At 42.2% G+C, this 576716-nt stretch overlaps 3 protein-coding genes across 15 annotated transcripts; 2 read left to right on the forward strand and 1 right to left on the reverse strand.

Annotated features, from left to right (window-relative positions):
- Positions 1–1455: 1455 nt before the first annotated feature.
- EFCAB11 (EF-hand calcium binding domain 11) lies at positions 1456–186106 on the reverse strand. 8 transcript variants are annotated; one of them, XR_006282426.1, is made up of 8 exons: positions 185723–185865; positions 180724–180819; positions 176607–176652; positions 173205–173306; positions 170607–170697; positions 165009–165096; positions 152355–152383; positions 148003–151974 (listed from the first exon to the last, which is right to left on the reverse strand). XR_006282426.1 is itself a non-coding variant. In XM_038407090.2 (7 exons), exons 1-6 carry the CDS (start codon positions 185780–185782, stop codon positions 44642–44644), a joined length of 495 nt encoding a protein of 164 aa, XP_038263018.1. In that variant the 5' UTR covers positions 185783–185865; the 3' UTR covers positions 1456–2802; positions 44629–44641. The 8 variants fall into 8 exon arrangements, 7 of the variants coding, with proteins under 7 accessions (XP_038263018.1, XP_038263017.1, XP_043373750.1 ...); XM_038407090.2 differs by lacking the exons at positions 148003–151974; positions 152355–152383; positions 165009–165096 and adding exons at positions 1456–2802; positions 44629–44741; XM_038407089.2 differs by lacking the exons at positions 148003–151974; positions 152355–152383; positions 165009–165096 and adding exons at positions 7297–10409; positions 44629–44741.
- TDP1 (tyrosyl-DNA phosphodiesterase 1) lies at positions 185918–317060 on the forward strand. Of its 6 annotated transcripts, none has more exons than XR_005293668.2 (17): positions 185922–186073; positions 188723–189279; positions 191050–191093; positions 191962–192017; positions 195696–195792; positions 196719–196753; positions 201334–201426; positions 212823–212993; positions 213950–214028; positions 216156–216341; positions 218435–218483; positions 223970–224036; positions 235253–235360; positions 285127–285229; positions 295993–296107; positions 307591–307713; positions 313648–314194. XR_005293668.2 is itself a non-coding variant. In XM_038406931.2 (16 exons), exons 2-16 carry the CDS (start codon positions 188727–188729, stop codon positions 313719–313721), a joined length of 1830 nt encoding a protein of 609 aa, XP_038262859.1. In that variant the 5' UTR covers positions 185918–186073; positions 188723–188726; the 3' UTR covers positions 313722–317060. The 6 variants fall into 6 exon arrangements, 4 of the variants coding, with proteins under 4 accessions (XP_038262859.1, XP_043373746.1, XP_043373745.1 ...); XR_005293667.2 differs by having other exon boundaries at positions 307591–307708; XM_038406931.2 differs by lacking the exon at positions 307591–307713 and having other exon boundaries at positions 185918–186073; positions 313648–317060.
- Positions 317061–460304: 143244 nt separating this feature from the next.
- On the forward strand, positions 460305–463365 carry KCNK13 (potassium two pore domain channel subfamily K member 13). The gene is made up of 2 exons (XM_038407013.2): positions 460305–461254; positions 461464–463365. Exon 1 carries the CDS (start codon positions 460309–460311, stop codon positions 461191–461193), a length of 885 nt encoding a protein of 294 aa, XP_038262941.2. The 5' UTR covers positions 460305–460308; the 3' UTR covers positions 461194–461254; positions 461464–463365.
- The last annotated feature ends 113351 nt before the right edge of the window (positions 463366–576716 follow it).

Consider the following 576716-nt stretch of genomic DNA (forward strand, 5'->3'; position numbering starts at 1 on the left):
TAAGAGGCTAACTTATTTTTGAAAATGGGACTTGGGCACCTAAGTGACTGAAGTACTTTTGAAAGTTTTGCCTAATTTTCCTTAGTCTAATAAAATTCCTTGTTCAGTGTTAAAAGAAAGCAACTGTTTGCATGAGCCCTTACTAGTGTCACATTAAAAAGACCCTGTCAGTTCAAATTTGCCCCAAAATTAAGGTTTTGTAAAAACACACATTTATGCAGTTTATGTTAGGGGACTTATTCCTTCACCCACTTACTTCCCTGGTTCTTCTTGCATGAACAGAGAGCAACAATACCCGAAGTCCAAAGGTGCAAACAATTCGATGTTTATTGGTGTGAATTTCCAGCAAGCACGATTCCAGTTTCCTTCCTTAGTGTCCTTCTTCCCAGCTCTAACACCACAGAGCCTTACCTGTGGCCCTGTTCCCATTCCTGCCCTCAGCTAAACATGATTCCAATTTCCCCACCCCCATTCCCTGTTCCCATTCCCCCCCACACTTCCTGATTGACTGCAGACTATATAGTAAAACTTGAGTTCTGCTTAGCTATACCTTAACCAATCATTTTACTGAAATTTAACTAACCAATCCTAACATATTGTAACATGATTATGTAACCAATTATATCCCACCATCTTAATTAGTTTACACCCAGCAAAATTAATTATACAGCAGACAGGAACAATCACAGAACCAGACAGGTTTCAGAGTAGCAGCCGTGTTAGTCTGTATTCGCAAAAAGAAAAGGAGTACTTGTGGTACCTTAGAGACTAACAAATTTATTTGAGCATAAGCTTTCGTGAGCTGCAGCTCACTTCAACCAGACAGAGATTATACAGACAAACAATAGCAAAGTGGGAACTATAATGACAAAACAATAGAGAAGTGAGGCTTTCACATCCCAGCTATTGATAAGTGAGTTCTTGCCAGACAGGATGCTATCAAACTAAGGTTTCAGAGTAGCAGCCGTGTTAGTCTGTATTCGCAAAAAGAAAAGGAGTACTTGTGGCACCTTAGAGACTAACAAATTTATTAGAGCATAAGCTTTCGTGAGCTACAGCTCACTTCATCAGATGCATTTGGTGGAAAAACACCAAACATTTTTCACCAAATGCATCCGATAAAGTGAGCTGTAGCTCACGAAAGCTTATGCTCTAATAAATTTGTTAGTCTCTAAGGTGCCACAAGTACTCCTTTTCTATCAAACTAAGTTTCCTTTTACATCTTCTAGGCACTTCCCTTTGTCTGGAGGCGATAGGCATTATCAGGACAGGATTGTATTCCTAACAGCCCAATAGCACCTTATTTCAATGTGACTAGTTTGGAATGTGAGGATGTGACCTGTCGCTTCCCAGCTTATGGCTGCCTCTTTGCTTAGCCAAAGCCCTTAGCCTAAGAACAGGTCCTCAGACTGTCACAGTAAGAGAAGGACCTTACACTGGCAGACAGTGATTTTGATTCTTTCTTTTATACCTCTAACTAGCCAAGTGATAAGAATACACCTAAATTCTTAGCGTATAGGTCTTTACAGACAGGCCTGAATATCTATATCTTAATAGTTTAAATCAATGAAAATTGATTCTAACAAATGCCAATTGAAACAATTTTAAAACAAAACAACCCGTTCCCGCTCACCCCCACCCACCACACACAGAGCCAAATAAACATTCCCCTGCAATACATGCAACCTTAACATTGCAGACTGGGTTAGTTCATGAGACTCCAAAAGTGAAATTGAGTGGACGCTATCAATACACTGAAATTAACTAGTGTGTTTTTATTGTCCAAAGAATATGCAAAAATCAAATAAAGTTCAAAGTGATGGATCACAGGAATGAGAAAGATGACTGTTACTATGACATATCACACTTAGTTTATAAAGAGGCCAAAATGAGCACCTGTTAGCCAAAGCAATCCCACTGAGTAAAATTTAGATTTCATAATCTTGACCGAATAGTGGTATAACACCAGAAATATTAGCAGAACTGTTAAAATGATGCAGCTTTGTTTTTTTTCCTCAGCCTTCTCCATGCCCCACACATCCCTTTTTCAGCTCCAAATGGCTCACTATTTTTAGAACATAGGTTTGTATTAAAAATTAAACAAAATGGGAGTTAGTAGACTGGCAACCATTGTCCCATAGAACTGCAGGTTAATTGTCTGCATGTTACATATCTGGGCTCTTTGAGTGGCTGATCCTATTACCACTGAATCTGATTGGAGTTTAATAGATCTTCAGAATTTTCTCTTCTTTATCCATGTGTCTGCTTTAGCGGCTGGCTGAATTCATGTTCTCCCTCTTTGTTTTGCTCTAATAAATTATCAGCTCCTTTTTCCCTCCATCTTCTCATTGATGCACTTTACCTTCTCTTGGCTTCCCATGATCTCCATCCTTCCTAGATTATTGTTCTTGGGCCAAACCCTGAAATCCTTACTTAGGTAAAAACTCCCATTGACTAAACTAGTTACAGACATTTGTCCTCTTTCTGCTGTTTGCTATTGTTTATATAGAATAAAAGCTGTACCTGGTCATTTACAGGCGAAGAGAAGGACAAGGGGTCAAATTCTGCTTTTGGTTAAAATGATGTAAATCTAGAGTAAATCCTTTGGTGTAAACAGTTATTTCAGATTTACAATAAATCAATGTAACTGAAGTCGGAGTTTGGCCCAAGGTCCCCATTCCAAGAGCTTTACAGCATTAGGGTCTATCCAAAACTTACCAAAATCAATAGGGTTCTTTCAATAATCTGTTTTTTGATTAGCCCCTACATTTGGATGGAAAATATGATGATGGCACAATAGATCTGTGGAGCAATGAGTGGGGAAGTAGAGATTTGTTAGAAAATATAAATATGTATATAAATTACACATAAAAACTACATTTAAAGACCATTTTTCAGGTGGCAAAGGCAAGCAATCAAAAGTTAAAAAATATCAGAAGTAAGGCTCCCTTTGTAACCTTAATTCAGCCCTTTTATATGTATGCATTATGCTACGGAGTTTGATTACACAATCACATACTATTTTAATGCAATTTTTGTGTGTGCACTATATAAATTTTACAAATATGTCAAGTAACCTACCTTTCAAAGGAGAATTATTACAGATATATTTTGCAGAATTAAGTTTATAGTTAAATTCAAGTTGGTGTGTTTCCGGGGGGTCTTGCAGGAATTGGTTCTTGGCATTACAATATTTAACATTTTTATCAATGATGTGGAAGTAAACATAAAATAATCTCTGATACAGTTTGCAGATGATACAAAAATTGGGGAAGTGGTAAATAATGAAGATGACAGGTCACTGATTCAGAGCAATCAGGATCACTTGGTAAACTGGGTGCAAGCAACCTGTGTTTCAATAAGGCTAAATGTAAAGGTATACATGTAGAAACAAAGAATGAAGGCCATACTGACAGAATGGGGGATTCTATTCTGGGAAGCAATGACTCTGAAAAAGATTTGGGGGTCACAGCGAATAATCAGCTGAACTTGAGCTCCCAAAGTGACTCTGTGGCCAAAAGAGCTAATATGATCCTTGGATGCAACAGCGAATCTCAGTTGGAGTAGAGAGGTTATTTTACTTCTGGATTTGGCACTGGTGTGACTGCTGCTGGAGTACTGTGTCCAGCTGTGGTGTCAACAATTCAAGGAAGATGTTGATAAATTAGAGAAGATTCAGAGAAGAGCCAAGAGAAGGATTAGAAAACATATCTTATGGTGATAGATTCAAAAAGTGCTCAATCTATTTAGTTTAACAAAGAGAAGGTTAAGTGGTGACTTGATTACAATCTATAAGTATCTACAGGGGGAACAAATATTTAATAATAAGGTCTTCAATCTAGCAGAGGAAGGTATAACATGATCCAATGGCTGGAAGCTGAAGCTAGACAAATTCAGACTGGAAATAAGGTATACATTTTTGACAGTGAGGATAATTAACTATTGGAACAATTTACCGAGAGTCAGAGTGGATTCTCCATCACTAACAATTTTAAAATCAAGACTGGATTTTTTTTTCTAAATGATATGCTCTAGGAATTATTTTGAGAAAGTTCTGTGGCCTGTGTTAGAGAGATCAGACAAAGGTCCTTTCTGGCCTTGGAACCTGGGAATCTATGAAGTTGCATTATTAGGATCCAAGCCTGCAAATACTTACCCTTATGAGTAGTTTTACCCATTATTGCCAATGAAACTACTCACATGAGTACAGCTACTCACATACTTAAGTGCTTTCAAGTTCAGGCACTTGGTCCTGTTGAATTCAGTGGGAGTGTGAGGACTTATTTTTTTTTTTAAATGCAGTCAGCACAATACAGAACATCACTGCTAACAAAATTTGTATGAGATGACCTACTTTGCATGCTCAGTAGTTATTTTCCAAACATGAATATCTTGGCCATTTGAGAAATCCAAGTTAAAAAAAAATCTCAGAAAAGGTGTTTAAATCAGAAAGGGTGGAAGATGCTTAAGTACAGCTATGCTACCAGGCATTGGTCTAATAGCTCTGGCCCCAATCTTGCATTCCTTACAAACGCACAATTCCCAGTGTAGTCAGTTTTCAGAGTAGCAGCCGTGTTAGTCTGTATTCGCAAAAAGAAAAGGAGTACTTGTGGCACCTTAGAGACTAACAAATTTATTTGAGCATAAGCTTTCGTGAGCTACAGCTCACTTCATTGGATGCATTCAGTGGAAAATACAGTGGGGAGATTTATGTACACACACAGAGAACATGAAACAATAGGTTTTATCATACACACTGTAAGGAGAGTGATCACTTAAGATGAGCTATTACCAGTAAAGTGAGCTGTAGCTCATGAAAGCTTATGCTCAAATAAATTTGTTAGTCTCTAAGGTGCCACAAGTACTCCTTTTCTTTTAGTGTAGTCAGTGGGAGTTTTGGGAGCATAATGCAAGATCTGGTCCTTTATTTGTAGAAATAGCAACAACAACAACAACAAAAAAAAGATTTTTATGTATCTCATTTTTCTACTTTTGACAAATAAATTAAAATTGGGATGGATGGGGTCAAGGAAACAGAGTTTTAGCTAAGGACATGTCTCTGCCTGCTTCCCTTTAAGTGTCCACAATGTGCTCGTACTGCACAGGACACAAATAACAGCCTGAAGAGCTCACAATCTTTACTGAAACTAAAGCAAAATATTTTCATTTATAAACTCTGATACCAGCTGGCACTGCCACACAGCACATTGAATTGTTTGGACTGCTAACTTGGCAGACTAGCTTCAAGAGCACCGATTATACGTTTAGGGAGTCTGAAAATGGTAGAATTTGGACTCAGATTATTTCTGAGCCTTAAATACAGTAACAATTCATGATAACATGGGAGTATAAATTTTATTCATCTTTGCAGAGCCATCCCTTGGGTAGGGCAAATTGGGGGAACTGCTCTGGGCCCCGCGGGCCGGTGCGATTGGCTGGCACAGTCCATCCCAGGACAGACTTATCAGTCACTTGAGCCCTGGGTCCCCCTGCTCCGGGTCCCATGCTTTTGAGGGAGGGGGCCCATGGGCCAGTGCAATTGGCTGACGCTTTTGGTCCCAGAAGAGACAAATCCATCACTTCCACCCCAGGCCCCGCACCCTCCTAGGGACAGCCCTGCATCTTTGATATCTAAAGTGTATTCTTTCTATATATTCCTTAATGGATGTGTTCTGTCATATGTTTTAACAACAATATTTCTTAACACACCATATCTTGAGTTCAAACCACTTTACAAATACTATGAGATAGGCAGTTAAATGTTACTCTTCCCATTTTACAGATGGGTACACTGAGGCAGGGAGAGTAAGTGACCTGCCAAACCAGAAGTCAGTATCAAAGCTGGGACCACCAGAACATGGGAATTACTGACTCATTACTCATACCTCTTAGAAGGTTTGGAAGTTTCTCACTATACTGAAACAAGCACAACCAGCTGGGTGCAGGAGACTAAACAGGTGTAATGCTGCCAAACGCAGGGAGAAGGAAGTTACTTTATTCATGCTTAATGTTGATGCAAAGAACTGTTTGCTTTGGCATAATCATCCACACCACTCTTGGCTTGTGGACACAATGGGGCACAGACAGACTGATTCATTCAGGATTAAAAATACATTTTATATGACTGCAGAAATGGTTTACTGAGGTTAAACATCCATGCTCTCAGAACTGTTCCCTTCACTGGAGTCAAATAACACAGGAATGATATTGTGAGTGTTTTTTTCTTTATTGTGCACATTTACAGAGCAAACTTAGAACCCTACAGTTTATCCAGAGTGATGCTGCTGGCAGAAGGGAATGTCCCTGACCTTGTACATGTGATGTGGGTAGGACTTGTGGGAAGAGTTCAGTCACTTGGGGGAGCTCATGGATTGCCCTAGGGTTACAAATTGTCTCAAAGGGTAGGGAAGAGCGAGTGAGAGACCTGACACCTTCCTCATTGGCCTGCAGGATCTGAAAGAACGGTGCAGCCTGCAAACTTCCCCTGCACACCAGAGAGCTGGGGAAACAATCCCCACCTGGAGCTCCCCCTGGGGCACGGTAGCTCTGTATCACCTCCAGTGTGAGCCAGATTATAATTAACACTACCTGACTTTTAAAAGAGATGCAACAAAAAAGACCTGCTGCCTGGGTACAATCTCTACAATGCAACCTGGGAAATTTCTAGTTAAGGAACATAGAAGAGATTTGCCCAAGAGGCCAAAAGTCTCAGCTTTGCCACCAAAGATATGTTAATTTGGGCAAGGGGAAAGAAGCGGTCCAGCATGAGCAAGCTTCCTTCATCACTGCTCCACTATTGTTTCCTGTAGTGACCACCTGTACAGATGAGTTTTAAGACACGTGCCTACAATTTATGCACCAACTAGGCCTTTCATTAAAGTGGTTTGATTTTCAAAGGTGCAGAGCAACTACAATTCCCCTGGAGATCAGCAGAGGGGACCATTTTATGTTTGGAAAAAAGTGTCTATGTAAATTGTATTTAAAAGAAATAAATATTTCCCCTGCACAAAATCAGCATAAATTTCCTCTGCCAAAGAGAGATTTTCTATTTCTGTGCTTTGTAAAATTCACTAGCTCTTCATTCTTGCCTATTGGTTCATGCTTGAGACATAGAGTATTCTCTGTCTGCAGCATTGTGGTAGATTGAAAGCTTGTCTGTCACAAACAGAAGTTGGTCCAATAAAAGATATTGCCTCACTCACTTTGTCTTTCTAATAGTATATAAGATAATAAATCAGCTTCTTCCCAATTTTTAACATGTTTTGATCCATTTTTTTAGCAATGTTGGTAACATTGCTAAAGAGGCAAATTTGGCTCAAAATTTAGGTAAAAAGGAGTTGTGTAATTGAAGATTAATAGCAATGCTTCCAAGACATTTTTTTTTAATTCCAGCGGAAGAAGTTTTATTTATACACAAATGAACAGTCCCTTATAGTATTTGCAAACTAAACATTGACATATTGTGCTGAGCATTAAAACCTGAAAGTGACAGCAAACTGACTATAAAAAGAAGTGCAAGTGATTTGTCTATTTTCATTGCCAAAGTTAACTGAAATGTACAAAGTAAACCAAGTGAAAAAGCAATAAAAATCAATGAGAATTAAAACATGCTTTCAATTTTAAAAAACCAATATGTTCCTAGAAACCTAGGAAAGTAGATTTTATTAGATATGTATTAACATGGCAATGTCCCTTCACATTGAAATACATGTAAAAGAGGGAATAATTCTCAGTTTATCTTCAGAATTATTGTATACGGTGTGTTTTAGCTGAGAAACTTAAATACTGTTCTGTCACATTCAGTACAGCAAAACATATGGTAATATACTGTATACATGTTTGCATTCAAATATTGTTAGAAATAAAAGAGAAGCAACCCTGTAAATGTATATTGACAAAACATGGCCTATGGATCAAGTAGATATTAATCTTCATGTTGGTAAATGGGATTGTCTATACATGGTTTAAGGAGGATGGCCCAATCACATGGACACTTGTCCAGCTTAAAGTTATCTCAAAAGCAATGTATGTTTCTGCTAGGCCTGTCTCCCAAAATATCTTAAACAGAGTGACTTAGGAGCATGAGTTCAAGTGACTATTAGTGGCACTTTTGAAAATCCCACCCCATATGATTTTAGCTTAAGACAGGCTTATAATTTCCTGCTGGAAATAAATCATGCCGCCAACAGAGACAGATTCTGGCAGATCATGGTAATGGACAAATAGACAAATACTCTGACTATACAGCAACTTGGCATCTGTTTCACAATTGCTGTGAGAAGCCTCAAGTACAGATTGGTAAACCATAGAGCTTGGCAAACTTTGAAGAGACTTGAGAATTAGATTGATGGAGAATCATAGACAAGCTCATTATTGTTACAAAACTCACTGTTCCCAACAAAAAGGTTGTTGTAAGCACAGAAATGTAGAAGTGCTTTGACAGAAAAAAGCAACAGCAAGTAGTTGACATTGGCTGACTTCTCTAAGGCTGAAAAGAATGAATATCCTGAGAAAAGGGGTCAGATTCAGCTGTGGTATAAAAAAGTTCAGTTCCACTGACTTCAATAGAATACTTGTTTGTGCCAGCTAACCCTTATGATGTATTCACAAGCTTTTCCTTCTGTGTTATTGTCATGAGTACCCCCCACCCCCTTTTCTTTTTCTTGTATGGAGGGAGAAGGTTGCAGGGCTGGGAAGTTAAGTGCAGAACAGAAAAATAGCTATAGAGAAATGTGGAAATGTAATCAGATATGAATTAGTCTGAACAAGGGCAGCTTTAGGCCAGGTCTGGATAGGTGGCTGCATCAGGCACCACATTCCAGGTTGTGTTATCAATTTGGAAGGAGCTATACAGCATGGAGATCCTGTGCAGCTGGAAGAGGCCAACATTCAAGCAGGGCCAGCTCTAGGTTTTTTTGCCACCCCAAGCAAAAAATTTGCTGCTCCAAGAGCGCAACTGCCCAAGCAAAAAAAAAAAAAAAAAAGTCGCCCCTGGAATTGTTCCACCCCAAGCAAGTGCTAGCTTTGCTGGTGCCTAGAGCCAGTCCTGTGTTCAAGATTTCTGCCCAGAGTATGGAAATAGGACGCCAGTCAGTCAGGAGACAGTGCTCTAAGATTCCATTTTGGAGTGTGTGGAGAGAAGCCAGCAAACTGGAAGGTGAGGTCCACACTCTAGCAGGGAGTCTTGGGAGAGAGAGATGGACACAGCGTTGCTCATTTGGCGGGAAAGGAATGGCGAGCAAAATTTTGTGACTTTTTAGGAAGGTGGTGGCTTGGCACAATGGGATTGGGAGGTCGTCTGTAGAAGCAGCCAAAGCAGAAACTGCTGTATTAGAAGGAGGGAATAAAATGGGGCCACCCCTCCTCCAGGATCCTGAACTGTGCCAGGGAGATCCACCCCCCACTCTGGGGACTCTGGTGGTGCATCCCTCCACCCAATCATGTGCCCTTGGTGGAAAAAAACTGCAGAGAGGAAGTAGCACGAGACTCCAACTGGTAGAAGAAGCTATAGAAGCAGCCAAAGCAGGGATCGCTAGACATTTTGATGGACTTTTTCTGCCCTGTACTGTTTGGCTGTGTGCGCCAAGTCTCTCCCTCCCTCAATTAAATAGATTTGGACAGACTGGAGGGAAGCGGTGTCACAGCCAGTGAGGGTAGAGCAGAAGTGAGTACATTAGTCAAGGTGGGAATAATCTGAGCACAGGCAACTGTTTTAGCCATCCAGACATACAGAAAGGGTTGATGTAAAAGAGTAATGGTATTTCTGCAGAGCTGTAGCTACCCCGCTGTAGTGCTGTGTGTAGATGCCTCCTATATCAATGGAAGAGGTTTTTCCCTCAGTGTAGTTAATCCACCCTTCTGAGAGGTGGTAGTTAGTTTGACAGAAGAATTCTTACATTGATCTAGCTGTGTCTACAGTAAGGGTCAAGTTGACCTAACTACATCGTTCAAGGCATGACATTTTTCACAGCCCAGAGTGATATAACTAGGGTCGATCTAATTTTTAACTATAGACCAGGCCCAAGAATTGGCAAGACGTTGTAATTGCCAGGATATGTAGGAGAAGGAGGAAACAAAGATGACCCCAAGGTTGTTAGCCTGAAATTGGCAGCTGAGTATTTTTTAGAAGCAGGCTGAAATATGCCAGTTGTTGCTAGTCTAAGAAAACCAGTGGAGAGATAGTTTGGAACAAATCAATGATCTCACGTTCTCTACTCAGCAAACTGTGAGAAGGCCCTGAGCTGTTGTTCAGCCAAAGAGAACTGGGGAACTTACAGCTTGTGATACCATCTGTGCCTGTCAAATTCCAGCCAAAACAATCTCTTCAACAGAATCCAGCAGTGACACACTCATATTTTGGCAGTCTGTGTGCGGAGGGTGAAGAAGCTCTATCTTAAGCCGAGAATCTGCTGTAAAGGAGGATTATTAGTGCCAATTAATTTCTCTTTTTATACAAGAACTATTGCTGATTGCTACCCTCACTCCAAAATCTGATGAACTATGCAGTACAATGTCAAAAATGTATGAGCAGTGCAGATCTGTAGAAGGGCTCCTGCAGACCCACCTGCAGCACACACTGCATGCCACTTGCTTCATTTAGGTGCTGTTAGGAGGGGAGCTATTTTAAAGGAATCCCCTGCTGCACAGTTGAGAAACACGAAATCATACACACACACAACACTGAATCCTGAGGCCCTTGATCATTGAATTCAATGGGATGCTACCTGAGCAAGGAATGCATATATATGGAATAAGAACTCCAGAATTTGGAAGTAGCAACCCCTGCATACCTTATCTGAGTATAAGAATTCTGCATGAAATATCCATGTGTTCAATCCATCTAACAACCTACCCCCACAGCAAAACTTTACACCACCTTTTCCACTGTGCAATTGGACTTAACAGTGTATGATTAATGTTACCAAAGCCGTAGCTTGAGACTGATTGTTTTTATATGACAAAACCCATTAATTTTTCATGAGTCTTTGTACTTCTTTCATATGGACATAGAACATTTACAGGTTAATAAAAAGGTTTGAAATCCATTCGAGGGCTTCAGGAGCTGCAGAAAGCACCTTTGCTATACCTCCTGGAAATGAAAAGATGAGGCATTTGGTCAAAATGTGTTTGATGGTCTGGAAGTCTTTGCATTTGCACTGTGGTGAATCCTTGATGCTCCATTTGTGCATCAGGTGCTTGCAACTTCCATGTAACATCCTAACATGGTTGATGGTCATCTGCTGTCTTCAGTGGAGCAAGGAACCAGGCGGTTTAACAGTGTGATCATCTATGACAGGAGTGGGCAAACTACAGCCCATGGGCCAAGTCCGGCCCGTCAGAGCTTTTAATCTGGCCCTCGAGCTCCATTGTCCCACTCTGACCAGAGTGGGGGATCGGGGGCTTACCCCGCTTCACCTCCCAGCGCTCCGCCTGGGGAGAGGTCAGCTGCTTCTCTCACTTTAAGATAGAGAAGACACTGGAGCTGGTGTTATGCCCACTGTCATTTGACTATGAGAAAGCCCCGCAGGAATTACAACTGGAGCTCATCGATCTCCACTGCGATTCCACCTTGAAGGAAAAGTCCATTTTTCCCTTCAGCCCCCACCCCTGCTCCAACCCCACCCCGCCTCTTCCCAGCCTTGCTCCACCTCAGCCCACTCCGCTATGCCAGCTCCCAGCTGTGCCGGCGGTGAGTGCTGGGGAGCAGTTCCCCCCCAAGCCTGAGAGTCGGGGGAGCAGAGCAGAGCAGGCTGGGGCCAGGTCGCTCCACTTCCTGTTGCCCCATGAGTGCGGGAGCGGGCCCAACTCCTGCTGCCTTCATGCACTGGCTGCTCCTGCCTCCCAAAGCCCTTGGGCACAGCACCCCCCCCCCCATAGAGGCCTGGGATGCCCCCCATTCCCTACAGAGGCCTGGGATGGCCCCCCCTTGGAGGCCCGTGGCCACCTGCCCTGTAGGGGGGCTGCATAGGGCATCACAATCTCTAGGGACAGCCCTGGATGAGGTTCCTATGTGAACATCTTCCCAAAATAGGTGCATGGTACTTGGCCATGGAATAAACTAAAGCCAGCTTTGCCATTCACAGCATTTGAGCATCACAACCCCGGCTAGAACCTGCTAGCTTTTGGGTGACATTGATGCAAAACTTTGTTTTATGGCACACCTGCTTTAGATGTTGTTGATAGGTTAGGCTGCAATCAAGGATGACTCCTAGGTCATGGGGGTTAGGATCGTGGGTGATTGCCTTGCCATAGAAGTTTGCATTCGACATACTCCAATGGTAAACTTGTACCTACCTATATATTATATCACACCTAAAATCTGCATACCTACCTATTTATGTATCATATGGAGCTATTACATATATCCTTCCTGTATCTAGTCTTTCAAGCCTAGAAAACTGGGAGGGAAAAGAAGAAAGGGGAGGTAGTGAAGAATAATCAGTGTCCCTATCCATCGCCTTTGGGGCACTGTGTATCCTTTGGCTGTATTCATGACAGGTTTTCAGGTGAGGGTCAGGTTTCCTTACATGCTCCTCCCCATTATGCCCATCACAGTTTGGCTCTGAGTGTTTTCACAGTCCTCATTCAGGCAAATTTCCTCTTGACTTCAGTGCGAGTTTGGCTAAGGTGCTCAGGATTTTGCCCTCTAAGGACTAGGATGATGTAGAAGCGTTTGGTTGCTGATAACCATATTTACCACTCCTGGTTAAGCACAGCCTAGTGGAGCTTTCAAATAGTTTTGAATGTAGGTTTTGTGGGGTTTTTAATGAAAATGTGCAGAAAGAAGCACCATCTCCAACAGAAATCTGAGTCTCAATCCTTCCCGCATTGTCAAGCGTTGCATAGGGCACGAACAGCGCTCTGCCATCTCGCTCTATCCTGGGATGCTCTTTGCATGTCCTGTCATTCACTAGAAGATTTTGCATTACTTTCAGCAACTTTAATGTGAGCCTGCTCCACGACTGTGTTCATGGAGCGTTTATTGGCATATGTTGAAAACAGTCATTAACACACATTGAATAGTATCTGATAGGATGCATGGAGCTATCATTTAGCTGGCTTGTCTTTTATTACTTCACTCCCTTTTTGCGTTTATTATTGCTGTTGCTGTTGGGCAGCTGGAGGAACACACAAAAGGGGCCGATTGAAAGAATCCCTCCATCAAACAGTACTGCATGAACAGTTGTGGAGCAGGCTCACATTAAAGTTGCTGAAAGTAATGCAAAATCTTCTAGTGAATGATAAATGGTCAAGGATTCATTACAGATAATTTGTCGCTGAAATTTATAACAAGACAGATCTTGGCCCATTTGTGCCCTCAATTATATCATGCAGCGCCCATGCATTTTACTGTGTACTTATGTTAGTGAGAGCAGCTTGGACCCTTTATGTAAAATTATAAGAACCAGCTAAAGTTTTAAAACATGCACATGAGTTGCTTTCTCCTACTTCTGTACAACGAGCATATTAAACACATTCAGTTTTCTTCATAATACTAACTTCTCTTATTTTCAGTCCAATAATTCTGCTTACCAATCAGATACATATATGGTACTTTCTAGAATTAGTTCAAAAGGGCATTCTGCTTTTTGCATTCTGTAGTTCTGCTTTCAGATTCTCTGTAGCCATTTACACTGTAATCCATCCAATCACGTGTTTTGTCCCTTCAACATGTCACAAATTACATCTTTTTTTACTCAGATTCAGCGTTAGAAGGAATTGGGTCAAAATTAACCATAGAGCAAATACACTGAATGTAGTGGTATTATTCCAGAGATTAATCTAGCCAGCTTTTTATTGTACTGACCTAAAAAGGTGTAGCATACCTTGCTTCCTGAACTAAATAAGCCGCTGCATCTTTGGATCAACTGGATTTTTTTAAATATACATTTTAAAAAATTGTTTATGTCAATATTTTATTAAGTTACTGTCAAGTGGGAAATATCAGTTATTTTAAAATCAGTTGATTTTTCCACTTGGAAGTGTTATATATTTAAATTTAAAAGACAACACAAATATTCATGGGTCAGAGTTAAGGGTGTATTGTGATAAAACATGTTTTGTTTATAAGATAATGTGTTTATTTTTATTATTCAGGCATTGTAAGATTTGAGGTGCTTAACTATTAACTTCCTTGCTTTTAATTTCTTGTTTTTTGTAAAATGTTTTGACAGGTAATCATTTTGTTGCCACTTATCAATTGTAACTGGTTTGGCAATGAAGTTTTTTGTTTTTGAAATTTCCCAGTTTTCAATAATATCTTGAATTGTTTTTTGTATAGGTAAACAAAGAAACAGGTCAAATAATTAAATGTGGATCTAATTTACCTAGATTTCAGTAAGGCATTTGATACCGTGCCACATGGGGAATTATTAGTTAAATTGGAGAAGATGGGGATCAATATGAACATCAAAAGGTGGATAAGGAATTGGTTAAAGGGGAGACTGCAATGGGTCCTACTGAAAGGCGAACTGTCAGGTTGGAGGGAGGTTACCAGTGGAGTTCCTCAGGGATCGGTTTTGGGACCAATCTTATTTAATCTTTTTATTACTGACCTTGGCACAAAAAGTGGGAGTGTGCTAATAAAGTTTGCAGATGATACAAAGCTGGGAGGTATTGCCAATTCGGAGAAGGATCGGGATATTATACAGGAGGATCTGGATTACCTTGTAAACTGGAGTAATAGTAATAGGATGAAATTTAATAGTGAGAAGTGTAAGGTTATGCATTTAGGGATTAATAACAAGAATTTTAGCTATAAGTTGGGGACGCATCAATTAGAAGTAACGAAAGAGGAGAAGGACCTTGGAGTATTGGTTGATCATAGGATGACTATGAGCTGCCAATGTGATATGGCTGTGAAAAAAGCTAATGCGGTTTTGGGATGCATCAGGAGAGGCATTTCCAGTAGGGATAAGGAGGTTTTAGTACCGTTATACAAGGCACTGGTGAGACCTCATCTAGAATACTGTGTGCAGTTCTGGTCTCCCATGTTTAAAAAGGATGAATTCAAACTGGAGCCGGTACAGAGAAGGGCTACTAGGATGATCCGAGGAATGGAAAACTTGTCTTATGAAAGGAGACTTAAGGAGCTTGGCTTGTTTAGCCTAACTAAAAGAAGGTTGAGGGGAGATATGATTGCTCTCTATAAATATATCAGAGGGATAAATACAGGAGAGGGAGAGGAATTATTTAACCTCAGCACCGATGTGGACACAAGAACAAATGGGTATAAACTGGCCACCAGGAAGTTTAGACTTGAAATCAGACGAAGGTTTTTAACAATCAGAGGAGTGAAGTTTTGGAATAGCCTTCCAAGGGAAGCAGTGGGGGCAAAAGATCTATCTGGCTTTAAGATTCTACTCGATAAGTTTATGGAGGAGATGGTATGATGGGATAATGGGATTTTGGTAAATAATTGATCTTTAAATATTCAGGGTAAATAGGCCAAATCCCCTGAGATGGGATATTAGATGGATGGGATCTGAGTTACTATAGAAAATTCTTTCCTGGGTATCTGGCTGGTGAATCTTGCCCATATGCTCAGGGTTTAGCTGATTGCCATATTTGGGGTCGGGAAGGAATTTTCCTCCAGGGCAGATTGGAGAGGCCCTGGAGGTTTTTCGCCTTCCTTTGTAGCATGGGGCATGGTTGACTTGAGGGAGGCTTCTCTGCTCCTTGAAGTCTTTGAACCATGATTTAAGGACTTCAATAGCTCAGACATGGGTGAGGTTTTTCGTAGGAGTGGGTGGGTGAGATTCTGTGGCCTGCGCTGTGCAGGAGGTCGGACTAGATGATCAGAATGGTCCCTTCTGACCTTAGTATCTATGAATCTATAAATGGAATCTGTGGGTCACCAGATTAAATTAAAGGAGTGAGTGAAACTGGCCAAGTTAGTAATGGCTGGAACCCAACATCCATATCCCCAAGTAACTTCCAAATTGCTCTGGAAAGAATCTGGCAGCCAAAGTGCACTGTCTGCATGGAATACATCAACAAGTGTCTTTGTAAGGGTATAAGAAAACACTGTTCAATGATAGAGCACTGTACACAAGCAATACAGCACCCTAGTTATCTCTGCTTTGAATTCAATGACTTATTGTAGTGAAATACATTCTCTATAAGGTTTTTCTTTTCTCTGTCAGTTTCCATGACTGAGAAGCATGTTGAGTTTTCAAAGACAGGCAATTTCTTAGCCAATTTACTATTTCTGTCCTTGAAAACCACCCTTGTAATGTCAAAATCTATCCAGCTGATCTATCTATTGGTGCTTATAAAGCATTTCTCTCCAAGGTACAATACCTTAGCACTGTACATAAATTAAAATAACAGCTGTGAATTTGCCTATGGGCAAGTAGTAAAAAAATTGTAAATATTTGTTGAAAGTTTTGAAAAATGCTCTGATTTCTAAACTTTGTGAAAATTTTCTGGGATTTAAGTTTTTTTTCTTCAGTTTCCAGATTCCCCCCCCCTGCAATCCTCTTATTCCCATATTTTCCATTTTGTTAGAAAAGGGGGAACAAACTGAAAAAAAATCAGAAATTTTCTGGAAAGGAAATTAATAAAAAATTCATTGAAAGCTTCTCTAATGCAAATTTTCATCTAGCTCTAATAGCCAGTAAAATCTATTTTTCACATTCTGCGCAGAATATGATTTCATTGAGCAGACAGAAGGATCAAAGGAAATTATAGATGTGATAAATGTGGGGGATCTGTGTGGCGCATGTTGATTTGTACCCCACAACGTATGGTTTATGTATTGGATATCTGATATGGGGTATCAGAGAGCAGCAGACAGTTTCAGCACCATTCTCCACAGTCATAAAACAGGTTTCAGAGTAGCAGCCGTGTTAGTCTGTATTCGCAAAAAGAAAAGGAGTACCGGTGGCACCTTAGAGACTAACAAATTTATTAGAGCATAAGCTTTCGTGAGCTACAGCTCACTTCATCGGATGCATTTGGTGGAAAAAACAGAGGAGAGATTTATATACACACACACACAGAGAACATGAAACAATGGGTTTATCATACACACTGTAAGGAGAGTGATCACTTAAGATAAGCTATCACCAGCAGCAGGGGGTGGAAAGGAGGAAAACCTTCCATGGTGACAAGCAAGGTAGGCTAATTCCAGCAGTTAACAAGAATATCAGAGGAACAGTGGGGGGTGGGGTGGGAGGGAGAAATACCATGGGGAAATAGTTTTACTTTGTGTAATGACTCATCCATTCCCAGTCTCTATTCAAGCCTAAGTTAATTGTATCCAGTTTGCAAATTAATTCCAATTCAGCAGTCTCTCGTTGGAGTCTGTTTTTGAAGCTTTTTTGTTGAAGTATAGCCACTCTAAGATCTGTGATCGAGTGACCAGAGAGATTGAAGTGTTCTCCAACTGGTTTTTGAATGTTATAATTCTTTACGTCTGATTTATGTCCATTCATTCTTTTACGTAGTGACTGCAAGTCTTTTAAAACCAAATGGATCTAACTGCCAGACAATGGATCAATCATCACATAGGCATTCTCTTAGGTGGCCTGCCCTGGGCAACTGGGACAAAACAGTCTGAGGCAAAAGGAAGACTTCACACCTAGGTCTTGTTACAAAGCAATAGAGTAATTTGGCTCAGGCACACACAGGGAAGCTGGGGCTTTGAGAAAAGGCTGCTCCTCTGAAAGAGGGAGGAAACTGACTGAAACTCACTTACTGCAAGACAAACTGGGAGCAGGCTGGGTCCCAAGAGCTCCTTGTCTTCCTAAAATGAAGAAAGCAGAGTTTGTTCTTTTCCTGTACTCAAAAGGGAAGGCCAACTAACTTAGTTTGTTGTGACTTGTAAGAGAAGATGAGACTAAATATACATGAAGGCCATTTGTTGTTTTGAACTCATTTTCTCTAGTGCTGTCTTCCATGGGATAATAAACATACTTGTTTTGAGAAAGCTGAAGGCCACTATATCACCAGTCTCAAGTTACTGAAGAGAGGATCAAGCAGGTGTCAAAATTCTGTTGGCATAAGGAACCAGGGCCTAGAACCCAGGTCTGCAGATAGTGGATATTCCCACAATGACTGTAGGATGCCATGTAGAGAGACAGCCAGGGAACATGAGAGTTGGTGCCACAGGAAATACCATCCAAGAGACCCAGAGTGACACTATCCTGAGGCCGTCTGATTGGTCAGGTGCTTCTATTTAACCCCAGGAAGTTGTCTGATCAGCTACACAGACTTTACCGTGTCTCCTGATTGTCTCCAGCTTGATTTTGATGCTGATTCCCGCCTCTCAATACTAACCTGTTACCTCTGATTTCCAGTCTCTGATGCAAGCCTGACTGACTTTTGTTTATGGCCTTCAACTCTGGCCTGGTGACTCCTGTGTCTGGTGGGCAGACCTCAGCCAAACTGCAACCACTAGGCCAGGCCACCTATGCCTTGAGCCCTTACAGTTGGCTTGCTCAGTAATAAGCAGTTGACATAGGATCTGGCTACAACATCCTAACATCTGATTGGGTATATAGAGAGAGACAAAAGGAAGAGGGGCAGCTAGCACCATAACCATGACACTAGGCATTTCACAAAGATTACAAAGAGAAGCCATTTTAAAGCCCTTAAATCTCAGGACAACTTAATTTAAAAGTTTTGCAATGCATTTAAACAGCTAATGAGGCTTAGCTCTAAAAATGCTCATGAATTTTTTTTTTCATCTTGCAGTTATATGGGAGATCAAAACCAGGCTCCACTTCTCCATAACAAACTAGTCCCCTCAGAAGCAGGAGCACCTGCCCCTATACCTTCAGCAGAAATAGAATTTGACTACCTGAGCTAATGTGGATGAATGCTACTAACTGTTGGGATTCTTACAGACTTTCTCTAAGCTGCAACCAGCCAATATAGTAGAACATGTTCACACACACACATCCAGCAATTTATCCTGCTCCCCCTGAAACAGATAGTAAAAAACTAACTAATCAAAAACATCCACTAACATCAATGGGAGAAGAATTGGACCCATAACTCCCATTAAAATCAACAGGAGCAGGAACTATTCATAACAAAAATCATTAATAACTTTGTTTATTTGTTAAGAACATAAGAATGGCCATACTGGGTCAAACCAAAGGTCCATCCAGTCCAGTATCCTGTATACCGACAGTGGCCAATTCCAGGTGCCCCAGAGGGAGTGAACCTAGCAGGTAATGATCTAGTGATCTCTCTCCTGCCATCCATCTCCATCCTCTGACAAACAGAGGATAGGGACACCATTCCTTACCCATCCTGGCTAATAGCCATTAATGGACTTAAATTCATGGAGGTTATCAAGTTCTCTTTTAAACCCTGTTATAGTCCTAGCCTTCACAACCTCCTCAGGCAAGGAGTTCCACAGGTTGACTGCGCGCTGAGTGAAGAACAACTTCCTTTTATTTGTTTTAAAGCTGCTGCCCATTAATTTAATTTGGTGGCCCCTAGTTCTTATATTATGGGAACACATAAATAACTTTTCCTTATTCACTTTCTTCATACCATTCATGATTTTATATACCTCTATCATATCCCCCCTTAGTTTCCTCTTTTCCAAGCTGAAAAGTCCTAGCCTCTTTAATCTATCCTCATATGGGACCCACTCCAAACCCCTAATCATTTTAGTTGCCCTTTTCTGAACCTTTTCTAATGCCAGTATATCTTTGAAATGAGGGGACTACATCTGTATGCAGTATTCAAGATGTGGGTGTACCATGGATTTAAATAAGGGCAATAAGATATTCTCCGTCTTATTCTCTATCCCATTTTTAATGATTCCGAACATCCCGTTTGCTTTTTTGACTGCTGCTGCACACTGCATGGACGTCTTCAGAGAACTATCCGCAAAGACTCCAAGATCTTTCTCCTAATTAGTTGTAGCTAAATTAGCCCCCCATCATAATGTATGTATAATTGGGGTTGTTTTTTCCAATGTGCATTATTTTACATTTATGCACATGAAATTTCATTTGCCATTTTGTTGTGCATTCACTTAGTTTTGTGAGATCTTTTTGAAGTTCTTCATAGTCTGCTTTGGTCTTAACTATCTTGAGCAGTTTAGTATCATCTGCAAACTTTGCCACCTCACTGTTTACCCCTTTCTCCAGATCATTTATGAATAAGTTGAACAGGATTGGTCCTAGGACTGACCCTTGGGGGACACCACTAGTTACCCCTCTCCATTATGAAAATTTACCATTTATTCCTACCCTTTGTTCCCTGTCTTAACCAGTTCTCAATCCATGAAAGGATCTTCCTGATTATCCCATGACAACTTAATTTACGTAAGAGCCTTTGGTGAGGGACCTTGTCAAAGGTTTTCTGGAAATCTAAGTACACTATGTCCACTGGATCCCCCTTGTCCACATGTTTGTTGACCCCCTCAAAAAACTAATAGATTAGTAAGACATGATCTCCCTTTACAGAAACCATGTTGACTTTTGCGCAACAATTTACATTTTATGTGTCTGACAGTTTTATTCTTTACTATTGTTCCAACTAATTTGCCTGGTACTGACGTTAGACTTACCGGTCTGTAATTGCCAGGATCACCTCTAGAGCCCTTCTTAAATATTGGCGTTACATTAGCTATCTTCCAGTCATTGGGTATAGAAGCTGATTTAAAAAGACAGGTTACAAACCATAGTTAATAGTTACGCAATTTCACATTTGAGTTCTTTCAGAATGCTATCTGGTCCCGGTGACTTGTTACTGTTAAGTTTCTCAATTAATTCCAAAACTTCCTCTAGTTACACTTCAATCTGAGACAATTCCTGAGATTTGTTACGTACAAAGGATGGTTCAGGTTTGGGAATTTCCCCAACATCCTCAGCCATGAAGACTGAAGCAAATAATTCATTTCTCCGCGATGACTTTATCATCTTTAAGTGCTCCTTTTGTATCTTGATCATCCACGGGCCCCACTGGTTGTTTAGCAGGCTTCTTGCTTCTGATGTACTTAAAACACATTTTGTTACCTTCTGAGTTTTTGGCTAGCTGTTCTTCAAACTCCTTTTTGGCTTTTTTTATTACATTTAATTTGGCAGTGTTTATGCTCCTTTCTATTTACCTCATTAGGATTTGACTTCCATTTTTTAAAAGATGCCTTTTTATCTCACTGCTTCTTTTATATGGTTGTTAAGCCATGGTGGCTCTTTTTTAGTTCTTTCACTGTGTTTTTTAATTTGGGTTATACATTTAAGTTGAGCCTCTATTATGGTGTCTTTGAAACATGTCCATGCAGCTTGCAAGGATTTCATTCTAGTCACTAAAAAGAAAAGGAGTACTTGTGGCACCTTAGAGACTAACACATTTATTAGAGCATAAGCTTTGAAGTGAGCTGTAGCTCACGAAAGCTTATGCTCTAATAAATTTGTTAGTCTCTAAGGTGCCACAAGTACTCCTTTTCTTTTTGCGAATACAGACTAACACGGCTGCTACTCTGAAACCTGATTCTAGTCACTGTACCTTTTAATTTCTGTTTAATTAACAGTCTCATTTTTGCATAGTTCCCCTTTCTGAAATTAAATGACACAGTGTTGGGCTGTTGAAGTGTTCTTCCAATGACAAGAATGTTAAAATATAATGGTCACTATTTCCAAGCTGTCCTGCTAGTTACCTCTTGGACCAGATCCTGTGCTCCACTCAGGACTAGATTGAGAGTTGCCTCTACCCCTTGTGGGTTCCTGTACTGGCTGTTCTAAGAAGCGGTCATTTAAAGTATTAAGAAATTTTGTCTCTGCACTTCCTCCTGAGGTGATGTACTGGGTCAATATGGAGATAATTGAAATCCCCCACTATTATTGAGTTTTTTTAATTTTGATAGCCTCTCTAATCTCCCTTATCATTTCATTGTCACTATCACTGTCCTGGTCAGGTGGTTGATAACAGATCCCTACTGTTATATTCTTATTAGAGCATGGAATTACTATCCATAGAGATTCTATGGAATATGTGGATTCATTTAAGATTTTTAAATCATTTGCTTCTACATTTTTATCTCACATAGTGCCACTCCCGCCTCCGCACAACCTGTTGTGTCCTTCAGATATATTTTGTAGCCCGGAATGATTGTGTTCCATTGATTGTCCTCACTCCACCAGGTTTCTGTGATGCCTAGTATATCAATATCTTCCTTTAACACGAGGCACTCTAGTTCACCCATCTTATTATTTAGACTTCTAGCATTTGTGTACAAGCACTTTAAAAAACTTGTCACTGTTTATTTGTCTGCCCTCTGATGTGTCAGATTCTTTATTACCTGTTTTCTTCAGACGTAGGCAGTACCTACATTCTCAAGGAGATTTACCTTTTTAAGGGCAGTTTGAAAGGATGGTAACAATCTGTTATTGAGCTAAAAGGAGACAAAAACAATCAATAGCTAAAATTGTAGGTCACGGTAATTTTTTGTAATTACCTGAAATTTGCAGAAACTCTCTCATTTACTTTGAGTTAACAAGGCTGCTTCAGGCTAACCAAATTTCCCAGCCAAGGTTGTAAAAGGGTTAAAATGTTTCAGGACTTTGTAGTGAAAGCTGATTGTAATGTTTACTATGGGAAGTTACCATCTTGCCATAATCCATTCTTAGATGGCATACATTATAGTATGTGAATTGGATGAACTCTACCTCTTTATTACTGGTCTGTATGGTAGAGGAGAGAAGATGTGCTGCATGGTGAAGAGGGGAGAACCAGCTGGACACGCAAATCCACAGGTCTTTCCTTTCAAATGGGATTTTCTGTAACTTTCTACTCGGTCCTTTACATTTTCTCTATTTATTTACTTATTCACGTGAAATCCTTCCATTTTTAATACAGAGTAATTACAAGTACTCAGCTTTTGATGTAAAAACATAGCATAGGGCTGCTTCCGTCATCTTCCGATTGCACTGAGCATTGTCTTTTGTGTAATCATGATATATGGTAAATGATTTCTAGTGAGTCAGAGTTTACACCAGCTAGCTATATTCTATCTCATAGAATCAAATAATTAGCATTTAAATAGCACTTTCCATGTTCCAAGAGCTTTACAACAGGTAACTTTCCAGTATGTACTGGAAATGACTAAAGACCTCCTGTCAAATTTTGCTCTCAGGTATACTGGAGAAGCTTCATTGAAGTCAGTTACTCTGGATTTACACCAAGGTAAACAATAGCACTATTTAGTCTCAGCCTGTTTTGTCTAGCTCACATGTTAAGTGTAATATTATTAAATGTATGGTGCCTAAAGATAGGCTCCTAAATTGATATTTGGGCACCTAAATAAAGTGAAGTGATAGTCAGAAAAGGTGGGCAGCCATAACTTCCAATAAGGCTAAGGGGAGCTGTGCATTCTTAGCACCAGTGAAAAACTGAGGTATTTATGTTTCTTGCTTATGTTTCTAACTTCATGCACCCAAGTTTTACAATAGTCTAATAAAATAAGAGTGTCTGTCCCTGTTTAATATTTACTGGAAAGCTGATCATGTCACAAAATAATTCTGTGACTCAAGCATGTGTTTAAAATATATAAAAGAAAACTAGAATAAATCAAAGCATCTTTCTTTCTTTCTTTATGGACACATATTTACTTGTCAAAAGTAGCAATATTTTCTAATATATGACCAAATGTAAATCTAAAAGAAATGATGGAGTTCAATGGAGTGTTCCATTATACCTTCCTTTATATATTAACTTCTGTTTCTGATTAGGTTTGAGGCACGCTGCATTGATGGAATAATGAACATCTTTCCAGTAATTTATGTGACAGGAAATTGAACCATCAGGCTCCCCTGCCATTATTTCTGTGAATTTCCCAAGCCGTAAATGCATCAAATATTAAAAGAAAGAACATAAATTCTGTAAAGCAATAGGTCTCATTTTACTGAGTATACCCACAAACTTTATACAAAGATTTTAGAATTAACAAGGGCACAGGAAAATAAAGTTTTGACCTGTGACATGAATTTCCAAATACACTATGACCAAGATTTTCAGAAACTAGTGATTTTAGACCCCTCATGTTTTGGGTGTCCATCTTGAAACACCTTATAGGGAGCTTGATTTCAGAAAGTGCTGAGCATTTGCCCTCTGAAAATCAAACCTCTTTAAGGTGTCTCCTATTGGGGTCCCAAATATGGAGACATCCAAAATGGCTAGTTACTTTTGCAAAAATTTTGGTACATGAGTTGGAAATGAAATTAGCTGTAGGTACAGCGAAAGCTATGATTCTGCACTCATTACTCAGGCAAAACTACTAGCATCAAATGCCAAATCACCACTTTATTGATATTACAAATATAGGACTTGAATTTTTTTTTGGTCAGGACTCAGGAGTAAGACCACTGAAGTCCGCAGTTACATTGCTGAAAAACTGGTGTGAGAGGACTATTAGTCCCTTAATGATCATTTCAGTCATAACTTTGCATTCCGAGTAATTTTTTTCAAAGGAAAAACTCTGTAAGTTCCTTAATAACCAAAACTTCAGTGGAGCTTAATTCTTAGGAGTGTTTAAACTGTCTGAAATACAGAATATCAAAACCCTTAGCAGTAGGAAAAAGCAAGATGTCTATGTCCATCGAGTAATACAAGTATAAAATTCAATTCTATTTTTTCCCCGCTTTGTCTGCCAATTTTATGGCACTTCATTTAAGCCTGAATCTCCAAAGAATCAATTCAAATTAGCTTTATGATTTTCCCCAAAGAATCTACTTTAAAATAAATTGAATTGGAACATGCGACTTAGTAAATGAGCATAAAATTCAAGTTAACTGATCTGAAATAAAACCTCTTTTAATCAGAAGACAAAAAGCTCAGGTGCAAGTACATATGAAAGCTCTAAAAATAGTTTGTCCTTGCTGGTAGTGTAATTATTGGACTAACTACTCTGTGTAGTTATAATAATATCTATGGGCTTTCTGACCTGTTCAAAAGTATGAATTGGTTTTATGAGGCAAAGATCTAAGTCCTACTTTATTAAAGGATTGTCATTTTCAAAGAGTTTTACTGTGTTGCTATTTTAGGAATAATACTTTCCGACTTGCTTTATATGCTGTTGCAAATGTGATTTATGACAGCTTTGTATAGAATATTTGTAACAACTTTGGGTCTTTATCTTTGGCAATAGTGTTAAAGTAAACAAGTTTTTGTTGCCCTAGTGGTATGGTAAAGGAGTGGGAGAAAACCCAACCTTGGGAGACTGATGCTATCAGATACTGTAAGGATGAACAATTAATGATCTCATGTTTTGACTGCACATATCTCCTTGTTAGATACTAACACACTGACATGTCAATAAGTGACTGAAGGAGCATTTTATAGTGGACTGAGCATGGGGCTGAGTCAGAGCTGCTTGTTTCTACTCCCAGCCTTGACACGGATTCGTTGTGTGACCTTGGCAAGTAATTTAACTTCCCTTCCAATCCTTAGATAAAAATACTATTTAGAGTTCAAAATATATATAGTTGTTGTATTAAATATACATATGAATCACATTGCTCCCCAGTGAAATACAGATGCCTCTAACATGGAAAGTTGAAATAGATGATTGGAATTATCTTTATTCCATCATGGCTTGAACTCCCCTATTTTTTGGATGCCCCTAGAAAGGGGGACTCTTAGGAAAAGGTTGTACTTTTCAGTGGATTGCTATGGAATTGAAGTAATATGCATAGCAAGCACATTCCATTCATCTCCTCATGAAGCCCACTAGATGTCCAGGGAGGTGACTGTTGTAATAATTGGATCTATAAAATTACCCTAAATGTGAGCTCAGTTGTAAAAAGTATGTGAAGGTTTGTAAGATGTCACAATTACCTATAATAACAAATGCTGATGAGAAAAGGTATGAAAGGGAGACAGAAAAATCTAAATTAGTCAAAACAAAAAGCCTACTGATATATCTCAAAGACTATGTTAAGATCATGCTTGGTAAACAAGAAATGTGTGGAACCAGAAATCAGCAAACCAGAACTGGTGTATTGAAAAGTAGGCCTAATTGGTGGACAAAATGAAAGGATTGGGTATTACACCCATAATCCCCTTTATGGGTTCTTAAAGACTGAAAGACTGTGGGGAGAAAAACTGGCTACTGCAGAGAGCTTCACCATTATGGCTGCCATCCCCACAGTCTCCTGGGATTGTGGGCCTTCATCATCCTGATGCTGAGGGATGTCCTGATCTGACTAGGTCAGAGAGAGGGACTCAGATGACATCACCTCTACTGGCTTCAGATGAGGCCCAAACATCGCCTGGGATGAAATCTGATCAGATTTTAACAGCAGCGCCATCCCATCTCCGATGACTTCTTCTCTTTTCCCCAAATGGACAGTTATTACTATCCTTGATACCATCTAAGAGCCTATCCTTCTAAAAACTTTTCCCAGTGAAAGGGAACAAGGCACGTTGTTAAAACAAAACCCTTACTTAATACTTTACATTTCAAATCTGCTCTAACTGCTTTTCTTTCTTTCTTTTTTTTTAAATCTTTAATAAAAGTTTGAGAAGTTTAATGGTGTGTTTGCCATAGGACTAAGGAGGCTGAGGTCTCCGTATCTCAAACCCTGAACCTTATTTAACATTTGACAGTGGCTTGGTAATGGTAACATTTTTGGGACCCAATATTCTACCTAAATTAATACAACATGACTGACTCCGTTTTTTCATGGAAAGAGGGAGATCTAGCCTTGGGAGAGAGGTTTCACTAAGCACAGTTCTAATAAACATTTTATTTAATTGTACAACTAGAACGACATTTAAGGTTATGGCTCGTTCTCTGTTCTAATCTATTATTTTTAGGCATTTGTCCTAATTTGCATTTTCATAGTTCTTTTCATCTAAGGGTGAATAGAACAGGTCAATCTTTTATCCTCAATGTGCACACGAAGAAACTGAGACATGGAGTGAGTAACTGATTTTCCTAAAGAGAAATTGGAAGTCAGTGAAGGAGCTGGGCACAGAACCTAGATTTTCTGGATTCCTTGTGCTCTGCCTTACCAAAAGAACAACCTTCCTCTCTTGTAAGATCTTTGAGTACTCTGTGTACTATACAATGTGATGGGATGTTTACCCCACATTTGCCCAGAAAGAGTTAATGCCTAGTGACTAGGGGGCTAATTGACCCAATGGGCCACAGCTGAGGAGAATCAGGTGGCCAAGTAATCTTCAACAGGGAGGGGGAAGGAACTGGGCTGGATTTATAAAGACAGGAAATTGGAAGCAGAGGGGGCTGCTGGCAAAGTCTCTGCAGTCACTCCCTGGCTGAAGAGAGGTGTGTTTGGGCTAGCAAATCTAGAGAGTGGGGAAGCTAGGAAAAAAAGGGCAGGGCTCAGGAAAAGACAGTAAGGTCTAGAAGGGAACAGGTCTTGACTGCTGGTTAGAGGGTCCCTGAGCCAGAACCCAGAGTAAAGGGTAGACTGTGGTTTCCCTGCCAGCCACTGAGGGAGTGAATGGGAAGACCGCCTAGAGGACTGCTGAAGGAAGACTTTGGTATCTCAGAAGGGGGAAAACATGTAGAATGACCTGGCCAGAGGGCTGAATCATGAAGAGGCTGCAGCAGCTCCTGGAGTGAGAATCTCTGGGTCTGCAGCCCCTGAGAGGCAGAGACAGCATGCAACTGAAGGAGAAGGGAAGCTATTCCCCCAGAACAGCTAAGAGGAGGCACCATACCAAGCAGTGAGTGCACCACCAATAATATGCCAGTGATTTGCATAACTTCATCATTAATTGGAATTCCTTGCAAAACCCTAGACTTAACCATAATTGCCTGTATTTATTCTTTGCTATTTATGGTAGAACATGCTTCTAGATGTTCCACTCAGTCTACATATTCTGGGAATGGTTGGTGAGAGTGGAAGCTTTACCCCTGGAGCTCAGAAAACTGCTTTGGTTCTACTTTGAGTAGGGGGTTGGACTAGAGGACCTCCTGAGGTCTCTTCCAACCCTAATCTATGATAAGTTGGTATTTTTCTTTTCAGAAAGATTGTAGGTAACATGGAAGCACTGGGCACCAGCAAACACCCATCTCATGCCATCATATAATATATAAACCACTCTCTGGTTTGTAGGGCAAACTAACTCTTTGGATTGTCTTTATTACAAGAAAACTGAAAGATTACAGGAATCTATACATGGTTTCCTGTGTGGTATTTTAGCACATTCTATCTCATATTAGGACAGAATGTATCACACTTTCAATGTAACTTACTTTGAAACCTGCTTTAAAATACAAAATATCATGGTTCACAAATGAACTCTGATATTTTACACTTTTTACTGTGAGCAGATACTGTACTATGGCATGGAAGGTTCCTCATTTATATTTGATGACCTTTATTCATGGTCTTTCCAGCTTCTGCTTGGAAAACTTCCTTACTAATTTCCATGCGAGCAATGACGCACTCAAGATGCCCAACAGAGAACACACTGCAGGAGTGCAAAACATGCCTTAGATTTTCTATAGATATGGTCAGAAAAGGCTTCATTCAGGACACCTAATTATTCACTTAATTATTCATTTTGTTTATTTACAGTAGAAATTTTACACGTACTATGGTGTAAATCACTACCATCCTCAAACACCAGATGCTGGCTTCTATTTGCAGTTCCAAAAGTCGAAAACAAGGCCTTATCATGAGAATTTAAAAAAAAAAAAAGCCCAATTAAACTGGAGCCAGCATGTTAATAATGAGCTTCTAGTCACCTCCCTTATCTCTCTTGCACACATTTGAAATGACAATCGCTGTTTAAAAGGGACGCTGTCAGGTAGATAAATTTAAAAAAAGATTTTAAAAATCCAAATATTTATATACTAGAGGATTTTAATAAAATGTCAGTTTTCTCAACTAAAATACAGGTCAGAGATCAACTTGGCCATCTCCTATACCTAGGATTTTAGTATAATCATAAGGCTATTAGGGATGAGAATTTTTTAGTTAAAGTATGTCTTGGCAAAAGTTATAGCTATATACTGCATATGCCCCAATTCAGATCTTTGTGTAAAAATCATACAAAAAGACCTTCTTTGGTCTCGGACAGAAAAGTCTCCCTCCATTGCAGCTTGCATAGTTCAATTGCAACTTGCTAACCTTCCCAGTTTAACTACATTACAAAGACCCAGGGTCTCTTGGGACTCCTATCGCTTCTGTTGCACCATACCCCTATATCCATGAAAAGGAGAGAGATCCTACACATCAATGAGAGTTCTCCCATTTACTTGTGCAGAAGTTGGATTGGGTCCAATGTTTTTCCCATTTGCTTTTGAATCACAACCTTTCCTGACATTACCTGTCTGTCCATATTGTGACAAGATGGAAGATGTTTGTATGGTGTGTCCTGTGCTTTTCTTGGGGGGATGGGGGAGAAAAGAGGAGCTAAGACACCACCCTTTGCCCTGACTCTTGGGTGCCAAAGGTCCCGTTAGTGGCCCGGGAAGGTGGTAGAGGAGGGAAGCAGGGGAGGGGTCTGGGTTTGGTCCTCACTCTGAGTCCCAGCCCCTCTCAATCCCTGTGGGATTTTTATCCTCTTCCCCCTTGGGTCGGGTACCTTCGGTCCTTAGATGCTGGGGAAGGGAGTCTCCCTGGCCGGGCAGGGTCTCCCTTACTTCAGTTTTCTGGTCTTTCAGCTCTCACAACACACCTCCAAACTCTGGTCCTCTCTCCTTCCTTCTCTTTTCTCTGACTGCCTGAAGCAGGGGGTTTTATTAGGTTCCTATAGGTGCTCCAATTAACCTGTAGCAACCCTTCCTAGTCTACAGGGAACCACACCTTAATTAGCCTGGTGTTTATATATTTCTCCTCTACGATTGCTCCCTGACCCTCCTGTATCAGAATGTGCAGAATTGCCAGTGAACACTTAGTTGTGTATGTTCTGCATTTTGCTACAGCTGGTTGAGGTGTCACTTTTGCAATTACAGTTCATAGAAAAGTTTAAGTTTAAAGTTACGGGAGAGCTTCCTGGAAACTCAGTCAGTGTTTCCATTCAGTTTGGTATGGAGAATGAATTTATTATTAAACACACATTTCTTACAAAGGTTTTGACAAGACATTGTTGTTTTTATATCAGGTCCCTGCAAAAATGAAATGTGGATCATATTAAATGTGATTCTGTTTGTATAAGGCTAAATAGTATCTTTAATTATTAAGAAGCAAAACAGCTCATACTGAATCTAGACTACAGTTGAGCAATTATGTGCATATTTTACATGGCCCAGGGGTTTAGAGAATCCAAAAGTGGATCAACAATATAGATGCAACATAATATGTGCCCATGTCTGAAACCCAGATTTAGGATAAACCTCAGAGATACTAGATGTATCATCATCATCATGATGTTCCTATTACACCTGTGGCGTTTAGGGGCAGTGACAAAACTCCTCCTCTCCTGTCTGTTTCTGGCAAGTCTTTCAATGGATCCCCAGCTGTACCCCACTTTTTTCAGCTTGGCTTCCACAGCTCTTCACCATGTTTTCAGGCAACCTCATTTTCGCTTGTCTTCAGGTGTCCATCTTATTGCCACTCTGGTGATGGAATCAGTTTCCATCCAAAGCACATGACCGATCCATCTCCAATGCCTCCTGGCAATGATGGTGCTCAGATCTCTTGGCTGCACTGTCTCAACGGATCTTGGTTTGAGATCGTTCTGGGCCAGAAGATACGGAGGATTTTTATGAGGCAGGTTGTATGGAATGAAGACAGTTTGGACAAGTCATACTTTCTCATTCCCAGCATTCTACACTATAAAGTAGTGTTGAAAGTATGCAGCTCTGATAAATCTTGAGTTTGGTTTTGGTGTTGTACTTTAATTATTTCCAGACTGTATTTAAGCTCCTGAAGGTGTTCCTGGCTTTATTGATTTGTTCTGGATATCCTGGCTTGTTCCACCGTCCTGGCTGATAGTGCTGCCCAAGTATGTGAATGTTTCTACATTGCTGAGAACATAATCCTTTACCTGTACTGGTGATGGTAAGCTATATTAAAGGTCATGATATCTGTCTTATTGCAGTTGATTTTCAGTCCAATTTTCTGGATGAATGCATTGAGTCGAGGAGTTTCTTCTTGTATATGGTGTTGTGATGGGAGAGCGACATCATCTGCGAAGTCCAGGTCTTCAAGGGATGAGAAGTGTCAATTTAATGCCTCTTGGCATGTCTTCTGTTGTACGCTGCATTACCCAGTCGATGGTAATGTTGAAAAGGATTGCAGACATGACAGACCCTTCAAGTACTCCTATTTTGACTTCAAAACTGAGCTCACTGTGATCAACACTGTAAAGTTGGAATAGAAGCTTTTGATTATGTTGATTATACGAAAATGAATTCCATATGCCCGCAGAATGTGCCATAGGCTGGTCCTGTGAATGCTATCAAAAGCCTTCTCAAAGTCTATGAAATTTATGAAGAGTTGTGTCATAAATATAAAGGGAAGGGTAAACACCTTTAAAATCCCTCCTGGTCAGAGGAAAAACCCTTTCACTTGTAAAGGGTTAAGAAGCTAGGATAACCTCGTTGGCAACTGACCAAAATGACCAATGAGGAGACAAGATACTTTCAAACCTGGGGGGGGGGGAGGGAGAGAGAAACAAAGATTCTCTCTGTCTGTGTGTTGTTTTTGCTGGGACCAGAGCAGGAATGCAGGTCAGAACTCCTGTAAAGGGCTAATAAGCAATCTAGTTAGATATGTGTTAGATTCTGTTTTGTTTAAATGGCTTAAATTGGTTTAAATAGTAAGTAATAGCAAGGAAATGCGTTATATTATCTTTTGATTTAGCTTGTGAATTTTCCCTATGCTTAGAGGGAGGTTTATCCCTGTTTTTTGGTAACTTTATAAAGTTTTGCCTAGAGGGGAATCCTCTGTTTTGAATCTGATTACCCTGTAAAATTACCTTCCATCCTGATTTTACAGAGGTGCTTCTTTTACTTTTTGTTTCTTTATAATAAAATTCTGGGTGTTTTTTAAAAAAAGAAAGGGAGTACTTGTGGCACCTTAGAGATTAACAAATGTGTTAGTCTCTAAGGTGCCACAAGTACTCCTTTTCTTTTTGCGAATACAGACTAACACGGCTGCTACTTTGAAACCTGGATTTTTTTTAAAGAATCTGATTGGTTTTTAGTGTCCTAAAAACCCAGGGATTTGGTCTGTGCTCATCTGTACCAATTGGTGAGGATATTATTCTCAAGCCTCCCCAGGAAAGGGGGTGAAGGGGTTTGGGGGGAATATTTTGGGGAACAGGATCTCCAAGTGGTTCTTTTCCTTGAATCTTTGTCTAACTCAGTTGGTGGTGGCAGTGAATACTGTCCAAGGACAAGAAGGGATTTGTGCCTTGGGGAAGTTTTAACCTATGGTAGAAATAAGCTTAGGGGGTCTTTCATGTGGGTCCCTACATCTGTACCTCAGAGTGGGGAGGTAACCCTGACAGCTCGTCTGGTTTCTATAGCATTACATGTGCTTGGTGTAATGGACTGCTTCCTTCTCTTCTGCCTGTAGCCTAGACAGGCTTCACTGTCTGTTTATAAATTGCTGTTACTTTGTCCCACTTCTTGTTGATCTCCTTGTGACAGGTTCAGTCACAGCGATCCCCTTGGGACTGTCACCTGATGTGCTGAAATTACCTCTGAGCCAGGTTTTCCCTGACAGCTCGGAACTCCAGAACCCTGCCTTGTTGAGCCAGACACTCTAGCCTGCTGCAACATAGACTCAGGGTCTGGGCCAGGCCCCCAAAGCTGCAGACTTTAACTAAAACAGCTCAACAGGTACTTGTCTCCAGCACCCAGACACTCAGCTCTCAGTGGGATCCAAACCCCAAATAAATCCATTTTACTCTGTATAAAGCTTACACATGTTAAATTCATAAATTGTCCTCCCTCTATAACACTGATAGAGAGATATGCCCAGCTGTTTGCTTCCCCAGATATTAATCACTTACTCTGGGTTCATTAATAAACAAGTGATTTTATTAAGTATACAAAATAGGATTTAAGTGGTTTCAAGTAATAACAGACAGAACAAAGTGAGTCACCAAGCAAAATAAAGCAAAAACACGCAAGTCTAATCCTAATACATAAATAAACTTATTACAGGTACTATCTCACCCTCAGATATTCTAATGAGCTTGTTTCACAGATTAGACTCCTTCCCAGTCTGGGCCCAATCCTTTCCCCTGGTACAGTCCTTGTTAGTTCCAGCAGCCATCTCAGGTGGTAAGCAGGAGTTTTCTCATGACTGGACATACTTTTTGACATGCTCCACCCCTTTTTTTATAGCTTTGGCACATGGCAGGAATCTTTTCTCTCTGGGTCCCCACCATTCCTTCTGAATAGAAAACTACAAGATTTAAGACGGATTTCATTATCAGGTGACATGGTCACATGTCACTGTAAGACTCCTCGTCTCCATTCCCCATGGGCTGGCCTACATGTACACAGGAAAACTTTCAAATAACTAAAACCATTTATAACTGATTGTTTATGGAGCACCCTTAATGGCCTCCACTTAATATGCTGACATCAGTGATACAAGTTTATATCTTATTCTCCTAACTCCAGATATAGAAATAATACATGCAAACAAATAGGATGAACACACTTAGTAGATTACAAGCTTTCTAATGACACAGTACAAGAGGTATTTAGTGTAAAGCATATTCCAGTTATGTCATATTCATAAGCATATTTCCATAAAGCATATGGAGTGTAACATCACACTCTTCATCTGCATTCCCCTCCTCTTCATCAATGTCTGCAAGTGCTTGAAACCTGTTCTTTAACAGCAGAACGAAGGCTTTCTGTATTTCAAGGGACTTTAGCTTGTCAATATCATAACATCTATGTCCATTGTTTGGTGGACCCACACTTCTCAGTTTTAGCTTGATGGACAAGGTGGTGGTTGCCGCCAACATCTGCACCCCTTCTCACTTTCACATCTGTCAGTGAGTGTCGCCATTTGCCATTGATCATGATATGGTTAATCTGGTTCTTATCTCTGCCATTGGAGAACACCATGTCAGCTTGTGAATTTCACAATGTTCAAATAGGGTTCTGCCGATGACTAGGTCATTCATATTACAGAAATGAACAAGCCTTTCTCAGTTTTCATTCATAGTGCCACACCCATGTCTTCCCATTGCTCTGTCATTGTTTGTGTTGTCCTTACCAACCTTGGCATTCAGGTCTCCTATGATGATAGTTAGGTCATGGTGTGGTACTCTCTCTAACTTCGCCTATAGAGTAAGGTAGAATTTGTCCTTTACTTCTCCATCACTGTCATTTGTCGCAGCATAGCACTGAATCAGGGTGATATTATGATGTTTCCCTTTCAGTCTGGCTCTCAAGTCTGCTGCTGCTGGATTTCCATTCAAGCAGGGAATGCTCCACTCCCTTCTTCAAAAGGATGGCAACACCCTCATGGTGCTGTCCATCATCCCATTCAGAAAACAGAAAAGTTTTTCCTGGCTGTTAATCTTCCTGATCCTGTCCATCTGATCTCACCGACACCTAGGATGTGTAAGCTGTAGTGCCTCATCTCTGCTGTGACCTGAGCTAGCTTCCCTGCTTCGTACATTGTCCATACGTTCCAAAAACCAAGTTTGGTTTTTGTCTTGGTATTGAGCACTTCAGTCTTCATATCAGTGGATGAATATTTAGTCTTTCTGCTGATTGATCCTGAAATGGGTATTGATGGGTTCTGTAAAAAGTGCAAAAATGCAACATGCCTGGAGGTAAGATGGCAACTACAAATAGCATCAGATGGGTAGTAGTGGAGTGGGAAAGAAAAAGAGTTGGAGGGAAAACAATGGTACAGATATGTGAATTGACTTGTCCACCATCCTACAGCAAATAAATGGCAAAGCCAAGATCAGAACTGAAATACTGACTGACAGTCCAGTCCCCTATCTGCTACATCATGCTGCCTCTCGATGAAAAAGGAATAGAATCTTCTCACTCTCTCATAACTGTGTTGACTCTGCAGTGCTTTCAGAAGAGCAAAAACCCATTGTCACTGAAGTCGAATATGTACAGGAAGAAAATCTGTTTAACAGGAGGGTTCTATTTTAACATAACAATGTTTGGATGCTTATCTGATTAAAGCACGGTTATGTATTTTACCTAGTTCTTCTAGCATATTCCTAAAGTTACTTTCCAAGATTTCCCCAATTCAAATTCAATTCACTGCTCTATAGTTCCCTAGTTTCTCTTGACTAGGGCTGTCAAGCTATTAAAAAAATTAATCACGATTAATCTCGCTGTTAATAAGAAAGTGCCATTTATTTAAATATTTGTGGATGTTTTCTACATTTTAAAATATATTGATTTCAATTACAACACAACACAAAGTGTACAGTGCTCACTTTATATTTATTTTTATTATAAATATTTGTGCTGTAAAAAGCAAAAGAAATTGTATTTTTCAATTCACCTCATACAAGTACTATAGTGCAATCTCTTTATCATGAAAGTTTAACTTAGAAATGTAGAATTATGTATAAAATAATAACTGCATTCAAAAATAAAACAATGTAAAACTTTAGAGCCTACAAGTCCAGTCAGTCCTACTTGTCGTTCAGCCAGTCACTCAGGATATGTCTACACTACGAAATTAGGTCTATTTTATAGAAATAAATTTTTAGAATTCGATTTTATACAGTCGGTTGCGTATGTCCACACTAAGCGCATCAAGTCGGTGGAGTGCACCCTCACAACCGTGGCTAGCATTGATTTACGGAGTGGTGCACTATAGGTAGCTATCCCACAGTTCCCGCAGTCTCCGTCGCCCATTGGAATTCTGGGTTAAGCTCCCAATGCTTGATGGGGCAAAAACATTGTTGCGGGTGGATTTGGGTACATATCATCAGTCACCCCTCCCTCCGTGAAAGCAACGGCAGACAATTGTTTCGCGTCTTTTTTCCTGGGTTACCCGTGCAGATGCCATACCACAGCAAGCATGAAACCCGCTCAGCTCACCATCACCGCTGCTGTTGTGGGCAAGTCTACTGTGGGGGTTGCTGTGATCCAAGTAGTCAATGCAATCATTGACATTCTGTTATCAAGGGTAGGGACTCTGGGAAATGTGCAGGCCTTTTTAGATTTTAGGTGTATCATATTCCTGTCCTTTGTCACTGGTGAAGAAGTCTTGCAGCCATACAGTCCAGTCCAGTCGGCGCTCATAACACCCCATAGCACTTCTGGGGTTGACACATGTAACAGCTCCAGGGCTCTTGCTCTTTTGCCTTGGCCGAGGTACCTTGCCCTACCAGGACCTCCAAGCATTTGACACAGAAGCACCTGCAGCAGCTGGCATTGCTACACAGCAGCAGCTCCTGGGTGCCTTGGCAGCAGACAGTGCACTAGGACTGCTAACCATCCTCGTTCATGGTGTACAGCTCCACCGCTTCTGCTGCAATTCTGCTCTCCTGCTAGCTGGAGGCTTCTTCCTCATGCTGCTCTCCCAGCTGGCAGCACCGCGTGGTCTCGCCTACCTCAGCCTACCCCTTGTTCCCATGGCTCATGAAGCCTGGATAGTAGTAAGGAGCAATTCAACTATAGGCTGAGCAAGTGCAGAATGGTGGTAGAATGTGCCTTTGGATGTTTAAAAGCTCGCTGGTGCTGTTGGTGAGACCTCAGCATCGCGTCCTGCCTCCGCTCTTTGCGCTCACTTAATTCTTTCCTGGCCTCTGCCACTGAATGCCTCCATGCATTAAGCTGTGCCCTATCAATGCAGGAGGACTGCATGAGCTTGGAAAACATCATCGCGAGTGCGTTATTTTGTCTTCTCATCTGCGATAACCTCAGGGACGGAGATGATAGGGGGAGCGTAGAAACATTCTGGGGGGACTGCATGGTCACCTGTGCTGCTGAGTTCGCCATGCTGACCAAATAGGAAATGAAATTCAAAAGTTCCTGGGGCTTTTCCTGTGTACCTGGCTAGTGCATCGGAATTCAAAGTGCTGTCTAGAGTGATCACAATGGAGCACCCTGGGATAGCTCCTGAAGGCCAAAACCGTCGATTTGCATCTGCACTACCCCAAATTCAACCCAGCAAGGTCGATTTTAGCGCTACTCCCCTCATCGGGGAGGAGTACAGAAGTCGATTTTAAGAGCCCTTTAGGTTGACGGAAGGGGGTTGGTTGTGTGGACGCAATCATTTTTAAATCTACCTAACACGGCTAAATTCGACCTAACCCCGTCATGTAGACCAGGCCTCAGACAAACAAATTTGTTTACATTTATGGGAGATAATGCTGCCCATGTCTTGCTTACAATGTCACCTGAAAGTGAGAACAGGCATTCGCATGGCACTATTGTAGCCAGCATAGCAAGATATTTACATGTCAGATTCGGTAAAGATTCATATGTTCCTTCATCTTCAGTCACCATTCCAAAGGACATGCGTACATGCTGATGACAGGTTCTGCTCAATCTGGCACGTAAATACCTTGCCATGCCGGCTACAGAAGTGCCATGTGAACGCTTCTTCTCACTTTCTGGTGACATAAATAAGAAGCGGGTAGCATTATCTCCCGTAAATGTAAACAAACTTGTTTGTCTTAGCAATTGGTTGAATAAGAAGTAGGACTGAGTGGAGTTGTAGGCTCTAAAGATTTACATTGTTTTAAAGTGCAGTTATGTAAGAAAAAAATCTACATTTGGAAGTTGCATTTTCACGATAGAGAGTGCACTACAGTACTTGGTTGAGGTGAATTGAAAAATACGATTTTTTTTGTTTATCATTTTTATAGTGCAAATATTTGTAATAAAATAAAATCTGTGTTGTAATTGAAATCAATATATTTGAAAATATAGGAAAACATCCAAAAATATTTAATACATTTCAATTGGTATTCTATTGTTTAACAGTGTGATTAAAACTGTGGTTAATCACGATTAATTTTAATCATTATTTTTTTTTTGAGTTAAACAGGTGAATTAACTGCGATTAATTGACAGCCCTATTCTTGACCCTTTTCAGCCCTGTTGTACAGAGCAGAGACTTTGTTAAAATCTTGTCAGAACCTTTGTTATGCTCTCAAACAGTTCATCTGTAAATAATCCTGCTAAGAGCTTCTTTCTAGGGTGTAACACTACTATCAACAGAAGTCTTCATTTTCATAGAATCTTAGAATATCAGGGTTGGAAGGGACCTCAGGAGGTCATCTAGTACAACCCCCTGCTCAAAGTAGGACCAATCCCCAACTAAATCATCCCAGCCAGGGCTTTGTCAAGCCTGACCTTAAAAACTTCTAAATTTTGATTTAGTCTATAGTTAAACTATTTCCATACAAAGTCAAGCCCTAATCCAAAGCCATATAATGACTTCTCTAATAAAAAAATAAAGTTATAGAAAAGTAAATGGACAGCACTCTGAAGACATTAATCTAAATCTATTAAGATTTAGTCTTAATTGAACTAGTAGCTCTGTAGACAATTACTCTGTTTCATACTCCTCTATGGAAGAGTTTAAGTGGCCATTACAGGATATATGCTGAAAGGGACCTTTACATTAACCTTGAAAATATCTTCAGGAAGTCCCATTATTTTGATGTAATAACAGGATGTCAAATGCAAAACCACTGTGTAACAGAAACAGTTTAAGAAAACCACTTGAGTCAGAGATGGCAGATTGCCATTTCAAGGAGAACTTTTGTCATTCTCACTGGAAGATAAGTATTTTCAAGAATCCAAGATATTTTGAAGTACAAGAGCAAAATGTTAGAGCAATCCCTATTTAACTGTAGAAGTTCTCTGAGAAGCTCTGAATCTTTAAACTTGGCTGTTTTTCCTCTAGATACCTTCATTTGATATCAAACTTAAAAACAGACAAAAAGAAAATAAACAAAAAGACCTTCTTTGAACATCCCATTTTAAAAATGAAGAATTGCAAAGTTTCATTTTAATAGTTTGACAGCCCTTGAGAAAGATGTCCTAATTATCCTCAGAACAGGTGGACAAAGGCATTTTCCTGCCAATATGACTCAGCCTAGAGCTGGAGAACTCAATTCTCAGGTTAGACGGTAGTTCAGTATAAAACTTGCTCAAACTGCACTTGTTCTACTGAGGCAGCCACCAAGGAGTTAATGATGCCAATAGTGATTATGGGTTTTTAAAAAAAGAAATTTTTGATTTGGCTTTTAATTGATGCCTGAAATACTTTAGCAAGTCATTTTAACACAACAAATTTTTAAATGTGTTCTTTGGGGTTTTGTGTTCTTGTTATCTATTTGTACATGGAATGCCCAGTGGCTGAAGTGGGGTTGTGGCAGTCCAGAGCTGTGGTAAAGTGATGCGTGGGTGGCCTAGTCACCAGGAGGTCAATTGATATTAAAAGCAGTCTGGGGGCAATGGTTGGAGTTCTCACAGGGGCTGGTAGCTGGGAGATCCAATCCAAGGGGGCCAGGTTCATGGGATAGGGAAGCGAGGTTGGGTGGGGTGGCAAAGCAGGGTTGGGCGAGACTGCAATCAGCTGGCAATGGCCTGTTGTTCAGACAGCTTCTTCCTGTTGGGGTCTTTATATAGTCCTCATATCCAGTGGGAATGCTGTCTCTCCAGCCAATCAAGAGTCTGGGGTATGACTGTGTGGAGTTGTAGTATTTAAAAGTTATCATATAAAATCAACATAGCACATGTTAAAAGTATTAAACTGTCTCACTGATAGATCTCAATATGTAATTGTTAATGGAGAATCTTCATTGAATGTATATGTTTGTAATAGATTCCTGCAGGGGTTGGTTCTCTGCCTTACACTATCTTAAAAAATTGATCATCTATCTGCAGGAAAAGAATCAATTATTTAAATTTGCAAATGAGACAATTATTTAAATTTGCAAATAACTGATGGAGAGTTGTCTTTGAGGTCAAAAAGGCTGTGGCACAAAGGAATCATTGTGGGGCAGATTGAGGATTTCATACCTACAAGCCAATCATCCTGCATTTTTCTACAATTATAGCTTACTGTTCACCAGATTCATAATCTTTACAGACACTAAAAGCTAGAAAATCTGCATGATAACTTGGAAAAATAAGACATTCAACAAGTTCAAATGCATATGCACCTTTGAATTTGTTTTGTTTTAATCTTTTCTGCTGAACATTAATGAACATCTGTAACCTACAACATGAGCAAACCTTCTTCATGTGACTGGCATTTTTAGATAAGCACTTGGATTGATAGAAAATAAGTATAGACACTCTCTACATCTATTACTTGTTAGTTAAAATCTCAGTATTTGGGCCTTGTGAAATACAGAGTATACTATTCAAAACAGAAGATTATTTCATATATGTGTGTGTGTATATATATATATCATATAGCAAAGCTCAAATGTATAATGATGCCATAACATTGACTGTACCAGCTTTCTCATGATACAGTCTGTTTTGTTTTTCTAAAATTCATTGGAGAAACCCATGTCATTCCAAGTTTAGCAACAATAATTGTGCTATAATAAAAAATTCCCACAATCTATTTTTTTTACAGATATTTGACAGTTTTGAAGACTATCAGCGTATTTTTCCACTCCTCTCAGATGTCTTAAGACACTAAGTAATATGCTGATTAGTTGTTTCAGTCATTTAATACACTGTTGCACATTTTTAGCATCTTAAGGCTGGTCTAAACTATGGCGGGAACAAAGCCAGTACAGAACTGGCTCAGAATCAGGGAGCCACAAACACCTGCTGCGTGCTCCCCCTCCTCAGCTGTGACAGGAGATCATGGTATAGAGTTGAGTAGATACTGGTCCTGGAATTCTGGACCTCAGCTAAACACATCTGAACTAAAAATTCTCTCTTCCTGATTTAAGCTTAGATCTACTGCACCAGCTGTAGCTTATGCTGTTTTCACTTTCATTGCAAATGTAATATAATCAAGGCATTGATTTAACTAGTATGTGAGACTGGTTTGTGTCATTGGTGCCTAATAAGTTTTGGTATTAAATCACTTTTTTTTTTTTAACCAAGATGACTCGTTTCTCTTAAGCTCAGTTTGACTCCAATACATTTAGGTGATTTGCTAAGTTTACAAACCATACACTGCTGGGAACAAAGAAAATGTCTCTGACATTGTTTGCTCAAACTCTGATCATAATGCATCCATATTATAGCACTGCATGAAGATTCAAACAGCAGTTGCCTAACCAGGTACACTAGATATTTGGACATCTCAGAGTCTCATGGAAGTGGGGCCCTTCTATTTAGGGTGTTTCTTGGATTCTTAGAATTCTTCCTGTGGTAGTACTTGACACTTAGGGCTAGATCTTTAAAGACACTTAAGCACTGAAAGACGAAGATAGGTATCAAATCCCACCAGGAACCTATCTATTTAAGGCCCCTACATACTTTTTAAAATCTGGCTCTTAATCATTCATTAATTGTGATTTTTTTCTCTCCTTTTCATGTTAGTAAAGTCACATTTTTATGTAATGTATGAATCAAGATTCTATCACTTTTAAGAATCATAGGGTTAGAATAATAGAATCTTAGGGTTAGAAGGGAGTGCCAGGGTCATCTAGTCTAACCCCTTGCCAAGATGCAAGATTGTCTGTGTCTAAACCAGGGGTTCTCAAACTGGGGGTTGTGACCCCTCAAGGGGTTGCAAGGTTATTACATGAGGGGTTGCGAGCTGTTGGCCTCCATCCCCAAACCCTGCTTCGCCTTGAGCATTTATAATAGTGTTAAATATTTTTAAAAGTGTTTTGAATATATAAGGGGGGCCCTACTCATAGGCTTGCTGTGTGAAAAGGGTCACCAATCCAAAAGTTTGAGAACCACTGGTCTAAACCATCCAAGACAGATGGCTGTCTATACTCCTTTTGAAAACTGCCAGTGAAGAAGCTTCCACAATCTCCCGAGGTAGCTTGTTCCATTGTCCTACTGTTCTTACAGTTAGGAAGTTTTTTCCTGAGATTTAATCTAATTGTGTTGTGCTGAAATTTGAACCCATTGCCTCTTGTCCTACCCTCTGGGACAAAAGAGAAAAACTTTTCTCCATCTTTATGGCAGCCTTTCAAGTACCTGAAGACTGCAGTCATCTCCTTCCTTAATCTCCTCTTTTCCAAACTAAATGTACCCAGTTCCTTCAGCCTTTGTTCATATGTCTTGCATTCCATCCCATTGATTCTTTGTCACTCACCTCTGGATCCTTTCCGGTTTCTCTACATCCTTTTTGTACATTGGTGACCAAAACTGGACACTGTCCTCCAGCTAATGCCTAATCAGCATTTAGGAAAGCGGTACTATCTCCTCCTGTGACTTGCATGCTATGCCTCTGTTAATGCAACCTAAAATTGCATTTGCTTTTTTTTCCCTACAACATTGCATTGCTAACTCATGTTGAGGCTGTGATCTACCACAACTTCCAGAACTTTCTCAGCAATGCTGCTGCCAAGCCAGTTGCCCACCATTCTGTGTTTGTGGATTTGGTTTTTCTTCCCCAAGTGTAGCTCCTTCCATTTGTTTTTGTTGAATTTCATTTTGTTGTCTGTAGCCCAATTCTCCAATTTATCAAGATCCCTCTGAATTTTATCTCTATTCTCCAAAGTATTGGCAAACTCCCCCCGCCCCCTGCTTTGAGTCATCTGCAAACTTGACCAGGATGCTCTCTATTCCTAGATCAAGGTCATTAATAAAGATATTAAACATCACCAGAGCCAGAACAAACCCCTGTGGAACCCCACTTGAGACTCCCTCCAATACAACATCATTCCACTAATAGTTATTCTTTGTTTGCGGTTGATTAACCACTTACGTATCCACTTAATGGTGGTTCTGTTGAGCCTACATTTCTCCAGTTTACTTATCAGAATGTTAAAAGCCTGGCTGAAGTCCAGGTATAATATGTCCACTGCATTCCCCCTATCCACCAAACCAGTTATCTTGTAGAAGGAAGCTGGTTTGGCATGATTTGTTCTTGGTAAAGCCATTTGTTCACTAGCTGCTAGTGATTACCCCTTCATCCCCCAGGTATTCACAAATTGAATGTTTTATACATTGCTATACTGGCTTTCCAGCTATCGAAGTCAGGCTGACTGGTCTATGGCTTCCTGGCTCCTCCTTTTCCCCCTTTTAAAGTTGGGCACTACATTAGCCCTTCTCCAGTCTTCCAGTACCTCTCCTGTCATCCATTAGTTTGTAACTATTATTGCCAGTGGGTCCAAGATTTCTACAGCTAATTCTCTCAGCACCCTCAGGTGAATAGCATCCGACCTCACTGATTTGAATTCATTCAAATTGGTCAGCAGATCTGATGTGTTCTTTACTTATCCTGATCTGCATCCCTTCCCCTTTACTGTCTCTGGCAACTTTGCTAGTCGTCTGGTCACTGAACCCCTCCTTTATGGTGTTGTAGCTATGCCACTGTAGCATAGACACTGTCTACAGTGATGGAAGGGGTTTTTCTGTTGCCGTAAGAACTTCACCTCCCTGAGCGGTGGTAGCTAGGTCAACAGACACATTCTGCCATTGATCAAACTGCATCTACACCTGGGTAAAATTGGCATAGCTATGGCACTCAATTTTTCGCACCACTGAGTGCCATAGTTATGTCAACTTAACTTTTAAGTGTAGACCAGGCCATATATCAGTGGTTTTCAACCTGTGGTCCATAGATCTTTGGGAATCTGCAGACTGGCCAAGATTTCCAAAGGGGTCTGCACCTCCATTTGAAATATTTTAGGGGTCCTCAAATGAAAAAAGGTTGAAAACCACTGCCATAGATAAACCAGCTATTTAAAAGTTGCCTTGAAATTTTGGAATAATTTTTGCATTTGCATAATTTTTGTGAGATTTATATACACACACACAGAGAACATGAAACAATGGGTTTTATCATACACACTGTAAGGAGAGTGATCACTTAAGATGAGCCATCACCAGCAGGAGGTGGGGGAGGAGGAAAACATTTCATGGTGACAATTAAAGTGGGCCATTTCCAGCAGTTAACAAGAATGTCTGAGGAACAGTGGGGGGTGAGGTGGAGGGGAGAAATAACATGGGGAAATAGTTTAACTTTGTGTAATGACCCATCCACTCCCAGTCTCTATTCAAGCCTAAGTTAATTGTATCCAGTTTGCAAATTAATTCCAATTCAGCAGTCTCTTGTTGGAGTCTGTTTTTGAAGTTTTTTTTGTTGAAGGATAGCCACTCTCAGGTCTGTAATCGAGTGACCGGAGAGACTGAAGTGTTCTCCGACTGGTTTTTGAATGTTATAATTCTTGACGTCTGATTTTGTGTCCATTTATTCTTTTACGTAGAGATTGTCCAGTTTGACCAATGTACATGGCAGAGGGGCATTTGTTTCATGTTCTCTGTGTGTGTATATAAATCTCCCCACTGTATTTTTTCCACTGAATGCATCCGATGAAGTGAGCTGTAGCTCACGAAAGCTTATGCTCAAATAAATTTGTTAGTCTCTAAGGTGCCACAAGTCCTCCCTTTCTTTTTGCGAATACAGACTAACACGGCTGCTACTCTGAAAGGATAAATTGTGGATTGAAATTTAGATTTCAAATATTTTCAGTATTACACACACACAAATGAATACACCCTAACTGTGACAACTGTAGAGCTTCAAAGGCAGTTCTTCAGGGCCGCATTTATAGTAAGAGTGCTAGCTGAAAAAACTGAAGTTTCATTGATTTTTAAATATCTTATCTTTTTACCAGAGAATACACTTTAGGCAAAGTGCAGTTGTGATACTTCATTTTGTCCATAATTCATTGCAGATTCAAACTCTTTGAAGCTGACATGACCATCAGAATCCTGATCGACTTCCCTATAAAAGAAAAGATATTATAGGTATCATAGTTTGTATTATAATTCACCAATATCCTTCTGGAGTATTCCTACTGTGGTGTCACTAGAACTGCATAAAATCAAACCAAAACAAAAAACCTTACCTTTCTCAAAGTTCTTTTAAGAAAAGAGAGGAAGGCAGGTCTACACTAGAAATTTACATTGGCGCAGCTGACCAACGCAGCTGGGCCGCTATAGCACATTTGGTGAAGACTCTTAAGCTGATAGGAGAGAGGTCTCCTGTTGGCTTAATAGCTCCATGTCCGTAAGAGGTGGTAGCTATATCAGCGGGAGAAGCTCTCTCGCCAACATAGATCTGTATACACTGGCACTTAGACTGGTATAACTATATTGCTCACGGTTGTGGATTATTCAAACCCCTAAGGGACGCAGATACTCCAAAGTAATTTTGTAGTGTAGACCAGAGCTTAGTACCATTATCCACATCAACTGAAGGGAAAATGAGCAAATTACTCTCTTTATGACTCTAAAGTTAGTGAAAGATCTGGAATTAGAACCCAAGCCTCTCACTTCCAGTCCAATGTTCAATCCACTGGATCACAGTGCTTCAGAGGAGCTATTACCTCAAAGCTCTGTGACAGGACATGCTGGCCAAACCCACATACCCTTTACTGCACTGCAAATTCATATGCAATTTACCTTTTGTAATGATCACTGTGACATCTTTAGCCTGATACCTAGCTCTTTACTGGACAAAGATAAAGCTAACAAAAGGCCCACACTTGATCCTGTGAAATACCCCAATGCAGGACTAATGTGAGACCAAAGAAAAGTTTTCAACAAAAGGTCTTTTTTGCCACTCTCTCAGCTAATATTAAGCTATGCTGAACTGGTACGTATGGATAAACTCTAATGGTTTTTATATTGTGGCCCCGGCAGTTTTGCATTATTTAATCTTCAATTTGAAAAATGTACATTTAAAAGTTTCTAGTCTTTATAGTTACAAGGAAAACCCTCTAGATATAAATTTAGACAACTGTGTTTTCATTTGTGCTTGAAGCAACGGCTCTGAAGGGTACAAACTGCTCTTATTTATCTCAAAGGTGTTAACAGGTAAAGTATTAAAGGGTGGTAGCATAATTAATGTCGAACAGCATAGCTTTAAGGAAAATAGGTCTTGTCAAACAAACTTTATATATTTTGATGCAATTGTAAGTTTAATTGATAAGTTACTGTGTTGATGTAATATACCAAGACATCTGTAAGTCATTTGACATAGTTATGCATGACACTGATTAAAAAAATTAGCACCATACAAAGTCAATATAGTCCATATTAAATGGATTAATTGCTATTCAATTTCTTTATCAAAGGTCTGAAAGTAAATATAAAATCATTGCTTGTAAAACTTGAAGATGACACAAAAATTGGTAGAGTGATAAACAATGATGCAGACGATTAATTATACACACTAATCTGGATCACTTGGTAAACTGAGCCCATTCAAACAAAATGCCTCTTAATACACCTAAATGCAAAGTTAACCACTAGGAACAACGAATGTATGTCACATTTATAAAATAGGGGACTGTATCCTGGGAAGCAGTGATGTGGAAAAGGACTTAAAGATCATGGTAGATAATCAAATGACTTGGATTAGTCTACACTGCCCTGCAGTTCAGACTAAGGAGGTCTGAATAGAAGTGCTCACCAAAGTTCTGCACTATAACTCCCTTGTGTGGATGCCGCAGGCACGAACTTAAAGGTCCCAAGATTGGACTACTATAGTCTTTTAGCGTAAACCTTTAAGATCATCCCCACAGCATCCACACAGGACAGTTACAGTGCTTGACTTTGGTCTGCACTGCTATTCACACCTCCTTAATCTGAACTGTTCAGCAGTCTAGTAATTCCCATGAGTTCCCAGTGCAATGCTGTACCTAAGAGGGTGAATGTGATCCTTGGGGTATGTAAGAAGGGGAATATTAAGGAGAATTAGGGCGGTAGTATTATCTCTATCATTAATGAGATCATCACCAGAACACCATGTCCAATTCTGGTGTACATACTTCAAAAAAGATGCTGAAAAATTGGAAAGCATTCAGAAAAAGGCTACAAGAATGACAAGATCTGGAAAACGTGCCTTATAGCAAGAGACTTAAAAAACTCAGTTCATAAGAAGGTGAAAAGCTGACTTGATCATGGTCTACAAGTACCTACATGGGGAAGAGATTTAGCAATAAGTCTAGACTAGCAATAAGTCATAATTTGTTACCAATAAGAATAATTAACTATTGGAATAATCTACCTATGGACATGGTGGATTCTACATCACTTGAAGTCTTGAAATCAAAACTGGATCCCTTGCTATAATATATGCTGTAGTTCACACAGAAGTGATGGGGCTGATGCACTGTTAATGATTTCACTTCTGAACAACACTGAGGGTAGGCAGGGTTTGGAATGTAAGGAGAGCTGGACTGCCAAGTACCACCAGTTCTTCCCATCAGTCTGACCGTTGTAAACAAGATACAGAAGACTATACTTGCTGATCAGTGCTTGCCTTTTATTATTATTATTTACACTTCAGCATAGATATGCCTGATGCTGTTCAGACAAATAAGAGTGACTGGTATTTTACCCGAATGATCTTCCAGTCTAAATGCTCCTCTCACTTCTCTAGTGTGCAAGAGGAGAATGTCTAATGCTACATCCTCTCAGGGGGTGTAGCTTATTTTAAAAAGATCATCTACTGAAGAATTTTTTAAAAATCTGCTTTGGTGATCATATTTGCTAGTTTGAATTCCAGTCATAATTAGCAAAAAGAAAAGGAGTACTTGTGGCACCTTAGAGACTAACAAATTTATTTGAGCATAAGCTTCCGTGAGCTACAGCTCACTTCATTGGATGCATTCATAATTAGCTAAGATATCCAGACAAACAATACATCCAGACTGATATTTGTGAGCTGATGTCTAACAAATGAACTGTCTCTGATATTATTATGAGACATGAACCATCTAGTTCAATCAAGCCTCTAAATTTTCTGCCAGAATCAATGACAGGTAAACATTTTAGAATTTAGGGTCGAAATCCTTCACTGAAATCAATGGGAGTTTGCCATTGATTTCAATGGGGCCAGGATTTCATCTCAAATGTCTGACTATCTAAGTAGAGGGTGCAATTAGATGTTTACCCTCTATCATTTGTGCCCGATTGGAAGCAGTTTTTGAAAATTTGGTCCTAAAACTCTATGTGACTCATGCTCAATATCTCAAAAGCCACTAAAAGGCTCCTTTAAATCCAAGTTCATTATATGAACAATCTTTTAGCAGAGATTAGCAGCACATGTTGACTGATGAATGGTAAATGAGCTATGGGCTGGTTAAAAGTAGTAAATTTAAGAAATGCTATACTTAATTTAAAATGTGGATTTATGAAAGCTCTGCCAAAGTAATGTGAAAACCAAAATGGTCTCAGAGAGTTAAATCTTCATCTTCATCCATTGGAGACAGATGAAATACTCACCTTTGTGATTAAGAAAATAATGTGTTATAGTATATTGATCTAAAATAACTGCAGATCTCAGAGGTCACTATTCATTAAACTTTATTTAATAAAATATATGTAGATATTTCATGGTATGCAGTAGATAAGGCAGACTGTGTGATCTTTTACTTGAATTTTAGTAATAACAGTATCACAAGTTACTGACTGTGGAATATAAATTACCCTCTTATTAAATTAGCTAGATGAAGACTCCTGAAACCACCTAAGTATTTTTTCTTGAGGAACTGGATTAGATAAATGGTACTTTTCTCTCAACAGGAATATTTTAACTGTAAATCTTAATAAGAAGTGTAAGTGAATAATCAACAAGAGTAATGTTTAATATATGTTGCCTCTTAAAATTTCCTATTTATTAATCACTGAAATAGGGTATTAACTTAAAAAAAGTTATCCACACACTGAAAATATATTTTCACTCTTTCATTTTATAAATAACAATATTATGTATTGATCAGCCACTATATTTTCCTTTCATTTGTCACCTTTAAAATACAATTTATATAAGACTAAATCTGGCACTTCTTACCCCAGGCATAACACCCATTGAAATTAGTGAGTGCAGAATTTGGCCCACAGCATTACAATATTTCTTCTTTTTATACTACAAATAAGCTTCATGTAACCATTACCTAGAAAATGGACACTAAATCTGAGAATACAGTGATCCTGATTTATAGATCAACCATGTTTATTCACCATGTATATCTAAAAAGTGCAAAGGAATAGGTCATCATTTTTATATGCTCCCTAACTCATGTTTCCCCCCACGAGTGGATTCAATGGCTGAGTTACATGGTGAGTTGGAAAGCTGAGTGATCATTCAGATCTATAATATTAAAAACAAAGATTAGTTAATTGTACCATTGAAGGCATATGCTGTATTAATTTGAAGGATGAAGTTTTAATTGCAGAGAAAGAACACTCATGAGAAAAATGCAAATGTATCACATAAATAAAATTTAGAAAGCAAATAAAACATTAGGGAGGCAGCCAGTGTAAATTTGTAGCCCAAAGGGCTAGCTTGATTCTTAAATAATCAATATAATTAATACATAATCTATATATCAGGCTACAAATTAAAACTTCAAAGTTATTTCTTGTTGAATTCCCCAGTGATGGTAATTTACTGTGGTTATTGCTGCATTAGAAAATTGAGTATTTCCCTAAAAGTGACAAAAATGTTCACTGAGACAAGGTGGGTGAGTTAACATCTTTTATTGCAAAAAGAAAAGGAGTACTTGTGGCACCTTAGAGACTAACTGTAGCTCACGAAAGCTTATGCTCTAATAAATTTGTTACAAGTACTCCTTTTCTTTTTGCGAATACAGACTAACACGACTGCTACTCTGAAACCTGTCATCTTTTATTGGTCCATCTTCTGTTGGTCAAAGAAACAAGTTTCGAGCTGCACAGAGCTGACCTGGAGAAGAGCTTTGTGTACCTCGAAGCGTGTCTCTCTCACCAACAAAAGTGGGTCCATTAAAAGATATTACCTCACCCACCTGGTCTCTTTAATATCCTGGGAACAACACTACTACAACACTACAAACAAAAATGTTTTCTTGGATTTCAAAATTTTCATTGTACTAAGATGACTTGTTTTTAAATCTTGAGATATACCATTCTCAAATATAGTACCTAGAGAATTCAACACTACGTACAGTACTTAATGAGCTTAAAACAATGAAAGTTTGATTTACTACTTTGGTGAGAAAAATGTTTTCCAAGCAGATACATATAAGCTATGATCAAATACAAGATATTACACACAAATACAGTAATCACTCATGTCTGTTGGGAGGAGTTTTCCAAGCCCTTTTTGAGATCTGAGGATCATACTTTCAAAGGCCCTGCAACATGCCAACTATACTTCCAGAATTAGCTGGAGGGGATGGTGAGAGCCATATGAGGGGCTCCTGTCATAGTTCAGAACAACTGCACTTCTACTCCCCATCTATGGTCCAGCAAAGGCACCCACTCAGACTTCTGACTCCCCAGATGCCACCTTTCTTGGGCAAAGACATGTATCTCTCTCCCTCTTGACAGCAGTATTTCAAGGCTGCACTGATCCCTGCCTACCCTGTGAACTCCCAGCAAAGTCTGACTAACTAAGCTGGCCTGCTTTACTTTTCTCCTCAGAGACAATGTACACTGTAACTGACATAGGCTTGGTCTACACTACGGGGTTAGGTTGAATTTAGCCGCATTAGGTAGATTTAAAAATGACTGCGTCCACACAACCAACCCCCTTCCGTCGACCTAAAGAGCTCTTAAAATCGACTTCTGTACTCCTCCCCGATGAGGAGAGTAGCGCTAAAATTGACCTTGCTGGGTCAAATTTGGGGTAGTGCGGACACAAATCAACGGTTAGGGCACAGCTTAATGCATGGAGGCATTCAGTGGCAGAGGCCAGGAAAGAATTAAGTGAGCGCGAAGAGCGGAGGCAGGACATGATGCTGAGGCTAATGGGGGAGCAAATGGACATGATAAAGCGTCTGTTGGAGCTGCAGGAAAGTCAACAAGAGCACAGACCCCTGCTTCATCCACCGTACAACCACCTACCCTCCTCCCCATGTTCCATACTCTCCTCACCCAGACACCCAAGAACGTGGCGGGGGGGGAAGGTTTCGGACACCAGCAACCTCACTCTAGAGGAGGTCCAAGCAACAGAAGGCTGTCATTTAAACAGTTTGATTTTTAGTGTGGCTACAATAAGCAATGTGGCCTTGTGCTTCCCTCCTCCTCCACCCCACCCGGGCTACCTTGTCTGTTATCTCATTTTTTTTAATTAATAAAGAAAGAATGCATGGTTTCAAAACAATAATTACTTTATTTCAAAGGGGGGAGGGTGGTTGGCTTACAGGGAATTAAAATCAACAAAGGGGGCGGACATGCATCAAGGAGAAAAACACACAACTGTAAAGCTGTAGCCTGGCCAGTCATGAAACTGGTTTTCAAAGCCTCTATGATGCACAGTGTGCCTACCTATGCTCTTCTAATAACTCTGGTGTCCGGCTGCTCAAAATTGGATGCCAGGCGATTAGCCTCAACCTGCCATCCTGCCATAAATGTCTCCCCCTTACTCTCACAGATATTATGGAGCACACAGCAAGCAGCAATAACAATGGGAATGTTGGTTGTGCTGAGGTCTGACCAACAGCACCACTGAGCTTTTAAACGTCCAAAGGCACATTCTACCACCATTCTGCACTTGCTCAGCCTATAGTTGAACTGCTCCTTACTACTGTCCAGGCTTCATGAACCATGGGAAAAAGGGGTAGGCTGGGGTAGGCAAGACCACGCAGCACTGCCAGCTGGGAGAGCAGCGTGAGGCAGAAGCCTCCAGCTCGCAGGAGAGCAGAGTTGCAGCGGAAGCGGTGGAGCCATACATGGACGAGGATGGCTAGCAGTCCTAGTGCACTGTCTGCTGCGAAGGCACGCAGGAGCTGCTGCTGTATAGCAATGCCAGCTGCTGCAGGTGCTTCTGTGTTGAATGCTTGGAGGTCCTGGTAGGGCAAGGTACCTCAGCCAAGGCAAAAGAGCAAGACCTCTGGTGCTGTTACATGTGTCAACCACAGAAGTGCTATGGGGTGTTAGAGCGCGGACAGGACTGGTATGTATGGCTGCAAGACTTCTTCACCGGTGACAAAGGACAGGAATATGATGCACCTAAAATCTAAAAAGGCCTGCACATTACCAAGAGTCACTACCCTTGATAACAGAATGTCAATGATTGCATTGGCTACTTGGACCACAGCAGCCCCAACAGTAGACTTGCCCACAACAGCAGCGGTGATGGTGAGCTGAGCGGGCTTCATGCGTGCTGTTGTATGGCATCTGCACGGGTAACCCAGGAAAAAAGGCACAAAACTATTGTCTGCCGTTGCTTTCACGGAGGGAGGGGCGACTGATGACATGTACCCAAAACCACCCGCGACAATGTTTTTGCCCCATCAAGCATTGGGAGCTTAATCCAGAATTCCAATGGGTGGCAGAGATTGCAGGAACTGTGGGATAGCTACCCACAGTGCACCACTCCGTAAATCGATGCTAGCCACGGTTGTGAGGACGCACTCCGCCAACTTAATGCGCTTAGTGTGGACATACGCAATGGACTGTATACAATCGAATTCTAAAAATCGATTTCTACAAAATCGAACTAATTTCGTGGTGTAGACATACCAATAGGCAATTTACCGAATAGCTCTTTCTAAGCAAGCACATTTATTCTTAAATTGATAGCATTACAGAGGAAACATTAAAAACAATAAAACAAACAATAAAAGAACCTGCACTCATGCTAATAAATTTACTGGCGATCACCCCCTGACTCCAAAAAGGGCTCTGGCTGGTAAGCAGTCCTTCAAACCTAGAAATTTTTTTCTGTGGTCACAAATTCATAACAACTGTTAACTAAAAATAATCATCCTCATGCATTTGAGTGTCACTCATTTATCCAGTCTGGGTCTTTGAAGAGACTGTGAATTGGTAATCAGCTAGACAACTGATTTTTCTTCAAGGTGCAGCTTCAAAAGGATGGATCTGTAGGTGGGTAATTTGCATTCCCTTCTTCCCAAGGATTTCCTAGGAAACCTACTCAACAGTTCATTCTTCTCTTAGGCCATTGTCTAAAAGAGTCCTTTGAAGCTCATAACGTTTCCCAAGGTTGACATTAGTCATGTCTTCTAGACAAGTTACATACAATCCCACAATAAGAAACAAGCATTTGAATTTTTAACACAACGAGCTCCTTAAATTTAAGGTTTAACTTAATTCAATAAGGATTGTCCAGGATATTGCAGGAAATTGCCATATAACAGTTCCTACAAGACATCTGTGGGCTGATTTAGCTCACATTTCCATACCTAGGTTTCTCCACCACTTACATACAACTGGTTTAAGACATGCTAAGAGTACTAGTGGCTTTTCCTTGTCTGCGTTCCTTCATGAATCTTCAAACCTTGGGTTATTCCACATTTCCTGCTCTCTCCTCATCTACATGTGAGTTGTACTTAAAGACAGGCTGAGTGTTCTCTTTAAATAACTTTGGAACACTGTTGCCCTGCAGATCAAGAGTTCTGTGGTTTCCTGAATTACCATGGTGGCACCTTAATTGTAATGAGACACAGCAAGCCACTCAGCAGCACTGTCTGTATGTATGAAATGTGACTTGCATTGTTGTCCACAGTCTTCTCCCAAAAAGCTGCTCTGCTCTGAACATCTCTGGCACTTGCCTTTCCTTGCATCAACCACAAATATCCAAGGGAGTTATATTCCCATTAATATTTAGCTCTCTATCACATATATTCTATTAATTATTAATTATTATTATTATTATTTATTTTTGTAATTGTAATGCCTAAGAGCTCTAGTTGACATTTTCCAAACCACACTTACCTAGTATGCGTAAATTACCCTTAGCAAATATATTATGGTCACCTTTGTCTTTCCCTTTCATTTTTCTACATCGACCTGTCACATTTGTCTCTATTTAAATTGTAAGTACTTTGGACTAGGGATTATTTTTTATTCTGTATATGTTCAATAACCATTACAACGAGGACCCCAATCCTGAATTCTCTCTCCAGGAATTACGGTAGTACAAATAAAAAGTACTAAACATAATACAAGACAGTGTATCCCTAGCCTCTGTTTGCCAAAAGCTTGGAATGGGTGACAGGGATGGATCACTTGATGATTACCTGTTCTGTTCATTCCCTCTGGGGAACTTGGCATTGGCCATTGTCAGAAGATAGACCTTTGGTCTGACCCACTATGGCCATTCTTATGTTCATTCATGGCTGCTAAATGTTCATGACTACTACTATTTCCTGATATGTCTGCTCCAATGGGAATTTCTTATGTGCTAGAAAAAAACCACAGGAATTTCAACTGGAAAAAAATTGCCAAAGTGACATTTTCACATGGAAAAGTGTTTATGGAAACAATGAAAAGACAGAACATTTTCTTGAAATTGTACAAAATGCCTCTTTGTCGAACACAAAATTTGTAAATTATTTCTTTTAATTAGACCAGATAATTACAGAATGTAACTATAATTTATCATTTGAGCATACAGTAAATTATAGTGAGGGTATGTAGACTTGAGAATTTACAGTTCAAGTTGATAGTAGATACTTTGTACTATAACAGTCTGGATAGCTTTGAATAACAAACTCACTAATTGACACTTATTATTCAGAAATATTATAGCAACTAGAAGGAATTGTGGAATTTGACCATTATGTATATAACTTCACTGGGTACATTAACAGTAAAATGCTAACAGCCAGGCAGAGTTTTCAATTAAAAAGAATGTTTTAATTTTGTTTTATTGTTGATTGTTTGGTTCTGAATTTTTTTTTATGAACTGTCAGAGGAATAATTCAAACTAGAGTCAAAACTTCCATCACATTAGAGCCAAAGCTGTCATACTAATTGAACAGTGAGAGTAAAAATTACACTTCATGCAAGGAGCCCCTGCTGAGCATGAAATGACCCATCAATTGAAGATTCAAGGATGACAGCTTCTCCAACAAGCTGACTTCTCTTCTGATTAACCAGCAAGCTCTTTCTACTTCTAAGTGCTTGCTTCTTTGTTGATGGGATTCCTGCAGGGCTCCCACAGCAGGTTAGTTAGTAATGCGGATTTTCATTTAATTTCTTTAGAGACATAAGTGTTAGAAAAAGCCACTCTGATACTTAGTAAACACAGAAGAAAAAGATTATTGTAGTTTTGTTGGCTAAAACAGGATGTATATTCTTGGATTACTAACAGTTAAAAGTTCTATTTTGAGAGAGGGAGGTCTCAAGGAGGTATTTAAATTGTCATATCATCACCTTATCATCAAGGTATAAAGGTACTTATCCTTGAAATAGCCTGGAGTGCTCTCCAGTTTGTTAAATGATATTTTTAAAGTAAGGATCAAATTATATACTATCTTAAAAGACGATCACACATGTGATTTATATTATGCTTAATAAAATAAGAATTTTAAACTTAATCTGGAACGTTCCTCTTTTATCACATTTAATTCATCCTGCCAATGTAACATTTTACAATGAACTTATTTTTCTTAGTTTTCTTTCAAACATTAAAATGTGAAAATATTTTATTTGAAGTCAGCAGCATATTTATTGCTACTATTAATGAATGTGTAAAGATTACATTAGCTGACAGAGTGAACAAGAACTGAATGGCATGGTACCTGTAGCCCAACAGACTGGCAGTCACCTCTGAGCAAGGGGACAAAGAAAGACAGAAAAAAAGTCCTGTCCTCTTCCCATTGAATAATAGCAAAATTCTCCAGGACTTCAGTGGGAGAAGGAGCAGGAACAAACCTTTTGTTTACGGTTAATTGTAGGAAGGTTCTTAAGTTTGTACAAACTGATCCTGAATCTTAAACTGTTTGAATTCGGTTTGGAGAGAGGAGTCTGTAGTTCATGATGATGCTTATTTAATAAGAACTGTTCTGCTCATTTTCAATATCACAGACTGTAATAAGATGGACAATAAGGATATTTTCATTTATTCTGTTTTGTTTTTAAGAAGAAGAAAATAATTCAAAGATATCTTAAAACTGACAGACTCTTTATTTCCTCCTACTGTAGGCACAGGGATTCCATAACTATAGTTTATTAGAGCATAAGCTTTCGTGAGCTACAGCTCACTTCATCGAATGCATCTGATGAAGTGAGCTGTAGCTCACGAAAGCTTATGCTCTAATAAATTTGTTAGTCTCTAAGGTGCCACAAGTACTCCTTTTCTTTTTGCGAATACAGACTAACACGGCTGCTACTCTGATAACTATAGTTCTCTTCCTTCCTCCAAAGTTGGTCAGAACTGGCTAACTGGAAGATTTCAGATTTCATCATCGTCAAATGAGGGTCTTTCTAGCAGGGAAGGATTTCCTAGGAAACCTACTCAACTAACAGTTCATTCTTCTCTTAGGGCATTGTCTAAAAGAGTCCTTTGAAACTCGTAAGGCTTCCCAAGGTTGATATTAGTCATGTCTTCTAGACCAGTTACATACAATCCTGTATGCAATTCTGCATCAGTAGCACCAATTCACATACTTGCTGGGCAGGGGAGGGGGAAAATTCCAGTCCCTGCTCGTCCCCCACCCCCTACAGGGATCCCAGGTCTCCCTTGGGCAGGGAGTCTCTCCTCTCTCTTATCCAACCAGTGCATGAACTTGTCCCTCCAGAAGCTGAGTCCTTAGCATGCTCCCCTGTGCTCTGCTGTACAAGAACAGATTCCCTGTGTGTCAGGCCTCAAGACCATTTGGCCTGGCTGCCCCTCTGTCTGGACGAAGAGGCAGTCAGGCCAAATTTGAGTTGCACTGCAATGCTGTGCACCAGGTTGGAACACCACTCACTGAAAGTTGGCCCGGCCATCGCTCCATCTGTCTGAAGGGGCAGCTGGGTCAAATTTCAGTGGTGTTGTGAAAACACAGTCAGAGTAACATTCCAGATTGCTCCAGCAACAGCCAGACTGATTTAGTACAGGACCACTGCTTAGAATTGGTTGAGCGATCATATACATAGCCCTCTATTCGTCACATTGCTCTGACTGGCACCACTGTTCCGCAGGGATCAGTTGAGGCCTAAAAGCATTCAATACTTTTATCAGTGATACTGAAGTAAATGTAAAAATTGTTGCTGATAAAATTTGTTGATGACACAAAGATTAGTAGATTGGTAAATGATGAGGATTGAGCAGTCAAACAGAACAAATAAGTGTGTTTGGTAAGCAGGCTCTATTCAAACAAAATACATTTTACTATAGCCACATTCAAAGTTATAAATATAGGATCAAGGAATGCAGGCCATACCTCCAGAATGGGGAATATGATCTCTCTACTTCTGACATCTATCCAGAAGCCAAGCCATAAGATGTAGGGAGGATGGGTTGAAAGACAAATTATCCTATTATTTTGGGATAGCAAGACTGAAATTATAGGTAATGTTCTTACAGGACATATTTGAAATAGCATCAGTTCCAGATATCAAAACTGCCTTGGCCAGGCACGAGCTATCGGGATGATTTTGGAAGCATCTTGTCTGATCTTCCTGAGTATCTTGGGAAACAATGGAATTAAGGGATGGGATACATCAATGCAGGAGACCATCAAATGAGAAATATGGCTGAAAGGAACTCTGGACTCTGACCTATAACAAAAAGTCTGACACTTCTTGTTCCCATCTGTCACAAACAGATCAATTGACAAATGACCCCAATCTTGAAGAGTGTCCAAATTACCGAGTTCTTGATTGTCCACTCATGATCTGTTGCCAAGTGTCTGCTTAAATTGTCTTCTAAAATGTTCTGCAGAATTGTGGAGACAACTGATGCTGAATGCACCAGTTCTATAACCAAACTCTCTCGACACAGCAGGGATGATTGTGCCCTTGACTGCCTATTTATACAGAATGTGGCAATTGTGTTGTCCATCAAGAACTGACAGCTAGTCCCTGAAGCAGAAGTAAGAATTCGACACAAGCCTTGTCGATGACTCTGAGCTCCAACACATTTATATGTAAGTGAATCTCCTCTCCCATCCATTTGCCCTGTGCTTGATGGTGGTCTACATGTGTTCCTCAAGCCAGTTGTGATGGAATGGCTAATAAAGTTCTGATTGGGAGGGATGATGAAAAAGGTACACCATTGCACACCTTGTTGAGGTCTTTCCACCAGTCCAATGAGGAGAGAATAGTTTATGGAATCTGCAGAGGCATATCTAAATTGGGTCTGCATGGTGCATACAGTGATTTTTAGTCAACCCCACATTTAGTGTAGGTGTAGTCTACAATGCTACGTGACAAAACTGCAGGAGGCCATGTGTCCAAGTAGATGTAAGCAAGTTTATACCATATCTGGATTTAAATGAAGCTGCATGACAAGCATGGACATGGTTTCGTATCTGTCCCAGGTCAGATATACTTTGGCTGTCTTGGAGCATACTACCACTACTAATTCTAATTGATGAGTTAGAGTTAAAATAACTTTTCTTTGTGATTTTAGGCTGAGGTATATGAAAAGATGAAGGATTTGATGGAGCTTCATGCATGGTGCTGAGAACTTTCCTCTGACCAGCCAGTCATCCAGGTATAGATAACTTGCTATACCTTGTCTTCCTGGATATACAGCTAATACTGCTAAGACCTTGGTGTTCACCCTCAGTACAGTAGAGAGACTGCAGAGCAGAACTTTGTACTGATAATGGTATTGTTCCACTAGAATCCGTAAATATTTATTTTTTGTCAGGTGTATGGCAATAAACAGGTAGAGAGCTGCAAACCCGTATTCTGGATCTAGATATGGCATTATGTAGGCAAATGTGAACATTCTTAATTTGACTTGGTCAATAAAGGTATTAAGTACTCTTAGGTACTGAGTACTCTAAATCCAGAACTAGCCACCATTCTCCCTTCTTTCTGGATATGAAGAAATAATGTGAATAGAAAACTTTCCTTCTGTGTTACAGTGGAACCTCTTCTATGGCTTTAAAAGAGGAAAGTGATTCCAATTTCTGCTGTAGCAGTCTCTTGAGAAAGGGGTCCCTGAAGAGGGACAAGTTGTGGGGTGTATGTGTCAGGGATCGGGCAGCATGGATCTGTATGAAATAACCTGCTAAAATTACATTCCTGATCTACCGGTTCATTGCTATGGAGTTCCATGAAGTAGTAGAGGCTTTTCCAAAGGGAGGGGAAGAAAGGACTAGTTCTGTCATTGTAGTTAAATTGTGACTCTCATCCAACCCATCAAAATGATTGTTTGATTGTGTCTGTGAGGTAGGATATAGCTATAATTGTCGCACCATGTCTCTTCTTGCGGTAGCACTTTTTTTCTTTTTCTAGATCACTGATAAAATGCATGGCGCAGTCTTCTGTCTACCGTATGTGTGTGGTCTCCTGTTTTCTTTTTGTGTACAGGTGTATACATCCGTGGAAGTGAAGTGTGGCACAAGAATCATTCCAAGTGTGAAAGGCATCATCAGTTTTTGTACTGAATAGCTTTGAGCCCTTGAACAGAAGATTCTCTACTGTTCATTGAACTTTCCTGGGAATTCGTGAACTATGGAGACAAGATGTGTGCTTCATGATACAGAAGTAGCCACAAATTGTGAGGCAGTATCAACAGCATCTAGAGCTGCTTACAAAGATGTTCATTATATCACTAACTGTCCCAGTGAAATCAGGCATTTAAATTCCTCCCTATGTTCTTGCGGCAATTTATCAAAGAAATCCATAAATATATTATACTTTAGAAAACCATAACATGAAAGCAAAAGTCTGATCATTTAACATTCTAAATATAAGCTTACAGAGGAATAACATTTATGACTAAACAGATCATCATTTTGGCTACTTTTGGGCTAGAGTCATTTTTGGCTGGCATTGTGTATTCTTTTTGTTAGCTACCACAATTACCAAAAAGCCGGATACTGGCTGTGAATAAAAGGTATTCTTCTACCACATAGTATCATTTGTCTGATTTCTCTGAAGTTGTTTTACTATTGCCAGTGTCCATCCAACATTCTTGGCAAGGTCCATCAATAGGAAGAGCCACACTTCCTGGCACAGTAGTGTAGAGAATGTCCAACAATTTATGTCAGGTATCATGCACCTCCTCTATTGGGATCTTGACATTTTTGGCTACTCTTTTCAATAAATCCTAGAAGTTCTTCTAGTCATCTGGATAAGATGGTATGGAAGAAATTATCACCTCATCTAAACACAAGGATGAGATGGCCAATGTGTGCATGTAGATCCTCACTGGGGAGATACTCCTCCTCAGAAATTTCCTCTGCTGGTTGAGAATCATGAGGGGACATCTGTGGCTGCACAGGTTTTTGCCTCTGAACAGACAGGAATGATCTCTTTCTAGGGGGTGGTGCATGGGAACAATGCCTACAATCAGGACCCCAATATGGCCATGTTGGTACATTACAGTAGTAGGAACCCAAATGGAAAGATACCACTTTCATAAACTCTGTGAAATCTAGGCTTGTCTGAGATCCCAGATTACTTTTCTGACCATAAAATGGAGAAAAAGGGGCCATAAAGGAATAAGTAGGGGACCCCTCCCCACTGTGTTCTGAGTCCAATGATGTATATGAACATTCTAACTTTAAAGGGGGGGATCTTGAGACAGAAGTGCCAGGATGTAATATAGGTCTAGGTGGCAACGTCAGACAGGAGGTCTGTACTGTTGAAACAGTGAGTGTGAATACCAGAAGAATGTTTAGCCCAACTGAAAGTTAAGGGAGACTCCAGCTCCTCCAAAACCTGGCAGTCGTTTGATGCTGTATACTTCCCCGGTACCAAGATAGATGGTACCACAATCTTCTACACTGGAGAGTAGCTCATCAGCTTACTTAGATGCCAACTTACTTAGAATCACAGGGTTAGAAGGGACTGCAAGAGTCATCGAGTCTAACCCCCTGCCAAGACGCAGGATTTGATGTGTCTAAAACTGTTGAAGCTATCGGTACCCAGAAGGGTGCTACAACCAGTACTGAAGAACTCAGTGCCATGCTATCTCCTAAGGACATTGCCTTAGTACCAGAGGTAGACAGTTTTTTACCTCAATACAGTACTGAAAAGTCAGTACTGTGCTTCTTTCAAGCTCCCACAGTTCTTGATTCAGGCTGTGGAATCTCATTGGAATGGGAGTGAAGAGGCAATTTAGACCTCTTTATAGCAGAAATTCTCTGAGGAGATCAGTTTCTGGACTTAGAAGATGCTCCTTTTCTTCTACAAGTTTAACAGAAAAAGACCTACCAAAGTGTTTTGATTCTGGAGATTTGGAAGATGGAGCCCAAGAGCTGACAGATCTGGAACTGATGGGGCACTTTTTGACAAAACTGGTCGTTGTCCAGGGAGGTCAACTATACTCATAAGAAATGGGCCCCCCCAAGTGGTCTAGAAAAAACATTTTAATTCATGCCTCTGGCTATTTAGAAAATGACTTGCATACTGAACATGTACAGAGATATGGGATTCCCCCAATCAAAAAAAGGCACCTACTATGCCCATTGTCAATAAGGACTGCCATCTTGCAAGTCATCTAGCTCCCACATTTCATGCCTGTTTAACCACAGATACACTGTCAGTGAAATGAAATTGTTCTAAATGATACTATTAGTATCAATGTAAATAAAGGAACCTAAAATCTCACCTATGTGATAGATTTGTGCTTAAAGTATAGTTCAAGTCCTTAAGTAAAGGGACAGTTGTAAAGACTCATAAGTATATTAACATTAATGGAAAAAAATGAGTCTGTCTTAAACATTATGGTACCTAAATGGAGATCAAGTAATTTCTATTTCAAATATATAATCACTTCAGCAGAAATATCTAGTACCATCTTGAACTTGATTATGAGATAAAAGAAATGGGACAGTGATAGTAATCATTTAATCCCCTAAGAACGGCTATTCTGAAGAGCTTTTTACTCTGTGCTCAAATGTCTTGTAGTATGTTATGATCCAGCAAGAAAGGAAGCATAATGATGAGGAAAATTATGTTTCCAATAACACAGGCTTTTCATAGTAGCACGGCCTTCCACAAGAGGCAATAAAGTGAATCCTGACCACTTTAACAGATGGTGTTGTGGCTGAGTGCACAGATGCAGACTATTTGAAGGTAATAAGTTCACATCCCTTGACTGAAGGTTTAGTAAGGATTTGAACTCTCAGGAGTAAAGTAGCAAAGATTATACAGATTCCTAGATACATGGGCTCTGTGCATTGGTTTACAAAGGGTTGGGGGAGACGGACCATAAGTATGGGGGTTAATAAGTTATTTGTTAATGCAACAAATATTTCAGGAAATCTGATGCCATTTAGTAGAATAAACAGGGAGATCTTTCACAATTCAGAACAGAAAGGATAGCTGCAAAGACTAGAGTGACCTGACCTTTTTTCATAGGTAGAGAGGCAGAAAGAACTGAAACACTATCTTGGCAGATACTTTGATGAGAAGCCAGCAGTCACCTTGGACTCCTAAAGTGCCACTTACGGGGGTTTAGAAGGTTTGTATAGCAGCCATCTTCCCTTGCTGTGCAACTTGTATGCCAAATAATTAAGATTAAACGTGACATAAAGGGCTTTACTGCCAAGTGGCACATAAGGTATGGACAAGATTTCGAATGGACTGAATAGAGTACAGTGCTATCTTTCATCCCATTTTCTCCTCTTTATTTCTAACTCCCCCTGTCTTCTAACTCACAAAGGTAACAAATACTTCCTTATCAAACCTAAGAATCTCTTCACCATACTCATTCTCCTTTGAATTTTTTTCTGCTTTTTCAATCTCTCATCTGATTGTGCTCAGATTTTTGGTTCAAAATACACTGTGACATTAGGAGAGTTCCAGTTACAAATACTCTCTAAATTACCAAATTTCCAGTACACAGCAATCCAAACATGCAGTGCAAGCCAGAAAACTATCCAATCATTTGAATGTATAATTATTGAAATATTTATGTTTTGGAGCATAATGCTTTCCAGGCTGCATCAGAATTTGAAGAAGTCTATTCTCTTTTTCCAGTTTATTATAGTCATATTATGAACCATTCCTGTGGGTGAGGAGGGGAGGAATGTGTTATGTATAGAAATTCTATCAGAGTTTCTGTAGACTGCATAGCCCACATTAACAGTATATTTAATAGAGTTGTAATTTTTAAGATCAGAGGGGTCTTAGTCCAATAAGATGGTTGAATCCTATCTTTTAGAAAGATATCCAATCTTGATTTGAAGACTGAGTGATGGAGAATTTACCACACTCCTGGGTAATCTGTTCCAATGCTAACTACCCTCAATGTTAAAAAGTTGTTTCTTGTTTTGCTGATTTCAGCTTCCAGTCTTGGATCCTGTTATGACTGTCTGCTAGATTAGCTCTTTAGCTTCAGCTATCATATCATGTATAGATAATTACAGATGATGATCAAGTTGCCCTTTAACCTCTTTTATAAGCTAAACATGTTGCATTCCCCTAGTCTCTTATTGTAAAAGTATTCTGGTGAGTCTGAATCCTTTAAATTTTTTCAACATCATTTTTATGGTGTGGATAGCAGAAATGGACACAATATTTTAGCAGTGGATTTAGCAACACCTTATACAGATGTATACCTGAAAAATTATGGAATATCAAAAATTAATAAAGAAGAGTTTAATACTGGTCTGCAGCTGGAATATTCTTTCATTAAAGAGTCTAATTTCCAAATTTAACAAAACAGTGCTGTTAGTCTCCTTGTTTTAACAAGCAATAATTCACTCATACAAAATTAGGAAATAATAAATAAAACCAGAATAGAAATGTTAAATATATTCTATTTTATTTTTTTTTAAAATGAACAATATTGGCATAATAAATACTCATTGGGGAGGAAAAGTGCATTTTTTATAAAAAGATAAAAACTCCAAAATGAACATAAGGTACAGTTGCAGGCAACTGAAAAGCTGTGGCATTTCGCCTGTGCAGATGGAAGCTGAACAGGAGGGATCCCAGTAAGTTAAAATATCTTTTCTTATTTGCCAGCATCAATACTTTCCATTGTGTTTATAAAACAAAGAATTCCAAAAGGAAATGACACAAAAGCCCCATCACTTAAATTGTGAGACCTAATGTAGTAAAATATATAGCAATGTTTAATATTAACCATTAACTATGTGAAGTCTGATCAAGTCTCAATAAAACAAAACCCAAATGAGAACTGAAACAAATCGCATGTTGGGCTGGTGCCATTTTAAGAAGGTTTACTAGAAATGCATTAGGTAACACTGTGTAGAATAACTAAAGGTTTGTGTGTGAAATCTAAATTCTCAAATCTCTTTATTAATAGTAAAAAGAGAAACAGATGAGGTAAATACTCCATGGTTGGAAAAGGACCTTATGCATGTAAAAGAAATTTTATCCTGGAAAATGTATTTTAATGGTCATGGAACCATGAGACAGCACTAACTAGAATCAGGCATTGGGCCATATGTTTCCATTCTCTCATGCAATGTGGAGAGAAGCAGTAGGGAACTAATGCTGCAGAGAAGAGTTGGAGGAGGGACAATGAGAAGATGAAAGCTAGTGAAGTGGTAGAATGTTCTCCACCATACAGCTGCCTTTAGCTTTTCTGAGGTCAACACCACAAAGCAGATAGCTGCCAAAAAATTGGGTAGGATGTCCCATGTTTTGCAAATATGTTTGGGTAATATCAGTCCTGGCTAAATTTCTGGTTCACAACACAACATAACCTCTCCCGGTAGCTCTAGGGGCTGTGATTTCCCCTCCCTCATCTTCTGATGGTCCTGTTTATTGCATCCCTGAGCTGCAGTTACAGCCCCACCCCACAGCTTTGCTGTCTTACACTTATGCTCAGTAAGAGTTTAAGGGTGCTATCAGGACAATGCAACTTATAATGCAGTGTAAGTTCTTGTTGCCATGAGCAGCAGTAATTCTCCCTTTGGAACTTTATTGTACCACAGAGGAAGTATGAGTGCATGTCTAGTGGGGAGCCAGCCAATCGGAGAAAACCAGAATACTATGCTTCTGGTGCACGCTGAGCAAAGTGGAGCCTAGTTGTCCTAAGGTCTGCAGAAACTGGTCTTGTTGTTCCCTTGGATTACTAGCCTCTGTATGGTCTGGTGGCAGTGTATCTATTCTCCTCAGGGGGTGCCAAAATGCCACCTCAAATGCAACTCAGTTGTTGGCCAGTGCTCCCTTTCCATGGGGTGTTATAGAAGAAAGAGAGAATATGACCAATTGTACAAGTTTTCCCCCACAGTTCACTTTTACTGAAATTGCTTGTACTATCCCATCTATTTCAATACTTGAAATATGCTTGAGAGACTGTAAATTTCTGTTAAATGCACTGGAAAATGAGACAACATTCTGGGGTAACCAGATGGCCATTGGTGACTGGGTAGAGACAAAACTAATTGTATGTGTGACCCAAATCAAATTTGAATCCAGATCTCAGAAATGAAGTGTATTAAAATACTGTACTATCTACTGTACTATCATCCATATACAATATTAAAAATGTTTTATTAATTAGATATTGGTTAGATATAGGTGCCCCTTTTCGACCTGAGCAGCTAGTCAAAGCCCGGGGCCCTCGAGGTGTTCCAGTTGGGAGTAGCAATGGATGATAGTCAGGCATCCTTTCATGCACTTTTATTTACAAAGAACGTACAAAGTCCTGTGTCTTTGAATTCAGAAGGAATCAAATGGCAGAAAACAGCTTTTTTTGATCATAAGACGAAGAACACTCTTTTCAGCCTGCACCCCGATCCAAAAACCTCTCTTTGTGTTTCTTCCAGGGTCAGACACTGTGCTGTTATCTGCTCCTCCTATCTGTCTGTTTCTCACTCTCTCCCGTTTTTTGTCTTTTCTGCCTTCTCCCACATACACACCACCCACTACCTAAAACAATACTCAGCAAAAGCTCCTGAAAGGGTTCACATACTATTTTTGTCTTAGGTGGGGGCTTATCCTTACAGTTATGTTAATTGAAGGGTGCATTCACACTTATTAATCTCAATGAGATTTTAAACTCAATCCATGCCAAATTTTCACCCACCTCCTAATATGTATTAATTCAAGCAGTTCATTTTTGAAGAAAACTTGTAGATAATGCCCTTTTCCATACCTTCTTAGCAAAAAATGCCAGCAGCTTTCCATGTTTTATAAAACAGACATTCATAACAGATTCTGTCCTTTGATTTCAGGGTGGATTGATTTAAATCACAAATGGAAAGCCTCGATTTAAATAATTGATTTTAATCAACTTTTCCATTTGTACTTCAGTTATTTCTATTTGTACTTCAGTGATCTCCTGAAATTGTTTCTTTCAGACAGACAATCTGTTGTCACACAAGCACATATTAGTGGATCATTGTGTACATTGCTCCGCCCATCAAGACTCAGATTAACGAATTTCCCATCAATTTTATTGCATATCTGCTCTACCAGGGTGTGTGTGGCCTGACTGTAAGGATTGAACCAGGTCAATGAAATGTTTTGTTCTGAACAAGATGAAGGGAAAATATGTTGCATAAATTAATTGAGCAATCTTTTCATTTATGGAGTCCTGGTGGAATTTGCTGGTCCTGATTACGAACTCATCCTTGATTTTATTGGATAATGAAAAAAGATTTTTTTTAAGTAAGTAATTTACTGTCTGACATATGTTTAGTGGCAGCACTGCTGGTGGTACCAGCAGATGACTCTGAAGTTCTAGACATTGCAGAGGATGGATATTCATACCCTGTCACAGGGCATGACTCCTCTCCTGCCTTCTCCCCATATAAACAGCATGGACTCCAGTGATTGTGCCTTCACCATATCCTTTTATTTTAAGTTCCCTCCATGATTTCCAAATCAATCCCTGTGCAACAGTCTATTTACAGCCCCAACAGCTCTTTTTGGCCTCTCCCCGGGATCTGAGGGGAACAGACGTCTCTCTCTCTCTCTCCCTTCAGGATTCTGAGTAACTGGGCTCAACTAGCCTTAATCCTCTCTGTCTCTCCCCTCCCTTGGCACTTCCTTCCTGCCTCTTTATAAGTCCCGGGTTGATTGGCTAATTGGCTCCTTGTCCCATCCCACGGGCAAGCCTGATTCTCTGTCAGCTTTCTCAAGGCTCACCTGTTCTCTCCCTGCACTCTGATCACTCAAATGTATGCATTCTGTCATACACCCTATGTCTAAGCTGGACCTTGAAACAAAACGGTAAAAGTCAATCACTAACTATTACTCAGTGCACTGCTTTAAAAAAATGAGATTGTAAACGAAAGATTCCTATTACTGCAGTTATCTGTACCATGACATAATTTGATATAAATGATATAATTTATTCTAAACCCAGTTTTATAGGGAAAATAATTAATAAATCAAAAGCATTATCTAAATCTATTTAAACCTTTATCTCTAGCAACATACCAAACAGCTTGCAAAACAAAGTGTTAGTGTTCAAATTCGTAAATACCTAATAAAACTTTACTTTTAAACAGGAAATCTTTACCTAGGATGTTTGATTATACTGAGCAATAAAAAATAATTTCAGAAGTCCAGGAGTATCAGTAACAATGTAACTTATAAATATTCCCACAATAAACTAAAATATAAATTATATTTTGAACACAAACATTTTGAAATTCATAAGTAATCCACCCAAATTTATGACAATAATATAAATGATCATTTACTACCATAGTAAGGCATGGTAGTCAGTTGATAAGAATGGTGCAATAATAAGTTTACTAGCCAGCTGATCTAGAGCCTTCTAACATTCCACATCATCTTCAATGTCACTGCCTTCTGAGGAGCACTTTTCATAACATTGTTTCATTTTGACAGCCAAGCCTACTACCTCTTTTTTGCACTGTTTACATCTGGCATGTGTTCCTTTTTTACCCAGAGGAATTGGAATTTCTTGAAAATATTCTCAAATATGGTCTTTTTTATGACCTGCAGCCACGGCAGTTTTTCTCCAGTTCCTAAGTGTTGAAATCACCATTAGACATTGAACTCTGAAGAATGCTGTACCTTCTTCTCACAGTGTACTGCTTTGACACCAGTGTTGTACCTTTCTGGTTCCACACATTGCTCTTTTTCCCTTGTTATATAACTCCTCTGCCCCACACCTCCTAGCCACCAGAAAACAAAGAACTAACACGAATCCAAGACTTTTGCTCAAGTAACCCACTTGCCTTTTGCACTACAGTATTTTATTTGTTTAGAGACAGAGAGGGAGACAGTTGTGAAATCAATGGATTTCTGTTTGTATCTCTGTGTAGACATGCAAGGAGACACAGCGAGGCCATTTATTTTATTGGGCAGAACAGTGAGCTGGAAGGTACATTTCCATGGTGGGTGGATTCATAAACAGTCATGTTTTGAGAAGTGAGCCAATCAGAACTCTGATAGGGAGAAGCTATAAAATAGGAGTATGGACCCAGGTGGGCTCAGGATGATCCTGAGGAGATCACATCATGGTGTCTCCTGAAGTCAGAGGCCGGGTCCCAATGCCTATGACGACTTTGCCAGTGTCTTGCACCCAAAAGCACAACCTCTATATCCCCCACAGGATGAAGCCCTTCAGACACTGCATGACCTTTTGTGCCATATTTATAAAGCTTGATCTCAAAAGTTAGCTGTTTTTCCTCTGATTGTTTCTTTACATAGAAAAGCCTTTAATTCAAAGATTTTAACAGAGGCTTATGCATGCAGCATATTTTTGTTTTTTAAAAAATCAGATTTTTATCCACCGTTTGATTTCCAGAAATCCACTTGTATGTATTTGACTGTTCATAAGATTTCCCAAAATGCACTTCTGCCAAAAATGGTCAGTGTTTAACCCAGCAGTTCCCAAACTATGGGTTGTGCCCCCAAGTGGGGTTGCTCCATCAGCAGATGGGGTTGCAAGCCCATGTGTGAAGGATAACATTTTTCTCTACAAAATGGTATCCTCCATGCTGTCTGGGGCGTGGGAAGAAGTAAGTCTGAAAATGGGGTTATGCAGGCAAAAAAATTGGGAACTGCTGGTTTAACACAATATATTTCATTGGCTCTGCTGATTCCCACTACTGAAATATTACTGTAACAAGTAATAACAACCATAGGAAATGGTGAGGAGAAATCTTAAAGGCTGTAAAACTACTAGTGGGGAAGGATTGTCCAATGGTTAAAGCACTGGCTTAGGATTTGGGAGACCAAGATTAAATTCCCTCTCTGCCATAGACTTCCTGTGTGACCCTAGGCAAGTCGCATAGTCTCCCTTTGTAAGGATCTGTTGCCACCATTTATTAATTCAGAACAGAGTTCTTAACCCTTTATGTACTGAAAACTACATAAACCAATACAATATCTGTGATTAGCATTATATGAAAAATAATTCCTCAGCTAAAACAGCAGTGCTGAGAGTATACAGCCAAAATCCAGTTCAGACCATTACATTCTGCTGAACACTGCCCTCTTCCCACTGATACTGCTGCAAATATGAGAAGTATAGTAAAAAGGTTTTTCCTGCACACTCTCCAGCATTTTAGATGTCTGCAAGGGAAATCTAGAATTTAGCAAGTAAATAAAGGAAGTGATTTTAAAATATTTTAATTTTTTTTATCCTACACACATATTTTGTTCCTAATTTGGGATCATATCATATTTATGTTTCCAAATAGCAGTGGACAAGAGGACACTTAAAGTACTCTTTTAGGAAATTGCCTTTTTTTTTAAAAAAAAAAAAAAGAAAAAGGCACTATTTACAGTTACGCTGTTTCTATTTACTATGGATTAATGATAATACTTCTATATATGAGAGGTAGAAGAGTGCTAAACCTTTACACAATTGATTTTCATTAGAGGTTTTTAGAAATATATGGCTTCCAATTGATTCTTGTAATTTTTCCCTCTTTGGCAACTGGATTTACCATCTGTTTAAGTATAAAACAACACATAAGGGTAGCATAGAGCTGAACAACACAGACTACACCAAAGCCGCCTTCGTAACAACAGATGGAATCATATAAACATTATCTTTAACATATGCAATTGCTCAAGATATGCTTTTTAAGAAAGTAACAGGAGCCTTTAATATTTATTAAAATAAAATTGTGCCAGTTAGCTAGACTATAAAATTGATAAAATAATGGAACATTAATACACTCTTTAGACATACTGTATGCCTAAACTACCATTAAACCTGTATAGGTCATTAGCTATGTTCCTTCTTGGCAGTACGCTATTCATTAATAGAGATATTCATCAAAACTTAAAAATAGACACGTTATAGGCAGCAAGGGAAAAAAATCAATATAGGTGGTCAAATACTTCTTTATGTTTTGATTTACAAAAAACCCCCACTGGATTTAATGGAAATTCTGATTGTCTATTAAACACTATAAATAAAAACAGTGTATTTTATGCAATGCATTATTCTAAATTGGCCAATTCCTGTTTTCAGATAACTATTTTTACTCACTATAAAAATCTTTGCGTGAAAGCACTGAAAGTGGATAATTTTCTTTTACCAATATAAAGTGACAACTCTTCTAAGATGCACAATACAGGTATGGGCTGTGCCTCATACAAGAGAAACAAAAGCATTTATATTAAATGTTATTATAGGAAAAGAAGAATAGTTACCATTATCTGGAGCTTGAGTGTGTTGCCTTTGCAGATCCACACCATTGAGAAGAGCGTGCTCTCAGTGGTGAAAGCAGTGGTCATTAAGCCTTGTGCATCCTACCTCATAAATACTGAACTACTTATGAAGGTGCACAAAAAGCTGTGGCCCTAACTCTCCCAGGTCACTTTAACTGCTAAATTCATAAAAAGAAAATCTGAAGAAGAGGGGGATGGAGGATAGAAGATTGTATATCTATAAAGGCAACACATTTGAACAACTCAAATCATTGGTAAGTAACCTTCCTTTCTCCTTTAAGAAATGGCTCTGCAGAGTCCCACTACTGAGACATTACAGTAACAAGTAATAACAACCATAGGGAATAGTGAGGAGAAATCTTAAAGACTGTAAAACTACTAGTGGAGAAGGATTGTCCAGTGGTTAGAGCACTAGCTTAGGATATGGGAGACCAAGGTTAAATTCCCTGCTCTGCTATGGACAATGGCAGATTAGCCACTGGGCCAAAGGGCCTGTGCCCAAAGGCCCTGGCCAACTGGGGGCCCTTAGAAAAATGGACACACATGTGCCCCGACCCTGCTCCCGGCAGGAGTGCAGGAAGGGGGAGCAGGGGGGACTGCAGACACAAGAGGTGAGGAGGGGCCCCCACTTGCTCTGGCTCAGGGCCCCACACACCATAATCCACCTCTGGCCATGGACTTTCTGTGTGACCCTGGGCAAGTTACATAGTCTCTCTGTGCTTCAGTTCACCATCTCTAAAACAAAGATGATAATGCTTCCCTACCTCACAGGGATGTTATGAGGATAAATATATTAAAGATTGTGAAGAACTTTGAGATCTACTGATGAAAAGCGCTATATAAAAATAGGCATTACTATTTACTCTCCCTAAACAAGCATCTGACTTGACACATAGACAGTATGTCAACACAGCAATTAAACGCCTGTGGCTGGCCTGTGTCAGCTGATTTGGTCTTGCGGAGATTTGGGCTGCAGGACTGTAAAATTGCAGCGCAGACATTAAGGCTTGGGCTGGAGCCTGGGCTCTGGGACCCTGTCCCCTCAAGGGGTCCCAGAACTCAGGCTCCAGCCCAACCCCGAATCTCTACACAGCAATTTAACATCCCTGCAGCCCAAGTCAGCAGACATGGTCCAGCTTTGGGTGTTTAGCTGGAGCGCAGACATACCCAGAGAGAGCATAGCTTCTTATAGCCACTTTACAAATTTCCAAAATCGACATGTTCCTTCAGCAAGCCATGGAAGCTGCTTTAAATGGTGCAGCTAGATGCTGTGGTACAACTATACCCTACAGAATCATAAGAGGATTGGATGCAGAGCCTAATCCTTTTCGATAGCCTCTGAGCTGGAACAGCTTTCCCTTTAACTTTATCCTTATAAACTACAAAAAAATCACAGGAACACAGGAATTGCCATACCAGATAAAACAAGTGGTCTATCACCTTTAGTATCATGTCTCTGACAGTGGCCAATAGCAGATGCTTCAGAGAAAGGATAGGAAACACCAGAGTGGACAGTAATGGAATAATCTACCTATTATTATATGGGGGAAGCTTTGTCCCATTGGTTAGTGGTTGCCTTATACCCTGAAGTGTGAGAATTTATATTTCCTTATTTTTAAAAATTCTATTTAATGTAAATTTGAGTATTGTTATCCATATAGATGACTAATCCCTTGTTGAATCCTACTAAACTTTCTGGTTTACTGACAGATCTTGTGAGTTTCACAAATTATGTTTTGTGTAAAACAATCCTAGTGCTGCTTTTTAATTACATTCAATGTCCTCTTTGTTAGTGTATTGTGAAAAAGAGGTAAATAGTAGCATTTAATTTATTCTCTGTACTATTCCTTATTTTGTTTACCTCTATCATGTCCCTTTTTCATCTCCCCTCCAAATTAAATGGTCCCAATCTTTGCCATTTCCCCTCACATGGAAGTTTGCCTTTGTCTAATCATTTTTGTTGCTCATCTCTGGAATTCTTCCATTTCTCTTCTAGCTTTTTTTTGAGAAAGAGTGACTATACAGTATTTAAGGGGAGGTCGTATCAGTTTATATAAGGGCATTATAAATATTTCGGAATTGTTCACATTCCCCTTTTTACTTCCTAACATTCTGTCCTCACACATACTTTTTTGACCACTGCTGAATACTGAGCAGAGTGTTTCATTGATATGCCCATAATGGCATCCAGGTCATTTCCCTATTGGTTTGCTAATTTAGAACCTAGAAATGTAAGTAGTTCAAATTAGTCTTTCAAATGTTCATGACCTTGTACTTGTAGATAATGGATTTCATCTGCTATTGTGCTGCTCATTCACCCAGCTTTGTTAGGCTTCTTTGGAATACCTCACAGCCTTGTCTAGTCTTGACCAATCTATATAATTTTGTCACTTGTAGTTTTTGCTAATTTACTATTCACTCTCCTTTCCAGATAATACATGTATTGAAGATATTTATCCTAGTACAGAACCTGTTAACTTTTTCTTATGTTTGATGTTCACCCTTTATTTGTACTTTTTCTTTTCTGTCTTTTAGAAACTTCCTATAATCCTGAAGAACAATATCCCAGAGAAATAGTGGATGCCCAGAGAATCATAGACTGGAAGGGACCTTGAGAGGTCATCTAGTCCAGTCCCCTGCACTCAAGGTAGGACTAAGTATTATCTAGACCATCCCTGACAGGTGTTTGTCCAACCTGCTCTTAAAAATCCCCAGTGATGGAGATTCCACAACCTCCCTAGGCAATTTATTCCAGTGCTTAACCACTCTGACAGTTAGGAAGTTTTTCCTAATATCCAACCGAAACTGCCCTTGCTGCAATTTAAGCCCATTGCTTCTTGTTCTATCCTCAGAGGTTAAGAAGAACAATTTTTCTCCCTCCTCCTTGTAACAACCTTTTAAGTACTTGAAAACATGTCCCCTCTCAGTCTTCTCTTCTCCAGACTAAACAAACCCAATTTTTTCAATCTTCCCTCTTAGGTCATGTTTTTGAGACCTTTAATCATTTTTGTTGCTCTTCTCTGGACTTTCTCCAATTTGTCCACATTTCTCCTCAAATGTGGTGCCCAGAACTGAACACAATATTCCAGTTGAGGCCTAATCAGCACAAGTAGAGTGGAAGAATTACTTCTCATGTCTTGCTTACAATACTCCTGCTAATACATCCCAGAATCATAGACTATCAGGTTTGCAAGGTGATCATCAGGTCCAACCCCCTGTTCAAAGCAGGACCAATCCTCAACTAAATCATCCCAGCTAGGGCTTTGTCAAGCCTGACCTTAAAAACCTCTAAGGAAGGAGATTCCACCACCTCCGTAGGTAACGTATTCCAGTGTTTCACCACCCTCCAAGTGAAAAAGTTTTTCCTAATATCCAACCTAAACCTCCCCCACTGCAACTTGAGACCATTACTCTTTGTTCTGTCAGGAGTGATGTTTGCTTTTTTTGCAACAGTGTTACACTGTTGACTCATATTTAGCTTGTGATCCACTATGACCCCCAGATCCCTTTCCACAGTATGACACCATGATTTAGCAGATATCCATGTAATCTAGGCAAGTCACTTAATCTAACTTGTATTTCAATTCCTCTGTAAAATGCAAATAGTACCTCAAAAAGGTGTTGTGAGGATAAACTCCATTAATGATTGGGAGGCACTCAGACACTTATGGGATGAGGGTCATAAAAAGAAAAGGAGTACTTGTGGCACCTTAGCGACTAACAAATTTATTTGAGCATAAGCTTTTGTGAGCTACAGCTCACTTCATCCGATGAAGTGAGCTGTAGCTCACGAAAGCTTATGCTCAAATAAATTTGTTAGTCTCTAAGGTGCCACAAGTACTCCTTTTCTTTTTGCGAATACAGACTAACACGGCTGCTACTCTGAGGGTCATAAAGTTACCTATATAGACATTTATATCACATTCATCACCATGGTGACCTGCCTATGCTCTTATAATGGCACCCCTCTTCTGTTTTTAGCTTCAGCTGTGGAAAAGTTAAGCTGAAGATGGGAATTTCACTTTGTTCTGAAGACATCAAGATTAAGGTCATTCTTATTTCCTCTGGTAATGAGTTCCAAAGCCTTTCCCCATTGATGAGGAAGCCCTTCCTCTTGCAGTTTCATAGTTCTTGAGGGATGTAGCTGTTTAAGGTCATCAGAGCAATGAGAGTACTGTTCTCTTCAATTCCTTAAGCCCATTCCATAGAAGGACATTAAGATTAACACTGATACAGTGATCTTGACCTGATGTATCTCAGGAGGGGAGCAGTTGGGGCAAAAGTCATATCTGGCTTCAAGACTAAGTTTGATAAGTTTATGGAGGAGATGGTATAATGGGATAGCCTAATTTTGGCAATTAATGGATCTTTGACTGTTAGCGGTAAATATGCCCAATGGCCTGTGATAGGATGTTAGATAGGGTGGGATCTGAGTTACTATAGAGAATTCTTTCCTGGGTGTCTTGCTGGTGAATCTTGCCCACATGCTCAGGGTTTAGCTGATTTGGGGTCGGGAAAGAATTTTCCTCCAGGGCAGATTGGCAGAGGCCCTGGGGGTTTTTCACCTTCCTCTGCAGTGTTGGGCACAGGTCACTTGCTGGAAGATTCTCTGCATCTTGAAGTCTTTAAGCCATGATTTGAGGACTTCAATAGCTCAGACATAGGTTAGGGGTTTGTTACAGGAGTGGGTGGGTGAGATTCTGTGGCCTGCGTTGTGCAGGAGGTCAGACTAGATGATCATAATGGTCCCTTCTGACCTTAAAGTCTATGATTCTAAGTCTGTGCTGGGAGTGGAGCATCACAGTGATGAGCTTTTACTAGCCAGTGTTGCCGAGGAGATAGGCTACTACATCATGGACTAAGAAGCTTTTTAAAAATGTTGGAAAGCTCTATCTACATATAGTAAGTTAACATTCTTTCTGTTGGATCCCAAAGGCAGGCTTTACTGTGGCATGCTCCATGTGTAATAAGATATTATATGTCTATTGGTATATGTACAAAAAAAGTTTGTTCTTGTTTTCACACCTGTTGCTGTGTGTCTGTATCACCCGGCAGCAGTGGGGAGTACAGGAGCAGCCCTATGCTGCAAATTGAATTGATGAGGTGAAGGCAGACCATTTAGAATGGACAACAAAGCGATAATATTTGCTAGGTCTCAAAGTATTTCTCTCTTTTCACCATCTTGCCTGGGGTCAGTTTCTGACAGCCACCATTCATCCAGGTTCTTATCTCAACCAGGCAGAGGAAGAGTTGGCAGATGGTACTATTTTTGTCAGAGGTGAAGGACAGAGGTATGTGAAATCTGCATGTATCTGGTATTTTAAACATGGTGTCTCCATTTTTCACAAAGCCTTCATGTAGATAAAAGGATGGGGGAGAAAACTCAGCCTTCTGGAACTCCTGAGATCAGCCCTCTGGAGGCAGACGAGCAGTTGCCCATCGCTAATCTCTGTGAGCACCCTGGAAGGACAATCGCCATTTTATAGAAAGAATCAACACTACTTCTATCGGTATTATGTTCCATTTGTTCTAGGTGCCAAAAGGGGAGACAATGATACAAGTCCTCCCAGACCCTAGCCTGCCCAAGAATCCCCAGATCTGCAGATAATCTTCTGTGGGGGTTTGGGAAAAGAAAAATGATACTATGGCATTGTCTATATTCCCTTTCACATGTGAAGAGGGGGAGATTCACATGCAAATCCAAAGGATACAATTAGGTCTTCCATAGCACTTCAATCCTCACCTAAAACATCCAGCTTGTCTAGGCCTGCCATTCCTTGGGCTGAGACTGCTGACTGAGTTAAAATAAGTGGTAGTTTTGTGATGGAAACCAACTTTATACATATTTTAGGTTATTGCAATTTAGATTGAAAGTAAGAGAAAGCTAATTTTAATAAAAACAAAGTTTTTTAAAATATCACATTCTAGGTGCTAACTCCTTTATGTCTTGTTATAAAGTTCCTCTGTACATAATATGAATGTAGTTAAAACATAAAAAGTTCTTGGCTATGATGAAAAGCAAAGAGAAGGAATGCTCTAAATATTAAAAGTGCAAGAGCATTTGATTTATTCACCTTTTACTAAAACCACTGAAGAGACTAATTCATAATTTCAATGAAGAAATTACATTTTAATTCTTGTCTTGCGGACATTTGACCCTAGTCATAGGAATTTGGGAATGAATTTTCTTCATTGCTTCTGACTAACCATGTCCATTGATGCAGAACACAGTACATTAAGTATTTTAGAAATTACACTTTCAATCATCACCGGTCCCACAAAACAAAATAACAAAGTAAGTGATGAAAAGTGTAAAACAGTCTATGAATCCTAATTGGTAATTATGCAAGACAAACATCATGCATTTCTAGTAAATGGTATTTACCTTCTATCCATCCATTTTTCTTTCATACTGGAAACCAAAAATTTTCATTTGTAGTTCTTCACCTTTAAAAGTGCAACCCAATCAAGCAATAAATTTGTTCATAATGAATAAATTTTTCCTACCTAGTGAAATTTTAATGATAGTTACATCAAAGTGCATTTTTAACCTGATTAATATGAATGTGAACAATAAAACCAATTCAAACACATTTTAATGTCTTCAAAGAAAATAATGTTTTGATGGACACAAAATACTACTAATCTTGTGTATGATCTTCCTTCTGCTCAGTCAGTCCGTTAGTAATAGTGTTCACGGGTGTCTGTAAGGTCAGCAGATCAGCAATCAAATTATTTGCACACTAAACCTAAACTCCTCTTTTCTGCAATGTAGATCAAATTCTATTTTGGGAAAATACTTTCAGGATTTTTTTTTAAGTGTGTTTAAAAGTGTCCTAAGGGAAAGTATTCTCTCTGGTGGAGGAATGGGAAGTAAACTAATTAGCAAAGTGATGGGAATCCAGAAATCAATTTAATGTTCCAACATACTCTGAACTGTTTACTTCGTTTCTCTTCCATGAACACTGTTCATAGTTGCGTCTGTTGCATTTTTAGCAAGGTCCCCCAATATTACTCCCAATTTCCCTTGAAAGGTATATGATTGTTCTGTTCCCTTTCAAGCAGAAACACTGAATGAACTACTGATATTACACCTTTATTTAGATTACCATAATTCTCTTCCTATTACTATGATCTTCAATACTACTGAAGAAATTAACTGTGTGTTTCTATGACCCACCCCCTCTTTTATTCTCTTTCTGACACATTATCTTCTTTCTAAATTCCTGACAATACACATGAGCTTTACTGTTTTATATGTAGCCAATAGTGCAAGGGTATGCATCTACGTGATTGATGCAATTATCTTCATTACTCCAATTGAAATACCTATTGGCAAAGCACTGATGTCATTGAAGTTAATGACCTACTGTTTAAAAATCACAATTGCAGCCAAATGGTCTAGTATTATTATACAACTGAGGCAAGAGAAGAATATTTTGAACATGGGTCTACAATTTCCTTGCACTGTGACTTCAACACAAGTGAAAAACTGCCAAAGCAGTTCACTTAGGGGTGAGCTGAAATTCTGTTCCAGGTGTACTATCATAGAAGCAAAGGAGAAGGGACATTTCAGGGTTAGAACATATTGGTGGGAGGATATTTTGGTCTAAGGTTTTAATCTGGAATAAAACTAGCATTTACTAATAAAATTCATAATTATAATTCTCATTAATACAGAACACTACTTAGTATTATAGATCATGCCCTGTGAGCACTGAAGTTCTGTATTATCTCAGCACGGGGCGCATGCTCTGCAGTCTTTGTACCTGCTCTTACTAGTTAGAGAGGTAAAATCTAGTGCAAAAAGATACAATCTAGTGGTCTGAGTTTTAACTTTGCTTTGACATTGAACCCTTTTGTGGCTTTGGGCAAGTCACTTATCCTCTCTGACTCAGTTTCTTCATCCATTAAATGTTGCCCTACCTACCTATTAAGTTACCTTTGAAATGCTGATCAGACAATAGAAGGTCTACACTAAAAAGATAATCTTTTCTCTTTGGTGTAACACACAAACTGTCCCCATTCAAACCCAAATTAATGGTGTTAAATTTGCAAATGAATTTTAGTTCTGCAGTTTCTCTTTGAAGTCTGTTTCTGAAGATTTTTTGTTCAAGTATGGCTACTTTTAAATCTGTTAGAGAATGTCCAAGAAGATTGAAGTGTTCTCCTACTGGCTTTTGTATGTTACCATTCCTGATGTCCGATTTGTGTCCATTTATTCTTTTACATAGAGACTGTCCGGTTTGGCCAATGTACATGGCAGATGGGCACTGCTGGCACATGATGGCATATATAACATTAGTAGATGTGCAGGTGAATGAGCCTCTGATGGTGTGGCTGATGTGGTTAAGTCCTCTGATGGTGTTGCTAGAGTAGATATGGGGATAGAGTAAGCAACAAGGTTTGTAACAGGGATTGGTTCCTGGATTAGTGTTTCTGTGGTGTGGTGTGTAGTTGCTGGTGAGTATTTGCTTCAGGTTGTGGGGCTGTTGGTAAAAGAGGACTGGCCTGCCTCCCAAGGTCTGTGAGAGTGTGGGATCGTGTTCCAGGATAGGTTGTAGATCGTTGATGATCAGGACCGGCTCTAGGCACCAGCAAAGCAAGCATGTGCTGGGGCAGCACAATTCCAGGGGCGGCATTCCAGCCATCCTTTTTTTTTTTTGCTTGGGTGGCAAAAAACCTAGAGCCGGCCCTGTTGATGATGTGGTGGAGAGGTTTTAGCTAGGGAGTTTATGTGATGGCCAGTGGTGTTCTGTTATTTTCCTTGTTGCGCTTGTCCTGTAGTAGGTGACATCTGGGTACCCATCTTGCTCTGTCAATCTGTTTCCTAACTTCCCCTCTCTTGGACCTGTCTTGTAGTAGGTAACTTCTGGGTACACTTCTGGCTCTGTCCATCTGTTTCTTCACTTCCCCAAGTGGGTATTGTAGTTTTAAGAATGCTTGATAAAGATCTTGTAGGTGTTTGTCTCTGTCTGAGGAGTTGGAGCAAATTCGGTTGTATCTTAGGGCTTGGCTATAGACAATGGATTGTGTGGTGTGTCCTGGATGGAAGCTGGAGGCATGTAGGTAAGTATAGCAGTCAGTAGGTTTCCGGTATATGATGGTGTTTATGTGACCAAAACTTATTTGCACTGTAGTGTCCAGGAAGTGGATCTCTTGTTTGGACTGGTCCACGCTGAGGTTGATAGTGGAATGGAAATTGTTGAAATCATGAAATTCCTCAAGGGCTTCTATTCCATGGATCCAAGAGCTGAGGAAGCATTGTTCTAAGTCAGCCATAAAAATGTTGGCATACTGTGGGGCCATGCGGGTACCCATAGCAGTGCCAATGACTTGAAGGTATAAGTTGTCCCCAAATTTTACTTTGTGTAATGACCCATCCACTTCCAGTCTTTATTCAAGCTGAGCAAACAGGGAAAGATTAAGACTGAGCTCTTGAAACTTGATACTCTCATAAAAAAACAACCTTCCACACAAATTTCCTAGTGGCTGGACTTTACAAAACTAGAAAAGCCATTTACAACACACACTTTGCTTCTCTACAAAAGAAAAAGGACACTAAACTATCTAAACTACTACATGCCACAAGGGGCCATAACAGTGGTTCCCTTAACCCACCCAGCAATATCGATAATCTATCCAACTATACTCTTAGCCCAGCAGAAGAATCTGTCCTATCTCGGGGCCTCTCCTTCTGCCCTTCTACCCCCATGAACATGATACAGTTCTGTGATGACCTAGAATCCTATTTTCGACATCTCCGACTCAAGGAATATTTCCAACACACCTCTGAACAACATACTAACCCACAGAGACCTTCCTACCAAGACTACAAAAAGAAGGATTCTGGGTGGACTCCTCCTGAAGGTTGACACAACAGTCTGAACTTCTACATAGAGTGCTTCCACCAACGTGCCTGGGCTGAAATTGTGGAAAAGCAGCATCACTTATCCCATAACCTCAGCCGTGCAGAACACAATGCCACCCACAGCCTCAGAAACAACTCTGACATCATAATCAAAAAGGCTGACAAAGGAGGTGCTGTCGTCATCATGAATAAGTCGGAATATGAACAAGAGGCTGCTCGGCAGCACTCAAACACCACTTTCTACCAGCCATTACCCTCTGATCCCACTGAGGGATACCAAAAGAAACTACAGCATTTGCTCAAGAAACTCCCTGAAAAAGCACAAGAACAAATCCGCACAGACACACCCCTAGAACCCCGACCAGGGATATTCTATCTGCTACCCAAGATCCATAAACCTGGAAATCCTGGACGCCCCATCATCTCAGGCATTGGCATCCTGACAGCAGGATTGTCTGGCTATTTAGACTCCCTCCTCAGGCCCTACGCTACCAGCACTCCCAGCTATCTTCGAGACACCAGTGACTTCCTGAAGAAACTACAATCCATCGGTGATCTTCCTGAAAATACCATCCTGGCCACTATGGATGTAGAAGCCCTCTACACCAACATTCCACACAAAGATGGACTACAAGCTGTCAGGAACAGTATCCCCGATAATGTCACGGCAAACCTGGTAGCTAAACTTTGTGACTTTGTCCTCACCCATAACTATTTCACGTTTGGGGACAATGTATACCATCAAATCAGCGGCACTGCTTTGGGTTCCCGCATGGCCCCACATTATGTCAACATTTTTATGGCTGACTTAGAACCACGCTTTCTCAGCTCTCGTTCCCTAACACTTCTACTCTACTTGCGTTACATTGATGATATCTTCATCATCTGGACCCATGGAAAAGAAGCCCTTGAGGAATTTCACCATGATTTCAATAATTTCCATCCCACTATCAACCTCAGCCTAGACCAATCCACACAAGCAGTCCATTTCCTGGACTCTACTCTGCTAATAAGTGATGGTCACAGAAACACCACCCTATACCGGAAACTTACTGATCGCTATGCCTACCTACATGCCTCCAGCTTTCATGCACACCACACCACACAATCCATTGTCTACAGTCAAGCTCTACGGTACAACTCCATTTGCTCCAACCTTTCAGACAGAGACAAACACCTACAAAATTTTTATCATGCGTTCTTACAACTACAATACCCACCTGCTGAAGTGAAGAAACAGATGGACAGAACCAGAAGAGTACCCAGAAGTTACCTACTACAGGATACGTCCAACAAAGAAAATAACAGAACGCCACTAGCCATCACCTTCAGCCCCCAACTGAAACCTCTCCAATGCATCATCAAGGATCTACAGCCTATCCTGAAGGATGACCCATCACTCTCACAGATCTTGGGAGACAGGCCAGTCCTTGCTTACAGACAGCCCCCCAACCTGAAGCAAATACTAACCAGCAACCACATACCACACAACAGAACCACTACCCCAGGAACCTATCCTTGCAACAAAACCCGTTGCCAACTGTGTCCACATATCTATTCAGAGGACACCATCATAGGGCCTAATCACATTAGCCACACTATCAGAGGCTTATTCACCTGCACATCTACCAATGTGATATATGTCATCATGTGCCAGCAATGCCCCTCTGCCATGTACATTGGCCAACCTGGACAGTCTCTACGTAAAAGAATAAATGGACACAAATCAGATGTCAAAAATTATAACATTCAAAAACCAGTCATAGAACACTTCAATCTCTTTGGTCACTCGATTACAGACCTAAAAGTGGCAATTCTTCAACAAAAAAAACTTCAAAAAGAGACTCCAATGAGAGACTGCTGAATTGGAATTAATTTGTAAACTGGATACAATTAACTTAGGCTTGAATAAAGACTGGGAGTGGATGGTCATTACGCAAAGAAAAACTATTCTCCCTCCCCCACGCTGTTCCTCAGACATTCTTGTCAACAGCTGGAAATGGACCACCTTGATTATTAAAAGGTTTTTCTCCCCTGCTCTGCTGCTGGTAATAGCTCACCTTACCTGATCACTTTTATTACAGTGTGTATAGTAACACCCATTGTTTCATGTTCTCTATGTATATAAACCTCCCCACTGTATTTTCCACTGAATGCATCCGATGAAGTGAGCTGTAGTTCACAAAAGCTTATGCTCAAATAAATTTGATAGTCTCTAAGGTGTCACAAGTCCTCCCTTTCTTTTTGCGGATACAGACTAACATGGCTGCTACTCTGAAACCTGTCACTAATTAGCTAGGTCTCAGAGTAGCAGCCGTGTTAGTCTGTATTTGCAAAAAGAAAAGGAATACTAATTAGCTAGTTATTAGGTGAAACTGCCTTGTTTCAGCAATCGTCAAAAAAGGTAAGAATTGGACTTTGTAGGAAAGATAGTTATATTTATTTTCTCTCTCTCTTTCTCTCTCTCACACACACCACACAAACACACACACAGACACACACACACACATTTGTTCTAATCAATTAGATTAAATGAAAGGCAACAGTTTTGACCATAAAATACTGGTTCTTGGAGACTGTCTCTGTCCTTATATGCTTGAATTCAATACAGTCAAAGAAAATTATATCAGTTAACATTATTTACAATGCCAAAATATCAGCACAGCATAAAATCATAACATAAAAATACAGTCTTAAAAACCCAAATTCTTAAAGCACTATCTACTAGCTTTTACCATATCATTGAAAAGCTTTGTGGCAAAGATAAAAGATAAGATAAACCTACAGACACACATTCTTAGAATACTTAGACTGATAGTCAACCTCAAACAATTCTGTTCAGCCATCCTGACTAGATCATTTAAACATATGTCAACTTTTATGCCTATCAGGCCTGATCTAATTTCTGCTAAGATAATTGAAATGCCCCTTTGATTTCAATGTGAGCTGCCTCGGACCATATTATATAACTGATTTCAACATGTGCTTAAGGCTTTCCACCACTCACACATCTTGGCCTCCTGTATTCTGGGAGTCTACAACTCATAGATGGATCCATTCATAAAAGGAATATGCAGTCTTCACGTTCTATGCTGACAATACAATTCTGCTTTCAATAATTCACAAAATTATTGCACTTGAATGCAGTCCACATGAATCATGCCAGAAATCCTTTCCTCCCCTTCACATGCAGCTAAACCCTTTCAGTCTCATACACATATGAACTCTTATATGCTCATAAATGAAATTTTACGGAAAATTCATATCAGATCTTATTTGATCTCATTGAAGTCAATGAGAGTTTTGCCATTGATTTCATTGGGTAGAGGGTGGAGTCTATCAAGTTATGTTTGTCATATGACAGACTGAAATGGAAATTTGTATTACTTTGACCGATTAGCAAAGAAAACTGACTAATATATACATACAATACAGGAAATTGAAAAGTCTGAAATGTATTTATTCCAAAAGCTAAGAAAGATCAAGATTACCTAAGAAAGAAATTAGAAGCCTACAGGGCCAACACATATAAAGAAAAGACTTCTGGAATCAGATAGTGGAAAGCTACTAATCAAGAGATTCATATAAAAATCAGCCATCTGTGTCTAAAACCATATAGCAAACCAAATTGTAGTTTCACTAAACCTGCTTTCCAACTGAAACACTAGTTGGCTGTATAGTCAGCTAACTAAAAAGAAGAAATGACTGGGATAATCAAGTGATAAGTAATTTATGATGTAAGAGACAGTAAGGCAATAAACAAGCATGCTTCAGCAATACACAACAGAAAAATATCCATTATTTACAGTAAAACATAGAAGATCAAGACCCAGCCTAGAGAACAAGAGGAGGCAGTTGGTATTAAAAATTAAAACAATACCAGCAACAAAGTTCTAATATTTAAAACATTTATACAATATTAATCTACAGAAGTACTTTCAAGTGTCTGCATCAATCATCTCAAAATGGTGGATCTCACAATGATTCTCAAACAATTAAAAGTATAAAAATGAATATATTTAAAATCTATTTCTCTTACATACAACCTGAGATAATGGGAAAGTTCCATAAAAACTAAAAATGTGTTTAAATTCAGCTATTTGCTCTAGATAAGGGCAACACAACCTTTATACCACACAACAGAACCACTAACCCAGGAACTTATCCTTGCAACAAAGCCCGTTGCCAACTGTGTCCACATATCTATTCAGGGGACACCATCATAGGGCCTAATCACATCAGCCACACTATCGGAGGCTCGTTCACCTGCGCATCTACCAATGTGATATACGCCATCGTGTGCCAGCAATGCCCCTCTGCCATGTACATTGGTCAAACTGGACAGTCTCTACGTAAAAGAATAAATGGACACAAATCAGACGTCAAGAATTATAACATTCAAAAACCAGTCGGCGAACACTTCCATCTCTCCGGTCACACGATTACAAACCTGAGAGTGGCTATCCTTCAACAAAAAAACTTCAAAAACAGACTCCAGCGAGAGACTGCTGAATTGGAATTAATTTGTAAACTGGATACAATTAATTTAGGCTTGAATAGAGACTGGGAGTGGATGAGTCATTACATAAAGTAAAACTATTTCCCCATGTTATTTCTTCCCCCACCCCACCCCCCACTGTTCCTCAGACGTTCTTGTTAACTGCTGGAAATGGCCCACCTTGATTATCACCACAAAAGGTTTTCCTCCTTCGCCCCCTACTTCCTGCTGGTAATAGCTCATCTTAAGTGATCACTCTCCTTACAGTGTGTATGATAAAACCCATTGTTTCATGTTCTCTGTGTGTGTATATAAATCTCCCCGCTGTATTTTCCACCAAATGCATCCGATGAAGTGAGCTGTAACTCATGAAAGCTTATGCTCAAATAAATGTGTTAGTCTCTAAGGTGCCACAAGTACTCCTTTTCTTTTTTGCGAATACAGACTAACACGGCTGCTACTCTGACAACTTTTATACAATTTGTAATTAGAAAGAAAAATATTGCCTAAACAGATGATGGACAAACTGGAACATCAATTTCACAAGGAAGTGCTCATTCCTGCACTCAGCATAACTTATACTGATTTCATTGGAAACAGAATCAGATCACAGTATGGGTGTATAAACTACATACTAGTTCATCTTTATAAAATTTAGAGAACTATGTTCCACCAAAAATGAAAGTACAGAACAACTTTATTTGACAAGGATGTCAGAAATGTTGTAAAGTTATATGTGTGTTCTGAGAGCTTTCAATGACTAAATTCGGTCCTGGTTTCAGCCATCACATAGCTTAAAAGGTTTTTAAATAGATCATCCTTACTATTAAAATGATTGAAGGATGTACAGACATTACTTGGCTTCTTACAAATTCACTGAAAAAAGCAATGGCACGCAAAGGATGAAATAGATGAACTTGCATAATCACAGGTTTCAGAGTAGCAGCCGTGTTAGTCTGTATTCGCAAAAAGAAAAGGAGTACTTGTGGCACCTTAGAGACTAACAAATTTATTAGAGCATAAGCTTTCGTGAGCTACAGCTCACTTCATCGGATGCATTTGGTGGAAAAAACAGAGGAGAGATTTATATACACACACACAGAGAACATGAAACAATGGGTTTATCATACACACTGTAAGGAGAGTGATCACTTAAGATAAGCCATCACCAACAGCAGGGGGGGGGAAGGAGGAAAACCTTTCATGGTGACAAGCAGGTAGGCTAATTCCAGCAGTTAACAAGAATATCAGAGGAACAGTGGGGGGTGGGGTGGGAGGGAGAAATACCATGGGGAAATAGTTTTACTTTGTGTAATGACTCATCCATTCCCAGTCTCTATTCAAGCCTAAGTTAATTGTATCCAGTTTGCAAATTAATTCCAATTCAGCAGTCTCTCGTTGGAGTCTGTTTTTGAAGCTTTTTTGTTGAAGTATAGCCACTCTTAGGTCTGTGATAGAGTGACCAGAGAGATTGAAGTGTTCTCCAACTGGTTTTTGAATGTTATAATTCTTGACGTCTGATTTGTGTCCATTCATTCTTTTACGTAGAGACTGTCCAGTTTGGCCAATGTACATGGCAGAGGGGCATTGCTGGCACATGATGGCATATATCACATTGGTAGATGCGCAGGTGAACGAGCCTCTGATAGTGTGGCTGATGTGATTAGGCCCTATGATGGTATCCCCTGAATAGATATGTGGACAGAGTTGGCAACGGGCTTTGTTGCAAGGATAGGTTCCTGGGTTAGTGGTTCTGTTGTGTGGTGTGTGGTTGCTGGTGAGTATTTGCTTCAGATTGGGGGGCTGTCTGTAAGCAAGGACTGGTCTGTCTCCCAAGATCTGAGAGAGCGATGGCTCGTCCTTCAGGATAGGTTGTAGATCCTTGATGATGCGTTGGAGAGGTTTTAGTTGGGGGCTGAAGGTGATGGCTAGTGGCGTTCTGTTGTTTTCTTTGTTGGGCCTGTCCTGTAGTAGGTGACTTCTGGGTACTCTTCTGGCTCTGTCAATCTGTTTCTTCACTTCAGCAGGTGGGTACTGTAGTTGTAGGAATGCATGATAGAGATCTTGTAGGTGTTTGTCTCTGTCTGAGGGGTTGGAGCAAATGCGGTTATATCGTAGCGCTTGGCTGTAGACAATGGATCGAGTGGTATGATCTGGATGAAAGCTAGAGGCATGTAGGTAGGAATAGCGGTCAGTAGGTTTCCGATATAGGGTGGTGTTTATGTGACCATCGCTTATTAGCACCGTAGTGTCCGGGAAGTGGATCTCTTGTGTGGACTGGTCCAGGCTGAGGTTGATGGTGGGATGGAAATTGTTGAAATCATGGTGGAATTCCTCAAGAGCTTCTTTTCCATGGGTCCAGATGATGAAGATGTCATCAATGTAGCGCAAGTAGAGTAGGGGCATTAAGGAACGAGAGCTGAGGAAGCGTTGTTCTAAGTCAGCCATAAAAATGTTGGCATACTGTGGGGCCATGCGGGTACCCATCGCAGTGCCGCTGATTTGAAGGTATACATTGTCACCAAATGTGAAATAGTTATGGGTCAGGACAAAGTCACAAAGTTCTGCCACCAGGTTAGCCGTGACAGTATCGGGGATACTGTTCCTGACGGCTTGTAGTCCATCTTTGTGTGGAATGTTGGTGTAGAGGGCTTCTACATCCATAGTGGCTAGGATGGTGTTTTTAGGAAGATCACCAATGGACTGTAGTTTCCTCAGGAAATCGGTGGTGTCTCGAAGATAGCTGGGAGTGCTGGTAACGAAGAGCCTGAGGAGGGAGTCTACATAGCCAGACAATCCTGCTGTCAGGGTGCCAATGCCTGAGATGATGGGGCGTCCAGGATTTCCAGGTTTATGGATCTTGGGTAGCAGATAGAATACCCCAGGTCCTGGCTCCAGGGGTGTGTCTGTGCGGATTTGTTCTTGTGCTTTTTCAGGGAGTTTCTTGAGCAAATGCTGTAGTTTCTTTTGGTAACTCTCAGTGGGATCAGAGGGTAATGGCTTGTAGAAAGTGGTGTTGGAGAGCTGCCTAGTAGCCTCTTGTTCATACTCTGACCTATTCATGATGACGACAGCACCTCCTTTGTCAGCCTTTTTGATTATGATGTCAGAGTTGTTTCTGAGGCTGTGGATGGCACTGTGTTCTGCATGGCTGAGGTTATGGGGTAAGCGATGCTGCTTTTCCACAATTTCAGCTCGTGCACGTCAGCGGAAGCAGTCTATGTAGAAATCCAGGCTGCTGTTTCGACCTTCAGGAGGAGTCCACCTAGAATCCTTCTTTTTGTAGTGTTGGCAGGAAGGTCTCTGTGGGTTAATATGTTGGTCAGAGGTGTGTTGGAAATATTCCTTGAGTCTGAGACGTCGAAAATAGGATTCTAGGTCACCACAGAACTGTATCATGTTCGTGGGGGTGGAGGGGCAAAAGGAGAGGCCCCGAGATAGGACAGATTCTTCCGCTGGGCTAAGAGTATAGTTGGATAGATTAACAATATTGCTGGGTGGGTTACGGGAACCATTGTTGTGGCCCCTTGTGGCATATAGTAGTTTAGATAGCTTAGTGTCCTTTTTCTTTTGTAGAGAATCAAAGTGTGTTTTGTAAATGGCTTGTCTAGTTTTTGTAAAGTCCAGCCACGAGGAAGGCACAGACACACCCCTGGAGCCAGGACCTGGGGTATTCTATCTGCTACCCAAGATCCATAAACCTGGAAATCCTGGACGCCCCATCATCTCAGGCATTGGCACCCTGACAGCAGGATTGTCTGGCTATGTAGACTCCCTCCTCAGGCTCTTCGTTACCAGCACTCCCAGCTATCTTCGAGACACCACCGATTTCCTGAGGAAACTACAGTCCATTGGTGATCTTCCTAAAAACACCATCCTAGCCACTATGGATGTAGAAGCCCTCTACACCAACATTCCACACAAAGATGGACTACAAGCCGTCAGGAACAGTATCCCCGATACTGTCACGGCTAACCTGGTGGCAGAACTTTGTGACTTTGTCCTGACCCATAACTATTTCACATTTGGGGACAATGTATACCTTCAAATCAGCGGCACTGCGATGGGTGCCCGCATGGCCCCACAGTATGCCAACATTTTTATGGCTGACTTAGAACAACGCTTCCTCAGCTCTCGTTCCCTAATGCCCCTACTCTACTTGCGCTACATTGATGACATCTTCATCATCTGGACCCATGGAAAAGAAGCTCTTGAGGAATTCCACCATGATTTCAACAATTTCCATCCCACCATCAACCTCAGCCTGGACCAGTCCACACAAGAGATCCACTTCCTGGACACTACGGTGCTAATAAGCGATGGTCACATAAACACCACCCTATATCGGAAACCTACTGACCGCTATTCCTACCTACATGCCTCTAGCTTTCATCCAGATCATACCACTCGATCCATTGTCTACAGCCAAGCGCTACGATATAACCGCATTTGCTCCAACCCCTCAGACAGAGACAAACACCTACAAGATCTCTATCATGCATTCCTACAACTACAGTACCCACCTGCTGAAGTGAAGAAACAGATTGACAGAGCCAGAAGAGTACCCAGAAGTCACCTACTACAGGACAGGCCCAACAAAGAAAACAACAGAACGCCACTAGCCATCACCTTCAGCCCCCAACTAAAACCTCTCCAACGCATCATCAAGGATCTACAACCTATCCTGAAGGACGAGCCATCGCTCTCTCAGATCTTGGGAGACAGACCAGTCCTTGCTTACAGACAGCCCCCCAATCTGAAGCAAATACTCACCAGCAACCACACACCACACAACAGAACCACTAACCCAGGAACCTATCCTTGCAACAAAGCCCGTTGCCAACTCTGTCCACATATCTATTCAGGGGATACCATCATAGGGCCTAATCACATCAGCCACACTATCAGAGGCTCGTTCACCTGCGCATCTACCAATGTGATATATGCCATCATGTGCCAGCAATGCCCCTCTGCCATGTACATTGGCCAAACTGGACAGTCTCTACGTAAAAGAATGAATGGACACAAATCAGACGTCAAGAATTATAACATTCAAAAACCAGTTGGAGAACACTTCAATCTCTCTGGTCACTCGATCACAGACCTAAGAGTGGCTATACTTCAACAAAAAAGCTTCAAAAACAGACTCCAACGAGAGACTGCTGAATTGGAATTAATTTGCAAACTGGATACAATTAACTTAGGCTTGAATAGAGACTGGGAATGGATGAGTCATTACACAAAGTAAAACTATTTCCCCATGGTATTTCTCCCTCCCACCCCACCCCCCACTGTTCCTCTGATATTCTTGTTAACTGCTGGAATTAGCCTACCTGCTTGTCACCATGAAAGGTTTTCCTCCTTCCCCCCCCTGCTGTTGGTGATGGCTTATCTTAAGTGATCACTCTCCTTACAGTGTGTATGATAAACCCATTGTTTCATGTTCTCTGTGTGTGTGTATATAAATCTCTCCTCTGTTTTTTCCACCAAATGCATCCGATGAAGTGAGCTGTAGCTCACGAAAGCTTATGCTCTAATAAATTTGTTAGTCTCTAAGGTGCCACAAGTACTCCTTTTCTTTTTGCGAATAGATGAACTGTGTCTTATTTCTGAATGGCTCCTCTAATGGACTATTTCTCTGCCAATATGAAGAGACTGCTGGTAGCTCTGCCCATTTGCCTCTGCAAGAGAGAATATGTACATCTCTCTCTTTGAGCACCAGCCTCTCATAGGCCTTAAAAGACAGTTCAACATTCAAGATCCCAGAAAATGCTTCCAAAGCTGGAAAATCTTGGAAAGGCAACAGGGTATGGATGGAGGACAAACTGAAAGAAGAATGTTCTGGACTGGCAGTGGGCCACTCCATGAGAAGACCCATTAACAAAGACAAAATTGTTTTATTCTCAAGGAATGGTCCTCTATAAATCGGGAGAGAGCAGTGGGAAAGTAGCAAGCAGTAGAATAATTGATAGGGAGGAAAGAAAACAAGAAATTAGGCCAAATGACTGGGAACTACATAATGAAAAACATATTGAATTCTTTTTATTCATACAGGTTGTACATAGAAAGGATGGCCATCAGGATCCTGTATCAGAAGGAAGCATCTATGGATGCCAAAACATCTTTTAATGCCTGGTAAATGAAAAACCCAGATAGAAGTTTTACAGCTGGTAGGAGGAGAAGCAGTCAAAGCAGGGGTCTTTCGACATTTTAGAGAACTTTCTACAGTTTTCACTGGACTTTCTCTTCCATATGCTGATTGGCTGTTTGCTACACCTTCTTCCTCCCCCAGCCCTCACAGTCCCTTCACCTCAGATTCACTACACACCTACCCCTAACCCTCCTCTCCCATGCACGGTCCCCTTCATCTCCCTTACCTTCATTTTTCTTTCCATTTAGCTTATCTCCTCCTAACTAAACCCACCAAAAAAAAAAGTTGTGACACTCACATGCCATTTGCTGCCAACACATTTTTCTTTGTTTGTGTGTTACATCTCTTACCTCACACTGTGTCTGCCTTGTCTATTTAGATTGTAAGCTCTTCGGGCCAGGGACTGCCTACTACTCCGCGTTTGTACAGTGCCTAGCACAATGCAGACCCATTCTTTGTTGGCCCTTATGTAGTACCATAATAAATATGAATGATAATTAATCACAGATTGCTTCATAGGATACTCTCTTCTTCTCACAAAGTCAGAGTTTAAGGCAAAAAGGGATCACCAAATGATATAGCCTAACCTCCTGCACATATCCCAGGCCTATAAACCCCACCCAATTACCCTTGCATTGAGCCCAATAATCTGGATTATAACCAAACATTACAGCCCTCTGGAGGCTAAACTATTGAGTGCCACAGGCAGAGAATAGAAGGGACCGAGGTGCACCAATGTCCTCAACTCTGGTAAGGACCTAGAGAATGACTCCAGATTCCAGAAGGAGGGTTTTTTTGTTGTTTTTGTTTTTAACTTGATTCTGGGGATTGTATCTTTAGACATTGTTTTGATTGTGCTTTTGCAGTCACCACAGGACACAAGCAAGACATCCATTGGAATACATAGTCATGATTAATTATTGCGTATGAGAAAGCGTAGCTGAAGTTGACGTATCTTAGATCAACTTAGAATCACTTATTTCGCGTCCTCGCAGTGCGGGATTAAGGGCCACCACTCCCCCATTGACTCCGCTTCCGACTCTCACCATGGTGGAGTTCCGGAGTCAACGGCAGAGTGATTGGAGATCGATTTATCGTCTACAGTAGACGTGATAAATTGATCCCCGATAGATCGATCACTACCTGCCGATCTGGCGGGTAGTGTAGATGTGGCCTAAGGGGAAAAATAGTTCAAGAGAGTTGAAAGTTTCTGAAAGACTGATTACTAAGGGCACAAGAGCAAACTATCCCACTATATAGGAAGTATGGTAAGAGACCATCCTGGCTTACCCAAGAGATCTTCAGTGATCTGCAACTCAAAAAAGAATCCTACAAAAAGTGTAGGTCAATTTACAAAGGATGAATATAAATAAATAACACAAGTATGTAGGGACAAAATTAGAAAGGCCAAGGCACAAAATGAGATTAAACTAGCTAGAGACATAAAAGGTAAGAAGAAAACATTCTACAAATACATTAGAAGCAAGAGGAAGATCAAGGACAGGGTAGGCCAGAATGACAGAAGTGCTAATTGACTTTTTCGTTTCAGTTTTCACCAAAAAGGTTAGTAGCAATTGGATGTCTAACGCAGTAAATGCCAGTGAAAATGAGATAGGTTCAGAGGCTTAAATAGGGAAAGAACAAGTTAAAAAGTACTTAGACAAGTTAGATGTCTTCAAGTCACCAGGTCCTGATGAAATACATCCTAGAATACTCAAGGAGCAGACTGAGGAGTTATCTGAGCCATAAGCGATTATCTTCAAAAAGTCATGGAAGATGGAAGAGATTCCAGAGAACTGGAAAAGGTAAAATCTATAAAGAGGGAAATAAGGACAACCTGGGGAATTATAAACCAGCCATCTTAACTTCAGCACCCAGAAAGATAATGGAACAAATATTTAAGCAATCAATTTGCAAACAACTAGAAGATAATAAGGTGATAAGTAACAGCATGGATTTGTCAAGAATAGCTTTCTTTGACAGGGTAACATGCCTTGTGGATGGGGGAAAGTGGTAGATGTATTATATCTTGACTTTAGTAAAGCTTTTGATACTGTCTTGCATGATCTTTTCATAAACAAACTAGGGAAATACAACCTAAATGGAGCTGGGTGGGTGCATAAGGTGGGTGCATAACTGGTTGGAAAAATGTTCCCAGAGAGTAATTTATCAGTGGTTCACAGTCTAGCTGGAAGGACATATCAAGAGGTATCCTGCAGGGATCAGTTCTAGGGCCGGTTTTGTTCAATATATTCATCAGTGATTTAGATAATGGCATAGAGAGTTTGTGGAGAATACCAAACTAGGAGGGGTTGCAAGTGCTTTGGAGGATAGGATTAAAATTCAAAATGATCTGGACAAACTGGAGAAATGGTCTGAAGTAAACAGGATGAAATTCAGTAAGGACAAATGCAAAGTACTCCACTTAGGAAGGAACTATCAGTTGCACACATTCAAAATGGGAAATGATTGCCTAGGAAGGAGTACTGCAGAAAGAGATCTGGGGGTCAGAGTAGATCACAAGCTAAATATGAGCCAACAGTGTAACTCTGTAGCAAAAAAAAGCAAACATCATTCTGGGATGTATTAGCAGGAGCATTGTAAGCAAGACACAAGAAGTAATTCTTCCCCTCTACTCTACGCTGAGTAGGCCTCAGCTGGAGTTTTGTGTCCAGTTCTGGGTGCCACATTTCAGGAAAGATCTGGACAAATTGGAGAAAGTCCAGAAAAGAGCACCAAAAATTATTAAAGGTCTAGAAAACATGACCTATGAGGGAAGATTGAAAACATTTGGTTTCTTTAGTCTGGAGAAGAGAAGACTGAGAGGGGACATAATAACAGTTTTCAAGTACATAAAAGGTTGCTACAAGGAGAAGGGAGAAAAATTGTTCTCCTTAACTTCTGAGGATAGGATAAGAAGAAGTGGGCTTAAATTGCAGCAAGGGCAGTTTAGGTTGGACATTAGGAAAAACTTCCTGTCAGAGTAGTTAAGCACTGGAGTATATTGCCTAAGGGAGGTTGTGGAATCTCCATCATTGGAGATTTTTAAGAGCAGGTAGGACAAACGCCTGTCAGGGGTATTCTAGCTAATCCTTAATCCTACCATGAGTGTAACGGACTGGATTAGATGAGCTCTCAAGGTCCCTTCCAGTCCTATGATTCTATGATTCCATATTCCAAAACTGGAGAAAGATTATAAAATCATCACTGGATCCCGTTTTAAAGTTATTTGTAGCTCTCCTATAATAAAAATATCCTACATATTTCTAACCCAAACAATGTTGTCTGAAAATCTTTGCTTTTCCAATAGTTGCTTTATTTATTGGAGGACCTAACACTACCACACAACATGATAACGGGGTAATCTAGTACCAAAAATGTCATATATTCAGTTTAAGAATCAGTTTATCCTCACCCAGGATAGTTCTATCAAATGTAAAAGAAACTGCCTCTTGTCTCCCTTACTAGCAAGTGTTAGAACTATTTATATACATTTTTGTAAAGACAAGAGTGGAGTAAGAAACTATCTAAACCAGTGGTTCTCAACCTGTGGCCTGTGGGCCACTTGAGGACCAATCAGCACACAGCTGCAGCCCACGTGACATCCTCAGGGCCATAGAGGTAGTATTGGATGAGGCCCACATAACACATTATGGGCCACATATACAGCCCACAATCGTAAATAGGTTGAAAACCACTGATCTCAACAGGTTTCAGAGTAGCAGCCATGTTAGTCTGTATCCGCAAAAAGAAAAAGGACTTGTGGCACCTTAGAGACTAACAAGTTTATTTGAGCATAATCTTTCATGAGCTACAGCTCACTTCATTGAATGCAGTGAGCTGATGAAGTGAGCTGATCTCAACAGTATTTCATAATGATTATTTTTCATAGTTACATATATGGAGGAGGTAGCAAGATAAGACCTGTGGTTCAAAGAAAGACTCCTAGCCCAGGGACTCTCCCCACCTTCTCATATAGTTGCATTTATCTACCATGTCCATTTTAATGAGCTCTATGTAGAGGTTATAGCTCAGACCTCTGGAACTCAAAGATCAAATTACTGCAGTTTCATTTTATGTGAGAAATCTTTGGAATTTATTCACATCGTGGACATTAAGCGTGCAATTGTTTCAGTCAAAACTGTGCAAATATTGGAATATGAATTAATCTAATGTATTGCCTAAAGCCTCAGTGTCCATAATTGATTGATCTTGAAATAATTATTTTATCACCTTTAACACAGTCCTATCCCACAATTTCAAGTCTCACAATTCCCTGGAGGAAAGTTTGATTTATTTCTAACTCATGTTGGGTAGAGAAGAGATGAGGAGAAAGGGCTACCTCTCATTCTTATTCTGTCCCAGTGTTAACATAATGATTGTCTTCTTGCGGTGGCCTCTTGTGTTTTGATGTTCATTCAGTGTTAACCTATATGTAATAAGGTGGCAGGGTTTTTTGCTTTCACATCATACTATCAGGTATTGGACCCCAAATGGAAATACTGACTGATTCCTGTGCCCTCACTGTGGCAGATGTGGTGCTTTAACTCCACTTTAGATATTAAAATGGCTTTCTGGATGGAGGCTATTCAGGGCTGGTATACAGAGGTCCTGGAGGGAACCCCAGAAAATGGCATAACTCACAAAAGCTTATGCTCAAATAAATTTGTTAGTCTCTAAGGTGCCACAAGTACTCCTTTTATTTTTGCGGATACAGACTAACATGGCTGCTACTCTGAAACCTTAGGTATGTTGCATTACTATTGTTTCAACTGTCTGTATAAGAACCACTTCAGAAAGAAGGGAGAAGTTGTGCACTAGTGCAGGGTTTCTCAAACTTCATTGCACTGCAATCCCCATCTGACAACAAAAATTTCGATAAGAACCCAGAAAGAGGGACCGAAGCCTGAGCTCCCCACCCTAAGGTGTGCCAAAGCTTGAGTGATTCAGCCCTGGACGGTGGGCTTGGACTTTGGCTTCAGCCCCAGGCACCAGTAAGTTTAACAACAACCCTAGTGACCCCATCAAAACATGGTCATGACCCACTTTAGGGTCCCAACCCACAGTTTGAGAACTGCTGCACTAGACTATAATGTGTTTTCCTGTGTTAGAAAAGGTAAGGAATGTACCTGTTCATATTTATAGCAGAAGCAGAATTTCTGGAAACCCTCTCCATAAAGGATGGGAAAATGGAAGGAATATTGAAATGGTTGATAGAACAGTTGGTATTGCAGAAGCAGCAAGTGGGCGAAAGAATGGACTAATGGAGGAAAAATGACTTTGAGATTAATGCACTTGATTGGATTCAGGACATCTGGGTTCAATTGCTGTCTCCCTCACAGATTCCATGGCAAAATAATTGAATCCCTGTGCTTTATTTTTCCATCTGTAAAATAGGGATACTAATAATTATTCATCTAATTATTTACTTCTTGAGTCTCCGTTCAATGCGTTTTGAGCAAATATCTATTAATATTTGAGAATAGACTAGACCCTATTGGGACTAGACAAATTGGAGAGAGTCCAGTGGAGGGCAATGAAAATGATTAGGCAGCTGGGGCACATGCCTTATGAGGAGAGGCTGAGGGAACTGGGCTTATTTAGTCTGCAGAAGAGAAGAGTGAAGGGGGATTTGATAGCAGCCTTCAACTACCTGAATGGGGGTTCCAAAGAGGATGGAGCTAGGCTGTTCTCAGTGGTGGTAGATGACAGAACAAGGAGCAATAGTATCAAGTTGCAGTGGGGGAGGTCTAGGTTGGATATTAGGAAACACTATTTCACTAGGAGAGTGGTGAAGCACTGGAATGGGTTACCTAGGGAGGTGGTGGAATCTCCATCCTTGGAGGTTTTTAAGGCCCAGCTTCACAAAGCCCTGGCTGGGATGATTTAGTTGGGCTTGGTCCTGCTTTGAGCAGAGGGTTGGACTAGATGACCTCCTGAGGTCTCTTCCAACCCTACTCTTCTATGATTCTATCTGAATGATAGTTCAGCCTATATGTTAATAGCAGTAGCAAGAAATGTAGGCTGAAACCCAACATACTTTGCTTTAATGTATGAAGGAACACAAAGTCCTGGTTGAACGACACCAAGAAGTCAGGTTTCTAGGCCTACAACAACAGTTGCAGGTACATAGTAGGCTGGTGATGGGACACTATATGGGAAGGGCTCTGAGTTACTACAGAAAATTCTTTCCCAGATATCTGGCTGGTGGATCGTGCTCACATGCACAGTGTCTAACTGATTGCCATATTTGGGGTCAGGAAGGAATTTTCTCCTGGGTCAGATTGGCAGAGACCCTGGGGTTTTTGGCCTTCCTCTGCAGTATCGAGCATGGGTCACTTACAGCTTTAAACTAGTGTAAATGGTGGATTCTCTAGAACTTGAAATCATTAAATCAAGATTTGAGGACTTCAATAACTGAGCCAGAGGTTATGGGTCTATTACAGGAGTGGGTGGGTGAGGTTCTGTGGTCTGCAATGTGTAGGAGGTCAGATTAGATGATCATGATGGTCACTTCTAGCCTTAAAGTCCATGAGTCTAGTTCAGAGCTTAATTAATCCATTGCATTATCCAGGTTGCCAGTAAATCCCAGCCCTTCCTTGTCCAAACTAAGATTAGAAGATGCTCCGAAAACTCACCTGTTCAATTCTGAGCAGATATTTTATGCAAATCAAACCCTCTTTACAGTTCTTTGTTTCTTTTTTGAATAATTGATGACACGGACACTAAAAGCAAGATAGGAAGCTGCTTTCCCTTTTCCCCCTCTTTAGAGGTTTAGTGACGTTAGCAAGTATAGCAAAGGAAAACATATGTTAGAATAAAAGATTGGTTGGTAGAAAACATGCACAGAGATTTGGGTCAAACGAGAGTATGAATTTCAGCATAATAATACCTTTGCTTAAAAAACCTGTATCCTGGATCTGGGACTCCTGTAGAATTTCAAATCATATTCAATACACGTGGGCTATCATTAAGAAACAAAGCATTATCCCACAGAGGGCAAGAGTCAATAACTGGTGGAGGAAAGGATTAAAGATTTTCGATTTTTAGGTAAGCTATCTTTTATTCGATGGCAACTGACTGATGTTTCTATTAAATTTATAATAAAGTTTCCTGGAATGCTGGGAGTGCTCAAAAATATGAGAATACACATCCTTTGTCAGCACATTTCAGCCTGATTCTCTGTGGTCTGTGCACCACCAATAGTCCGTGAGCTCCGTTCAGGTGGTCCGCGGATAGTTTCCTCTAAGGTGCATTTCTGGTCTGCTGCACATGAGAGAATGAAGGGCCACCCACCTAATTAGTGGAGCTGTGCAGGCACTGCTCCACTAATTAGGTGCCTGGACCCTGGAGAAGACACACATGTAAGTTGAGGTGCTGGCCTTGGGGAAAATGGGGCAGTGGGGTGAGAAGTGGGGTGGGGGGAATTTGGGACGTGCAAGGCTGTGGCAGCCAGAGAAAGAGGCGACTTTCCCCAGCTCCAAGGCTGTGGCTGCCAGGGAGGCACGGCCCTCCATCACAGCCCCAGCTTGGGGTCTGCCGCAGCGGGGGAGGGAGGGCACATCCATTGCATTAGAAAGGTAAGACTACTGATATTAAAATATGAGTTGTGCACTTTTATTTGTAGAATAAAAAAAACATTTATTTTAAAGTTTTTGTTTTTTATATAGTGCTTTTATATGAAGTGCTTTACAATAGTTAGCTAACGGTACAACCAACATTTGGAAAGATCATTAAGTGGTCCGCTGAGACCCTCAGCAATTTTCAAGTGGTCCACAAAATTTTTTTTTTTTTTTTTTTGAGAACCACTGGTGTAGACACAATGGAATTTTACCAATTGGAAGGAAAGGTGACTACTATGTTGAGGATGCAGAAAAATGCAACTTCCTTTCTTGGATTCCTGACTAGAATTCATTTTATATCTAGTGGAACCAGGAGAATAGGTACTAGATATAGACCATTTCAATGCTAAGGAGAAATTCATTATTGAATGCAAGACAGATACTAGGACCAAGCAAAAGAATGATACAAAGGATATTGTGAGTACCAACAAAATAATCATGCAGTGTTGCTCTGATTTTGAGAAAACAAATGGTATCTGATAGTACAGCAAGGAAGGATGTCTGCTAGAAGACGTGAGTCTGAGGCATCCAACCCCTTTGGGGATAGTAAAGGAGCACTGTTAAGTTTGCAAAACCTTTCTAGTAGTATCTGTCACGTGTGTTTGTACAGTGCATAATACAATAAGGTACTACTTGGCTGAGACCTTTAAGCACAGTATGAATGTTTAACAGTAATAATAAATAATAATAATAATAATTAATAATCAGTACTGAGGATTTTACAATAAGGAACCTAGTGGTAAATCTTGTATGGGAAAGAAGAATTACCAATGACATCTAAAAGGATGTAACAAGTGAATATACATAAAGGTCTGAGGATCTGGACAGTACGTGAGTCTACATGCTTTTTATGTACAGTAGAACCCCAATTTTACTAATTAGGGATTGAGGGGTTCATTAAATTGAAAAGTTCACAAAATGGAACATCGTAAAATTACAGTAAGTGTGGTCATAAGTTAGTTTATTAATAGTTCAGTGATAGCAGAAATAATGAATGGTAACAACATATATAGTGTACCTCATTTTAATTTGTTTGAGAGAACTGCATCTCCTCTTCGCTGACAAATTTCTCAGTCTTTTCAAACCCATACAGTCACTTGCATGATGGCTGAAGGACTGAAATCACATTCGGTGGCAGAACGATGATTTTGGAGATAGACAAATGGTTCATAAAACCAGTTGTTCATGATACAGTTCTGTGGTGACCTAGAATCCTATTTTCGACGTCTCCGACTCAAGGAATATTTCCAACACACCTCTGAACAACATACTAACCCACAGAGACGTTCCTACCAAGACTACAAAAAGAAGGATTCTGGGTGGACTCCTCCTGAAGGTCGAAACAACAGACTGGACTTCTACATAGAGTGCTTCCGCCGACGTGCCTGGGCTGAAATTGTGGAAAAGCAGCATCACTTGCCCCATAACCCCAGCCGTGCAGAACACAATGCCATCCACAGCCTCAGAAACAACTCTGACATCATAATCAAAAAGGCTGACAAAGGAGGTGCTGTTGTCATTATGAATAGGTCAGAGTATGAACAAGAGGCTACTAGGCAGCTCTCCAACACCACTTTCTACAAGACATTACCCTCTGATTCCACCGAGGGTAACCAAAAGAAACTACAAGAAACTCCCTGAAAAAGCACAAGAACAAATCCGCACAGACACACCCCTGGAACCCCGACCTTGGGTATTCTATCTACTACCCAAGATCCATAAACCTGGAAATCCTGGATGCCCCATCATCTCAGGCATTGGCACCCTGACTGCAGGATTGTTTGGCTATGTAGACTCCCTCCTCAGACCCTACACTACCAGCACTCCCAGCTATCTTCGAAACACCACTGACTTCCTGAGGAAACTACAATCCATCGATTATCTTCCTAAAAACACCCTCCTGGCCACTATGGATGTAGAAGCCCTATACACCAACATTCCACACAAAGATGGACTACAAGCTGTCAGGAACAGTATCCCCGATAATGTCACGGCAAACCTGGTGGCTGAACTTTGTGACTTTGTCCTCACACATAACTATTTCACGTTTGGGGACAATGTATACCTTCAAATCAGCGGCATTGCGATGGGTACCCACATGGCCCCACAGTATGCCAACATTTTTATGGCTGACTTAGAACAATGCTTCCTCAGTTCTCGTCCCCTAATGCCCCTACTCTACTTGCGCTACATTGATGACATCTTCATCATCTGGACCCAGGGAAAAGAAGCTCTTGAGGAATTCCACCATGATTTCAACAATTTCCATCCCACCATCAACCTCAGCCTGGACCAGTCCATACAAGAGATCCACATCCTGGACATAGATTCATAGATACTAAGGTCAGAAGGGACCATTCTGATCATCTAGTCTGAGCTCCTGCACAGCGCAGGCCACAGAATCTCACCCACCCACTCCTATGAAAAACCTCACCCACGTCTGAGCTATTGAAGTCCTTAAATCATGGTTTAAAGACTTCAAGGAGCAGAGAAGCCTCCCTCAAGTCAACCATGCCCCATGCTACAGAGGAAGGCGAAAAACCTCCAGGGCCTCTCCAATCTGCCCTGGAGGAAAATTCCTTCCCGACCCCAAATATGGCAATCAGCTAAACCCTGAGCATATGGGCAAGATTCACCAGCCAGATACTACAGAAAATTCTTTCCTGGGTAACTCAGATCCCATCCATCTAATATCCTATCTCAGGGGATTTGGCCTATTTACCCTGAATATTTAAAGATCAATTACTTACCAAAATCCCATTATCCCATCATACCATCTCCTCCATAAACTTATCAAGTAGAATCTTAAAACCAGATAGATCTTTTGCCCCCACTGCTTCCCTTGGAAGGCTATTCCAAAACTTCACTCCTCTGATGGTTAAAAACCTTCATCTGATTTCAAGTCTAAACTTCCTGGTGGCCAGTTTATACCCATTTGTTCTTGTGTCCACATTGGTGCTGAGCTGAAATAATTCCGCTCCCTCTCCTGTATTTATCCCTCTGATATATTTATAGAGAGCAATCATATCTCCCCATAACCTTCTTTTAGTTAGGCTAAACAAGCCAAGCTCCTTAAGTCTCCTTTCATAAGACAAGTTTTCCATTCCTCGGATCATCCTAGTAGCCCTTCTCTGTACCTGCTCCAGCTTGAATTCATCCTTTTTAAACATGGGAGACCAGAACTGCACACAGTATTCTAGGTGAGGTCTCACCTGTGCCTTGTATAACGGTACTAAAACCTCATCCCTACTGGAAATGCCTCTCCTGATGCATCCCAAAACCGCATTAGCTTTTTTCACAGCCATATCACATTGGCAGCTCATAGTCATCCTATGATCAACCAATACTCCAAGGTCCTTCTCCTCTTCCGTTACTTCTAATTGATGCGTCCCCAATTTATAACTAAAATTCTTGTTATTAATCCCTAAATGCATAACCTTACACGTCTCACTATTAAATTTCATCCTATTACTATTACTCCAGTTTACAAGGTCATCCAGAACCTCCTGTATAATATCCCGATCCTTCTCCGAATTGGCAATACCTCCCAGCTTTGTATCATCTGCAAACTTTATTAGCACACTCCCACTTTTTGTGCCAAGGTCAGTAATAAAAAGATTAAATAAGATTGGTCCCAAAACCGATCCCTGAGGAACTCCACTGGTAACCTCCCTCCAACCTGACAGTTCACCTTCAGACATTACGGTGCTAATAAGCTACGGTCACATAAACACCACCCCATACCGGAAACCTACTGACCGCTATTCCTACCTATATGCCTCCAGCTTTCACCCAGATCACACCACATGATCCATTATCTACAGCCAAGCTCTACGATGCAACCGCATTTGCTCCAACCACTCAGACAGAGACAAACACCTACAAGATCTCTATCAAGCATTCTTACAACTACAATACCCACCTGCTGAAGTGAAGAAACAGATTGACAGAGTCAGAAGAGTACCCAGAAGTTACCTACTACAGGACAGGCCCAACAAAGAAAATAACAGAATGCCACCAGCCATCACCTTCAGCTCCTAACTAAAACCTCTCCAACGCATCATCAAGGATCTATAGCCTATCCTGAAGGATGACCCATCACTCTCACAGATCTTGGGAGACAGGCCAGTCATTGCTTACAGACAGCCCCCCAACCTGAAGCAAATACTCACCAGCAACCACATACCACACAACAGAACCACTCACCCAAGAACCTATCCTTGCAACAAAGCCTGTTGCCAACTGTGTCCACATATCTATTCAGGGGACACCATCATAAGACCTAATCACATCAGCCACACTATCAGAGGCTCCTTCACCTGCGTATCTACCAATGCGATATATGCCATCAGGTGCCAGCAATGCAATCTGGACAGTCTCTATGTAAAATAATAAATGGACACATATCAGACGTCAAGAATTATAACATTCAAAAACCAGTCGGAGAACACTTCAATCTCTCTGGTCACTCAATTACAGACCTAAGACAGTATTCTTCAACCAAAAAAAACTTCAAAAAGAGACTCCAACAAGAGACTGCTGAATTAGAATTAATTTGCCAACTGGATACAATTAACTTAGGCTTGAATAGAGACTGGGAGTGGATGGGTCATTACACAAAGTAAAACTATTTCCCCATGTTATTTCCCCCCACCCGCATTCCTCAGATGTTCTTGTCAACTGCTGGAAATGGCCCACCTTGATTATCACCACTAAAGTTTTTCTTCCTCCCTTCCTCCCCTTCCCCCGCCGGTAATAGCTCATCTTAAGTGATGACTCTCCTTACAGTTTTATAGTAACACCCATTGTTTCATGTTCTCTGTGTATATAAATTTCCCCACTGTATTTTTCACTGAATGCATCCGATGAAGTGAACTGTAGCTCACGAAAGCTTATGCTCAAATAAATCTGCTAGTCTCTAAGGTGCCACAAGTACTCCTTTTCTTTTTGCGAATACAGACTAACATGGCTGCTACTCTAAAACCATTTGTAAAAATAGGGCTTCTACTGTACTTTTATATAACAACATTAAGATTTCACAGGAGTTGTATGTTAAGTCTAAATCAAAGTTTCAGTTATTTTCTTATTGTGTATCTGTAAATGGGGAGTCCCATATACTTCCTTTAGATGTTGATTCAGTTCAGCTCTTATTAAGCCAGTGGTTAACTTTGTGCATGTTCTTAAGTCCCATTAATGCCAATGGAATACATTCATGGAAGACTTAGAGATGGAGGACATAATATAGACAGGAGCAGGAAAGATGGAATGCTAGCTCCTAATTCAAAACCCCTTAGTGATAATGAAATAACAAAACATTCCTTAGTGTAGACTTATAATAATATATAAAATTATCTTGCAAACTGAGGATATATTAATTTTCTTACATTCTCTCTCTTATGAATCTAACAGACAAACAACCTTAACATCCAGAAGACAGATGTAATAGTTCTAAACATTTCAGGCATTACAAGTGTCCATCCTAGAGAAGGGGATATTTCTTCAGTGAGAGGGAACAATAAAGAATGGTAAAAAACCTTATCATGAACTTCTGAAAGAGAAAATAGTGCTAATGAACATATCAGGAATCTAAGTCTGACATTTATCTTTTAAACCTGACCATACTTAGCTTATGTGACTGGTGTTTCCATTACTCTCACTCTCCAGAAGAACTACATATAATTTTACTTACTTTATAAATATACCGACCAAATAAGAGTTTTCTGGTCTTCAACTGATGTTGAAGAAAGGTCTTCTAGGCAGACCCAAGTGCAACTATGCCAAACTCAATCATCCCTTCTGCTCCTGACATTCTTTGTGCACACGCCCCTTTGTACTGCCTCTTAAGTTTCAATTTAGCTACTAATTTTATTGGTAAACACCCTCTTGCAAAGTCTGGGGAAGAGAATGCACATCACTTCATAGTCATGAGACTGGAAGTGCAACTGACCATCAACAAAACAATTGTCTATAAACAAAGTGTTATGAATTGTGCAAAAGTAAACTGAAAAAAAATCTAATCTTTTAATAACAGTAATTTTAGGGGTCACTTATAGCAAGAGAAGTCACAATGTTTTCAGAACAAAACATGATTTTTAAATTGATGGTATATATTGAAAGTATATATATAACGGAATGCAACATATATGATTAGATGCTTTGTGGGCAGGTGGGCATATGGGTACATTCGGTGCAAGGAGTTCATGGTCTTCAGAGATCAAGTACAGGCTCTTGACACCAGAGTGGCTGAACTGGGGGAGCTCAGGGAGACAGAGAGGTACATAGATGAGACTTGCTGGGACATGGTAGAGTGGTTCCATCCCCATTCTGACAGACTCTATGCTGTTGAGAGGTATGCAAGTCTCAGAGAAGAACAACATGAAACTGAAGTGGAGGGAAACGATCCCAGAATGGGGACTCTCCTTCCAGACAATGTCCTGATATCCTGTCGCACTGAGGATACCTCTCTGCGGAAGGGAATCCCAATTATTAGGATGAGACAGGTAATAGTAATGGGGGATTTAATCATTAGAAAAATAAATAGCTGGGTTTGTGATGACCAGGAGAACTGCATAGGGAACCCTCTGCTGGATGCACACAGTTCAGACAGAGACATCATTGAGGGGAGGCTCTATTAATTAGGATTCTCTATCCTAGTAAAGAGCAGAGGATAGAAGTTGATAAAGTACATGTGGGAACTGAAGTGAAACAGTCAAATGTAAAAGAGTCCTATTCAGTTACATCACATGAAGGCAGGGTTCGGGGCTTCGGCCAGGGGTCCTCTGCTCAGGGCTTTGGCCAGCCCTCTGGGCATGGGGCTGGGGTGTGCTCTGGGCTGTGACTGGCTCAGAGCTCCTCCGGGCAGGTGGAAGGGGGGGTGGGGTTCAGGGCTTCGGCCAGCCTGGGGCTCCTCTGGGTGGGGAGGGCTCTCTGGGCTGAGAGGAGGGGCTTATGGCTCTGGCAGCGGGTGGGGAGGGGAGCACAGGGGGTGTCATGGCTCTGGCCGTAGGGAGGGCATGGGCAGAAGGGGTGGAGTTGGGGGCTAGCCTCCCCAGAGTGGGGCTCCACCTGCTGCGCCCATAGATATAATAGTCATCACAGAAACGTGGAATGATGATAATCAATGGGACACAGTAATAGGGTACAAAATATATAGGAATGACAGAATAAGTCATACTGGTGGGGGAGTGGTACTATATGTGAAAGAAAGCATAAAATCAAATATAGTAAAAATCTTAAATTAATCAAACTGTACCACAGAATCTCTATGGATAGAAATTCCATGCTTGCATAATAAGATTATAGCAGTAAGAATATATTACCAACCACCTGAACAGGATGTTGATGGTCACTGTGAAATGCTCAGGGAGATTAGAGAGGCGAAAAATATTTCTATTCAAAAATAGAAAACTCAATAATAATGGGAGATTTCAACTATCCCCATATTGACTGGGTACATGTCACCTGAGAGCAGGATGCAGAAATAAAGTTTCTAGACAGCATTAGTGACTGCTTCTTGGAGCACCTACTCCTGGAATCCACAAGGGAGAGGCAATTCTTGATTCCGTACTAAGTGGAGCACAGGAGCTGGTCTCAGAGGTGAATATAGCTGAACCACTCGATAATAGCTAGCATAATATAATTAAATTTCACATCCTTGTGGGGCTGGGAGCGATACCAAAGAAGCCCACCATCGTAGCATTTAACTTCAGAAAGAGGAACTACAAAAAATGAGGAAGCTATTTAAATGGAAATGAAAAGGAACTGTGAGAAGATGATCCATCCCATCATCTAGTCCCAGCTTCTGGCAATCACAATTGCATCCCTGATCATCTTGCCTAAAATCCACTGATAGACCTATCCTCCAGGAACTTATCTAATTCTTTTTTTAATTGAGTTATAGTTTTGGCCTTCACAACATCCGTTGGCAAAAAGTTCCATAGGTTAACTATGTTGTATAAAGAAGTACTTTCTTTTGTTTGTTTTAAACCTGCTGCCTATTAATTTCATTGCATGACCCCTGGTTCTTGTGTTATGTGAAGAGATAAATAACATTTCCTTATTCACTTTCTCCACACTATTCATAATTTTATAGACCCCTATCATATCCCTGCCTTGGTCATTTTTTGTCCAAACTGAATAATCCTGGTTTTTAAAATTTCTCTTCGTATGGAAGCTGCTCCATATCCCTAACCATTTTTTTGTCCTTCTCTAATATATCTTTTTTGAGATGGGGCGACCAAAACTGCATGCACTATTCAAGATATGGGCATACCATGGGTTTATATAGTGGCATTACATTTTCTGCTTTATTATCTCTCCTTTTCCTAATGGTTCCTAACATTGTTAGCTTTTCTGACTGCGGCTGCACATTGAGCAGCTATTTTCAGATAACTAGCCACGATGATGCCGAAGATTTCTCTTTGGTGGTAACAGCTAATTTGGACCCCACTATTTTGTATGTATAGTAGGGAGTATGTTTTCCAGTGTGCATTACTTTGCATTTATCTACCATTATGTTGGCCAGTCACCCAGTTTGTGAGATCCCTTTTTAATTCTTCTTAACTGTATTGAGTAATTTTATATCATCTGCAAATTTTGCCACCTCACTGTTTAGCCCTTTTTCCAGATGATTTATGAATATGTTGAACAGTGCTAGTTCCAGTACAGATCTCTGGGAGACATCACCATTTACCTCTCTCCAATGTGAAAACTGACCATTTATTCCTACCCTTTCTCTCCTGTCTTTTAACCAGTTACTGATCCATCAGAGGACCTTCCCTTCTATCTTTCTTAGTTTGCTTAAGAGCCTTTGGTGTGGGATCTTGTCAAAGACTTTCTTAAAGTTCAAATATATTATATTCCAAGGACCACCCTGGTCCACATGCTTGTTGACCCCCTCAAAGAATTCTAAGAAATTGGTGAGGCACAATTTCCCTTTACAAAAGCTGTCTTGACTCCTTCCGAATCTATTGTGTTTATCTATTTGTCTGATAAGTTTTTTTGACTATACTGTCAACTAATTTGCCTGGTACTGAAGTAAGGCTTACTGGCCTGTAATTGCCAGGATCACCTCTGGAGCCTTTTTAAAAAATAGGCAATAAATTAGCTACCCTCTAGTCATCTGGTACTGATGCTTACCAGAGGCTGATTTAAGTGACAGTTACCTTTGATTATATATTGTGGAATGAGTGTCACAGGTTAATAATGCAAAAAAAAACCCCAACAAAAATATTTCCTTTTATCATTTTAAAATTTCTTGTCGTTCAATTTTGCTAAGTGTCCCTTTGTTCTTCTGTAATGAGAAAGGGTAAACAGAAGTGCCCAATTTACCTTCTCTATAACAATCAGTATTTTGTATGTCTCGTTTATGTTCCCATTCAATCATCTGCTTCCTAAACTAAAAAGTCTCAAACTCCACAATATCTTCTCATATGGAATTCCAATTACTTGTGTTCCCTTTTCTGAACCCCTTTATTTATTTATATGAGAGAGAGAGAGAGAGAAAGAGAGAGTAAACTGAGCATTCCAGGTGAGGAAATACCATTGATTTATACAATGCCATTACATTATTTTTAGTATTATTCTCTATTCCACTCTTTGTACATCTTTTAATATTTTGTTCACTTTCTCGACATTGAGCAGAGGTTTTCATTAAGCTGCTCACAATCATGCCCGGGGTCGTTTTCTTGAGATGATACAATAAATTTGGAACCCCGCAATAATTCACTCCAATCTGTTATCTTGCACTATCAACACTTCTTTTCATCTACTATTATGCTGTCTAGTCACCTAGCTTTATTAGGTTCTTCTGAAGTTCCTCAGTGTCGTCTCTACTCTTGACTATCCAAAATAATGTTATCATTGGTAAGTACTGCCACCTTCTAGTCCAGATCAATAGTACATATATATTAAACAACTCTGGCCCTAGCATGAATCCTTGGACTATACCAATCAATCTTTTGCCATGATAAAAACAGACTTGACTGGTTACTAGAGCAAAGAGGTGGGTGAGGTAATATCTTATATTGGCCCAATATTTTGGCCCAGATATTACCTCTCCCACCTTGTCTCTCTAATATCCTGGGACCACATGGCTACAACAAAATTACATACTGACTGCTTACTGTCTCTTAGCCATTCTCTAATCCATAACAGAATTCCCTTTCACCTCATGGCAACTTAATTTTAAAATTTTTCACAAGAACTTATTGTTAATGTCTTTTTGAAAGCTTATGTAGTTGATGTGTACAGAATGTTTTGAAGATGTAATCTTTTCTCAGTAAAAGGACTTGGCAAGCGTATATTTTTAATTTCACTAGCATCACCAACACATTTAGAACAGTAACTCACTAAAGGATAATTTTTGTATTAAAAATAGATTCCTAATATAAAAATAGCAAACACAAAAAATTAAAATAGAAAAGCACTCTCAAAAAACTCAAATTAGTCTAAACATTCTCTCTGTGAAAGATTCAACAATTTTCTCACAAAATGTTTCACTGCATATGAAACAGGAATTTTTCAGATCTCTACAGCCCTAAGACTTCTAATTCAGTGACTCAGCGAGCCTGAGGTTTCTCCTGTGGGAGGTTTATTGTTGCTATCTTCATAAACCCAGATCATTGTTTCAAGTGCTCTGCAAGTCAGATTAATTAAAGTATTCATTTTGTTTATTTCGCTGCTGCTGAATAAAGGCAAATCTACATCTCATAAGAATAAAAATACATTACATATCTGCCTTTTCAAGCCTATTCCACATGAAGTAATTGACTTTCCTCATAGGGACCAATTATAAATCATAAGAGAAAATGACACTCATTCACAGATACTATGCTCCTTGAAAACAGAGCAGCAGAGACAGTAACACTACAAAACAATTCATTACTTATTTTTGTCTCCTTGCAGAATATGATATACATATTCATGTTCCTGTTTTGTCATATTATAGTATTAAAGTGCATTTAGAACTTCAGTACATTTAAAATTCTATTTTTGGTGGCAAGTCTTCATTCTCAGTTTCCTTTCCCTCTATACAACTAGATATGAACTGAGACTAGATAGGGCTTGGATCTTCCATAATTTGGCTCTCTCCATTCTTTCCTCCCTTTCTCTCCACCCCCACAAAACCAAAACGTATCAGTCCCCTGTGCATTGCACTCTTCTGCCTAGCTACTGTCAACTCTAATTCCTTGATTTTTGTCCCCAGGCTGCTAGAGAGATGCTTGGTTTTTCACTGCTACCTCAGGCACCCTCTGACTATTAGACTTGGCTCCCCAGAATGCTCTCTTAATATATGTGAAGATTCCTGCAGTCTTTGTTATTATTTACTGTATTATTTCTATTGAAGTAGCATTCAGAGATTCCAGTTGGTGTGTCATTGTACTAGGAACTGTACAAACACATAGGAAGACGTGATCCCAGACTTTGGAGAGTTTTCAGTGTACTTTACGACAAATAAGTGAAATTAACAAACAATAAGATAGAAGAGGAAGAACGGTAATAAAAACCCTGTACAGAACCTCATATGAAAGCACCCTCAGGGAAGAGGAGCAATCACCCAGCACCAGCTTTTAAGTATGCCTAGCAAGAGCTATCCAACTGGGGCCTTCAGGGGAGTAACCATCACCTTCATGATCATTTCTACTGGAGGCAGACCTAATACCATCAACATGGACACATTTCTATGACTAAATGAATGTTTTATTTTGTTAATTATAAGTAAGATACAATGGCAGAAGAGGGTGTTAATGAATGACTTGAATGACAAAAAAGAACGGACCATGCAGACCAGGTCAGAGAGGGTGCTAAAGGTGTAGGGCATAGCACAGAACAAAGCAGAGATGTTTGTGGAGAAGTGAATGAATAGGGAATAGAAGAGGGCCTCAACCATTGGAACAGTGCAGACTATGGACTATGCAAAAGGAGACAAGACTGGAGATGCAGAGGAAAGAAAGCATTATTAGCATTAATAATAAGAGATTTTTTTCAGTTTTAAATAATTATTAGTAATATAGGGAAATTATTTTTAACAAGGATGTCCCTTTCAACATTCAGCACGTAAGGAGTAGAACTCTGCTCAGTCTTACATAATGTTTCATACTTAGTATGTATTTTTAAAAGAGTATCCAAGGAAAAATTCAACTGTGGTCCAAATACTTTCTTCTGTCTACAGTGTTCTTAAAGAATAGCTTTAGCAAAAGCAGATTTTTGCTTCAGCCTTAATGTAACATACTGGAGGAAGTTCCAAAACCAAGAAAATGGGGAAAAAGTAAAATAAAACACTTTGCATTTAAATAAATAGCATTCTCACACTTCAAGCTATGCTGAATGAAAAACTTTCATCCTACAAGTCTGACCAGTCAAAATTAGATTACCTTCTGATGTACATAATTCCTGGAAAATAGTGCATGCTGGGTATACAACATGACTTACCTAAGGGAAAAGCCAGCCAGCCATGCAAGAACAAACATGGGGGGAAAAGAAACCAGTGGAACAGCAGCAAGAGTTGCTGAACTGCACAGGGAGTGTTAAGTAAATGATATTCTTGTGCGCCACAAATTGCTACCCCATGCTAACAAAGTTAGCTTCAATGTATAACTTTACTAGGGTATGTCTACACTACGAAATTAGGTCGAATTTATAGAAGTCGGTTTTATAGAAAGCGTTTTTATACAGTCGAGTGTGTGTGTCCTCACACAAATGCTCTAAGTGCATGTAGTCGGTGGACTGTGTCCACAGTACCGAGGCAACAGTGGACTTCCGGAGCTTTGCACTGTGGGTAGCTATCCCACAGTTCCCGCAGTCTCCACTGCCCATTTGAATTCTGGGTAGAAATCCCAGTGCCTGATGGGGCTAAAACACTGTCACGGGTGGTTCTGGGTACATACTGTCAGGCCCCCGTTTCCTCCCTCCCTCCGTAAAAGCAAGGGCAGACAATCGTTTTGCACCTTTATTCTTGAGTTACCTGTGCAGACGCCATACCACGGCAAGCATGGAGCCCGCTCAGCTAACCGTCACTGTATGTCTCCTGGGTGCTGACGGATATGGTACTGCATTGCTACACAGCAGCAGTTTATTGCCTTTTGGCAGCAGACAGTGCAGTATGACTGGTAGCCATCGTGGACGTAGTCCTGGGTGCTCTTTTAACCGGGCGCCTGGGCAAACATGGGAGTGACTCAGCCAGGTCATTTCCCTTGTTTCGTCTCATGGCGATTGAGTCCTACTGGCAGTGCACTGTCTTTTAATCTGCAGCTAGCAGAAGACGATGGCCAGTAGTTATACTGCACCATCTTCTGCTGAGCACCCAGGAGGTGACGATGGCTAGCGGTCGTACTGCACAGTCTGCTGCCAGCATGATGTATAAAGATAGATGAAGTGGCTCAAAACAAGAAATAGACCAGATTTGTTTTGTATTCATTTTCTCCTCCCTCCCTCCCTCTGTGAAATCAACGGCCTGCTAACCCCAGTTTTGAGTTCTATCCTTGAGGTTTTGAGTTCTATCCTTGAGACGGCCATTCAGTTTCTTGCAAAGCCACCCCCTTTGTTGATTTTAATTCCCTGTAAGCCAACCCTGTAAGCCATGTCGTCAGTCGCCCCTCCCTCTGTCAGGGCAACAGCAGACAATCGTTCCGCGCCTTTCTTCTGTGCAGACGCCATACCACGGCAAGCATGGAGCCTGCTCAGATCACTCTGGCAATTAGGAGCACATTAAACACCACACGCATTATCCAGCGGTATATGCAGCACCACAACCTGGCAAAGCGAAACCGGGCAAGTAGGCAACATCAGCGCGGTGACGAGAGTGATGAGGACCTGGACACAGACTTCTCTCAAAGCACGGGCCCTGCCAATGTGGGCATCATGGTGCTAATGGAACACCGATTCTGGGCCCGGGAAACAAGCACAGACTGGCGGGATCCCATAGTGTTGCAGGTCTGGGACGATTCCCAGTGGCTGCGAAACTTTCGCATGCGTAAGGGCACTTTCATGGAACTTTGTGACTTGCTTTCCTCTGCCCTGAGGCGCAAGAATACCAAGATGAGAGCAGCCCTCACAGTTGAGAAGCGAGTGACAATAGCCCTGTGGAAGCTTGCAATGCCAGACAGCTACCGGTCAGTCGGGAATCAATTTGGAGTGGGCAAATCTACTGTGGGGGCTGCTGTGATGCAAGTAGCCAACGCAATCAAAGATCTGCTGATATCAAGGGTAGTGACCCTGGGAAATGTGCAGGTCATAGTGGATGGCTTTGCTTCAATGGGATTCCCTAACTGTGGTGGGGCCACAGATGGAACCATATCCCTATCTTGGCACCGGAGCACCAAGCCAGCGAGTACATAAACCGCAAGGGGTACTTTTCAATAGTGCTGCAAGCACTGGTGGATCACAAGGGATGTTTTACCAACATCAATGTGGGATGGCCGGGAAAGATATGACGCTCGCATATTCAGGAACTCTGGGCTGTTTCAAAAGCTGCAGGAAGGGACTTTCTTCCCAGATCAGAAAATAACTGTTGGGGATGTTGAAATGCCTATAGTTATCCTTGGGGACCCAGCCTACCCCTTATGCCATGGCTCATGAAGCCATACATAAGCAGCCTGGAGAGTAGTTAGGAGCTGTTCAACTACAGGCTGAGCAAGTGCAGAATGGTGGTAGAATGTGCATTTGGACATTTAAAAGCGCGCTGGTGCAGTTTACTGACTTGGTTAGACCTCAGCGAAACCAATATTCCCACTGTTATTACTGCTTGCTGTGTGCTCCACAATATCTGGGAGAGTAAGGGGGAGACATTTATGGCGGGGTGGGAAGTTGAGGCAAATTGCCTGGCTGCTGGTTGCACACAGCCAGACAGCAGGGCGGTTAGAAGAGCACAGGAGGGTGCAGTGCGCATCAGAGAAGCTTTGAAAACCAGTTTCATGACTGGCAAGGCTATGGTGTGAAAGTTCTGTTTGTTTCTCCTTGATGAAACCTGCCACCCCTTGGTTCACTCTACTTCCCTGTAAGCTAACCACCCTCCCCACCTCCCTTCGATCACCGCTTGCAGAGGCAATAAAGTCATTGTTGCTTCACATTCATGCATTCTTTATTAATTCATCACACAAATAGGGGGATAATTATCAAGGTAACCCAGGAGGGGTGGTGGAGGAGCGAAGGACAAGGCCACACAGCACGTTAAAAGTTTAAAACTTATTGAATGCCAGCCTTCTGTTACTTGGGCAATCCTCTGGGATGGAGTGGCTGGGTGGCCGGAGGCCCCCCGCACCGTGTTCTTGGCCGTCTGGGTGAGGAGGCTATGGAACTTGGGGAGGAGGGCAGTTGGTTACACAGGAGTTGTAGTGGCGGTCTGTGCTCCTGCTGCCTTTCCTGCAGCTCAACCATACACTGGAGCATATTAGTTTGATCCTCCAGCAGCCTCAGCATTGCATCCTGCCTCCTCTCATCACACTGTCACCACCTTTCAGCTTCAGCCCTCTCTTCAGCCTGCCACCTCTCCTCCCGCTCATTTTGTGCTTTCCTGCACTCCGACATTGTCTGCCTCCATGCATTCGTCTGTGCTCTGTCAGTGTGGGAGGACAGCATGAGCTCAGAGAACATTTCATCGCAAGTGCGTTTTTTTCGCCTTCTAACCTTCGCTAGCCTCTGGGAAGGAGAAGATCCTGTGATCCTTGAAACACATGCAGCTGGTGGAGAAAAAAAAGGGACAGCGGTATTTGAAAAGACACATTTTATAGAACAATGGGTACACTCTTTCACGGTAAACCTTGCTGTTAACATTACATACGTAGCACACGTGCTTTCGTTACAAGGTCGCATTTTGCCTCCCCTCACCGCATGGCTAGCAGCGGGGAACATTTCTGTTCAGCCATAGGCAAACAGCCCAGCAGGAACGGGCACCTCTGAATGTCCCCTTAAGAAAAGCACCCTATTTCAACCAGGTGACCATGAATGATATCACTCTCCTGAGGATAATACAGAGAAATAAAGAACGGATATTGTTTGAACGCCAGCCAATATACACTGCAATGCTTTGTTCTACAATGATTCCCGAGTATGTGCTACTGGCCTGGAGTGGTAAAGTGTCCTACCATGGTGGATGGAATAAGGCTGCCCTCCCCAGAAACCTTTTGCAAAGGCTTTGGGGGTATATCCAGGAGAGCCACGAATACCAGGGCAAATTAATCATTAAACATGCTAGCTTTTAAACCTTGTATAGTATTTTAAAAGGTACACTCACCAGAAGTCCCTTCTCTGCTTGGTGGGTCCGGGAGGCAGCCTTGGGTGGGTTTGGGGGGTACTGGCTCCAGGTCTAGGGTGAGAAACAGTTCCTGGCTGTCGGGAAAACCGGTTTCTCCGCTTGTTTGCTGTGAGCTATCTACAGCCTCCTCCTCATCGTCTTCCTCGTCCCCAAAACCTGCTTCCGTGTTGCCTCCATCTCCATTGAAGAAGTCAAACAACACGGCTGGGGTAGTGGTGGCTGAACCCCCTAAAATGGCATGCAGCTCATCATAGAAGCGGCATATTTGGGGCTCTGACCTGGAGCGGCCGTTGGCCTCTCTTGTTTTCTGGTAGGCTTGTCTCAGCTCCTTAAGTTTCATGTGGCACTGCTTTGGGTCCCTGTTATGGCTTCTGTCCTTCATGCCCTGGGAGATTTTCACAAATGTTTTGGCATTTCGAAAACTGTAATGTAGTTCTGATAGCACGGATTCCTCTCCCCATACAGCGATCAGATCCCGTACCTCCTGTTCGGTCCATGCTGGAGCTCTTTTGCGATTCTGGGACTCCATCATGGTCACCTCTGCTGATGAGCTCTGCATGGTCACCTGCAGCTTGCCACACTGGCCAAACAGGAAATTGAAATTCAAAAGTTCGCAGGCCTTTTCCTGTCTACCTGGTCAGAGCATCTGAGTTGAAAGTGCTGTCCAGAGCGGTCACAATGGAGCACTCTGGGATAGCTCCCGGAGGCCAATACCATCTAATTGCGTCCACAGTACTCCAAATTCGACCCAGCAAAACCGATTTCAGCGCTAATCCCCTTGTTGGGGGTGGAGTAAGGAAATCGATTTTAAGAGCCCTTTAAGTCGAAAAAAAGGGCTTTGTTATGTGGACGGGTGCAGGGTTACATCGATTTAACACTGCTAAATTCGACCTCAATACCTAGTGTAGACTAGGGCCTAGACACGTAGGGCACATCTACCTTTAAAATGCTGCAACAGTGGTGCAGCTATGCCACTGTTGCATTTTAATCAAGATACTCTAAGCTGACAGGAGAGACTCTCCCATCAGCATAGTTAATTCAGCTCCCTGAGAGGTGATAGCTATGTCAGTGACATAGCTCCCACTGACAAAGCGCTGTCTATGGGGGGTTAGGTTGGTATAACTACGTTGCTCAGGGGTGTATTTTTCACACCCCTTCGTTATGTAGTTATACCAATATAGGTCTGTAATGTAGATCAGACCTAAAAATCATGGACTGAACAAAGACACTGGATTTATTGCTTATCACAACAATCTGTAACCCACGGACCCCTTGCTTGTTGTCCTGTGACTGCAGAAGAGTTAATAGGCCACTCTACTTTGAATGGTCCCTTAGAATATATGCTAACTACTTATGCTAAATGATCTGTTCCACCTTGTATTCAGCTTCTAAGACCACCTTTCCCAGACCTGAAGAATAGCTCTGTGTGGCTCGAAAGCTTGTCTCTTCACCAACAGAAGTTGGTCCAATAAAAGATATTACCTCTTACATCATGAGGGTGCCAGGGTGGGAGTCAGGCTGAGTGCGGCTGAGGGGACGTGCCTGGGGAAGGCACTGGCACCTAGCTCTCCCACTGAGCCCCCGTAGGAGGCTCCCAGAGCAAGGAAGAGACCCTAGGCTGGCAGCACAGCTCCACCAGCTGGGATGCAGGGAAGCCCGCTGAGTCCCGTCCCTTCCTCGCCCACAGCAGCAGTTATCAATGCTTAGCAGTAGGTGTCTGGAGGCTGCTGTGGCCTGTGTCATACCTGCAGCTGGAAAGCAATGGGAGAAGTGGGGAAGGAGCTGTGAGGTGAATGTAAGGTGGTGCCAGCTTGGAGCAGGTGTGGGGAGAGTGGGAAAGGGCCCAGAGGCAATGCCTGGGGCAGTCACAAGCTCCCCAAACCTTTAAATTGTGCCCTCCCGCTATCAAGAGTCATATATCGCCTCTGGATATTTGTACCTGGTGGTGTGGGCTCTGCCCAAAGAGTCCTAGATACCATTTGACTCTCCACTGTGTAAAGACACAGCTGATTAGACTTAATTAAGAGTCTAAGCTTGGGACCTTACTAAGCCTGGGATCTGCAGGGCACAGTGTTTTCAGTGAAAGAGACTGCTCAGCCTGCACTAGCAGGAAGGTTCCCTGCCCCCAATAACTGCTGAAATCACTGAGAGCTGTGTTAAGTGATGGGACCTCAAGATATTGCAGGAGAGAGAAAGGTGGCAGGAGAGAAAGCGACGGCACAGCAGTGGAGTAAACAAGATGCAGCAACAGAGTGAATGATGGCACAGTGGGCAGTCACGCAGCGTGAACGATGTAGCAGCAGCAGCTGAGGCATTGCTCTATGCCTTCCCATCTGCCTGTGGAGGGGAACTCACGTGAACGCATCTCTGAACTCTGGGTCTTCGCTGACCAAGGACAGCAACTGTGAGTGGGGTGCAGTGGAGGGAGAGGGGAGTGGTGCATTAAAGGAACATCTGTTTGTCAGATTTTCACACCACAATGTAAGAAACAGAGGCAAAGGACACTACCCAACCTACTGTGAGGTGGATGTTTTTCTCATGGTTATATACTTTCAAATCATGGCTATGTTACTTTCCCAAATTAATGTTGGGTTCCTTTCCCATTTTTTCCATTAAAAGTTTTTTTTGTTATACACTGACTCAGTGCTCGTGAGGGGAAGTACTGCCTCTTAGAGGCAGCCAGGGGTGGTGTTTAATTTTCCCAGATTACCCAGATTACTGGGTGGGGGCTCGAGCGGGTTCTGTGTTGTATTAAGAAGAACCCCTATATATTGAACCCAGCCATTGTTACTGCCAACTCCACCTGGCAGAAGAGTTGCACACAAGACCCACATCCTGGTGTGCCTACTCATTGTCTCTTCCTTTAGTGTCTACTTTTAGCATTTTACTTGATACCTCACTGCTAGTCACTCTCCTCCCAACTTATTAGTCTTTCTACTTTCTACTTATTAGTTTTTCCTCTAGGTATTTAGTAGCGGCACCTTCCAAACTTGCTTCTACTATAGTTCTACATACAACGTCCACCCAGACACTCATTTACAGTCTCACATACCCAATAACTTCTATTCACGTAATATATCTATCATAAGATGACCTTGTATCTTTTATTTAATACATTTTACTGATCACCGTACCTTTATACGGAGAAAAGTTTAAAGATGAAAGGGATATGGAGGATGGTTTTGTTCGCTGGAAAAGGAATGGATTGTTCAACCGTGAATACATACTGAAAATTGCAAGAGATATACAAGTATGTCATGTCACACACACTCACTTGCTATCTCAGATAAAATATTCCTTAACATAAAACAAACACACAATAAAAGATTTATCTATTTTCATAGCCACAACCTGTAGAGAGCCAACAGCAAACATGAAGTAGGAAAGGGAAGGAAAGGACACTTGCGCTTTTAACATAAATAACATTTACAATACATATAAGATAAGCTTTGATTCTGTTTTGCAACGATGTCTGAACAGCAGTGTTTGGAATTCCTTATAGTAGCCCTACAAATCTTGTGGTGTCTTCATTGCAGAGTTAACTTGGGCTCTTACTCTGATGTTGTGTTGTCCTAGTCCTCCTTGCATCCACACACAGAACCCTTTCACTCAGCTTTAGTGGTGCTTTCAACTGGGGCTAGCTGTCTTCCCTGAAACTGTAGTTTAAAGCCCAAGTGAATTTTTACTTGACTGGTAACCCGCCCCTGTGGTAGTGAGGACGCAGCCTAAATCACTCAAGTGCTACTAGTCCTTCAGTACCTTCCCACAATTCCCCCCAGGTGCCCAGACAAGTTTTTCCATAATTCACTGGGAAAGAATTATGGAGTGGCTCAGCTAACTGCAGCAAAAAGAACCATGAAATATGACCCCAGAAGTCCCAGTGACACACACAGGTGAGTGCTGCACCAGTTTGGACTCAGTAACTCAAACATGTCTTTGCAGTTTGACTGCTCACTCTCGAGTGCCAATGACCTGAATCAATTCTGCAGTGAAGATACAACCTTACATAGTGGGAGTAAGGGTATGTCTACACTGGGGCTGGAGATGAAATTTCCAGCTCAGGCGATCAAGGACACTAAAAATACAGCTGTGCAAGTGGCAGGGTGAACCAACTGCCCCAAATACATACCTAGGGTCTCAGAGGGGATTGTACTGGGGGCAGCTAACTTGCCCCACTGCATGTGCAGCTGCAACATTAATATTATTATTTTAACATAGTTTTTATGTGCAATTTCCTAGTTTAAAAAAAAACAGACTAAAAACCAAATTCCATGATGTGGCATCATATTTAACTTGCATGGGGCATCACCAGGGTTGGAACCTTTGTATTTGGCACACAAGACTCTTCCATGTAAGCCAAGAGAGTAACTGATAGCAGTAGCAGGTTGTCGTATTTTATGTGGAGCAGCACTAGAGGGGTATGGTACAGTCTGCCACTGTTTTCACAGATGTTTGCTGACAGCAGAGAATGGTGAGACTCAGGAATTTTGGGTTCCACTCGAGACTCTGGTGGGGAACATTATTTAAAGGGCACAGACCTTTCTACCCATTCCCCTCCAAACTTGTCTCAGTTTTCTCTTCCTTACCCCTGGCTCCTTTTCCCAGTCCCATTCTCCTCACCTAGCAAGTCTTAGTCTTCTTTCCCAGACTTCTGATCCTAATCCCCATATCTTTGTTCAGCAAGTCCTTGATTTACCCTCTGGACTCACTGCCCCCATCTTTCCCCACATTCCCAGTACCCTTGCCCAGCCACAGTTCAGTTCCTGCCGCCCTCCTGGATCCTCATACAATCTGTCTCTCCTCACGATAGCCTCCAGTTGTCTCCCACACTCATGTTCCTGATCCCGAGTGGCTCCCATTCTCAATCTCCCTCTCCAGGCTCCTTGTTCAGTCTCACTGCTTCCTCTGACTCCGTGTCCCAGTCCCAGTTCTCCCTCTGCACCACAGCTCCTCATCAGATCCATCTCCTTCTACCCTCATCTCCTTCCCTGTGTTTCTCAGTCACAGAAACGTTTTCAGCCAATCCCAGTCTGCCCACCCTTCCACAGCTCTCCAACAAATCTCCCCTCCTTATTCCCTCCCCGATCCCAGTCTCTACCCAGCTACCCCAGCCCCAATTTACTCTCCCAGTTTCCCATTCCAACCTGTCAGCCTCCAGTCCCAACCTCTCTCGCAGACTCCTTGTCCCAATGTCCTCCCCCTGGCTCCCTGCAGGTCTGTCTTGTATCCCTGCTGTATTTGAAGCAAACAGCTTCCTCCTACAACCTGCCTGGACCCAGCAGAGGGGTTATTCACAGCACAGAAGAGATAGGATCCCTGCTCTAAATTCAGGTGCCCAGACCTGGACCCAGCACAGTTTGCAGAGGCCCAGAGCTGCAACTTTAGGGAAAGTCCTGTTCAGCTCCAGGCTGCAGTATGCCCAGCGTAGATGGAATCGTTTAGAATTTAGCTGCTAAAAATCTAAGAAGTTTCTATTGAGTTTGTGCAATCTGCAATTTTTCATGGGAATGGTAAAAGTTACATCCCTGACACAAGGCCACCTGTCTGCCAAATTTCAAAGTATAGGGCCACTAAAGGTTTTCAAAGAAAAAGTTGCCAGAATTTTTTAATATGGGCAAAAAAATTTATTTTTCTCCAGCTTCACTCTAGAAAACAGCTGAACTGCTTTGACTGAAATTAAAAAAAATAAAAAATTAAAATTTTCAGCCAGAGGCAGATACCCAGCAGAGAACATTTCAGCCCAAAGGACCAAAGCTTGGCAAAGTTACAATCAACTGAAAACTGTCTTGTAATGGGAAGTGCCAGGCAAACTTTATAATAGGTGTTGCTACCAGCCCCATCTATAATATCTGTTTGTCTATCTAAAGCAGAGTGGAATCTAAAATATTATTACACTGGTAAGCAGATTAACTATATAGGTTCACTTCATTAATAAATGATTTAAAAACATTACATAAAGCAGATCATCCATGGTGGTCTCTGGCTGGCAGAGCAGCCCTTTGGGACCTGGGCAACAAGGCCCAATTTAGAGTAACCCTGAGGCTGCTTTAAGTTCTGATGGGGAGCTGAGCAGCCCAACATGAGAAATATCATTTAGCAAACCATGCTGACAAATGTATAAAATAGGGCATTGGTATAAGTAGGAATGAACTTGTTAGAGAGCTTATTCCTTCACTCTCCCACTTCCCTGGTCCTTCTCACATGAACAGAGAGCAACAATACCCGAAGTTCAAAGGTGCAAACAATTCAATGTTTATTGGGGTGAACTTCCAGCAAGCTTAAATCCAAGTTCCTTTTTCCTTATTTTCGAATCCCAACTTACTTCCTGTTTGCCCCTAATTTATATAGTAATATTCTTAGCTATACCTTAACCAATCATTCTACTGAAATTTAACTAACCAATCCTAACATATTGTAACATGATTAGCTAACCAATTATATCCCACCACCTTAATTAGTTTACACCCAGCAAAATTAATTATAGAGCAGACAGAAACAATCACAGAACCAGACAGAGACCATGCTAATAAACAATAGCAAAGTGGGAACTATAATGACAAAACAATACAGAAGTGAGGATTTCACAACTACATCTATAAAGACATAATGGCTACATTTATAAAGACATAAGGGTTTCCCAGCTGTGTCTATTGATAAGTGAGTTCTTACCAGACTGAAAACTATCAACCTAAATTTCCTTTTACATCACCTTTTAGGCTCTTCCCTTTCTCTGGAGGTGATAGATCGGATCACCTTGCGAAAAGCTCCATATTGACTAGTTTGGAATGTGAGGATGTGACTGGTCGCTTCCCAGCTTATGGCTGCCTCTGCTGCTTAGCCAAAGGCATTGGCCTAAGAACAGGGCCTCAGACTGTGACAGTGAGAGAAGGCCCTTACACAGATTCTTTCTTGTATACCTCTATTACTAGCTAAATGATAAACATATACCTACATTCTTAGAGTATAGACCTTTACAGACCGGCCTGAATATCTATATCTTAAACAGAACTCACACTATTAACTCAAAAAAATTAATTGCTATTTATTGCAGTTTTAATTGCACTGTTAAACAATAGAATACCAATTGAAATTTATTAAATATTTTTGGATTTTTTCTACATTTTCAAATATATTGATTTTATTTACAACACAGAATACAAAGTGTACAATGCTCACTTTATATTATTTGTATTACAAATATTTGCACTGTAAAAATGATAAAAGAAATTGAAAAACAGTATTCAACTCATACAATACAGTAATGCTCTCTTTATTGTGAAAGTGCAACTTACAAACGTAGATTTTTTTTGTTACGTACCTGCATTCAAAAATAAAACAATGTAAAACTTTAGAGCCTACAAGTCCTACTTTTTGTTCAGTCAGTCACTCAGACAAACAAGTTTGTTTACATTTATGGGAGATAACGCTGCCAGCTTCTTATTTACAATGTCACCTGTAAGTGAGAATAGGTGTTCGCAAGGCACTTTTGTAGCTGGCATTGCAAGATATTTACGTGCCAGATATGCTAAACATTTGTATGCCCCTTCATGCTTTGGCTACCATTCCAGAGGACGTTTCCATGTTGATGATGCTTGTTAAAAAAATAATGTGTTAATTAAATTCATGACTGAACTCCTTGGGGCAGAATAGTACGTCTCCTGCTCTGTTTTACCCACATTCTGCTATATATTTCATGTTATTCGGAAGATGACCCAGCACATGTTATTCGTTTTAAGAACACTTTCACTGCAGATTTAACAAAACACAAAGAAGTTACCAGTGTGAGATTTCTAGAGATAGCTACAGCACTCAACCCAAGGATTAAGAATCTGACGTGCCTTCCAAAATCTGAGAAGGATGAGGTGTGGAGCATGGTGGAAACTACTGATGTGGAAACTGCTGTGGAAACTACAGAAGCCGAACACCTGATGTGGAAACTACAGAAGCCGAACCACCAAAAAAGAAAATCAACCTTCTGCTGGTAGCATCTGACTTAGATGATGAAAGTGAACACGCATCGGTCTGTACTCCTTTGGATCGTTATCGAGCAGAATCCCTCATTAGCATGGATGCATGTCCTTTAGAATGGTGTTTAAAGCATGAAGGGACACGTGAATCTTTAATGAATCTGGCACATAAATATCTTGCAATATCTACAACAGTGACATGCGAATGCCTGTTCTCACTTTCAGGTGACTTTGTAAACAAGAAGTGGGCAGCATTATCTCCTGTAAATGTAAACAAACTTGTTTGTCTGAGTGACTGGCTGAACAAGAAGTAGGACTGAACGAATTTGTGGGCTCTAAAGTTTTACATTGATTTATTTTTGAATGCAGTTTTTTTTTACATAATTCTACATTTGTAAATTCAACTTTCATGATAAAGAGACTGTATTATAGTACTTGTATGAGGTGAATTGAAAAATACAATTTTGTTTTGTTTTTTTACAGCACAAATATTTGTAATAAAAATAAATATAAAGGGAGTACTATACACATTGTGTTCTGTGTTGTAACTGAAATCAATATATTTGAAAACATCCAAAAACATTTTAAAACATGGTATTTATTATTGTTTAACAGTTCGATTAATCATGCAATTAATCATGATTAATTTTTTTAATCGCACTATTAATTGCAATTAATTTTTTAATCACTTGACAGCCCTACTTCTGTTTGTATATTTTTTTATCATACTTACAGATTATGAACATTGTAAAAAAAAAAAAGACTCATGTAATAGCTGGCATAAAAATACTTCTCCAGCATGTTCCAACAGAGAATCTCAGTGTACAAGCATTAATAATTATGACATAACAGCACCCTTATGAGTTGGTAAAAATTATCTCCATTTCAGCAGTGAGGAAACTGAGGCACCTAGACGTTAAGTGACTTGCTAAAGAACACACAAGAGACCTGTGGCAGTGCCAGGAATAGAAATCGTGTCTCCTGATTCCCACTTCTGTGACGAGATAATTCTTCTTTTTAAGGAATTTATCACGCATGCCAGATTTAGCAAATATCAGTACTATACTGTATTTTTCCCCAAGAAGGCTGTGAGATGAAAAAGAATCAAGAAGAATTCATTTTAATACATTTTGACCACAAATCTCTCAATAAATTCATAATCATATTTGAATACAGTCTAGTGCAGCTCCATACTCTAGGGAATTGTGCCTATGTGAAAAACTGAAAACGAAGCTTTAAAAGCAGCCACAAGAACATGCTCTCCGCAGAAGTAATTCACAGAGAGAGGCTATAGGCAAGTTGGATTTCTGCCTAAAGATAGTGGTATTATTTCAACTGCTCATTTTCCATGTGACTGGGATTTTTTAAAAGCTGTGTTAATTCATTGTTGCAGAATAAACTCTTGTGATGGTATTTCTCTGAAAATTGCTTTTTTTCTTCTATATATTTTTCTTTTATTTTCAATGCATGTTTAGGTATTATATGTTACTGCAAATTGATACTGGTTTGTCCTAATATTATGCAAAAATTGAATCAGACTACACAGATTAAAAATGGTCTCATGTTTATCTTAACATTCTTTGAAATCTATTTTTCATTCTCCTTCTTTGCTTTTCTCTAATTTTTTCCTCTACCTGATTATTATACTGTACCATGCATATGCCTTTCTTTCCTTTAATTACTTTTTGTTCTTACTTGTTCATCCACATTTTTACTGCTTGTTGCTAAGCAACATGCATAAGATTAGAACATACATTCATTTATCTTTGAACACTTGCTATTTCCCACTAGTACCATTCCCCTCCACTACTTTATCCTATTTGATTTCACCCATGATTTCTACATTATTTCAAACCTTTCTTTGCCTAAAGAAACTATCCTCCTGCCCATTTGTTTTCTTGGATAATTTCTAAATAGTCTTTAATATTTGTCTCTGACACTTAATTTTATTATTTAATGCAGTTTGCTTGATGTAGAAAAATAGAGAAAGAGAATCCATGCCCTGAAAAAAAACACTCTCTAGTGGACAGAGATTTCAGGATGCACTTACAAAACTTGGAGAGCAGGAACATTAAAAAAACAACAACACTAATTTCTTGTGGGAAAAGTACAAGTAGGGAAACTTTAGGAGGCATTTGAATAAGAATAGGTAGCAAAAGGCTATTTCATGCATAGGTTGGGATGGAGTCAAGAGCAGAAGAAGAGAAGGGGACTATTAAGGCTAGCACTCCTGGTGCAAAGGATGACATGAGATGGTATCTGAGGCCATGTCTACACTGGCAATTGAAAGAACGGTTAGTCACCTTCTCGTAACTGTTGCTCTTTGAGATGTGTTGCTCAAGTCCATTCCAATTAGGTGTGCATGCACCGTCATCAGAAAGTTTTTCCACAGCAGCACCCGTTGGGTCAGCTGTGGAGCTCCCTGGAGTGGCGTCTCCATGGTGCTCTATATATGACCCTGCCGACTCGGCGCCTCCTCAGTTCCTTCTTGCCAGCTTCTCTGACAGAGGGGAAGGTGGGTGGGTTTGGAATGGATACAAGCAACACATCTCGAAGAACAACAGTTACAAGAAGGTGAGTAACCGTTCTTTCTTCGAGTGATTGCTCATATCCATTCCAATTAGATGATACCCAAGCCTTACCTAGATGGTGGAACTGCTGACTGGAGCACTGCTCTGCTGAAAGCAGCATCATCTCTAGCATGCTGGACGACAGTGTAATGAGAGGTGAACGTATGCACCGAGAACCCAGTTGCTGCTCTGCAGATTTCTTGGATCAGGATTTGGGTCAGGAATGCCATTGATGAGGCTTGTGCCCTTCTGGAGTGTGCTGTAAGTGTTGGAGCTGGGATTTTGGCTAACTTGTAGCACACGCAGATGCAGGACGTGATTCAGGAACATATTCTTTGCAATGATACCAGGAATCTTCTAATCCAGTCAGCCACTGCTACAAATAGCTGGTTCTTTTTTCTGAACGGCTTAGTGCATTCAATGTAGAAGGCCAGAGCCTGCCGAACATCCAGAGAGTGCAGCCTCTGCTTGCCATTACTGGCATGAGGCTTAGGAAAGAAAACGGGCACGTATACGTCTTGACTTGTGTGAAAATGTGAGACAACCTTAGGAAGAAAGGTTGGGCGAGGTCTAAGTTGCACTTTATCCTTGTGGAAGAGTATGTAAGATGGCTCAGAGGTGAGGGCCTTTAACTCGGACACCCTTCTTGCTGAGGTAATGGTGACCAGAAAAGCTACCTTGTACGATAGAGGAGGAAGCAAGTCGCTAGTGGTTCAAACGGGGGCCCTGTTAGTTTGGTGAGGACAAAGTTAAGGTCCCACGCAAGAACTGGCTGCCTAATATGGGGATGGAGGTGGTCCAGACCCTTGAGAAAATGTCCTACCATGGGGTTGGCAAATACGGAGTGTCCAGAAACTCCTGGGTTGCAGGCCAAGATAGCAGCGAAGTGTACCTTGATGGATGCTGCTGCTAGGCCCTGTTGCTTTAGGTGAAGGAGGTACTCTAGGATGAGTGGTATAGGCACCTGGACTGGAGGTGTGTGATGCTGGGCACACCAGTAAGTGAACCTTTTCCACTTAGCTGGATAAGTGGCCCTGGTGGATCCTGCTGCAAAATAGGACCTCCCTTACAGGTTCCGAGCACAGAAGTTCCATGGGGTTTAATCAGGAAGCTTCCACGATGTGAAATGGAGAGACTTGTGGTCTGGGTGGACCAGGCAACCATGGACCTGAGTGATCAGGTCGGGGTGGAGTGGCAATGCAATCGGGGTGTCCACTGACAGTTCCAAGAGCATGGTGTACCAGTGTTGTCAAGGCCACACTGGGGCCACCAGGATTACCTCTGTTCTGTCCCTGTGAACCTAAAGAAAAACCTTGTGCACCAGAGGGTACGGGGGAAAAGCGTACAACAGGTGGCCTCCCCAGGGTAGCAGAAACGCATCCATGACCAAGCCCAAACTGTGATTCTGGAAGGAGCAAAACATTGGGTACTTCCTGTTGTGTGGGTGGCAAAACAGATCAGTCTAGGGAAACCCTCATCTTTGGAAGATGGAGTGTATGATGTCTGGATGCACGGACCACTCATGATTGCAGAAGATCTGCTGCGGTGGTCTGCCAAGTCGTTCTGAGCCCCTGGGAGATAGGTCACTTCCAGGGGAATGGAGTGGGCTATACAAAATACAGGAGGGAGGAATGGGCTCCAGCCTGGTTGTTGATGTAAAACATGGCAGTGGTGTTGTCCGTCCTCACTGCCATGCACTGGCCTTGCAGCCGGGCCTGAAAAGTTTGGCATGCTAGGCATACCATGCTGAGCTCCTTGATGTTGATATGAAAGGAGAGCTTGTCCCGAGACAATAGGCCCTGCGTCTGTAGATCTCCCAAATGCACACCCCAACCCAGAGCTGACACATCCTTTACCAGGGACAAGGAGGGCTGGGGGCTGTTGAAGAAGACTGCTTCGCACACCATCCGAGGGTCAAGCCATCATTGGAGGGACTCGAGTATGTGCTCTGGTACTGTCACTACTAAGTCCTCGTTGTCATGACCTTGGCAATAGGCGGATGCAAACCAGGTTTGTAGGTTCTGAGCCTCAGCCTGACATGCCAGACCACATAAGTGCAGGCTGCCATCTGGCCGAGGATATGTAAGCAATCCCTTGCAGTAGTGATTGGGAATCGCCTGAGGCCTTGATTGATGTTTGACATGGCTTGGAATCGTGTCTCTGACAGAAATGCTCTTGCCTGCACCAAGTCCAACACTGCTCCGATGAACTCTGTTCTCTGCGTCGGAGATAAGGTTGAATTGTTCACGTTGAGGAGGAGGCCCAGTCTCTCAAAAGTGGATCTGACAAACCAGACCTGAGATTCCACCTGCTCCCTAATACGGTCCCTGAGCAGCCAGTTGTCGAGGTAGAGCTATAACTGCACCCATCTCTTGCGAAGGAAGGCTGCTAAGACTGACATGAACTTGGTGAAAACTCGGGGGGCTGTGGACAGACCAAATGGGAGGACCGTGAACTGATAGCATTTGTGGTCGACCACAAACCTTAGAAATTGCCTGTGCGCAGGCCAAATGGCTATGTGAAAGTAGGCATCTTTCATGTCGAGGGCGGTATACCAGTCTCCCGGATCCAGAGAAGGGATAATTGTGCTCAGGGAGACCATAGGGAACTTCAACTTCACCATGAATTCGTTGAGTCCTTGCAGGTCTAGAATGGGTCGGAGACCCTCCTTTGCCTTGGGGATTAGGAAACAGTGGGAGTAGAATCCCTTTCCCCTTAGCTCCTGAGGAAAAAACAGAGGCTGCATTGTCCAGAAGAAAGAGCAAGGAACTGGAAGATAGGGACTTGGATTCTGTTCCTAATTTGCTGTGCGACTTGGGCAAGTTACTTCTAATTTTTATTTTTATAATTATAAATATATTATGGTAGCATAATCAAGATTAGGGCTTTGCTGTGCTAGGCACTGTACAAACATATAATAGACAGTCCCTATCCCTAACAGCTTACACTGTTTTTGTCTATGAAATGGGAATTAATACTTATCTACCTTTGAAAAGTGCTTTGATATCTCTAAATCACGAATGCCATATGAGCGCAAAGTAGTTATAAAAATATTCATCTTTCTGTCTCCTCCTACAATCATTTCAAGTAGCTTTAATGATCTTCTTTCCACATTATATCCTCTTTTTGGTTATCTATATTAGGACTGGATTCAGTCCAGTTCCTCTGCTGTAAAGCTTTGACGGAGGACAGTTATGGTGACAGAAAGGTGTGGAGGGTGCTAACCTGGAAGACTTTATGACTAAGGTCACTGAGGAATGTGCTGATTCAAAGCATGGTCACAGCAGCCTCTGTTGACAAGACTTCAAAGGATCCCCCACAATGAAAATTGAAGCTGCTCCCTCGGCCCAATGGAAACCACAAGAAGAGTAGGCAGTGATATCCCCAACTGTTCTTTCCCAGGTGCATCCACACGACAGTGTAAGGGGCCATACTCAAGTCTGTTTCAGTGAACCTTGTCCCTAATATGTTTCAGCAGATTAGCACACAGATGATCTCTTCCAAAACATTTTGAGTTACCTTGTAGTGAAATACACAGTATTGATATTTTGAACCAACAATATATATTCTGGAAAATGAGGAAATTGGTCTGTATCCTATGGTATGGATATGTTGCAGGGACTGTTTGACTGTGTGTTTGTTTGAAACATGTGACTGTTTGACTGTGTGGCTGTTTGTTCCAGGTGAGCTTTAAGTGGTTGACTGGAGGGAAGGCTTTGAGCTGGGGCAACTGCTTCGAGCCAGCAGCCTTATAAAAAAGCAGCCAGCTGTGAACCGAGGAGAAATAAACTGAGGGAGTTTGCCTTCTCACCTTCCCACAGAGTTTTTGCCTTTCAGGCTTCTGTGAGTAATAAATACAACATCTGAAGAGGCTCTTAGAAGGAAGACAATATGGATAGTGAGTGATCAGCTGTTGTGACCTGCACAGGATGTGCCATGTTTGTCTTTCTCCCACACGATAGAAGCGACTTCATCTGTATGAAGTGCAAGCTGGTCTCCACATTGAAAGAGAAGTTTAAAAGGACTAGAGACCCATATCAACCCTGCATTGCATCAGAGAAAATGAAGACTTTCTGGATAGAAGTCAACGTTTGGTCCTGCAGGCACAGCTTGCTGAAGAATCAGAGAGGGCAGTGCAGAACGGGGAAAAAAACTGGCAGCATGTGACCTCTAGAAGAAGAAAGAGGAGAACCCATGTACCCCCAATGCAGATATAGGTAAGAAACCATTTTCAGGCTTTCTACACAGGTACTACAGTGGAGAATGGTTTGGAAGAGTCATCTGAGGGAAGGGATCAAAAGGAGACTGCATCGACTGGAAAGCATGGGATGCATTATCCTAGGGATGAGGGTTCCATGACCATCATTCCCAAGAGGAGGAAATGGGTCGTGGTGGTTGGGGACTCCCTCCTAAGGGGAACAGAGTCATCCATCTGCTGTCCAGACTGGGAAACTCGAGATGTATGCTGCTTGCCTGGAGCTGGAATTGAGGATGTGACGGAGTGTCTGCCGAGACTGATTAAGCCCTTGGACTGCTACCCCTTCCTACTTCTTCACGTGGGCACAAATGATACTGCCAAGAATGACCCTGAGTGGGTCACTGAAGACTATGGGGCTTTGGGAAGAAGAATAAAGCATTTTGAGGTGCAAGTCATGTTCTCATCCATCCTCCCTGTTGAAGGAAAAGGCCCAGGTAGGGACCATCAAATTGTGGAGGTAAATGCATAGTTATGCATGTGGTGTCAGAGAGAGGGCTTTGGATTCTTTGACCATTGTTCCAGGAAGAAGGATTGCTGGGAAGAGATGGGATTCACCTAATGAAGAGAGGGAAGAGCATCTTCGTAGGCAGGCTTGCTAACCTAGTGAGGAAGGCTTTAAACTAGGTTCGCCAGGAGATGGTGACCTAGGTAAGTGGAGAAGTGGGATATTGGGAGGAAACACAAGGAGGAGGGTGCAACAGGGGAGGCCTCCTGATTCATAATGAGAAAGTAGAGCAATCAGCTAGTTATCATAGGTGCCTGTACTCAAACGCAAGGAGCCTGGGAAACAAGCAGGAAGAATTGGAAGGCCTGGCACAGTCAAGGAACTATGATGTGATTGGAATAACAGAGACTTGGGGGCATGGGGGGTAAATCACATAACTGGAGCACTGTCATGGATGGGTATAAAACTGTTCAGGAAGGACAGGCGGGAGAGAAAAGCTGAAGGTGTTGCACTGTATGTAAGAGAGTAGCATGATTGCTCAAAGCTCCAGTATGAAACTGGAGAAAAGCCTGTTGAGAGTCTTTGGGATAAGTTTAGAGGCTAGAACAACAACACTGATGTCATGGTGGGCTGCTGCTACAGACCACCAGACCAGGAGGATGAGATAGATGAGGCTTTCTTCGGACAACTAACAGAATTTTCCAGATCACAGGCCCTGGTTCTCATGGGGGACTTCAACCACCCTGACATCTGCTGGGAGAGCAATACAGCAGTGCACAGACAATTCGGGACATTTTTGGAGAGTGTTGGGGACAACTTCCTGGTGCAAGTGTGGAGGAACCAACTAGGCACCGTGCTCCTCTTGACCTGCTCTCACAAAGAGGGAAAAATTGGTAGGGGAAGTAGAAGTGGGTGGCAACCTGGGCAGCAGCGACCATGAGATGGTCGAGTTCAGAATCCTGACAAAAGGAAGAAAGGAGAGCAGCAGAATACAGACCCTGGACTTCAGAAAAGCAGACTTTGACTCCCTCAGGGAACTGATGAGCAGGATCCCCTGGGAGAATAACATCAGGGGGAAAGGAGTCCAGGAGAGCTGGCTGTATTTTCAAGAATCCTTATTGAGGTTCCAGGGACAATCCATCCCGATGTGTAGAAAGACTAGTAAATATGGCAGGCGACCAGCTTGGCTTAACAGTGAAATCCTTGCTGATCTTAAACACAAAAAAGAAGCTTACAAGAAATGGAAAATTGGACAAATGACCAGGGAGGAGTATAAAAATATTGCTCAGGCATGCAGGAGTGAAATCAGGAAGGCCAAATCACACTTGGAGTCGCAGCTAGCAAGAGATATTAAGAGTAACAAGAAGGGTTTTTTTAGGTATGTTAGCAACAAGGTGGTCAGGGAAAGTGTGGGATCCTTACTGAATGGGGGAGGCAACCTAGCGACAGATGATATGCAAAAAGCTGAAGTACTCAATGCATTTTTTGCCTCAGTTTTCACAAACAAGGTCAGCTCCCAGACTGCTGCATGGGGCAGCACAGTATAGGGAGGAGGTGAGAAGCCTCACTGGTGAAAGAATGGGATAAGGACTATTTAGAAAAGCTGGACATGCACAAGTCCATGGGACCAGAGCTAATGCATCTGAGGGAGTTGGCTGATATGATTGCAGAGCTCATGAAAACTCATGCCAATCAGGGGACATCACGGATGATTGGAAAAGGTAAAGATAGTGCCATTCTTTAAAAAATAGAAGAAGGAGAATCCAGGGAACTACAGACTGGTCAGCTTCACCTCACTCCCTGGAAAAATCATGGAGCAGGTCCTCAAGGAATCCATTCTGAAGCACTTGGAGGAGAGGAAGGAGATCAGAGACAGTCAACGTGGATTCACCAAGGACAAGTCATGCCTGACCAACCTGATTGCCTTCTATGATGAGATAACTGGCTCTGTGGATACGGGGAAAGTGGTGGACATGATATACCTTGAATTTAGCAAAGCCTTTGATATGGCCTCCCACAGTATTCTTGCCAGTAAGTTAAAGACGTATGGATTGGATGAATGGACTATAAGGTGGATAGAAAGCTGGCTAGGTCATCGGGCTCAACAGGTAGTGATCAATGGCTCAATGTCTAGTTGGCAGCCAGTATCAAGCGGAGTGCCCCAGGGGTCGATCTTGGGGCCAGTTTTGTTCAACATCTTCATTGATGATCTGGATGCTGGGATGGATGCACCCTCAGCAAGTTCACAGATGACACTAAACAGGGGGAAGAGGTAGATACCCTCGTGGGTAGGGATAGGGTACAGAGTGACAAAATGGATGATTGGGCCAAAAGAAATCTGATGAGGTTCAACAAGGACAAGTACAGAGTCCTGGAAGGATGAATGCCAGGCACCACTACAGGCAGGGGACTGACTGACTAAGTGGCAGTTCTGCAGAAAAGAACCTGGGGATTAGAATGGATGAGAAACTGGATATGAGTCAACAGTGTGCCCTTGTTTCCAAAGCTAGTGGCATGTTGGGCTGTATTAGTAGGACTATTGCCAGATTGAGAGAAGTGATTATTCCCCTCTACTTGGCATTGGTGAGGCCACATGTGGAGTATTGTGTCCAGTTTTGGGCCCCCCTCTACAGAAAGGAGGTGGACAAATTGGACAGTCTAGCGGAGGGCAACAAAAATCATTAGGGAGCTGGGGCACATGACTTATGAGGAGAGGCTGAGTGAATTGGGGTTATTTAGCCTGCAGAAGAATGAGGGGGGATTTGATAGCAGCCTTCAACTACATGAAGGAAGGTTCCAAAGAGGATGGAGCTAAGCTGTTCTCAATGGTGGTAGATGACAGAAGAAGCAGCAATGGTCTCAAGTTGCAGTGTGGAGGTCTAGATTGGATACTAGGAAAAACTATTTTACTAGGAGGGTGGTGAAGCACTGGAATGGGTTACCTAGAGAGGTAGTGGAATCTCCATCCTTAGAGGTTTTTAAGGCTCAGCTTGACAAACACTAGCTGGGATGATTAAGTTGGGGTTGTTCCTGCTTTGAGCAGGGGGCTGGACTAGATGACTTCCTGAAGTCTCTTCCAACCCTAATCTTCTATGATTCTATGAGTATGTTCAATGGCCCACACAACAAGTGATGCATACGGAGTATGATTCTGGACATCAAAAATGGCAGGTATCCAATCAAATGGAATACCCACAGTCACTCTTTCAGCAAGTGGACATCTTAACATCATCTATTATATCCCTGTAGTTCTACACAGATCTTTTCTGACATGTCTTTTTCTTAACGGATTTTTTCTCTCTTCTAACATCTCTTCATAGTAGCAATTTAAAAAAAAAAAGTAATAGACTGATCAAGCAGATGCACCAACAAAGTAAGAATTTCTATTGACATTTGGTACTTATGTCCTTGACAGAATATCCTGTGCATTTGTCAGTAAAAATAACACAACAAATAAAACTAGTTGCAATTGTTGCAATCCTTAATGCAGAACAGAAAAGCTGATTTAACTATACCTGTGAAGAAGGTAAAGGACATATATGAGATGCATCCCCACCTTGGGAGGAACACAGTAGATATTTAAAAGAGCAATGAAATAGTACACAACAGTTCAGGTCAAGAAGTGAAGATGTAAATGGTATAGAATTAAATTGCAGGGCTAGGCATATTCTAAAATAATCAAAGGAAATCATGTAGGTACTAAATAAGAAGTATGTGCATAATGTATAACCAAAGGCATGACTATGCTACAAATTAATCTAAATCAGAAGACCTGGTTATTACATGGTTTCAATCTATATTGTTGAAAGGACCTTAGACACCTTCCACACCCACAGTACTGACTGAAACTGTGCAGTCATCAGGTTCGCAATATTGTTTTTGGATCGTGGACAGATCCCTGTGTGTTGTCAGGAATATCATAGCTGAGGGACAGAGCTAAACTTTTCTCAAAGCTTTGTGAAACTACATGCACGGGCTGAAATTGTGGAAAAGCAGCATCACTTGCCCCATAACCTGAGCCGTGCTGAACACAACAGCCTCAGGAACAACTCTGACATCATAATCAAAAAAGGCTGACAAAGGAGGTGCTGTCATCATCATGAATAAGTTGGAATATGAACAAGAGGCTGCTAGGCAGCTCTCTAACTCCACATTCTACAGGCCATTATCCTCTGATCCCACTGAGGATTACCAAAAGAAACTACAGCATCTGCTCAAGAAACTCCCTGAAAAAGCACAAGAACAGATCTGTGCAGACACATGCCTAGAACCCCAACCAGGGGTATTCTATTTGCTACCCATGATCCATAAACCTGGGAATCCTGGACGCCCCATCATGTCAGGCATTGGCACCCTGACAGCAGGATTGTCTGGCTATGTCTCTCCTCAGGCCCTACCAGCACTCCCAGCTATCTTTGAGACACCACTGACTTCCTGAGGAAACTACAATCCATTGGTGATCTTCCAGAAAACACACTCCTTGCCACTATGGATATAGAAGCCCTCTACACCAACATTCCACAGAAAGATAGACTACAAGCCATCAGGAACAGTATCCCCGATAATGTCACGGCAAACCTGGTGGCTGAACTTTGTGACTTTGTCCTCACCCATAACTATTTCACATTTGGGGACAATATATACCTTCAAGTCAGCGTCACTGCTATGGGTACCCGCATGCCCCACAGCATGCTAACATTTTTATGGCTGACTTAGAACAACACTTTCTTAGCTCTCATCCCCTCACACGCCTACTCTACTTGCGCTACCTTGATGATATCTTCATCATCTGGACCCATGGAAAAGAAGCCCTTGAGGAATTCCACCATGATTTCAACAATTTCCATCCCACCATCAACCTCAGCCTAGACCAAGCCATACAAGCGGGTCCATTTCCTAGACACTACTCTGCTAGTAAGCGATGGTCACATAAACACCACCCTATACCGGAAACCTACTGACCGCTATACTTATCTACATGCCTCCAGCTTCCATCCAGGACACACCACACGATCCATTGTCTACAGTCAAGCTCTACGATACAACCACATTTGCTCCAACCCCTCAGACAGAGAAACACCTACAAGATCTCTATCAAGCATTCTTAAAACTACAATACCCACCTGCTGAAGTGAAAAAACAAATTGACAGAGTCAGAAGAGTATCCAGAAGTTACCTACTACCGGACAAGCCCAACAAAGAAAATAACAGAATGCCACTAGCTGTCACCTTTTGCCCCCAACCAAACCTCTCCAGCGCATCATCAAAGATTTACAACCTATCCTGAACATGATCCCTCACTCTCACAGATCTTGGGAGACAAACCAGTCCTCACTTACAGACAGCCCGCCAACCTGAAGCAAATACTCACCAGCAACCACACACCATACAACAAAAACACTAACCCAGGAACCTAACTTTGCAACAAAGCCCGATGCCAACTCTGTCCACATATTTATTCAAGTGACACCATCATAGGACCTAATTACATTAGCTACGCCATCAGGGGCTCGTTCACCTGCACATCTACCAATGAGATAGATGCCATCATGTGCCAGCAATGCCCCTCTGCCACGTACATTGGTCAAACCGAACAGTCTCTATGCAAAAGAATAAATGGACACAAATCTGACATCAGGAGTCATAACAGTCAAAAACCGGTAGGAGAACACTTCAACCTCTCTGGCCACTCAGGAAAAGATTTAAGGATGACAATTTTGCAATAGAAAAGCTTCAAAAAGAGACTCCAAGGAGATATTGCTGAGCTTGAATTAATATGCAAACTAGATACCATTAACTTGGGTTTGAATAGAGACAGAGTGGCTGGGTCATTACACGTATTGAATCTATTTCCTTAAGGTAAGTATCCTCACACCTTCTTGTCAACTGTCTAAATGGGCCATCTTAATTATCACTACAAAAGTTTTTTTTCTCCTGCTGATAATAGCTCATCTTAACTAATTAACCTCTCACAGTTTGTATGGTGACTTATCTGTATATATATATATATATATATATATATATATATATATATATATATATATATATATATATATACACACACACACACACATCTTACTATATGTTCCATTCTAAGTGGGCTGTAGCCCACGAAAGCTTATGCTCTAATAAACTTGTTAGTCTCTAAGATGCCACAAGTACTCCTGTTCTTTCTGTGGATACAGACTAACACGGCTGCTACTCTGAAACCTATTCAGGATTTAGACTACTAGTATTAAAAAAAAATGGAAGAGAGAAACTAGATTACACCCAACCTTAAAAACTCCAAACTTACATAACTTCTCAGTACAGAGACTCATTTGATAGACTAGTACAATTTTTTTCATGACAAGTAAACTTTTCTAAGTCTGGTGCTGAATCAATGATCAGAAAGACTAATTTCTGATCTTTGAGTCTCAGAAGCACTACCTACCTGCACTTAAGAGTTACAATCCCTAGCACGCCGTAGCAGGTCTTAAAATGGTTTTTAGGTTTGCACATAAGGTAAGATGGTTGTTGTCTTCCTGCACTACAGAAGGATGTGTGTCTGTCAGCACATGCACAAGAAAATTCACCACAAGAAGAGAAAACTGGAAAATTTTCAGCCACTCAGGCCAATGTTTTAGAAAGTTATGAGAGTATGAAATGAAGGGAACAGGCTGCAAAACAGAATTGTTGTGCTATACACTCACATACAAGCAATAAATCTAATGCACATTCACTGAAATCAACTTGGAAACAACAACAGAAAATAGGTGAGAGCTGGAGAACAAATTAGCTAATTTATATGCTTGTTAATTAAATGCATCAGTGATCCTTCATTGACCGTCTTCACTAGACTGACTTCAGATAGAGTCCATTTTAAGCGTTTATTATGAGGTTCAGTTTGTCAGTATTAAAAAGGTAGTTTGAAGGATTTATTAACCTTCCAACATTTAAAAGCTAGCAATAAAAAGTGTAGACAGCTGATATTCTTTAACACATGACATCAAAACCAATTTAGATTACATTTAAATTGTTAAAAATTACAAAAAGTTATGACTTTTCAGCATGCATTCGTTAACTGCTTTTATTAAATAACATTCATGGTGAAAAATGCCAGTCACAGCCTAATAAGTATTTACATATAAGCATAATGAATGCTGCATATATATTTGTATTTGCTAATTTATGTAGAGAAATAACATTGCAGTTTGGTATAACATACAGTATATTCACCATATTTATACTACTCGTAAGAATAGCTGGCATGTAAACACCATTACAAGGAAGGAAAGAATTCGCTGCGAGTTTGCAATTTAAAAGTGTAAAAAAAACAGCTCAATATTTATTAGCTGAATCAACAGATAATGTTGATTACAAAAAGCAGGAGGAACCAAAAGCCATCAGTCATGACAACAAGAGTTGTTGAGTCATATTCCATTTTCTAGAGAAAGTGAGTCTGAAATTCCATGATTCCAAAAATTGGTTACAAATACCAGAAGTTCATAATGAAGGAACAAACACAAAATGGGAGACACTAGTATGACAGGAGGTTTACTGCATACGTACTAGGAATACACCACATTAAAAATGGAAAATGAGTCTATAATACAAGACTTTAATAAAGGAATTAATATATTTGCCTTTGTAAACAGTAAATTTAGGAGAGTTAGTTATTTCCCACAATTTAGCATTGGTGAGACTGCAACCGGAGTATGGCATTCAGTTTGGTCACACATCTATAGCAATGTGGATAAAGCTTATGCTCAAATAAATTTGTTAGTCTCTAAGGTGCCACAACTACTCCTTTTCTTTTTTATCTACAGCAAAGTGACTGAAAGGAGATTGTACATCTTGGAAAATAAGACTTCAAAGGAAGCCAAGAAAGGACTTGACAGATTTTTCCCTACCTGTAAATAAAGTTCCTACAAGTTATCTATTCAACAATGTGGACCAATGAAATTCTCTGAAGGAGCTGGTGCCCTCAAGAGTCGGCTTTGCCTATTCCGATTTAGGTGAGATGAAATGCAATCTTTATCTGCATCTGTATGGACCCCAAATATGCACCTTCACCTTTTAGTTGGGCCAATGCACTTTGAGATGCCACCCATCTCCAGAGTCCTGACAACATCCTTTCAACAGGCAGATACATAAGACACTGATTTTGACATCTGCCAACCCATCAGGGCTCCCCGTTTTGTTGGTTTAGGAAGCCAATCTTGGTTTCCTAGCTCTTAAAAGACTCAAAATAGCTTAACTAAAATTTGTGGACATTTGACTTTGATAACACAGACATCTTTTTTGGGGGGGGGGGGCGGAGGGAACCTTACACAATACTACATTGCTAACAGGTCTTTGTGGATTCCAGAATGTTTGTTCACAGAAATGTACAGATAGGTAAAATCTCCCTTTCTGCTTCTGAGCCATTCAGCAACTTGGACATCTGGAGAAATGTGCTCTAAGCACCAGTGCCCACTGGCCCTTAATATTAACAGACAAGCAAAAAATTCCACAGTGAAACAACAGCCATCACCCCTTTGTCAAAGGAAGCATATGTTGACAGTGACATCATCTCTATAGAACCTTGCAAATGCACATAAAGAACAAAGGGAGAAGGCTTACATAATTTCAAGCAGAAGCTCCACCCCTCCTAATTCTACCTAATAAGAGAGAGAGCTGGCAGAATGGACTTTCAAAGTAAAACAAGCTGGATGTCCATCTGCCTAAGTCAGTTTGATACATGAAGTGTCAGGCAATGACAAACCTATACATCTACATCTTTTGGGGATCCTGTCAGACTGATAAAAAAAGAAAAGGAAAAAAACTGAATGTATCTAAAAGAGTCTGTGTTTGATGCACAGAGAAGGTAAAGATTGGACTGAAGCAAGATTGTACAATTCTTAGGTTTAGAACAGAAACTGGACAGGGACATTTCCTATTTAAGAAGGAATGATAAACCTCATTTGAGAATAAATCCAGGAACTGTAATAAGGAATTTTTCACAAATATACAGCCCTAACAGAGAACTGAGTAAACTAGACAGGCTGTTACTGTTGAGGAATATGGGCTGCGCCACATCAGATCACACCAATAATCCATGTTGTCTGGTACCTTGTCTCTCACAGTGCCCTCTATCAGCAGGGTTGCCAGGCATCCGGTTTTCAACCAGAACACCCAACTGAAAAGGGACCTTGGCAGCTCCAGTTGGCACTGCTGAACGGGCCGTTAAAAGTCTGGTCAGCGGTGCAGCGGGGGTCAGGGACTAAGGCAGGCTCCCTACCTACCCTGGCTCCACGTGGCTTCCGGAAGCGGCCGCCAGGTCTCTGCAGCTCCTAGATGATGGGCAACCACCAGGGAGGCTCCGCGCACTGCCCCTGCCCTGAGGGCTGGCTCCGCAGCTTCCAATGGCCGGGAACCGCGACCAATGGGAGCTGCGGGGGCGGTGCCTGTAGGTGCGAGGGCAGCGCACGGAGAATCCCTGGCTACCCATTTGTTTAGGGGCTGCAAGGACCTGGCGGCCACTTTTTGGGAGCCATGGTAAGTGCCGCCAGCACCCTGTACTCTGAACCCCCTCCCACACCCCAACCCCCTGCCCCAGCTCGGAGTCCCCTCCCTCACCCAAACTCCCTCCTGTAGCTCATAACCCCCCAACACTCCAAACCCCTGTCTCAGCCCCCTCCTGCAGCCCAAACCCCTCATTCCCGCTCCACCCCAGAGTCCACACCCCCAGCCAGAGTCTGCATCCTCTCCTGCATTCTGAATCCCTCAGTCCCTGCCCAGAGCCCCCTTGTGCACCCTAAACCTCTCATCCCGGCCCCACCCCAGAGCCTGCACCTCCAGCCAAAGTCTTCTCCCCCATCCTGCACTCCAAACCCTTCCCTCAGCCTGGTGAAAGTGAGTGAAGGTTGGAGAGAGCGAGTGATGCAGGGAAGAGGAATGGAGCAAATGCGGGTGCGACCTCAGAGAGGGGGTGTGGCAGAAGTGTGGCCTCGGAGAAGGGGCGGGGCAGGGTGTTCGGTTTTGTATGATTAGAAAGTTGGCAACCCTAAGTATCGGATGCTTCAAAGAAAGGAGCAAGAAACCACATAAGGGACAAGTTACAGAACAATTTATCCATTCAAGGAAGTTTCTTCCTTATCACAGACTGAGGAAGATAGAGGAGGAAGGAAAACAATGACAGTCATAAATTCAAAGGGATGGGATGAAGGAGGGTAAAACAGAAAATTTCAAGATTCCAAAAAGGAATCACTGGCTGGGTGATAGATTGCCTTGACAAATTTTTTTTACAATGTAAATAAGAACCCACTATGAATCAATTCACCTTCCACCTTACTGCCACTAGTACACAGATCTGGACTTGAAAGATAGGAGATGATAGATCCCAATGTAGGCCTGATGGAAAGAAATCTAGAATGGAGACAATCAAGGCCTTCTTTGGAGAGCTAGTTTTTGTAAGACACAAACACAAAAAGGGAGCCCTGTCCAAAAATATGCTTTGGGAGGGGACTGTGTCCGCTCTCAAGGAGGGTGCTAATGAAAGACCCATGTCTCACACGGAGTGCCTGTAAATTGCCAGAAAAAAAGGTTTTCTAAATGACTGCACTTTGCTGGGCCTTCGATCGAGAGAAAGTGGAATCCTCAGCTATAGGGATAGCAGAAGGTCTTTGTAGCAAGTCCATTGAAGCTATACATAGAACCATACATCTCCCACATTTTTAAATGCAGTGGGTTCAGAAAAAAATCTATATCAAGAGACAGTTACCAGAAACCTGTGGACTTTTTAGTTGGCTCAAATAAAAAATTCAAGGTTTACAGGTCTTCACTTGCAGCACATTAACTCATAGTTCTCACTCACTTGAGTGAATCCTGCTATATCCTTGTCAGCTAATCAACTTGATTTCTAAGGACCAACACCAAAAAAACTACTTATATGGGAGAGAAATATCTTAGACTGTAAATCTCCAATGGGCAGAGACAACAGTAATTAAATTCTGGTCAATACACAAGAATCTTTGCTTTGGCACAAAGACTTCTGCTCTTCCAGTTTGAGTATCCAAAGACCTGGGCATTGTCTAAATGAATCATGACTGAGAGTCCTGGTACCAGTTGCTAAAGAAATATAGATACAGAGCTCACATCGGATCTTTCCCCTCTAGTTGAAGGATGTGCCACATTCTCTCTTTCAACTAAGACTCTTTAACTGGTCAGCTCCCCAAGTGCTTCTACCATCCAAGCAAGTCTGCTAGCCCCTCTTCTTTGTCAGAAGGAAGAGAGATTTTAGAATCTATCATATGCTTTATTATTTGGTCAAGTTTTTGATTTTAAACTTTTGGGATTAATAGAAAGAATTTAGGGTTGTACTGAAACCTCCCTAAGTCATCTCATGCTATTACTTCTGAATGGAATCCAGTTTTCTGTCTCCCAGATATGAAAAAAAATGTAAGGGTCTGAAGGTTTTTTGTTTATTTTAAATCAATCTGGTCATCTCAGGGCTGAATCAAGGGCAAAATCCTCCATTTGTCAAACCTTTTGAAGGCAGTCAGTACAACCTATCAAAAGGCTCTAGGAAGAACATTTTAATTGGGTTCCTCTTACGGCTTCAAAAGCCACATTTTCTAGACTCTGGGGCTGAGAGGTGGGTGGCGTTGCCTTTTTCTGTCTCTTGAGGAAAATATTCTGATTAAAACTCTGAAAAATGTAATAAAAACAAATCACAAAAATACCAGTAAGACAGCAACATGCATACTTTTAAAAATCTTGACAATTTTCTGAATATAAAGATTATTAGAACACATGTACAGTTTGTGTACTTTTACCAATATTTTACTCTTAATTAAAATAAAATACCTAGGACCAAATGAAGGCAGGATTGTGTGAACTGTAATGATCTAGTATGTACTGTATTGTGCTAGTACATACTGACAATTAGTTTAAGCATGTTTATTAAACCATGTAATGACTTAATATGTCATGTCAAAAATAAAGTACAAGCCCTTTCACCAATTTTTTTTAACTAGGCATTAATTCAATTAAGTTTTGTTAGCATGAAGTATTATGGTAATGTCTTACCAATCATATTGTACTCTCTAAGACAGATATTAGCTTTCTCAATATGCAACAGAGATTCACTTATAAGAGACAGCAAGTGTCAGAACACAATGTAAACACATTAGAAAATAATACACTTGTAGAAAGTTGATTTCTAATTCCAAACAGAACAAGAAAGGTTGTTGTTTTGGTTAAAGCAAGAAAGGTTGTTTTTCTGGGATTCAGGAGAGGTGGTTCAATTCTGGACTCTGCCACAGATTTCTTTTGTGACAATCGGCAAGTAATTTAATTTCTCTGTGCCTCTGTCCCCCACCTTTAAAAGTGAGATTATAATATTGTCTCTCTACCATTTGCCTGTCTTGCCTGCTTAGATCATAAACTCTCCAAGGCAAGGACTGTCTGTTAGTACACCATCTAGCACAATGGGGGCCTGGATCTTGATTCAGGCTTCTAGGTGCTACTATAATACAAATAAACAGCAACTCTTCAGATTAATCATTAGGAATAAGTGAAAAATTCCCTCCATATTTGCCTCTCTTAAGTCTATACTAGACTCTCCTGGGCTAGCAAAATATCTAGGACAGACTACACTTTCAATAAAAGGTACATTTTAGAGGATACCTGTGATCTTTTACCTTAAAACTGGAACTAACTCTAATTTAAATAAAAAGGGGAATATTCTGAGGGAGCTAATGGGGTATTTGAAGCTTTCCCCTCCAGGTCAGTGGTTCAACCTAGTTCTGAATGATCATGACCAACAGTTGTTGCTGTCCAATAACTGTTTAGTGGTCTACGTAAGATGAGTTTGGTGGTCCGGAGTCTAATTCCCAGCAGACAGAAGCTGTATCACACCAACAGCTAATGCAACAGAATGAACATTCTCGTTGGTAGTCCCAGTAAAAGAGACCATGGACTGAATTGTCAAAAGTCTCAAACAACCCATTCACTCTTAGAGATGATCCCTTTCAGAACTGAGACACTGTCAGGGGAAAGAGAAGAAACCCACACTAGCTGTTTATAAATAATAATTCAATCTCCAAAGCTGTCAATCTGGCATATTTTATTAATGCTATATTTATACATTGTATAGGCTATTCTATAGGCTTACTCTATGTCAAGTAAACTGTCTTTAAAATAAGAGAAGGACACAGAAGTAGAAAATATCTAAGCATTTCATTTAAGTAATGTTTTTAGTCCAGGTGTGTAGTTTTCAAAAGTTTAAGATCTATTTTTTGTAATGGCCTATTCCTATATAGGAAGAAATATACCTAATTATTCAGATGCAGTTGATGCATATATGCAAGACCATATACATACATTTACACAAGAATTGCATTGCTGGATCCCAATCCTGCATACACTTAATTTTAAGCATGCAAGTACCCCTTCTTACTTCAATGGATCTAACCCACACGCTTTAACTTAAGACTGCGAGCGAGTGTTTGCAGGACTGGAACACAGAAAGGGAAAAGATTTAGGTACTAGACAGTATCTGTTTCAAACCTATATTTTCAAGACTGCATCTTAAATTGGAGTAGGTTTAATTATTTACTTATGACAGTTTTTCTGTACACTGAAGTGCATTTTTAATTTTTCCAAAGAAATAATTGAGGAAAGTAGTTTCACTTGACTATCTATGTCCTTCATCAAATGAAGCATCATCCTTCTCCTGCAAAGGCATTTCAAAGCTTTGATTTGCTTTTCAACACCAATTGCTACTCTGATGTTATCCATTCAAGCTCATGGCCCTGACCATAAAAAAAATAACAAATACAGACCAAACAATAAAACCCAAGAAAAATTCTTAATGAAAATCCATTAAGGGATCTATTCCCTATGAAATAACTCTCCCAAAAAAGAGCATTCCCCTACCCTTTATTATTAATTATTTATGAACGGGCCTAGTTATGCATAACCATATGCCACTGTTATTATTAAAATTAACGATCCTTAGTTTGTATTCCTTACTCCTGTAAAGACTGCAGGATCAGGCCCACTGATTAATTGCAAGGGAATATATCAGGAGCCGCCTTTGGTTCCTAAACAAATATCATAATCTCTAGAGCACTTTTACCTCAGGGCAATATTTTTGTTAATTTATCACCCTTGCACGTAGTTGGTATTTTTTGTATTAATGATGGGTTTTTTTCAATTTCCCTTACTTCTCACCAGATAAGGGCGGGGACAGACTGGGTGTTCTGACCTCATCTAGCAAAAGCAGTCTGGGGGAAGGCAGGAGGAGCTATTGGGCTGTATTTAATTTCTGCCCTCCCAGAGCAGAAAATTTGTCTATGGAGAAGTAGTAGAGATGTGACTCCAGTCCCTGATAGGAAACTTCAAAGGAAGCTTGAGGGCCAGAGCAAGAAAATATTTTCTTGGATGAAAGTAGCTTTCTCTGGATCTCTGTATGTGAGCCAATGATATCCAACATGGTATATCGTACAGATGTATCAGCTCATGAGTAATATGTTATTTTTGAGCATGTGACAGCTTTTAACCAATGAACTGAACAAAAATATACATTCACAATGAATATATTCACATGTACACATAAAAATGTATTTTATATATTAGAGATCATTTTGAAGAGATAACAATACAAACTTGTGTATGTGATTAATTGTGATAATATGAAAGCCTGCAAGACAGTTGCTTAAGAAATGAGAACAACAAAGGAATAAACTACTGCAGGCATCACCAGAGCTGGAATGATATAGTACTGTGTACTACATTTCCATGGCAACTAGCCATAGGAAGATGAATGTTTCATATTCACACTGCTCTGCAGTACATGTCTATAAATCAAACTTGCATAAAGAGCGTAAGATTTCTGCTGTGGGGTGGTTCTAAAAACTGGGTTATTTTCTTGTTACTGGATAATTATAAGAAAAATATGAAACAATTAGGTCATTTTTAGCACGGAAAGAACTAACACACAAAAATATTAATATACCTCTGGCATGTGACCCTATTAATTTAAGTGCAAAGCAGCATAAAATTCAGATCATGAATGGGATACAGTGCTTCTGATCTATGAGCTCTGATGTGTGCTTGCTAGCTTCAGAAACTGTATGTCCATTATTCTTTCTTTCTTTTTTTAACAGACATATGTCATTTATTGGCTCTTTCACATTTTCATCTTCATAAGAATTATCATTTTTCTGCTTTGTTCTGCTATTTCACCTTCATTATTACAGTTTGAGGATTCAACAATGAAATATCTTCCTCTTATACACAAATGGTACAGCTAAGACAGATATTTCCTTGACAGCAATAATTAATAATGCTGTATATTTCTAACTAGGTTAACCAAACATAAATCAAAGTTTCACAACAGAAAATGCGAACATTTCTTGCAGTGTTTTCCGGCAACAACTGATATGCCACCATACAATGAGGAAACCATGTTCACTTTTCATTATAAGGTGTTCAGCTTAATAATTTCACATCATCCTATTTAAACTTTTCTGACAATTCATACATATACTCTCAAAGACAGAATGAATAACATCATTATGAAAAAAGTTTTAATTCATAAATCAACCGACTATCAAAATAAATAAGTTTCCTACCATTAAACCACTCACCACTAGGCATCACTACAACACTGACATTTCAAATCAGATGTACCACGATTAAGCACCCAATGTGCATTTTATCTAATATACCTGGTAAGCTCACAGAAACAGCTGAACTCTACAATTCATTTTTACCACAATTATTGTGTATGTACTATGGTCAATAAATGTGATCAAATAGAAATTGAAGATTCACCTGAAGCTTCCATGAACCTTAGCTGCAAATTACACAGAATATTAACATTTTTGGGAAAAACCCACAATATATTTAGCAGACAATTTCTAAATGAAATTTTACATTAATCTGTATGACATGCAAATATTCTCGTATTGGTCTTATTTCCTTGAAATAAAATAAAAAAACTGCACACTTATTATACCCAGGAACACTTTTGAATCAACTGTATCTATTCTCAGTTCTTACCTTAAACAGAGCATTTAGCACCACCAAATGGTTGAGAAGATCTATTGCCAGTTTAAATTCATTCAGTATATCTTATGTTTATTTTATGTTTATAAATACACTTCATATCCAATATCAAAGTGAAGCACGGGTATTAACTGTTCATTTTTGGTGAGTTAGAGAAGTACACTATGCATTGTAATCCATCTTATCTTGCTATATCATACTAAAAATGTAAATTGTATTTTAATAGTAATAAAAATGCATAAATGGAAAATATAGGCAACTCATTTTAAAGCTCATTTTGCCGGGAGAGAGCAAAACAAAATGTATGTTCATCTTTATACTAGCATTTTTGCACACACAGAGTCAGGCAAAATTGCATGTGTAAAACCTGTACCTCTCTGATCTCAGCATGCAAATGTTGAGTTTTACTTATATGTGTATTTGCACGTTTTGAGTAGCTCGTATGTTGCACAAGGATTTGTACATTTGGCTCTGAATATTGAAATTATGGTAGTTTGTTTTAATGTAAATTACAATACAGTAATGACAGACAAATAATGCATGCGATCAGAGAGAAAAAGAACGTTTTGAAATGTGATTCATTCAAAAACATTTTTGAGTTTAGCATGTAATTCACTATTTTAGGATCTCAAGTCACAAATGTGTGTGTGTGTGCATGAATGCATGTATACATTAAAAAGAAAAGGAGTACTTATGGCACTTTAGAGACTAACAAATTTATTAGAGCATAAACTTTCGTGAGCTACAGCTCACTTCATCGGAGTATCTAGATGATATCCTACATCTATTGACGACAATGACAAAACTACCATGTATTTCAGTGGGGTCAGGATTTCTCCCCTGTTGTGTAACAACTATCTTTGTACTTCTCTCCTTAAGCTTTGCCTGGCCTTGGCTTCAGTGATTGATATGTTTCTTTTAAATTGTACTAAAAATAATACATTGGAAGATTTGACCTTTGGCAACAAAAGTATGCCCTATACTGCAGCAACAGAAGCTAAATAGGCATTAAGAGCTATGACCTTGAATTTTCTTTCTTTAAAAAAATTATTTTCTTTTTTCTAGTCTCTTCTGGCACTCAGCTGCTTTTACATTTTTTTTACTTCATTTTTATAAGAAAAATCTCAAACTTTCAATGCTTAGCTTCTTAAAATTAAAGTGATGTAGCAGTACATGAAATGCTATAGAGACAGAATCTTTACCAACCTGCTGGGCTTACAATATCAAGAAAGAAAGTTAATTTAAAATTAAAGTCATTTAGATGACAACTTCATAGTTCCAAAATATACTCATTAAGCTCTTTTCTTTCTAGTCTCAACAAGCCTATCTTCGAGTTTGCTCCTGCTTGTGGTCATCAAAGCATGCATTGTCCTAAGTGATCACTATAATGTGAGAAATAATCTTTGAAACTGCAGTCCAAGTAGCATAGTCTGTATTATATTCCTCTCCAGCTCTCATACCACATTCGTAAATATGGAATCACAAGGCACACAACTTGGCAATACTGCATTATGGTATCTACTGATCAATATGTTTTGCATGTATGACAGGTATGACATATTTTTTGTGATGTGAAAGACATATTACAAGCTGTTTTTTCAGCTGTTACCTGTTAAAACCAAGATGCTAGACCACAGTGGAAACACCAGTGCAGCATACCTTTTGCTTCACTAGAGAAATGTTACATCATAAAATTGTATTGTCCCCTTTTCCATTCTGTTATGTTCTGTCATACAAGATCAAATCCTGATTCCCAATAAATCAATGGCAAAATTGGGAGCAGGATTGGGCCCAACATTTTTAGAAATGATTTTACAAAACAAAGCCATGTTTAAATATATTTCTAGTCGTAGAGAGTAAAACAATATGAATACCAATTATATGAATAAGTGTACTTTATTTAATCATGATTAATGTTACTTTGCTTTGGTCAGCAGACCAGTACGGACCTTACCGTAAGTCAATATATTTGTTATATGACAAGAGAAGGATTTTAAACAATTACAGCACAGACAAATCAAACATTAGCTGCTTCTCATACAACAAAAGAATCCTTAAATGACACATCCACGAGGGTCACTTTGTTCCCAAAGTGACAGCAATGGAGAATATAAAGTAACAGCAAAATATTTTTCAAACCTTTACTACATGGTTTCTCAATCTTTTTCTTTCTGAGGCCCCCCTCAACATGCTATAAAAACTCCAGGGCCCAGTGGGGGAGGGGGCTCGGGCATAGGTGTAGTTTGACTTCTATTTTGGGTGGTCAGTCTAGTGGGGCTCAAGCCAGCTCCACACGGCGAGGTCCAGGGAGGGAGTGCCAATTCATTTCCACCCCCCGCCTCACCTCAGCAGGCCACACGCCTATCTGGGTTGTATGTGTGTATGTGGGGGGCAAAACCAAAAATTATAACTCAAAGGTGGGGGGCTCAGCTCAAAAAGTTTGAAAACAGTTCAGGGTGCAGGGAGAGGGGTAGCTAAGGGTGGTGTGCGGGCAGGGGCTTAGCTCAGGGTGCAGGCCAAAGTGTAGCTAGGGGCTGTGTGCAGACAGAGGGGTTGCTCAGGGTGCATGGAGAGGAGTAGCTCGGCGCTGTGTACAGGCAGGGGTAGCTCAGGCTGCAGGGAGGGAGTTGGATGGGGCTGTGTGTCGGGAGGGCTCCCCTGGGGTCCTGTACCCCAAGGGCTCTGTCAGCCTTGGACCAGGTCCCCCACCCAGGCGGTGCTTACTAGCTGCATGAGCAAAGGGGGCTGGGAGCTGAGGAACAGATTCAACCCTCTGCATCAGTAGCAGCAGGAGACGAGGGAATGCTGTGGCTGCCTGCTCCATTGTACCAGCCAGAGAGCAGCAGCTGTCCCTCACTACCTGGGTCTGGCTTCCTGCCTCCAACCTGGCCAATCGACAGGGAGAGAAGGAGGTGGAGGGTGTGTGTGTGAAGCTGCCCTGGGACTGCCCTGTTCTTGCACTGTAGCTTGTGGAGGGGGCAATACCCCTGTGCCCCCTCAACTCTGCCCATGTGCTAAGGGCTTCTGCCCCGTGGGGGGTGCTGGGAATTGGGGCTTCAACCCTGCGGCTCCTGGCTTCAGCCCCGTGGGAGATGCTGGGACTCGGGCTCTGGGTTTTAGAACCATAGAATATTAGGGTTGGAAGAGACCTCAGGAGGTCATCTAGTCCAATCCCCTGCTCAAAGCAGGACCAACACCAACTAAATCATCCCACCCAAGGCTTTGTCAAGCCTTAAAAACCTCTAAGGATGGAGATTCCGCCATGTCCCTAGGTAACCCATTCCAGTGCTTCACCACCCTCCTAGTGAAATAGTTTTTCCTAATATCCAACCTAGACCTCCCTCACTGCAACTTGAGACCATTGCTTCTTGTTCTGTCATCTACCACTATTGAGAACAGCCTAGCTCCATCCTCTTTGGAACCCCCCTTCAGGATGCTGAAGGCTGCTATCAAATCCCCCCTCACTTTTGGCTTCTGCAGACTAAATAACCCTAGTTCCCTCAGCCTCTCCTCGTAAGTCATGTGCTCCAGCCCCCTAATTGCTGCCCTCAGCTGGACTCTCCAATTTGTCCACATCCCTTCTGTAGTGCGGGGACCAAAACTGGGTGCAATACTCCAGCTGTCGCCTCACCAGTGCCGAATAGAGGGGAATAATCACTTCACTCAACCTGCTGGCAATGCTCCTACTAATACAGCCTAATATGCTGTTGGCCTTCTTGGCAACGAAGGCACACTGCTGATTCATATCAAGCTTCTCGTCCACTGTATTCCCCAGGTCCTTTTCTGAAGAACTGCTGCTTAGCCACTCTGTCTCCAGCCTGTAGCAGTGCATGGAATTCTTCCTTCATAAGTGCAGGACTCTGCACTTGTCCTTGTTGAACCTCATCAGATTTCTTTTGGCCCAATCCTCCAATTTGTCTAGGTCACTCTGGACTCTATCCCTACCCTCCAGCATATCTACCTCTCCCCCCAGCTTAGTGTCCATCTGCGAACTTGCTCAGGGTGTAATTAAGCCCATCATCCAGATCATTGATAGAGATGTTGAACAAAACCGGCCCCAAGATCGACCCCTGGGGCACTCCACTTGATACCGGTTGCCAACTAGACATCGAGCCATTGATCACTATCCGTTGAACCAGACAATCTAGCCAGCTTTCTATCCATCTTATAGTCCATTCATCCAATCCATACATTAATGTACTGGCAAGAATACTGTGGGAGACTGTATCAAAAGCTTTGCTAAAGTCAAGATATATCTATATCAAGTTTTAGCCATGGGGCCCTGCAGGCCCTCTGAAAGGGTTCGCGGACCCCCTGTTGATAACCGCTGTTTTAGTAGGCATGAAAAGCAATATTTTTATGTCCTCCTTTTATTAATGTGGGTTGTTGCATTTTCTTCTTCTTGTATAATACAAGACTTACTATAAATGGATGTTTCTTGGCCTACCTTCAATCTGATCAGCCACAAATATTATACACTCCCCAGCAATGCGCCATATCCTTAAAAATGCCCTGAAAAGAGCTTTTTAAAATGATTAGCCCTACAGAGATGTGTTAAATCTTTAATGTACAAAGATAAGAAGGTCACTCAACATACAAGTTATTCCATACTTAATGTCGTTTCTCCCCCTTTTTAGTGATCGTGAAGATGCTTTGACTGCTGCTCTGCTGGGTGGCTCACTATGCACCATACTGGGGGGGGGGGAAGCAAAAACTAATCTCACAACCATTACAAGATCACCTTTAAAATAACTTTAAAACCAAAACAGTTAATTTGGACCAAATATCCACATGGAGGCTTTGGAACAAATACAGTACAATTTCATTTTAAGACTTAATACAATGAATATTGTGAGTATTATAAGAACCTATTACAATTTTTATAGGAAGAAAACATATATATGATGTCACATTAGTTCAGACAAAACTCGTACTTCCTGCATACTGGAATGCAGCTTTGGGACTCCAACTATGCAACTGATAGCCAAAAAAAAAAAAACACCCGAACATTTTTATAAATCACTCAAACTTCATCTATCTGAAATGGATAGAGGGAGAAACATTCCTGTAATATAAGAATTCCCACAAAACTTTTGAACTGTGGATCAAATAACTTTCTCTTTGTGAGTGCTGTTGTGATAATAGAGCCTTCAAATCTACTCTAATTGTAAATTTAACTGTAAAAAGTGAGTGGGAGATCATAAAATGTCACAATAACCTATAACAACAAGTGTTGATGGGAATAGGTGCCAGAAAACCAGACCAAGAAACTGGATTAGCCTAAACTAAAAAGACCACATCGATATAATCAAAGGACTGTTGAAATTATGCTTGTTAAAAACAGATGATGGCCAGAAGTCCATGAACCAAAATTGGTGTGTTGAGTATTAGGCCTTATTAGTGCACAAAATAAATAAGGGGATGGGCTATTCCACACACGATTTCCTTTGGAGGTCTTTAAAGAAAGAGACTTTGGGAGGAAAAGACTGAACGAACAGATGGAGCCGAAAAACAGCCAGAGACTACTGAAGCAAGCTTCATCACCATGGATCCCACCTGTCCTCCTCCCATCTCCTGGGACTCCAGGCCTTCATCATCCTAATCCCGAGATATGTCTTTACCAGACCAGGCCAGAGAAAGGTACCCAGATGACATCAACACATCTATCAGCTCCAGCCGAATCCCAAACACCACTTGGGATAAAACGGTATCAGACAGCAGCAGCTCCGATCCATTTCTACTAACTTCTCTTCTGCCCCAAAGGACAGTTATTACCATCTTTGACACCATCCAAAAGACTATCAAACAAGGGGAGGAGGAGAGGGGGTTCCTTCTAAGTCTCTTTACAGCTAAAGGGAAAGGAGAAAAAAAGTTAAAATAGAAGCCTTACTTAATAATTTATATTTCAAATGCTTTAACTGTTTTTCCTTCTTTTGTGTATCTTTAATAAAAGGTTAAAAGAATTTTAAAATGGTGTGTTTGCCATGGTACTAAACAGGCTGAGGTCTCTGTATGCCAAACCCCAGAAACCCTCGTTTTAACACTTTTTAATGTCGGACAGTGACTGGGTTATGTTAACACCTTTGGCTCATATAGTCCATCTAAATAAATACAACAATACAGGTTAGGGGTTAAGTTTCCAAAGTGAATTAGAAACAGTCTTTTAATTGCCTTTTGAACATTTTACCCACAGGCTACTAAGTTATTATAGCACTTCAGGACATTTTACCTGTAATCTCTTGTAGAGTGTACTAGCATGTTGATAGAATCATTGAATATCAGGGTTGGAAGGGACCTCAGGAGGTCATCTAGTCCAACCCCCTGCTCAAAGCAGGACCAATCCCCAACTAAATCATCCCAGCCAGGGCTTTGTCAAGCCTGACCTTAAAAACTTCTAAGGAAGGTGTCATAAATATAAAGGGAGGGTAAACACCTTTAAAATCCCTCCTGGCCAGAGAAAAAATCCTTTCATCTGTAAAGGGTTAAGAAGCTAGGATAACCTCGCTGGCACCTGACCACAATGACCAATGAGAAGACAAAAAGAAAAGGAGTACTTGTGGCACCTCAGAGACTAACAAATTTATTTGAGCATAAGCTTTCGTGAGCTACAGCTCACTTTATCGGATGCAAGATACTTTCAAAGCTGGAGGGAAGGAAAAACAAAGGGTCTGTCTGTGTGATGCTTTTGCCGGGGACAGAACAGGAATTTAGTCTTAGAATTTAGTAAGTAATCTAGCTAGATATGCGTTAGATTATGATTTCTTTAAATGGCTGAGAAATTAGACTGTGCTGAACAGAATGAATATTCTTGTCTTTCTGTCTTCCTTGTAACTTAAGGTTTTGCCTAGAGGGATTCTCTATGTTTTGAATCTAATTACCCTGTAAGGTAGTTACCATCCTGATTTTACAGAGGGGATTCTTTTTTACCTTTTCCTATATTAAAGTTCTTCTTGTAAGAAATTGAATGTTTTTTTCATTGTTCTTAAGATCCAAGGGTTTTGGTCTGTGGTCACCTATGCAAATTGGTGAGGATTTTTATCAAGCCTTTCCCAGGCAGGGGGGTGCAAGGTTTTGGTGAAGATTTTGGGGGGAAAGACGTTTCCAAACAATGCTTTCTCAAAAATAAACCCAGATGTTTGGTGGTGGCACTGAAAGTCCAAGGGCAAAAAGTAAAATAGTTTGTACCTTGGGGAAGTTTTAACCTAAGCTGCTAAAAGTAAGCTTAGGAGGTTTTCATGCAGGTCCCCACATCTGTAACCTAGAGTTCAGAGTGGGGAAGGAACCCTGACATGGTGGCAGAGTGGTGGGATCAACTTGAAATCATTTTGAGATTTTTTTGAACCAGAAGCACAGATTTGAAAAGGAATTTTTTTTTCCCTTTGGGCTGCTGAAAAGCAGGTTAAACTGAAAACAGAGGTTTTTTTTTTTCCTCTGCTTTGGGGCCAGAGCAGAGACAAAAGGGAATTGCCTTTTGTGAGCTGGAGTTTTCTCTACCTAAAGGCAGGATAGTTAACCTCCTGCAGAGAAATTCACAAGTCTTCACAGACCTGAAGTTTTTTTTTTTTTTTTACCTTGGAGCAACTAGAGGGGTTTTCTGCCTATTTGCCTGGAGCCAAAGGTGTTAGGGGTTTTTTTTTTTTGGATTTCTCTGTAGGTTGACAATCACTTTCAGAGAATATAGGCATCATATTCAGCACAGCAAAATTTTACAAGCCAAGTTTTTTTTTCTGTTTTGGTTTTCTGTCTAACTCTCGGGTGTAAAGTTAGTTAAAAACAGAGAGGTTAGGATGACAGACTCCACGGTTCAACAAAAGCTGGAATTAGCCAGATGTGAGGCTGAGGAAAAACAAAAGGAACATGAAAGACAGACAGAACTCTTGAGGAGAGAAATGGAGGCAAAGAACAAAGATGGGGGGCAGCGAAAGAGGCAGAACACCACCAAGCGGCTGCCAACAGGAGAGCAATGGAGGCCAAGGACAAAGAACTGGTGGCAAGGGCCAAAGAACTGGAGGAGAAGGAAAAAGAGAGGAAGCATGTGGAGGAGGAGAAGGAAAGCGAGAGGAAGCATGCACTGGAGATGGAGAAGGCAAAGGCTCAGCAGAATATACCAACAAACCCTAGCAATCCTTCTCCAGGTACCACTTCCCATCCCAGAAAGTTCCCCACCTACAAGGTACCGAGGCCTTCTTAGAAAACTTTGAAAGGGCCTGCCTTGGGTACAGCATCTCTACAGACCAATACATGGTAGAGCTGAGGCCACAGCTCAGCGGACCCTTAGCTGAGGTGGCGGCTGAAATGCCGGAACAAATGAACCAGTTTGAACTGTATAAAACCAAGGCGAGAGTCAGAATGGGGCTAACCCCCGAGCATTCCTGACGGCAGTTCAGAGCCCTAAGGTGGAAGCCAGATGTGTCATTTACTCGACATGCCTACCACATTGTGAAACATTGGGATGCCTGGATATCAGGAGCAAATGTTAAATCTCCAGAAGATTTGCACTTCCTAATGCAAATGGAGCAATTCTTAGAGGGTGTTCCTGAGAAAATAGAAAGATACATCCTAGATGGGAAGCCCAAAACTGTAATCGAGGTGGGGGAGATTGGAGCCAAATGGGTGGAGGTGGCAGAGAGGAAAAAAACTGGTCGCAGTTGGAGCAGATACCAGAACAGACAACCTCAGACCACACCCTACTACCGGGGGCCGCCCAAGACCCCATCTACCCCCCAAAGAACCCTTCAGCCACCTTATCGTCCCGCCACACCATTCTCCAGCAACCCACCTCGCCCCAGTGACCCGTCAGCTGGACGATGTTTTAAATGTAACGAGCCGGGACATGTGAAGGCAAACTGCCCCAAGAACCCCAACAGATTACAGTTCATTGCACCGGAATCACCCCAGGCCCAGATACCTCCCAGATACCCTTGGAGTGGAGGGAAACTGTGAGTGTGGGCGGGAAGAAGGTCACCGAGTGGAGGGACACCAGAGCACAGGTGTCGGCTATCCATGCTTCCTTAGTGGACCCCAATTTAATCAACCCAGAGATCCAAGTGACGATTCAACCTTTCCAGTCCAACTCTTTCCATTTGCCTAAAGCCAAGTTGCCTGTCCAGTACAAGGGCTGGTAAGGAACATGGACTTTTGCAGTTTATGATGATTATCCTATCCCCATGCTGTTGGGGGAAGACTTGGCCAATCATGTGATGTGAGCCAACAAGGTGGGAATGGTCACCCGCAGCCAGACTAAACCTGCCGTCACGCCTAGCGCTGTTCTGGAAACTTCTACCAGGACCCAGTCAGAGGTGATGGACCCGGACCCCAAGCCAATGTCTGCAACAGCAGTAGTAGATACAGTCCCAGAGACCCAGACAGAACCAGTCACAGAACTGGAACCGGTGGAACAATCAGCACCAGATCCATTGCCAGCACTGAATCCAGTACTTGCAACCCCAACCCCAGAAGGCCCCACCGAACCTGAACTGGCAGCGGCCGATAACCCTACACAGGAGGCTCAGCCGGAGCCTGAACCCCAACATAGTGCACCAGCGGAGAGCGGTTCACAGTCAACGGAAACAGCCCCATCCCCTACATCGCTTCCAGAGGGATCAAGCATAGGTCCACAATCAAATGAGGAACTGATGTCTCCAGCATCAAGGGAACAGTTCCAGGCTGAACAGGAAGTAGATGAAAGTCTCCAGAGAGCTTGGACAGCGGCACAGAGTAACCCACCACCTCTCAGCTTTTCTAATCGATCCAGCTTTGTTGTAGAAAGAGGACTCTTATAGAAGGAAACATTTTCTGGTGGACACCAGGAAGACTGGCAACCTCAGAGACAGTTGGTAGTTCCAACTAAGTACCGGGTCAAGCTCTTGAGCTTAGCCCATGATCATCCTAGTGGTCATGCTGGGGTGAACAGGACCAAAGGCCAGTTGGGAAGGTCATTCCTCTGGGAAGGAATGGGCAAGGATGTTTCTACCTATGTCCGGTCTTGTGAGGTACGCCAAAAAGTGGGAAAGGCCCAAGACCAGGTCAAAGCCCCTCTCCAGCCACTACCCCTTATTGAAGTTCCATTTCAGCGAGTAGTTGTGGATATTCTGGGTCCTTTTCCGAAAAAGACACCCAGAGGAAAGCAGTACATACTGACTTTCATGGATTTTGCCACCCGATGGCTGGAAGCAGTAGCTCTAAGAAACACCAGGGCTAAAAGTATGTGCCAGGCACTAGCAGACATTTTTGCCAGGGTAGGTTGGCCCTCCGACATCCTCACAGATGCAGGAACTAATTTCCTGGCAGAAACTATGGAAAGCCTTTGGGAAGCTCATGAGGTAAATCACTTGGTTGCCACTCCTTACCACCATCAAACAAATGGCATGGTGGAGAAATTTAATGGTACTTTGGGGACCATGATATGTAAATTCATAAATGAGCACTCCAATGATTGGGACCTAGTGTTGCAGCAGTTGCACTATGCCTACAGAGCTGTACCACATCCCAGTTTAGGGTTTTCACCATTTGAACTTGTATATGGCCGCGAGGTTAAGGGGCCATTACAGTTGGTGAAGCAGCAATGGGAGGGGTTTACACCTTCTCCAGGAACTAACATTCTGGACTTTGTAACCAACCTACAAAACACCCTCCGAACCTCTCTAGCCCTTGCTAAAGAAAACCTACAGGATGCTCAAAAAGAGCATAAAGCCTGGTATGATAAACATGCCAGAGAGCATTCCTACAAAGTAGGAGACCAGGTCATGGTCTTAAAGGTTCTCCAGGCCCATAAAATGGAAGCGTCGTGGGAAGGACCATTCACGGTCCAGGAGCGCCTGGGAGCTGTTAATTACCTCATAGCATTCCCCACCTCCAACCGAAAGCCTAAGGTAAACCATATTAATTCTTTAAAGCCCTTTTATTCCAGAGAATTAAAAGTTTGTCAGTTTACAGCCCAGGGAGGAGATGACGCTGAGTGGCCTGTAGGTGTCTACTATGAAGGGAAAAGTGCTGGTGGAGTGGAAGAGGTGAACCTCTCCATGACCCTCGGGCGTATGCAGTGACAGCAGATCCAGGAGCTGTGCACTAGCTATGCACCGATGTTCTCAGCCACCCCAGGGCTGACTGAACGGGCATACCACTCCATTCACACAGGTAATGCTCACCCAATTAAAGTCCAACCTTACTGGGTGTCTCCTCAAGCTAAAACTGCTGTAGAATGCGAGATCCAGAATATGTTACAGATGGGTGTAATCCGCCCCTCCCACAGTGCATGGGCATCTGCAGTGGTTCTAGTTCCCAAACCAGATGTGGAGATACGTTTTTGCGTGGATTACCATAAGCTAAATGCTGTAACTCACCCAGACAACTATCCAATGCCACGCACAGATGAACTATTAGAGAAACTGGGACGGGCCAGTTCATCTCTATCTTGGACTTAACCAAGGGGTACGGGCAGGTACTGCTAGATGCATCTGCCAAGGAAAGGTCAGCCTTCAAAACACATGTTGGGCTGTATGAATTTAATGTACTCCCTTTCGGGCTGCGGAATGCACCCGCCACCTTCCAAAGTCTTATAGATGGTCTCATAGCAGGATTAGGAGAATATGCAGTCGCCTACCTTGACGATGTGGCCATATTTTCGGATTCCTGGGCAGGACACCTGGAATATCTACAAAAAGTCTTTGAGCGCATAAAGGAAGCAGGACTAACTGTTAAGGCTAAGAAGTGTCAAATAGGCCTAAACAGAGTGACTTACCTTGGACACCAGGTGGGTCAAGGAACTATCAACCCCCTACAGGCCAAAGTGGATGCTATCCAAAAGTGGCCTGTCCCAAAGTCAAACAAACAGGTTCAATCCTTCTTAGGCTGATTATTACAGACAATTTGTACCGCAATACAGCGAAATTGCTGCCCCACTGACAGACCTAACCAAAAAGAAACAGCCAAATGCCGTTCAGTGAACCGAAGAGCGTCAGAAGGCCTTTAACCAACTTCAAGCAACACTCATGTCTGACCTTGTACTAAGGGTCCCAGACTTTGACAAACCATTCCTAGTAACCACAGATGCATCCGAGCGTGGTGTGGGAGCAATTTTAATGCAGGAAGGACTGGATCAAGAATTCCACCCTGTAGTGTTTCTCAGCAAAAAACTGTGAGAGGGAAAGCAACTGGTCAGTCAGTGAAAAAGAATGTTACGCCATTGTCTACGCTCTGGAAGAGCTACGCCCATATGTTTGAGGACGGCGTTTCCACCTGCAAACCGACCGTGCTGCGCTACAGTGGCTTCATTCCGCCACGGGAAAAAACAAAAAACTTATTCGGTGGAGTTTAGCTCTCCAAGATTTTGATTTCGACATCCAACACATCTCAGCAGCTTCTAACAAAGTGGCTGATGCACTCTCCCGTGAAAGTTTCCCAGAATCAACTGGTTAAAATAGACCTTGAGATGTGGAAAATATTGTCAGTCTTTATATACTTGGTAGTATATTTAGAGGTGCATGTGTCTTATTAACTCTGTTTTTTTCCTAGAGCTCCAGGAAGAAATCCCAGCCAGTGTTTCACCCTAGCTGTGATTTGGGGGGCATGTCATAAATATAAAGGGAAGGGTAAACACCTTTAAAATCCCTCCTGGCCAGAGGAAAAATCCTCTCACCTGTAAAGGGTTAAGAAGCTAGGATAACCTCACTGGCACCTGACCACAATGACCAATGAGGAGACAAGATACTTTCAAAGCTGGAGGGAGGGAAAAACAAAGGGTCTGTCTGTGTGATACTTTTGCCAGGGACAGAACAGGAATGGAGTCTTAGAACTTAGTAAGTAATCTAGCTAGATATGCATTAGATTATGATTTCTTTAAATGGCTGAGAAATTAGACTGTGCTGTATAGAATGAATATTCTTGTCTTTGTGTCTTTCTTGTAACTTAAGGTTTTGCCTAGAGGTATGTTTTGAATCTAATTACCCTGTAAGGTATTTACCACCATCCTGATTTTACAGAGGTGATTCTTTTTACCTTTTCTTATATTAAAATTCTTCTTGTAAGAAATTGAATGCTTTTTTCATTGTTCTTAAGATCCAAGGGTTTGGGTCTGTGGTCACCTATGCAAATTGACGAGGATTTTTATCAAGCCTTCCCCAGGCAGAGGGTGCAAGGTTTTGGTGAGGATTTTTGGGGGAAAAGACGTTTCCAAACAGTGCTTTCTCAAAAATAAACCCAGATGTTTGGTGGTGGCAGTGAAAGTCCAAGGGCAAAAGGTAAAATAGTTTATACTTTGGGGAAGTTTTAACCTAAGCTGGTAAAAATAAGCTTAGGAGGTTTTCATGCAGGTCCCCACATCTATACTCTAGACTTCAGAGTGGGGAAGGAACCTTGACAGAAGGAGATTCCACCACCTCCCTAAGTAACGCATTCCAGTGTTTCACCACTCTCCTAATGAAAAGTTTTTCCTAATATCCAACCTAAACATCCCCCACTGTAACTTTAGACCATTACTCCTTGTTCTATGACAGGTTTCAAAGTAGCAACCGTGTTAGTCTGTATTCGCAAAAAGAAAAGGAATACTTTTGCACCTTAGAGACTAACAAATTTATTTGAGCATAAGCTTTTGTGAGCTACGGCATCCAATGAAGTGAGCTGTAGCTCACGAAAGCTTATGCTCAAATAAATTTGTTAGTCTCTAAGCTGCCACAAGTACTCCTTTTCTTTTTACTCCTTGTTCTGTCATCTGCTACCACTGAGAACAGTCTAGATCCATCCTTTTTGGAACCCCCTTTCAGGTAGTTGAAAGCAGCTATCAAATCCCACCTCATTCTTTTTCACAGACTAAACAATCCCAGTTCCCTCAGGCTCTCCTCATAAGTCATGTGTTCCAGTCCCCTAATCATTTTTGTTGCCCTCCGCTGGACTCTTTCCAATTTTTCCATATCCTTCTTGTAGTGTGGGGCCCAAAACTGGACACTGTACTCCAGATGATGCCTCACCAATGTCAAAGAGAGGGGAACAATCACGTCCCTCGATCTGCTGACAATGCCCGTACTTATACAGCCCAAAATGCCATTGGCCTTCTTGGCAACAAGGGCACACTGTTGACTCATATCCAGCTTCTCGTCCACTGTAACCCCTAGGTCATTTTCTGCAGAACTGCTGCTGAGCCATTCGGTCCCTAGTCTGTAGCAGTACATGGGATTCTTCAGTCCTAAATGCAGTACTCTGCACTTGTCCTTGTTGAACCTCATCAGATTTCTTTTGGCCCAATCCTCTAATTTGTCTAGGTCCCTCTGTATCCTATCCTTACCCTCCAGCGTATCGACCTCTCCTCCCAGTTTAGTGTCATCTGCAAACTTGCTGAGGGTGCAATCCACACCATCCTCCAGATCATTTATGAAGATATTGAACAAAACCGGCCCGAGGACCGATCCTTGGGGCACTCCACTTGATACCGGCTGCCAACTAGACATGGAGCCATTGATCACTACCCACTGAGCCCAACAATCTAGCCAACTTTCTATCCACCTTATAGTCCATTCATCGAGCCCATGCTTCTTTAACTTGCTGGTAAGAATACTGTGGGACATCGTGTCAAAAGCTTTGCTAAAGTCAAGGAACACCAGGAGTTTTCAAAGATAATGGCCAATGGCTCTGCAATCACATCCGCCAACTCCTTTAGCACTCTAGGATGCAGCGCATCCAGCCCCATGGACTTGTGCTCGTCCAGCTTTTCTAAATAGTCCCGAACCACTTCTTTCTCCACAGAGGGCTGGTCACCTCCTCTCCATGCTGTGCAGCCCAGTGCAGCAGTCTGGGAGCTGACCTTGTTCGTGAAGACAGAGGCAAAAAAAGTATTGAGTACATTAGCTTTTTCCACATTCTCTGTCACTAGGTTGCCTCCCTCATTCAGTAAGGGGCCCACACTTTCCTTGACTTTCTTCTTGTTGCTAACATACCTGAAGAAACCCTTCTTGTTACTCTTAACATTTCTTGCTAGCTGCAACTCCAGATGTGATTTGGCCTTCCTGATTTCACTCCTGCATGCCTGAGCAATATTTTTATACTCTTCCCTGGTCATTTGTCCAATTTTCCACTTCTTGTAATCTTCTTTTTTGTGTTTAAGATCAGCAAGGATTTCACTGTTAAGCCAAGCTGGTCGCCTGCCATATTTGCTGTTCTTTCTACACATCGGGACGGTTTGTCCCTGTAACCTCAATAAGGATTCTTTAAAACACAGCTAACTCTCCTGGACTCCTTTCTCCCTCATCTTATTCTCCCAGGGGATCCTGCCTATCAGTTCCCTGAGGGAGACAAAGTCTGCTTTTCTGAAATCCAGGGTCCATATTCTGCCTGTTAGGATATAGATATTCAGGCCTGTCTATAAAGGCCTATACTCTAAGAATTTTAGGTGTATTCCTATCACTTGGCTAGTTATAGAGGTATAAAAGAATCAAAATCACTGTCTGCCAGCGTAAGGTCCTTCTCTTACTGTGACAGTCTGAGGACCTGTTCTTAGGCTAAGGCCTTTGGCTAAGCAGCAGAGGCAGCCATAAGCTGGGAAGCGACCGGTCACATCCTCACATTCCAAACTAGTCACATTGAAATAAGGTGCTATTCCTATTGTTAGGAATACAATCCTGTCCTGATAATGCCTATCGCCTCCAGAGAAAGAGAAGTGCCTAGAAGATGTAAAAGGAAACTTAGTTTGATAGCATCCTGTCTGGCAAGAACTCACTTATCAATAGCTGGGATGTGAAATCCTCACTTCTCTATTGTTTTGTCATTATAGTTCCCACTTTGCCATTGTTTGTCTGTATAATCTCTGTCTGGTTCTGTGATTGTTTCTGTCTGCTGTATAATTAATTTTGCTGGGTGTAAACTAATTGAGATGGTGAGATATAATTAGTTACATAATCATGTTAAAATATGTTAGTATTGGTTAGTTAAATTTCAGGAAAATGATTGGTTAAGGTATAGCTAAACAGAGTTCAAGTTTTACTGTATAGTCTACAGGCAATCAGGAAGTGTGTGGGTGTGTATGGGGGGAAACCAGAACAGGGAATGGGGGTGGGGAAATTGGAATCATGTTTTGCTAAAGAAGGTTGAGGGGAGATATGATTGCTCTCTCTAAATATATCAGAGGGATAAATACAGGAGAGGGAGAGGAATTATTTAAGCTCAGCACCAATGTGGACACAAGAACAAATGGGTATAAACTGGCCACCAGGAAGTTTAGACTTGAAATCGGACGAAGGTTTTTAACCATCAGAGGAGTGAAGTTTTGGAATAGCCTTCCAAGGGAAGCAGTGGGGGCAAAAGATCTATCTGGTTTTAAGATTCTACTCGATAAGTTTATGGAGGAGATGGTATGATGGGATAATGGGATTTTGGTAAGTAATTGATCTTTAAATATTCAGGGTAAATAGGTCAAATCCCCTGAGATGGGACATTAGATGGATGGGATCTGAGTTACCCAGGAAAGAATTTTCTGTAGTATCTGGCTGGTGAATCTTGCCCATATGCTCAGGGTTTAGCTGATTGCCATATTTGGGGTCGGGAAGGAATTTTCCTCCAGGGCAGATTGGAGAGGCCCTGGAGGTTTTTCGCCTTCCTCTGTAGCATGGGGCACGGGTCACTTGATGTAGGATTCTCTGCTCCTTGAAGTCTTTAAACCATGCTTTGAGGACTTCAATAGCTCAGACATGGGTGAGGTTTTTCATAGGAGTGGGTGGGTGAGATTCTGTGGCCTGCGCTGTGCAGGAGGTCGGACTAGATGATCAGAATGGTCCCTTCTGACCTTAGTATCTATGAATCTATGAATCTAAAGGGGGAAATGGGAACAGGGAATGGGGGTGGGGAAATTGGAATCATGTTTGGCTAAGGACAGGAATGGGAACAGGGACACAGGTGTAAGGCTCTGTGGTGTCATAGCTGGGAAGGGGTACGCTAAGGAAGGAAACTGGAATCATGCTTGCTGGAAGTTCACCCCAATAAACATCGAATTGTTTGCACCTTTGGACTTCGGGTATTGCTCTCTCTTCATGCGAGAAGGACAAGGGAAGTAAGTGGGTGAAGGAATAAGCCTCCTAACACTGCTGCTCTCCTTTCTTCCCCGTGTCAGGATCCTGAACTCGACTATCTCATGGTCACTGCCTCCCAGGTTCCCATCCGTTTTTGCTTTCCCTACTAATTCTTCCCGGTTTGTGAGCAGCAGGTCAAGAAGAGCTCTGCCCCTAGTTGCTTTCTCCAGCACTTGCACCAGGAAATTGTCCCCTACACTTTCCAAAAACTTCCTGGATTGTCTGTGCACCACTGTATTGCTCACCCAGCAGATATCAGGGTGATTGAAGTCTCTCATGAGAACCAGGGCCTGCGATCTATTAACTTCCATAAGTAGCCTGAAGAAAGCCTCATCCACCTCATCCCCCTGGTCCGGTGGTCTATAGCAGACTCCCACCACGACATCACCCTTGTTGCTCACACTTCTAAACTTAATCCAGAGTCTCTCAGGTTTTCCTGCAGTTTCATACTGAAGCTCTGAGCAGTCATACTGCTCTCTTACATAGAATGCAACTACCCCACCTTTTCTGCCCTGCCTGTCTTAGATTCATAGATACTAAGGTCAGAAGGGACCATCCTGAACAGTTTATATCCATCCATGACAGTACTCCAGTCATGTGAGTTATCTCACCAAGTCTCTGTTATTCCAATCACATCATAAATTCCTTGACTGTGCCAGGACTTCCAGGTCTCCCTGCTTGTTTCCCAGGCTCCTTGCATTTGTGTATAGGCACTTGAGATAACTCGCTGATCATCCCTCTTTCTCAGTATGAGGCAGGAGCCCGTCCTCTCACGTGCTCCTGCTCGTGCTTCCTCCCGGTATCCCACTTCCCCACTTACCTCAGGGCTTTGGTCTCCTTCCCCCGGTGAACCTAGTTTAAAGCCCTCCTCACTAGGTTAGCCAGCCTGCTTGCGAACATGCTCTTCCCTCTCTTCGTTAGGTGGAGCCCGTCTCTGCCTAGCACTCCTCCTTCTTGAAACACCATCCCATGGTCAAAGAATCCAAAGCCTTCTCTCCGACACCACCTGCATAACCATTCGTTGACTTCCATGATTCGACGGTCTCTACCCAGGCCTTTTCTTTCCATAGGGAGGATGGATGAGAAGACCATTTGCACCTCAAACTCCTTTATCCTTCTTCCCAGAGGCACGTAGTCTGCAGTGATCCGCTCAAGGTCATTCTTGGCAGAATCATTGGTGCCCATGTGGAGAAGCAGGAAGGGGTAGCGATCCGAAGGCTTGATGAGTCTCAGCAGTCTCTCCGTCACATCGTGAATCCTAGCTCCTGGCAAGCAGCAGACTTCTCGGTTTTCCCAGTCAGGGTGGCAGATAGAGGACTCAGTCCCCCTGAGGAGAGAATCACCGATCACCACAACCCGCCTCCTTCTCTTGGGAGCAGTGGTTGTGGAACCCCCAACCCTAGGACAGTGCATCTCATGCCTTCCAATCAGCGGAGTCTCCTTCTGTTCCCTTCCCTCAGATGTGTCATCCCTTCCCATGGATGTGTTATGTTTGTCTTTCTTCCACAGGACAGAAGCAACTTTGTCTGTACAAAGTGCAAGCTGGTCTCCATATTGGAAGAGAAGGTTCAAGGTCTAGAGCAACAGGTATCGACCCTGTGTTGCATAAGAAACTGAAGATTTCCTGGACAGACGTCAGGATATGCTTCTACAGATACAACATTCTGAAGATTCAGAGCAGGCTGCACTGCGGGGACAGGAGGACGGTGAAGAAATTTGGCAGCATGTGACTTCCAGAAAGGGGAAGCGTGCATGTACCAGCAACGCAGATACAGGTAAGTAACCGTTTTAATATTTTTTCCACACGTACTAATGCGGAGAGTGGACTAGATGTTAGTTCCACGGTCTTCAAGAGACAGCTCTCAAGTTCCAGTTTCTCAAACAAGTCATGAAATTGTGAAAATGAGTATTTTTAGATTTCTGAAGAGATATTGTAGGATGCAATGTATTAGTTTTTCATATGTGTGGTAATATTTAATCAGTGCCTATAGTGTCTATTTAAAATACCAGACAAATCCCTTTTTCTTGAATGGTATGTTAAATATATACACGACTCCTGGGGAATTCTGCATCAAAAATTTCAAAATTCTGTGCCAAAAATTTCAACATTCTGCATATTTTGTCAAAATAATGCAATATAATCACACCAATGTCAATTGTTTTGGTAATTTATTTAAACTACAATACAGAAAAAAGTCACAATAACTATTCAGCATTTCCTAAACACATGAAAGTTAAGTTACAAACACTTGGTAACTAATAGCCTGCATTTCAGTTATAATTCTGGATTTTCCTTTAAATTATATTACAGAACACCAAGCAGCAGCAGCAGCAACAACAAAAAGCAGAATGTCATTTTAAATTGCTCAGATTTTCACAGATGAAAGTCATACAGTTTTGCTAATCATTGTCCTGCATTTCAATGCAATCCAGTATTTTCATTTAAATTATAGTACAAAGAGCCTTCAAGCTTTTCTCACTTAGTGATTTCCTTCTGCTAGAAAAGATAAAATTCTACAGTGAAAAACTTCTCTCTGCATCTGTCAAGGTTCCTTCCCCACTCTGAACTCTAGGGTACAGATGTGGGGACTTGCATGAAAACCCCCTAAGCTTATTTTTACCAGCTTAGGATAAAACTTCGCCAAGGTACCAACTATTTTACCTTTTGCCCTTGGACTTTATTGCTGCAACCACCAAGCGTCTAACAAATATATAACAGGAAAAGAGCCTGCTTGGAAACGTCTTTCCCCCCAAAATCCTCTCCAAATCCTACACCCCCTTTCCTGGGGAAGGCTTGATAAAAATCCTCACCAATTTGCATAGGTGAACACAGACCCAAACCCTTGGATCTTAAGAACAATGAAAAAAACATTCAATTTCTTACAAGAAGAATTTTAATTGAAGAAAAAGTAAAAGAATCCCCTCTGTAAAATCAGGATGGTAAATACCTTACAGGGTAATCAGATTCAAAACATAGAGAATCCCTCTAGGCAAAACCTTAAGTTACAAAAAGACACAAAAACAGGAATATCCATTCTATTCAGCACAGCTTATTTTATCAGCCATTTAAACAAAACAGAATCTAATGCATTTCTAGTTAGATTACTTACTAAGTTCTAAGACTCCATTCCTTTTCTGTTCCTGGCAAAAGCCTCACACAGATAGAGAGAACCTTTGTTTCTCTCCCACTCCAGCTTTGAAAGTATCTTGCTCCTCATTGGTCATTGTGGTCAGGTGCCAGCGAGGTTATCCTAGCTTCTTCACCCTTTACAGGTGAAAGGGTTTTTCCTCTGGCCAGGAGGGATTTTACTCTTCCCTTTATATTTATGACAGCATCTGCAGAATTTGAAACAGTATTTATGCAATTCAAGGCCAGCTTGGTGATATTTGGAATTCTCTCTGTCATTGAAAGCCAAAACACTTAGAGGTCTACAAAAATAGGTTGACTTTGAATAGCTTCAGGCACAATCTTTTCCCTGTACAATTATAGCTCCTGTTCAGGTACCTCAAAAAAACTAGGTATTGCTTGAAAGTATTCACAGTGTTCTGACATGATATAAACATGATGAGGATCGAATAACCTGCAAGCTTTGAGAAAATTTAGACCTGGTTGTCCAAATGACAAATATTTGTTAAGCTTTTCAGATACTTCATGGAATGCCTCTTTAAAGAGATCTAGACAGGCAAATCTTAACAAGAGATAAGTTTTCTGCCTCCCTAAATTTGAAGGTGTTTTCTGCCTCCCTAAATTTGAAGAAGGTGTTTTCTGAAGGGAGCTCTAGATGTGAACTGAAATATATCTGCAGTTCTTCCAGAAGGTCAAATGCTTTAATTGTGCAAAGCTTCCTGCTCTCAAATGCCAGATTTAAGCTGAAAATTTGTTCATATTTCTGTGCTAGAAAAATGATCTGTACGCTCAACAATGCATAATTAGTTGGGTCATTCTTTATTTTCTGAATAGTTTGCACAGAAACTGGGGAGCTGCTGTTGCACTCTTCATTAAAGAATTCTTTGTAGAACTGAAAGTTCTTAGAGTGATATTGGACAGCATGGAACCAGCTGTTACAGTGTATTCCACCTGGGCTAGGAGGCAGGGCTGTCCTTAGGATTTATGGGGTCCTATGCAATATTATTAAACTATGCTCCACAGAAGGCGGTCCCCAGCCAGCACCGTTGACCCCAGTGTGTCACGGTGGCACAGCCACCACCCCCGCATGTGGACCCCTGGAATCCCCCCCCCATAGCTGACACACACCGTGCTTCGTATGCAGCAGATGCTGCAGCAGTGGCTCAAGGCAGGCTTCGCGCTGTCGCATGGGGGCTGCATCTTGCCAGAGCCCATGGCCTTCCTGCAGCCCCTCACCATGAGCATTTTGACAGAAGTACCAAGCAGTAACAATAACAATAATAATACGTGTGTGTGTGTGTGTATGTGTGCGTGACAGAGTGTGTGTGTCTGTGTGTGTGAGAGAGCTAGTGCGTGCGAGAGAGACAGAAAGACAATGTGTGTATGTGTGAGACTGTGCGCTGGGGGACTGTATGACAGTGTGTGTTGCGGAGTGTGAGACTGTGTGGTGTGTGTGTGACACAATCAGTATTGGGGGACTGACTCATGAGAGGGAGAGTGTATGTGGGTGTGAGAGCTAGTCTGTGTGCGAGAGAGACTGTGTGTGTGTGTGTGTGTGTGTGTGTGTGTGAGTGTGAGTGAGAGAGAGTTACGGAAGTATGAGAGAAAGTGATCGTACTGTCACTTTAAGTCCCACCCTTCACTCCTCCTCTCCCCCACACCCAAACCTGATGTGGAAGTTTCGCTCCTCCTGTCCTGGCCCAGGCCTGGACCCTGCTGGAAACTGAGCAGTGCAGGCAAACAGGGTCTAGGGAGGGACTCTGCTCTGAGCTCCCCGGGACTGGAGTGGCAGAGCCAGAGGCTGGAGCTCTTAGCTGGCCTGCTGAGAAGAGAGGGAGGGAGGGGGCAGGGTTGGGGAGAAGCCTGCCGGCCCAGCACCAGGGAGGGGCCAGAGAAGAGGATTCCAGCCATGACCAGTGAAGGGAATGATGCCCCACATTTTCTGGTGCCCTACGCAACTGCGTATGCTGCGTATGCCTGGGGACGGCCCTGCTGGGAGGCATGGATGCTTTGACATCTGGAGACTTTCTGGTTCATGAAATTGAGGTACCTCGCTTTCCTACTACCAGAGTTATAGAACATGTTTTTGAAGCCCCTTACAAATGTATCAACCATCTGAAAAGGCTTTCTAAACGATTCATCAATTAAATTAACAATATGTGCCAAATAGGTTATATGCACAGAATTTGGAAACTGTGTAAAACACAGAATCAAATGCCTTTTTCATGTAACTAGCCTTGTCAGTATCAATTACTATAACATTTTCATAATCAATCTGGTACTTATTTACTGCTTTGACTACAGCCTGTGAAACAGTTGAGTGATTAACAGCATCTAAAAACACTGAATCCACCAAAAGAGAGTTAACATGCCTACTGAAATCAGGTTGTAATGGTGCAAACAGTACATTCAGAACTGATCTTGCCTCATCACAACATTCAACAAAGATAACAGCAATTTTCTTGTCTTTATGCTTCAGTTTTAAGTTTTCCTTTTCTTTGAGGTACACTTCAGGTAAGTATGTGTCAGTCAGTTGTGTCCGAGCAGAAATCACACCACCATTCCGGACCCTCCTGTCAAGAAATTCCCTCACAAGTGGGTGGTCAGTCTTTGACAAGGGGATGTTGGCACCTGCTAGTGTCTTCACCCATGCTGTACAAATCTGAAAGTAGAAGTAATATAAATCTTCAGTGAACACAAATATTTACCATCCATGTAACATCTTAGATTAATACATTTATTCATATATTACTGAATTTCTAGACTTCAGTTTAGATATATATTTAGTAAATAATCATGTAGTCACCACTTACAAAAAAAAATAGTTTAAATACAGAACTGTCTATTCAAGATCTCAGAGCAAGTGAAGAGACCTCATCGCTATGACTGTTCTATGTTACTTATCTTATTTTTCTGTATTATAACATTTTCTTATATTTCCACTCACCTCCACATATTCTTTTTCTGCTGGTGTTTTGTATTTCAGTGAACCTGTAATCGTCTTCTGACGTTTATTTTCTGCCTTCCTCTTGAGCCGCATCTTCCTTCAGTTTGTGTTTTTTTGATGCAAAATGACCCACAACTAGAGATCGTCAGTCATGATTGAGAACAACATTGCACAATGTGCAAAATGATTTGTCCCCATCCGCATGCAGTTTTGTAGGGAATTCTCGAGCATGAGAAGCTGGTGTAGCTGTTTTTGATGCGTGATGTGACGGCCATTCACGTCATGCAAATGAACGAATATCCCTTTGCCCTTTGGTAACTTCATCTGGACCTGGCTGGGTACTTTGGGAAGTGCTTGGTTCTGATTGTCCTGACATTTTATTGACTGCTTGGTAAATGTTTTATTTTGCCCTCAAAGTCGTCGTCGTCTTTTTTTTTTTTAAATGAGTAAGTAAAATAAGTCCTTACCTGTAATCTAACCATATTGTGACACTTTTGCACAGGAAAAAAGTGAGAAAGCACATAGATTTTCCTACCTGAGGATTCCCTTACTGTCATTTATAATAAGTCTCCTTTACATCACTCTGGCAATGTACGGGGCTTAAAGCTTTCACAGGTTTTATGCTCCTAGGGGAATTGACTGAGCAGTTGACTAATAATAGAAACGTTAACATTAAAAGTCAGGCGCTATATTTCTGCCTCAGAGAATGAGATCAATTAATCATCAACAGCAAGTTTAACAATGTTACTAACTATACAGTCAGGCTGCTAGTACCTCAGAGAATGAATCAATTAACTCAGGCAGGGCTGCTACATTTGTACCTCTAACCTGCCTCATGCATAAGAAGCCCTACCCTTATACACCAGTGAGCTGCAGTAGCCAGGGGGAGGGAGACTCTCTCTCTCTCTCTCTCTCTCTCTCTCACACGCACACACACAGTTGTTGGCATGCACATACGCTCAGCTCCGCCCGCCCCTGACGGCGATCATGCAGGCACACATGCACATCCAGCCCCCCTTCCCCGTCTCTGAGGCTGCTCCATGCACTCTGGAAAAGATGTGCTACCTGGGCTGCTGGGCAAGAGACGCATGTTTCCCGGCAGATTTTTTTTTGTATTTTTCTATGCGGGGGACACAGAAAAATGCGGGTTATATGAATTCGGAGCCCCCGCATGGGTGCAGAATCCCCACAGGAGAAATATACACGGATGTTGAAATAATAATGTGCTGAAGCTTGTATCTTTTGCTCTGGAACATAACCTACGGTTTCCAAATGTTTTATATATTTGAATTAAAAGAAAATTAAAGACTGCTATCTAAGAACAAGAATCAAACAAGACTTTTATGTTTGTCTTACCTGAAAGCTTCAACTATGATCCTTTCAGGTAACTTTGGAGCAACGGAATTGAAGGCTCTTTTGAAATCTTCCAAAGTCAAAAATCCTTTATCTTGTTTAAAGAAGTGGGAAAATAAGATAAAAAAAAAAAACTATGAAGAGTTATGCTTGTTCAAGAACCAACATCAAATTTTTAATACATTAATATTCATAAGCCTGTCCTGTAGATTTTCAGAAACTAAGTACATACTTTGAAGTTATTATAATTTTAACCGAAGTATTTTAGGAAATAGCTAGGATCCACACAGGATAGGGTAGTGGGGGTGTCAAAAGATGAGTGATTCAAGAGTGATTTTGTACTGTCATTTTGGTGTATGCTACCAAAAACTCCATTCAAAGAAAATACCCCTGCAGCATCTGTACTGTACTGTTTCATATTTAAGAATTCATTTTAAAAACTGTCATTTTGGAAATAAACTTTTATACTGGGAAAACTTTCAAATGCACACTTTAAAATATACTAAATTACTTTTTACATGTGTTTCACAATTTTTCTTCCCATATTTGCTAATTATCAAAATTCCACACGTGGAGTTGTATTTAAATAAGGTTTCCCTCACAGGACATTTTCTCTTCTAGATTAATTCTGCAATGAAGTCATGATACTGAATATATAACATCAAAACAAAATCCACGAAAGAGACCAATCACCTACGATTATGGGAAGGTCTATACTACCGAGCTAGGTTGCTGTAGCTATGCCGGCATAACCCTTTAGCGAAAACACAGTCTATACCGCCAGAAGACACAGGAACACCACTTCTCTGAATGACAGTGCCTAAGATGGCACAAGCATTCTTCTGTAAACATACTTGCATCTACACTGGGGACTAGGTCACCATAGTTATGGTGCTCAAAGGTGTGTTTTTTCACACTCCTTACTTCCATAGCTATGTCAACCTAACTTTTAGGTACAGACCATGCTTATGATTTCATTGCAGTATCCAACTGAAAGAGAAAGCAATAATTCAAACAGGGTTGTCGCTGGGTACCTATGGGGCGGGGGGAGAGAGAGAGAGAGAGAGAGAGAGAGAGAGAGAATAATGGACAAAACAAAGGAGCATGGGGTAGCTGCTGAGGTGTGTAAGCCTCTTTGAAAAGCTTTTTGAAGCAGCATTCTTGTCCTGAATCGCTAGTAGCCACCCATCAATTTAACAGATGGGAAACTGGATTGGATACACAAGATGCCTGACAGCTTTGGATAAAAGGGAGAGAATATACAGGGGTAGGCCCCTCTTTCCACTGCTCATTGGCTAGCTAGAGAGATGTGAACTAATTGGTCCTTGGTTCCCAACATCCTTTATTTAAATCCTGGTCCAAGGTTTATCACGCCTCTTAACCCATGTTTAGATGAACCCACGCTCCCTCCTTGTAGTTCTTTAGTATAGGAATTGTATTTTTATGTTGCTTTATGTTAATTTGGTGCAACTTGCAGCCAGTATCCAGGATTGATAAACGACCAAAGGGCTAGTGATCAGAAAATAAGAAACATGGGATTTTGCTAGTGGACCCCAGGTCTATGGAAAAGGGGTTACCTGAAGTTCTTGCAACCTGCTGTCCTCTGTCTGTCCCTTCTGTCCCCTTTGCTGGTGGAAAGGTAAGAAGACTCAGCAGAGCAAGCTGAATCCTTTGGGGTAGGCACTGGAGAGTCTATCCTGAGTTACAAGCCATATGATAGATGTTCTGTAAACCCTACACTGGACCTACCTAAAATACCTGGTATGGGAAGATGGGACAGATAGTGCGCCTATCCAATGTTAAATTTTAAAAAAGTTGCAGCCTGCCATTTCAAATCGATCTCTGTGTCTGTTCTCATTTTCTTGTGACATGCCAGGCCAGGGAGAGAGAGAAAAAAAAACAAAAACAACAAAAAACCAAAAAACATGTGGAAAGGATAGTATAAATGCTACATGTCTTTGGTTCAAAGGCCTATTCTCAAGTTTCTCTCCTCTTTGGTTGGGGAGGGGGGAGAAGAAGAGAAGAATCACATTCCATCCCCACAGCCTACCAGAAAAGGAAAAAAAAACACCAAACCTGGGTCCCAAAATAAGCCACAGAAGAAGATCCTTGCTGCTTTTTTTCTTCCCCTTCATCTGTAAAGCAGGGAAGGGAAGATTCCTTCACATCTCCTGGGAGAGGAATCTGCAGTGTAAGTGGTGTGCATGAGTGAGCAGGGAAATATTAGAAGGGGGTCCTGAGGGAGTTCCAATAATCAGGATGGAGATACGATAGTGATAACAGCAAGATGGGTCAGGGTAAGTGAATAGCTAGAGACGGTTTTCTTCAAAAACTGGAGAAACATGCGGTGGAAGAGACAACCTGGGACCCTATTGCTGGCCTCAACTGCCTGCTGTCCCTGCTTCTGTTAATCATCTACCTGCAATGCCATTACATTAGTTACTTTACTTGGAAACACAGAATCACAGAAAGATAGGGCTGGGAAGTTCCCATCTAGGATACTGCCCAAATACATTTTGCTTTGTATTAATGCTCTATTTTGCATATTTGCTTCAGTATGGAAGTCTCTCTTTAAAAACTCTGCAGGGAAGAAAGACTTACATTGCATGTCAAAAGCTGTGAATATCTGCCTTATTTCACTATGGTGTAGTTGTGCAGCCTTCTTTGTACTCATAAGTTTTAAAAATTCTTCAAGTAATACACCTAGAAAAATGGAAAATGTGAATATACCTCCTCAAAAAAAACCACTGCTGTATTTGCCCACTGCAACTATGAATGACTCAGGCAATATAATTATAACTCCTTTATTATTAATTATAAGAACAAGAATTGAAACAATTATCTTTTATATTGTTAGGTTATGTGAAAGTATTCTACTAGAGATCTGCAAAATTCAACTTCTTCTCAAATTAAATTTCCATTTACCAGGCTTTTCTTTCTCTATTCCTTAATATATTTCTTCCCTTTCTTGCTTGCTGGCTACAGTGACATCTTTCCTTAGACTGGGAGAACAGGACAAAGAAGTGGTCTCTCCAAAGCCAATAGCACTTGCATTCCACAAATAAAGGCATAGATGTATTGCACAAACAATATAGCTGGCACCATTCCCAGCACTATCTATGCCCTATGAAATGCTCTGTAGCCTCAGGTTTGATTTCCTCGGAGTCTCCTAATAAAACTGCATAACAACACTGGATTGGTTATTACACTTGCAGATTGTGTAAATTTGTTTCTAAGTACATTTATCTGATTTTTACTGAGAGTTAAATAAAAGAGGTTGGAATGCAAATATAGTTTGTTAAATCCAACCCTAATTAACTGTCTGGTATCTCTGAAAGCAAAGTACTTGTACAAAAAAGGAAATATTAGGAAAAAATGTATGCCCTAGTTTTTAAAAATAGAACAAGTCAAGACATAAATAAATGTAATTCAACTCAAAATTCTCATGTAGTCTAATCTTTTGCCTTATACCTGTGAAATATACTGATCTAGACCTATTTTATACAATTGTAATGCTTTATAAAGGACAATCATAGAATATCAGGGTTGGAAGGGACCTCAGGAGGTCATCTAGTCCAACCCCCTGCTCAAAGTAGGACCAATCCCCAACTAAACCATCCCAGCTAGGGCTTTGTCAAGCCTGACCTTAAAAACTTCTAAGGAAGGAGATTCCACCACCTCCCTAGGTAACCCATTCCAGTGTTTCACCACCCTCCTAGTGAAAAAGTTTTTCCTAATATCCAACCTAAACCTCCCCCACTGCAACTTGAGACCATGACTCCTTGTTTTGTCATCTGCTACCACTGAGAACAGTCTAGATCCAGCTTCTTTGGAACCCCCTTTCAGGTAGTTGAAAGCAGCTATCAAATCCCTCCTCATTCTTCTCTTCTGCAGACTAAACAATCCCAGTTCCCTCAGCTTCTTCTCATAAATCATGTGTTCCAGTCCTCTAATCATTTTTGTTGCCATCCGCTGGATGTTTTCCAATTTTTCCACATCCTTCTTGTAGTGTGGGGCCCACTGCAGATGAGGCCTCACCAATGTTGAATAGAGAGGAACGATCATGTCCCTTGATCTGCTGGCAATGCCCCTACTTATACATCCCAAAATGCCATTGGCCTTCTTTGCAACAACGGCACACTGTTGACTCATATCCAGTTTCTTGTCCACTGTAACCCCTAGATCCTTTTCTGCAGAACTGCTACCTAGTCATTCGGTCCCTAGTCTGTAGCGGTGCATGGGATTCTTCCGTCACTGTATTAGCTAGCTTTTTTTAAACAAATATAACAAGACCTCTGTGGTTTATTTTTCTTACAGTTTTTCCATATCCATTTATTTCTAATATGGTTCAGAAGAATAGCTCCTTCAGCTCTACCTACTGTCTCAATTCAAACCTTAAACTACAAGCTCTCAGGTTCCCAAAGTTTTTTTCATTGCTGCTTCTTGAAAACATCACATTAAAAATGATTACATTTTCAGTTTCTAGAATTATAGACACATCCTGGTTTCAACTACTAGGTTCTGTATATACACAATTTCTTTAATAACAACAAGGGATGCCTAAACACACTGAACTTGCCTGCCTAAGCAACATCCCTTTCAATTGGATAACTATGGAAGTAAAACCTTAGAAAAGCAACATAGGCTGAAATCCATTTATTTATTTATTTTCTCTTTAAAAGAGAAGACGGGAAAATTATAGTATACAATTTTCCTTTTAAAAAATGACCTCTACAGTACTGTGCTGCCCATTCATTGATCTCTTAGCACTGGCTTTTTATCTAATATAACTACAGAGCACAAAGCTACCTCAATACATAAAAAGCCATATTTCTAGGTAAAAGTAAAGTATCGTCTCATCTGTCAACTAGACACTTAAAAATCCATAATCTAAAAATCCAAGTAAACAGTTAACTTTGTATTTGTGTCTGGACTTAGTTTTGCAGATAAGACTCATTGTTCTTTATCAATCCAACAAACAAATAATGAAATGGTAATAGAGGGACATTGTCAGACAATTTGCATCACTTACCAATACATGCTTTGCTTACTTCCTGCGTTTCTCTCACTTTAGATTATGAAAACAGATTAGCCAGATTTACTTTTCTTTATAGTCAGCTTCTGTCAATTTCATTTTCAGATTCTCACACTCTAGCACAATGCTGCTGAATCTGGGATGCATGTACTGCAGGAGCACATTTATTTGTTAAAAACCACCTCTTTCCACTTACAATTTAAGAGACCATTTCAATTAGCCTGTAAAGCCTAGCTATTAAAAAAATCAGTTTTGAGGGAATACATCTGCATCAAAGCAGGGATGGTATGGTATTTACCTAAGGTGGTTTTTACCCAGGTAAAATAATGGGTTTTTACCATTATTAGTAGTTAGTCCCAGTTGTAGGCATTTTCTATTTTAAAAACTGTTTAATTAATGCACATGTATTACACTTAGCTTTAGTTACATATTCGAATTGTGGTTACACAAGGCAGTAGATTCAGAAATTAATTTAGGGTTGTACAAATAAAAACTACAACTGTAGTAAGGATAATACTAATATATGTAACATAATACTGAACATTGGAATGTCTCTATACATTTTGGTTTGGTATTTTCTCAAGGAATGTATATACCATGACTCATATTTCGGTTTTCAATATTATGTAAGCCAAAAATTATCAAACTGTTAAACATTTTTTCAGTAATTTTCATTAGTATATTCTAATAATTATTTTCTTTTCCCCAGTTTAAATTGGTATTTACCAGTGCCTGTCCTAAATTAGATTTTCCTGGAAAACTGCCAACCTTGCACCAAAGACAAGCCCAAAAGCTAATTTTCAGCATATGAGAATTTAGTAATTAAATAATTCTGACTCATCAGCAGCCTCTGTAAATCTCTTTGTAATTAATCTGTAGCAAGTTCTTTTAAAAAAGTCTTTAAGATTACAGAATTCATGAATGAAAAGAGACTAGAGAGAAAGGAAAGCCTGTTGTTTGCATATTACCTGAATTTTTTTGTTGTACTGAGGCCATTACTGAATCCACCTCCACCTGGAAAACAGAAAATATACCAGGCAATATTGTTGAGCCTGCTTTCACCATGTGGTGAATTTGATCCATTATAGTTATTTCAATTTGTATCAACTGTAATTAACAGAATTCAATTGTGATCACATAACTATTTAACAGCATACCTTGTAAAATAATCTGCAGCATTAGTTCATTACTATAGCTTAAATATAAATACTTCCCCCCCATTAAACACTTGTGTGTCTATGGCCAGAAAAGAAGCCAAAGGCTATGTGTACATTACAGAGTTAAGTCGACACAAGTTACTCCGACAATCATAAACCACTATTATTACATCGATTGTGCATGTTCACACAACGCTCCTTGTGTCGGCAGAGCGCATCCACAGCTGGTGCTCTAGCATCGAAAGAGCAGTGCACTGTGGGTAGCTATTCCACTGTACAACTTGTCACATTCTGCAACTAGGAGTTGTGGGAATGGATTGCAGTGCATATGGATGTGGGCTCACTATCCCATGATGCAGTTTTTTCTGTCCCATCATTCTATGGGCTTCTGACTACCCTTTGCCCTGTTTTTCAACAGCCCCTATAAACTGCATGCCCACCATCTCTCCCTAAAAACATGGATCCTGCACTGCTCACTAGTCTTGTGATAACAGTTATGAACACAATGCGACTGATCATACAGTACTTTCTGAGCTGTGAATCCAAACAGGAATCTGAGATGCCTGCCCTGCTGGGTGCCCCAGAAAGAAACAATTCCAGATCACTTTTGGCATTCATGGAGTAGCTGCACACAGTGGACTGTCCCATTTGTGGCCCTCTCCAACATGCCACAAGAAATCTTCCTGTAGGTATCGAAGTTCTATGGGTGGAGTGGAGCCGGGACTGTACAGCCTCTTCTACCCACAGATGCAGCAGATCCAACAACTCCATTGTACTCCAAGAAGGATAGCGTTTGCTGTATGGAGCTGTCATGGTCAGCTGGAAAGATGCAATGTGAGGTCTGCACACCGAGCATACAGGAAGTGGAATTTCAAAAATTCCAATCCTTTAAAGGGGAAGGGTAGATGCCTGTATACCGGGCTGCAGAGTTCGAACGGCTGACCAGAGGGGTCAGGATGGGCATTGTCGGACACTCGTAGAGGCCATTTATGGTGACATAAGCAAGCACAGCGTCTACACTGATGCTGCGTCGATCTGACTTTGCTGCAAAAAGCTCTACACCTCTCGTTGAGGTGGTTTTATTTTGTCAGCGTAGCAGGAGAGTTAAATCGGCAGGAGGAGCATTGTTGCGTGTAAACCTCCACTATTTTGTCAGCGAAAGCTGACTTTTATCGACAAAACTGTGTAGTGTAGACAAGGTCAAAGAGTACACCAATTCTAACTAAGTCCCCAATCTTTCAAAAATAAATATATGCTTAACTGAACTCAAAAGGACTTATTTATTAAAATTAAGCAGTCATATGTTTTTGGGATGGGGCCTATTTAAAATTAAGCAGCCACGTTTTTGGGATGGGGCCTATTTCCCTTTTTAAAAAAAAAAAAAAAAAAAAAGGAAGTTCCTGTTTCAACAACAGTTTATCCTACAGAATATTTCAAAGACATTTTCTCAAAATAAAAGTGTTGAAACTGCAGAATGAATGATTTAAATAAAAAATGTAGAGTGAATGGTATACAAAGTAGGGGGAGATAACTTACTGGGATACCCCAGTTTCTCCCACCTCCATCCTCAAAAAACCTGTATTGCAGCATCCCTCCTACCAACAAATGTGTTGGATGAGGCTCCCTACGAGACCCATTTACGATGCTATTTGCAGCAGCCAGGAGAATTTAGTCCAGAACTATCTGAGATGTTCTCTTTCCCTTATGGATTGATCCTTGTGCTTTTGCAGTGACCTCACTGCTCTGAAGAGCATTAGGCCCAAATGTGCATTTTAACACACCGAGCTGCCACCAAAATGACAATTTAGCTGCAGCAGCATGATTATAAAAAAAACCAAAAACCATACTCATCCTTCCAGAGCATTTTATATCAGCTCAAATGGTTGGAGGGTAACAATTAATTAGATTTCCAGAAAGAAAGTTCTTTTCTCCCCAGTAACAAATAACTTCCTTCAGAAATTTGAATGAGCACATTCCTGATACTTTAGTATTCATTACACAATATAACCAATTGCTGAAATTGGTAAAACATATGGGAAAATGTTTTGCATTCAAAAACATTTTTAATTGCGAGTTATTCTACCTAGATAGTAAATCAAAGGCACTTATTGTGTCGGTATACAAGCATTGACAAAATACAGGTAGCAGAAATATCAGTACAAAAAATGATGTTACTTCTCTCCATTTTAATCCATCGCTAGACACTTATCTCAGGTGGGTCATCTTGCTAGAAATGTCATTTTAATAGTAGAGAGACAAGGTGGGTAAGGTAATATCTGTTATTGGACCAACTCGGTTGCTCAAAGAAAGAAGTTTTCTGGCCACACAGAGCTAAGTGTCTAAGCTAAGGCTCAAAAGCTAGTGTCTCTCACCAACAAAAATTGGCCCAATAAAAGGTATTACCTCACACACCTTACCTCTCTAATATCCTGGGATCAATATGACTACAACTACACTGCATATATTAATAGCAGTAAGTTTAGAATCTTTAAAAATTATTTTATAAAAATATATAATATCAAATGTCCACTGATAAACTATAAATTGTCAGACTAGATAAAATCATTTTGAAGGAAAGCAAGGAGTTGTGAAGAATGATCTCCTGGCAGGAAAATGCAACAATACTATATAATTCAATCCTTACTTTGTACATCATCCACTAAAGAGTTTACTGGTGACTTCTTGTGGTTTAAAAATGGATATTATTAATATTTAAAAACTGTAACTAGAGATATTATCAGAAGTTAAAAAACTGAGATTGTTAGTTAAAACTGTATTTTGAGTACATCTCTGGAAAAGGTTTGGTCTTCAATTGTGTGCAAAAATAAAGCAGTTCTCAGCAAAGCCCCAGCTAGAAGCAAAAGCCTGTACATATTTTAAACCAGAGTAATTGGATCATAAGGGGGAAAAAAACCACTAAATTTTTTAGGATTTTTTTTTTTAGCACTTAAATGAATGACAAGTGGTTTGAAGTCACCTTGCAGCATATGCAGGCCTCCATGAAGAGTGATTGCTTTGATAAACTGTGAGAAGGGGAGGGGAGAAGCTGGTTGAGAAATTAACATAATAAGGAAATAATGTACTGTGCACTAAGTGGACACTACATAAGATTAACCAGCTACATATGTAAACATGAGTCTGGATAATAACATGGTGACGGACACAGATACATTTATTTCAGTGATTACATACAAGATCATGATTGTATAATCTTTTATACATGCTCTATCTATTCTGTTCAGGTTCTACTCCCATCCCCAAAGTATATGACCGCATTCCAATACTGTAAGAAGTGACAAGACTAACATTTTGCACATGTATTTTATTCTCTCTCTCTCTCTCTCTCATCCTCTTCTGAGGTAAAAAATTATATGTTGTGTAGTGTTTTGGTAGGCTTAAAAAAAACAAAAACCCCTGCCTGCTGCTGTCTTTATAGGTCAGAAAAGAAAAGGCTAAAGAAGTACATTTTTCACTTCTTGGAGCCATAAGTGACTCAGTTTGTGAGAGCATGTGTTTACTTATTGCAACATACAGTAATTTCTTCTCAAAGAATCTCATAAGCAAATAGACTGTATGTATATTAATGCACAATCATTTGGATATCATATCACACTTTAAACTAAGCAAGGCTCACTACACCCTCTTTTCCCACCCACCTTGTACACCTGTGCATCCTCAGAGTAGGATTTTGCAAAATTAATGTGGATAGTGATAATGTTCCCAACATGAAAATTAATAGCTTTGTCCTTTTGTTTTTAAATACACACATACAGCGGACACCTGACTTCTAAGTATCAGACAATACTTCTGTTAATTTCATGAACTGGATCTATTAGACTAGACTACTTTGCATACGGTGTTCTCAGTAGTGAGATATCCTTATAAATTTAGTCTTTAAGACATGATGGAGAAAAAAAATAAGCTATACCTTTGATGGTTTGTAACCAAATAGCATCACCACAGCGACCTTAAAGTCCTCTCTGCTTAAATATCCTTTCTTATCTTCATCACATGCTTTAAAAACCTAAAGAAAGTAAATAGATTTCCATTAAGAAACAACAGTACACCTGACCTGAAGTTACTGTTATTACTTATTAAAACTGTGTGAGAGAAATAAAACAAATACTTATTTGGAAAAAGATACTGTATTTAAAACTTGCAGCTTAAAAATCATATTGCTGTCTGAAAATGTTTTGCATGCATTATCTCACATGACTCACGGCCAGAGGAGTCCTACTGCTTTTAGCTCATTTAAAAAAAACAAAACAAAACCACACACCACCCACAACCCTAAATTTCAGCCTGATGTCTTTAAATATAGAAACTTTTTTTTTCCAGTTATTGTTATTAATTCACAACATCAAAAATGTTTTCTTATTAGCAGGGCTTTGGAGCAGAGCCCGAAGCTGGAGTGCAGAGCAGCTCCGGAGCAGTGGAACTGCAGGTTTTTGCCTGGAGCTGGAGCACAGCTCCAAAGCCCTGCTTATTAATGTGGTTTATATTCTTTTCATTTTAACTGTGCATAAATATCTGGCAAAATTTAGGGCCTTGTGGGAGTCTAAGGCCATGTCTACACTACAAAGTTGTGTCGACCTAATTTATATCACTACACAGCCACAACAATTATTAAAAAGAAAAGGAGTACCCGTGACACCTTAGAGACTAACAAATTTATTAGAGCATAAGCTTTCGTGAGCTACAGCTCACTTCATCGGATGCATTTGGTGGAAAAAGCAGAGGGGAGATTGATATACACACACAGAGAACATGAAACAATGGGTTTATCATACACACTGTAAGGAGAGTGATCACTTAAGATAAACCATCACCAGCAGCAGGGGGGGAAAGGAGGAAAACCTTTCATGGTGACAAGCAAGGTAGGCTAATTCCAGCAGTTAACAAGAATATCAGAGGAACAGTGGGGGGTGGGGTGCGAGGGAGAAATACCATGGGGAAATAGTTTTACTTTGTGTAATGACTCATCCATTCCCAGTCTCTATTCAAGCCTAAGTTAATTGTATCCAGTTTGCAAATTAATTCCAATTCAGCAGTCTCTCCTTGGAGTCTGTTTTTGAAGCTTTTTTGTTGAAGTATAGCCACTCTTAGGTCTGTGATCTAGTGACCAGAGAGATTGAAGTGTTCTCCAACTGGTTTTTGAATGTTATAATTCTTGACGTCTGATTTGTGTCCATTCATTCTTTTACGTAGAGACTGTCCAGTTTGGCGAATGTACATGGCAGAGGGGCATTGCTGGCACATGATGGCATATATCACATTGGTAGATGCGCAGGTGAACGAGCCTCTGATAGTGTGGCTGATGTGATTAGGCCCTATGATGGTATCCCCTGAATAGATATGTGGACAGAGTTGGCAACGGGCTTTGTTGCAAGGATAGGTTCCTGGGTTAGCGGTTCTGTTGTGTGGTGTGTGGTTGCTGGTGAGTATTTGCTTCAGATTGGGGGGCTGTCTGTAAGCAAGGACTGGTCTGTCTCCCAAGTTCTGTGAGAGTGATGGGTCGTCCTTCAGGATAGGTTGTAGCTCCTTGATGATGCATTGGAGAGGTTTTAGTTGGGGGCTGAAGGTGATGGCTAGTGGCGTTCTGTTGTTTTCTTTGTTGGGCCTGTCCTGTAGTAGGTGACTTCTGGGTACTCTTCTGGCTCTGTCAATCTGTTTCTTCACTTCAGCATGTGGGTATTGTAGTTGTAGGAATGCATGATAGAGATCTTGTAGGTGTTTGTCTCTGTCTGAGGGGTTGGAGCAAATGCGGTTATATCGTAGCGCTTGGCTGTAGACAATGGATCGAGTGGTATGATCTGGATGAAAGCTAGAGGCATGTAGGTAGGAATAGCGGTCAGTAGGTTTCCAATATAGGGTGGTGTTTATGTGACCATCGCTTATTAGCACCGTAGTGTCCAGGAAGTGGATCTCTTGTGTGGACTGGTCCAGGCTGAGGTTGATGGTGGGATGGAAATTGTTGAAATCATGGTGGAATTCCTCAAGAGCTTCTTTTCCATGGGTCCAGATGATGAAGATGTCATCAATGTAGCGCAAATAGAGTAGGGGCATTAGGGGACGAGAGCTGAGGAAGCGTTGTTCTAAGTCAGCCATAAAAATGTTGGCATACTGTGGGGCCATGCGGGTACCCATCACAGTGCCGCTGATTTGAAGGTATACATTGTCCCCAAATGTGAAATAGTTATGGGTGAGGACAAAGTCACGAAGTTCAGCCACCAGGTTAGCCGTGACATTATCGGGGATACTGTTCCTGACGGCTTGTAGTCCATCTTTGTGTGGAATGTTGGTGTAGAGGGCTTCTACATCCATAGTGGCTAGGATGGTGTTTTTAGGAAGATCACCAATGGACTGTAGTTTCCTCAGGAAGTCAGTGGTGTCTCGATACTGTCACGGCTAACCTGGTGGCTGAACTTTGTGACTTTGTCCTGACCCATAACTATTTCACATTTGGTGACAATGTATACCTTCAAATCAGCGGCACTGCGATGGGTACCCGCATGGCCCCATAGACCTAAGAGTGGCTATACTTCAACAAAAAAGCTTCAAAAACAGACTCCAACGAGAGACTGCTGAATTGGAATTAATTTGCAAACTGGATACAATTAACTTAGGCTTGAATGGAGACTGGGAATGGATGAGTCATTACACAAAGTAAAACTATTTCCCCATGGTATTTCTCCCTCCCACCCCACCCCCCACTGTTCCTCTGATATTCTTGTTAACTGCTGGAATTAGCCTACCTTGCTTGTCACCATGAAAGGTTTTCCTCCTTTCCCCCCCCTGCTGCTGGTGATCGTTTATCTTAAGTGATCACTCTCCTTACAGTGTGTATGATAAACCCATTATTTCATGTTCTCTCGTGTGTGTGTGTGTGTGTATAAATCTCTCCTCTGCTTTTTCCACCAAATGCATCCGATGAAGTGAGCTGTAGCTCACGAAAGCTTATGCTCTAATAAATTTGTTAGTCTCTAAGGTGCCACGGGTACTCCTTTTCTTTTTGCGAATACAGACTAACACGGCCGCTACTCTGAAACAATTATTAAATTGCTTGAGTGTGCACATACTTGGCTAGTTGTGCACAACCTCACCAGCCAGGAGTACTTGTACCTATTGTATTGTCAATGTTGGGCATTGTGGGATGGCTCCTGAAGGCCACTAACAGTCAACATAGGCAACACAGTGTCTGCACTGACACTACACCAACCTAATTACATCAAGTGTGATTCTATGCCACTAGGGAGGTGGTGTTACTAAACCAGCATAGAGAGGCACTTACATTGTCAGGAGCCAAATTTAAGTGAAGACACTGCCACACCTAGGTTGATAGAAGACAGCTTACGTCAACCTAACTGTAATGTAGACCAGGCTTAACATTTTGAACAGATTCCTGGAAATCAACCTACACAAAAGTCCTGCTCCTACGAAACCTTCATCTATGCATCCGATGAAGTGAGCTGTAGCTCAAGAAAGCTTATGCTCTAATAAATTTGTTAGTCTCTAAGGTGCCACAAGTACTCCTTTTCTTTTTGAGAAAAAACCCTGTGCATTTTCCACACATGTCATATTAAGAGGAAGGTTAACATAAACAACAAATTTTGAATCATAACAATTCTAATGAGGGATTTTCTCCCATAAGTGCCGATAACAAACCACAACATGGTCTTCACTTTTATTTTGGTAATATGGGGGGGGGGTATATTTATGAGCAATTCCAGGTGGGAATGTGAAAAGACAAAGAAAAAAAAAAGACACAGGGCTCCTATCTGTTACTCTAACAGCTTTAAGAAAAAAAAGTGCTAATGAAATTTCTATTTGTTCATGCCTTTCATTATCAGGTTACTTGGTGTAACTTACTTATTTCATCAGCATTCTGATATCAGGGGCTTGCAATTACATTCTTTGTTAGCCGTAGTCATGGGTTTGCAATAAAGTAGAATACAGAAGGAACAAAAACTTATGACCTATGTAATTAGGTTTCAGAGTAGCAGCCGTGTTAGTCTGTATTCGCAAAAAGAAAAGGAGTACTTGTGGCACCTTAGAGACTAACAAATTTATTAGAGCATAAGCTTTCGTGAGCTACAGCTCACTTCATCACTGCATCAGAAGTAATGCATCCGATGAAGTGAGCTGTAGCTCACGAAAGCTTATGCTCTAATAAATTTGTTAGTCTCTAAGGTGCCACAAGTACTCCTTTTCTTTTTGTAATTAGGTTGTTAGGCTGAGTCAGTTTTGATGTAGGCTGTGCTCTTAATTTGATTTTACACCCCTTTTTCTCCCACTCTGTCCAACCATCATGCAGCTATCCTCATTAGCAGAGCACTTCAAGTAGTAATTAATAATGCACTGAAGGAATGATTATGCAAATACTACTCCTGCCCTGAACCAGCATCAAGACCAAATGAAGAGTTACTAGATTTATTCAGTACTTGTGGCACCTTAGAGACTAACAAATTTATTAGAGCATAAGCTTTCGTGAGCTACAGCTCACTTCATCAGAAGTAATGCATCCGATGAAGTGAGCTGTAGCTCACGAAAGCTTATGCTCTAATAAATTTGTTAGTCTCTAAGGTGCCACAAGTCCTCCTTTTCTTTTTGCGGATACAGACTAACACGGCTGCTACTCTGAAACCTAGATTTATTCAGGACACTGTGGTGTGTGTATTGCGCGGCTTCAGCTCCCTGGGAGACACAGGACGGATCGTCAAAGCCTTAGACACGTCGGAAATCTGCGGCTGCCTGGCCGCTGAACTGGGGAGGGTGCCCCGGCCAGCGGTTGGGTGCGAAACAGAATTTTCTCCCCTCCCCCCCAGCTATGGCCCCAGCCCTCTGCCGCCTTCCAGCACGTCTAGGTCGGAGGGGTTTCAGTATGGGGGATCCCGCACCCTCGCAGGCCGCGCCGGAGCGTTACCTACCCGCACGTAGCGCTCCCCGCCCGACCCGCCGCTCCGCGCTCGACTGGGCGCTGCGCACATGACACCGCTGCCCTCCCGCGCCTTCTCCGTTCTCGCAACCCGCCCGCCTCGCTTGACTTCCGCGGGGCAACCACAACACCGCCTGCTATTGGTGCGGAGCGCGGGGAAGCCACCATTGGCTGAGGCGGTCGGGAGGGTCCCGCCCGGCTTTCCCAGGCCCCGCCCCCTCCCCTGCGTAAGGGAGCCGCGCGTACCAGAGGGCTGATTGGAGCTGGCGGGAGCCCGCTCCGGAACGGGAAGCGACCTGGCTCTGCGCGGGACGATTCAGGCGCCGGCAGCGCGGGAGCTCAGGTGAGCAGCGTCCCTGAGCCCGGGCGGCGCAGGTGTTCGAGGACCCTGGGCAGGGTTGGGGATGCGGCTGCGTGCGCCTCTTGCTGCAGGGGCAGGCCCGGCCTGCGGAGCCAGGGGAGGGGGCAGGAGCTCGGGACCACCCGATGCAGCGGCCCTGGAGCACCCACTGCCCCGGCGGGTGGCGGGAGCCCTGGGCGGTACCGGCCGTCTGGATCAGCGCTCCGGCGTGCGAAGGCGTGTGGAGGGCACGGGACTGTGCCGCTCTGTGGCGGATGGTCCTGCGGGCTCCCTGCGTCGGGCTGGGAGTGGGGTGGTCTGGTCCCGAGTGGGTTGGCGTCGGGCTGGGAGTGGGGTGGTCTGGTCCCGCGTGGGTTGGCTGTATCTTCCCCCCGGGCCCGGGGCCATGTTGAGCTGGGTGCTGGACAAAGGCAGGGCTCTCCTTTTCAATCTAGGGGTTTGTTTGTCTGCACGTGGTCTTTGAGCTAATTGAGTTAAAGTACGATTTGACTTTAGAGCATAAAAGGTGTTACGTGGAGCTGGTCTGGAAAGACACCATCTATATATACATGAGATTTTTTTTCAAAGTGGATTACACTAAACAGGATCAAGGCATTGTTATTTCAGAATAAATGTGTCCACACAGGATGTTTGGTCTGGAATAACTCTGTGTAGACAAACCCTAAGACCCTAACCCATATATGTGCTTAACTTTACATACTAATAGTTCCACTGAGTTAAATATGTGTACAAGTCTTTGCAAAATGAGAGCCAATTCAGAAAGTGACATATAAGAGGGATACAGTCTAATACAGGCGTATTGGAGCATAAGCTGTCATTGGTGAATACCCACTTCATTGGATACATGCATCCGATAAAGTAGGTATTCACCCACGAAAGCTTATACTCCAATACATCTGTTAGGTGCCACAGGACTCTTTGCTGCTTTTACAGATCCCAACTGACACTGCTACCCCTCTGATAGTAGTCTAATACAAGTTTCAGAATAGCAGCCATGTTAGTCTGAATCCGCAAAAAGAAAAGGAGTACTTGTGGCTCCTTAGGGACTAACAAATTTATTTGAGTGTAAACTTTCGTGAGCTACAGCTCACTTCATCGCTCACAAAAGCTTATGCTCAAATAAATTTGTTAGTCTCTAAGGTGCCACAAGTACTCCTTTTCTTTTAGTCTAATACAGTGGTTCTTAACCTTTACTGCAGCCTGTATCCCTTTGGTTCTCAACATATGTTTTTGCACCCCTTAGCAAAAATCATTGAAGTAGCTCAGTTCTTTAAACCTAGATATATTTTTTGGTTTGTATATTACAGTAATTGTTAAAAATACGTAGGTTTGATGAAACAAAGTAGTTGTACGTGCCTATGCTTAATTTGTGTTTTTGATGATTTACCTTCTTAAAAAAATCTGGCATGTCTCACACCCCTAGAAAGGGCATCTCACTTCCCCAGGGGGTGTGTGCACCCCAGGTTAAGAACCACTGGCTAATAGCTATGTACTGTACCTTTTTCTCTCTCTTTACAAATAAGTGCCAGCTATCTCAATCCAGCCATTAGTTTATGGCTGATTTCCTATAGGCATCATGGCTCTAGATTAGAGGCTATTGGCCTTACAGTTTTTCTTTTGATAAAGGTCTTTCATTTGTCTATTTGACCCCTGGATTAATAAACTAGTTGCCTTTCACTTCCTGCTGGTGGCTGTTACATGTGCAATATGCTAAGGATAGTTGCTGAACTGGTTATGAAAGTAATTAACCTGAACGTCAATCCTTTTTCCTACTTCAGCCTTTTTAATAAGGTTTTCTTTTCCCCAGCTTGTTTTTTTAATAGTGGTTTCCCCATTGGTTAGTAGCCTATCATTTTGTGCCCTCCCATTGCAAAAGTCAGTAGGTCAGTAGTTCTCAAACTTTTGTACTGGTGACTCCTTTCACATAGCAAGCCTCTGAATGCAATCCCTCCCTTATATATTTCAAACACTTTTTAATATATTTAACACCATTATAAATGCTGGATGCAAAGTGGGAGGCTGACAGCTTGTGACCCCCCACCCATGTAATAACCTCATGATCTCCTGGGGGGTCCCAACCCCCATTTTGAGACCCCCTGCAGTACGTGTTGCAGTCTGTCTCCCGGGCTTAAAATAAATTCTTGATTTAAGGCCAGAGCTATCCTAAAAAGTTAGGTCAAACCATCTACATTGTTCAGGAGTGTGAAAAATCAACACCCCTGAGCTATGTAGTTAAACCAATCTAATCCCCAGTGCAGACAGCACTAGGTCAACTGAAGAATTCTATATATTCTGTCTTCTGTAGACCTAGCTATTGCCTCTTGGGGGGGAGGATTAACTACAGTGATTGGAGAACCCCTCCTGTCGTTGTAGTGAGTGACTCCACTGTAACAGTTTACATGTAGACGGAACCTAAGTCTTGAATATTTGGAGGGTTTCTAAGTGAGAAGCTTTCTGGATGACCCCTTAAATAAGAAAATCTCAAAGGCAGGGTGAAAGTTCAGGATGGTTAATGAGTAAATAAGCTCTGGCAAGGAAAATGCCCTTGTGAGAAGTACAGTAGGCATAAAGCACAGCTTTTGTGGGTGTTTTTTGTTGTTGTTTTTGTTTTGTTTTTTTTTTTTCTTTCAGAAACATGTCTCAAGAAAGTGAGCATGGGAAATGGACGGTATCCAGCAGTGATGAAAGTACAGAAGAAAATGATGATGCTGAGAAGCCATCTACATCATCTTTGTCTCTCAGTGGACATGGCAAAACTAGTGGATCACAGTACCCATGTTCAGAGGGCAGAAAAGTTGGTCAAAAGAGAAAAGCCTCCCCTGTGAAATTTAGTGATAAAATTTTTTCTACAGAGATTTCACCAGCAAAAATCCAGAGAACTTCCCAAGAAGGATTAGGCTGGTGCCTTTCAAGTAGTGATGAGGAACCTGTATCTGAAGGTCAGCCAAAGCATGCACAAAAGGAAGCAGTCAAAGAGGAGAAATTCAGTGCACCTAAAAAGCAGCCTTCACATAGATGTGAAGATAATGAGCTCCCAGTGAGCCAAAAGCCAGAAAAACATTATAAGGTAGCAAGTGAAGGCCAGGACACTTGGGATTTGTTGAATGGAGGGAACCCTTTCAGATTCTTTGTCACTAAAGTCAAAGGTATTAAGTCTAAGTACAACTCTGGAGCCCTTCACATAAAAGGTGAGTGTTTAATTCCTACAGAAACAGTGTTTAAAGAAAGCGTTCTTGTATATGTGTGTTGTAAGCATTACTGTAATGTGGCTTGACTTTCTTAACACACAAGTCATGAAATTCAGTTATAGTCTCTCTTTTGGAAATATATAATATATGGATGGTATAAGCTGTGTTTTATGGCCATAACCCTTTGGGTACCAATACAGCCTCTGGGTTAGAGTGCACCCTTGTGTGTCACTGGAGTGCATCTACCTGAGAGAGGTTGCATGGTGCTTGCATTGCTGCCTTCTGGGGTTCTGCTGAGGGAGAAGGATTTTAATTCATTATTAGGATCCTCTAGGAGCTCCCACCATTGGAGGCTCCCTGGAATAAAGCGCATTTCCTAGGTGCTGAATTACACACTCCTCAAAATTTGCTATTGCCTTCTACCACTGTGAATGCTCTTATTGCTGAACTTTTAAAGCTCTTGGATCTGCAGTCCTAGAAATGACTGGAAATCTGGGTGTAACCCAAAGTTGAATAAGTCCTTCTGTGTGGAGTATTGACACTTCAAAGATGCCATACCAGATAAATAGGCCAGTTACAGCTGATGTGCAAAAAATAACTTCATATTTCTTAATACATATGTAGTACATCTTGAACTTCAGCAGCAATGTTACACTAACAATCTGTGTACATTTTAGTTATAGTCATGCAGTGTGCATTTATTTCAGTACGAGAGTTGTGGGCTGACCTTTAGCAAAATGGAAGTGCGTGTACAATGAAATTAAGTGGTGAGAGTCATGCCTCAGGGTGTGGTTGATTCTTTAGCCAATATTCTCACCAGAGTTGTATGCCCAAAGTGCTGATATGTTGTCTGACGGATCCATACCACAAGATTTTAAAGGAGTAAGTCAAGATGCTGAGGATTCTCACATCTCTTTGACTTCAGTGGGACTCGAGGGCTTTCATCTTTTCTCAGAAGTGCTTTGCATCTTGCTTGATAGTTTTTGTGCATTTAATATGCAAAACCAGGTTTTGTGGGAAGAGTCTTAAAATATTTCGTCTGATAATATTTTGGGAAAGCATGCATGTGATTATATTTTGAAGTAAATCTTTTAGTGCTTCAAACATTGCATTATCGGTGAGCAATCTATTATAAATTCTAGTACACAAAGAATATGAAGCTTCTGTCTTGGGCCTGCAATAAGACTCTTGTGTGGTCTCATTGACTTCAGTAGGAGTTGACCTCTGTGAATCCAGTTGCAGGATCAGAAGCTGTCTCTGTGCTCTAGCTGCTTTTGCTTCTCCTCCTTCCTTCATTTTGAAGGAGGGTGGGGGGAGGGGAGGAAGTGGGGAAAATGCTGAATTGTTGTCAGGAGACTCAAGTCCTTCATGTTTAGTACAAGCATATTATGGACAGTATCAGTACAAATATCTTCACGTTACTTTGCCGATGTTCTCCAAACCTGTTTTGGAGGGCTCACCTTCAGAGGTGACAGGGTAGCTCATTCTCCATTGCTCATTATATTCTTCAATTCTCTGCCAAAAAGTTGTCTATTTTTTGGTAGACAGACAATCAATGAGAACTGGACTGTCACCCCAGATTATTTCACAAACAGCTGCTGATGCTGCTTGTCTGGACTGCATTTAAGCCAGCAATCTAGATGAGGAAGTCTCCCTATCATTTTACCAGGACTATGTGCAATATTAATTAACAAATTGTTACAAGATCTAAAGTGTATATGAGTATTTTACTAATAAAGATGTGGTTAATAGTGTTTTGTTTTTTAACAGATATTTTGTCTCCTCTCTTTGGGACTCTTGTATCTTCTGCTCAGGTGAGTGTTATGTCTTTCTGTTTTGTTTTTGTTTTTCCCTTCCAAATTTTGAACTCACTTTCAATGATTTATGCTGATATAATTCCATTGACCTCAAAGCTGCTGCTCTAGACTCATCCAGTGTAACTAATATCAGAATCTGGCCCTTCCCATTTAAATATAACTGGAACAGTGGGAAAATACTTAAAAAGGCACACGCTTTCTGAAGGAGACATTTATGTTTGAGTGAAATATTTTCTCTCTCCTGTTCAAAATTCAGGCTAATCCTAAAAAACTTCCTCTTAGGCTATGTTTTCACTTTCAGTGGCGTTTAGAGTACAGACACTGCATGCCCAGCTAACATGGATATCAATAGCAGTGTAGATTGGGGAAGTACTGCCTTGATGAGTAGAGTACAGACGCACCAGATCTTTTGTGTATGTACCCTACACTGCTCTCTATGCTCCCAAGCAGTGACTCCTATGAGCCTGTTTTAGCAGTGTAGTATCCAGCTGCCTCCCTGTTGCTGGAATCTTTCCCCACTGCAGTGTAATGAAAAATAATATAAAGTGAGCACTGTATGCTTTGTATTCTGTGTTGTAACTGAAATCAATATATTTTGAAAATGTAGAAAAACATCCAAAATATTTATAATAAATGTAAATTGGTATTCTGTTAAGTGTGATCATTTTTTAATCTCATGATTAGTTGCTGTTTTTAATAGTTTGCCAGCCCTACTTGAAATGTCCTCTAAAATGTAGTAAGTACTGCTGTACACATCAGTAATTTTCAGTGCAAAGTATTTCTCCCTGTAATTGCTGCTTTGGTAAAGTCTCTTTTTTTCTTTGCCCTTTTTTAACTGGCCTTTCTTTTTCTCTTCTATTGTAAGTTTAACTATTGTATAGATGTGGAATGGCTCATAAGACAGTATCCACAGGAATTCAGGTATGACTTTTTCAGGATATTTTATAATTCTATGTTAAAATTATAATGATTTTTTGTGTGTGCATGAAAATTACTTCGGTGGCTAGGTCCCTGTTTTAGGTGCTTAAGTCCCAGTTTCAGCTTCACTGCAGTGCACAAAACTCCTGCTGAACTCATGTGGCACCTAAGTTTTTGCTGTAAAAGTTTTCTAAGTGCCTATGTTTCTGCCTCTGAGCATGCACATTGCTGCCTCACTCTAGGTGTCTGGGAGCCTATCTTCTGTGCAAGTCCGCTAACCGCTGGTGCCTAGGTTAGCCAACACTAAAAATGCCAAGGTCAGGGCAGGCTACAAAAAAGAGAGCAGATAGCCTCCAGTTTTGGGAGAAACACTGAACTTGGACTCGCCAACCAGTCACGAACTGTGCTCCTGATCGCCTACACAGGTTATCAAGAATCTGAAAAAAAGAAATCATGCAGCTCCCTTTATTCTAGTTCTCTAGCTCCCAATCAGCACATAGGTCCAGTAAAGTGAAGCGTTATTTAAAAACTCTGCTCACTGTATAAAATGTTCTTCTGATCCCCAAAGGGCTAGCCACATTACCGGATCAATATTAGTTTGGATCTTATCCAAAATACCACATTACCAGCCAATCCTTTAGTATCTAAAATGAAAGGTTCTTTATAAAATAAAAGGAGAGTTGTTAAATCGTCAAAGTGGTCAGATATATACATAAGACTTCAGAGTCCTTATATCAGGCTCTTAGCCGCATCTTTGAGTTTGCTGGCTTGTAGAATGCATGCAAAGCTTGGATGGGTCTGTCAGTCCTTTCCTTTGTTCAATGCTTTAGTTTGTAGAGAAATTACCAAGGTAAGAAGCAGGGTTGAAGAGGAAATGGAGAAGATGCACCTTCCTTTTCATATCCTTTGTCATGTCGCTTGTACTTCCTTTGTCCCAAACACAAATTTACAGCACGTGGGAGTTTCCTGATCACCAGCATGTCTCTACATGTCCTCCTGACTCATAAGTGAAACCCCAGGCTTCTCTTAATGGGTTCATTGTATAGCTGATTGCTCTTCATGGCCCATCCCAACTGGCTAGATGGTGCTGATGTCAATCTGTCTGGGGATGTCACCCAGAAAAATGGCACAGGTTTGAGATACAGATGAATTGAACATTTATAGCACACAATAGAAAGATGATACAAAAGTATAAATAAGATTATTACACTTGGCAAATCCTAACTTTTCTACTGATACCTTACATGGCATATCTTGTATAAGATTCATGGCAATTTTATAATATTGGTATTAGTAATATTATAAATGGTCACACATTCCATACAGTGTCACAAGCCCTACAACAATTCACAAACCAGGGTAAGATAGGCATTCGAATGACAGTCACATGCAGGGCCTGATCTGGTAGGAGGACTCTGGTCACACTTACAGCACACACATTTGTGGATGGAGTGGAATGGCGTGGAAGGGAGATAGGAACAATATTTGGGATTGTGATAGTACCCAGGGGTCAGAATCCAATCATTTGCAGGTGTTGTGCAAACATAGTTGTTGCCCCAAATGATGAGCAGTCTGAAAAGACCAGAAACAAAGGAAGGGGAAATGGAAAAACAAGATGCAAGCAAAATAGTCTGTGTGGCAATAGGCACATATTTTAATGCCTCCCTTTAACTAACACACACACACAAAGGGTCTAAGTAGAAAGAAAACAACAAGGTACTTCTGTGTCTGGTAAAAAGATGAAAAATACAAACTAACAGGGAGAAGCGTACTAACAGGCAGGCTCAAATAAATGAATAGCTTTCAGCCCTAAAACTGTATGGCCTGGATGTACAAAAGGAGTTAAGTGTTTGGGTGCTGAGTGTCTTGGCACCTATAAAATCACTGATTCACAAACCCTGAGTTTTGCATCTGGGCTCTCTATAGAATAAATGGAGAGAGAGGCACCTTAGACTGCAATTGACAAAACCCAGCATATGCTAGGCAAGGAGCTGCTAAACTAGCCAATGGGAGATTCCAACAAGAGGGTGTGTGCTAAGCCCCACCTATCTCATGGAGATATAGGCACCTAAATCCAGGCTGTAGGGAGGCATGTATCTCTGCCATTCTCAACAGACTCTTTCCTGGAGTTAGGCTCCTGTGCTGTTTGTGGAAGAAGTCGGGAGGGGGAGAAACTCCTTCCTTCCCTTGTAACATTTAGACCAGTGGTGAGGGTACTCACCTGGGCTGTGGGAGACCCAGAGTTCAAGTTTTCCCTTGGCCTGAAGGGGAGAAGGGATTTGAACAGGAATTTGCCACCTCTTGGGAGAGTGCCTTAACTACGGGATTATTCTGATGTGGGGCTCCCTCGTTCTCTCCTGTTTGAAGCTGTTCCACTTTGGATGAACAATTAGTCATTTGGGCGAGAGAGAGAGAGCAAGCAGGAGTGATTCTGTAGCCTGGTGGTTAGAGTACTCATTCAGGATGTGGGAGACCCAGGAGCTAGTCCCCCTGTTCCAATGACTCTTTTAACAATGAAGCTTCAACAGGACGGATTGAGGGAGCCCAGTGTCAGAATATATCATAGTTCAATGGTTAGAACACTCACCTGAGAAGTAGCTGATCCTCAGGCAGAGGGGGGACTTGAACCAGGCTTGTTGTTTTCTTCCTTCTTAGACCCTGTGTGTGTGTTAAAGGGAGGAATTAACAAAAAAAATATACCTGTTGCTCTATAGACTATTTTGTTGATATATTTTGTTTTTTCACTCCCCCTTCCTTCGTTTCTTGTCTTTTCAGACTGGTCGTCATTTAGGGGCATGTTTGCATAGCACCTTGAATGATAGCACCCAGAGGTTTATCACAATACCAATTATTGTTAATATCTCCCTGTCATTCCACTCCATCCTTATCTTTGTGTGCTGTAGGCTTCTAAACAAAAAGTATACATCATTCTCCTAAATGTTTGCTGTTTCCGTCACATTAGAAATGCAATGGAATGGAGAATCAGGGAGTGAATATGACTGACTGTCAAAATGCTGTGGTGAACTTTGAGCAGGAGTGCTAGGCAAATCACTGCTTGAGGGAGCCTTTCTCAATGCTTTTGAATCTAAGATCTTCCAAGGGGATTTTGTCTTCTGCTTTCTTCTTAGAGACAAAAGTGGACAATATATTTTATTGGACCATGTTCTGTTAGTGAAAGAGACAAGCTTTTGAGATGGAGAGAATTTTGGGTGACCTGAAGAAGAGGTCGATGTAGTTTGTCTCTTTCATCGAGTGCTTCTTCAGGTCACCCAGAGCTCTGTGTAGTTCAAAAGCTTGTTACTTTCACCAACAGTTGTTGGTCCAGTAGAAGATATTACTTCACCCACCTTGTCTCTCTCATATCCTGGGACCAGCACAGCTACAACAATGCTGGAAGCCTTCCTTCTGAGACAGTTTCCCTTATGGTCTCTAAATTGCTCCCGCTTCTCTTCCAACTGAGTTTGTAGCACCTCTTTCTCAGAAGCTTATATCCTAATCACTTCTTTAATTCCTTGGTGTTATTGATTGGCAGTGCAAATTATATCTCCCTTTCTTTGCTAGAGTGTGGGAGATTGTAGCTACATGAAAGAGCAGCTAAGGTAGATTGCTGCCTCTGGGTAACCTGCTAAGCCACCTGATAACGTTTTTATTAAAATCATAACTTTTTAATTTTGTTTTAAGGAAAAAACCATTATTAATAGTACATGGTGAAAAGCGAGAATCCAAGGCTGAACTGCATGCACAGGCGCACCCATATGAAAATGTTCGCCTTTGCCAGGTAATTCACTCTTAACTCCGCCTTCTTCTGACAAGACAATATTGTAACCTCTGCTGGAATACCATAGTACAAAGGACCATGCTAGCATAGATCATAATGTTGTAGGGCAAATGGTGTTTATGAGAATTCCATTTGTCTTCACATTGACAATGTTTTCATAATAGTGTTATTATGTATGGTAGAGGATTTGTATGTCTATAATGTCATTCAGTACCTGAACATAAATCCTACAAGTTCTGTGGGCTCCACAATAAGCATGCATTATATTCAACCTATTACTGAAATAAGAGAGCCATTTCTTAAAAAACAGAAACAAACAAACAAAAAAAACCTCTTCCTAAAGATATGGTTATATATTTGAATATGTAAATTAGGTGTGACTTTTGGTGTTGCAACTACTAGATGCTGGTGGTTAACAAATTAAAATATTGTACTCCCAAAATAGCCATCTGGAGTGGTCTGAGGGGTTGCTTCTCCTCTCCCTGGGCAGTGTAAATAAACCATGTAGAAATATAGAATTGCCTTTCATCTGTAGTTTCCTGTATGTCTTGCTCCTCTCTCCGACATCAAATAAACCTTATTTTTAACTGCCTGCAACAGAGCCGTTACACCCCAGAAGGCTTTGAGTGTCTTTGGAAACACTGTTCTTACGATACCAAAAGAACTTGGGCCTAATGTCTCTCAGTCACAATAATGGTGAATGGTAATGATGAATATGTAAAGATTATTCACTTTTAGCAATTAAAGATTGCATCTACAGGTGCTTGGGGTAAAAGTGGCTGTCTTGTAATTTAGTGATTTCTCCACTAGAGAGCAGTAAACTGAAGCAAAATGCTAGCTGCAACCTTCTCTCTTTTTGACTGTAGCAGGACGTTGGGTTTTTTTTTTTTAATGAAATAATTACCTAAATTTCAATGTTGTTCTAGGCTAAGCTGGATATTGCCTTTGGAACCCACCACACGTAAGTAATTGCTGTGAAGCAGGAAAGTCCAGTTTTAAAGATAATTTTGAGGCTGGTGTATAAAATGTATGCATTATCTCTAGTGCTTTAAAGAACAATTCATAGGGTGGGAAAGCTGGGTTATAAAGATATGCTTTTGAATTTAAAGGCTAGTCTGTAAATTGGTAGAGACTGAGGTTTCAAAGAACTACATAGCGTTCCCCATGGTATTTACAAATGTTTATAAGTGGGGCCCTACTTATTCACAGTCCATTTTGGTCAATTTTATGGTCATAGGATTTTAAAAATAGTTAACTTCACAGTTTCAGATGTTTACAGCTGAAATTTTACATAGTTGTGGTGTTGTGACCATGGAGGTCCTGACCCAAAAGGAGGTTGTGGGGGGGGGGGGGCGGGATTGCCACTGTTCTTCTGCTCTGCTGCTGGCGGCAGCACTGCGTTCTGGCTGGGCGGCACCCAGCTCTAAAGCCAACGTTGCTGCCAGCAGCAGCCAGAAGTGAGGGTCACAGGATATGTGGGGGTGGTCCCCTGAAGCCTGGCACGTGGTAGGAGCTCCCAGCTGGGGTGCCCCCAGCCCTGCCCCTACGATAGCCATATAGCGTGGGGGAGATCAGATTTCATGGTCCATAATGTGTTTTTCACAGCCATGAATTTGGTAGGGCCCTATTTATAAGGGTCACAGTGCTTTGTTTCATTTCTCAGCCATAACTAACTCTCTGAAGGAGACTTAATGTTTTTAGCCTGATACTCTTTTTCTCACTTAATAAGTCATGGATTTCTAGTCTTTGATTTTAAAAAAAATTATTCTAGGAGATTAAAACACGCTGGCTGTTTTAAAAAAACAAAAGTGGAAAGGGGGGGAGAGCTTGCAAATTACAAGGATAATTGCTTAGCCAGCAAACTGAAGGTAGCAGTAAATAATCAAATTTGCACATAGTCCAGGAATGAAGGCTTCTGTTCTGTAATCAATCTTGGACAGATTTCAGTAGACCAGGCCACTCAAATACGCTGCACTCACTTTTGCAGTTACAGTTCTTGCTTATGGTGCAATACAAACATGTATCTTTACAAATCTGGACTAATGGCCATTCACTACAAAAGCAAGTTTAAAAGGAAGCTGATGTCTCTTTGGAAAGTTTTAAATGATGTGTATGTGTGTGTTAAGATGAAACTTGCATTTTATAGTATGCCTGTGGTTGACAGGCTGTATTGCTGAAAAATGACACTTGTGACACTGTCAAGATTGGAACCTGAACATTGGATAATAAACCACAAGTGTCCTTTCTGCATTGTTACTGATAAACAAGCTAAGAACTTTTGTCTTAGTGAAACAAAACAGTTATGGTGCAATTCATCTGAATGCAGATGGTACCCATAAGACTAAGCACTACTTAAGCAATAATAATTTGGTGTTTAATGTTGCCTATGCTGGTTTACAGGTTATCTGAACTGGGATTAATTAAATCCTTGATGCTATGTCAGTATACATCATCCCATGATCACATATAGTTTAACAGAGGAGAGAGGCCACTGCTATATGGTTTGGGACCCCTTCTTTCTTCCCATATTGATATCATTGCTGTTTTCCAGTGGTACGTTTTATTCCTGTACAAATTTTAGACATGTCCGAAAAGACTGTTGCAGAATGAAATTTCAGGACATCTGACGTCTTTTTTTTTCCTATCTATTCTTTGGTTTAGAAAAAAGCTCTAGGAGAATAAAACAGGTTTGCTTTAGAAAAAGAAAACAAAACTGGGAGCAAAAGGGTTGGATTTTTAAGTAACTGCTCCAGATAGGAGTTTTGGAAAATGAGAGAACTGTCACAAATGGACTTTTTACAACTCGGTGTAGCAGAGTATTGAGTTTGCAACCTGCAAGCCAAAGGTAGAAAACTTCCTTAGTCACTGGACACTTTCTGGGTTTGAGATAGAAAAAAGGTACTTCTTGGATTTCAGACATTACAACACCTAGCTCTGTTGAAATTGGTTACTGACTTTTATGGAAACTTATAAAAAGGTGAAATGAAGCTAAAAAGTGGGTTTGAAAGGATGAGCATCTTAAATGAACTTTCTCATGAATATGCCTGCAGCTGACCTTCATCTTGTTTATCCAGGGACCGGAACGCAAGAGAGGGGGAAAAAGAAATCAGTACTTGTAACAAACAGTCATACTGTTCCAGTCAGTTTCTCTCTCTGGATGAGACAGGTTGTTGTCTGTTCCTGAGTCAAAGAAGTTAGGCTGCAGGAATGAGGGGTTATTCTTAAAATTATGTTAATTGTTTGTTTAAACGGAAAGCAGTTCTTAACCTTAACAGCACAGCTGGCACTCTACTATCATCCTTTAAAAAAAGCCTTCAAATGTTTGTCTGTAATTAAATGGATAACGTATAGCATAATATTAACATCCCAGCTTCATTAAAGTATTCTCTGTATGCTGCATTTTATTTTGTTCCCCACAATGTATTTTGAGTTGTTTTAAATGATCATATTAAACGTTATAGTTCTATTCGACCCTAATGTTTTTAAAAGGTGCATCCTCCGACTGCCTTTCAGAAGTGTATTACCCAAAAGACCCAGGCCATTGCAGATGAAGCTTTGTGGTCTCCTGTGGGCCCAGCAACTGGAAATATTTTAATCACAGACCTTGGAACATCATAAAACCCTTCTCATTCCAAGACGCACAGAGAAGACTGTAACACGGGGGTGTACCTTTCCTTTGTATGTTTCTGTTGGTTTGCTTTTGTGGCTTCAGGCTGCACAGAGTCGACCGCTGTGTTTTAGAGGCTGCTGGAAGAGTTTTTTTGACAGCCTCTGTTAACTTTAACTTGATCATTCTTCTTATAAAGATTATCCTTTCATAGAATTGTAGGACTGGAAGGGACCTTGAGAGGTCATCTAGTCCATCCAACTGCACTCATGGCATGATTATTATCTAGACCATCCCTGACAGGTGTTTGTCTAACCTGCTCTTAAATGATGGAGATTCCACAACCTCCCTGGGTAATTTATTTCTGAGCTTAACCACCCTGACAGGAAGTTTTTCCTAATGTCAAACCTAAGCTACCCTTGCTGCAATTTAAGCACATTGCTTTTTGTTCTATCCTCAGAGATTAAGGAGAAGAATTTTTTTCTCCTCTTTGTAATAACCTTTTATGTACTTGAAAACTGTTATCATGTCCCCTCTCAGTCTTCTCCTCTCCAGACTAAACAAACTCAGGTTTTTTTTTTTTCAATCTTCCCTCATAGGTCATGTTTTCTAGATCTGTAATCATTTTTGTTGCTCTTCTCTGGACTTTCTCCAATTTGTCCACTTCTTGCCTGAAATGTGGTGTCCAGAACTGGACACACAAATTCAGTTGAGGACTAATCAGCGCAGAGTAGAGTAGAAGAATTACTTCTCCTGTCTTGCTTAAAAAACTCCTGCTAATATATCCCAGAATGTTTGCTTTTTTTGCAACAGTGTTATGCTGTGGACTCATATTTTGCTTGTGATCCACTGTGACCCCAAATCCCTTTCTGCAGTGCTTCTTCCTAGGCAGTCATTTCCCATTTTGTATGTGTGCAACTGATTGTTCCTTCCTAAGTGGAGTACTTTGCATTTGTCCTTCAGACCATTTCTCCAGTTTGTCCAGATCATTTTGAATTTTAATCCTGTTCTCCATAGCACTTGCCACCCTCCCAGCTTGGTATCATCTGCAAACATTGTAAGTGTAGCTCTATCTAGGTTGTATTTCCTTAGTTTGTTTATGGGAAGGTCATGCAAGATAATAGCACAAGCTATACTAAAGTCAAGATATACCACATCTACCACTTCCCCCCCATCCACAAGGCTCGTTACTTTGTCAAAGAAAACTATTAGGTTGGTTTGACACAATTTGTTCTTGACAAATCCATGCTGACTGTTATCACCTTATTCTCTTCTAGGTGTTTGCAAATTGAATGCTTAATTATTTGCTCCATTATCTTTTCAAGTACTGAAGTTAGGCTGACTTTGACACAAACTGTAATGTAAAAATACTTATTTTATAGTCTAGCCACACTGGGTAAAAAATTTGATGTATGAGTTTCCCGAAACTACATTATGTTGAGATGCCTAACAACTTTGCCTTAACTATGTCATGAGCTCAAGTGAAACTACAATATCTGTTTTCAATACTGGGTATTTCAATCCCAGTTTGCTGAACACTAATGTTTAAAGATTAAAGCAAAATTTCTGAAGATAGTATCAGCCACATGAGTTTCAAGTTATATTCTGTAGTGATTAAGAGACTGCATGGTAGAATGCTAAGGAAGAGATGGAAGTCCATTGTAAATTCCTTTTCACTGTGGGGGGGGGGGGTGTGCGTGCGTGCACACACTTTGCAAGATCCAGGTCTTTATATATATTGGTTCCAGGTCATTATATGACCAGAGCTCCGCACAGGCTCATGAATCAGGCTGCCTAGACCTTACAAAGGCTCCAGTCCTTCATAGTGCAGTTAATTATTCAAATGATGTGGGAGGAATGGGATTTAATAGAGCAATCTTTTGAATTTTTATTGTGCTCTATATTTTCATGAATTTTGTGCATTTATTTCTAAGGAAAATGATGTTGTTGTTATATGAAGAAGGTCTTCGAGTTGTGATACACACATCCAATCTTATTGATGCTGATTGGGACCAGAAAACTCAGGGGTAAGCAACCGTTTGTTTGTTTGTTTTTTGTTATAGTAGAGGCTTTTCTACCTGTCTCATGCTGTATTGTGAGTTCAAGATGACCTGAAAAATGAAGATGAGGAATGGACTTTTTTTCCCCTCTCCATGTTTAATAAATAAGGCCTGATAGGTGTTCATGTGTAGTTTGGTGGTGATGGGGTGTTGTCTTTCTTTTACTAACTACTGTGGCTTTGCAATGCCGTGTCAGGAGAAACTGGATTTACCTGTGCAATCACAATAGACATATAACTGGGGATAAGATTTGGACTCTCGCTTGCTTTTATTGATGTTAATTCATGAGAATAGAAAAACACAGGCTGACTTTCAGATATGGAGGGATTTGAAAAACTGTGATTAAAATTTGGATATGTAAAGTTAGTAACCTAAAGCTTCATTTAGGCATCTAACAAGCGAAGTGACTATCACATGCACTAAACTTGTGCATCCCTATTGACTTCCATGAAAGATGCAGTTGTTCTGTTCATTCTGAAAATAAGGAAGTGTATTTAGATGTCTAGATATAGATTGAGGCGTCTAAATGTAGGCAGCCAAGTTTAAAAAAAGAAAAAAAATTCTTGGAATACTGTACGTTCTTTCTTGGAAACTGACCAAATTAGATCTTGAAATAACTGAGATACCGTTTTTAGAGCATCTTTTTTCAGAATAAAACTGTACTTTATTGTGGTTGCTTCCAGATGACTGATTAATAATAGTTGTATTTCCTTAGGACTTGACTCTTTGAATACTATAGGTGTTTAACTGATTTTCAAAGGTATTTAGGTGCCTAAAGATGTAGTTAGGTGCCTGTGTTTTGAAAAATCACCTAATCGGGTGAGGCAACTACTTCCCTAAATGTCTTCACTAAAATTTCATCATCAAGAACATATTAAAGATGGCTGGCCTTATAGAATGAATAGTATGGGAGGGAATTCTCAACAATAAGAGTAAAGCTCATCTGTGTGGGGAAACAAAAACTTCTCTGAGGGTGATCCAATGCAATGAACTCTGCCAGGAACTAAGAATCATCACAAACTCGCCACTTCTTGCTCCAAATGCAAGGCACATTTCTTTGACTTTGCATTCCCTAATATAAACACACAGCAATAGATGTATTTATTTAACAAACTAAAAAAACCCAAAACAAACAGACAAAAAACCTTAACCAAAACAAGACACTTCACTATGCATATTTCTCCCTTTGGGAAGAGGTTGAGAGAACAAACGTGGCATGCTTAAAGTCAGTATGCTTAATGCACTGTTGGACAGTGCTCAGATATTGCCCTCATCACCATATTATAAAAAAGTATATAGACTAGAATAGACCTCCCCTTTTGCTTGCTTGCTTGCTTGCTCGCTCTGTGTAAAGGTGTGTCACAGTCACTACATGCAGGGGACCCTAAGGACTGTTCTCCAGGCGCCTATGGCGGTGCACAGACAGATAGGGAGAAGGAAGGCCCATGACATCACTTACTGTGCAACAGCCAGTGGAGTGGGCCTAACATACGAGAGGGAGTGTACCTCAACTCCTGAAGCAGGGTAGCAGTGAGTTGTATTCCAGGGAGCTCTGAGGCAAATTCTGGCACTCACACCTGAGGTAGGCTGTGCTTTTATGGCATGACAGACTCCTACATTATTAGAAGTGTGACATTTAAGAAAATAGGCTGCCTAAAATATTTAATATTGTAAGGTCAGTTATTTTTGTTGAGCCTTAAATTTCTTTGTACTATAGCAGAAGCAGAGGACATTTTAGCAAAAATGGGCTTAATTAGTTGTTTGGTTTTAGAACTTAAGGGCCACAATCATGAGTGGGATTCCATTGTGTTAAGTGCTGTACAAACGCAGAGTAAAAAGATGGTTCCTATTCCGAAGAACTCGGTTAAAATTATTGTAATGCTGAGATCCGAGCTGTGTGTAAGACTATGAAAACCACAGGTTGGGGTTTTGTTGTGGAAACCACAACTTTCAATGTACACTGCAACTTTTTATAATTGCTGCAGATTTGAGTGTTGGTGTGATGCTGTGCACCAGGTTGCAAAGCCACTCACTTAAATTTGGCCTTGGTGCCCAAAATTTCAGTAAGTGGCTTTGTAACTGGAGGACTCAAATTTAACCCCACACCAAAACCACAACTCTTACAAACTATGGTAGCAACTTCTGAACCAAAAAATCCCGACTTTCTTAGCTGTAGCTACGTGTAAGAAATGCTACCCTTACCCTATATAAGAAACCTAAGCAGGCCATTATATATTTTTTTCATTTCTGACCACTTCAAGTTTTTGGGCCAATTTCAACCCTTTCATTATGAGAAGCTGTGTTCGTTAATTATGCAAAGATTGACCCATTTAGATAGAAAGTTCTAACTATTATGAAGAAACCACCTACTTAAAAGTCCACAGATTTAAATATTTTTTTATAGTCTCTCTACTTACCAGATATATTCCCAGTTCTGTTGATTAAAACAGATACTGTATGGGAGAAAACGTAACATGACAGTTTCTTGAGGAATATTGGCTCATAAGCATTCTGTCAAGACGGTTATAAGGCTGAAATAATGGTTAGGGCCTTCTTAAATCACTCTTTTGTGGTCACTCTCACCCTCACTGAAGCAAAAGCCTATTGGAGGTTGAGAAGCAGCAGAAAACATAAAAGCATTTCTGGTTTTAAAGTTCTTTTTTCAGAGATGCTTGTGACTTCAGTGCTTTACTACTCTCCGGTCTTCTTTCTGCCATCTGGATTTTACAGAGAACTATGCAGGCATGAAACCAGGCCTTTCTGAGTTCCTGGCAAGTTTCTCTACTTCTCAGTCATTTAAAAAAGAATAATTTCTTATTTATCAGAACTTCATCCATCTCAATTTGTGTGTGTAGTAACTCTGGTATCTAATTGTTGCAACAGGCAGGATTCCCAGTATGATGGGTCCCATTGGAATTGTAGATGTTTCAGTTATGGAAGATAGTACATATCCTTTGAGAATTTAACAAAGGCTTTGGTTATTATAGCTACAGTGATGTGAAATAGGAAAGGATATCTCTATGGTGGGCTTACAGTCTGCCCAGAATGCAGATTAACTCATAAGGGTGCTTTTCCATTTGCCATAGGGAAGAAAATAAGACACAAATTTTTGTTCTTACAAAAATTTGTGCTTAATTCTGGTTTGTGTAGTGGTGGTAGAAATTGGATATAAATAATCCTCCCTAATCTCTTTCTCTAAAGGAAAATTACATTTTGGATGACAGTCTGCTGAGGGACGAGATGTCGTCTTAAAAAAAGAGAAAATGTGTTTAAAAAAGCAACTAGCAGATTGTTAAACGTGATAAAACCACTGTTCACACAAATGCAGATCTATGCTACATCTACATCACTAATGGCAAAAGTGCTGTCCTTTCAGTCAAGATATGGTAGTACTATTTTATTGTTCCTGAATTTGAAAGTAGTATTGCTCACTGTTTTGAAGCATCAACATAATGTTATATTTTCAGCACAGACTTTGACTCCCTCAGGGAACTGATGGGCAGGATCCCCTGGGAGAATAACATCATGGGGAAAGGAGTCCAGGAGAGCTGGCTGTATTTTAAAGAATCCTTATTGAGGTTACAGGGACAAACCATCCTGATGTGTAGAAAGAATAGTAAATATGGCAGGCGACCAGCTTGGCTTCACAGTGAAACCTTGCTGATCTTAAACACAAAAAAGAAGCTTACAAGAAGTGGAAAATTGGACAAATGACCAGGGAAGAGTATAAAAATATTGCTCGGGCATGCAGGAGCGAAATCAGGAAGGCCAAATCACACTTGGAGTTGCAGCTAGCAAGAGATGTTAAGAGTAACAAGAAGGGTTTCTTCAGGTATGTTAGCAACAAGAAGAAAGTCAAGGAAAGTGTGGGCCCCTTACTGAATGAGGGAGGCAACCTAGTGACAGAGAATGTGGAAAAAGCTTATGTACTCAATGCTTTTTTTGCCTCTGTCTTCACGAACAAGGTCAGCTCCCAAACTGCTGCACTGGGCAACACAGCATGGGGAGGAGGTGACCAGCCCTCTGTGGAGAAAGAAGTGGTTCAGGACTATTTAGAAAAGCTGGATGAGCACAAGTCCATGGGGCCGGATACGCTGCATCCGAGAGTGCTAAAGGAGTTGGCGGATGTGATTGCAGAGCCATTGGCCATTATCTTTGAAAACTCATGACGATCCGGGGAAGTCCCAGATGACTGGAAAAAGGCGAATGTAGTGCCCATCTTTTAAAAAAAGGAAGGAGGATCCTGGGAACTACAGGCCAGTCACCCAGCCTCACGTCAGTCCCTGGAAAAATCATGGAGCAGGTCCTCAAGGAATCAATTCTGAAGCACTTAGAGGAGAGGAAAGTGATCGGGAACATTCAGCATGGATTCACCAAGGGCAAGTCATGCCTGACTAATCTAAATGCCTTCTGTGATGAGATAACTGGCCCTGTGGATGAGGGGAAAGCAGTGGACGTGGTGTTCCTTGACTTTAGCAAAGCTTTTGACACAGTGTCCCACAGTATTCTTGCCAGCAAGTTAAAGTAGTATGGGCTGGATGAATGGACTATAAGGTGGATAGAAAGCTGGCTAGATTGTTGGGCTCAATGGGTAGTGATCAATGGCTCCATGTCTAGTTGGCAGCCGGTATCAAGTGGAGTGCCCCAAGGATCGGTCCTCGGGCCGGTTTTGTTCAATATCTTCATAAATGATCTGGAGGATGGTGTGGATTGCACCCTCAGCAAGTTTGCAGATGACACTAAACTGGGAGGAGAGGTCGATACGCTGGAGGGTAAGGATAGGATACGGAGGGCCCTACACAAATTAGAGGATTGGGCCAAAAGAAATCTGATGAGGTTCAACAAGGACAAGTGCAGAGTCCTGCACTTAGGACGGAAGAAACACATGCACCGCTACAGACTAGGGACCGAATAGCTCAGCAGCAGTTCTGCAGAAAAGGACCTAGGGGTTACAGTGGACAAGAAGCTGGATATGAGTCAACAGTGTGCCCTTGTTGCCAAGAAGGCCAATGGCATTTTGGGCTGTATAAGTAGGGGCATTGCCAGCAGATAGAGGGACATGATCGTTCCCCTCTATTCGACATTGGTGAGGTCTCATCTGGAGTACTATGTCCAGTTTTGGGCCCCACGCTACAAGAAGGATGTGGAAAAATTGGAAAGAGTCCAGCGGAGGGCAACAAAAATGATTAGGGGACTGGAACACATGACTTATGAGGAGAGGCTGAGGGAACTGGGATTGTCTGCGAAAGAGAAGAATGAGGTGGGATTTGATAGCTGCTTTCCTGCTTTGAGCAGGGGGTTGGACTGGATGGCCTCCTGAGGTCCCTTCCAACCCTGATATTCTATGATCTGTATCTTTATGAATGCCACTTATTATTTATATAGCAGTAGTGCCCAAAGGCCCCAAATCAGGATGGTGGGCCTATTGTATTAGGTGAACACCTGGAAAGACTGTCCCTGCCCCCACAGTTTTATAATTTTAAAAAGGTAACCTCTGTCCCCCTACTCCCTGCCTCCTCTCTCTCCTTCCCCCACAAATAGTGTGTGGGGAGGGTTGGGGGGGCGGGGAGATGTATAACCTACAAGCAAAATGATTAGGTGATGGGAGGCAATAAAATGTTGGTTCCATGTCTTTTGTTTTAATGTTTGTCTTTATTTTCTTTACAAAAACTTAATCTTCATCTTTTTCTGGTGAGGGAGCATTCAGGGTTGAAGTTGAGCATTCAGGGTTGAAGGGAGAGGGAGGGATCCTTGGGGCATGAGAGGGGAGGTGGTAAAGCAAGAGGTGGAAAATAAAGGAACATGAAGTAGAAAGTAGATGGGGTGGGGATAGAGGAGGGGAAGGGTAGGAAGCACACTGGGAAAACGGCAGAATGAGGCTACAAAGCTAGAGGGTTGCGATGCGGGGAGTGCAGAGCAGAACTGAAGGAGTACCAACAACCAATGGCAATACAGTCAATGAAGGCAAAAATCCAGAGTTCAAGTTTCAGAGGTTAGTGATGTCACAGCTATGAAGGAAGGGGAGGCTTCTGTGGTGGGACCTTGCTGATTCAGAGGGCAGACAAAGAACTAGCAGGACTGGCTAACTGCGACTTACCCCTCGTTCTCTGCTGTAGCTGGTCCTGGCTGCTTTGGAGAAGGAGCCTAGGTCCACTATTTAATGTACATCTTTTTATTCCAGTATAAGGTGTTAGTTGTGTAAACCATGGCAGCATGGCAAACTTGTAGTTTAGAAGCAAACCTGCTTAAGTCTGGTTAGTGAGGAATTACTGAGATGCAGTGGGTTATTATTGAAGCAGTTTTTAGTAGTTAGCCTCTGATTTCACTTTTTTGTTTTAAATAGAAATGGCTCTGCTATTTTGTTTCCGTCCTTCCAAAGTATCCGTCTGGGCAGACCCTGGCAACCATGCAGAGTCCCAAGTCATGACACTCAGTACAGGAATATGGCTCCATCCCTGAGGGTCCTTTGCAAGATTAGGGCCAGCTGTGGCCTTTCTTCCTTCTGTGCAATTAATGCAAATACTGTTTAGACTTGCATAATCTAATTCAAGGATTGGTCTGTAATTTCGCAGTAATAAAATGAGACGAGGTTGTATATATTTTTAATTGGATCAATTTTTGGTGGTGAAAAATACAAGCTTTTGAGCTCTTCCTCAGGTCTGGGAAATGTACTCAGGCCTGGGTTACGCTGGGGGGAGGGAGGGATAGGGTTCAAACTAAGATTTGAAACTAAGAGGTGGTCTTTGGGGCAGGACTGTTTCTTCCTGCATTGCATGTATGTACTGCTCCTAGCACAGCAAAGCCCTGATCTTAATAAATGCTGCTGTAATAATATTCAAATAATATCCCCCGGGGGTCTGCAGACTGTCTAAGATATCCAGGGGGTTCCGCGCCTCCATTTGAAATTGTTTAGGGTCGACAAATGCAAAATGGTTGGAAACCACTATAATTCGCAATGCGTTCTTTGCTTTTAGGTGTGTATTGTGCAAAAGGAGTAACTTTTAGGTGCTTTCTTAGACTCTTTAGCTTTCTTACACTGTCTGAGTGTAAAAAAGGTAGATTTCGCATCGAACCATCCATGAATTTCGAAACATCGACCCAGCTGTTTTTAATCTTTGATCATATTTTGTCTCTGGGAGCTAAGAATCAATTGTTTTGGGGTTTTTTTTCAGATCAGACTTGCCTGTTTTATCTCCTTCTAGTACTTCCTCATCAGCCATGAGTTGCTACAAGAATCTGCACCTGCTCTTGATTTTTTATTAACTAAGGTGCTTTTAAGGGGCAAAGTTGCCTCTCTGAAACTGGGATGTTAAGCACCACCATGTGTTCTCCATGATCTCAGTAAGGAAGTAACTTTTTCTTAGTGACATCTGGCAACACTTTGAGCGGGTCCCTGGTTGTAGGAATTTGAGGGTCAGTGCCGTCCTTATGAAACAGCAAAGCAAAGACAAGAATTGGATATCTGTAAATAGTACCACACGTTGGGGGAAAAAGCGAGAGCTATGGGATGTTGCAGGACTGTAGTAACCTGATCTGGGCCAAAGAGGTGTGTGGTATTGTCTCCGCTTTGCCACAGGGCTAATTTTAGACCTGTCTTGCCCCACGGGAAAACAGTCAAACACGAACCGGTGTCTGGCATCAGCGGGTCTGCAGATCAAAGGTGTAAAAAATTCTTCATGGGCTAATTCTCTGCTTAGAAAGGGGGAAGGAAGGCTTTTTTCAGCTGACTTGCCAGCTTTTGTTAGCCTTGCTGCTTCTGCCTTCCTTCTGCCTTTCACGAGTAGAGGGTCTCTGATTCCCGTCCGACTTCCGTTCGTGTTTAAGGTGAAGGTTCTCTGGAGTTTTGTGAGTAAGAGTTGAGAAGATTTCAGAGGTTATTTCCCCCTCCTATACTTCACTGCCCAAGTCCCCTTTTGGTTTAAGTAATAGCAACCTGTCAGCACTCGCTTATTCCACCAAAATCCGGCCCCCTCAGGGAAGCTTGGTGGCCTTTTAGATAAAGCCTCGGACTAGGCCTTGAGAGATCCGAATCCTATTCCTGGCTTGGCCACGGGCCTGCTGGGTGACCTTGGTTAAGTCATTTCAGTGCTCCATGCCTCGGTTTCCTCATCTGTAGATTGGGGGCAATGATTCGGATGCCTCCTCTGTAAAGCCCTTTGACATCTAGTGATGAAAAGAGCTAGATGGTCTTGTTTGATTAGCCTCATTTGACGTTTAACTGCTCTTAGAGTTAGGTTTCCGTGTATCTAACCTAAACCTCCCTTGCTGCAGATTAAGCCCATTGCTTTTTGTCCTACCTTCAGTGGACATGGAAAAACGATTGGTCCCCATCCTTTGTAGAACATATTTGAAGACTTTTATCAGGTATTCACACCCCCCACCCTTCCCAGTCATCTTTTCTCAAGACTTAAACATGACCAGTTTTTTTTAACCTGAGCATAGGTCAAATTTTCTAAATCCTTGATCATTTTGGGTGCTCTCCTCTGGACTCTCTCCGGTTTATCCACATGTTTCTTAAAGTGAGGGCACACACAATTGGACACAGCACTGCTGCTGCGGCATCCCCCCCCAGTGTCGAGTAGAGTGGAATAGCTACCTCCCATGTCTTACGAGCAACACTCCCATTAAGACCCCCCCCAGAACGATGATAACCTTTTCTTTCAGCCGCGTCACGCTGTTGACTCATATTCCATTTGTGATCTCTCGGTGGACTTCCCCCTGCTCCACTGCACCAAATACAAACTGGATCACTTTTAGGGCCTCTTGCTATTTAGATACGCAAAGCTACCACCTTGTTGTCGTCCCTGCTAGGTACAGGTTTGCCCGCGTTGCTTCGGCATGCTCATAACGCTTGCAGGTCTGCAGTAAGAATGCTGTAATCAAGTGTCATGCTTCAGGTTTTCAGCATGTTGCCTCCGGGGTCAGGAAGGAATTGTTTTCCCCGAAGCACAGTTGGCTAGACATATTCACGATGGTTTGGGTTTTTTTTGTCTTCCTCTGAAGCATCAGAGATTGGCCACAACTGGAGACAGGACACTGGATAGGGAGCACCAGTGCTCAGAGGTGGTACAGAAAGTTCTTTCTAGTGGCTTGGCTGGTGTGTTTTGCTCCTTTCCTCAGGGTCACACTGATTTCCACATTTAGGGTCTGATTAGATTGGCAGGGACTTTTTTTGGGTGGGGGGGTTCACCTTCTGTGGTCAACTGGTTATATACATCACCCAATCATTTTCCTGCCACAGCAGGGGCCATAGGCACCGGTGGCACTTTGGCCTCTCCTGTTCTCTCTCTGTGGCGAGCAGTTTAGTCTCCCGAGGACTGAAATGCTTTGGTTAAGCAAAACTGGGCTCAAGATAGGGGCGTGCGAGTGGGTTTCCGTGGCCTGTGTTAGATCATACAGCCTAAGCTTGGGTTTAACGCCCCTGCCTGGCCTTTAACTCTGTTACCTATGAAAATCCCTCCTTCTGTATGGTGCCTGAGATGACTGGAAGATCTCTGAGTGCAGAAGGCTCTTCAATCCAACAGACTAAAGTGGAACAAGATCTGATGACTGGAAGCTGAAGCTAGACAAATCCCAACTGGGAACAGGGAGCAGGTTTTTAGCCCATCAGGGTCATTGATCTTTAATTATTCAGGGTAAATAGGACTAATCCCCTGAGATGGGATATTAGATGGATGGGATCTGAGTTACCCAGGAAAGAATTTTCTGTAGTATCTGGCTGGTGAATCTTGCCCCTATGCTCAGGGTTTAGCTGATTGCCATATTTGGGGTCGGGAAGGAATTTTCCTCCAGGGCAGATTGGAGAGGCCCTGGAGGTTTTTCGCCTTCCTCTGTAGCATGGGGCATGGTTGACTTGAGGGAGGCTTCTCTGCTCCTTGAAGTCTTTAAACCATGATTTAAGGACTTCAATAGCTCAGACATGGGTGAGGTTTTTCATAGGAGTGGGTGGGTGAGATTCTGTGGCCTGCACTATGCAGGAGGTTGGACTAGATGATCAGAATGGTCCCTTCTGACCTTAGTATCTATGAATCTAAGATACGCAACTTCCACTAAGCCATTCGCGTAGCTGAAGTCGAAGTATCGTAGTTCGAGTTGCGTAGCCATCCTCACGGTGGCGAGTTGACCACAGCAGCTCCCCCATCCACTCCGCTTACTCCTCCTGCTCAGGTGGAGTACAGATTTCAATTTCGGATCAATTTATCGCGTCTAGATGAGACATGATAAATCGATCCCCGATAGATCGATCACTACCCCCCGAGCCGACTGGTAGTGAAGACGAACCCTTAGTATCACACAAACAGAAGTTGGTCCAGTAAAAAATATTACCTCACCCACCTTGTCTCTCTCATGTCTTGGGACCAACATGGCTACCACACTGCATTTGGCAATAAAATGTTAGTTTTGGGAAATTTACTAAATGGCATACCCTAGAAATCATCTCTGTATAGCTTCTTTCTGCATAGTTAGTTTCAAAAAGTTGCTTGATCTTCTAGTACTCTCAGGGAAAAACTCTCCCATCCTCTTAATAAGGCTTTGGCGAACCTTGAACAGGAGATCTAGGGTTGTGAGGAGGCTCATGGCAGAAACAATGGTCTCCTATCTAGAACCATAATCTTCTGAAGAGGACACCACTGACTTCCTTTGATGGAGGATGGTGGCAGATCCACACCCTTCTCCAAGTAGAAAGAATTTGGGGAGGTGACTGACTTGTTCCTTTTTCTTGTGTCCCCACTTCTGTGCTGAAAGAAGTTTTGGAATGACAAATGATTGTCCCCTTTCCTTCTTCAAAGCATAAAGACCTTTCAGGCCCTCTAGCTTTGGTTCATTTAACTGTTTGTCATTTCATGAATTAGTGGATAAATCTATTTTGCAGCAGTGTAATTTTCAATTTATAGTGACCTCTCTGGATACAAGTATTACTAGTCAGTCCAAACACTGAGATTCAGACTATTATTTTATTTAACATTTGTATATAGCACTAGATTTACGGGATGGGGATAAATAGTCAGTGGTGCACAGTCTGTGACCCAGTGAGCGTAATTGCAGTCTAGTGTTCCAAGAAATTTGTAATGGATAATACGTTTGCCATTCTGTTTTGACAGAATAATAAATTGTGTTCTTAATTAACCTTCTATTTATATCTGAAGAGTGAGCTGAGATTACTGTGCATGCTTGACAAATTGATTAAGCCAGTCATTTTATTAGTCATTAATAAAGTGACTAGAATCATCACCTAATTAAACTATTCCTATCTGGCATTCTGACTGGGCTGCTGGATCTACTTTTCTTATCATATATTGCATTATGTATATATTCTAAGTGAATAAATATAGTGCCTTAGTGTTTCTTTCCTACTTTTTTAGAATATGGTTAAGCCCCCTATATCCACGGCTACCGCATGGAACCACTGGTTCTGCTGGTGAATCTGTAACCAATTTTAAGTCTGACCTAATGCTCTATCTGATGACTTATAATTCCCCTACTCTCAAGGAATGGGCTGACATCATCCAAGAGCATGATCTTTCAGAGACAAGGTATGTATCATCTCAGGCTACCTTTTAATGTGGATACCTTTGAATGCCTAGTCTCTTAAAAGAGCACAATGTAGGTTATACAGAGTTGGGAGTGTTTTTATTTAAGAGATTTCTGATATATTGATTTTAAGACTTGTAATCAGAAAAACTAATCTAGAAATGCCATTTAATATGGTCAGTTAATGTACGTTAAGGGGTACAAAGTTCCTTGGCTTTTTATAGTAAATTTAGGATAAGTCACTGGACTCCAGAACTAAATAAAAAATAGCTTATTTAAATGTAGAATTTGTAACCACCAACTGGGGTGGGGGCAGGGAAAAGGAAGCTGGAAGATCCTCTGTAAACTATGCTGGAAATGCTGAGAACCCAATTTTAGTGGAGAGAGACCTTTCCTGTACAAAAAAATTTTAGAAAAGGATTTTCTATTAGCAATAGTAAAAAACGCTCTGCTAAAAAGCAAAGAATAAATCTATGTATAACTTTGGGAGAAAGGAAAGACGATATGGAGAGGCTGGCATTTGTTATCAGGCTAGCAATCGGAAAGGGACAATAGTAACAAAATACACTGAATACAATCCAGCTACTCTGTTTGTATTATTAGTCCTGTTGTATTTATGTATACTGTATTTTGACAGTGCTTATATATCAGGCCATGCTGATAAAGTTACTTAAATTGAAATCAGTGTTGAATCTTGTAAATGGAAATTGTCTGTGTAAATTTCTCTCTAATGTGCAGTTTTTTAGATTCAGATTGTGATTTACATGCTAAATGGAAGATGATGGCTTTGTCTATAAAATAAAGTACTCTGTCTTCCACTTTCTGTTCCTCACCTGGCAATTCTGGATGCTAGTTTGCTTGAAATGGCTTATGTCCCCTGACTCATTTTTATCTTTTATTTTTTGGTTCATAATACTCCAAATCCTAAATGAACTAACATATATTTAATTTTTTTAAGAGTATATCTGCTTGGATCAACCCCAGGACGATACCAAGGCAACCAAAAAGAAAAATGGGGTCACCTTAGACTTAGGAAGGTATTGGAATTGTTGTTCACTTTTTTTCTCCTATATTTTCCTTCTCTGTTTTCATAAATAACTTTTTTGTGCTGACTTCTTTTGGTTATTTTTAATCTTTCCATCTCCATTACAGTTTTCTAATGTTAACTGTAAGCTACTTAACTCCTTTCTTCCAACATGTATATGGCTGTCAGAATGACATTTTCTAAAGGCAGTGGCAAAACCAAAGATTATGGACTCCATATATCATGATGCCAAATTTGTTACATATGACAGTAAATAGTAGATCAGAAGCCATTTTAGTGGAAGAGGAATACTTACCTGAGTAGGCGCATAGCAGAACTTGTCAATAGGCATGACAGAAGGAAAAGTCAAATTCAGTACAAACTGACCTACGGATGGGATCATTCAATGTTAATATTTAAATTGCTGCCATAGTCACTATTAGATTGGCTTTTGTTTACCTCGGCTCTAAATGACTTGGGGGAAAAAAAGTACTGTATATTTTCAAGTGTGACTGTATTGATAAGAAATTGAAATTGGACAGCAAATATGATGGAACAAAATAAGCATATTCAAGTTAAGCATATTCAAGTTATCTTCAATTTTTGGCTTGCTATAATTGGTTAAGGTTAGAGAATAACTGAATTTTCTACATCACTTAGTAAATAATCAGTTAAGCCACATTCAGAACGTTTCATACAATATTACATATTTTACTATAGAATATCTTTCCACTAGGGATTACTGTAAAAATACTGTATTTTTTATGGTTTTGTAGAGATTTATTCAGAATTGTAAGAAGATACCTCATGTTGTTGGTTATATGCATATTTCCAAAGCTGAGAAGGCACACTATATCTAACACAGGGATCGGCAACCTTTAGCACACGGCCCGTCAGGGAAATCTGCTGACGGGATGGTTTGTTTGTCTGCAGGTTTGGCCGATGGCAGCTCCTACTGGTCGTGGTTCAGCGTTCCAGGCCGATGAGGGCTGCAGGAAGTGGCGGCCAGCACATCCCTTGGCCCACGCTGCTTCCCGCAGCCCCCATTGGCCTGGAACGGCGAACCGCGGCTAGTGGGGCCTGAGATCAGCCGAACCTGTGGACGCTGCAGGTAAACAAATAGTCCCATCCCACCCACAGATTTCCCTGGTGGGCCACATGCCAAAGGTTGCTGATCCCTGACCTAACATCTCTTTGGCATGTAGTAATTTCACGCTCTGCCAAACTTTTTACTTGTCATGGTCAAGAAATTCTGAAGCCATCTTTCACAAATGTCAGTGACCTGCTAAATGTGTCATTTTGTCTCATTCATTTTCCACTCAAAGAAGTATCCGCTCTTTGACCTCCCGTTGAAATCTGAGCTACATGCTCCCTCATTATGATATAATGGAAAGTCATTGACTGCAGATAGCTTTCAACCTTTCACGGGACAAGGAAATTATAAAGGTTAGATCCCCCTTGTAAAGTAAATGTTGGAATATGTATATTTATTTTATGGTTGGGATGGAAAAACTCACCTTTTTAGAGTGTGAATGCAGCTCTCCTCATGAAGGTGGTGTCTATCCTTTTCTCAGATAATTTAATTGGCATTTACTTGTCAACTTTGGTTTTGTGTATTTTCCTAATTATCCTTTCAGTAAGAATATCTTTGAATTTTGAAGAGGAAATTCCCCCCCCCCCCAACCCCCATCCCCCAATACACTTTCTCTCGGTATCTCTTTCACTCTCTCCTGGGCATCTGAGGCTGGGAATTTTCAAAGGAGGCTAAGGGAGTTACGTGCCCAATATCCATCACATTTCAAAAGACTTATGTGACTAACTTCCTGAAACATGGAGGCTGGGATTATCAGAAGAATCTAAGGATTCTGGTAGTTTCAGTTCATTTGAACAAAACTATTTTGTGATCTCTTTTCCCCATGGAAAAGAGCATCATGGTTTTGAATTTTATTTTTTTTTAAGTTGAGTAATATTTTATATTGGACTCTTGAATAGATAATCCAACTTTTTTATTAGTGGCAAATGAAGTGCTTAATTATAGAGAGAATCAAACAAGCTTAAATACTGAAACCTGGCGATAAATTTTTTGTTACGTAGTTTGACGCATTGAAGCCTAACAAAACGTTTTTATTTTCCTGAATAGCTTTTGAAAGAGTATACATCACCAATACCAGCACAAGAATCTTGGCCGGTGATAGGACAGTTTTCAAGTATTGGATCAATGGGAGCAGACCAGTCCAAATGGTTGTGTTCAGAATTTCAAGAGAGCCTGGTTACGCTAGGCAGTAGTGTGAAGACTCTAGCAAAACCTGACATTCCTATTCATTTGGTACGTTTTCTAGGTGGTGGTGGTTGGTATTTTTTTATTTAATGTTTACCAACTTATTTTTTTTCGGTGTTCAGAGTAGGATAACAGACAAGTCTCGTCTCAATATCTCACGTCTCAGTATCAGTTTTCTATGACTTCTGAAAAAAATTATCCAGGATTTTCCACTTAAAATTGCCAAAGTGGAAGAATTTTTTTCTAGTTATTTAATGATAAAAGAATAAAATAGTTACTGTACCCATGTGATATACAAAATCCTAGAGCTATACTTAAAGTATAATAAGCCTTAGAATCAGTTTGTTTTCGGCTTTCAACTTACAGGACAATTCTCCAGTGTTTCTTAAATCAGGCATGAGACATTGGTGGAATATCGGCAGATGAGAATTAAGATTATTCTCTCTGATTTCACTCAATAGTAAAGGGGATGAATTGGCAGAAAATATGCAGTTATTTTCTGTCTGCAACCGGTAGAGATGATAACTTTCGGTAGAACTAGATTTTTGGTTTAGCTTTTTGTATTTTTCTCCCTTTCATAATTATTGCACAATTCTATCCTTTTTGGCAAGGTAACTTGAGCAAAACTAGCCCCCTGGAGTTACCTCTTGAGTAGTATATAACCACATCTGTATACAGTGCCACGTTTTCTCTATCCCAGTGGAAAAACTAATTTTAACATTTTTAAGAAAAGGATTTAATGTAGCTATTTTAGCTCTACTGTAGGATTTTGTCAACAGCACTGTGACCATCTGGATTTTCACAGTCAAAGGGAGGGGAGAAATTGAGTTATGGAATTGTAGAAAGATCATTTTGCAAAGTGCTATATATGAGAGTTGTCCATCACTAAAATGTATCTTCCACTGGAGTAGGATGTAGCAGTCATTCTCAAACAGCAACATCATAGGTTTTGGGAAGAAAAGGGGAAGAATAATTTTCTTTTGAAATTGCAAGGAAAATATAGGGTTGGTTTACACTGAAAACTTACATTGGCATCACTACATCTCTTAGGGGTGTGAAAAAGCCACACTACTGATGGACATAGCAGTGCTGACCTAACCCCCTGGTGTAGACAGTGCTAGGTTAACCGATGAATTCTTTGGTTGACCTAGTTACCATCTCCCAGGGAGGTGGATTATCTACAGCGACAGGAGAACCCCTCCTGTCGTTGAGGTGAGCGTATACACTGAAGCACTGTAGCTGTACTACTGTAGCATTTTAAGTCTAGATATACCTTAACTAGGGAAAATGTACGTGGCCTGGAATCACCGAGGTAACATATTTAGTCCCTCAAAGTGCTCTGAAATCTTTGACCACAAGTGGAGAGGTTTTTTTACATTTAATCTAGAAGATAGTATTTTCTTCCCACAGCTGCATTATGTTTTCTATTTTGGAAACTGATGAGATCCCAGAAACATCAATTTTGTTTGAAGTTCACATCACCAAAGTTTTCTAAAATGTAGTTCCCAAAATGTGAGGTGTTCCGTTTTTCATTCCACATCCTATAATCCCCTCTTTGTGTATCTCCTCAAGTGGCAGTATCCATGTCACTTGCACTCCTCTATCTTAGGAACAAGAGAGGAAAAGAAGAAAAAAAAAAAAGCAAGGACAGAGTCTTCTAAACTAGAAGTTAGAAATAGACTTATCAGTCAGGGAAGAGCCCACTATGACCTCAGGGACATAACTTGGAATATGTTTGTTGGAGTCTCTGCTCCTTTATGACCCTGAATGTCATGGATATTCACCCAGCAGCAGTATAAGATAACTGATAGCGTAAGAGTTGAATGTTTGTTACTGGTTCATGACTAATTTTCCACTTTGGTTAGTTTAGTTCCAATGAAATTTAGTTTGTAGCTTTTTTTTTTTTTTTTTTTTAAATTCTAAGACTCCTGTATTGTTACATATTCAGTCTTTTCTTGCTTTCCTGGAGCAGTGTGTCCTTTTATTCCACATTATTTGCTAGGAATGTGACTTGTCAGAATATTCAATGTTTACAAAAATAGGATCCTAATATCTTTATTTCAAAGTTAGTAATATTTTAGTAGAACTGCATTATTTCAATTAGCTTGGTTTGATTATTACTTTTTTTATTTATTTTAAAGATTTACCCTACTGTGGACAATGTGAGGCAAAGTTTGGAAGGCTATCCTGGTAAATAAATGAATAGAAAAATTATTTCTAAAGTTTTTGTGATAATGCATTGTAAGATAATGTGTAAATGTTTCATTGATCAGTGTGTCTTCTGAATGAGCCTCAAGCTGCTGGCTGTGTTGGGAAGACTGTTGGGTTATTGGCCAGCCAGCCAGTCTTCTGATTTGCTTTTGGAGCTCAGACACCAGCACTGCAAAGCTTTCTATGTATTGGCATGTAAATTACAAATCTATTAGTCCAGTTTGCACGTTAGACACAGAATACTATTCCAGATCACAACTCTGACTTAGGGTTATGTGGGATCTGGCAACAAACTAAATGATTTGGATGTACTTGGGTTTATACAAAAGTCTTCTTTACATTGGGATTTGCAAGCAAGAATAGTAGAAGGCTTGATTGATGTTCAGCTACGGCTTATCCATGGAACGTAATGGAATACTTATCCAAGGAATGGTAATAGATTCATAGATACTAAGGTCAGAAGGGACTATTCTGATCATCTAGTCCAACCTCCTGCACAACGCAGGCCACAGAATCTCACCCACCCACTCCTACGAAAAACCTCACCCATGTCTGAGCTATTGAAGTCCTCAAAGCATGGTTTAAAGACTTCAAGGAGCAGAGAATCCTACATCAAGTGACCCGTGCCCCATGCTACAGAGGAAGGCGAAAAACCTCCAGGGCCTCTCCAATCTGCCCTGGAGGAAAATTCCTTCCCGACCCCAAATATGGCAATCAGCTAAACCCTGAGCATATGGGCAAGATTCACCAGCCAGATTTTACAGAAAAATTCTTTGCTGGGTAACTCAGATCCCATCCATCTAATATCCCATCTCAGGGGATTAGGCCTGTTTACCCTGAATATTTAAAGATCAATTAATTACCAAAATCACATTATCCCATCATACCATCTCCTCCATAAACTTATCAAGTAGAATCTTAAAGCAGATAGATCTTTTGCCCTCACTGCTTCCCTTGGAAGGCTATTCCAAAACTTCACTCCTCTGACTGTTAGAAACCTTCGTCTAATTTCAAGTCTAAACTTCCTGGTGGCCAGTTTATACCCATTTGTTCTTGTGTCCACATTGGTGCTGAGCTTAAATAATTCCTCTCCCTCTCCTGTATTTATTCCTCTGATATATTTATAGAGAGCAATCGTATCTCCTCTCAACCTTCTTTTAGTTAAGCTAAACAAGCCAAGCTCCTTAAGTCTCCTTTCATAAGACAAGTTTTCCATTCCTGGGATCATCCTAGTAGCCCTTCTCTGTACCTGCTTCAGTATGAATTCATCCTTTTTAAACATGGGAGACCAGAACTGCACACAGTATTCCAGGTGAGGTCTCACCAGTTCCTTGTATAATGGTACAAAAACCTCCTTATCCCTACTGGAAATACCTCTCCTGATACGTCCCAAAACCGCATTAGCTTTTTTCACAGCCATATCACATTGGCAGCTCATAGCCATCCTATGATGAACCAATAATCCAAGGTCCTTCTCCTCTTCCGTTACTTCTAATGGATGCGTCCCCAGCTTATAACTAAAATTCTTATTAATCCCTAAATGCATAACCTTACACTTCTCACTATTAAATTTCATCCTATTACTATTACTCCAGTTTACAAGGTCATCCAGATCCTCCTGTATAATAATAGCCCGATCCTTCTCCGAATTGGCAATACCTCCCAGCTTTGTATCATCTGCAAACTTTATTAGCACACTCCCACTTTTCGTGCCAAGGTCAGTAATAAAAAGATTAAATAAGATTGGTCCCAAAACCGATCCCTGAGGAACTCCACTGGTAACCTCCCTCCAACCTGACAGTTCGCCTTTCAGTAGGACCCGTTGCAGTCTCCCCTTTAACCAATTCCTTATCCACCTTTTGATGTTCATATTGATCCCCATCTTTTCCAATTTAACTAATAATTCCCCCATGTGGCACGGTATCAAATGGCTTTCTGAAATTAGGTAAATTAGATCCACTGCGTTTTTTCTTTATCTAAAAAATCTGTTACTTTCTCAAAGAAGGAGATCAGGTTGGTTTGGCACAATTTACCTTTTGTAAAATCATTTACCATTGACTTCAATGTCCTTAACTAATTTCTCCTTCAAAATTTTTTCCAGGACCTTGCATACTACAGATGTCAAACTAACTGGCCTGTAGTTACCCAGATCACTTTTTTTTCCTTTCTTAAAAATAGGAACTATATTAGCAATTCTCCAATCATTCGGTACAACTCCTGAGTTTAGATTGATTAAAAATTCTTGCTAATGGGCTTGCAATTTCAGGTGCCAATTCCTTTAATATTCTTGGATGAAGATTATCTGGGCCCCCCAAATTAGTCCCATTAAACTGTTTGAGTTTCGCTTCTACCTGGTAATATCTATCTCCATATCCTCATTCCCATTTGTCATGCTACCATTATCCCTAAGATCCTCTTTAGCCTTATTAAAGACTGAGGCAAAGTATTTGTTTGGATATTGGTCCATGCCTAGATTATCTTTAACCTCCACTCCATCCTCAGTGTTAAGCAGCCCCACTTCTTTCTTCCTTAGTTTTCTTCTTATTTATATGGCTATAGAACCTTTTACTATTGGTTTTAATTCCCTTTGCAAGGTCCAACTCTACTCGACTTTTAGCCTGTCTTACTTTATCCCTACATGTTCTGACTTCAATAAGGTAGCTTTCCTTGCTGATCCCTCCCATCTTCCACTCCCTGTATGCTTTCTGCTTCTTCTTAATCACCTCTCTAAGATGCTTGCTCCTCCAGCTTGGTCTACAACTCCTTCCTATGAATTTTTTCCCCTTTCTTGGGATACAGGCTTCCGATAGCTTCTGCAGCTTTGATTTAAAGTAATCCCCAGGCCTCCTCTACCTTTAGATCCATAAATTCTTCAGTCCAATCCACTTCCCTAACTAATTTCCTTAATTTTTGAAAGTCAGCCCTTTTGAAATCAAAAACCCTAGTTGCAGATTTATTTTTGTTAATCCTTCCATTTAGTTTGAACTGAATTAGCTCATGATCACTTGAGCCAAGATTGTCCCCAACAACCATTTCTTCTATGAGGTCCTCACTACTCACCAAAACTAAATCTAAAATGGCATCCCCTCTAATCGGTTCAGCAACTACTTGATGAAGGAATCCATCAGCTATCGCATCTAGGAAAATCTGAGCCCTATTATTATTACTAGCACTGGTCCTCCAGTCTATATCTGGGAAGTTAGTCTCCCATGATCATGCAGTTTCCATTAGTATTTACTTTATTAAAGACATTAAAAAGGGCTCTATCCATATCCAAATTAGATCCCGGAGGTCTATAGCATACTCAAAGAACTATCGTAGGAGAGGCTCTACTAGTTACCTTCCGCAATGTAATTTTTGCCCAGATGGACTCTGTCTTATCCATTGCATCGCTTCTTATTTCTTTACATTGTACCTCATCATTGATATACAATGCTACTCCACCACCTTTACCTTTATTTAATTTTTTTATTTAACTCTCAATGCTAAAATCTGGCATGGAGATTACGTGGACATCTCCCCCAAATTCCTAGTTTAAAGCTCTCGTCAGTTGTGCCAGCTTCCATCCTAGAAGTCTATTTCATTCCCTACTCAGATGAAGTCCATCCCGAGAGAACTGACCTCTGTCCGTGAATGCCTCCCAGTGGCCATACATCCCAAATCCCTCCTTATAGCACCACTGTCTAAGCCTTCTGTTGATGGTCATAATCTTGTCACACCTTTGTTGCCCTTCTCTAGGAACAGGCAGGATCCCACTAAAGATCACCTGAGCCTCGATTTCCTTAAGCGTCTTCCCCAGTCTAGCATAGTCTCCCTTAATACTTTCCAGCGAGAATCTAGCCGTATCATTTGTTCCCACATGAAGGATAATTAGGGGATTCTTTCCCGCTCCCTTTAGGATCCTCTCAGGTCTACATCCCGTATCTTAGCACCCGGAAGACAGCATACCCTTCTATTCTCAGGATCAGCTCTAGTTACAGGCCTGTCTATTCTTCTCAATAAAGAGTCCCTGATCACACAGACCTGCCTTTTCCTGGTGACAGTGCTATTCTCCAGTCTTTTCCCTATTCCCTGTGGCTGCAAGTTCTTTCCATTCCTATCTTCCCTTCAACCCATCCTGTATCCTCCTGGGGTTCATATTTGGTGTAGTCTCCCTTGACTCTCCCCCTTTTCCTATAGGACTAGCCTCTCTTCTCTTCTTCCTTGCCCTTCCACCTTCAATGACTACCTGCTGAGCCCCTTCTTCATTTTCCAACTCTGCAAACCTGTTCCTAAGCTCTATTTCTCCTTCACTAGCCCGTCTTTTCCTCTGCCTGGTTCTTTTAGTCACATGCTTCCACTGACCACTTTCCTCACCCACTCGCCCCTTAAAATTCCCCAGCCCTGCTTCCATCTGTGAGTCTGAGCTTTTTCCTTCAGATACCTCATATCTTTGCTCCATCTGCTCAAACCCCTTCCTAAACTCAACCAGACTTTCCACCTGCATCTCCAGACCTCTGATCTTTTCCTCCATGAGCTCTATCAGAAAAAATTCTGAAAATTCATGCAGAAAAAACTCTTTACCAGGTTCCCCCCTCCAGGATCATGTACATACCACAGCTTCCAGATCCAGTCATCCTTATTGTCTTCCACTACACGAGTCACTCCCACAGCTGCCTCTGTATCTGTCATCGCCTTCCCACCTAAGTCCTGTTAATCTGGGAAACACAAACTACACCAAAAGACCACCCCCCACAGCAAAAACAAACCCCAAACAAGCACCACAATACGAACTCCCCTTACAAACTCCCCTGTTTACAGCTCTGTTTGCTAGCTCCTGTGCCACTGCCTGACTGGCTGGCTACCTTTAATGGTTGCTCAGGTGATATTTTAACATTCCAAGCTCTACATTTGTTAAGTTCATTCTTCCCAGGTCCATATTCCCGAAGTCAATGTGCATGTTTCAAAGTTGGGTACAGACCACATTTTCAGAAATGTCATGTCTCAATGTCTATCATGTGATACCCATGTTCTAAAGTGCTGCCTCATAAAATGGTCACTGATCTGTCTGAAGCTTTCTTGTTTACTTTGTTTTGTGTAAGTGAATAATGCTCATCTATCTATAGACTTGATTATGGGCTACACATTCCATTGAGCATAATAAGGAAAAATATCCCCAGAGGTATCTTAAAAAGGGACTGAACTGTGAATCATTAATCTGATATTTTTGAATTCATTTTCTGGTGTAAATCAGTTACTTAATGTTTGGGGATTTGTGTTTAAATTTTTTCTTTCTGACAAGACAAACCATTTAGTATCGCAGGAGCCTTCTGATTTTGTTTTTCAAAGGAACATTTTGAGATGAAAATGGAGCTAATGTTTTCCTCTATGTCCTCATTATTTACTGATGTATTTTTGTACTGTTTTCAAAATGTCTTTCAAAAATCAAATACCAGTGTTGATAACATTCTTTCTTTTCTTTTGAGCTGGTGGCTCTCTTCCATACAGTATACAAACTGCACAGAAACAACTTTGGCTGCACTCTTATTTCCAGTAAGTGAAACTGTCTCTTGATCCTTTACAGCATTGATTTCCAGACATTATGGTTAAACTTGCATTGTTATAATACGTTGTGGTGTGGAATGCGAATTTAGGCAAACTAGTCAGATGCCTGGTGGGATTTTAGACTCATTAAACAATTTCTTTGCTTCCATATCTAGCTGTGTTTTGCTTATCTCACAGATTCAGAATATTTTCGGTCCCAAGAACTCGCAGATACTATGGAATCCCAGACATTTCATAACGGATCAGCTAATTACCAGAAATTTTTACTTTTAAAACTGAAATTTAAGACTTCTAAATCTTCCTTCTCCAACCTGGAGCGATGATATGATTGTACTGCAATTTTGCCCTGAGCCCCATATCCTAGGGATCTGGGCTGGAGTTTTCTGCTATTGGCCCCAACTGAAGCTGGTTCAAACAGGGTTAGGAAGTTGTTACTGCAGTGCAGCAGCTATGATGCAAGCCAGACCCTTATTTATTTATTTATAGAATGTTTATGAACTCACTTGTTCTAAAATATTAAGGGTGAAATTCTGGTCCTGTTGCAGTCAGTGTGAGTTTTACCATTGATCTCACTGCGGCCAGGACTTCAGGTGAAGTCTTTTAGGAAAGATTTATTGTCAGTACAAATACTCCATTTAAAAGTAAAAAGGGAAAAGGAATGGGGCCTAGAGTCTTTATGCAGCCCAATGGAACTTGGTTTTCTACCTGGTAACTTGTCTAATTTCTTTTCTACATTCCATGTGCAGTGTAAGAGACTATGATATAACATTCTTTATCTTTTTAAATGGGGAAAAATGCATTAATGCAACTTTCAGGGCTGATTAAATTTCTTAAAATGTTTGTCTGAAAATGGCATTGTGATATTCCATGTTATCAGTTACAAATTTGTTAACTTACAAATGAAAATAATTGATGTTTGGCAAACTGGGTTTTGAAGTTCAGCTGGAACTTTTTGGCTCCTCGGCAGTATTTTAATTCTGAAATTGGAATAGCAGAATCTAGCTGATGCTCCCATATCACTGCACAGCAAATATAGTTAGTAGTGGAGTGAGTAAGGAGGAGGTAGTGATCACTTTTGCCAGTATATAGTAGGCAGATGTTACTCAGACTACACACAAGGCATAAATCTATGGAGTAAGAAAACTACCATTTTTGCATAGCACCTCTCTTAGTGATTTAACTATGCGATTCCTTTGATTGCAAAATTGTTTCAGATTGGATTCATTATTGATTTAACTCTTACACTAGGTTTGCAGTTTGTTGCAATGTGTTGTGACTGAAAGCAGGAGGCTTTTAAATGACTTCTTCATTTGTCCAATTTTTTTAATGTGAGTGCTATGCTATCCAAGAATTTAAAGGGACACCAATTTAAAAATCAAGCCTTATCAGCACTAGGGAAATTTTGTAACATTTCTCAGGCTTGTTAACACTAGAAGGAGCACCCTAGAGTGCCTTAGTGTAGATAAGCTACCAGCATTTTAAGTACTGTGTCAGTTGACCCTTCCTTTGCAAATTGTAGAGCATATCATCTGCAATGTACTTGCTTCTTTGTACATGGCGACACAGATGTCGTTCACTTTCCCAGATGCTTATGTACTTCGTTCTATCTACAGCCAGAAGCACTTAACTTGTTTTCTTTAGAATTCTGAAACAAAAATGAAAAAGTACTCTCAGCTGACTGAGACCAAAATATGCATAAGTAGGTCTAGATCAGACAGATTGTATTAGCTATTATTTATACATCAGAAAATGTTTCAGTGCAGCTCCATTTTAAGACTTTCTATTAGAATTTTGATAAGAGAACTGCAAATAAAAGCTCATTTCGAAATTACTTTAAATGAGTTAACATTTTTTTAAAAGTAATATCTAGTGTAGGAATTTAAATACTCAAAACTGGGAAATTTGAAGTTAAGATTAAATGCATACTATTAACTCCTTGTTTGCACATACTCATTAAAAATACCTATGATCTTATGTATTAGTGATTATGCCTTTACCATATACAAAGCTACTTGTGACCACTAAAGAATATTCCTTTTTCATTAATCAGAATGTCTTTAGAACAATGACATTCACACTCTCCCCGGCCCCCAGGACTCCTTCCCAGGTTTTGCACTGAAATCTGTCCATGCTGCGACTCCTGTTGAGAATTGGAGGAGTGTTGTATGGCAACTTATGCAGAGCAGAAGCAATCAGTTTTTTGTTTAGCCTTGGTCTCAGAGTGTCTAGTAGTCCTCTAACATGTAACCTTTGTCCCTTTATTCTGAAAAACAATACTGATGAGTTATGGAGGAATCTGCTGCTGGAGGGTTGCTGTGATGTAGGGCTTTGGGGTGGGAGAGACTGTAAGAGATGAAATTAGTATATTGGAAGGGTCTCCCCTACTGACTATAATAAATGGGACTAAGACTTGGAGACACAGTACTGAGGAATTGGCAGAAATAAATGGATGCTATTCTAAAGGAAGGGAAAAGGAACAGAGAGAAGGAAGCACTCTGAGATACTTTACCGGTGTAATGGTTATTTGTACTCCCACAAAAAGAGAGCTAGAAATAACTCCCAATATTTTGAAAGCGTGTGGCAGATTGTGGTAGATACCTCCAAACTTCTGACAGCCAAAAATGAATCCAAAGCTCTGTAATGTAGTTCTAAATTTAAATAGATGAGCTTTGAAGTACATGCTTATAAGAAGAATGAGATGTACAGAACTTATCATAGCTGCACTTTTCTGACCATGACAAATCATGTGTCAGGCACTTCAGTGCTATTGTAAAAGTAGTACAGTTTGTTTCAAGGCTGGTAGTCTTTTTGATGCAGAATGCGTTGTTTTTTTTCTTTTTTCTTCTTGCTATGTTCTCTCATCACGGCTATATTTTTTTCCAGATTGATAGACCTTTAAGGTCTTCACTACAGTACCCTTCATGCCATTGTCTGTCCTTATGATAACACAAGATGTTCTGTTACATCCAATACTTGAAGTTCAAATCCTGGAATTCTGTGCTTTATACTTGATACATTCATAGAGTTTAAGGTCAGAAGGAACTATTAGATCATTCTAGTCTGACCTCCTGTACATCACAGGCCATTAAATTTCACCCAGTTACTTCTGTATAGAGCCCAATAACTTGGGTTTGGCTAAAGCAAATTTTACAGAAAGGCATCCAGGTTTGATTTGAAGAGATCAAGAAATGGAGAATCCACCATTTCCTGTGGTAGTTTGTTCCAGTGGTTAATCATCTTCACTATTAAAAAGGTATGACTTATTTCTAAATGGAATTTGTCATGGTTCAGCATCCAGTCACTGGTTCTTGTTATGCTTTTCTCTGCTAGATTAAAGAGCCCTTTAATACATGGCATTTTCTCCCCATAAAGTTACTTATGGTTTATAATCACTCTCAATCTTCTTTTTGATGAACTAAACATATCAGGCTTTTAAAATCTCTCCCTGTAAGACATTTTCTCAGCCCTCAAATCATTTTTTTGCCTCTGTTCTGCATCCTCTCCAATTTTTAACATCCTTTTAAAATATGAATACCAGAACTATATTGCAGTAAGATGACCACCTTGTTCCTATTGACTACTTCCCTGTTTATATTTCCAAGGATTGCATTAGCCCTCTTTGCCACAACATTGAACTGGGAGCTCCTGTTGAGTTGCTTGTCCACTATTACCCCTAAATCTTTCTCAGTCGTTGTCCAGGATACAGCCCTCTATGATGTAGGTATGGCTTGCATTCCTTGTTCCTAGAGATATAAAACTTTGCATTTGGCAGTACTAAAACTGGCTCATTCAAACAAAATTAATCTTACCAAATCATTGAGATCACTTCCTTATTTATTGCTCTGCCAATTTTTGCTATCTGCAAATTATAACAGCATTAATTTTATATTTTACTTCTAGAACAGGGATTGGCAACGTTTAGCACACGGCCCACCGGGGTAAGCCCCTTGGCGGGCTGGGCCAGTTAGTTTACCTGCCATGTCCACAGGTGGCTCCCAGTGGCTGTGGTTCGCCACCGCTGGCCAATGGTAGCTGCGGGGAGCCGCAGCCAGCACATCCCTCGGCCCGTGCCACTTTCTGCAGCCTCCATTGGCCTGGAGCGCCGAACTGCGGCCAGTGGGAGCCGCGATCGGCCGAACCTGCGGATGTGGCAGGTAAACAAACCGGCCCAGCCTGCCAGGGAGCTTACCCTGGTGGGCCGTGTGCCAAACATTGCCGATCCCTGTTCTAGATCATTGATGAAAATGTTGAATTAGTGTCAGGCCTACTACCAGTCCCTACGAATCCCAGTGAACATCTCCATTTGATGATGATTCCCCATTAGCTATTTTCTGTCAGCTTAATGTGTGCACTATTGATACTGTATAGTGCTAGTGCTTTAATCAGAATATCATGCAGTACTCAGTCAAATGCATTACAAAAGTCTAAGTATACTATATCAGCAGTTACCTTCATAGGCCAATGTTGTATGATCATCAGAGAATTAAATCATATTTGTTCGACAAGATCTGGTTTCCATAAACCCATGTGGACTGGTATTTAATCATATATTTCTTGGTATTTAGTGTTGGACTAGGTCATTCCCTCCCACATTAAAAAGTGAAGGGGATGAAATTGGGTAGAAGACTGGCTTGAGGCCTGTTGAATTGAGGAAAGTATAGGGTTGCCTCCCTGTATAGTAAACTGCGGTATGATCTTTTAACCCTACAATAACCAAAGTCTCATGTACCTTGAGGCATCCTCAGAGGAGCAGTATGTCTCAGCTATTTCCCAGGCACTACTTGTTCTCACATCAGTGTTGCTGTCAGGCTTCTCTGGTCATGCTTGGGCATGATTACCAACCCATGTATGGCTGGTTAATCACCTTGAAGCAGAAATGTGTGTAACTAATCATTCTTAATTTCTGTGGATTTGCAGGGGCCTGATATTAAAGAAAATGCATCTCTAATCGTATGCCTGGGAGGGCAGAATTTGCATGGAGGAGCTTCCATGGTATTATGCTAGCCGAACTTTCCCTCTTCCTGAATAGGTTTCAGAGTAGCAGCCGTGTTAGTCTGTATTCGCAAAAAGAAAAGGAGTACTTGTGGCACCTTAGAGACTAACAAATTTATTTGAGCATAAGCTTTCGTGAGCTACAGCTCACTTCATCAGATGCATTTGGTGGAAAATACAGTGGGGAGATTTATATACACACACACACACACACACACACACACACACACACACACACACACACACAGAACATGAAACAATGGGTTTTATCATACACACTGTAAGAGTGATCACTTAAGATGAGCCATCACCAGCAGCGGGGGGGGAAAGGAGGAAAACCTTTCATAGTGACAAGCAAGGTAGGCTATTTCCAGCAGTTAACAAGAACATCTGAGGAACAGTGGGGGGTGGGGAGGGGGTAGAAATAACATGGGGAAATAGTTTTATTTTATGTAATGACTCATCCATTCCCAGTCTCTATTCAAGCCTAAGTTAATTGTATCCAGTTTGCAAATTAATTCCAATTCAGCAGTCTCTCGTTTCTATATGATCTCTATCATGCATTCTTACAACTACAATACCCACCTGCTGAAGTGAAGAAACAGATTGAGAGAGCCAGAAGAGTACCCAGAAGTCACCTACTACAGGACAGGCCCAACAAAGAAAATAACAGAACGCCACTAGCCATCACCTTCAGCCCCCAACTAAAACCTCTCCAACGCATCATCAAGGATCTACAACCTATCCTGAAGGACGACCCATCACTCTCACAGATCTTGGGAGACAGGCCAGTCCTTGCTTACAGACAGCCCCCCAAACTGAAGCAAATACTCACCGGCAACCACACACCACACAACAGAACCACCAACCCAGGAACCTATCCTTGCAACAAAGCCCATTGCCAACTCTGTCCACATATCTATTCAGGGGACACCATCATAGGGCCTAATCAGATCAGCCACACTATCAGAGGCTCGTTCACCTGCGCATCTACCAATGTGATATATGCCATCATGTGCCAGCAATGCCCCTCTGCCATGTACATTGGTCAAACTGGACAGTCTCTGCGTAAAAGAATAAATGGACACAAATCAGACGTCAAGAATTATAACATTCAAAAACCAGTCGGAGAACACGTCAATCTCTCCGGTCACTCGATTACAGACCTGAGGGTGGCTATCCTTCAACAAAAAACCTTCAAAAGCAGACTCCAACGAGAGAGAAATCTCCCCATTGTATTTTCCACCAAATGCATCCGATGAATTGAGCTGTAGCTCATGAAAGCTTATGCTCAAATAAATTTGTTAATCTCTAAGGTGCCACAAGTACTCCTTTTCTTTTTTCTTCCTGAATAGAATCACATACAAAGAAGCAGGCTCCTGTTTCTTTCATCCCATTGGTACCAAACACCAGAGAGGCTGGAGTGGCTATTTAACTTGCAGAGATGAAATATACTGTGCGTACATACTGTCCTTTGAATTCCCCGTTTGGATGGTTGCCCTTTCTTCTCATTTTGTTTTCAAAATCATGAATTCTCAATGGAACAAAGTTTTATCCAACAAATATGTAAAAGAGCATCAAATGTTTGAAACCCTGCAGGTGGTTATAAAAATTGCAAATGAGTTATGTAATTCAAAAGGAGTACATAAGTGTTTTCTTTTTTTTGTAGCAAAGATGTGCATTTTGAAATAATGCTACCTATTATAATCTTGCCTGATTGGCACATCATAAAGGCTTTGTTCTTTTCCTTGTGTGTAGCTGATGGAGGAATTATCTCATTGGTCTTTGTTTGGTACACGTAGAAGAGCACAAACTTGTATCAGTCTGTTGTTCAGATTTCATTTTAGGCTATGCATTAGTCAGGTAGTTAGTAGTTGTACGTAGTAGTAGTAGTAACAAGCTGTAGTTATACATTTCCACTATAACACATAAGACGTGTGGCAAACTCAGTTACTTTTTCTGAATGAGGTAGAATTAAAATTGCCTTCTTAAGAGTAACTTTTCAAAAATTAAGTGGTAGCTAGGAGATGACTTATTGCATTAGACCATAACAGAAAGATTGTCTTGTACTCCAAAATGCATGACACTATAAAGATTTCTGTGAAGTATTAGAAGTATATTGTAGCACATAACAATGTTAATTCTTGGCAAAGTATGTGTTGTTCAAAGAGCTCATGATGCTTTGGTATGTGGGCTATTTAGTCTTCATCTTTAATTTCTTCAATTTGGGTAGGAAAGTGAGCTAGCATTTATTTCTAACACACAAATCAAGACTGAAGATGGAATTCTGAAATAAAAGCTGACAAATAAGACATGCTGATGTACTACAAAATCTGTATGTAATGGAATTAGCATGAAAAATAAGAAACATCTACTAGAATCTAGAAACTATGAAGATTAGAATCTAGTGGGCAAAACAGTAAAATGATGGGATGATACTCATACAGTACATAGAATGTCAGTAGAGATGGGAGGAAAAGGTGAAAGGGTGATGCTGTCATCCTTCGTATCGCAAGGATTTATAGCACCTATACAGCAGTGGAGGTGGTGGAGAAATACTTTATGGAAGGGTACAAGGAATGAAAAACAAAGGTGGACTGTGGCACCTTGTAGTCCACCAGGATAGGAAAAAAGCCCAAATAAAAAAAAAAAGCCTACTCTTTTTTGTCACCCTGTATTGCAGTATGCAGTACTCGTGGAGGATAGCTTGGTGGGTGGGGAAATAACCACAGACGCATCATCAGATTGGTTCCTAAGTTTTGTGTAGAAGGCAGCTTCATAAATCAGAAAATAGTGACTCCAACTGGAGAAAAAGAACCATTATCTGCTTACTGGGAATCTGGATAAATATGGAATCTGGAAACCAGGAGCTACTTGACTGTAGAATAATAGAGAATGAGATCACGAAATGCACACAATGAGGATATAGATTTCAGGTAAGCAATTTTGGGGAAGTGAAAAAATAAAGGATGCAATTCTTCAAAAGTGCCTAAGTGAATTAGGAGCACAAGTTCAGTTGACTTTCATCTTGTACTCCTTAGTCATTTAAAATCTCACCCCTAGTGAGTATGGAGCAAATGGAGATGCTATTAAAATCTCCTGACATGGAAAAAAACAGGTGAATCTCAAAAGACACTAACAGTCTACAATTCTTCTGAAAAGAGATCGTAAGCATTAAGTAGGAGGAAAAATTATTTAGAACAGTGCAGGAATGTGTCTAAAAGTAGTGAAATGAAACTGAGCAAAGGGGGGGGAGGCTAAAGTCTATTTGAAAGTAATAGTCTCCCAAGAGATGTGGTGGAAGCCCCAATTCTCCAGTCATGTAAGACTGGACTGGACACTCCAGAATATATTGTAAGAAATAATTCTTGAATGGTACTAAGATGGAATAGCTGGTTAGTGTAGGAAGTAAGTATGTCTTCTGTTCTAGGGTTGTTTTGAAGGAGCTCTGGATTGATTGATTGAAATATTAAAGAACGCCTGGGGTTGTGGTGGTGAGGAAGTCTACCCCATTTTAATGCAGCAGTGATAATTTAGGCAGTCTGCTAAAATAGCTGTTTTATTTATACTTTGTTGATGCTGCATATAATTGAGACACTTGTCCTTTAAAGACCATGTGAATAGCAGACTGCCAAATGAAACAAGTGTTCCCCTACAGAGGTGGGGTCGTAATATAATAAATGATCAATGGGCTGTTAAATGTTGTAAAATCAAGATAAAAGGAAACTGCAATAAAGTATTGGCAAAAGTGACAGGAGGAATGGGTTTCCAGTTTGAAATTAAACTGCTACTCACTTAAATTACCAGTTCACACAAAGTTCCTTCCTCCCCATGCAATGCATGCCTCAGCCTTCAGTTCACACCTTAACAAAAAATTTTTTTAACTTTCAACAAAATAATTACTTCAAGCTGTGGTTTTATATTATAATCTCTCTCAAAGTTAGTCCCTTTCAACTTTCCTTATTTAACCCTTAGCACATTGAACAGGTCTGAGGTTGTTACGGTGGCACAAGATCAGCCTTTAACCATATTCAGGGCTAACTAAATTCTGATGCAGATGTGTTTACATCACCTAAGATATTTAAAAAAGTAACTCTCAAGTTATTATAATGTTGAAATGTGCTCTCTGTCCTTTCTTCCTTTTCAAGCTTGCTGCCAAAGAATGATTTCCCCCCCCCCATCATCTGTAGTCAGGTTTAGAATTAAACCAACACTGGGGCTTAAATTTAAAAATATGCCAAAAGAACCACACTGTCAACTTGAAATCTAGTCCGTTTCAAACATGAGTTACACAGATACTGCATCTGCCCAGAGTCTCTTGCCAATTTCTTTGGTTTTACAGTTCTGTTAGCCAATTTTTTAAAATGTATTTTCTCCCTTGTGTGACAAAGTTCTTCCTCTATCTTGGTGGGTCTTGTGCTTATTGGTGGATTTGCTTGCCTTGGAGCTTCATGGCAGCCCTTAGTTTGGCCGTTTTCGTGAACCCATAGTCCAGGTCAACTCCTCCTGTGTCTGACCTGGAGTTGGGAGGTTTGGGGGGAAACCTGGGCTCACCCTCTACTCTGGGTTCCAGGCCAGAGCCCTGTGGAATACAGCTGTCTAGCGTGCCTCCTCGAACAGCTGTGTGACTGGGCTACTTCCCTACGGCCTCTTCCCAACACCATCTTTATCCTCACCATAGGACCTTCCTCCTGGTGTCTGATAATGCTTGTACTCCTTAGTCCTCCAACAGTATGCGTTCTCACTCTCAGCTCCTCACACATGCACACCACAAACTGAAGTGAGCTCCTTTTTAAACCCAGGTGCCCTGATTAGCCTGCCTTAATTGATTCTAGCAGCTTCTTGATTGGCTGCAGGTGTTCTAATCAGTCTGTCTTAATTGTCTCCAGAAAGTTCCTGATTGTTCTGGAACCTTCCCTGTTACCTTACCCAGGGAAAAGAGACCTACTTAACCTGGGGCTGATATATCTGCCTTCTATTACTCTCCTGTAGCCATCCGGCCCGACCCCCTCACATATGTTATGCAATATATTTAGGTTGACAGCATCCTTTTTAAAAACTCCTATTTCCAATCTCCTTTTCCATGTTACTATACTCTCCAGTGACATTTTTTTAAATGTGACTTGAAAAATAAGTATTAAAAAAAAAAAACTGAGTGGGGAATTTGACTTTTCTCCTTCCTCTTCCTTCCTATGTACCCCCTTTCCCCACCCCCAAAAAAAATCTGTGTGGCCCTATCAAAGGAGATTCTTAGTCATAACAATACATTTCCAATTCTGATAGCTCTATTTAATTATGTTTGGAGAAACACACCACTATGTATCTAGGTCTCTTAGACTGTTAAATATATTTACTGTAGTTAGATGATCCTGGTGCTTAAATGTAAGATAATTGATGTTCCTCTTGTTAAAATACAGTAATTATGTGTATGTTGAGAGGCAAAAGGAAAATGGACATAGGTGATCACTCAAAAGGTTAAATATTAGCTCAGTGGACAACAGGAAGGATGGTCTTTTAGATTATGGCAGAGGAACAGAAGTCAGGAGATCTGGTTTCATTCCTGACTCTGCCATAAACATCTTGGGAGAATTACTTAATCTCATTCTGCCTTCATTTCACCACTGATTAAAATGGAGATAGTGCTTGCCCCACTTAACAGGATTGTGGAGACATCATTCACTAATGTTTTGTAATGTGCTTTGTGATAATCTTGGAACATATCAAAGAAATGAAAAGTACTGTTAATGAACTCCTGATTGAATAAGTCATTTACTAGTTCTAAAAGCACACTATCCTCTTCTACTTGGCTAGAAGTTTGGAATCTGTTCTTAAAGTGTTTGGTGGTGGATAGCTAGGATGGAAGAATGGAATGTTTCCTCAAGGCATCCTGGGGCGCACAAGAAATTTTTTTATGTAAATATATATCCTTTGTAATATGTAAATATGGCCTGACTTCTAACTGTGTTGTAGGATGGGCTTTAAGCAGTATCTAAATGCGTAATTGAAAGAGATTTCAAATTATTTGTTTTCAGTAACATGAATTTTAAGTATAGCAAGGTAAGTAAGGAAAATATATCAAACTTGGACTGCTGCAGCTATGTGCCCAAAGTACGTACGGAATTGCTTGTTATATGGTGCAGTGACTTTGGGAGCTACAAAACTAAAGCTGCTTATTTGAAGTAAGTTCCTTTTTTTTTGTTTTTGTTTTGCAGTAAATGGTCAGCAGAAACTTCAGGCCGCAGTCATGCTATGCCTCACATTAAGACTTACATGAGGCCATCTCCTGACTTCCAGAAGATTGCATGGTTTTTAGTTACAAGGTAAATGAACTATAGATTCCTAATTCCTGTGAACAAAGACTGCAGACCATATTTACGTGATGGAGGACTCTGTCTTGGGAAGCAATAACTCTGGAAAAAGATTTGGGGGTTGTGGTAGATAATCAGTTGAATGTGAGCTCCCAGTGTGACCCTGTGGCCAAAAGGGCTAATGCAGTCCTTGGGTTCATATACAGGGGAATCTCCAGTAGGAGTAGGGAAGTTATTTTACCTCTGTATTTGGTAGGCTTCAGGAATACTGTCCCATTCTGGTGTCCATAGTTCAAGAAGGATGTTGATAAATTGGAGAGGGTTCAGAGAAAACCATGAAGAATGATTAAAGGATCTTAGAAAACATGCCTCACAGTGATGGACTCAAAGAACTCAATCTATTTAGCTTAACAAAGAGAAGATTAAGGGGTGACTTGATTACTATAAGTGCTATAAATGGAGAACAAATATTTAATAATGGGCTTTTCCACCTAGCAGAGAAAAGTATAACATGATCCAGTGATTGGAAGTCAAAGCTAGACAAATTCAGACTAGAAATAAGATGTACATTTTAAACAGCAAAAGTAATTAACCATTGGACCAATTTACCAAGAGTCATAGCAGGTTCTCCAGCACTGGCAATTTTTAAATGAAGATTGGATGTTTTTTCTACAAGATAGGCTCTAGGCATTTGATGTGGGAAGTTCTATGGCCTGTATTACACAGGTGTCATACTAGATGATTATAATTGTCCCTTCTGGCCTTGGAATCCATATATCTATAATTAAAGCTAATCTTTAATGTATGGAGATTTCATTTTTCTTAGGGCCAGGTCAACTATCTTTATAATCTTTTTGGTATTTAGAAAAGCAATAATATGAAAAGTTGTATGTAGATGTCTTGATCCATTTAAGGTTTCTTGATCTTGATCTTGTAACCTTGTCTTGATCCATTTAAGGTTTCTTCTGTGCATTTATGGAAGACTTTTTGTAATCTCTCATAAATCTGCTCTCACTGAGTTCCAGTAAGAGTTTTGCTGCTGCTATTGGGTGGAAACAGGATCAGGCCCAAAGAGCAGAAATGAATGAATGTATCACCACTCACTTAAAAAAAAGTACTTTGTGAGAAATTAAGTGTTTAAGTACTAAAAATCAGTAAATTGTACCTTGTGACAACTTAAGTGCATAAGAGATGCTTTGATTTAATACATTTTTTGTGACAAAATGTGTTTGCATAGTAAGTCTTAGATATTTCAAAGTACCATGTAAAAAAAGATGTCTAGAAAGGATGCTAGAAATGTTGGAAACAATCCCTTGAACAATTTGTAGGCCTATATACAAGTTAATAGAATAAATTCATTGCTATGGTGTACATCCATGATACTTTCATATAAACATATTTATTATTATTTATGCTTATTATAATAGTGCCAAAGGGCCAAACAAGAGTGAGACTCCATTGTGGTAGGCATCATACAAACACTCATTTTTGGAAATTTAAATGTCAACAACTCATTTTTGTTGTGTTACCATTTAATTAAATGAAAAATCACTTGTCTTAAAGAGCCACTGATGCCTCTTATAGGTACATTTTAATTTGTATAGAAACAATTCTGCTGCAGCTGTATTTTTCTGCCTCTATCCAGACTGGTAAAAATGACTAGGTGACTAGGATTCACAGAGGAGCTAGTGTCTCTTTTCACCCTCTTCTGTAAAAGCCCAGCCTCCCCTCTCCATGAGACGTGTCCTGGTTTATGACAGACTCTAACATTCTAAATGATGCAGGGCTCCTCTGATGTTAAATATCATTTTTATTGTGGTAGCATATAGAGGTCCCAATCCAGGTTGGAGACCCATTGTGCTAGGCACTGTATAAACATATAACAAAAAGATTATTCCTGCCCTAAAGAACTTGGAATCTAAGATGAGAAAACGGGTGGAGGCAATAAACAGATGAGGGAGGGGTGAAGTGAACAATGTAATAAGACTATTAAGAGCTATGCATTATTATTTTAATGATCAGAATGAGAAGCAGCTGTGAGTTATCTTGATATCTGGGGTATGAACCATGCATGTTATGGGTCTTCGTTTCACCAAGGCTTTGATCCATAGAATGACCAATATCCGAAGTATTGTCAGTGGAAAATGTGAAAAGAAATACAGTAACTTATTTAACTCAGTGGGAAGAGAGGCAGAACTTTGTGCTGAATTTCTTGCCTGAACAGAAGCATCCTGTTGTAATGTTTGTACAAGGTTTTGCAAATGTTAAGTGCAACAGTCTATGCACTAGGTATCATCATCCAGGAACATTCTGAATTCAGCACTTGCTTTTTTTTTTTTTTTTGTGGTGGCTAGAGCTGAGATCTATTTTTTCCCTTGTGTATGTAGTTCACCTGATGAATTGCATGGAAGTCTCCCACCTAAGCTTTTATCTTTCCAGTTTGTTTCAATTACTTTTATCTTCTTGAACAGATGACCCTTATCACAAGTAAATAATTTCTGTTAGCATAAAAATAGGCTGCCCTGCTGCTCAGAACAAATTTTTGACTTATCTAGGAAAGCAACTGGTGGAATATGAGCATATGATGAAGTTGTCAAAAATCCCAGACTTAATAATAATACTTTGTTCTTCTATAGCATCTCCTAGCTGCATATATTGAGACAATTTACAAACATTAAACTTCACAACACCCCTGAGTACTATCTCTCCAGTTTACAGATGGGAAAACAGATGCTAAATGACTTGTCCAAAGTCACATGAATTAGTAGCAGAGCTTAAATTTTCTAGTTCATTGTATTTAATTCTTTCATGATCTGTATTCAGAGTTGCTAGAAACCCTTCTTAATGTTGATCCAGTGTGGGTTTTGGGGGGTTATTTTTCTTTTTTTCTTCCTTGAATGGTGAGATGTCTGTTAAGCTCTCCCAATGGAAGTGATGAAAGCTGCAACATTTTGGACTTCAAAAGCAAACTGGCCAAAGAACTACAAAATGCACTGTTGGGAACAACCTTGCATTAGCAAAGAGATGGACTAGATAGCCCTAACTGGTTTCTTCTAATTTCTGCACCAACAGCTTGCATCTGATTTATGCAAGAACACTAGCTGAAGAACTCTTAATCTTAAAATGACAAATGGCTGTTAAACCATGAGCTCATGTAACTTCTACTCTGAGAGTTTATTATTTTCTGCCTGATGACCATGCAAAGTCAGCCATCTCATTCACAGATAAAGGGAGGCTATTAAACTCTTGGAGTCTCTAACTGCCTTTTTAAAAAATTTCAGTGATTGTGTTGAGAAGTAATGGTAGTTCAGGTCTATGACAAGAAAATATTCTGAGTTCTTATTTATTTATTCATCTTTCATTAAAGGAATTGTATGAACTCACCACTCCATATGCAATAGTTTATGCAAAAAACTTATTATGTAGGCTCTGACTCGCACTGCAGTATGTTTTCGGAGACTTTGTGTTGCATAGTTGCCATAGCTACTGCATCACTGGGCAGTGAAAAATTCCATAGAGAAACCCTGCCCTTTGAATGAATCTCATTTTAATTGAGTACTTTAATTGTATTGGTTTTTTTGTTTCTCTCCAGCTGAAAATGGAATGTTACATATTGTACAGCAATATAGAAAGGCCCTTAGTTTTATGAATCTCAAGTGAATTATTGCTGTGTAAATACTTACTAATGTGGTATAGAACCTAGGAGTGACTTTGCATTCTTTCAGTCCTGTCAAATCTCTAGCTAGATCTAGACTTTGGTTTGCCTGTTGATTGCTCTATTTTTTCTAAATTTGTGGGTACTTCTGAATAATGGCATTAGTTTAAATCTCTCATAGTGCAATCCATGGCTGTATAAATTTTCCACGCAGCTCTGCCATGGCAATTCAGTCCTGACATATACCCCACCTCCTGTTCTAATCCTGGACATCTCTGGAGGCAGCTAATCTTGTTCAGTTGTTTATCTTTGAGATGTGTACAACTAGAATGAGGATTTATTTCAATGTTTTAGATTAACAATTTAGCTCAATGTCTAAGAGTAGGTCTATACTACCCGCTGGATAGATGGGTAGCGATCGATATATTGGGGGTCAATTTATTGCATCTCATCTAGAAGCAATAAATCGATCCCCAAACACTCTCCCACCGACTCTGGAACTCTAGAACCGTGAGAGGCGCAATCGGAGTCGACGGGGGAGCGGCAGCAGTTGACTCACCGCCATGAAGATGCCGCGGTAAGTCGATCTGGGTACATCGACACATGCTATGCTATTCTCGTAGCTGAAGTTGCGTACCTTACATCGATGACACCACCCCCACCCCACCCTGGTATAGACCAGGGCTAATTCCCAGCCATGCCCCAGAACTGCAGTTGGTTTCTGGAGAGATTGTCTCTTCAGCTTCACTTCCTCTTTGGAGGCATTTCCTCCCCACCAAATGTTTTATTGGGGAGCTTGGTTGGCACTGTGGGCAGAACAGAGTTTTCCTTGCAGTCCAGTCAGGGCAAGCTCGCCTTGAGGGCAGGAAGGAAGCAGATAGGATTGGAAAAGAACTAGCTCCAGGGAAGACAGCTCACTTTCACTCTATACCATGAGGGGAGTGATGCCAGAAGGGCAGTGTGCCAAATGAGCAAACAGAGCTGTAAACAGGGGAGTTGGAGTGGGAGTTCTCTTGGAGGAGAAGGTAGTTGTACTTGGTTTTGTATTTTTAGTATTTGTGTGTGTGTGTGTGTGTGTGTGTAGGGGTTTTGTGCTGGGAGAGCAGCTGAGCCTGATTAGGGGGTGGGGCTTTGTGCTGGGAGAGCAGCTGAGCCCTGCTTAGGGGGTGGGGCTAATGACTAGGGGCCCTATAAAGGTAGCCAGCCAGCCAGTCAGGCAGCGGCACAGACAGCTGCAGTGGCACAGGAGCTAGCAAACAGAGCTCTAAACAGGGGAGTTTGAGTGGGAGTTTGCAAGGGGAGTTTGGATTGTGGTGCTTGTTTGGGGTTTGCTTTTGCTGGGTAGGTGTAGTCTTTTTGGTGTGGCTTGTGTTTCCCAGATTAACAGGATTTAGGTGGGAAGGAGATGACAGATACAGAGGCAGCTGTGGGAGTGACTCCTGTAGTGAAAGACACATTGAGGATGACTGGATGTGGAAGCTGTGGTATGTACATGATCCTGGAGGGGGGAACCGGTAAGAGTTTTTTCTGCATGAAATGTCGTCTGATAGAGCTGATGGAGGAAAAGATCCGAGGTTTGGAGATGCAGGTAGAAAGTCTGGTTGAGTTTAGGAAGGGGTTTGAGCAGATGATGGAGCAAAGATATGAGGTATCTGAAGGGAAAAGCTCAGACTCAGAGATGGAAGCAGGGCTGGGGAATTTTGAGGAGAGACTGGATGAGGAAAGTGGTCAGTGGAAACATGCGACTCAAAGAACCAGGCAGAGAAAAAGACGGGCTAGTGAAGGAGAAATAGAGCTTAGGAACAGGTTTGCAGAGTTGGAAAATGAAGCAGGGGCTCAGCAGGTACTTGTTGAAGGTGGAAGGGTAAGGAAGAAAAGAGAGGCTAGTCCTATAGAGGAAAGGGGGAGAGTCAAGGGAGACTACACCAAATATGAGCCCCAGGAGGATACAGGATGGGTTGAAGAAGATTGTAAGGGAAAATAGGAATGGAAAGAACTTGCAGCCAGAGGGAACAGGGGAGAGACTGGAGAATAGCACTGTCACCAGGAAAAGGCAGGTCTATGTGATCGGGGACTCTTTATTGAGAAGAATAGACAGGCCTGTAACTAGAGCTGATCCTGAGAATAGAAGGGTGTGCTGTCTTCCAGGTGCTAGGATACAGGATGTAGACCTGAGGTTGAAAAGGATCCTAAAGGGAGCGGGAAAGAATCCCCTAATTATCCTTCATGTGGGAACAAATGATACGGCTAGATTCTCGCTGGAAAGTATTAAGGGAGACTATGCTAGGCTGGGGAAGACGCTTAAGGAAATTGAGGCTCAGGTGATCTTTAGCGGGATCCTTCCTGTTCCTAGAGAAGGGCAACAAAGGTCTGACAAGATTATGACTGTCAACAGATGGCTTAGGCAGTGGTGCTATAAGGAGGGCTTTGGGATGTATGGCCACTGGGAGGCATTCACGGACAGAGGTCAGTTCTCTCAGGATGGACTTCATCTGAGTAGGGAAGGAAATAGACTTCTAGGATCGAGGCTGGCACAACTGATAAAAAGAGCTTTAAACTAGGAATTGGGGGGAGATGGATGGGAGATGTCCAGAAAATCTCCACGCCAGATTTTAGCATTGAGAGGGAAGAAGATGAAGTAAGAAAGGATACAGCCGTGGGTAGGAGAATGTATATAAGGAGCGAGGGCGGTGTGGATACTAGTCTAATAGGTTATACTGGCTGTAGAATGACTGTGCCTAATAGGGCACAAAATGTGAGCGAGTCCAAACAGCAAAAATTAAGATGTTTGTACACCAATGCGAGGAGTCTAGGTAACAAAATGGAGGAACTAGAGCTACTGGTGCAGGAAGTGAAACCAGATATTATAGGGATAACAGAAACATGGTGGAATAGTAGTCATGACTGGACTACAGGTATTGAAGGGTATGTGCTGTTTAGGAAAGACAGAAACAAAGGTAAAGGGGGTGGAGTAGAATTGTATATCAATGATGAGGTAGAATGTAAAGAAATAAGAAGCGATGCAATGGATAAGACAGAGTCCGTCTGGGTAAAAATTACATTGGGGAAGAAAACTAGTAAAGCCTCTCCTACGATAGTGCTTGGGGTGTGCTATAGACCTCCGGGATCTAATTTGGATATGGATAGAGCCCTTTTTTAATGTCTTTAATAAAGTAAATACTAATGGAAACTGCGTGATCATGGGAGACTTTAACTTCCCAGATATAGACTGGAGGACCAGTGCTAGTAATAATAATAGGGCTCAGATTTTCCTAGATGCGATAGCTGATGGATTCCTTCATCAAGTAGTTGCTGAACCGACTAGAGGGGATGCCATTTTAGATTTAATTTTGGTGAGTAGCGAGGACCTCATAGAAGAAATGGTTGTAGGGGACAATCTTGGCTCAAGTGATCATGAGCTAATTCAGTTCAAACTAAATGGAAGGATTAACAAAAATAAATCTGCAACTAGGGATTTTGATTTCAAAAGGGCTGACTTTCAAAAATTAAGGAAATTAGTTAGGGAAGTGGATTGGACTGAAGAACTTATGGATCTAAAGGTAGAGGAGGCCTGGGATTACTTTAAATCAAAACTGCAGAAGCTATTGGAAGCCTGTATCCCAAGAAAAGGGAAAAAATTCATAGGAAGGAGTTGTAGACCAAGCTGGAGGAGCAAGCATCTTAGAGAGGTGATTAAGAAGAAGCAGAAAGCATACAGGGAGTGGAAGATGGGAGGGATCAGCAAGGAAAGCTACCTAATTGAGGTCAGAAGATGTAGGGATAAAGTGAGAGAGGCTAAAAGTCGAGTAGAGTTGGACCTTGCAAAGGGAATTAAAACCAATAGTAAAAGGTTCTATAGCCATATAAATAAGAAGAAAACTGAGAAGGAAGAAGTGGGGCCGCTTAACACTGGGAATGGAGTGGAGGTTAAAGATAATCTAGGCATGGCCCAATATCTAAACAAATACTTTGCCTCAGTCTTTAATAAGGCTAAAGAGGATCTTGGGGATAATGGTAGCATGACAAATGGGAAGGAGGATATAGAGGTAGATATTGCCATATCTGAGGTAGAAGCAAAACTGAAACAGCTTAATGGGACTAAATCGGGGGGCCCAGATAATCTTCATCCAAGAATATTAAAGGAATTGGCACCTGAAATTGCAAGCCCGTTAGCAAGAATTTTTAATGAATCTGTAAACTCAGGAATAGTACCGAATGATTGGAGAATTGCTAATATAGTTCCTATTTTTAAGAAAGGGAAAAAAAGTGATCCGGGTAACTACAGGCCAGTTAGTTTGACATCTGTAGTATGCAAGGTCCTGGAAAAAATTTTGAAGGAGAAATTAGTTAAGGACATTGAAGTCAATGGTAAATGGGACAAATACAACATGGTTTTACAAAAGGTAGATCGTGCCAAACCAACCTAATCTCCTTTTTTGAAAAAGTAACAGATCTTTTAGATAAAGGAAATGCAGTGGATCTAATTTACCTAGATTTCAGTAAGGCATTTGATACCGTGCCACATGGGGAATTATTAGATAAATTGGAGAAGATGGGGATCAATATGAACATCAAAAGGTGGATAAGGAATTGGTTAAAGGGGAGACTGCAACGGGTCCTACTGAAAGGCGAACTGTCAGGTTGGAGGGAGGTTACCAGTGGAGTTCCTTAGGGATCGGTTTTGGGACCAATCTTATTTAATCTCTTTATTACTGACCTTGGCACAAAAAGTGGGAGTGTGCTAATAGTTTGCAGATGATACAAAGCTGGGAGGTATTGCCAATTCGGAGAAGGATCGGGCTATTATTATACAGGAGGATCTGGATGACCTTGTAAACTGGAGTAATAGTAATAGGATGAAATTTAATAGTGAGAAGTGTAAGGTTATGCATTTAGGGATTAATAACAAGAATTTTAGTTATAAATTGGGGACGCATCAATTAGAAGTAACAGAAGAGGAGAAGGACCTTGGAGTATTGATTGATCATAGGATGACTATGAGCTGCCAATGTGATATGGCTGTGAAAAAAGCTAATGCGGTTTTGGGATGCATCAGGAGAGGCATTTCCAGTAGGGATAAGGAGGTTTTAGTACCGTTATACAAGGCACTGGTGAGTTCTCACCTAGAATACTGTGTGCAGTTCTGGTCTCCCATGTTTAAAAAGGATGAATTCAAACTGGAGCAGGTACAGAGAAGGGCTACTAGGATGATCCGAGGAATGGAAAACTTGTCTTATGAAAGGAGACTTAAGGAGCTTGGCTTGTTTAGCCTAATTAAAAGAAGGTTGAGGGGAGATATGATTGCTCTCTATAAATATATCAGAGGGATAAATATAGGAGAGGGAGAGGAATTATTTAAGCTCAGCACCAATGTGGACACAAGAACAAATGGGTATAAACTGGCCACCAGGAAGTTTAGACTTGAAATCAGACAAAGGTTTTTAACCATCAGAGGAGTGAAGTTTTGGAATAGCCTTCCAAGGGAAGCAGTGGGGGCAAAAGATCTATCTGGTTTTAAGATTCTACTCGATAAGTTTATGGAGGAGATGGTATGATGGGATAATGGGATTTTGGTAAGTAATTGATCTTTAAATATTCAGGGTAAATAGGCCAAATCCCCTGAGATGGGATATTAGATGGATGGGATCTGAGTTACTATAGAAAATTCTTTCCTGGGTATCTGGCTGGTGAATCTTGCCCATATGCTCAGGGTTTAGCTGATTGCCATATTTGGGGTCGGGAAGGAATTTTCCTCCAGGGCAGACTGGAGAGGCCGTGGAGGTTTTTCGCCTTCCTTTGTAGCATGGGACATGGCTGACTTGAGGGAGGCTTCTCTGCTCCTTGAAGTCTTTGAACCATGATTTAAGGACTTCAATAGCTCAGACCTGGGTGAGGTTTTTCATAGGAGTGGGTGGGTGAGATTCTGTGGCCTGCGCTGTGCAGGAGGTCGGACTAGATGATCAGAATGGTCCCTTCTGACCTTAGTATCTATGAATCTATAAATGGAAGATCATGCCCGAGTCCCTATAGCCTGCACCAGCAGCCACATCTCTGATCACAGAACTTAGCTGTATCCTCCCCTTCCCTGTGGGTTGTGGATGGAAGGCACTGGACACAGCATGAACATTGCCAGGGCTAGACTGAGGCCTATGGTCCATTTCACAGCAGCCTCCCTCTTCCTCATCCTCATCCCTACTGGGGTCCCTATGGTGGCACACACAGATCTTATGCAATAAAAAGGGATAGAGCTCATCCTGGAGATCCAAAAGGGGCCCACCTGGGGAAGAGAAGACAAATAAGCCCAGGCACTTTGAAGATTGCCAGTTGAAGTATATTTGCAGCAGTCTGAGTCCAATTTTACTCCTCCCTCTGAAGGGGGGTTGTGGGGACAAACTCCAAAAGGGGAAATAAATGAATAAGAAAACTAGTACCTGGTTCCCTTGCTCACCTTCACAGAGTGCAGCATGGGAGAGGAATGCAGAAAAGACCCTGGCCTCTGTTTTATAAGGCTAGATGGTTCCTCAGTGTGCACCAGTCAGATTAAAGATAGATGTGGCTATTTTCCCTTGTGGTCAGGGAATCTGCATTTCTAACCAGGGGCAACTTTTTATCTGAAAGAGTGGCCTCCTCACAGGCATCCAAGTCCCAGCAGGCATCTCAGCCTCCTCCTTTGGACATAATAACTCAGGAGGTATCAGGGTATCAGAAAAATAATTTATGAACTGTCATCTGACGTTCTACGTGCCTGCACATGATTTCACAAGCATTGCTAACATGAGTGACCTGTACTACATGTGTGGTTCCTCACAACCTAAAAATCACAAGGCCTGAAGTCTTGTGCCTGGAAAGGAAGGGGTTAAGGGGAATGGGATTCAGATAGGTTTCATGCAAGTATATGGGGTTTTGGTCTCTGAGATCAGATGCTCATACAAATCAATTCCCAGCTATTTTAGTGATAGTGGAAAGCTGAGACTGTTCAGTCATCAAAAAAGTTGTCTTGCATCCTGACTGCTGTCAGACGCTATAGAAAGGAATAGAGGTCATATGGAAAGTTGAATCAGTCTGTGAAATACAACAGAAGAAAACACCTGGTTGCAAGTGGTAACTAGAACACTTGCGGGGCCAGTATCAGGCCTCTGCTGCTTCAGAGCTATCTGCAGGTCTCCCAACCAGCCCTATGTGCAGTTAGACTCTCTCTCCCCGACACCCGCACCCCTTACCTCCCAGAGGCCAGGGAGAAACAGCCCAGTGCTGAGTCCCGGGCTTGCATGGAGTTTTCTGCTCACTACCACCTCTTTGCTTTAGGGACTGCTGGGAACTGCAGCTGCTGGGAACCTTCTAGTTTCCTCCTCCCCCTCCCCCACAGCCTTGTCTTCTATTTGCGAGCTGGCCTCTGCCAGGTTCAGCAGCCCCTAATGGTGGCCAACATCTCTGGAGCCCATTTCTGTGGGGGGAGGGGGGTGGGGAATTCTGCACACACATTAATTTCTGTATGGCACAGAATTCCCTTGAGTATAAAGTGCCCTGTGGCTCATGTGGCAGGACCTCACATGTAAAATAGTGAATGGCGTCTTGCAAAAATAGGCAAGGTACCTGCTATATGTCCTCCCACCATTTCTATTGCTCCTCAGGCTATCTCAAAAGATAACCAAGTGTGGCAGTTGTCAGGTGTCGCCTGTGTATGCTGCTCTGCTCTATCCAGTGTTGTTAACAGTCGGCTCCATGCGTGTGTTCTCCCTGTGTGCTGTCCCAGTTCTGCACAGATAGCTGGCACAACAGATCTTGAGCAAACCGCTCAATGACTACAGACTCCAATAACATATGAAGGCACCCAGCCAGATTTATTGCCAAATGAAACACAGTCTCTAACTTCCTGGATTAGATGTCTACAGTTCTGCTAGTACATATATGCTCCCTATCAATGGACCGACTCAGTCAGTGGCAGGATTTACCACTGCCCCCTAGGCCAGACAAAGCCAATTCCTCAGGGGTGCATTCTTATACACAGGTACAAACAAGTTACACATCACTATTGAGGTATGACCCCTCTACGTGTTAGGGTGCCGCCTCTCAGCTGGTACATATTGGTTTGAACAAAACAACTCTATCCAACATATCCTTTTGACCCTGTCTTTAGGATAGGTCAGCATGTTCTTTGTTATCTGTGTGGAATGCACTCGTATCAGAGTCGTCTTGGTACCATCCTGGCACATGTTTATATCTTTAGTGTCCAGTACCTTTTAGGTATGTGTGTGTTTGCAACATCAGCCCTTTCCTTGCCAGACTCTGGACAGGGCCTGTCTCTTGCTCACAGCTTAACTTTGCTTTGTTAACAAAGCCTTGACCATTACTTTGGTTCAGGCCTTAGTACCGGGCCTCTGATACAAGGATTTATGTTTCAGGGCCTCATCTTGCTACAGCAGTGACACTATTTATCCCTTTCTGACTCAAGGCTATGGCTATCAACCTAGCATTATAGTGTTGCAAGACCTCATCATCGCCTTTTTGGTGGATCAGCACAAAGAGGTCAAGACCCAGGAGCTTAGTAAACAGAACATGTATTTATTACTGGAAGAGGGTACAGAGGCAATTCTCCTCATGCTGCTAACTCCAAAACACTTTCTTCCCCCAGGCAGGAAGCCACATCCTCTAGGGGCTGTCTGTTGATGTGCCCCAAACACAGACCCATCCAGCACAGTAACTCAATTACTGTATCTTTGGATGTTTTTATCTGACAGATTTGGTCTGCTATTGCATGACCAGTCCTCCATCCAGGACCAGACCTATTTAAAAATGAATATTTGGATGAAGTGATTCTTGGGGTCCAGGAGAGCAATAGGAGAAATCAATAAATAGAACTTACTCTGCTGGCTGTCCGATCCATAATTTAGTTACCGTTTAAAACCAATTAAACATAGCTTTGAATGATTGTAGCCCTAGGAGGGCTTTATCGTGGATTTGAGTGTCTAAGCAAAAAAGTAGTCTTATCTCTCTGTGCCTCAGGTTCTCCATCTGTAAAATGGAGAGAATGATACAGTACTGACCTCTTCTGTAAAGCAGTTTGAGTTCTACAGATGAAAAGCATTGTATAAGAGCTAATGATGATGCTGTTGTTCAATAAGGGCTTCTTTCTATTTGAGTTTTTGCTTCAGTAATGGATCTATAACCCACACTATCATGTAGCAAATGAAATAGAGTTTGTCGCCTATAAGGACACCTGAGATGTAATCCTGGCTCTTTCACTGACTTGCTCTGTGACTTCGGGCAGATCATTTAACTTCTGTACACTTAACATCTGTGCAGTTTCTCCATTTGAATACTGGGTATACTTCCTCAGAATTGTATTGTGAGGCTTAATACATAAAGTGCTTTGAGATCCTCAGATAGCAAACACAACATTAGTGCAAAATATTTTTTTAAAAAGTACAGTGCTAAGATTTCATTTCAGGATCAAGTAGGAATAGAAGCTGGGATGTAGGAGTGTTTGTCTGAACATTGCTAACTCTGGTAATTGGTAAACAAGGCAAGTTATGAGAAATCTGTCTGTGTGTGTTGTAACTAAGAAAACACTATCATTTACAACTGACTGCATGCATGTGGTAGAACTGTTATGGTTGCCTAGCAATCAGCAGGATTTATATTGTGGAACTAAAGAAATGTGACTGAGCAAAACATTAGTATAGTTTTCAGATCGGTGAGAAAGATGCATTATCTATCGGTGTTCAGACTCCTGTTGAAGTGCCTTTGTAAAGGGTGGAAGGAATTGAGTTATGGCAGCACTGTAGTGTTATCTAATTTTAATTAAGCAGTTATGGACAAATTCAGCAAGCTGTGTGTGGGCATTAGCTGTGCCCCTGGGTACTATATAGACTGTAGAACAATATCTGAACATTATTAAATACTGTAATGGAGTACAATAGTGCTACTTAAATTAGCCAGATCTGAGGGTTTTACAAGTCTAAATCTATATATCTATATTTTTTCTAAATCAAAATTGGTGGATACAATTTAGTTTTCACTGTTCAGTATGTGTTTCTCGGTCTTGAGATGTGCCCTTTAGGTAATAAGATCCCCTGTTGAAATACTATTTTATCCTTTCTTAAAGCAGCACTTGGCAAATAAAGAGAGGAATTTAAATCTCTTAGCAAAACAGGAAAAATGCAATGTTGAGTACTAAACTAGAACAGTCTAGTGTATCATTGTTGGGAAGCTTTTCCTGATATTTAGCCTAAAATGTCCTATTTGCAATTTCTTCCAAAGATTTCTAGTAATACACCTGTGTACAATGCTAAATAATTTGTCTCCCTCTTGAGAGTATTATCCCTTCAAATAGTTGTAGAATTCATCATAGTTAGTCTTTGCAGACCCCAAATCAGGACCTTGTGCTTTCTGTGATTCCGTGCTGCAGTGTGCGCTACGGAATTCACCCCATACCAGAGTATGTGCTTGAGAATTTAAAATAAATGTTGTGAACTATTATGGATGTAAAGAAAATCTTGAGAATGTGAGTCAAGCATAAATCATTACAGTGATGTCACTCTGGTCCATGATTAGGACTCCTAGGCACTACTACAATACAAATAATAAATTTATAATGTTGCCCCATGGCCCAAGCAGTTAGCCAGTATTTGGTGTCTTGACAGGTTGCTTGGGTTAGGAGGAAAAATTGATAAGACTCGGGTACATTCTTTGGTGCAATCCTGTTTTGTTTAAAAAGAAAGTACACACAGACAATCCTGTTTCTCTGAACACAGTAGAAACAAACAGGAAAAAGTCAGAAATCCAAGTCTGCTGTTTCAATGAGAACTTTATCTAAAAGATGATCTATCTGTCTCTTGGCTTCCTCATAGGACCACAAACCACTGCCTCTCCTGTTGTTGTTTGCTTACTTTTTACTTGGTTCTCTAGTTTCTTTTCCATACTGTAATGAGGCAAGACTCACCAGTACGGTACCTCCTGCTGGGAATTAGCTCAATTTCAGCCCAGAGCGCCCTCTGCAGTCTGGTGGCTCACCGGCCTCAGGCCCAGTGTCCTGCCTGGACCCCAGTGCCCTTTACCTCGGGGTTCTGCCTCTGCAGTACCTCCTGCTCTGGGTCTCCCCTCCCAGGGGAACCCCCACCCTCTAAACCCACCTTGCCTCAGTGGCTACTGCCAGTCATCATCCAGCCCCTGCTCACTGGGGCAGACTGCAGTCTGTAAACCACTCATCATTGACAAAGGTGGGGGTTGGGCCTGTTGCCTCTGCCGAATCCAGGCTGCACCTTTGCAACCCCAGTACCCTTTTTGGCCTTCGACAAGGCCCGCAGCCTGGGGATTTGCCAGGCTGGAGCTCCCCAGCACTGCTCTGTTCCAAGTACCCTTTTTTCTCAAGAGCTAGAGAGAGACTGACTCAGCTGATGGTTTACAGCCCTTTTATAGGGCCAGCTGTCTCCTAATTGGGCGTGGCCCCAATGGTGGCTGCCTTCCCAATCAATCTATTTTTCTTGATCCTCAGCCCTCTTCAAGGGCTGGCTTTTAACCCTTTCAGGGCCGGAGTGGGGTGACTACCCTACTACATATACACAAGTCTACAGCAGCAGCTAGTCAGTGCCTCAGCCCATGCATTTGGACTCAGTCTCCAGGGAAACCCCTTTGGTTACATGGCTTAGCTTCTGCTCAGGTACTTCCATTAAAACCTTCCAGCATAACAATAAATATTTGTTCAATGAGAAAAGAGCTTTCCAGTGCTGTCAGTGAGGTTTTCCTGAGCACTAAATTTGCTTAATCTCCTTTTTAAAAAGAAATAGGTGGAAATTGGTACAAACTTTTACATTAGAAACTTGCTGATATTGGACCAAATCCTCAGCTAATGCGTTGTATTCTGATTTCCCTGTAAAATTAGCCTAAAATGAGCTGCTGGAAGCATGTCCAAGCATTCAGCAGAAATCCTCAACAATGGAATAATGAATCTTAATTAGTAACTTGTTCCTATGTTAATGTCTATGGAAAATTAGACTGTAAGGGAGTCTGCAACAACTCTTAAGAGCTTGATTGATGTATTGGGTTGGAGAAGTACCAGTACAGCCTTTACCATACCAAGAAAAGCCTTTTTCTCATTGACTCATATGCCTAGTCTACACTACAGAGTCAGGTCAACATAAGACAGCTTAGGTCAATCTAATTCTGTAAGCATCTATACTAAAATATCATTTCTGCGGATGTAACTCAACTCCACCTCTCTGAGAGGCATAGCATTTAGGTCAACGTACTTAGGTCAATGCAGTGTCAGACACTGCGTTACTTATGTCAATTTTAGTGGCCTCCAGGAGGTATCTCACAATGCCTCACTGTGACCGCTCTGGTCACCATTTTGAACTCCAGTGCCTGGCGGCCAGGTACAGACCTCTTCCCTTTGTAAAGCCCTAGTGAAATTCCATTTCCTGTTTTCCCCCTCACTCTGCAGCCCATAGAGAACTGCATTCCATGGCCTCCCTATTTTCCTGCCTCAATTCCATGTGGCGTCCGGGGCCACTGCACTTCCCCTACCACTCCACCATAGGGGACAGTACAGACCATCACAGTTGTGCAACACCAACCGTGTCTCTCACAGGCCTGTGTATTTGTGAAATGAAAATGACTGTTCTTTCCCCTTTGTCAGTTCTTTTCCCTGTATCTATAAACTTTCTTTCAGTTATAAATGTCTTCATTTTTATTCACACAACATATGCTGGCTGTCGCTGACATCGTTCTTGGATAATAGCAATAGGTGCATTGGCAATGTTATAGTACTACACACAGCAAGCATTACAAGGTTCATACTGGAGTGCAAAAAACCAAAGCCAGCATTACTGTGGCTCGCTATTCAAATGGTCTTTCAAAGCCTCCCAAAGCCGCATGGCTCCCTGTTGAGCTCTTCTTATAGTTCTGCTATCTGGCTGCTCAAAAACAGCAGACAGCCTTTCCACCTCCACCGCAGCAGAAACTTTTCCCCCTTTATTTCACAGATATTATGAAGCGCACAGCAGGCAGCTATAATTGGGATTTTTTTTCACTGAGGTCTAATCTTGAGTAGATAGTGCCAGCGGCCTTTCAAATGGCCAAAGGCATATTTGACTGTCATTCTGCACCAGCTGGGCCTGTAGTTGAAGCACTCCTTGCTCCTGTTGAGGTGGCCTGTATACAACTTCATGAGCCATGGGAGTAAGAGAGAGGCTGGGTCTCCCAGGATCACTATTGGCATTTCAACATCCCCAGTGGTAAACCTCTGGTCTGTAAAGAAAGTCGCTGCTTGCAGATTTCTGAACAGGCCTGTGTTCTTAAAGTTGCATGCATCATGCACCTTCCCTGACCACCCCATGTTTGGACTATTAAACATCACAAGTGATCCACCAGCACTTGCAATACCATAGAAAAGTAGCCCTTTCTGTTGATCTATTCTATGGCAAGGTGGTCTGATACTAAAATAGGGCTATGTGTGGCATCTATACCCCCACTGCATTTCGGGAACCCCATTGCTGCAAAACCATCCACTATGTCCTGCACGTTGCCCAGAGTCCCAGTTCTTTGAAGCAGGATGCAATTAATGGCTCTGCACACTTGTATCACAATGGATTTCCCAGCTCCAAATTGATTCCTGACTGATCAGTAGCAGTCTGGTGTTGCAAGCTTCCACACAGCAATCATCACTCACTCCTCCGCAGCCTTGAATTGTTTCTATGTCTCACAGCAAGCTAGCCTCCAAGGAATCCTCATCTTCCCTGCAGCTCCCCGATGGCTCTGCAAATACTGCAGGATCAGTGTGCTATGCTCACAACGCTCATCACAATAATGCAGAGTTGTGCAGGATTCATGCTTCTCAGACAGATGGTGGACACACGGTTTTGTGGGGCTTTTGAAAAGAGGTGAAAAACATTATTGAATGCAGTTTTCTTCATCCTATATTTTTTTTCTGCATCATGTGACATTGAAACCATGTTCCCAGTCCTATCTGCTTTACTTATTTGCCCCTGTAAGGCATTGCAAATGCTTCCCAAAACAGATTATTTTGTTGTAAATGATTGTGTTTAAAATAACACTTTATGCTTTGTGTAAAACCGGAACTTTCCTCTTTTTGAAATTGTATTCTTTTCATTGACTGTACTCTTCAGGAAAAGAAATGGCAGAGCAGAAAGCAAAAATCTCTGATCCCTAATGGCTGTAATCCAGCTTGTTTTCCTTAGTCTCCTGCAAATAAGTAGGGCAGTGCTGCTACAGTCTATTTCTGATGCATCTTGTTTGAAGATAAATGAATCACTGGAAAATTTGCACTGGGGTTTGACATAGTGAATCAAAAGGATTTAATTCAATTCCTAAAAACCTGTTTTTAAAAAAAAAAAGTATAAACACAAACCCTCTGCCTTTGGGGCATATCACAACCTAACTGTCTTGGATTAGGAAGAAATTTATTTAAGGACATTGAGGATTGGCATGGGAAAGACTGCATTTAGTCGAGGCCCATTGTGTTGAGTGCAGTACAAATGCATGAGAACGTAAATCTAGATTGATAAAAGATGCATCAAGTGCATATGACAAACATTAGGGAAGAGTCGCAGGGCAAATGAGAGTAACAAAATTTGATAGATTAAGGATAAATAAATATAAGTAGTGTTCCCCCATCAGCCATGCTGCCTAGCCATCTTTGATAGGCTGATTTCTTGTATGTGTCACAGCAGAAATAGGTGTTGAATGCTATAGAATTAAGTGAAACAATAAAGTCTTTCAGTACAGCTGCTTGCAAATATTTTTACCAAGATAAAACATGGTGTTTTTATGGGAATGTAGGAGTGAGAGAAAGGAGTTGGACCCATTGCAAATGCATAATTAAATATTCATGAGAGACAGTACTAGCAAGTTTATTTAAATCTAACTGGCAACTACAGTACCTGACAATTATTTAAAAGATTATGGTTATGGTATAATCTGCAGAAATGCCAAGTTACCTCATTATACATTACAAACAACTGTGCATTAGACCTGTGAACTAATGTGAAAATATGGATTAAAAGTTCTATATAATTGCTGGTACTGAGTGCCAGAACTGGTTTGGTGTTTTGTTTTTTTTTTTTTGTTTTGTTTTTCTGCCTTTCCCATTCCTGGTTGGCATATTAACCTCAGAGGATGAAATTGCAGGCCATTCAGAAAAGTTAGTGACGGTACTGCTAGCCAGTTAAATCAGTCCTGCCACCTGAAATTTACAAGATTGCCATGTAGAGTTTATTGTGAAGTTTAAAGTGACAATGTCAACTTGGGGCTTTTTTTGTTTTTAATTTTCACAAGTCCCATTTTATGGTCTCCTTCTTAAATAGTATGTTTGGACTGTTTTGTTATTTATAAGTGCTTTTCTGCTCTCTCGCTGATACTTAAAGGATTTTTTCAACAAAATAGAAATTTACAACTTGGGAAGACAATGAATCTGACTATATACAGAGAGCTGTGAAGTGCACATAAACTGAAAAAAGAGATGATTTGTTGCTAACTTTAAGTTCCAATAAATGTGTGTGCTACTTCTGTTATAGGGAAGGCTGGTCATGACCCCTATATTTATAAATGCTTCCTCATGCTTTCCATTATAAAAGATTCTTGCAGTTTCTTTTTTGAAAGAAGCTCTAACAGTTCCATTGTTTTTCAGCAGACCTTTGATATTCAGCAGGAAAAAAGTCCTTGGGTGAGAGATGCGCCTTTGGCTTGTCCCATAAGATTCCATTCAGCTTTTGCTGAATTGTAAACAGGTTAAAATGGCGGTTTCTGTTTTTTCACATGCGAACTTCAGGGAAGTGTTGGCAACATGCCAAAATAACACTAACATTCCAAAGATCTGGGCATCTCTCTCCCAAACCATTTCCCTCTCCCCCCATTCCAAAATCCAGCTCATGACCCCAGGATACCACCATCCCCATCTTTGGGAAGACGACACATTTGCTCTAATTTTGACCTCATTGTAGTGGGGGGGGGGGGGGGGGGAAGAATTGATCACTGAATGGGAAGTTGGTGTTTACCTAGGCACCAGTTGTTATGACCTGACTTACATTCAGTATAGGTGAACAGAGGCAGTACTAACCAGATATAGATATGTTGTGTTTCAAAAGGGCTAATTTTCCAAAACTGAGGAAAACAGAGTGAAATTGATTTAGAAGGAAAAATAATTAAACAGAAAAAAAAATGTAAATTGCGTGTTCTTTAAGAACTCCTCAGATGGTCAAAAAGCCCCGCTTCCACATTCAACAAAGAGAAATGCTTTTGGTAAAAGCCTATCCTGGTTATGAGAGTCAAAAGTTAGGAAATGCCAGATTTATAGTTGCTCATGCAACTTTAATTTTGCCCCCTTGTTTTTATATATTATGATAAATTAATTACATAGTAATTTTTTTCCTCATTCCACCAGGAGACAGTTAGTCATTTTCTAAGTTTTACTTCTTGCTTTTAACAATTTAACAGTGTTTTAGCAGTTTCTATTTGAATACACTCTGTAGTAATAAACTTTCAGACAAAGGCGCTACAGTAATAGTAAATGTGATTTTTTTTTTATGTTTGTGTTCATTCAAATGTTAGATTATTCTTTTGACATTATATTGTGAATAGAACAATAATGTCCTGGCTCTGTCATCCACTCAAATGTATCTGTTTCATTGCTCTAGATTTTTGTCCATTTGCCTCTGTCTGTTTTTTAAAACATTTGACATAATCCTTTCCTTACGGTCTCTTTGTGAGTGCATTGATCCTGAAAAATGGCTTGCTCAGTGCTAGCGTTTAATAGCCTATAAAGATGAATGGAGGATGTTCCTATCTGTAATTGCTGTTGTCTGAGTTAATATAGCTGTAGATTTGAACTGTCTACACCAGGGGTTGGCAGCCTTTTAGAAGTGGTTTGCAGAGTCTTCATTTATTTACTTTACTTTAAGGTTTTGCATGCCAGTAATACATTTTAACGTTTTTTAGACAGTCTCTATAAGTCTATATATTATATAACTAAACTATTGTCGTATGTAAACACTGTTTTCAAAATGTTTAAGAAGCTTCATTTAAAATTAAATTAAAATGCTGATCTTGCACCGCTGGCCCGCTCAGCCCACTGCCAGCCTGGGGTTCCGTTCACCTAGGCCGGCAGTGGGCTCAGCAGAGCCGGCAGCCAGGACCCCACACCAGCAGTGGGCTGAGCAGCTCAGCCTGCTGTCGGTCTGGGGTTCTGTCCACCGGCTCCTGCCAGCTAGGGTCCCGGCTGCTGGCCCCGTTCAGCCTGCTGCCGGTCTGCGGTCCCCGCCCTGTCCACATAGAGTAGGTACCTACCTTCTCCCTGGTTCTAGCCATTCTCTTCCCCTCTCTCTCTCTCTCTCTCTCTCTCTCTCTGCACTGAGCTGAGTACTCTTGAGTACCCTGAGCACAGGGCTGGGGGTGAAGGAGCAGGCTAGGGGTTGGGGTGCAAGGTCTGGCCAGGAGCTAGAATGAGGGAGGGGGCTCAGGGTTGGGGCAGGAGGTTTGGGAGTGGAGCGCTTACCTGGGCAGCTCCCATTTGGTGGAAGGGGTGCAGGTGTGTGTGCGTGCGTGCGCGCGCACGCGCGCAGGAGCTCCTGTTTGGTGCTCAGGGTGGGGGTGGGGATGTGGGGGGGTGCAAGAGTCAGGGCATGAGGTGTGGGGGTGTGTGAGGAGGGTGCAGGAGTCCGGGCAGGGGGCTGGGTAAGTGTGGGGGGTGCCGGAGTTGGGGGGGTGCAGGGGTCAGGGCACAGGGCTGGAGTGTGTGGGGGGTGCAGGGGTCAGGGCAGAGGGCTGGATGTGTGAGAGGAGGGTGCAGGGCTCAGGGCAGAGGGCTGGGTGTGTGAGCTGGGTTGTTCCAGCCCCCTGCCCTGAGCGGTTCACGGCAGGGGGCTGGAGGGGATACGCTAATTCCACCCTCTTCCCCAAGGTTCCCAGAGCAGAAAGCGTGCTGCGGCTTCGCTTTTCCTCCTCCTCCTCCTCAGCAAGGGCCATCAGCTGATCGGCAGCACGGAGGGAGAGGAGGAGGGACAGGAACCAAGCAGGCTGGGGAAAGAGGTGGGGAGAGGGGGAAGCTTGCCTGCCCTGCAAGGAGAGAGCAGGCGGCAGAGAAGAGCGGGCCAGGCCAGGCAGGATTTTTAATGACGCACTGCTATAGACAGCAGCCTGACGTTAAAAATTGGCTCGTGTGCCATCTTTGGCACATGTGCCATAGGTTGCCAACCCCTGGTCTACACTAAATAAAAGCACCACTGCGGGGGAAGGCTGTGAAAATGAAATCTTAAATTCTGCAAAAATTTAATTAGACATAGGAGCTGGAATAATTTTATGCCACTCGGGGATTTAAGACACATGCAACTGGTTGTAGCTCCAGTAGATACAGGAGCAGTAACTTGCATTAGTAATACTTGCAAAAAGAAAAGGAGTACTTGTGGCACCTTAGAGACTAACACATTTATTTGAGCATAAGCTTTCGTGAGCTATAGCTCACTTCATTGGATGCATTTTTTTTCCACTCAATGCATCCGATGAAGTGAGCTGTAGCCCACGAAAGCTTATGCTCTAATAAATTTGTTAGTCTCTAAGGTGCCACAAGTACTCCTTTTCTTTTTGCGAATACAGACTAACACAGCTGCTACTCTGAAACTAGTAATACTTGGTGATTTATAAAGATCCTTATAACATTCCTGTAGTGGTATTCTCATTTCACCAATGGGTAAATTAAGCAGAGTGAGATTTACCTGAGGTCATGCCATACCGATGGCAGATCTAATATCCTGACACCATGTCCCATACTCTAAATGCTAATGCTCAACACGGCTTTAAAATTAAATTAAAGATTTAGTCACACAAGCACATAAAAGTGCAAATGTCCAATTCTTGCTTTGCCTCTTAGACATTTCGGTTGAGTTGTTTCCATGGTTGCAATTTTCCTTTTTTTTTTTTTTTTTTTTAAATTGTGATATGTCCCCTACCCCCTAGAATTTCTTCCCTGCTGCTGTGTGTTTTATTCCAGATCTTCACCTGCTGTTCCGAAACTGTCAGCAAGCTACTGTTTTATAGGATCACTTGCTTTCAGCTGAAGCACTAAAGCAGCAGCTGATTGGTAACTGTCTTATTTAAAAAAAAAAAATCTTTACTGGAGTGGCATCAAAGTGATTTCTACTTTTACTATATGTACCCAAAGTCTTGTAGCTTTTAACTTCTCATTTTTATTAAAAACAAACAAAAACTATTGATTGGTATAAATTTGTAATGAGGAAAAAGACTTTTTGAGCTATAAATTAGCCTGTACTACAAGGTGCTCTTTTTTTGAGGTCTGTCAAATACAGAAGGTAGGGACTAGAAGGTATAGAAACAATCTCAAATACCAACTCACGGATGGGAGTTTCTTCCTCTTTAATGCCTCTTTCAGATTTCCAGTCATGATGCCCCTTTTATTTTTTCTGTGACTATTGTTAAATTTGGAAAGCAAAATAATAGATCATTAGTGTCTTTTGCCCTTGCAGAGCAATAGATAGCAAAGCTTCTACTCCAGCCAACGTCCAGAGAGAATGTATCCAATTAAAGAAACTGATTCTAAAACTAGAGAAATTCATTTGTATATATAAGAGAATAGCTTTTCTGGTCATCATCAAAGGAGGCAAAGGATTTTCCGGTCCTAGCATAGGATACAATTGTATGTATGCTTCCCCGATGTCATCAGTGTTTCCAAATCTGTGTTTGTGTATGTCAGTTCAATCTTTTGGACAGTTGCTAATCAGTAGTGTCAAAATTCCGTCCCGGTTTGAGTGCATGTTCTTTGGAAATGGGGGATAGGATTTTTCAGAAGCACTTGGCATTGCCCTAATTCTGTTCCCATTGATTTCAGAGATAAATCTCATTGACATTGATGAGAACAGATTCTAAGCAAATCTAAACCAGTTTGGTTTATTTGTTTATACTAATAAATCTCTGGCTGAGCAGCTTAGGATAATTTTGAGAACAGGTTTAATGGGATGCTGTCTATGAATTTTCTTAAATTGGCTAATTTCAAGAGAGTCAACTTTCCAATATGTCTGATTAAAAATATAATCTTAGTAGGAAAAAAATTTCAGTGCTGCTAACTCTTGAGATTTTATTGAGTCTCAAGTTATTTTCCTTCTCACCTTAGAAGCTGGAGTAGAGGGATTTGATAGTGTTTGCTTTGGGTGTGGTTGTGTGTGTGTCAGGAGAGGTAGGACGATTTTTTAAAAAGTTTCTATCCCTTATGGTTATGGAGAAACACTAAGATGGTGATTTCAAGTTATTCTGAAGACTCGGGAAAACAAAAACAACCTAAAAATCTATTTAAAAAAAAATCTCATGATTGGCTAAAAAAACTAATGATTTTTTTTGAGCCATGACTTATTTTTGGCTGGCTAGCTTTGGCAATGCTGCATAGTGTAAGAATTTTTCTGCAAACAGTAAAATGGATCACTTAACCTCTTAACCATTGCTTTTATTATTTATTATTATTATTATTATTATTATTATTTTTTAAAAAAGTCCATGGAAGCAAACTTGCAACCTCAAATGCTGTGTGAGCTTTGACCATTCTCTTATGCAACAGACCCCTGGAAAAAGTAGAAAAAATAGACTAATTTTGGAAATATCTTATTTAATTGTAGCTTTCATTTAACTTTTGCCTCCTTTGGAGGAGAAACAATAGGCAGGCTTGGAATAATTAGATTTTATTGGTAAATATCAATTTCAGTGTGCATGCACAAATCCACAAAAGTCCATTGATATTCAAAATTTACAAAAACATGTTAAGTAAGAGAAATACTGCTTGAACTTACTAGAGTTTGCTTTATTGATTTGCTTTGTATATTTTTGTAGGGCTGTCAATCAGTTAACTCATGTGAATTAATTCAAAAAAAATAACCATGATTAAAAATTAATCACGATTAATCGGAGTTTTAATTGCACTGTTCAACAATAGAATACCAATTGAAATCTCTTAAATATCTTTGGGTGTTTGTCTACATTTTCAAATATATTGATTTCAATTACAACACAGAATACCAAGTGTACAGTGCTCACTTTATATTACTGTTTGTATTACAAATATTTGCACTGTAAAAATGATTAAAAAATAGTATTTTTCAGTTCACCTCATAAAAGTACTGTAGTGCAATCTCTTTATCGTGAAAGTGCAACTTACAAATGTCGGGTTTTTTTGGTTACAAGACTGCAGTCAAAAACAAAACAATCTAAAACTTTAGAGCTGACAAGTCCACTCAGTCCTCCTTCTTCTTCAGCCAATTGTAAGACCAACAAGTTTCTTTACATTTGCAGGAGATAATGCTGCCCGCTTCTTGTTTACAATGTCACCTGAAAGTGAGAACGGGTGTTCACATGGCATTTTTGTAGCCAGCATTGCAAGGTATTTACATGCCAGGTATGATAAACATTCGTATGCCCCTTTGTGCTTCGGCCACCATTACAGAAGACGTGTTTCCATGCTGATGACGCTCGGTTGTTTTTTTTTTAATGCATTAATTAATTAAATTTGTGACAGAGCTCCTTGTGGGAGAATTGTATGTCTCCTTCATTGTTTTACCTGAATTCTGCCACATATTTCATATTATACCAGACTCTGATGATGACCCAGTACACGTAGTTCATTTTAAGAACACTTTCATGGCAGACTTGACAAAACGCAAAGAAGGTACCAATGTGAGATTTCTAAGGATAGCTACAGTACTCGACCCAAGGTTTAAGAATCTGAAGCGTCTTCCAAAATCTGAGAGGGATGAAGTGCGGAGCATGCTTTCAGAACTCTTAAAAGAGCAATACTTTGATGAGGAAACCACAGAACGTGTACTACCAAAAAAGAAAATCAATCTCTGCTGGTGGCATCTGACTCACATGATGCAAATGAACATGCATCTGGCCGCACTCCTTTGGATCATGATCGAACAGAGCTCGTCATCAGCATGGACGCATGTCCTCTGGAATGGTGGTGGACACGTCCTCTGGAATGGCGGTTGACGCATGAAGGGACATATTAATCTTTACTGCATCTGGCACGTAAATATCTTGTGATGCCAGCTACAACAGCGCCATGCGAATGCCTGTTCTCGCTTTCAGGTGACGTTGTAAACGAGAAGTGGGCAGCATTATCTCCTGCAAATTTAAACACAGTTATTGGTCTTACAATTGGCTGAAGAAGGAGGAGGACTGAGTGGACTTGTCAGCTCTAAAGTTTTAGATTGTTTTGTTTTTGACTGCAGTTATTTTTTTGTAGATAATTCTACATTTGTAAGTTCAAATTTCATGATAGAGATTGCATTACTGTACTTGTATTAGGTGAATTGAAAAAATACTTTCTTTTTTACAGTGTAAATATTTGTAATCAAAAATAGTGAGCACTGTACACTTTGTTTCTGTGTTGTAATTGAAATCATAATCCTATAATTTGAAATATATTTGAAAATGTAGAAAACATCCAAAAATATTTAAATAAAATGTATTCTATTTAACAACAAGATTAATTGCGATTAATTTTTTTAATCACTTGACAGCCCCAATATTTTGATGTTGACGATTTTTGTCTTAATGGTGATAAAGCTTTAACTTTTTGAATCTCAGCATCCACTGTCATGGAAAAAGTTGTCAGGCCTCTCACCATAATTTCCTGCAACAGTGAAAATTAAGATAAAAATTGAAAAAATGCACAATTATGGGATTTAAGCAACTGTGAATATTTAAATCTTTAATATAAATATTACTATTATCCATTGAAATTATAGCCTCTTTTTAAATCTTCTTGTAGAAAATTTCTTGTTTTGCTACACAGAGGGTAGTCATCCCAGGGACTGGATCAATTAAGATAAGGTAGAAAGTAGTTTTATGAATAAAAGTAAGTTGAAAGGAGCACATTAGGGTAACAAATAAGAAATCATGATGTGTTATTCAGTACCATGATCAAAGTCTTTGGGAATATTAATATGTCAAGTAGATGAAATCTGTATTTGTTTCGTTTGAAGAGTATATCTCTTCAGCGCATTGGGCTGTGTACATGCTGAGTTGCTAATAGCTAGTCATGTCCAAATATTGTCATTTGTGATTTCATTGCTCGGAGTTTAATATTCCAGGCCCCAAGTCTCCACACAAATGTATTTTTGATGTTTTTTTGGTGGCGGGTGTTGTATTTGGGGAGGAGGGTATTAATATTTGTTCAGCTTGGCCTGATTTAAATAGTATGCTCAAAGGGCAATTTTAAAAAAGTTTACGTAAAGAATATGGTGGTCAGTAAAACTGAGAAATGTTAGCCAGTATGTAGGTCTCCACTGAAGATCCAATATTTTAGTGAAAACTTGGTGTATTTCAAAGAATGCTGCTGAAAGTCACAGCTGCAGAGAGACAGTGATTTAGTTCTGGTCTGAAATTCAAAATAGTATACTCTTTTTAACTAGAACAGAATTTATATGTGAAATATTGAGGACGTGTGTGTGTCAGCAATGATACAAGCTAATATTAGCTAACGCTATGGAGTTGCTTGATACTATTGTATGTTGTGCTTTCTCCTGATGAGATCCTCTCCTTAGCAAGAGATCCCTATGGAAAATCAGCATATTCAACTCTATTCACTCTCGATAGTATAAACTAATAGTCAAACTGAGTGTCGATTATAAACTCAAACCGGTAGTTCAAAAGATTTACTAGAGACGCATTCTCATTTTTTCCCTACTGTAGTTTAAACTGGGCATCATTCTATGATTTTCCTCTCTGTTAACAGAAGTAACTTTCAAACTTGGGTCAAAATTGGGGGTGGGGGGGAGAAGTCTTGGCAGAGATCACTTACGAAATTTGTCGGCTGTCATTGTCTAACAGGGAAGCTGAGGTGTAAGGCTTGCTGTTTAGAGAAAAAGAAAATATTGAACATAGAATCATAGAATATCAGGGTTGGAAGGGACCTCAGAAGGTCATCTAGTCCAACCCCCTGCTCAAAGCAGGACCAATCCCCAACTAAATCATCTCAGCTAGGGCTTTGTCAAGCCTGACCTTGAAAACCTCTAAGGAAGGAGATTCCACCACCTCCCTAGATAACACAATCCAGTGCTTCACCACCCTCCTAGTGAAAAAGTTTTTCATAATATCCAACCTAAACCTCCCCCACTGCAACTTGAGACCATGACTCCTTGTTTTGTCATCTGCTACCACTGAGAACAGTCTAGATCCATCCTCTTTGAAACCTCCTTTCAAGTAGTTGAAAGCAGCTATCAAATCCCCCCTCATTCTTCTCTTCTGCAGACTAAATAATCCCAGTTCCCTCAGCCTTTCCCCATAAGGGCTCCAGCCCCCTAATCATTTTTGTTGCCCTCTGCTGGACTCTTTCCAATTTTTCCACATCCTTCTTGCAGTGTGGGGCCCAAAACTGGACACAGTACTCCAGATGAGGCCTCACCAGTGTTGAATAGAGGGGAACGATCATGTCCCTCCACCTTCTGGCAATGCTCCTACTGAGACAGCCCAAAATGCCCTTAGCCTTTTTGGCAACAAGGGTACGCTGTTGACTCATATCCAGCTTCTCATCCCCTGCAACACCTAGGTTCTTTTTTTGCAGAACTGCTGCCTAGCTGCTCGGTCCCTAGTCTGTAGCAGTGCATAGGATTCTTCCGTCCTATGTGCAGGACTCTGCACGTGTCCTTGTTGAACCTCATCAGATTTCTTTTGGCCCAATCCTCTAGTTTGTAGAGGTTCCTTTGTATCCTATCCCTACCCTCCAGCGTATCTACCACTCCTCCCAGTTTAGTGTCATCTGCAAACTTGCAATCCATGCCATCCTCCAGATCATTAAAGATATTGAACAAAAACGGCCCCAGGACCGACCCTTGGGCCACTCCGCTTGATACCAGCTCCTAGCTAGACATGGAGCCATTGATCACTACCTGTTGAGCCCGACAATCTAGCCAGCTTTCTAGCCACCTTATATCCATTCATCCAGCCCATACTTCTTTAACTTGCTGGCAAGAATACTGTGGGAGATCGTATCAAATGCTTTGCTAAAGTCAAGGAATAACACATCCACTGCTTTCCCCTCATCCACAGCGCCAGTTATCTGGTCATAGAAGGCAATTAGGTTAGTCAGGCATGACTTACCTTTGGTGAATCCATGCTGACTGTTCCCGATCACTTTCCTCTCCTCTAAGTGCTTCAAAATTGATTCCTTGAGGACCTGCTCCATGATTTTTCCAGGGACTGAGGTGAGGCTGACTGGCCTGTCATTCCCCAGATCCTCCTCCTTCCCTTTTTTTAAAGATGAGCACTACATTAGCCTTTTTCCAGTCATCTGGGACCTCCCCAGATCACCATGCATTTTTAAAGATAATGGCCAATGGCTCTGCAATCACATCCGCCAACTCCTTTAGCACCTTCGGATGCAGTGCATCCGGCCTCATGGACTTGTGGTCGTCCAGCTTTTCTAAATAGTCCTGAACCACTTCTTTCTCCACAGAGGGCTGGTCACCTTCTCCCCATACTGTGCTGCCCAGTGGAGTAGTCTGGGAACAAGGTCAAACTATTAAGCTTTGAACACTGATGCTACTGGAAGGGTTGGCCGGATGTACCTGCTGAATAGTCAGATGCAGCCTCTTCATCATGAGGAATGGACTACGTGAACAACAGCTGCTCTTTCATCCCAAATTCCATGTATCTTTGTCTACTTCTTGACAATTATAGTAAAAACTGATAGCTGAACTTGGGAATTTGGGATTCCTTGGTCATGAATCAGTTTTCGCTTGTCTGTTCCCTAGGTTGATGGACAGTAGGGCTGACATGGAGCTGATGAAATAGATCTCGGGTCTGTCGGCCTTACTTTTAGCCCACCCCTGCCATTCATGTCATTGCAAAGTGTTGATTTCTGCCTGTGCTGATATCCAACCTTAAGTGGATGTAAGGTTTGGAAGGGGATGCTGGATGAGTGGTGTCTGTAGAGGGGAAAATAGTCAATAGCATAAGCTTAGGAATTTTGTCAAAAATATTAATCTTAGTTTGTTTTTTTAACTGTTCTTTTCTTCCAGATGCCTCCATTTATTTTGTTTTTTCTTCTCCTTCCCATATCAATCCTCTTTAGACCTTAACTTCACTCTCAATTGACTCTTTCCTCCTCTTGGTTTCAAAATCTTGGGATAGTTTCAGGCTGAAAATATTAGCCAACCAGACTATTTGGATATTTTTGTTGCAGTAGTTAAGTTACAAATCCGTTTCCATTCTGAAAAAAAGGGTTTAGCTTTTTCAAACATTTACCTTTGGGCTCATTTTCTATGCATTATCTTAACACAATAGTGAATAGTGCTTTTTACCTATCGTATTTAGCTTTTATGTGTGTCATTTCATCTGTAGATCTCAAAGCACTTTACAAAGCGTGTAAATATGATTTTATAGATAGCATTCCCTCATGTAGACCCCTCGCACGTGTGTAACTTGACTATGAGAAAAACCATTAGAATCAGTGGGGTTACACATGAGTAAAGTTATACACATGCTAAAGTGCCTTCAGGATAGGGAACATGGTATGTATGACACAAAAGCACTGTATACATGTTAACTTAATTAGACACCCTAGACTAAATACTGTGGTTTTTTTCTTATACCTTGTACAATCCCACCGATACAAGTGCAAGGGAATAGGATGAGAGAATTTGACCAGTGTCTTTTTTTGGTTTAACATAATGTAACTGTGTTCATTGTCTTTTTCTTGAGAGAAATTAAGTTGCATCCCAGCTAGCGTGTGTCTTAAGGTTACATAATTCCTTCAAAGGTAGGGTGATGCTGTGAGAGTTTACCCAGAACAATAAGGGGTTGTCCGTGTCTTTTCAGTAAACCTGGGTGCTTCTGTGCTTTTGCAGCTTTGGCTCAACACCCTGATATCAGCATTCTACTTTTACAGCACAATGGCCTCACCCTGGCTTCCACCAGCATAAGTTAATCATCCATTTAAGAAGTAATTTAGGAATGTAACTGAATATTTAAGAAAAATAAAGCATGATGACAATAACCAAAACATTTTTGCAAGTGGAAATAACCACTTGCAATCAATTAAATGAGGCTTCCCACTATTCAATGCAGAAATCAGTGAAGGGGAATAACTGCTATTTAAAATCATTCATTAATTTTCCCTTATATAGTACTGTTTTGTACAAAATGCATGTCATATTTGGCAAAAAAGATCAGGAGAAAAAATTTGGATAGAACAAATGAATTCTATTGTACCACTATTTTCTTACTCTCTATCATTTACCTTTGAATCACAAGGGGAAATCAGTAATTTACCTTGTTAGCTTATTTGTTCTTTTAAGAAACAATTTCTTTCTATTTGATGTAGACAGTCATTCGCAGTCCAACCGGTAAAGTAAATGTACAAAATAAAAGTGTAAGGAGTATTTTCAAGTATCCATACTGTAGTAAGAAAAGTTAAGAAATGGAAAGAATGTTCAGTTCTTGCTACTGAATGTCTTTTAGACATTTTAGGAGACTTACCACTGAATATAAGGGACTAATTCTTGCTGGTTTGGTGATTTTTTTTTTCCAGCTGTTTCTCTGTGATTTTGGAGATGATGTAAGGATTGTCCACAGAAGTTGATCAGTATTAATTCATTTCTACCATGCAGGACATTTTGTGTTTTTCTATAGATCTTGCCGCTGTAAAAGGGAAATCTTTCATTAGGAATCTTGATGAAGTTGGCTATTTCATGATGCATGATAGAGATCTTGTAGGCGTTTGTCTTTGTCTGAAGGGTTGGAGCAAATGCGGTTGTATCGTAGAGCTTGGCTGTAGACAATGGATCGAGTGGTATGATCTGGATGAAAGCTAGAGGCATGTAGGTAGGAATAGCGGTCAGTAGGCTTCCGATATAGGGTGGTGGTGATGTGACCATCGCTTATTAGCACCGTATTGTCCAGGAAGTGGATTTCTTGTGTGGACTGGTCCAGGCTGAGGTTGATGGTGGGATGGAAATTGTTGAAATCATGGTGGAATTCCTCAAGGGCTTCTTTTCCATGGGTCTAGATGATGATGATGTCATCAATATAGCGCAAGTAGAGTAGGGGCATTAGGGGACGAGAGCTGAGGAAGCGTTAAGGTATGTAACCATTCTTTCCTCTGAGTGATTGTCCACGTGTATCCCACTCTTGGTGACGAGCAAGCAGTTACCTGTTTCCTTGGAAACAGGTAGTCCTGCTTTAAACAAGGATTATAGGACAGCTCTATCAAAATGGGCATCTGATCTGGAAGTCTCTACCAAAGAATAGTGTCTTGTAAAAGCGTGGACTGAGCTCCACATAGCTGCCCTCCAGCCTCTGGAAACAGGGACAGTCATCAAACAGGCAGCTGAGGCTGCCTGAGTCTTAGTGAAATGAGCTATTATGTTGCTAGATGGGTCTAACCTGGCTGGCTCAAAACATGTTCTTATACATTTTTATAAGATGTATAAATGAGATGGTTGAGTTCAGGATCCTGACAAAAGAAAGAAAGGAGAGCAGCAGAATACGGACTCTGGACTTCAGAAAAGCAGACTTTGACTCCCTCAGGGAACTGATGGGCAGGATCACCTGGGAGAATAACATGAGGGGGAAAGGAGTCCAGGAAATCTGGCTGTATTTTAAAGAATCCTTATTGAGGTTACAGGAACAAACCATCCCGAAGAGTAGAAAGACTAGTAAATATGGCAGGCGACCAGCGTGGCTTAACCGTGAAATCCTTGCTGATCTTAAACACAAAAAAGAAGCTTACAAGAAGTGGAAAATTGGACAAATGAGCAGGGAGCAGTATAAAAATATTAGGCATGCAGGAGTAAAATCAGGAAGGCCAAATCACACTTGGAGTTGCAGCTAGCAAGAGATATTAAGAGTAACAAGAAGGGTTTTTTCAGGTAGGTTAGCAACAAGGTGGTCAGGGAAAGTGTGGGATCCTTACTGAATGGGGGAGGCAACCTAGTGACAGAGGATGTGGAAAAAGCTAATATACTCAATGCTTTTTTTGCCTCTGTCTTCACAAACAAGGTCAGCTCCCAGACTTCTGCACTGGGCAGCACAGCATGGGGAGGAGGTGACCAGCCCGCTGTGGAGAAAAGTTGTTTGGGACTATTTAGAAAAGCTGGAAGAGCACAAGTCCATGGGGCCGGATGCGCTGCATCCGAGAGTGCTAAAGGAGTTGGCGGGTGTGATTGCAGAGCCATTGGCCATTATCTTTGAAAACGCATGGCAATCGGGTGGGTCCTGTATGACTGGAAAAAGGCTAATGTAGTGCCAATCTTTAAAAAAGGGAAGGAGGAGGATCCAGGGAACTATAGGCCAGTCAGCCTCACCTCAGTCCCTGGAAAAATCATGGAGCAGGTCCTCAAGGAATCAATTTTGAAGCACTTAGAGGAAAGAAAAGTGATCAGGAACAGTCAGCATGGATTTACCAAGAGCAAGTCTTGCTTGACTAATCTAATTGCCTTCCATGACCAGATAACTGGTTCTGTGAACGAGGGGAAAGCAGTAGACATGTTATTCTTTGACTTCAGCAAAGCTTTTGATACGGTCTCCCACAGTATTCTTGCCAGCAAGTTAAAGAAGTATGGGCTGGATGAATGAACTATAAGGTGGATAGAAAGTTGGCTAGATCGTCGGGCTCAACAGATAGTGATTAATGGCTCCATGTCTAGTTGGCAGCTGGTATCAAGTGGAGTGCCCCAAGGGTCTGTCCTCATGCCAGTTTCATGATTTGAAGGTCCGTATTGTTAATCTTTGTGAGGATATTGCCTGACCCTTAACTATCTCTGCAAAGCCCACGAGCAGCCTAGGTGTGTTCCTGAGTAATTTCGTTCTGTTAAGATAATATGGTAATGCCCTTATCACATCAGGAGTATGGAGTAGCTTTCCCCAAGGTTGAGTGAGTGTGAGAGAAGACAACTGAGATATTAATTAATATGTTCATATAGGATTCTGAAACAATTTGGGGCAAAAACTTGATGAGGCCTGAAAACACTGTCTTTATGAAACATATATAAGGGGGACTTGCCATGATGGCTTGAATCTCTCCCCAGCAGTCAAGCTGATGTAATGGCTACTAAAAAGTCAGTCTTGATTGGTTGATGGTATTGGAAGGTTGCTAAAGTCCCAAAGGTGGTGTTGGGGGTGGGTGTACTGGAAAACAGATCTTGTCAAACTAACTTGGATACATCAAAAAAAATATCAAATTTGATAAAGATAATGTTGATGTAATATCCATAAGCTTCTATAAGGCATTTGACTTGGTACTGCATGACATTTTGATTTAAATAAATAAATAAATGAAATACAAAATTAACATGGCACGCTTAAATGAATTAAAAAGTGGCTGACATGTTTCAAAATGTAGCTGTAAATAGGGAAACATTGAGTGGTGGTGTTGCTTGTAGAATCCCACATTGATTGGTTCTTGGCCCTACACTATTCAACATTTTTTACCAGTGACTTGGAAGAGAACATAGATCGTCAGTGATAGTTTGCACATGACACAAAGATTGGAGAAGTGATAAATAATGAAGACCACCAGTTAGTGATACGGAGCGATCTGCATCGCTTGGTAAACTAGACTCAAGGAAACGATATGAATTTTAACATGGCTAAATTTATACACCTAGGAATAAAGAATGTAGGCCATACATACAAGATGGGAGACTATCCTAGGAAGCAGTGACTCTTGCCAAAAGATTTGTGGCGGGGCAAAGGGTGAGGTACGTGTGACAGATTTCTGTTACCATTCTGCCTGAGGCTTCAGGTGATCAGGCTGAGACCGCAGGATCATTTGTGGGAGGAGATGATGGAACACACCAAATGTCTAAATTTTAAAGCTTTATTAATAAGTAATAAAATAACAGCAGAGTGCAGGGGGGGTTCCCCACATCACTTAGAGGAAGGAAGGAAGGAAGTGTTAGGGCTTGGGGCACAAACCCACTTTCATACTCACACCCGCACTACCCGAGGCTGGCCAGGCCTGGGTGTAATGTAAGAAGAAGAGGGGGAGAAGCGGATGGAGTTCTGTCCTGTGTGCACAGGTCGTCCAGGGTCCACTGCCAAACTCAGAATTGTTTCAGCTCTCAGGAAGGTCTTAAGTGCTGGGCTCCTTTGGGGTGTTCTATTTTGCAACCTCTGTTCCTGGTGCTCTTTGTGCCAATCCAAACCAGCTTTCTGTGGTGGTCTCTGCTTTCCCAAAACACAACGGCTCCAGGGACGCAAAGCTCTGCTCCCCCTCCCATCTCTGGACGAATAAAAGGGAATCTCAAGAAAAGAGTAGACAAGTTATTTTACTTCTGTATTTGGTATTGGTGCAACCCTTGCTGGAGTACTCTGTCCAGTTCTGGTGTCCACAATTTAAGATGGATATTGAAAAATTGGAGGGCTCAGAGATGAGCCACAGGAATGATTAAAGGATGAGAAAACATGTATTATAGTTACAGACTCTAAGGAGCTCAATCTATTTACTTTAACAAAGGGAATGTTATGGGGTGACTTGAACATAGTCTGTAAGTGTCTACATGGGGAACCCAAATTAATTATGGGCTCTTCAGTCAAGCAGAGGAAGGTATAACGTGCTTCAACTTCCAGCCATTGGATCTAGATAAATTCAGTCTGGATATATGGGGTTTTTATTTAGTTAGTTATTTAACAGTGAGGATTAATTAACCATTGGGACAATTTACTGAGATTCATGGTATTTGTAAATCAAGACTTGATTATTTTAAAAGGTATTCTCTTGTTCAAAGGAATTATTTTGGAGAAATTGTATTGCCTGTTATATAGGAGGTCAGACTTGGATGATCAGAGAGTTGTCTGGTCTGGGAATCTGAGAACCCTGTTAACGCTATATTGAGGTACCAAGAGGGAAGGGCTCCCATTCTGTGAGAAAAATATAAGAAATCTTGCCACTGTCAGATGGGAAGAAATGGTGGTGTGCAGATATTGCTGATAAATTGACCTTGAGACATTCACGAGATCTAAATACCATAACTACCTGGCACATGCTGGGACTATCATGATCATGAACCTGCATTTTATTTTAGCTTCTTCAGACTTCTCAGTATAATGGGGATTGGAAGAATGACGTACATTAGTCCTGGTGTCCAGGCAGATGGCCAAGACATTTGACAGGAAGCCAGACTGGTGTCTCCCCTGGAGCTTGACACTTGCTCTCATCTGTGTCAAATAGGTCTAGGGATGTGTATCCCCCACTTGTGAAAGATGTTCTGCATCAGTGAGTTCTTAATTCATTATTTGCACATCTGAGGTGTCTTTGAACCTGTTTAAAGAGGAGAAGACTTCTTGTGGGACCATGACCAGCATGTGCGTGTGGTATTTGTTAGGTAGATGTGTTGATTTCAGCCACCTTTTTTATGGCACATAAGCAAAGTCTGGTAAACAGTGTCACGTAGCTGCATGAGGCTGTGTCCCTGAAGTCAGAGGCATGCTCTTATTGAGGTCTGAGTGAGTTTGAAGGTGGTTGGTTGAGGTTTGCTATAGCTTGGAATCTTTTTTGTAGAACTTAAGCTCTCACTGACCTGAAAATCTAACATGTATCCTATTAATTCATATCTGTTGATTTGGAGTAAGTGTGTTGACTTTGCTACAATGGGTCTCAGTTTTAAGGTTACTCAAATCAGGTCATCTGGTAAGGTGAACTCCTCCTGGATCAGCCAGTCAGCAAGATACTGGCAAACCTGGATCCCTTGTCTGCTTAGATGAACTGCCATGACTGCCTAGCACAGGGATCAGCAACCTTTAGCCCACAGCCCGCCAGGGTAAGCCCCCTGGTGAGCCGGGCTGGTTTGTTTACCTGCTGTGTCTGCAGGTTCGGCCAATCGCAGCTCCCACTGGCCGCGGTTCGCCACTCTAAGCCAATGGGGGCTGCAGGAAGCCGTGGCCAGCACATCTCTCGGCCCACACTGCTTCCTGCAGCCCCTGTTGGCCTGGAGCGGTGAGCCACGGCCAGAGGGAGCTGCGATTAGCCTAACCTGCAGATGTGGCAGGTAAACAAACCAGCCCAGCCCGCCAGGGAGCTTACTCTGGCAGGCTGTGTGCCAAAGGCTGCCAATCCCTGGCCTAGTACTTGGTAAACACTCTCAATGCTGTGGAAAGACCATAGGGCAGGACCCTGTACTCAGAGAGATGTTCCTACTAGGAATCTGAGGCATTGCCTATGGCCTGGTTTTATATATAGATGGAAATAGTCATCTTGAAGTGGAGAGCCACAAGCTAGTCTTGAATCTAATGAAGAGATTACGAAGACCAGAATCATCCTGAACTTGAAACGACATATAAAGTTGTTGAGACAAAGGGAGAAAATGCAATGCCAACCCTGGCTCTTCGGAATGAGAAAATAGTAGGAATAAAAACTCCTGCCCCTGAATTCTAAGAGCACCTCCTCTACTTTTGAGTTATTGAAACAAGAGGCTCACTCCCTTCTAGAGTATCTCTTGAGAGATCCCTGATGAAAAGCGAGGAGGAAGGAGGGTGAGAAGCAGGAAGGGACTGGAATTGAATTCAGTACCCACTGCTGATCAACAGTAGGACCCACTGGTCCAAGGTGATTCCATTTCAGAATTCCCAAAAAAGAGATGGTTACTGAAGGGGGGGAAATTAAAATAAAGATCCCCAGGATGTTCTGTCAAGGCGTTAGTTTTACTGCCAGGAGAAAGATACTGATGGTGCTACAATTTAGAGAGGCACAGGGTCATCTGCCCAGAAATCCTTGCTTCCTCCTTGGTGGTTCCAAAGTCCTCTGAGGATTGTAGTAGTATTGAGCAGAGTGATGCCATCTGAAGGAGCTCTTGGGTCCGTCTTGCTTCTTTCTTAGGGCTGGGATGTACAGGCTCAGGGAACGCAGTATATCCATGGAGTTCTTCAATGAGTGGATTGCCTTATTTATCTTTAAAAAGTCATTGCCCGCCAAAAGAAAGTCCTCAATTATGACTTGGAACTCCTTCCATATTCCTGATGCTTGGAGACAGGACAACCTCCTCATCACTACAGATGTGGCAATGATCCATGCTGCTGTACATAATGGATCTAGTGCTGCTTGTAGGGAAGTATAGGTTATCAGCTGTGAGAGGAATAGTGTGAGTGAGAATACAGACCTTGCATAAACGTTACTTTTATTTTGCATGGCTTTTATCTTAAGTTTTAAAAGTAAAATTTACCCCACAAGATGGAAATTTCCAAAGATATAAGCTGCATATCTTATGAACTGTTCTTAGAACTTTTGCCAAATTGTCTTGTTTGCAAGAAAAGTCAAACCTCTGTCATAAGATGTCCTCATTTATTTTTAACATTACTGATGGATGCATGTTGAGTTGCTGCTGTTTTTGCCACCTGTTATTTCCGTAGAATTTTGATGGCCTGTTTTCCATTAATATTGCCAGATGTCAGTGCAAGATCTTCTCATCCCAAGTGGGGGCCTTGTGAACTTCCTCAAGTGGTTTTGTGCCTCTTTCATTTTGATTTTTTTTGTTGAGAGGATCGCGTGTGTGTGTATATATGTGTGTGTGTGTGTGTATATATATATAAAAAATTGTTGGCTTAAGCGTGACTTTTCTAATCTGACACTAATCTAAATATTATCCGTCTCTAACCTAACTGGGCCAGGCTGTCTCAGTCCAAGTCATACTTCTGACCAGATTGGCCTGAAGAGTTTTGAAGATGGTGCTACAAAGGGGAGCAGTTGAGCCATTTGAGGGAGGACTGATGTGCCTGTTACCCAAGGTTTGCCACTGTAGGGGAAACAAAGTGAAGACAGCAACAAACAGACTAAGCCAGTCTATGACTAGTCTGCCAGCACCTGAAGAGCCTGTTAGCATGAAAGTGCTGTGCCCAGCTATATCTCCTGTTCCACATGAGTCCAAAGACGAGAAGAACTGAAGAGTTCCAACACCTGTTGGGTTTTTTCTTTTGTTTTTATTAACTAGGAGATATCTCAGCCTTTTGATTTTTTTTTTTGAAGGTTTGAAAGCATGGCTGTATGCATGCATGCATGTATGAGCATCTGTAAAGTCCACATGGGAAAGCACCAGAAAAAGAGTTTGCCGAGTTTAAGCAACCCCTAAACATAGTCCTTTAAAAGATACGCATTGGATGTGTGTTTCTTAATTTGTGTAGAATCATAAAACTGTCAGCTGTGAATTGTTAAGTGAGAATTTCCAAACTTCTGCTTATCAGTGTACTACTCAGATTTGTATTATCTGTGATGGGGGCGGCAGCTGTGGCACCAGAACAGACACTCATGCTGGCTGTTCTAGCACCACAGCAGCCTCTGGTGGGCAAGAGGCGGAACTGCAGCACTACTTAGGCAAAATGTATTTTAGGTGGAAAAATAAAAAATTCTAAGCTCAGTGTTGAAAAATTCCCCCAGAAGTAGAGTTCATCACAGCATCCTTCTAGCGGAGCCAGGTTAGGACAGAGTGGGCCACACAGTGCTGCTGGGGGGGGGGGGGGGTCACAGACAGGGATTCAGAATGGCAAGTGGGGGGACAGACTGGAGCATGGGCTCAGGAGCTAGTGGGGTGACTCTGTGAGCCTGGGGATGGGGAAGGTGGGGCTCCAGAGACCCAGGGGGAGGAGCGGCGCAGGGACAGGGGCAGATATGCCTGACTGAACGGGAGAGGCTTGGAGTCAGCTAGGATCTGCCTGGGGGAGACTTTCCAACACCCTAACAATTTTCCTCCCCTCCCCCAAAGAAAAACGTCCCAACAACCTCCAGGTTCACTCCTAGGCTCCTTCCCTCTCCCTCAGCTCTTCTGTTACCCCTGATTCCCCAAAGCCTTTGCACTGCTTCTGACAGGTACAGGAAATACTGTTCTGTGTTATAATTTAAGTGAATTACAGAGTTCTGTATTAATATGCCTAGTAAGGAATCTGTTTAAAAAAAAAAATCTTTTTTGGCGGGGGGGGGGGAGGTCTGTATTGTTAGACATACTTGCTGACAAATATTTTGAAGTGAATTACCAAAATAATAACTGGTATGATTATATAGTGTTGTTTTTGACAAATACAATATACAGAATTTTTAATTTTTTGGCGCAGAATCCCCCAATAGTAGTGTTTATAATCAAGTAGACAGAAACTGGTTGGTTTTGTTTTTTTTTTTTTAAGGATTTATAAGGATTGCTTATCTGTAAACTATAAAAAGGAGTCAGAGTATCAGCTGTGTTAGTCTGTATCTGCAAAAAGAAAAGGAGGACTTCATAGATTCATAGATACTAAGGTCAGAAGGGACCATTCTGATCATCTAGTCCGACCTCCTGCACAGCGCAGGCCACAGAATCTCACCCACCCACTCGTATGAAAAACCTCACCCATGTCTGAGCTATTGAAGTCCTTAAATCATGGTTCAAAGACTTCAAGGAGCAGAGAAGCCTCCCTCAAGTCAACCATGCCCCATGCTACAGAGGAAGGCGAAAAACCTCCAGGGCCTCTCCAATCTGCCCTGGAGGAAAATTCCTTCCTGACCCCAAATATGGCGATCAGCTAAACCCTGAGCATATGGGCAAGATTCACCAGCCAGATACCCAGGAAAGAATTTTCTATAACTCAGATCCCATCCATCTAATATCCCATCTCAGGGGATTTGGCCTATTTACCCTGAATATTTAAAGATCAATTACTTACCAAAATCCCATTATCCCATCATACCATCTCCTCCATAAACTTATCGAGTAGAATCTTAAAACCAGATAGATCTTTTGCCCCCACTGCTTCCCTTGGAAGGCTATTCCAAAACTTCACTCCTCTGATGGTTAAAAACCTTCGTCTAATTTCAAGTCTAAACTTCCTGGTGGCCAGTTTATACCCATTTGTTCTTGTGTCCACATTGGTGCTGAGCTGAAATAATTCCTCTCCCTCTCCTGTATTTATCCCTCTGATATATTTATAGAGAGCAATCATATCTCCCCTCAACCTTTTTTTAATTACGCTAAACAAGCCAAGCTCCTTAAGTCTCCTTTCATAAGACAAGTTTTCCATTCCTCGGATCATCCTAGTAGCCCTTCTCTGTACCTGCTCCAGTTTGAATTCATCCTTTTTAAACGTGGGAGACCAGAACTGCACACAGTATTCTAGGTGAGGTCTCACCAGTGCCTTGTATAATGGTACTAAAACCTCCTTATCCCTACTGGAAATGCCTCTCCTGATGCATCCCAAAACCGCATTAGCTTTTTTCACAGCCATATCACATTGGCAGCTCATAGTCATCCTTTGATCAACCAATACTCCAAGGTCCTTCTCCTCTTCCGTTACTTCTAATTGATGTGTCCCCAACTTGTAACTAAAATTCTTGTTGTTAATCCCTAAATGCATAACCTTACACTTCTCACTATTAAATTTCATCCTATTACTATTACTCCAGTTTACAAGGTCATCCAGATCCTCCTGTATAATAGCCCGATCCTTCTCCGAATTGGCAATACCTCCCAGGTTTGTATCATCTGCAAACTTTATTAGCACACTCCCACTTTTCGTGCCAAGGTCAGTAATAAAAAGATTGGTCCCAAAACCGATCCCTGAGGAACTCCACTGGTAACCTCCCTCCAACCTGACAGTTCGCCTTTCAGTAGGACCCGTTGCAGTCTCCCCTTTAACCAATTCCTTATCCACCTTTTGATGTTCATATTGATCCCCATCTTCTCCAATTTAACTAATAATTCCCCATGTGGCACGGTATCAAATGCCTTACTGAAATCTAGGTAAATTAGATGCACTGCATTTCCTTTATCTAAAAAATCTGTTTTTCAAAAAAGGAGATTAGGTTGGTTTGGCACTATCTACCTTTTGTAAAACCATGTTGTATTTTGTCCCATTTACCATTGACTTCAATGTCCTTAACTAATTTCTCCTTCAAAATTTTTTCCAGGACCTTGCATACTACAGATGTCAAACTAACTGGCCTGTAGTTACCCAGATCACTTTTTTTTCCTTTCTTAAAAATAGGAACTATATTAGCAATTCTCCAATCATTCGGTACTATTCCTGAGTTTACAGATTCATTAAAAATTCTTGCTAATGGGCTTGCAATTTCAGGTGCCAATTCCTTTAATATTCTTGGATGAAGATTATCTGGGCCCCCCAATTTAGTCCCATTAAGCTGTTTCAGTTTTGCTTCTACCTCCGATATGGCAATATCTACCTCTATATCCTCCTTCCCATTTGTCATGCTACCATTATCCCCAAGATCCTCTTTAGCCTTATTAAAGACTGAGGCAAAGTATTTGTTTAGATATTGGGCCATGCCTAGATTATCTTTAACCTCCACTCCATCCTCAGTGTCAAGCGGCCCCACTTCTTCCTTCTTAGTTTTCTTCTTATTTATATGGCTATAGAACCTTTTACTATTGGTTTTAATTCCCTTTGCAAGGTCCAACTCGACTTTTAGCCTGTCTCACTTGATCCCTACATGTTCTGACCTCAATTAGGTAGCTTTCCTTGCTGATCCCTCCCATCTTCCACTCCCTGTATGCTTTCTGCTTCTTCTTAATCACCTCTCTAAGATGCTTGCTCATCCAGCTTGGTCTACAACTCCTTCCTATGAATTTTTTCCCTTTTCTTGGGATACAGGCTTCCGATAGCTTCTGCAGTTTTGATTTAAAGTAATCCCAGGCCTCCTCTACCTTTAGATCCATAAGTTCTTCAGTCCAATCCACTTCCCTAACTAATTTCCTTAATTTTTGAAAGTCAGCCCTTTTGAAATCAAAAACCCTAGTTGCAGATTTATTTTTGTTAATCCTTCCATTTAGTTTGAACTGAATTAGCTCATGATCACTTGAGCCAAGATTGTCCCCTACAACCATTTCTTCTATGAGGTCCTCGCTACTCACCAAAATTAAATCTAAAATGGCATCCCCTCTAGTCGGTTCAGCAACTCCTTGATGAAGGAATCCATCAGCTATCGCATCTAGGAAAATCTGAGCCCTATTATTATTACTAGCACTGGTCCTCCAGTCTATATCTGGGAAGTTAAAGTCTCCCATGATCACGCAGTTTCCATTAGTATTTACTTTATTAAAGACATTAAAAAGGGCTCTATCCATATCCAAATTAGATCCTGGAGGTCTATAGCACACCCCAAGCACTATCGTAGGAGAGGCTTTACTAGTTTTCTTCCCCAATGTAATTTTTGCCCAGACGGACTCTGTCTTATCCATTGCATCGCTTCTTATTTCTTTACATTCTACCTCATCATTGATATACAATGCTACTCCACCCCCTTTACCTTTTTCTGTCTTTCCTAAACAGCACATACCCTTCAATACCTGTAGTCCAGTCATGACTACTATTCCACCATGTTTCTGTTATCCCTATAATATCTGGTTTCACTTCCTGCACCAGTAGCTCTAGTTCCTCCATTTTGTTACCTAGACTCCTCGCATTGGTGTACAAACATCTTAATTTTTGCTGTTTGGACTCGCTCACATTTTGTACCCTATTAGGCACAGTCATTCTACATCCAGTATAACCTATTAGACTAGTATCCACACCGCCCTCGCTCCTTATATACCTTCTCCTACCCACGGCTGTATCCTTTCTTACTTTGTCTTCTTCCCTCTCAATGCTAAAATCTGGCGTGGAGATTTTCTGGACATCTCCCATCCATCTCCCCCCAATTCCTAGTTTTAAAGCTCTTTTTATCAGTTGTGCCAGCCTCGATCCTAGAAGTCTATTTCCTTCCCTACTCAGATGAAGTCCATCCCGAGAGAACTGACCTCTGTCCGTGAATGCCTCCCAGTGGCCATACATCCCAAAGCCCTCCTTATAGCACCACTGCCTAAGCCATCTGTTGACAGTCATAATCTTGTCAGACCTTTGTTGCCCTTCTCTAGGAACAGGAAGGATCCCGCTAAAGATCACCTGAGCCTCAATTTCCTTAAGCGTCTTCCCCAGCCTAGCATAGTCTCCCTTAATACTTTCCAGCGAGAATCTAGCCGTATCATTTGTTCCCACATGAAGGATAATTAGGGGATTCTTTCCCGCTCCCTTTAGGATCCTTTTCAACCTCAGGTCTACATCCTGTATCCTAGCACCTGGAAGACAGCACACCCTTCTATTCTCAGGATCAGCTCTAGTTACAGGCCTGTCTATTCTTCTCAATAAAGAGTCCCTGATCACATAGGCCTGCCTTTTCCTGGTGACAGTGCTATTCTCCAGTCTCTCCCCTGTTCCCTCTGGCTGCAAGTTCTTTCCATTCCTATTTTCCCTTACAATCTTCTTCAACCCATCCTGTATCCTCCTGGGGCTCATATTTGGTGTAGTCTCCCTTGACTCTCCCCCTTTTTCTATAGGACTAGCCTCTCTTTTCTTCCTTACCCTTCCACCTTCAACAAGTACCTGCTGAGCCCCTTCTTCATTTTCCAACTCTGCAAACCTGTTCCTAAGCTCTATTTCTCCTTCACTAGCCCGTCTTTTTCTCTGCCTGGTTCTTTGAGTCGCATGTTTCCACTGACCACTTTCCTCATCCAGTCTCTCCTCAAAATTCCCCAGCCCTGCTTCCATCTGTGAGTCTGAGCTTTTCCCTTCAGATACCTCATATCTTTGTTCCATTATCTGCTCAAACCCCTTCCTAAACTCAACCAGACTTTCTACCTGCATCTCCAAACCTCGGATCTTTTCCTCCATCAGCTCTATCAGACGACATTTCATGCAGAAAAAACTCTTACCGGTTCCCCCCTCCAGGATCATGTACATACCACAGCTTCCACATCCAGTCATCCTCAGTGTCTTTTACTGCAGGAGTCACTCCCACAGCTGCCTCTGTATCTGTCATCTCCTTCCCACCTAAATCCTGTTAATCTGGGAAACACAAGCCACACCAAAAAGACCACCCCCCAGCAAAAGCAAACCCCAAACAAGCACCACAATCCAAACTCCCCTTGCAAACTCCCACTCAAACTCCCCTGTTTAGAGCTCTGTTTGTTAGCTCCTGTTCCGCTGCAGCTGTCTGTGCCGCTGGCTGGCTACCTTTATAGGGCCCCTAGTCAGAAGCCCCACCCCCTAAGCAGGGCTCAGCTGCTCTCTCAGCACAAAGCCCCACCCTCTAATCAGGCTCAGCTGCGCTCCCAGCACACAACCCCTACACACACACACAAATACTAAAAATACAAAACCAAGTACAACTATCTTCTCCTCCAACAGAACTCCCACTCAAACTCCCCTGTTTAGAGCTCTGTTTGCTAGCTCCTGTGCCGCTGCAGCTGTCTGACTTGTGGTACCTTAGAGACTAACTAACAAATTTATTTAAGCATAAGCTTTCATGAGCTACAGCTCACTTCGTCGGATGCATGCAGTGGAAAATACAGTGGGGAGATTTTATTTACACAGAGAACATGAAATAATGGGTGTTACCATACACACTGTAACAAGAGTGATCAGGTAAGGTGAGCTATTACCAGCAGGAGGGCAGGGGGGTGGGGGAACTTTTGTAGTGATAATTAAGGTGGGTCATTTCCAGCAGTTGACAAGAACATGTGAGGAACAGTTTGGGGCGGGGGGGGATAAACATGGGGAAATAGTTTTACTTTGTGTAATGACACATCCACTCCCAGTCTTTATTCAAACCTAAATTAATGGGGTCCAGTTTGCAAATTAATTCCAATTCAGCAGTCTCTCGTTGGAGTTTGTTTTTGAAGTTTTTTTTGTTGAAGAATTGTGACTTTTAGGTCTGTAATCAAGTGACCAGAGAGACTGAAGTGTTCTCCGACTGATTTTTGAATGTTGTAATTTTTAACATCTGCTTTGTGTCCATTTATTTTTACGTTAGAGACTGTCCGGTTTGGCCAATGTACATGGCAGAGGGGCATTGCTGGCACATGATGGCATATATCCCTTGGTAGATGTGCAGGTGAACGAGTCTCTGATAGTGTGGCTGATGTGGTTAGGCCTTATGATGGTGTCCTCTGAATAGATATATGGACGCAGTTGGCAACGGGCTTTGTTGCAAGGATAGGTTCCTGGGTTAGTATTTTTGATGTGTGGTGTGTCTTATTTGTTTCAATAATTTGTTTCATTGTCAGAATCTGTGTGGATGTGAACCAGTTCACCTAGGAGCCTAATCAGCTTTCTTTAAATTAACTTTTCATTTTCACACAGCTGCCCTTCATTCATTATAGATTTTAGTTTTTCCCTGTGTTCCAAAATAAACCTGTTCATAAACTGACACTAGTGTAAATAATTATATTTTCTAAAGCGATTGGTAATTAGCTATGCATCTGGAGGCTGGCTGAAAAACAGCCTTCATCCAAATAGGTCCAGCTTTAAGGTCTTTCTCCCTAAATGTTGATTTGAGAAGCCCTTGTTTTAGCATTGGATCTCTGCAGAGTAGCTACAACAAGAGATCCTTGTTACAGGGGGAGAATAAAAGTACTCAGATCCTTTGGAAGGGGCTTGATAACTTTTTGTCAGAACATTTGGGTATGGCTTGAATTGATGCAGAAGGTCTTTTGGAAGCTCCAGTAATCCCCTTATTTATCAGTATGGCCAACCTACCAAGCAAGGAAGGGAGAATGCAGAATGTCTAGCAGTTTGTGTGGTTTCTCTTGCACCTCCTCCACTGTTATGTCAAGAGCCTCTGCCATGTGTTTAATATGTAGGAATGCCTTAAAATCATCAAGTGTAGAAGACCTTGAATGACCTGCCTCATTAGGGAAGGATAAGGGAATTATGGCTGGGATTAATTGTTCTCCCTCATCTGCCTGGTGTACGTATCTCTCTTCCTCCCGTCTCTTTAGTATCTGGTGCTGTATTAATTTGACCGGGCTGGAAAGATCTATGTTGCCTCTTGGGAGAAGAGGATCTAGCCCTGGGAGAGGGGGCAGTAGCTACTGACATGCAAGTATGGAGGTTGCATACCCCCAGGTGCCTAGTAGGGCCAAGGTTGATAGGCACATGAATCTTGGACTGGTAGAGGCAGAGAAGGATACTGGGGGGCTGGTCTCTGAGGTCCATGCCTTTTCCTGTTGAGAGCAGTCCGTAGAGTCCCTCCTGGATTCCCATTGTGATTCCCTTGAAGGGATAGGAGGGTGAGTGGGAAAGGAACCCTCCTGTACACCGATGGGGAGGATGAGAAGGAACACACCATCTCCACAGGTGAGGCTACCCTTTCAGGCATATTAAGGCACTCTGATGTCACTTATACTCAAGTAGGCGATAGAGTTGGTATTACCTATTTTGTTTGTGTTACTGAGGTCTCAGTGACGAGTAGTCTGACCAGCACCTTTCAGCCTATCCAGCAAAGTGACTCCTGTATTGGGGCCCACAGCTAAATCACCCAGAACACACATGTGCCCTAGGTGCGCATGAGGAGGTAACTACCAGAAGAAGGATGTTGCAGAGGTGCAGTGGAGGTACTATAGGCACCTGTTTAGTAGTTGGTACCAAGGCACCAGAGGGTTCTTTCTCAGGATGTTGGCTGCCCTTTGAGTTTGAGAAGAGTGAGACCTATGCTGATTTTTGTATCTATTTTTCATAGGGACTGCGGGAGGGTGACTGTGTCTCAACTCAACTCGGGAGTGATGATCCCTCCTGCACCTTTCTGAAGCTATTGCGACAGAGATTGAATCCCATGACTGGGGTCCAGTGTTTCCTTGGAGCTTGGGGTAGAATCATGGCTCTTCAGGGTGCTTATTAAGAGGGACTGGGCAGGGGACTGTGCCTTTGTTACGTCCTTCCCTTCCCTTTACGTCCAAAGAGGCCTCCCTGGAGCACTCAAGAAGGAATAATCTCAGTTGGGCTTCATGGGCCTTTGGAAAATGAGTGGCAGATGGAGCAACATTCTGGAATATGCCCCTTCCCTAAACAAAAAACACCTAGAATGCCCATCACTTAGTAGTATAGAAAGTCATATGAGGGGCAAGATTTAATCTCTGGATTTTTAGCACAGTGGTTTAGTTTTTCTTTATTGGTTTCTAGGAAAGCAGGCGGACAGTGCAGCGGTTCAGTCTTGCTGCTATGGGTGGTAAGAAAGAACTGAGGGACAGTAGGGACTGCATCTGCCCTTTTATACCCTTGGGTGGTGGGAGGACCTGTAGGGGTGTGGCCCCAATGGACTCTGCTGGCCAAAAGAATCCAGTCTCTCGTGCGTGAGCACCAAAGGGCAAACCAAAGAGGGATCCATGTGGACAAATACTCAAAGATGAAATATGACTTACTCATTTCCCAAGCTATAAAATTTCTTCTCAAGCCTATCTTCAAGAAAACAGTCTTTATTTGCCCAAAGACAAAAGATTAATAGAAGAAAATAATTGTTTGTCAGCATATCTTCTACATAATATTTATGTCCATATTCTTAGAGGTCAAAATATTAGAGAAGCACTTGTTTTCAGTTTTTGTATAATGGCTTTTTAAATTCCTTCCTTGTTTGGTGAGGATTCTTCGGTGTCCTTTTCTGTACATTCCTCGTGAAGCTCTGGGACTGCCACTGTCAGACAGAGGTTACTGGGCAAGATGTACCATTGGTTTGACCCAATATGTCAGCTCTTATGTTCCAAACTAGGTACTGATCCAGCCAACTCAGATCACTAATGCAAAATCTATCTCCCGCCTCTCCTCCCTCCCCCCCCCCCCCCCGCTAGAAGTCATCTACTATGTGTTTATCAGTTCAAATTTAATGTGAAGCCTTGTATTTCTTTATTGGAACAGATTTTGATAATGGAACCTGTCATAAATATAAAGGGAAGGGTAAACACCTTTAAATCCCTCCCGGCCAGAGGAAAAACCCTTTCACCTGTAAAGGGTTAAGAAGCTAAGACAACCTTGCTGGCACCTGACCAAAATGACCAATGAGGAGACAAGATACTTTTAAAGCTGGAGGGGGGGAAAACAAAGGGTTCTCTCTGTCTGTGTTGCTTTTGCCGGGACTAGAGCAGGAGTGCAGGTCAGAACTCCTGTAAAGAGTTAATAAGCAATCTAGTTAGATATGTGTTAGATTCTGTTTTGTTTAAATGGCTGATAAAATAAGTTGTGCTGAATGGAATGTATATTCCTGTTTTTGTGTCTTTTTATAACTTAAGGTTTTGCCTAGAGGGATTCTCTATGTTTTGAATCTGATTACCCTGTAAGGTATTTACCATCCTGATTTTACAGAGGGGATTCTTTTACTTTTTCTTCAATTAAAATTCTTCTTGTAAGAAATTGAATGTTTTTTTCATTGTTCTTAAGATCCAAGGGTTTGGGTCTGTGTTCACCTATGCAAATTGGTGAGGATTTTTATCAAGCCTTCCCCAGGAAAGGGGGTGTAGGGCTTTGGGAGATTTTGGGGGGAAAGATGTTTCCAAGTGGGTTCTTTCCCTGTTATATTTGTTAGACGCTTGGTGGTGGCAGCAAATAAGGTCAAGGGAAAAAAGATAAAATAGTTTGTGCCTTGGGGAAGTTTTAATCTAAGCTGGTAAAAATAAGCTTAGGGGGTTTTTCATGCAGGTCCCCACATCTGTACCCTATAGTTCAGAGTGAGGAAGGAACCTTGACAGAACCGCATATATTTTCTTAATTCAGATTCAATTTGAGAGCTATTCCCTGGCTGATAAGGGAGCAGGGACACTATGGGCTGAAAGTATAATGTAACATTTGCTTTAAAATTATTTGTTTATAAAGTAATAAATCTTCATGGAGTTTATCAAAGGAGAAAATGTCAATGAGGAAAAATGCCTTATGGTTTATTAATTTTCTATACATATTTGATAATAAATGTCTCAAGAAATGTAAAATAGTCCCAATTAGGGAATGATCCTTTCATCTCCAAGGACGATAGATAAGGGAAAAGGCCAAATTTGGTTGGTTGTTCACGATTTCTTATTCAGGTTCCCAGGTAATAATGCAAAGGCTGAAGTTGGTTATTTGCACATTGTGAATCTGGGAGCAACAACTATACTAAATTCATATTGAATTTCATAATACATAGTACTTATCCATATATGAACTGCACAACTGCCCTGTTATATTGCACTTGCACAGTTCCCCACTGTACTGAGGGAATAGCAATGAGGAACAAGGCTCTTTCTGGCTGGGGAAAGGTTTTACTTCTAATTCAAGTACATTGTTGTTGCAGCTGTAGTATTTGAGTGTTTTGTTGCTTTGAAGATTGTGCCACATTGAACTGCTGTCTGTCTCTTTGCAGTGCCAATCTTTCCAAAGCCGCTTGGGGAGCTCTGGAGAAAAACGGCACCCAACTGATGATTCGTTCCTATGAACTTGGAGTCCTTTTCCTGCCTTCAGCATTTGTAAGTTCATAATTCAGCAACAAAAGCCAAGATACTGTGACAGTTTGCAAATGCTGATATCTTCCAAAAAGAGGCTGTAACCACATTATTCTATCTCATTATATACTTATTTATTTTATTAATTTTGGGAAGGCGGGGGGAGTTTTAGTAGTTTTTTAGAGTTATAGAACTTAATGCTTTAAAGAAAACCCCCATGTTTACCCATACATCAGGCAGGAATTTGGGTTTTCATAGTTTTTCAAAAAATTTCAAAAAAAATTCAGAATCTTTTGCTAACTCCTCTTTGAGATTACTAGACACAACGAATCTTGCATTGTGGCAGGGGGTTAGACTAGATTAACATTGAGGTCTCATCTAACCCTATGGTTCTGTGATTCTTATGGACAGACTCTGTGGTAACTCAGCAGAAATGTGTGTCATGCTTTCAAAGCTAATTAATCTCTATTTTTAAGATCTTTTGCTGCACCCATTTTTTTGAGTACAATGTCCTCAGAAAGAGAGAAGCATATTTTGCCACACATAAATTGTCATTTGGAACTGAAAATAAAATTTCTAATCCCCTCTGATCGCTCACTTTCCTGAAATCCACTGATGATGGCCATTGATGGCAATTCCACCTTGCTCTTTCCCAGACTCACTGCTTTGTAAGGGCAGATTTTCAAATTTCTTTATTACTGAGGTATCGGTAGTTTCCAATCTAGTTATCAAAGGCAAAATTGGAAAGTTTGAAGCATTGCTACTGGATATACTCAGTAGATATTATCTCTCAGAACAGAGATTTTATGAGGGGAAGCAGTAGAACAGAGTACTGAGAGTGAGGAGGCCTGGGTTCCTTTCTTATTTTGCTACTTGGCTCGTAGGACAAATAAGCAAAAATGTTCAAGTACATCCACTAAATTTGCGTAGCTCAGTTTTTAGTTACCTTAACACTTTTATGGTCTGATTTTTTCAGAGATATTAAGCATGCACAACTCCAGTTGAAGTCGGTAGAAGTTGCATGTACTTATCACCTCTGTCAATCAAGACTTAGCTATGTCTGGTTGGGTACCCAAATTTAGAGAAAACGTGTTTGAAAATTTTGGCTTTAACGTGTGTGAGCCTCGCTTTCCTCATGCAAAACCGAGATAGATTTGTAAAGCTGTGTGACATCTTCAGATGAAAAATGCCATATAATTGCGAAGTATTAGTATGTTGTTGCTGCTTTGTGTTCTACTTTTTGTAGATGAGCATACTAAAAATAATTCCTAGGTAGAAAACAAAACAAATCCTCAAAGACTGGATAGTGCTACATGAATCTATTGCTATCAATATGAGAACAGCATCAACAGTTGGTCTTTCAGAAAGTGTTCAAATTCTCTCCTGCCTAAAAGCCTACAAAATTCATCCCTATTCAGGGAGATGTTTCTCTGGCAGCCAGAGAAACCAATCTATAGGATAAAAATTCTTCGGTGTATCTTCCATGGGAACAAAATTTCTCTTCATCCCTCCAAGATTATGTTCACCAAGCACATAATTTCATCATTTAATTTGACAGTATATAACTAACCAACAGAGCACTTTTAAAGAATGAGATTTTATGAAAATATTTATGCATAATAATTTGTAATTACAGTCTCTAATTGCTACGATAGAATTGATAGTTTCCTGCTTTGGCTTTTTATCATGGGAAAAGTGCCACATCACACTCTTGACACTTACTAAGCAATTGAAAGCAAGTACTGGGTGACTTCCAATGGTGGTGGCATTTCCCTGATTTTTTTTAATCACTAAAATCATTAGGAAGCAAAACATGTTGCTCTCAGAAGTCCTTATGAATTACCTAAGACTCGTAATAACACCCTCAAATGCCGTTGTTCTGATGTACAACAGACCATTTTAGTGACAATGCTGGGTTGTGAAATAAGAAAACCTCATAATTCACTAGAAGGGGTGATCATTTTGGTTTCAATAAACTCTACAAGAAATAGGAAAAAGAAGCTCATTTTAATAACTGCTGATGATAGTTTCTGCCTGAGTCATTTCATGTCTATCGCTTGGCTGGGCCAAGATTTATTTGATGACTTTGTCAGCAGCTGACCTCAAGGGAGTGAACAATGTTCTGGCTAACTGGCTTTTGCTGTCTACAGCTGCTCCCAAGCAAAGTGAGCTTACTTAAGACAGTGGTGAGGCATTTAAAGGACAGATCTCTTTGTATTATTAACTCAGATCTACTCAGCTATTACAAATGGAACAAAGTCCAGTATGTGTAGGCAGTGGATTCCTGCTCTGTTTTCTTGCTTTCCCACATATATGCATTTACCAATCTTAAAAAAAATAATTCAAAAAACACAGGTGGGGACTAGCAGAGGCAAGTCCCCTCAGTCAAAACGGACTATGCTTATTTGAGAATCTGATGACTTGAGTAACAAGTAGAAATAAACTTGTTTCCCCAGGGCCACTCAATAATAATAACGAGCTGACAACCCTGGCGGTTGCACATGTGTGATTCAGAAAGTCATGTGCCTCCATACGTCCCAAACATATTGACGTAACCAGAGCTGGTTGGTGTGGGATGGAGCTGGAGCTGGAGCCTAAGACCAGGAGGAACCTGGTGCATGGGCTCCCTATGAGATGAAGCCCGTGTCTCTGGGGAGGGGCAAAATGGAAGCAGAGGCAGGGAATAGCGGAACCCCATGTGCCAGGTTGCAGCGCCACTCAAATTTGGCCTGGCCTGGCCTGGCCTGGCCCATCGTCCCTCCATCATGCCAGCAGGGAGGGGGCTCTGCCATTACATCACCCAGTTATGCTAGTTACTGCCTCCCCTATTGCAGAGGGGTGTCCTGACCTGCTCGCAACCAGAAAGCGGCCACAGTCAGTCTGATTGTGGGAACTGGGAACCAGTGGGATGGCAGGAACCAGAGCTGGCTGGTGTGGGGCAAACCCCCTCCTTCATGAGTGATGGAAAGTATAATGAAAGTGGTATTTAGCAGTGACCACACAACTTTTCCAAGCCCATACATTTAATCATAGAGTAAAAAATATTACAGAGGAATCCTATTCAAACAAACCAGATTTAAACCCACACTAAACCAACCAGAAATCACCCATTTTCCACAGAAGAGTCTGATAGGCCAACATCCCTTCCAACCCTTCAGCAAAAGTTAGGGCCACCTCCTGTTGCTTGAGAAGAGGCAGCCCCGTCAGTTATATCAGAATCTGCAAAATCCAAGTGATATCTTGTTTTGAAAAGGCTGTAGCCCGTAGGTTGCAAAGAAATGTAATATAATGTGAATTATGCAAATACGCATATAGTACAAACTAGTATTGGGTGTTATCTGCTGCAGACACAGGACTTGAAATAGTAGCTGTAAAATAAGTGTGTTCTCCTTCTACCAGCTGCTTTAATTTATTGTATGAGGTTGAGGATATGAGTCTGTTTCTTCAAATCCCAAGATAAATGAGAATAGGAACCGTAAGGAATTTGCAGAAATTGGGGACTTTCCCTGCTCCGTTTACATTCAGGACCTAAGCAGATCATATTCCTTTCCCTGGGACAAACATGCTTACCAACCTTCCCTGGTTACATGGTGTGGGCGTATTCCTAGTATGTACCTACAAGTTTTTAATTGTTACCCTTACATATATCACACAGGTTTCAGAGTAGCAGCCGTGTTAGTCTGTATTCACAAAAAGAAAAGGAGTACTTGGGGCACCTTAGAGACTAACAAATTTATTAGAGCATAAGCTTTTGTGAGCTACAGCTCACTTCATCGGATGCATTTGGGGGTCCCCTCTGTTTTTTCCACCAAATGCATCCAATGAAGTGAGCTGTAGCTCACGAAAGCTTATGCTCTAATAAATTTATATATCACACAGTAACTCCGATGACCAACTTATGATACAAGTTTTCATGTGATGCCTTGCATGGCATTCTTTATACATAAATACCATGACAGCAATGTGTTAGGTCTAGTGAATTTATCGGGCTTGATAGTTACTGTTACATGATGGTGAACGCTTTGCCAGTAGGTTTGAGGGCTCTTCGGGTCACAAACATCCTGGGAATTTAACTCAGTTTTTTTTATAGACTCACTGTTAGAGCGTGAAGTGCTATTTCTGCATTGCTTGTTTTGCTTTCTTTTCATTTCGATAACTCCAAGGTCTTTCAGGCATGTAATGAGAGATTCCTATAATCTTGGTTCCAGAAACACTCCATCCTATTACATTTTGAGGGAGAACATTGTGCCTTTCTATCCACAAAGGCCTACTAGAGCTCGCCAAAGATAAATGGGCTTGCCCCTCCATGTTTCAGCCTTTGGAAAGTGGTGCCCAGCAACAGAGAAGGCAAGCTGCCTTAGAGTAAGAAAATAGGCAGTATGTGTGAGGATGATGGAAAAGAAACATCATGATGTGAACTTCCAGAAAAGGGATGTAAGCATTTACAAAAAGTTAATTTTTAATCAAGAGACGCCTGTGATCTACTGTCGGCACCAGCTGACTTTTCTCCAAGCACTAAACTTTGTAAATGATGACAGCTGCCCTCTGTTGCATAGAACAATCATTCGGCATATTTTTGTTCGTCTGCAATAGTGCACTGGGCCAGGCCCAACGCTGTAAGTGGAATGACTGCATACATTCTGGAAAACAGTTTAAATCGGAAAAGATTTGGCAGTCAAAGGACTTCAAGCAAAGAGAACCGATGTACTTTCAAATTTGTATCTAACATGGAAGAGGAGAAGGAAGTGAGAGGATCCTGACCAGCAGAATTCTCAGATCAAGAGGGATGAAATGTCATGTAAATGCCTTATCTTCAGCTAATATCAATAATACTGTTACCATGTTGCATGAAGCAGGGAAAGAAAAGTTAGAGAATAGAATTGGTGGGAATGGGCAGAGCTAGGTTGGCATACCAAGAGCTGAAGTGCAGTGAGCCTCTCTTAACATGTAGGAATTGGAGAATGCACTGGGTATGTTTCAGACCACTTCATCCTTTTTGTACTCCATAATTCTCTAATAGAAATGAGGCTTTTGAAAATATTGTTTCTTGTGAAACTGGTTACCCTTCCATTCCCCCTTTCTGCTGGTGTTCCTGTTCTACAATAATAGGATGTTAAAACCATGCCAGTGCTACCAAAAATCATTATAGCATATTAAGCTCTACAGGAAGTACCTCTTTGGGGTGGAGAGCACCCATGTGAGACTATTATATGGGCAGATTGCAAATTTTGAGACGTACTGTGAACAGCAGTGTCAGGAAATTGCCTAGCAAGATCAGGATTGGTAGGGGTTGACTGGGGAAGGAATAAGAGAAAAGACTTAGAAGTAGGGAAGAAGGACTTTTCCACTCCAGGTTTTTCCATTCTGTCTTGGAAGCAGCACTTGGTCCTATAAGCACCCAAGATTATTTAAAGCTGACCTAGTATATGTCTATACAGCAACTAGACACCCACGACTGGCCTGTACCAGCTGGCTCAGGCTGTAGAGCTGTTTCATTGCTGCGTTAGACTTCCATGCTCAGGCTGGAGTCTGGGTTTTAGGACCCTGCGAGGTGAACGGGTCCCAAAGCTCAGGCTCCAGCCTGAGCCCAGAAGTCTACACAGCAATGAAACAGCCCCATGAGCCTGAGTTGGCTGGAACAGGCCAACTGCAGGTTTTTCTTTGCTGTGTAAACATATCCCTAGTTACATGCTGCTAGTTAAACTTGTCTGCTATGTGTTTTGTGTGAAGTTAGAGAACGTTACTTCTCGGAGCAGGAGAATGAGATCTGGATGTCTGTTAGTCAAGGTTACAACATGTAACCTCTGTATCTTATTCCAACATGCTTTGTGAAAAAAAGTTTAAAATGTCTGTCGTTAGAGACTGCCAGTTAATATTGTCAAGGCTTAAAATGCCTATTGGTTGAGTGCTCTTTGAGCAAAGTAATTCTGAAATCATGTAATTGAGCCATACTGACAGGAAAGGGGCGCGGGGGGGGGGGGGGAGAAAAGGAGAGATTATAAAAGGAAAGGAAAAATCCAGGAATGTGACTTCTCTTCCTTTCCTAGGGAAAATCAAGGAGAAAATGATCTGAGCTAGCCATGAGGGTAAGGTAAAAGAGAAGGAGCAGGGAAAGACAACATAGACAAAATGAAAGAAGAAGAGAGCATAAAATCAAAGGGAAATGCTTCTCTATCTTATCTTTAAAAGGAAGTTAATTTATTAAATAGAAAAGGAGAGAGACAGGGAGACAACAGAAAAGGTGGGGGAAAAAGTTGGAAATAAAAGGATGAAATATGGACGACAAGAGTGTCAATAAATGCTGTATTTCTACAATACACATTCTTGTGTTCTCTGCTTTCTCTGGAAAGCATCCCATTGCTCTGGGCTCTGGGATTGAAGAGAGGTGATGTCAAGAAAAGCGATCAGCCAAGACTTGCATCAAATTTTTATTCAGATTGCTGGGCATATAACTAGGTTACTGGGCTAGCTATTTTTAAAAATTAAGACACCACAATGACAATTACTTTTCCAAATTTTAAACCATGTAGTTGTCATTATATTCAGAGATTGCATACATGAGGATATAAGAACACAATATTTGCTATACCTGGTCAGATTACTGGTCTGCTGAGTTCACTATCACGATGCTGGAAGAGGAAGCTAAAAAACTCAGCTCCAGAATTGACAGCAGGACTAAGAGCGAGATCTATTTGGGGGGGACCCATCAGTAGATCAAGTCAGATTTGTATGCTTTCCAATTTTTATGAGCTAGAACATCCTAAGGAAGTTGCATGAGTTACCTTTCCAATCCAGACCGAATATGAATCTTAGTTAGTTGTGTTTTATAAATTTTTTCTTAAACCCTAGTAGCTATAAGATCCCTGGAGGTGAAAACTTTCAAGACCTATTGTCATGATGCCTAATTAATGCAATAGGTAGTTGACTTTTTTTACTCAGTAATCCAACTTCACATCCTCACATATACCCCAGTTTTCCTATAATCTTATGTGTCCATAAATTGTTCTGTTCTAAATTTGAAGTTTATTTCATGCTGTGCATTTAGGTTAATATAAACTTGGGACCACAGCTTTGATCTCACTGAATTTATTGGTAAAACTCCCAGTGAATTTACAGATACCTGCAGTTGGCCCTTAAAATGTATTTTAATATCCATTATCCTGCAGCATGGCCCCTGTTCTTTTCTCCTCCTCTTTCTTGCCACTATCCTATTCAGGGTCATTGACTTTTTTATAGCCTTTTTCCAAAACTCATGATCATACACCAGGCTGTCATGCAGACTGATCTCTGAGGAATGCTGATATTTAGTCAATGTACTGAGGCTAGTCTCCCCATTGAGTGCTCCCCTTGAGTCTCCCCCTTAGGGCTAGTCTCCCCCTTAGTCATCTTCCATCCACAATCATTGCAAGAATCATCCTGAATATGCCCATACCAATGTAGCCCAGCCTCCCTCAACTTGTCTTCAGTTGGAGCAATCCATACTAGTCCTCTTCCAATCTGATTTCATTTCCTATCATGAAATGTGCAATGATTTGTCCATCTCAATATCTTCATTTCCCTCCCAATTACATTGATTTCCTTTCTTGTGGCTGGCAAAGTCTCTGTTCCATATGTTAGGTAGGATCAAATTTATAGTTTTATGCACTCTACTTTTTAATTTTATTGGCATTTTTTGTCACTGAGAACTGGGGTCCCACCATTTGCACCAAACAGCTTTAGTATGATGCTGGGCATCACTCAGGATGGTGCCATTGTCAGCAACCATTGAACGTAGGTATTTTAATTCACTCTTCTAAGCTCTCTGCCTGTGATAGCCTTTATGGTGAAACCCCCTCCCTCACTAATCATGGCCTCTGTCTTACCAACATTCACTCTTAATGCATCTCACTCAAAACCAGGTTGCCACTGCTCATAGTTGGCTTAGTTCATAGGGTGTCTGTCTTCCACACATCACTAAGTCATCAGCAAACAGCATGTTTCAAAGCAGCTCTCATTCTGTACTCACTTATATCCTTAATAGCAAACAAAAAGGGGCTCAATGTTGATTTCTGATGCAGGCCAATGTTCACTGGACATTTTGGCACACTTTTCTCTGTCTAAAGCTCCACCAAGCTAGTTCTCATGGTACACTATTGTAAACCTTCAGGTCCACAAAGACCATACTCAGTTGCTGTCCATGTTCTCTGAACTTCTCCATGAGAATTTGAAGAGTAAATATGACATCAATTATGCTCCTTCCTGGCATGAAGCTGTACTAACCCTTTCAAGTTTCAACCATGCTATGCAGACACTTTTCAGTAATCTTCTTCTGTACTTTCATAGCATGTGATGTCTGATTAATTGGACAATAATTAGCACACAGTGTAGTATCTCCTTTGTGTTTAAAAATAGGCTCCACAAGACTAACAGCATTCTTCTGGCATTTTTCCTTTCTTGAGAATACCATTGTACAGACTTGTAAGATACTTGATGCCTTTCCTTCCCAGTTACTTCACCATAACCACTGGTACTTCATCTGGCCCAGGTACTTTCTCCGTTTTCATTTTTCCTAAGTGCCTTCTTCCTGTATGCAATATATCATGCCCTGGTTCAGCTTACGTTTTTAATTCCTCCCTTGGATTCTCCTCATTCATCGCTCTTCTAAATAGTCACTCCAAACTTTGTTGATTGACGCACCATATTCATTTCTAATGTTAGCAAATTCATTCACATCCCTCATCATTTTCTCTCTTACCTTGATGAGTCTATAGATGGTCTTCTCTCCCTTATGTTCTCCTAGTCATTTATATAACTTGGTCACTGAAACTTCTTCCAGTCAGCATTCCTACATTCCAACTTGCACATCTCAGCTTACTCACTCACTTCCTTAACTTTAGTGGCCCTTGCCTGGTTACAACTATATACGTTGCTTGCGGGAAATGCCCTAGCCCTCTGGGGTACGTTTGACATGGACATTGGTTCATGTAAGCATATCTATTGGACAAACTTTCCAAGTTGGCTTACCAAGACTGACACCTTTGGTTTGAAATCAAAGTTTTCCTTTTAAATCAAAGCTACCCATCTGCCCCAAGGGCCTTGTTCTGTCCTCCTTTATTAGATAAGAGTCCATTATCACTTAGGCACCATCTCCTAGCTTCTTGCCTTCCATCTCCATAGCTCATGGATGCTCATTATTTCCAGTCATGGGACAAAATGGATATCTTCCTCCAAATTAAGTTCTACATTATTTCATGGGCTGGCCAGCAGGAGCCACCCTAGTGTAATTTTCTTTCCTTTCCTCTACTACTAACTGAAATGAAGCGTCATGATACTTTGAGTTTCCAGAACATCAAGAAAAAACATCAAAGACCACTTTTCTACATCGGTCTTCCTTGTTGCAATACAATGCATGAGTTTCACCTCACTAGCTATTCAACATACCATTCACTTTTCAAAACAGCAACATTTTGATCAAGTAAAAATTTAGTAGAGAACAACATGAAGTAGTTGAGGATTACTGTACATAAATGCTACTGTCATTTCAACCAACATTTTCAGTTAATTATGCCATAAACAAAGGAGTATCTGAAGGGCTATTTGACACTGTGCTTGTATTGTTACAGAAACAATAATCCAGGAGTCTAGCAAAACTCTGATAATGCCAGATGTCAAAGACTAACGAATAGCACAGCTAAGATAGTGTTTGTAGAGGACTGTGTGTATTAAAAGGATGGAAGTTTATTCCTAGTCTTAAGAATACTTTTGGAAGAGAATATTCTGTATTTTTCAAAATTTTTTTTTTTTAGATTTGTGTCATTTAAAAAAAAAATAGACTATTTTCACACGCAACCCAAAAGAGTCTCAATTTCTAAAAGGGTTGGTTTTGAGTAATTTGTTACAAAAGTCTGATGATGGAATAACCTAATAGCATCTGCCAAATCTGTCTGAAACACTTCAAGGCCACCTTGTCTTCCTTGTACTGCATACCTGGATGTTGCGGGGGGCGGGGTTTTCAAATTGCTAACCTCTAAGGTTCCATTTTGTATAGTGATGCCTGTTGCCAAACTTTGTAATACACTTCAGAGGTTTCTTTTTTTCATACCAGAGTTTTCAAAGCTTCAGTGAACTTCACAGCGTAACAGTGCTATGTTATCCAAAAGTCCCTGGGAGATTTGTCTTTTGAAGAGATGTTTGTGTCCTCATTACAAATTTAGTGTTTTTATTTGGATTTTAACTGCATACTGAATAACACACACTTCTGTCATCTAGATAATAAGTTTGTGATAAAATTAAGCAGAGGAAAGAAAAATATTTTCTCCACATTAAAGTTTCAATCCTAAAACTTCCATGTCATGTGACCATGACTTGGTTTACATGCAAAACCATCTCTTCAGGCTGTGACTGGATACACTGCCCATTTGGGTCCTACAAGATTCTCAGGAAGTTTGTATGGGGTTTCCCGGGTAAAGACAACTCCCAAAGCCTTGTTTTCCCTGTTTGAGTATAGAATTAGATTAGTAAAAGTTTACGTGACAAGGAGGGTGGGTGCAGATAGGACTTAACCGCCATCTTGGCCCTACATGTGGAATATCAAGAGGAAAAAAGGACTGGAGCAGGGAAGGGAGACTGCTCCTATCGTGAGAGCCCAGGCTTTGGTACGCTGTTTATACCTCAGAAAGAGAAGGAAAGCTTTTTGTATTTCAGCTACTCTCTTTGATGGTGAGGAAAATCCACGCTAGGATAAGGTGAACGTTTTACTTTCATAAAACTAACAAGTCGGTCATTTCCTTCTGTGTGATTTTTCACAGGGATTGGATACAGGTTACTTCCATGTGAAGAAGAAAATGTTTTCAGGAAGTAATGAGCCAGTGACCTCTTTTCCTGTGCCTTATGATCTACCCCCAGAGCAGTATGGAAGCAAAGGTAAGACGTACCTCTTGAAAGAAAAAAAAAAAAAAAAAAAAAAAGTGAATGCTACACTGAGGCCAAATTGTTTTGTCCAATTTCAAATCTGCTCATGTGCTCTGCATTCCAAAGCTTGACTCTGACATTACTATGTTGGCATTTCACTTAGGACAGCCCTCCAACAGGTTGCTTTGTGGTTTGAAAGCAAGGGATTAGGAATTTTTTGTGGTGTTACTTGTGAGAAGTGAAAGCATGAGGGGGAATACAGCAGGGAGGTACAAGCCTGTAGGAGCAGGAAATAGTCAGTCTTGTATTCACTTCTAGCATGGTGTTCAGGGTCTCTATAAACTTCATAGGGGTTTCTGTTTTGTCTTGGCAGATTTGATGGGTTTTTTTGTTTGGACAGGTGAGTTAAATAGTCTTGTGATTCCCCTTCCCATAGTAAGGATTGGGCAAGTAGACTTTGTTCCCAGGCAGATACTCTGTTATGATGACTTCCCAAAGCTGCCTTAAGAGAGTTTAGGGGTTATGGGAAATCAAAAACTTTGGGAGAAGGAAAGCAGAGATATGGAGGAGAGGAACAATTACATGGTGACTGTGGAAAAATGACGCACAAAAAAAGTTCAGAGAATGTGAAATAAGGAAAAAAGGGTGAGAACTAAAATTCAAAAGAAAAAATAAATCCCATAAGTAGAGCTACGTGTCTGTCATGCAGGTCACGAAGTCACAGATTCTGTGACTTTCCATAACCTCTGTGACTTCTGCAGCAGCCAGTGTGTCTGAACCCACGGCCACCCAAGCAGCTGGCCTCAGGGACAGCTATTCAGGCAGCCCCAGGGACAGCCACTTTGGCTGCTGCTGGAGAAGCTTTGAAGCCAGCTGCTCAGGCAGCCCCGGGGTCAGCCGCACTGGCCACTGTTCGGGCGGCCCTGAGCAGCTGGCTCCGGGGACCGCCTGAGCAGCAGCCCTCAAGGCGGCCGGAGCAGCCGCAGCTCAGCGGCAATGGGCCCAGGGGCAACCGGAGCAGCGGCAGGGGGATGGCCCCGGGGATAGCCAGAGTAGCCATTGGTCAGCAGCCCCTGGAAGCTGTTGCTTCTGGCCGTGGGCCCACTGGACCCCCCTGAGCAGTGCCTCCCCCACAGAGTAGCAGCCCCCCAGGTAAGTTTTATTCAAGGGTATTTATAGTACAAGTCATAGACAGGTCAGGGGTTGTGAATTTTTTTTTTTTTTGTTGCCCCTGACCTGTCCATGACTTCTTTTTACTAAAATACTCATGACTAAATCATAGCCTTATCCATAAGATATATGCTTGTATCAGCCTCTTTTCAATGTTTTCTTCGGTCTTTCATGTATAGCCCGGATTTAATTTGGTCAGGAGTAAATTTTTAAAAAATTGAATCTCACTTTGAAAAAAGGGATATAAATTGCAGGGGAGAAAGGGTTATGAACCCCATAATGCTATGAGACGCTTTCAAAATCTCAAACTCCACCAGGCTGTGACCCTACCCATGGAATAGATAAAGCAGTAAACAGAGATGCATGATGCTGCAGGGCAGGGATAGTTTGAAAGCTTAGAATACACTGAAAATTATGACAGGTTTCAGAGTAGCAGCCATGTTAGTCTGTGTCCGCAAAAAGAAAAGGAGGACTTGTGGAACCTTAGAGACTAACAAATTTATTTGAGCATAAGCTTTCATGAGCTACAGCTCACTTCATCAGATGCATGCAGTGGAAAATACAGTGGGGAGATTTTATATATACAGAGAACATGAAACAATGGGTGATACCATACACACTGTAACGAGAGTGATCAGGTAAGGTGAGCTATTACCAGCAGGAGAGAGGGGAAAAAAACAACCTTTTTGTAGTGATAATCAAGGTGGGCCATTTCCAGCAGTTGACAAGAACGTGTGAGGATTAGTGGGGGGGGGGATAAACATGGGGAAATAGTTTTACTTTGTGTAATGACACATCCACTCACAATCTTTATTCAAGCCTAAATTAAGGGTGTCCAGTTTGCAAATTAATTCCAATTCAGCAGTCTCTCCCTGGAGTCTGTTTTTTGAAGGTTTTTTTTGTTGAAGAATTGCGACTTTTAGGTCTGTAATCGAGTGACCAGAGAGACTGAAGTGTTCTCAGACTGGTTTTTGAATGTTATAATTCTTGATGTCTGATTTGTGTCCATGTATTCTTTTACGTAGAGACTGTCCAGTTTGACCAATGTACATGGCAGAGGGGCATTGCTGGCACATGAAGGAAGATGTACATTATCCCCAAATGTGAAATAGTTATGGGTGAGGACAAAGTCACAATTTCACATTTGGGGACAATGTATACCTTCAAATCAGCGGCACTGCTATGGGTACCTGCATGGTCCCACAGATTCTAATCTCTGAAAGGCACCTCACTGCCTGAACATTGCTTCAAGTGGCCATTGATGCTGCTGACGCTGCCTCATGCTCCCTGGCTACAGCCATCTCGATGAGAGACTCCTCTTGGCTGCAGGCCTCTGGTATCCTAAGAGAGGTGTATTTTTACAAAGGAAGATTTATCCTTAAATGGGTTCAAACTATTTCCCCAGAAAATGGATGATGCCATTCGCACTCTAAAAGACTCCTGTGTGACTCTTCATTCGCTGGAGGTTCTCCATCCCAGTACCAAAGAGGAAACAGTTTAAATCTGTCGTACTACAGAACTTCTTATTAGCAGTGCTTCCAGGACACCTTCAGTAGAAGGTCTGGACCTCCTAGATGTCACCAGACAGTATCATCCATAGCAATCTGTTCTTGTCAGACTTCTTCAACTTCCAAGCAGTTATTCTGACTCTTTGATCAAGGACAGCATGCCAACCATATCTCATCTCCCTCCTTTTGGAAAGCACTATCTTTCTTTTGCAATGGTTGGAAAGAGATTACATTGAACAAATGGGTGCTCAGCACAGTAAAGGAGGGATATGTCATCCAATTTGCCTCCTTCCTCTGCCAACCCACCTTCCCTGTCCCTTTTCAGGGACCCATCTCATATTGCTTCGGAAGCGTGATCTCTTTTGGATTTGGGAGTGATAAAGGAAGATTTCCTTACCAACACAGAGGGAAAGGTTTTTGTTCCCAGTTTTTCCTGATTCCCAAAAAGACAGATCACCTGTATCCCATTCGAGATCTAAGAAAGCTGAACCAATTCACAAGAAAATCAAGCTCAAAATGATCACCCCTGCTTCCATTATCCCTTTCCTGGAAATTAGTATGCTGTTGTTGCCTTGCAGGACATGTACTTTCATGTGGGAATACCTCAGTTCATAGCAGGCAACAACCAGTACCAGTCTGTGGTGCTTCCCTTCAGGTTATTGTCAGCCCCAAGAGTGTTCACCAAGTGCATGACAGTGGTAGCAGCCCATTTTCACCTCCTGTTTCCTTACCTGGTGTGACAGGGTCAGGCTAGATGGCTATAGGCGAGTAATAGAAGGCAGATATATCAGCCTCAGGTTAAGTAGGTCCCTCTTCCCTGGGTAAGGTAACATGAAGGTTCCTGATTGTTCAGGAACCTTCTGGAGACAGTTAAGACAGGCTGATTAGAACACCTGCAGCCAATCAAGAAGCTGCTAGACTCAATTAAGGCAGGCTAATCAGGGCACCTGGGTTTAAAAAGGAGCTCACTTCAGTTTGTGGTGTGCATGTGTGAGGAGTTGGGAGCAAGAGGCAGTAGGAGCTGAGAGTGAGAACGCAGACTGTTGGAGGACTGAGGAGTACAAGCATTATCAGACACCAGGAGGAAGGCTCTATGATGAGGATAAAGAAGGTGTTGGGAGGAGGCCAAGGGGAAGTAGCCCAGGGAGTTGTAGCTGTCGTACAGCTGTTCCAGGAGGCACTCTAGACAGCTGCATTCCACAGGGCCCTGGGCTGGAACCCAGAGTAGAGGGCGGGCCAGGTTCCCCCCAAACCTCCCAACTCCTGGTCGGACACAGGAGGAGTCGACCTACACTGTGAATTCAGAAAAACTGCCAAGCTGAGGGCTGCCGTGAATCTCCAAGATGAGCAAATCCGCCAATAAGCGCAAGACCCACCAAGGTAGAGCAGGAATTTTGTCACACTGGACAATTGGCTAGTTCACAGAAGATCAAGGACCCACATCAAAAACAGCACCCTCGTTATCAGACATCTGTTGTCGAGACCTGAAACGAAATATGGACAAACTGGCATTACAACCAACACAACAAATAACCTTCATAGGAGTGGACCTAGACACAACTGCCATGGCTTACCTCCCTATGGACAATTTCAGTCCATACTGTCTCTGCCTGCCCTTCTCTCTCTCTCTCTCTCTCTCTCTCTCTCTCTCTCTCTCTCAGTCCAGTCTACAGAGAACAGTTCACTTCTACCTACAAGTGCTGCACTGTGTGACCTCGTACACGAACATGACTCGTCATGCTAGAATTCACTTCAGATGTCTGCAGGCCATGTTATATTGACTGAGCAGACATCCACTGGACATGCTGATTAGCATACCTGCAAGAGTGCTTCATTCCCTCAACTGGTGGTTAGACCCTCTCTCTAAATGTATGCAGAGGGGTTCCCTTTCCATCACCAGAACTGGCTGTGACTCTCATAACAGACACATCCACCAAAGGTAGGGGGCCATCTTGATCATTTCAGGCATATCAGGCTTTTTGGTCATCTCGGGAGGTTTCACTCCATATAAATGTGCTGAGTCCATTGAGCTCTTCATCAGGCCTGCAAGATGCTTATGTCCACCATCAGGAATCAGGTGATTCAAGTCCTCACAGACAACACTACTGTTATGTTTTACCTGAAGAGGCAGGCAGGTACAAGATTGCCTCCACAGTGGCAAGAAGTGAGCCACCTCTGGAATCTCTGTTTAAGGAACAATATCTTATTAAAAGCTTTTCACCTTCCAGGGTTGAAGAACGCTATCACAAATTCCCATTGTAATCCTGGCAGACAAGGTACCAGCTTATGCCAAGGCTCTTAGACCTCAACTGAACACTGACAATACATAACCGGAAACCAGTCTGGCTCACCTGTGTGTTTAGCATTTATTAAAATAGATCTTAAGTTTATAAGAATGTGTTTAGAATTTATGAAATGCTTATCGAATGCTGCATGTAGTAATCTCACTTAAAACATCTGTACCCTATGTTATAAGGATATAGTGAGTGTTTGATTACTTACACAATTACAGAAGTTTATGATGCAAACAGGTCAGCAGTTGTAAAATGCTGGCTTCCTACAGAAGGTATTGGGTCCTGCTCACCAAGAAGGACCATTGTAACCAAATGAGCCATTGTGAAACATCAAAGAACAAAGACTTTAATTACTCACCCCAACACCCATGAAGATGTCATGCATGTGGAATTGTCCCATCAGCTTGAATTCTGAGGGAAGGGAATAAAAATCCCTGACCAGAAGAAACTGGAACTCTATGCTTGGACTTCGGGAAGGCAAGATTTCTAAGCATAAGCAAAGGATCCCCAGCTGCTTGGCCTGCAGGACTTTTAGAGCTTCCTTATTATAGAAACCTCTACCACCCTTGGAACCTAAGATTGTAACTAGTTTGTGTGTACGTTTACCTGCTTTAACCTTGTAAATAACTATCTCATTTCTTTTTCTTAAATTAACTAAAGATGTATTGACTATTATAGGATTGGCTACAAGGTAGTTTTTGGTATAGGATCTACAGTGCAATTGACTGGGGGTAAATTACTGGCCCTTTGGGACTGGGAATAACCTGAATATAGTGATTTTTCAGTGTAAGGAACCATCTATCACAAAGGCAAGCTTGCCTGGGTGGCAAGATAGACTGGAGTACCTGATAGGACTGCCTGTGACTCCATGTTAAGGCTGTTATAGTGCTTGAGAAGTTCACACTTGTTACTTGGTTGGTGAAATCTTAATATAGAATTCACAACCTGTTTGGGGTTTGTGCCCTGATTTTAACAGTCTGCCCTGAGATTGGTACCCATGCTTCTGAGCCACTCCAGACAGTTTGACACTCTCGGTAGGGACTTTATCAACCACCACGAGTGGACAATTAGGAAAGACATTCTCCTCCAGATCATTCACTCCAGTGGAGGTACCTGGTAATATATTTATTTGCAACCAGGCTCAATAACAAATGCAGGAGGTTTTGCTCCAGTGCAGGCCACTGCCTGGTCTCCATTACAAATGCCTTTCTCTTTCCCTGGTTGCATCATCTGTTGTGTATGTTCCCTCCTGTTCCTCTCATTCAGACTGTGCTCAGGAAACTGAAGAGGGACAAGGCAACCTTAATTCTCATGGCACTAGCTTGGGAAGATAGTATTGTTTCACAGACCTACATCAGCTCTCCATAACTTTATCCCTAGTTTACCTCCTGTCTCAAAACCAGGACAGGTATCTGCATCCCAGTCTCTAATCACTCCACCTCATGGCATGGATGATTTCTGGTTGAATTCCCACAACACATTTACACTCCCAAGTTCTCAAAGCCATCTTGGTTAGCATTGGGAAGGATTCTATCATAATCACCTATGCAGCAAAATGAAAAGGTTTTTAATTTGGCCGGAATCCTACAAGTTATAACCAAATCATGCTGAGGTTAGACACATACTGGACTACCTACTGCATTTGAAATCCTGTGACCTGTCTGTCAGTTCAGTGAGATTCCACCTGGCTTCCATCTCAGCAATACACCCTCCAATGGATGGGGTTTCTGTCTTTTTCTCATCCCTTGGTCTCTAAAAGGTCTTGGTATTATCCGACCTGGTATCTTCATGGATCTAAATCTGGTGCTGTCCCATTTAATAGGTTGCCCCTTGAAACCACTATTTCAGTTCATTTCATGTTTAATTTTCTGACTCCAATAAGCCTTGCTATAATCTCACTAAAGTTTCTCTTCCACCAAGGTTATCAACTCAGTCCACCAGGCCTCAGTCCACTTCATCAGCTTTCCTGAGCAACATTTCTATAGCCTATATCTGCAAAGCAGCAATGTGGTCGTCTGTACAAAGCATCTCCAGACACTACGTCATTACTCATGCTTCCTGAGATGACACCAACTTTGGTAAATCAGTGCTGCAGTCTCTATTTTAAAAAAAAGGAGGACTTGTGGCACCTTAGAGACTAACAAATTTATTTGAGCATAAGCTTTCATGAGCTGCAGCTCACAAAAGCTTATGCTCAAATTTGTTAGTCCCTAAGGTGCCACAAGTACTCCTTTTTCTTTTTGCGGATACAGACTGACATAGCTACTGCTCTGAAACCAGTCTCTATTTAAGTAACCCGAAAGTCCTGCCATTTGTAAGGGAACTAGCTAGTGAGTCACCTACAGTGGGACAATATGGCACACTATTACTCAAAGGAGAAAAATCCTTCCACCTTTCCCACTACTTTGAGCATTGTATAGACAGTGATGCAAAGGAATGAAGATGAAGGCAGTGACCATGCCCCTTGTATTCCCTCAGCTTAGTACATGAGGAGACCAGGCGTGCATGAGCTGCTTAGTGGTACTGTTGGCAAAAGTCTTGGCATCAAGTGCATTGGGCGCACATACACCTACAGTAGAATGTGTACGTGCACAACACTTGATGAAGAACAAAAATTACTATAAAGTTAAGTAGCCATTTTATTTGAAATTTGGAAGTTTTTTTTACTATTGCCTTTATTTACTCCAATAATGTTGTTCTTGCTGTATGAAGTGGCTGTCATTAGTTCTTAGCACCTAATTTACAGATGTGTATGTGACCAAAGCTTATTTGCCAACTCTTTGGAGATAAGTAGCTATTTTTAACAATACCGAAGTCCTTTTGTGGGCAACAGATGATGTTGACAAGTTTATCGCTATTTTCCATACACTTGTGCCAAACACATTTATTACGGCGTTTACAAAAGGAATTCATATTGTAGACATTGCTACTCCTTTAATAACATGAACAGTTCACCTGTCATCTTTCCAGTATTGGTCTCACATAACTACATGTGTTGTTTTTTAAACCAATAGGCCATTTAAACAACAAAAGGACATATTACAGTATATGCTTATGAAGTTCTACATGATGGTACCACTTTTCAAGTCAGCTACTCAAAACTCAGATAATTAATGTAGGCAAAGCTCTCCCTGATTTAGGCTATATCATTTTTATTTTATGTTCAATGTGGGAGATGTACACACAAACAATAGGCTGTGGGGGGGGGGGGTTTTCATCCATTCTCCTAGTGACATTATTGATGCTTGATTCTCTTAGGATACTTTCAGGTGGATGCCAGATGTTTTATTTTTAAAATGTAACTTTAATTGCAAACTCTTTGTCACATCTCGCCTTCACCCTCTCATAATTCTGTAGGCAAAGTGCAGTATCGTTGAATACAAGCATTATGAAATCAGCTCTGAACACACGTTTTTCCCCAATTTGTTTAAACCTAAGTCTTGCTTCTGCAAAAAAATTTAAAAAAAAATTTTGTTCTTCATATAACAAGATTTCTGTTTCTCCCCAAAGAAAAAAGATGCTCTTTCACCAGTACTAGTTAGCCTCACTTACGGAGAAAGAATTATCTTGTAGTTAAGGTATAGGGCTGGATTCAGGAGACCTAGGCCCTGATTCCCCTATCACACATATTTTAACCCAGTGTAATGGCTGTCATTCCAGTGGACTTATTCCTAATTTACACTAATACAAATGAGAAGAGAATCAGGTGCCTGGGTGGAATTCTTGGCTCTGCCACAAGATGCTTCTTTTATCATGGGCTGGTCACTTGATTTCTCTGTGACTCATCATAAAATGTGTGATAATTCTCACTTACAATATCTCAGAAGGGCTGTGTGTACTATAATACATGTTTGTAAATGTCTTTGAGCTACTTGGGTGGAAGGCTTGGTGCAAGTGCAAAGAACTATTTTATTATAAAATTTCTGAATCTAGCCAGATTTTACTGCTGCATATTAGCACAACTTGTGGAGAAATAGTTGCATGACAAGTCTTTAAAGGCAAGCTAAGAAAGTTCACACAGATGTTTAAACATAGTTTTATATTTTACTATTTTACCAATATAAAATTAGGTTATACATTGCCACAGGTCTGTTAAAGATACTTCTTGTTAATGAGTCATGACTGATATCTTCATTCAAACTCTTAACGTGAACCAGGTTATGAGAAGAAACCGTATTGCAGTGTCTGACTACACTTCGGATCCTCTGGCGACTAAGCTGCATAACACACTATTCTAACTGAGATCATCGTGACAGAAGCCTCTGTCTTTCAGAATACAGGGAAACCTGTCACAAGCAACACCCTACCGGGGTCTAGTTTATATAAAACTATTTATACACAAAACTAGACCCTCAAGTAGTATGCGTGTGTATAGATATATAGAGGGATATATGAGAATCAATTGCTTGAGGGGGTAGCCATTTTATACCTTCTTCCTTTTTTTCTCCTCTTCTCCCCCCCCATCCATTTTTCTCCTCCATTTTTCATTTTCTCTTTCCTCCTTCCATATGCCTTGCATTTTTTAATGTCCCCGCTTTCTTCCTTCCTGTAATTGTATCTGTGCTAGTGCAGATAGCATTCCCCCAGTAGCACCCACAGAAGCAGTGTGAAATACATGGTCCTGGTCAGTTTTGTCCTTTGCTAGTGCTGAGCCATTGGGGAAGGCTGGTGTAGGAGCAGAAAAGGTGTTACTTTTCATTGTTTGTGGGAGGGCTCTCCTGAAATGGAAAGGAAACAGTGTCTCCTTCTCCCAACATCTGTGCTACTCCTGGACATGTGCATCTCCCAAGACCCCGCAATAGGAGAGGGTGAAATTGACTGGGAAAGCATTTTGTATAAGAACAGCTCTACAAGTGCAAGTATCTACAAGTATTTACCAACAGCAGAATTTTGTACCATATTAATTTGCCTACCTAGCTAGAAAGGGATGAACATTTACTCCAGGTAAAAACAAAGAAACAAAATACAGTGATAATTTAAAACAGTTTAAGATTGGAGTATTTCCTGTCACACTCACCAAACAGAAAACTTTAAAAACAAAAAATCCCACCACAACCACACTGAATACTATTTTATAGAATTTCTATTATAAGTAACAACCTCGATGCTGAACGCTTAATTGGGGTTAATGACCAGCTGGGTGATAATGGCCAGTGACTCTGCTGACTGTGTTATTTATGCTTCAGTATAAGATAAATGAACCTTGTAAAGTACATTGGACAATCCAGTTGACTAATGCGGTATGTATTAATGATACATTTTTGATTAACAGCTTGAGTAGTTGCTCGTATAATGAGAATGAGCAAGTCTGATGCTTTGGAGAAAAGAGGGGGTTTTTTTTGTTTATGCTTCCAATAATTAGAGTAACTTTCAGAATAAATGAAAAAATATTAGATTCATGGCACAGTCACAGAGGCTGATATGCTTAATTCCTTTGAATTAACAAATTCTTTAGGGAAAACATTTTAAGATAATTATTTAATCAACAGGGAAAAGAGAGCCTCTCATAACTTATCTATTTCTACTGTCAATTATATGATTATTTAAACAGTATTTTAAATTAATACAGCACTATTCTTCCAGAAGGATCACAAAATGCTTTATGACTATACATACAGCTCCACTGAAATACAGCTATCTCTGAGTGGAGGATAACAGCCAGGTAGCCAGCACTCCACACAATAATAGGCTGAGGGTAAACTTTGGCCAAGGATTTTGGGTCAAATCTGAAAAGCACCACAGCATCTTTATTATCCTAAAGAATGGGAAGAATCTTGGTTTTTAAGGTCTTCCCTTCTTCTCCCCCCAACCCCCAGGAAATAAATAAATAAAACCCCAAACACCTGCAAATTGCTTAAAATTAATTATACTAAGCATGGCAGGATGACAACTCAATAGAACCAGTAGGCACTGGAACCTTTGGATTCAGTGACGCTGGGTGTTCCAAACCTGATGCTTAGATGATTAAGCCCATCCCCTTCACCTTTTCTTTTTCACAAAGACACTCAATGCGTGAGAGTTAGAGTATGCATTTGAGTTTGAGAGAAGTTGAATTGAATTAATTAACAAAGCAGATAGAGAACTATTTTAACATTCTATGGAATAAGAATTTGGATGTTCACTCTGATAACTTGCTTGTTTATAAATCAGTAGGAAATAAGACCAACTATTATTCAATTGTGCTTCCTTTTTAATCAGTTATAGTTTTACAAGGGTGCAATGGAAAGAGGACCACAGAGATACAGTAATTTATATTTTGTACTTCATACTTTCTGAAGCAAGCTCCATTGTTTTGTGTCTCTTCTCTTCTTGTCTGTACATTCTGTATCACCATCTGTCGTGCTTCATGATAACATGAGGTTTCCAAAAGGTTTCTGCAGGTTTGACACATAATACAATGTATCATGTTAGTAAAATAATAAGTAGCAATTTACAGGAAGCTTAGCGCACATTATTATTGTCAGTTCATGTTATCACTTTTTATAATACAGCATTTCCCAAAGACGTGTCCTTTTTTCTCCAGAGTCTCAGCTTTCAGGGATAGCCTGTTACAGTTGTGGAAGAAACCTTCCAAACATGACCCAGCTGTAACTGATGCAGTATCATCTGTCTGAAATTGCAGAGAGCCTTGAACGATAAAGGTGAGGTGAGCACAGTCCCTTTCATGTTTATGGCTGCTAACTTAGCTGCCAATGATATTTTCAGTGTCAGTGTTGCTCACTGATTCATTTCTAATCAAAGCATGAAAGAAAGGAAAGGAAGCATCAAGAATATGAAGAGCTATACCAGTAATTCTCAAAGTACAGGGGACACCTTCCAACAAAATATTTGCAGGGAGCTTGGTTCAGGCCTAGGTCTACTCTGCTCTTGTGATGACTGTGAAGGTACCTGTGTTTCACCACAATCTGCCTCAATGTTTCTATTGCATAGTAAGGCTGCTGGGAGGCAACATACGGAAGGCAACGAGGTGGTGTGGAACAGCTATTTTATTCTTAACACTGAAGTTGTGCTGGGTCAGAGTTGTAACTAGGCATTTTAGCACCCTGGGCAAGAAGCATATTTGCTCCCCTCACTGTTTTTTTTTTTTTTTAAGATGATATGAGTTAGGATATTATAGAGTAATAATAATGCATTTATTTTTGCATACATTACATAGACAAAAGCTATTGTATGATTCTTTTATGTGCCACATTAATTTTCAAACAATCCTTTAACATCCCTATAGTAATCCTCCTATATATCCTTTAAGTAAACTCATTGATAGGTACTAAAAAAAATAGACTGAAAATAATGGTAACATAAATATGGATACTGCAATGATTTAATGGCATGAAACACATTCAGAAAGACGGACATAAAATTGCATTTGTTTATTTAAAAAAAAAAAGTGATACAGCCACCTCTCTTAATGACTCAGCGGAGAATAAATAGGACTCAAGAGTAAGCAAAGAATTACCAACATAGCATCTGACTCTGTATAAGCAGAAGCCACTCTTTCTCTCGCTTTTATATGAGGGAAACAGCCATACTGGGAGGGAAGGGGGGGGTGCGGGAAGAAAGGTGGTAAGATTTCTGGTTTTTACCTTTTTGCATTGTGATTTTATTTTTCTAAGAAGAGTATTGATTATTGTTTGCGTCCTGCTACAATATTATGGTTGGCTTATACCTGATCATTTCCCCTGCTGAATCCTGCCAAGCAAATTTTGGTTATGCCCCTTTTAATTATAGCAGCATGACTTATTTGTATATGGCCAGTGTGGGAAGTCTCATTCAGTTGGGAAAGTTATGTTGTGACAGCTGATAAGAGGCAGGACGCATCTTGGCAGGAAGTTAGACTAAATGACCCTTGCAGTCTCTTCTGACCCTATGGTTCTATGTTTGACTTCTGGCCGGAGAAGGCCCCTGACACCTATGTGGAGACAGAAGAAAGTATATGGCTGTGGTGATTGTGAAATTAAGGGTATGCTATGCTATAGTGCCCATACCATGGTTATAATGGCTAGATGGATATATTGAGGTAATTGCCCCGGTCTCATTGAGAATGGTATTAGGAACAGACCTGCTGGGTCACAGCCCAGAATGCTACAAGCACAGGTCACATGGACATGTTTCTTCGCCAGTGCATATCTCACCAGCAGCCCCAATCCAGATCTGCACCCAGTGTAGATTTCCCTGTCTGTCTCTTCACCAGTACTGTGAATGGCCTGTATTTTACCTGTCTGGGCACAACTGAAAATTGTCCTTAACTCAGAATTAGAGGCCTTTCAAAAGAAAAGCCAAAGTGTGGTCAGCATTCTGGGCCAGTCTGCGCTGAAGGTGTCAATTCCCTGATGTGTGAGTGAACCTTGCTGGCCAGTTAATGGAGCATTGTAACAATGGGTCAAAGGGAGACTCCTTATTTTGTTCTGTGTAATAACGATTGAATAAGGCTGGGGCAGCAACAGGTAAGTGTAGGTCCCAGTAACAGGAAAACACAGCTAAAGGAAGGAACAGGGTGTGTTTTACCCCTTAGTGAGTGTTGACTGAAAAAGCATGTTTTACTTGTGCAGTGTTTACTTTCTTTGTTTCTACTGTTGTTTCTTTTGACTGTAAATCATAAGCAGCCCAGGATATCTCCATTTTTCTTGACTGAACACTTCCTCCTAAGCATGGAAGCCTGTTCCCTCCCCCCCCCCGGCTGCAGATTTTAGCAAACAGGGCAGATGGCTCATGCCAACGGGGTAACTGTTACCCCCTTTACCCCTCCCTGGGCTGGGGCTTTGCTGTCTGCCTTCACCTGGCAGCGCCTCACCCAGCTCTTATCCCCACCCCCCAGTTTTGCTTCTTGACCCTTCCCCTGCCCCTGCCTCCAGCTGTTTGAAACTATCCAACACTCAGTCAGTTTTTGCCCCCTGCTCAGACTCTGCTCATCCTTTCCCAATTTGCCCCCTTTAACTTTTTTAATCCCCGGCAAGGGCAGCAACTTCAGCAGATGTACTGAGTAATGAGCATGCTCATAGGAGCCAATTAGCACTCAATGCCCTGTTGGAGTCCTAGTGCCATAGAGCCTGTTCCTGGGGGGTCACTAGGCCCGCAATCCTGCTGGGAGTGAGGGGGTCTAAGCACCCTGGGCTCCCCTTGCGCCTGATCCTGCAGTGTGGGGGATGACTGTGCTGGGCCCGATCCTGCATGCCACCTCTTTTTTTGCACTCCTGGCAGTTCTGCATCCTGGGCATCTGCCCTGCTCACTCCACACTCCTTATGGCCCTGTGTAGGGTTTTCAGGCATAGACTTGATATAGCAGATAAATGTGTCTAAAAATGGTTGGAGGGGTTACTTGACATATATATATATATATTTTTTTTTTTTTGACTGAGCTCTTGTAAAATCTCTGGATTATCCTTCAACTAGCCAATGAGTTCTTGGGGAAGATTTTCAGAGGTGCACTGGAAGTTAGGTGCACAACTCCCATTGACTTTCAGTAGGAGTTGAGTACCTTACTGCTATTTGTGCTTTTGAGAATCACCCTTGCTGCCACCACCACCAGTGCTGCATTGTCTTGCGACAGATATAACTCTCCTCAACAGGTCTTCCTAAATTTAAAATGTATAGAAACTTCCTAGTTCAAGAACAGATTGATTTACATATGGCCTGATCCAGTGCCCCTTTGTCAATAGAAAGAGTCCTATTGACTTCAGTGGGCATTGGATCTGGCCCATGTTGAAAAAAGATAAGTTTGAGCCACGAAGTTTGGATCCAAATGCAAACTTCTACAAAGTTTTGGGGTACTCAGATCCAAGGAGTCATTCCTGCTACCAATATTGACATGTAACCCTCTGAAGTGAAAGTAAGGCAAACCAGATTGTATTGATATTATTAGACATACATATGAACTTTGCTACATTTTATATTTCTGATTTTTTTTAAATCAAATCCCAATTCCCTTCCATTTTCCAGTATGATCAGACTTACTTTTCTGCCTTTTACAGACCTCAAAATAAATATAGAACTACAATCCTCCTCTAACGATTAACTTTTATTGTAGAAGTTTGGGGTTACAATAGTACTTCATCCAGCTATTTTCTTGCTTTTTAAAATTGGCTTGGCATGTGGTATTCTGGGGTTTTCTGAACCCAAAACTTTTGATAACTTTTACTCTTTGCAAAGCGCTGGCAGGAAATAAATCAGTGAGGACAAGACCATCTGCTGGATAGATGGTTGATACAAGCAGGATAACACAAGTGTTCTTATTAAATGTATGCTTTTTTTTAGTCTCAAGCACCTACACATGTCCACAACAGGTTAGTAAAACACTCCAACCCCCCACATTTACCAAGGTCTGGAGTGGTTTTTGAGTGGTACAGCGGCAGCCTTCCAATGACCAATCTTGTGTCTTCCCAAGGGGACCCTCAGATGCATCCAGGGGGAGAATGCTGAAGAGTCCAACTGCCACAAACTTTCTTCCCTTATTTATTCGTTAGTATTACAATGACATGTCAAAGAAAACTTGTTAAGCAACCAATTTCAAAGGTTAAGCAAGAGGTTTAATTTTGATTATCAATTAGCCAGATGTGTTTTTGCAATCTGCAAACCTTGAGGCCCTGACAAACACAGCCTGGAGGGCAAACATAGACAAGCTTCCTTTCCCTCCCTCCCCACCAAAAAACCCCCATACCTCAGCAATTTCAACAGAGATCTTATCAAGAGGGGTGGGGTCAGACTGCCCTCTCTTGTGGTCGCCCAAACCCTCTCCTCTCCTGACTTTTCTTCATGCTAAGACTGCTGCTCAGGCCCACTAAAGACTTCCTAGTTTGATTGCTTTTTGCAATAAACAGTAGTGATCCAGGCACTTTACTGGTCCTCTAAGATCTTCCTGTACAGTGTCTCAGTTGTGAAATACACAAATAACTACCTCCTCTGCTATTGTCCTACTCATATTTCTTGCTGTCCAACATTGTTTTTTAAGCGAATCATAGCCGAATCCCACAAAATTAAACATTACATAGTAATTACTAGAAAATCTACTGATACAATAATGTTATTAAAGTCCTCTTACTTGATTGTCTATTTAAATCTTTCAAACATTACTTTAGATACGCAGTTGCACAGAAAAGCCTGTCCTTGTTATTTTGATAACTGAATAATGATACCTCTTTTCTACAGTAGTTTTCATCAGCAGATCTCAAAGTGCTTTACAAAGGAGGGCAACGTTATTGGCTTCATTTTTACAGATGGGGAAATTGAGGCACAGGGTGGTGAGGTGACTTGTCCAACTGTTTTATGCCAATTTTGTGACTAGTTCATAATACATAATACGAATATTTACTGCTTTTCCTCTCTGATACACATAGTATTTATACGCGGATACAATTATCACTTTCTACATTCGGTGTGCCTTAGAAACATTAAATAACTAATCCTTTCAATGCCCCTGCGTCATAGGTAAGAATTACGAGTCCTGTTTTACAGATGGGGAAACTGAGGCAGGATGTTTTATATAATAGTTTCCCATTTGCAAGGCACATAACTCGGAGAACTCACCCTCAAGGAGTTTTGTCATAATCATTCCATTAGAAAGGGGCTGGGAGGAATAGACTCAGTAAGCTTGGCTTCTTAAACCAGCGGTTATCCTGAGACACATATGGCTCTTTAAATTCCCACAGAAGTCCATTGCCTCTGTACGGTTGTTCTGTTGGACCTTCTTCCCCCACCTTTTGTGGTACACTTGCCAATGGTAGCATAGCTGATTCTAGTACCTCTCCGGTTGCATAGTAGTAACTGTCGAAGAATTCAGTGCTGCTTGAAGCAGCATTGACTCTCAATCACAGTTCTGATAGAAAATCTGTGGGGAGTGTGCCATGGATTGTGCCCAGTCCTTTTCAGAGTCTATTGAGGAATTTTGGAGAATTGGAGAGAAAGAGAGGAGCATGTTGAAGAGCCATCACTCCCACTTCTCTTCTTTCTATCACTTCACTTTCCTCCTCCTGCAAGGGTGCTTTCTGATAAGTTTGACTCCTTTATTTCTGGAAGCAAAGGGAGGGATCGTAAGACTCTCTGTGACTGGCTGATGGACATATAAAGTTTTAATGTTAGCAGAGGTGAGACAGGAACTCAGGCATTCGTGTCATGCAGGGCCACTCTCGGATCTCTTGACAACATCTTCTCTTCCCAATATAATCATGGCTGCCCAGTGAAAAATATTGATATCTCTGTAATCTTCCTTTTATGCTGCTGTAGGATCAAAATATCTGTGCAATACCTGATTTTCACTGGATGGACCAAAGCAAACTTTGCTATATCAAAACGATTGTAAGATCTGTTTTAAATGTACTCTCCATCATAGTTAATGGACGATTGTCAGGTTGCAATATCCACATTTAAAAGAACAACCCTTGGGGGAAAAACAACGGCCTTTTAAAATGTATCTTTGTATCTCTCCACAAGCAATAGCTCAGTAAATTTTATCAGTAAGTTGAACTTCCAGTTGGGATGAACCACAATAAATGGTGGTTTGCCATTGATTTCACTGGGGCCAGGTATATGTCTGTCATACGCATATTTTAATTTTTTACTTATGTATTTATTTTTGCTTGTTTTGCAGATCGCCCATGGATCTGGAATATTCCTTATACCAAAGCACCCGATACACATGGAAACATGTGGGTTCCATCATAAAAGCTTCAAACCTACTGTGAGATTTCGGCATCTGACACAGCCTCCTACCATAGCTGTGAGACTAACTATTTCTGATTTTCAGATGTGGAGTTGTGCACTGGATAACTAGCTTCTTATTATGTCACATGTCAATAATATTGAGACATTGTTTGGGGGAGGAGAGGAAGGGAGAATCCTTGGAGAATATATAGCCATACTGATCTTTATGGACTTCCTAAAAATATAACACTGTAATTTTAAAATACTGTTTTATATACTCTTCTTATTGTAGTGGTCATTGCATTTTGGAAGGTGTTAAAATGACAATGTAAGCTATGTTCAGAGGTTCCCACTGTTTTTAGCCAGAATATATTCACATCTGTTAGTATTCTTTTGGATTGTTTTGGGGCCCCTCTTGATCACAGGAAGAGATTTGTAGTTACATTTTGAAGTTATAAGTGAATAAAAGGCAATTTTGTTACATTTTTCATCAACATGAAACCAACCCTTTGCTTTCACCTCTTTGGTAATTACTATCCTCTCCTTTGAGAGCTTAACAGAGTTCAATTCATTTCATCCCCATTTCTTCTCCAAAGCCCAAATCCTGTCCAAAAAACTCATTGTAAGTAGCTGGACTTGAGTGCCAGGGAGCTACATGAGGCTATGAGGTCACATGCATCAGAGCTGCTCTGCAATTGCTACTTCAGTCTAAAAGCCCAACAGTACAGTTTTCAGAGTAGCAGCCGTGTTGGTCTGTATCTGCAAAAAGAACAGGAGTCCTTGTAGCACCTTAGAGGCTAACAAATTTATTTGACCATAAGCTTTCGTGGGCTACGGCCCACTTCATCAGATGCATAGAATGGAATATACGGTAAGAAGATATATATACGTACAGAGAACATGAAAAGGTGGAAGTAGCCATACCAACTGTAAGAGGCTAATTAATTAAGATGAGCTATTATCAGCAGGAGAAAAAAACTTTTTTGTAGTGATAATCAAGATGGCCCATTTAGACAGTTGACAAGAAGGTGTGAGGATACTTAACATGGGGAAATAGATTCAATATGTGTAATGACCCATCCACTCCCAGTCTCTATTGAAACCAGGTTAATGGTATCTAGTTTGCATATTAATTCAAGCTCAGTAGTTTCTCATTGGAGTCTGTTTGTTTTTGAAGCTTTTCTGTTGCAAAATTGCCATCTTTAAGTCTGTTACTGAGTGACCAGAGAGGTTGTACTGTTCTCCTACCGGTTTTTGAATGTTATGATGCCTGATGTAAGATTTGTGTCCATTTATTCTTTTGTGTAGAGACTGTCCGGTTTGGCCAGTGTACATGGCAGAGGGGCATCTATCACATTGGTAGATGTGCAGGTGAACGAGCCCTGATGGCATCCTGTCCTCCTTGCCCTTTCTATTGTCTTGCTTCTCCTTCATTATTCTCAACGTCATTCTGTGATGTATTAGCAGTAGTATTGTAAGCAAGACACAAGAAGTAATTCTTCCTCTCTATTCCACATTGATTAGGCCTCAACTGGAGTATTTCTGGATGCCAAATTTCAGGAAAGATGTGGACAAATTGGAGAAAGTCCAGAGAAGAGCAACAAAAATGATGAAAGGTCTAGAAAACATGACCTATGAGGGAAGATTGAAAAAAATTGGGTTTATTTAGTCTGGAAAAGAGAAGAATGAGAGGGGACATAAGTTTTCAAGTACATAAGATTGTTACGAGGAGGGAAAAAAATTGTTCTCCTTAACCTCTGAGGTTAGGACACAAAGCAAATGGGTTTACATTGTAGCAATGGTGGTTTAGGTTGGACATTAAGAAAAACTTCCTCACTATCAGGGTGATTAATCACTGAAATTGCCCAGGGATGTTGTGGAATCTCCATCATTGGAGATTTTTAAAAGCAGATTAGACAAATACCATCAGAGATGGTCTAGATAATATTTATCCTGCCATGAGTGCAGAGGATTGGACTAGATGACCTCTCGAGATCTCTTCCAGTCCTATGATTCTATGTCCTGTCCTGTGGACTCTGTAAGCTCCTTGGAGCCATTATGGCACCCTCTCTGTGCTGTTTTGGATGCCAATGAAAATAATGTCATTTAGGTGCAGGGGGAAGAACTGCACTGGCCAGACCCTTTGAGAGGTGGCTACACAGTGGTGGGAATATCTGCTATAAGCTATGTCTATACCACAAAAATTGCCTGTTGCTGCTGATTGCTGCTAGCAATGGATGCACTTGAACTGGTTCAGATGCAGGCATAGCCTGGGAGAAAGCATGGTTAACACGTACTCAGAGCTGTTAGGAATAAAATATGCTCAACTCCTGATAGCTTTGAAGCACATTCTCTGAAACTGCTCTGAGCACAGTTTGTCCTGGATCTGCACTTGAGGTTGGGTACAGTTGTGCCCGCTGCTGATAACCTGTTGTCAGCAATGCATAATTCCTGCAGTGCGATCATAGCTTTCACTGCCACTCCCTTCTGCAGAGTCTTTCACAGTTTTTTGTTCTCCACTGTGCACAATGGAGAGAGGGATGTAGGTGTTAAGATCAAGGATCTTGTCCCACAGATCTATTCTCCAGGGCCAAATTGAAGTCAGAGGGATGCCCCATTGTGCATACAAGATTTTGACCCTTTTTGAACTAGAATTTGACCACTTAAAACTCATTTAATGTCCCTAATAAATATTTTCTATGTATCCTATTCTGAGAGTTCTGCAACTAAATTACCCCCGAGCAAGGAGCAATACATTTGTTGTGCTGCCCCTGGAGAAAGCTAAAAGACAGATCATGATTCAGAGAGTCACAACCTGCCTTCCAGATACCCCCTTGCTCTGAGGGGAAAGTACCTTGCGTCAAGTCCATAAATGGTAGAGGGTAATTCTCCCCTGCCCTGGTACACAGGCATAGCTAAAACAGACAAAAATATAGCATTTGAAGTTGAAACATTCCTATCCAATTTGTAATTTCTTATTTCTACTTGCAGTCAATTGAGAAAGAATTAAAAAATGGCACAATCTGTCTCTAAGCTAATTTTATCTGTATGCGGTGACTTGACACTTCCACTATTGGGCCTTTGGAACTACAGATATGACTTCAGAGGGGTCATTATGTACTAATGGCTTATGACATCCAAAAAGGAAATGCAAAGTGACAGATGGTGTATATTGCTGTAATAACTCTGCCGTATGATTGTTTCCCTCGTCTGTTCTTAACTAAATACTGTCACTGAGTCAATTACATTCACTATATACCAAAAGTTAGGACTGGTTAACATGGAAACAAACTAATTTATATAAGTAATTGAACTACGGATTTACAGATAAAGAAGTTATTAAAATGGACTTTGATCAGTGTCTGGCTTCAATTTTAATTCTGAAAAGTTAATAACGGAACAGCAGGGTCTTTCCATAGTAAGTCTCTGGTTTTAAAGATGACCTTGAATGTGTAGTTATAGCCAGTAAACCAGTATATTTTTTTTTTTAAAAGCCACTTGTATATTCTAAGTCCTATCTGCTTACTTTGCTGACTAGATTGTTCTAATTTAACTTAAACTACTGTTTTACTTGAGTTAGCCCTGCAGAGCCAACACAACTTGCAGCGAGTGAATTAGATTCTAGTCTGATTCATACATCAACAGAATTGTTGTCTAAGTTCCATATGTTTAATCTTTACTTCTTACAAAATCCGTGCTAGAAAGAATCCAGTTTCACTCTCATATTTCATGTTGAGTTTGCAGAGATGGAGGTCAGGAAAAAGTCTTGTAAATAGAGCAGATTTGCTCTGAAAATCATTGAGACATAATAAACAAGAAATCTTACACAAAAAAACCATCACACCCAAAACAAAACCCCAGAATGATTACTTACCTGTTCTGTAGCTGCTGTTCTTTGAGATGTGTGTGCAGATATGTATTACACTTAGGTGTGCTCCAGGGGTGAAAGTAAGTCGAGTGACTTACCGGTTCTCTGGGACCAGCTCTGGCCCGCAGAAGGGGCAGGGCCTAGGGCAGAAGGGGCGGGGTGGAGGGGATCAGAGCCAGCCCCAGCCCACCCTGTAAGGTAAGTGCCCCCCCTCCCCACCAGGGTAGCAGTAGCAGCCTGGGGCTCTGGGGGCTATTTAAAGGGCCCGGGACTCCCCTCTTCTACCGCCCTGGCCCTTTAAATATCCCCTGGAGCCCCCGCTCCACAGGGCTCCGGGGGCTATTTAAAGGGCCCGCAGCTCCCCTGCTTCTACCGCCCCAGTCCTTTAAATAGCCGCCGGAGCCCTGGAGTAGTGGCATGGGGCTCCAGCAGCTATTTAAAGGGCCTGGGCGGTAAAAGCAGGGGAGCCCCAGGCCCTTTAAATAGCTTCTGGATTCCTGCAGCTGATACCCCATGGCTCCAGCAGCAGGGCTCTGGAGGCAATTTAAAGGGCCTGGGTCTCCAGCCACTGCTGCGAGCCCCAGGCCCTTTAAATTGCCCCCTGGGGAAGCTGGGCTGCCCCAGTACAGTGCACCGGCTCTTACCGGTACGCCGTATCAGGGCATACCGGCTTACTTTCACCTCTGGTGTGTTCATGCCAAGTGTACCAGAGTCGGACTTTTTTCCCACAGCAGTATCTGTTGGGATAGCGCACACCCTACACATCCTCCTGGCCCCTCCAGAGGCAATATAAGGGTTGCCGCTGCCCCAACCCCCCTCAGTTCCTTCACAGCAGAGCAGATGGTTTAAGACTCCAATAGAGAGGGGACGGAGGATAGGTCATGGAATACATATCTGCACCCACAAGTAGAAGAAAAACAGTTACAGAACAGGTAAGTAAGTGTTTTTCTTGTTCGCATTGTTGCAGGCATGTATTCCACTCAAATGACTCCCAAGCAGTACTGTGGGTTTAGAGCCTACTTGAATAATGATTGAAATATGTCTTTGCCAAAGTTCACATGCGATCTAGAGGTTATGACACAATGAAAAGTAAATTTATTTACTGAGGATTCTACAGATGTCCAGAATGGGAACATTCCCAAAGAAAGTAATTGATGCAGCCTGATCCCTTGCAGAATGGGCCAAGAGTCTTTGCAGAGGTGGAATATTGACTGCCCTGTATGCTGTTGTAATGCAAGAGGTTAACCAATGAGACATCATTTGTGCTGACACTGCCTTGGCTCTTCATGTGATCTGCATAAGACACAAAATGACAAGAATACTGTCTGAAGGACTTGGTCCTATCCAAGTTAAAAGCCAGTGCTCTCCTGACATCTAACTTACATGGACGTTCCTCATCTCTGCTAATTTGCAGTTTGGGGAAGAAGACCAGAGAAGTATTGTCTGGTTTAAGTGAAAAGCTGACACAACTGTAGATAAAAACTTCAGGTGTGGTCATAAGGCTACTTTGTCTTTTGAAGAGCACTGTAAGGAGGACCTGCCTGTAATGCTCGCAGATCAGGTGCCAGCTTATGCCAAGGTCCCCATGCCTAACTTGAATACTGACAGACAAATAGCTGGAATCAGTCTTTTTCACCTGGGTGTTAGTATTGTTTAAAATAGGTATTAGAGTTATAAACATGTTTAGTGTTTAGACTTTATTGAATGCTTGTAAATTGCTGCATGCATTAATCCCACTTATAACTTATAATTTGTGTGCCATATTGTAAAGTAATATTTGAGCATTTGCATTGGAAGCCTCTGTAACTATATAAATAACCAGACAGGAGAGAGACATTAAGTGTGAAATGCTCTCCTCCAACAGAAGATGTTATGCCTTCCCCAAAAGGAAGGCCCATCGACTAGACAAGCTGTTGGGAAACATCAAAAAGGACAAAAGACGTTGTTGTTTGCTCCCCTCCCCCCGCAATGAAGAGCAGATGTGCAAGAGAATTGTTCCCATCAGCTGAGTTGGCAGTTTGAAGCAGAATGGGGAAAGGGAGAAAACCCCCTAACAAGGAGGAACTGTAACTCTGTGCTGCTTGGACTCTTGAGGGCAAGGTTTTCTGGGCATAAGCAAGAGATCCCTGGTGTTTAGCCTGAGTTAGCACTAAAGGACATACAAGACTAAAGGCTTGCTTATTATAGAAGTTGCTATTACCTTTTGAAATATTCAATTCGGAAATATTCAACAAATGTGTTTTTCTGTGATAAAATGCTGATTCATCAGAATCAAAACATTCCATAGGAATGCGTCTGTTTTGATTAAATTTCAGCAGGATCCTGCCTGGTTTCTTGTCAATTCAGCAGCCCAACTCCTCAGTAATCAAGGCTGCAGCCTTGACTCTCAGGCCTTCCAAGGTTCCTGGTTCTTTTACAGCCCAGAAGTCCAGGGAGCCCCAGCTCCGAGGCTACCTGAGCTGGCCTGTACCCTGCCTGGTAGGCTGACAGGGCCCTGGGCAACTTGGAAATGTTTTGGAAATGTCATTTCAACGTTTTCTAAATGAAATTTTGGAATTCCTATTCCATGGGAAATTTTGGAATTCCATTTTTTGTTCCATTTTGGATTTTATTTCATAATTTCCCACAGAATGGGAATTCCAGTTTCCAGACAGTCCTAAATATGGTTGGTAGAAAGGAGGTGCTCTAGCCTGGTTAGTCCAGTCTAAAAGTAGGGTGAGGTGCAGTGCAGGTTTCCACTCAGAGAGGCACCAGTTTAGACCTGTCATTTGGAAGGGGTATGCACAGAGACATTGAGAGAGGGCAAAGGTACATCTAAGCCTTGCAACAGAAGCTCTCTCCAGGTCAGGTTTAAGACACGTTGCTGGGTTTATATGGGAAACTCAGACTGCGCTTTCCCATACTGGTATGTGCTCTGGGGATAATCTGTCTACTGCTGTCAACCCAACATCTTTCCCCTAACTCTTTTAAAAATCACTTTAAAAAAAAAAAAGGAAATAAAGCTGTTTCTTTGACCAGTTGTGGAGAAATTATTACTCAGCATTTCATCTTTTTTTACTTGATAAACTGCAGTTGTTTCACCCTTCTTCCCACTTACAATGAACTAGTTCTTACGCTTGTTCAAAATAAAAAATGATTTCTGATAACCATGGCCACAAAAGGATTCTTTGCTCTTTATAATCACTTTGTGCCACATGGTGGACTGGATCCTTTAAAAGGGCATTTGTCCAGCCTACCTGTCTCTCATTAACAGCCTTGCAATGGGGTCTGATAGAGGGCAGCTGATCCCTATAAAGAGCAGCAGGAAGCTGTGAAGAACAAGGGGATTCTCAAGACACCAGGGTGGCATGGAACTGTTAAAGAAACCTGGAAGCTGTGGAGAGTAAGGTTCCTGTGGGCTGCAGAGACAAGAGGGCTTCAGGACAGATTTGAGATACCAGGAGAACAAGACTCCAGCCAGCTCTTGCTGATAGTGGCCTGGTAAAAGCAGCGAATTAAGTTGGACTTTGTGGACTTAATTCTTGGGACTTTGAATTTTGTTCTGAACTTACTTTTATGTTAAGAAACCCAACCCTAAGGCAAGGGGTCTTTGCACAGAAAGAAACCTCTGTGGAGTTATTGGGAGTTTCCCCTTCAAACTGAGGCAGGGTGCCTGTAGAGTGATCTCAGGCCAGGAAGTGGTGCTTGTATAGATCCAATACATTTTACTTTCTCCCCAGCGCAGGGGTGAAATTGAGAGAGACACTGATTCTCCGGACTCTGTTTTCTTCCTGGGTGGCTCCTGGTGCAGCACAACTATGCATTGTTCCTTAGTTCAGGACATATCAAGCCCCATTGAAGGCCCTGATCCAGCGCCCCATGAAGTTGATTGGAGTCTTTCCTTTGCACTTTGAATGGAAGCCAGCAGCACAAAAGAAAAAAAAAAAAAAGCAAGACCCTAAAGAGATAACAAATGTTTCATCCTACATATAAAAATGCCACATATTACAGTAACTTCATTGTTTGTTGGTGTTGCTAAATGGCCACTATGCTTTCTGAGCCAGTGCTTCCAGTCCCACAATACAGTACATTAATTCATTGTATTTTGTGGTGTTGGAACTTTCACGCTATGAAATTTCTACATCTTGATGCCTCTGCAGATAAACACAGTAAATATGAACAAAACAACTAGAAGAAATTACTGTTTATGGAATAAGTCCAAATAAAACCAGTAGAAAAAATGCAGGTGATCTCAGTTTAGATGTCAAGAGCCTAATTCCAAAGTGAATAAATTAGTGTAATTTAAATCTTACTCCTTTTTCCAGCTGTCCATGTCATACAAATTTTGGACCAGATTCTGATTCCCTGGGTCAGGGAATAGCACTTTACTCAATGAATAGTCCCATTGATTTCAGAACTATGTGTGGAGTGGGATACTACCGTAAGTAAGGGTATCAGAATCTGGCCTTGAGACTCGCACCCACCATCTTCATGCCCTCTATGTTTGGCCCACTTAAACTGCTGTAACTCTCATCCTGAGTGGCTAAAGACAGGAATGTACCAAGAAAAGCATTAATGAGGTTTCAGAGTAGCAGCCGTGTTAGTCTGTATTCGCAAAAAGAAAAGGAGTACTTGTGGCACCTTAGAGACTAACAAATTTATTAGAGCATAAGCTTTCGTGAGCTACAGCTCACTTCATCGGATGCATCCGATGAAGTGAGCTGTAGCTCACGAAAGCTTATGCTCTAATAAATTTGTTAGTCTCTAAGGTGCCACAAGTACTCCTTTTCTTTTTACTAATGAGGTTGTAAAGATCTGTGACTTCAAATAAACTGCCTTCACACTTCAATTTACACCTTCTGCCAGCTCTTTGTGTTTTCCCTTTTAGTATGCTACAATTTTCCCACTTCAAATGTTTCACAATTACTGTCTCTCTTCTTTCTCTGTAAATTAATTCCCCAATTACTGCTTTCCATGTGAATTTGTGCAGCTTTCCACAGTGTTATGTTCCCTGCATCAGTGAAAAGTAAAAAATTAATCTCTTCAGTTGAAATAAAATATTCTCTGGTGCTTAGAACATAGGAATGAGAGCTAGAGCTTCTGGGGTTTATTTTTGACTCTGCCGCAGACTTACTGTGTGACTTTAGACAAGTTAACTTTTCTGTGCCTTAGTTTCTCCTTCTAAAATGCATGTCTATACGGACCCCACTCTGTAGAGGCAGAGTTGTGAACTTAATGAATGTTTGTAAGCCACCTGGAGAGCCTATTTTATTAGGTGCTATATGGACATTATCACTTAATTTAAGTGTTTCCTTCAAATACCAATCATAGGAACTAGCCCAAGTTGCTAGCATATGATGAAGTGAGCTGTAGCTCACTAAAGCTTATGCTCAAATATATTTGTTAGTCTCTAAGATGCCACAAGTACTCCTTTTCTTTTTAGGGACCAGACTGTTTCAAGAGAACCAAAATGATGCCATGTGAAGTGCAATCAAATGAATCTCTCTTAAAATAGTCCTTTTGCTGTATGCAAGCAACCTGGACTTTGTTCCTGTGATTGTCAGTAGAAACCTTACGACTTTTCACTATTTTATGCATACTTATTTGTTCTGGAATGCTCATTTATTAATTCTGCTTTCCTTCCTATTGAATTATTTATTCTTAAGAAATGAGTAAGCAGTGTTACACTGTTGGTTGGTTCTGCTACACAGCTTAATTGATCTACTTGCTACTTTTAATAGTGTATTACTTTCCCATTTAAACACCACTTAAAAATTAAATGCCTTGCATAATGACAGGTTTCAGAGTAGCAGCCGTGTTAGTCTGTATCCACAAAAAGAAAAGGAGGACTTGTGGCACCTTAGAGACTAACAAATTTATTTGAGCATAAGCTTTCATGAGCTACAGCTCACTTCATCATATGCTTATGCTCAGATAGATTTTTTTAGTCTCTAAGGTGCCACAAGTACTTCTTTTCTTTTTAAAAATTAAAGTTTATTTCTCTAGTGTGATAACTCTAGGGAGAAGGAGTCCAGTTGTCCAAGCAAGCTTGGGTACAATTTATTCCCCAAACTATACTCATGCCTTTTGTTCATGATCTGTTGATGGGTGGTTTTTCTCCTCTGTTTCATAGGTCTCTTGTCTTGGTCTGCCCTCATGGGCTCTGCTGTATAACAACTGTTCCTATTACAACACTCTCAGCTACAGTTGTTTGTACACTGAGATATTCAGCATCTTTTTCTGTCCTGTGTTACATCTTTTCAAGGAAAGCAGTCCATCTTTCAATAAAATGAATGAAAAGTGTTTTTTTTCTTATTTGTATTCTAAAAGCATGAAAAACTTGACTTTATTCTCACCAAATGCATTATTTTTCTTAAGCTTTTTTCCATGTGCACTTCATATGGATGATACTCATGTTCATGATCCATATTTGCAAACCATTCAGTTCCACAGGGGTGGGTAAAGCCTGCTTCAACCTAGTGTGAATAGAAGATGTGGGTTACTCCTTAAGAAGCAAAAGGATATGTAGAAGAAGGAACTTGAAGGATGGCTGTGAACACAGCAGAGAAATCAGCAAAATAAGATGGATACTGTAAAGGCCCTGGAGGAAGGAGGCACATTCAGGATGTCTATTTGGAGCCACTTGGCTATTGGAAATTAAAACAAAAGCATTATACATTGTGTGGTCTTGCTATCTTGAAATGAGAACAAAAATAACTAAACACCCACTAGATAACACCACACATTTATTGCAGTAATGTAACTGCACTATGTCTGTCAGTTTCTATGATGTATATAATTACATGGACACATAGCAAAAAAACCTGCTCTGAATACTTATCAGAAATAGATTGATGATTTGCCTTCCAGCAGTGGAGGAACTCTTTTTGATTGTGTTGGAGTCAAAGTCAGAGGGGGTTTTGGTCAAGTAACTTCAGCTCTCTGTATTTGGCCTCAATTTCCCCAACTGTAAAACTTCATTTGTAAAGGATTTTGAGATCCATCAATGAAAATGTGTGTATACTATATGTTCTAATTATTAAGTAAATATTTGTCCTGATAGACAACTTTCCATGACTACAAGTACTTTATTGAAGAGATAAATACCACTGGCACTGTTTTTATTAAATGACAAGGAAACATGCAGATCAATAGAGTCACCATTTGCTTAACATTGGAAATGGAAGACATAGAAAATGTTTACATTTCTCATTTCTGAATCATGCCTATTTTAATTATAAAACAAACAGATCCAAGCTGTACAACTTCCATGTTCACCTGGCTTTTACTGACTTACAGATGTGTCCACTAGCTATGGGCCAGATGCTGCATCCCTTACTCATGCTAAGTAGTATGTACCCACATGCATAGTCCCTTTGAAGTCAATGGAACTGCACAAATGAGTACTCATCATAAGGGTTGCAGAATCTAGCCGTAAATTATTCTGGATATCCAAAATGTCAGATATTTCAGATAAAATTCATTTTTCAAATTAGTTTGCCAAGAATCAGGATTATTTGTAAGGTTCAACAGAAGTCTGTCTTAATGTGACGGTGCCCCCCATAAGGCTTTATGGAGATATGCTTATGAATGTATATATGAAATAACTAGAATATGTTTTATACTACATATGCCATGTAACATATCTCTGTAAAGATTATGATCTACTGAATCTATTAATCCTATTTTCATAGATACTAAGGTCAGAAGGGACCATTCTGATCATCTAGTCCGACCTCCTGCACAGCACAGGCCACAGAATCTCACTCACCCACTCCTATGAAAAACCTCACCTATGTCTGAGCTATTGAAGTCCTTAAATCATGGTTTAAAGACTTCAAGGAGCAGAGAAGCCTCCCTCAAGTCAACCATGCCCCATGCTACAGAGGAAGGCGAAAAACCTCCAGGGCCTCTCCAATCTGCCCTGGAGGAAAATTCCTTCCTGACCCCAAATATGGCAATCAGCTAAACCCTGAGCATAGGGGCAAGATTCACCAGCCAGATACTACAGAAAATTCTTTCCTGGGTAACTCAGATCCCATCCATCTAATATCCCATCTCAGGGGATTAGTCCTATTTACCCTGAATATTTAAAGATCAATTACTTGCCAAAATGCCATTATCCCATCATACCATCTCCTCCATAAACTTATCGAGTAGAATCTTAAAGCCAGATAGATCTTTTGCCCCCACTGCTTCCCTTGGAAGGCTATTCCAAAACTTCACTCCTCTGATGGTTAAAAACCTTCGTCTGATTTCAAGTCTAAACTTCCTGGTGGCCAGTTTATACCCATTTGTTCTTGTGTCCACATTGGTGCTGAGCTGAAATAATTCCTCTCCCTCTCCTGTATTTATCCCTCTGATATATTTATAGAGAGCAATCATATCTCCCCTCAACCTTCTTTTAGTTAGGCTAAACAAGCCAAGCTCCTTAAGTCTCCTTTCATAAGACAAGTTTTCCATTCCTCGGATCATCCTAGTAGCCCTTCTCTCTACCTGCTCCAGTTTGCTCCATAGTTGTATGCATGTGTCATTTTTTATTCAAAGTTATGAATATTGGCTGTATACTGGTTTGATTTTTAAGTAATCTTTGTAAAGCAATTTGGTCAGCTTCTTGAGAAAGGAATGTTCAAATCAAGAAGCACTTAAAGTACAATGGCTCTTGGAATGCTCCAATCCATGTAAGAAGTTTTCCTGGAGACATTCAAGATACCATGTGGGCAATGGCTTCTGCCTGTAAAAACTGAGAGTCATGCATGGACATGTGACTTGCCCAGGTGACTCCAGAACTCCATCTTGGAGCTGGAGTTTGCATAGGAGAGAGGAGAGCATCTCCACCCACAAGAGAGTGTCTATTTAAGCCCATGGGAGACCCCTCCATTTTGTCTTCAGCTGGCTAAGGAGATAGCCATAGTGTGATTCACAAACCAGGAAAGACAGGCATTCAGCTCCCTAAGTCACATGCAGGGACCAATCCAGAAGGTGTGCTCAAACAGGATCGCTGGAAGCTCCCGGGGGGGGGGGGGGGGCGACAACGGTGCCCAAACCAGGGCCCCATCCCTGCTCTGCCTTTTCCCCCTCTCCACCTCCTCCCCCCATCACTTGCCCTTAAGGTAGGTAAAAAGTGGGAAAGCATAGCCCTTCTACTTTTAAAAGTGATGGGGCCATGGTCCCCTAATCCCCCCTGTTCCAGCATCCCTGCTCAGAGGCCATCTACTGGATCAGGCACCATTGAAACATCTGACTGGAGGAGGTGGTGCTACCACCTACATTATAACCTTTTGTCCACAGGTTAGAGCACTCATCTGGGATATGGCAGAAGTGACTGAGGGGGAGAAAGGATTTGAACAGAGGTTTTCTACCTCCCAGGAGAGTGTGCTAGCCACTGGGCTATGGGATATTCTGAAGTGGGGATCCCAAAGTCTCTCCTGTTGAACCTGTTCAATTGTGGATATATAATTAAAAAGTGGTTGGAACAGGGGCACTGGATCTGGGGTCTCTCAGGTGGGTGCTCCAACCACTGGATGGCAGAGTCATTCCCATTCTCTTTCGCTGGCTCTCTGACTGCTTAAGTATTTATCCAAGGCAGAAGAGCCATCAGCATGCACTCCTGTAGTTAGCAACTCCCACTGGCTAATTTAGACATTTCCCCACCTAATGTGCTGCCTTTTGTGGACTGCATTTTTAGCTGCTTTTCTCTCCCCATTTTTTGTACAGGGAGCCTAGGATCACAGTCTTGTTCTTGTGATTTTTCTAGGTGCCTAAAAGTTAGTCTCTGAGATGCTCAGTGTTGCAATGCTTAATTCCCTTCATGGAACCCACCCAAACTTCCCATTTTGGTTAAAAGTGCATTAGCTTAACTGCCAAATGTGACGCTTAATTAAAAAGCATCAATGATACTATCAATGAGACACACTGACTAAATATCCTCATTGAGATTGCTCCATGTTATCTACTGTGCCCAAATGATGGCATTATTCTGACAGGACTTTTTTTGTTGGAAAAATAATTGTTAATATATAAAGGATATTGAATTACTGCATCTCTCCCTAATTAAAGGGCTTGCCCCTTGACAGTACAAACAAAAATCTCTCTTAAATCAAACAACACACAGCCACTAATGTGGTGATTTAACTATTTATAGTTCTACTAAAAAGCCCCTTCAATCTTCGTTTCTAAGATCAGTGCTAAATATCCAAATGCAAAAACACAGTGATGCTTAACTGTTTCATTGTCCTAAGCTCAGTTAATTTGCATCTGTGTGATACCATGAATGAGCTTTTTGAGAAGGTTAATGACATTGCATCATATTGCCTGACCCACAAGATGTTTACACAGCCTTTCAATTAATTTACTTGCCAGGAAGAATTTTAAACATATTGTTTACTTGAACCAAATTTAAATTTAGATTTTTGTTCTCTGGTTATCTACATTAACATCATTTTGGGCTCTTTCAAACAATCATATCAAATCTATGCCATGTGAAAGAGTAAGAGACTGGAATGCTGTGTCATGTAGTAATTTAGGATCATACTAGACTCTGAGAAGAAAGTTATTTTCTCTACAAGAAACACTTACATACCCTATATAATGACAGGTTTCAGAGTAGCAGCCGTGTTAGTATGTATTCGCAAAAAGAAAAGGAGTACTTGTGGCACTATAGAGACTAACAAATTTATGAGAGCATAAGCTTTCGTGAGCTACAGCTCACTTCATCGGATGCATTTGGTGGAAAAAACTTTTTTTTTTCCCACCAAATGCATCCGATGAAGTGAGCTGTAGCTCATGAAAGCTTATGCTCTAATAAATTTGTTAGTCTCTAAGGTGCCACAAGTACTCCTTTTCTTTTTACATACCCTATGTATCACACGAATATACCTTTGGGAAGTAATGTTCTATCGTGGAGAGTGGACGAGACGCAGCTTGGTCACAAATAGAACATTGTGCTATATATACTGACATTGGATACTCATAGATTTGAAACACCGACTCTTTGGGCCTTTTTGGTGAAATCACATGTTTAAATGTTCCATGTCACCGTTATCAAGCTAACTGCCTCTCTGATCCTTCCTGGCCTCCTCAAGTGCACTCCCCTCTTGGGTCTTGGGCCATCACCTCTCTCAGGGTGCAATCATGTGATTCTCTCTCTCTCTCAGACCAGGTCCTGGGTCACAGTCCCCTGTGTGTACCAACTGTGATTACCTCAGCAGGTCTAACCTAGGGTCAGTACATGCAGTTCTGTTCCCTCTGTGAGCTGTGACAGTGGTACCCTGTCACTAGACAGCCTTCTTAAAGCATTATTATTATTATTTTTATTATTAAATAAGTATTATTTAAAACAAAAGCACATCAGAGAAAAGGAGATCTTAAAACTTTCCTTCCCTGACAGAGAATTTACCTCCCTCCCCATATTATATATCAGTATTAGATTATCTGTGTGGTGGACATCGAGCAGCTATGTAATAATCTCATTTTATATTTTGATAGCAAACAGTTTGAGGATCTTGTGTTAAATGAGTGAGATGGTAGCAAGCAAGAGCAGGATCTTGAGGGGATGGAGGTTTGAGTGAAGGCTGGAGTTTCTCACTGAGGTTCAGACATTGTTCCACAGTCTGTGCTTTGGACTCACATCTGTAGTGAAGGCTAGTGGGGAAGTATGGTCCTTTCTTATTGGAAATTGTCCATATTTCCAGTAAAGGTGCGCTGAGTCTGGGACTGACTTACTCAAGTAATCACTTGGCACTGTCTGTCTCAACTAGCATCTAATTTTCCATTTTTTGCTTGATTAACACTACTGATAATTTTACTTGCCATGCAGCAGGGTCTTTGGCTAATAATAAGGATAACAAAGAGGAAGTAACACTCTGCAGCACAATTTAACGTACTTTTAAAGGAGCTCATGCCATATAGAGATGGTATGAAGTAAAACAACAACAAAACTGGAATACAGGAGATCTGGGTTCTGTGTCAGATTCTGCCACTGACTTGCTGTGTGACCTTGGGCAAGTCACTTACCTTTCTGTTCCTCAGGTTCCCCATGTGTAAGATATGGAACATAAAACTAATTCCCTGCAAAACACTTTATAGTACCTTTCACTAAAGGAGCTCATAAGTGCAAAAAACTACATTTCAGGGACTCAGCCCAACACTCCAGAGCCCAATAGCCACCAAGCTTTGATGCAAGATAAGAATTTTGTAATTTGAACCCATTTGTAATATTTTTAAAAGACCATCTACAGTACTAGGTATTAAATTTAGTGGATGATGGGAAAAGTATGAGAACAATTATTTTTAAACTTTGGTGGGAAAAATAGTAGAAAATTGAAAATATTGCTAAAATATGTTAATAAACCTGGTGTCTGATTATATATTTTTGATTAAACAAAGATTTATCAAGTTCTATAATATTAAGTTCCTCACTATCTGCTACTAGGCAAAAATATCTGACATTTACATCATATTACGATTTGGGACCTTATCTTTTTAATAAGTCCCTTAAACTTCTTTAAACTTAAGCCAAAACACACACCCAATAAAAACAAAACAACAACAAAGGAACGAGCTGCAGGAGTAAAAAGAGAATGCAGGCAGAAGTCCAGCAACAGAGTGGGGGCTACCCAGTTTATTGCACCCAATGCAGCATGTATGATTACCTGCCCTATGGGCAGATGGCATATGTGTGCATTCAATGCAAGGAGCTGCTGGCCCTCAGAGACCGTGTACGGGCTTTGAAGACCAGGGTGGCTGAGCTGGAGGAGCTAAGGAAGACAGAGAAGTACATAGATGAGACTTTTCAGGACACAGTAGAATGGTCCCACCCCTGATCTGACAGCCTCTGTGCTGTTGAGAAGGATGAAAGTCTCAAGAAAGGAGAACATCCAACTGGAGCAGAGGGAAACGATCCCATAGTTAAAAGAAAAGGAGTACTTGTGGCACCTTAGAGACTAACAAATTTATTAGAGCATAAGCTTTCGTGAGCTACAGCTCACTTCATCGGATGCAGTTGGTGGAAAAAACAGAGGGGAGATTTATATACACACACAGAGAACATGAAACAATGGGTTTATCATACACACTGTAAGGAGAGTGATCACTTAAGATAAGCCATCACCAGCAGCAGAGGGGGGGAAGGAGGAAAACCTTTCATGGTGACAAGCAAGGTAGGCTAATTCCAGCAGTTAACAAGAATATCTGAGGAACAGTGGGGGTTGGGGTGGGGTGGGGGGGAGAAATAACATGGGGAAATAGTTTTACTTTGTGTAATGACTCATCCATTCCCAGTCTCTATTCAAGCCTAAATTAATTGTATCCAGTTTGCAAATTAATTCCAATTCAGCAGTCTCTCGGAGTCTGTTTTTGAAGTTTTTTTGTTGAAGAATAGCCACCCTCAGGTCTGTAATCGAGTGACCAGAGAGATTGAAGTGTTCTCCAACTGGTTTTTGAATGTTATAATTCTTGACGTCTGATTTGTGTCCATTCATTCTTTTACGTAGAGACTGTCCAGTTTGGCCAATGTGCATGGCAGAGGGGCATTGCTGGCACATGATGGCATATATCACATTGGTAGATGCGCAGGTGAACGAGCCTCTGATAGTGTGGCTGATGCGATTAGGCCCTATGATGGTGTCCCCTGAATAGATATGTGGACAGAGTTGGCAACGGGCTTTGTTGCAAGGATAGGTTCCTGGGTTAGTGGTTCTGTTGTGTGGGGTGTGGTTGCTGGTGAGTATTTGCTTCAGATTGGGGGGCTGTCTGTAAGCAAGGACTGGCCTGTCTCCCAAGATCTGTGAGAGTGATGGGTCGTCCTTCAGGATAGGTTGTAGATCCTTGATGATGCATTGGAGAGGTTTTAGTTGGGGGCTGAAGGTGATGGCTAGTGGCATTCTGTTATTTTCTTTGTTGGGCCTGTCCTGTAGTAGGTGACTTCTGGGTACTCTTCTGGCTCTGTCAATCTGTTTCTTCACTTCAGCAGGTGGGTATTGTAGTTGTAGGAATGCATGATCGAGATCTTGTAGGTGTTTGTCTCTGTCTGAGGGGTTGGAGCAAATGCAGTTATATCGTAGAGCTTGGCTGTAGACAATGGATCGAGTGGTATGATCTGGATGAAAGCTAGAGGCATGTAGATAGGAATAGCGGTCAGTAGGTTTCTGATATAGGGTGGTGTTTATGTGACCATCGCTTATTAGCACCGTAGTGTCCAGGAAGTGGATCTCTTGTGTGGACTGGTCCAGGCTGAGGTTGATGGTGGGATGGAAATTGTTGAAATCCTGGTGGAATTCCTCAAGGGCTTCTTTTCCCTGGGTCCAGATGATGAAGATGTCATCAATGTAGCGCAAGTAGAGTAGGGGCATTAGGGGACGAGAACTGAGGAAGCGTTGTTCTAAGTCAGCCATAAAAATGTTGGCATACTGTGGGGCCATGCGGGTACCCATCGCAGTGCCGCTGATTTGAAGGTATACATTGTCCCCAAATGTGAAATAGTTATGGGTGAGGATAAAGTCACAAAGTTCAGCCACCAGGTTAGCCGTGACATTATCGGGGATACTGTTCCTGACGGCTTGTAGTCCATCTTTGTGTGGAATGTTGGTGTAGAGGGCTTCTACATCCATAGTGGCTAGGATGGTGTTTTTAGGAAGATCACCAATGGACTGTAGTTTCCTCAGGAAGTCAGTGGTGTCTCGAAGATAGCTGGGAGTGCTGGTAACGTAGGGCCTGAGGAGGGAGTCTACATAGCCAGACAATCCTGCTGTCAGGGTGCCAATGCCTGAGATGATGGGGTGTCCAGGATTTCCAGGTTTATGGATCTTGGGTAGCAGATAGAATACCCCAGGTCGGGGTTCTAGGGGTGTGTCTGTGCAGATTTGTTCTTGTGCTTTTTCAGGGAGTTTCTTGAGCAAATGCTGTAGTTTCTTTTGGTAACTCTCAGTGGGATCAGAGGGTAATGGCTTGTAGAAAGTGGTGTTGGAGAGCTGCCTAGTAGCCTCTTGTTCATACTCCGACCTATTCATGATGACGACAGCACCTCCTTTGTCAGCCTTTTTGATTACGATGTCAGAGTTGTTTCTGAGGCTGTGGATGGCACTGTGTTCTGCATGGCTGAGGTTATGGGGTAAGCGATGCTGCTTTTCCACAATTTCAGCTCGTGCACGTCGGCGGAAGCACTCTATGTAGAAGTCCAGGCTGCTGTTTCGACCTTCAGGAGGAGTCCACCCAGAATCCTTCTTTTTGTAGTGTTGGTAGGAAGGTCTCTGTGGGTTAATATGTTGGTCAGAGGTGTGTTGGAAATATTCCTTGAGTCGGAGACGTCGAAAATAGGATTCTAGGTCACCACAGAACTGTATCATGTTCGTGTAACTGCTGGAATTAGCCTACCTTGCTTGTCACCATGAAAGGTTTTCCTCCTCCCCCCCCCCCGCTGCTGGTGATGGCTTATCTTAAGTGATCACTCTCCTGGTGCCACAAGTACTCCTTTTCTTTTTGCGAATACAGACTAACACGGCTGCTACTCTGAAACCTCTCCTTACAGTGTGTATGATAAACCCATTGTTTCATGTTCTCTGTGTGTGTATATAAATCTCCCCTCTGTTTTTTCCACCAAATGCATCCGATGAAGTGAGCTGTAGCTCATGAAAGCTTATGCTCTAATAAATTTGTTAGTCTCTAAGGTGCCACAAGTACTCCTTTTCTTTTTGCGAATACAGACCAACACGGCTGCTACTATGATCCCATAGTTGAGACCCTCATTTCAGATGATGATGTGGTATCCTCTCGCACTGAGGATACCTCTTTGGGGGAGGGAACTCCAGTTATTAGGAAGAGACAAGTATTAGGTGATTCGATCATTAGAAACATTGATAGCTGGGTTTGTGATGACCGGGAGAACTGCATAGTGACTTGCCTGCCTGGTGCAAAGGTCGCAGATCTCTCAAAACCTGACACCCCACAGGAGCAGAAAAGCCCAGGCAGATCTTTGGTCTGACCCAATATGGCCGTTCTTATGTTCTTAGAACACTTTAGAACAATATGAATAATACATAATAAAATACAGTATGTAAGCATTGTAGTAATACATCACTGAGCTGCTATTTTAATACCTGTTATTTCTCCTTCACTGAAAAGGAAAGGCCATCTCTCTTTCTCCTAGTTAATAATGTCTATTATGTCTCTGAATTCTAATGCTTTCACCATTTTAAATTATTATTCCTCACTATAATAATTGCTGGATATTGCTTGGTTTAGCTCTTTGTTTTCATCTTTTCCTTCACAATTATCTTTCCAAAAGTTATTCTGATAGAGAGCTTTTCAACATGTTACATCTTTAAACCATGTTGCCATTGCAGAACTGCATTTCACACAGAGACCCTCAATTTTTCATTGCTGGATACTGGAGGATTTAATAACTTGTTGAGAAAAGAGCAACAAATTGTACAGTAGAACCTCAGAGTTACGAATACCTATGAACTGACCAGTCCACACACCTCATTTGGAACCCAAAGTACACAATTTGGGAACAGCAGAGACCAAAAAAAGAAGCAAGTACAGTACAGTACTATGTTAAATGTAAACCACTAAAAAAGGGGAAGCAGCATTTTTTTCTGTAAAGTTTCAAAGCTGTATTAAGTCAATGTCAGTTGCAAACTTTTGAAAGAACAGCCATAACGTTTTGTTCAGAGCTAAGAACATTTCAGAGTTACACAACAATCTCCATTTGAGAGGTGTTCCTAACTCTGAGGTTCTACTGTAGTTAGACCTGAAAGAGGTGCCCTTTTCTGCCACAATGGAGTAAAGTCACTGTTAGTTGTATATCTGTATTATATTGTGAGTCCAGACAGGCTCAGGCCCCCTTGGGCTAGGTGCTCTACGAACACATAAGATGCCCTGAAAGAATGACGATCAAAGAGATTTATACTGAAAACACTTAAGCATAACTTTACACTTTGAGATCTACTGATGAACAACTTTAAGAACTAGGTATTATTACTCATGTGAGCAGTCAATGGATTTTAGCGGTACTACTGGTGCAACTAAACGTAGGCACCTGTGGTTAAGTGTTTCCAGGATCAGGGCCGTAATTTAAGACAAGATGAAACAGATGAGGATGACAAACAATAGGAGGGAAGAGGAGACCCATAGATCAAATTGTAACACTGGCCAGATATGTGAGTGCACAGGCTGATGGTCCCGAATCATTACAAGTTGTTGCATGCACAGTCTGAGCCGACCCCTCTACCGAGCCATTATCAGCTGGCCATTCCCCCGGGCACTCCAGGAGAAGTCAGGAACACCTAACCTACGAGCCTATTCGCAGCCACACGCTTCTTCTGCCTGCCACTTCTGGACGTCAGGTGTAACAAGGCCTGTCATTAGGGAAGCCCCCTGCCCCCGCGGCTGTCCCGCTCCCCAAGCCAAGGCCGGACGCGCCGCCGGGCAGAGCGCGCTCGAAGTACGGAGGTTTTCACGCCTCCCTTCCCCCTGCGCATCCGGCACCCCGCAGACCGCCCACTGAGCCGCGCAAACCCGGCCGGAGCGACGGCGCCGGCCAAACGCCGCGCTCAGCGCCGGGCGCTGGGGAAAGCGCGCGCCGCCTCCCTTACGGGAGCGGAGCGGCTGCGCGCGGGCGCTCGCAAGTGGCGCCCAGACACGGTGGAGACAGGCGCGCTGGCAGTGCCAGGCTCTGCTCCTCCATCCCCCGTCTTCAGCCTCCGGGGGCGGGAGGCGGTTCCTGACCCTGCCTCCTTCCCAGGGCGGCTTCCCGCTCCAGCCCCGGGCGCTGCGCCCCCGGAGGCGGCGGAGCGCGGGATGTGCAGTTGCCGCGCTCCGCCTGTTGCAGCGCTGTGTGTCGCCGGGCGCGCGGCGGAGGAAGGCGGCGGCTGGTGGAGGCGTCGCCGCACCCGGCGAAGAGCGGCAGGGCACCAAGGCGGAGACGGAGCGGAGCAGCGCGCGGCCAGGCTCCCCCAGACGCTGACCCGGCTGGTGCCCGGGCGGGCGCCGCGCGCAAAGGGGCGCGGGCAGGGAGAAGGGGCTGTGACTCTCGGAGGAGAAAAGAGCGGCCGCCAGCCGGCAGGGGAGACCGAGGGACCGTCTGAGCCTCGTCCTCTGCCTTCTGCGGCGGACACAGGAGCGGGCTGGTCCCGGTGTGCCCTCCGGAGGATTGTCAGCACAGCCCCGCTCTGGCCCCCCCCCGCTGCAGGGCTGACCCCCAACACGCGGGAAGGACTAGCATCCCCCCAGCAGATGGGGAACATGGGGTGCCCGAAGGGCACGGCCCAAGGATCAGCTCTGCCCCGGGATGTTAACCCCTCGGGCTGGTGAGCTCTACCTTGACGTCGCTCCGCGTTAGCGCATCGGTTACTAGCGAGCGTGTTAGCCAGCAGGTGCCAGGCTCTGTCTGGACTTTACCGCCCCCGTGTAGCGTCGGGTTTGATTTGCCCTGACCAAGTTTACAAACCCCATGTTGAAAGCCGAGGGGGACTTTGGGCAGGGAGATGCCCCAGATCTCCAACTTCAGGATTCGATCTGAACCGAATTGACCATTCGAGGTTCCACTCCACTTTCTGCTGCACAAGTGCCGTCCTGAGGGCCACAGGCTCTGCTGGGCTCTTTCCCCACTGTTGACACTGTGATCTGCCCTGTGCAAGGACTGAGGCTCTGTGGACGGTTTGGCGACCATGGAGGGGGCTGCTGTGATCTCTCCACCGCCTTTTCCCGTCGCGGGGGGACTCCTGCGTGGCTGCATGCTCGGGAAGTTCCCGCGGCCGCTCTGAGGGCGCAGACATGCCGGGAAAGGTCAGGGACCGTAGGGCTCTGACTTGTGTGAAGGAAAGGAAGAAGGTCTCGCTTCGGGGGCATGGAGAGATGAGTTCGCCCGTTTGCACCTGAGCGCTCCAGAGTCAGCCGCTTCGCACGGAGTTGGGTCCCTCTCGGCCCTCGTGGCCAGCTGGAGCCGCGTAGTTGGTCTCCCTTCGCTAAGTGGAGACGTGTGGGGCGGAGGAAGGAAAGGATCCGAAGCGCGACGAGACGAGGCGCCCCCGAGAACAGGCTGTTTGCCCGAGGACGGAAAGTCGCTTTCTGAGCCAGCAGGCCCACGTGGGCGTCTTGAGAAATGGCCCGGAGCGCCCGAGGATGAGCCCCAGCTCCGAGAGCCGCTGGAAGGGCGGGAAAGTGGCGACAAGGACTCACGAAGCGCTGCACGCCTCTGCCATCCACGTGCCCTGGAGAGGCCGGCCGGATCCGCCGGCAGAGATGCGGGGTGGCCATGGGTCGCGCTGCTCAGGGCCCCTGGCCCGGGGAGTATAACCCAGGGCGCCGCTACGCTCGGCCGAGTTTGGGGGAGCTGCGGTCGGTGCAAACTTAGTGCCGGGCTCCAGCAGCCCCCTCGGCCTGGTCCCCCGGGGCGGAGAATGGCGTGGCGCGGCTGCTGCTGCTCCAGCCTGGGTCACCTGAATGAGGATAACGCCCGCTTCCTGCTGCTGGCCGCGCTCATCATCCTGTACATGCTGTGCGGGGCCGCCGTGTTCTCCGCCATCGAGCTGCCCACCGAGAGCGAAGCCAAGGAGAAGTGGGAGGAGAGGTTCGTGAACTTCAGCCAGAGGCACAACCTGAGCCGGGCAGAGCTGCAAGACTTCCTCCGGGAGTACCAAGAGGCCAGTGTGGCCGGGATCCGGGTCGATGACATCAGACCCCGATGGGATTTTACCGGGGCCTTTTATTTTGTGGGGACTGTGGTTTCAACAATAGGTAAGTCTAAGTGGCAAGAATGTCCCTGGTGATCCCAATGAATCCCTACTAGTGTGACCCATGACAATGGGGGGGGGGGGAGGGGGGATAACTAATGTAGGCATCGGGGGTGATTCAGTCCCCAGGAGCAGCAAAAACGATGCTATCATCTACCCCTGAAAAGTCTGCTTTATCCCAATCCCACAAGATTATTCAACAAACCGGAGGAAAGGGGGACCCAGTCATACACAATGAAACCCCAATTATGCAATTTCGTTGTTGAGACATGGGAAAATGTCCCCAAACATGTTGAGTACAAGTCCCCTCCTTTCTAAAATCCCCTTAAGCACCCCAATTGCCTGGGGGGGGGGGGTGGCTTAAAACACATTTCACTGTAGTACAGAACAAATGATCACACTTTTCTCATTCGTTCTCTTTTTCTGTTAGAGGGACACTGTCAAGTGAAAAATCACATTTGTAAAACAAAAAGCAAATGTCCCTATGTGTATTGACCTTAGGCACCTCACATCTTTGAATGGGAAGCAGGAATGGGAATTACAATCTTATTGATTTTTCATCATTCATGCTGACTTCTTGTTTTTTTGGCATTTTACTCATTTGGGGCAGTGAAAGTAGTCAACTTCACTTTTCCCTTCTCAGTTTCATTTGAGGTCACCCAATTCTGTAGTGACAAACCCTGTAGAGGAACATTTACATCTAAACCAAAAGCTTTGTCTTCACTGATGTTTCTTGATTTTTAGGTCTTGTAAATCTTGTTATAACAAAACCTAAATTGAGGTTTTGTTTGATTTTTAAGGCCAGGAGGGACCATTGTGATCATCTAGTCTTACCTATTGTATAACATATCTAATATAACACACTTTACAGTATCACATTAACTGTAGAATATAGTATATGCAATTGGCTTTACAAATGTTGACTCTTAAATCATGCAAATCCTTTGCTTTCTGTAGGACGATCAACAAGTCAGTGTGTTCTGTATATCTTGTTTTGTCCCTAGATTTTTCAGGGTTGGAGAAGCAGAAGAAAAGCCTATAGGGGGATATGGCTACTGAACAAAAATCACAGGGGGGCGGATGGTGTTGGACTTAGAGGGACAGCAAGTTTACATATAACTCATGAAGGCAAACAACTGAATATTGACAAAATGTACAAGTGCTTATAAACAAATGCTAGAAGTTTAAATACTAACATGGGTGAACTAGAGTGTCTGGCATTAAATGAGGATATTTATATAACAGGCATTGCAGAAACTTGGTAGAATAACGATAATCAATGTGACATGGTAACACCAGGTAGGGTGACCAGATGTCCCGATTTTATAGAGACAATCCCAATATTTGGGGTTTTTTCTTATATTGACACCTATTACCCCACCGCCCCTCTGTCCTGATTTTTCACACTTGCTATCTGGTCACTTTAGCACCAGGATACAATATATATAGGAATGACAGAGTAGGTTGTACTGTGTACAGGAAAACAGCCCTAAGAAAATGTGGATTTATTTCTCGTGTGAACTTACAATTTGATATATTGTTCTTACTCTTTTTCTGTGCTGGTCCTACCAAACTTCCTTTACTATAGTACTAGGGCAACATCAAGTAAATTAATTTTGCCCCCCTAAATGAAGCAAACCCAAGTACTTCACTATATGACTTATGCATTGCTGAAACAATGCTACCCATGGAGTCAGCTGCTTCAAGGGACCATGTCTGAAAAGATACACTGCCAGATACTTTTGGTTTTGAGAGATAGGAGGAAACGTCTTACAATACTTTCTTGGGGTTTCTTGGAGAATGAGTTAGGTGCTGCCTTGCTTCACACAAAACAGCCAGAGGAGGTGGAGGTGGTAGTGATAGTGCCCACCTTATAACTGTTAGCCCAATGGTTAAAGGGCTCGCCTGAGAGGTGGGAGACTCAGGTTCAAATTCTTTCTCCCTCTCTGGCAAAAAGGGGATAACTGAACATGGATCTCCCACATCCCAAGTGAGTGCTCTACCCACTGGGCTAAAAAGGTATAAAATGGATAGCACCCATCTCCTACTGTAGTTTTTCAGTCTGGTATGTGGCCTCTGAGCATGTCTACCGGATCAGGCCCCACCGTGAGATAGGGGCTTCATCGGAAGATAGGTGTCTAGATGCCCAGAGGGAAGCAGCAGTGTGCTTGCTCAAAGGAAGAAGTTATAGACATTTAGGGAATTTTTACCCTGAAAATTTAGGCTCTGTGGGAGTTTAGGTTGACTGCAGGATTGGGTGGGAATTTTGTGGATCACAGTGAAGCCTAAAACTGGGCCTTAGGCACCTAAACCCAAAACATAGGCACTGAAGTCTGAGATTTAGGTGCCTAAGTACCTTTGTGGACCCCACCTGATGTTCCTTTCATGGACAAAGGAAAGGGAAAATTGAGGCAAGTACACTTATTGTACCATGGCCTGCTGCAGGAGAGCGCTCCAAGGAGGGGCTGCCTTATGACAATCACCAGCTGGACTCCAATTTACCATGAAGGCAAAGAACTCAACAGGACTATGGATTTACCTCACTGGAGCTGTTGGTTTCTCGTTCATTGCTTTGTTCAGTTACCAGATTTCTTCTAATGTTAGGTCCTCTGTGTTCTTTCTCAGCCATTCCTTCAAGAAAGATGAACCTCCACAGAGCAGAGCAGGATACTGGTTAGAGCAGTACACTGGTAGTCTGATTCCTGGCATCTGTTCCCAATACTGCCACTGACTCTAAGTTTAGCCAAGTCACTTCATCTATCTCAGTCTCAGTTCATCCATCTCTGTAGTATTTTCCTGTCCCATGGGATAATAAGATCATTTAATGAGTGTAATGTACTTTGAGGTCCTCATCCCCTATAAAAGTGCTTATTATTCTCATAGTGTAATCCCAGCTCCTTTGTGCAGCCCACAGTGAGAAAGTGCCTTTTGTTGACATCCCATACTAGAGAATAGAGGCCCAAAAGAACACATCAAGGCTACCACCTTTGGCTTATAATGGAGATTTTTCTTTAGCTTAAGTGTCAGAGGTATAGCTTGTAGCTTCAAGGAGTTCTAGTGGAGGTGGATTCCTCACAGTTTCTATGATGTCTCCTAATTTAGAGAAGTGCTGAGGTTGTTCCCTGCCCAAAGATCCCCCATGTGTCATCATGTGCCATTACCTGAGAATCAGAGAAATGTAGGGCTGGAAGAGACCTTAAGAAGTCATCAAGTCCAGCCCCCTAATCTGACCATCCTTGGCAGCTGTTTGTCCAGACTGTTCTTAATAACCTCCAATGATGTGGATTCCATAATCTCAACTGGATGCCTATTCCAGAGCTTAACTACCCTTATAGTTAGAAAGTTTTTCCTAATATCTAACCTAAATTTCCTTTACTGCAGATTAAGCCCATTATTTTTTGTCCTGCCTTCAGTGGACACAGAGAACAATTGGCCGCCATCCTCTTTATAAGAGCCCTTAACATATTTGAAAACTGTTATCAAGCCTCCCCTCAGACTTCTTTTCTCAAGATTAAACACACCCAGTTTTTTTAACTTTCTCGTAAATTAGGTTTTCTAAACCTTTTATCATTTTTGTTGCTCTCCTCTGGATTCTCTCCAATTTATCCACAGCTTTGCTAAAGTGTGGCATCCAGAATTGGACACAGTACCCCAGCTGAGGCAGTACCACGTAGAGTAGAACAGTTACCTCACGTGTCTTACATACAACACTCCTGTTAAAACATCCCAGAATGATATTAGCCTTTTTTTGCATCTGCATTGCACTGTTGACTCATATTCAATTTGTGATTCACTATGACCCCTGATCTTTTTCAGCAGTACTACCACTAGCCAGTTATTGCCCATTTTATAGTTATTCATTTGATTTTTCCTTCCTGGGTATATACTTTGCACTTTTCTATATTGAATTTCACCTTATTTCAGACCAATTCTCCAATTTGTCAAGATTATTTTGAATTCTAATCCTGTCCTCCAAAGTACTAGCAACCCCTCCAAGTTTGCTATCATCTGCAAATTTTATAAGCATATTGTCCACTGCATTATTCAAATCATTCATGAATATATTGAATAGTACTGGACCCAGGACTGACCCCTGTGGTACCCTACTAGATATATCCTCCCAGTTTAACAGTGAACATTGAAAACTATTCCTTGAGTATGGTCTTTCAACCAGTTGTGCACCCACCTTATAGTAATTTCATCTAGACAACATTTCTCTCATTTGATGATGTCATATATCAAAAGTCTTACTAAAATTGAGATACATCACACCTACTGCTTCCCACCTGTCCACTAAGCTAGTAACCCTGCTGAAGAAGGAAATTCAGTTGATTTGGCATGATTTGCTCTTGACTAATTCCTTATAATCCTGGTATCCTCTGGGTGCTTACAAATTGATTGCTTAATAGTTAGTTCTAGTATCTTTCCAGGTTTCAAAGTTAGGCTGATTTGTCTATAATTCCCCAGGCAGCCATTCCTTTTATTTGTTTTGAATCTCCCATATAATGCACTCTGTGATTTGTCTGACCTTCCACTTGTTCAGGATACTGAATGTACTGTGCATAGTACCTGTCCCTTGGGACACTTTTCAAATGATTAATTTTTGCCAAGGTTGCAAATTATTGGAGGTGTTCAGAGATCTCACTTTTTCTGCAGAAAATAGAAGAATCCTGACAAATAGAAACAGCAGAGAAGAGACATCAGAAACATCATAGGAGTAATTAACATTGCATGTATCAGGCACTATAGTCAGTTGAGAAACAATGGGTATGTATATGTGAAAAGAGTGAAGTCTAAGAAATGTCTTTGGGTAAGTGAACAATATTGATTAAGGAGCTGAAATTTACAATGAAACATTCTGCTGGGAGAACCTTTCACGGACGTAAGAACCAAGAAAGCCCAAAACTATTACACTGATAATTTCAGATACTGGTTCTGTAGAAGCCTATTTACTGATAGACATGAACATGATGGCCTTTAATGTAGTAAATAGAACAGTACAACTTGTTCAAGAAATGCAGCAATTATGTTTATAGAACCACAAAGGGGATGTTAAGAAAACACCTTCTTCAGTAGTTGTCTTAAAGAACCCCCCCAAAATAAGAGAGAGTAATGGCAAGGCCTGCACAGCGCCAATACGAGAAAGTAGATGTTAAACAAAGAGGCTGGAATTAGAGGTAGGGAAAGTCAAGGAGGGTGGCATGATGTGCAAACAATTGGCAGAGTGAAAAAGTGCTCTCTTTCAAACACGGTTAAAATTAAAATCACAAAGTACTTGCTGGTTTGTCCGTAAAGCACAGTGTCCTGCCCAGATCTTTTATTAATTATATTTTTAAAAAGTGATTTTAATGGTGCTGAACTAACAGCCCTGGAGACTTAAATTCTGTATTTGCAGAGCACAGACAGTGGAATGGTTCCCTACCAGTATGCCTTAGCCCTATTTGGTAGGGACCACTTCTAGGGCTGAAGGTAATTCACTTTCCACAGCCATACTTGGCCTCTCTGCTGAGACTGCCAACAAATGTACCAATTGGGATGTGGACATTTGTCTAGCAACTGGACTGACATCACCAGGTTATTTCTCAGAGGCCACCAAATAGCCATCAACATGATTACCTCTCAACCACTACCAGCCTGGACCAGAGAAGGTGGTCTGTAACCCAATATCAATCCCCTGAGCAACCCTCCACCCCCTTCTCTCTCTTAGGTGATGTCTACACTTACTGGTAGATCGGCACGGCTGCGATCAATGCAGTGGTGTTGATTTAGTGGGTCTGGTAAGGACCTACTAAATCGATTGCAGAGCACTCTCTGGTTTACTCCAGTACTCCACCTCCCCAAGAAGAGTAAGGGAAGTTGGTGGGAGAGGATCTCCCATTGACCCAACACAGTGTAGACATCATGGTAAGTCGACCTAAGCTACGTTGACTTCAGTTACGTTATTCACATAACTGAAGTAGTGTAACTTGGGTCGACTTGCCCCAGTAGTGTAGACTGTCACTTTTACGAAGGGGTCAAAATCCACCTTAAAGTGCCATTTTCTGCATTGTTCCATGTATGACCTCCTCTTTTGTCATCACTGCTGGTACTGCCGTGGCCTCGGCTTGACTTTGTCCTTCCTGTGCTTCATCCTCCTACCTGCTTGTGTCTACAGCAAAAGCAAGGTATATGCTGGCTGCATCCTCACTGTGACATTTTGTTTCTGACAGCCCCAGGGCTATCATGTGCCTCCTAGCGTGGTGGCACCAATTTCATCATGCCCCAAGGCAATAAGGATTACGTCTGTGAGGCAAACGGCAGACAGCTCTCAAGCTTTGAGCTGCCTGTCAGAGAGTTCACTGCATTCTCTTGCTGAAATGCTTATGTCACAGGGCAGATGTACATAAATGAAAGTTGCAGTGTGACAAACGAAGAGAGGAACAAATGATCTGTCATAAAACTGCAGTGGCAACAGGGCTGTGTTAGAAACAGAACAAGGCAAGAATGTTCAAGCGAAGCCACACACATAATGCAAGTACGAAATGAGTTCATGCAAGAGGGCCTTTCCAGTTTCATCTATGATAAAGATCCCAAGCAGCATGGGAATGGAGGGCATAGGCAGAGGAAGGGGCCAAGGGACTTTTACCCTGATGGGATAAGCCACCTGCCCTGTTTGCAAAAATAGGGTCGGGGGACACAAGTGCTTCCATGCTTAGGAGGAAGTGTTCAGACAAGAAAAATGAAGAAGTCCTGAGCTGGTTGTGATTTACAGCTAAGAGAAACAACAGGTTCACTCACACATCAGGAAACTGATACGTTCAGGACAGACATGATACTGAACACACCTTGACTTTTCTTTTAAATGGCCTCTAATTTTGGGCTAGGGACAATTTTTAGTTGTGCCCAGCCAGGTAAAAATAAAGGTCATTTACTGAACAGGTGAAGAGACCATTAGGTTAATCTGCAGATCTGGATTGGGGTTGTTGATGAGATATGCACCGACAAAGAAGCATGTCCACCGTGACCTGTGCTTGTGACCCAGCCAGTCTGTTCCTGACACCCTTCTCCACGAGACCGGGACCATCACCTTTGTGATATGTCCATCTAGCCACTATAACCATGGTATTGGCATTGTCTCACAGTGAAGCACAGCATAATATGGTTTCACAGTCACCACAGCCATATACTTTCTTCTGTCTCCACACACAGGTGTGAGGGGCCTCACCTGGCCAGAAATCAAATGTCATAGAACCATAGGGTTAGAAGGGACTGCAAGGGTCATCTAGTCGAACCCCCTGCCAGGATGCAGGATGCGTCATGCCTCATATCAGCTGTTACAACATAGGTTCCCCAATTGAATGATACTTCCCACACTGGCCATATACAAACAAACTATGCTGCTATAATTAAAAGGGGCATAATCACAATTTGCTTGGCAGCATTCAGCAGGAGAAATGATTAAGTATAAGCCAACCATAATATTGTACTAGGTAGGGTGACCAGATGTCCCGTTTTTATACGGACAGTCCCGTTTTTTGGGACTTTCTTATATAGGCGCCTATTACCCCTCACTCCCATCCCTTTTTTTCCACAGTTGCTATCTGGTCACCCTAGTACTAGGAAACAAACAATGATCAATACTTTTCTTAGAAAAATAAAAATCACAATGCAAAAGGTAAAAAACCAGATATCTTACAACCTTTTCCTCCCCGCCCCCCCATATACAAGCGAGAGAAAGAGTGGCTTCTGCTTATACAGAGTCAGATGCTATATTGGTAATTCAATTTCTAGATAATCCACCTCCACGGTAAATTCATTCTTTTTTTTTTTTTTTTTTTTTTTACTCTTGAGTCTTTTATTCTCCAATGTGTCACTGAGAGAGGTGGCTGTTTATTCTAGCCAGAGTCTCACTTTTTTAATAAGCAGAAATGCAATTTTGTGTCTTTCTGAATATGTTTCATGCCATTAAGTCATTGCAGTATCCATATTGATGTTATGATTATTTTCAGTCCATGTTTTTTTTCAGACCTATCAATGAGTTTACTTAAAGTTTATATAGGAAGATACTACAGGCATGTTAAAGGATTGTGTGAAAATTAATGTGGCACCTAATAGAATCATACAGTATCTTTTATTGTCTACATAGTGTACACAAAAATAAATGCATTATCATTACTCTGTAATATGCTAACTCATAATCTTAAAAAAAAAAAAAAAAAAAAAAAAAAAAAAGCTAGAGGGCACAAATATACTTGCTTGCCCAGGGTACTAAAATGCCTAGTCACAGCTCTGCTAAATGAGATAAGCTACAGGCAATGGAATCCTAGCCAACGGTTCTATCTGTGAAAGCCCAGATCTTCAAAGATATTTAAACTCCAAACTTCCAGTGAAATCAATGCCAAAGTATCTTTGAGGAGTTGGGCCCTATTGCCTAACAGCTAAGGAAAACAATCGTATCTCTCTCTTCCTCCTATTGACTGCTCTCATGAATAGGTATGTGATCAGGTGAAGATCCTGCATATATGTATAGTACAATCTTACCCACTTCCTAGGGTTTGGTTTTATTGATAATTCAAAAAAAAAAAAAAAAAAAAAGTAACCTCAGTCTTAGTTTTCTGCCCAAGCTTGGCTATTTCTAGGACTTCCCTGCAGGACTTCTGCTGTCCAGCCTCTGATTCCCCACATCCCAAAGAGATGCTCCAAACCCTCTTACATCCTAACTGAAGTTAATGAGATCTACCTGTCAGCAGTCTACATCCATACTGGGGTTCTAGCACTTGAGGTAAGAGTGGCTCCATACCGGAAGTTGGCATTCCTATGCAAGGTCTCAGAAACTGCCATCCTGTTACTTTTCAGCACAATTACAGGAGGCCAAATGGGGCCCTCATGTAGGAGTTTAGATACCAGGTGAGAGATGCCTACATTGGATAGATAAATAAATTACTTATATGATTCTGTTGGAGGAGAAGATTAACAGGATTTAGGTGGGAAGGAGATGACAGATACAGAGGCAGCTGTGGGAGTGACTCCTGCAGTGAAAGACACATTGAGGATGACTGGATGTGGAAGCTGTGGTATGTACATGATCCTGGAGGGGGGAACCGGTAAGAGTTTTTTCTGCATGAAATGCCGTCTGATAGAGCTGATGGAGGAAAAGATCCGAGGTTTGGAAATGCAGGTGGAAAGTCTGGTTGAGTTTAGGAAGGGGTTTGAGCAGATGATGGAGCAAAGATATGAGGTATCTGAAGGGAAAAACTCAGACTCACAGATGGAACCAGGGCTGGGGAATTTTGAGGAGAGACTGGATGAGGCAAGTGGTCAGTGGAAACATGTGACTCAAAGAACCAGGCAGAGAAAAAGACGGGCTAGTGAAGGAGAAATAGAGCTTAGGAACAGGTTTGCAGAGTTGGAAAATGAAGAAGGGGCTCAGCAGGTACTTGTTGAAGGTGGAAGGGTAAGGAAGAAGAGGAGAGAGGCTAGTCCTATAGGAAAAGCAGAAGAGTCAAGGGAGACTACACCAAATATGAGCCCCAGGAGGATACAGGATGGGTTGAAGAAGATTGTAAGGGAAAATAGGAATGGAAAGAACTTGCAGCCAGAGAGAACAGGGGAGACACTGGAGAATAGCACTGTCACCAGGAAAAGGCAGGTCTATGTAATCGGGGACTCTTTATTGAGAAGAATAGACAGGCCTGTAACTAGAGCTGATCCTGAGAATAGAAGGGTGTGCTGTCTTCCGGGTGCTAAGATACGGGATGTAGACCTGAGGTTGAAAAGGATCCTAAAGGGAGCAGGAAAGAATCCCCTAATTATCCTTCATGTGGGAACAAATGATACGGCTAGATTCTCGCTGGAAAGTATTAAGGGAGACTATGCTAGGCTGGGGAAGACGCTTAAGGAAATTGAGGCTCAGGTGATCTTTAGCGGGATCCTTCCTGTTCCTAGAGAAGGGCAACAAAAGTCTGACAAGATTATGACTGTCAACAGATGGCTTAGGCAGTGGTGCTATAAGGAGGGCTTTGGGATGTATGACCACTGGGAGGCATTCACGGACAGAGGTCAGTTCTCTCGGGATGGACTTCATCTCAGTAGGGAAGGAAATAGACTTCTAGGATCGAGGCTGGCACAACTAATGAAGAGAGCTTTAAACTCTCTAAATTAGGAATTGGGGGGAGATGGATGGGAGATGTCCAGAAAATCTCCACGCCAGATTTTAGCATTGAGAGGGAAGAAGATGAAGTAAGAATGGATACAGCCATGGGTAGGAGAATGTATATAAGGAGTGAGGGCGGTGTGGATACTAGTCTAATAGGTTATACTGGATGTAGAATGACTGTGCCTAATAGGGTACAAAATGTGAGCGAGGCCAAACAGCAAAAATTAAGATGTTTGTACACCAATGCGAGGAGTCTAGGTAACAAAATGGAGGAACTAGAGCTACTGGTGCAGGAAGTGAAACCAGATATCATAGGGATAACAGAAACATGGTGGAATAGTAGTCATGACTGGACTACAGGTATTGAAGGGTATGTGCTCTTTAGGAAAGACAGAAACAAAGGTAAAGGGGGTGGAGTAGCATTGTATATCAATGATGAGGTAGAATGTAAAGAAATAAGAAGCGATGCAATGGATAAGACAGAGTCCGTCTGGGCAAAAATTACATTGGGGAAGAAAACTAGTAAAGCCTCTCCTACGATAGTGCTTGGGGTGTGCTATAGACCTCCAGGATCTAATTTGGATATGGATAGAGCCCTTTTTAATGTCTTTAATAAAGTAAATACTAATGGAAACTGCGTGATCATGGGAGACTTTAACTTCCCAGATATAGACTGGAGGACCAGTGCTAGTAATAATAATAGGGATCAGATTTTCCTAGATGCGATAGCTGATGGATTCCTTCATCAAGTAGTTGCTGAACCGACTAGAGGGGATGCCATTTTAGATTTAATTTTGGTGAGTAGCGAGGACCTCATAGAAGAAATGGTTGTAGGGGACAATCTTGGCTCAAGTGATCATGAGCTAATTCAGTTCAAACTAAATGGAAGGATTAACAAAAATAAATCTGCAACTAGGGTTTTGATTTCAAAAGGGCTGACTTTCAAAAATTAAGGAAATTAGTTAGGGAAGTGGATTGGACTGAAGAACTTATGGATCTAAAGGTAGAGGAGGCCTGGGATTACTTTAAATCAAAACTGCAGAAGCTATTGGAAGCCTGTATCCCAAGAAAGGGGAAAAAATTCATAGGAAGGAGTTGTAGACCAAGCTGGATGAGCAAGCATCTTAGAGAGGTGATTAAGAAGAAGCAGAAAGCATACAGGGAGTGAAAGATGGGAGGGATCAGCAAGGAAAGCTACCTAATTGAGGTCAGAACATGTAGGGATAAAGTGAGAGAGGCTAAAAGTCGAGTAGAGTTGGACCTTGCAAAGGGAATTAAAACCAATAGTAAAAGGTTCTATAGCCATATAAATAAGAAGAAAACTAAGAAGGAAGAAGTGGGGCCGCTTAACACTGAGGATGGAGTGGAGGTTAAAGATAATCTAGGCATGGCCCAATATCTAAACAAATACTTTGCCTCAGTCTTTAATAAGGCTAAAGAGGATCTTGGGGATAATGGTAGCATGACAAATGGGAAGGAGGATATAGAGGTAGATATTACCATATCAGAGGTAGAAGCGAAACTGAAACAGCTTAATGGGACTAAATCGGGGGGCCCAGATAATCTTCATCCAAGAATATTAAAGGAATTGGCACCTGAAATTGCAAGCCCGTTAGCAAGAATTTTTAATGAATCTGTAAACTCAGGAATAGTACCGAATGATTGGAGAATTGCTAATATAGTTCCTATTTTTAAGAAAGGAAAAAAAAGTGATCCGGGTAACTACAGGCCAGTTAGTTTGACATCTGTAGTATGCAAGGTCCTGGAAAAAATTTTGAAGGAGAAATTAGTTAAGAACATTGAAGTCAATGGTAAATGGGACAAATACAACATGGTTTTATAAAAGGTAGATCGTGCCAAACCAACCTAATCTCCTTTTTTGAAAAAGTAACAGATTTTTTAGATAAAGGAAATGCAGTGGATCTAATTTACCTAGATTTCAGTAAGGCATTTGATACCGTGCCACATGGGGAATTATTAGTTAAATTGGAGAAGATGGGGATCAATATGAACATCAAAAGGTGGATAAGGAATTGGTTAAAGGGGAGACTGCAATGGGTCCTACTGAAAGGCGAACTGTCAGGTTGGAGGGAGGTTACCAGTGGAGTTCCTCAGGGATCGGTTTTGGGACCAATCTTATTTAATCTTTTTATTACTGACCTTGGCACAAAAAGTGGGAGTGTGCTAATAAAGTTTGCAGATGATACAAAGCTGGGAGGTATTGCCAATTCGGAGAAGGATCGGGATATTATACAGGAGGATCTGGATTACCTTGTAAACTGGAGTAATAGTAATAGGATGAAATTTAATAGTGAGAAGTGTAAGGTTATGCATTTAGGGATTAATAACAAGAATTTTAGCTATAAGTTGGGGACGCATCAATTAGAAGTAACAGAAGAGGAGAAGGACCTTGGAGTATTGGTTGATCATAGGATGACTATGAGCTGCCAATGTGATATGGCTGTGAAAAAAGCTAATGCGGTTTTGGGATGCATCAGGAGAGGCATTTCCAGTAGGGATAAGGAGGTTTTAGTACCGTTATACAAGGCACTGGTGAGACCTCACCTTGAATACTGTGTGCAGTTCTGGTCTCCCATGTTTAAAAAGGATGAATTCAAACTGGAGCAGGTACAGAGAAGGGCTACTAGGATGATCCGAGGAATGGAAAACTTGTCTTATGAAAGGAGACTTAAGGAGCTTGGCTTGTTTAGCCTAACTAAAAGAAGGTTGAGGGGAGATATGATTGCTCTCTATAAATATCTCAGAGGAATAAATACAGGAGAGGGAGAGGAATTATTTCAGCTCAGCACCAATGTGGACACAAGAACAAATGGGTATAAACTGGCCACCAGGAAGTTTAGACTTGAAATCAGACGAAGGTTTTTAACCATCAGAGGAGTGAAGTTTTGGAATAGCCTTCCAAGGGAAGCAGTGGGGGCAAAAGATCTATCTGGCTTTAAGATTCTACTCGATAAGTTTATGGAGGAGATGGTATGATGGGATAATGGGATTTTGGTAAGTAATTGATCTTTAAATATTCAGGGTAAATAGGCCAAATCCCCTGAGATGGGATATTAGATGGATGGGATCTGAGTTACTATAGAAAATTCTTTCCTGGGTATCTGGCTGGTGAATCTTGCCCATATGCTCAGGGTTTAGCTGATTGCCATATTTGGGGTCGGGAAGGAATTTTCCTCCAGGGCAGATTGGAGAGGCCCTGGAGGTTTTTCGCCTTCCTCTGTAGCATGGGGCATGGTTGACTTGAGGGAGGCTTCTCTGCTCCTTGAAGTCTTTGAACCATGATTTAAGGACTTCAATAGCTCAGACATGGGTGAGGTTTTTCATAGGAGTGGGTGGGTGAGATTCTGTGGCCTGCGCTGTGCAGGAGGTCGGACTAGATGATCAGAATGGTCCCTTCTGACCTTAGTATCTATGAATCTATGAATCTACTTATGCAATTTCAATTAGATACTATGTTCTTATTCATGTTCTGACCTAAACTGTTGTGGACTGTAACTGTGCACTGTTATACACCTGCCAGGTTCTACCCTTGAGGTGACTGAATTTCATTGGTTGGTGAAGTGATATCTATTTATGCCTGATAGGGGCATGTCAAGGTTCTTTCCCCACTCTGAACTCTAGGGTACAGATGAGGGGACCTGCGTGAAAGCCCCCCAAGCTTATTTTTACCAGCTTAGGTGAAAACTTCCCCAAGGTACAAACTATTTTACCTTTTGTCCCTGGACTTTATTGCTGACACCACCAAGCATCTAACAAAAATAACAGGGAAAGAACCCACTTGGAAACGTCTTTCCCCCCAAAATCCCCCTAAGCCCTATACCTCCTTTCCTGGGGAAGGCTTGATAAAAATCCTCACCAATTTGCATAGGTGAACACAGACCCAAACCCTTGGATCTTAAGAACAATGCAAGAGGAATCAGGTTCTTAAAATAAGAATTTTAATTGAAGAAAAAGTAAAAGAATCCCCTCTGTAAAATCAGGATGGTAAATACCTTACAGGGTAATCAGATTCAAAACATAGAGAATCCCTATAGGCAAAACTTTAAGTTACAAAAATACACAAAAACACGAATATACATTCCATTCAGCACAGCTGATTTTATCAGCCATTTAAACAAGACAGAATCTAACACATTTAACTAGATTGTTTATTAACCCTTTACAGGAGTTCTGACCTGCATTCCTGCTCTGGTCCCAGCAAAAGCAACCACAGACAGAGAGAACCCTTTGTTTCCCCCCGTCCAGCTTTGAAAGTATCTTGTCTCCTCATTGGTCATTTTGGTCAGGTGCCAGCGAGGTTATCTTTAGCTTCTTAACCCTTTACAGGTGAAAGGGTTTTTCCTCTGGCCAGGAGGGATTTAAAGGTGGTTAGCCTTCCCTTTGTATTTATGACAGGGCATAATAAGCCTTAATATTTATCTTCTACTTTGAGATCCTTGAATAGAAGGCATTCTAGAAAAGCTAAAATATATGACAGAACATCCATGACTATCTGAATTTGAATGATCAGAAACTTCCTGTTCATTATGATGAAATTCCCTTGGTTATCCATTATTAACACTTATTTGATGTGGCCCATGATGCCATAGATAGCAGAATCAGGCTTTTGGGAAAGCAGAATGAAATGGAATTTGGTAAGGACACTGGGGTTAAACCCCACATATTAAGAAAAGCCATAAAGGGATCTGTAATGACCACTCTCAGTTTTATATTTTGTTTGAATCCAGAAAACAATTATGAAGCAGGGTTTATGGAGTGAGTGAAGGGGCACCTCTGAACAGCCTGTCCTAGCAAAAATCTCCAAGTCTTCAGAGCTCCTGAGAAGAAGCATTTCTCATGTCACTTACAGAAAACAAAATTCTTGCCCAGCTGAGTTTGGGTACAGTGGAATACCCTGTGTGTATTAGCCAGTGCTATCCACTGAAGGCCGTAATCAGTGAACCTGTAATTTTCACAAATGCTCCTGACAGAGAGACAATTCTGGCTGCAGCACTTGAAATGGAGAGAACTAAGAGAGATAGATATGAATTACTCACTTCCTCAGACTTATGCCCTGCAATACAACAAAGGAGACAGATACTTAACAGCATTTTAAACAGGTTTTATTGCTGAAGGCATTTCTGACTCCCTCCCGTATATGGCAAGTTTCTGGGTCATTCACACCAGCAAAATCTTGTTTGAGGATGTGGCCTTTGCATCAAAACTCCCAGCAAAGATTGAGGAGCGTAGTCGGCCTATCCTCAGCCTGAATTCGCCCGTAGTCTCATTGAGTTTTTTGTCCCTGGGTCTCCTACAGGAACCCCACTTCTGGGCAAGCTCACTGTTCCCAGTTCAACTCACTCCCAGAGTCTTTTCAGAGTCAATTTACAATTCACTTGCCTATAGTCCCTTGGAGGCGCTCCCTAGGCCCCACCACAGGTCACTAGCAGGAAGCAGCCCTCCTGGACATTTGCCAGTATCAAGCTTGTAGTGTCAACCTGCCCCAATGAAAGCGAGGGTAGGGAGAGGGAGGGAAGGCTAGCCACTGACTCAGGCTGGGTTCCCCCTGCCACTGGAGTCCACTAGCAGCCTCTTTGCTCTTGGGCAGACTTCCCCTCTTTTCTGTGACCAGATTCACCTTTTTAAGTTCCTCTTCTCCAGGTGGCACATATTCTGCAGGTGCACCTAATTAGCACTGCCTAAGTGCAGGTATGCTCATTAACCTTTCTACCAGTGGGATGGGGACATGTCCCATCACATACATTTACATATACATCCCATTTACATATACATCCCAGAGACCAGAAGAGTTTCTCCTTCAGCATCTCCCCAGTCACAATCTCCCTGTTAAAAAAAAAAAAATCTGCATTTGTATGCTCTTTCTCTGCTCAGAGCTGCACCCAGAAGCTTTAGGCCTGAAGCACTATATACCAGTGCATAATCCAGAAGTTTGAGTCCTTCATTGACTATAGCCACTGCAAGGGAGCATGGTCTGTGACTAGGGAAAAGGGAATACCTGAGGGAGTCCACAGCCCACTTGATAGCCACAGATTCCTTCTCAACAATACATCCTCTCACTTGGGAACAACTGTCTTCTTAAATGTAGGATTGGGTTCTCTTCTCCCTCAAAGTTCTGGAAGAATACTACTCCCTTGCTGATGTCGGACATGTTCATATAGAGAATGAAGTCCGGATTGGCAAGGACAGGCACCTGACCCAACTGCACCTTCAGGGCATTAAAAGCTTCATCACAATGGTTGTCCCATTGGATCTTTTAAAGGGTCAGTCAGGGGAGTTGTGATCAGTATGAAGCTGGGGATGAACCAGCGATAAAATTCTGCTAGCTAGGACCAGGAAGAAGCATATATATTTTTTGGACCAAGGTGTGGGGCATGAGTTAAATGCACAGTTTGTATCCACCACAGAGCTCATGAGGCCTCCTGCTACTTGATACCCTAAATCAGTGGTTCTCAATCTTTCCAGACTACTGTTCCCCTTTCAGGAGTCTGATTTGTCTTGCATACTCAAGTTTCACCTTACTTAAAACTACTTACTTACAAAATCAGACATAAAAACACAAAAATCTCACTGTTACACTACTACTGAAAAATTGCTTACTTTCTCATTTTTACCATATAATTATAAAATAAATCTACTGGTATATAAATAATGTACTTACATTTCATTATATAGAGCAGTAGAAAAAAGTCATTGTATGAAATTTTAGTTTGTACTGATTTTGCTAGTGCTTTTTATGCAGCCTATTGTAAAACTAGGCAAATATCTAAAAAAGTTGATGTACCCCCTGGAAGACCTATGTACCCCTAGTTGGGAACTACTGCCCGAAATAAGTTGATTCTGTCACGGCCAACTTACTCTTGGCAGGGTTAGCTGGGATGTCAGCCTCCTGTAGTGAAGTCAGTGCTGCTCCTAGTTGACATAGGTGGTCTTCCCATGTATGGCTGTAGACTACAAAATTAACCAGGTAAGCCACAGCATATTGCTGGTGGCATCCGAGGGTTTGATTCATAAGGCAACTGAAAGTTGCTGTTGCCTTTGTGGCTGAAAGGCATGGTTTAAAATGATCAAAATTTGAGGCTGAGAATGTGGTCTTGTCCTGGGAATATGGAGACGGGGGATCTGCCAATAGCCATTTGTAAGGTCAAATGTGCTGAGGTATCACACTGGGCCCAACCACTTAAACAGCTCAGCCACCACTGGCATTGGGTAAGCAGCAAATTTTGCAATGGAATTGACCTTACAAAAGTTGACACAAAGTTGTGTTGTCTGTGTTGGAAGAATCAAGAAAATAGACCTCCTCCAGTCACTTTTGGACTTCAGTGATCCCCATTCTCAGCATCGCCTGCACCTCTACTGGTTATGTGTCCAACATTCTCTTTGGTAAGGGCTGGGGATTCTCTCTAACAAATTGCCCTCGTAATGTCTGCAAATGATGTTGTTTCATGTGTGCTTTTCCCAGATCTGGGGAGAAGACCATAGCGAAGTCTTGCAACATTTGCATGAATAGGAACTTCTCATCTGGTGAAAGGCCTCACTGCCCAGAACCTGGCCCTGTACCATTCAAACAGCTGTCTCAGGGCCTGGCTGATGGCTCACAAGCTAGGGATTTATCAGGATCCTCCCAGTTCTTTCCTGGTTTGAGAAAATTTACACGCTTGGTCTCTTAATTTACCGTGATTGTTTGTCTAAGCACCTCAAATGAGTCCTCCGAGCAGGGCATCAATTATGACTCAGAAGATGGTAAAAGTAACATAATTGTGTCTTGTCAGCATGCCCCTTGATTATACACCTGTTATTGCCTCTGTTGAACTCAGATGACGTTCTCTTTTGTAAAACTGCTCAGCTTCTTAAGACTCTCCGGTAGGCGGATGTATTAGATGATACCAAGCATGTTTGTATGTGGCTCCTCCCAGGCTTCTCACAACACAGCCAAGATTCTTGGGGCTAGCCTCCATAGAGCAGTTTGAAAGACGAGAACCCTGGGGAGGCTTGGGATACTTTGTACATGGCAAATAGAAATGACAGGAGGAGTTGGTCCCAGTGCCTTGGCTCAGTCCTGACAAATTGCTTCAACATCTCCTTCGACATCTTGTTAAATCTTTCCATGAGGCCATCCATTTGCAAGTGGTACATTGATGTTCTCAGGACTTTAATTGTAAGGAGGCAACATAGCTCATGCATCACCGAGGTGAAGTTGGATCCCTGGTCATTCAATATTTCCTGCGGGAAACCTACCCGGACAAAGAGTCTCATAAGCTTGGGCATGATCACTCTTGTCTTAGCCGAAAGCAAGGGGGTGGCTTTGGTTTAGCGAGTAGCATAGTCCACTACTACAAGTATATATTGGTTTCTCAAGGAGCTCTTCTCTAAAGGCCCAATGATGTCCACCCCGATCTCTCAAATGGACTTTCCACTAAGAACATTGGGTCCAAGGGAGCCTTTACAACGTTTTAGCTGCTGAATATTGACACTCAGGACAGGAAGAGCAATATTCCATAACCTCATGATGCACCCCCAGCCAGAAAAAGTGGGCCAGTAATTGCTTCATGGTCTTCTTCCACCCTATATGTCCTCCACAGGGAATATCCTAAGCTAGCTGCATTTCAGCTTGGTGGTACTTATGGGGTACCAGTAGCTGAGTTCTTATTACTCCGAACTGTAGGTTCTGCTCCATGTGATACAGCCTCTTTTTCTCTAGCACAAGTGGGGTAGTGATCCAGGCACTGGCACCGCTGCCTCCCTGTCCATAGACACCACCTCTTCATAGGCAGGGCTAAGCATCACGTTGTCATGCTGCTCTTGGACAAAGTTTCCCCCCCCTGCATAGGGTGTCAAGGTCCACAGCAGGTGTTGGCTGTTCATGCGTCTCTGTGGCCAGTGCTGGTCCCTGAGATGTCCTCTCCCGAGATGTCCAGATCCAGGATGTTCTGTACCTGCTCTGGCAGCATATTTTCTTTGGTTGCTGGCCTCAGCACCAGGGTCACATCGTGTACTTCTTCTGGTGGCTGGCTGCCCTCCGCTGGTGCCGGTGATTGTGGGGTTATAAGGATGCCATACCTGCTCAGCAGATTGTCATGCACCACTGTGGGCTCAGTGCTCACTATAGATTTCAGCACCTAGTCAAATTCCTTATAAAAGAGGAAGGAAGATGGGGAGTTTTCAGAGGTGCCGTTAGCATCCTATACTTCGCGGTAATCTGTCTTTAGCCAGCATTGTTCTACTGTTTGGTTGATCCCCAACACCAGCAGCCTCTTGGATATAGCTTTGTAGATGCAATAATTCTTGTGCTCTTGCTTAAGTCAAATGTCTTTCGCGATTCTCACCAGAGATTAATCAGAATCTGTCTCTGTTCCTCTGGCCGGCTAGTAGTGCGTTTGATACAGGACTTCTTCTTAGTGCTGTCTATAGTAATAAACACCTGGATTAACTGTGTTTCTAGTTGAGCAGTGCTTGTGGAAATGAAGGGTTAAAAGATGACCAACTGCATTTGAACCAGGAGGCTACTTCTGGTTCCTAGGAAACAAGTGGGAAGTTTTGGAGTGAAAGTCCCTAAGGTTTGTGGGATTGTGGGACAGAGTTGGAAGACTCTCCAGACCTGAGTCTGGTGATCTGGACTTGAGTTGTATCCATACTACAAAATACTTGGGTTCTGACCTGTGTTACAGTGAGACTAGAGCTCTGACCCATCACCCTAGCAAGGTCTGTGGGCCTGAGGCCAGAGGGATTCCTGGCCTGAGACAGACTGATTTCTGTGTGGATGGAAGGCACACCGGGTTTACACCTGAGTCAGAGCTTGGGCTTCGTGTGCTGTGTAGGCATAGCCATCTACAGGTAAGTCCCATTTTCAAAAGTGATTTGGGCAGTTATAATGGGATTTTCAAAAGCACCTAACTCCTAACCTTAGGGACTTTTGAAAATCCCACTATAAATACTTATCAGTTTTGAAAATGGGACTTAATTGTCTGTCAGAGACCCAGATTTTTAAAGGTATGTAGGTGCCCAAGTGACTTGCCCAAAGTCACAGAGGCATAGTTTGTGGCAGAGACTTTGGATTCCTGACTCTTGAGTCCCAGCCCAGTGCCTTAACCACAAAACCATCCTTCCTGTCTTCACAATACTGGGTACAGTATAAGAACTTAAACAGAATGGAAAATGACAGCAAGAAGTTTGTGAAACTTATCAGGTATGCAGATTAGCAAGAATCTGCTGTATTCTGTTTAGGTTCTACTGGCTTTAGCCTCACTTAGGTATTATGAGGACATATATAACATTTCAATAAACATATATTACTGTGAAAAGAAAAGGAGCGCTGTAGCTCACGAAAGCTTATGCTCAAATAAATTTGTTAGTCTCTAAGGTGCCACAAGTACTCCTTTTCTTTTTGCGGATACAGACTAACATGGCTGCTACTCTGAAACCATATATTACTGTGGTAATTGTAGGAACATTATGTTAGATTAGTAAAGAGCTGTGCTGAAATCTTAGATTAATTGTTTAAATTGATGGCATTCAACATACAGTGTATGCAAAAATGAAACCTGAGAGCATACGCAATTTACTAATGACTGAGTCACATTGCAATGGATTTGCCCACAGCATCAACACAATGCATTATAAACAATGTTTAGAGGAAGGGACACTGTCAAGGTTCCTAATAATTCCTGTTTTGAGAATGGATGAGAAAAATGTTTTAAAAATCTACTACTCCATCAATGAGGAACTGAAATCCCTACACAATTTCCATTCATTTTGTAGAACCAACCAAAACACCATGTTGTGTACTCACCCTTTTGGCTAAAGAAAAAATAGTTACCTAACAAGCAATGTACCTACATCAATAAATAATGCAATAAAAAGGTCTTTGGGCAAGACAAGGGCACTCAGATACTGTGGTGATGAGGCTATGCAAGTAGTTAAACAGATGTTCTCCCATTTATAAGTGTCTGTGAGGTTCAGAAGCAAATTAAAGAGTTATTATTTTACTGAGGGTGGTCAGTTTGTGGAATGGGCTTCCAGATCAGTTGGTGAAGCCAGAATTATTGTATTTAAGTAAAACTTGGATGACTACATGGAATTTAATAAGTTATAGGGGAATTAGTCAGTGTTATGGCTGAATGTAGCTGACCACCCTTCCTAGGGGGTCTAGAAAGAGTTTTTCCTCTGATCATTCTTCTACAGCCTGGTGGTTGGTTTGTGGGGGAGAAAAGAGTGTTTTATAGAAGTTTTAAAGGTTAAAGAAAAATGTTTTAGAACATTTTGAAAAAAGTTAAAAAAATATCCTTTTTAAATGGCGTTGGAGAGAGGTGGCAGAGTTGTCACACACCACCCCAGACAAGGCCTGCTCCTGGTTCTACATGAATCTATAGCTATGGATTAGATCCCATGGGTTTTAAACATTTACAACTTGTTTCTGAACATGTTCAGAGGTTTTGTTGGCAATGATCTCCTTGAAAAGGGGCTACTGGCGTCTACCGAAAGCTACTTCTCCAAAGAGTGGCTGCAGAATTATGCTGTGAAGTTAGCGCTCCAGAAGGTTAAAGCAAAGTGCTCGAGTCTGTAAACAGAGTATCCAAAACTCTAAACTCTACCACTCAGAGAGGAGGAAGCTTAGTAGAGGAAGGAACTTATTTTAGATGCCTATAGTGAAGCTTGTTGAATCCACTGACTGCTGTGGAATAGGAGGCACTGTCAGTTCAAGGATGTTTCTGGTACAGATTGGTTTACTCAAAATCCACCCTAACCACTCTGCTCAAAGCTGTCCTTCCCTGTCATAATTATACCTGTCTACCCCTGTGATGAATCCGCCTCCCATCCCTGGCACAAAGAGATGTGCTGGTTCTCCAATACCACTGTGACAGGCTTGTTAAAAACATCAAGAGAAAGAGATGCAATTTGTCAAGCAGGAGTGAATCTGGTCCATTGACTAAAGAGGGAGAGTGGATGCTTCTTCAGAGATGTGATGCCCTGGGATCGAGCAATACACTTCACAGGCTAATCGTGACTCATCTCTGAATCTTTGCTTAGTGCATTGTGATCTGAAAACTTGATACCAGGACTGTCATTGTATTGTCTAATTCTAAGGCATCCATCAGTTGCCAAGCCCCAGGCATGCTGAGTAGCACGCTGCCGTCTGAGCTGGAGGTAAATGCCACATAATGGAATATACAGTAATAAGGCTGTTTTCTGGCTGGAGTTGGTAACATATATGGTACCAAGCTTCCCTATTTCCTGGAGGGAAAATTACTTCTCTAATTGAAAGCAAAAGCCTAATCAGTGCTGAGAACATTAAATGTGCCAGGAAGTGCGAAGAATTGGACAGAGAAAAGAAAAGCAGTAATTTAATGAAATTACTTTCTGGTTATAGGAGTAATTGTAATTTGTCTAGTGGATCAGTGTTATTGGTTTAGAGGGTCTTGGTACATGAAATAATAGGACTGTTCTGGAAAAAAGTACTATATAAGAGAGGCAATTCTGGCAAATTGCAAAATTATAATCAATTGTTATTTTGATGGGTTTTATACCTGCGTCTCCCTTATGTTTAAATTGGCAAAGACAAGATATTTGGCAATTATCCCAAATATCCTTAACATAAAATCAAAGATCTGTGGGCGTAGGAGTTTCCGAGTATAGTGCGTTTTCTATTACATAGGAGAAATGTGTTAGGATTGCAGTGTAGCACTGATAGCCATCTGAGATTTCACTGTTGTCTGTTGAAAATTTGAGCAATTGCAACTATATCATAAATTTAATTAACTACATTATAAATGTTGTTTTTGTTCAATGCCACTATTTATAGGGTATCTTAATTGAATTTTACAAAACTGATATAGGCAAGTGTCATAAATATAAAGGGAAGGATAAACACCTTTAAAATCCCTCCTGGTCAGAGGAAAACCCCCTTTCACCTGTAAAGGGTTAAGAAGCTAGGAAAACCTCACTGGCACCTGACCACAATGACCAATGAGGAGACAAGATACTTTCAAAGCTGGAGGGGTGGGGGGAGAAACAAAGGGTCTGTGTCTGTCTGGGTGATGCTTTTGCTGGGGACAGAACAGGAATGGAGTCTTAGAATTTAGTAAGTAATCTAGCTAGATATGCGTTGGATTATGATTTCTTTAAATGGCTGAGAAAATAAGCTGTGCTGAATAGAATGGATATTCCTGTTTTTGTGTCTTTTTGTAACTTAAGGTTTTACCTAGAGGGATTCTCTATGTTTTGAATCTGATTACCCTGTAAGGTATTTACCATCCTGATTTTACAGAGGTGATTCTTTTTACCTTTTCTTCTATTAAAATTCTTCTTGTAAGAAACTGAATGTTTTTTCATTGTTCTTAAGATCCAAGGCTTTGGGTCTGTGTTCACCTATGCAAATTGGTGAGGTTTTTGACCAAACCTTCCCCAGGAAGGGGGGTGCAAAGTTTTGGTGAGGATTTTGGGGGGAAAGAAGTTTCCAAACGGCTCTTTCCTAATAAAAACACCCGGTTAGACATTTGGTGGTGGCAGCGAAAGTCCAAGGGCAAAAGGTAAAATAGTTTGTACCTTGGGGAAGTTTTAACCTAAGCTGGTAAAAGTAAGCTTAGGAGGTTTTCATGCAGGTCCCCACATCTGTACCCTAGAGTTCAGAGTGGGGAAGGAACCTTGATATGGTGGCAGAGCGGTGGGATTAACTTAAAATCATTCTGAGATCAATTTGAGATTTTTTGAACCAGAAGCACATTTGAAAAGGAAAATTTTTTTTTCCTTGGGGCTGCTGGAAATCAGGTTAAACTGAGAGCAGTTAGGATTTTTTTTCTCTGCTTTGGGACCAGAGCAGAGACAAAAGGGAATTGTCTTTTGTGAGCTGGAGTTTTCTCTACCTAAAGATAGGGTAGTTATCCTCCTGCAGGAAAATTCACAAGTCTTCACAGACCTGAAGTTTTTTTTTTTTTTTTTTTTTTTACCTAAGAGCAACTAGAGGGGTTTTCTGCCTATTTGCCTGGAGACAAAGGTGTTAGGGTTGTTGGGTTTTTTAAAATTTTTTTGTTGTTTTTGGTTTTTTGTTTGGTTGTTTTTTTTGGATTTTTCTGTAGGCTGACAATCACTATCAGAGAATAGGTATCATATTACAGCACTGCAAAATTTTACAAGTCAAGTTTTTTGTTTGTTTGTTTTATTTCTAACTCTCGGGTGTAAAGTTAGGTAAAAACAGAGAGGTAAAGATGACAGAAACCAGGACACAACACAAATTGGAGTAAGTCAGACTGGAGGCCGCGAAAGAGGCAGAAAAATCCATAGAAGCTGCCCACAGGAGAGAAATGGAGGCAAAGGACAAAAAAATGGAGGCAGCGAAAGAGGCAGAACAACACCGAGAGGCTGCTCACAGGAGAGCTATGGAGGCAAAGGAAAAAGAATTGGAGGCAAGGGACAAATAACTGGAAAAGAAGGAAAAAGAGAGGAAGCATGTGGAGGAGGAGAAGGAAAAAGAGAGGAAGCATGCACTGGAGATGGAGAAGGCAAAGGCTCAGCAAAATATACTAACAAACCCTAGCAATCCTTCTCCAGGTACCACTTCCCATCCCAGAAAGTTCCCCACCTACAAGGTAGGTGATGATACCGAGGCCTTCTTAGAAAACTTCGAAAGGGCCTGCCTTGGGTACAGCATCTCTACAGACCAATACACGGTAGAGCTGAGGCCGCAGCTCAGTGAACTCTTAGCTGAGGTGACAGCTGAAATGCCTAAGGAACAAATGAACCAGTATGAACTGTTTAAAACCAAGGCGCAAGTCAGAATGGGGCTAACCCCCGAGCATTCCCGTCAGCGGTTCAGAGCCCTAAGGTGGAAACCAGACATGTCATTTATCCAACATGCCTACCACATTGTGAAACATTGGGATGTCTGGATATCAGGAGCAAGTGTTAAGTCTCCAGCAGATTTGCCCTTCCTAATGCAAATGGAACAGTTCTTAGAGGGTGTTCCTGAGGAAATGGAAAGATACACCCTAGATGGGAAGCCCAAAACTGTAATTGAGGCGGGGGAGATTGGAGCCGAATGGGTGGAGGTGGCAGAAAAGAAAAAAACTGGTTGCAGTTGGAGCGGATACCCGAAGGGACTACCTCAGACCACCCCCTACTACCGGGGGCTGCCCAAGGCCCCAACTACCACCCAAGGAACCCTTCAGACACCTTATCGTCCCGCCACACTGTTCTCCAGCAACCCACCTCACCCCAGTGACCCGTCAGCTGGACGATGTTTTAAATGCAACGAGATGGGGCATGTAAAGGCCAACTGCCCCAAGAACCCCAACAGATTACAGCTCATCACACCGGAATCACACCTGAGGTCCTTAGGCCCAGATATCTCCCAGATACCCTTGCAGCAGAGGGAAACTGTGAGTGTGGACGGGAAGAAGGTCACCCCGTGGAGGGACACTGGAGCACAAATGTCAGCTATCCATGCTTCCTTAGTGGACCCCAATTTAATCAACCCAGAGATCCAAGTGAAGATTCAACCCTTCAAGTCCAGCTCTTTCAATTTGCCTACAGCCCAGTTGCCTGTCCAGTACAAGGGCTGGTCAGGAACGTGGACTTTTGCAGTTTATGATGATGATCCCATCCCCATGCTGTTGGGGGAAGACTTCGCCAATTGTGTGAAGTCAGCCAAGAGGGTGGGAATGGTCACCCGCAGCCAGGCTAAACAAGCCATCACGCCCAGCTCTGTTCCGGAAACTTCTACCAGGACCTGGTCAGAGGTAGTGGACCCAGACACCAGGCCAAAGTCTGCAACAGCAGGAGCGGATCCAGTCCCAGAGACTCAGACAGAGCCAGTCCCAGAACCGGAACCGGCGGAACAACCAGCACCAGACCCATTGCCAGCATTGAATCCAGTACTTGCAACCCCAACCCCAGAGGGCCCCACCGAACCTGAACTGGCAGCAGCCGATAACCCTACACAAGAGGCTCAGCTGGAGCCTGAACCCCAACATAGTGCACCAGCGGAGAGCGGTTCACAGTCAACAGAAACAGCCCCATCCCCTACATCACTTCCAGAGGGACCAAGCATAGGTCCACAATCCAGTGAGGAACTGATGTCTCCAGCATCAAGGGAACAGTTGCAAACCAAACAGAAAGCAGAAGAAAGCCTCCAGAGAGCTTGGACAGCGGCACGGAGCAACCCACCACCTCTCAGCTCTTCTAATCGATCCAGGTTAGTTGTAGAAAGAGGACTTTTATACAAGGAAACTCTTTCTGGTGGACACCAGGAAGACTGGCATCCTCAGAGACAGTTGGTAGTTCCAACTAAGTACCAGGTCAAGCTCTTGAGCTTAGCCCACGATCATCCTAGTGGCCATGCTGGGGTGAACAGGACCAAAGACAGGTTGGGGAGGTCATTCCACTGGGAGGGAATGGGCAAGGATGTTTCTAGCTATGTCCGGTCTTGTGAAGTATGCCAAAAAGTGGGAAAACCCCAAGACCAGGTCAAAGCCCCTCTCCAGCCACTCCCCATCATTGAAGTTCCATTTCAGCAAGTAGCTGTGGATATTCTGGGTTCTTTTCCGAAAAAGACACCCAGAGGAAAGCAGTACATACTGACTTTCATGGATTTTGCCACCCAATGGCCAGAAGCAGTAGCTCTAAGCAACACCAGGGCTAAAAGTGTGTGCCAGGCACTAGCAGACATTTTTGCCAGGGTAGGTTGGCCCTCCGACATCCTCACAGATGCAGGAACTAATTTCCTGGCAGGAACTATGGAAAGCCTTTGGGAAGTTCATGGGGTAAATCACTTGGTTGCCACTCCTTACACCACCATCAAACAAATGGCATGGTGGAGAAGTTTAATGGAACTTTGGGGACCATGATACGTAAATTCGTAAATGAGCACTCCAATGATTGGGACCTAGTGTTGCAGCGGTTGCTCTTTGCCTACAGAGCTGTACCACATCCTAGTTTAGGGTTTTCATCATTTGAACCTGTATATGGCCGCGAGGTTAAGGGGCCGTTACAGTTGGTGAAGCAGCAATGGGAGGGATTTACACCTTCTCCAGGAACTAACATTCTGGACTTTGTAACCAACCTACAAAACATCCTCCGAACCTCTCTAGCCCTTGCTAAAGAAAACCTACAGGATGCTCAAAAAAGAGCAAAAAGCCTGGTATGATAAACATGCCAGAGAGCGTTCCTTCAAAGTAGGAGACCAGGTCATGGTCTTAAAGGCGCTCCAGGCCCATAAAATGGAAGCGTCGTGGGAAGGGCCATTCACGGTCCAGGAGCGCCTGGGAGCTGTTAATTATCTCATAGCATTCCCCACCTCCAACCGAAAGCCTAAGGTATACCATATTAAATTCTCTAAAGCCCTTTTATTCCAGAGAATTAAAGGTTTGTCAGTTTACAGCCCAGGGAGGAGATGACGCTGAGTGGCCTGAAGGTGTCTACTACAAAGGGAAAAGTGCTGGTGGCATGGAAGAGGTGAATCTCTCCATGACCCTCAGATGTATGCAGCGATGGCAGATCCAGGAGTTGTGCACTAGCTATGCGCAGACGTTCTCAGCCACCTCAGGACTGACTGAACGGGCATACCACTCCATTGACACAGGTAATGCTCACCCAATTAAAGTCCAACCTTACCGGGTGTCTCCTCAAGCTAAAACTGCTATAGAACGGGAGATCCAGGATATATTACAGATGGGTGTAATCCGCCCCTCTGGCAGTGCATGGGCATCTCCAGTGGTTCAAACCAGATGGGAAGATACGTTTTTGCGTGGACTACCGTAAGCTAAATGCTGTAACTCGCCCAGACAACTATCCAATGCCACACACAGATGAACTATTAGAGAAACTGGGACGGGCCAGTTCATCTCTACCTTGGACTTAACCAAGGGGTACTGGCAGGTACCGCTAGATGAATCCACCAAGGAAAGGTCAGCCTTCACCACACGTTGGGCTGTATGAATTTAATGTACTCCCTTTCGGGCTGTGGAATGCACCCGCAACCTTCCAAAGGCTTGTAGACGGTCTATTAGCGGGATTAGGAGAATATGCAGTCACCTAACTTGACGATGTGGCCATATTTTCGGATTCCTGGGCAGAACACTTGGAACATCTACAAAAAGTCTTCGAGCGCATAAGGGAGGCAAGACTAACTGTTAAGGCTAAGAAGTGTCAAATAGGCCTAAACAGAGTGACTTACCTTGGACACCAGGTGGGTCAAGGAACTATCAATCCCCTACAGGCCAAAGTGGATGCTATCCAAAAGTGGCCTGTCCCAAAGTCAAAGAAACAGGTTCAATCCTTCTTAGGCTTGGCCAGTTATTACAGACTATTTGTACTGCAATACAGCCAAATCGCCACCCCACTGACAGACCTAACCAAAAAGAAACAGCCAAATGCCGTTCAGTGGACCAAAGAGTGTCAGAAGCCCTTTAACCAGCTTAAAGAGACACTCATGCCTGACCCTGTACTAAGGGCCCTAGACTTTGACAAACCGTTCCTAGTAACCACAGATGCGTCCGAGTGTGGTGTGGGAGCAGTTTTAATGCAGTAAAGACTGGATCAATAATATAATCATAATAATAAGCAGATATGTAATTTTATACTCATGAATAATCCCATTGACTTCAATGGGACTAATGACATGCTTAACGCTAACCATGTGTTTAAGTGATTGCAGCATCAAGGGCTAATATTGTATTTTTATTTTAAAAAAATCTTTTCTCCGTGACATACAATTTTTTCCTTCCAAACAAAATTCCTTGAGTGTTGACTGTAAAAAATTATCTAGACTTTCAATACATTAAGAAAGTTGGTTTCAACGGTTATATCTACACAGGACAACATTTCCAAAAAGGTTAAAGTTAGGCTCCTAAACCATATTTAGGCAAGTAAGTCTGGGATTTTCAATAGTACCTAAGTGACTTAGGAGTCTATGATATGGTGCTCGAAGACTGGGTGACCTAGCAGTTGGTGCACCTGACCTCCAGCTCCTGGTCTCTTGTTAGGGGGTGGTACAGATACCTGGTTCCTGACTCCAGGCCAGGAGTGTTTAGGCCTCCAACTGCATTTGGGGTTTTGCCCTTACGGGCAGCATGGTAGGGGGACACAGTCCCTCCCTCTTCACCGGGTCCCTGCCCAGAGCCCTGGGGGAAGTAACATCTGCAGGGTCCTCCCTGCAGAGAGTCTAAGTCAGCCACACTGGGCTAGTTCCTACCTATGTATTCCTTCCATGTGGGACATGCCCCTTATAGTCCAAACAATCAATAGCTTAATAGGAAATGATAGCGCTGCACATCATCCTGAAAAGCAGCTCACCACAGCCAACCCCATTGGAGAGCACATCATTTAAACCAGTGGATAAACTGGCAGACTTGGGAGCATGACTGCAGATGATGCAGAAGTCTTAGTACCAAGGTGGAAGAGATGGAGGATGAGAAGGAGGACTGAAAGGAGCCAAGCTAAACCAAAAGCTTGAGAAAGAGGTCTCTTAACTTCAAAGGCATGCAGGCTCCCCCCTCCCTCTCCTGCCCACAGCAATCAGCAGATTTACAGTGTTCAGGAGGCAGGGGAGGGAGGGGAAGCCTGTGTGCCACGTCCTTGCTCCTCTGCAAACCAGCTGATTGCCGCGGGCAGAAGGCATGGGGAGCAGGGGGAAGGCATTGATCCATAGGGTCCACCAGCAGGTGGGAGGCGCTGGGGTAGTGGGTATAGGGGAGCTGATAAGAGGGCTGCCAACCGTGGACAAAGCAGGCGGCCAAATGACGTTATAGCGGAGCATTGCACAACTTTAAACAAGCATGTTCTGTAATGGAGCAGGGACGTAAGATCGAAACAATGTTAAGCAAGAGGACGTTAAGTGTGGAATTACTGTATTTACAGAGAAAGAAACTCTCCTAAGGGACAGGTTTCAGAGTAGCAGCCGTGTTAGTCTGTATTCGCAAAAAGAAAAGGAGTACTTGTGGCACCTTAGAGACTAACAAATTTATTAGAGCATAAGCTTTCGTGAGCTACAGCTCACTTCATCATCCGATGAAGTGAGCTGTAGCTCACGAAAGCTTATGCTCTAATAAATTTGTTAGTCTCTAAGGTGCCACAAGTACTCCTTTTCTTTCTCCTAAGGGAGAGGCACTCCCAGAGACAACATGCTCCAAGAAGGACTGTACAGCTCCTGAGCCTAAGGGAGAGACTACAGGCCAGAGAGGCCAGGACTGAGACCCACAGGCCCTACTGTATTTTCCACTGCATGCATCCGATGAAGTGGGCTGTAGCCCACAAAAGCTTATGCTCAAATAAATTTGTTAATCTCTAAGGTGCCACAAGTACTGTTCTTTTTGCGGATACAGACTAACACGGCTGCTACTCTGAAACCTTTAAGGCTTCTATTTTTCTGCAAGACTCTGTTCATTTTGTTGTCCCATCCTGCCATGCTCCTCCACCTATTTGTCTGTTTTGTTGCCCTGTCTGTGGAAGGGCTCTCTTTATTTATCTGCACAGTAATTAAGGGGGCCCTGATCTTTGATTGCAGTTTCTACCCACTATCATAATAAGGGTACATAATAGTGATAACGCATAAGCCAGTTATACAGTTGTGGCTATTGAGAGGGGAAAGCTCATCCTGACCCTGGTAGAAGATTACTTTTCTGACTAGAAAAATTAGGTTTGATCATCAGTATCTCAGCTTCCATAATTTACAAGGTGTCATTGGTTGTAAAATCATCCATCTCTTAGGGGTGGGCTTATGTCTGTGGGATATATGTGACTGCCCCAGGCCTTGCTCTGAGTTCTGCAGGATAATTGTTCATAATAGAAACAATTACACAATGAGGATGCTTTACCTAACAGAATTGTTTATAAAACAAATACTCTGTTCTACTCTAGCAATAGCAGAAATAGAAGCTAGAGATAGGCCCAAACCAAATCCCCTGATCTGAACAATCATGAACTTTGGAAATATTCCAGATCAGAGCTTTGCAGCTCAGTCACATTTCTGAAAGAAAATATTCCAAGCACTAAAACAGAGAATCAGTAAACTATTTAAAGATCTTGTAATGAGGTGGCTTGCCCTTGGGCTGAAGAGCCTGGGGCTAAAAGCCAGCCCTGATGACGAGATAAGCCTTGCCTGAGAGGAATCAGGTAATTCAAATATAAAAGGCTGGGGGCCTGCCAGGAGCAGGAGGCCTGGTAGTAAGCTAGGAAAGCCCAGTAAATAGGTGGATACTGAGTGGAGCTGGAATTGACTAAATAGTTTGTGTTTAGTTTGGGACCTTTCAGTTCTGTTTTGTGACAATGTACTCCATTACCAGTCTGCTGAAGAGTGAATTAAAGAACTTGGGGCTGAGAAGGCAACTGAGTGAGTTCTGGTAGGGCCCCTGCTGAAGGGGGAATAAGAGTGGATCATGGCCACAGTACTACAGACCTGCTGAGGTCTTGGGGGAGCCCTGCTACTTAGAGACAACTTATATGTAAGATATTTTCTCTATTTCTGTTTCCTTGTTGTTTGTGGTTTTGGTTTTTGCTATAGATTTTCTGATTTTTAAGTAATCATCAAATCCAATATATCACAATAAAGAATACATCAGAGAGAAAAAAATCAAGGCTTTTCTCTTGTCAAGCAACAATTATGGTATTTGAGACTCAGTTTATTCTATCCAGTGACATTAAGCTAGGGTAGCCAGGCAATATTTCACTAGAATCCAGACACAACAAATGTCTTATTCAACAGAGGTTTCAGAAGACTGTCATTACCACATAGCCAAATTCAGGCTTGACATTAGTGGCTATCATGCCAAGGAGTATGACCTCGAGGCAAAGAGCTGAATTTGGTCCTCATAGCCTATTCTTGAGGACTGAGGCCAGGTCTACACTACAGACTTATATCGGTATAACTACATCACTCAGGGCTGTGAAAAATCCACACCCCAAAGCAACATAGTTATACCAACTTAATCCTTCTGTAGACAGCATTATGTTGATGGAAGAGCTTCTCCTGTTGACATAGCTGTAAAGATATGCTTGTAGAAGATTATTTAGAGACACTCCCTCATGAGGAACAGTATTTTGAACATAGGAATTTGGAGATGTGCCCTGAAGGCGTGGTTGGGAACACCACATGGCTATGTGCAGCAGTTCACCAGAGATGGTCTCCAGTTTGTTTTATTAAAGTTTTATTCCTTTCTCATTCACTGGTTTGTTATTTTATGAACCCCAAGATCGTTACATGGTTTCAGAAGTGCTGCATGAGAAGGAAACTTCAGTCATTTTGAAGTTAACTCCTGTGTGTGCAACTGAAAGCTGAGATAAAGGGAGGCACCAGAGAAGCACGTGGAGCACCATGAGGCTTTTGCATGTATTTGGTGACCACAATAGTAGCTTGACTAGTTTAAGAAGGGGAAAAAAGCCAAAAATTGATGTGTCGCGACTTCCAGCCAGTCTTCCATTTTCAGGCAGAGAATTGGAAATATTCAGACAGCTATTTGAATTAAAATTAGCAGCTATAGGGGCAGAGGAGAAAAATGATAAAGTGAAATCAGCAATCTCTTTGAATGTTGTTGGGGAGGAAGTATTGGATATTTATAACAACTTAAGTTTCAGGAAGTTGAAAGCATGAAGTCAAGTAAAATACTGACTCAATTTGAGGTACGCTGCATGCCAAAAAGGAATGAGACCTTTGAGACACAAATTTTTTACATGCATGCAAAAAAACTGATGACACCATGTCAAGGTTCCTTCCCCACTCTGAACTCTAGGATACAGATGTGGGGACCTGCATGAAAACCCCCCAAGCTTATTTTTACCAGCTTAGGTTAAAACTTCCCCAAGGTACAAACTATTTTATCTTTTGTCCCTGGACCTTATTTGCTGCCACCACCAAGCCTCTAACAAAAATAAACAGGGAAAGAGCCCACTTGGAAACGTCTTTCCCCCCAAAATCTCCCCAAGCCCTACACCCCCTTTCCTGGGGAAGGCTTGATAAAAATCCTCACCAATTTGCATAGGTGAATGCAGACCCAAACCCTTGGATCTTAAGAACAATGCAAGAGCAATCAGGTTCTTAAAATAAGAATTTTAGTTGAAGAAAAAGTAAAAGAATCCCCTCTGTAAAATCAGGATGGTAAATACCTTACAGGGTAATCAGATTCAAAACATAGAGAATCCCTCTAGGCAAAACCTTAAGTTACAAAAAGACACAAAAACACGAATATACATTCCATTCAGCACAACTTATTTTATCAGCCATTTAAACAAAACAGATCTAACGCATATCTAACTAGATTGCTTATTAACTCTTTACAGGAGTTCTGACCTGCATTCCTGCTCTGGTCCCGGCAAAAGCAACACAGACAGAGAGAACCCTTTGTCTCTCCCCGGTCCAGCTTTGAAAGTATCTTGTCTCCTCATTGGTCATTTTGGTCAGGTGCCAGCGAGGTTGTCTTAGCTTCTTAACCCTTTACAGGTGAAAGGGTTTTTCCTCTGGCCAGGAGGGATTTAAAGGTGTTTACCCTCCCTTTATATTTATGACACACCATAAAGCAATATGTCACAGAATTAAGGAAACTCAGTAAAACCTGTGACATTGGTCAGCTGACAGAGTCGTTGGTCAGAGATATAATCATTTGGGGCATTAAAGACAATGTGTTGAGAGAGACTGCTCCATGAAGGAGACTTAATTTTAGAAAAAGCTCTCCAAATATGCCGGGCAGCAGAAACTGTGAAAGCACAAGCCAAAAAACTGAATCTATCAGAAGGGGTTATCTATGTACTAAATACAAAAGAATATAGCCAGAATAGATCAAATCAAAGAGTGGAATCACTCGCTATAAAAACCACTACTATGGGGAAGACTGGGTACAGGTGGTCATGTGGAAGGTGTAGATCACAGCATGGCCCCAAACAGTGTGTTGCCTTTGGGAAACCCCATCATAAATGTGGGGAAAATAATTATTTTGCAAATCAAATGCTGCAGATACCAAATGCAGAAAAGTCAAGTATTTTCAGTTAAAGATAATGTGGTTGAGGAGTTTTTCATAGACTTAGTGGGATCTAGCATGACTGATGAGAAGGACTGGATACTGCCAATGACTGTGAATGGAAAAATGATTCCACTGAAACTGGACACAGAAGCTGAGGTTAATATACTGAACAAAATTATGAGAGACTGAAAATAAGACCAAAACTGGGACCAACAAAAATAAATGTAAATGCTTATTCTGGAACAAATACACCAGTGAAGGAGAGGTACTTTGCTAGCATCAACCATCAAAACATCATGTACAGGCTCCCTTTAACTGTAGTTCCAAAGGAGGTGACACCAATTTTAGGCCTGGCTGCATGCCAGAAACTCAATCTTATAAAATGGGTGCTCTCACTACAAGATCATATTGAACTTGGCTATAAGGTACTCCTTCAGGAATATGTTTCAACCTGTTTCAAGGGTTGGGTTGCTTGCAGGGTGAACATACAATCTGGATAAACAAGCAAGTCCCTCCAGTTATCCATCCATGTAGAAAGGTGCCATTTTCACTCTGTGATAAACTCAAGGCTGAGCTTGCTAGAATGGAAGCAATGCAAGTAAAACAAAAAATTGAGGAGCCAACAGAATGGGTGAGCTTCCTTGTCATTGTGGAGAAAAGTAACAGCCAGCTATGCGAATGCTTAGATCCCAGAGACCTCAAAAATGCTATAAAAAAGATAGGACATTTCAAACTACCAACCAGAGAAGAGATTATGGCTCAATTTGCAAATGCTCAATATTTCAGTAAATTGGAGGCATCCTCAGGTTTTTGGCAACTAAAATTAACTGAAGAAAGCTCAATGCTATGCACATTTAATACCCCATTTGGAAGATACAGATTCTTAAACTTACTCTTCAGCACCAGAAGTGTATCACAAAACCAGACGTATTATCTATGAACATATTAATGTGCTGGCACCTCAATGCATGATATCATCATCTGGGATATCATCAACAAAAGAGGAGCATGCCCATAGACTTTGGGAAGTCCTGGATACAACTAGAGCTGCAAACCTCAAACTAAATAGGGAGGAATATGTTCTAGGGGTTATAGAACTGACTTTTGTTGGGGATATTATTTCCAGTGAAGGTGTAAAACCCGATAAGAAACAGATTTCAGCCATTGAAATGCAGTCAAGAAAGATGTCCAGTGGTTCTTGGGAATGGTTAATTATCTTAGAAAATTCCTTCCTTCCTCTATCTAACAAAGCAGTGGCATGGAGAACAGGAGGAATCATGGGAAGGTTTAAAACAACAACTGATACAAGAACCAGTATTGAAGTTCTATGCACCAGGAAGGCCTATTAAAATTTCAGCAGATGCTTCATAGTCTGGGTTAGGTGCAGCGATTTTACAGAAGGATGAAGATTGTTGGCAGCCAGTGGCATATGCATCCAAATCACTGACTGAGGCAAAAACCAGGTATGCACAGATCGAAAAGGAGCTTTTAGGAATATTGTTTGCCTGTGAGAGACTCAATCAGTATATTTATGGACAGACGGTGGAAGTTGAAATGGACCACAAGCCCATGATAGCATTATTTAGCAAACATCCGATGAAGTGAGCTGTAGCTCACGAAAGCTTATGCTCTAATAAATTTGTTTGTCTCTAAGGTGCCACAAGTACTCCTTTTCTTTTTGCTAAATGACTGTACCTTTAAGGATTCAAAGAATGATAAAGCTGTACAAGTATGTTATGGCTGTGATCTATATGCCCAGAAAATTCATGTTTACTACAGATGCACTTTCCAGAGCAGTGGCTCCCATAAAACCAGAGACGACTTTAGAGACAGATGCAAGCCTATGTTGATCTGATTGTAAAGTCAATTTCCATAGTTAACAGAAAACTGCAACAAGAGAGGAAATGGAGAAAGATGAATCACTGGGAATCCTTAATAAGTGATAATTAAAGGGTGGCCTGAAGAAATAAGTAGTTGCTGTCCAAGTATAAAAGATTATTGGAACGGCAGACATGAACTTACTGTGATAGATGGGGTGATTTTCATGGGCAGTAAAGTGGTAATTCCAGTGAATCACTAAAAAGAAATGTTACAGAAGATTCATGAGGGTCATTTAGGAATTGAGAAGTACAAACAACGAACATGAGAGGTGCTGTATTGGCTGCAGATCAATAAAGACATTGCTAGTGTGGTAGGAAACTGCTTTTCATGCTTGAAGTACACGTCATGCCACTGAGCCAATGCAATACAGAGCCACTGAGACCTCATTCAATTCCATAAAGGCCTTATGAGAAGGTAGGCACTGATTTATTTACCTGGCAATCAAAGGATTATTTAACAGTCACAGATTATTATTCTCTGTATCTATAAGTGTGCATGCTGCACAGTACTAATAATATGTCAGTGATAGCTGGCATGAAAGGAATCTTCTCCAGAAATGGAATTCCAAATGAAGTCTTTAGGATCGCAATTTTCCAGTGCAGATTTTAGGCAATTTGCCACAGATTGGGATTTTCATCACAATACATCAAGTCCAAATTACCCCAAATCAAATGTACTTGTGAAAAGGTTTTTACAGACAGTAAAGAACCTTTATGAAAAAGATTTTTGATGGGGGGGGAGGAGTGGATTTTTGTATAAAGCATTACTGGTTTACCAAGTAACATTCCTGAAGAATGGCTTTTCTCCAGCTCAGCTATTAATGGGAAGAAAGATCTGATCTAATTTACCAATTACTGATTACTTGCCGAAATCTCATAGCGGTGAAACCATTCGGAAGATGAAATAAAATCATAAGTGGAAGCAGAAATATTACTTTGACAAAAAGGCCTGTGATCTCCCTTCTCTTAACCCAGGTGATAGAGTGTGCCTGAGGAATCACACCTCTAATATTGGGGCCAAAGGAGTACTATTAAAGAACAGCTGCACCCAAGGTTTTATGTAGTCCAGACAGACCGGGGGACACATTTTCATGTGATCAAAGGGATTTATGAATAATCCCAGAAAGTTCCAACAAATTGACATCTGAAGTGAACTCTGGCATTTCCCATCTGATTGATCCTTTATCATCAACACACAACAGAGAAACTGTCAAAGAACAAGAGAACAACTCGGATTCTAATGAAAGGCTGATACTGAGAAGATCAGAGCAGGAAATTCAATGTCCTGAAAAACTCATAAAGACTTGCTAACCTGCCCCGAGATGGGGTATTTGAGGAAAGTAAGTGGTAAAGACTCACTCAGCAGTGATGTGCTGGTACTTCTTCTAGGTAGTTGACACATTGGGTTTATGGAAATGTACTACATGGGTTGAGAATTTAATACATAGAGAGAGAGGCCAGGGTTGGCTGGGAACACCGTATGGCTCTGTGCAGCAGTTAAGGAGCGCTGCTCTTCAGTTTGTTTTATTAAAATTTCTCATTCACTGGTTTGTTATTTAATTAGCCCCCAAATCGTTACAATAGCTACCACCTCTCAGGAAAGTGGATTAACTACGCTGGGAGAAGCTCTCCCATCAGCATAGGAGCATCTTCAGTTAAGTGCTACAGAGAGTAGCTGTACTGATGCAGCATTTTAAGTGCAGACCTGCTCTTAAACATTTTGGCCTAAGTGATTTGCCCATGGCAGAGCTGGAAGTCTCCCTTTTTCAGTCCTGTGCTCAGCAGCAAAATTCTGAAGTTACAATTTTTTTTCTTTACTTATCTGAAGCTGGTGAAATCCATATGCAGTGAGTGTTTGTATCCATAGGGGATCATTTTACAGGCTGCTTCAATGCTGTATCGCCAAATTAATCTCATCTGATTTCTCTGACTCTTTTTGTTGTTAACGGTACTTCTGTTCTATAAAGGTTCTTATACCATGCTCATCACCATAGTATTTGAGTGCCTTGCAGTAGTGCATTAAGCAACATGACGTGTGAAGTTTTGTTGTGTGAAGTTTCTCTCACCTTCTTCCCATGGTGTGTGCAGTGGAGTGTTTTGTTTGGATTACATATAATCCTACCAAAACATTCCAGTGCACATACTTCTCCCACTGGGAAAGTATATATATAATATGTGGCCCTGAAAATTCTTACGTTTTGGTTGAGGGTGCTCTGGAGTGCACCACAGCTAGGATAATTTCTCCTTGAGCCATTAATAACAGTAAATGTTCCAGCAAGTCATATTCATTAGCAACCCTCACTTTGTTAAAAAGGAATAACCATCCTGATTAATGCACCAAGTAGAGGTAAGGGAAGGTATAAAATAGTCTAGATGACAACATTGTGATAATATTTGAGAGGAAAGATAAGTGAATATGACAGATAACAATATGCCTTGTTATATGTAAATGTAATTGGTTGTCATCAGTTCACTAATTAAGAGGTAATCAAAGAGCCTATAGATATAGAGAAGCAAAAACCCCAGTCATATCAAATGTAGCTTTTAAATACTAAGAATAGCAGCTGTTCCAAAGGACTGGAGACTTCTGAACAGTATTTTATTCAAAAGGAGCCATTGATTCTTCACTGGCAATTTGATCATTAGCACTTTCCCTTTCAGAGTAGAGCCATTTGGTAGTATCAAGGACAAAGAAAGTGACTCTGCAGGATCTCACAAAACCGGGTAGGGTAAAAGAGCTGGACCTATTGGAGCAGATGTGGATATAAACATTGCAAAGTTAACTATAAGGTTGGTTGTATTTGGAGACACATGTATTGGCTTGCCTTTGTTTCATTTGATCATGTACTCCATTTTGGCCAAATATGGAGATAATAGAAGTAATAAAATGGGATTGTTAATCAGAGATGTTTCTTCTTAAAAAAGGAGAAATGGGTTGCACAGAAATGATCAATCCAGAGACTCTAAAACCTTTACAGAATCTTAATGGTGTATCACATTTTGTTTCAAAGCTTAGTAAAACATGTCACTTTTAATGGCAAGATGATAGTCAATGGCTGTTGCTAAACACACAATTCATATATTTTTTTTTTTACTTTTTATAAAACTTCATTGAATGGATTCCAACTTTCCATGAGGATATAATTTTGTTTCTGCCAATTCACATGTGTTTTGTGACCCCCTAAGTGGGACTGAGGCTCTTTTGCTGCCAGTAGGCGATGAATTGTCCTAACTGAAAAGTGCTGCTCTACAGCAGGATTAAATCATAACTAGTTATCTCAAAGATCCAGCTTCTCCAGAGTCCAGAGAGGCCTGTGCCACAATTAGCCTCTTCTAATGAGTCCTGCCTCTGCAAAGCTAAGGGACTGATAGGATGGGGCTGGTGCCATTACCAGCTTTCTTAGAAGATTCTTATTTTTTCTTAGGACAAGAGGGAAAGTTGGACCATCCATGGTCTCCATAAACCTGAACCTGTGGAGGACTTCAAATATAATACTCCTCCCTGTTGGTGTAAATTTGAAATAACCTTGCTTAGGTTACTGAAGTTACGTTAGTGTAAAAACAGTGCAAGTCAGAAGAGAACTGGGAAAAAAAATTTTCATTGTTGACCTTACAAATACCCTTTCCATATGCAATGGGATGAGTGAACTGTATCTGGCAATTGTGGGGTCAAAAACCTATCCTAGACCATATCTGGACTTATAATGGAAACAACCACCTGGAGTTTTGACTGCCTTCAGGCCAGCAGCCAACCTCATTGGCAGCAAGAATTCTGCCAGAAAGAGGCTAATGGCCTGAATTGGCAGCATAATATCTGATTTCCCCCCAGTTGGTAGGGAGATACAAACCAGCCACAGGGAATGAGCAAAGGTGAGTCAGGTGAATGGGAGGTAGCTTGACTTTTTCCCTCATGGACTCTGGCTGGAGGGAGACTTGACTTTCTCTTCGGGCTAATCTTTGTAGCATAAGTGCCACTGTCCTAGTTGCATTACTTGGCTACTATGACAGGCCTGTCACAGCTTTGGCTGTGTTGTCATCCAGTAACCAGAATCACAAACTGTTCTAATAAATTCAATCACCGCTCTACAGCACTGTCTTGCCAATGCCTTAGCCAACATTCCTGTTCAGTTTAGGGCTTTAATCCATTTAAAGTCAATGTAGGTCTTGACCCTCCAAAGACTTATGCATATACTTAACTGTATGTGCTCTAAGTAGTCTCTTTGGCCCAGATCCTGGAAGCTAGGAGCCTAAATACATTTGAGGATCTGGACCATTGAAGTCAATAGAATTACTTAGTGTGTATCAAATTAAGTACAAGTATCAAATTGAGGATCAGGGACTTAAATTGTACTTCTGTCTGCAAATGTTTTACCATTACAAATGACACCTAAAATTACTGTAGTTGAAAGATTAGAAGAAAAAATACATTTATCTGTTCCGTCAGCTTCTATCCTGTATGCATTTGATAGGACTCTGTTTAGCCAGTTTCTTCTGCCTATGTGAGCCTGTCAGACAGCAAAAGAAGGCAAACATTTTTTTAAAAAAAGGGAGGGAAGAAAATGTGCTTGTAAGAAAGTACAAAAATCATCAGGTGGAACTAGGAGGAGACTGTTTTTTTGTTCTTGCTTGTCATAAATATAAAGGGAAGGGTAAACACCTTTAAATCCCTCATGGCCAGAGGAAAAACCTTTTCACTTGTAAAGGGTTAAGAAGCTAAGACAACCTCACTGGCACCTGACCAAAATGACCAATGAGGAGACAAGATACTTTCAAAGCTGGGGGGTGGGAACAAAGGGTTTTCTCTGTCTGTGGTTGCTTTTGCTGGGACCAGAGCAGGAATGCAGGTCAGAACTCCTGTAAAGAGTTAATAAGCAATTCAGTTAGATATGCATTAGATTCTGTTTTGTTTAAATGGCTGATAAAATAAGTTGTGCTGAATGGAATGTATATTCGTGTTTTTGTGTCTTTTTGTAACTTAAGGTTTTGCCTAGAGGGATTCTCTATGTTTTGAATCTGATTACCCTGTAAGGTATTTACCAGCCTGATTTTACAGAGGTGATTAGTTTACTTTTTCTTTAATTAAAATTCTTCTTTTAAGAACCTGATTGCTTTTTCATTGTTCTTAAGATCCAAGGGTTTGGGTCTGTGTTCACCTATGCAAATTGGTGAGGATTTTTATCAAGCCTTCCCCAGGAAAGAGGGTGTAGGATTTTGGGGGGCAGACGTTTCCAAGTGGGCTCTTTCCTTGTTATTTTTGTTAGACGCTTGGTGGTGGCAGCAAATAAGGTCCAGGGACAAAAGGTAAAATAGTTTGTACTTGGGGAAGTTTTAACCTAAGCTGGTAAAAATAAGCTTAGGGGGGGTTTTCATGCAGGTCCCCACATCTGTACCCTAGAGTTCAGAGTGGGGAAGGAACCTTGACATTGCTGTTTTTAAAAAGATTAACTAGACTCCAGGCATCCCTTTACCTTTTGATAATGTGGGGAAGTGGTTCAGTACGGACTCTAAAGGAAGACTGTTGAATCATTTACCTTCACCTTCTGCAGTACCCTAGGTTTTCACCTTGTGAGAAAATTATCACAGCCTGAGCTGGTATTGCTGGAGCTGGAAAAGGCTACACAGGAAAATAAATTATGGCAAGGGGAATTTTGGTCAATATGCCAGAGCCGTGGCCTATGTTTTTTTTGAAAATCTTTACCTTCTTGCTTCATAGCATCCATATATGGGTAGAAGGGACCTTGGTTTCATGTCTCATTCTGAGGCCAGCTGGCAATGACTGCTTATTCTATCCTTCTTTACAAATGAAAGTAGTGTTCATCTTTCTCTGTGGGACTAATTCAAAATGAAAACAGAGATAAGAGCAGATTGCCTTCAATGAAAGAACAAGATTTGTTTGCTAAATGATTTCTTTGCAAAGAGCAGAGGGGCCAATCTGTCTCATTGTCCTGTGTTATGTACGAAAGCACTGGTGCCACTCTATTTCAGCAGCAAGGCTTTATCAACATTTATTTCTGCAGTAGGTCAGACAAAGCAAAGAATAAAGCCTAGCACCCAAACTATTGCACAACATGGATAAATCCCACAGAGGAATGGATTCTCAGTGCTACACATATCGTACAGTTCTCTGTCTTGTATAGAGCAGGCCAAATGCTTTCACTGACACTGGTGTAAATTTGGAGTCGCTATTGACTTCAGAGGGTGATCGATGATTGTATCGCATAAAGGGAAGGATCATCATGTGGTTACATCTCGGGACTAGGAGTCAGGAGATCTGTTTGCCAATATGTAAAAGCATATGGATATTTTCATTAGTAATGAAGGATTTAGTCAGATACTGCTTCGTGTGCTCTGATGTATCAGAAGGTAAAGGAGAATGGTCCAAAAGGAGGAAAATCAAACATACTACAACCAAATACTACAAAATTCCTACAAAGGTGGATTAAAGTGGATTGCACGTTAGAGATAAGCTACAGTTGAACAGACAAGAGACATGAGTATATCAGGAAAATTACTCTGAAGTTATAAAATAGGGCCAAATTGTGCAATGATTACACTCCAATAGCCTCACTGATACAAAATTTCAATTCTAAATTGGCTAACAGATTTTACCAAAGGGTTAGATAAACTAAGACAGAAGAGTGCAAAAGGCTACTGTTGGGGGGAGATGATACTGAGTTTATAGAGGAAGATGCTATAAAGGTACAACAAAGAACATTTTGTTAAAAGTCAAGCAGAAGAAACATTCTCAGAGACTTGTGAGGTTTGCTCCAGACTTCTGGGAAAATTGAATAAAATAGACCTCTCTGGTATTTATGTGGCTCGCCTAGTAGGTCAGGACCTAATAATTGTTAAATGTATTTGTCCTCTCAACACTCCTGTGAGGTAGGAAGGTGCTATTTATTCTCCTGAGGTAGGGAGATTAAGCAACTTCCCCAAGGTTACAAAGGAAATCTGATAGAATAAGGAATCAAACCCATGTTTCCTGAACCTTAAATTAGCACCCTAATCATTGGACCATCTTTCTTTTTGTGAACTTTTAGAGATAAGTTATGACTGTAGATTAATTTTGAACATGGTGATTATGAATCATAATAATAAACATGTTCAAAGAAGGATAATCTGTTTAGAAGAGTTGTACTGTCTTGCTCCAGTACACATTCCTGATCAGAGATGATCTGTGGTTACAGAATAGCTTCACATTGTCAGTGTGTGTGTGCGTGCACATGTGTGCGTGCACATGTGCCTCAGCCTAGTGAAGGAGACAATACAAATACAAAAGACTGAATTTTACCAGCTTGTAAGATCACTTTGAGAATGTAATTGAAAGTGAATGGTCCATGAGGCCACATACAGCGGTGGCATACACTAGGTCATAATGATGCATTCTTTTTTAGAATGTAGGCCAGAAGTCATGTTCAAAAATTGTGCATGCATACGTTTCACATTTGTGCATCTGGTACCTCACTTGCATATGTGATGGTGCTTCGGACTTCTAGACACAATTGAAATACAAATAAATAATAATAATAATATAATATAATGTTTCTGTCCTTCCCAGTCCTGTGAAGAGTTGTCCTGCAAAAAGAGGGAAATCAAAGCCTGCTACTTTTCATATAAAAAGCCAGCAGGAGAAAAACTCTTAAATTTATGAGGCTGTGTTCATGCAGCACAAAGGAATAATACACAGGGAACAAACATTTTACTTTGCAATTCACCTCTAAGTGACAGTTGGAAGATTTGTACAGAACACAAGGCAATTAGTAAGGAAAAGGACTGGAAATTGCCATTTAGAATAGGAATATGTGGCTTTCTGCTTCATGAAATCATTTGTTATCTTAAAACATACTGACAGTAGGCAGGTAATAAGAGTGAGATTATTTACTAAAAATGATCATGTAGAACTGGACAGGGGAATAAGGAAACTGCAGGAAAATTATTTTGATTCTGCTTTCCCAGAAGAGGATGGAGATTTGCCAACAAACTGATTATATTTCCTGGAGCGAAAAGGTGGGTGAGGTAATATCTCTTATTGCATCAACTTCACCCACCTTGTGTCTCTAATATCCTCAGATCAAATTGGCTACAACACCACTGCATAAAATAACGGTATATTTCTGAATATCTGGCTAGGAACAGTGCAGAGAGATAGACCAACTAGGTCCAGTTCATATACACATAGGAGATGTAAAGAAAATGGAAATAGAAATGACTAAAAATTAGTGACATCTTCACGGGCAGTTTTAAGAAGTTGACTAATGACGTGCTTGGTGGCAGACTTTATACCATTATTCATATGTGCCACAAACTAGGAGGCCTGTAACCACTTGCAGTATTAACTTCACTTAAGGACAAAATATTAAATGATAATTCAATACTCATGAAAGGAAAACTGTGTGACAAGCATAATTGAACTTGAGGTGACCAATTGGTACTTGGGAGAGGGAGATCATGTTTAAATCAGTTGTAATGATTCTTTAGAATCAATCATTATTCCCATGATAGGTACGGGAAATGCAGGAAATACTATACCAAGATTTCTGAAAGCCATTTGGTAGAGTGGCATTTAGGGCTATGTGAAAATAGCAGATATTGATAGTTTCATTCTCAGCCATTTCTCAGAATTTGTGTGAAATGTTCATGAAATGGTGTTGGCATCAAAATATGCATTTTGAGATGTCACATTTTGAAAAGAAGCTAACCTGCATTGGAATGAAATTTTTGAATTTTGAAATGAAGCTAAAGCCTCAATATTTTCTTAAAATCAGACCTTTAAGAGAAAATTGAGCTAAGGGAAAGAGTAAAATTTCACTCCTCTCCTCCAACCACCATACAACAGACTAATTTGATTGGGCCATTTTGTTTTGATTCAATCTTAAATTTCAAGGCTTTCATATTTTCGTACTAATAGTTTGCATAGCCATAATTGCCTCATTGAAGACTGAAAAAGGTAAGTAGCCTTGAAATGAGGACTAGAACAGCTGATTTTGAACAGATGTCAAGTGATAACGAGTGTTGTTGTTTTTTTAAAGTAAGCAAAGCTCATGAAGAAACAAATATTTTTTTATCTAGTTTTGAAATGTTACATGACTTTTTTTTTTTAAATGGAAAATGTTTTGCTTTGGTGGAGTGAAAAAATCACTCCTCTGTTCCATTAGAAGAAAAAGTGGAAAGGGATTTTAAAACTGAGCAGAAGTGTTCTGTTTTTTTCCCACATGGCAATAAAAATAAGCTATCAAAAAAAAATTTGAATCAAAATGAAAATTTTCCTGAACATTTTTGTTTTGGTTGAAAAGGCATTCAAAGACAATGAAGATATTTCCTCTGATTTCAATCAGTTTGGATTGAACTCTGCTGAATAAAGAACACAGCACGAAGTTCAGGTTGGAGTTGAGATAGTATCTTTTCTCTACAATAAAGAACAACCATTTTATATTAATAATGGAGCACAGAACCTCATTGCAAATCCAGGCACATATACTCATGAATACGGACATGCACCAGCCACCTTCTTTCTTGTAGGCTGGAAAAAAGTTTACTTGGAAATAACAGATAGACAAAAATTGGAAGTCCCGAGGTGCCATTTTTACACAGTCACTTCTCAGAGCAGAACCATAGTTTAAAGATGACAGATTTCTGGGACTAAGGTCTCAGCCTGTCCAGCAACTTTTAGTTAGTCAGTTGATTGGTTAAAAAGAGGAGAATCTGCAAATATCCAATCACTATTTATTTAGAAGCCAGACAATGACAGTTTCAGAATTACAAACCTGAGCATTGTCCTTTGCATAGCACCAGCCGTACAAAAGAAGGATCTGAATACCTCACTTGCTTCCTTGGCCATTTTCTGTTTTGCAAACTGCAGGTTTTCTCCCGTCTGCACAAGGAGGAAAGTTTTAGCTTTTGGAAAACCTGTTCATTATACTGCACTAAGTATTTGTATGGACCTATTAACACTACCAATGAGAGCTACGGAATACTACTACCCCTGTTTTATTCCCAGAGTGCAGTGTGGCACAGAGACTAAGGTTATGTCTTCACTGCCAAAGAAGGTATGTGTTTACAGGGAGATAATTAGCATTAGTTATTTTACTCTAATATCCTAGTAGAGATAAGGCTCTGTAGATTTTACCATGATGGAGCTAAGTGAGGTCAAATCTGGATGGGAGGCATGGGAGGGGTTAATGTAGACCTCACCTAGATCCACCATGGTAAAAGCTACAGAGCCAGGATTTTACAGTGAGAACTAATGCACAGTAGTTACCCTTCTTTGCTGCAAAGACATAGCCTAAGTGGGTATATCTACACTGCATTGTAACTCTGGGTTTACGGTTGCTGGACCCAATTTTCACAACAGTGCTCACACATTCATTCTGCACAACTCAGAATTTCTGACTCGGCTCTGTCCCTGCTGCAACGTGACAGGGCTTGTACCCAAATTTCAGCAGGACTCAGGCTCAGACCCATTCTCCTGGGTGGGTTCTAGGACACCTAGATCTGGAGTGCTTGCTAATCCAAGTCAGAAAGGTGTGTGAAGAGTAGGAAGGCTTGAGCTCAAGCCTACCTTTGAGCTTGGGTTTACAGAGCAGTGTAGACATACCCAATGACTTGCCCAAAGTTACACAGGAAAGTTGTGGTAGAGTAGGGAATTGAACCTGAGTCACCTGAGACTTGGGCATGCATCCTAACCACTTGACCTACCTTCCTCTCTACATGCCTTTTATCCCACTTAGGAACATAAGAATGCCATACCAGATCACACCAGCGGTAGCTTTAGTCCTCTCTGACAGCAGCCCCAACAGATGCTTCAGAGGAAGAAGCAAGAAATGTTTTACTGAATAATCTATCCATAAGGGAAGTATCTTCCTAACACACACCATTTGGCTTTTGCCCTGAAGCATAGCAGTTTATATCCCTTATACATGTTTATTCTGTCTAATGTAAGTGCAGATGTTCTTTATGTTTAAATATAGATATTAAATGGCAAAGACTTCGGTACTGCAGAGTTAAGGTTACCTGGCAATAGCTCATGCCTTTCCAGGATATCGTGTTCAGCAAAAGTCAAATTTATGAAAACCAGGAAATAGGGGTTAAAGGTAAGTGCCCACACAACCTTAACTCTGCCCCCAGCCCTGGCAATGGATCCTGAGAATTATCTGCATGCATTAATAAATTGGAGCAGCTTGGAAGAGTTGTGATATGAGGAGGTCTGAGTTCCCAAAGGTGTGTTAACCAAAGAAAGAGGTGCATGTGTACCTTGAGGCTCCAGTCTGCATCATTTCAATATAGAGGTGTGTAGGTTGTGTCAGTAGCAGGGCACTGGGGTCTTTTTGCCAGGGTCATTGTCAACAGTGAGGTGAGATATGAGAGCAGTCTGGATTTAATGATGGGTGGGGGAAGTCTAGGTCTGGGTGGTATCCTGTTTGAAGGGGTTGTAAAAGGGTATGAAGTGGTTATTGAAGTTAAAAAATGCGGTATTTCGTCAGGGAGCAGGTTCGGTGTCTGAGCATAGAGCAAGTGCAGTAGTAAGGCCTGTCCATTACAATTAAAAGGCAGAGTGCACATTGTTGTGTTATGGGGCTATTGGGGCAGCTCTCAACAGGGCACAGTTAAGGTTGTATGGATGTTTACCTAATTCAGTATTTCCTGATTTTAGATGTTTTGAATTTTGCTGAACTTGATGTTCTGAAAGGGCATGAGCTATCACCAGGCAACTTTAACTCTGTTAACAAAGGAGGATTTTTTTGGTCAATAAATTTCCTACTTTTTTTTTTAGCAGAAAGAAATATTTGTTGGGATGGGTTAGTGGTTATTTGGACAATTGTAGTTCTCACTTAGGTTTGCAGTTTATATTCTACTGTGGCTAGTTAACAATCAGAAAGCCTACCTTTACATAGTAGAACTCAAAGAACTTTACATCATTATTCCCATTTTACAGATAGGAAACTGAAACACAGAAGTGACATGACTTGCCCAAGGTCACCAGCGGGCCAGTGGCAGAACTAGGAATTGTCCTTGTCTAGTGGTCTTTCCATTAGGCCACATGGTTGCTATGTGACTCCTCAGTGCTCCTCTTCCTTTCTATGCATTTTGTTGTAAGAGTATGAGAATAATGGTTGTGATTTGAAATTCTGGCAATGCACTATTTCTAATAGGACGGGTCAGAGAAATCTAATTCATAGTCTATGACCCAAAACTTTGAGAGTTTCATTACTTAGTTATTATAGCAACTTGAAGTGTGTGTGAGAGAAGACTGGTGTCTATCTCCTTCTCCACACCCTGCCTCACCATTACCCATACCATGTAGCACCCCACCCCAAACACTTCCAGCTTTTCCTCCTCTTCCCATCCCACTAAGCCATTAGCTGCACTCTGAGAACATTCCTAACATGTAAGAAGTTGCTCCTTCCAGTAAGCTTCTACCATGGTTATATGGCCTGACCTGCACATTGAACTGGCCTCCTCACTCCCATTACCCATCTCCAGCTAGGACTCCTGCCCCTGCTTCAGCCGCGTGTCCCCAGCCAGGCTCATCCATTCTGCCCCTCCCCCATACACAGGCCAGCCCCCTACACCTTACACAGTTGTGAGGTGGATTTCAAATGTTTATACTATATTACCTTCACTTCCCCTATCCTAGATTCCAGGTCATGTGGAGGGCCAGGGAGAGGACTTCAGATACCCTAGGGGAGCAGGGACCCCCAGATCCCAGTGGGCAGGGAGAGGGGCTCAAAATACCAGCAGAGGGTATGGCTCCCCCAGATCCTGGCACCAACACAGAAGGACAGAATTCATGGCTGACAGACCTCCTCCATCCCTAACCCCCCAATTTCCTCTGCAGCTCCTCCCACTTATTTCCAAGTATCCCTTTCCCTTATTACCCCCTACACTTGCACCCCTAATTTCCTATCCCCTCCTATTGAGCATTCCTTAGTGAGTAATATGTTTTCTTTTCAAAAATAGCTTCAGCACATTCTGAATATTCTGTTGCATTCAGATTGTTACCCCAAAATAAAGCTTCCCCTTTGATAGAGGCAGACTGGAGCAATATGCCTCCTCTTTTTTTACTTCTGATTTCTTCCCTCATTTGGGGATTTGAACTCATGGTGCATGGGATGCTGCTCTGATACGACTAGCATGTAGTCTCAAACCCATCCTGTGAGGTAGAGTTTTTTAGATAGTTGACCTTTCTGCACTTGCAAACTATAATCCATTAATCCCCGGAAGTGTGCTACCTGTCTGGAACCCACATCTGAGACATTACAGAAAAGTTTCTGTGGCTCATGTGTCCCTCAGACCACTACTCTGTGGCTCATTCATGTGAGCACTTATAGTGCCAGGTATGACCCTGAACAGATTAGAAAAGTCTATGACCGGGAGCAGATTAGCAGCACAAGGGTGAAGGAGTTGGGGGGTGCAGGTTGTGCTCTTATCCATTCTTCTAGTTGACAATAAAGGCCCAAGCAGACATATGCATATCCTGGAGATCAATGCATGGCTGCACAGATGGTGTCTGTTTTGGGCTGCTTTGACCATTGGATCATGCTGTTCTGGGAAGGAGATCTGCAGGGATCCACTTGACCAAGAAGGGGAAAAGCATCTTTGGACACCTACTCACAAATCTAGTGAGGAGGGCTTTCAGCTAGATTCAAAGAGCCTAGGTGACAAAACCCAAAAGTTAAACATAAAAAAAAGGTAATCTTAAGAGAAGACTAGATGTTGGTAGGAAAGACATGGAAAATTACATTAGAGTCATAGCAGCAACAAGAGGGAAATCAGTGGAGAAATGTGCTCAACATCTTAGAAGTCTATACACAAATGCAAAGAACATGGGGAATAAAGAGGAAGACCTGAAAGTATTAGTCCATAAGATAAATTATGACTTAATTAGCATCACAAAGAGTTGGCTGAATAAATCTCATGACTGGAACACTGGTCTAGAGGTGTACAGCTTATTTAGGAAGGAGAGGCAGGGGAAAAAGGAGAGGAGGTATTGCATTATACATCAAGAATATAGACACTTGTTCTGAGGTCCAGAAGAAGGTGAGAGGCAGACCAGTTGAAAGTCTCTGGGAAAAGATGAAAGGGAGACAAACAGGGATGACATACATTATGGTAGGGATCTAGTATTAGGGTAACCAGATGTCCTGATTTTATAGGGACAGTTGTGATATTTGGGGCTTTTTCTTATATCGGCACCTATTTCCCCCCCACCCCGTCCCAATTTTTCACACAGGCTATCTGTCACCTTCTCTAGTAGAGATCTCTAAATCAGGAAGAGGAGGTGGCTGAGGCATTTCTGGAATGAGTAACAGAAATATCCAAAACCCAAGACCTGCTAGTAATGGGAGACTTTAACTACTCAGACATCTGTTGGAAAAGCAATATAAAATGTGCCATAGTATACTTAAGGAACTAACTGAAGCAATCTCAGAACCATTAGTACCTAGGTTTAGAAAGGAGAACAAAGAGGTCCTGGAAAATTATAGACTAGTCAGCCTAACTTTGATACCTGGAAATCTACTGGAACAAATTATTAAACAATCCATTTTGTAAGCATCTAGAGGATAATAGTGTTAAAGAAATACCCAACATGGACTTGTCAAGAACAAATCATGTCATACCAACTTAATTGCCTTCTTTGACAAGGTTATGGGCCTAGTAGAAAGCGGGAAGAGGTAGACCTGATATCTTGATTTTAATAAAGCTGTTGACATAGTCCCCTATGACATTCTCATAAGCAAACTAGGGAAATGTGGTCTAGATGAAATTACTATAAAGTGGTTGCACAATTTAAATGAATGAAACTATCATTGAATCTCTATCAATAGAAATTCCATGACTGAATAATGAGTATATCAGTATAAATACACTACTGACCACCTGACCAGGGTGGTAACAATGATTGTTAAATGCCTAGGGAGACGAGAGGCTACAAAAGCACAAAACACGATAATAATGGGAGATTTCAGCTGTCTCCATATTGACTGTGTATATGTCATCTCAGGACAGAATGCAGAAAGAAAATTTCCAGACACCATAAATGACTGCTTCTTATAGATTCATAGATACTAAGGTCAGAAGGGACCATTCTGATCATCTAGTCCGACCTCCTGCACAGCGCAGGCCACAGAATCTCACCCACCCACTCCTATGAAAAACCTCACCCATGTCTGAGCTATTGAAGTCCTTAAATCATGGTTCAAAGACTTCAAGGAGCAGAGAAGCCTCCCTCAAGTCAACCATGCCCCATGCTACAGAGGAAGGCGAAAAACCTCCAGGGCCTCTCCAATCTGCTCTGGAGGAAAATTCCTTCCCGACCCCAAATATGGCAATCAGCTAAACCCTGAGCATATGGGCAAGATTCACCAGCCAGATACCCAGGAAAGAATTTTCTATAGTAACTCAGATCCCATCCATCTAATATCCCTCTCAGGGGATTTGGCCTATTTACCCTGAATATTTAAAGATCAATTACTTACCAAAATCCCATTATCCCATCATACCATCTCCTCCATAAACTTATCGAGTAGAATCTTAAAACCAGATAGATCTTTTTCCCCCACTGCTTCCCTTGGAAGGCTATTCCAAAACTTCACTCCTCCGATGGTTAAAAACCTTCATCTGATTTCAAGTCTAAACTTCCTGGTGGCCAGTTTATACCCATTTGTTCTTGTGTCCACATTGGTGCTGAGCTTAAATAATTCCTCTCCCTCTCTGGTATTTATCCCTCTGATATATTTATAGAGAGCAATCATATCTCCCCTCAACCTTCTTTTAGTTAGGCTAAACAAGCCAAGCTCCTTAAGTCTCCTTTCATAAGACAAGTTTTCCATTCCTCGGATCATCCTAGTAGCCCTTCTCTGTACCTGCTCCAGTTTGAATTCATCCTTTTTAAACATGGGAGACCAGAACTGCACACAGTATTCTAGGTGAGGTCTCACCAGTGCCTTGTATAACAGTACTAAAGCCTCCTTATCCCTACTGGAAATGCCTCTCCTGATGCATCCCAAAACCGCATTAGCTTTTTTCACAGCCATATCACATTGGCAGCTCATAGTCATCCTATGATCAACCAATACTCCAAGGTCCTTCTCCTCTTCCGTTACTTCTAATTGATGCGTCCCCAACTTATAACTAAAATTCTTGTTATTAATCCCTAAATGCATAACCTTACACTTCTCACTATTAAATTTCATCCTATTACTATTACTCCAGTTTACAAGGTCATCCAGATCCTCCTGTATAATATCCTGATCCTTCTCCGAATTGGCAATACCTCCCAGCTTTGTATCATCTGCAAACTTTATTAGCACACTCCCACTTTTTGTGCCAAGGTCAGTAATAAAAAGATTAAATAAGATTGGTCCCAAAACCGATCCCTGAGGAACTCCACTGGTAACCTCCCTCCAACGTGACAGTTCGCCTTTCAGTAGGACCCGTTGCAGTCTCCCCTTTAACCAATTCCTTATCCACCTTTTGATGTTCATATTGATCCCCATCTTCTCCAATTTAACTAATAATTCTCCATGTGGCACGGTATCAAATGTCTTACTGAAATCTAGGTAAATTAGATCCACTGCATTTCCTTTATCTAAAAAGTCTGTTACTTTTTCAAAAAAGGAGATTAGGTTGGTTTGGCACGATCTACCTTTTATAAAACCATGTTGTATTTGTCCCATTTACCATTGACTTCAATGTCCTTAACTAATTTCTCCTTCAAAATTTTTTCCAGGACCTTGCATACTACAGATGTCAAACTAACTGGCCTGTAGTTACCCGGATCACTTTTTTTTTCCTTTCTTAAAAATAGGAACTATATTAGCAATTCTCCAATCATTCGGTACTATTCCTGAGTTTTCAGATTCATTAAAAATTCTTGCTAATGGGCTTGCAATTTCAGGTGCCAATTCCTTTAATATTCTTGGATGAAGATTATCTGGGCCCCCCGATTTAGTCCCATTAAGCTGTTTCAGTTTCGCTTCTACCTCTGATATGGTAATATCTACCTCTATATCCTCCTTCCCATTTGTCATGCTACCATTATCCCCAAGATCCTCTTTAGCCTTATTAAAGACTGAGGCAAAGTATTTGTTTAGATATTGGGCCATGCCTAGATTATCTTTAACCTCCACTCCATCCTCAGTGTTAAGCAGCCCCACTTCTTCCTTCTTAGTTTTCTTCTTATTTATATGGCTATAGAACTTTTTACTATTGGTTTTAATTCCCTTTGCAAGGTCCAACTCTACTCGACTTTTAGCCTGTCTCACTTGATCCCTACATGTTCTGACCTCAATTAGGTAGCTTTCCTTGCTGATCCCTCCCATCTTTCACTCCCTGTATGCTTTCTGCTTCTTCTTAATCACCTCTCTAAGATGCTTGCTCATCCAGCTTGGTCTACAACTCCTTCCTATGAATTTTTTCCCCTTTCTTGGGATACAGGCTTCCAATAGCTTCTGCAGTTTTGATTTAAAGTAATCCCAGGCCTCCTACCTTTAGATCCATAAGTTCTTCAGTCCAATCCACTTCCCTAACTAATTTCCTTAATTTTTGAAAGTCAGCCCTTTTGAAATCAAAAACCCTAGTTGCAGATTTATTTTTGTTAATCCTTCCATTTAGTTTGAACTGAATTAGCTCATGATCACTTGAGCCAAGATTGTCCCCTACAACCATTTCTTCTATGAGGTCCTCGCTACTCACCAAAATTAAATCTAAAATGGCATCCCCTCCAGTCGGTTCAGCAACTACTTGATGAAGGAATCCATCAGCTATCGCATCTAGGAAAATCTGATCCCTATTATTATTACTATCACTGGTCCTCCAGTCTATATCTGGGAAGTTAAAGTCTCCCATGATCACGCAGTTTCCATTAGTATTTACTTTATTAAAGACATTAAAAAGGGCTCTATCCATATCCAAATTAGATCCCGGAGGTCTATAGCACACCCCAAGCACTATCGTAGGAGAGGCTTTACTAGTTTTCTTCCCCAATGTAATTTTTGCCCAGACGGACTCTGTCTTATCCATTGCATTGCTTCTTATTTCTTTACATTCTACCTCATCATTGATATACAATGCTACTCCACCCCCTTTACCTTTGTTTCTGTCTTTCCTAAAGAGCACATACCCTTCAATACCTGTAGTCCAGTCATGACTACTATTCCACCATGTTTCTGTTATCCCTATAATATCTGATTTCACTTCCTGCACCAGTAGCTCTAGTTCCTCCATTTTGTTACCTAGACTCCTCGCATTGGTGTACAAACATCTTAATTTTTGCTGTTTGGACTCACTCACATTTTGTGCCCTATTAGGCACAGTCATTCTACAGCCAGTATAACCTATTAGACTAGTATCCACACCGCCCTCGCTCCTTATATACATTCTCCTATCCACGGCTGTATCCTTTCTTACTTCATCTTCTTCCCTCTCAATGCTAAAATCTGGCATGGAGATTTTTCTGGACATCTCCCATCCATCTCCCCCCAATTCCTAGTTTAAAGCTCTCTTTATCAGTTGTGCCAGTCTCGATCCTAGAAGTCTATTTCCTTCCCTACTCAGATGAAGTCCATCCCGAGAGAACTGACCTCTGTCCGTGAATGCCTCCCAGTGGCCATACATCCCAAAGCCCTCCTTATAGCACCACTGCCTAAGCCATCTGTTGACAGTCATAATCTTGTCAGACCTTTGTTGCCCTTCTCTAGGAACAGGAAGGATCCCGCTAAAGATCACCTGAGCCTCAATTTCCTTAAGCGTCTTCCCCAGCCTAGCATAGTCTCCCTTAATACTTTCCAGCGAGAATCTAGCCGTATCATTTGTTCCCACATGAAGGATAATTAGGGGATTCTTTCCCGCTCCCTTTAGGATCCTTTTCAACCTCAGGTCTACATCCCGTATCTTAGCACCCGGAAGACAGCACACCCTTCTATTCTCAGGATCAGCTCTAGTTACTGGCCTGTCTATTCTTCTCAATAAAGAGTCCCCGATCACATAGACCTGCCTTTTCTTGGAGCAACTAGTCATGGAACCTACAAGGGGAGAGTTAAATTCTTGGTGTAGGCCTAATTGGAGCACAGGATCTAGTCTAGGAGATTAGTATAGCTGAACCACTTGGTAATAGCAACCATAATGTAATTAAATTTAACATCCTTGTAGGAAGAAAAGTGCCAAAGAAATCCATCAAAGTTGCATTTTACTTCAAAAAGGGGAACAGAAAAAATGAGGAAACTAGTTAAACAGAAGTTTAAAAGGACAGTCACAAGGATTAAATGCCTGCAAACTGCATTGAGACTATTTAAAAATAAGAGGCTCAAACTCTTTATACTCCAAATAAAAAAAATAAGAGGACCAAAAAAATGCCACCAAGGCTAAAGAGCGGAGTAAAAAAGGCAGTTAGAGGCAAAAAGGTAAACTTTAAAAATTGGAAGTCCAATTCTGGTGCAGAAAATAGAAAGGAGCATAAACTCTGACAAGTCAAGTATGAAAGTATAATAGGACAGGCCAAGGAAGTTTGTGTCCTTAACTAGTTGTTCTTCAAATTCTAACAGTAATTTTTTTAAACTATATCAGAAGCAGGAAGCCTGCCAAACAGCCAGTGGGGTTACTGGACAATCAATGTGCTAAAGGAGCACTTGAAGACACAGACATTGCTGAATTCTTCTCATGGGTCCTCACTGTAGAGGATATGGGGGAAATCTCCACACCTGAGCCATTCTTTTTAGGTGATAAATCTGAGGAACTGATCCAGATTGAAGTGTAAATAGAGAAGGTTTTGGAACACATTTATAAATTAAACAGTAGTAAGTCACCAGGACCAGATGGCATTCACCCAAACGTTCCAAAGGAACTCAAATATGAAATTGAAGAATACTAACTCTAGTATATAATCTATCGCTTAAATCAGCCTCTGTACCAGATGAGTGAAGGGGAGCTAGTATACTTTTAAAACAGGCTCCAGAGGTGATTCTGGTGATCCAGTGAGCCTCACTTCAGTACCAGACAAATTGGTTGAAATTATAGTAAAGAAATTTATCTATGAGTCTCATAATCATAATCAGGGTTCAGAGTAGCAGCCATGTTAGTTTGTATCCGCAAAAAGAACAGGAGTACTTGTGGCAATTTAGAGACTAACAAATTTATTTGAGCATAAGCTTTCGTGGGCTACAGCCCACTTCATCGGATGCATAGAATGGAACATATGGTAAGAATGAATTATATATATCACACACACACACAGAACGTGAAAAGGTGGAAGTAGCTATACCAACTGTAAGAGGCTAATTAATTAAGATGAGCAATTATCAGCAGGAGAAAAAAACTTTTGTAGTGATAATCAAGATGGCCAATTTAGACAGTTGACAAGAAGATGTGAGGATACTTAACATGGGGAAATAGATTCAATGTGTAATGACCCAGCCTCTTCCAGTCTCTATTCAAACCCAAGTTAATGGTATCTAGTTTGCATATTAATTCAAGCTCAGCACTTTCTCATTGGAGTCTGTTTTTGAAGCTTTTGTGTTGCAAAATTGCCACCCTTAAGTCTGTTACTGAGTGGCCACAGAGGTTGAAGTGTTCTCCTACCAGTTTTTGAATGTTATGATTCCTGATGTCAGATTTGTGTCCATTTATTCTTTTGCATAGAGACTGCGGTTTGGTCAATGTACATGGCAGAGGGGCATTGCTGGCACATGATGGCATCCATCACATTGGTAGATGTGCAGGTGAACGAGCCCCTGATGGTGTGGCTAATGTGATTAGGTCCTATGATGGTATCACTTGAATAAATATGTGGACAGAGTTGGCATCGGGCTTTGCTGCAAGGATAGGTTCCTGGGTTAGTGTTTTTGTTGTGTGACATGTGGTTGCCGGTGAGTATTTGCCTCAGGTTGGAGGGCTATCTGTAAGCGAGGACTGGTCTGTCTCCCAAGATCTGTGAGAGTGAAGGATCATTTTTTAGGATAGGTTGTAGATCTTTGATGATGTGCTGGAGAGATTTTAGTTGGGGGCTGAAGGTGACAGCTAGTGGCATTCTGTTATTTTCTTTGTTGGGCCTGTCCTGAAGTAGGTGACTTCTGGGTTCTCTTCTGGCTCTGTCAATCTGTTTTTTCACTTCAGCCGATGGGTATTGTAGTTTTAAGAATGCTTGATAGAGATCTTGTCAATGTTTGTCTCTGTCTGAGGGATTGGAGCAAATGCAGTTATATCTTAGAGCTTGGCTGTAGACAATGGATTGTGTGGTGTGTCCTGATGGAAGCTGGAGGCATGCAGGTAAGTATGGCGGTCAGTAGGTTTCCAGAATAGGGTGGTGTTTATGTGACCATCGCCTATTAACACAGTAGTGTCCAGGAAATGGACTGCTTGTGTGGATTGGTCTAGGCTGAGGTTGATGGTGGGATGGAAATTGTTGAAATCATGGTGGAATTCCTCAAGGGCTTCTTTTCCCTGGGTCCAGATGATGAAGATGTCATCAATGTAGCGCAAGTAGAGTAGGAGTGTTAGGGGACGAGAGCTAAGGAAACGTTGTTCTACGTCAGCCGTAAAAATGTTGGCATACTGTGGGTAGCCATGTGGGTAGCTGTAACCCACAAAAGCTTATGCTCAAATAAATTTGTTAGTTTTTAAGGTGCCACAAGTACTCCTGTTCTTTTTATAGATAAATATGATAGGTTGGGAAAGAGTCAACACTGCTTTTGTAAAGGGAAATCGTGCCTCACCAGTCTATTAGAATACTTTGAGGGTGTCAACAAGCATGTGGACAAGGATGATACAGTGTATTCGGATTTTCAGAAAGCCTTTGACAAGGTCCCTAACCAAAGGCTCTTAAGCAAAGTAGGCAGTCATGGGATAAGAAGGAAGGTCCTCTCATGTATCAGAAACTGGTTAAAAGATAGGAAACAAAGAGCAGGAATAAATGGTCAGTTTTCACAGTGGAGACAGGTAAATAGTACAGTCCTCCCAAGGATCTGTACTGGGACCTGTGCTGTTCAATATATTCAGAAATAATCTGGAAAAGTAAGTGAACAATAAGGTGGCAAAATTTGCAGACAATACAAATTACTCAAGATAGTTAAATCCAAAGCTGACTGTGAAGAGTTACAAAGGGATCACACAAAACTGGGAGAGCAGCTGACAAAATGCCAGATGAAAGTCAATGTTAAGTGCAAAGTAATGCACATTGGAAAACATAATCCCTATAGATACAAATTGATGGGATCTAAATTAGCTATTACTACTTGTAGTGGATTGGTGGTCATCCCTCCCGCTCCGGCTCAGAGGGAAGTCACGCTGCCTCACTGGGTCACTGTGGGGTCAACTCGGTCACAGGGAGGAGTTAGCAAATCGAGGGCTGCAGCCTAGGAGGCCCTGGCCCTCAAGCAGGGCAGAGCAGCAAACAGTCTAGGGAGCCCAGGTCCTCAGGCAGGGCAGAGCAACAGACCACCTTTCTCCTGGCTCAGGCAGATGGCAGACAAACACTGGCCTTTTGGCGTAAGGTGGTTAGGCAGTAGGGGGACCTGGATCCACTCCACTCTACTCCACTGGGTCCCAACGCAGGGCTCTGACAGTGATAGAGAGCTCCACCACTGCGTCAGCAGGGATCCCCACCAAAACACACCGACCCAAACACCGACAGGAAAACCGGACAAAAGTCTGGTTTCCCCAGGGCTACTTCCTACCACAATCCAGGGATGTGCTCCAGCGTCCTGGGGTCCTGTCTCCTCAGGGTATTCAGCCACTGCTAAGCTCAGCAGTTCCTCTCCAGACTCAGTCTCCTCGGGAGCTGGGTGTTACCCTGTTAGGTTGGAGGGCTGCAGAAGGCAAGAGGCATCTGTCTCCTTCCCTGGCTTCCCCCCAACTGAGCTGGAGGCCCTGCCTCTTACACTTCCTCTCCCACCTCTCAACTTCTGGTGTGAGGCCCGGGCCTGGCCTGGCTCCACCCACCCAGGTACAGAGAGTGGTCCCTCTCTCTCCAGCTCAGAGGGAGGCCACTCTGCCTCACTACACCACTTAAGAAAGAGATCTTAGAGTCATCTTGGATAGTTATATGAGAACATCTGCTCAATGTGCAGAGACAGTCAAAAAAGCGAACAGAATGTTAGGAACCATTAGGAAAGAGATAGATAATAAAACAGAAGATATCATAGTGCTGCTATATAAATTCATGGTACTGCCACACCTTGGCTACTGCTAGCAGTTCTGGTCACCCCATCTCAAAAAAGATATATTAGAATTGGAAAAGGTGCAGAGAAGGGCAATGAAAATGATTAGGGGTATGGAACACCTTCTATATGAGGAGAGATTAAAAAGACTTGAACTGTTCAGTTTAGAAGAGAGATGACCAAGGGAGGATATGATAGAGGTAGTGTGCCAGGCATTGAACTCACTATGTCACATGAGGGCATGCTATCGATTTAGCAGCCTATCCTGGAAGATGCCGATTACTCTGACTCCAAATCTGGCAAAGCATTACGCACATGTTTAACTGTAAGCATGTGTGTAATCCCAGTAGCACTGTAATATTTCCAGGATTATTTTCTATCCCATTCTTTACACATCTTAACATTTTGTTGGTTCAGCACTGAGCAGAGATGTTCATTGAGCTCTCCACGGTGACACTGAGTCTTTTAACACGTTATTATTTTTTACTCTTCTTTTTTATTGGCAATAAAATGCTTTTTTATGGGTCAGTGAGCCAATCTCCCTGTTTATTATGGTTGTCTGTGTGTGGCTATAGAGTGCTGTGACCCTCTTGACATTCTCTCCAAAGGATGGTATCAGGATATCCCTGTTCATTAAAAACTTGCAATCCTATTAGTTTGCTTTGTGTCTTCTATTTGGTGTATTTTCTTTATATCTTTCCACAGCCTGCTGACATTTTTTGTTTCTTCTGGGGATTCTCTTTTGAACACATCACTACTTTCTAGGTAGAAAATCAGAAGTCTTGATTGTGATCTCACTTACTGCGGTGTAAATTCAGAGGAGGGCCAATGTATAGTGGAGTTGCATCAATGTAAAATCAATGTGAGAGGAGAATCATACCCAGATTCAGTATAGGAGCTGTCATGAAATCCTCAAATTGCAGCTGGCCTGCAAGAACATAGGCTTATCAGCATTTCTTCTACAAGAGAAAGCTGGAAGTGAGTGTGGAAGTGATCTGTATATTTAAAAGGGGGCTTTCTCCAAAATGGCTTATTTACACTGTAACTATGCGAATAGCAATGTATGTACTTACAGTACGACATAATTGAGCTTTAAATGAAGCGAATGCTCTTCACACCTGCTATAATAACTGTTAATTGAAAGTAGTAAAATTGCCACAATGTCCATATGCTTTTGGCTATTTTATTCTTAGCATTAACTATGGTTCTTTCCTGGTTCAGAACAGGAAACCACAGAATCATAGCAATGTACAACTGGAAGTAACCTTGAGAGGTCATCTAGTCCAACCCACCGCAGAGGCAGGATCAAAGAGACCTAGACCCTCCCAAACAGCTTTTGTCTAATCAGTTCTTAAAGACCTCCATTAACAGGGATTCCTCAGCCTCCCTTGGAAGCCTACTCCATTGCTTAACTATCCTTACATTTAGAAATGTTTCCTAATATCTAACAAATCTCCCTGGCTGCAGATTGAACCCATTACTTCTTGTCCTTCTTTCAGTGGACATGGAGAAGAATTTATCACTGTCCTCTTTATAACAGTCCTTAACATATTTGAAGATTATTATCAGGTCGTCCTGCCGTTTTCTTTTCTCAAGACTAAACCTGTCCAGTTTTTTTAACCTTTCCTCATAGCTCAGGTTTTCTAAACCTTTTATCATTTTTGTTGCTCTCTTCTGGATTATCCCCAATTTGTCCACATCTTCCCTGAAGTGTGGTACCCAACACTGGACAGTATTCCAGCTGAGGCCTCACAAGTGCCAAGTAGAATGGGACAATTACTTCCCATGTCTTATATATAACACTCCATTTAATACACCCCAGAATATTAGCCTTTTTCACAACTGCATTACATTGTTGATTCCTATTCAATTTTTGATCCATTATAAACCCGCCCCCCACACACACACGCACATTCTTTTTCAGCAGTACTGCCGATTGGCCAGTTATTCCCCTATTTTTGTAGTTAAGCGTTTGATTTTTTCCTTCCTACATATAGGTTTTGCCCTTGTCTTTATTGAATTTCATCTTGTTTATTTTAGACCAGTTTGTAGACTGTTTTGAATTCTGATTCTGTCCTCCAAAGCGCTAGCAACCCTTCCCAGTTTGGTGTCATCCACAAATATTATAAGCATACTCTCCACTCCATTACCAAAGTCATAACTGAAAATGTTAAATAGTACCAGATCCAGGATTGACCCCCACAGCACCTCCACTAGTTACTATCACAGTTTCCAGGCAAATGCTCCTGTATTCCCCATCCATGGTCCACCAAGGGCACCAACTACAAGGTTTTCAGCTCCCACATGGCACCTCTCCTGCGTGGAGACCTGCATTTCACTTCCTTCTGACCAGGCATTTTAAGGGTGCACAGCTCTCTGATTTACACTGTGATATCCCCAGCAAGCCAGACTGCCTAAAAAGGCCAGTGCCTACCCTTTGCTTTCTCTCCGAGGCCAATTATAAGTTACTACACGGTTCCTTCTAAGCAAGCACTAGGGCTTAGCAATACTGGGGCTCTTATAAAAGCAATATTGAGAAAACATAAAAAACAATGAGAGGTCCTACATGCATGCTAAAAGTTTACCAGAGGCCATTCCCAACTGCATCCTGGGGCTCTGGTAGGTTTTAGTCCTTCAATCAATAGGATCAATTTGAACATCAAAAGGTGGATAAGGAATTGGTTAAAGGGGAGACTGCAACGGGTCCTACTGAAAGGCGAACTGTCAGGCTGGAGGGAGGTTACCATTGGAGTTCTTCAGGGATCAGTTTTGGGACCAATCTTATTTAATCTTTTTATTACTGACCTTGGCACAAAAAGTGGGAGTGTGCTCATAAAGTTTGCAGATGATACAAAGCTGGGAGGTATTGCCAATTCAGAGAAGGATCGGGATATTATACAGGAGGATCTGGATTACCTTGTAAACTGGAGTAATAGTAATAGGATGAAATTTAATAGTGAGAAGTGTAAGGTTATGCATTTAGGGATTAATAACAAGAATTTTATTTATAAGCTGGGGACGCATCAATTAGAAGTAACGGAGAAGGAGAAGGACCTTGGAGTATTGGTTGATCATAGGATGACTATGAGCTGCCAATGTGATATGGCTGTGAAAAAAGCTAATGCGGTTTTGGGATGCATCAGGGGAGGCATTTCCAGTAGGGATAAGGAGGTTTTAGTACCATTATACAAGGCACTGGTGAGACCTCACCTAGAATACTGTGTGCAGTTCTGGTCTCCCATGTTTAAAAAGGATGAATTCAAACTGGAGCAGGTACAGAGAAGGGCTACTAGGATGATCCGAGGAATGGAAAACTTGTCTTATGAAAAGAGACTTAAGGAGCTTGGGCTTGTTTAGCCTAACTAAAAGAAGGTTGAGGGGAGATATGATTGCTCTCTGTAAATATATCAGAGGGATAAATACCGGAGAGGGAGAGGAATTATTTAAGCTCAGCACCAATGTGGACACAAGAACAAATGGGTATAAACTGGCCACCAGGAAGTTTAGACTTGAAATTAGACGAAGGTTTCTAACCATCAGAGGAGTGAAGTTTTGGAATAGCCTTCCAAGGGAAGCAGTGGGGGCAAAAGATTTATCTGGCTTTAAGATTCTACTCGATAAGTTTATGGAGGAGATGGTATGATGGGATAATGTGATTTTGGTAATTAATTGATCTTTAAATATTCAGGGTAAATAGGCCTAATCCCCTGAGATGGGATATTAGATGGATGGGATCTGAGTTACCCAGGAAAGAATTTTCTGTAGTATCTGGCTGGTAAATCTTGCCCATATGCTCACGGTTTAGCTTATTGCCATATTTGGGGTCGGGAAGGAATTTTCCTCCAGGGCAGATTGGAGAGGCCCTGGAGGTTTTTCGCCTTCCTCTGTAGCATGGGGCACGGGTCACTTGAGGGAGGATTCTCTGCTCCTTGAAGTCTTTAAACCACGATTTGAGGACTTCAATAGGTCAGACATAAGTGAGGATTTTCATAGGAGTGGGTGGGTGAGATTCTGTGGCCTGCATTGTGCAGGAGGTCAGACTAGATGATCAGAATGGTCCCTTCTGACCTTAGTATCTATGAATCTATGAAAACCCACAAGTGGGATTTTCCTGTGGTTACGACTTCATATCCATCTTAGGCAAGGCTGGGCAGATCAACTGTTTCTTTATATAGTTCCGGCTGATAATCTTGGCCTTCTGCAACAGGTAGTCAGCAGATAAAGCCCCACTTCAGGGCTTAATGTCAAAAGGCTGGGTTTATCCATAATGATAGTTGGCTAATTTCCATTCATCTCTTCCTAGGGATTCTCCAGGAAATCTACTTATTGTCCCCAAAAATCTTCTGAGTATTGTGCCTATCTAGTACATTTGCAGTATAGTCTTTTGAACTCCCAGGTCTCACATCTGTCATATCCCTCTGTAACAACACGGCCTTTGGCGGGACACTACTGAAAGTATCAATTCAGGACAAATTGCTTAGAGCACGGCAGTCATAGCCCAAGGCTGAGGTTCCTCCACTGTTAAGTCACATGGGCAAGTCAGATGTCCATGCATGACTCAGTTCTTTACAGGTACAGCAGCCATTGCTCACATGCTACCTTGAACGTTTCCAGGAAGGCTCCTCATATGTGGATTGGAGTCTCCCAAGATCCACTCTCAGTTAAGTATTTCTTGATTGGGCACTTAATCTGAAGAATTCTTTCTCAAGAAGCTGACCAAATGCTTCACTAATGCTACTTAGAATCAAACATATTGAGATACAAGTACATAGCCAATATTCATAACTTCAAATACAAAAATGATACACACAGCATAATCATAACCAGCAAATTACAACCTTTTCATAGACACCTTACTTGACGTCCTTTGTACAAGATTTGGTGCAACTATAGGAGCTTGGTTGCAACAATGATCGATACGGTCACAGTTTATGTCAATAACGTCACACCCTCCCATAGAGATGTTCAGTACACTACCCGCCCACAATAATACATGACCTTAATTCAATCAGGTCTTCCAAGGACATTGCCGGAAATTACCGTATCTCTCACAGATGCACCCTCCCAGTTTGACAGCGAACCATTGATAATTACTCTTTGTGTATAGTCTTCAACCAGTTGTGCATCCACCTTATAGTAATTTTAACTAGACCACATTTCCCTAGTTTGCTTATGAAAATGTCATGTGGGACTGTGACAAAAGCCCTATTAAAATCAAGGTATATCATATCTACTGCTTCCCTCCCCTGTCCCCTTATGCACTAGTCCAGTAACCTTGTCAAAGAAGGAAATTAGGTTGGTTTGGCATGATTTGTTCTTGACAACTCCATGCTGGCTGTTACTTATTACTCTATTATCCTCTATGATCGGTGCTTAAAAATTGATTGTTTAACAATTTGTCCCAGTATATTCCCAGGTATCAAATTTAAGCTGACTTGTCTATAATTCTCCAGGTCCTTTTTGTTCTCCTTTTTAAAGATAGGTACTATGTCTGCCCTTTACCAGCCCTCTGGGACCTCACACATCCTCCATAATTACTAATGGTTCCAAGATTGCTTCATGTTAGTTCCTTAAGTATCCAAGGGTGAATTTCATCATGTCCTGCTTGAATATATCTAACTTATCTAAAATGTTCTTTAAGCAGTTCTTTCCCTCTTCTGGCTTGTGTTCCTTCCTCCTTTTTGTTAATATTAATTGTGTTAATCATCTGCTCACAGTTACCTTTATAGTGCAGACTGAAACAAATACTTTGTGCATGACCAGGGTATACAATAAAGTGTGGTAGACTAGCCTTGAACAATAGTTGCATTGCATGCACATAAGTTGGTATCATCAAAACTCTTATTCAAGGCAATAAGTTTCTGAACCTCCTTCCTCTGAAGACAATGGCAGAGCCCTTATTGATATCAGTGACCACAGGTTAGCTCCGTTAATTTGTAATGGAAACCTAATGGGGGTACCTGATGATGCAGTTTCAAATTATAAGTGGGGAAGTGTACGTGAGTTCATGGATGATACTGCTCATATTTCATCTGGTTTAGTATATGGGGCCAGATGCTGATTCTATTTCCAATAGTTACCTTCTGTCACTCATGTCTAACCAGATATTTATTGATTTCAGTCAAGTTACTCTGACTTTACACTGACATGACAAAGTAGCATTGAGCCAACGGCCTTCATGATACTATTTGAAAGTAAACATAACCTATATTTGCTCAATGGATCTTTTATCAGTTGCTTCCCATCTGCATAAATGGTTATTATATATTTTACTTCTGTAAAACCATTTTTGTGCAGTCCCCCTTGGAAATCAAGCAGAAAAGAAGCATTAATCTAAAATGCATGAAACAAGTGTTTTTTGTTTTGTTTTTTTAAAAAAGGATTCTAGATAAATGGCAAAACAAACCCAATGGGTCAGGAAAGCTAAAATAGTTAGGGCAATTGTGAACTAAAAAAAATGCATTTCAGACTTCCTCCATGTCATTTTTTTTAGCCATTCTGCTACATTTAGCCATGTATCCGTAGCCACTGTGAGGCATGTTTTTAATTGTTAAAGAGGCACTCATGCTCAGAAAGTGTTGCCCAATGCCATATTTACATTTGCATGGGCTATTATGCCCAGCTACACATGAAGCAGTGTATTTTAAAAGGTAACAAGAGATGGGGCCAAACCTAAATCCCAGAAACAAACCCTCCTAGACTTTGGCAAAATTCATTTCCATGTGAGAATTTGGCAGCCCAGGGTCATCTCTAGAGGTTGCTGATAGTGGTGTAACCATCTGCCAGAGGCTTAGCAGAAAACTGCCTTTAGATTTTCTCATGAGTGCTATTCAAAGTTACGTTAAGAGTTTGCTAAGATTGGACTGTTCAGAACATGATTTCATAGAATCATAAGACTGGAAGGGACATCGAGAGGTCATCTAGTTCAGTCCCCTGCACTCAAGACAGGACTAAGTATAATCTAGACCATCCCTTATAGGTGTTTGTTTAACTTGTTCTTAAAAATCTCCAACGATGAAGATTCCACAACCTCCCTATGCAATTTATTCCAATGCTTAACCACCCTTTAGGAAGGTTTTCCTAATGTCCTTTCCCCCCCCTGCTGCTGGTGATGGCTTATCTTAAGTGATCACTCTCCTTACAGTGTGTATGATAAACCCATTGTTTCATGTTCTCTGTGTGTGTATATAAATCTCTCCTCTGTTTTTTCCACCAAATGCATCCGATGAAGTGAGCTGTAGCTCACGAAAGCTTATGCTCTAATAAATTTGTTAGTCTCTAAGGTGCCGCAAGTACTCCTTTTCTAATGTCCTAAATCGCCCTTGCTGCAATGTAAGCCCATTGCTTCTTGTCCTAACAGCAGAGGCTAAGGAGAACAATTTTTCTCCCTCCTCCTTGTAACAATCTTTCATGTACTTGAAAACTGTTATGTTCCCTCCCAGTCTTCTCCTCTCCAGACTAAGCAAACCCAATTTTTTCCATCTTCCCTCATAGATCATATTTTCTAGACCTTTAATCATTTTTGTTGCTGTTCTCTGGACTTCCTTCAGTTTATCGTACATCTTTCCTGAAATGTGGCCCCCAGAACTGGACACAATACTCCAGTGAGGCCTAATCAGTGCAGAGCAGAGCAGACTAATTACTTTTCATGTCTTGCTTACAACACTACTGCTAATACATCACAGAATGATGTTTGTTTTTTTTTTTTGTTTTTTTTTTGCAACAGTGTTACACTGTTCACTCATATTTAGCTTGTGATCCACTATAATCCCCAGAACCCTTTCTGCAGTACTCCTTCCTAGGCAGTTATTTCCCATTTCTTTTGTTAGCCTGAAATTCTGTTGAATTTCCAAACTCTTTCCCTATTTAACTTTCAGAATCCCAAAGCAGTTTGCAGACAGTGTTAGCGTGAAAGCCAACATTAGTATACAGACAGTAAGAGTCTGCCTATAAATATATATATGTAATTGTTTTGAAGCCTTTGTGAGGAACACAGATGAACTTCACATGAATCATGTTTTAAAAAACCAACAGTCCTCACTTCTGAGAAACTTCTCCCTCCTGCATGCATTTTCTTTATGAAAAAAATTACCTTCCCCTGCCCCAGCCACCTACAATACAAACAGCCAATATTGTATCTTTAGAGCAAATTCTTCGGAGAGAGATGTTAAGGAAAATGTGCTGTTCGCTGCAAGGCAGGATGGGTACTTGTGTTGTACTACTTGTTGCCTGCTCAGTCAGCTATCCTATAACCAACCCTTGAGTCAAAGGGCTATACAGTTCCCTGGGGATGAGTCCTTAGGAACCAGAGGAACCACAGAGAAGAAACCTCTCCTCCCTCCATTTGGCTTTGCTGACCCCTCTCTACCTTAGCAGCCTTGCTACAATTAGCCTAGTTTCCCTCAAGCAGAATCCACTGAGGGAAACCTATGAATTGATGCTGCTGGAAGTAGCATTAGCCATCACAACAAAATCCTTTGTGGTATCTTTGGGAGATGGTAATGGAGCACAGCCAGTCCCTTGTGGTAACCCTTCCTGCCTCATAAGCCCGACATTGAACCCCAGAAGAGGGTGATGGTGTCACGGGGGGGGGGGGTGGCATTTGCTTCTCCTTAAAGTAGAGCTGTTCATGTGAAAGGTCCATTCTGCTGACAGAAGGAAAGGAGACAATCTGGGCCTAAGTGTTCAAGTGTGAACCTCAGCTGATATAAGTTGTCCAGTTTTGGGCCTTTTGTTGGCAAACTGAAGGGAGTTCAGAGGAGAGCAACAAAAATTATCAAGGGTCTGGAAGGATTGACTGATGAAGAAAGTTGGAGAGAAATATTAGTTTGGTATGAGACAGCTAATAAACAGACTGCAAATATTTGGTAATGCAGGATAAACCTGGTAACAATCGATAAATATTTGAAGGATGTAAACACCCAGAAAGAAGAGAAATTTATAATAATAAATAGGTCTAGGTCTAAAAGATTGAAATTAAGGAAGGAAAAAATTAGGATGAGTTTCAGGAAAAGCTTCCTGAAACTGAGATCTATTAGGTCACTGGCTGTCAAACTGTGGTTTGTGGCTTACTGGTGGTCCACTTAGCACTTGCTGGTGTGTCCATTTTCCTTTTTTCAAGCTGCTAATCATTTTAAAGGCAGCTAAAAATATACCCAGTAATTTCTTATTATTTTCCAAGTTAACAACTACTGCAGTTGCCACAGGGATAGAATCATAGGGTCAGGAGGGACATCAAGGATGTATTGTGCTTGTGAATGGCAAGTGAACTGGTCTGCACAATCATGAATGGGAGGAGAGGTGTCCATGAGTTGTGGTCTACATTATGAAAAAAATGAGCACCTCTAATTAGCCCCTGAGGAGCTCTTCATGAGAAGAGGTGTGAGTCCCGTTACTTGGTATATGTCAATGTCCTACAATTCCAGGGGAATAGACTTGGAAATAAGTGCTCTGAATAATAGGTCCTTTGAATCTAGATTCTGTGATAATGATGAATCTTTGATTTGAATGCAAATGTGATACTCAACATTTAGTTTTCAGAAGGCAGAAACTTTTCAGTGGTTCTATGTAAAATCAGAATACACATAGTTGAGGTATTGTGCAATATAACTAATTACTCCTCAAACAGGCAATTAAAAAAACGACTTCAGTTTTTTCCTCAATGTTAGTCATCACTATCAGATAATATTTATTTTGTTATGTTCTGAGTCACTTGTGCAAAGTTTTACATCTGTTGTTTACAGCACATTTGTGTATCACTGAATTTGCTTTCCTTGGGCCTGTCTCACCACTGCATTACTCTGATTTTATGACTATGTCAATATGGTTATTGCAGTGGAGTTACACAGGCAAAAAAATGGAGTAACATGCGGTAAACCAGGCCCTGCTAGGGGAGTAGGTCAGAGCCCAAGTTGCGCTATGATTCAAGTACAAACCCTGTGTCATTTTGCAGTGTGGACATTGGTCAAGTTGCAGACACAAGTCAGAAGATGTCTATATTGCATTGTGCAGACAATAGCTCACCTGAGAGACCCGGGTCCAGCAATTGTAAGCCCAGGCTTACAATCCAATGTGGATGCTCAAATGTTGGTTTGGAAACACCAAATCCACAAACCCTGGGGCCCACCGACCTGGGTTTACAATACAATGTAGACAAACCCTAAGTTCTCTGTGCCTCAGTTTAACCATCTGCAAGAACTCTTGACTACCTCATATGAGTACCGTGAGGGTTAAGTTATGCCTGTAAGGTAATGTAATATTTAAGATCTTGGATGATGAAATGTAGAAATAAATACCAGTATTAAAGGTTTGTTGATCAGCCTTTGTTTTACACCCAGAGCAGGGTCAGTTTTAAAATTAGAGTTTTATTAAACATAGTATCTAAAACAACACACACAGCCTGCACACTCTTGAATGCTGACAGGTCCTTTCAGAATTGGAGTACATTGCACTAAACTCTCCTGTGGCAACCACATCCTGCTCCTCAAAGGTGTGCCCTTTGACCTCTTCAGCAGAGCTCCCATGCTTAAAGGAACAGAGTGCAAGTAAATATAACCCTAGTATTCCCATATAAGTGCTACATTAGCAACCTTAGTTTTAAAGGGCTTCCAACTTGGTAAATATCACATCACTAGGTGAGAGTTGGTATGTAATGTTCCAGCATGGAAGAATTTTTTTTAAATGAAATTAGATAGAGATTATATTTTTCCACTATGGAAATAAAATTAAACTTCTCATGCTACTGATAATGGTTTATACTTCTTGGGCAGATGAAGACCAACTCTGCTTTCTTCCTAAATTATCATCTATTATTTCTATTGCTGTAGCACTCGGGTGCTGCATGAACCGAACAAAAAGATGGTCCGTGCCCCTTTATCTTATAATTTAAATATATTCTAAGGTGCTCCTTGGCCGTTAATCCAGACTGTCAGATATAACTGAAGCTTTTTCTTGTCAAAGACAGCTCTTACATGAAAAGAGATGCCGAATGCTTTAGTTTGATAGCTGGGCTTTTACATTCTTCCTTGGTTTAGTTTTTTCATGATATTTTCCTTCCTTTTTAAAGAGACTTATCTCTAGTAAACTCACTGACTAGGATAAACCATAATATATACATTGAGAGAGGGATGTACAATGTCATGGAGTATATTTTCAGTTGTCAAATAACAATCAGTGCCTATATGTGTGAAATTCTGTCTACTGATCTAATTGATTGGTTGTCAATGTAAGATAATTTGACCCCAGCCAAGCAGCCGCCTACTATCTGAAAATTCTTGCCAAAAGCTATGTCTAAGAGCCCCTGTCATCCATCCAGCTTCAGAAACTGCAACTCAAAAATATACCACACTATCAGTAGGGCCCTACCAGATTCAAGGTCCATTTTGGTAAATTTCATCATCATAGGATTTTTAAAATTGTAAATTTCATGATTTCAGCTATTTAAATCTGAAATTTCAAGGTGTTGTAATTGCAGGGGTCCTGACCCAACAAGGAGTTGTGGGGAGGACAGCAAAGGTATTGTAGGGGAGGTTGTGATACTGATACCCTTACTTCTGTGCTGCTGGTGGCGGCCGCACTGCATTCAGAGCTGAGCAGCTGGAGAGCGGTGGCTGCTGCCTGCAGAGCTGGGCTCTGAGTCACCAGCCACCACTCTCTAGCCGCCCAGCTCTGAAGGCAGCAGCGCAGAAGTAAGGGTGGCATGGTATGGTATTGCCACGCTTACTTGTGTCCTGCAGCTGGTGAGGCGCTGCCTTCAGAGTTGGGCGCTCGGCCAACAGCTACTGTTCTCCGGCCATCCAGCTTTGAAGGCAGTGCAGAAGTAAAGATGGCAATACCGCCACCCACCTAAATTAACCTTGCAATGCCCCACAACCCCTGCAACTCCCTTTTGGGTCAGGACCCCCAATTTGGGAAACACTGGTCTTCCCCATTAAATCTGTATAGTAGAGAGTAAAAGCACACAAAGACCAGATTTCACGGGGACTGGGGGCAGATTTCACGGTCCCTGACATGTTTTTCATGGATATGAATTCGGTAGGGTCCTAACTATCAGCCATCAATACTATATTTCTTCCATTAAAAGCGCATCTTATATGTACAACTCACTAGCTGCAGATTTACAGCTCTGTCTATATATATTCCCCCTGTAGTAACTTTCAAATGTTGCATGCAATTTAACTGCCAAATCCCCATTATGGACAATGTTCTGGCTTTTGTGTATTGTATGGTTTTACTGTGTGGAAGGATTACAAGATCAAGGACCTGATTTTCCTCTCATTTATACCAGGGTAAGGGCCTGATTCAGGAAAGCATGTGCTTAAGTCTCATTGACTTTAATGGGACTCAAGCATATACTTAAAGTTAAACTAGTGTTTAAGCATCTTTTCTGAATCAAGGCCTAAATAAGGACTGACTCAACTGAAGTAAATGGGACTGGTATAAAATTGGTGTAACTGAAAGGAAAATAAGATCCCAATAGTAAAGCTCCCATTGACTTCACTGGGGTCAGGATTTTACCCCACATTTAGCATCTTCTTGTGCAGGTTGTGTTAGTGTAATACCAACAGACCCCAGTTGTCAGCAGACGGGCTCAAACTTGGGACCTTGGTGCATGAGCCTCTAGTACATGAGTTAAAAGCCACATGGCCACTAGCTCAGGCAGTAGCAAACTCATTAATCTAAGGTTTCAGAGTAGCAGCCGTGTTAGTCTGTATTCGCAAAAAGAAAAGGAGTACTTGTGGCACCTTAGAGACTAACAAATTTATTAGAGCATAAGCTTTCGTGAGCTACTGAAGTGAGCTGTAGCTCACGAAAGCTTATGCTCTAATAAATTTGTTAGTCTCTAAGGTGCCACAAGTACTCCTTTTCTTTTTTCATTAATCTAAGTGTTCTCAGTGCCACTACATGGAACAGATCACCACACCCATGAGGTGTGGGGGTTACCCTAAGACAGCTCTTTCCTTAGCTCATCACTTGAAGGTTTATGTTTATTGAGCTATTCCTGGTGACTCCTGTTGGTAGACAGCAAGCAATAATAGGATCTATATATATTCTTGCCAGCAAATTATAGTAGTATGGGCTGGATCAATGGACTATAAGGTAGATAGAAAGTTGGCTAGATCGTCGGGTTCAACGGGTAGTGATCAATGTCTCCATGTCGAGTTGGCAGCAGGTATCAAGTGGAGTGCCCCAAGGGTCAGTCCTGGGGCCGGTTTTGTTCAATATCTTCATTAATGATCTGGAGGATGGTGTGGATTGCACCCTCAGGAAGTTTGCAGATGAAACTGAGAGGAGTGGTAGATACGCTGGAGGGACCTAGATACAGAGGGACCTAGACAAATTAGAGGATTGGGCCAAAAGAAATCTGATGAGGTTCAACAAGGACAAGTGCAGAGTCCTGCACTTAGGACAGAAGAATCCCATGCACTGCTACAGACTAGGGACCGAGTGGCTAGGAAGCAGTTCTGCAGAAAAGGACCTAGGGTTACAGTGGACGAGAAGCTGGATATGAGTCAACAGTGTGCCCTTGTTGCCAAGAAGGCTAATGGCATTTTGGGGTGTATAAGTAAAAGCATTGTCAGCAGATCAAGGGACTTGATTGTTCCCCTCTATGGGGCACTGGTGAGGCCTCATCTGGAGTACTGTGTCCAGTTTTGGCCCCACACTACAAGAAGGATGTGGAAAAATTGGAAAGAGTCCATCAGAGGACAATAAAAATGATCAGGGGGCTGGAGCACATGACTTATGAGAAGAAGCTGAGGGGACTGGGATTATTTAGTCTGCAGAAGAGAAGAATGAGGGGGGATTTAATAGCTGCTTTCAACTACCTGAAAGGGGGTTCCAAATAGGATGGATCTAGACTGTTCTCAGTGGTAGCAGATGACAGAACAAGGAATAATTGTCTCAAGGTGCAGTGGGGGGAGGTTTAGGTTGGATATTAGGAAAAACTTTTTTGCTAGGAGGGTGGTAAAGCACTGGAATGGGTTACCTAGGGAGGTGGTGGAATCTCCTTCCTTAGAGGTTTTAAGATCAGTCTTGGCAAAGCCCTGGCTGGGATGATTTAGCTGGGGATTGGTCCTGCTTTGAGCAGGGGGTTGAACTAGATGACCTCCTGAGGTCCCTTCCAACCCTGATATTCTATGATCATCGCTACTAAGTTTGTAGCCACCAATTGTTGCAACAACTTGACTCCAAACTTTCTCAATTTTTAAAAAATGGGCCTTCTGAGATTTATTAGTAAAACCTCCTCAGGGTTTCTGTCTCTTGGCAAGCCAGTGATGTGTTTCTTGTTTTTTAAATATATATATATATATATATATATATATATATATATATACACACATTGACAACAGGGGAAAAACTGATTGGGAAAGGAAAACAAGTTATCCCCACAGCAGAGGAAATACAAGAGATTCTAAAATTAGGTGAAAAAAAACTGTACAGTCTGAGTGGCTTCCTGCTGTGTGGGGTGCTCTCATTAAAAGCACACATTACCATTCACTTTCTGATCATGGGCTCAGTACCATATGTGACAAAGCTCTGTCCTTGTCTCCATGGGTCCACATTTCCTGACAGATTTCACTAGCTTCAGAGGCTCACTGTGACCCTCCACATAAACCTTCTCTCTCTAGGGACAAGGATCACAGTCTACTGAGCCTGCAAGGGAGGTGAGGAGAAGCTATCCTCCCTTGCACAGTCTCTGTTGTCTCCCAGTTTCAGTGATTAATCAGGAGGGACAAACAGGGGAGCCCAGGCCCACCCTCTACTCCAGGCTCCAGCCCAGGGACTCTAATAGTATCAGCTATAATAGCTGACCTTCTAGAAACATGACACATACAATTCCCTGGGCTACTTCCCCACAGCAGCCCCCACTTCCTCAAGCTCCACTTCACCCTTACCTCAGGGCCTCCTTCCCTGTACCTGATATGGTGTGTACTACTCAGCCACTCCAACAGCACAACTTCCTCCCACAGCTCCTGATCTTCACACCAACCTGACTAACAGGGAGGCTTTTAACTAGTTTCAGCCAGCCCCTGATTGGCTTCAGGTGACCCAATCAACCCAGCCTTCTCCCTGCCTTCTGGAAAGTTCTTAATTGGCCCCAGGTGTCTTAATTGACCTGGAGCAGCTGCCATTTCACTTATCGTGGTACCAGGGATTTGTTTAGCCTGGAGCTAATCTATCTATCTCTCCCACTGCTCTCCCATAGCCTTCTAGCTTGGAGGGAGGTGGGAAACTGCTACTCCTGCTGTTAGGCTCTAAGCTCTCCCTGCTGCTCCAGCCGCTCCCCTGGCTTAGCCGGACACCCCCTTCCCCGTTCTTTGCTACCTGGTTGCTGGACCCCCCCCACTCTCGGGTGCTGCTATTGCTCCAACTGCAGCCCCGGGGGGGGGGGCTGCTAGCCCACTCCCCAGAGAGGAGGAGTGAGGGACCCCAGCTACTGCTGTTGTGGACACCAGCACCACCTGAGAGGGGTCCTTTCTGCCTGCCTGGATCACCACCTGGAGTTCCTGGAGCTGCTGCTACTGCTGCGGAGTCTGCTGCCTGGAGCTGCTGAAGCCCGAGGAGGAGAAGAAGAGGACCATCTACCAGTGCGGGAGCACCTAGAGACTTTGCCGACCACTGTGGGAGGAGCCTAAGACTGAGTAATTTTCAAACTGTGCTCTTGTGATGGAGGTCTTGACTGTATTTCCAGGGACACAGGGGGTGTGGCGTGGAGTTGCCCCCCAATCCATCTGTGCGTCCCCGCAACCCCCACCACCACTACTACCACCACCACTGCCCCCTCCACCACCCCCACTGGCTGTATACCATCTGCCTCAGCTCCTGCCCCTGGACTCAGCTGCTTGCTTGGCTTGCCACGCCCTATTTCCACCCTTTGGGCCAGAAGCAGCTGCCAGCTTAAAAAGACTTGTGCAAGCGCACGTGCCCCCTCCCGGACTGTCTATCCCCCAGCTTGCCCTTTACTACCTGCCCCATTTGCCACTTGTAGTCTTGCCCCCCCTTTTGTCCCAGCCCCCCCGTACTAGCTTCAGTTTGTTTGCCTGCCCCACCCATTTCCTTCTGCAGCCTTTGTTTGTTTGCCCCGCCCCAGCCTCTGAAGCTAGCCCCTTGGTTTCCCTGTTCTACCTCCAGACCGCTTAGCCCCTCGCTCCGTGTGCCCATGCCCCCTCCCATGCGCTTGTGCAATTCCCCATTTTAGTTGCAACCCTCTTCACTGCACCCCCAATGTTGTTGTATCCCCCCTCCCCTAGTGCACCAAGAGGAGCCGGAATTCCACCTTGTGTCGGTGACTGACCCCTAACCCCTGATTGCCCCTCGTCCAGCCCACCCCTTTTGGCGCCCTCCTCCCCGCCTGCAGCCTAGCGGGGAGGAGTGGTTGACCTGCTTCCCCTCTCCCCTCCTCCTTCTGGTGTCCCCCCTTCCCTCCTTGCTCACGATGGCGGGGGATGAGACGGGTGGGACCCCTCCAGCAGCCCGAGCTCCCCCTCCCCCGCCTACCCCTCCATCACCCCCCCAAGCTTCTACCTCCGCTGCTGAACCAGCTGCCACCGCCCCCCCTGGCTCCCGCAACAAAGTACAGCTTGCCCTCCAGCGATGGGGGGACTTTAAACAAATCCTCTGGGCCGCAACGGCCCTCATGGGGGAGGGTAAAAGGACCGGGAGGCAGGGCGCCGCGGCCTACCAGCGGGTCTGCCTCTTCCATAACTCCTTACTCACCTACGGGGTGGGTCACGGACTGCTGCGCGGCCCGCCGGGAGCCGCGAGCATCCCTGCCGGCGAGGATCCCCCCCAGCCCTCCTCATGGCACCCTTTACCATCACAACATTGAACACCCGCGGCTATAGGATGGGTCTCCGCAGGTCCCAGGTGCTCTCCTTTCTTCGGGAGGGGAGGTACTCTGTGGTTTTCCTGCAGGAGACCCATACGGATCCGACTGCCAAAGACAGCTGGCGGCTGGATTCGGGGGACAGGGTCTACTTTAGCCACCTAACAGTTCGTACGGCTGGAGTGGTGACCCTGTTCTCCCCTGACCTACGGCCCGAGGTGCTGGAGGTCGCCGAGGCTGTGCCGGGCCTCCTGCTGCACCTCTGGGTCCGCATGGAGGGGCTCGTAGTCAACCTCGTCAACATCTATGCCCCAGCAGCGAGCCTGGAGCGGCTGCAATTCTATCAGCAGGCGTCTGCCTTCCTCGGCACCTTGGATCCTCAGGAGTGCCTGGTCCTGGGAGGGGACTTTAACATCACCCTTGAGGAGCGGGACCGCTCGGGGACCGAGTGGAGCCCGCCTGCCGTCGCCGTCCTCCAGGAGATAGTCGAACACCACTCCCTGGTGGACGTCTGGCGCAACCACCGCCTGGATGACACTTCCACGTTCACCTTTGTCCGGGTGGAGGCCCATCGGTCGCGCCACTCCCGGTTGGACCGCATTTATTTATCACGCTTTCATCTTTCACGAGCCCACTCCTCCAGCATCCGGCCGGCCCTATTTTCTGACCATCATATAGCCACCGTGACAGCCTCCCTCTGCGCGGAGAGGCCGGGGCTGGCCTATTGGCATTTTAACAACAGCTTGCTGGAGGATGCGGGCTTCATGGCGTCGTTCCGGGAGTTCTGGCTGGCCTGGCTAGGGCAGCGGCGTGCCTTTCCCTTGGCGCGACGGTGGTGGGACCTAGGGAAGGTGCGCGCCCGGCTCTTCTGCCGTGACTACACATGTGGTGCTAGCCGACGGAGGGATGCGGCGATAGAGCAGTTGGAACGGGAGGTCTTAGAGCTGGAGAGGCATCTGGCCGCCAGCCCCGAGGATCCACCCCTCTGCGGAGCGTGCCGGGAGAAGTGGGAGGAGCTCCGGACCCTCGAGGACCATCGGGCCCGGGGTGCCTTTGTTCGATCCCGCATCCGTCTCCTTTGGGAGATGGATCGCGGCTCCTGCTTTTTCTATGCCCTGGAGAAAAAGAGGGGGGCTAAAAAACATGTCATCTGCCTACTGGCAGAAGATGGCACCCCCCTCACGGATCCGGTGGAGATGTGCGGGAGGGCGAGAGCCTTCTATGCAAGCCTTTTCTCCCCGGATCCGACTGATCCTAACACTTGTAGAGTGCTCTAGGAGGAGCTCCCAACGGTCAGCATGGGCGACCGAGACTGGCTAGAGCTGCCTCTCACTCTGGCCGAGTTCTCGGAAGCCCTCCGTCGCATGCCCACCAATAAATCCCCGGGCATAGACGGGCTGACCGTGGAGTTCTACCGCGTGTTCTGGGACGTCCTCAGCCCAGACCTAGTTACCGTCTGGGCCGAGTCTTTGCAGAGCGGGTCTTTCGTGCAGGCGAGCCGTGCTCGCCTTATTGCCGAAGAAGGGGGATCTCCGCGATTTACGAAATTGGCGTCCCGTCTCGCTCCTCAGCACGGACTACAAAGTCATGGCAAAAGCCATCTCGCTGTGGCTAGGGTCCGTGCTGGCGGACGTGGTCCACCCAGACCAGACCTACGCCGTCCCAGGCCGCAGCATCTTCGACAACCTATATTTGGTCCGGGACCTATTGGAACTTGGGAGTAGGGATGGTCTGTCGTTCGCCCTTCAGTCCTTAGATCAGGAGAAGGCGTTCGACAAGGTGGATCATGGGTATCTCCTGAGCACTCTGCAAGCGTTTGGCTTCGAACCCAGGTTTGTGAGTTTTCTCCGGGTGCTGTACGCCTCCGCAGAGTGTTTGGTCAGGCTCAACTGGACCATGACCGAACCGGTCAGCTTCGGGCGAGGAGTACGGCAGGGGTGCCCCCTCTCGGGCCAGCTGTATGCTCTGGCGATCGAGCCCTTCCTCTGTCTCCTCTGAAGGAGGTTGACAGGGTTGGTGCTGCGGGAGCCGGAGCTGCGGCTGGTCCTGTCGGCGTACGCTGATGACGTGCTCCTCATGGTCCAGGACCCGGGTGACTTGGCGCGGGTGGAGGCTTGCCAGGCCATCTACTCGGCAGCCTCCTCCGCGTGGGTCAACTGGGTCAAGAGCTCTGGCTTGGTGGTAGGGGACTGGCAGCAGGCAAGCTCCCTCCTACCTGCGCTTCAGGCCATCCGGTGGAGCACAGGTCCGCTGCTTTATCTGGGCGTTTACCTTTCTGCCACGCATCCCTCTCCGCCGGAGAACTGGCAGAATTTAGAGGGCGGGGTGATAGAGCGGCTCCGGAAATGGACAGGACTACTCCGGTGCCTCTCCCTTCGAGGGAGAGCGCTGGTGCCTAATCAACTAGTCCTGTCCATGCTCTGGTACCAGCTCAACACCCTGGTCCCGGCCCCGGGTTTCCTGGCCAACCTCCGGACATCGATTCTGGAGTTCTTTTGGTCAGGACGGCACTGGGTCCCTGCAGGGGTTCTCCATCTACCTCTGGAGGAGGGAGGGCAGGGCCTAAAATGTCTGCTTACTCAGGTCCATGTCTTCCGCCTCCAGACCCTGCAGAGGCTCCTTTACGGTGCAGGTAGTCCGGCGTGGAGCATACTGGCGCACACCTTCCTGCGCCGCTTCCGAGGGCTCCGATACGACCGGCAGCTCCTTTATCTCCACCCAAGAGGTCTTCCGCGAGACCTCTCCAGGCTGCCGGTCTTCTACCAGGACCTCCTCCGGACCTGGAAACTTTTCAACGACCAGGTCCGTGGCGGCCACCCAGGGAGCAAATCTCCTTGCGGAACCCCTGCTACACAACCCCCAGCTCCGTGTGCGGGTGGCGGAGTCCCGCTCGGTGTGCCAGAGGTTGGTCCTGGCAGAGGTCACAAGAGTCGGAGACCTCCTGGACTATGACTGGGGAGACTGGCTGGATCCCCTGACCTTCGCTCAGCGCATGGGGCTTTCCAGACCTTGTACTCCCCGGCGCATAGGTCAGGAGGTGAAGGCCGCCGTGCCGCCCGCTGCTCAGGTTTATCTCGACCGGGTCCTGCACGAGGGCACGCCCCGCCCACCCACTACCCCAGGCCCGCCGGACCTTTTAATTGGACCCCTGCCCCGTGGACCCAACTGACCCCTTCACCCCTTCACCGGAAGCCGGCTGCATGAGATGCAGCCAGTCTGCTTTCAAACCGCGCCAAGAAAATGTCATCTCTACACGCTCGTGCTCCACACCCTTCACGCCCGCACCCTCGTGCCCCACCCCGATACAAAATGGCGGGACCTCCTGCCACCTTTGGAGGGTGAGGAGCCCCGGTGGGCCAGCCTATATTCCACCTTAGTCCCAAGGCCCGCCGGAGATGTCAGTTGGCGGCTCCTTCACGGAGCCGTGAGCACAGGCATGTACTTGGCGCGGTTCACTTCAATCCCAGACACCTGCCCCTTTTGCGGCGTGAGGGATACCCTGGCACATGTATACCTGGAGTGTGCCAGGCTGCAGCTCCTATTCCGGCTCCTCACCAATATTTTATTACATTTTTGGTTGCACTTCTCCCCTCACCTTCTCATTTATGCACTCCCTATCCGTGGCCCCACAAAGTCACGGGATCTCCTGGTCAACCTCCTCCTGGCCCTATCTAAAATGGCCATCTACGAAACCAGAGTGAGGAGGTTGGCCGATGGAGTCTCCTGTGACTGTGGGGCCTATTTCCGATCCTCGGTCCGTTCACGTATCCGGGCAGAGTTCCTCTGGGCGGCGTCCTCTGACTCCCTTGACGCCTTTCAGGAGCAGTGGGCGCTGTCCGGGGTTCTCTGCTCGGTGTCCCCATCCGGTTCCCTTCGTTTGACCCTTTGACCGCACTCCTGTCCCTGTTATTTTATTAGTTGTCCCCCGGAATTTTTTGGGTATCTAGGTCCTGTGGATCCCCCTTTTAGGCTGGGGGGGATCCTTTAGCGGTGGACGGGCTTCGCCCGCCCACTTCCCGGATCCCAATAAGACTATCACTACTTTTCTATAGCCATCTGGCCTTGCCCCGTCACACATATTAATCTGCTTCAATTTCTGAATAGTTGTACCAGAGATTGCAGAATCCCAAAAGTCTGGTACAGAGCAAAAGTCATAGCTGTTCCCAAGCCAGGCAAACCACTGATTGACCCAAAGAGTTACTGGTCACTTTCTAGTTGGTTACCCATAAATTGATCGAGAAACTAATCCTGATGCAGAATAATGGGGTAGTCAATCCTCAGATGCCTTGCATTCAGGCTGGATCCAGGAGAAGATACATCCAAGTTCAGGTACTTTGTCTGATTCAACACACAGAAAATGCATTTGAGTCAGGGGAGAAAGTTGCTGCAGTCCTTATTGACCTGACAGCAGCCTACAGCAGTGGGGCACATCAGACTGACTGTCAAGCTACCACACATTATTCCTTGTAGGCCGATAGTGTAGGTCATCTGAGAAATTATTAGTAACTGAAATTTTATTCTGCGAGTTGGGGAGAAAAATCAGTCTCTTTGAATGTCTCTGCAACAGCCAACCATACATTTTTGGCATTTGTTCAATATATACACATATGACCTCCTGAAATGCAGGCAGAAAAGAATGTGTAAATTGATGATATCTGAATTGGCGACACTGGAAATTGATTTCCATAGAATTGAAGGGAATTACAGCCAAGACCTTAATGCTTTGACCACTTATTTCTCACAATGGAGACTAATTCTTAGTGAAACCAAGACAGTAGCAACTACTGTCCATCTAAACAATTGTCTTGTCAATCAACCCATATTGTTGCATGTACAAAGATGATTACTACCATTGCAGCTAGTTGTCACTGTCATAAATATAAAGGGAAGGGTAAACACCTTTAAAATCCCTCCTGGCCAGAGGAAAAACCTTTTCACCTGTAAAGGGTTAAGAAGCTAGGATAACCTTGCTGGCACCTGACCAAAATGACCAATGAGGAGACAAGATACTTTCAAAAGCTGGGAGGAGGGAGAAACAAAGCCTCTCTCTCTGTCTGTGTGATGCTTTTGCTGGGGACAGAACAGGAACAGAGTCTTAGAATTTAGTAAGTAATCTAGCTAGATATGCATTAGATTCTGATTCCTTTATATGCCTGAGAAAATAAGCTGTGCTGAATGGAATGTAGATTCCTGTTTTTGTGTCTTTTTGTAACTTACGGTTTTGCCTAGTGGGATTCTCTATGTTTTGAATCTAATTACCCTGTAAGGTATTTACCATCCTGATTTTACAGAGGTGATTCTTTTTACTTCTATTAAAATTCTTCTTTTAAGAATCTGAATGCTTTTTCATTGTTCTTAAGATCCAAGGGTTTGGGTCTGTGTTCACGTATGCAAATTGGTGAGGATTTTTATCAAACCTTCCCCAGGAAAGGGGGTTTGGGAGGAAAGACGTTTCCAAACAGGCTCTTTCCCAGTTATATACCTGTTAGATGTTTGGTGGTGGCAGTGAAAAAGTCCAAGGGCAAAAGGGAAAATAGTTTGTACTTTGTGGAAGTTTTAACCTAAGCTGGTAAAAGTAAGCTTAGGTGGTTTTCATGTAGGTCCCTACATCTGTACCCTACAGTTCAGAGTGGGTAAGGAACCTTGACAGTCACATACTTGAGAGTAAAACTTTACAATAGCCAGACATACCAGCCTCATCTGGAACACCTGAAAATGAAAATCTCTTCCCATACCACCTTGATGTAAAAACTATCCTGCGAGCAGGCCCTTCAGTCTTTGGTACATCTGTATCAGCCCCGGTGTTTGCAGCAGCTGAATACTACTCTACGGTCTCAGGGGCGCAGTTGCCACACCCAGCATGTTGACATGGACATGAAGTTGGCTAGTCATTCACTTATTATTAGTAGCTGCTTGAATTATACACAAACCTCCAATTTGTATAGCTCCACCCGGCCTTTGGCAAAATGCAATTACTGTTAAGTCTGCCTGAAGAGGTGAGACAGATGAAACCAACTTATTACATCTCCAGTCGACTAATGCCACATTTTCAGACAGGAAACAACATACAGCACCAACTTGAAGGTCTGCTCCTGTGGATCCCACTCATATTGATCCAGATGCGACACCATGGCTGATCTGTCAAGACTGCTTTGCCATGGCAGCTCACAAACTCCTGGACAAGAGGGTTACTGGCCCTTTGCTATGCGTGGATGATCAGCAACACCAGGGAGCTGCAAATTATGTTCTTGGAGTGGAAATAGTCTAACACACTAAGTAAATTCAAGAGTCCATTACTTACCTCCTTATCCACTTGATCGTAGATCCTGGACCATGCTCAATGGATCCTTGCTCATCCACATATGCTATAACTGTGCACTGGACTGTCCTGGTTTCCTCTCCAGGCTGTGACTATGGGACAGCGTTGCAGACAATAACTCATCAGGAGGGTGATTTACAATGGCTTGCCTCCCTTGATACAGAGGCTATCCTCTGGTTACAGGACTGGAAATTGAACTCTGATGTCCTCATATGAGAAAGAAAAGTATATTACCATATCTACTGAATATACTGCTGGAACTTAACTTTAAAACGTTGATGTAAATGTACTGCTTGTGAAGAGTACTGGCTTGACAGTCCTGGAAACTGATGTCCTCCGTTCATTCATAAATCAGTTATGCTCCGTCAGTAGCAGTGCATGGTCCCCCAACATTGCCCATCTATTGTGCCTCAAAACTGAGACATAGAGACACCATCTCCAGAGATGCAGTTAGTTCAGTTTCCATTTTCTATTCACTCCTGGGCCTCTCCACTGAAACTGCCATCAGGATGCTAGTTAGTGCTCATTGTGGGCATGGCTTTTTTGGTTAACATGGCCACCCATCCAATGAGATTTGTTGTCTTGGATGATTTTTAATTGCAGGATTGCATGTGTTACCAAATAGCTATCATATTGCAGCAGGCTTCACCCTGCGGCCAGCATGCCTAGTATCTCCCAGTCTTGGGATGGCACTTCTGGGCAGTCCCAGGGGGCTCAGCAACCAAGGCACAGTTCATTGTGCTCTCCCACTCCGCCCTGCAAAGTCCTCTGAGATCTCTCAGGCAGCCATGGGAGGAGGGAAAGGTAGAGGGACCTGGGTCCTCCCTCTCCATAGCTCAATGGGAGAGAGGCAGAGAGTGTATTAGTCCCTACTGGCAGCTGCTCCAGATCAGCCATTTCCTACCTTCCCTGTTTTCCTTTCAGTTTGGTATATGGCCCCAGCCTTGCTCCTTACACAGCTGGGGAGAAGGGAAGTTTCCCAGCTCAGTCCAAGAGTCCAGTTGTTCCCACTGGTCAGGGAGAAAGGGGTCATCCCCAGTCTCCCTGCCAAGTCTTAGGCCTTGACTACGCTACAAAGTTTGGTCAGCAAAAGTTATGCCGCTTTAATTAAATTGCTTTAATTAAAACCACTGTTGCACATCCACACTAGCTCCTTGTGTCGGCAGAGTGCATCCACACTAGCAGCTCTTGAATCGACACAGAGAGCAAAGCACTGTGGTAACTATCCCATTGTGCAACTGGCTGCAGGGTGCTTTTGCAATGCCTCATGGGGCAGGTACAGTCACATGATAAAGGTTTCTCAATCCCATTGTTCCAGGGCCATCCTAGTAGCCTGTCAGCTGCTCTTTCAACTGAAGTGTGCATTGGGTGGGGGGAGGGGAGAGAAGAATGGTGTGTCTGGGATGGGGGAGACAGCAGGCTGGCTGACTTATCCTGAGGCAGGAGGACCCTGGCTCTCCTTGGCACATCAGTCTCTCCCAAAGCAGCCCACTCTGCTCACCTGCCTATGGTTCTGTGGTTCCCTCCAAGTTCTTCCAAAGCCTTCTCAGCTGCCAGGAGCAGCATCCTGAGCAGCTCTGTGAGCTCTACATGCTGAGGCCCCCACTCCCCTCAGTAGCAATCTGCCTGCCACTGTGTTTCTAGTGCAGGGCAGAACAGGAGCATTCCACCTTAATGATTTGCTCTTTGTTCCCCAAGGGGAGCAGCACACTCAGGTGTCAGATACTTCAGGGAGCTTTGGAAGGGGACGGGTGCATGCCTGCAGGGCAGCAGAGATCAAAACAGTGATCATGGTCATGGTAGGCATTGTGGGATACTGGTGCAAGCCAGTTACGTCAACAAAACAAACAGCAGTGTCTGCACTGATGCTTTGTTGCTTTAACTTTGCCACAAAATGCTTTATTCCTCTTGTTGAGGTGGTTTTATTTTGTTGGCACAACAGCAGAGTTTTGCCACTAAAAGTAGCTTTGTAGTGCATACACCTCCCTTGTTTTGTCGGCAAAAGGCAGCTTTTGCCGACAAAACTTTGTAGTGTAGACAAGGCCTTACTTACTGTCCTGGTCTTCCCTCTGTAGATTGCTTTGCTGCAGCAAGTCTCTCCCTCACTCTCTTCCCCCCCCCCCCCGACTGCCAGAGCTCCCTTTTAAGCCAGTCCTTCATAGGGAGCATGCCTGGCAGCTGCTGGGGGTGGGGTCTTCTTGGCCCAAACTCTTCCACCACTCCTTTAACCTTAGTGTGGGGGTCTGTTAGCCTCCTCCTCCACGGCACACACATAGCAATTTTTTATTGTCACTGACTGGGTAGTTGTTACTGGGTTGGTTCTGAGTCACTGATGTACAGGTGAAAGGCTCTACCTCCCATTACTAATTCTTGCAGCTCTCCCATAAATATAACTTTATTAATAGGTAACACAAATCAGGATCTTGATCCTCAAGTGCAGCCAAGCTCTGCTGAGTGCACCCCCTGATGGGAAAGGAGGGAGGCAAAGGACTACCCCTATTTTGTGGAAAATAGATCTTGTCCGACTAGATTCCTGGATTACACTTGAGGGATACCACATGAATTTTTATTAAGAACTAGAACATACAAAATCTTCATGGTATTTATTAAATGGATTAAAGTTTGCTAACTGATAAATTTCAAAATGTAACTTGATTAAATGGGGAATCATCGTCAAGCTGGTGGTTTCTAGTGGGGTCCCTGCAGAGATAAATTCTTAGCCTTATGTTATTTAATACTTTTGTCAATGACCTGAAAGAAAACAAAATCATTTCTGATAAAGCTTGCAGATGTCACAAAGATTGGAGGAGGGATAAACAATGAAGAGGACAGGCACCGTGTAATCTGGATAATGTGGTGAGCTGGGTGCCAGCAAACTGTGTTTTAGTATGGCCAAATGTAGTCATATGTTTAGGAACAAAGAATGTAGGCCATACTTTTTTCTGTGACACAGTGACTGGAAAAAAAAAACTTTGGAGTCATGGTATAATGAGCTAAACATGACCTCCCAATTTGAGGCTTTGGTTAAAAGATCTAAAGCAATTCTTGGATGTATAAATAGGGGAACATCAAATAGGAGAGAGCTTTTATTTCCTCTGTATTTGGCACTGGTGCCATCACTACTGGAATAGTGTCCAGGTCTGGTGTCTGCAAGTCAGAAGGATGTTGAAAAATTAAAGACAGTTCAGAGAGGAAACATGAGTATAGGATTGGAAAACATACTCTCTAGTGAAAAACTGAAGGAACTCAATCTATTTATCTTATGAAAGAGAAGGTTAAGAGGTGATTTGGTCATAGTCTATAGTGAAGGAGTCCCACATCGAGATACGAGGATTCAGCAAATGCCATAGGTGAACATGTACATGAGATCAAAACAACATGAACTACAAACATGGTTACATGTGGGATAATTCATGTGGGATTTTTCATGACCATTGCAGGCTGTTCTATCCTTGTTTTGCACTGTTCATGTTTTTTACATCATGTATTAATGCACATTGCTTCAAAGTGGTTAACAAACAAGCAACATGACAAATCTGCAACCAGTTTGCTATGTTATGGGCAGTTGCTTCCCAGTTGGGGTCATCTGACATGCTTTCAAGTTTTGACTTCAGTATGTCTTTATATAGTTTTTACTATCCACCATGAGAAGAAGTGCTGTGCTTTAGTTGACTATAAAATAGGGCCTTGAATATTCTTGAGTTGGCCATACAAATGAGCAGTGTTGCCCAGAGGATTCCGGATGTCTGGGGAAAAGCAATTTCGGGGGCCCCGTCAATAAAAAAGTTAGTTTTGCTGCCCCAAGCGGCAAAGAAAAAAGAAAAGAAAAACACAAGTCGTGCTGTCGAAGAAAGAAGAGGACAGGAGGAGCCGCTGCCGAAGTGCCACTGACAAGGAAGAGAGGGACTGAAAGACCTGCCACCGAATTGCTGTCAAAATTGCCCCCGCCCTGTCTGCGGGGCCTGGGGCAAATTGCCCCACTTGCCCCCACCCCCACCCCTGGGCGGCCCTGCAAACGAGATGCCCAGACCAACATAGCTGAGCTTTTGTGAGCACGCTCTGAATGCCAAACATCCAACAATGATTAAGGATTTTGGTATTAGGAAATCTTGTCCCACCTTTTGACCCTGCAAACAGACTGAAGAGAGAGCACATGAAACTGATCAAGTTTCCTAATGTGGTGGCCATATGTTGTCCATGTCCTAGAGAGAAGCATTGTAAGCATGACTCCCCGATAAATATTTAGTGCTTATTTTGATGTTCTATCATTCCATTGGTGGAATGACACCATTCCAAATGCAGAGTTGGCCTTGACTATATGATGGGTAATCTTGGGGTATTCTGTGACATAACAAAATTTCTCCATGGGCTTGAGCAGCTCTGATGATCTTCATAATTGGATAGACATGAGCATCCCCCAGCAAAGATTGCTACGCTCATTCAGTCTTCTTTAGGCTGATTGTGAAACCAAAACAATTGACTGCATGAGCAAAGTGATCAGTTATAAACTTAATGTCAGTTAAGTGAACAATCAGTTCACAATCAACAGCAAATAAATTTAAAAGCTCTTGAATGAGAAAATCTGCCATTTCATGTGAACACAGAAGCATTGCAGATTGAACAACTTCCCATCAGTGTGGAACTGTATAAATACTCCTGTCAATATCCTGGCATTCATCCATAACACAGCTGAAAAAAGGATTGAAGAGAGCATGGGAGCCAGCACGCAACCTTATTTAGTGGCATTGGTGACTGGAAAAGGGTTCAATATCTCGCCATTTTTCACCACTCTGGCCATCATCATGACAAATGTGGGGCATCCAAAGATCAACAAAAGTTTTTAAAGTCCCTCATAATTCACAGAGTCAAAATAACTAACTAAACGAGGAAGAGAAATTTGATAAGAAGGCTCTTCAATCTAGCAGACTAAAAGATGACAAGATCTAATAGCTGAAGGTTGAACCTAGATAAATTAAGGTTAGAAATAAGGCACACACAGTTTTAATAGTAAGATTGACTAACTACTGGAACAATTTACCAAGGGTTGTGGTGGATTCTCCATTACTGGAATTTTTTAAATCAAGACTGAATTAGACAATATCTTTTAGAAAAAGATCCAACTACAGCTATTGAACTTGAAGCAGAAATTAATTCAGGGAGGTCCTATGTGTGTTATGCAGGAGATCAGACTAAATTATTATAATGGCCCATTCTGGCCTTAAACAAACAAAAAAACAAACAAACAAACAAACAAAACTAATCTTTAGATCGGTTATAGCACCTTCAGGGCCATTATGCAGCTAGAGATTGCCAGAGCACAGCAGCTCTCTGGCCATGCTCATGACCTTAATATAACCACTGCTTCAGCAGCTGCAGAGAAAGGTGTAGAGCCAGCTGTTCTGGCTCTAGGCCACATGGGGCTGCACCAAGCCAGGGGAATTGTATGTTGTGGAGCTGGGCCAGTTTATGGTCCTTTTGTGTTGCCGGGGTGGGGGTCAGAATTTGGCCATCAGTATTTATAAGTGAGGATTCTTCCATTTAGAGTTTGATTTTTCAATACTAATTGCCAGAAATATTTTAGCTAACTGCCAATATAGGTTCCGCTGCTGTTCCATGATAGGGAGGTACTAGCTACAAGAAAATACATAGAAACAGCTGAAGCTAAACAATTAGGTATATGGGCGGGTCTACACTTAAAACACTGCAGAAGCAGCGCTGCTGTAGCGCTTCAGTGCAGATGTTACGTGTGCTGATAGGAGGACTTCTCCCATCTGCGTAGGTACTCCATCAACCTGAGAGGCAGTAGCTATGTCAACGGGAGAATTCTCCCATCGCTGTCTACACTGGGGATTAGGTCAGTATAACTGCGTTGCTCAGGATGTGGATTTTTCACACCCCATAATGATGTAGGTGTACCAATGTAAGTTTCTAGTGTAGACCTGGCCTATGTTTCTTACAAGGTCTTGTGTCCTTGTCTGTGTATTCTCTTTAGGATGTATGCAATGAGGTACCACACAAAGTTCAGAGATTTTTCCTCCAATGATTTATTTACCATGTTTTGAGTTCTTCAGGCAGGCAAATTTGATGTAATATAGGGGGGAAAGTATGACTCTCCTCTGCATTCTAGGTATGAAAGTGTATGAAAATATGCTGTATAGAAGATTTTTTCTGAGGGACACTGTAAATCCTAATAATGAAGCCAGCATAATGCTTCCTTCAGGGTCCTTTTAACTAAGATTCCATAGGTTGATGAATAAATTGTGGCAGGCATAGTGATTAATGGAAACAGGTTTTTTTGTTTTTTGTTTTTATTTTTTAAATGAGCATTCATCGGCAGTGTTTGTAACCAAAATGTTGCAGCATTGTATTGGTACATGAGAACGTATCTACAAGTAAAAGCAAAACTGATGCCTATTTTCACTGCAAGTTAGGAGAAATGCAGAAAATATACAAAAAGCACAAATAGTGAAAATATATAGGTTTGTTCCTTTTTGTGCCACAATTGTAATAATCTAAGATTTTACTAGTAGCAATGATAAAGAAATCTGGACGTTTTTAAAACAGCTGACTTTTGAAATGACCATTTATTTTTAAGCTAAATGGGTTACATTTGTCCCTGGTGTAACTGATGATGACTTCAGTGGAATTGTACCAGGGATGAATTTAGCCCATCATTAAAAAAAAATCAGTCAAATTGCTTTGCCATTAAAAGAAAAAAGCCAGACTATTCTCTTGTAATTAAGTGTATTGAAAGTAATTATTGGTACTGAATAACTGTATCATTCAGGCTCACATCCTGCAAAGACTTACACAGGCATTCAACTTTGACTTGACCTGAAGACAATTGGACTATTTCTTGTCCAAAACATTAAACATGCAAAAATCTTAGCAGGATTAGGACCTTCTTCTGTTAAATTTGTTTTGGTGTCTTTATGTGAAGTATTCTTATATTGTTAAGCAACCTAAATGAAAAGGCAAAACAAGTTACTGCAATTATAGCAGCTGCTCCTAAGTGTTCATTATAGTGAGGCTTACAAAATAGTTTTTCATTTACCCTTCTGTTTTCAATGCAATCATAATATTCTCAAGCATTCACCTTTGAGCTTGCATTCAAGAGGAAGTTGTGCCTGTGTATCTGAGGATCCAGTTCATTTATCTGGAGCACACATCACAAAGTCAATTATTATCTGACTGTGCAGTCAACCACCATTCTTTCTTTCCTTTTTAAAGGCAAAGTCAAAGTTTTTATTCTCCCAGTACTCCTGCACGTTGTCACAGGATGCTGACCCCTAAGGATATGTTTATACTATAGCTGGGAACAAGCCTGCCAGCGCAAGACAGACTTGCATTGGGACTTGAGCTAGTATGCTAAAAATAGCAGTGTGAAGATTGCAGCCCGGCCTATCAAGCCCACCTGACCCGCTGGGTCTGAGTTCAGATGGCTAGCCCAAGTCTTTGCCAGAGCTGCAACACCATATTGCTATTTTTAGCACCCTAACAGGAGCCTGTTTACCCAGGCTGGGAGGCTCATTCCCAGCTGCAGTGTAGACCAGTGGTTTTCAACCTGTGGTCCTCACCACTGCAGACTATGTCTAAGATTGCCAAAGGGGTCCGCACCTGCATTCAAAATTTTTTAGGGGTCTGCAAATGAAAAATGGTTGGAAACCAGTGGTGTACTCTTAAGAGGAGATGGGCCTCAGTCCATCTGGTACAAGATTAACTCACCTCCCTAGGTGGGGGAGAATGAAGGTCATGTGACTGGTGGGTCAGGTGACAGTCAGGCCTGGTGTGGATAAGGAAGAGGTCTGCAAAGAGAAGGGACTAGTCTGTAGGTGGGTGTTGGCAAATGCATGCAGACCCTGCAAAGAGTAAGAAGCTCCTGCAGGGCTTTGAGTTAGCGGGGGGAGGAGGGGAAGACACCCGCAGGGAAGAAGGCCCATGGAGAAGGCCAAAGTCCAGTCTAAAAAGTGCTGGGAGAGCAGGAAGAGAGATCGTCTGAGAGGAGGGCCTATGCCTAGCTTGGGACTGGGGTGAAGGAAGGTACTTTAAAGTGACAGACTGATCTTGGGAAAGAGGGCCTGTGTCCAGGGAGAGGCTGGGTTGGAAGAGACTATTTTATGTTAACAAACCAGACCCCAAGAAGGGGTGTTACTTGATACAAGCTTTTGTGGAATTATTGAGGAGTCTGAGTGGAGGGGAAACTGAGGCAGGTCTCTGCAGAGCCACCCCATGTCACAAGAGGGTGCTCAGGAGGTGACCAACCCTGTTACACACACAAATCAAGACATACATTTCACAGCATGCCTACTCATTTCACAGCCAGGTTTATAATTCCTCCTCTCCTGCTGGAAGGGAAGTATCTTTTAGCAGGAATTCAATACAACCACCATGGGAGTCACCCTGCAGTGCAGAACAATCAGTGTCACCGCTCTGAGGTATCAGAAATATACAATAATAAAAGTTTGCTTTGCACAAGGGGGGCAAGTTCCAGTTTTCTGAATCTTGTCTGTTTAAATTCTCAGTGGCCAAGTTGTATTTCTGTAATTTTCTTGCACGAATTAAAATGTGACGTTAGACACCCTTACCAGAAATTTTCTATCTTAATTATTCCTCCCCTCCTCCCTCCCAAGGACTACATCATAGCCAGTATGCCAAAACCAAATTCTTTCAAGATATAAAAAGGGCAGAGTCTTAGTCATGTGCATGTTTTTAATTTCTTTTTATTATGTTCCATGGCATCTCTAGCATGTTAGTGGGGAGAAGTTTTAGAAATAAAAGTGTTAACTCTTAAGCAAGTAATAATACTAATCTGCTCCTGCTTCCTATTCCCCAGCTAAAAGTCATAATCCTCTGTGTGTGACATCATGGTTAGTTGCTGTGCACTTGGGTGGGATGCCATAGAGAGAGAGGCTTATGACTTCACATGACAGGAATAGATGAGCATTTAGGAAACTAGATAGTTTTCAAACAAATGTGCTTCTGTTAAAAGAAAGTGGAGAAAGAGGAATTCCAAAAGAAATTGGACATTGTCTCGAGGCAGAAATATGTCTAATTAAAACATTTCCATTTTCCATGAGGTTTCAAGTTTTTTATGTCCCTGTTTAAAGATACAGGAAAATAAGTGGAAACTTGAAGATGTGTAAGTTGCTGATATGACTTATTTGAATTTCTGAAAGTTGAGCTCAGGTAAAAAATGGTGATGCTAGGGGGGGACACATCCTAAAACAGACTCCAAGGAGAGACTGCTGAATTCGAATTAATTTGCAAACTGGATACAATTAACTTAGGCTTGAATAAAGACTGGGAGTGGATGGGTCATTACACAAAGTAAAACTATTCCCCCATGTTTATTTCCCCTTCCCTCCCCCACCCACCACCACCACCACTGTTCCTCAGACGTTCTTGTCAACTGCTGGAAATGGCCCACCTTGATTATCACTACAAAAGGTTTTTTCCCCCCACCCCCGCTCTTCTGCTGGTAATAGCTCACCTTACCTGATCACTCTTGTTACAGTGTGTATGGTAACACCCATTGTTTCATGTTCTCTGTGTATATAAATCTCTCCACTGTATTTTCCACTGAATGCATCCGATGAAGTGAGCTGTAGCTCCCGAAAGCTTATGCTCAAATAAATTTGTTAGTCTCTAAGGTGCCACAAGTCCTCCTTTTCTTTTTGCGTATACAGACTAACACAGCTGCTACTCTGAATCCTGTGAGAGAGCTTCACTATATCCCCAGGGAGTAGGGGGAAAGAATCAAATGGTGTACATTAAAAAGCTGCTTGGAAACCTCAGGGTAAATTCTTGCATTTGTCAGTCAATGTCATGTGTTAAAAAGAAGTGTGGGTTACATATTTCCCCTAGCTGAGGAAGTGCATCCCTATCTTTAGAGACTTCCCAGTTGAAATCATGGACGAGCCTCCACTTGTAATGCTAACAGATCCTGGTCATTAGCAGGTGGGATTGAACCTGGGACCTCTGGAGCTTAGTGCATGAGATTGTACCGCATGAGCTAAAAACCACCTAGCTGTTAGTTAAGGCTGTGGAGCAAACTCATTAATCTCTCTCTCTCTCTCTCTCTCTCTCTCTCAGTGCCACTAGATGGGACAGAACACCACACCATGGAAGTGTGTGGGTTACACTAGCACTAGGCTTTTTGAACTTCATTCATAAGGAAGAACAACATCTAAGCTAAAAGATGTTTGCAGATCACCATGCTGATGCATGTTAGACTGTGTATGAAGAGGGAGGTTAGCAATGTTTTTAACAGCAGCCCCCTTGCAGGCTTCATTTACAAAAATCCTCAATGAAGTTAGTTGGAAGTTTTGAGAATAAGGCCTATATGTCCAAGGCTTCAGCTTTTGTTTATTTCAAAATGTTCCAAGTTTACTCCTCCTCTAGTGAGTTGATGGGTACCTGCCAATGGAGGACGGAAACAGAGATTCTGAGGAGAACTTGAACAGACAAAGTAATTTTTTTTCGTCAGAGGGGCAATGAGGCAGCAGCAGCCAAATGAGGTGTGTAAGAAGATAACGTTAAGAAAAATAGAAATATACTGACTGACTATTTAGCCCTCTTTTAATCACTCATGCACCAACTCAGGGCAAGGCACATGTAAGGGGACTGTTGGCCTCTGGCTGAAACTTACTGGGGTTTTTTGGTTGGGTCTCTCCCAATACCAAAAGAAAGGGGAAGGGCCAAAGAGAAATCAAGACTGGCAGTCCCCAGGGCCAATCGGGAGAGGCCAATACTCCAGGTCAGCCAGATTGACAAGGCAGGCAGGCCAACCAGGCAGTCAGGAGTGCAGGGCCCGGTCCTCTGTGTGATCTGGAGCTGCCTGGCCAGAGGGACCGAACTAAGGAGAGAGCAGCAGCCAGAGCCACAGGGAGCCAGAGAAGCAGCACAGAGAGCAGAGGTGTGCTGGGAACAAAGCCATGGCAGCCAGGGCCAGAGGAGCAGCCCAGGGAGCTGAGCTGAGCTGAGCTGGAGGCAGAGCAACAACAGCAGCAGAGCTGAGTCGAGGTGGAGCTGTAGCTGGAGCAGTATAGAGCTGGGTGTGGTGAGCAGCTTGGGAGGGTGAGGGAGACCCTGGATAGCCCAGCGCAGGGAGAGGCCACCAGCCAAGAGGTCTTTCAAGCTAGACTGGAGGGCCGATGCTGGGAAGAAGGGTTCTGCCACCTGAGGGTATGTAGCCACCACCAGAGCAAGTGTCCAACCCGTGGTATCCCAGCCGGGGTCAGGGAAGGAGGCCTGGGATGTGTGAAGAACAGACTGTGGACTTCCCTTACATTCTAGAGATAGCTAGATAGCTACATTCTAGAGATGTACGTGGTTTCCCCCATGCCCACATACTTGTTTCCTTTAAACTTTCACATTTTTTTCCTTGTTTTTAATTGGTTGCTGTTTAATAAATTGTATTTGCTTTGAACTGTATGTGATGATCAGTGGGTCAGGGAAGCATCCAGTGCGGAGAGAGCACCCCAGAATGGGGACAGCCTAGCCCCTGTCCTAAGTTACTATGATAAGATTGGGGGTAGAGCCCCCCAGGAATCCTGGGCCCATCTTTGTCAGGGTTACAAGGACTTTGCCACACAGGTGAATGGAAGGGGAGTCCTCGAGGTCAGGCAGGCCTCTGGATAAAGGGAGTGGGAATGAGGACTCAGATCTTTTCACTAGCCAAAGTTCCTCACAATAGCAAGACCATTCCCCCGCTTACACACAGCTGGTTCATGCTGTCTGCAAGGAAATAAAATCCCCACATCCACTGTGTTAGATGGCTGGGGAAAAGATACTTGGGAGGAGCTTGAGGAGAGAAAGCACATTCTTTAAACTCTCCCCAACAGAACATAGAAAGCAAAAGGCATCAGAGTTTCATAGATGCATCCAATGGAGTTCCAGAACTCTGTGGGCACAGGAATGAGGAATGGCTCCCAGAACTGAGGAGAGGAGGTAAACTTGCGTGGTTCCTAGCTTGCATCTTAGAACCCTAAATACAAGAGTAGACTACTGCTGACAGACTGGTCCACATCGGGATGAACACAGCTCAGCTTTGTATTTATTCTTTCAACGTTAAAGCACAAATGATTTGTTAACGTTAAAGCACAAATCGATAGGAGGTTATTTATTCTTTTCCATATTTGTAGCCTTTCTCCCAGAAGATAAAATGCTAATGTTAATCTGGTTTGTCCCATCATCTGTCTAGGCCTGTCAGAGGCTCTACAATTGCCTTGGGAGACAAAAAAACAAATCTCCCTGCTACAAAATGAACCAGATTTAATTGTGATCTGCTAGGCTCGAAGGAGGCAGTAGTCATTTCATCACCACAGGGAAGCTCTGCCTCCCAGGAACGCGGGCTCTGCTGGCTTTCAGGGGAGGAAAGGCAACAGCACAGGAAGACGTTGAGCTGGTTCCTTTGTTCCTTCACTCTACACCACCTTCCACCTGAAGGGGTCACCTGCTCTCCATCCTCAGAGGAGTAGCCAACCCCATTTGCTTAGGCAATTAGGAAGTACAAATGCCCCAAGCTTCTTCCCCGGGCTGTGTGGTGACTTCAAGGCCATGATGTGCTTCCTGCAATTCACTCCAACAGCTGCCAGTCTGCCCGTACTGATGTTAGACTAGCTAGCAATTATACTAGCTTTGAGAGAGCTGCTCCTGCGGAGCTGTTGTTCTCCCTTCATCCCTCTGTCTTTGTCTGCCATTAGCATGCATTCTTCTGTGTATTGTTTCCCATAGCAACACTCAGTTGAGGGGAAATTTAGTGATGTCACTTCAGGTTTCTCTAGAGTGGAACTCTGCCTGTATCAGCAGTAATTCATAGAATATCAGGGTTGGAAGGGACCTCAGGAGATCATCTAGTCCAACCCCCTGCTCAAAGCAGGACCAATCCCCAATTTTTGCCCCAGATCCCTAAATGGCCCCCTCAAGGATTGAACTCACAACCATGGGTTTAGCAGGCCAATGCTCAAACCATTGCAGAAAGAGCTTTGCTTTCTCAACCTTCCCTGGTGAGTAGGGACATAAAATAAGTGTATCTTTGGAAAGCAACTGTTACCAAACATGGAAGACCATTTATCAGGGGTATGAGACACAAATATGGAAGGCCAAATAGTCTGGGTATGAAAAGCAAAGCCACTAGGGAGTGGCAGTTAGTAGCTAAGGATCTGGCTTCAAGTCCTGTCCTGGGTGAAAAGTACAAAGTAGACCAATAGTATAAATCAGTGATTCTCAACCAGGGGTATGCGTACCTCTGGGTCTACACAGAGGTCTTTTGGGGGTACATCAATGCATCTAGATATTTGCCTAGTTTTAAAAAAGGCTACAAAAAAATCAATAACGAGGTCACTACAAACTAAAATTTCATACAGAAAATGACTTGTTTATACTGCTCTATATACTACACACTTGAAATGTAAATATAACATTTATATTCCAATTGATTTATTTTATAATTATATGGTAAAAATGAGAAAGTAAGCAATTTTTCAGTAATAGTATGCAGTTTCACTTTTGTATTTTTATGTCTGATTTTGTAAGCAAATACTTTTTAAGTGAGGTGAAACTTGGGGATACACAAGACAAATCAGACTCCTGAAAGGGGTATAGTAGTCTGGAAAGGTTGAGAGCCACTGGTATAAATGAGCTACCACGAGGGCTACAGCATTGGTAGGGTTCCTTAGCCTACCATGCACACTGCATGACCCAAAAGCCCTTGAGCTGAACAATCTCAAAACTTGGGTTAGTTTGGATCCAGATCTAAATTTTCTGCCTCAGGCCATTTGTATTCAGCATTAGCCTCCTTCTACATCCTCTGTCTTCCCTATTTACATTCCCCACCCACCCAATAATACCCAGTTTAGCAACCTGGGACCGTGTATGTACCCATTAATCCTCTACATAACACTAGTCCCGTTTACTTACATAGCAAAACCATCACAAGCATTTGGCTCAGTTCAGCTCAATTAGATCTCTGATCACTGACTGCAATAGCAGACATGTTGAAGTCAAGAAGATGGTGCGCTGTCAGAGCTGTAGATAGGAAGCTTTCGTTGCTCCTATGTGTGCCTTATGCTGGGATCAGGCCAATGCCATTTCTCTTACTTTTACAATCATTCAGTCACACATACAAACTCACTCTCACATTTAAAAAAAAAAAGATTTTGCTCAGTATTATTTCTGTTATCTCAGCTATGGCTCTTGTCATGCCCAAATGAAAATCTAGAAGAGAAATAGATGTGGCAAACCTACAGCAAAACCTGATAAAGTGTGGAGAGCTGAGAAGATCCATTTGTGATTCAAAGCTCAAGGGATGGAGACAATTAATATGCCTTTAAATGCTAAACGGGAATCGTAGTGGAATTGTAGAGGGAACATAGAATTTCCACCTGAGTTGCAGGGGGAAGTGTTATTAGTGTGCACACAGACTCAGACACATGCAAGAAACTATTAAGCTGTGTTACTTATTAGTTAATAAGGCTATCAAACAATTAAAAAGGAATTGCAATTAATCACAAGATTAAAAAAAGTCACGATTAATTGCAATTTTAGTCACACTGTTAAATAATAATAGAATACCAATTTAAATTTATTATAAATATTTGTGGATGTTTTCTACACTTTCAAATATATTGATTTTGATTACAACACAGAATACAAAGTATACAGTGCTCACTTGATATTATTATTTTTGATTACAAATATTTGCACTGTAAAAAAGATAAACAAAAGAAATAGTATTTTTCAATTCACTTCATACAAGTACTGTAATCTCTTTATTGTGAAACTGCAACTTACAAATGTATAAATTTTTTTTACATAACTCCACCCAAAATCAAAGCAATGTAAAATTTTAGAGTCTACAAGCTGAAGTATGAAGGGGCATATGAATGTTTAGCATATCTGGCACATAAATACCTTGCAACACTGGCTACAAAAGTGCCATGCAAATATCTGTTCTCATTTTCAGGTGACATTGTAAATAAGAAGTGGGCAGCATTATCTTCATTAAATGTAAACAAACTTGTTTGTCTTAGCAATTGGCTGAATAAGAAGTAGGACTGGGAACACAAAACACAAACAATTTCTCAGCCCAACCTGGGTTCCAGCTCCCAGGGTTTTTTCTCCTTTACCTTTCAGTCACTCCAGGTCTTTGCTTCCATTCCTGCTCCAACCTGATCATCTCAGGCCTGACCTGATTCACCCATGCTTTCCCTCCTAGGGCCAAGGTGCCTTTGGTTATAGCCCAGATGGGGTCAGCTGATAAGTTGTGCTCATCCCGGCTCCCTCTTAAAAGGCTAGTGCCATTCTGTGACAGTTGTCTTTTGGCAGCTATCAAAGTAACTGACTGATGATGACAGCGAAACCCAGAAAGAATTCACCATTACTGAGTCAAGTTCCTGAGAGAAAGGTGTGAAAATGTCCTCACATTAAAAACATTGCAATGCCATTGGCATGTTCACCTGGATCCTCAGATTTCCTCAGAGTCAGTGTTCACACGATGAAATCAGAAAACAGAAGGAGGACAATGCAGGGTACAATACAACCTACTCCTTGCAAACTTGAAAGCATTCACTCGTGATATAGCAGATATAGAAAGTCAGTTATACAGCACTATGCGTTTTAACTGGTGAATAATACACAAGGCTGTTTGGCACATTGTAGGAATTGCTAGTTTGTTATTGAAAAAAATCTGTGATTTCATATATACTGTAATAGTATATAGAGAGATTTTAACAATTTGGAGTTTAAGGTATATGTTTTCAGGTTTAAAACACCCTATTCAAATTTAAATTGATTTATAGATTCATAGATTCATAGATACTAAGGTCAGAAGGGACCATTCTGATCATCGAGTCCGACCTCCTGCACAGCGCAGGCCACAGAATCTCACCCACCCACTCCTATGAAAAACCTCACCCATGTCTGAGCTATTGAAGTCCTTAAATCATGGTTCAAAGACTTCAAGGAGCAGAGAAGCCTCCCTCAAGTCAACCATGCCCCATGCTACAGAGGAAGGCGAAAAACCTCCAGGGCCGCTCCAATCTGCTCTGGAGGAAAATTCCTTCCCGACCCCAAATATGGCAATCAGCTAAACCCTGAGCATATGGGCAAGATTCACCAGCCAGATACCCAGGAAAGAATTTTCTATAGTAACTCAGATCCCATCCATCTAATATCCCATCTCAGGGGATTTGGCCTATTTACCCTGAATATTTAAAGATCAATTACTTACCAAAATCCCATTATCCCATCATACCATCTCCTCCATAAACTTATCGAGTAGAATCTTAAAACCAGATAGATCTTTTGCCCCCACTGCTTCCCTTGGAAGGCTATTCCAAAACTTCACTCCTCCGATGGTTAAAAACCTTCGTCTGATTTCAAGTCTAAACTTCCTGGTGGCCAGTTTATACCCATTTGTTCTTGTGTCCACATTGGTGCTGAGCTTAAATAATTCCTCTCCCTCTCTGGTATTTATCCCTCTGATATATTTATAGAGAGCAATCATATCTCCCCTCAACCTTCTTTTAGTTAGGCTAAACAAGCCAAGCTCCTTAAGTCTCCTTTCATAAGACAAGTTTTCCATTCCTCGGATCATCCTAGTAGCCCTTCTCTGTACCTGCTCCAGTTTGAATTCATCCTTTTTAAACATGGGAGACCAGAACTGCACACAGTATTCTAGGTGAGGTCTCACCAGTGCCTTGTATAACGGTACTAAAACCTCCTTATCCCTACTGGAAATGCCTCTCCTGATGCATCCCAAAACCGCATTAGCTTTTTTCACAGCCATATCACATTGGCAGCTCATAGTCATCCTATGATCAACCAATACTCCAAGGTCCTTCTCCTCTTCCGTTACTTCTAATTGATGCGTCCCCAACTTATAACTAAAATTCTTGTTATTAATCCCTAAATGCATAACCTTACACTTCTCACTATTAAATTTCATCCTATTACTATTACTCCAGTTTACAAGGTCATCCAGATCCTCCTGTATAATATCCTGATCCTTCTCCGAATTGGCAATACCTCCCAGCTTTGTATCATCTGCAAACTTTATTAGCACACTCCCACTTTTTGTGCCAAGGTCAGTAATAAAAAGATTAAATAAGATTGGTCCCAAAACCGATCCCTGAGGAACTCCACTGGTAACCTCCCTCCAACCTGACAGTTCGCCTTTCAGTAGGACCCGTTGCAGTCTCCCCTTTAACCAATTCCTTATCCACCTTTTGATGTTCATATTGATCCCCATCTTCTCCAATTTAACTAATAATTCTCCATGTGCCACGGTATCAAATGCCTTACTGAAATCTAGGTAAATTAGATCCACTGCATTTCCTTTATCTAAAAAGTCTGTTACTTTTTCAAAAAAGGAGATTAGGTTGGTTTGGCACGATCTACCTTTTATAAAACCATGTTGTATTTGTCCCATTTACCATTGACTTCAATGTCCTTAATTAATTTCTCCTTCAAAATTTTTTCCAGGACCTTGCATACTACAGATGTCAAACTAACTGGCCTGTAGTTACCCGGATCACTTTTTTTTTCCTTTCTTAAAAATAGGAACTATATTAGCAATTCTCCAATCATTCGGTACTATTCCTGAGTTTTCAGATTCATTAAAAATTCTTGCTAATGGGCTTGCAATTTCAGGTGCCAATTCCTTTAATATTCTTGGATGAAGATTATCTGGGCCCCCCGATTTAGTCCCATTAAGCTGTTTCAGTTTCGCTTCTACCTCTGATATGGTAATATCTACCTCTATATCCTCCTTCCCATTTGTCATGCTACCATTATCCCCAAGATCCTCTTTAGCCTTATTAAAGACTGAGGCAAAGTATTTGTTTAGATATTGGGCCATGCCTAGATTATCTTTAACCTCCACTCCATCCTCAGTGTTAAGCAGCCCCACTTCTTCCTTCTTAGTTTTCTTCTTATTTATATGGCTATAGAACTTTTTACTATTGGTTTTAATTCCCTTTGCAAGGTCCAACTCTACTCGACTTTGAGCCTGTCTCACTTGATCCCTACATGTTCTGACCTCAATTAGGTAGCTTTCCTTGCTGATCCCTCCCATCTTTCACTCCCTGTATGCTTTCTGCTTCTTCTTAATCACCTCTCTAAGATGCTTGCTCATCCAGCTTGGTCTACAACTCCTTCCTATGAATTTTTTCCCCTTTCTTGGGATACAGGCTTCCAATAGCTTCTGCAGTTTTGATTTAAAGTAATCCCAGGCCTCCTACCTTTAGATCCATAAGTTCTTCAGTCCAATCCACTTCCCTAACTAATTTCCTTAATTTTTGAAAGTCAGCCCTTTTAAAATCAAAAACCCTAGTTGCAGATTTATTTTTGTTAATCCTTCCATTTAGTTTGAACTGAATTAGCTCATGATCACTTGAGCCAAGATTGTCCCCTACAACCATTTCTTCTATGAGGTCCTCGCTACTCACCAAAATTAAATCTAAAATGGCATCCCCTCTAGTCGGTTCAGCAACTACTTGATGAAGGAATCCATCAGCTATCGCATCTAGGAAAATCTGATCCCTATTATTATTACTAGCACTGGTCCTCCAGTCTATATCTGGGAAGTTAGTCTCCCATGATCACGCAGTTTCCATTAGTATTTACTTTATTAAAGACATTAAAAAGGGCTCTATCCATATCCAAATTAGATCCCGGAGGTCTATAGCACACCCCAAGCACTATCGTAGGAGAGGCTTTACTAGTTTTCTTCCCCAATGTAATTTTGTAGGGAAGGGATACTTACTTGTTAATGCGCCCATAGCAATAGTGAAAACAGCATGCTTCTCCCTTTAAAATGTGTTATTTGTACATGTAGTGCTACCTGTGTCTGTATGTATTCATTCTCTACTCCAGTATGTGTGCATACAAATATACAGGTTTAAAAGTCAACTACTCTATTATTGTATGCAATGATGTTGCAGTTTTGTTGGTCCCAAGATATAAGAATAACACTCTGTTTCGAGAATAATCTCAAAAGCTTGTCTCTCTCACCAACAGAAATTAGTCCAATAAAATATATTACCTCACCCACCTTGCCTCTCTAACTACTCAATTACACTTGTATGCACAATTTGCACAGCAGTGGAGTTTCTACCACATTGTGATGCATTCCCATGCATCTGGAATGAGGTTGAAGCCCATTGATTTTTAATTCATAATCTAATGGGCTTTTATATGGTAGGACCAAAAGTACTTTGTGATACTGAACACAAACTGGCCAGTGCAGTCACTCTTCTGGGACTGCATCCTGCAAGATGTTGAGCATAGCCAGTTCCCAATGAAATTGTTTGGAGATGAGGGTGCTCTGTACCTCACAAGGTTGAGACATTTGTCAGTGGCTTACCAACTATAAACTGGTGTCTTTACTCTCTTGTCTGATGTACTCTGGAATGGTTATTATTGATCCAGATCCTGAAAATTTTACTCAGTTCTTACTCAGACAAAACTTCTATTTAAGTCAATATGAGTTTTGTCTGTGAACAGTCAGAATAAGGACTTCATGGTTGGTTCCACTTAAAAATATATTTATTTTATACTCTCCATTGTGCCCACTGAGCAAATACTGCATAACATTTTCTGCACATGTTTATATTTCTAAACCAATTCACTTGATTATCTAACTGGCAGGAACATCTGTGGAGGGAGGGAGTTGTGAGTGACTGTGGAAAGGTATTTTTGGGATGTGAATTTTGAATTTATAATTGCAAGTGCTACACACAGGAGCACTAGTTCCAATTCTAATTCTGTCCAGACAGGAAAGAGAAACCATATCATGTGATCTACATGTCCAATCAAAACCAAGCAACATAGTTTGAATTTTGAATACCAAGCAGGGGCGCTGGAACAATTTGCATAGTGGGGGTACTGAGAGCCATTGAACCAAACTGTAAACCACTTCAAGCCATACCCCCAGTACCTCTATTTCCAGCATCTATGATTAAGGCTAAGATTTTTTCATGGTTATTTATTAGTAAAAGTCATGAACAGGTCATGGGCAATAAACAAAAATTCACAGAACCATCACTTGTTCCTTACTTTAGTAAAAATAACCGGGGGCAGGGCTAGGTAGGGGGGAGGCATGGAATCCCATGTGGGCCAGGGGGACTGACAGGCCAAGCCCCCTGCCATGACCAGGGGCACATCCCCCACTCCAGTAGCTGCAGCAGGGGTTGCAGCCACAGGGAACCCACAGCCCTTACTCCAGAGCTGGCCCAGCTGCGGGATAGTGGTACCTGGCCCGACTGCAGCCCCTGCCAAGCCTGGGCCACAGTGAGGGGGGCACACGGCCCTGGGAAGCTGCAAGGGGGCACACAGCTCCAGCTGCAACCCTGCCAAGCCTAGGACTCTGTGGGGCTGAGGCGCACAGCCCCGACTGCAGCCCCGAGATGTTGAGGGGCTGGGCCACGAGGACCCCACCAAGCCCTCAGCACTGCAGGGCTGGGGCCAGTGGCCCATGGCTGCAGCCACTGCCAAGCCCGGGACAATGCTGGGGCAGGGTTGCACAGTCCTGGCTGCAGCCCCTGGTGGAAGCCGCAGGGCAGAGGTGCTCATCCCCAGCTGCATCCCCCACCAAGTCTGGGATGCTGGAGGGCTCGGGCGCATGGCCCCAGCTGCAGCCCCCGGCCTGGTTGCAGCCCCCCGAGGAAGCTGCTGGGCTAGGACTGAAGGGTCCCGATTCAAGCCAGCTGTAGATGCAGGGCAGGGGCACATAGTCACATCTCCTGCACCTGAACCCCTAGAAGTCACGGAAGTCTGGCAAAGTCACGGAATTCGTGATTGCCATGACCTCCATGACTAAATCGTAGCCTGACCTGTGATACCAAGGACTGGAACTGAACTGTTCGAGAAGAATTTACAGAGCAGGGATTGTTTGGAGAAATCATTCCACAAATAATTTAGAATAATGTGAATTTGAAAAAAATCACCATCTGCTCTGAGACAATTTGCAGACAGGGAAAGAGGCAAAATTAACTCTTGGGTTTGCTCAGTGCCCTCAATAGGAGGTATTATGCAGCTGCCCTGCACTAGGCAGAGCCCTGGCAGAGCAATTAGACTCACTCACTATGATGTCTCTTGCTCCTGAAGTGGAGAAGAAATTTGCTACAGCACTTTACCGGATATAGCGTACTCCACACCCATCATGTTGGCCCAGCTCCGGTAGTCAGCCCAAGTTGGGGGGCAGCTCCCCTCCCCATCCCGACTGTCCCCTTTCTGCCCACCTGCTTGGACAGGAATTCCCAGAATACATCTCTTGCTCCCTGTTCCCTCACCCTCTCGCCCATACCTAAGATTGTGGAGCCCCAATGCAGCCATGCAGGGGGCTGGGGGGAGAACTGATCTGAATATGTTATTAACGTGAATCATTCATTCAGTAATTAGCACTGCTCTGACCCCTACAGAAGCATTGTACCATATACGTCTGGGAGAAGGTAATGAATTACAATGATGGGGACTCCAGTCCTAGGTTGTACCAGCTCCTGCCACCAAAACCTAGGGAATGAATAGAGCCCCTTATATTTAGGGACAGGACTGAAGTTGTTACTCATTCACTGGGCATTGTGCTTGGCTAAAGACTTGCTAATGATTTCAAGATTTGCTCCACAGTGACTATCTGTGTATCATATCAATATTTTTTGAGCTGTATCGAATGTCCAAGTGGTCTCAACAGCACAGTATCTGGTCTCTCAGCAAATGAATTCTCATCTCCTGTAAATAAAATTCTGTGCTTTCAAGGCAGTGTTGATTAGAAGGTCATGTGGCTTGCTCATTCATTTAGCAGGTAAAGCTACCAGGCTATACAGTGTTGCTGTGTGATCCTGGACAATTCTATCCAAACCTATGGAACCTGTGAGAGAGGTGAATAGTACATTAGAGAATACATGACCTTCAGGCTGCACCACTCTTTTGCTCTTCCTAGTTTGGTTCTGCATTTTAGACTTTGATCCTGCTCCTACCAAAATCAATAGCAAAACTCCCACTAATTTCAATGGTTGCAGGATCAGGCCCTGAGATACCCAGGTGATGGGTGCCATATAAATCACAAAGGACTCCATAACACTAACTGCATGAAGAACCCATCTTCTAGAGATGTAAGATGCTGGCAGAAAGGACATGTTTACTCGTTTTGTTTTTATCATTTAATATTTGTGTGCTTTGATTGCAGAGATCCATTCATTGTAATGCACAGCTCCACATCTCATGTCCTTGCTGTGTGAAACCACATCCTCCATAGTGTATCAAAGAGGAAATTTAGTCAAGTCCTGCCTGGTGTTTCAATGTCCATCGGTCACCTAAAAGAATAAAAAATGGAAAAGAAAGGCTCTTCAAAAACACATGGTATAATCCCAGCTGTGGCACCCAGAGGATGAAATCCATCTCTGCGCAGAGCGCCAGCACAAGGCCTGTAACGTATTTTGAATGCTTAAGTGGGCATATTGGCCTCATGTTGAACTTTTGCACAGGGATGAATTTCACTAATTATAATAGCCACGCTGGGCCCGGATATTAGAGAGGCAAGTTAGGAACCAGGGAGCGCGTCTGGTGTGTTGCTGGCAGGATGCTAGGGTCAGAATTGCTGATCCAAGGATGTGCAGCACACAAACACTCAGGGTATGTCTACACTGCAATAAAAACCTGCAGCTACCTTGTGCCAGGTGACCAGGGTCATGGGGGTGGGGCTATGGAGCTGTTTAATTGTGGTGTAGACATTTGGGTTTGGGCTGGAGCCCAGTCTCTAGGACCCTGCGAGGTCGGAGGGTCCCAGAACTCAGGCTGCAGCCTAAGCCCGAATGTCTACACTGCAGTTAAACAGCCCATTAGACCAAGCTAAGCATGCCTGAGTCAGCTGGCATTTGCAGTGTAGGCATAGCCTCAGGGTGTGACACTATTTGCAGTGTAGGCATAGCCTCAGGGTGTGACATGCATGCTTATTGCTGGCTGTGAACATCCCAGGTAGAGAGTTACAGTAGCAAAGCTTTTAAGGCACATAAGGGTTACAGAGCAGGTAGTGACACAACCCCTCACTCATCTGGATTGCACCCCAGAATATGACATTATTATTTTATTTATTACACTTGTCAGCATTACGCAATGCTTATTGTTATTGTGACACCTAGAGTTAGTATTGGAGCCTCATTATGGGCCAGATACTGATCTCGCTCACATCACATTAATAACAGGTTTCAGAGTAGCAGCCGTGTTAGTCTGTATTCGCAAAAAGAAAAGGAGTACTTGTGGCACCTTAGAGACTAACAAATTTATTAGAGCATAAGCTTTCGTGAGCTACAGCTCACTTCATCGGATGCATTTGGTGGAAAAAACAGAGGGGAGATTTATATACACACACAGAGAACATGAAACAATGGGGTTATCATACACGCTGTAAGGAGAGTGATCACTTAAGATAAGCCATCACCAGCAGCGGTGGGGGGGAAGGAGGAAAACCTTTCATGGTGACAAGCAAGGTAGGCTAATTCCAGCAGTTAACAAGAATATCTGAGGAACAGTAGGGGTTGGGGTGGGGTGGGGGGGAGAAATAACATGGGGAAATAGTTTTACTTTGTGTAATGACTCATCCATTCCCAGTCTCTATTCAAGCCTAAGTTAATTGTATCCAGCTTGCAAATTAATTCCAATTCCGCAGTCTCTCGTTGGAGTCTGTTTTTGAAGCTTTTTTGTTGAAGGATAGCCACTCTTAGGTCTGTAATCGAGTGACCAGAGAGACTGAAGTGTTCTCCAACTGGTTTTTGAATGTTATAATTCTTGACGTCTGATTTGTGTCCATTCATTCTTTTACGTAGAGACTGTCCAGTTTGGCCAATGTACATGGCAGAGGGGCATTGCTGGCACATGATGGCATATATCACATTGGTAGATGCACAGGTGAAGGAGCCTCTGATAGTGTGGCTGATGTGATTAGGCCCTATGATAGTATCCCCTGAATAGATATGTGGACAGAGTTGGCAAAAGGCTTTGTTGCAAGGATAGGTTCCTGGGTTAGTGGTTCTGTTGTGTGGTGGTGGTTGCTGGTGAGTATTTGCTTCAGATTGGGGGGCTGTCTGTAAGCAAGGACTGGCCTGTCTCCCAAGATCTGTGAGAGTGATGGGTCGTCCTTCAGGATAGGTTGTAGATTCTTGATGATGCGTTGGAGAGGTTTTAGTTGGGGGCTGAAGGTGATGGCTAGTGGCGTTCTGTTATTTTCTTTGTTGGGCCTGTCCTGTAGTAGGTGACTTCTGGGTACTCTTCTGGCTCTGTCAATCTGTTTCTTCACTTCAGCAGGTGGGTATTGTAGTTGTAGGAATGCATGATAGAGATCTTGTAGGTGTTTGTCTCTGTCTGAGGGGTTGGAGCAAATGCGGTTATATCGTAGAGCTTGGCTGTAGACAATGGATCGAGTGGTATGATCTGGATGAAAGCTAGAGGCATGTAGGTAGGAATAGCGGTCAGTAGGTTTCCGATATAGGGTGGTGTTTATGTGACCATCGCTTATTAGCACCGTAGTGTCCAGGAAGTGGATCTCTTGTGTGGACTGGTCCAGGCTGAGGTTGATGGTGGGATGGAAATTGTTGAAATCATGGTGGAATTCTTCAAGGGCTTCTTTTCCATGGGTCCAGATGATGAAGATGTCATCAATGTAGCGCAAGTAGAGTAGGGGCATTAGGGGACGAGAGCTGAGGAAGCGTTGTTCTAAGTCAGCCATAAAAATGTTGGCATACTGTGGGGCCATGCGGGTACCCATCGCAGTGCCGCTGATTTGAAGGTATACATTGTCCCCAAATGTGAAATAGTTATGGGTGAGGACAAAATCACAAAGTTCAGCCACCAGGTTAGCCGTGACATTATCGGGGATACTGTTCCTGACGGCTTGTAGTCCATCTTTGTGTGGAATGTTGGTGTAGAGGGCTTCTACATCCATAGTGGCTAGGATGGTGTTTTTAGGAAGATCACCAATGGACTGTAGTTTCCTCAGGAAGTCAGTGGTGTCTCGAAGATAGCTGGGAGTGCTGGTAACGTAGGGCCTGAGGAGGGAGTCTACATAGCCAGACAATCCTGCTGTCAGGGTGCCAATGCCTGAGATGATGGGGCGTCCAGGATTTCCAGGTTTATGGATCTTGGGTAGCAGATAGAATACCCCTAGAACCCCGACCAGGGGTATTCTATCTGACTCCCTCCTCAGGCCCTACGTTACCAGCACTCCTAGCTACAAAGATGGACTACAAGCCGTCAGGAACAGTATCCCCAATAATGTCATACCACTCGATCCATTGTCTACAGCCAAGCTCTACGATATAACCACATTTGCTCCAACCCCTCAGACAGAGACAAACACCTACAAGATCTCTATCATGCATTCCTACAACTACAATACCCACCTGCTGAAGTGAAGAAACAGATTGACAGAGCCAGAACAGTACCCAGAAGTCACCTACTACAGGTGAAAATCAAAGAAAATAACAGAACGCCACTAGCCATCACCTTCAGCCCCCAACTAAAACCTCTCCAACGCATCATCAAGGATCTACAACCTATCCTGAAGGACGACCCATCACTCTCACAGATCTTGGGAGACGGGCCAGTCCTTGCTTACAGACAGCCCCCCAATCTGAAGCAAATACTCACCAGCAACCACACACCACACAACAGAACCACTAACCCGGGAACCTATCCTTGCAACAAAGCCCGTTGCCAACTCTGTCAACATATCTATTCAGGGGATACCATCATAGGGCCTAATCACATCAGCCACACTATCAGAGGCTCCTTCACCTGCGCATCTACCAATGTGATATATGCCATCATGTGCCAGCAATGCCCCTCTGCCATGTACATTGGCCAAACTGGACAGTCTCTACGTAAAAGAATGAATGGACACAAATCAGACGTCAAGAATTATAACATTCAAAAACCAGTTGGAGAACACTTCAATCTCTCTGGTCACTCGATTACAGACCTAAGAGTGGCTATCCTTCAACAAAAAAGCTTCAAAAACAGACTCCAACGAGAGACTGCGGAATTGGAATTAATTTGCAAACTGGATACAATTAACTTAGGCTTGAATAGAGACTGGGAATGGATGAGTCATTACACAAAGTAAAACTATTTCCCCATGTTATTTCTCCCCCCCACCCCACCCCAACCCCCACTGTTCCTCAGATAGTCTTGTTAACTGCTGGAATTAGCCTACCTTGCTTGTCACCATGAAAGGTTTTCCTCCTTCCCCCCCACCCCCCCCCCCCACTGCTGGTGATGGCTTATCTTAAGTGATCACTCTCCTTACAGTGTGTATGATAACCCCATTGTTTCATGTTCTCTGTGTGTGTATATAAATCTCCCCTCTGTTTTTTCCACCAAATGCATCCGATGAAGTGAGCTGTAGCTCACGAAAGCTTATGCTCTAATAAATTTGTTAGTCTCTAAGGTGCCACAAGTACTCCTTTTCTTATCACATTAATAGTTATTCTTTAAATTGCACTGGCAATTAGGCCTAGAATATTCCTGCTTCCAGTGATTTTGTCAGTTGTACAGGTAGGAAAATCCAGCTACACTAAAATCAGCACCATGTAATTACTGCTTGAAAAACTGGATTCTTCTGTATTAATATATACATAAATATACACTCTGCCCAATGGAAATGAAATTAATTAGCTATAAAATTCAAGCATTTAACATGATTTTAGGAAAAATGACACCCACCTAAGCATAGTTAATTAGCTGAATTGTATTGTCTCCAATTGCCTCTGTTTTTCACCATTCTGAAAGAGGAAGGTATTGGTACAAATGGCCATGCTGTGAAATGAGGAGGACAATCTAGTATTTTTTTTTTAGCATCAAGCAATGAAGCATTTTGGGGGGTTAAATTGTAAGTGTTCCAATAATGAAGTAATTGCAGATTTTAAAGAGAACAACTTCTAAGAATCCTGGATTCTCTTTCTTGTTACGGTTAGTTAGCATGGAACAAATGTTTACTGTTGAATTTCCACAGGACTTCTTGTTAAGTCTAAAGATGTAACAGGTTGATGGTTTGCACATGAATGGCATTGCACTCGTCCATATTGCATCTTTCTATCTCATTCCCTTAACTTTCCTGTAGCATTTATGTTTCTTTAAAATTCATATCTGAGAAGCTTGTGCCTATCATATTCTTCCTTTATCTAGAACATAAGAACTATTCAGGGATGACTTTGTCTACAGCATTGAAAACACAGATAAGCGTTCAAACTGTATTCCTCTGCTTGTTTTTTTGTTGTTGTTGTTGTTTTTAAATACACTCTTTGAGATAAGATGTAGTGAATAGGGATTAAGCTTGGTTTAAAAAGGAAGAGGAAATGTATTTTTTAAAAACTATGGAAGAGTATGTAAAAATCTCAAAATTAACAAATTTTGCCTCTCCTGCTCTATGAGATTACTTGGTGGAGAAGTCATCAAGAGTTTGCTCATGTTGGGATTTTATTCAAAAGAACGAGGCAGAAATAAGGATGGTATTTTTGGTTCCATTTGTCAGGCTCCAGTAGGGATTGTACTGGAATAATAGATTCACTTTAGCAATTCAATATTTTTCTAAATGGAGGGAAAATATTCTCAAGTGTATATTTAGAGATCTATGTTTCTTTTAGGGCCTGATCCTGCAAAATATTAATAGCAGGTGGGATTTTCAAAGTCATCTGAGAAACTTGGACAAAATGAATGGAAATGAATGGAAACTGGATGTTCAAATCATTTAGGCAGCTTTCAGAATTGCAGCTGCAGTGTGTAGTTCCCTTGCTGTAAGGGGACTACTCACATGGACAAGTGCTTGTTCAATAGCATCTACCTGAATGAACCCTGAGCTTGAATTGTTCAGACTCCTTAAAGCTGAGTGATAATGGGCCAAATGTTGCATCATTACTTATGCAAATATAATCATGAAAGATGGGGAAAGATTGGGCCAAGAGGGGGCATAGTCTAATGGTTAGAGATGAGGACTTGAGACCTGGGTTTAATTCCTTGCTCCACCTCAGAATTCCTGTGTGATCTTAAGCAAGATGCTTAGTTTTTGTGCTGCATCTTTAAAATGGGAATAATAGCACTTCCCTACCTCACAGGGATGGTGTGAGGATGAAGACATTAAAGGTTGGGAGTTGTTCAGATAACTCACTAATGGAGACCATAAAAAGAGATTCCAGAATTACACTTCCCTTTAGGCATTGTTTTCCATTATTGTTTGCGACTACAGATTTGTGTGGCAAGGCTGTGCAAATTAAGAAGGAAACTTGTAATGGTTGGAATGAGACCAGTTCTAGCACTGATTAAACATTTGGTTAAAAATAATTATGGGGGAAAGCGCTACGTACTTTATGGTTTGGTCTCCACCTTCTTTAGGAATAATATAACATTATTAGAGACAGTAGAGACAGTGCTGTCTGCCAGTGAGATTAGAGAGGGAAATCTCTCAGCATAAGAAAAAGTGGGGCAGGTGGTTGATCTAGGGAGTTTTTTATTGTTTCACCAAAACATGTTCTGGCATTAGCTTCAACTTCAATATTGCCTTTTTTGAATGGAATTGACCCTGCAGGAGTTTTATGGAGGGTTAAAATCCTTCTAAACTTGTCTGAATCATTGATATGAAATTACAAATGTGACTTTATACAGAATGAAACAGCAACAGAACCCTGTCAAGGTCAGAGTCACAGCTCACCAAGGAGCCAGGTCACTTGGCGTGGGAGCATATTTATAGTTAGACGCAGCCACAGTATCTCTGGAGAAATTCCCAGCATTTATATACAGATCTATACAGCCCTGCAGGGACTTGTCTGGATCCCAGGGTGTAAACTGCATAGTCCACTCAGCTAGGGAGATCTGCAGATGGACTAGAATAAAGGAAAAATGAGTGCTGCTATGCATGCCAGCTGCTTTCCAGAGCACTCTGAACATCTGCAGCAGTCCACTAAGAAGCCCTATGCACGAGACAACAGGGAGGACCATCAATTAATTAAATGTTGTTGCACACCAGGCAGTCCCATTTTGTTTAAAAATGCATTTTGTAAAATGTTTGTTACAGTAAATGATTCTTCCACCATGTAGTCAAGGAAGAGGACTGGAAACTCTGTGTGTGTGTGTGAGAGAGAGAGAGAGAGAGAGAGAGAGAGAGGATCTCGCCAAACAGTGACTGAGTTCAGACGTAGGGTCCCAGCTCCATTCAAATAACATGTGTATGTGTGTTCAGCTAGCACAATGAATTGTGATAGGCAATTTTTTGCTTTGTCAGTTGTACACATCCCATTCTGCTGTTGTCAGGGATTTGGGACAACGTGCTGCAGCCGTTCCCAAGGACATCTCGACATCCTAAACTCTGAATCTTTCAGCAAAGACTTGTCTCTTCCTTCTGTTGTAAGTCGACTGTCATTTGCAACATTAACCTTTTCTCTTCTTACACCAGGTCTACACTATGAACTTTTGTTGGCATAACTATGTCAGTCAGGGTGCGATTTGTGACCAACAGCTATGCCAGCTAAAGCCCCTGAGTTTTTGCTAGTATTACGTATTTTGCTCGGGCAGTCTGGAATAAGCTATACTAGCAAAAGTGCAGTTTTGCTGGTATAGACACATCAACACTAGAGGTAAGTCTACACTACGAGCACTACAGCAGCACAGCTATGGTTCTGCAGCTATGCCGCTTTAGAGCTGCAGTATAGACACTTGTCACAGCAAAGAAAGGAGTTTTTCCATCACTGTATTAAATATACCCCCTCAAGAGGTGGTAGCTAGATTGACGGAAGTCTAAAGTAGTGTCTCTATTACGGCAAAGGTCAGTGTAACAACATCAGGGGTGTGTCTCGGTATAGACCAGCCTAGGAATGCTTTTCCAGTAGTTATACCATTATAGTTGTACTAGCAACGCAGTTCTAGTGTAGCTCAGCTATACAAGAAAAAGAGTTCAGAGTAGCAGCCGTGTTAGTCTGTATTCGCAAAAAGAAAAGCAGTACTTGTGGCACCTTAGAGACTAACAAATTTATTTGAGCATAAGCTTTCGTGAGCTATAGCTCAGAAGTGAGCTGTAGCTCATGAAAGCTTATGCTCTAATAAATTTGTTAGTCTCTAAGGTGCCACAAGTACTGCTTTTCTTTTTAAGAAAAAGAGTGCTTTTGCTGGTAAGATTTATAGCAGTTTCCCAAACAAAATAAACTATTCTGGCAAAAGGACATTTTTTTGCGGGTATAAGTACTTCTCCTCCAGGGCTTTTGCTGATATAGCTATATCAGGAGAGTGATTTTTTTTAACACTCCAGACATAGTCATGCCAGCAAAAATTAAGAGTAGACCAGTTTCCTAGCCATTCTTATTGCCTGATATTACAACATAGAATGTCTGCTCTGCTCCTCTACAGTAGGACTGGAGAGAGGAAAGTAGAGCAACAGTCAGTTTAAATATACAAGACCATAGTTGCAACCACTGGAAGAGAAGAGGGAAATATTTCCTCTGACTTTTTACTACTGTGTTGATATCCCCTTGATGCAGTGTAAAGTCTAGTGGATGTTTATTCCTGTTTCCCCATAACCCAGCTATTTTCATGTTGTTGTACCACTGGATAAGATACGGATTTACCCAACAAGCCATGACATTGTTTATCTGGCTGATCTGGTTATTTCTAACATGAGGATGATCTGAATGCTTTATAAATTTCCTTCTGATTAAGTGATAAGCTGCAGCATGACACTTGAGCCTGGCAGGTAGAGGACAGCAAAGCAAAGCTGAATGTTTCACGCAGTTAGAACATGAAAGAGGCAATTTATGGAGATTATAGTTCAGGAGCTTTACTGTAGCCACCTTTTAAAGCAGATCAGGAATAACTAGTTATGATTGTAGTTTTAAAACTAAGATATTAGTCTTGTTTTCATGCCTTCACTCCCTCAGTAACTCTAAAGCACTAGAATCCATCACCCTTGTGACTGGCTCCTTAAGTGCTATTCATTAAAGGAGTGGAATGCTCAGTCACTTTCACAACTTAGCTCAGAGAGGTAGCCCTTGAGTGTGTTTGTGAGATGTGCCTTTATTTATAATACTCAGTCTAAGGGTTTCATTGTTTTCTTTAGCCACTCTCACTGGCTTCAACAGGGCTATTCATGTGAGTAAGGATTACAGGATGAGTCCACCACTGCTTTATAAGACACAAACATTATGATTGGTGTGCTGATTTCTAATGCAGGGCCTGATTGTGGCTGCCCCTGGGCAGGAATAAGGGAGGGTGTAAACATCAAACCTGTCTTCTCTCCTCCACTGCATAGGGGCCAGGCACAATCCCACTTCTTGTGGGAACTAGCCTCCCCAAATGGGGCCTTGAACAATGATGGAGCAAGTTAGCTGACACTCCCTATCCCCAACACTGTTAATTGCTCTTAAGGGTGTAATAGTAGTGTGTTCCCCTGAATACTGGTTACCTCCAGGTGCCACACGCCTCCAGGTGCCTGACTACAAAGCCACAATTGAGCTCTAAAGAATTGGGTACAACAGGCAATGCATCCTGGGATAGTAACAGGATCCCATAGACGGCAAAATAAGGCTGCTGGGCCAAGGAATTTTTAATCACATCAGAAATACAATAAAAAATTGAACTGATACATTAAACTAAGGGAAACAATTAAACTCATTGTTGAAAAGGCATTATAAATACAAGCACAACATCACAGACAATCAAAGAGCTCTGATTGTAGATTAAATTGCAAAGCCATTTCAATATTAGCAGCTTTATAGTGACTCATTACTGTTGCTATAGTGTTAGCCCTCTTTCTGTCCACCTCCTTTTTCTGGGAAAGGACTGGAGTATCTAATTATAACACTGATAGCAAACACACACATATTCAAAAAGGAAATGAAGCCTGCTGGAGCAGTAACAAGAAAGAAATTTTGCACCATTATGAAAAAAAACCACTGCATTCAAGACCTAAGATGGATTGAAAAATGTATCATAATCTCCCCTCTGCTCCTCCACACACATAAATTCAGTGCCCCAAAAGTCACTAATCAGAGTTGAAGTTGACCAGCAGTGCCTTGTACCCTTCCAGGATATTGAGTGGCCTATACTTTATCTTCTGAAAATCAGGAAATAGAGAGTTAAGGTATAACAAAGTGCAAATCAGGAAATACAGAGTTAAGATACATATTAGCCCTGCCCTACAGCCTAACACTGCCCCCTGGAGTTGCCAAGAGCCACTGGAGATGTAGAATGTATGGTACCGTCAGGATTGTCCTATAATATCCAAACATAAGGGATGACCAAGGGCTAGTCTACACTAGAAGCACTACAGTGGCACAGTTGTAGCATGTCTGCTGACGACACTGTTATGTTTAAGAGTCGATGGCAGAGAGCTCTTTCGTCAGCATAATAAAGCCACCTCCGCAAGAGGCAGTAGCTTCTCCCGCCAACATAGCGCAGTCCACACCAGCGCTTAGGTCGGTGTAACTTACATCATTCAGGGTGGTGGCTTAGTCACACCACTGAGCGACATAAGTTATTCTGATATAACCTGTAGTGTAGACAAGCCTTAAGTAAGTGTATCCATTTTATGTGTTGTGTTGTGTCCCACACAACTGTATTGTCTCATTCATCTGCAAGCACTCCAACAGCCGTGCTCCCAATTTTTTTGACTGGCACAGGGATTACTTGCAGCAGGTTGCCCCAATACAAACACTGAGACAGGAGGAGAGGTTCATTTGCATCCAAAGGGACTGTGAACGTCCCATTTCTATGCAGAATTATGTCAGTTGTACATGCAGAGGCGCATAATATTCTCTTCTTGCCCTGGGGATTTGTAGCAGTCTGGTGCCGTACATGACAATACAGTACAGGGCAGAAGTAAGTGCAGGCAATGCTTCAGAGGGAATCCTTAGAACAAGGATCAAGGAATGGTCACATTTGGCAACTCTGGAGCAGTTAGTGCAGAGCAGATGAAATGCTCGAGTATAAGCCAGGCGTAGCCAGCTGGTTTTCACTAAGCCTACCCTAAATGCAGTGTGGACACAGTCTGACATTTTCTCCTGGTGTCCCCATGTGCAGTGCCTCTACAGTGTTCTGTATCAACTGGAAGGATAACATGCTGTGATGTCCATCAGGGGCAGGATAGCTGAGAAAGGCACAAGGAGTCCTTCAGTAGGGCTAGAGGGGTATGGAGAGGAAGGAAGGTGGTACGTGATGACACATCTACCATGTAGAGGCAGCAAGGGGGAATGGACGAGAGTCTTTTCTGGAGAATAATCTCATTATCCACATGGATTTTGGAGCATTTTGAAAATTAAAGCAAGCTCATAACTGGGGGGCAGGGAGGGATGTAATATGGGAACCTCTTGTTCAGAAAACTGCAAATTTACATCATAAATTCTACTCTAGGCCCTGTTGTGATTCTTCAAGACAGTCTCCCTAAGCATGTGGATTTTAGAGCTTTGAATATTAAAATCAGCTCCTTATGGGGGGACTGTAAGAGAATCCCTCTGACCAAATGACCACAATTTGCATCACTTACTATTCCCCTGGCCTTATGGAACAGTAACAGTATGTTGGGATGGATGCATTAGGATTTCCATTTTCAGAAAGGTGAAAATGCCTATAAACCTTCTGGTTTTGTGTTATAGTATCATTTTAAATATTATTGAAATGTATGCACTACTTGATTTTTCTATAGCTGTCTGTAGAAAAGAGGACATCATCTGATGTTTACTGTGACTGTTTTTAAAAGGGCCATGTGACTAAAATTTGTATAGTGTCTGACTTTTTCTTTGGGCCCCTTTTTCACAGAAACTACAACATGTTGAGGATCTGTTTCCTTTGTGTAGATTGGGTGAATTGTTCTAGAAAATTGAAATTTGTTGTCTCTCTTTATTTTTCATGATAAACATAACTTACTGTTTTGACTGAGAAGAGTATCTTGATACCACATTAGTCAATGTCAAACTTACGCCAGTCCATAAAATAGGGTTTTCTATTAGGGAAGCACTTCCTGATGCTCATCAACCCTTTTGATCACGCTAATGTTGAGAGTCACAAGCTACTTGCTTTTCTTTGATCACACTCAGTCGCATGGTTGCATGGAATCTTTCATCATTCGACTCTTTAATTAATGCTATTTTCTTTGACAATACTTCTAAAGTAAATTCTGAAATATCGGCTCTTAAACCAGAAGCTTAGCTCTTAGGCAAAACTTCCTGAAGGAGCCCCTGCAGAATGGACTTTTGTAAAATTTGTGTGGTGCTCTAGTAAAACTCTCATTGATTTTAATAGGAGGTAAAACTCATTGTAATTCCCTGAAAAATTAGCCCTAGTAGAGTGAAATCATAAATCAGGATGAATATTCAGCAAACCATATTCAATGTTTAACATTAGAGTGCAAAGAGAAAAACATCACATTGGAAAAACTGAAGCTATTAAGGAGCATGTCTACTTAGTCCATCTGGATAAAGTGAAGTGTAATATCAGATACATGTTCAATCAGTCAACTGTGGTTCTGATCCAAAGCTCATTGAAGGAAAGAGGAGTTGACATTTTTTTGAATTTTTTCATGGAACAGAAATTACAAAAAATTCAGTTTGGAAATGTTGAAATGTTTCATATTGATATTTTTGATTGAGCTAAACAATTCAAGATTCCAGAAGTCAAAATGTTTCATTTTGGTTTCTTGAATGGACCTGGAATGCTTCATTTTGAGTCAGTTCAATATTAAACTACATTTTCCCAAAGTGGTACATTTGCCTCATCGGAGTTGTAGTTCAGGAGCCTGATGTCCCTATTAGCCAGGCTCCCTGGTCAGACTACATCACCCATAATGGACCGAGAGTCATGTGACTCCCAGGATGCACCATGCAGATCAGTCAGAGGGAAATTCACTTTGTATAATGGGAGATGTAGTCCTCTAAGGAGCCTGGCCCATATGAGAAAATGGGGGCCCAAACTACATCTCCCATAAGACAATGTGCTGATAAGGATACGTATTTTAAGTTTTTGTTGAACTAATTTGAAATTAAATTTTTTGGTCAGTTCAAAACCCCAAAATATTCCAATTCAGGTCAAACCTAACTGAAATGAAATTTCATTTACAATTTTCTGACAGAAAATCTTTTTTTTTTTTTCAGAAAAATTTAAAATTTCAATTTTGCAGAAGATGCATTTTCTAGCAAAAAATCAATTCCACTGGAAAATTCCTGACCAGCTTTCTCTAAAAGCTAGATAGCAAACCTTGATATCAGATGAGGAAAAGGATAGGAAACAGATGGGTAAGACAGAACGCCAAGGTGAAGAATATCCTCTAGACTGTTAAGAACAACAAGGGATCAGGTGTGTCAAAACAAAAACAGATGGGAAGTGGTCTACACTTTTCATGGAACGAGAACCATAGGTGAAATCTTGGCCCTACTGACATCAATAGCAAAGCCTCCACTGATTTCAATGGGGCAAGAATTTCATGCCATATGTTGTGAGTGCTGATTCTTCCTGTATGTAACTTCCAAGAGGGAGAGGTGAGATGATAGCTTTGCACACTGAGCTCATGCCCAGGACAGGGATACTTGATGGCACTATAATAACTTCATCCTGAAGTAGAGATTGTGAGGCTGTAACAATGACTTGTTGCATCCAAATGGAAGATTGGAAGTAGCAGTTCAATATATATAACTATCTGCTTAAATCTATGAAGTGAAAACAACAGGTTTGACTTAATATTGATTTCCTTTTCACAACCAAACCCCTCCATGGCTACCTGATTTTGATGTTATACAGTAATATTTACACTTGTGTTCTAATTACTCAAACTGGGTATTTGTGCATGGCTTGGTTTAATGACCTTAGCATTTAACTGGCCCCAGCAAGGTTTTGATGAAGACGAATGGAAATGCTTGCACTTCTGTTTGTACTAATTTTTCAGTTGCTTTAGATCCAGATTTAGCAGCAGAGTAGCGTATTGATTTACACAGAGAAATCTATTTCTACCCTCAAACAGGCCAGAGACTTCATTTACGTAGAAGTAAATCCTGTCCCAAGAGAAAACAGGCTCTACAGAAAGGCCACAAGCCTGTGGAAGACAGAGATTTTCTCTATCAGCAGATTGATTCTTCCTTCCACATGTGGCAAATCCTTTTTCAAAAGATGCCTACAATATTGTCAGATCACTGATGCTTACTCTGTGTGAACTCTCAGCTCATGATACTTATTCCTAACCCTTGCTCTTACACAAATAGAAATTGAATTAAATTGAGAAAACTTGTTGATACTACAATCTTTTTTCACTTTCACTGGAAACCTTTGTGTCGTGCATTTCTAGCAATATCAACAATACATAGCCATATCCAGGCAACTGTGGATTGAGGGAATAGAATAGTCATCAGTATCTTAAAAACATGTAATTCTCCCACCCCCAACCCAACTGATTTCCACTTGATTAAACATAATTCTGTCTTCTGTAGTCTTTCTGTGTATTTTGTCCATCAGTAAGTGGGTTTCAAGACATCTGTCACAAAACAACTTTCAAAGTAAAATGTATTAATCATTCAGATTTCAACATTCTCCACTCATATCATAAAAATCTTCATCTGTTATTACATGCAATGCTTTTTTTATTCTGAAATTCTCTTCCTTTTATTTCTGCCTCACATAAATATATTCTTTTCATATATTGCCCACTGTTGTTATTTCCTCATACAGTTTCATTCTCTTCATTCCTTTCTCAGTCTGAAGCTTCACTTCTTGCTCTTTCACTACCACTCTAGCCTGCTGATCTAGTTATTCATGTAGCTGTTTCCCTTCTCCTGTTGAATCACCCTTTTCAGTCTAAATTTGGACTGCTTGGTTTCTCCTATCCACCTGAAATAGATCCCAGTCTAGTTCACTCAGGCTCCAACCAAAGTCCCTAATCTCAATCCAACTGAGATCCCTAATGTTCACTATTAACTACTCCAAGGTGAGGAACAGGAGAATGGTAATTATACCTAATCATATAACTTCTAGGATCACATTTTTCAAGCAAGTAGGCAGAAGTCTACTCACAAAATGAGAATGCATATTTGTGTGCCACATTGACCAATAACAAAATTTTGAGATACATTTTCTGATATATGTACCTGAGTTGCACCTGCCAAAAAACATGTAGGTAAAGTGCGTGAATGATTAGATGCTTAGAATGTGAATGTGATGTTTAGAATGGATAATTACTGCACGTTCAAATCTGTATTCACACCCGCGAAGAAGACAGCAAAAATAATGGGAAGGTCTATGTGCATGGCCAGCTACTTAAAGGCTGAAGTGAATCTTTAAGGGAATAAGACCTCAAACTCTTTTTGTATCAGATCCAAGGACTTACATGTTCAAGGAAATAGGAATAATTGAAAGCCTTCTATTTTTATGGCTGTGCTCTCCATGGCCTAAGAAATCAACAACTAAAGGAGACACCACTATCTGGTTGTGAACATATTTAGGAAATGTTTTCACTGCTGTTTCTAAATTTCCTTCATATTAAAGTATAAACCTTTCAAACAAATAGACAATTCCATTCTTCAGTGATACGCATGTGTACACTCCAGTCTGTAGCTCTGATACATTATATGATCATGACTGTAGCAATGACTTTCTTCTCTAGTTCTGAAAAGTATGTTTTTCTTGGTACAAATATAAAGGGCCAGATTGTGTCTGACAGGAAGAGAAAATGCAAAAAGTCTTTCTGAAGTGGGACTGCTCCAGTGTTGTCAGAGCTGGTCCCAAGCTTGAAGCATCCATGCTGTATGAGGATGATCTATGATATCTAATGCCACAGAGAGGTCCAGAAGGATGAATATGGATCCCCTTCACTGGTCTATGGAGAGAAGGAGAGCAACAAGTGTTTCTATATCATACCATGGCCTGAAGCCTGGCTGAGAGGGATCCAGTGTTAGGGCTGGTCAAAAAAATTCTGTCAAAACTGTTTTTCAATAGAAAAGTAGGTTTTTCAAGAAACAATATTTTTCACAAAAAGTGTGTGCTTTCCACAGAATTTTCATTTTTCATCAAAAAACTGCCCCAAAACAGAAAAGTTTACTCTGAAAATCAACATATTTATGCCACAAACTGAAATATTTTGATTCAGAAATGCTGCCATAGTGCCTCATGGGAGCTGTAGTTCGGGTGCCTCATGTTCCCATTCTGCTCTGTGCATCAGGTTTCCTGGTAGGACTCCATCTCCTAAGATGTACGGCTTCCCTCGCCAACAAGGGAGCCTGAGGTGCATCATGGGAGATGTAGTCCAACCAGGGAGCCCAGCCCATAGAGGACACTTGGGAGCATGAGGCACTGCAGCAATATTTCAGTTGGCAGCTGAAAAAATATATCTTTTTTTGCCTAAAAGTAGAAATTTTCTGCTGCAGGAGGGAAAAAACATTTTCCAACCAGTTCTAGCCAGGATACCTGAAGCTGACAGATGATGACGGAGGTTGCTGTTGCTAGGTTCTCAGTTATCTTGCTTAGCAAAAGGAGATTAGATACTACATGGTCTTTTTGATTTCGTTCACAGGTACAATAGGTTCCCCACCTAGACCCTTGGAAGTTTTAGGGAGAATGTATATGAAAGCAGACGACAGGCAGCAATGCTGTTTTGTTGTTTAATTGGAAGAGGGAGTTTTGGTTTTAGTGCTTTTTCTGGCCCAGGAAAGAGATTGATTTTTGGCAAAGAGCTGCTGTGTTTGCAGAGTATACAAGCATGGGTACTTTTACCTAGACATAAGTTCTATTGATTTGCTCTTTAGTCAACAGTACCCCTGACGTCACACTAAAGAAAAAAATGAGAGAAAAAGGAAGCAATTTCCCATCATACAGTATTTGCAGTGACCAGCTAGGCTGTTTGCATGACAATATCTTTAAATAGAATCATGCACTGAAGTCCATAGAGTGACACCAGTAATCAATTTGGCCCAAAATATTTCTTTGTGAATGGATCTACAAGCCATTTTGTAAGCTGATTTAGCAGTGCAGCTAGAAGCCTACCGTTTATTTTTTCCACAACCCCCAGAAGACAATATTGTTAGATTTAGGATAATATCCGTACTATACAGTGCTTTTAGGTTTTCTAGTCTAGCACTACAGGAAATTATCATTAGTTTCGATTAATACATTTTGAGATTTATAAATAGAAAGAAAAAAAGCGTTTTCTTTCTCCAAAAGGTCAAAATTGAGCCCACACTGGGAAAGAAAAAAGGACAAGGAACAGAGGCTGGGCTCACTGGCTTTCTGATTTAATGTCCTGTGTTTTCCATTATTTACAATTCATAATGGGTTTTCTGTCTTGACTGTTTGGGTGTCTTTGTAGAACCTTTACTGCTCGGCTTGCACCTATGGAAATGTGGACTCGGATAGGAATTTTAAATGACAAGGGATATGAATTTTATGGGTTTGGGCTCAGGCTCTAGATACTATGTCAATGGCAAAACTCACATTATTTTCAATGGGTATGGGATCAAGCCTCCAGCAGATGTTACGCCACATCACTAACTCAACACAGTTTAGAATAATCTGCCTTAACTACCTAGGGCCATCCACAGGTTTTGCTGTGCCCAATGGGAATTATCCTGTGCAGGCCTCCTCTTCTTCTCCACTTGCAATTTGGTCTGCTGTGTATCTATAAATGAACCCCATGTCTTCCAGCCTGCATTAGATGTAAAAACAGGGATGTTCCCAGCTCCCCACCCTGTATTTGTCTCTCCTGGCACAAGAGCAATGCACTTTGAAATACTGAATACATTTCCCTTATATCCAATTCTCTAGTTCCTTTATTTCATGCAGTTAATATTCTGCACTTACAGACAGAGGAGAACAAATGCAGATGTGTGTCTTATTCAATGTGCTATTTTTTTGTTCTCTCAGTGAGACTGCTTTAACTTAATTGGACAGTTAATTAATCACTTGTTCAACTTCTCAAGACCCTGTTCAAACTACAGCAAACATATTCAACATGTACATTACCTCTAATATGCCCAACATATTTATGACAAATTTATTCATTTTGATTCTTTATAAACATCCTATTTAGGGCAATTTTGTCTTTTCAATATATATTAGCCCCAAGCAAAAATGGGATTTTCAGACTGGAAAGAAAAAAAATCCATGTGGGAATATTTGCAAAGGTGCAAAACATATCTGAATTGGAAAGCAACACAGAGGAAGACAGGAAAGCAGGGCCGCTCCTGTAATACTCCAGCACAGATGTGAACTGTGGAGCAGAACCTGGGCAAGTGGGAAAGAAGGGAAAATCTGGTAATGAATCAACATAGGTCTGAGGGTAAGGATTAATCCATTCATTGACTGTTGAAGTAAATGGAAATTATTTTATTGACTTCACTGGACTTTGATCAGGCCAATGAAGCAGAACAGAATTCAAGAAAAAGAGGTCAGCGTAGTAATTCAGAAGATTAGCTCTGAAACAGGGAGCCGGACACAGGGTTGTGGTAAAGTGTGCTCTGCAGCAGATAGCAGCTCAGATCCTCAGTTAAACAGCTCTTTCTTCAAATTTATTTGCTTTCATTTATTTCATTTCATTTCTAATTAAGGGGAAGTGCCCCTCTGTTTATTTTTAGCACTGGAATAATGTGGGTCATAAGCATGTAGAACTTGGAGAGAATTCCCAGCTATTCTTTCAAAGCTAATAAGAGCCATAGTGATTTCCTGCTGGTTGTTTTGGCTGCATGTGGCAAAACCCTTGATGCTGTAACTAAGGGGTTATTTTTGCTCAACTCTTCTGTTTTTTCTTCCAGGGTTCGGCATGACCACCCCAGCCACCGTTGGAGGAAAAATTTTTCTGATATTTTATGGCCTTATAGGATGTGCAGGGACCATTTTATTCTTTAACCTGTTCCTGGAGCGCTTGATCACGGTCATAGCCTACATCATGAAATCCTGCCATGAGAGACAGCTGAGGAGAAAAGGGGTCCTCCCTCATGACAGCCGGCGGGGCTCAGGGAACTCCGAGGTGGACAGCTTGGCAGGGTGGAAGCCATCTGTGTACTATGTCATGCTCATTTTATGTGTAGCATCACTCATCATTTCCTGTTGTGCCTCTGCAATGTACACACCGATTGAAGGGTGGAGTTACGTTGACTCACTTTACTTTTGCTTTGTGGCCTTCAGCACTATTGGTTTTGGTGACCTGGTCAGTAGCCAAAATGCCCAGTATGAAAGCCAAGGCCTTTACCGATTTGGCAACTTTGTCTTCATATTCATGGGGGTTTGCTGTATCTATTCCTTATTTAATGTGATCTCGATTGTTATCAAACAGTCCTTAAACTGGATATTAAAGAAGCTGGATTGCAGGTGCTGCCCCAGATGCCAAAGAAAATTATTTAGGTCACGGAGGAATGTTGTGATGCCAGGGAATGTGCGGAGCCGGCGGAACATCTCCATTGAGACTGATGGGGTCAATGAGAGCGACACAGATGGACGCCGGCTGTCTGGAGAGATGATCTCCATGAAAGACTTCTTAGCCTCCAACAAAGTGTCACTGGCTATCATGCAGAAACAGCTGTCAGAAACTGCCAATGGCTACCCAAGGCAGTTGAACTCTAGTTCCAAACATAATGGATTCTCTGGCGGGGTGGGAGCCCTAGCGATTATGAATAACAGGCTGGCAGAGACAAGTGTGGATAGGTAAAAAAAAAATCAAAACAATGGGAAATACATCAACAAGTATAAAAATAACTAGGGAATGAATGGTTTCAGAGTAGCAGCTGTGTTAGTCTGTATTCGCAAAAAGAAAAGGAGTACTTGTGGCACCTTAGAGACTAACAAATTTATTTGAGCATAAGCTTTTGTGAGCTACAGCTCACTTCATCGGATGCATTTTCACGAAAGCTTATGCTCAAATAAATTTGTTCGTCTCTAAGGTGCCACAAGTACTCCTTTTCTTTTTAGGGAATGAATGTCATCAGAGAAGTGGAGCTAAATGAGCAGGACACCTTTTGTTAGAAGGTCTCTCACTTTTTGAGGAGGGTCTGTCAATTAACATCTGTTGTTCTTTATACTACTCAGATCTCTATCTTCCTTTCTCCTCTTCCATTTGCTCCCTAAACAGGTCACTGAAGGATAAATTTCAAACTAAATATAATGTAGCCCCAACACCAATTTTCTGTGGCCTGTCTTTCCTATATTTACGTTAAGGTCAGTTTCAGGAATAAGGAATGGATGGCCTTGGGAAAAATCACCCTTCACAACACCGGATTAAAATTCTGTATCGAACTGATATTTAGTTCAAAGATGGTATTGGGGTTTTTGTTTGTTTTTTGTCCCATTCTTTTCAGACAAGCAACATTCAGAAACCAAAAGAGGAACCATTATAAGCCTTTCTCTGCACCATCTATACTCTTGCACTCCTAATTTCAGTGAGTGAAAATCAAATAATTTCTCTCTAAATATAACTTCTCAGAACAGATTCCTGTTGTGAAACAGCTATTTTGGTAAAGCCAGATTCTGCTGTCAGATACAGCGGTATAAATCTGGAGTAATTTCATCAGAGTCAATAGAAGCAGCAAAGAGTCCTGTGGCACCTTATAGACTAACAGACGTATTGGAGTACAAGCTTTTGTGGGTGAATATCCACTTCGTCAGATGCATGTCAATAGAATTACTCTGCTGTTACACTGGTGTAACTGAAGTTGACCCTGAGAATGTAATTTAGTTTTCCCCTTAGAAGGACACTGTCAAAAATGATAGAGTCAAAATTAGACTTACTTTTGCTTTCTTATGTGTGTTTGCAAAGTACATTTAATACTTGCTAAGTTAACTTTTCCTCTAAAAATTGAATCAATGCAATTTTCTTTAGAAAAAAAAATATGGATAGACAGATCTCATGAGCAACCCTATAGTAACAAACAGGGACTGTTTCTCATACTGTGTGTACAGTGCCCCATCCTGATTGCAGTCAATGAGCACTGATGTAACATGAACATTTATTAAGAATGTTTACACAATGAACAGGTTTCATTGCAGAAACAGATTGCAACTTCAACATTCCAAGGCATTATTACAAGTAACCATTAGCATAAGAAATGTAAGAAATGATGAAAAACACTTTTGACACTGTCCTTTTTTAACATTTGAGTAAGTATCATACTCCTATTTTCTGGCCTTTGGTGATGATAATGATAGGGTTTTGATTGAGAAAATGGAAAATTTATAACTCACCATTTTGCTAAATGAAAGGATCTGAGAGCTCATTTTGAACTGGCTGAAGACCTAAATGAGAACTGTATTGGTCAGAAAAACATGGAAACAGGAAAGTAGATAAGTTAATGGATGTAGGGTGGCATTTTGCGTTAGGTAACAGTAGAAATAAGGGATTAAATTAAAAGGATATTGCTAAGTAAAAATTCTAGGCCAAATTCTGCTTCCTTTACATCCATGCTATTAAAGTCAGTGAGGGTATGTATAAGTAAATGAGCGGAATTTGGTGACATAGGACCTGTTCTAGTGTCTATTGAAGTCAAGGGAATTGGATATAGGCTCATAGAGTTAAACAAAGTCTTACTTGCGGTACCCAAAATACCATTTAGATTATTACAATTTAAATACATTTTAAATAGCCAATATACTTTTCACCATTTATGCAGTTTCTTTTTTTTCATTTAATTTATGTGGAACAATGTAGGTGGACTGGTCTGTTTCATTTGTGTTAGGAATCCCTTTCTGGTTCTGGTTCTTCTGCCTCGCCAATTACTCTTGTGTCTGGGTTCATAACACTGCAGGGGAATACTTACATACCTTTAAATATAAACTGCATTTAAAAATATTATGATATCTCATATAGGGTTTTGTAATTCAGCACTTTAAAAACAAAACCAACATGTTGGTTCTAAGCTACTGCACATCAGCACTGTGTATTTAACAATTACATTGTAAAGAACAGTAAGCTGTTTGTAGGATTCCACAGCTAAAGAGTCCTGATCAAAGGACAAATCCTGCTCATCTTGCTTACACAAGTAGGAGCTCTGTTTGAAGATGGTGGGCCTGATTCTGATCTCACTCAGTTTTGTACAGCTGGTATCTCCATTGATTATAATGGGATGACTCCTTATTTGCGCAGACGTAAGTGAGATCAGAATCAGGCCCAGTGGTCCTACTTGTATGAGTAAGGCAAGCTGGATTTGACTTCTAGGTTCTTAAAAACAGCAATGAGTTGCCATTGATGCATTTTGGAAGACAATACCCACCTCCGTTACATTGATGTGTTATTTTCTGAATTTCCTCTTCTGATCATTACTGCATGTTAAGATACTTGGATGTAAAGAAAATAGCTCTGTGTAGGCTGCCTCTATCTGGATTCTTTCACTGATGCTTCTGTTCAGTGCCTCTCATCACGGAATTCACCATCATGGAAGCAATTCTGATGTTGCAAATGATGAGAAATCATTTAGGGCTAGATCAGTCCTTCAGGTGCAGCTCTCAGAAGAGGCAAAGTCAGTGTGGCCCTTGAAAGGATGCAGCTTGCTTCTCCCCTTGTGCCTGGCCAGCTATTCTTGCCAGTGAGTGGGGCAGGGAGAAGCTCTTGCAACTCCCTATCTTGTCCATCCCCTCCCCACCCACTTGCTTATAGGTCAGACCATCTGGAAATCATACGTCTTGCTTGACACAAGAGCCAGACCCAAGAGCCAGTTAGGTCTTACTCTGCTGAGCTGTAAGATGGGGAAGAGGGGAGAATTTACACCACTTATTTCCTTTCTCAACTGAGTAAAACAAGGGGACAATGTGACTGTAAATATATAGGCAAACAATTTATTGAATGCCATTATTCCATTTGCTGGTCAGTGTTATGTAAACACAGAGGAAGGCAAGGTCTCTGCCTCAAGGAGCTAACAATCGAAATGCAACACGGACAAGATAGGTTTAGACATAATGTGGTATCTAAATTAGAAAAGAAATAGCTTCTGTTTATAGATATACACGTCTTAGACAGCAATGATGGGAAAGGAAACGGAACAAGAATATGAGTTTTATATGGTAGAAGAGACTGGTAAAGTATTGCAATCTGTAGAGTTGGATAAGAGTATGGCGGTGGTTATTTAGCTCATAGAATATGGTGTATCCAAGTAGCAGATCACTAAACTGGCTGTTGGATTGTTTCTAATGTTCCCCAAGTATGTGACAATTGCTTTGTTTCTTTAGCTAAGGAATCTTATTCTGTGATACTTAGCTGCAGTTATTCATTGTCAAAAAAGAATCTTTACCACCCTTAAAAAAACAATGAGAAAATTTCATGGTCGTGAAAGCAAGGCAGAGTACATAGAAATGCCCATACTGGGTCAGATCAATGGTCCATCTTGCCCAGTATCCTGTCTTCCGACAGTGGCCAATGCCAGGTGCTCCAGAGGGAATAAACAGAACAGGCAGTCATCGAGTGATCCATCCCCTGTTGTCCACTCCCAGTTTCTGGCAGTGAGAGGGTAGGGACACTCAGAGCATGATGTAACATTCCTGACCATCTTGGCCAATAGTCATTGATGGACCTATCCTCCATGAAGTTATCTAATTCTTTTTTCAACCCTGTTATACTACGAGTTTCACAGGTTGATTGTGCATTGTGTGAAGAACTATTTCCTTTTGTTTGTTTTAAACATGCTGTCTATTAATTTCATTAGGTGACCCCTGGTTCTTGTGTTACATGAAGGAGCAAAGAATACTTTTTCTCCACATCATTCATGATTATATAGACTGCTATCATATCCCCCCCCTTAGTCACATCTTTGCCAAGCTGAAAAGCCTCAGTCTTTTTAATCTCTCCTCATATGGAAGCTGTTGCATACCCCATATCATTTGTGTTGCCTTGCTCTGTACCTTTTCCAGTTCTAATCTATCTTTTTTTGAGATGGGGCAACCAGAACTGCATGAAGTATTCAAAGTGTGGGCATGTCAAGTAATTTATATAGTGGCATTATTATATTTTCTGTCTTATTATCTATCCATTTTCTAATGGTTCCTAACATTTTGTTAGCTTATTTGACTGTTGCTGCACATAGAGTGGATGTTTTCAAAGAACTATCCACAAAGACTCCAAGATCTCTTTCTTGAGTGGTAACAGCTAATTTAAATTCCATCATTTTGTATGTATAGCTAGGATTATGTTTTCCAATGTGCATTACGTTGCATTTATCAACATTGAATTTCATCTGCAATTTTGTTGCCCAGTCACCCAGTCTTACCAGATCCTCTTGTAACTCTGCAGTCTGCTTTGGACTTTACTATCTTGAGTAATTTTGTATCATCTGCAAATTTTGCCACCACACTGTTTACCCATTGTTCCAGATCATTTATGAATATGTTGAACCGTGCTGGTCCCTGTACAAATCCCTAGTATTTACTTCCCTCCATTGTGAAAACTGACCATTTATTCCTACCATTTGTCTCCTGTCTTTTAACCAGTTTCTGATCCATGAGAGGGCCTTCCCTCTTATCCCATGACTGCTTACTTTGCTTAAGAGCCTTTGGTGAGGGGCCTTGTCAAAGGTTTTCTGAAAGTCCAAGCACATTATATCCATACGATCACCCTTGTCCACACGTTTGTTGCCCTCTTCAAAGAATTCTAATAGATTGGTGAATCATGATTTCCCTTTACAAAAGCCATGTTGCCTCTTCCCCAACCCATCATTCAGTGTAGAGCCAGAAATAGGGTAGACCAGTGTTGCACAAGCTTTTTCATACACTGTAGCTCTGCCATTATATACCAATCCTGAACGTAACCTTCCTCTGCTATCTCAGGCACTGGCTTCTTATGAGCAGAGTTACCAGTTGCAATGAATTCTATAGTAAACATAAAAACGGCCATACTGGGTCCGACTAAAGGTCTATCTAACCCAGTATCCTGTCTTCCGACAGTGGCCAATGCCAGGTGCCCCAGAAGGAATGAACAGAACAGGTAATCATCAAGTGATCCATCCCTGTCGCCTATTCCCATCGAACAGAGTGTAGAGACACCATCCCTGTCCATCCTGGCTAGTAGCTATTGATGAACCTATCCCCCATGAATTTATCTAGTTCTTTTTTGAGCCCTGTTATAGTCTTGGTCTTCACAACATCCTCTGGCAAGGAGTTCCACAGGTTGACTTTGAGTTGTGTGAAAAAAATACTTCCTTTTGTTTGTTTTAAACCTGCTGCCTATTAATTTCATTTGGGGACCCCTAGTTCTTGTGTTATGAGGAGTAAATAACACTTCCTTATTTACTTTCTCCACACCAATCATGATTTCATAGACCTCAATCATATCCCCCCTTAGTCATCTCTTTTTCAAGCTGAAAAATATCAGTCTTATTAATTGCTCCTCATACAGCAGCCATTCCATATCCCTAATCATTTTTGTTGCTCTTTTCTGTACCTTTTCCAATTCCATATTGAGATGGGCAACCAGACCTGCACGCAACATTCAAGATGTGGGCGTACCATGGATTTAGATAGAGGCAATAAGATATTTTCTGTCCTATGATCTATCCCTTTCTTAATGATTCCCAACATTCTGTTCACTTTTTTGACTGCCGCTGCACATTGAGTGGATGTTTTCCATCCACAATGACTCCAAGATCTCTTGCTTGAGTGGTAACAGCTATTTAGACAGCATCATTTTATACGTACAGTTGGGATTATTCTTTCCAGTGTGCATTACTTTGCATTTATCAACATTGAATTTCATCTGCCATTTTGTTGCCCAATCACCCAGTTTTGAGAGATCCTTTTGTAGCTTTTTGCAGTCTCCCTGGGACTTAACTATCTTGAGTAGTTTTGTATCATCTGCAAATTTTGCCACCTCACTGTTTACTTCTTTTTCCAGATCATTTATGAATATATTGAATAGGACTGGGCCAGTACAGACACCTGGGGGACACCACTATTTACCTCTCTCCATTGTGAAAAGTGGCCATTTATTCCTACCATTTGTTTCCTATCTTTTAACCAATTACCAATCCATGAGAGAACCTTCCCTCTTATCCCATGACTGGTTACTTTGCTTAAGAGCCTTTGGTGAGGGACCTTGTCAAAGGCTTTCTGAAAATCTAAATACACTATATCCCCCTTGTGCACATGTTTGTTGACCCCCTCAAAAAATTCTAGTAGATTGGTGAGGCATGGTTTCCCTTTACAAAAACCATGTTGACTATTCCCCAACAAATTATATTCATCTATCTGGTTAACCATTTTGTTCTTTACTATAGTTTCAGTTTGCCTGGTACTGAAGCCAGGCTTACCAGTCTGTAATTTCCGTGGTCACCTCTGGAGCCCTTTTTGAAAATTGGCATCACATTAGCTATCCTCCAGTCATTTGGTACAGAAGCTGATTTAAATGATAGGTTACAGACAACAGTTAAAAGAAAAGGAGTACTTGTGGCACCTTAGAGACTAACACATTTATTAGAGCATAATTTTTTTTCCCACCAAATGCATCCGATGAAGTGAGCTGTAGCTCACGAAAGCTTATACTCTAATAAATTTGTTAGTCTCTAAGGTGCCACAAGTACTCCTTTTCTTTTTGCGAATACAGACTAGCACGGCTGCTACTCTGAGACAACAGTTAGTAGTCCTGCAATTTCACATTTGAGTTCCTTCAGAACTCTTGGGTGAATACCATCTGGTTCTGGTGACTTATTACTGTTTAGTTTACCAATTTGTTCCAAACCCTCCTCTAATGACACCTCAATCTGGGACAGTTCCTCAGATTTGTCACCTTAAAAGAATGGCTCAGGTTTGGGAATCTCCCTCACATTCTCAACCGGGAAGACCGATGCAAAGAATTCATTTTGTTTCTCCACAATGGCCTTATTGTCCTTGAGCGCTCCTTTAGTATCTCAATTGTCCAGTAGCCCCACTGGTTGTTTAGCAGGCTTCCTGCTTCTGATGTACTTAAAAAAATGTTTGCTATTACTTTTTGAGTCTTTGGCTGGTTGTTCTTCAAATTCTTTTTTGGCCTTTCTAATTATATTTTTACACTTCATTTGCCAGAATTTATGCTCCTTTCTATTTTTCTCATTAGCATTTAACTTTCACTTTTTAAAGGATGCCTTTTTGCCTCTCACTGCTTCTTTGTTGTTTAGCCATGGTGGCTCTTTTGTGGTTCTTTTACTATGTTTTTTAATTTGGGGTATACATTTATGTATATACATCTATAGTGGTTTTATGATCTGGTCAAATGTCCATTATGTATAAAGATGTGACTATCACACTCATTTTATCTAGTCACCCCAGTCCAGATTTGAATCCATATCCCAGAGATGAAGGGCTAGTGCACTTACTGTCTCTGCCAATTTATGTTGGTATAGCATGCTGTTTCCTAGGCTTTAGAAGCCTTTCTGAACAATGACTGTTGGCATGTCTGACTCTAAGAAGAGAAGGATTGTTAGAGAAAACATCTGTAAACAGATGAAATTTAAGGAATTGAAAAGAAAAAACTCAGTACCCTTTTCAGTGATACTATAATAGTTGTTACACTAATAGCAATGGTCAGAGAAAGCCTCAGCTCCAACAAGGCTAATTCACACTTCATCATGGTACTGGTGAGGACTTAGAACTGCTTGCAAATGTCAGCATCAATGTGCCAAAGCCCAGAATTTAGCACAGAGGTGCCAAGTGCCTCTCTTGTGAGCCAAATAGTTTCTAGGCTACCACAGAGTATTTTGAGGTAAATGCCATTTTAAAATAGCAATGGGGAATTAAAAGGACACTCTCAAGTTAAAAATCAGGGCTGAGATTTTCAAATCCACATAAGAGATTTGGATGCCTAATTCCTTCTAATTTTAATGGGAATTGGGCCTCTAAATCACTTAGGTAGCTTTGGATGTCTCAGTCCATAGGTCAAAATTCTGCTCTCATTTATACTGGTGCTTCGCCATTGCTGCAGTGGATTTGCACTGGGGACAACAGGATTTGGATCATACATTTTAAAAAATACATGTCCCATTTATGAGAATGTTACAGAAGTGAGGCCCTGATCCTGAAATTGTCAGGTTTGTCTTGAACCCATATGTAGCATGACTGAAGGCAATGGATTACACAGTGAACTGCAGGATCAGAGCCTAAAACTGGAAGAGATTTAACGCTCTAATTTCCTTTCAATTATTATTCTGGTAGTTTAGTTTTTGCAGTTCACTCAGTTTGGGAAGTGAAAACAATACTAGCTAATGTCTAGCCGTTTTCACTCTTTGGCTCTTGTGCTCTAACATAGTGCTGCAGTGTTAGGGTTATACACACTGAATGCCAAACAAAAACTAGTTATCACTGGAATTAACCAAACAATAGTTCTTTGACATTTTTGATTGATTTTGGGTTTTGTAAAACTTTGTGGCCTGGATCCTCTGCTGGCATAAGTAGGTATCAGTGGAGTTCTATTGGTTTACACCAGCTGAGGATCTCACCCTGTATTTACTAAGGGCTTGTGTACATTACCCATTGGATTGATGGGCAGCGATTAATCCAGCGGGGGTCAATTTATCGCGTCTATTCTAGACACAATAAATCAACCACCAAGCGCTCTCCTGATGACTCGGTACTCCACCAGGGTGAGAGGCGCAGGAGTAGTCGATGAGGGAGCATCAGCCATCGACTTACCGCAGTGAAGACATTGCAGTAAGTGGATCTAAGTACGTCGACTTCAGTTACTTTATTCACATATCTGAAGTTGCATAACTTAGATCCCCCACACACACTGTAGACCAGGCCTGAGGGTGGGATTTGGATTTTCAAAGGCATCTAACTCCTACTAAGTCAATTAGCTGTCTAAGTCTCATTGACTTTCAGTGGGAGTTGGACCCCTAATTCTCTTAGGCACTTTCAAAAATTCCAGCCAAAACTTCAATTTTAAGTCTAAATTGACCTGGCAGTGCCCCTGAAAAATGTGACTATTGGGGCCAACACTTTCAAGTGTTGCAGTACCAGAGTCATTTATTTAAAAGCCTTTTTTAGTGAAGGTTTCACCTGGACCAAAATAGCATCAGCAATGATTACTGTTTCATTCAGAGTAGCAGCCATGTTAGACTGTATTTGCAAAAAGAAAAGGAGTACTTGTGGCACCTTAGAGACTAACAAATTTATTTGAGCATAAGCTTTTGAGAGCTACAGCTCACTTCATCGGATGTATTCAGTGGAAAATACAGTGGGGAGATTTATATACATAGAGAACATGAAACAATGGGAGTTACCATACACAATGTAACCAGAGTGATCACTTAAGGTGAGCTATTACCAGCAGGAGAGCAGGGGGGTTGACCTTTTGTAGTGATAATCAAGGTGGGTCATTTCCAGCAGTTGACAAGAACGTCTGAGGAACAGTGGGGGATGGGAGGGGATAAACATGGGGAAAGAGTTTTACTTTGTGTAATGACCCATCCACTCCCAGTCTCTGTTCAAGCTGTTGTATCCAGTTTGCAAATTAATTCCAATTCAGCAGTCTCTCGTTGGAGTCTGTTTTTGAAGTTTTTTTGTTGAAGTATTGCCACTTTTAGGTCTGTAATTGAATAACCAGAGAGATTGAAGTGTTCTCCAACTGGTTTTTGAATGTTATAATTCTTGATGTCTGATTTGTGTCCATTTATTATTTTATGTAGAGACTGTCCAGTTTGACCAATGGACATGGCAGAGGGGCATTGCTGGCACATGACGGCATATATCACATTGGTAGATGTGCAGGTGAATGAGCCTCTGATATTGTGGCTGATGTGATTAGGCCCTATGATGATGTCCCCTGAATAGATATGTGGACAGAGTTGGCAACGGGCTTTGTTGCAAGGATAGGTTCCTGGGTTAGTGGTTCTGTTGTGTGGTGTGTGGTTGCTGGTGAGTATTTGCTTCAGGTTGGGAGGCTGTCTGTAAGCAAGCACTGGCCTGTCTCCCAAGATCTGTGCGAGTGATGGGTTGTCCTTCAGGATAGGTTGTAGATCATTACACAAAGTAAAACTATTTCCCCATGTTTATTCCCCCCCCCCACACACACACACTGTTCCTCAGACTTTCTTGTCAACTGCTGGAAATGGCCCACCTTGATTATCACTACAAAATGTCCTCCCCCTGCTCTCCTGCTGGTAATAGCTAACCTTAAGTGACAGTGTGTATAGTAACACCCATTGTTTCATGTTCTCTATGTATATAAATCTCCCCACTGTATTTTCCACGGAATGCATCCGATGAAGTGAGCTGTAGCTCACGAAAGCTTATGATCAAATAAATTTGTTAGTCTCTAAGGTGCCACAAGTACTCCTTTTCTTGTTTCATTCAGTTAATCTTGCCTTCCTCCAATTTTAATTGCATTTGAGATATCTAGAAATTGAATAGCAAGCAGAAGGTGGGGCCCTGGCCATCAGAAGCAGGATGGTTTTATTTCTCATATTTAATTCGTTGGGAGAAGCAAATTGGCAGTGCAAGGGTGAGAGCTTTCAAGCAGGCTGATTACATTCCCTTTGAAAGCTCATTTCAAGGTAGAGGATATTGCATTTTTGGACTCACTCACCTTCAGTGCCTGTACAAAGGGAAATATAGTCTGCAAATATCACTGTCTTTGTTGAGATGGCAACATAGTGGTTAAAGTGACCTTAGTTCTCATCTCTTGTCAGCATAATTATAGTCCGGGGAAGTGCTGTGTTCCCCACAGATTCCCAGACTTCTCCAAGAAGTGAAAATTAATTTGTGCAGTTACATTTGAAGCTGTGAAGCATCACTAATCTGATGCTTTTCATTTGGGCAGCAAATACTGTTTGCTGTATCTGTATGCTGTATCTGTATACTGTCTATCTGAGCGATCCACTATGGTGTGTTGCCTGCACTGCACAATCTGAACGTGCCCCACCCCTCCCCTTTCCAGCTCTTTTTTGGTAGCATTGCCTTTATATTCAATTGCATTCTTTTGCCTCACCTACTTCATGCTTACCACCTGAAAGATTACATTTCATTTGAAGAGCAAAGGTCCCATTCATGTAAAGTCATTTCTCACATGGGTAGACCCATTGTCTTAAGGGCTTGATCCTGTTCCTAGTGAAGCTGATGGCAAAATCGCTATTTGCTTCAATGGGAAGAGGATCAGGTGTGGGGGAATAAGAATTTGCAGGATCAAGCCCCAGGGTACTGTAGATCCAGGTAATCAGAAGTTTCCCATTGCAGAAAAGCAGAGAGTAATGTCTATAGGCCAACTTGCACTCTATATACCAGATAGAAGTCGTGTCATTTCAGACATTTAAAACTAATCAATATAAAGCATCAGAAAATATAGGGAATGGAATAGATAAGCCATTTTTGATTTTGGCTTTCTATCATTCTATTATAATATTTTAACTAAGTTCTGTTCAGCTGGAATTATTTGCAATAAATTTGAAGTATAAATGTGCTTACAAGGATTTGGGTGACATACCAGTGGGACTTGTTAAAATAAAATCTTTTATTTCTTCCATGGTCTTCCTAGCTTTTTATAAAGAGAAAGTTTCATAAGAGCAGAATAGATAGCCTCACCTTTATGTTGGATACGTGCCATTATTTAGGATTCACCATGGTTTTCTTAATAAGTGTGCTTGTATGTCTGAGCAGAGGTTGTAAGAGAAATAGACTCAAGGTGGCCCAGTTTTCAAACTTTATCCTTGAAATACCTTGATAAGTGGGTCTCTCTTTCACAGTCTTTTAAGCAATCAGACAACACAGAGGGTTTCTGTTTGTAGTCTGCACTGGAGATACTAACATTCTCTGTTACACTGAAAGAAAATTATGCATGTGGAGAAATAAAACAAAAATGACTTCTTAGAAAAATGTTTCTATTTTGTGCTTCTAAATTGCTCTCCCTTTTTCTACATGAAGAATTCAGCAATGGGTTTCTTCTGCTTCTGCTGTCTGATAGGAAAGGTTTTTTGAAATGGTCTGATTTCCAGTTAAAAATAAAAAACCGGAATACTTAACTTGCACATTTAGGCCCAAATACCAGGAATCTGTTCACTGCCTGAGCAGTGGGGCTGTTGCTAGTGAGCTCTGGGGAAGGTGACGGGGGGTTAAAAGAATAGGGCTCATCCTCTCCCAGTCTACGTAGTGAACATGGAACCAACTCGGCTGTTATAGCAGCCCTGTAGCTGTCCTTCACCCATGCTGCATGGAGAGGCAGGGAGTGGATCTGAGAACCAGCACATCCAGCAGATCCACCAGTCTCTGCCCACCCACCCCCAAACTGCTTGTATGCCGCTATGCGAGAAGCTCCCCTATGCGTTTCTCTCCACTCTGAAATCCTGGCCATACTATGACACCACAGAGAGAGAACAGGATTTTCCCTTTGTCCTTCACATTTGGTCACCGGTGCAGCTCTAATTTAGAGGTGTCTGTAGAAAATGGGAAGGCTTGTTCTCAGTCTAGTGCTTAGCAGATAGGTGTCCCCATCCTACATTAGCATCTTTGTTGGCAGTTTTATTAGAGAAGGAAAGGACTGAAAAGGTCAGTCAGCCTAAATTCCCCCTTTTGCTCCTTCAGGTGTTCCCTCCAGAATGGAGATTAGGCACTTTGGCAGGCAAGCTGCAGAACCCGGCACTGGGCCTGCATGTCTGTACTGAAGTTTTGGGTTCAGACTAGTCTAAGGATTAATTTTGCTCCCATTGAAACCAATGGGATCTTTCTTGTTGGGCTCTTCCTCCAGCACCTTTCACAAGAACTAAATTCACTTTACAATAATCCGCAGAAAGCACAGAACTGTACTGGCCATTGTGGGTTTGCCCTCACTGGCAGCTGTTCAGATGCTAAATAGACCCTGCTCACTCCCTGTTGATGAGCTATTCCTGAGCACAAATACCCTGAGATCTAAGTCTGGCTACAAAATATAGGGCTTAGTTCTAGGAAAAGCCATATTTTAAATTAAAGCTTGTTCTTTCATAGCACCTGGGTCTTCAAAACTATTATCAACATGAGAAAAAGGATTTTGTAGCAAATAATTTGGTGAGTTTTAACAACTTTGACAAATTAAGGTTTTTTTCCTGGCCTCATAGTGCTATGGTGCTATCGTCCTTGAAAGAATGGAACAAAATGGTTTAGATAATGCAGGTATTGTTAACAGCAGTATAAACCTGGCTGGTTTTAACAGTGGTCCACATCTATCAGGGTAAAGTATAGTTGGGACAAAAAAGTAATTATATGAAGTGTCAGTTTCAGAGGGGTGTTAGTCTGGATCTATAAAAGTGGCAAAGAGTCCAGTGGCACCTTATAGACTAACAGATGTATTGGAGCATAGGCTTTCCTGGGTGAATACCCACTTTGGCAGGTGCAATGTATCCAACAAAGTGGGGTATTCACCCATGAAAGGCTTATGCTCCAATACGTCTGTTAGTCTATAAGGTGCCACAGGACTCTTTGCTGCTTTTATATGAAAGTGGTATCTCTGATGTAGATGGTATAGCTGTTATTGTACCAGTGTTCAAATTGAATATTCTTTCCCACTTGTCATGACAGCAACAATATGCATTCTTACTGTACTTTTTTTTTTCTTTCTGTGGTATTCTCCTGGTGTGTAGTGATTTTGTAACTACCTATAATTGTCTTTGGATCAAGAACTTGTTCCACGTTGACACTAAGATTTTTGTCCTTCTACCCATATGTCACTGAACTGGTAATCCTTGTAAAGCAGGGTGGAGGACATGTTGCAATATTCTAACATTGTTAAATTAGGATCCCTTTAATCTGCCAGGGTTTTATTATTATTCCAATCAACTTTTTTGCTATTTGCACTGGCATCTCTTGGCTGTGCCAGGCTTGAGGTGGGAGTACTTAAACTTACCTATTCAAGAGAACATCTGAAATAAATCACCATATATGCAAAAGTTTTGGTTTAGTTTTGACACCAGGTAAATAAGGGTGTGATGTGACAGATGTCAGTGTCCACTGACCAATGGCTACAGAGTGAGTTAGATTCTATTCTAGCTGGTGCATCAACAGAATTGTTAATGACAATACGTTCCAATTGTAAAATCTTTATTACTGGTGATTAGAGCCGAGCAAATAATGGAGTTTTCAGTTTGATGGCCGAACCAAATAATCTGGGGAAAAAATCCAATTTTCTTTTTCTGCAAACACAGAAACCTGCAAAAATTTTGTTTCCAATAGACTGAAATATTTTGGTCAACTCAAAAGTCAACCATCTTGGTCCCCCAAGTTTTTCTTTTCCATTCAGCTCTTTCAGGTGTTCTTTTACCTTTTCATTGTTTGGGGGGGAGGGGTGTGGCTGTTGTTTATTTAACTGCCAAATTTGAAATTGAAATGCTATTTCAAATCAAAATGTTGAACAAAATGTTTTGAAATGGTCAAAATGAAACATTTAGACTCTTTCAAAAAAATTTAATCAAAACTATTAATCAAATTTTTCAACTTACATACGAATAGAGTCCCAAAAATGCATTTTTCATTAAAAAATGATGTACTGAAAAAATTTCTCCTTGCTCGCTGGTGCTGATCCATGTGCCAGAAAGGTTCAGCCAGACTTTCAAATCTCTGGGGTGAGGTTTCAGGGCTGATCATTAGGGAAAAAATATTTGTGCTTGTAAATCCAGCAAATGTGAACTAGATTCCCTGAGACCCAAACATGGAGCTCCATAATGACATTTTGTAGAGTCACTTTTTTATAAACAACTGCACATTAAATGCTGGAAAGGAGGGTGAACTTAGTGGAAAAGTCAAATAGGAGATTTCTGTTTTTTAAAAGTATTCTGGAGGATACAGGGATGTTTCTTCACACCAAGGATTTCTGTTCTAAATATAAAGCCCTAAAAACAAGTCATGTGAGAGTGAGCAGAATGTTGCTCTCCATCAACTTTGCCTGTTGAGTGTAATTTTAAGTGTAATTAACTCTCCCTGCTCTTTAACATGATCGGAAAGGTCACTGCAGTAAAGAACAACTATGTCCTTTTGCGACTAAAAGCTTTTCCAATAAGCTCTTTGCCTGTAAGTGGCCTTGAGGCTTCAGACTGTTTTTTTTTTTAAACTGTGGATCTGTGGGGGGGATGATGAGAAAGGTTTAAGACGATCCAATGGCTAGAAGTTGAAGCTAGACAAATTCAGACTCTGAACATAAGGGGTACATTTTTAACAGAGAGAATAATTAACCATTGGAACAATTTGCTAAGTGTAGTGGAGTATTCTCCATCACTGACAATTTTAAATCAAGTTTGGATTTTTTTAAAAGCTGCATCCTAGGGTATTATTTTAGGGAGTTCTATGGCCTGGGTCATACAGGAGATCAGACAGCTCACAGGGAAAAGAAATGGGGATAAAAATGCCCTTGGTTCTCTGCTAAATACACATCTCAAGGAAAGTTCAACCAATACCTGTTAATGGTAAACTGCCTTGATTAGACACAGTACCTGGGAGAGTTAATATTTGTTAAATATATAAATGCATTTTCATGATAGTATTTCAATATACTGGAGGTGTCTGTTCCTCGGTCCTCCGTGAATGTGATTACATTTGTACTGCTACATGGCAGGAGGATATAAACAGCACCTAGCTTAAGGAGGCCCCAATCCTAAACAGGGGGTCTGCATGCTACTATAATACAAATAGTTATTAATAATAGCTAATGCAAGGTAGATTGGGCCCAGTGAGCCAAGGCTCACTCTTAGTTACACCTGTGCCTTCCCAGGGAACACTCCCCTAACCCCGTTATAGTCAATGGCATTGCACAGGGTGTAAATTAGGGCATAATTTAGCTCAGAGAATTGCAGATCTTCATTTGAATACATGGCAAACCTGGAGGTTTTCAGGGCTGCATTTTCAAGTACCTTCCCCAAATGTGCCGGCAAAAGTCTCCCTTTTAGATCCCACAAGATCTGGTAATCCTGCTGGGCTGGTGAACTTTAAACACTCTGAGCAGTTGGTGTCCAAAAAGCATTTGAATTTTTATTGTGGAAACCTAGCATCAAAGCAAAGGACATAACTGTCTCAAACACACCAGGCTCCAGCTGCAGGGTAAAATTTCCAAAACACTTAAGTTGCTTAGGAACCTAAGTCTCATTGAAAGTTAATGGCACTTAAGCTCTGAAGTGCCTCAGTAACTTCTGAAAGTGAGATTTAGCCTCCTGAATTGCCTAGGTGCTTTTGAAAATGACATCCGTAAAGCTTATATCCCTTCCCCACAGAAAAATAGAAATGCAAGCACTTCCCCAGGAATGCCTTCCTCTGTATTAACCTAGTTACCACTGATCTCTCCTGTGTGTAAGTCACAGTCTTGTTAGTTAGCGGGGAGTGACTAGCAGCTCCACACCAAAGGCTGCCATTTTGTACCTGGTAGCTGTAGGCAGCCCTTTCTCTTGTAGCTGGCAAGTGTTTCCAACTCCTATTATGTTTCCCTCTCTCTTAACCCTGAGGAGATAGATCATCATCCAGGTATGCACAAATGCAAGGGCACTAGCATATACCAACTCCCAGACGGTTTTGTTTGGGGGAGGCCGTTTGAGAATCTTGACCTCATAGTTGTGGAGAGGTAAGATCCATTATCTTTGTTCTGCTAATAAAGTAGCTCTAAAACCACCATAAAAATAATTGAGTGTAGCTGATAGTGACGCTGGAGGACTGTTCTTTCCCACTCATTCTGAAGGGGCTACAGTGAATGCAGGCAAGATGGCCGTCTCTTCTGGATTGTTAATTATTCTGGGCTTCTAATTATAATTAAGAACTGAGGTCTCAATTCAGCAGAGTACTCAGGCACATGCTACACTTTAAGTGTGTGCTTCATTGCTTTGCTGAATTAGGGCCTCAGGACTCTCTGTAGCTTCCACTGAAAATCAATGATAGTTTTACCATTTACTTTCTTAGGTGCACAAACAAGCCTGTAGAGTTTACATGCCAATACACTGCAGTTTTTGACTAAGGCAGCGATTCTCAAAATTTAGCAACCCCCATTTTGATTTAAAAAATTTTCACAGGCCCCAAAGCCACCAGCTCAGCCCCAGGCCCCACCCCCACTCCACCCCTTCCCACCCCCGCTCCATCCCTACTCTTCCGCTCATCTTTCTGCCCCTCCCCCAAGAAATTGAGGGAGGGAGGGGGAGCAGTTGATCAGCAGGGCCCGCAGATCCCCTGGAGAACCCTTGCAGCCCTCCAGGGGTCTGCAGACCCCACTTTGATAAATGTTCCTTTAAGGGATAAGCATGGTTTGTGCCAAACCATACTATATAAAAATACACTGGTAATGCTGGTTAAAAAAGACGGGCACATTTCTGCAAGGCCCATCCTGTGTGGAGCAGAGCATGCTACTCGCACTGAATGCAGTGGGAGCTGTGGGCAATCACCTCCTTTGAGGATTGGGACCATACCCTTATCTAGGTCACTGGTTTTAAAACTCGTCTCATAATATCCCATAATAAAAAAGCCACTGCTAGCTGCTGTGTGTTGGTGTCTTATGTGACATGTGCTGATGATGTCAGTCCAGTTTCCAGTAAATAGGTGTCCACGTTACACAGCTATCAACATTACTGTCACTAGTCTCAGCAGAGAGGCCAAGTATTCAAAAGGTCTGACTTTGGCCTGTGAGTTTAAATTCTTCTCTCTACAATAGAGGTTATTCCTCCAAAAGAGGGCTGGGGCAAATTGGTGAGATAATGTGAAAGAGTGCATGTGCTGCCCAAGCAGGGCCTCTTCTGTGGATGGACAAACAAATCTCCTCCTTAGGTGTCAACCTGGCACTTTTTCACTAGCCCCAAACTCACTTGAGCAATTTATTATTTATTTATTAACAGTAGAAATCACCTCATTTCAAGGGCAAAGCCATCAAACTATTACAACCATATATTTTGGACCAGATCCTAGTGAATGCTTCTTGGGAGTACATGCTTTTGTGTGGGAGCCAGCCTTTTACCACACCACCTAAGGCATGCCATGTACACTATTCTCCTTGACCAGATACAGTGTGGTAAATGGGGCCATGATCCTCTCTACTGCTTTTGGGATGACAAGCAACTTTAGGTGTGCTAATCCCATACCGTCTGTGCACTCACCGAGCACAAGGACTGCAGTTGTGGCTCACTTCATGACAGACCTTGAAAGAACAGGGAGGGTCATTTTGCCCTTCCCATTCCCCTTGCACATCTCTGCGACCTGCCACAGTGTGGCTGTTGGAGGATTTTGAGGAACTCCAGAAGCACTGGGTTATTAGGAAACATGGTAGCAGATGTAATTCACCAGAGACAAGTGCAATGTTCTGCACACTAAAGAGAAAACATTAAACTACCCACAATAAGTTCTGAATTATATGTAAACAGTCAAGAAACAGCTCTATCGTGGGTGTCATTGTGGGCAGTTGAATGAAGACATCTGCTCAATGTACTGCATAAGTTAAAACAATGTTTAAGATGCTAGACTATATGAAGAAGACTGAGTATTAATTCAGAAATTATTATTACATTATATAGATCAATGATACCTCCATATGGTGATGACTCAGTTATATTTTTGTCACCACATGTCAAAAAGTACATTGCAGAAATCAAAAAGTCCAGAGACCAAAGGAGGACAATGAAAATTATATAGACTTCAATACAAAGAATATATTCAAGAGAGATTAAAAAGAGGGGGACTATTTACAGATCCCACTCACGGAATCAGTGTGAGCTTTGTTTATATAAGAAGTGCAAGGCCTCAGGACCATAGTTTAGACAAGAAAATGGTGAAAAGGGATATCAGAGAGGTCTGTAAATTAATGGAGAAAATATTGTAGAAGACCCAATTGTGCAAATTCCCATAGGAGAAGAACAAGGGAGCACTCACTGAAATTAAAAGGCAAAAACTGAAAACAATAGAAGAAAATAGCATGCTTCTTACACATGTGTAGTTAACCCACAGAACTCTCTCCCACATATTATCCAAGCAAATAATTTAGATTAAAAAAATTATTAGACATTTACATAAATATAGTTCATCAGATGGATACAATTATAAGGGCTTTAAATTCTCATGCTTCAGGGCATAATGTGATGATCAGCTTGGATCAGGAAGATATAGCCATCTCCGCTCATGGCTATCTTATTGCACAATTCAGTGCACTTTCCTCTGAAGCATCTGGCACTGGAGACCAGATACTAGACTAGATAACCTACACGATGCCAGTAGAGGTCTATTTCCTGTCTTTCTACACTGCACAGTAAACGGCAAAAGGACCTTTTAAAGAAAAATCCACTCAAATATATTTCTGGCAAAAGCAATATATATTCAATATCGGAGTAAAATCTTTATGAAAATAGCAAAATAGTATAATTGTGTGTACAATAGCTATATCATGCATCAAAAGAGTTTCTACTGTGCTTAAGAATGCAGGCTTGTTCTAATTCTATACAAAATATTGGAATTGTCCTCTTATCTGGGGTGAATTTTATAAAATGTTTAAAATGGCTATGATTATGGGACTACATCCTCAGCTGGTGTAAATTGGCATAACTCTATGTACACATATTTACACCAGATGAGAATGTGGCCTTTGAAGCATTAGCCATCAACAACTAGTACATTAGGCCAGCTCTTTCTTATGAGATTATTATATTGATTTTCTTTAAGATTTCTGGAGTTCCCATATTTCTCACTCTACCAACAATTAAATATTAGAATAACAACACTACAGGTACAGTACTGAGGTCTCATTTAGCCTAAGGGCCCCATATGGAAATAAATAAGGTGTACCAATTAATACCTGTCCAAGCATGAATCTTTTTGACTGGATTATTAGAAATTGTGTGCAGCTGTCAAATTCTACTCTTAGTGGCTTCTTGCAGTGATTGAGAATAGGCACAAAAGTTTAGTCTAGAACATTAAGTTAATGGTAAAGACAGGTGCGTAAGGTTTATGAGAATAGATATAGCCTAAGACTCAGATTTTATCAAATTCAAATCTTTTGGAATAATTTTGTACCATTTTGAATGACATTTTCTCAGTGAGGTGTCCTGATGATGTTGACTCATTGACCAGATACGAGAAGGATTTGTTTAGTATGTTGATAAGCAATAAGATCACGTAAAACCTGTCTCTCTGAAAGAGCCTTGATCATAAAACTTCACAGTCTGTCTTCTGAATTTTAGAAACTGTTGAAAGTATTTGATAGCATGCAATCCATTATTTTCTTGGCTAAACATGGTTTGTAAGTTATTTAAAAAACTCATACACTGATGCTATTTTTCTATTCAATAAAAGACAGTGATGATATCATTTATATGATGACTTTTTTTCCCTTTTATCACATAATCCAGCCCAACTGACTATTTGCTTTTATAACCCACACACCTCCTGGGTGTGATGTTCTGTCCCATCTAGTAGCACCAAGAGCACTTAGAGAGAGAGAGTGAGATTAATGAGTCTGCTCTACTTTAGCCAACAGCCATAGGGCTTTTAGCTCATGCAGTAGAGGCTGATGCATTTAGCTCTAGAGGTTCCAGGTTCAATCCTGCCCAGACGCAAGGGTCTGTTGGTGTTACAAGATTAAACCTGGGACCTCTGGAGCTAAATGTATGAAGTAAAGTAGAATAGACTCATTAATCTCTCTCTTTACATGGTCTCAGTGCCACTAGATGGGACAGAGCACCACACCCAGGAGGTCTGTGGGTTATGCTTTGTCTTACTAGTGCATACACAGAACACATTTATTTACAAATAGCAGTTTGGAGTCTATAACACGGCAGTCTTCCCCTTTCAGGGCAATGGGGGCTTTGGGCCCGATAGCTCTGTTCCAAGGGATGGCCCATTTAAGAACATATATTTGGGACTGGTAGGATCACCACACCTAGCTGGGAATGGGGCCAGCTGACAGAGTCACAAGACTGCCTGCTGGGAGTATAAAAGCAGTTCCCCAGTCAGCAGAGGACTGGAAACAGTGGTTGTGGTTCTCCTTCGCTGCCGCCTCCTCATGATATGGTAAAGTGAGTGTGATGGTGGGTCTAGCGATCTTGCTGCAGGGACGATGTAGGCTCCTGAATGATTTCCCAGCCTCCAGCCCAGGGAAAAGTTTATATGTGGCACTAGTGTTAAGCTGTTTTGTTTTGGGAGAAACAAACGAACCCTTAAGGAAAAGGGACTGAAAGACTGCCACGGATTAGTGTTTTCCTGATATGTTGGCCAGTGAGTTACAGAGTGACCCACGCTTCCTCAGACCTCAACTGTACATCCATCAATATTCTCCTTAAATACATACCCTCACTTCCTTCCATCTTGGAAATGTTGATTTAACCCTCAAATTACACCTATAGTGGGCCAAATTTTTGTCCCATTCGAATTTTGCTGCTGAAGTCACTATAATCTGGATTTGGCTAGTTTATAGCTGCAATAGGCAGAAATGAGGCTAGGAGCAGCACCTAATCAATTACTTAGAATATTTGGGTTTGATGGGAAGCTGCAAGCCCTGTGCTGTCAAGCAGCCAGTGAGAGCCCCTACAGCGGGGGCCAAAATCACCTTACTCCATAGAGCTGGCAACACTGTGCCTCACACACACTGCTGCTGAACAGAGGGGGTTCAAAAATCAAAAGACAGACCAAAAACAACAGTATAATCTTAAAAAACACTTTTTGGGGGGGAGTCTGACCCATGGTTTTTGAGTGTTAGCAATATTGGGACTGTTGCAATTGCTGTGCACAAACACAGTCTCTCTGAGCATGAAGGAGAATTGATGACAGAGGTAGCTGCAAGTTATTGGGCAGGAACATAGGTGAAAGGGAGAAGAAAGTGTGTTATTTATATTGGCCAAAAGTTTCCTCTGAGTTGTCGGGGATTTGAGAGGCTGGCGAAGAGGCAGTTATTCCTGGGTCAATGTCTGTGACTGACATGGTAACTTTTGAGGGAGTACTGGGTTTACAATGGCACCAGTGGTGCGGGACCCACACTCAGAAGGGGCCCAGACCATGGCCCTGTCCCCTGCTTGCCCTGAGGCCCTGCCCCTGCTCAGCCTTTTCCCCCCAAGCCTCACCCACCCCCACTCTGCCTCTTCCCCGAGGCCCCCGCTCTGCCTCTTTCCCTAAGGCACCCCAGCCCGCCACTCACTCATCTCTGCCCTCTTTCCCCCATCCCTCACCTTTAAGTCAGGAAAAAAGTGATGGGGCCATGCCCTCCCCCGTTCTGGCACCCCTGTTGCCACGTGTCTGGCTTTCGACAGGAGTAACCACAATCAGCCTCGCTGCCAGGAAGGCTGGAAGAGCAGCTGCAGCTCAGCTGGAGAGAGAGAGAACTGACTCCCAAGGACCCAGCTCCGCAGAATGAGGTAGGTACTGGCTCTGCGCTGCCCCAGGGGGAATCTGTCCCCCAGACCCCACTGTGCTCTTGCATCTGGCCCCTGCCTTGGTCTGGTCAGGAACTGACCCTCCTCCCCCACCCCGCTGTGCTTACCTCTGCCTTGCTCTGGAGGGGGGTCAGTCCCTGGTCACCACCCCATTGTTCTTGCCACAGCCCCTGCTTTACTCCTGCCAGAGACCGACCCCCTCACCACCCAGTTGGGCTTTTTTGCAGCCCCTGCCTCACTCCAGCCGTGGACCTTCACTGCCCCACTGTGCTTGCCCTAGCCCTGCCTTTCTCTGAGGACTGACACCCCCATACACACCTTGCCATGTTTGCCCCCCAACCCCTACCTCACTCCGGGGATTGATGTGGACAGCCTCCTGCTGGCCCAGCCCTAGGCTCCCAACCAGCTCTGCTCACTTCTGACCCGCAGCCCCCTGCAGCCCAGCTCTGGGCTCCCCCGAGAAATAAGGAATAATGAAGGCAAAAAAAAATACAACAAAAATAAAACCTACCAAAAAAAAACAACCACCACCCTCTTCAGCACAGTGAGAAGAGCATTAGACATGACTTTTCTACTGTTGTTACTGGAAGTTGTGCATTTTATTCTCTGTACAGATATTGAAATCTCAAGGATTTTGGTTCTAATCCTGCTCTGGTATATATTACAATATATAGCTTTGTTTTATTATTTTACTATTATGTAGAGTTTGTTACCATGTCCAGAAGTCTGAATTCTGGACACCAAAGAACTTAACCACTCTTCTTTATCAGATTAAGATACTATTTTGTAACAAATATAATTAAGATCTGGCTTTAGAAAGTGCCATGCACTGAGTGGTCAAAAATTGTGTCGGGTTAGGAAGGACCAAACTAGGCTCATTTATGGGGAAAAGTTTCATTCATGTTTATGCCTTCATTTCTTCTAAGTGGATAGTTGGTCCACGTGATTGTTTTCTTGTTTGTCTGAAAGGAAGTATATAGACATGTAAAGGCAAAGCATATAGTGACCTCATTCACTTTGCTTAAATCCTGGAGGTTGTGGCGGGAGGTGGAGAGGATTGAGTGATGGGAAAGGAGGAAGAGGGATAGCAGTGAGCAGCGAGGCCTCGGAGGAAGGGAAGGGAGGGGTCAGGGAGAGGGTCTGGCATTCCTGCTGTAGTGTCCCATAGGGGCCCACAAATGGTTAATCCACCCCTGTTTTTTAAGTGAAAAGCCAGTGGCACTGAGCACCACTACCCATAATCCTAGATAGGTGACAGAGCCATGCTCACACACATAGGTGATACTAGGTTTCAAGCCTGTTGGTCTGTTCCATTGCAGCAATGATTCACTCTCCAAAACGCATGGCCAGGGTACAGAGGGAGACAGAGGCTGCATGACTTTTATCTGAGTTCACTATCTAGGATTCAATTCATATTGTATCTTATAATAGTTTGGTGCTACTGTACTCACCCACTTTGCAGCCCTAGCACTAGTCCTTGGTCAGCTCTCTGTGAGAAGAGACCATCAAGGTTCACTTCTGAAATGAGAGTGCATCAATTGAATGTGGTCTAATTTAATTTGTTTGTTAGTGTCTCAGTTCCTTTTTAGGCCGAGAAACTAGCCTTTGGTGGTTGCTAGAGTGTGTGTCAAACCGAGCCTATAGCTTGTTAACATGGCTTGTCAAAATACTCTTGTGGTTTAAATGAGATGTTGAGGGAACGACAGAAATGGCTAAATCAGATATTTGTACCTTCTAATGAAACTTATCAAATCTACGCACATGGCTCTCATGCACTCCAATCACGGAAAAGCCAATGCTGCCATTACTGCAGGTATGGTGGGTGAATTTTTAATTTAAGATTATTCTGAAATCTTCATTTCTGTCTTAATCTTAGGAAGTTATTTTTGTGATTGCTTTTCCATTCCTGACTACTATGTGAGACACAGAGAATTTTTATTTTCCTGTCTATTTGAAATAAATTATTTACACTGTTTGCAGAGAATAGCAAAGGTTTTAGTTTTCAACCTCCTGATTTTTTTTTGCAAGCTTACATTGCTAGCATAGGCAAGTAATAGTGAACTAAAGTTTATTCCCTGAACTCACACGTGTGTGTTTGTGTGGGATGAGTATTCTAACTGAGATCTTTCATTAGGAAACAAGCCAATAGACGATTTTGTCTTTTCAAGTGCAGTTCAGCTCTATAAAAATGGCACTTTCTTTCTCAACAGACTTTCCTGCTAAGTGTATTTAGTGTCATAGCTGATGACTTTAGTGACAAAAATACATTTACTATCTTTTACTCCTGTTAGCCCTGCAGAGCCAACACAGCTATGGAAGTGTGAGCAGGATTCCAATCCCACACATGTATCATCTAAACCAGAAGTGGGCAAACTACAGCCCACAGGCCACATCTGGTCCGCAGGACCCTCCTGCCCAGCCCCTGAGCTCCTGGCTCAAGAGGCTAGCCCCTGGCCCCTCTCTTGCTGTTCTCCCTCCCCCACAGCCTCAGCGCGCCACCAGCGCAACACTCTGGATGGCCGGGCAGCAAAGTTGGAGAGCAGCACAGTTGCCTAACCCAGTGCTCTGAGCGGTGCAGCTGAAGCGCCGCCAGCCACCGGTGCTCCAGGCAGTGCGGTAAGGGGGCAGAGAGTAGGGGGGGTTGGATAGAGGGCAGGGGAGTTGGGGGAGTGGTTGGGGGAGGGGGTGTGGATAGGAGTCGGGGCAGTCAGAGGGTGGGGAACAGGGGGGTTGGATGGGGCCGGGGTCTCGGGGGGGACAGTGAGGAAGGAGTGTGGGGGATGGATGGGGCGGTGGGGGGGCAGTCAGGTGCAGGGATTCTGGGGGCGGTCAGGGGATAGGAAGAAGGGGTGGTTGGATGGGGCAGGGGTCACGGGGGGAAAGTCAGGAATGAGGGGGGGGTTGGATGGGGCGGCAGGGGGCAGTCAGGGTTGCTGGGTTTGGGGCTGGCCAGGGACAGGAAGCAGGGGGTGTTGGATGGGGCAGGAGTCCTGGGGAACCATCAGGGGTCAAGAAGTGGAGGGGGTTGGGAATAGGAGGCAGGGGCCAGGCCACGCCTGGCTGTTTGGGGAGACACAGCCTTCCCTAACTGGCCCTCCATACAATTTTGGAAACCAGATGTGGCCCTCAGGCCAAAAAGTTTGCCCGCCCCGATCTAAACAGTGACTCAGTCATGTCTGTTAGACTGCATTGGGGTTGTGTAAGGACACACATTCCAAGCAACATGCTCCAGGTGGTATTGTGCTTTAGGGACAAAATATGCTTCCTTGAGCTCCCCATACATTGCTGCTACTTCAGGGGATACTGGCCAGGGCAGAGGCACAGCTGCATTATCAACACCCTTCCATGCAGAGTCCATTCTCCATCACACTCACCTGTACAGTCAAAGATGTTAAAGGTGCCATTAGTAAATCATCACCTCCCTCGAGAGACCACTTCTTGCCCTAATGGCCTGCTTCGCTGTATTTCCCCACAGCATGAATATGGGATTATATTTAAAAAAAAAAAACTATTAAAGTGAAGTTTGCAAAATCCAACACTCAAAAGTAACAAAATGCCAGATTTATGGCAGCCTGGGCAAGGTTAATGCAGCCCCTTTGTGGATATATGTTATGATACAGACTTTAATTATAGAATCCCCACATACTATTTTTTCCACAGGACACTTGTCTCATTCAGTTATTCAATGTTTCCTTTCATAATGACAGGTTTCAGAGTAGCAGCCGTGTTAGTCTGTATCCGCAAAAAGAAAAGGAGGACTTGTGGCACCTAGAAACTAACCAATTTATTTGAGCATAAGCTTTCGTGAGCTACAGCTCACTTCATCATATGCATCTGATGAAGTGAGCTGTAGCTCACGAAAGCTTATGCTCAAATAAATTTGTTAGTCTCTAAGGTACCACAAGTGCTCCTTTTCTTTCAATGTTTCCTGTTACCCTCCATATTCAATGTATGGCCCCAGGCCTTATTTAACACACACCATCCAAACCTAGCACTGAATAGACAAGGGCTGTTTCTATGCTGCTGTCACCATAGTATAACTGGTACAGGCATTAATACCTTTAGTTTCACAACATCTCTGTGAGATGAGGTAGTAATGAGAGATGTCACCCCTGTTTTATGGCTAGGGATTTGAGACATTAACTCCATTGACCTCAGCAGAGTCTGTGTCTAAGAGAAGGTTTCAGAGTAGCAGCCGTGTTAGTCTGTATTCGCAAAAAGAAAAGGAGTACTTGTGGCACCTTAGAGACTAACAAATTTATTAGAGCATAAGCTTTCGTGAGCTACATCTCACTTCATCGGTCCTCCTCAGGCCCTTCGTTACCAGCACTCCCAGCTATCTTCGAGACACCACTGACTTCCTAAGGAAACTACAGTCCATTGGTGATCTTCCTAAAAACACCATTCTAGCCACTATGGATGTAGAAGCCCTCTACACCAACATTCCACACAAAGATGGACTACAAGCCGTCAGGAACAGTATCCCCGATAATGTCACGGCTAACCTGGTGGCTGAACTTTGTGACTTTATCCTCACCCATAACTATTTCACATTTGGGGACAATGTATACCTTCAAATCAGCGGCACTGCGATGGGTACCCGCATGGCCCCACAGTATGCCAACATTTTATGGCTGACTTAGAACAACGCTTCCTCAGTTCTCGTCCCCTAATGCCCTACTCTACTTGCGCTACATTGATGACATCTTCATCATCTGGACCCAGGGAAAAGAAGCCCTTGAGGAATTCCACCAGGATTTCAACAATTTCCATCCCACCATCAACCTCAGCCTGGACCAGTCCACACAAGAGATCCACTTCCTGGACACTACGGTGCTAATAAGCGATGCTCACATAAACACCACCCTATATCGGAAACCTACTGACCGCTATTCCTACCTACATGCCTCTAGCTTTCATCCAGATCATACCACTCGATCCATTGTCTACAGCCAAGCGCTACGATATAACCGCATTTGCTCCAACCCCTCAGACAGAGACAAACACCTACAAGATCTCTATCATGCATTCCTACAACTACAATACCCACCTGCTGAAGTGAAGAAACAGATTGACAGAGCCAGAACAGTACCCAGAAGTCACCTACTACAGGTGAAAATCAAAGAAAATAACAGAACGCCACTAGCCATCACCTTCAGCCCCCAACTAAAACCTCTCCAACTCATCATCAAGGATCTACAACCTATCCTGAAGGACGAGCCATGACTCTCACAGATCTTGGGAGACAGACCAGTCCTTGCTTACAGACAGCCCCCCAATCTGAAGCAAATACTCACCAGCAACCACACACCACACAACAGAACCACTAACCCAGGAACCTATCCTTGCAACAAAGCCCGTTGCCAACTCTGTCCACATATCTATTCAGGGGATACCATCATAGGGCCTAATCACATCAGCCACACTATCAGAGGCTCCTTCACCTGCGCATCTACCAATGTGATATATGCCATCATGTGCCAGCAATGCCCCTCTGCCATGTACATTGGCCAAACTGGACAGTCTCTATGTAAAAGAATGAATGGACACAAATCAGACGTCAAGAATTATAACATTCAAAAACCAGTTGGAGAACACTTCAATCTCTCTGGTCACTCGATCACAGACCTAAGAGTGGCTATACTTCAACAAAAAAGCTTCAAAAACAGACTCCAACGAGAGACTGCTGAATTGGAATTAATTTGCAAACTGGATACAATTAATTTAGGCTTGAATAGAGACTGGGAATGGATGAGTCATTACACAAAGTAAAACTATTTCCCCATGGTATTTCTCCCTCGCACCCACCCCCCACTGTTCCTCTGATATTCTTGTTAACTGCTGGAATTAGCCTACCTTGCTTGTCACCATGAAAGGTTTTCCTCCTTTCCCCCCCCCCCCGCTGCTGGTGATGGCTTATCTTAAGTGATCACTCTCCTTACAGTGTGTATGATAAACCCATTGTTTCATGTTCTGTGTGTGTGTGTATATAAATCTCTCTTCTGTTTTTTCCACCAAATGCATCCGATGAAGTGAGATGTAGCTCACGAAAGCTTATGCTCTAATAAATTTGTTAGTCTCTAAGGTGCCACAAGTACTCCTTTTCTTTTTGTGTCTAAGAGAATGTTTGTTCTGAAATATTAACTAGCGTAAGGAATTAAACATATTTAATAGGCAGTAGCAGGAGGATAGGACTCTTTTGTGCTAGTAAACAATTGGCCAAATTCAACCCCAGTGTAAATCCACTTATTTCAGTGGAGTGATGAAGCTAGCCTGTCAAGTGGACTATATACAACATGTACCAAACAACTGAGGTGGTAGGGGACTCATCAAAAGTACATAAAGTAGATTTTTTACATTCTGTTCTTTCACTGGTTTACAATTCTCTTCAAACTTGTGTTTTCCTTGCTCCCTGTCAAAGCCAGAGAAAGTAGCAAATGTTCCGTTAGGAATCTGTATTTAGAGTGGGCAGGATATTCCAATCTCAGTTATGGCATGGTAATTTTGAATGTAACCCTACACTGAACATTCTGTGAAGTTACCCTGGATTTACAACAGTGCACATTATTACTGAGTTTGAAACCTGGTTTGAAGTCTTCAGAGTGAGAGCCACGTTCAAGTCTTGACTTTAGTTGTTTGACGCTTGAAACCCCTAAACTGTCACAGAATCTGGCAAAAATTAATATGATAATGAATTAGTCTGCTCAAGAGACCGACACTTGGAATTTGTGACGTGGTGGTTTGGCATGGAGTTGCACTGGCAGAGTCATATTGGAAAGCTCTCACGTGGCCTCTTGTGCTTTCCCAGACTCTTGCCACTGCAGTATCTCGCTTTCACAGGAAACAAATTCACCTATACATGTCTTTAAAAATCCCAAGAATTCGATTGGCCAAAGCTTTTGCCATTTTGACAATTTAAAAAATTGTTCTTAGCAATACTTAATGTAATATTGGGCCAGATCCTTTCCTCAGACACATTTGTGTTGTCCAACTGGAGTGACAGAGTAGACTTTGGAGTTTAGGAGTCTTGCTCAGGCATTAACTCTTAGCCAGTGAGAGGGAATGAATTTTCAAGAGCATGCTTCATACCTTTGAGGAATGATAGACCATCACCATTTCCTCCTCTGGGTCTCTCTCCTACACCATCTCTGCACATTGTTTATCTTTTCTGCTAAGCCTTTCTACTTCTTTCCTGACTGACTCAGACTTTCATCATATACTAGTGTCATTGTGACAATTCAAACTAAATTATTCCTGATGAAAATAAACGGAAGTGGCTTAATTTGTTTCTCATGGCCATTATTTTGGTTCAGCATGTCAGAAACCCCATTCAGACAGAAGGCCTTTGGTATGTAGAATGATGGATGTTTGTGGACGTTCATGGAAATTTGCCACTTAGTGTGCTCAAGGCATTCTCTTAATTCCATGGCACTTCTGCTTTTCTCCCCCATATGCAGCTGATGTAATCCTTACAAGTTAATTATCTGAGGTGCAGCAGCAAAATGAGTTTTCATACCTTCCTGTACCACAGTATGTTTCTTCAAAATTAAAATGTCTGATTGAAACTGAGATGATTGTAGGTTCTGTTCTTCCTGATTGTGGTACACAAGGGTTCTCGGAGACTTTTAAATGGAATTTGTAATGTGACTTAACTTGTGAAAAAATTACTTCATCTCTCTCTTTTTCACTTGCAATTAACTTGAATATATTTTCTTATTAGTCAAAGTAACACACTGTAGATCCGAGAGCTAATGCCAAGTGACATTGAATCATAACATCTTCATCCTTGGCCTATTTTTAGCTAGGACAAGACCTATCTATCTTCTGAGTTGTAAGATTCTTCATGTGAAGTTTTCTGTGCATTGTCTGCCTTACAGGATCCAGTCCTACAAGGTGCTATATGCCTCCTGCAAAGTGCTGAACACCTTCAGTCCCATTCTCTTTTATTGAGAGAGGGGTGCTCAGCAAAGGATGGGGTCCTATGCTTTGTCCAAGAACATCCAAAAGACACTGCTGCACATTGCCTCTGAATGCAGATTTGATATCTTGGCATGGGACCAGCAAATGACAGGTGTGCACGGCATGAGCAGTTGGGAGAAAATTAACATTCTAAGCGACATCAGCATCTCCACAGCGACCTGGGGCTGCTGTTTAAGCTTCATATAGTTCAAAAGCTCTAGGCATGAGTTTTAAAATTATACCAAGGCAAACTATTCTCCCTGATGACTATGAAGAAACAGATCTGTAATTACCAATATTGAGAGTAAAATCCAAAGTGGCATGCTAGATCAAAACCCTCAGGGAAGAAGAGTTGTTCAAATTCACCCTGGTGCAACTCCATTGAAGTAAGTGCAGTTATATGGCAACAGTAAGTAACGTAATTATCTGTAGGGCTTCACTCTCCCCTCCCCAGGTGGGCTCTCTGTGAAAAGCTTTGGCTGTTGGATTGCAATTGCTGGTGCTGCCAGATTATTTGCCAACTTTTTCCAAACACGCTAGAGATATTATTCACCCTGTGAAGCGATGATCTGTTACACTTCCAAGGAAAATGAGACCTAGAGTGGAAATCTCTGTAACACCCAGGCATATTCATTATAGCTGCCTAGCAGTTGCTTCAATTCATACAACCTAATTTTCCTAGAAATCTGCAAGGCCCATTGAGAATAGGTTTAGCCTGCTTATTTGAGTCAATTCTTCCCGTGCTTCTGTATTTCTCCACCTTTACGTTGCATTTCCCTACCACCACCATTTTATCTGCAAAGAGTGAAGCTGAATGCAAGTTAAGTTGAACAAGTGGAACTTTATTAAACCCTGTGGACTACTCTATCCATGTGGCTGAGTTGCTTCCAGCCTAATTCCACCAGTTCTCTTTTTCTCTGGTGTCCCTTCAATAACATTCCTCCAGGGAATGTGGTCCCTCTAAGTTCATTTCCAACAATCATGATACATCTTCCCTGTTTTATAAATGTAACCCTTCTGCCCATCAGAGTTGGTAGTAACAAGGGCTGGGTTCAGTATCTAGGGATTCCACTTCAATAACACAATGCGAAACTGGCTCAAGCCCCCACCCAGTGACCTGGGACAATTACATACCACCCTCCTGGGTGCCTCTAAGAGGCAATACTTCCCCTCTCGCAAGCACAGAGTCTGAGTGTAGCAAAAGCCTTTTAATAAAGGAGAGAAACAATGCGGCATTATGTTGTGGAAATACCACAAACAGGATTCACCAACCGTGAGCAAAAGACCCACCCCCAAGTAAGCTTGGCAGTGTCCTTTTCCCCTCAGGGTCTTAAGTCCAGCAACCCAATAGTCACCCCACACACACAGTTTCTGTCCTTGGTCAGTGCAGCCCTCCACAGTTCAGACATTCATCTGCAGAGTTTACCTCCCAGCCTAGGTGGAAATTGAAGAAGGTATGGGGGGCATGCTCTGCTGCTCAGGTCGATGGCCAAGTGCCATGCCTCTCCATGGGGTTCTGCTGCAGTCTTCAACACCAGCTCTGCCTCTCTGCCAGCCATCCTGCTGGCCACTCCTCTCCACCAGCCGCCTGGTTATCCGCTCTGCTTTCCGCACCAGCCGTCCACTCACCAACTTGTCTTCAGGCCCCCCCCTTACTTAACACAGCTCTCAGCAACTTCAGCTCTTTAGTGATTTTTAGCTGGTAGTAGGAGAGCCTCAGCACTGGTGCACCACTAGCCCAAAGTAGGTCTAATGCTTAGACCTAGGTATCAGTGATTTCAGCTTTGCAGCATGTAACCAGACTCCTAATAGAGCCAAAATTAGCTCTGTTATTACATAGTGGAGAGAGGAGGGGTAAAAGTAGTGTTTAGAGCCCTCAGAAGGGGAAGGGGAAGGGGCGGGGGCGGGGGCGGGGGCGGGGGCGGCGGCGGCGGCGGCGGCTCACCCTCACCCCTCTCTCTCAATTCACTGGGTTTTGGAACCCATGCCCCTTGCCTAGTGAGTGCTACTTAGTTGAGGGCAAGTCCCTCCATCATAAAATGCCAAGTACAGTTCTACTGTCCTTGATTCACATAACCAGGATAACAACCCTTTATTAATCCTGCCCCAATAACAAAGAGACTGGAGATCCCACAGCATCCAAAGTGACCATTTGGGCAAGCAGTCCATCATGATAGGCAGGGTGGGTGTGCCAATGCAAATGAGATCAGCCCCTGAAGCCCTTTTCCACAGCTCACCACCAGATGTCAGGGTAGAGCTCATTCTGACTCTGCTTTCACAAATATTTTAATATAAATATTATAAATAAATAATAGATGCCCAGGCCCCCACCCCATTTCCCTTTAGCGGGAGGCTGCTAGCACATAGCTGATTTGGAGTTTCATCTTTACCACAGACTCGGCTGGTTACACAGTCTTTGAGGTAACTTGGTCTCCAACAGTCAACACACCAGAAGTGATCTGTCTTGTTTCCCTGTCACCTGTTTTAAAGTCTAGCAAACGATCTCTCTGTGGCGTCTCTGTGGGATTGACCTCTGGATGGTTCTCTGTCTCTCCATTCTGTGATGATCCCTGTAGGCTGTCTCTGGGTGTTGTATTTGCTGGCTCATATGTGTCTCCTGTTCCTTCAGATCACTTGCTCCTTTTCTGTAGACATCTTGTATGATCAGGGTGCCACTGCACCCCACAGACTCCATTTGCCCACTCCTTTTGGTGACTCGCTAATGGTAGGATCCTCACAGGACTGCCTTTGTGCAGGGCTTGTAGATCTTTGGCTGACCTGTCATACTCCAGTGCCTGCTTTCACTGACTGTTGGTCATCTCCTCTTGGTGGTGTCCACATCCTTCTGACTGCAACAGATCTCACCTCATTCGTATTAGCGGTCATGTCTGTGTGAAGATGGAACTTCTCCATCAGCCAGGCTCCATTGCTGGATTAGGTTTGTGTCTGCAAAATCCAGGACTCTGAGTGGCTTCAGACTGAGTTCCATGGCTCACGCTGCCAGCTGCTGCACTGCAGAGAACTCAGAGCTCACATGCTTCCAACATGTTTAATTTGCAAAGAGTGAAACTGAATGCAGTTAAGTTGAACAAGTGGAACTTTATCAAACTCTGTGCACTGCTCTGTCCTTTTGGCTGAGTTGCCTTCAGCCAAACTCTACCAGTTGTTTTCTTGGTGTCCCTTAAGTAACAATCTCTCTGGGATACATGGGGGGCCCCCCTGACATCAATTCCACTGATCAAGATACAACCCCTGAAGATTTCCTGAGGTGGATAACTAAATGCTAGAAGGGAGAACCATGAGACTTCATAGTTTACATGACAATGACAATTGACGCTGTTTATGTGAAAAGCTAGGAAATGAGCTTACATGAAGGTCCTTAGTAAATGCTGACAGCCCACGCTGTTTGCAAGGGTAGCAGTGTAAACTCCTCAGGGCAGGCAGAGGGAGAACTTTGCCTACCCGTTCTGATACTGATACAGTATAATCTTTATCCACGGCTGCATATTAGCTCTGAGCAAATCTTAACAAGTCAGTTTTGTCTACCCGCTTCCAAATATATCACCAGTCATGTGCCACTACATGTACCACTACACTGCCATGTAGTTCTCCTCCAGAACATCAGAATCATTTACCTCTTCAGGACTTGGTTGTGGACCAGTTTTACAGTAAAAATATTTTAAACTACTTACTCCCATCATGTCATCTGCTGCAGATAAAGAAGCAGTGTAGGTATATCTCTAGCAAACCCTCAGTTATTTTTGTCATTTAATAGTAAGTCCTGTAAACCTAGAACTTCATGGTTGTCACTACGCAGCACATTATGGTCACTTGGATCTTCAAAGTAACAACAGGAGTAGAAACTGGATTATCCCGCTCCAAAAGCTCAGGTCCCTATCACTTGAGCTAAAGGTAATTCTCAGCTTTAAGAGTAAGGCCCAAAGTTGACCAGTTCTAATTCAAGCCATAGAGGGCAAGGATAAACATACATACAGTACTAATTATTCACTTATATTGTTCATTACATGTTTTCATTTTTGTGTTTCATAAAACTTGAAATCATATTTGTCCATTAAATATCAAGTTCAATATACTTATTACACTCATAGGATTTCCACTGGATCAGAACTAGCACTAATGTTCCACTTACTCTTGTTGTCTGAAAGCTCTACTTACCTGGGTACATGCCACTCATGATACAAAATGTACAGTTCTTTAAAACTGTGCCCTATCTTACATGTTCATTGTGTTAATATTATTTTGATGGTAATAATGTTTCCAAAGTTTTAATGTTATAATGCAAGGCCACAGGATAATTTGAAGGTATACAATTTAGCAGGAATCAAAGAAAGCTTAGATTCTGCTAACATTTTGCGAGTAGCTGTCTGGTGTAGCTAAGGTTACAAAGAAATTTCCCCATTGTCAATAAATCAACTTTTCAGATAAATCTCTTTTGAAAATGTGGGCCTTAAGCTTTCTGTGCTTCAGTTTTTCTTTCAGTAAAATACTTATGAAAATTGATCCACGTTAGTGAAGACAGTTGACATCCTCAGATGCAATGTGCTACATACTTAATGGCCAAAGCATTAACTATTACTCTTTCCATTCCAGAGTGTCTTGGTCTCAAATTTGGCACATATCATGCTGTCACCAAACTGCTCACTCTAATAAGAAAAGAGAAACTGGAGCAACTTCAGCTCTTCTGTAAGCACCTGTAACTCTGAAGTTGGCCCTTTGTTACACTTCACATATACCCTAGATAGAGGTCAGAGCTGGAGTTCAGACACTACTTTTCAGACTTGGAGAACTAAAGGTCATGTCTACAGTAGCAAGATTTAAACTGGTGTAACAACATCTATGGGGTTGTACCACCCCACATCCATTATGTAAATTTGCTGCACCAATGTACAGCAGGGTTTACACCAGTGCAGTTTGCTCTGGGTCTACATTAGTGGCTGGTAGTTACACGGCTACACATTTCATTAATGTAGTTATGGTGGCTGCAGTGTTACATAGTGCCACATACTGTGGCATCTTTGCCATTCCATGTCTGGGCTGAACATAAAACAATATGTAATTTGCTGCTATAGTTCTTAATAAAATGAATCTCGCAGACCTGTTGTAGAGCTTCCAGCACAGTAGTCTCACTTTGTGCTTATCATAGACTATCAAGATAACTTGCAATTTAAGTTCTCCATGTATAACAGCTGCACCTCTCCATGATAAGCCTCTGAAACCTCATCAATCTCAAGTGGCTCTGCTGAATATTTTCTCATCAAAAAAAGAACTAGAGTCCGAGGAAAGGGAAAACTACAATGGTGCTTTGAGACTTTGGAGAGCAGCCTGGCTCTGGCAATTACAAAATTGGAGCCTTAAAAAAAAAATAGAGACTAATTCCATCTCTCATTAAACCACTGATTTGTATTCCCAGTTCCTCAGACAAACACTTCAGAAGGAAACTGTTAGTTTGAAGATAGATCATAAATTGTACTGTTTCCCTCTTCCTATTGTCAGAATACCGAATGAGCTGTCTATATAGTATCACCATATACTTAAAAAGCCCTATTAGCTGAAATTTTATGTGACTTAGGCCCGGTCTACACTAGGGTGGGGGATTGAGCTAAGTAACTCAACTTCAGCTACATGAATGATGTAGCTGAAATCGACATACTTAGAGCTACTTACCGTGGTGTCTTCACTGCGGTAAGTTGACTGCTGACGCTCCCCCGTCAACTCTGCCTGTGCCTCTCGCTCTGGTGGAGTACCAGAGTTGACAGGCTGGATTGATTGCTCTAGAGGGAAGTATAGACATGACCTCACTGCCAAGGCTAAGCTATAGCTCAACACCCCATAGCTGAGGCAGGGGGTATGGGCTTACATTTTATTGAACAATAGCCTCTATCAGTGATGTCACTTGGCAGCAATCTCTCCAACAAACTGTGGCAAAATAGCTGCAATCCTATTTGGTTCAATTAGATTTTGTTCCAAAGAATAGACATGACACCCACCCTCCCTTCTCTTTCAATTGTCCGGCTCCTCCACCAGTTGTGGCAATGTTTCATAATGGATGGGGAAAGGGGGATTCTCCAGTACTTGGATTTAATAAAGACTGCCTGGACTGACTATTATAAATGGGCAACACTTTTTCCAGGCCCAAACAGATGCAGATATATACTGCAAAAGCACCTTTAATGAGCCTACATGATCTGGTAGTTCTGACCATCTCACTCCTTCTTTGAATCCCTCCACTGGCTCTCCCTTTTTCCACCACATCAAATTTAAGATTCTTGCAGTCACCTTTAAGGCCCATCAGAATGCTGCCTCCATAGGTGATGGAACTAGGGGTGCTGGGGGTGCTGCTGCAACCCTTGGCTTGAAGTGGTTTCCATTATAGAGGTTTTACAGTTTGATTCAATGGCTCTCAACAACCCCATTCTACAAATTGTTCCAGCACCCCTGGCTGCCTCCCTGTTTATCTGCTCTAGTATCTTATCATATCACCCTCTGCCAGTGAGGCCAGTCTTGATTGTCCATTTGTCCACATCCCTCCTAATGGATGGAATGCTTTCCCTGAACTAGTCATAAAGCCACTACCCTGTCCTCCTTCATCTCTCCTGAAAACTAACCCTTGGCATGATAACTATTGTCAATTGCCAATTGGTAAGGGCAAGGTTGGTCATAGCAATTACTGATATATGTTACTGTTTTTATATCTTAATGTTTTTTTTTAAAAAGTTGAATAACTTCAAACTCTTTAATTTGCACATAGCTAATCCATGTAATTACATGTTCCAACTGTTGTTATCTTCCTTATCTCTCCCCAATTCCCTCTATTTGTTGTGTCTTAGCTTAGAATGTAATTTAAGACCTCTGGGGCACGAATAGTTTATTAATATATATGTACAGTCACTAGCAGAGGCCCAGGTCCTGATTGGGCAGTCTCTGCACTATAGCAATATAGATAATAATTGTATAATGATCAAGTGTGCACAATCTATCCACTTGAAAATTAGGAATATGGCTCCTCCGTCCAACTGAAAGAACATTAACAATGAGGGAAACTCATGTTCTCCATTAGGCCTTTATACACACTCATAATACAACCTATGTCTGTTTCATTGTCTTAATCCTCCAACTCTAAAACGAAATCCTGCTTGTTTTACTCTTGCATATCATTCTGTTGATTTCAGTGGGCCTTACTTACATGATGTAAAGAGGAGAGTGGGGTTTAGTTCGAAGGTAGATTACTCAGGCTTTGCTGAGGTAATACTCCTGGGGAGTTTGGCCTGGATAAAGACTTAGTAAAAATTGAATAAGAACTTCAGGTTCTATCCTACTGTGAGTTGAAATTCCTTTTTGGGAGCTAGATTGATCAACTTTGGAGTCAAACTAATTCTCCATAATGCTTGTTGGCCAAACCATGATAAATAAAGCAGAATGTGAGTAAAGTGCATGAAAATACCTCAGAGCTGAGGAACAGAATCTTCATATCTAAGAAGCCAGGGTGTCTCCACAGTTAAGCCACCACTACTACAGGTCATGGAGATGAGTAGGAGATGAAATCTGATGTTCCTCTACTTTCCCAAAGCTGCCCATGCCCAGGCCTTAATCAGGCTATCTTCCTCTCTCCGAAGGAAAGGGTGGAAGTTCCATTTCTTGGCCATTTAAATCCAGTCTGGGAAAACATTAGAAGATATTACAGAGAACAATCACGAACTGGGTGACCCAGTAGGTCTTTTCCACCACTGAATTCAAGACATTGCCTAACTTTGCACATTAGCACAGGCAAGACTCCATTCTGCATTCCACGCCAACCCCAAAAAGCAACGCAATCAATCTTTGGGGCTGGTACTCTCTCCTGTTTTCTCTTAACTCTTGAGCAGTCAATAATATTCTGAGATTAGAAAGTCAACATGTGATATATCCAGTTCAAGCAACAGCATAAATAATGTGGTCCCTGTTGATTGTCCATTCCATCCTGTGAGCTCTATGGGTACTCTGAAGCACTACTAAGGAATGAACTGAATAAGAGTTAGTTCTTAAATTTGTCAGATTTTGTAATCTCTCTAAATTGTTCTTAGCCCAGTCATTGAAAGATGGGCTAACACAGATTTACCAACTGTTTTTCTATGTAAGATAGTAGTGAGATAATGCTTAGAGGATGGGAATCTAGTTCTGGGTTCTATTCCCAGTTTTGCCAATGTGGGTATGTCTACACAATATTTTGCTGTAAGCCTCCCAACCTGGGTTGACAGACTCATGCTAGCTCTCTAAAAATAGCTGGATAGACAGCATTTTGAAGTTGTGACTCGAGCTCTGAAGCCCACCCCTCTCTTTAGGCTTGAGAGCCTGAATCACTACTTCAAAGTGCTGTCTATGTAGCATTTTTAGAGCACTAGCACAAGGCCCACTAGTCTGAGTATAAAGAAAAGGAGTACTTGTGGCACCTTAGAGACTAACAAATTTATTAGAGCATAAGCTTTCGTGAGCTACAGCTCACTTCAGCTCACGAAAGCTTATGCTCTAATAAATTTGCTAGTCTCTAAGGTGCCACAAGTACTCCTTTTCTTTTTGCGAATACAGACTAACACGGCTGCTACTCTGAAACTAGTCTGAGTATGTCATCCCCGGGCAAGGAAGCTTGCTTCAAAATGCTGTGTTGACATACCCTGAGTGGTTGTTAAACTTATTGGCGTTTCAGTCATCTGTTGCGGATAATACCTCACAGCTTTGTTTAAATATTATTTGAAAAGTGCCTTTGAGATCCTCATATGACTATAAAGAGTGTTATAAAAATGCAAAAATTTCATTGCCACCTGCCCTGACCATTGGTAACTTTTGCCCTAAATTCTATATTACTCAATTCTAACAAACTTCTCAAGACTGCAAGTCTCTCCCGGGTTTGTCAGTAGCATTTTTAGTTAATGTTATAATGTTTGTCCAAAGGAGAGTTAATTCCTCTGAACTGACATTAGAAACCTCAGATCTTGAAAATGAAGAAGTTATAGAAGGAGACATTGGAGAGTTAATCACTTTAGAAATATAATTTAGCTTTTCCTCAAAAAGTGTCTGGGACTTTAATTATAATGCCATAGGAAAATGGACCATTCATCTGATCCAAAATTGGAATTCCCATCTAGACCCATGTCTTAAAGTAGCCAATACCAGATGTTTCAGAGGAAAGTGCAAGAATTCCATTAATGGACAATTATTAAATAACCAGCTGACAGGGGAAGTTTTTTCTTAATCCCTCTCAGTTAAAGCCTGGCTTATGTCCAGAAACAAGAGGGTTTATACTGCTGATCTATTTTTATCCCATGTAATGTAACTGGGTGTGTCCATTCTTTTTGAACCCTGTGACGTTAAGCTCTTAGTTCTAAAGGCATATTACGGCAGTGAGTTCCACAGGTTATTTCTGATTGTTGTAACATTTTAAACACCTGTGCAATGTGGATAAATGACTATGGTGCAAGGCAGTGGAGAATTAGGCCCATAACATCAGAAATGTGTATTTGCTGATGTTCAGAGCTATCTGCTGACTAATACCTCTGCATTTCCTGTACACCTTTCCCATGTGCTCCAGTAACTCTAGGTCGGATGGATGGCCAAAGACTCCTGCAAGGTATGAACACAGTGGTCAGAGTGGAGCATTCCAGTCACAGAGACACAGATGAAACAGGCTACCCCTTTACTGTACAGGCAATGCATCTGTGTCCCAGTTAGTTCAAATCACCCTATAGAATTAGCAGATTATTTATGAACAATTGTCTAATTGCTGATTGAAAGAGCACTCCACTCAGTCTCTTCAATCATGCAGATCTTCAACATCCCAGCTCTGGACCTTAGCTTGGCTTGCCTGGCTAGTGTCCCCAAACAGACATGATACAACTGTTCAGTTTAACAGGTCTTTCCCTGAGAAAGTGACCTTAGTTTCCATTCAGGCCATTCCATCAGGGATCGGGCTTTGGCCAGGCCTCTTGCAGCACTAGCAGAGGGGCTATTGCATGGCATCTGTTGGGGCAGTGATTCTCAATGAGGGGTCTCAGGCAACCTGGGGCCCATGAGCAGGTTTCAGGGGCACCTCCAAGAAGGGCCAGCATTAGACATGGTGGGGCCCAGGGCAGAAACCGAAAGCCCTGCTGCATGGGGTTGAAGCTCAGGCTCTGAGCCCCACCACCCAGGGCTGAAGCCAAAGCCTGAACAATGTAGCTTCATGGGAGCCTCTATGGCATGAGGCCCCAGGCATTTGCCCTGCTTGCTACCCCTACCAGCAGCCCTGGCTTTTATATGCAGAAAACCAGTTATTGTGGCACAGGTGGGCCGCAGAGTTTTTATAGCATTTTGGGGTGGGGTGTGGGGGGGCTCAGAAAGAAAAAGGTTGAGAACCCCTATGTTCGGGGAATCTTCTGGAGGCCAATGCCATGTGTATCTTTACTGCCCTTCCTCCAACCTCTGAAGCTCCTGTGACATAACTCCAGTAGGAGCTGTGCTTGCACAGGGTCCCCAATTGCAGATGTCCCTGAACCTTTCTTCTGTGGGGAGGAGCTTCACAGTACAGGTGGGGGGAAACGGGATCACTAACAGCGTACTGGCTGATTTCCCTACAGACGTGGTGCAGAGACAATGACATAGAGAGAGCCCCTCCCCTCCATTCTCTGAATACACTGACAGGCTTCCACAAGGTCAGGAAGTACAGGAGGATAATACCAAGGAGGCACTTCACCCTTCAATGCTGCCTCCCTCAGGATCCCTCAGGTTTGGTCTCCCTCCCCAACTGAGGTGGAAGGGGTGATCTATCCTGGTCTACACTGTTTGTGCTGGTTGGGGGGGCGGGGATCGATCTAAGTTACGCAACTTCATCTACATGAATAACGTAGCTCGACGTCCTAAGACCTATTCATTGCGGTATCTTCACTGCAGCGAGTCGACTGCTGCCATTCCCCCATCAACTCTGCCTGCACCTCTCGCAGCGGTGGAGTATAGGAGTCAACGGGAGAGCACTTGGGGGTCAATGTATTGCATCTAGACTAGAGTGAATGAATGGCTAGTGTTTGATACATCCTGATGGGTGCAGTATAGGAACCTAAACAACAGAAACTGGATTGAGAAGAGTCCATTTCCAGTACCACAACATTCAGTTTAAACAGGTATTTGCTCATCTTTGCTGTGTCTTAGAAAACACCTGCCTTGTCTGCTCATTAAGTCTGAAGGAGAAGGGAGGGCTAGACAATACTGTGACAAAAAAATTAAGCCCGCTGTACAGCTGCTATTAGTGGAGCTGTACTGGTGGTGAACTTCAGCAAAGAAGCTCGCTAGGGTAGACAAGACCATAGTGTGGGAGGTTTTGAAAATCTACTTCAACAACTACAGTAGTTAAATGCATCCAATGAAGTGAGCTGTAGCTCACGAAAGCTTATGCTCAAATAAATTTGTTAGTCTCTAAGGTGCCACAAGTACTCCTTTTCTTTTTGCGAATACAGACTAACACGGCTGCTACTACTGAAACCAGTAGTTAAACGTGCAAACATTTTTCACCTGAACTTTAAACCCATGCATTTTTCTCAAGACAGGCTAAAGACAGCCCATGGTTTTCTAGCTAAAGGGAAGCCTTTCTTATAAAGAGCCCCCTACTAGGCTGCCACAAGGTAATGATCTGTATTACTTGCCTTTACTTTTAATTCCTCTCTCTCCTCTATTCTCTTCTTTCACATTTACAGTATTTTTCACTTTCTCCTCAATCTGCTCCATTTTTCAGTCTATATTTCCACTGGATCATTGTCAGAGACCTCTTATGTGGGACACAAACTTACTAAAGTTCAAGTCTATCTATGGTACATGTGTGGCCCCTATCTCTGTAAGGTCTGAGCACCCCACAGTCTTTAATCTAGTTATCATCACAACACCCCTGTGAGGTAGGGAAGGGCTATTATCCCATTTTACAGATATGGAATTGAGGCACAGAGACTAACGGACTTCTCCATTATCACACAGGAAAGCTGTGGTGCAACAGGGACTTGAATTCAGGTCTTCCAAATTCTAGGCCCTACCCACTGGACCATCCTCCTTCTCATCACATATGATATTCAAGTTGGTTCAAAATAAGGCACTGGAGTTTGCCCATCCCTACTTTCCAAAGCCATAGCAGAGAGCCACTTTCACATCTGATAAGCAAACTGCAAATACAGTTAGGCAGAAGACTGCGTCTGTCATGCACAGATTTTGCAAAATTCTCACTCCACAGGGCTACTTAAAGGCAAGTCCACAGATAAAATAAGACAAATCTTCCAAAAAGTTAACATAGATATTCAGAGAAAAAAGAGCAATGCATTTTGTCTCAGCAATGCAGTCTCTATTACAAACAGCATCTGACTAACTTTGATTAAAAGTTCGGTCCAATAAAAGATGTTACATCATCTGCTAAAAGACCAGGAGTACTTGTGGCACGTTAGAGACTAACAAATTTATTAGAGCATAAGTTTTTGTGGGCTACAGCCCACTTCATCGGATGCACAGAATGGAACATATAGTAAGATAGATATATATACATACAGATAAATTGGAAGTCACCATACAAACTGTGAGAGGCTAATTAGTTAAGATGAGCTATTATCAGTAGGAGAAAAAAACTTTTGTAGGTGCTTTTTCTCTCTTATATCTTGGGATCAACATGGCTACAGCAACACTGCAAATAACTTTTATGAACTATGATTAACTTATTTATCATTCCATCACTATTGCCTTCTCTATAAATTGGTATTCAGTCATTTTATTGCTCTGCCTGTAATAAGCTGAATTAACATTCTTTGTTTGAGGGATGATTTGATTACTTTAAAACAGTCCTTTAAGCATCGCCCCTCAAACTTCCACCTCAGCTCACTGAGAGGAGCGTGTGGATTTAAAAAGAATAATGTGATGACTATGAAAGCTGCCATCTTCAAGGATGGATGGAACCAGGGCTCTAGCTTCAGCAGTCAAAGCCGGTGTTATTGCACAAGGGGGCAGGAAGAGCTGGAATTTGATTTTGGTCTCTGTGTGTTTCACAGTCCATCTGCTTTGCAATCAAGTTTGTCCATTCTATGGCAGCCATGAACATAATATCTGAGAGGGACGGAGAGGGTTGGATTTCCAATTGGGCACAGTAGGCACCTGCCTGGGGCACTGGCATTCTAGGGGCACTTTATCTCTCTAAAACTGCATGCAACACGAAGGTCAGCTGTAGGCAGGGATTGCGCTGAAGATGCTGTGCCTAGGGGCATGTAAGGTGTAAATCTGGCCCTGGGTAGGGAAGCATTATCTTCCCCTTATAAAAGTGGACAGCTGAGGTTCAGCAAGAGGTGAGTGAGTTACCTACAATTACATGCATCCGATGAAGTGAGCTGTAGCTCACGAAAGCTTATGCTCAAATAAATTTGTTAGTCTCTAAGGTGCCACAAGTACTCCTTTTCTTTTTGCGAATACAGACTAACACGGCTGCTACTCTGAAACCTACAATTACTAGAATGACTGTGGCAGTCAGGAAACAAAGCCACAATTAATCCCAATCCAGGGCCTTTACCTAAAGACCATCCTTTCTTTAATGAACTGTTGCCCCCTTCTGACCTGATCGGCTAGTTAAAGATCAGAGCCCTGGGGATGTTCCAGATGGATATAGAAACTGATAGAGTCTGGTATCTTCTGATGCAATCTTGTTTATTTACAAGAAATGTACACAGTTCTGCTCTGAACACAGGAGGAATCAAGAACAAAAAGGAGACGTTTCTTAGTTTACAGCCCCAGGCCTCTTTAACCAACAGATCCAAAAACTATCTTTAGCTTTGTCCACGGTCATACTATGCTCACTGGCTACTGCTTGGTTTTTCTTGCTTACCTCTGCCTCTCTCTGTTTGTGTCTGGTCTCAGTTTCTATGTGTTCTGCCTTCAAACAAACAATACTCAGCACAACTCCTCAGCCCACTTAGTCCAGACTCCTGAGGGGGTTCACAACGCCCTTTTGTCTTAGGTGGGGGCTTCTGATTAACTTTTCCTGACAGCCATGTTTAGTGAAGGTGCATTCACCCCAATCTCAAAGAGGTATGTGATTCATGCAGTCGCCTGTAGTATAACAGCATAACAGTACCATATGCTTCCCAACCAAAGCCATAAATCAGGTAGCTCTGGAAACTTCCCCTAGGGGCAAGGGATTGTGTGTGGGCTTCTAGTGACTGGCCCACAGAGATGTTGAAGGACTTACTGCTTCTAGGAGACCCTTCTTTAGCCAATTGACAGAGGATTTGTTTTTAAGCTAAAGGACCAACATTCTAGTCCAAGCTACCCAGGTGATTTATCTATTAATCACAATTGTTATCTGCAATATGTGTACTCACTACAGAGGTTTGTGCTAAATGTTTGGTAACCTCAGCAACCTAAGCTCAAGTTTCAGGTTTGTAACAAATCCCAAATCAGATGAGTTTTTCTAGCTTTGGCTTTTGTTCTGAAAAGTTCCCAGCACAAATATCTTCAGATCAATGTGTATTCATTCCATGCTTTGAGTAACACAGTCCCTATAATAAAGGATTAATATTTGTACACAGTGCCAAGCCCTACTCAGACATGATTAACTCAGTGGGAAGACTCCTGTGAGCAGAGTACTCCCTGGGAACAGATTTTTGGTGACATAATCTGTGTGTTTTCCTGTAAGCCCGATGAGCTATATGCGTGGTGTTTATCATTCTATGACTGCTTCAGGGTAACATGTGGGAAGAGGGAAGTTTTGGCATTTGTTCATTAAATGAATCCTATCTTTTCAGTATCTCGGAATCTTCTGTAGAGGGACACGGTGGGTTAGGTAATATCAATTATTGCTGAGAGAGGCAAACTTTCAATCTTACACAGAGCTCTTCTTCAGCTCGGTGTAAATTGAAAAACTTGTATCTCTCTCTCCCAACAGAAGTCGGTTCAATAAAAGCTATTACCTCGCCCACTTTGTCTCTCCAATATCCTGGGACCAACATGGCTATAACAACATTGCATAATCTACTGTAGGCATAATGGTATACGGAATTATGTTAATGAGCATCATAATTGTCTGTAGGGTGTTAATCCATACTTCTGCATTCTATTCATGAAATTCCACACTACCATCTCATTCTGCAAATATATAAATTGGTCACCTACCTTTTGAAAGAAGCTAGCGGAGCATGGTAGCTTTGATGTGCTCTGAAACTTGGCTCTGTACATGTAGTTTAGTCAGTCATTCACTAGTTACAAACAATAGGCCAAACTCTGCCCACGCACGTGTGTGGGTAGTTCCCATTGATTTCACAAATCTGATATTTGTGATACTTAATAAGGAGACTGTGCAAATTATGGCCACAGGTGTTAACAGCTATTTTAAGAGCTTAACATGAGATTTCCCTTTATACTGACACCATTATTCCTTGGACCTTGATAAATACACTAACATCATTTAAGAAAAAGAGGCAATGGCACCAAGCATCTTTCATTCTGCTTATACGATTTCTAAGAACTGTAGAAGAAATTTGAAGAAAGACGACATTTATCTGTAGTGATAACCGCCTAACAACAATGTGTAGTGGATCAGTCAATTGGGGATAAAAACAACAAAAGAGCCAAAATGGAGAATAGAAGACATGATGATGATAAATTGAAAAATTTAAACAAGAATAATTCATTGCCAGCTCAGTTTCATCATCAGTCTTGTGAAATTGTGTAACTGTGTATTTTCTTTAGGCTTCAGCTCCTGGAGACAAATGATTACATGAAGATCTGAGCTTTTATTTAAAAAACAAAAACAAAAAACCACTCAAGTTTCTAGTCATTATGGTTTGGGAGAAAATGTGACCCAAGTGCGACCAAAAGTTCAGAAACCAGAATGTATTATTACTAGCACCCTAAAATGTATTATTTATTTAAATCTCATGATTTTGGGGGGGAGGCTGGCTCATGGGGTTTTTTTGAACGCTTGGGCTTGGCAATATTGGTGACTGTTCATATCATGATTTGTTGTGTTTTTAATTGAGTACAGTCCCCTTTTATTGAGGAAGAATATTATAGTTTGTCCCTTACTCCCCAATAGCTCCATTGGCTTCAGGAGGTGACTTGTGGAGTAAGGCGCTACTCACTGTAATGGAATCAGAATCTTGCTCTAAGGGCCAGGTTTTTAAAGGTATTCAGGCACCTAGCTGCCCAATGGGATTTTCAAAAGCATCTAACTCCATCTTTAGGCACCTAAATACCTTTAAAAATCTATCCCTACAAGACTATGTCGATCCAACAAGCCAAATGTTCCCATGGAGAGAAGTAGCAGTGACCATGGAGTTTACTACTGCTCTGAGGAATCCCTGTTATATTGGATTAGGTTTGATCCTAAAAGTAAAGAAATTACCAATTGGACACTGGGTTTAAGTACAACCTTTCCATTAAATCATCTGACCTACCTCTTCCACCATACTTCCTGGTTCATAACTTTCATATTTAGTTCACTTTTTAATGTATTTTGATAAGCAGGAAAATGCTTAGAAATTAAATTTAAAAAGTTTGAATTAAATACACAGGAACCCTCCTTCCTCCACAATAAGTCTAATCCGTGTCTGAAATTCTCTGCTCCTTGAGATTCTGGGAGGATCCACTTTATTGGGATTCAAATAAAAACATGAATTACTTGGACATTGGCAGTATAAACAGAATTGGATGCAAAATCAATGTGACTCTTCTTATAAGTGCAGGGTTAAACAGATCACTGAATTTGGAGTCAGATAGGAATTCCCTCTCAGAACACATTGGCCAAGACCTTAGAGAGTATTTTTGCTTTAATTTGAAGTACTGAGTGGGAATAAACCGTCAAGCGCCGGCAAGCATACCCCCCACACTGTCAGCCTCCTATGTGGTCAGGGGACAGTGAACATTTGTGTACCTCATTCCTTTCCAAATGATTTTAAGTTTTCCTACTGAAAGGTTTACAACATTCCTCCTTGTAGAAGAAGGGTGAGAGGATAAGAGGAAGGATGTGCCATTGTTTAGGGTGCTAGCTGGGGACGTCTGCCCTACACTTCCTGTGTGTCCCTGGGCAAATCACTTTACTTTCTCTCTATATGGTAGTGGGGACCATATAAGTACTTACGAAAAGTAGCAAAATAATGCAGTTTGGGGATAAAATTAACCCTCAATTATTTTTTTTATTGCACTGAGACAACAGGAGGACCCAGAAAGATGTTAGGGTTAGAGCCCTGCGGGATACAAAATTTGTATCCGCATCCAATCCACAGTCTGCAAAAATGACCCACGGATATCAAGTGGATATCCATGGATTTGTAGGGCTCTAGTTAGGGTCCAAGGAAATGATTAAGGAACTTGACTTCCATTTCTGGCAAGCCTTGCTCATCCTGCTTCTGAAGAATTGTTCATCATATTGGCTTTTCGTTCTCATTTATACACACAATGCTGACCTACTTCCCATCTTCCCTCCTCCAGTCCCCTGCATCTCCTCCCAAAGTGGTAACAGTTTAGAAGAGCTGCCATCCATGCTTCAGTTTGAGTCCTGCAGACTTCTTGCCTGTTTCAGATTTTAATTTATCTGAAAGAGTGAAACCAGCACTGGTTATGGCTGATGTCCTCTGAAACGCCCTACCCTAGACTTAGGAAGAGATGTTTAACAACAGATTATGTTACTGCAGTATTATGACAGGAACACTTTCTGATTTTTAAGAAACTTGTAATCCATTCTCTCATAAGCTCTTCAGGCAGGCCCTGTTTCTCCATTTGGACAATAATGTCCTGACCTAGGCCGCTAGGTACTATTATAATAGAAATAAATAATAATAAGTGGAAAACACAGCCTAAGACTAATGCCTAAACATAACCCTTAGACGAAACACACAAGATACAGTCTAGGAACAATATTGCTTGGGCTTGGAATGGCCAGGAAGACCTACCTGATCTCTTCCAGCTCTCATTTCTCTAACAAATGGTAGCATGTGATATTTTAGAATGAATATGACACATTGTATTGTTTGTACTGTAGTGAAATGTGTGCAAATAGGACCCTGATTGCTGTTTCTTGAGAACACTCACATAAAATGAGTGAGGCTGTGACTATGAGGAACTATTTTAACTAAAATAAGGCTTGTGGAAATACAAGACCAATTCCAGAAGTTTCCTTTTATTAAAAAAACCAAAACAAAACAAAAAAACTTTTTAGCTGACAAAGCCAACTAAGTCTAGGACTTGTGACTCTTGGGAGAAACTGTCTGTCCATCTATCCATCCTGCTCTTGTTTTTATAGTATTCTGAGTCATATTTGGTTCCAAATATGCAGTAGGTCCAATACTGGATTCCTGAAACTCTAAAGGGGAGAAATATTTTCCAGTGTCAAGTTTCGAAGCAACACGAATAAATCATGCATAAAACTTAGAGAAGAGCCTGAACCAAAATCCAGGCATGAACCCTCCCAACCCTTAAAGTTGTGCCAAATCCAAATCCAGAGAGGACCTTATCTCTATAATGAACTCAGCCACTAAGGATCTGAGCACCCCTCAACTTTGTGGTGTTTGAACAGTCAGATCCAAGTTTTTGGAGAGGTTTTAAAGCCAAAGTTCAAAATTATTTCTTGATGTGGAAGTGGTGAAATGGAAAGAAAGAAGAGCTACTTATGCCCTGTCTACACTGGCAAGTTTCTGCTCAGTAAAGCAGCTTTCTGCATTGTAACTCCCGAGGTGTACACACTGCCAAGCCACTTAGTACGCAGAAACTGCGCAGTTGTAGCATTTTAAAAAAATCACCTTGACGAGAAACGTATAGCTTTCTGCGCCAGGGCTACAGCACTGCGGTGCCAGTGTAGGCACCGCGGTGATTACAGTGCTGTGTTTGGCCTCCCGGAGGTGTCCCACAATGCCTGTTCTCACTCCTCTGGTCATCGGTTTGAATTCTACTGCCTTGCCTTCAGGTGACCAACTGTCAGCCCCACCCTGTAAATTCCTTTGGAAATTTGAAAGTCCCCTTCCTGTTTGCTCGGTGATGCGTGCAGTGGTCTCAGCATTTCTTTCCAGGTGGCCATGCCTGGTCCACGCACCAGGAGATCCCCCGCTTGGAGCAATGCCGAGCTGCTAGACCTCATCAGCATTTGGGGTGAGGAGGCTGTCCAGTCCCATCTGCGCTCCAGCCATAGGAATTATGATACTTATGGACAGATTTCACGATACATGACAGAAAGGCATGACTGGGACATGTTGCAGTGCAGGGTCAAAGTGAAGCACCTGCGGAATGCCTACCACAAGGTGCAGGAGGCAAATCGCCACTCTGGTGCTGCACTGAGCTGCCAGTTCTACAAAGAGCTAGACGCAATACTTGGCGGTGACCAAACCTCCACTGCGAAGACCACTGTGGATACTTCGGTGGCTCGCGTGCCAGTCGAAAGTGGACCGAGCCAGGAGGAGGAAATCTTGGATGAGGAGGTGGAGGGGGAGAGAGACCCAGAGGCAGAGGATGACTTGGAGGTCAGAGATGAGTGCAGCCAGGAACTCTTTTCTACCCCGCAGGAGGCTAGCCAGTCACAGCTGTCAGAGATTGGCAAAGCGCGAACAGGAGAGGAGGCCCCTGGCAAGTGGATCTGATTTTGGGAATTGCTGAAGCGAGTTGTTGGGGGCAGGAGGGTTGCAGAAAGCAGGCTTTTCTCCCACCACATATGTAGTCTGAGCAGTGGAACAGGCTGTTGATTAACTCCCTCACTTCACGGGAATCTCCCTCAGAGATCTCCAGGAAACTCTCATGGAGATACTGGGCAATCTGCTGCCGCAGATTCTTCAGCAGAGCTGCTTTGTTTCTTGCCCCATTAACGGTAACTTTCCTGCGCCACTCTGCCATCACGGGTGGGGGGACCATTGCTGCACACGAGTGAGCCACATAGGGGCCAGGGCAAAAGCCGCAGGCTTGGAGAATACCCTCCCTTGATTCCCTACTCACCCTCAGCAGCGAGATATCTTCCATAATGATCACATCTTGTGGAAAGTGTGGGGACAGGAATGATTATCAGGTCCCGCCAACAGTCCTGGCTGTTTGCAAGAGCCACGTGCCCAGTGTACAGCAGGGTCCGGGAAGAGTGATTTACCCTGCCCCTGTGGTTACTCACCATTTTGGGGGTCTTGTGGCTTATGTGTGCTTGCCTGGGTTCAGCCAGTTAGTGACAGGTATGTGAGTACTGGCTGTGTTTTAAAGCACTGAATCAGTGTTGCCTGTGTTATTATAATTATACTGCTTCTGTAAAATGCTGCATTTAAACTTCACAAAGATGACCTTGGGAGCCCAGCCTCCCTCTTTGTTATCAGCAGCTGAACAGCTGCGCAGAATTAGAAAGCGGACAAGAAGAACTAAGGAGGACTTTCTGCATGATGTTATGATGCACTCCGCCGCCAAGAAACAGGAAGTGAAGGAGTGGTGGGACAGCAAGAAGAGGGACCAAAAGGAGAACAGTGCACACCAGAATTAAGCCAAGGAGCAGCTCTTAAAGGTTGTAGAGCGCCAAGCAGACATGCTCTAGTTGATACTAGCTCTTCAAACCGAGCAGCTCCGTGCCGGCCCTCCCCTGCAGCCGCTGTCGCAAGACTCTTTCCCATGCGTTTCCCAGACACTGTCAACACTCTCTTATCAACCTCTTGGGTCCAGTCTATACCTGCGGCATTCCACTCCTCCCTCCTCACAGTCCAACACTGTGGACTCCCATGAACCACTGCACTCAACACCCACCACTTTGCAGTTTAGCCCTGCTGAAGTACAGTACCCGCTGCACTGTACTCCAAAGGAGAAGGTTAGATATGATCCCTGGACGTACACAAATCTTTAGCCATCCCGGGATGCCTCCTCCTCCTGGGACCTTCCCTTCCACCATCCCCCTCCCTGCTGATGTTTTTGTTTGTTTATTTGTTTATTTGACTCTCTTCTCCAGTTCTTGTCCTTTAATAAGAGAATTGTGTTGGTTTGAAAGCAATCTTTTTTCTATTAATTGAAAGCAAAAAGAGCACTGCAAAGCAACATACAACTATGTTAAACCCCCTATTGCATCATGTGCACCAATTACCTCCTAGCATTACAAGCAATGCAATCCGGAGCATAGCAGCAAACATTAGTGGCTATCAGCTTCAAATTGCTGCCTCCAGGCATCCCTGATCCTTATGGCCCCGCGCTGTGCCCCTCTAATAGCCCTGGTCTCTAGCTGTTCAAACTCAGCCTCCAGGCGCTGAGCCTCTGTGTCCAGTCCTCAGTGAAGCTTTCACCCGTCCCTTCACAAATATTATGGAGTGTATAGCACGCTGCTATAAGCATAGGCATATTGTCACCGGCCAGGTCCAGCTTCCCATAGAGGCAGCACCAGCGGGCTTTTAAAAGGCCAAAAGTACACACAGCAGTCATTCTGCACTTGCTCAGCCTGTTGTTGAACTGCTCCTTGCTGCTGTTAAGTTGCCCCATGTATGGCTTCATAAGTCATGGCATTAAGGGGTAGGTGGGGTCTCCCAGGATCACAATGGGCCTTTCTGACTTCCCTACGGTGATCTTCTGGTCCGGGAAGAAAGTTCCTGCTTGTAGCTCCCTGAAGAGGCCGATGTTCTGAAAGATGCGTGCGTCATGAGCCTTTCCGGACCAGCCTGCATTAATGTCTGTGAAATGCCCACGGTGATCCACAAGCACCTGAAGAACCATTGAGAAATACCCCTTGCAATTAATGTACTCAGTGGCTAGGTGGTCTGGTGCCAGAATTGGAATATGCATGCCATCTATCACCCCTCCGCAGTTAGGGAAGCCCATTTATGCAAAGCCATCCACAATGTCATGCACGATGCCCAGAGTCACAGTCTTCAGAGTAGGATACGATTAATGGCCCTGCAAACTTCTGTCAACACAAGTCCAACGGTAGACTTTCCCAGTCCAAACTGATTAGCGACCAATTGGTAGCAGTCTGGAGTTGCCAGCTTCCACAGTGCAATCGCCACAAACTTCTCCAACGGCAAGGCAGCTCTCATTCTCATGTCCTTGTGCTGCAGGGCTGGGGCGAGCTCATCACACAGTCCCATGAATGTTTCTTTCCTCATACAAAAGTTCTGCAGCCATTGTTCATCATCTGACACGTGCATGACAGTGTGATCCCACCACTCAGTGCTTGTTTCCTGAGCACAAAAGCGGCATTCCACTGTGGTTAGCACATCCGTGAATGCCACAAGCAATCTCATGTCATAGCTAGTACGTGTGGTGAGATCAATGTCAAACTCCTTTTGCCTTTGTAGTTTAAGGAATAACTCCACTGCCACTCATGATGTGTTAGTCAGAGCAAGTAGCATACTGGTCAACAGTTCGGGATCCATTCCTGCAGCCCGAAGAGGCAAAGCATGCAGTACATAAACCATTAAAAGATGGCGCCAAATGAGGACAGAAGCACAGGGATTTCTGCGATGTGAAGCAATGCATCACGGGATGCCCTGCAACCCCCTCCACCTTCCCACAAGTCTTAGCAGCAGAAGAGAAAGAGGTGCTCTGTGGGCTAGCTGCCCAGAGTGCACCGCTCCAAATACCGCTGCAAGTACCGCAAGTATGAACACACTATTGCGCAGAGAGCTGACAGTGTTTACACACAACATTGGTTTCCCTTCAGTGTTCTCTGAGTGGTGCTGTAACTTTGCCAGTGTAGACGTGCCATTAGAGAAAAGAGAATAATGTGATATTATCAGGCAATGTTCACATGACTGATATAAGAAGAATTGGACAGCACCTTTTTGTCACTCTTCATGTATCTGTCCCTCAGCACCATGTACTGCACAAAGCATTTGATTATACAACGGTGTAAGAATGATTATATAAAGGGAAACCAGCAGTTCATCCTTAAAGCGCTGATTAGAGAACAGATCTACCAGCAACTGTTCCTGTTGAACTACAAATATTTGTATTAGTGTCAACTGATCTGTGCTGGTGTTAAGTTACATAAAACATTATGAATGCTTGCAAAGGTGGCATGGAAGAAAGTTGCTATTAATAACCTCTAAAGACAGGTTGAAAAATATATTCATTGTTTTGAAAAGCTCAATTTAATTAGAAATGTAGATAGACAAGTAAGTAAATGAGAACATTACAGCCATTGACCTGTCCTGTTCATTCTTTCTTCTGATTAGAATAATCACCCCTGAGAACTGATGTGCAAATTCTTTCTAGCTGTTGAATACAGAGGAAAGTGTAATCCAATAGATGTACAGGATTCATTCACTACACAATTCTGATTCTTTTGCTGAGCACCATCCATCCTGTGCACGGAATAAGGCAGGAATCTTTTGGAAAACATAGTATGCAATTAAAGAATGTCTCCCTCTCCTCGTGCACATGCATTATGAGAATTAAGGTAGCATGGCAACCTTTGCTTTTGCATTTCCTAATTTTTTAATGTGACTTTGCAACCTTAGTATTCTTTTAAGATAGGGCATCGGGGGTTTTGTTTTATATATATATAAAAGTATATATATCTGAGTGTGAGAGATTCTTCTCCACAGCAGATGCCTCTCTACACAAAAATGGGAAATTCTTACTAGAAACAAGGACACAATGTCTCTTTCCTGTCCTTCTAATTGCTGCCTTTACTTTGAGATAAATAAAAACCCAAGAAGGGTAAGAGAAGGAGACGTGATCTGCCCAAAGCTCTTAATGGGTTGTCTAGTAAATGTCATGCAGAAACCAGAGAGAGAATACAAAGGATTTACTTTCCAGGGACAGCAGCAGAACCTCAGTCAGAAAGAATAACTTTCTTATTTCTGGTCAATCTAGACTAGATAGGTTAGCTCAAGGCTAAATTAGAAAAAGCATTAAAAAAATTTAAAATAAATGGGACTATCCACACCATGCATACACAGGCAGATGCATCTTGTAAATTGGGATAATGCTAAAGAATAAACAGCATTTTTCACTGGCACTAAACATTATTCTGGAAACTTTGGATTCAAACCTTGTCAAAGTTGGAGTTGTTTGGCTGGGAGGCTCTGGGAGAGACGTGTCTCAAACGGGCTGCTGTTTAGATCAGCTAGAAAGTTAATGAAACACATCCGTTTGTATCTATTGTTAAAGAGTCCTTGGCTTTTACTATCAGGGTAGGGGTTTAATCTATGTTCTTGGGCAAAGTCTCTCTTCTGCTGACTCATGCAGTGTGCTTTGTGGCCAGAGGGTAACTACATTTCAGGGATGCTTTATTTATATAGCTTGTGAAGTGCTTTTGGTATCCTTCCAGAGGAGAGGGCATAGGCCAAATTTAACACTGAGAACAATCATTCAAACTTCTCAGCCTTTGAGACAGAGATGTGCTTCAACCAAACCCCCAAAAATCAAACCCAGCACCCTTTGTGGGAAGCTTAATGGCTGAGCCAATGGTACCTATGAGCTGAGTCAGTACTTTTGAAAGTTCACCTACAGATCTGATAGACAGACCTTTCTTTAAGTCAGTGCCCATTTGATGTCTTCTCCCCCACATCCTTATTTATTATGCTAATGCCCAAAGTCCCCAGCAGAGATCAGAGCCCCATTGTACTAGGTATAGTACAAACACATAGTAAGAGACAGTCCCTGCCTCAAATAACTTACAAACTAAACAGACAAGATAAAGGGCAGAAAAGAAAACAGAAGAGGTTAGATTATCTTTTGTTTTAGCTTGTTAATTTTCCCAGTGCTAAGAGGGAGGTTTATTCAAGCTTTTTGTAACTTTGAAGTTGAGCCTAGAGAGGAATCATCTGTGTTTTAAATATATTACCCTGTAAAATTACCTTCCATCCTGATTTTACTGCGGTGCTTCTTTTAATTTTTCTTGATAATAAAGTTCTTCTTTTAAGAACCTGATTGGTTTTTCGTGTCCTAAAAACCCAAGGATCTGGTCTGTGCTCACTTGGTTAATCTATTGGTTGTATATTATTCTCAAGCCTCCTCAGGAAAGAGGGTGAAGGGACTTGGGGGTTATTTTGGGGAAATAGGAACTCCAAGTGGTCCTTTTGCTGAATCTTTGTCTAAATTACTTGGTGGTGGCAGCAATACTGTCCAAGTATAAGGAAGGGATTTGTGTCTTGGGGAAGGTTTTAACCAAAGCTGGTAGAAATAAGCTTAGGGGGTCTTTCATGCGGGTCCCCATATCTGTATCCCAGAGTTCAGAGTTGGGAGGGAACCCTGACACCTGCACCTGATGGTTAGAATGATTTCCTTTGCAAATATTATCCTCTTGCTTGGTGTGAGTAAACAGGAAGTGTTTTTAAACTGGGAAACATTTTGATTTGAGATGAGAGGTTCTTTATTTAAGAATGGCAAAGGGGTAGGTGTTTAGGCAGGGCCTCATCTGGGTTTTTGTCTTTAGTTGTTAGTTATCCAATAAAATATGTTTTCACCTTGTTGGATTGGATGTCCTGCAGCTATATGATATAAATAAATACATTCTAAAGGTTCCTTAGTGATCACTCTGGTATAAGGGCTGGTTTTAATAAAGAACACCCCTGCTGTAGCAATACAGAAAATGGATTTTCACAATTCTGCTACCATGTGCAGGCTTCTATGATACAAACACCTGGATATAGTTTTCATTGAATTGAGCCCTCACATGAGACACTTACAAATGCTATGAAAAAACTTCTTTTCAATTTTTCTCCCCTAAACTTCATCAGGATGGTAGGAAATCAACTGCCAATGTCCACAAAGTCAGAATTAGTTTCTGCTTTAGTTTCAGCCTGCCCAGATTTATTATTAATGAAGCTTCAAATGGTATGATAAATATTTTAAAAAACAACCTGACTCTAAATTGGGTAAATCTAAATGTCAAAATTTTGGATTTTTTTTAAGCAAATAGAGACGGCCAGTGGGAATAGTTAAAAATTAAGCCACCTATTTTAATACCTAAATATAAACTTAAGGTCCCAACTCCGAAAATATTTATGTAGCTGCTTCCTTTTAAGAATGCTAGTAGTTCTGCTGACCTCAGTAGTCATGCATGTGCTTGAAGTTAAGCACCTCTATAACTGTTTGCAGGATTTGGGTCCTAAGAGTAAATCTTCAAAAATGCCTAAGTCCCATTGCCTTTCAATGAGACTTTGATTACTACGGCTCAGCTTTTTTAAAGGTCTTTAGGATCCTAAAAATGCAAACAGGAGCACAGTGGGGTTTTCAAAAGCACCTGGTACCTAACTCCAATGGGAATTAATTCAATGATACCGAGTTGCTTTTGAAAATTCCACTAGATGCCAAATTTTTAAAATCTTGCCCTATGTTCCTATCAGTTTTTGTTTTTCTGTTTGTTTATTTGTTTGTACGTTACCAGCACTCCGAGCTATCTTCGAGACACCACTGACTTCCTGAGGAAACTACAATCTATTGCTGATCTTCCTAAAAACACCATCCTAGCCACTATGGATTTAGAAGCCCTCCTCACCAACATTCCACACAAAGATGGACTACAAGCCATCAGGAAAACTATCCCCGATAATGTCACGGCTAACCTGGTGGCTGAACTATGTGACTTTGTCCTCACTCATAACTATTTCACATTTGGGGACAATGTATACCTTCAAATCAGTGGCACTGCGATGGGTACCCGCATGGCCCCACAGTATGCCAACATTTTTATGGCTGATTTAGAGCAACGCTTCCTCAGTTCTCGTCCCCTAATGCCCCTACTCTACTTGCGCTACATTGATGACATCTTCATCATCTGGACCCAGGGAAAAGAAGCCCTTGAGGAATTCCACCATGATTTCAACAATTTCCAATTTCCAACATCAACCTCAGCCTGGACCAGTCCACACAAGAGATCCACTTCCTGGACACTACGGTGCTAATAAGCGATGGTCACATAAACACCACCCTATATCGGAAACCTACTGACAGCTATTCCTACCTACATGCCTCTACATTTCATCCAGATCATACCACATGGTCCATTGTCTACAACCAAGCTCTACGATATAACCGCATTTGCTCCAACCCCTCAGACAGAGACAAACACCTACAAATCTCTATCATGCATTCCTACAACTACAATACCCACCTGCTGAAGTGAAGAAACAGATTGACAAAGCCAGAAGAATACCCAGAAGTCACCTACTACAGGACAGAGTAAATAACAAACAAAGAAAATAACAGAACGCCACTAGCCATCACCTTCAGCCCCCAACTAAAATCTCTCCAACGCATCATCAAGGATCTACAACCCATCCTGAAGGACGACCCATCACTCTCACAGATCTTGGGAGACAGGCCAGTCCTTGCTTACAAACAGCCCCCAATCTGAAGCAAATACTCACCAGCAACCACACACCACACAACAGAACCACTAACCCAGGAACCTATCCTTGCAACAAAGCCCGTTGCCAACTCTGCCCACATATCTATTCAGGGGACACCATCATAGGGCCCAATCACATCAGCCACACTATCAGAGGCTCGTTCACCTGCGCATCTACCAATGTGATATATACCATCATGTGCCAGCAATGCCCCTCTGCCATGTACCTTGGTCAAACTGGACAGTCTCTACATAAAAGAATAAATGGACACAAATCAGACGTCAAGAATTATAACATTCAAAAACCAATTGGAGAACACTTCAATCTCTCTGGTCACTCAATTACAGACTTGAGGGTGGCTATCCTTCAACAAAAAAACTTCAAAAACAGACTCCAACGAGAGACTGCTGAATTGGAATTAATTTGCAGACTGGATACAATTAACTTAGGCTTGAATAGAGACTGGGAATGGATGAGTCATTACACAAAGTAAAACTATTTCCCCGTGTTATTTCTCCCCCCCACCCCACCCCACCCCCCACTGTTCCTCAGATGTTCTTGTTAACTGCTGGAAATAGCCTACCTTGCTTGTCACCATGAAAGGTTTTCCTCCCTCCCCCCCTGCTGCTGGTGATGGCTCATCTTAAGTGATCACTCTCCTTACAGTGTGTATGATAAAACCCATTGTTTCATGTTCTCTGTGTGTGTATATCAATCTCCCCTCTGTATTTTCCACCAAATGCATCCGATGAAGTGAGCTGTAGCTCACGAAAGCTTATGCTCAAATAAATTTGTTAGTCTCTAAGGTGCCACAAGTACTCCTTTTCTTTTTGTTTTGAAAGCACTTAATAACTTTGAAAATTTGACCCTAAGTCACTTTTGACAATGGGACTTAAGCTTCTAAATCACTTGGGTAAAGTTTTCAAAAGCACCTTAGTTTTGGAAAAATCTTGGTGACTGACTATATAAGACTATTTCAATGACCTGCAAAACCTCTTCAAAATATCCAAAATAAGGTGTATGCAAATCACAGATCTCTCTCTCTCTCTCTCTCTCACTGTTCTTGTATTGTATAATCCAGGGAAATGATTATCCTTCATAATTGAATTGTTGAAAAAGGAGGCTGTAGCAAATATAATAATGAATCAACCTAAGTATTATCAATATAATTGTTAAAATAGGTGACTTCTGTGTAACAGCTGCGTTGTACAAATTTCTTCTTACACCTCTCTGTACCTTGAGACATATTCCTTTATTTCAAGATGCAGCACACAACATTCTTGGCTTTAGAATCTTGGTACTGTGAATATTGCAAATGAGACATATTGACATTTCTGTCTCTCACTCTGGCCTTGATCTGATTCTCACTGAAGTCAAAAGTTATCACTGTTCGCTGTACGGTGTTTACTTTGCACTGGACCTTTAATATGCAAGGTGTTATTATTTATTTATTATTTGGCTGGCGATATTACTATTAATTTTACAAACATAAATCAAAACAAAAAAGTCCTACAGCATTAGGGACTCAGTTAGTTTACAAAACGTCTTCATTTCCCATCCTCATGGTTAAGATGTATGGGGGTGCTTTTGCTGTCAGTACTAGGAGCTGAACTTCACAGGACCAGCAGCAGGAAGCTGTCAGCATAGTGCATCTCTGGAACCAGTCCCTCTCTTTTTTGGCCTGTCAAAGTCTGTCTTTAAACTGACAATGAATGAGGTGCTCAGATGGCCCAGCACTGGATACCATGCAATACAAGCGACTGAAGAAACAAAATAAACTGAGTCAAAGAGTCTTAATAAAAATGAATCAGAATGTTTTAAATCAAATTTAACATCAACACACTTCCTGAAAATTGGGTAATTTGAAGTGTGACACATTCTGCGCTCCACAGAAACAGGAATTACTTTGTCTAGTATCAGATATATCAACTTTCTGAAATAGCACAGGCTAGATTCATAAGAAAACTAATAAGGCTATTCAGGTTTTGAAGCAATAAGGCAGTACAGCCTATTTCTGCCTGGAAATTAGTGTCTAGTCTTCTCATTTGACTCAGAATGGCCCTAGTAGTCTTGTGACAGCTTCACCCTCTTCCCCAGTGGAAGGTTTTGGTCAGTGAATTGACATAGTCCCAGATCCACCAGCCATGCCCCAACTCATCCCCTGCCTCTGCTAGCTCTCCCCTGTGAACATCACCTGTGATGATAAACCTGCATAGAGGAGAGGTAAGTTGATTTAGTTATTAATTCTGTGCTAGAGAACTCCTCTAACAACGTGTTTGCAGAGACCATGAATTCATAGCCTTGCAAGAGACTACAAATTAATTTTCAATAGCAACCCTCTAAGCTATGTCTAGCGTTTTTGTCAGTAAAACTTTTGTCAGTCCAGGGTGTGAAAAAACACGTGGACAGTACTATGTCAATGGGAGACACTCTCATGCTGACATAGCTACCACCGCTCGTGGGGGTGGTTTAATTATGCCCAAGGGAGAGCTCTCTCCCATCAGCATAGAGTGTGTACACGGGAGACCTTACAGCAGCGCAATTGCAATGGTACGACTGTGCCACTGTAAGGTCTGTAGTGTAGACATAGCCTTAATAAAAGTGGAAATTATAATAGGATTCACTTTCTTTCTCTTCTTAAGAATCCAGTACCAGTCTTTATCATAAGACAATTACTCACACATACTTAACAGTTTCAAATTTCTTTTTACTGAACAACACTCCAAAGATAAGAAGTACTTGTGGCACCTTAGAAACTAACAAATTTATTTGAGCATAAGCTTTCATGAGCTACAGCTCACTTCATCGGATGCATTCGGTGGAAAATACAGTGGGGAGATTTATATACATACACAGAGAACATGAAACAATGGGTTTTATCATACACACTGTAAGGAGAGTGATCACTTAAGATGAGCTATTACCAGCAGGAAGGAGGGGGGGAAAGGAGGAAAACCTTTTGTGATGATAATCAAGGTGGGCCATTTCCAACAGTTAACAAGAACATCTGAGGAACCGTGGGGGGTGGGGTGGGGGGAGAAATAACATGGGGAAGTAGTTTTACTTTATGTAATGACCCATCCACTCCCAGTCTCTACTCAAGCCTAAGTTAATTGTATCCAGTTTGCAAATTAATTCCAATTCAGCAGTCTCTCGTTGGAGTCTGTTTCTGAAGTTTTTTTGTTGAAGGATAGCCACTCTCAGGTCTGTAATCATGTGACCGGAGAGATTGAAGTGTTCTCCGACTGGTTTTTGAATGTTATAATTCTTGACGTCTGATTTGTGTTCATTTATTCTTTTATGTAGAGACTGTCCAGTTTGACCAATGTACATGGCAGAGGGGCATTGCTGGCACATGATGGCATATATCACATTGGTAGATGCGCAGGTGAAGGAGCCTCTGATAGTGTGGCTGATGTGATTGGGCCCTATGATGGTGTCCCCTGAATAGATATGTGGGCAGAGTTGGCAACGGGCTTTGTTGCAAGGATAGGTTCCTGGGTTAGTGCTTCTGTTGTGTGGTGTGTGGTTGCTGGTGAGTATTTGCTTCAGGTTGGGGGGCTGTCTGTAAGCAAGGACTGGCCTGTCTCCCAAGATCTGTGAGAGTGATGGGTCGTCCTTCAGGATAGGTTGTAGATCCTTGATGATGCATTGGAGAGGTTTTAGTTGGGGGCTGAAGGTGATGGCTAGTGGCGTTCTGTTATTTTCTTTGTTGGGCCTGTCCTGTAGTAGGTGACTTCTGGGTATTCTTCTGGCTTTGTCAATCTGTTTCTTCACTTCAGCAGGTGGGTATTGTAGTTGTAGGAATGCATGATAGAGATTTGTAGGTGTTTGTCTCTGTCTGAGGGGTTGGAGCAAATGCGGTTATATCGTAGAGCTTGGCTGTAGACAATGGATCATGTGGTATGATCTGGATGAAAGCTAGAGGCATGTAGGTAGGAATAGCGGTCAGTAGGTTTCCAATATAGGGTGGTGTTTATGTGACCATCACTTATTAGCACCCTAGTGTCCAGGAAGTGGATCTCTTGTGTGGACTGGTCCAGGCTGAAATTGATGGTGGGATGGAAATTGTTGAAATCATGGTGGAATTCCTCAAGGGCTTCTTTTCCCTGGGTCCAGATGATGAAGATGTCATCAATGTAGCGCAAGTAGAGTAGGGGCATTAGGGGACAAGAACTGAGGAAGCGTTGTTCTACGTCAGCCATAAAAATGTTGGCATACTGTGGGGCCATGCGGGTACCCATCGCAGTGCCGCTGATTTGAAGGTATACATTGTCCCCAAATGTGAAATAGTTATGAGTGAGGACAAAGTCACAAAGTTCAGCCACCAGGTTAGCCGTGACATTATCGGGGATACTATTCCTGATGGCTTGTAGTCCATCTTTGTGTGGAATGTTGGTGTAGAGGGCTTCTACATCCATAGTGGCTAGGATGGTGTTTTTAGGAAGATCACTGATGGATTGTAGTTTCCTCAGGAAGTCAGTGGTATCTCGAAGATAGTTGGGAGTGCTGGTAGTATAGGGCCTGAGGAGGGAGTCTACATAGCCAGACAATCCTGCTTTCAGGGTGCCAATGCCTGAGATGATGGGGCATACAGGATTTCCAGGTTTACGGATCTTGGGTAGCAGATAGAATACCCCAAGTCGGGGTTATTCTATCTGCTACCCAAGATCCGTAAACCTGGAAATCCTGGACGCCCCATCATCTCAGGCGTTGGCACCCTAACAGCAGGATTGTCTGGCTATGTAGACTCACTCCTCAGGTCGGGGTTATTTGCTCCAACCCCTCAGACAGAGACAAACACCTACAAGATCTCTATCATGCATTCTTACAACTACAATACCCACCTGCTGAAGTGAAGAAACGAATGACAGAGCCAGAAGAGTACCCAGAGGTCACCTACTACAGGACAGGCCCAACAAAGAAAATAACAGAACGCCACTAGCCATCATCTTCAGCACCCAACTAAAACCTCTCCAACGCATCATCAAGGATCTACAACCTATCCTGAAGGACGACCCATCACTCTCACAGACCTTGGGAGACAGGCCAGTCCTTGCTTACAGACAGCCCCCCAACCTGAAGCAAATACTACACCAGCAACCACAGACCACACAACGGAACCACTAACCCAGGAACCTATCCTTGCAACAAAGCCCATTGCTAACTCTGTCTACATATCAGGGGACACCATCATAGGGCCCAATCACATCAGCCACACTATCAGAGGCTCGTTCACCTGCGCATCTACCAGTGTGATATATGCCATCATGTGCCAGCAATGCCCCTCTGCCATGTACATTGGTCAAACTGGACAGTCTCTACGTAAAAGAATAAATTGACACAAATCAGACGTCAAGAATTATAACATTCAAAAACCAGTCGGAGAACACTTCAATCTCTCCGGTCACACGATTACAGACCTGAGAGTGGCTATCCTTCAACAAAAAAAACTTCAAAAACAGACTCCGAGAGACTGCTGAATTGCAATTAATTTGCAAACTGGATACAATTAACTTAGGCTTGAATAGAGACTGGGAGTGGATGGGTCATTACATAAAGTAAAACTATTTCCCCATGTTATTTCTCCCCTCATCCCACGCCCCACTGTTCCTCAGACGTTCTTGTTAACTGTTGGAAATGGCTCACCTTGATTATCACCACAAAAGGTTTTCCTCCTTTCCCCCCCTCCTTCCTGCTGGTAATAGCTCATCTTAAGTGATCACTCTCCTTACAGTGTGTATGATAAAACCCATTGTTTCATGTTCTCTGTGTGTGTATATAAATCTTCCCACTGTATTTTCCACCGAATGCATCCGATGAAGTGAGCTGAAGCTCACAAAAGCTTATGCTCAAATAAATTTGTTAGTCTCTAAGGTGCCACAAGTACTCCTTTTCTTTTTTGCGTATACAGACTAACACGGCTGCTACTCTGAACTCCAAAGATAAACTGTTACAGCATAGCCATAGCTAGACAAACATCTAGCACCCTAGCTAGACAATCCTCCCCTGCCCCCACTACAGATTTATTATTTTCCTTTAAAATGAAGAATATAACACAGGGCCTAAATCCTAAAATATATATTTATAATCTTACAAAATAAATGCAGGCATTGGGACCTCTGAGAATTTGTGATCTCAACCTGGGTATTACACTAACAACTAGATAAAAGATTTAGTTTTACCACAACAAATTGTTTCAGCATCCACAATACTGAGCCTATAAATCACTTCGGATAAGAAAAACAAACAATTACTGTCGCTGTTCAGCTCACACAGTGTCTTTGTTCAGTTACGCTATACAACTCATAAAGACATTTGACCTCTAGTCTACAATTTCTCCTTTATGGTGTTTTCCCAGTCTCAGTCCCACTGACTTGTGTATAATTACCAGAAACTGTATTGAGATCCAACCCACGGATTCATTCTGGGTCACACTGGCAGCTCAATCTTATCTTTGCAGGGCTGGGTGAATCTGACTGGTGCTCTACCAATCAGGGTGCTGGGCCATGCCTCGTGTCTCAATAATATACACATAAATTCATATAAATACATCTGCTTTACTTACTTAATTCTAAGCTTGCTTCTTAGAATAACAAGAGTAAGGCAGCAGCCTTTTAGGCATGTAGCAAATTTCCCTATCCCCTTAGCTATACCCCACTGCTGTATATTATTTTCCTTCTTGGAACTAAGGACTTCATATATCTTATCTTAATATATAACTGCTGCAGAGCAATAAGGCCCAACTAACCTGCAAAATTACAGGAAACTGTATTGAGACCTGACCCACTGATTCAGTCTGGGTTGCCCCTGGCAGCTTTATCTTCTCCCTAGACTACAGGACTTAGCTGAGTCTACCTGGTGTTCAAAATGGCAGCCAGTTGTGTACCCTTGTAGAACTCACTACAGTACTGACTGGTCAGCAGCTTCTAATTAAGGGCATATGTGTGTGCATGCAGCAATGTCTGATCTTAATGATGCCTTCCACTCCAGCTTCAAAACAGCAACAACTTCCTGCACTCTCTCTAGGCTGCAGAAATAGCAATTACTTGTTTGTAATCACTGGAACAGCTATACTGCCACCTTTTCTGGGAATGTTTCCATGTCAACTCAGAGCAAGTAGAAACAGCAGCTGTAATTACAGCAATAAGGTTCTTATCTGAGCACCAGAACATAAGAAAAGAAAGGGGGCTTACGCAGAGGTTGTTGGACAACAAGTAGAACAAAGCTTCCTTGCGTGCAGAGGTGTGGACCTCCCATATGCACCCTCAGCATCCTGCCCTCCTCCCCACGAAATGAAAAGGCACCAGTTCCACTGCACGCTGGGCCTCCCATACTGCATCTCTGTTTGGGGGGTGTTAATCTAAGACATAAGGCTAAAGGCCAAGTGACCTCAGTTATATGGCAGAGTGATAATGAGCTCCTTGGGACAGGGACTTTTTGTTCTGTGTTTGTACAGCACTTAGTACAACTGGGTGCTGGTCCGTGAGTAGAGTTCTTAGGTGCTATTGGAATACCATTACTACTATTACTACCACTAATACCCTGTATGTAAAAGGTCCAATGCAAAGAAAGCAAATGTATCACAGCTTCAAGCTATATCCACTGCAGTCTGTATTTGTGGGGGAAATGGTGATGATCTACATTCAGTATTATGGGCAAAACCCTGCAGTTCTTTTCTGGCTCTTAACTGAGCAAAACCCCAATTAAAATCACTTGGAGTTCTGCCTGAATAAGGACAGAGGTGCATCTAAAAGCCCCAAAACCACTGGAACTGTCATGGTTCTGCTGCGTGGAAGGGCTGGGAAGTGAGGAGGCCTGGAATACGGAGGGGTCAGCAGGGATTTAGCAAACAGGAAATCTACAGATTTCATGTATCTGTTAGCCATAAAACCCAGGTGGTGATGGTGAAAGAGTGTAGTGAGCTACAGTACTAATTCGGCCTCTGGTTGTGGCTGTGACCCATTACACAGATACCCAAGTCTTCTTTCTGGTCTGGAAGGAGGAGTTTATCCCCAGCAAAAAAGCATCTGTACTTGGGCTTGCAAGAGGTACCATAATTTAACCCTGAGTAAGGAGAATGGGATTTGCTCCTATGAGTTAACTCCGGGAGCTCAAAGGGTAGAAGACAAACTTTGAGAAGGAAAACCATTCTTTTAAAATCAGTTAGCGTTCATCTATATGAAAAATGGGTAAAATATGGTTGGATTTGTGTTTAAATATAGCATAATTGCAAACATTTCCATTACAGTATAACATTATAGTATAATGGGTGTAGCATTAATCCAAAGCACTGGGCCTGCCTGGGCAACTATCTTTTGTGAAGTGTACAATCCAATAAAATTGAAAGTTCTTTAATCAGAAAAGTTCAGTTCTTTCTAATGAATACACAGCTGACATGCTTGTTGGATGCCGTTTTGATAGGCTTTTGAAGAACCCAGTTTTAAAGATCAGTATTAAGTCATATCCCGTAATTGATTCAAAATCTCAGCATGACTGCCTAAATTAAACTTACCTATGAAAACAAATATCAGCCAACAAAATATCTCTAATAAACCCAATAGCCTTGTGCATTTACATCCTTCTCCCTGTGTCAAAATATGTTTGATGTTATCTTGTTGCCTCTCCTTGTGAGTTTGTCTCTGTTGAGTGAAAGTATAAAGGTTAATATGTAACAGGATTTATCATAAATTAAAAGTAAAAAGTTCAAACTTCAAGTGGGCAGAGACAGGGCATCTATCTTTCATTAAAGTAAGAACTATCTGAAGATTACAATAGCACAGAGTAAATGTTGCCAATTTCATTTCTGATTGTTATATCTGGATGCCAGTTTTAGAGCATGCTGCTTGTATTAGCATCTCAGTACTATCAACTGAGGAGAGGTATACAGCTGCAAAATTGTTGATAATTCTGGAAAAGGAAGAGAGCTTCTAAATGTCAATATTTTAATTTAAAAAGATGTAGAAGGGCTGCTTCCTTGAGAGTGGGGGGAAAAGTCCAATGATCACATGAACTTGAACATGCAGGGCCCAATCCTCTGGTTTAGCAGAACTGGACTTTGCACAAGACCCAATGGGGAAGAGAGTAAGAGAATTTTTCTTTGAGCCAAGGTTGATATTGCTTTAATTGTTAGCGGTATAGGGCCTATGAAACACAGTTGAGCAGTTCTGATTCACTCCAGTAGAGGTCAGTGGTCAAAAGACATTATCAGTATCATGTTAGGTTTCTATCATATGCATATTTTCTGTTGAGGAATATAACCTAAAGTAAAGCACTTGGATTCCAGATTAAGAGCCTCGCTCAGATAGGTGTTGCACTGCCGAGTGGAGCAACACCTAAATATCTTGAAAAATCTAGGCCTTTCATTGGTTAAACTTTGCAATATTTTTCTTTAGTTAACTGATGAATTGTTGATGTTTTCCATTGTCAGAACATTATTCAGTCATGGAAATTCCTGCCATCTGTTCACAGAATCAGCTGAGTACAGTAAATAATTATGTCAAATAAGTAAAGAAATTATAACATCTAAATCCAACAGATACCAGAGTTTCAGAAACCACAGATCAAACACCTACAAGATCTCTATCATGCATTCCTACAACTACAATACCCACCTGCTGAAGTGAAGAAACAGATTGACAGAGCCAGAAGAGTATCCAGAAGTCACCTACTACAGGACAGGCCCAACAAAGAAAATAACAGAACGCCACTAGCCATCACCTTCAGCCCCCAACTAAAACCTCTCCAACGCATCATCAGGGATCTACAACCTATCCTGAAGGACGACCCATCACTCTCACAGATCTTTGAAGACAGGCCAGTCCTTGCTTACAGACAGCCCCCCAATCTGAAGCAAATACTCACCAGCAACCACACACCACACAACAGAACCACTAACCCAGGAACCTATCCTTGCAACAAAGCCCGTTGCCAACTCTGCCCACATATCTATTCAGGGGACACCATCATAGGGCCTAATCACATCAGCCACACTATCAGAGGCTCGTTCACCTGCGCATCTACCAATGTGATATATGCCATCATGTGCCAGCAATGCCCCTCTGCCATGTACCTTGGTCAAACTGGACAGTCTCTACATAAAAGAATAAATGGACACAAATCAGACGTCAAGAATTATAACATTCAAAAACCAATTGGAGAACACTTCAATCTCTCTGGTCACTCGATTACAGACTTGAGGGTGGCTATCCTTCAACAAAAAAACTTCAAAAACAGACTCCAACGAGAGACTGCTGAATTGGAATTAATTTGCAAACTGGATACAATTAACTTAGGCTTGAATAGAGACTGGGAATGGATGAGTCATTACACAAAGTAAAACTATTTCCCCGTGTTATTTCTCCCCCCCACCCCACCCCACCCCCCACTGTTCCTAGGATGTTCTTGTTAACTGCTGGAAATAGCCTACCTTGCTTGTCACCATGAAAGGTTTTCTTCCTCCCCCCCCCGCTGCTGGTGATGGCTCATCTTAAGTGATCACTCTCCTTACAGTGTGTATGATAAAACTCAATGTTTCATGTTCTCTGTGTGTGTATATCAATCTCTCCTCTGTTTTTTCCACCAAATGCATCCGATGAAGTGAGCTGTAGCTCACGAAAGCTTATGCTCAAATAAATTTGTTAGTCTCTAAGGTGCCACAAGTACTCCTTTTCTTTTCACAGATCATATTTAATTTAATTTAATGAAAAACAAGGGTAACATCATATTTTGATTCCTAATTAGTCACCACAGAATTATGATCATGATAATTATAGTCCTGCTGATTGGCAGTGACCTTTACAACTCCCTTGAACTGTGCTGACTCCTTGTGAGCCTATAGCTTGCAAAAGAGCTGTGAACAATCGAAGTAGCTTGTGCTTGAGATCTAAAAGCAACTGAGTTTTCATCTAGCTGCTAGATGATGAATAAATTAGTAACAAATTCAACCTGTTGCATATTTTGGCTGCTTGGATTTCTCACAGGTCTCTTCATGTATCAGCTGGATTCTGAATTAAATAAGGATGCTGCAGCATATTACTCTTGGTTATGTTTCATGGTTTCTAATAGCTATTGTAACCCTAGTTTATCAGTGGAAGCTCTTCGGTAGCTTTCCTTGTTGAACAACCGAAAGAAGGCCATATGGAATTTACTTGTGATTAGACCCACTACTTAGGTCTTAGATTCTGATAGTAATTAGGTCTGTTTTAGTTAATTCTGCATAAATAGCCTGGGATCCTGTTGACCTATTTTAGATTTTGATCCTACTTAGAGATGGGCTTTAACAAGAACCTGAGATCCACATCTTCCCCCATCCCCTCAAAGTTTGGAATATCTGGACCTGCATCTGGAAACTCAGATCCATCTTATATAATGACACTGAGTTCAAATGGCAACTAACACCCCCTTAGCTTTGAGAAGATTTGGATTTGGATCCCGATCTAGATCTGAACTTTATAGCTTGGGGCCCATCTCTAGTGCCTTTCCATAGACATCTAGTTTCATTCTACATCCATAGGGATTGCAGTGTGCTCCAGCCAGGAGGGAGTCCTGGGACCTGGGTTGTATGCCTTGGAACTCAAAGAAATAAAAAGGAAGGGTCAAACCAAAAACCATAAGGTTTGACTACTTGCCACTTGCTTTTACAAGTCCCTGTCTTCTATGTAAAGATTCAAGTTTTAAATAGGTCATTGCTCATGTATAGCAACAGGCTGTCTGGCTTTAAATTCAAAATTAGTCATACCACATTAACGTGAAAGAGGAAAGGATTACTCCTTTATCTTGACAAAGTAGTTGCCTTGGTTCCAAATTTTGGCTTACACGTAGCTAAGAATCAGAGAGACTTCATGAAGTCATTGTTCATCTGCCAAAGACCGATTAACATTGCACCTACTTGCAGTGCTCTATAAATGAACCCCAGTACAGATCCCAGCAAAAAAAAAAAAAGTCAGAGCTAAATAGTTCATTTGGAAGAAACCATAATACCTTTACCTATGTTCCCTTTAGGTAGAAGGAAAGGAGAGTTACTGTGTGCTCAGAGCATGGTGATGGGAGTTAGAGACTTTGGGGTTCCATTCCCAGGTTTACCATTCACTCTGTGTGTGATCTTAGGGTGCTCGCTTCTCTGTCCCTAAGTTTCCCCATCTGTAAAATGAGGATAATGATGCTTCCTTATTTAGGTTTGTGAGCACTCTGTGAGCCACAGATAAAAAGTGCTATATATTCTTTATTCTGAAAGATGTATTAAGACCCTAGTGTGCCAGCCAAGTAATATGTTATGTTATGGAATTAGATGTATTATTTTCAATGACACTAACTGCCTTCTGACCAGATTTCACAGTGGTCTGAGGGCTTTGCCCTTCGCCAATAAGGCTGCTGCAAATTAGCTTGGCAAGCTCCACATCTGAGAAGAAGAAGAAGAATGACACTATCCTGCCTGCAAGAATAACCTCACTTACTACCATAGATTTGCATCCACATTGTTTTGCCTGTCCTCAGCTGAGATTGTTTTCACCAAGATCATAATCCATTTCGTTGCTATGCTACTTCTCATTCAAATAAACTAGTGCAGTTTAAAAGTGCATGGAGAGCAATTATTTGTGGGCTCCCTTCTGTCTCTAAACAAAAAGTAGGAAGGAAATCAACATTTTTTCTGTACAGAAAGGCAACCAGGAAGATTAAATGCAAAAAAACTATATTCATGCAACATTAGGGTTATAAGTTTAGGGGAAAATCCTGGGAAGTGATGAGCATTTGTTGGGGCCCCTGCAACTTGATTGAAATCATGGGGAGATGTAGGTATTCAGCGCTTCTCAGGATTTGGGCCTCAGTTCAGCATGGCAAACAAGGATGTGCTTAGGTCCCATTGACTCCAGTGAGATAAAACATGTACTTCAGTGCTATGCTGAATCAGGTTCTTGGCCCCTATAGAACTGGCAATGAAAAAGCGTGGTTATAATGTCACCATAAATCACCCATCTGGCACATATGTAGTGTTTTGAGTGACATATGTAGAGTTTTGAGTTGGTCACAAGGGTACTATAACTCACCCATGTTTGCACATACTGTATATTAAAGTACAACATAGTTGCTTTAATAATGCTGTGAGAACTAGAACTTTTCTTTTATTAACTTAATGTTGCTTTGAGAAAGGGTGGGGTTTTTGCATATAAAATACTTATACAACCAGTGGTGTAGCCAGCATGGGATATTTGGGTGGGCGGGCAATTATGGGGGGGGGCTAGGAGGGCAGGAGGAATGGAGGGCCTGCCTCACCCCAACCCATACAGCCGGCCTTGTGGGGGGCGATGGATGGACCCTATTGCCGGGGGCTCCCTGGGGCCCTGGGCACACACCCAGATCCGGAAGGAGATGCTGCTCTGCAGCACACATGGCTCACAGCTCTCTTCCAGGTCCCACCGCCCCAATGCGGGGCCCAGCTTCCCCAGGCAGCGGGCCTACCTTTTTTGAAGATCTCCTCTACTGATGCCGGCTGCCCACTCGCTTCCCATCCTCCCAGTAGTGGATTAACCACTGGGCCAACACAGGGCCCCAGAAAAATGGCTGCTCCCAGGCCCACACCCACTCCACCCATCCGGCGCTCCTGCCAGGAAGCAAGGTTGGGATGCGGGGGCTTGCCCCGCTCTGCTCCCAGCCTTGCGTTCCAGCTGGGGCACGGGGGCTTGCCCTGCTCCACCTGCCCAGCTCCTGAAGGAGCGCCAGGTGGGCGGAGAGGAGCAAGCCCCCCGTGCCCCAACCCCACTCCCCGGCAGGAGTGCTAGGCAGGTGGGCGGAGCAGGGCAAGCACTGGGGCCAGAGCAGAGCCGGGGCTGGGGCTGGGCCTGGATGCTAAGTGGGTTGGCCACAGCCCACCCAGGCCCACCCGTAGCTAAGCCCCTGTATAAAACGTTCATACATGATTGGTTGGAGAGGCCTTTCAGACTAAACTTACTGCCAGAAATGCACCTCTATAATAAAGAACTATTAAAAAAGTATCAAATTACTAAAATAAGAGAATTTGAGGACGGGATCTTTATTGGAACAAACCCTGCTCATCTTTCTTGAAATCAGTGGAACTATTCATATAAGTAAGGCAAGTGGGATTTGGCCCACTATCGATACCAATGGGTGGAAATGAAGATTTTTCCCTTTGTCCCACTATTGTGCAATGTGTGAATTGGTTGCTGTCCCCCATTTCGGAGGAGGTTACATTTCAGAGGTGAAATAGCTCGGATCCTTCTGAATTAAGTCCCTGAAGCAACAGTACATCCTTTTTCAGCAAAGCACTTAAGCACCTGCTAATCCTAGTCACGTCAATGGGACTTAAGCACATGCTTAAATATTTTGTTTAAGTGGGGCCTAAATGGTGCAATGTAAATGCGCTTTATTTTTCCTGCCCATTATTGAAATGCATGAGCATGAAATGGTAGGTGTATAAATCATGTGACCCAGAGCCAATTCACATTAATCAGATATCATAAGAATTCAGTATTCTAAAACTAGGTTCATAGATTCCAAGTCCAGAAGGAACCATTGTGATCATCTAGTCTGACCTTCTGTATAACACAAGGTAGAAAACATCCTCAAAAAATTTCCTGGACCATATATCTTAGAAAAATATCCAATCTTGATTTAAAAATTGCTGGTAAGGGGAAATCTACCATGACTCTTATTAAATTTTTCCAGTGGCTAATTACCCTCACTTAAAAATGTATGCCTGTTTCTAATCAAATTAAACAGTTTTTGGCACTAATAAACTGAGGAATAGAATAATTCATCCAATTAATTTCAAATTATGGATCAAATTAATTAACGTAAAACAGTCCATGAGGAACAAAGATGAATTGTGAGAAACTAAAATGAGATCCATAACTGTAATTGGGGGGAAAAGAAATCTGGCTGGCAGTCACATCACTGTCTATTATTACACTAACATTGCTTGATTCAGTCAATATGGCTGAAAAAAATTGAGAAAATCCGTAGTGAGCCATGATGTGCCATTACTCTGAAACCAGACTGTAGTCTCATTATTTAATATGAGAGCAATTCCTTTCCAGGAAGTCTGATCCAAGGCCACTTGAACTGGGAAGATACATTTAGCATGGGACATTTCCTTTCCTGTATCATGAAAACCACTCACAGGTTACAGTAAAAGCAATAATAATTGCTAATTGGACTAGTAATGGGACTTGCATCATGTCCATAATTTGGATGAGACCTTAAATGCTGAGAACCAGACAGCTCTGCTTAAACATTGAAGAGCCCATGCTAATTTTCATAAGCACAGGTGTGTTCCACTCTCCTTGGCCCCATTGTGCCTGCATCCATGCAACTAAATAAATGGGGGGGAAAGGGGTGTGTGTCTCCAGGCTAGTACATAGCCCCTGGAGACACAAGGTAAACCTGAGTTGCAGCATGTATAACAACAGAGTGGCTTCATTTCTCCTCAAGAGATAATCAATACTAGAAATTTTTTCCCCCAGTGGTATGGGTAGGATCCATTATACCTGAATCTAAGAAAATGGGTCTTTATTGTGTACAGTAAATAATTATGTCAAATAAGTAAAGAAATTATAACATCTAAATCCAACAGATACCAGAGTTTCAGAAACCACAGATCAAACACCTACAAGATCTCTATCATGCATTCCTACAACTACAATACCCATTATTATTATATAATGCAGCATTATCTCAGGGCATACAGAGCATTAGTGGCTTAATGACTACAGTGATTGTTAACCTCATTCCCAAAAGTGAAGCCAGGAAAGAATTCCATCCTACCCCATAGTGACAGTGACCTTGGTGGGGTTTCACCTTTTAGCATTGAGCAGGATGCTGTTAGAACCAGATGTGGGTGACCCACACCATAAATCTCCTGCCATTACAGAGTGTCTAGATACTACTAGACCTTTGGTCCTTCTTGTCCTCTCCTTGTATGTGTGTGCCAGGCAAACAAAATTCAAATTAAGGCTCTAAAATGCACTGATTAGTGTGTGCGCGAGGGGTAGGGTGAGGAAGAATCAAATCCCCCCCTCTGAGCCGGGAATTCAAATGACAATTGATTAGCTGGCTTTGTTTTTAAAACCTCAAATAAGAACCTAGCTTACGGGGAAGGTTAATTTACCATCAGCTCCAGACTTGATGTGCTCTGATATTTTATGCAACAGCAGCATGTGTCAGGAAGCAAGAAAACTGATAAAAGGGGAAAGAATCATTAAAGCAGATAAGGGGAGCACCCGTCTATTACTGCACAGGGCTGTGCTAATGGGGCAGCCAGTTATTGTTCCTTTGTTTAAGCTTCCCCTAGTGATTTATGTGAATAACAATTCCCTGTTCAGTTTTACAATGCACAGAATAACCAACGGTTCTTTGATTAGCCTCTCAGTGATAGACTTGTTCTTCTCATGAGGCCGTGACAGTATAAAATATATGCGTCTCGCCTCTCCTCCCACCCCGTAACACAATTCTGTTTCCGCATAAGCCACAGATTCAGCTCCATTAAACATAATAGCATCAGATTGTCATGAATGTTCTTTTTATTTATCTTAGTATGTGCTATTGCCTCTGTGCAGGGAAGGCTTCCCTCTAAAAGCTTCCATTGTCTGCACTGTGCCGGTGGAGAGAAGCATTAGTTGCCGATTGTATTACAGCCACAGGTTTTTTGTACCCCTACTATCTCTTCTGTGTCCACTCACGCTCACGGAAGTTATGCACCAGTACATAGAATTTCCCCTGATACTTAAAAAAGAGATCCACAAACTTCATAAAACTCAGCAAAACAGGACTGGCTTTCAAACACTACGCAGAAGGAAGCACTTTAACGCTTTGACATAATAAATAGAGTGGAGGCAATTGTTGCTAAATAACCCAATCATAAGTGGAACAAATCACAGAGAATAGCACAGTTCCATTAGCACTCAGCCATCACTCCTTTTTTTATATAAATTTCAAACAATTACCATGACATCTTGATAAATAGCAGCTGTTAACTGCACAGAACTCAAAAAGGAGTTCAGGGTATTGGAAAAAGTTAGTAGTCTTTTAGGGCTTATTGATGAGAGCATAGGACTGGAAGCCAGGCTTCCTGACTTTCCATCCAGCCATACCACTGTCACTGGACAGTCTCCTGTTCTCTTTGTTTCCCCCATCTGTAAAATACTCGTGTACCTCACAAACATGTTTTGAGGAATAAATAATGCTTGTAAAATGCTTTGGGATCCTAAGTGAAAGGTGCTCTAGCGGTATAAAGTATTATCACAGTCTAGGGTTAGCAAATCATTAACTCCTGAACTATAAAAACCATTTCAATCCCAAGCACTCCTTATGGCTGGTATCATGAGCAGTAAGCAACACACGAGTGTCCACTGCTGAACATGTGCCTCTCTGTGATGTAGTCATTGTCTCTGGTGTGTAAGTGCTCGCATTTAGGGAGGCTTTCAAAAGCACAAAGGAGAGTTATGCTCTTCTTCAGTCAAGAAAAGAGTATCCCATTCTTCCCCCTGTGGCACAGACATGCTGACAAGAAATAGAAACATGAATTCATAAGTTATGCTAGGAGAATGTGATTCTTTGTACCCCTCTAGTGGCTGGTTGTGCCTGCAAGAGCTGGGAGGGAAGATACCAGCGAACAAGGACACTCAGGTCTAAGAATAGTAAACTATGCTTTATTGAAGGAAGGAAGAACTTACGCTCCAATCTGCATGGGGACCCCTAGGATGCGCGGAGGGGCTGCAGGGGACTCTGGCCATTCGGGACTGCTGACCAGGCAGGACTCCGCCAGGGGGAGTCCTCTGCGGCGCTACTATTCTCCGCGCTTATTTTGGAATTACATGGGATCAACAGCCGGTTACATTCTTACATGTATAATTTATGCTTATTACATAAACTGACTTGTTTACAGGCAAAAATATGCTGAGCTATGCTACAATATCTTTTGGCAGGGTCTGTCGGACAAAGTTCATTGAAACTGCCTGCATCCTATGCTTACATCCAGTCACATACTCAGTCCACCACTTAGCTCCTCGCAACCTTGCCCTTACACTGGTCCAGATAAAAGGCTTATGAGGCTGCTACTACTCCACACAGAGGACTTAAATACCTTTGCAGATGTGGGCTGAAGTGCCTAACTCCCATTGATTTCAGTGCTTTTGAGGATCTGGCTTCAATCCTCTATCTCAAGCGTCAGAGGCTCATGCTTCTAGCACCGAAGGTTCTGGGTTCACGCCTCACTGTCAGTGCAAGTAATTAAAGAGTCACAAACAAAAATATAGATCATTGTATTATAGTGATTGCACCAGTCTTCTTAGTGAGAAGAAAACAGCCCACCTATTGCTTGTCGATAGCAAGCCACTCTCCAATTATAGACCTGAGGTCATTATCTCAGTGCTCAAGATCATCACTACAGGTCTTATGTGTGGAGACGAAGGACAACCATGGGCCTGGGACTGTGAACATCACCCTGAGGATATGTCTACATTATGAAATTAGGTTGAATTTATAGAAGTCAGTTTTGTAGAAAGCGTTTTTATACAGTCGAGTGCGTGTGTCCCCACACAAATGCTTTAAGTGCATGTAGTCAGCGGACTGTGTCCACAGTACCGAGGCAACCGTCGACTTCCGGAGCTTTGCACTGTGGGTAGCTATCCCACAGTTCCCGCAGTCTCCACCGCCCATTTGAATTCTGGGTAGAAATCCCAGTGCCTGATGGGGCTAAAACATTGTCGCGGGTGGTTCTGGGTACATATTGTCAGGCCCCCGTTCCCTCCCTCCCTCCGTAAAAGCAAGGGCAGACAATCGTTTTGTTCCTTTTTTCTTGAGTTACCTGTGCAGACGCCATACCACGACCAGCATGGAGCCCACTCAGCTAACCATCACCGTATGTCTCCTGGGTGCTGGCGGACATGGTACTGCATTGCTACATAGCAGCAGTTTATTGCCTTTTGGCAGCAGACAGTGCAGTATGACTGGTAGCCATTGTGGACGTAGTCCTGGGTGCTCTTTTAACTGGGCGCCTGGGCAAACATGAGAGTGACTCAGCCAGGTCATTTCCCTTGTTTCGTCTCATGGCATGAGTCCTACCGGCAGTGCAGTGTCTTTTAATCTGCAGCCAGCAGAAGATGATGGCGAGCAGTCATACTGCACTGTCTTCTGCCAAGCACCCAGGAGGTGATGATGGCTAGCAGTCATACTGCACAGTCTGCTGCCAGCAAGATGTATAAAGATAGATGAAGTGGCTCAAAACAAGAAATAGACCAGATTTGTTTTGTATTCATTTTCTCCTCCCTCCCTCTGTGAAATCAATGGCCTGCTAACCCCAGTTTTGAGTTCTATCCTTGAGGCAGCCATTCAGTTTCTCACAAAGCCACCCCCTTTGTTAATTTTAATTCCCTGTAAGCCAACCCTGTAAGCCATGTTGTCAATCGCCCCCCCTCCGTCAGGGCAACAGCAGACAATCGTTCCGCGCCTTTTTTCTGTGCAGACGCCATACCACAGCAATCATGGAGCCCGCTCAGATCATTTTGGCAATTAGGAGCACATTAAACACCACACGCATTATCCAGCAGTATATGCAGCACCACAACCTGGCAAAGCAAAACCGGGCGAGTAGGCGACGTCAGCACGGTTATGAGAGTGATGAGGACATGGACACAGACTTCTCTCAAAGCACGTGCCCTGGCAATGTAGGGATCATGGTGCTAATGGGGCAGGCTTATGCGGTGGAACGCCGATTCTGGGCCCGGGAAACAAGCACAGACTGGTGGGACCGCATAGTGTTGCAGCTCTGGGACAATTCCCAGTGGCTGCGAAACTTTCGCATGCGTAAGGGCACTTTCATGGAACTTTGTGACTTGCTTTCCTCTGCCCTGAGGCGCAAGAATACCAAGATGAGAGCAGCCCTCACAGTTGAGAAGCGAGTGGCAATAGCCCTGTGGAAGCTTGCAATGCCAGACAGCTACCAGTCAGTTGGGAATCAATTTGGAGTGGGCAAATCTACTGTGGGGGCGGCTGCTGTGATGCAAGTAGCCAACGCAATAAAAGATCTGCTGATATCAAGGGTAATGACCCTGGGAAATGTGCAGGTCATAGTGGATGCAATGGGATTCCCTAACTGTGGTGGGGCCATAGACGGAACCCATACCCCTATCTTGGCACCGGAGCACCAAGCCAGTGAGTACATAAACCACAAGGGGAACTTTTCAATAGTGCTGCAAGCACTGGTGGATCACAAGGGATGTTTCACCAACATCAACATGGGATGGCCAGGAAAGGTACATGACGCTCGCATCTTCAGGAACTCTGGTCTGTTTCAAAAGCTGCAGGAAGGGACTTTCTTCCCAGACCAGAAAATAACCATTGGGGATGTTGAAATGCCTATAGTTATCCTTGGGGACCCAGCCTACCCCTTAATGCCATGGCTCATGAAGCCATACATAGGCAGCCTGGAGAGTAGTCAGGAGCTGTTCAACTATAGGCTGAGCAAGTGCAGAATGGTGGTAGAATGTGCATTTGGATGTTTAAAAGTGCACTGGTGCAGTTTACTGACTCGGTTAGACCTCAGCGAAACCAATATTCCCACTGTTATTACTGCTTGCTGTGTGCTCCACAATATCTGTGAGAGTAAGGGGGAGATGTTTATGGCAGGGTGGGAGGTTGAGGCAAATCGCCTGGCTGCTGGTTACGCACAGCCAGACACCAGGGCGGTTAGAAGAGCACAGGAGGGTGCAGTGCGCATCAGAGAAGATTTGAAAACCAGTTTCATGACTGGCCAGGCTACGGTGTGAAAGTTCTGTTTGTTTCTCCTTGGTGAAACCCCCCGCCCCTTGGTTCACTCTACTTCCCTGTAAGCTAACCACCCTCCCGACCTCCCTTTGATCACCACTTGCAGAGGCAATAAAGTCATTGTTGCTTCACATTCATGCATTCTTTATTAATTCATCACACAAATAGGGGGATAATTATCAAGGTAGCCCAGGAGGGGTGGTGGAGGAGGAAAGGACAAGGCCACACAGCACTTTAAAAGTTTAAAACTTATTGAATGCCAGCCTTCTGTTACTTGAGCAATCCTCCGGTGTGGAGTGGCTGGGTGGCCGGAGGCCCCCCCCCACCGCGTTCTTGGCCGTCTGGGTGAGAAGGCTATGGAACTTGTGGAGGAGGGCGGTTGGTTACACAGGGGCTGTAGCAGCAGTCTGTGCTCCTGCTGCCTTTCCTGCAGCTCAACCATATGCTGGAGCATATTAGTTTGATCCTCCAGCAGCCTCAGCATTGAATCCTGCCTCCTCTCATCATGCTGCCGCCACCTTTCAGCTTCAGCCCTCTCTTCAGCCCGCCACTTACTCTCTTCAGCCCGCCACCTCTCCTCCCGGTCATTTTGTGCTTTCCTGCACTCTGACATTGTCTGCCTCCATGCATTTGTCTGTGCTCTGTCAGCGTGGGAGGACAGCATGAGCTCAGAGAACATTTCATCGCGAGTGAGTTTTTTTCGCCTTCTAATCTTCGTTAGCCTCTGGGAAGGAGAAGATCTTGTGACCCTTGAAACACATGCAGCTGGTGGAGAAAGGAAAAGGGACAGTGGTATTTGAAAAGACACATTTTATAGAACAATGGGTACACTCTTTCACGGTAAACCTTGCTGTTAACATTACATACCTTGCACATGTGCTTTCATTACAAGGTCGTATTTTGCCTCCCCTCACCGCGTGGCTAACAGCGGGGAACATTTCTGTTCAGCCATAGGCAAACAGTCCAGCAGGAACGGGTACCTCTGAATGTCCCCTTAAGAAAAGCACCCTATTTCAACCAGGTGACCATGAATGATATCACTCTCCTGAGGATAATACAGAGAGATAAAGAACAGATGTTGTTTGAATGCCAGCAAACATACACTGCAATGCTTTGTTCTACAATGATTCCCGAGTATGTGCTACTGGCCTGGAGTGGTAAAGTGTCCTACCATGGTGGATGGAATAAGGCTGCCCTCCCCTTTTGCAAAGGCTTTGGGAGTATATCCAGGAGAGCCACGAATGCCAGGGCAAATTAATCATTAAACATGCTGGCTTTTAAACCTTGTATAGTATTTTAAAAGGTACACTCACCAGAGGTCCCTTCTCTGCTTGGTGGGTCCAGGAGGCAGCCTTGGGTGGTTTTGGGGGGTACTGGCTCCAGGTCCAGGGTGAGAAACAGTTCCTGGCTGTCGGGAAAACCGGTTTCTCCGCTTGTTTGCTGTGAGCTATCTACAACCTCATCATCATCGTCTTCCTCATCCCCAAAACCTGCTTCCATGTTGCCTCCATCTCCATTGAAGGAGTCAAACAACACGGCTGGGGTAGTGGTGGCTGAACCCCCTAAAATGGCATGCAGCTCATCATAGAAGCGGCATGTTTGGGGCTCTGACCCGGAGCGGCCGTTGGCCTCTCTGGTTTTCTGGTAGGCTTGCCTCAGCTCCTTAAGTTTCACGCGGCACTGCTTCAGGTCCCTGTTATGGCCTCTGTCCTTCATGCCCTGGGAGATTTTCACAAATGTTTTGGCATTTTGAAAACTGGAACGTAGTTCTGATAGCACGGATTCCTCTCCCCATACAGTGATCAGATCCCATACCTCCCGTTCAGTCCATGATGGAGCTCTTTTGCGATTCTGGGGCTCCATCATGGTCACCTCTGCTGATGAGCTCTGCATGGTCACCTGCAGCTTGCCACACTGGCCAAACAGGAAATTGAAATTCAAAAGTTCGCGGGCCTTTTCCTGTCTACTTGGTCAGTGCATCTGAGTTGAGAATGCTGTCCAGAGCGGTCACAATGGAGCACTCTGGGATAGCTCCCGGAGGCCAATACCATCTAATTGCGTCCACAGTACCCCAAATGCGACCCAGCAAAACCAATTTCAGCACTAATCCCCTTGCCAGGGGTGGAGTAAGGAAATCGATTTTAAGAACCCTTTAGGTCGAAAAAAAGGGCTTCGTCATGTGGACGGGTGCAGGGTTACATCAATTTAACGCTGCTAAATTCGACCTCAAGGCCTAGTGTAGACCAGGGCTTACTGTGCTGCATCATTGTCCTTATTGAATTCTCCATCATATGGTCAGTTATATAAACTTGCACACTAATAGTGGACTTCAGGCTAAATGTATCTCCCGCTGTCACACACACACCTTTCAGCACAGCTCTCGCTCAGTTAATCACAGTGTTAGCTGCCTATGCAGCATGTGCCTCTGTGGTTTGCTGGCAGTGTGGGAGACTCTGGGGTTCAATGCTTATCCTTCTATCATTTGTGTCTTTCCAGAAATCAGTTGTCCTTTGTAACAAAGAACAAACAGCAGAAGCTCTGACATTTATTTGATTCCTTGGTTTCTTCCTGAAGATCAGTATATACATTTCATATGCAATAGATAAAGCAATAGCAATAGTGTGGTGGTAAGCATGATATGGGGCCTGTGGTTGTCTCTGACATTTAGGTTGATTTTACTTTTTCATTTTTAAAGAACCAACACAGGTTCCAGTCAATCTCCTGGGCAAGTTTTGGAGCAAAGTGTAGCATGTGGCCACTTGCAATAAGGATGTTAACTTTGATATAACAGGTCATATAAAGGCGTCGTTAAAAAGCAGCTGCACAGTGATGCTGCACAGACAGGGTGAGGCATGTCTGACCCTCATTTCCTCTTCTCACTAAGACTGACAAAGAGGATCCTGAGTTCCAGAGACAGTGACTCTTGGGGCATAAAGAACACTGTTCACCCATTTAATGGGAGGGGGTTTCTGGACATATCTCTGCAGATCCGTATGGCCACTTGTATTTACTTACCCTTAATTCAGATAGATCCACACCAAAGCAAAGCTGGTTGTATTTGAACCAAACAGCACGAAGAAAACTGCCTTTGGAATTTTGTGCCCCTCAGAGGTACTAGAAGAATCCACCTTTCTTAGATGCAAGAAAAAACAAGGGACAATGGATGCCAGTAGTAGCTCAGAGTGCAACTGGGACTGGATACTGGGCCAGATCCTCAGCTGGGGCAAATGGATTCATTCACTGTATTTAATTATGACAATTCTGACTGACATGCCCAGACTTGAACTGATGGCTCCATTTAGTGTTGGTAAGAAATTTCCCTACAAGATTGTAGGAGTGGGAGGAGACCATCTGGAACTGAAAACTGGGTTAATTCATAAAGATCAGATGAATTGCAATGTGGTGTTGCAGGCCTGTTAGGGCAAGCTACAGGCACAGCACCCTGCTGTTCCTGATTTCAGCCCTGAAATACACATTCTGGAGATTGTAGTCACCTGGGAGGGAGGAGATTGTAGGCCTGATGGTGAGATTTGCTGAAAAAAGGCAGGGCTGTAAGTAACCTTCCTTTCCTCAATTTGAGAGTGGTTGGACAAGGCCCAGTGGGGCTTCTAGGAGAGGGATCTGGAGAAGGAGCCTGTGAAAAGGCTAGGGAAGAACCCAAAGGCAGGTAGGAAGGAGAGTAAGGAATCTGGGAGAGTGCTGAGTCGTTAGTTGGGAGAAGCGGGGTTGCTGAACCATATACAAATAGAACTAATTGTTTTGAACTTCTTGGAGCACTTGTTCATGGGGTTATTTTTTGGACTTTGTTTTCCTGGAAGAGATGAAGGTTGGTTTGGCAAACCTTGGCTCTTCTCTATTTCTATGACTTTTTGCGTGGAACTAGGCCGTTGAATATGCATCAGGTGTTGCTTGTTCCCCTGTGCTCCAGCCTTGGAAGTTCCCTTTGAGAGTTTGGAAGGTGTGCTGCAAAACAAAGACCTAACCGTGGTACCTGTTATGCAGAGGTTGATTGGATTAAACTACTTCTTTCCACAACATTGTTTTTACTTCACATTAAAAATGACTGGTCCAGAAAATAATGGGGAATCTAAAACTGTCGTCTTAGCCTAGGGTTGTTTGTAGGCCTAAAATGGCCTCATTGCATGAGACCATGTTTTGTCATATCAGGAAATAAGCTAAAAATATAGTGAGCACAGAATAACATGACCAAAAGTTTTCTAGTAGCAAACCCCAGTTAATTTCAAGGATTTCCTTTATAAAAAACAGCTTCTATAATATAGTGCATAAAAATAACTGATGTAAACCTGCTCATGAAAGATACCATCTTATTTGACCAGTGAAGGGAGGCAAAGCTCCTGAAAGGACCTCCCTAAAGATGCAGTAATGGCCTCCCTTTCAGGCAGTAAGAAGGGCCCCAAAGAAATGGAGGCCAGTGCAGTGGGAGACAGAAAGCCAAGGTGTGGAGCTAGAAGGTGGGCTTAAACGAAAGCTGCTGCCCTTGAGATGGAAATTTTTCATTCATTTCCAGAACAGATACAGTCACAGTCAAGTTTCCCCATAGTAGGGCCCAGTACTGTATCACCCTTTTAACCAGCTGGGTCTGCTACTGTTGTTGTTAAATGAGCTCAGTATCTCCCATCCCATTCAGCCCTTTGCCTTTCTACTGAGGCTGCCAGCAAAGCTCTCAATGGTGTTAGCGTTTGCTAAACCTCATCAAGTCAGGTGTGCTGAAAGGGTGGCTGTGTGGTGTGAAGCAAGGAACAAATCAGTTGTACCGGACCTGGTACCCTTGTGAGCAAATCACCAGGAGTCCGGGTATTGGTTGCTGAGAAGCCTCTCTCCTACACTCCCAGCTGTAGTGCCCCCAGCCAGGATAGAAATGCAAGTCCAGCAAATGTTAACGTTTTTTAACAAAAAGCACCAGATGAATCCCTGAAACAATTAACACCTTAAGTGTACAGCACTAGGAAGGTGTTAGCCCAAAGGCTGGCTCCTCATCAGCTACAAAAAAAGAGATCCAGGGACTTGCAAAAAAAACCCAGCAAAAATTGGTAATGAGCTAGGAAATTTTAAAACCCAGGTGAAGAGGGGTTCAGGAAATGAGCTGAAATATGCTTTAAAGAACATTTTCTATAAAGATCAATGGTAACAATAACAATTCACTAGCATAGGCCCTATTCAGCAAGAAATACTTGTCTGGTTCCATGTTCTTAATGCCTGCAGAAACCAATTCTTGGGCAACTGTGACTGATTTTAGCTTTGTCCATGAGAAAATATCTTTAAAAATTGCCACTGGTACTATCGCACTTTCTGCTGAATTGGTTTTGGCTTTGATGAGAATCTAGGTAGATGAGGCTCTTTGTACCCACACCTGTTTTTAGACGTGTTTTCAGCAGGTTTAATTAACATGGTGGCTAAAAACAGGTTTGGCTCTGACCTTTTTGCCTGTGAACCAGCGATGGCAACAGTAGGAATTTTGTTTGTAATTACTCTGGGTGTGGACATGGGGTTTGAGAGGGACCCAGACAGATTCTCAGCTGAGTCGGGCTAATCAGGAGGTATCAGAAAATTCAGCTAATAAATAGATGATGCATTCTAAATACATATCCAACTAAAACTATGGCTGGGTGTGTATTTATTTGTATTTAAATACAACCACGATGCCTATACACTACTCTCGGCCCCCTGGTAATTACTTACTATAGCAATCCATAAGGGAATAACCTCCCAGCAGTATCACAAAGACAATTTCTTCTCCCTCCCTCCCCCACAATACATAAATACCCCAAAGATTAAAACATAAATTAACCAGCTAGTAAGTCAGGGCAACAAAATATTCCTCACCACATAGGTGTTTATTATTGTATAGTATTTGTAGAAAGAGAATTTCTTGAAGGTCACATACTATGCGCCACAATGTGTGTGTATCCTTATTCTTATTTCTTTATCTCAGGGTTGAGGATGGCAGCTGGAGACTCACCTCTAACCTGTTGTGTTTAAAAAAACACAACAACAAAGTGACATAATGCAGGACAGTGGGAGGCCCTGGGAGGGAGCAGAGTGGGGTAAAAACAGGACACCGAGTGGGGCTGGCCCAAACCCTCCCCCCATCTCCCCACAGGACTGGCCCGAGTCCTCCCACCATTGCGTGGGGCTGGCCCGAGCCGCTCATCAGAGCCAACCCTTCTCTCCACTGCGTGGGGCTGGATGAGCCACTCACCTAACCCCTCTTCCCATGTGGAGGGCAGACAGGGCTCAGGCGAGCAGCGACACACATACTAGATAGGGTGAGCATATTTCCCAAAGGCTGGGGCTGGCGTTGCTGCTCGCCCAAGCCCTGCCTGCCCCCCACTGGAGACCTGCCTCCCCCTCCTTCCCCGCATAGGGCTGGCATTGCCAATCACCCCTCCCACATTCCTCCACATCCCACTTTTTTGACAAGATGAAGTTGGCAAGAGCAAACTAAATAAATACCCACTTTTGCCTGGGGATGACCAGGACAGAGCTTAAAAAAGGGATTGTCGTGGCCAAAATGGGACGTATGGTCACCCTAGAGCAGAGGGGAGCAGGGGTGGTAGTGGAGGGAGCTGGGAGGATGTCATGTGGGAGAAGCCCTGAAAAAACAGAGGGGAACAGGGGTGGTAGTGGGGGAGCTGGGAGGATGATGGGGACAGGGGGAGGCCCTGGGGGGGAGCTCCCCTCTGCTCCCTCCCAGGGCCGCTCTACCCCAGCTCACCCCTGCTCCATCCCAGGGCCTCCCCCTGCCCCTGTCATCCTCCCAGCTCCTCCCACTACCACCCGTGCTCCCATCTGTTCCTTCCCAGGGCCTCTCTCTGGGAGGGAGCTGGGGTGGTAGTGGGGAGAGCTGGGAGGAAAATGAGGGCAGCTGGGAAAGGCCCAAAGCAGCAGGGGGTGATTCACCACGGAACCCAGCCTTTGCCCAGCTCCCATTCCTTGTAGAGGGATCTGCTGTGTGGGGGGGCTCCACTGTTCAGGCAGCCCCACTATCTGTTTCCCAACGCTACCTGGCTCTGGCTCCAACACAAAACGGTCACATCTGGGAGTAATTGGCCCCCTTAGAGGCTCAGATGAAAGGCTGAAGATGGACTGGGCCATGGAAACTGAACTCCCTCTCACCTTTAGAGGTGTATCCTTCCTCACAGTTGACACAATGGGGGAGATAATGTGGGGAAAATCTGCACTACAGCTTCTTGTCCTCTGGATAACTGGAGGGCTTCAGTCTCCAGTGTTGTCAGGTGCTAATGTGACTCTTGAAAGGTGGGGAGAGGGGATCTAAGACTCTTCTAATCATCTGGTCACATCTTTTGCCTAAGCCAGGGGTCGGCAACCTTCGGCATGCATCCCATCAGGGTAATCCACTGGCGGGCCGTGAGACATATTGTTTTTGTTGACTGTCCGCAGGTATGACCCCCCCACAGCTCCCAGTGGCTATGGTTCGCCATTCCCAGCCAATGAGAGCTGCGGGAAGTGGCAGCAGCATGTTCCTGCAGTCTGCAGCTTCCCGCAGCTCCCTTTGCCCAGGAACAGTGAACTGCAGTCACTGGGAGCTGCGGGGGACCATGCCTGCGGATGGTCAACATAAACAAACTGTCTCGCAGCCTGCCAGTGGATTACCCTGATGGGCCGCATGCTGAAGGTTGCCGACCCCTGGCCTAAGCATATCCTCCATGCCAATGGCTAAGAGGGAGTGGAGGTATAGGAGCTGGTACAGCAGCCCAAAGTCATTTGGCGAATCCTCCCAAGACTTGATCTGCAGGGGTTACATCTGCTTTGCACCATGGGACCACACAAAGTGCTCTAAATGGACATGAGAACTGGAGCTCTTGGGCTTGTTTTTTCCACTTAATGTGCATTTATTTCAAAAAAGAAACATTTGTGTTGAGTATTTGCCATCCCACACCTTCAACTAAGAGCTGAGAGTTCCTACAGAAGTTCTCATCCTCCAGGGAGTCTTTCAGCACAAAACAGGGAAGATTGAGTATTCCTGATATTTCTAAGGGCTTTTTTTAAAAAGAGGCTGACCCTCCCACCCCAGAATTCCTTTTTATTTGAGGGGTGGGGTAGGGGTGAACAACATCTTTCAAACATCCTTTATACAAGGGAAAGATTCAGAAAAGTGCATGGTCCCATCTTTGTTCCCTGTGCAGGTTCCTGTTAAGCATCCCCTCCAAACTGGCAAGTTCTCCTTTGTTTTTGGCTGCAGCTGTAGAATCTTCTGCTCAGGCTTGGTGTTGATGGGACAGCTGAAATTCCCTGCTTACGTCACCCAGCAGTGAAGCAGAATGCTGTTCTAAATCCTCACTTCCCTGCTTCATTATTGCAACAATTGTTGCCTCCTGCACAGTACAACCACTTCTTGATATTCTGCCCTTGCTTAGCAAGCTCTCTGCTCCTCACCTGAAGTGGTTTGTGATCAGTAAATATTCTGCTTAAACAGTGTCACTCAACTCTTGTGATTGTATTGTGAGTCTTGCAATATTTGATAGTTTTCTCAAAGCTCCAGCCATGGTGATCAGATGGAACTCTTAGCTTTCACTTATTAAAAAAATAGGTTTCTAGCCCTCAAGGTTTCAGATAAAAGCTTGAAAACATAACCCAGGTACCCTGTGAAGGTACAAGAGCCAGAAGAAATTATTTTAAGCCCATCTCATGATTTTTGAAGCCTGATTCATGACTTCTGAATGCTTGAGGATGGCAATATTGCACATGGAACCTTTCTGCCAGGTGGAGTCTGCAGCAACAAGAGCCAGTTTTAACATCTAGGGGTTCCTCTTAACAATACAAAATAGAACCAGCTCGAGCTTCCACTCAGTAATCTGGTAAAACCAGCCCTGAGCACCTCTAAGAGGCAATACTTCCCCACTCGCAAGCACTGAGACCTTGTCTACACTGCAGGTTATTTCAGTATAACTTACGTCGCTCAGGGGTATGAATAATCCACCCCTCTGAGCTATACAAGTTATACTGACCAAAGCGCCAGTGTAGACAGTGCTATGTCGGCGGGAGAGCTTCTCCCACTCACATAGCTACCTCCTCTCCAATCCACCACAGTTGCATCAGTGCAAACACCACCCTATATTGAAAACCTACTGACCGCTATTCCTACCTACATGCCTCTAGCTTTCATCCAGTCACACCACACGATCCATTGTCTACAGCTAAGCTCTACGATATAACTGTATTTGCTCCAACCCTTCAGACAGAGACAAATATCTACAAGATCTCTATCATGCATTCTTACAACTACAATACTTACCTGCTGAAGTGAAGAAACAGATTGACAGAGCCAGAAGAGTACCCAGAAGTCACCTACTACAGGACAGGCCCAACAAAGAAAATAACAGAACGCCACTAGCCATCACTTTCAGCCCCCAACTAAAACCTCTCCAACGCATCATCAAGGATCTACAACCTATCCTGAAGGACGACCCATCACTCTCACAGATCTTGGGAGACAGGCCAGTCCTTGCTTACAGACAGCCCCCCAACCTGAAGCAAATACTCACCAGCAACCACACACCACACAACAGAACCACTAACCCAAGAACCTATCCTTGCAACAAAGCCCGTTGCCAACTCTGTCCACATATCTATTCAGGGGACACCATCATAGGGCCTAATCACATCAGGCTCATTCACCTGCGCATCTACCAATGTGATATATGCCATCATGTGCCAGCAATGCCCCTCTGCCATGTACATTGGTCAAACTGGACAGTCTCTACATAAAAGAATAAATGGACACAAATCAGACGTCAAGAATTATAACATTCAAAAACCCGTTGGAGAACACTTCAATCTCTCTGGTCACACGATTACAGACCTGAGAGTGGCTATCCTTCAACAAAAAAACTTCAAAAACAGACTCCAACGAGAGACTGCTGAATTGGAATTAATTTGCAAACTGGATAAAATTAACTTAGGCTTGAATAGGGACTGGGAGTGGATGAGTCATTACATAAAGTAAAACTATTTCCCCATGTTATTTCTCCCCCCACCCCACCCCCCACTGTTCCTCAGACGTTCTTATTAACTGCTGGAAATGGCCCATCTTGATAATCACCACAAAAGGTTTTTCTCCTCCCCCCTCCTTCCTGCTGGTAATAGCTCATCTTAAGTGATCACTCTCCTTGCAGTTTGTATGATAAAACCCATTGTTTCATGTTCTCTGTGTGTGTATATAAATCTCCCCACTGTATTTTCCACCGAATGCATCCGATGAAGTGAGCTGTAGCTCATGAAAGCTTATGCTCAAAAAAATTTATTAGTCTCTAAGGTGCCACAAGTACTCCTTTTCTTTTGTGCAGCCATGCCGCTGTAAATGCTGTAGAGTAGATGTAGCTTTAGTCTTAGTCTTAATAAAAGAGAACTTTTATTAAAAGGGAAAAGGAACAAAGCATTAGTTTTGGGAAACTCCATAACCACCTTCAAAAGCATGTGACCATAAGCAAACCAGACCCTACAATGCCTTGGGCAATGTCCTTTGCCTCAGTTTCCCACCTTGAAGCGTGAAAGTCTGACGAATGAATGCCCCTTTAAAACATCATTCCCTCTCCCTCCACTGCACCCAACTCACAATTAGCTGTCCTTGGTCAGCAAAGACCCAGATTCAGAAGTGCATTCATGGGGTTCACCTTTCACCCTGGGAAGGTGGGGCATCAAAGCAGCTACTGTCTCAGAGCCACCACTCTCTGCCAGCACTGTCTCTCTATGAACACTCTCTGCAGCTACTGTCTCTCTGCCTCTGCTGGCCACTGTCTCTCAGACGCCACTAGCTGCTACCTCTCTGCCAATGCTGCTTGCTGCTCCCACAACATCACATTTTGAGGTTCTGCCAGTTAACCCAACTCTCAGTGATTTCAGGTCTCAGCAGTTTCAGCAGATAACAGGGAACCTCGCAGTCAGTGCAATTTCTATGTTATCTTTACTGCCCCCACACAAGGTCTAAAGCTTAGCCCCTAGATCTGCTCAGCAGTGATGTCAGTTCTAGGAATCACCAACTGGAAAATGAGACCATTCAACTGAGTCGAATTAGCTCACCAGAAAACAGGTCAAATGGTGTTTAAGACTTTTTAGGCAGTACACACAAACACACACTCGTCTTCACTGGGATTTGACATCCGTACCCCTACTTAGCAAATGAGGTTCAGTTTAGCATGCCATAATCAGGGCATGCTAAACACAGTTCTGCTCCCTTTACTTGTACAATAAGGATAAGATTTAATTACTCCTGCTTTCAATTGTGAAAGTGATTTGCAACCTAACACCAGTGAAAATTGATCATTTTGGCAAAGCAGCTCTATCTGTTGCACACCTAGACAGAGTAGGTGTGTCTCTGCAAACATGGTCTGCTTCTGAAGTCTTTTCCCCCAGCTCATCACTAGAAGTCAGGGGAGAGCTCATTCGGACCCTGCTTACACATTATTTGCACAAGTGGCTGGGGTTGCGGTTACTGATAGAGGGCTAGATTGTAATCTAGAAAAATCCAGAGGAGGTGGTGGAAAAATCAAGGATACTCTTGCAAATGATCAAGCAATCATTTGCTGAAGGGGGAGGGGCTTGTGGCTCCACAAAGCTGCAGGCATTGAGACCTCCCAGTTCTGTGGATCCACAGGACCTGCAAAGACTGGAATTGTTCTGCAATGAAAGTGGTTCCTTTGCACTGTTCAGGTGCTGTGCTGCCATTGGCTACGTCCCTGCTCAGCATGTAACCTTAACTTCCAGCTGCATTCATGTGCTGAAATCTGAGGATGGAACAGAGTATAGTCTGAGGAGCAGCTAAGCCTCTACTCCTTCCTCTCCTCTGCTGCACCCAGAACCCAGCAGAGCATGACTCTGCAGAGCCATAGTGTCCATGGAATCCAGATAATGGCATTGGAGCACCTTCCTAATGCATAGTTAGAATGAACTGTCTGGCTCTGTGAGTCCCTTGAAGGCAAAGTACTATATGTATAGGAGACCATATTTCCATAAACTGAAAACACAACACGAGGTGGCTGGCCCGAGCCACCTGGCATTGCTGCTTGCCTGAGCCCCACTGTGGGAGCTTACAGTCCAAGACCCACTTGTTTGGGACTGACATCCCAAGACAAGCCACATGGGTCTGTCAGGCTGACAGCCCAACCCCTGCGGCACGTGGCTGTCAGCCCAATCTGAGCTGTCAGTCTGAGCCTGGCTGGGATGGGGCTGACAGACCAAACATTCCTGCGTGCCCTATTGCCCACCTAAGGCAAGAGCAAATGGGACAAATGCCCGGTTTTGCCAAAAAAAGTTGTGACATCTGGGAGAGTGCTTAAAAAGGGGACTGTCCCAGCCAAAATGGGGCAAATGCTCACCCTACCTATGTACTCAGAAATAATCCAGCTCCATCACTGTTTCATCCATGATGGCTAGAATATTTCCTCAATAAATGTTCCTATCAACCCACACCAGACACATCTGTAGAATAAATCGATGGGAAAGCATCAAAGAGTGCCCTACATAGAGGGAGAAAACAAATGAAATGGCAGCTTTATCAGAGGGGCAATTCTGAGAATCTGTGTGGCCCTTTTATCTGACAAGTGTAATAATGCTAATGTTGAATATGAAATTTGGTTAGTGTCCATGAGTGGACTACTCAATTATTAATCTTATTTGTATTAGAGATTGAAATATGGGTACTCTGATTATTTTGGGGCCTTTGATCTAATATTCTTAGTCATATATGTAATTAGATGTCCAAATACTTCTTAACTAGCAGAGGGATCTATGAAATATGCATTTGCTTGTGTTAGACTAGACTAGACTGCTTTAGAGACTCCTGCTTCTAATTTGTCTTCTGTGATGTAAAACAACTCTAGCAGATGGTTCAATCCAGGCTTGGGAAGAAATTGACAAAAGATGTAATTTGCAATACTGTCATTCACTGTGCAAACTCATTCAACTGATGATGGTGTATCTACAGGTCCTGATAGCAAGAACAAATCAGACCCTTCCGGTTACCATGGGTAATCATTGTGTTTGGTCAGTGAAATAGATTCAGTGCCCTTACAAAGCCATGTGTGAGATTAGCCTCTTTAACTTCCAAATATTTTAACTAAGGTGTTTTTAGCAGCTGTTGCTATTTGGGTATCCAGCAGAGATGAGTCCCGGGGGATCCCTGGGCTCTGAATTCTTGACAATGGGACAAACACCCCACTATGAAATTAGGTCGATTTTATAGAAGTCGATTTTCAGAAATCAATTTTGTACAGTCGATTGTGTATGTCCCCACTAAGTGCATTAAGTCTGCAGAGTGCTAGCATCGACTCACGGAGTGGTGCACTGTGGGAAGCTATCCCACAGTTCCTGCAGTCTCTGCTGCCCATTGGAATTCTGGGTTAAGCTCCCAATGCCTGATGGGGCAAAAACATTGTCACGGGTGGTTTTGGGTACATGTCGTTAGTCTCCGCTCCCTCCCTCCCTTTTTGAAAGGGAAGGCAAACAATCGTTTCATGCCTTTTTCCTGGCTTATCCGTGCAGACACCATAGCATGGCAAGCATGGAGCCCACTCAGCTGCTCACTGCTGTTGTGAGCATTGTAAACACCTCACGCATTATACTGCAATATGTGCAGAACCTGGCTAAGAGACGGCAGCACGAGGATGACTATGAGGAGGACATGGACACAGACATTCCTGAAAGCATGGGATGTGGCAACTGGGACATCATGGCAGCAGTGGGGCTGGTTGATACAGTGGAATGCCGATTCTGGGCCCAACAAACCAGCACAGACCGGTGGAACCGCATAATGTTGCAGGTATGGGATGATTCCCAGTGGCTGAGAAACTTTGGTATGCGTATCAAATCAATTTGGAGTGAGCAAATCTACTGTTGGGACTGCTGTGATTCAAGTAGCCAATTCAATCAGTGACCTTCTGCTAACAAGGGTAGTGACTCTTGGAAATGTGCAGGTCATAGTGGATGGCTTTGCTGCAATGGGTTTCCCTAACTCTGGTGGGGCGATTGATGCATATCCCTATCTTGGCACCAGATCACCTTGCCAACCAGTACATAAACTGCAAGGGGTACTTCTCAATGGTGCTGCAAGCACTGGTGGATCACAAGGGATGTTTCATCGACTTCAACGTGGGATAGCCAGGAAAGGTGCATGACGCTCGCATCTTTAGCAAATTTGGGCTGTTTGAGCAGCTGCAAGAAGGAACTTACTTCCAAGACCAGAAAATTACTGTTGGGGATGTTGAAATGCCAATAGTTAACCTTGGAGACCCAGCCTACCCCTTGCTCCCATGGCTCATGAAGCCATACACAGGCAGCCTGGACAGTAGTAAGGAGCAGTTCAACTATAGGCTGAGCAAGTGCAGAATGGTGGTAGAATGTGCCTTTGGACATTTAAAAGCTCGCTGGCGCTGTCTGCTGACTAGGTTAGACCTCAGCACAGCCAATATTCCCATTGTTATTACTGCTTGCTGTGTGCTCCGTAATATCTGTGAGAGTAAGGGGGAGATGTTTATGGTGGGGTGGGAGGTTGAGGCAAGTCGCCTGGTGGCCAATTTTGAACAGCCAGACACCAGGGCGTTTAGAAGAGTACAGGTAGGTGCGCTGCGCATCAGAGAGGCTTTGGAAACTAGTTCCATGACTGGCCAGGCTACGGTGTGACAGTTGTGTGTGTTTCTCCTTGATGCAAACATGCCCCCTTTGTTGATTTTAAGTCCTTGTAAGCCAACCACCCTCCTCCTTCAATCACAACTAGCAAAGGAAATAAAGTCACTATTATTTTGAAACCATGCATTCTTTCTTTATTAATTAAAAAAAAGGGGAAATAACTAATAATGTAGCCCAGGTGGGGTAGGGTGGGTTTGGGGAGGAGGGAAGGACAAGGCCACATTGCTTATTGTAGCCACACTACAAATTAAAACTGTTTGAATGACAGCCTTCTGTTGCTTGGTCCATCCTTTGGAGTGGAGTGGCTGGGTGCCCAGAGCCTCCCCACCCACGTTTTTGGGCATCTGGGTGAGGAGGGTGTGGAACTTTGGGAGGAGGGCAGGTGGCTGTACAGTGGATGCAGGTGGTCTGTGCTCTTATTGGCTTTCCTGCAGCTCCACCAGACACCTGAGCATGTCTGTTTGCTCCCCCATTAGCCTCAGCATTGCATCCTGCCTCTTCTCATCACACTCACTTAATGCTTTCCTGGACTCTGCCACTGAATGCCTCCATGCATTCAGCTGTGCCCTAACAGTGCAGGAGGAATACATCAGCTCAGAAAACATGTCATCGTGAGTGCAGGTTTTTTTGCCTTCCAATCTGCGATAACCTCAGGGATGGATATGATAAGGGGAGCATAGAAACATTTGCACCTGTGGGGGGATAAAAAGGGAGAGTAAAATTTGAGATGATACATTTCTGAGAACAAAAGGGAAAATCTTTCACAGTGAATCAAGCAATTCACAGCAGACAGCACATGTGCTTTAGGTACAAGGTCGCATTTTGCCTTTTATATTGAGCGCCTGCCAGTATGGTGACAGATCACACATGGCCGGGCAACAGAATTTGGTTTCCAGGCAGCCATGGTAAGCCAAAGGGTACGCGGGTTTGGATTTATAACATGTGGGAATGGTTTCAAATTGCAGCACCCTCCTTTCCCATAGCAAGCAATGCCGGTTGGGTTTGCCATTTAAAAGGAGGGGCTGCAGTTTTCGGGTGGATGTGCAGCACACACCTCCCCCCACCCCTACGCGTGGCTATTTGGCATGATCCCTTCACCCCATCTCACCACGTGGCTATTCTCAAGGATGATCCCTTTTAGCCAAGCACAAACAGCCCAGCATGAACGGGGTCTTTTTACTCTTCCCTTACAAAAATCTCCCTGTTTCAACCAGGTGACCATGAATGATATCACTCTCATGAGGCTAACACAGAAAGATATAGACCAAATGTTGCTTCAATGCGACCAAAACCCAGAACCATTTCCTGCCATGCTTTGTGCTGCAATGATTCCAGACTCCTTGCTACTGGCTTGGCGTGGTAAAGTGTCCTACCGTGGAGGACGAAATAAGGCAGTCCTCCCCAGAAACCTTCTGCAAAGGCTTTCAGAGTATCTCCAGGAGAGCTTCATGGAGATGTCCCTGGAGGACTCCCACTCCATCCCCAGACACGTTAACAAACTTTTCCAATAGCTGTACTGGCCGCAAATGCATCCCAAGTCTTCAGGCAAATCAAACATTAAACACTATTGCTTTTAAACCCTGTACTGTAGTTACAAATGTGCACTCACCAGAAGTGCCTTCTCCACCTTCAGGGTTGGGGATACCTCCTTGGAAGGGTGTAAGGGACTTCGGAAGACTTTGTTACGGCCTAGCCAGGGACTTCCGCTTTCTCGAGCTGAGAGGCTACTGTGGGACATAGATAGCTGCTTCATTACTGTGGGATAGAGATAGATTTTGAAGGACACAACTGCTTTGTTATTGTAGGAGATAGTTCTTGAAGGACACAGCTGCTTTGCATGGCTCTTCGCCAGGTAGTAGAAAGCCCCCCTTTAAGAAGCACCTAACTTTATATTCATGAGCTGTTTTTGTGTAATGCTTATTAATGCTGACTGTCTGCCCTTCTGTCGGACTCCGTCCCAGGCAAAGTTCCGGTGTGCTGGGTTCCCCGCCTCCATGACTGCAATGCTTGGAGTCCCCGTTGCGGGTGAGTCACTAACTTTCAATAAAGCCAATAACTCACAGCTGTGTGTAAGCCTCGTTTTTCTCAGAGTACTTCTGCCAGGCCTGTGGTGCTTCGTGCACCGTGGCCCAGAACATTTGGCGCAGCGAGCAGGGTACTCTGAGAAGCGATGCCACTTTGGCTGAAGGTAGGGAAAGTGGGGAAGCCATCGCTGTCCCTACAGTGCATACCAGGATGGCCCTCGACGGAGCGCTGGGGGGCCAGTAGTGCAGGTTATGGCCAGGTGGGCTGCCCCAGCGGATTGTCCGGAGTTCCAACAGGCTGCAGGGTCACGCCTGTGCAGCTGGTAGAGGGGTTACAACAGTTACGAGTGAACCGGCGCTCTGGGACGGATCAGCGGGTGATGGGGGAGCTAAGGTGGCTCCTCCTGACCGCCGCCCGGGCCCAGGATGAGGAGGTGCTCCGCTTACAGCGGGCACTGGAAGGGAAGACTCAGGAATGCATGGCACAGGCGGAGGCCCGTGCCGTGGCTCAAGAAGTTGTTACCTCCCAGGTGGAGTGCGCCCTGGAGCTGACACGATGCTGTGAAGTGTTGGTTGCCCAGGTAGTGAATAAAAGGTGCCTCAGGCATGGACGGCAGCTGGTCACCATCGCCCAAGTGCGTGCGGTGACCGCTGCCCCCTCCTGGGACCCCGAGACTTGGGATGGGAATATTTGGGACTCCTCATCCTCGGACGAGGGGGGGGAGGAGTCTCCTGCCGTGGCTCTGGTGCACCCGGTCTGGGAGTTGCGGGTGCAAGGAGGCGCCCTACAACCAGAAGTTGTCCGCACGTTTAAAACAAATGAGTTGCAGGAAATTGTGAAGACATTCCGACAGGAGCCCGGGGAGAGTGTCCTGCAGTGGCTCATGAGGGTCTGGGACAATGCAGGTAATACGGTTTTGTTGCTTGCTTATGAATTTCAACAGTTGGGGGTCCTATCACAAGACTCTCAGGTACGTGCACAGCTGGCAAACCCACTGTGGCCGCAGGCTGGGGGGCAAGACATCGAAAGCCCCTCTTTGTACTGCTGGCTGGCGGTTGCAGTGGAGGCGGCCTACCCCTTGGTGGGGGAGTTGGAGGCACAGGCGCGCCCCTGGAAGACCATTCTGGAAGGGGTCCATCACCTGGGAATGGCCTGGGCTGCCTCCACGGGCGGGGAGATGGGGCCGGACGATGTACCGGTGACAAAATCGATTAAAGCCACAGTGATACGCCTGGACCCTGATGAGTTAAAACCTTCCCTCCTCGCCATCGTCATGGCAGAGAATGGGCATGTGGGAGACTTGGCAGCCACCCTTATGCAATTGGAAGCTGCCTTGGCGGGTGCTAGGCCAAGAGCCATACGGGCTGCAAAGGGACAGCAAGGTGGGGGACAGGAATAAGGGGAGTTGCGGGTGCCCCAGAAGACCTTGTGGCTAGATCTCTTGCAGGCTGGTGTCCCTCGCGAGGAAATCAATGGAAAGCTGATGGCGGACTTATACAAGCAGTGGATGCAGCTGCTCCCTACCAAATGCAGTGCCGGGGGAAAAGGGGAGAAGAGTGTGTAGCGAACCAAGCCCGTGGAGCCCTCTGCTCTGCCAGCTGAGTGGAAACTGCCACGCCCATATTGAGGGTGTGGCAGGTCCTCCGTTCCGTGTGTCGCAGCGGCCAAGGGGAGGAGTCCAACACGTGTTGGCATTGATAGATATGGGCGCTGAGGTCACCATCTTGTACTCCATGCAGACTCAGGGCCGAGCCACTGTCGTTAAAGGCCTCGGAGGAGCGGAGACCTCAGCGTATGAGGTTACTGTCACTCTGACCCTGGGGAAGACTCCCCCGTTCCGGGCCACTGTTTTGGTGGCCGCTATTGGAGAATACATACTGGGCATCGATGTCCTGCGGGGTCGCTCTGTGGATACCCAGTACGGCCTCTTCACGTTCAGACATCCCCGGTATGTAAGTGCGCCTTGGGTACGGGAGGTACGGGCATTGACAATCCTACGGGGCTTCCCTCATTGGGAGCCCGTGGTGTTGCCTCTCCCAACTGCTGCAGTATCTAAACGACAGTATCACCTCCCTGGAGGGGAGGAGGAGATCACCCAGACAATCAGTGCACTGTTAGAGGCCAAGATTATTCGGCCCACCTTAAGCCCGTACAATAGCCCCCTTTGGCCAGTGCAGAAACCGGATGGGACTTGGCGTATGACGGTAGAGTTGAACAGGGTCACCCCTCCGCTGACGGCGGTCGTGCCGGATATGGTGACCCTGATCGAGCACATCGCGGCAGCTGCCTTGCTCTGGCATGCCGTAATTGACCTCGTGAATGCCTTCTTTTCTATCGCCATTGCCCCTGAGAGTCAGGAGCAGTTTGCCTTTTCATGGCAGGCCTGCCAATATACTTTCTGTGTTCTGCCACAGGGCTAGAAACACTCCCCAACTATTTGCCACCAGTTAGTGAGTGCTGACCTTGCCCGAATACGGCTGCCGGACATGACCCATTGTTACCATTACATTGATGACGTGATGGTATCCGGCCCCTCCCGTGAACTGGTAGCGGATGCGTTACACGCAGTCATTACTGGCTTGGAGGCGCACGGATGGACTCTGAACCCTCAGAAAATACAGGGCCCCGCTCAGACGGTAGTCTATCTAGCTATTATGTGGGTGGGACCAGATCGGCAAATTCCTCGGAAGGTGCAACAAACGGTGCAGAGTTATCCCCCACCCCAGATGAAGAAAGAGTTGCATGCTTTCCTCGGTCTACTTGGGTTCTGGCGTGCCTTCATTCCTCATCTAGCCTTCCTTATGCGGCCTTTGCAGGCCTTAGTACGAAAGGTGGTACCCTGGCAATGGCAGCGGAGCCATCAAACTGCCTTTGACCTGTGTAAAGAGGCCCTGCTCACTCATGCTCAGCTCCACACTCCACAACCTGGGGTCCCCTTCGAACTCGAGGTCACCACAGTGGCGGACATGGCCTCTTGGGGGCTATGGCAGCAGGTAGGGGCCCAGCAAAAGGAACCGATCGGGTTCTGGTCCCATACGTTGAAGGGGGCTGAACCCAGATACAGGCCCCTGGAAAAGCAGATCCTGGTGGTGGTCTGGGCGTTGCAGGATACTGAGCGCGTAACGGGCCCCACCCCGGGTGCACGCCCATTCCCCTGGGGCACTGGGTACGGGCAGAATCAGCCCAAACGCAGACAGGGGTTGCACAGAGCGCAACCCACTTTAAGTGGAAGCATTATCTACAACAATGCATGCTGCTGGGCCGGCCCTCCCTTTCTACCCCACATGCCCTGTTACTGGGTGCCGTCATGTTGAAGCATGTGCCCTCCCTCACGGAGGAGCTGCCCCCGGTGGAAGACCCCGTGCCCGCCTCTCCAATAGAGGAGGCCCCCTCGGTGGACCAACTGTTCACCGAGGAGCGAGAACATGCATGGTTTACGGATGGGTCAGCCTCCTATACAGTGCAGGGAGCCAGGCAATGGCGGGCCATAGCCTATGCCCCCTATGCAGATGTTGTGGCAATGGCCTGGAGAACGGCCGGCTCCAGCCAGTGGGCTGAATTGCGGGCTGCCACCCTAGCAATTGAGGGTGCCCCACCACAGGTTTACCTTTATATGGACAGCTGGGTATTATACAAGGGCTTCTGGACCTGGATAATTGCGTGGGAGGTGAAGGGTTGGGAACTTGCAGGCCGACCCCTGGCAGGGTTGCTCTGCAGGAGCTCCTGTGCTATGCCCAACAGGCCCCTCTGGCCGTGCGGCATGTAGATGCCCACACAAAGGCTAAAACCTCTGAGGCCCACTGGAATGCGGCGGCCAATGCCATGGCACGGGAGGAGGTCCTGCAGCTGGCGGAATTGTACCATGTGGAAGGAGGCCACCGAGGAGCCCGAGCAACGCAAATCACGGCCCTCCGCCAAGGCGCCTCCCTGCCCTTGGCGGCCTGTCGGATGGTTTGTGCCAGTTGTCCGGTTTGCTCCTGCTTGGCGCCCATTGCCCTCCTGGGACCAACTGGCAGAATTGCTCGGGCTGCAGGTCCCTGTCAGGATTGGCAAGTGGACTATATTGGCCCCTTGCCTCAAGAGTGGCGCTGGCAGTATGCCTTTACGGCTGTGGATACATATACTGGCCTGCTGTTTGTATATCCCAGCGCCACCGCGGCCGCAGCTACTATGTTGGCTGCACTACAGCAACTGTGCTCCCGCTATAGAACTCCACACACTCTACAGACCCACTTTACGGCCCAGGCCGTATGGACCTGGGCCACAGACATGGCAGTGGACTGGCACTACCATCTTCCGTATACGCCTACAGTGAGCGACCTTATTGAGCGCCTGAACCGGCTCTTGAAGGATCAGATCCGTCGCCTCACCCTCACCCATACGCTCTGAGGGTGGTCTGGGGTGCTGGAGCAGGCTGTCTGGCTACTCAACTATCGTTCGTTGTGTGGCCAGATGCCCTTCCAGCGTCTGGTCTTTCTCCCTGCCGTACGTGCCCACCTATGGGTGAGTCTCATACAGGCGCCAGGTGTGATCAACCCCGCGCAAGGCGTAATTACCCTTTACGCACCACACCCTTATGCCCTGCAGCCTGGACAGGAGGTGAACCCCTGGTCCACCCAGTCGCAGCTCCAATGTGAGCCACCATGCTTATTTTTTATCACACCATTGATTTCAGGCTTACAATTTTATCCCCCGTATTGGTTAAGTTCGGACCGCTCATTGGGCGCCCTCTTTTGCACCAGCGCTGCAACAGAGCCACTGCAATGGGAGCGAGGGGAGGCCCTGTGTAACCTGTTTCCTTTACCTCCTGCAGGCCTAGAAACCAGCGCCCTGAGCGAGACCGAGTGGCACGTATTAGCTAACGTGTGGTGGACAGTACCGCAGCGGGAATCGCAAGTCGCCGTAGTCCTTACCACTGGGGAAGGATGGGCATACATACTCCCAGAGGGGGAACACTATCCTCACATGGTCTCACTCTCCCGCTTGTCGCGGCGCTCCTTATGAGCCTCACCGCTGAAGGAGCTGCCACCTCCTCCGTGAATGCCTGGTTGGTGTTAGCCCAAAGTGCTGTTAATGCAACATCATTTTGCTTACCGCGTACGTATGCCATGGGTGCTGTGATGGAAACCTATTTCATCGGAGTCTGCACCGACCTGATCCTCGTCCAGCACTATTCCTTACTGAAGACAATTGATAAGACTATTACATATATGGATTTGTATGCTTTGGGTCCCGCCCAATATAATCTAGACGCGTCTATGTATTCATTTCGTCTGGCCAATGTAACTGTTGCCTCCTTTTTTATGTTTTTTGTAAATACCAGGCACATTGGGGCAAATCACACCAATGTGGAATTAATCTGTAATGACAGCACTGAGGTTTCATTTGCATACGGGCATATGAAATTGCCCACAGGATGGTTTCTCTTATGTGGCAGGACCGCTTATTCTTTCATTCCAGCCAGCAGTTCAGGGGCCCCTGCGCCCTTGGTCGAGTGGCCCCCCCTCATTTTTCCTCATCCTTTACAAGCCTCTGCCTGCCACCGGAGCATTTTAATACTTAGCCACCTCAGTGTAGTGCTCCAAGATTCTCAGATGACAGGAACTATATATGTAAATTATTTCTAGGAGTATAAAAATACTTCCCTTTAAACCTGGAGAGCACAAGCTGAGGAAGGCTATAAATAATTTCAACATCTGTTTCTCTAGTTAATAAAGTTTAATTATTTTTTTTAAACATACTAATGATTTTTGGCATTTTAATGATTTGGAAGTGGTTTGGTAGTACTGATTCTGTCAGCTATCCAGCTTACTCTACACTCTTGAAATTGTATTCCTGAAGATCAAGAGTCTTTCACAGCTCATTGAGATGAATAAACATTCAACTATCACAAAAGGCAACCGACACGGTATCCAAACTTATTACCAGAAGGTTAAGATTTCCCTGACACTACAAGTGGACATTTATCCAAGTTTCTCATATGGCAGACTCATTGGTCAATTTGCTGAAAACCATAATTACCTGAGTGTAAGCAAGTTTTTTGGTGTACGTGAACATCCACTTCAAAGGTTCCAGTTACCTACTAGCTTCCCAGAATAGCTAACTACAGGTCTGGATCACAGGCTGGGTTGAGCTATATTTGTAACCCAAAAAACCATAATGTTCACACTGGAAAGCATCAATTATGAAGAAATGGGTACATACTGTTGTGAACCAGCTTTTTAATTACACTTTTTTTTTTACACACAAAGCCTGTGATTAATAAAGCATAAACACTTATTTAGGCATGCATGGGGCCAGAAAAAGTTTGCCTTTGCTTGGTGTTGTAGGTTTATGGTCAATATTTCTATTCTGAAGAGCAATAGGGAGAATAGCAGGATTATGACTTTTTCTCCATCCTTCTTGACTCCACCTGTAAAGCTGACGTGACATTATTTTCCGAGGCTGAAGCTGCGGCCCTTGCTTTTTCGTTGACTGGCATTCCTGGGTTGGTGGTGCATATTTATCATGCGGTGGAACACCTTGCGTGTGCTGTCGCGAAAGCAATCAACCTGACCTCTACAGTCCTCGCACTCCTTTCACACGAGTTAGGCGAGGTACACCAGGGAATGCTGCAAAATAGGCTAGCTATTGATTATTTGTTACTCTGACACCACCATCCATGCCAGGAGTTTGCTGGTACGTGCTGCTTCAATGTGATGGACACCGGGCCCTCCACTGAGGCCGATTTAAAACGACTCTGTCAGTTGGTGGTAGGGATCTACCAACAGCAAGGGGACACCTGGCTTTGGTCCTGGCTCTTCACGTTACGGGGTTGGGCCGCCCATCTTGTTCAAGGCCTATTTATTGGCCTTATTTGCCTTATTGTCTTATATTTTTGCTGCCTTTGCGGTCATGGCCTAGTCTCCAGTGCTGTGTGCGGTTTTTTCTCCGCACTGCATCCTCATGGTCCTTAGCGTCGCTCGAGAAAGAGAGGGGAGGAGTGTAAGGGACTGCGGAAGACTTTATTAGGGCCTAGTCAGGGCACTTCCGCTTTCTCGAGCCGAGAGGCTAGTGTGGGACATAGATAGCTGCTTCGTTACTGTGGGACAGAGATAGATTTTGAAGGACACAGCTGCTTTGTTATTGTAGGAGATAGTTCTTGAAGGACACAGCTGCTTTGCATGGCCCTTCGCCAGGTAGTAGAAAGCCCCCCTTTAAGAAGCACCTAATTCTATATTCATGAGCTGTTTTTGTGTCGTGCTTATTAATGCTGACTGTCTGCCCCTCCATCGGACTCCGTCCCAGGCAAAGCTCCGGTGTGCTGGGTTACCCACCTCCGTGACTGCAACGCTTGGAGTCCCCGTTGCGGGTGGGTCACTAACCTTCAATAAAGCCAATAACTCACAGCTGTGTGTAAGCTTCGTTTTTCTCAGAGTACTTCTGCCAGGCCTGTGGTGCTTCAAGCACTGTGGCCCAGAACAAAGGGTATTGGCTCCAGGGTGATGAAAAGGTCCTGGCTGCTGAGGAAAATGGATTCACCACTTGCCTGCTGCACATTCTCCTCCTCCTCCTCCTCTTCCTCTTCCTCATCCACAAAATCCTCCTCCGTGTTGCATGAGACTCCCCCCTTGCAGGTGTCCTCGGACAGTGGTGGGGTATGGTCCCCACCTAGAATGCCATGCAGCTGATCATAGAGGCAGCATGTCTGGGCTCTGGCCCAGAGTGACCGTTTTCCTCCTTTGTCTTTTAGTAGGCTTGCCTGAGCTCCTTGACTTTCAGGTGGCACTGCTGTGTGTCTCTGTTGTAGCCTCTCTCCACCATGCCCTGTGTGATTTTGGCATATATATCAGCATTTCTTCTGCTGGTTTGGAGTTCTGCCTGCACAGATTCTTCTCCCCATACAGCAATCAGATCCAGGTTCTCCCGTTCGCTCCATGCTGGAGCTCATTTGCAATTCTGAGGGGACTGCATGGTCACCTATGCTGCTGAGCTCGCCACACTGACCAAACAGGAAATGAAATTCAAAGTTCCCAGGGCTTTTCCTGTGTACCTGGCTAGTGCATCAGAGTTGAAAGTGCTGTCCAGAGCAGTCCATTGGAGCACTCTGGGATAGCCCCCGGAGGCCAATAACATTGATTTGTGTCCTCACTACCCCAAATTTGATGCAGCAAGATCGATTTTAGCACTACTCCCCTTGCCAGGGAGGAGTACAGAAGTCGGTTTTAGCCCTTTAGGTCAACGGAATGGGGTTGCTTTTGTAGATGCATTCATTATAAAATTGACCTAACGCTGCTAAATTCAACCTAACCCTGTAGTGTAGACAAGAGCTAAGAAATGTGTTGTCTACAGCCAGGCACTCAGCTACCACAGAATTTGCTCTGAGGGGGGTCTCGGGGCTCCAGCTGTGGGGAGGAAGGGATGGAGCCACGGGCTAGCCTCCCCAAAGGGGGACTCCACCTGCCACCCATGGATATATCTCATCCAGTGCAGTAAATGCCCCAATAACAACTATGTGGATGAAACCAGACAATCATTATGTTCTCGAATGAACTCCAACAGCAAAATGATAAAAGACAAAAACACTATATCACCTGTGGGTGAACACTTTTCACAAAGTGATCACTCTATATCTGACCTATAAGTTCTCATCCTCAAAGGAAACTTGCACAACACTTTCAAAAGACGAGCCTGGGAGCTTAAATTAATAACTTTGCTAGACACTAAAAATAATGGTATTAATAAAGACATTGGATTTGTGGCTTATTACAGCAGTCTGTAAACGTGCTGGCTGCCCCTTTCTGCAGTTCCCATTGGTTGGGAACGGCAAACCATGGCCACTGGGAGCTGCAGGGGGCCATGCCTGCAGATGGTCAACATAAACAAAATGTCTCATGGCACGCCAACGATTACCCTGATGGGCCGTGTGCTGAAGATTACCGACCCCTGCGCTAAGCTATCTGTTTGATCTTGTATTTAGCTATGACACTCTGAGTACTTTTCCCAGACCTGAGGAAGAGCTCTGTATAGTTCGAAAGGTTGTCTCTCTCACCAACAGAAGTTGATCCAATAAAAGATATTTCCTCACCCATCTTGTCTCTCTAATAAGGCAAACAGACCTTTTATTTTAAGAATATTGGCTCGTTCTTCACCATGTTTACCTTTTCCCATTAGCATTTCCTCCATAGTGTCCAAATTTGGTTTCTTAGTTGCTATTCATCCAAGTGCTTGTCTCACTGGGAAAAACTGTGATATGGTGGTTGCTGTGAATTGGATATAGAGCTGAATGTTATCTACATAATGATGGCACTTAAGACCATAGTGTCTTACAATCTCCATCAGTAGTTTGATGTAAATGTTGAGTCATACACGGGAGTGAAGGTAGCCTTGTGAACTTCACAGGTGAGGACTCTGTTGACAATGACACTCTGGATCAGCGAGGAAGGAGCTGAGCTATCTCTGAGCTCCATTGGTCACAGTTGCTGGGTCTCTGGGATAACCAAGTAGTGCTATGACAGTATCACAAGGGAGCACTTTTACATAGTTTTCAAAGGTCTTTTTCTTCATGTATGCAAAATGTTCAGTCTTGGGTAGACATGCCGTGTTACTCTATTTTTGTTATATTGTTCTGAGTAGAGGCAATGGTTCTTAGAGAGCAAGATGACTGAGCAGCAGGAGAGTTTTCTCTTTGCCATTTGTCTCTGATCAGAGTAATTCTTGAGGCAGTGTTACTCTCTGGGAATTGGGCACGGTTATCTGACTGAGATTCCTAAAAAAAGGGATGCCCTGCATGCTGTTGGACCTACTCTGTTTTAAAGCTGGTGTAGTGTGTGTAAAGAGAACAGTTTATATCTATACTACACCCAATTCTCCTCCCATGGGAAGCTGTCCTGCAAGGCCCTGTACATCTTCTACTGCTCAGCAGAGTGATGATTTCCGAACAGAATACCGGTGTTGAAAGAAAGGGAAATAGTAATATCTTATGATCAACAGTTGCAGAGAGATCCAGAATAATGGGTATGGATGCTGTCTGTCATTCATAGCCCAGAGGAGGAGAACATCCATCAGGGCTACTACTATACCATATCCCACTCTCAACGCAGAGTGAAAATGGTAAAATATTGGTGGAAGTCAGGAGCAGTTGGAGATGGCTCATTGCTCTCTTCCAAATAACCTTGCTCAGAAATAAGATGTTGATAGTGTCCTTTAATTATCACAATGTTAATCTGAAGGTATATCTGATTTTAAAAGTAATAACTGTACCCTGGGCTGAAAGGCCAAAGGCTTTGGACTTTATTCAGCTCATAGTATGGCTGTTATCCAGATCATCGGAAATGCCCTCAGGTCATTACTAGTACACTGAAATTGTTAATTAACTTCACATTTTACATAAAAGAGAAGAGTGAGCTATAACACACAAAATAGGCTGGCATGTTGCTGAAAGGTGACTTGTTTAAAACCCTCTAGGTCCCTCTTGACCCCATCCTCCATCCCATCCTCCCACCTTCCCACTGTGCAAGTTGCAAAGTTCTTCTTCCTGGAACAGCTGCAGAATATTTTTGTTTGGGATCGGGACTGTGTATCTTTCAAAGGGAACAGATAACATAACTAGACCCAGAAGGATTAGATTTTTATTGGTGAGTGTCAGTAATTGTTGATTTCACCGTACACACACAAACCAACCAAAAAAAAAGCCATTACTAATCGAAACTTAAAGATAGACAAAGTAAAATGCTGCTTGAGAGCTTAGAGTTTGATTTAATGATATTTACATTGTATATTTGGACATGTGATGCTGACAACTTGTGTTGTAATGGTTATAATCTTTGACTTTTTGAATCTCAATGTCTTCTGTCATTAAATGATTATTGTCTGATCCTCCCATAATTTCCCACAACTGTGAAAATTTAAATTGATAGAAATAAAAAATGCTTAAAAATAAACACAGATATCTGTCAAAATTATAATAAGGGAGACTTGATAGCAGCCTTCAACTACCTGAAGGGGGGTCCAAAGAGGATGGAGCTAGGCTGTTCTCAGTGGTGGCAGATGACAGAACAAGGAGGAATGGTCTCAAATTGCAGTGGGGGAGGTCTAGATTGGATATTAGGAAAAACTATTTCACTAGGAGGGTGGTGAAGCACTGCAATGAATTATCTAGGGAGGTGGTGGAATCTCCATCCTTAGGCATTTTTAAGGCCAGGCTTGACAAAGCCCTGGCTGGGATAATTTAGTTGGGGATTGGTCCTGCTTTGAGCAGGGGGTTGGACTAGATGACCTCCTGAGGTCTCTTCCAACCCTAATCTTGTATGATTTTATGATTCTGTGAATTCCCATTTCAGTGTAACAATAATGTTTTATTTATTCTCAATTAAATATGTTGTTGGGAATTCCACTTTCAGATATTCAGATATTTGCCATCACATCTCCAATTAAAAAAAAAAACATTGCTCAAAGACCAATCTCAACAATTCTTCAGAATAAAGAAATGCCAGCAAAGGCAGTATTTTGCAGAACCAAGTATTGGAATTGAAAACGATCTATACTTCTGTGAGCATATCACATACTCCCCTAGAAGACAGAGATGGAAAATACCTATTAGATAATCTATCCTACCCCACTGCCAAAACAGGACTGTTCCTTACAATATATGTTTTAGTACTTTGTTCATTGTCATTTTAAATATCTCGGAATTGTGGGAGTCTCATATTTCACACTGTCTGGAATTTTTTCCAAACATTAAGGCTGTGTTCCCTTTCTTACTTTCAACCCATTATTCATAATTATACTCTCTTGTATCAATCAAAATAATCCTTCTCCCACTTTAGGATTTATCCCTTTTAAATATTTGTGGACTGTTATCCTGTTCCTCCCCCTCCATATCACACATATACTCAATTAGACACCACTTAGCTAAGCTATAGCTACTCCTTCTCTTGATTCCATCCCATTATTGCTTGTTCTTCCAAACTAAACACTTCCTTCCTCAATGGTGTTTACACTTTTATCAAATCCCCTTAGTCGTTGTTTAGTCTTCTACTCTTCCATTTATCTAGGACAGTACTAGGATGGCCTATATTTTCTAATTGTCTCTCACTTATTTCTCTCTGCAGCTGTGCCCTTATTGGTTAGCGAGACATTATGCTTGGGTTGTATTGCTTGCTATATAGATGTATAGCATCCAAACATAATGTCTCTAACCAGTAAAAACACAACAAAACAATAAGCAAGGGATAATTAGAAAATATAAAATAACCTAGGGCTATACTAGATGTATAGCTAAGTGAGAGACAGTGTAGAATGCAAAGACACATCTGTTCAAGGAGGGGAGGGCAAAGATGACACAAAGATATCTTCTGGCAAGCTCAGCCCCAGAATTCTTCTGAAATGAGAATAGGAAGTATATTTTTCTTCCAACAATTTGGTGAATTTTTAGTGGTAACCATAAAATCAGAGAAGTGCCCCCATCCCGCCCATAAGCTATCATACATACATCAGATGTTATTAAATCCATTTCTCGGCCAATGCAGGATTTTTCCTTATAATATGTTTTGTCCAGTCTAGTTTCAAAAGTCCTAACTAATGGATTTCCACCTCTTCCTTTAGAAGACTATTCCTCAGCCTAATCATTCTCACTGTCAGGATACGTTTTCTAATATCCTGCCTATATTTTCCTTCTTCAACTTCATCCCAGAATTTAGAGCTATAACCTCAATTATCAGCCATTGCAATACAAATATCTGTAGACTACTATTCAATCCTCCCACTACACACACACACACACACACACACTATATGTATTGAACTCTGTCAATCTTTCCTCATAAATCATTTCCTCTAGACCCCCATTATTTTGTTGCTCTTCTCTGAGCTCCCATCAATCTGTTAGATGCTGTGTAGAATGTTACTATCTTTCTTTCAAATCCATCTGTCTTTCTGATAAAAGTCAAGCACTGCTGTCATTGGAAGGCATTGTCCAGTGCTCTTCCCATGCACCACTGCAGGTGTGACCTGAAGGAACCCTTGCTAGTTCTAACTCTAGGTCCTTTCCACACCATAGACTGAAAACTAGGCTGAGCTGGTGATGACTTTTGCAAAGCCTTGATGGGAGGGGATTGTTAGGCTGAGTCATCAGATTCATTTTACTTTTGGCCCTAATGCCAGCCCTCCAAAAGTAAAAGATTTATCTAAAGCAACTTAATTAAGTCTGACATTCACAACCAGACCAACAGTTTGTAATAAACTAAATCCCATTTCAGCTGGAATTTTTCTACTTTTGCAAATGCTCATGATTCCCCTTTAGGAATTTCCCATTCTGAAATAAAGAGCCATTAACAGACTGGGTGGCTTTTTTTTTCTAGGTGGCAAAGCCTTCTCCATTTGAGAATTGACAGGAAAGTATTGATATTACTCTAAAATAACATTCCCAGCTTCACTTTGAATTTAGATGAAGTAGAAGCTATCTGTCATAATTGCAGGCATAACACCCTTGTGATGTGATCATGTCACATCTTGCGTGTTAAAGATACTTGGGCTGGATCAGTATATGGATAGGAGACCACAAAGTCAGAGAAGTAAGTTTGAAGGAGGATGAAAAACCACTATGGAGCCTTTCACTATTAGACTGTTGGTTTAAACATATCCCAGGTCAACAGTGGCTGAAAGATTTTCCAAAAGATTTGCCTGTTTAATCATTTTAATAATTTTGCAAAATGAGTTCTGTGATCTCAGGCTGTTTCCCAATTAACAGGAGCCCAAATAACAGAAAAATACGATAGCAGCGGGCATTAAGTGGCATCCTTGTTGGCAGGCTAAGAGGCAAAATATTAAATGAATGTGAGCACTGAGCTATCCTCTTAGCCACAAGGTAGGTCCCTCTTGGTTGGGTTTGGAGCCACACTGATGGGTCACACTAGGGAAGCTAGTATTGCCACCAGCCATGTTTTAATTGTTCTGCAAGTAAAGAGGGCAGTTCATTCTGAACAGCTCAGCCCAACACTTTCAAAGCTAATAAACTCACATCCATTTAAAAAAAATAGTTTTGAATTTATAATAACTAAAGCTACTTTAGTTCAAAGAGATTTGCTATTGGACTATAGCAATTTTCAGACAACCCAGTGATGGCCTAACTTACTTGAAAGCTTTCGCTAAACACCCTTGATCTGTGGGGGCCTGAGGGCACATTGGAGTCCTGTGCTTAGGGCACAATAATGGGAGGCGCTCCAAGTGATTATTAGAATATATTTTCTAACATCCACATAGCAGATACTTCTCTCTGAGAAAGTTTGTTTATGAGGGTCTTTTCAGGACAGGTTGTTATGTTGGACTGTCTATAAAACAAATGGGATTATGACAGTTTCAATGTGTTTCTGTCGTTCTTGGGACTTTATGCACTGCAACCCTGATTCTGAAATACCAGCCATATGCCTGTTCACATGTACAAGTGTAATCCTTCTGTTAGGTGTTGTCAGCAGCAACAAGGGTGGGGTTCAAATAGCTAGGGGACTTTTTTAAAACTAACAAACACCTCCCACTCAAGCCCCAACCCAGAATTTTTGGGATCACTAAATACTTCCTTAATAGGCAATACTTCCCCACTCACAAACACTGATTATGTGAATGAAACAAATGTAAATTATTGGAGCTGCTCAGTATACCAACCTAGGGCACCTGTAGCATGCCAGGTATACCACGACTCAGAGGCAAGAACTGTAGGTGTTTTAGCAGCTAGGCCTCATAAGTGCTAGCCCTGGTGAGTCCCAGTGACCACTCAGACACATGGCTAAGGGAAATAGTATTTTACTAGGGCTGGGAAAGGTTTCATATATCCTGAATACAGAGTCTGAAACTGTTACAGTTTAAAGTGAGCAATAGTAGTAAATGTTTGGGTCCCTGGGGCAGTCCAATTGAGAGTCAGGCCTAGTGCCTGGAGTGCCATCTCCAGTCTCTACTGGATATTTCAAGAAATAGGTACTTGCAGGTTTCCAGACCAGATCCAGTTAGTGTCTCATTGGGGTCATTTGCAGTGGCTCCCTGCCCAGTTGCTACTGTTTCCCCATAAGTCCCACTCAGACCTTGTCCCAGCTGTAATGTCCAGCAGTCACAGGCTGTTCCACACACATCTCTGCATATAGTTCCCAGGGAATCTTTTCTGCTTCCAGCTTCCCTGCAGTTCCTGGCTCTCCATGTGGCCTCTACATCCAGTTCCCCTGCAGCTCCTGATTAGCTGTGTAGCCTCTTCATCCACCTTCCCTGCAGATCCTGGTTAGCCATGTGGCCTCCATATCCAGCTTCTCTGCAGCTCTTGGATAGCCACATCGCCACCGCTTCCCAAATAAAGCCTGACCTGAGACAGGATCTTTCCCTTTACCAGGCCAGGAGGGAAGGGGATGCGCAGCGGGAAGGGAGCTGGTGGGAGCTGTAGCTCCAGCTCAGCAGATCGATTACACAAAGAAAACTTTCTTAGGTAGAAAGGGAACACAACATCAACTTAGGAAAACACAGCAACAATATATCTATGCTACATAAAACACTCCCCCACACCCTACTTTGGCAGTAGTCTAATCAGTTCCTCCTCCCCCCCAACCTTGCGAAGGAATGGACTCAATGATCTGTGCATCATAGGTCTCTTCCATCTCTAACTTCTATGATCTTGTATTCTTCTGGCTCAATTCCTGCTATTATGTTAGGGGAAATGTACAAATCCTAATAAAGTGATCACTAAGTAGCGCATTATAAACCTACTATTGATGTAATTTAGTGCTTTTAGATGACAAAGTCAGCACCAATGATCTCTAATGATGAGTTGGCACACAGTGGCCTGTTGCCAAATACACTATAATGTCACATGTTGACATCAAAAGAAACACTATACGCAGCTGTCAATTTTATTCTTTGCAAATAAAATTCAGGTTAAAAATGTTTTTTTGTGAGTTATGTGAAGTATTTGCACATACAATGAAAGGAAATGTGATATATAAGGCACCATGTTATTGACATAAACACAGTATGAGGATAAGTAAAACAGTAAAACTCTTAAAGTATCTGTATGTATTCCTCAACATACTGATGATACTTAAGGCTTGAATAACTTGCTAAACCTAGCAAAATGATGTATTATAAAGCAAAGCGCTCAATGGATGCTGCTGTCATTTGAAAGTAAATGTCAAAACTGACATGGAAAGTTTTCTGCTCAAAGCCAGTTTACAACAAGGAGTAAAGATCATACTTCATCTAACTGAAAACATCTTCACTGTTTACAGGACCAAATCCTCATCTCTTTGCTAAGACCCATTTAAATGGGTTGGTACAGGGGATCTCTAGTGGTGAGGGGAAAGATTTTTTCACCCTGGCTGCTCTGCAGCTGCTATTGCAGCCTCAGGACTGTAGTAACCTCTGTGCTTATTCCCTCCTCTTCCCATACCTCCCATGCCTTTCCAGAGAAGCTTGGCTGGTGGCTCTGCATAGTTATGAATCTATCACTGAACACCACCATCCTGATACCCCACCCTGCACAAAGTTAGATGAGCAATCTCCATGGGCATAGTAGGGTACTCTCTACATACTGTCCCCAACCCACACACAAGATCCAAATTGGTTCCACTGCATTCAGGGCCTTCCACATCCATGTTTGGATTGGAAGGATTTACACCTGCCATGAGAAGTGTCCATAGTAAGTGTGGTGTATTGAAAACTGTTAAAATGACAAGATATTGCTTTAAATTGTAAAGGGTTTCCTGGTCCTGTTTGCAGGCAAGGGGGCTCTGAAGAAAGCTGTGTGATCAGGATCCTCTTTGGGTTGTGTGCAGTGAGCCAGCCTAAGGCAATCTGGGTTGATCTGTGCCTCTTTGCCTTAGATAGCATCTTGCTTTTGTCTCTCTGTTTTTGGTCGTTGTGTGTTCTGGATTCTAAAAATAAAGTAGTGTTACATTGCACCCTTTCAGTAAGAGTATTTTGGGGTAGGTGTTCCTCCCCTCCCCCCAAACTTCTCTATGTGTATATTGTGAACATAACAGTAAGTGCTGCCACTTTTACAACAGGCCTTTGGATCCTACTTCCTTTTGTTTGCTTCATTCATTCCTTGAATGGGAGCTGACTGTGTGTGTGCACTCTCTAAACAGCTGAAAAAACTGCCACAGAAATTATTACACGTGAGTAGATGAGTAGATGATGGCTGATTTGTCTAATTTAACAGATTCAATTTGCATTATTAACAGTAAACATAATTATACAGGTATGTCAACCATACGTCCACTGTAATTAGAGGCTGATTGAACAGGCCATGCACCATGAAACCAAAGCCACAATTATTCAGTAGCAGATGTGAACATGGCAAGATGCTTGTGCAGAATTAGATTATAATGTCACATGATCTGACAGACAGGATAGCCAACCGTTTAGCTATAAACCCCAGTACTTCAGCGAGCGGGAATTAAAAGCAACACATCTTCAGCCTAATTACACAGGAAAGGTTGTCAAGCCAGCAACTCTGACTTCACCGACTTCAACGTGGGATGGTTGGGAAAGGTGCATGATGCTCGCATCTTTTGGAACTCCCAGCTATTCGAAAACTCAAGGCATATTAGAGAAGATGAGATTTTTCCATTTGCTGATTGAAGTCTACTGTAGTGACTCAGGTACTTCTCTATACTTACTATGCTCCTTTCAGTCCTCTCCCCTGGCAGCCCTATCAGCGTCCCACTGTGTTTGCACTTCAGTTATTCTGTCCACTATGGTAGAGTCAGCCTCTCATTCCACTGACTTCATTGCTTCCACTGCATTCCAGGCCTTCCACATCCCCATCTGGCTAGGCAGGAACAGACCCATGTACTCCTTTTCCTTTCTCAATCCCCTCCTTAAAGTCACCTTCTCTAGTGAATCCTTCCCATATATTTCTCCTTGCCAATGTCCTCTGCACACCATCCCATAACTGAGGGTGTGTCTACACTACGAAAATAGGTTGATTTTATAGAAGTTCATCTTTAGAAAGCGATTTTATACAGTCGATTGTGTATGTCCCCACTAAGCACAGTAGGTCGGGGAGTGCATCCTCAATACCGTGGCTAGCATCAACTCACTGTGGGTAGGTATCCCACAGTCCATTGGAATTCTGGGTTAAGCTCCCATGCCTGATGGGGCAAAAGCATTGTCATAGGTGGTTTTGGGTACCTGTCATCAGTCTCCACTCCCTCCCTCCCTCCTTGAAAGCAATGGCAAACAATCGTTTCACACCTTTTTTCCTGGGTTATCCTTGCAGACACCACAGCACGGCAACCATGGAGCCTGCTCAGCTGTGCACTGTTGTGAGCATTGTAAACACCTCGTGCATTATCCTGCAGCGTGTGCAGAGCCTGGCTAGAAGCTGCCGGCACGAGGATGATTGTGAGGAGGACATGGACACAGACGTTCCTGAAAGCATGGGATGTGGCAATTGGGACATCATGGCAGCAGTGGGGCAGGTTGATACAGTGGAATGCCAATTCTGGGCCCGGCAAACAAAACACAGACTGGTGAGACACATAGTGTTACAGTTATGGGATGATTCCCAGTGGCTGAGAAACTTTCGCATGCGTAAGGCCACTTTCATGGAACTTTTTGAGTTGCTTTCTCCTGCCCCGAAGCGCAGGAATACCAAGATGAGACCTGCCCTGACAGTTGAGAAGCGAGTGGCAATAGCCCTGTGGAAGCTTGCAACGCCTGACTGCTACCGGTGGGTTGGGAATCAATTCGGAGTGGGCAAATCTACCGTGGGGGATGCTGTGATCCAAGTAGCCAAGGCAATCAGTGACCTTCTGCTAACAAGGGTAGTGACTCTGGGAAATGTGCGGATCATAGTGGATGGCTTTCCTGCAATGGGGTTCCCTAACCGTGGTGGGGCGATAGACGGAACGCATATCCCTATTTTAGCACGGACCACCTTGCCAAACAGTATATAAACCGCAAGGGGTACTTCTCAATGATGCTGCAGGCACAGGTGGATCACAAGGGATATTTCACCGACTTCAACGTGGGATGGTTGGGAAAGGTGTATGATGCTCGCATCTTTTGGAACTCCCAGCTATTCGAAAAGCTGCAAGAAGGGACTTTCTTCCCAGACCATAAAATTACCATTGGGGAAGTTGAATGCCAATAGTTATCGTTGGGGACCCAGCCTACCCCTTGCTCCCATGGCTCATGAAGCCATACACAGGCAGCCTGGACAGTAGTAAGGAGCAGTTCAACTATAGGCTTCGCAAGTGCAGAATGGTGGTAGAATGTGCCTTTGGACATTTAAAAGGCCACTGGTGCTGTTTGCTGACTAGGTTAGACCTCAGCACAGCCAATATTCCCATTGTTATTGCTGCTTGCTGTGTGCTCCCTAATATCTGAGAGAGTAAGGGGGAGATGTTTATGGTGGGGTGGGAGGTTGAGGCAAGTTGCCTGGTGGCCAATTTTGAACAGCCAGACACCAGGGCGATTAGAAGAGCACAGCTAGGAGAGCTTCACGGAGATGTCCCAGAGGATTCCTGCTCCATCCCCAGAAATGTTAACAGACTTTTCCAGTGTACTGGCCGCGAATGCATCCCAATTCTTCAGGGCAAATCAAACATTAAACACAATTGCTTTTAACCCCTGTAGTGTACTTACAAATGTGCACTCACCAGAGGTGCCTTCTCTGCATTCAGGGTCCGGGAACAATTCACCCTGGGAGGTTATTGGCTCCAGAGTGATGAAAAAGTCCTGGCTGCCGGGGAGAATGGATTCTCCACTTGCCTGCTGTGCATTCTCCTCCTCCTCCTCTTCCTTATCCACAAAATCCTCCTCCAAGTTGCATGAGACTCCCACCTTACAGGTGTCCACAGACAGTGGTGGACTACTGGTAGGGTTCCCCCCCTAGAATGGCATGCAGCTGATCATAGAAGCGGCATGTCTGGGGCTCTGATCCGGAGCGACCGTTTGCCTCCTTTGTCTTGTGGTAGGCTTGCCTGAGCTCCTTAACTTTCACGCGGCACTGCTGTGTGTCGCTGGTGTAGCCTCTCTCCACCATGCCCTATGTGATTTTGGCATATATATCAGCATTTCTTCTGCTGGTTTGGAGTTCTGCCTGCACAGATTCTTCTCCCCATACAGCAATCAGATCCAGGTTCTCCAGTTCGCTCCATGCTGGAGCTCATTTGCAATTCTGAGGGGACTGCATGGTCACCTATGCTGCTGAGCTCGCCACACTGACCAAACAGGAAATGAAATTCAAAAGTTCCCAGGGCTTTTCCTGTGTACCTGGCTAATGCATTGGAGTTGAA

Source organism: Dermochelys coriacea, chromosome 6, assembly GCF_009764565.3.
Source record: "Dermochelys coriacea isolate rDerCor1 chromosome 6, rDerCor1.pri.v4, whole genome shotgun sequence".
Lineage (NCBI taxonomy): Eukaryota > Metazoa > Chordata > Testudines > Dermochelyidae > Dermochelys > Dermochelys coriacea.

Coding starts and splice junctions, on each gene's coding strand:
- TDP1 (XM_038406931.2), top strand. CDS start 188,727: ATGTCTCAAGAAAGTGAGCATGGGAAATGGACGGTATCCAGCAGTGAT. Junction 195,793..196,718: donor AAAATGTTCGCCTTTGCCAG/GTAATTCACTCT, acceptor ATGTTGTTCTAG/GCTAAGCTGGATATTGCCTT. Junction 218,484..223,969: donor AAGTTTGGAAGGCTATCCTG/GTAAATAAATGA, acceptor TTTTCTTTTGAG/CTGGTGGCTCTCTTCCATAC.
- EFCAB11 (XM_043517813.1), bottom strand. CDS start 185,782: ATGTGCGCAGCGCCCAGTCGAGCGCGGAGCGGCGGGTCGGGCGGGGAG. Junction 176,653..180,723: donor TTGGTTACAAACCATCAAAG/GTATAGCTTATT, acceptor TCTGTTTTCCAG/GTGGAGGTGGATTCAGTAAT. Junction 170,698..173,204: donor CACAGCTTTTGACATGCAAT/GTAAGTCTTTCT, acceptor TCTTTAAACAAG/ATAAAGGATTTTTGACTTTG.
- KCNK13 (XM_038407013.2), top strand. CDS start 460,309: ATGACCACCCCAGCCACCGTTGGAGGAAAAATTTTTCTGATATTTTAT.